General features: G+C 39.2%; 7 protein-coding genes across 11 annotated transcripts in view; 3 read left to right on the top strand and 4 right to left on the bottom strand.

The window, feature by feature from the left end:
• Positions 1-29,665: 29,665 nt before the first annotated feature.
• Positions 29,666-64,046, bottom strand: TRPA1 (transient receptor potential cation channel subfamily A member 1). The gene is made up of 27 exons (XM_042809104.1): positions 63,927-64,046; positions 61,498-61,660; positions 59,766-59,941; positions 58,951-59,058; positions 57,750-57,858; positions 57,239-57,384; positions 55,693-55,829; positions 53,910-53,958; positions 49,629-49,728; positions 48,392-48,492; positions 46,970-47,139; positions 46,726-46,890; positions 44,635-44,749; positions 43,723-43,889; positions 42,551-42,644; positions 41,812-41,871; positions 40,395-40,493; positions 39,450-39,520; positions 38,854-39,001; positions 37,359-37,448; positions 36,968-37,137; positions 35,581-35,710; positions 35,273-35,455; positions 34,549-34,617; positions 33,332-33,442; positions 32,750-32,847; positions 29,666-30,731 (listed from the first exon to the last, which is right to left on the bottom strand). Exons 1-27 carry the CDS (start codon positions 64,044-64,046, stop codon positions 30,500-30,502), a joined length of 3,381 nt encoding a protein of 1,126 aa, XP_042665038.1. The 3' UTR covers positions 29,666-30,499.
• Positions 64,047-155,857: 91,811 nt separating this feature from the next.
• On the top strand, positions 155,858-350,176 carry KCNB2 (potassium voltage-gated channel subfamily B member 2). 2 transcript variants are annotated; one of them, XM_042840068.1, is made up of 3 exons: positions 155,858-156,153; positions 172,575-173,257; positions 340,421-350,176. In XM_042840068.1, the coding sequence occupies exons 2-3, from the start codon at positions 172,679-172,681 to the stop codon at positions 342,581-342,583; spliced, it is 2,742 nt and encodes a 913-aa protein (XP_042696002.1). In that variant the 5' UTR covers positions 155,858-156,153; positions 172,575-172,678; the 3' UTR covers positions 342,584-350,176. The 2 variants fall into 2 exon arrangements, with proteins under 2 accessions (XP_042696002.1, XP_042696001.1); XM_042840067.1 differs by lacking the exon at positions 155,858-156,153 and adding an exon at positions 156,630-156,908.
• Positions 350,177-359,013: 8,837 nt separating this feature from the next.
• TERF1 (telomeric repeat binding factor 1) lies at positions 359,014-383,060 on the top strand. The gene is made up of 9 exons (XM_042809046.1): positions 359,014-359,215; positions 363,119-363,214; positions 365,054-365,184; positions 366,720-366,806; positions 368,549-368,698; positions 371,251-371,357; positions 372,607-372,647; positions 373,622-373,686; positions 380,162-383,060. Exons 1-9 carry the CDS (start codon positions 359,044-359,046, stop codon positions 380,312-380,314), a joined length of 1,002 nt encoding a protein of 333 aa, XP_042664980.1. The 5' UTR covers positions 359,014-359,043; the 3' UTR covers positions 380,315-383,060.
• SBSPON (somatomedin B and thrombospondin type 1 domain containing) lies at positions 382,217-393,967 on the bottom strand. The gene is given in 7 exon segments (XM_042835184.1): positions 382,217-382,754; positions 383,458-383,634; positions 384,414-384,501; positions 385,065-385,259; positions 393,313-393,595; positions 393,597-393,737; positions 393,740-393,967. Coding segments are annotated over 7 exon segments (1,230 nt in total). The 3' UTR covers positions 382,217-382,636.
• Positions 393,968-464,845: 70,878 nt separating this feature from the next.
• On the bottom strand, positions 464,846-471,418 carry RPL7 (ribosomal protein L7). Its single transcript, XM_042808876.1, has 7 exons — positions 471,313-471,418; positions 470,466-470,568; positions 469,519-469,685; positions 468,706-468,843; positions 468,294-468,403; positions 467,055-467,265; positions 464,846-464,908 (listed from the first exon to the last, which is right to left on the bottom strand). The coding sequence occupies exons 1-6, from the start codon at positions 471,324-471,326 to the stop codon at positions 467,057-467,059; spliced, it is 741 nt and encodes a 246-aa protein (XP_042664810.1). The 5' UTR covers positions 471,327-471,418; the 3' UTR covers positions 464,846-464,908; positions 467,055-467,056.
• A 989-nt stretch (positions 471,419-472,407) lies between these two features.
• Positions 472,408-497,055, top strand: RDH10 (retinol dehydrogenase 10). Of its 2 annotated transcripts, none has more exons than XM_042839501.1 (6): positions 472,408-472,726; positions 473,054-473,289; positions 491,697-491,795; positions 493,231-493,376; positions 493,713-493,844; positions 495,663-497,055. In XM_042839501.1, the coding sequence occupies exons 1-6, from the start codon at positions 472,447-472,449 to the stop codon at positions 495,784-495,786; spliced, it is 1,017 nt and encodes a 338-aa protein (XP_042695435.1). In that variant the 5' UTR covers positions 472,408-472,446; the 3' UTR covers positions 495,787-497,055. The 2 variants fall into 2 exon arrangements, with proteins under 2 accessions (XP_042695435.1, XP_042695426.1); XM_042839492.1 differs by having other exon boundaries at positions 472,410-472,726; positions 473,051-473,289.
• A 39,430-nt stretch (positions 497,056-536,485) lies between these two features.
• STAU2 (staufen double-stranded RNA binding protein 2) overlaps positions 536,486-576,716 on the bottom strand; it is a 166,289-nt gene continuing 126,058 nt past the window's right edge. For all 3 annotated transcript variants that reach the window (XM_042839471.1, XM_042839465.1, XM_042839479.1), the window contains 2 exons: positions 538,442-538,530; positions 536,486-537,598 (listed from right to left, as the gene is read on the bottom strand). In XM_042839471.1, coding sequence (XP_042695405.1) covers positions 537,505-537,598; positions 538,442-538,530 — 183 coding nt within the window. In that variant the 3' untranslated portion in view covers positions 536,486-537,504. The remainder of the gene's footprint in view (positions 537,599-538,441; positions 538,531-576,716) is intronic.

Raw genomic sequence — 576,716 nt, 5'->3', positions numbered from 1 at the left:
AAAAGCCTGACAGTTAATTTGTATGATTTTTTCTTTCTTATGAAGGAGTTAGATGTTTCTGTGTTTCAGAAACAAATTCTAGGATCCTTTTGAGTTGGAGTGAGTGTAAGAGCTTGGGAAGCTATAGCTGCATCAGCATAAGATTTTAAGCTAGTGTGGGAAATAGATCTGAACAATCAAATCAAAATTCCTCCACAGTACAGGAAGTTTTAGCAGTGTACCTGTTTCTTATCAGAAATTAAGTGGCATTATAATTATGATTTCTGTAATATTTCATAGTGGTTGAAATACTGAAATAATGGAAACATCAGATAAAACCAAAGCACAGCAGAGATTTTTTTAATCATTTGTAAGTTCTTTGATCTTTTAGATTAGTAGTGTAAAATAAATGAGCACTGTTCCTTCGCTTTGTTTATGTGTCTAGATTTATCTTGCAGTGAACTAAGGTAAATGCTCCTCTATTTTTAGCAGAGCAATGATTTTTCCTTTAAAAAGATTCCACCTACCCTCACCAATTACTAGCAGATCTTGAAATGAGGTTCTGCTAATTAATCAAACACTACTTATAAGCTCAGACAAGCCAGACCCAACTAACTTTGAAAGTATATGAAAGCACAGAAGTAAAAACAAGAATTTCCTAGCCAAAGAAAACATCTTTATATTTCTAATAGGCAAGGGACTCCATGCAGTTCAGCACTTCTGCAGTTTTAGATGGAGCAAATGAGGCCATGTGAAAAAGGAGCATTTTTAAAAGTATCCAGGCCCTTACTGAGGTCAGCGGTAAAAATCCCTTTCATTTCAAAGAAGCAGAAGATCTATCAGAGCATGGCCAATCTGAAAGTCCAGTTTTATTTGCTTCATTGACATCACCAGTGTTTTTCATTCCAGCAAAAGATTCCCTGCAGGTTGTCTAGAGTATCAGCAACCCACATTGCGCAGGGAAGAAGGACTCAGTTTTCCACTCATCACGTATTATTTCTTGTAACAGAAGAAGACAATCTTTGCAGATACAAATTCCCCACTCTTTCAGATAAGCATGAAGAAAAGCACCAGAGAACCTCTTCTTAAACTTAGGGAAATGGCTGTGATGGCCAGTCCTGGGAGTGCAGCTCAGCCTTCTTTCGGTCAAGTGAACGTTAGACTGTAAGGAAACATGTTTAAAGACAGTGTAATATACTGATTAAAAATAACATCCTGGATTTTGTTTTTTAAATAGCATTCTGAGTTATTTCAGCCATTTTTTTACTTTAAGAAAACTGGAAAATATAGCCAAACTTCTAAGATGTGCCTGAAATAATAACCAAAAATAATAATTAAGGAAAAGAAATTGAGATAAAGTACAAACATGAGAAAAAACTCCTTTACCTTGAGATCTGTGCAGAGAGGTGTGGAGTCTCCTCCTCTGGAGATAATCATGACCCATTTGGAAGCTATCCTGTGTGCCCTACTGTGTGAACCTGCTTTAGTAGAGGGGTTGGATTTGATGATCTCCAGAGATCCCTTTCAACCCCTTTGATTTTGTGATTCCGTGAAGGTAGAACTCAAAGTAAGAAAGAACATTGTACAGTAAAACATACAGTAAAGTTCAACTTTACTTCCTTCGTACTCTGGCAAGAGACTAGACCAAGGACATATATACAGCTGTCCTGATGAAGCAACACAGTTCTAATTTACCTTCAGATTCATTCACAGGAGACACAGCGATTTATCTCATTTGGTCCTTTAAGGAGATGTTTAATAGCCACTTAGGGGGTCCCCTTGCCTTTAATAAGGCAGATTAACCTTTTACGAAAAGCATATTTCTTTCTGCTTAAAGCTTCCATGACCTCTGGCTGGTTGATGTGAAGCAGGTTGGCATTATGGAAGAGGAACAGCAGAAATCTCTCATACCATGCCTTCACTTTGATCTGAGGCTCAATCCGAATGTCACACACAGCTGAGCAATGTGATGATTCAGAAAATTGGCTAACTGAGTGCAAAAGAGAAAAATGTTATAAGACAGTGTCCTACTAACAGCAGGGGCTGGCATCTGGTAGAGTTGTGATGAATCTGCATTTGGTCAACTGTCTTTTCACGAAGAATAAATAAGAAGACAACTTTTAGTGCTCACAGCTTTGGGTTAGGTTTTGTCTGGAACTTAGCAGATGTGAGGATGTGAGAGTAAAAGCTCCACATAAAGGCCAAAAATGTGGAAGAGTCAGGCTTTTCAGTGCTGCCTGGCGCACTGTGTCTTTATCAAGGGGCTCACACATTCCTTACTCTGAGTTATCTGTGGCCAAAACGGAATTTCCAGCATTAAAGCCATTCAAGTCATTCCATTACAAAAACAACAAATTCTGAAGACAGGTATTGATTTTAAAATAACATTTTTCGTGCTTAAAAAAGAAGGAGCATCTTCCTTTCAACATTAAAAAAAAAAAGATTCATTTTCAGGCTGAAAAAGCTCATTAAATATTTCATTTGCATTTTGGTGTGGGTTTTTTTTTTTTCCTTTTCTCGATGTTTTGAAGATGGAGACATTGAAGACTGCAGACATATTGAACAGACTGTTCCACAGGTCCATGCTCCCCATATTTTTTTCTGCCCTCACTAAAAATAACATCTAAAAATAACAAACTTGACTTTGTAATGGATGCATATCATTATTTAAAATAGATTTCTGAACATTTTGTATTTTTTTTTCTGTTTAAACTCTCCAATTTTAGAGAAGTTTGTTGGTTGTGTTTTCAAGTATTTCCTTTTAAAAATCATTTACTGTTACGCAAACAGGCATGTGGTCTCTTCAACCTTAATTTAGAATATCCATCTCCAGAGAACCCAAGACCCTAACTTTAAAGATAAACTAAGGCTGTTAGTTTCCCCAAGGAATTTGCTCTGCAGACACAGCAGCAGCAGCCGCTCACCAAAATGACAGTAGTGTCACAAGTTCAGTGATATACAGACTTTGTCTGGTTCTAAAATGACAGAGACTTAAAAATTACTTGAATAACTCTGACTTGGAATACTTAAGCCTGGTTCTTTGGTTTTAGTTTTCCTACTTCAAAAGTCCTTCTAAGATGCTGTACTAGTGGTGCTGTTAATAGATCACTGCCAACCAACCACCCCCCCCCCCCCCAGCAATTAAAAATCTCTTGCCACAACTTCTAGCTCTGCTTTCTTTTTCACTTCTGATGTGGATTAAAGTCTGCAGTCACAACTCTGATAGTTTGAAGACATTTGATCCTACAGTATTTATCCATTATTGGCTTTGTTTACCCAAGGGAAAATTAAGTGCTATGCCTCAGAGCAGTGAGATTTGTAATACTCTGATGCTTTCAGTGATCTCTGACAGATGTGAGTTGTTGGGAAAAAAATGAAAACCTACTTCTCTGCCTTAAGAAGTCAGCTTTGCACATTGCCCTTGCAGGTGCATATGTAATTTGCCAGGGAAACTGTACAAAGGTGAAAATGGTTGTAATGAAATGACAATTCAGCGTCACTTAGTTAACAAAAATCTTTTCTGTTATGGAAAATCATCTTTCACTCTCCTCACTGTCTTCCTGCTTGGGTGACCCAATGAGACACAGTTAGGGAGCTGCAGTTTGCTTGCTCTGCAGAGCACACTTCTCTGAAGACAGTCTCCGAAAATTTCTTGGCTCTTAAATTTAGAAGCTGTAGGGCACATTTACCCTGCAGGAGGACACTGGTACTGAGAGCCAGCTTCTCTGCAGCTGTGTGTATTCTTGCTTAAAGAATTGCTAGGAGATCAGAATGCCCAGTTTTAGTAAGTTAGTTTTAAGTAAGTTATAGTAAGTTAGTAAGTTACTTGTCTTAGAAGTATACACAATAATTTTGAAACCTATTTAATTTTTATGCTATAAAAACCTATATAATTTTTTATACTTAGTTGTACACAAAAATGTATCTAAAATATAGCGGGGTAACTAAGTAGTATTTTCTTCTTGCAATACTTTGCCTGAAGTAGGGAAGCGTTTCATACCATTACTGTTTAATCTGAATAGAAAACTGAAGAGATACTCAATGGAAACGTGAATCCTCTCACTACCGTAACTAACAAACAGCTCTGCTAGCAGTAGGTGAAAAACCTCATTTTGACAAGTTTGGGTGGATCACGGACTCCCAATGAATTTCTAATCTCCTTAACACTCTTCAGGTTGAGAGTCAGTCCAAGAGGCTGAATCCAAGTCACCACAGGGGATCTTGGCAGTGTCTGTGCAAGCTCTTTCAGATTGATTCAAAACATTAGTCCCCAAAAAGCCATTCCCATATACTTGGTGAGGTGGCAACATGATATATTAATGGCCTGAATCATTACAGCAGAAAAGCAGAATAAGCATAAAGAACATATTAAAATGTAAAGCCTTGACCTACTCACATTTAAGAGAGAGCTGCTCTTTGGTATTAAGTTATGTGACCAAAACGCTACTAAAAAGATTGAGGTGATTTACACAGCACTGAGAAAAAGATCCCCAGAAATGTTATTATGGAATATCTGCTTTCAGAAAACAGGGAATACTATTGGGCCAAACCTCTCCCTCTTACACCAAATAGGACAAGTGTTACATGTATGGCTCCAGAAATTTTTGAATAGGACTGCAGCAAAATATTTCTGTTAACAGAGGAAGAGATCTTTTTAATTTTTCTTCTAATAGTTTAAAGTTATGTACCTATTTATAGGAAAGCTTGTGAATAAATCTACAGATTAAGAAATTCCACGAGAAATCAAGATCAGAGCCTAACAACTCGCTTTCACTGAAATTCCATCAGGAAGGAGAAACCCATTTTTAAGAATGATATATGTAATACCTAGGCAAAGGCAGGAAAAAAAAAAAGGGAAAATGTAACCTGAGTATTACAGTCCAGATCTGTATCTGAAATAAATCAGTGTATCTTCTGTTGAATCAGTAGAACTATAATAGGTGAAAGTCACCGATTTGATGTCTAAAAAAATGACGGTAGTAAAAAGACCAGGATGGCAAAAGCCCAATTGCTTGTATACACATCTAAAATGTTCAGCATTCACACATAAGCAGGAATCAACAGCTACCTTTAAGAGAATTCAGCTTTGTTCCTTAATAAACAAACAGAGTCAGGCTTAGTGAGCCAAGCAAACAACTGAGGGCATTTCTTCTGTACAAAGTATTGTAGCAGCTTTCACATATGGCAAATAAAATTATGCATCTCACCAGTAGGGTTGATTATAAATGTTATCCATGAACAATGACTTGTATTTCAATAGATAGCAGCTGCATTTCTGTAAGGAATGCTACAGGATGTCAAAAGCAAAAAAAAAAAAGGCCAGTCAGGTAAAGGGGAAAATGTAAGTTCCCAGTCCTGAGAAAAGAAAGAACTGGCCTTCAATTGTCCACTTAGCTCTTTGCACCCGGTCCTATTCAAATATGCAAGAATGATTGATTTAAGATAGTATGCAAAACTTCTCTCACTCTGTAAGAGTACAGTTACGACAGAAACATGTGTGCCTTGTTTTAAACAATCTCCATGAAAGAAGGGCACAGAATGCTCATTTGGACTAAAATTATTTCACAGATTATGGAATTTACTGTGTCTTATTATAAAAGTGGCTACCATCACAGATGTGAACTGTACAAACGGACAGAACTGATTGATTACCCCATAGATAAACTAATTTCACACATAATCAAGAAAAATTTACATCTGAAATATGGGAATAAGTACAGAATAAATCCAGTTTCAAGCATAATAATGAAGTTGTTCTAGATGTGTGAAGTGCAATTAAAAGTTTATCTCAAGTTGATAAGAAAATGATTGTTCTGAATACATTATTTTCTTTTTTTTTTTCTTCCACCATCAGACATACCAGACTATTTTAGGGATGCACTATCACTTCTCTAGTAAATATCAACCCCAGCAAATGAAGTTCAAGACAGTATGTGAACTGACACAATGAGAGGAGTCTGCTCTTTTTTCTCTTTACAATAACATCAGGTCAATAATATGGTTGTCTGTAGCATACATGCCACCAGTAGGAGCTAGTATGACTTGCGTAACTTGCACTACTAGTACAGTACCTTGTTTGGAGCATGACGTAAAAATCATCATATGTTAGAAAAAGGAACTGTTTCCCTAAAATTCAGAATTAAAAAAACTCCAACTTTGCCAAAGTCAAGGGGAGTTTAGCCACCAGCCGTTAACTTCTGGGAATTAAGATTTTCCAGAAGAGCTTCCATATAGGGCATTACTAACAGGAATTTACATGGCAGCAGTGTTGAAATGTGCCAGCAGAAATCCAAACCTCTCTGTGCTCTACCTTACAGACCCATAGCAAGAGATCATCCTAGCTGCATGGAAAGGCAGATGGAGGGTAAAGTGGTAACAGGAGCAAGGCAGCAGAATTGTCTAGTTCTTCTGTTCATGTGCAGGTGACTTGGGAAAAGTGTTCCTGAAGGATAAATGTTCAGACAAGTGTTAAGAAGAGACTTGTACGGAAGAAGGAGTCCAAGGACTGCTCAGGTTTCACGCCTAGGACAAGCCCAAGAACAAATACTGACAGTGAAAGCACAACTGATGCTCAATCATGCAACATAGGCTTCTTCTGCACATTTTTCCCCTGCACTAGATATCTTTGGCTCAATGTATTTTGGAAGATCTCCTGGAAGTTGTAAAGTTTATGTGGTTTATCTGGCGCTAAATCCAGAGCAAAATGAGAGAAATCTCAATGTCCTGGAGCTGAGAAAATAAAAACCTTCCTTTTCAGGACAATGGAAGGAGGAATACCTTAATTACTAGCCTATGTTTAGTGCTGGAAGCATGGATCTGACCTGTTTCCCATTAGGAGCCAAGTGGTCTCAAAAGAAAGCGATGGCGGAAATGCATGTGGCAGGGGGGTTGGAGATTCATGATCCTTGAGGTCCCTTCCAACCCTGGCCATTCTGTGATTCTGTGATTTTGTGATTCTGTGATTGTGTGAAATGTTCAGATGGGAAATGGTGCTCCATTTTTGCTGTACTGCTTGCATGCTGTTTGCTGGACTGTTATGAATTCTAAACTATATTTTCTATTTGTCTTATGGGCAAAAATCCCTTGCCTAAAGCCATTCCCATGTGTGGTCTGAGGTAGGTTATCACAAAGTCAATCAGTCACACCTTCACGCACTGCCTCTGTAAGTCTGTGGGGTATGAAAAAAGCTATTTTAATACAAAACAACCTTATCTTCCTGTTCCTCTAATAAACACAAACTGCATCTCATATTTTCATCATAAGTACTCCCCTTTCCCTGGTTATAGAAACACACTGCGCGTGTTGGAAATGTTTTGTGAAACAGACCTGTATATCCTTTCACATTTCAACATACCCGATTTTCTTTTTTTTCAGCTAACCTGTCTACACACCACCTTGCTCAATAACTAAAACCATTGTCAGATATATGGAAAATAATGCCCGCGATGTTCGGCTCTTAAGTAGAAAGACTTTTTTAGGTTGAGGGACTGCAAGACCTTTTCGAGGGAAATACTAAGCATATAATGCTATTACAACATCTCAGAAAATCTTTTTCAAGGAAGCCTTAGTTCCATGCTGCATATATTCTCGAGGGTCTCTTACAAATGACTAAGGAGGTGCTGCCTTCACTGTGTTTGTAGAGCACTTTCAACTACAATCTCTGTCCCAAACACAAGGTGAAAAGTCCTGTGATGTGTGCTGCTACCCACAGCTAATTTGAAACATTTAGCAAGGCCTGCAGTTCATTGTTTTAAAATCATACATCTTTAAACGGCACAGCTGTTCACCTCTGATTGCCAGCTAGATAACAGCTATAAAATACAAACCATAAGACAAATATTTCTGCAGATTTGGTAAGTTATAGCCATCCAACAATATTCCCTCTGCTGCTCAATATGCAAACACCCTTTCTACTGTTAGGTTTTATGACTGCGGAGGATGGAAGTTGTAAAGAATGTGATACCATTGTGCTGTATCATAAACTGCTATTTCACCAGATTCCCCAATTTCTTGGGGGAAATCTAGCGCAAAAAAGCAATTTACGTGGAAAAAAAATAATTTATTAGGAATACCTTTCTTCTTGGATACAGTTGAGTGCATTACCATAAATATGTTTTGCAAATACGGTGCTCTGAGTACAGACCACCCCTATTACTGCCAGTGAGTCGAAATATGGGGTTTGGCTGCATAATACTGCTTCTCCAGTTCTAACAGTTCTGCATTAATATGGTGTGAAAAACCTATATATAGAATGCTTTTGTTAAAATCAGATTATACTAATTCTATATGAAGTGCTTTAATGAAAAATGTTTAATGGCTGAAATACTATAAGACTGCAGTTAGAGTGCAGGTGCAAAAATGATATTCTACACTCCCTGGAGAGCAAACTTGTACATACTGTGAAATATCAATTAAAGTTTATAGTTGCCTGTACCAGTTAAATGTCTTTTTCATGGGAAATTTTCATCTTCTCTTATGAAACAATCACTTGGGTTAAAATGTGTACTGAATTATGTGGGCATTTTGAGTTATTAAGGAATAGATTTGTTTTACAAGCAAGCTGTGAGCATTCTTTGCAGTTTTTATGAGGTCATCTACATGACTTTTAAATGGCATTCTTGGCCAACCTCGATTCTCAGATCAGTTCATTAATTCACACAGCTGTCTTTAAAAAACTACAAGAATAATATATGCTGGAGTCTGGAAGAAAGAGGTGGATTTTGAAGCTGTATTTCAATCATGGGCCCTGTTGACATCATAAACTACGAGAGGACAGCCTAAGCTGTTTCGTGAACAGCAGCAAGCTTGTGGTTGAAATACAGTCCAGTTAACTGATTTCTTTCAGAATATATGGAGAAAAGATGCAAAATTTCTCCTTTAAGCAAGTAAGTACACCTTCCATAAAGTGTTATCTGGAAAACGTACTCAATATTCAGTGTTAGCAGAGACCATCCCAATAAAATCTTGTATTCTGTGGCATATGCCATGGTGGTCAGCCTGCTTACACACTTCAGGATCTGAATAGAGAAGATCTGGATTTAATTTCTCACTCTGCCACACTTCCTGGGTGATGCTGGACAGGTGTCTGATGTCCGTGAACTTCTGTTCCACATCTTCATATTACTGAATATTACGCTTCTTGTTTTTCCTTCTTTTCTATTCTTCTTTTCTATTTCTCCTTGTTATACAAAAATGCCAGGGTCAGTCTCTCAGCAAATATTTGTATTTGTATTTGTATCTGTATTTGTATTTGTATTTGTATTCAATGCCACCAGCTGAAACCTCAAAACCCTGCTGCAAAGAAAATCAAATCCTACGTATATTGGTACAAAAAACATATATTAAGGGGATATTTAAGTGAATGCAATCTTTTTTCTTTGTCCCTTTTCTTCTTATCTTTTTATCTTTTTATTTTTACTTTTTACTTTTCTTTCTCATCTTTATTTTCTCTTCCTTTTCCTTTCTCTTTGGAAAGTTTTAGAGAAGTATTTTAGAAAAAAAATTACAAGTTTTTGCTATAGAAGATCTTCCTATAGCCACAACCTAATATTTAAAACACAAATGTCTATCACGTTTGTGTAAAATATTTGGAGTCTTGAAAAGGATTTCCTTACATTTACATCTAAATATATTGTTGTTCAGATAAGCTTTTAATGATACTCCAGATATGCAGACAGGCCTGGTAGGCTATGCCTTGGAATCTCTCAGATTTGAGTATGGAACTGTGTAAAGAAATGCAAGTCATCTCACCCACAGTCACACAATATCGGAATCAGGAGCAGACAAGAGCAGCAGCTTAGTGAGACTAAAACTAACACTGTCCATCTCCCATCCTCAGAGCAAGAAACCTGGAAGAAAAAAAAAAGGAAGAGAGAGGTAGGAAAGTCCAGGTAGGACAAAGAGGAGAATGTGATAGCTGGAATTCTATTACCATAACCTGCAAAGAAGTTGCTATGCACATTAAAATGCACAGAAAGCTCATAAATGACATTGTAACAGAGGACATCACCGAAGATTAGATATAGCTTAAATCAAGAAGGAATAAAATAGGATACATGCTCTGGAAAACAGAGAAACTGCTCTACCCTTGTTTTTTGCCAGATCTCATAGCATCCCATGGAGGAGAAAAACACTGTGCTCTCACTAGCTATACTACTACAGAATCTCAAGAGAAATATGAGGCGATAATTTGAATACTAGCTACCTACTGATATTTAGATTTCTGAAAGGGTGCCTTCTTTCCTGAAGATTCATGCTAGGGCCTATCACTTATTTTTTGGCCTCTTTTACATTTCATGCTTCTCATTATTGGCTAATTCTGTTTTCTGTTGGTGTTCCCTGTAAGACAAAACATCTCAGTATCTCAATATCATTAGTAACAGACAATGTATGCAATCTACTGGCAGTTAGAGTAGTTGTTACAGTGGAGCAACTTGTTTCAAGCACTACATCCCAAACATCTCATTTACAGTATTTACAGTATCCCCTTTGTTTACCAGGGGATATGGCCATGCTTTCTCATACTCCCGTTTGCCAGTCAGGAGGCAAGATGTGAATCTTCAGCCTGCATCACCTCACATACACAAGAAAGTGCTAACAGCTTTCAAGTACTGATTTACACTCTATGTATCTGCTTTCATATACTAAAATCTATAGTGGTATCTTTTAGCTTCAGGTTTGCAAGCTCTTGACAAGTGTGTATGTCCAGGTTGCACTTAAAATATCTTTGGAAGTGTCTGGAAAGAGCTGTAGGTTCAAGCTAGCTCTGGAAACCTCATTATGGTCCTTGACTCACGTGAGACAGCAGGCAAGACCATCATCACGTAGAACGTGAAGAGAGCTGCGTGGGACATGGGCAATAACATTTCATTCACTGCACAACCTGTGCCTGGTGAGGAAAAATGGTTTCCCCTTCAAGATCAAAATCCACACTTTTCAAACCAGAATCCCTGCCATTGAACGTAACGCAAAAGAACACCTAAACCATGGGTAGAGGCCCTCCTTATTCCTTGGCAGTGTTGGCATTCAGTGGAAAAGTAATCACACAGGTCATAAAATACGCTGTGCTGTAGCAGGTCATTTGTAACTGTGAAGCAGGGAAGACTGTGGCAGCACACGTGTATCTCCAGGCACTCTCGGAAAAGACTAAACGTTGCTTCTTGTGATTCTCTGCATTTCCTGCTGGGAAATTGGCTGATATGTGGAAAGACACTAAAGATTCACTCTTCAGCTTTCTACCTTTGTAGCTACTTCACGCTTCTAAGGCCCAGAGCAGCACTGGCTATGGTGAGTGGTGTGGTTACTTTCTTTCTGCAGTCTTTGCTATGCTTGGCTGGCACAGGCCATTAAAAGGAAAGAATAACATGGCTGCCCAGCATTGCTCAGCTTGTCCGTGCCTTAACTGTTCATGTAATGGTACCTTCGTTATATAACTGCCACACAATTCTGGATTTTCTGCCTGATTGTTGGCTTCTTGGAAAGAAAACGTATTTCCAAAACCATTTTCTTCCATTTATCATGATATCCATGAATGTTTTGAGTGTTTTCACCTAGCAGTTTGCTTTCCTTCTAATTTTCCCAAAGGAACTTACTGCAAGTCCTCAGCACCTTTGAGCCTGCCACATCTAGCAGTTGAGAGGATGGCACCATTTCCAGTAGTTTTTTTCAGCACTATTTGCTTCCAGGAACATTTGAAAGTGTTCAAGTCACCTGCTCCAGTTCTCTGCCAGTTCCCTTCCAAACTCAGACTGCTTCAGTTGTTCCATTTTTCCCACTTATGTACTTTATTTCTAACACCGTGTAAAAAAGACATGACACAGGCCTTTTGGCAAGGATCCTTGGGGCTTTTCCTCCTTAGGTCATTTCCAGGACATAGTCACGTGAGACCAGCAATGACTTTAAAAGATTCACTCATCCTGCAGGCATGAATAGGCTTCAATAAGCACCGTGCTGCACCGATCCTTTGGGCCCCTCTCCTACTCAACAGGACACTGGAGGAAGCAGGCAGTCCTTAGCCATCATAACAGCCATCTTAACAGCTTCTACGTGACTTCATCTTCTCCTACTGGCTAGAAGCAAACAGGAAAAGCAAACGGCGACACTTTTTTTTTTTTTTTTTTTGCAGCAGTTGTTCTAGTCTGCAGCTGTGTTTAATTAATTACTTGGGGAACTGAGATGGATAGAAGAGCTTTGAAAGCTGTTGAGAACAGAGCTGTCTGCAAGCTAATTATACTGTTACAATAATCCCGTGGGATTCTTGGACTTTTCATCCTCTGACTGAAAAATACATAGCAAATCATCCAAGGATCCCCTATATTTTTGAACAAACAGCAGAGAAGAGTGCTAAAAAAAACCAGGATCCAGTCAGGAAAGCTGATATTTCTTTCAGCTTCTTAGCAGACAAATCATGAAAGATAAAGTCTCAAGAAAATATACAGAGAATCTTCAAAGGTTTTTTTTTCCTTCACCCAAATGTTTATTTAGGTTTGATTTTTGTGCTTTAGGTAGCTGACATGATTCATTTTAACAAAAATACTTAGTACTGATCAAAACCACTTGGGAAAGTTCTTTATAATGAACAGAGTTGCCAAGGAAGGAAAAACAACCAGAATGTCACTTAATACTTTTGCTCATTTGGGGATGAAGAATGTATATGTTAATACAGAAACATTACTGCCTCAGAGCCAAATGAAAGATTTTTTGAGGAGCTCACAGAGTGTACCTTTTTGTCAGACCAAACTTTTATTGTAGGACATGCCAGGTTACACCTGAGAAACTACACTGAGAGGCAGAAGGGAAATGCTGTCTGAGTACCTGATGAAATGGGAGGACTGGTAACAACGCATAGTTCTTTCATAAAAAGCAGTGAGACAGGTCTCTTGCTTTGTGTGCAGAACTACACACTGCAAGCTGCTCATGCAGTCAAAACAATGCATGAATCACACTGAGAAAAGTAAAGATTAAAAATGAAAAATATCTTCCAGTCTATGCCCCCAAAGTGTTTTTTTTTTCTTTTTTCTTTTTAAATCTATTTATCTCTGCATAAGCCTCAAAGACCTTTCAGCACTTAACTCATTCTTCAGTGCAGAGGATTTGCCATCCTCCAAGATACACACATCTGCAAATCTATCAGAAATTAAAAAGCACATACACAAGGTGAGTAAAACTGTGTTAGCCAGTGCCTAACGATAACCATCAGAGCCACTGGTGGTAAAGGTCTACTGAATTTCTATTCAAACAGAGAAGTGAGATAAGAGATGGCTACTTAATATCAAGCTATATCTCTGTTAAAGCACCATCACTTTCAATCTTAATATATAAAAAATGTGCCAGCTCAGCATGTTCTCTGGAGCATAACTGGTCTAAATATTAATGGATGCATTAAATAAGACGTTGAGACTCAAACTATATTTGTTAAAACTAACACCTGATCTGTTTTGTCTTCAAGTCACCTTTTTAAACACAAAAGTTATTCCATATTAGCAACAAGAATGCAGTGACACAATGATAGTTTCAATGAACATATCTGAAGCTCCTTTATTTTTAGCTTTAATATGGTTAGCCCCACTAATGTAGATGCAATAGCCATTTCACCAGCCATTCACTAGCGACAAGTATTTTCAGAGATGACTGAGGCAGCCACAATAGCAGCAGTTGCTGACACTGTGGGTGGACAGTGGAAATGAATTGTGGAATAAATCAGTTGTATGGGCAACAGGGGGGAGCAGGGGAGTAGTTAGTGTAATGTACTGGCTGCCATCACAGAGACAACCTATTTGGCTGATGTATGGAGAGACTTTTCTGCAATATTTCAGGTATCTAGAAAAGACAACATTTTTTTAAGCTAAAGTTATGCCTGACACATTCATTTAGGTCATGTCATTAATAATTGGGCCAAGAGGAAATATCCCAACACAGAGAGTCAACAGAAAGGTTCTTAAAGCAGCTGCTGCAATGCAATGACTTCAAAGTCCAGTTGGCAATTTTCTCATGTCTTGATAAAACCTTTGTGGGGGAGTGTGAACTTGGCAGTATTTCTCTTCCCTCTCCACCCCTCAGTTTTCTTGCAAAGGAGAAAGAGTGCTTTGAGTTTGGGATATATTGTGAAAGATACTATCAGCAGCTGAAGACTGGAGATGTCGCCCCCTGCCCTCGAATTTGCTCCAGGTATGATTCCATGATGTCCTCTGAAGGTGACTTTTTTCTGAAGTGCATAAATGGAGGTATTCCCTTTGCCTGGACAGATATGGGCTTTCAGAGCTGCTTCCATCTCTTAATCCCTTTTGGGTGTTATGAAATGGGTTGGAAAAGGAGGTAAAATGCTGAATCTGAGTGATTCTTTCAGAGTTCGCAGTAGCCTCTATCTGTGCAATTCCCGGACAGGATAGCACAGCAAACACAGAGACATGTACAAAATAGCATGGTTTAGTGGGCACTGCAGTGATGGGTTGATGGTTGGACTAGATGGCCTTTGTGATCTTTTCCAACCTTAATGATTCTAAGATTCAATGAAAATGAAAACTTTTCTTCTGTCTTCTGGCTAGGAATATTTGCTATTTTCACTCAGGGTACTGATTAGTCTTATTGAGCATTTGAATGATCAGTTTCCCACTTAAAGTCTTAAATTTCACTGGATCAACTGTCAGTCTGCTTATTTCTACTGTTTTCTGTAGATTACTGAGTATAAGAAAGACAAAGTCACCATATCAGGTGCTGAGTACAATCACAGAAGTAACATGAGCAAAGACAGAGCACCCAACCTCATCTAAGGTTTAATAATGTGGAATTTCCTTTGGAGATTTCCACTGCTAGTTACAGCTGTATTAGCTAAGCACTATTTCTGAGAATTTTTTTTACAGGACATGTCAAGATACACACTGAAAAGTGGATTCCCCAGTGCTGCTGGGAATAAATATAAAAAGTGGTATCTGGTAGACTATCTCACATGGGATTTTCACACTGAGTGCATTTCAGAGCGCTCACACTAAAGGTGAGGAAAAAATAAGGCACAGTGAAAATCATACAAAAGGGAGATTGGAAAAGACAACACTAGCTATTTCTGTAGCTAAAGATGTATAGTACTTTATGATCTCCAAAAGATGTGGAATATTGTATTTTCTGTTGATTCTCTAAGATAAATCCCCTTTCAATGAAATAACCCAGTGTTAGAGACATTTCTGCCACGTACTCTGCCATGGTGCTTCCATGGCTCTGGCACACAGTACAGACGAACAAGAAATGGGTGAACCAGAAGGTAATACTGGTATCTCTCCCATTTGGTCTTGAGATATCTCCTTCAAAGATGAAGCTACAAAGCAATCACCAAAACGGATGATACAACATGTATGAAAGTGGAAACTGCATTTCCCCTAACAGCTCTACCAGTGCTAATCATGCATGACATTTATTAATGAACTGTATATAATATAGTAAAACTCTTTTGGTTTGATATGTAACCAGGGGATTTCAGGTTTTCTGTCTTACCAGCATATTTCATGGATCACTTCCCTTTCCACTACTGATTGCACAGCATTCCTGGTGCAGCAATGAGTGCTTACAGGGTAAGCTGATATTGGGGCAACATTTGTGGAATAATATAGCTTTCTTTTAGCAGAAATATCAGATGGAAAAAAGGATAAGATTCAGCAGTGTGTGGCCAGCAAGCCCACTGCAGGTCAGGGCTGCCATTTGACAGTTCCTACCCTGTACTATCCACTACGTGGAGAATCTGCTGCATTGTGATGCCCACAGTCAGATAATTTGCCAGTCATTTTGATATGTGTGGTGTTATTTAAATTACTCTGTGTTTGTTACTGAAATCTACTGGGAAAAAAAAAATTGCAACAACAGTATAATGTTTATATTAATCTCAGGTAATTGAAATGTTTTTTAAAGGCAGTCACCTTATACTTCATATCTTATGTACTGGAATGATTTAATGTCAAAAAAGTGCAATTTATTCTAATCAAATTTTCTTTAGAAATGAAACTTAGGTTCTAATGGGACTTCATAGATTACACACATTTCAGAACTTGAATCATGGATTTTTTTAAGTTGGAACCGAGCAATGACAAATCCTACAGTGTTATTAGCTCAATTTCTCTATTTTTTGCCAAAATCAAACTACTTTTTGAAATGCTTTCCCAAGAGCTTCGTCTAATGTATTTTTAAGTGACTCATATGATACAACTTCTGGCATGCCCCTTCAGTGAATATTCCCAAATCTAATCAACTGATTAATATATTTTCTCTTCTATTTGAATTGCATTTGCTTCCAATAAATATTTTCTCTTAACTTTCATTTCAACATTTATATGTAATATCGTATAGAAATGAAAAATATTACTATTAATAAATATGATGTATTGGTATACACATAGCGTTTTAAAAAGCCATTTGACTTTTCTTAATTTCATAGAATCACCAAGGTTGGAGAAGATCTACAAGATCATCCAATCCAATTTACATTCTAGTCCCTTTGTTGGTGATGCAGGTATCATTGCAGTAGCTGTGTCCTCCATTCAGAAGAATCTGATCCAATTTTCAATCACATCCTGGTGGACAATGGCACCTGTGTGGTATGACCACTGACAAGAAGGTTAGCATCCTGTCAAAGCTGGATCAATTCAGGGTGAAATGAGTAATGAGTGAGAGGCCCTCACCACACTGCAGTGTATCTGATCGGCTGTGCAAGATCTCTTTATCTTCTAAGTCCTTCTAGTTTCCCCTACCCTGCAAGGTCAGGCACTCGGAGGAGCAATTTATAAACTCACAGCTCATATTCTGGTTGCAGTTCCATAACTGACGCAAAATTAAATCAGTCTTGAGTGCAGTAGGATACAAAAATTACCTTCCCAGCCTACTGAGCCCTTCAAGACTTCCAATAAATCTCTTGAAGGCAGCATTCCTGTGCTAGTTGCCTATCTTTCTTTCCTTACAAAAAGACCTTGAAATGGAAACAGAAGGGTTTTCTTTGAAGTCATATTTCATAGCACAAAAAGACATGCACAGAAGCAGCTGACTTAAGAGTTTTCCCCTCTTGTTCAAAGTATTTTATGAAAAGCTTAAAATGGGACTTATTACTTAAATCCCCAGAATTCCTAATTGCTACAGACACACTACATATGGATTCAGGATCTGATGTCAACAGAAGTTCTTCTTTGAAAAAAATAAAGACAAAGCTCTGTAAAAATATACTGGCTAGCAAAAACATTGTTGGGCTTCATCTAATTGCATTCCTTCTCTGAAAATTTTAGCACTCTTCCCTGTAAGATATTAAGCTTAGAATTGGCACTTCATGTAGAAGAAACATATCCCTACCTAATTATGAAATTGAGCAACACATAGTTGTCCCTAATTGATTCTCTGGACTTCAATAGAGATGTAATTAAGTTAAAATCTTCTCTGTCAGAGTAACTCATTTACAGCTTGGGAAGAAACAAGGCTCTGGCTTGGGTCAGCCCAGAGCCCATTTTGTTGGTGTGTGGCCTGACACAGGCTCATTGTACTGCTTGTGTGCTGCATTCATCTGGGAAAGACTCAGCTTAAAAGCTTGTTTCTTTCTCAAGGCCTTGAGGAGCTGGCCTCTCATCTACTCATCAACTCTAACCCTCAAGATGAGGGACCCAAGGGATGTATCCATACTGACAATTTCATGGATGTGATTCCTGTAAGGTGAGGAAAAGACCCCAGCACAGAGCAGGTGGCTGCAGAGCACAGATGATTCTGTACTCCTTTGTCAGAGGTCAACCTACCATTTCACAAAGGTTTACTTGGGTTCTTTTTGTGTCTATTCAGGCTGAAGCAGCATGAATACTGTGCAAAGGACATGGACTTTCACCCTGGCACCTCCCAAACCTTGATCCCAATGCTGATCTAAACTTTGGCCTAGCGCCCACCTCTATTTTATGTGCAGAGCCTCCTTAATCTGTTTGTCTTTGTAGAAGCGAGCTCCGAAGGGAACTCCCACGTGAAGGACCTGTGAAGACTTCATTTTGTTTTAGGCTGCCTAGAGTGTTATTGGAAAATTCTGTAAGGCAGCTCATGTGAGTGAAAATGATTTGCTTAGGATGAATGTAACCACCAGTGCATTACTTCACATAATCTAAACAGAGTTTCAGGCACACTTCATCTATCACTTCTTGAAAGAGAGCGGCTGAGTTAACGGTCTCTGACAAATATTATGTTTCTCAGGCAGCCCTGGTGCTGTTTTCTGCATTTCCTGGCCCACTTTGATTAGATATATAAACAGCACGAGTGAAACACGGGTTGAGTTTTGTTGTTAGAAATGTAAGATAAGGACTCCACAACGATTCATCAACACCCCAGCACTCTCTGTGTGAGACACGGCACACTCAGGAGATCTGAGATTCCTTCTTGGTGCTGTAAGATGAGTCAGCTGGCTAATAACCATGATTTATAGCTGTGTTTTAATAGCTCCCTGGGCTCTCTAAGGGTAGGGTGTCACACTTCGGGGTGGCTGCCTCCAGAGTGGGAGGAAGGGGAAAGAGTAACCTTGCTCCAATCAGAGATGTGGTGCCCGTTGTTGTGCAGATGTGAGAAAGCATCAAGTGAAGTGGGAAGGAGGGCATCCAAAGGAAAGAGAGGAACATATGAAAAGCAGAACAACCAATGAGCTCCTAATGATGGGTTTGAATCACAGAATTACAGTATGGCCTGGGTTGGAAGTGACCTTAAATATAATCTTATTTCAGCTCCCTGCTGCAGGCAAGGTTGCTGCCCACCAGACCAGGTTGCCCAGAGCACCATCCAAACTGGCCTTGAATGCCTCCAGGCACGGCACATCCAGAGCTTCTCTGGGCAGCTTTGTTTGTTTGTTTTTTGTTGGTTTTTTTTATTATTTTATTTTTGCCTGATTTTTGCTAACACCAACTTTTGCCTCTATGTCAAAAATCAGTGGCAGAGCAGAGCTTGGACAAGGTGAAGAATAAGTAATGGTGCATCTCCTGTATATTGTCATTGCTACAAATGTGTGTGACCACTGATCCATTGTGTGACCATCACCACTATTTATGTAGTGAATGATCGGTTAAATTTGTCTTAAAAACACCCAAAGTCTTAAATGTATTTACTAATCAGCTACAATTACCTCTGGGCAAGTGTACAAAAAAGCAATCGCAAGAAAATTGGAACATTTTTTTTTCCAAACATGAAAATCTCCCACATCCCTCAAATTACAATTCCCCGAAAGTCAGTCCTCGCTTTCCCAGAAAGCTGCATTATAGAGCATCTTACAAGTCAGCAAACAACATACAAAACATACATATCCACTGTATTCCTAATCCAGAGGGCTTGGAAGTTAACTGAGAGCTGGCAGGAGGAATAAAAAGTTTACTCTCTAATTTCCCTGATACCGTTATGCTAAAACATTTGCTAGAGGCAAAAAGGCTTTAGACAGATCTCCAGAAAGTTGGGCTTGTGCCATGTCTTCAGATCTTCTTGCATTTGTTTGAACAGGAGAATACAAACTGTGTTTCTCCACCTTCCCCAGGCTGCCCAGAGAGGCTGCTAGTGATGGGCAGTAATATCAGGGTTTTCAAATATTTGTGTCCTAGATGAGGCAGCACCCAGAAAAGTTCTCCAGTTAAAGCTGATTTACTCATTATGACACTCTGCAGGTTTAAAAACAAGATTTCACAGGCCAAATAAAGACAGCAAATTAAAAATCTCAAACCACAAACAAACAAAAATCCAGAAATCTGATGGCTAATTTTAAAGAAAATAAAACAATGCTGTAATGAAGTCTGATCCCTACTTCCAGTCATTGTGGTATATTTTCAATACTTTTCTTTTTATGTATACGGTAAACTCAATTGTCAAAAGTAAGATCAGTAAAATTAGCAACACCTTCTGACTGAAAAAATATCAAAAATAAGATGCTTTCAAAATTTATCTTTTTTTGAAACGTTTATTTTCTTGTGTGTGATCAATATTTTTATGAGGCAGTGTTTTCAGGTGAAAAAACGTTTTGTAGAAAACATTTTTAAACAATACAACAAGTATGTGCTAATCTTTTCTTGCTTGTATCAAGTTTTTAAAAGCAGTCACCACATGAAGATGCCATAAAGTGTTCATGAAGCCCCTTAGTCCCTTAGTTTCCTGGGTGGGAAAAAAAAAACAAAGGAGAAGGAGAGAGAAGAAGGAGAGGAGAAAAGAAAAAGGGAAAAAAGAAAGGAAAAGGAAAGAAGAGGAAGAGAAAAGGGAGGGGAGAAGAGGGGAGGGGAGCAGCAGCCAGCACAGAGGAGGCCAATTAAAAGTGTCAGAATAGTAGAGGAAGAAATCAAAGCTGTCAGTACTAACATCTGAATTAATTTACGAGTTGTGAAGAGCAGCTACTGTTTTCCATCCTTTCTTCTTGATCAGGAGTGACTTTCCTTTAGTCTATACATCATGTTGACTATGCCTGAATCATCTTCAAGGTGTTGCATCTGACAAGCCATGCTTGGAAGCTAAGCTCAAGCTCTCTGAAGTAAAATGAATCTTTGCTCTTAACAAGCTGTGAGCCTTGCACCCATGGTGGCTATGTTGCTGTGGTTTCTATGCAGTCATTAATCAGACTAACAGCAAAATATGAGGTGGGGATGAACACCGGTGGCTCTGAGGGCAGTCACACCACCCTTCCATCCCAGGACTGTGAGCTGTGCTGCTAATGTTGCAAAGTGCTAGCAGGAGACCTTACAGACAGGGCATCTGTGGGGCTCTGCAACTCCAGCCTGCCAGGAAACCTCATCTGGCTTCAATTTGTGAAAGACCACACACACTCTAGTGCTGTGCCACCTGTTACACATTTCTTGCCAGTCACTGCACTGCTGGTTCTAGTGTAGAAGGTGATCTTGAAAACCCTCCTATTTTGGTAACACCAACACAGTAAGACATATGCTTCTCCTTATAAGCATACTGAGGTTGTGTTGCTGGAAGAACACATGCCACTCAACCAGCAAATGTCAATGTTGACAAAAGCCCAGTTTCTGCAACAAGCTGGAAGTTTCCCAGCAGAGTGGTGCAAGCACATGGACAAACACTGTTCTGGGAGGTTGTTTTTATCCTGGAATAAGAGCCCCCTGTTGCAGCACCTTCTGCTTTGTGCTCCTGGCTGCTGCACCCCTCCAGCAGGGTCAGTGAAGTCCTGGGGCCATCTCTAGAGGAGCAGAGGTTCTGGCAATGGCCAATGTAGCAAAAAACAAAAACAAAAAAAAACAACCAAATAACCAAACAAACAAAAAACCCAAACAACTTCTCCATAAAAAGAAAACAACCCAAATTGTATTTTGAATAGTGAAGAGATCCCTCTTTCTGTTCATGCACAGTCAGGTATGACAGTTCAGTCCTCCTTCATCTAACAAGGTGTTGAGCTCTGTCAAATGGAGCAAAATGTTGCTGGTGATTCTTCAATGGATATTCTCAGACACCCTACATGTTCTAAAAAGTGGCATAATTTTGGACTGTGTGAATTTTTCAGCTATTCCCCAAATTTTTTCGGGCTAGGAATATGCATGACAGCAGCCAGGGACTAGGATTGCCACCTGCAGTCAGTAGGCACTTCAAGCATTTTCTAAACTCATAGACAATGTGAAGGGTGAATGTAACAGACAATTACAGAAGATTAACTGTAAAAACAGCCCTAATAACCCAGAAGTGAACTATTTGAAATAAATTTTCCCAAGGCTATCTCATTCCATTCAAATAAAACATCAGAACAGCAATATGTGCCCCTTGGTGGAGATACAATTGAACCTCTGGGCAAGGACAGGGGAGAGGACTCAGAGTAGGTTACCTGGTCTGGTTCAGGGCACAGGAAACCCATCACAGGGACATAATGTGCAGCTGTACAAGAACTACCATCTGCAGGCAAGATTCTCAAAGGAATAATCACCTGAATTATGAAAATCAATAGTGGATTACCATAGGGGCCAGAATAACAAGGAACATTCATTCCGCATTTTGAAATGGCTGTTGTCCAATGCAGTACAATTCAAATACGTACACTAGGACAGACCAGGAGCTGTGATGGCACAAAATTATCAAGGTTTCTGAATCTAAAAATGACCAACCGCATTTACATTTTCTTTACATTTTCTCACTGAAGAATTTTGCCTTTTATGACCCTAACTATTTAGATACATCATAAAATAAACCAAATATCTAAGTTCAAGTGATGTTTATTTTTATTTTTCTTTCAACCTCTTATTCCTCCCTAGCTGGACACTTTAACTTTCTAAAGCCGAAGAGGAAAGAAATCCTCAAGCCCAGGAATGCATTATTACTTGACTTCTTAACTCAAGAGCAAGCCCTTTGCCAATCATTTGGTCTTTATTTTAAGGCTATATTGTGAAGTAGGATCATAGGCAGAAAATTAAAAAGCGGGCTCTTAAATCAAAAAACATGCATGCTGGAGATAGAATTCAATTGTTTATCTCTGGAATCATTAATGCATGTTTTATGAGTTCCTCGGGAAAAAATTGTGCATTGTTGTGTTTATTCAAGATAAGTGGACGATGCTTTTATGGCTCTGCTGCAAAACAAACAAAGCTCCTTGGTGACTCACAGTTCTTGCTTGTGGACTGTTGTGCTCCATCCTAAATTCTCTAGTACCCCTTGCCTTCACTTTCACCAGCCAAACCGAAGGAGTTTTGTGGCACTGAAAACTTTGCTGTCCAAGCCCAGATGTGATGTGTGCCCTCTAAGCTAGCTGCCACAGTGCTAGGGTAGGTCAATTAACCTTTATATTTGCACTGGAAACTTTGCTATTCAGCACCTCCTTTTCCTTGACTTAATGTTCACTAACACCATGTTGATCTTGATGCATCTGTAGGCCACACAGTTGAGAAAATAGTAAATTTAACAGTGCGTGTTCACTCACCTATGCTATCTGTAGAAACCCATTTTACATACCCACAAGGAAGCCCCTGTGCCAGCCTATGCCTTACTGTTCCCTGTGGTGTTGGTACCATGACTGCTCTCAGGTGAAGAAGACATCCCAAATCCACCTCACAGCTGCTGTGGAGGCAGATAAGATCTGTAGGAAAGAAACATTTGGGTTTGGAATAAGGTACAAATGGACACCAGGAGCTTAGGAGATTCTTCCCAACTTCAGGCCACAGCTATCAGTCACCTTCACTTTCTGAGATCCTCTTACAGCATTTAGAAACACAAATTCCCTCTTTACCTTCCTGTAACTGCTCTCTGTGGGAAACACTTTCTTCCATTCTCCAACCACTTATTACAGCCCAGCCTTCAGCCCTCCCACCTCAAGACCTATCCTACCTGGAGGGCAGGAGGTTGGGTTGCAGCCTCTCTCCGATTGTGGTCATTTCTTTCTTTTTCATCTGTCACAACTGTAGCATGTATTTTTACACCCCCAGTATTTCTTTCCTTTTTATTTTAAAAGAAAATAGGAAAGTATTTCTAGTTTAAAGAATAACAGAGAATATTTCAAAACAAAATATCATTTATTTCTTTCATAAGAAGGAATGAAAAGTGGCTGAAATCTTTTGGCTAGTTTAATATATTAATTAAGAAACATGAAATAATGGAGATTTTTTTAGGTGGACTTACAATATCTAGCTAGGGAACAGTCTGCCATGAAATGAAATCAGCCCATCTCTATTAATTAGCAGAGCTTCTTGGGTTGAAGCTAAAGGCTGAGGTAATGCACAACTCCCTATTTTTTCCTTTGTGAAAATTCTTCACAAAGTAGTGCATGTTTTATAGGAATATCAACAGGCTTTCTCAAGGAAGAGAAAGTCAATGCCCTAACTTAGATCAGATTTCCAAGAAATATGGATTTGAAATGTCAGACTCCTCTCAAAACCAAACAAGGTACACCTGCCCAGAGCATTTCCGATGAACGTTTGATGAAGAGGGCTGACATTCACACTCTCACCCATATATGATAGATAAATTAAGGATATATTATATGTAATGCATGTAATTAAAAAATTGACATTATTTCATTATGTGTGCAAGGTGTTACTACCATCAGAAGCTCAGATATGCTTACAGTAACAAATCCTTTTGCTTAGCTTGAAGAAGTCTCCTCTGTTTCCTCCAGCAGTGAGCTAGTTTGCTTTTTGACTGAATGAAACAGAGGCATCTCATGGAGAGCTTGATTCTTGCACAGTGCCAGAGCAAGGATCCAACCCTTAGGCAACTCTATCAGGCCAAGATGTCTCTTCTGCTGAATATAACAGTATTGTCCTGAGGACATATCTTCTTCCAGGTACTCATTTTGTTAAAGAGCATTTCATTTGACATGGACTGTTGGTCATGGGCTTACTTTACATATTCCATACTTACTCCAATTGTCTGTTTTAACTTTTCTCTAATTGTCAGTAATTAGCCTTTCCTTGCTTTGGAAAAACCAAGGTCTTGTGCTGAAGGAGAGACAAAACTACCTTCTGAACAGACAACAGGCAGAACTACTAGACCAGTCCTTAACTTGACTGTAAACAAAGTGAAGTGAGGCCAACCTGTAAAAAAAGAGCCTAACGAGCCCTTGAAGACTGGTCAGAGCACTCAAACCATGGTACATTTCTCTTTCGACACTAAAAGTTACATTCCCTATCAACAATTAGTAATGATATTTACAAGTTCATGTACTAGAGAGTAATGGCTGCAGTTTGTTAGTACTTGCTTTTTGGTAGAGGCTGATCACGATGGTAACCAAACATCTCTGAGCTGATTGAACATGTAGAAGGCAATGATTTTATTCTTATCTTTTAGGATGAAGGAACAGTATCTACATATCTATCTTCTTCTCTAAGTAGTTTCCATCCCATATGTGTCATAATAAATGTGAGAAATGAGCTTGTGCTGATGGATAACAATAATGCGTTCGACTAGAACAAATATTTCTTCTTTGTTCCTCTTCATAATGCTCCCAGCAATACCTGTCTTAAGCCTGCAAACTCTTAATTTATCTCTTATTTGTTTGTTTTGCAGAGGGAATCTTCTATTCAGATTCTATGTGTAACAGCCTGGTGCAGTGATTCTGTAGTGGAATAGACGAGAGGGAACTCAGACATTCTGCAGAACCAAAGCTGCTTCTCATCCATTCCTGTTACTGCAGTGGAGTCATCATACTAAAGAGCTGAAATACTGTGTTTCTGTCATCACCACAGGCACATGAGAGCAAGATCCTATTGGAGTAAACTGAGGTTCTGGACTGTAAGATCTCTCGGCTTCCCATCTTTTACCCAAAATATAATACATATTAAACTGTTGCCTGCAGATACCTTGCTTTCAGGATAAGGCTAGCAGTGCCTTCACTGAGAACTCTATCCAACATGGAAACATTAATCTAGCTCTGCCTATTTTTTCTGATTTTGGAATTTGATTGTTTTGATGACTTCTTGGAATCTTGGGGATGCTTAAAAGCTCTACCCAATCTTGTTTACCACCTTTGCTCTCACAGCTTAGCACTGAGATGGGCACTGAGGATGGTTGGAGGCAGCATTCCGGCCATGAGTGCAGTGGGGAAAGAGGCTCAATATATGGCACTGGGGTCAGAGCAAGGAATGTTTCTGAGGGAGCACTGCCCTAGTGTCAAAAACTAGGCTGATCAGTGCTAATGGAAATTAATTTCTTTGCATTCTTAGATGCCCAATACCTTTTTTTTCACAAACTGTTTCAGTCTAGGAGAGAGCAGCTACCCTTCGCACTGAGAATCCCTTCACCTCATTGAGGCGAATCCACCAGTTCTTCATGCACATGCAGGGATGCTGCCTTCTGTCTGAAAAGAGCTGGATCAAACACTTCATAATACAGGCTTTTTTCTCCATGACACAGCAACAGCTACAGTGGTAATTTTTACCATGATTACTTACAGCCATTTAATACAACTGTAATTATCATAGGTATGGGGATAACATGCCAAGAAACATTAAAATCTGAATTGGCAGGAAATCACAGAATCACAGAATCACAGAATCACAGAATCACCCGGGTTGGAAGGGACCTCAAGGATCATGTAGTTCCAACCCCCCTGCCTAGCAGGGCCACCAAACACACACATTCAGATCAGGTTGCCCAGGACCCCGTCCAACCTGGCCTTAAACACATCCAAGGACGGGGCATCCACAACCTCCCTGGGCAGCCCGTTCCAGGGCCTAACCACTCTCCTTGTATAGAACTTCCCCCTAACATCCAACCTAAATCTTCCCTCCTTCAATTTCGATCCATTTCCCCTAGTCCTGCTGTTGTCAGCCCTTTTGAAGAGTTTGCTCCCCTCGTGGGTGTAGGTTCCCTTCAGGTATTGATAGGCTGCAATGAGGTCACCACGCAGCCTTCTCTTCTCCAGGCTGAACAAGCCCAACTCCCTCAGCCTGTCCTCATAGGGGAGGTGCTCCAGCCCCCTGATAGTGCAGCTGATTTTGATGTTCCTTGAGCACTGCTATTGTGCTCAGTCTGGGCATGCAGCCTCTTGGAGCACTCAGTTCTTAGATTACCAAGGTCCATGCTGCTCCCACTTTCTCTCCTTTATTTCTGGCCCTCTTGTCAGTTCCCCGGTTTCGTTTTCATACTGCAGTCACTTTTACGGGTAAATAAATATTAACAATATTATTATTAATTTCTGAAATGAATGGCTTTAAGTTTTGTTCTGCTTTCTAAAGCAGAATTCTCTGTTTTCATACAAAATGCATTACTTCTCATTCACTTCTATTGTTTCCCTCTTTCATCTTGATTATTAAACCAAGCATTACCCTCACAATATAACTCCCCTTCTGAGCTACTTGTTTAAGTGTCCACAGCATTTTCTCTCTTGATTATCGTGGCTTTGCCTTGGCTGCATTTCCAAGCTCTTTCCTTTCTAAACCAGAAAGATGTCAGCATCTTTATGGCCCTGCACAGACTGACCCCAAATGATGGTGGTCTGTCTTTGTCCCAGTAGCAGTAGATCACACGAAGGACATGAGTATGCTCTCTGAACATTTTGAAGGAGGTTGTTTTCTACCTTCTGGGTTTTCCTGTCCTAAAACAGTCTCTCTCTAATCCATTTTAAATCCTCTTGTCAGAGAATTCTCAGGTTCCCTTGTAAGGAAGGATTTCATTGCTCCAACAGATTTTATTCACATATGGTGTCGGGTGGGCCTGATGCTTTCATTATAAAACCAGGGCCCTGGACTTCTGGTTTCTGCCACTGATATTGCATGGGACTGCCAATTCGTTTCAGACTGCAAAATCATACATTAATGGCAAGGATTTCTTGTCCCAGTTGGTGACCTTTGGCACAAACCTATCCTCCCAGGAAGAACTCCTTAAAATATGCCCCAGACTGGTTTTGGTGGAAGCAGATGGTGCCATTGTCTGACCCGTGTTGTCATTCCCTTTGAGGAGAATACACTGCCAGTGCTGCTGAGCAGTGGGAAATGAACTGCACTATTTACCCTCACTATCAGAAACACTTGATATACAGCCATGAGAGAGAGAAATGGTACCTACGTATGCCTCCAGAGCCCTCTGTAATGGGCATGAACAGCAGGCAGCTTTTCTGTGTGGATTAACAATTCCAACACTGATTGCACATTGCCTGGTTTAACTTCCTCTTCAATTAGCCACAGTGAAATCATGGAAACCCTTCTGGTGTTTGGATATTTTAAGAAAGACTGCTAGGATTCTGAAGTGGTGAAAATGAAAAATAATTTGAAAGAAATCAGTGAAGTAAAAGATGAGTTACATACATTCAAGTACATGCCGCAGATCTGTTAGCATCAAGCATTATTCATATTCGTTAAATGGAAGCAGGTGATAAAGATCAGAGACACATCAACACCAGTCACAGTCTTCAGACACATTCACTTCTGCATATAAAATCTACTGGCCAAAATTGTTGTATTTTTTTTTTTTTTTTTTAATAAAAAAAAATTGTTTACACATTTGTTAACATACTGGTGATTAAACTGTTTTCTATCCTCTGTTGTATCTGCTGTGAACTGCTCCTTCATGAAACATGAAGCCAGGCCATAAATCTGCATCTGTAGCAAATACCTTTTTTAAATTCTGATGCTAATTTTGAGCTAATTATGTTTCTCTGCAGGACAAAGAGAGCCCTGCTCTCCAGGAACCCAAGGATGGCTGAATTAACAGGTGCAGTATGGATCCCAACCACTGTGAGATTTTGTACTGCCCTGGGTTTGCTTAGTCCTCTATTACCACAGTGGAAAAGATTATTCCTCTGCCACACTATTCTGATGGCCATGTCAGTCTGAGAGTGCATACTAAAACCAAGAGAAACACCTAAAATAATACATCAATAGATCCCAATACCTATTCAACAGGAGGCAAGCCTGCTATGGCTAAGTCACAGTAAATGAACTAAAATCACTCAGAGATACAGAACCTTAACTTCCAACATCAAATTGTCCTCTATGCAGACAAACTATGCAGTATTTTCAGGGTCAGCTTTGGACATGCACATGGGAAAGATGGATACGGTTATCCATATTTTCCACTGTAAGAGCTGCTAAATGAATGAAAGTAGCAAAGCCTGTTAAATTAAAAACAAAACCATTTCTCAAATTGTAAGCTGAAAGATAGAACAGATTAAAACCCTGCCCTGAGAGTCTGCTGTGTATAAACACATCAGAGTTCTGCTTAGAGGCTTGAAAGGCTCAAACCTCAAAACTATGAATGATGACTATTTTGCTTCTTTTGTAACCACACTGTTGACTCTTTTAACTTAAAACTAAGTACTTAGGCTCAATTTACTTATTCAAAAATCTTATCACTCACTGCCATCTAGTGTTAGCTTAATATTTTTCTAGTTGAGCTTTATCCTGAGGACCTGGACATTTCATACAGTCTTAGAACGGCCTGGATTGAAGAGGACCACAATGATCATCGAGTTTCAACCCCCTGCTATGTGCAGGGTCGCCAACCACCAGACCAAGCTGCCCAGAGCCACATCCAGCCTGGCCTTGAATGCCTCCAGGGATGGGGCATCCACAACGTCCTTGGGCAACCTGTCCCAGTGTGCCACCACCCTGTGCGAAAAACTTCATCCTAATATCTAAACCTCCCCTGTCTCAGTTTAAAGCCATTTCCTTCACCTATCACTATCCACCCTTGTAAACAGCCATTCCCCCTCCTGTTTCCATGCTCCCTTCAAGTACTGGAAGGTCACAGTGAGGTCTCCCCGGAGCCTTCTTTTCTCCAAGCTAAACAAGCCCAGTTCCCTCAACCTTTCTTCATTGGAGAGGTGCTCTCCAGCTCTCCGGTTATCTTTGTGGCCCTCCTCTAGACTTGTTCCAGCAGCTCTGCAACTGTCAGAGGAAGCTGCAGATGCGCTATAGCTCACCTTAGTAACAGCAGAATAACAGGCAAAAACAGTCATAATCTCTCTCTATCACTGTTTTACCATGTAAGAATACAAAGTCTTAAAGATGGCATAAGGCAGTTGGATGAGAAATAATTTTTCCTACTGAAAAGAGTATCATCCATAGAAATTTTAAGGCTCAAGTTTTACTAATCAGCAGCACGTCTTCCTGGCGTTCTTAAGGAACTTTTGTACGCTGTGAACCGATTTCTGGTAGCTGCCTTGCTTTAAAATAAACTGGAATCATAACTGTTCCTTAAATGGAGAATATATATTAAAACTGTTGAAGAAGTTGTCTGAATTCAAAAGCAAATCACAGAACACTGTTACCATATACAGACATAACCAGTTTATTACCATTGTTTTTGAAACAAATATATTCAGATACTTGAACAGAGTTTAATTCATGTTTATTTCCACATTTGGTCTGTTACTGTATATTACATAATGCACTGAACATCCAGCAAACAAACAACAAAACCAGAGTGCAGATTAAAGAAACAAAGTCAGTTCTTATGATATAAGGACAGTAAGTGGCAAATTACTAGTATACAGCATGTCATTCTACCACTGCTGTATGCATGCAAGTTCAAATGATCCCTCTGAGAATTGCATGTAGGTATCCAGAAAATGAAATTATTCTTATCCTACACTGCATCTTCATAATCTTATCTATTTTTTTATCTTTCAGGTCTGATCCTGCAGTTCTTATTCAGCAAAGTTTCCGAAGGATCAGTCAAGTTAGTCCTTTACCCCTGCTGTAGCCTACATAAAGCCCATTGGATCTCTTAAAACATCTGATGAATTGCAGTTTGAACTTGTGAAAGTTCTAAAAAAATAATGGTAACAATTAAAAAAACCCACATTTCTAAGCAGATGACTAAGAGCATCAGGGCCAAATCCAGGAACTGACCTAGACAGAAGCCTCAAGAACTGTAAGGACAGCAAGGTTGGCATCTGGTGAGTTAGGCACTTTCCTGATTGGTCAGCCTCTTTTAGGATCACAGTTTTAGATGTAGGCATCTTAAATCTCCTTAAATACTGCTTTGAGCACCTACATTCTTTTTTGGATCTGGCCTTGTTTTCTTACTTGAATAAATACTGTATCACACTGATATTATGCACAGGCATAGAGAATTGACCCTAAAGAAAAACAAAATGTTAATATAACACGGTATCACAAGAAGTCTACAAGAAGGTGCTGTTCTTTTCTGTGCTTGGGTTAGGCACATTTGATTTAACAGCTTTTAACACTGTATCCCATTTACTATTCCTATGTTCTAACTGCCTTTTCCTAAACTTGTGCTGAAATAAATCATTGCTGTCTTCATCCTCAGCCTCTGACACTATCTCCATTTTTTGTATAATCAGTTTAATGAGGTCGTGTTGCTTTTCCAACAGCGTCGATATATCTTTGAGCCTAAGAGGAAGAAAAAAGAAAAAGAAACAATTTGAAAATAGAATAAGCTTTGTCATTTGGTTTCAAAGGACAGATATCGACTGTGCTCAACTTCTCCTAACAAGGAATTTTGTTTGTAGTACATTTAATTTTTTAAACTGTGCTAATTCTCCAGGTTCTAAGAAATAAGATTAAAGAACAATTTCCTGGTTCTTGAGAAAAAATACCTCATTACATATTTAACATAAGAGCAACCTACTCTCAAATAAGGTAAAGTTTTAAACATTTCCCTTCATAGTTTTGACTTAAGTTGTCTGGCAAGGAATAAGGACCAGATTTGCAACAACAATTTAGCATTCACAGTCATCTGGTGAACTTCACAACTACTCTAACAGCATACAGGACTAACTTACTGATTTCTTTAGAATCACAGAATGGCTTAACTTGGAAGGGACTTAAAGACCATCGAGCTCCAACCCCCAGCTGTGAGCAGGGCTGCCACCCACTAGATCAGTCTGTCCAGGGTCCCGTCCAACCTGGCCTTGAATTTCTCCAGTGCTACCCAAAGAACTGCTACCCAAAGTACAATTGATACAAAGAGCATCAGTTAGCAGGCATTTAAGAAAAAAAGGAAGAAACAGTAAATGTGTCCAGAAACCGGTCTTCATGAAATTACAAAGCAGGTTTTTTTGAAAATCTGCTCTTCAGAACGTCTAGACTTGCAAAACTGCAGCACAAAAACAGATACATGGTGATTGAAAAGGGTCTCTATGAAAAGCAGTTTGGGACTTCCTTAAATACAGTTCTCTCTATGTGGTTATCAAGCAAGTACCATAAGCGTTAAAACAGTGCAGCAATTAACTAGCATTAATTGAAACAAAACGAACAGAAGTACAAACTGAGTCAGTGCTGATTGTCTCTAGCTTCAGCATGAACTGAGTGCTGTTTTGAATGCTGACAATAAAAACATACTGGTAACACAGTAAAACAGTTTTCAGAGAAGAAAATTCAACTTTCTGTAATGAAATAGCCACAAGTTATTTCATTCAAAAATGTCTAATTTTAGAAAATGTTGGGTTTTTTTTTTCCTGTGGAGGAGTGATAGAAAGGGGCAGAATCATAGAATCATAGAATCATAGAATCACCAAGGTTGGAAAAGACCTTCAAGATCATCTAGTCCAACCATTCACCTATTCCCAATAGCTCCTACTAAACCATGTCCCTCAACACAACATCCAGTCTTTCCTTGAACACCCCCAGGCTCGGTGACTCCACCACCTCCCTGGGCAGTCCATTCCAGTGCCTGACCACCCTTTCTGAAAAGTAATACTTCCTCATGTCCAGCCTGAATCTCCCCTGCCGTAGCTTAAAGCCATTCCCTCTGGTCCTATCACTAATGACACGAGAGAAGAGGCCGACCCCCAGCAGGGCAGAGAATAGATTTTCCTAGCTGCATGTTCACAGAAGGCTTTTCTGAAAGTGCTCCTAGAGGTATATTGGCACATATACATTGGTATGTACACTACAGAGGATTTCTTCCTAGCCTCTAGAAAACAGATGATTTGTCTGGAGGAGAATCAGGACAGCAATCCATTTTTTGGGGAAACAATCTGAAGCAGATTTACCATCTGACCATTTCACAGTCAGTTACTGATTGTGTGTATCTGCAAACCAATTGGAATTACAGTAATTGTGAGTTTAAAATAACTCTGGAAAACTTCCATACACAAACCTCTAATTTGGAAATGAGTGTGCCTTTTCCTTATTAATATAGCTCACTCCAACAGGAAAACAAGCCCATCCTCTTTCTGCCATAGGAGAAGAATATTTCTTCAGCACTTTCTAAAGTATTTACTAAAGTAAATACATTACAGAATATAAATTAAGTTACCATACCGGTGAACTTTATTTAAGGACAACTGATACATTAAATTTTACTTTGTGGATTAAGCGTTGAGTTTTAGAATGCTATTTTAAAACGGCAATACCTTTGTGATACAGGGCTCTACTGACTGCTGCAGTAATAAGACAACGTATACCTGTATTTTTGCTTCAGAACTTCCAATTCTAATGTTGTATCAGTGCTCTGTGCATCTGTGGTAGAGTCCTCACACCCAAAGCAATACTGGAATACACTCTAAATAAAACATGGTATCAAAATGAAATAAAGTACTGTAATCTGAAAACAGATAAATAACCCTACATGGGTAAACAGTACCAGCCCCAATATGTTCTTAGTGCTAAAAGTAGTTTCAGGTATAAAGTTAGTTTTAGAATACTAAACATTCCCATTGCCAAATATGCTTAATCAGAAAATTCAGTCTACCAACAGCAGATGGAATTAAAAGTAGACAAATAGATATAAAGAAAACAGAAGTGAGTACTTACATTTTCAGTCTGAATAACTTCTGTAACTTCTCTTGACCAATAACATCACCTATCACTGAGAATTCAAAGCACTAATTATAGCTGAATAAATTAGGCTGCACTCAAACTGATCTGCCACTTAAACATAAGATAGTCATGCTATCATTGATATCAATTAACGAACCAATTAATGATCTAAGTTAATCATACCACATTTTAGTACAAAATCTAGAGTCAACTATTCACAACCTTACCATAAATCCACAGTATCGTGGTCTGTTAGGATAGACTGTGATTGATTCCTGGTCCACTCGACTTAGGAACCAAAATGGCAGCTTCTTCTCTAAGTTTGTGTGAAGATTAACCTAAACATTATTTTGCATTTAGAATAAGATATATTCTCTTAAGATAGGGACACATTATATCATGAAAATAACCATTATGTTAGTATATTCAAATCACCAAGCATCACGTCTCAGAGGATATGTACACAGCACTCCATGGTATAATATCTGATCCACGTAGTCCAGACACTAGATACCATGTAGTCAAAGCAGTATATAGTTTTTCGTAGAGTTGATTATTCCACATCGCTATGCACTCTTAAAACTGAAATAGTTTTGGATCTGAGTAAACTCTTGTGTAACTGAGTTTACTGTGACTGGAACATTTCATTACTCTGTGGGTTGCGGTATAGATTACAGAAAGGTTCAAAGCCTGAATACTTCATAGCCAAAGATTTTGAGACTAAACAATAATGAAGGTGATCTTTCCCTTTAACTGTCCTATTCCCTTTTCCTAGGTTATGACAGAGCAAGTCCAGATTAAGAAGCCAGAGGAATCACTGTAAGGAAAATACTCCTGCGAGCAGTGCATGTGCGTTGTATGAGTGTCTTCTCAGGAGATGCTAACTTTCCATTTATTCTCACATTGCTACAGAAATACTAAGCATGTATGTCTATTAAAAATGCTACAGAAATACTGAACATAGACATTTATTAAAAAAAAAAAAAGGATATCCAGTATAAGCCTACTGCAGACTGTTACAGAAAAAAAACACACAAAAGGTTACATGCTCAATAAAGATCTGAAGTTGCAAGATAGCACTTTTCCCTCTTCTTCCCTCTTGGCAACAAAATACCTCAACAAGTAGAAAGCATTAATTGTCAAAAGAACTGCCCTTATACTTCTACTTCACTTCTGTTAAGTCTTTATATATATTAAAGTATCTAAATGCATTTATAAATATTACTAAGTTCCTTAGTTATACCTGGCATTGCAAATTATCTTCTCAGTACACAAATGCAGACAACTGAAAATAAGGGTTAGGATAGAATGCCCATATTCAACTTTGCTTTACAGAGATGCTAAGTTGTTAGTTAATGATAAGGGTGATAAATCAGCTAATTATTTGGATGGTTTTCTAGCAGTGATAATTCCTACAGTTGTGTTTTCATGTGTTTCTACTTACCTGCATTGCAATCCTTTTGAGGGCAGCATATTTTTGCACTTCAGCTATGTCCCCAACAGCCAAACCAATCTAAAAATACAGCACAGGATCAAAGATACAAGAAACACTTTTATTGTGGGTGGTTTTTTTTTTTCTTTTTTTTTTGTAATAATCTGATCTGTGCTTTCAATTGTAATTGTTACATTTAAACACAATTTAAAGTTCAACTTGTTGCACTTGAATCTGGAAACATAACTCCTTTGTGCATACTATATCCCTAATCCCTAGCTCTTTCATTTCTTCCAATGTCAGTGTAAAGTCAGAGTGTAGCAGAGACCAGAGGGACTATGCCTCAGCAAAGAAGAAAAACAGTTTCTTCTGATATTTATGCACTCTTCATATATGCAGAAGCTTTTTTTTTTTTTTTTTTTTTTTACTCCTTACAGAGAGAGAAGGCCATGCTCCTGCCTATTCTAGAGCCAAACACAAGAAATAGAGAAGACCTTCTTGCAGCTCAGCAAATTTCATCAGTTACTTAGTTGTACATATCTGAAAATATACAGGATAACCCTGCAACAATTAAGGGAAAGGCAACTTGATGTCACTAAAAATATTTATTTATTACACCATGAATGAATGTTACACATGATTACTGAAGTAATTCTATATGTCAAAACTGTGTACAAGTGTACACACACACACACACACATAACCACTTCTGTATATCAAGAGGCAGTTTACTTACTAGCAAGTTCATGAGAAGGATTGGAATAAGCAAAGTAAATATAATCAGAACTGTGTAACTCAGGAACGGATATGGCAATTCATTGCTCAGTAATGGATCAAGGAATGCATCGTGATAATTTATGTCTCCCAGCATCATTGCAAATGTTTTCATAACAGAAAGCAGTGGCGTGCTGTATGTTTGCTGAAAAAGAATAGAGAAATTAATAAAAACCCACAAAACGATGAAATTTGTAAGTAATTTTGGAAATTCTTTATTCAAAGGCAACATCCAAAATGATAAAGAAATCATAATGGTACTCAACTAACCTGAGAACCCAAAAGGACAAAGAAACTCAGTCCAAAGGCCAATATCAGGAAAAAGAAAACGACCGCGATCCGAATCAAAGTCCTCAGAATTTCCCAGAACATCACAACATAAATGCCGTAATTTTCAAATCTAGGCAATAAGTGAACCAAAAATATAAGAAAAAATAAATACTGAAGTTAGAGCGCTATTAAAAGTCATTGTGTTTTCAACAGCCTGTCCTCTGACAAGCTCACCCCATTCCTGGCCTACACAGCATCCAAATCTCAGAACACATGTTGTCACAAAGCAGACTAATCTAGTTTTTCCCCCAAACCTGAACTCAGGAATTTATGTTTTGTGCCAGACTCGGGGACCAGATGACTGTGTTACACTAAAACAGTAGCACAAGGTTTCCCCCCCTGAAATATAAGCTGAAAGTAAAGCAAACCTAATCTTAATATAAATAAATTTGTTTTTATTTGCTACAGTTCTACTGAAATCAATAATCAATAGCCAACGGTGCTTTAAGAACAGATGGCCTGACTCAGAAAAATTAAGCATACAGTAACTGTACAGTCTACAAACAAATGAATAATACACAGGGAAGGATAACATTTAATCTACCATAAGAAAAAAGGCTGAACACTCAAGGAATTTGATTTTTACTGCTTATGTTCAGTATCGTTTTGCGCATAGAACACAGCAAAGGACAGAGGACAAGCCCATTCGTTAGTTATCTAAGCTCAGACACGTGTACAACGTTTGTCAACAAATGCAATGTCATAGGGAGATAATATCTTTGACATTGCTTTTACTGGCAAACCTTATCCTTAAATGTTTCAACTACAGTGAAATGCTATAAAAATTAATCAACAAATAGAGTCAATGTCAACTCACAACACGATTTCATCTGTTGTGATACTTTTATAGAGCATTATGATATAGACAACTGAGGTGTGCTACTTACTCTATTAACTGCTAAGAGAAATTATCTTCACTTAAGTTATGTAACTATAATCTGTTCTCCTTCTGCCACCTGTGATTTACATCCTTTTGTAGCAGTATTTATTTGGGGAAGGGGAAGTTAATTACCTTTTGTTTGATTTTTTTTTCTTAAGTGAAATTCTAGACATTCTTTGAAAGAAATACACAATTACTTAACATCAAAATACTTCTTGTTATTTCTTTTCTATTCATCATAACACACTGTGATTCTTTACATAAAAAACACCAAAAATTACAGTTTATCAGGTAAAAAGAAATACTCCTCATTAGATCCTAATCTAGACACTTGCATAGCTTAAATAAATATATAATAGGACTAACACAATCAATTATGTTCTCAGGTATGTAAACTATCTGGAAATATTGAAATTATTTATCACAAAGCAATTAAATAATTGTTACCGCTGAAGATAAAGCAAGAAGTTCATCCAAGACAAGTATACAGCAATTGCTCCACATTCCCACTGCAAATGAGCTGGTGTGTTAATAAATAAAGAAGACACGAAAATTATGCTTGTACTATAAATTGTCCAGTCCAATAGATTGGAGTAATCCAACAAATATTTCAATTTCTAGGATTTAAGAGAGACAGACACATATTTACAAGTCATTCATCATTAAGAGACTGAATTAAATAACATCTATTTAAGTATTCTTCTCATTTTTAATCTTATTTGCAGGAATAAATCATATTTCCCTTGTAATTAGAAAAAAGTCAGATGTATTTTAATATCATATAAAGTGCCATGCACACTGTAATTGATTTTATAAATTTATTTCTGTATATATTTACCTGCTGAATGAGCTGAAATATTTCTTTGCAAATTCCCAGTAAACTCATAATTAAAACTAAACACATACACACTCTTGTGAAGTATGAGTCCTGAAATGTAAAACAGAGCACAAGGAAAATCAGAAACTATTAAATGAACGATGTTATTTTAGCTCTGCCTACCTTATATTACACATTATGCTAAGATAGCACTAAGTTTATTTGAAGCAAGCTAACAGACTAAAATTCTGTCTTACTAATGCTTTTGTTAAATTCATGTCAATTACATTGTGGTTAAGTAATTCAAACCGAATACGAAAGTTTGAGTATTCCCATGCTAAACAGTTGCTGTTAACCAGTTAAACAGTTGTGAATGGAATTGCCGTATGCAGGCAACATTTTCAGTATGTTTTGCCTCTACATGAACATAAATTCTGCAGTCCATAACTTAACGATCACACTGCAGCATAAGGAATGACAACTGAAGTCTTTAGAATGTGCACAAATTGGAGCCCTGACACCCTTACGTGGCTGTTCCCTTTGAGGTCTTTATTTACAATCAGTATAGGCAAAGAACTTTATAGCGAGATGCTTTATATTGGCACAGAAAACAACGGTGAATTTTGACTTGAATAAATAAATTGTAAAGCCAACTCCCTCACGCGAGTTTTCTGCAATATATACCTGGCACATTACGGCGTATATCTTTAACCTGAATTAAGAGCCATAGAATGGTCTAGGTTGAAAGGCGCCTTAAAGATCATCTAGTTCCAACCTTTCCCGACTTGCTGTAGGCAGAGCTGCTACAAACTAGACCAGGCTGTCCAGAGCCCTATCCAACTTTGCCTTAAACACCTCCAAGGATGGGGCTTCCACAGCTTCTCTGGGCAGACTGTTTCAGTGCCTCATCGTCCTCTGAGTAAAGATTTCCTCCTAATTCCTAATCTAAATCTCCCCTTTTAACATTTAAAACCACTTCCCCTTGTCCTACTGTTATTATTGTCTTGTAAAAAGTAGTTTCCCTCCTGTTTATAAGCTCCCTTTTAGTACTAGAAGGACATAAGGAGGCCTCCCCCAATGTAATACAAAATACTGGCAAATTAAGCTGTATTTGAATAGGCAAAAAGACTTAACAGTTGACAACTATTTCTATGCCAAAATTTTAAAAAAGCAACATCAGTTTATTTTGTCTGAAAAATAAAAATATATGAAAAGTTGAAAAATTCACCGTTAGCTCTCTATTGTTAGACATATGTTATTCCTTTTTCTTCAGTGTTAAAGAAACACTCAATTCATGGAAGAAACTGAAATAGTCTTTTACCAGTTAAGTTTTTAGAAAATACACTGAAAACAAGAAATCATAATTAAAATTTATCATCAGACATCACTGCTGAATATATAAAAATAAACACTTCAATTCTATTTAGAGTTGATAAATAATTAACAGTTCAAAATAATCGTAACTTCCTTCCACAACCATTCTAAATGTATTGTGAAGAATAAGAAAACTCAGTACCTCATATTCTAATGGTCTAGCTTCATAGATTTCTGTCCCATTCAAAGATCTTCCTGGCTGTATGTGGGTGACCAGAAGAGTCAATGGTATCAAACCAAGAGAATAAATGCCTAAATTCATTAGATGCGCTCGAAAACCATAAGCCATCCTTGAAAGTAAAAGTACTCCATGTTACAACATTTGATAAATTTAGAAGAGCATGCATTTAAATTTAATAGGCAAAATTTTTTCATGGTAAGTATTATTCCAAACATTTTTTTGTGACCAGTGTTCACTAAGCTTTGTGTGAACTGTGGCAGACATTCTAAAGCATCATTTTTTTAGCTTTATACTATTAAATATTTTTTTAGAAAATATGTGGAAGGAAAGACAGTGGCTGCTTCTTCCATACATACCAAAGAATCATTACTAAATTCTAAGTTACATTTTATATAAACATTAGCATATTCTGTGTACATTTATGAGTGTTGTATACAGAAGACATTGCTGTCATTAATGCCACAGTAATATGCATGTTCTACTAAACAACTCTAAGATACAATAATCTTCATCCTGATGTGTAATATTGCTTTTTGTATACATTAAAATACACATACCACTTCATTAGCAAATATTCTTTGCACACGGGATGACTAAGTAGCTCCATGCGATTGTGCCGTACCATGGCCTACAAAACAAAAAAGTACCAAGGATCAAATCTGTCTCTTCTAGCTGAGTAACATGCTTACTAAACAAGCTAGCCAACCTTCTTAACTTGATCACTAGTGTAATGGAAATTACAGTGTCTGTGTAAGATACTGCAAAGGTCTTTTGTACATTCAAAGCTATGATTCTGTCTTCTCCGCCTACTGAGTCCTCCACTTTCTCTTCTGCAGCTCTCATGCTAGAGAGGCAGACAAATCTGGAAGACTGATTAATTACCTAAGTTTTTAGGAGTAAACATTTTGCTAGCTACAGATGTGAAATGACCATGATTTTCTAGCTACATTTAACTAGAAAGTAATTTCTTTACTATTAAAAAGTACACCAAATCTAATTGCCAACAGTAAGCCCAAAAAACCAAACAAATCAGCAAGATCTCTCTGTAATGATGCTGGGAAGGAAAAAAAAAAAGAAAAAAAAAAAAAAAAAAAGAAAAAAAAAGAAGAGAAAATAAACTGGCAATGTTTTAGAACAGCAAAGTTTGTTTTAGGAACAGAAATTTTTCACAATCTACACATGGAAATAGTCAACTCTGTCAGCTTTTCCAATGCCTTTTCTTCCAGCTCATGGTCATTACAAGGACCGGAACATGGTTTTCTTTGACATACTACCTGCCTGCTTCAACACGTTGTCTTGAAACATTCATAGTTACTGAAATAAAGTAGTCCTGAAAGAACTGCTATGCATTACAAAGGACCATAGGAACTTTAACCCATGCTTCATAAACGCACACAGGTAGAGTCTTTGGAGAAGAGATGTTATGATAAAATGTAACAAACCCTTGATTTTATCACAACAAGGCAGCATGGAATTACATCAGAGTAAAATAAAATACTTACATTTAAAATGGCAAGCGGTTCATAGAAAATATCTTCACTTTCCTTTAATTTCTTGTTAAGTGTCAGGGGACACTGAAGATATCTGAAGTTGTATTCAATCTGAACAATAAAGATTAGATAATATGCTGAATTTTAAAAAGCTTATCCCGAGAGAAAAAAAGTAGTGTATCATATCATAGTGTTTGTAAAACTGATGTTTACTAATTGTTGGTCAGTCTGCCTGTGAACATGACATTGAAACAGAATGTGGTTGTAACATAATTGTTTAAATATGTTATATTGCAATAGAAAAAAATACACTTATCTTCTTAAAATACTAAAAATATCATTAATGTAACTAGAATTTGCTTTAAATGTTGACTTCAAAGAAAAGTTTGTACTCAGAAGTTATATGGCATTGATAATACAATATAAATAAAACGTGTACTAACAGAAAATTTGCAAGTTTTCTGCTAATGATGTACACACAATCCAGTGTAGGAATTCATTAGGTGATTTCTGTTACGGCTTTAAAGATAATGCAACTGTAACACATTCATGCTTCCTCAGAATCTTCTATTTATGATTTTGGAGAAGAATTTACAAAAAAAACCCACACTGAACTATTTATAACAATTGTACTTCTTAGGACAAGCATGTATGTTATATGCACTATTATCTATCACTATTACTTTGGCATAACCACAGCCCACCTGCGACACTCTGATTGCAACAAACAACGCAACAAGATTAAAGTTGACAGATTGCTCAGGTTTGTTGTTATACTTGCTGAAATGTGTAAGCAGGAAGATTACAAAAACTAGACTTCAAAGCCATTTGCAGCCCAAAGTTCAGTCACTTGTCTTTTCTGGTAACATTTGATATTTATCTACAGACATGCCACGTCAGTAACGTGTCACACCATGTTTACAAACATTAAAATATACGTACTGCTTTCTTCCCAAGCTTTCAAGTGTATACACTTTCAAGTATTTCTTTCAGTGTCAAATAGTAAAGAGAATTAAATTACTGGCTTTGCAGAGAATAACACAGACAAATGTTTGAAGACTGCTAGAAGCTGATGAAGTGACTTTAAGGTCTTCCAAGAACTGAGATGTTTGGTGTTGTGGGTTTTTTTTTTTTTTTTTTGTGAATATATTTTAAATGCTCAGTTACTGGAGAGTAACTATTGAATTCCTCATGACTTAAGTTAAAGCAATTTCAATTTATACCAGGATGCTTGTGCAGCTACAGAAAATACTGAACAGGTATTAAATTTAAATCTAGTACTAGTAGTTAAAAGTCAGGTTGATGGTTCTCTAACTTAATGCTTATCCAGATAACGTTCTGTTGCTAATACATTGCCAGGGACATTGTGACATATTTGACTTCAAGATCATAAAATCTACTGACTTTATACATTTCTTCATCTACTTACATAGAAATCTCGACTTGTCTTTTCCTCTGAAGACTCAATTATGCAGTTGTCCAAAACAAGCTTTGAAGATGAACAGAAATGTGAACAAAAGTGAGACAGATAACATTCATCAATAAGAACACAAAGTTTGTGCATGAAGAAAAAGGCATTCAAACACAGCAGTACTTTAACAGAAGAGATGATTCAGACAGGTTTTATGGTTTATATTACACATACACAAAATTCCAGAATTTACATATAGGAGTTAAATAACGAAATTATTCAGTTGACAAGGCTGTATGTTAGTTTAAAGGTATAAAATGAAAAACATTCTTGAATGTATACATAACAAGCAATTTTAATTTAAAAAAATAAAAACTTTTCTCTAGCTTGATTTAAGAATTAACTCAGAAGGTGAAATTACCTCAAATACCTTTGAAACCAATTCTCCTCTAACTTCCATCATTTTCATAATCCTTTTAAATATATATGCTATACATAATACACAGCTAGGCTACTTTCATCACTTCATTTTGCTCAGGAAGCCAAGATCTTTATCTATTTATAAAGAAATTCAAGAGACCAGAAAGGCCTGAAACTATCACTGCAGCACAGCTAAATTAACTTACAATTTTTTTTAATTATTATAATAATCCATGTTATTTAGGAGAGCATTAGAAAAACAATGGTGATTGATACAATGTAACTAAATTTGAGTTTTTTCATGCAGCTCTGTCTTTTAAGTGAGCAGTAAACTTACTTTAAATGAATCAGGAAGATACTCAATCATTTCCAGTAAAGGACATTTATTGGCACTAGAATAGTGAGAGAATGTCAGAACAGCTTCTTCCCATCTGCAAAAATAAGTTGAAATTTTTGAAGAGGGATTAGTCGCTTCTTTTTAAAATTAGAATCATCATAGAATGGCCTGGGTTGAAATGGACCACAATGATCATCTAGTTTCAACCCCCCTGCTATGTGCAGGGTCGCCAACCACCAGACCAGGCTGCCCAGAGCCACATCCAGCCTGGCCTTGAATGCCTCCAGGGATGGGGCATCCACAACCTCCTTGGGCAACAGTAAAATAAAACTCAAATAATCCCAAATAAGTTTAGATATTATCTTGCAAATCACAGTACGTAATAAGTTTACACACCACCAAGTAGAAAATCAGCTATAACTGAGTAACACTGTAGATACTTCTTTGAGAATGATTCATATTTAATTCTGTTATCAATTAAACAAACATGTCAACTATGCTAAGACCTTCTCAAGAATAGGTGTCCTTCTTTGTACTCCATAGGGAACTTCAAAATAAAGCTGGAATCTTGGATTGCAAGATGAGATGAATACTGGTAAGTACTACAAAATACTGGCAGTGTTCCCTCAGCACTTACCAAAAGATGTCCTCATCAGTCAACAGTGAAATGTTTTGGTCTTGAAATAGAGCTTGATTATATTGTAATATAAAATATTCTAAACTGTAGTTGAACTGCCACATTTTTAAATATTTGTAACACATTTGAAGCAACAACTTTGAACTAATTCTCTTGAATGGTATTAAGCTTATTAAGCTTTTGATTAAAAAGTCTGCAGGTATAGAACATTACATGAAAGGGCTAAATTATACACGTATGAAGAGGGAAAACAAGGGAAGGATTACTTAATTCATATGGGGCCTACGTATGCTTTTTTATTTGGTTGTTTTCCTTCCCCAGAATCTGAATACTCAATCTAATATGTAAAGAACACCCCAAGTAACTTAATATAACAAGATTTAGTGACTCTCACTAGAGTATAAGGCAATACCTGAAATTTCAAAATAGGAACTCATTAAACAGCAGGTCTCCAATACTTAATCTCACTTAAGACAAAATCAAAAACAATAAAAAAGGAAAAATAAATTGAAAAAGCATTTTCTCTGTGTCTTACCTTTTATGCAAAATGACAGCTGACACTACATCTTTCCTTCTGTTGTGTATTGCTTCGTGGAAAAAAGAAGCTACTGCTTTGTTCAACAGAATTTTTGCACCATAGTCAAGAAGTAACCTTACTGCTTTTGCATGCCCTTCTTTTGCAGCTAGGTGCAAAGCTGTGTTCTATGAAGAAAAGTGGGACAGCAATGCAACAGGAAGGCACATTTTTTAAAAATGTACATATTTCTGTCCTTTCCCACGCTGAAAAGCCACATAATATTCTCTGTTACAAGTCCTGAATACCTTTAATGACAAAACTAAACAACAGAACATAGTCATAGAGATTCTGACACAGACAAGTTCTTTATTCTAGGTTTATAGTCACAACAGCAGTACACTAAAAAAGGAAATCCAGCTGCGTGTAGGAAAGGCCAATACAGTGATACCTTTAATTTTTGTAGCTAACAAACAGTGAGGAACAAATAAATAAACATGATGGCATCTGTTCAATATTAGTGTGCAGTATAGGTAAATTTCAAGCAGTATGTTAATGAGTTTGATTTGATGTTTGATTTCTTTTAATCTGTATAAGTTCTTTAAATTGAATTACCAATGCTTTTACTATATAATGAAAGTACTGCTGCACTATAAAGGGAGCAAGAGGGACAAATCCAACTTATTTGGTATTTTATCTATTCTGTTAGTCTATTTATACCTTTCTTTTCATTGTTTCTCACAAATAAGAACTAGATAATAGCTCCATTAATAATAAGCTACTCTAAATGATAAACAGTGATGAAATACATACGGACTTTAAATAGAATATGTGTAATAGTGTATGTAATAAAATCTACCAATTGTATACCTCCAACATATGCTTGAGAAGTAACAGGAAATGACAAACAAATTAAATTATGTGAACACATACCCCTTCCTCATCCACTCTGTCAGTACACTTCACATTAGTATCCAATATTATCTGCATTGTGCGAGTGTATCCTCCGAAGGCAGCATGATGCAGGGCTGTCCAGCCTTTATAGTCACTTACATATAGAAGATATAAAAATAGTCATTATAAATGCAAAAGTCCTTCATTCTTTTCAAATAAATTTAATTGCCTTGTCTTTTGACTCACAGCAACTGTTCATTTTTGTCTGCCTTCTGTGACTATGAATGCATCAACATGCTGTAAAATGTTCAAGTCAGTAAAAGCATGCAGGTCTGACTCTTTTTATATACATGCATGCATTGTGCCCTTTATTTTATTTTTTATTTTTCTTAGAAAATGATTCAACCACAGCAACAGACATGACATATATCATGGCCATACTATGCAACCTTGCTTTTAAAGACAGTGAATATACAAAACATTGCAAGCACACAAATCTATTCCAATTAGTATTAACTCAGCTTAGTATAAAATAATACATTTAGCCTTTTACCACTCAGAACTTACCAGCCCATCTCAACAAAATATGTCAGTTTTAATTCTAAATTAAGCCTATATATATATATACACATACAAAGTTGTATACACAAACACTTGCAATCACAGAATGGCCAGGGTTGGAAGGGACCTCAAGGATCATGAAGCTCCAACCTCCCTGCCACAGGCAGAGCCACCAACCTCCGCATTTAATACCAGACCAGGCTGCTCAAAGCCCCATCCAGTCTGGCCTTGCACACGTTCAAGGACGGGGCATCCACAACCTCTCTGGACAGCCTGTTCCAGCACCTCACCACTCTTCTCTCTGTAAAGAACTTCCCCCTGACATCCAACCTAAATCTTCCCTCCCTCAACTTCAAACCATTTTCCCTTGTCCTGCAGTTATCAACCCTTTCAAAGAGTTGATTCCCGTCCTGTTTGTAGGCTCCCTTTATGTACTGGAAGACTGCCTGAGATCAACCCGCAGCTTTTTTTTTTCCAGGCTGAACAAGCCCAGCTCCCTCAGCCTGTTTTCACAGGGGAGGTGCTCCAGTCCCCTGATCATCTTCGTGGCTCTCCTCTGGACTTCCTCCAACAGCTCCGCCTCTTTCTTGTACTGGAGGCACAATCATCATCTCTACTAGCTTTTCTATTCTAGCTAGGTGGACTAGTTCAGCTAAGGACACTGGAAATCATAAAGTCATATAATCATAGAATGGCTTGGGTTGAAAAGGACCATAATGATCATCTAGTTTCAATCCCCCCTGCTATGTGCAGGGTCAATAAGCACTAGAACAGGCTGCCCAGAGCCACATCCAGCCTGGCCTTGAATGCCTTCAGGTATGCAGCAGTTCAGTTAGTGGAATCTCCACAGTCATAAATACTGACAGTATGACAGGCCTGCTTGCCATAGGATCTTTTCAGAACATATACAGCCCCAGTTCCAAGGTGCAGCTGCAGTGCAAATTATCATGGATTTGGAAGAAGAGGACCTGACAGTGACAACTCTAGAATGTATCCTGGTAACAGGACTTCAAACTTCTGGTATCTTTTGATCCTGGCTTTACAGATTTCGGCATGGAAACTGGAAATCCTATCAGGATGGAGAGCTGCCAATGACCTGAGGATCTCTGACCTGAAATCGTACCTCGAGTGCAAGGTAAATTGCCTGTGAACCACCAGTTCTGAAAATTCTTACACAAACCCTTAAGCGAACATGAAGGAAACAACAGTGAAGCTGACACGATTATTTCCAAAACAATTTTTTTTCCATTAAAAATTCCAACATTCTCCCCTCAGCTGGATTTAGAGAAACCTGTTTTGTCAGCATTCAAACCTCTGGCTAACAGCTGGCTGTGATTCTAAGTGTAAGACAGGGGGAGGTACAAGCACCTTAGTTTTACAACTGTTGTATTTAAGTGTATTTTTACATATGTGTATTTATATCTGTAAATATTATTTATCATATGCATAAAGTATTTATTTATATATATGTATTTTCATTTGTATTGTATTAGTTTCCTAGCCAATGGACAAAAATATATAAGGTAATAGTTCTTTTTTACCTTAACGAATGGAAGCCTGAACACATACCAGAGAAAAAGGGCCCCTCTTTTCAGAAGAAACTGAACAACCTTCTCATGACCATTCTGGGCTGCCAAATGAAGGGGAGTCATTCCCTTCTTATCACCTTCATTTAAAAGCCTTGTGTCTTTCATATCCCTTATAAGTCGTTGGCATGTATTGATGCGGCCATAGCTTTGAAAGACAAAAATAGAAGTTAATGCCAAAGAAATACTGATGGTAAATGGCGCTGATTCCATTGCCTAATACTAACCTGGCAGCAAAGTGTAATGGTGACTTCTTGTCTCTGCTCTTCGAATAAATGGAAACATTGAGGCTGAGCAAATTATTTACAGAGAGGGCCACACCTTGTCTGCATGCATAATGCAGCGGAGTGCATCCTTCGTTATCTTCATCCACCACGAGATTTTTAATATGCTCCATCTGTCACCCCCAGAAAAAAAAAAAAACACAAAAGCACAGACTCATATCACTGATGTTCCACAGCTTCTAACAGTTTCTAACAGTAGCATTAATATTTTTAAAGCAGTATCTAAAATCAAGAAACAAATATAGAAAAGATAAATGTAGTAACAATTAACATTTAATATCTGTTGATTAGTGGGCAATCATCTTTAAGCAGAATCAGTCTTCAGAGAACACAGCAACTTGTCAACCTGTGCCTTACTGGGCCCAGAACAAACATCATACAGGAGATTTTTATTTGCTGCCATTCGATCAGAATGACCATTGCTGTCAGCAGGCAGCTTGTACTGAAGCAAAGGTAGTCTATACACAGTCTGTATTCAGCAGCAAAACTTCTGGCTGTCTGGAATCATCAGTTCACTGTTCCACAGTATAATTTTTCATTCCGATTTCTCTCTTATTTCCCTGTTTTATTCCATACCCTAACACTATCCTGCACATATTCCCTCTTAACGCAACTAAGAATCTCCTCTCAGTCTGCTCTGCTCTTTGATTTATTATTATGATCCAAAATTCAATTCAACAATTCAATGTAGACAAACCAGAGTTATCACTATTTTAAGGCTGATTCTCTACATCTGCCGGAAAGGGAAGTTGTATTTACTTCCACTACCAGAGTTGTTTACAAAGTCCCGCAGAAGTCTTAAGATCTGCTAGTCATGATTCACATACAAAAGATTGTAGCTCTGAAGGTTAACAAATGTAACTCTTTCAAGCAAGCTTAGGTTCTAGCAATACAAGTTCACTTCAACATAGCCAAATTTATAATTGAAATTCTCTTTAGAATTAAATCCAAGACTTCACTACAGTCCAGCGGTCCACAGAAAACTCCTGAAGAATGTTCTGTAAGCAGTTTAAGTCCTAGAACTTGACTGAATACGAGTATGCCCCCTAGTTTCACTGCATGCAAACTGGGAAAGCAGAAATGAAAAGTTCTGTATTTCATTGCCTACCTCTTGAGCTATTCAATCCCCCAACAGCAAAATAATTTATGGGATTATGTTATTCCTCTGCCTGGCAATAAGAAAACTGTATTATTGGCTTTGAAATATTTTCCATGAGAGATACGTACCTGCTCATACTATTTTCTGTGACACTTGGCAACTTAACAAACACCAGAAGCTAACATTTGAAAACAAAAAAGCAGCTGTTTTCTTCTTTACATTTCTTAGTGAAGTTACTGAAAGACATAAATCAATGCTTACTGTACCTGCAGAAATTTCTCATTCAGATGTTGTAATCCTCCAGGCTGTAATACCGTCAAGTGCAAGAAATTCCGACCAAGATGATCTTTTAACGATACATTTGCTCCTAGATAAATATGGAAATAAATACCAGCAACTTCAAAACTGCTGGCTCCTGGCACTAACTGATGATGCTTAAGACAAAGGAACAAATGTTGAAAATAAATCTATAAAATAACGAACATTATTTCAAGTTAACATCTTAAGATATCACTTCACTTGCAAAAAATAAAAATAAAAATCTCAGCACAACCCAACTACTCATGTTTACATGCCATTGTACATAAGCATGTTGTATTTCTGCAGCAGTAAGATTTATGTAGGGCACTTAAATTCAGATATACTGAGAATCTGCAGATCAAGAGGCATTTTAATGATGATTACTTCTAGCGTTCAGCTTACAGTCAACTCCCACTGTAATTAAACAGTCTCAACGATGATTTACTATTTCCAAAGTCACAATAACTTCATCTGGCAAAACTATTTGAGTAAGCCACAAAAACATTATATAACGCAAGTGTCAGGAAATGGGATTTTTTGCCAGTTTTGAAAACATAAAACAAAACAAAAAAAAACCTTATTAAAGACTTTAACCTTGTTATAATTTTAAAACCTTTATTACAAAATTTATTAACAAAATCAATTACGTTACTGCTTACAAGAGGAAATACACTAACAGTAAATAGCCTGCACAAAAGGCATAGCAACTGATAAAATTTAAATCTGATTGTGATTATTTAAAATTACAGTAATAATTGAAATATGGGCTTTAACACTTAAAGACTGATTTCTGGTATGAAACGTGATCCCACGTAAGTCATGCATTTGTTCCACAGTTCTGCTTTGTGAACTGCTAAGTAATGAAAGGATACGGTTAGGTTGAGGTTGGACTTCATGATCTTGAAGGTCTTTTCCAACCTGAGCAATTCTATGATTCTATGATGGACTGCAAGTGCTACTTTTACCTTGAGAGACATGAAAAATAGCCTGAATGCTTTTCTACAACCTGCTTGCTCTATGTGAAAAAGGGTGAAATCACTTCCCTAATTCCTCCTTTATCTCCAGCCAGTTGTTAAATGCAGTTACTCCTGGACTGTATGCTGAAGTACTGAATTAAAATTGAGAGAAACTCTGGATGTAGATTTTTGACACATACAAACCCTGCTCAAAAGATGTATATCAGAAGTGCACATTCTCTTGTACCTTTTGAGAGCAGTAAATTCACAATTTTCCATGATGCACAAGAAGTGGCCAACAGAAGTGGAGATCGACCTTCTGTGTCAACACTATCAATATTTGCTCCCTGTAAAAAAGAATTTCAAGATTATCGTGAATATTGAATAAATACAATTAAAAAATGGTGCAGCCCTGTACATCATCACAGTATTAGTCACTCCTAGTAACTCCAGATTAGTAAATTCAAAAAACATGTCATATCTTTATATGAAAACAGTGTTTTCAAAGTAACAGCCACAGCCTAGTACTCTGTCTGCCTACATATATTTAGATGCCAAAATAAGAGCAGCCTGCTTCTAGGTATACTGCACTTACAACTCATGATGTTTTATAAGAATATTTGTTCATGCATTTGAATACTCAAAAACATATGACTTGAACTTGAAAACACTGGGGTTAACACTGGGGTTAAAGCTCTGGGAAAATACAAAAATTACAGCCTTTTGGAATGACATCTTACTATGTATTGAGCAATTACCAGAACACAACCCTTCTGAACCACTGTACATGAATTCTCTTTAATAAACAATGCATCTTGACAGGTAGACTTTGATCCGTATAGCTTGGTATATCTTTATTTTTTATTATTTACCATAAATTATATAAACCCAGTTAATTTTGAACCCTAATCATCTGTATCAGCAGCAGACACATTTCTGTTCCCTGAAATTAAGATTTTTGATTTCACAGAAAGACGGAATTGCAGGGGTTGGAAAGGATCTCAAGAGATCCTTGAGTTCAACCCCCTGCTAAAGCAGGTACCCTACAATAGGTCTCACAGATAGGTGTACAGATGAGTCGTGAATATTTCCACAGAATAAGACTCCACAACCTCTCACAACCTCACAATTTGTTCCAGTGCTCTGTCAACCTTACTGTGAAGAAGTTCTGCCCGCTAGTGTAGAACTTCCTGTTTTCAACTTTCAGGCCATTACTCCTTGTCCTACTGCTATGCACCACTGAGAAGAGCCTGAACTCATCCATTTGTTTTCCACCTCCCTTCAGATATTTATAAACATTTATCAGATTTGCTCTCAGTCTTCTTTTACACAGTTACTCAGCTTTTCCTCATAAGGGAGATGCTTCAGACCCTTCATCATCTTTGTGACTCTCTGCTGCACTCCTTCTAGCAGATCCCTGTTTTTCTTGAACTGGGGAGCCCCGAACTGGACACAGTAAAATCTGATCTTTTTCCTATGGAAAGACTGGAATGAGATAATGCAGCAAAGCCCAGTTTTTGTGGTTTTCTTCTACTGTTACATGAAGCTCATAATGGCAGGAAATTGCGGTCGCTATGGTCACAGTATCACTATGGTCACATGAATAAAATATTATGAGCATAAAAGAATCTATCTTAAAAATCCTGTCAACAAGGGAGCGTGATGATGCAAATAAATGAAATAATGAGATATATATTTTATGATGTGGTAGATACTAGATATTGAGTTGCAAGTCAAATTGAATGAGGTGAACTGAGTACACCAAAAAAAATTTCTATTTCAGATGCTACCCATTGAAAAAAAAATCAATTGGAGTTTTAATATTAACTGAAATAATCTTTGGGTCCATTCCTAATTTGAAAGAGAATTAATAATAATCATGATCAATATTTACTTTCTAGGATAATAAAACCTGTAATATAGTAGTAAGAAGCATGTAATAAATGCACAATGCTTAACCAACCAACAGTGAACAGGAAGCTTTCAGTGTATGCTGATGAATTGTTTGAGGGTAACACACGGTTACCCTCAAACCCTTTTTGCAAGTCACCTTACTACAAGGTCAGACAAACTGAAAAACATTCTTATTTATCAAAGGAACAAACAGAGATCTGTTTATGCAAGTGACTCATTGATTTCAGTGAATACAGTGGCACCAAATTCCAGCTAATAACATAACCTTATTATCACAGTCCCTGCACCTAACACCTTCCCTCAGCAGAATTCATACTATGTAACACAGTAGGGAGTAACTCCCATGTTGACACATACGTTTACAATGTTTACAATACAGCTGAATCAACAATTTGTAAATTTAGTTTCTGAATTCCTTTTAATTTTGCATGTATAAATTAACACTTACTAGTTAAACATAAATGAAAGTACCATATAAGTATTAGAAAAGAATTCTAAGTACCAGCATTTATTATCAATTTAAGATTTAGGGGTTTTATTGGAGTAAAGTAAGACAAAAGAAAAGGAAGAAGAGAACTTAAAGTACAACATTTTTTAACAGTACTTAATTACTTTGACTAAGGGTGTTTTCAGTAGTTTACAAAGAAAAACCCCTTAAAGGAAGTAATCTCAGGAAGCACCTCAGCACTCGGTCGTCCAGCACCCAGCAGCCCAGATGCAGGGAAAACATTCAATGATATAAATGATGAGAACTTTCCAATTGTCGTGTTTTGGTTCTTTTTTTGTAATTGTGTAAATAGCTTCCTACTATAACCATGGCATATGCATGCACAAACCAGACACTAGTTGTTAAGTGTGAAAATGACCATTTTGACGGTACTAATGAAGCCACCATGATTAAAATGCTTACACTGCAAATCAATCTATACACTTTTTTTTTTTTCTGAAAGCCATAAAGTTTTGTAATATTCAGCTGTTAGGGATACTAACATAGGCTTCTGCCTTTTCCTTTCTTTAAGGCTTCAGTTAGCCTTCAGTTATCTCAAACTACCTCAGTGAAACAAAGCTATTTACTTATTGCCATGCTTTGCTGAAGCCCAATGCAAAATAGTGAAAGTCTGCACAAGAAATACAGTTGGATTCCCTGATTTTTGTACAGCACACTGACCTACAACTTACAAAATAGAATTGGTGTAATTTAAAAGAAAAGATGTATGAAAAGAGCATACAATGCATGCCTGGACAATTTTCTTCTTCTTAGGTTTTTTATCCAGAGGAGCTACACATAACACTGTATATGTTTACAATGATTTTTATTTTAAAATATAAGAAGTACCAGAAATAACATGAAGTCAATCAATACACTGTGTTCTGTGCCAAAGCCAAAAGCCATTCTGAACTGCATTTTGCTATCCTTTCTGAGCAGTAAAAATCACTATCTTTTCTTTTTTTCCCCTCATACATATACAGCATAAGAGGTACCTAGTTATCTTGCCAGGAGCCCAGGAAGCACAAGTTGCATGTGCTGCACCACATTAACACTGACTGACATATTTTGATCCATTCTCATACAGGGCAAATGAAAACAGCCTTAAAACCTCAAAACCCTCATCACAGACTACAGGAAAAGAGGCCAAAATAGTCAAAGTGACACTCAAAGCATTTAACTTTGTTCTCAAGAAAAAAATATGTGTTCTTATATGGGAAAGACATTCCCTTTTTATACTTAGTCACACAAACCAACACACACAAGAAATACAGGCACAAGCTGTCAAGTAATAACTTCTGTAGACAGGTTGTTTTGTCAGCCAAGCTTAAGCAGTCAAATCTCACCATTTCACATCTGGAATAAAAATAAGCACCACATTTATTTTTGACTAAGCCAAATCCCTGCAAGAGAATCCTGGAAAGTGCAAAACTCTACATAGAATTGTTTTTAATGTAATTCTCAAGAAATTAAGAAAAAAAAAAAAAGTATTAGCTGACTTAAAATGGAAAAGTCTGCTGACTTCTGAAAGTTTCCTCAACAAACACAGCAATGCCTATAGTGGTTACATGAGCCTTAGTTTAATTGGTGTTAATGGACACTTGGAACACGGCCAGAAGCATCCCAATTCTTTTCTTTTTCTCCCCCATAGTTACTTAGCGCAGAAATATAACCAGACTACACAGAGTAAGACATATTTCTGGATCATCCATAAACTTCATTATATGGTTTTGTGATCCCAGAACAATTATATGTATGTACATTAGACAAAGGATTTCTTGAGAAAGCAGATTAAATTCACTACAAATCCAGATTTATTTCATATTTAAAACCACAAAAGTGAGGGTGCCTGAACCAGTCTGTCATATCTGCTAAGAAATGTTTACGAAAATTTTCTGAGTGAGTAAAATGGAAATAAAAATGCAACCTTTCATCCTCTGTAACTTTCAGATGCTATTATGGAGCCTTAACATTGCTGTACTGTAGCTGTCACTTACGTATTATGAAATATAGATACAAATAAATAATGTATGCCTGAGAAAACATCCTTTATGAATTTCTCTATGCAGACCTATAGTAATACATTCCAATAATCCGTATAAACAAATCACTTAATTAAATATTTACCATTGAAATCAAGTAGTCTGCCAGTTCATAATGATCAAACAAGGCCGTCCTGTGAAGAAAAAAATGCAAAGTTACAGTAATATTAGACAACAAATTTTCAAACCAAAGGGTAGAATTTTTCTCTGTTTGGTAGCATTTTATATATATAAATATATATATTTTATATATATATATATATATATATATACATACATATATATATATATATATATATAAATATATATATATATTAAAGAGACAGAGAAATACCTGTGCTGCACAATTCATTTTAATAAGTTCTCTATTTTTATCAGTTTCATTTTTAAACTAAGTTCAGTTCAATCAATACACTGATTTTTAATCCAACCAGACATTTTGTATGTCAGATTTTTGTCTGTACCACACACATTCACTAAAGAATTCCATAAACTTCAGACTTGAATCATTTCATCCAGAACTTGAGCATTGTATCCATTTCATTGATAGTTTAAGAATATGAGAACAAGAGTTAAAGTAGTAAAGACTCAGCTAAAACTCCATTCTGATTGTAGCAGACAAGCCTACTTGAGAACTAAGAAAAATTGTAATATACCACCTGACGTAAATGGTGGTGACATTTATTAATTTACCAAAAAAAAAAAAAAGTTTAAGCTAATTGTATGCATGAAAACAATCTCAGGCTTTATTCTTCAACAAGATACTAAATTATGTGTTGTCTTTTTTTAAAAGAAAGATTAAAGGAAGAAATGCAGCACAGTTAACTCACACATTCTAAAGTCAGATCTCTATTAAGTATTTCTACTTAATGAGCAAGAGAGGATAGTTCCAACGCTGTAGTATAACTCAAGGATAACAGTTCCTTTAGTATTAAGGGAAGTAGTAACACAGAACATACTATAGTTACAATTGATTATTAAAAGACATATTTGAAAAGCTTTTTCAATATTCCAAATAAGTAGATATGCTTCCATTATCTATTTTGTAATTCTATGATTCTACTGCTTCCAAATTTCTCGTCCTTTATGTCAATGAACTCCTTGTAGAAAAACACTGTAAAGTTATGATGATTTACTTAAACAGAATGCAACTACATCAATTTGTAAATGGAGAAAAATAGTATCTTCCATATAGCTGGTAGCCAGCACATCTAAAGAAGTTTCTTGCTGAAGGAAACTGAGGATATTTCTCCATGATTTCACGCTCTGACTTCAAATGAACTGAGGAAGACTAGATGTCTAGAGGTTTATTCTATACAGGAACACCACCTCCAACTTTGCAGTCATAGAGAAGTTTATCTACTTGTACCTGAACAGGTATAAAATATTTTTTTCTTTCTCCCAAAAAATGTAAGTTTAGTTTTTGTTTTTTGTTTTTTGTTTTTTTTTCTTTTTCTTTTTAAACAGTTTATATTCTTTTTCTCTTACTTCCTGGAGAACACAAGCCTCACTAAATGAGGACATTTGTTACACAACTTTGGAAGCAGTTAACAAATCCATACATTTATCACTTTCTTATTCTTTACTGGAGTGAATTTTCAGTACAAACTGTTAGTGGCCATTCTTGGGCATGATTCCATGGTAACCAGATTTTTTGTTTTAATTTTGCTATCAGAACCAGAATCTTCAACATTCTGATCAAATTGCAGACAGTTTCATAGTGTACAATAATCATCTCCTATCCCATGGAGAAGTTCCAATATACGTGGAAGGGTGTACCCAAGTATACTATATAAATTGTCATTGGATGCTGTAGAAGACTAACCAAAAATACTGTGCCTCTGAAGTCTAGTAGAGCAGCCTCCTACCTGTGAAGCAATGTTTCCTTATTCCCATCTACAGCATCAATAATGGATTCATCACCAGCATAGGATGACATCATTAACTTTACAATTTCAGTTGCTCCTTGAGTGGCAGCAAAATGAAGTGCAGTGCATTTTTCATTCTGTAAATAGGAAAATAAAGTAACATCCCAAGTCAGCTCAGTCTACAACCAACTAAATATGCTAGCAATCTAGCCCAGGATTCATGCATAGGAATTTAGGAGATACATGATAAAACTTCAGACTTTAAAATAGCAAAACTCTAAAGATACTTAAGAAAAAAAGAAAAAAAAAAAAAAAAAAAAGAAAGAAGAGGTTGTTTAAAGGATTACTACAAAGGTTGTTACTATCCTACACCAAGCTTCTGGGATACGTGATCCTGAACCTCAACAATGTTTTGTACCTGATTAATCAAGAAAGCACAGCATCCTCAAATGGAAGAGATGAAGCAAAGGAAAACCACAGAAAAACAACAGGCAGACCAGTACAAATGAATAAGCAAACAAAACCGACTCTGTAATGTGTAATAAAGAAAATGCATTGTTCTTTATGGTCTTGACTTCCTTATCTTCTTTGGAAGAGTTTCACAAATGCAATTTTCTGCAGGGTTCATTAAAAATGACTGGGGCTAGTAAGCTATTAAACTATTATAATCTGAACAGCCATAAGAATTATTAAACGTTAAGTAAATGGTTGGAACGAGATTCGCCAAAACAGGATTTCTTTTAGTTAAATAGGACAAACTAGCTTTGATACATGCCTGAAGATCTTGCCTTTGCTCTTTTGAGAACTGGAAATTTCAGCCACTACATTGGAATGGGCTTTTTCACAACTCCATAAACATTCTTAAAATGGTTCTCACCTATTGCAAAACGGTCAGCATGAACCGTAACACTCAAAAGTTGTGTGTTCAAAGAAACAAATACATAAATGTTATACTGTGGTACCTCTGCTCTCATGAAGCTTGGAGCAGGTCTTTACACCAACAGCATCACAGTACAACAGCAGTACTACAGATTTGTCTAAGTATGCAAGTACAAAATTATAAAGGCCAGGGCAAGGCTGAGAGTAAACAAAAAATGATGAGAATGGGTCAAACCAGAGACTCAGTATCTGGAAAGGGATGACAGAAGGTACAGAATTTGTGAAGACGGCTGTACCACTGTGACATTTCTCAAGAGTGCTCTCCCAGATTCCATCTATTTATGACTCAAGGACTTCCTGAGTCAGACAGAATGTAGGATGAGAGAATGCATTCAGTAGTTATGAGCAGATCTTTTCTTCTGCGGACTTGTTCAAGTGCATTTTGAATTCACGTAAAGTTTCCCCATTATCCTATGTAACTTATGTAAAGAAACTAGCCATTTTATCTGCCTTGAACTAGAGACCTTTTCTCATTTGCTGCTTCCTAGGCATTACATTGGAAAATACAACAGGCTACGATTATCTTATTCTTTAAATCATACTATTCTGAGTTTCAGAGACATCTAACTTCTATCAAAAATATATCCCACTCTATTGCAAAGTTTACCTGTTTTAGATCAATTTGGGCTCCAAATTCAATGCACATTTTTATCATTTCCAAGTCTCCACTTTGAACTGCCAAATGAAGTGGACTGCACTTCCCATTATTGGTAAAATTAATGTGAGTTTTAGCAGAGTGACCCAATTCTTCACCTGAGAGATGAAAATAAATTTCAATTTTCACAGCAAGGATGGAATAACAGAAGCAATGATTTTTTATTATTTATTTATTTATTTACTTAATGACAAGCAACTTAACAATTAAGTGTGAGACATTCTCCCACTCAGAACACGTACCCCTTCAAACCTTTCATTAAACAACAGATGGTCACACGTTTAGGAACACAGCCACAGTTCTACAAAAGTTACTAGCATGTACTGCCCATGGGAATAACAGCATTAAGTTGCTTTAAGTTCAATCACATTTTCAGTTCTTGTTCACAGTTCTTTGAAATGTAAAGCAGAAAATTAGTCTAAATAATGAATCATACTGGCCACTTTCGAACAAAAGTATTTACCTTTTTTTAAAAGGATTTCCATACATGTTTTTGCTCCTGAAAATGCAGCAGCATGGATAGGCATGCACCCCGTTTTGTTTGGTTTACATATTTTTCCTCCATTTTCAATCTGAAAATTAATACCTAGATACAGTTCAATGACATAAAGAAAATTCTCAATAACAAACACATTGCTGCAGATGCAGCATTTGCAGTAGCTGTCTCCTTTTTTGCACCACATTCACATTATGAAGTTAATATATAGGCATACGTTATATCTTACCTCCATGCATGTATTATATTGGAAAATACAACAGGCTACGATTATCTTATTCTTTAAATCATACTATTCTGAGTTTCAGAGACATCTAACTTCTATCAAAAATATATCCCACGGTATTGCAAAGTTTACCTGTTTTAGATCAATTTGGGCTCCAAATTCAATACAAATTGTATGCATGGATGTGCTTCTTTTTGTTTAGTTTTCTTTTTTATTATCTTCGAGATATCTTTTTCCTGTTTTACACTCAGATACGCTTATGTATGGTCTAAAAAGACTAAAGTTCATTTGTAGCCTCACCAATAACGACTTGAATCATAAACAATCTTTTTTTCCCCCCCCCCACAAAACAGGTAATACTTTTTCCACATATGTCCCACACGTTTATACGTTTCACATATAAACCAGTAAAGGAAGTTAAGCAGGCCTAACATTTTTTTCTAGTTTTCTAAACTGCAAAATATGACATCTCATATTTTCCAAAGCATATACAGCTCAGGGATTGCAGAACATACTTAAGAATTACTCCCATCGTCTTTCAAAGAGCTCTCAAGTATTTCATGAACAGTTTTAGTCATGCTCCAAAAGCACATAAGTGAAAACTGTAAAAAATAATGACACGGGGATAGATAAAACACTTGGCATCTCAGAAAAAGAAAGAAAGAAAGAAAGAAAGAAAGAAAGAAAGAAAGAAAGAAAGAAAGAAAGAAAGAAAGAAACGTTCTTTTTAAATTCTGAATTCCAATTTTTTTACCAGCTGATAGTGCCTTTACTGAATGACATGAGGCTATCCCATTAAAGAAGCACACATATGCATGCAAAATAACCTGAGTGTTGAGTCCATGATCACCCTTCCCTCCATCATACAAAGAACAACGGATTAGAGCAACACTGTATCAAGACAAACTGAATCACATCTAAAGCTGTGATAATTATACGTACCAGGAGTATTAGTGCTTCGGGATTGTCCTTATGACATGCTACCATTATAGGTGTGTTTCCTGCTTCACCTTCCAAATTAACATCTGTACTGCTATGCTGGACCAAAATCTAGACATTTAAGAAAACATGAAATCAACTATTAGCAAAACCCAACAACAAAGGCCTATTTCATTACTTGAGTTGTTTACTTGTGACTTGTTCTTTTTGCATGGAAACAGCTAAAAATGCAAAAGCAGAGGAAATCAAAAGTGAGAATGGATGTGAAAATATGCAGGTGAAAAATGCTGTTGAAAACAAAACTGTTTATGGTAGACAGCTGACTAGCCAAGATAAATGTTGCAAATAACTCCAGAGTGCCTTAAAAGTTTTATGTGTGCTTTACAGCTGTATTCATCTAGTAAATTCAGTAACTTCACAAATTCTAAGCTCTTATCCAAATACCACATAGGGAATGAAACCATTCTCACTATAGATTGTAAAATGACCAAAAAAGTTTGAAAGAACCTTTTTCGAAAAAGTTCTTGTGCTCAGAAAAATTTAAGACTTCTCTGTGAAACTACTACAGTAACACAAATATCAGTATTATGATTTTTTTTTTATTTTTTTTTTAATTCACTGTAATTTTTTTTTATTCACTGTCCTGAGAACACCCAAACCTTTTTACAAGCACTGTATGTTACATATGTTTGCCTAACAAAGCATATGAGGAGCTATGTCCAGGATACAGCATATATAAACAAGGTCTTAGTGTTCTACACACAGGTGCTGCTGAGCTGCTTATCAAGTCTGCATATTTATGTGGACTTTAAACTTACCTTGACAATTTCATTATGCAGGGACTGTATAGCCATATGCAAAGGTGCCATTATATTGGAGTTGAGAATGTTTGGGTTGGCTCCTCTACTGAGAAGTAAACTAACACTTTCAACCTGGTTTTTCCTTGTAGCCCAGTGCAGTGGGGTATTTCCAGAAGCATCCATCACATTTAATACTAGATCAAAGGAGAGCAAACAAAACAAAAGATAGCAAAATCATCAAATGCTACAATCATGCTGTGGAAATAAAGTATTCTCAGCAAAGGTTTAGATCAGTGCTAGCAGACTTCTTTAAAGAAAAGAGAAATATAACATTTCACATACTGTGATAGGTTAAATTAAACACTGTGCTGAAAATAGTGTATCGGTGAGAGAAAATGGTCTATTAAAAATATTACTGTACTCCAATAGCACAGAGAAAGCTTAATAACATTAGGAAACAACAATGCATTTTTTTTTTTTAGATCTTCTGTAATCATAATAGCTGAAGGATGGGAAGAAGGAAACACCTATCTATTTCTTGCCCAGTATTATATGCCATCTTTTTTACACCCAGAGTTCTTGGTTTACTTCTTCCCTTGCCTCTTTCCTGTTTTCTTTGATGTTGCAGCCACTGCTTCAGAGGCTGCACAGAACAAGTGAGTACAAATAATTAAAATATGAGATAATAAAAAACTGCCTGCAAATTTAGGAGATGATTCAAGTATCTACTGAGATGTAAAACAGTTCATGTCAATTACAAAACTGGTCTTTATATATAGATAGATTTCATTTGGAAACAAACTACAAAAAAATACTCCATGGCAAAAAATTATATACTGAAAAGAAGAACATTTTTTCAGACCAAATAATCTAAAATTATATTGGTCATCATTTAGAGAAAAACAAAAAACTTTTCTGTACCATTTTGTTTGCTCAGTAGCCCTCAGCCTAGCACTGGAAGTTCTAGGCAGTTTCATAATGCTGACTAATGACTGTTGAACAACTTCATTTCACAGAAAGTGGTTTTTTTTCCACTGTTGAAGGCCCTGTGATCTTCCACTTCTCACTTCTTTCCCACATTTCTTCAGATGACCTAGCTCATTAAATGGCTTTCTTTCCCCACTGTTAAGTAAACAAGAATGAAATTATAACAATGAAACAAACTAGCACCTCCTTCAGGGTACCTCTGCACTTAGCCTTACTTCTGCATCTGCACTTCCTCAGGGCCAGTAACATCCATGTGTCTGCAGTTTAACCAATGTAACTGCACTCTAAGATGACTGTTTTATTAAAAGATATAAGAATTCCACTAAAACAGGCCTAAATGACTTCCATTCAATCAGAAAATATTCAACTATGTGTTAAATTGACTTGGAAGTATTAACAACTTCAACAACGAGAAACAAAATTACTTTGAAGTTTCCAGTGTTTTAGATGTAAAAAGACAAATAATTCACATAAAGAAGATACTCAGGCTTACTGTAGGTGCATTACAGTTTTTTCCATATCCGAAGACTGTAAATCTGAGTCCCAAACAAAGTAAGATGCATCAAATCACCGCAATAGAGATCAAATACTAACAAGACAATAAGGGTGACCCAAATCATACCCAATATACCGTGAAATATGATAGCTTGAGCTCTTTCTGAATGTAGAAACATAACACATACCAAGTCAGCTTTAGCTGGATAGCAAACACTTTGAATTTTTAAATTGTGCTGAATAAAATAATTTGTAAGATGTGCATTACCTTCAGAGGAAGAATCTTCTATAATCAACTGCATTAATTCTATTTGGCCTCCTTCAGCAGCATGATGCAGTGGGGTTGCATTTAATTCATCCACTTTGGTGAGACCGGAACGGTTCTTCTTAATGAAGCTTCGAAGCCTACAGGCACTTCCATCTGAAATCACCTATTTTGAACACAAATTTTCTCTGTTATTTTCATAAAGAAATACACAAATCCTGATCAGATCAAGTAATCTGAAAAATTCAGATTGACTTAACTGATAGCAAATCACACCCAGATGAGAAACAGAACAAAAAACGAAAATGTAAGTAATTTAGAATACCTTCTTTCATCTTCTGCAGTGAAAATGATCCTTCTACCACAGGAAAACTAACAACAACAAAAAAAAGTCATCTCTTTCTCCTACACCTTTCTGCAGCTGTGGCCAAATAAGTGAATTTAAGAGAAAGTTAAAAATAATAATCTTCTCTTCAGGACATTTCTGCGAAGACTGACTTTATGTGCTGGGCTTCCAAGCTTAGCCCTTGGGTTTGTATGCTTTTTTGTATGTCAGAGCAATCAACAAAATCTTCAGTTTACAGCACAACCCTAAAAGCATCCATTGGGATGCTCTTCAGACTGAAACAATCCAGTGTCTTCACACTGGATTACAACAAAAACCCCCTGACAGATCAGCTGTCTAGCAGCATTACCCAACTCTTGTGCTACTTTGCACCCAAAGCCCGCTATGCAAAACGTACTGATTCTCACTCAAGAAAGTTAAGATTGTTTCAAAAACTATACTTGTATATAAGGAAAAGTGATAGTAAAATATTACAAGATATTAAAAAGACTACAAAGGAATTTCAAGAAATGGGAGAATAAAGAAAAAAATGTATACCAAAATAATGCAACCTTCCTCAAAAAGAGTGAGCAAGCAAACCAGGAAAATAAAGAATGACTGTTGCCTCCTGAACTGAAAAAAAACCAAACAAAAAACAAAACAAAACAAAAAAACCCACAGAAACAAAGTAAAACTTTTTCTACAGGATCCCTCACAACAACTGAACAATTTTTTGCTGCCTTTGATTGGATACACCTTATAGGACTGCTCATTCAAACACTTAAGCACATGTTTAACTTCCTTCAACTTAATAGTCCCATTGACCTCATTAAGGTTAGTCATGCAAATGATGCTACAAATGCATTTAAAGATATAGGAGATTGGGGCCAAATGCAGGGGTAGCGTTTGCTTCAAAAGTGCAATTAGAAAAAGCTAATAGAAAGCAGGTGATACCAATATGAAAGAATTGTTTAGAATGACTCAACAGTCATAAAAATCAGAGGTCAATTGCATACACAAATATCTACACATTATACACTCTAAAAATCTATTTAAGAAAACTTTTTTATAGAGTCATATATACAGGCAACCAGGAAACAATCTTGTAATCCTCCTTATTTTATAATGCAATTTTAGTTGTAATGAATTTTAAATCTTTCCCCTAATTTAGATCACATCTCATGGCTTTTTAAGTTGGGACTTCTTATGCATGTAGGACAAAATAGGGCTGAAATACTGCACATCAAGAATTTCTAATACCAAAAATAAGACTGCAGAGCTTCGTGAACAAAATAAGAAAGGAAGAAGAAAGGTAGATTTGCCATGTAGTTAAAAAAAAACAACCAAACAAAAAAGCAGAGCAAGGCTTTTACCCAACAGCAGCTCTTTCTGCTCCTTGTGACAAGCTCCAGAGGGACAGACGACCCTCAGAGCAGCACCATCCCACCTCATGCAGTGGTCCAGCTGCCCCAGACAACAGCCAGCACACAAAATACAGTTGGAAACGATCTCTTGAGGTCACGAAACCCTTCTATGCTCTTTGGCATACATGTTCAGGGAACTTCGGAGATTTTTATGAATGGGTTATCATTTGTATCATAACCAACCTCTTCACTGGCTTAATTATTCCTACTATTAAAAGATGCTCAGCCTAGCTCTCCCCCACAGCACATGAGTACATCACTTCTGGTTCTGTTCTCTATGGAAGAGGGCACTGATTGCATCCTGCCCAGAAGCAATTTCATGCTTGAAGGCTGTGATGTTTCCCTTTCCCTTTATACGAGTTCATCTCAACTTTCTTTTTGGGACACTTTTACAAGACAGACAATGTACTTATTGCCACATCAACCTCCAGTCAACACAGCACAGCTCTTCAGATGAGCAAGGGGAGAGCGCAGCCCTCAACAGGACCACGAAAAGGAACGCTTGGAGGAATGTTTGTTAGGAACGTAACCATCAGCAGCCCGCTACAGCTGCCCCAGAGCCCCACCTGACCACCTCACAGCCCTCCAGCACCGCCAGCCCATCTCGCCCGAGTCCCGCACACACAGCCCAGCCCTGGGTGCCAGCTTTTCTCCCTCCCCAAGGGACCGCCGTCCCCACGCACCTTGAAGACATCCTGCGAGGCGACGGAAGCGGCATCGGCCTCGCAGACGACGCCCTGGTAGGCGCTGGACGAGGCCGCCTTCTCCCGTGACTGGCACAGCCGCCACAGAGAGCGCTTCATGGCTCCGAGCAGCGCCAGCCCCGCCCGCTCCGGATACCTGCGAGGCGAGAGACAGACTGAGGGACGGCTCGGAGGCAGCGGTAAAGGAGGCGGGGAAAGCAGACGGGAGCTCCGGCCGCTGCCCCGGGAGGAGTGCCGCTCCCACAGCGGGGCGGGCAGCTGCCGGCGGGGCGAAGGAGAAGGCGGCTGCGGGCACTTGTGCGCGGAGGTAGTGCCTCCGCTAGGGCTGGTGCGGGACGGGGCCGTGGGGTCGCGGCTTTTTGTTTCATCTGCCTCAACTTCTGTCGGCGAGGCAGCCCTAGGGGTCTGCCTTGGGGTATAAGCGTGGCTGTCGATGCAAGACCTGCAGCGATGTGCAGAAAGAAGGGGCGCCATAAAGTTCAGCAGCCGAGTGGGAGCCTTCTTGGGCACATGGTGCGATCTTACGAGGAGAAAATCTCCTCACCGTGGGCTGGGTAAGGAGGGCCGTCGGTCAGCAGCCCTCGGTCCCACCAGGCTGAGCTGTCCCGAGCTGCCGCATCTTTCTGCCTTGACGTCTCAACCTCTGCTTGGTCCTCCTGCGAGGCGTTTGTTTTTAGCAGTAAATCTAGACCAGCTTGTGCAAAGAGTAAAAAGAAGCATTGCAAAATATTTCAAAGGGTTAATTACTAAAGAAACGTTAACGGAGTCATCCTGAGCATTTAATGGAATCACTGTAGCTCAGAGGAACTGATGGTTTACTCACTGTGATAAGGACAGCTAAGCCAAAGGTCAGCCTTGCAGTCCCAGCTCAAAGCAGTGGCTGGGCAGATGCTTGGAAAACAATAGGAAGCATGTGGGATTGCTTTTTGGCAATGTTCTGTGTTTACAGTATACAGCAGCTAACAAGCTTCCTGAACCAGGTGTTGTATCCAGCTCAGCCATCACTTTGCAGTTCTCCATTACTTCACTCAATCCTTTTGGCAGCCCTTTTTATTTTGTTTGCTCCACAATGCCCTGTGGCATTAAGTGCCATAATTTCATTATGTAGTTGTGAAAAAAAGAAGCTTTCTTTTATCACTAATTTCACTTAGTATTTCTTAACATTCTTTTTTTGAGAAATAGAATTGTTTGCCATTTTTAGCCCTGATAGTGTTCATAATTTCAAAACTTTTTTCCATCTCTGCTTGCTGATGAGGCATCTTAGGGAATCATAGAATCATTAACATTTGAAAAAACCACTGAGATCATGAAGACCAACCCATCACCACCATACCATGCCTGCTAACTCTTGTCACTCCATGCCACATCTGTTCTTTTCTTAAACACTTCCAGGGACAGTGACTCCACCATCTCCTGAGCAGCTCATTCCTATGGGAAGCCTTCCTTTTTGTATCACTAACACCCTCATTCTGCTACTCTGCATCATTCCTATCTTCCTTTTGAAATAGGATGACAAGACCTACGTACAGAAGTCACAGTAGATTCACACAATACTTTTTGTTAGTTGTTCATTTTTTTTTCTTCATTCTTCTGAATGTTCACAATGATATTTGGTTTTTGGAATGCCGCTGAGCTAAGACTCCAGGGAATTTTTGCCACTCCACCACAAACCCTTTTCTGAGTGATGGTAGTATAAACAACATTAATTGTAGTGTAAGGGCACTTAGTGTTATGTTTCCCCTGTGTGCCCACTTAGCATTTATCAGTGTTAAATTTTATCTGCTATTGCATTACTGTGTCACCAAATCTTGTGGGAATCCCAACAATTATCTTCATCTTTTGGTCATTCTGAAAAATTCTACAATACCTTCCAGATCACCAGAGTATCTTTACACTCTTTATAGGGTCCTAAGGAACCTTGCTACTTAGTAAACACTGTCCATGTATTGCTATTCCATGTTTTATAATAGGATTCAGGAGATCCTTCTTACTTGTCCTGTGACAATTTGACTTTGCTAAGAGATTATAAGGGGGTGTCCTGAAGAATTTTCTCAAATGCACCTACCACTGATGTCATATGTACCTTTCCACTTGCTAGTGCCTTCAAATAATTCCAAAGCTGCATTTAATGCCGGGCTTCTCTCTATGAATGCTGAGTTCACTGCTTTGATCCTACAGCCTCTAACTCCAGAGTAATGTGCAGCAAGTTGCTTTGAATCACACAGCATTAACTAAATAGCCTTAGGATCATAAGGTTATACAGTACGAAAACTAACTCAGGTGTTTTAAAAGCTTGTGGTGTAGAGCCTCAATCATATTAATTTTCAGACAACAGGCAACATTAAAAATGAAAAAAAAAATAGATTTATTCACCCCACATTTTTGTACTGCATGCATTCAACACTAGCATGTTTAACGTACATCTTTATTGTTACGTCACCATTAACTCTGATCAAAATAGGATAATGTGTGCTATAGTAAGCAGGCAAAACTCAAGAAAGCTGTCCATTATTGCCTTCATATGTCTTGGAACTAAGTCACTAGAGAAGCCCTTTGTACATCTATCCCCTTTCCTGATACTTCCATTAACAGCAGCTTCAGTTGGAGAGATTGCTCACCTTTTCATGGTGAAGCTCCCTTTAATTCCCTGTCTAGACTTGTTTTCTCTTGCCCACAGACGTCTTGAAGTCTTGAAAATATTCAACTCAACAAGTAAGATTCTAAACACCATATAAAGAAAACAAATTCTATTTTCTGCAAGAATCATTGGAAATAAAAGGAGAGATCACTGAAAATATGGTAAGCATTAAGTTCTTATCTATCATCAATTTTTTCTTAATGAACTCCTATACTGCAGTCAGAATAACACTGTGAAAAAACAGAGGTCATGATCCTCAAACAACCGATCTTTTACTTATTTTCTGAGAATGCTGTCCTCTTCTTCAAGAATTATTGTTAGCTTTCAGTCTTCTAGTAAATGCTCAGAAGATCATTCAGACTGTGAAAACTAATAGAAACACTTTTCCCAGGAGGAGTCAAATGGAATTGTAAGTAGGCTGACCACAGCTTTTATTTCTACATGATGATTTGACATAAGGAACTAATTCACCTAAGTAGTCAGAGAATAACCTTTCTTAAGTCTGTTTTTTTCCCAAGAGTAGATTAAAATGCATTTATACCATTTTATTTCAAACATGATCTTGCTAATGGCTGAATAGCAGATCCATTAGCATAAGCAAAATTCACTGAAGGTGACTACAGAATAACATTTCATTAAAAATATGATTGTTTAATAATTAAATTGTATATACAGGAAATATCCGCCATTCCAGTTCGGTAGCTTTAGTGATAGTGCACTGCAATTTTGTTAAATCTGTAGGCATAGGAGCTGCAAATTTAAGCAAAGAACAGTAATGAAAAGGATGTACTGTTCGCTTTTTACTTTGGAAGTGCTTTATTTGGTAACAGTGTTATTCAAATTATCATAGAATCACAAGGTTGGAAACGACCTTAAAGACCCAGATGGCTTTTGACTGTCAGACTGCTGATGTCTGACTCCCAAGCCCACTGGATAACTTACCTTCTTTTTCTGCCTCCAGGAGTTTTTGCAATCTTACCTGCCTTATTCACCTGCCTATGGCTAAACCCAGCAATCATCTTTGAAGCAGAAACCTCAATCTTGGTCATCCCATACCAGTCAAATTGAGGAAAAGACAAACTATCAGCCTTCAGAAACTTTCTGGTCCATAATGTCCAGTCAGATTTAAGTGCGGTTTTTTGGACTAATTGATTCCCATTCTGGACATTGCAAAGGTATGCCTCTAGTTGTACAAGCTCTAAATAATGGGATAAAATCAGTCATGAAATACAGGTTCCTCAAGATATTCATACATGAAATGCTTAGGCAAGGATTTGTCTCAGGCAAGACACACTTAGATTTATAAAAGCCTAAATTCTACCTGCAGTCTAACTTATGAGCTTTCTTTCTGATAGTTGGTACATTCAGAAAGAATTATTTGTTCGTGCTATTTGGTCTTTCCTTATCAGCTGTGTATTTTACATTGCCATTGCGAACCTAGTAGTTCCTCATCCTAACTGAAGATTTGTCTTACACAGCTTATATGTTGCTGGGCTGTAAAAGATCAGCACATTCATGTAAGAGTATTTATCATTTATCATCAGATTATCTGCCTACTTAGGAGCCTTTTTCTCTTCTGGATATCCTATGCAGGAAAATTTGTCTTCTATAAGAACATCTTAATCACATAACTCCTACTTTTCCATGTCAGAGAAGCTGGAAGGTACTTTTTGATTTTTTTTCTTCCAGAGATATAGCCTTTTCTCATTGGCAGGAGGGATGTTATTGATAAATATATCTAAGATGACTGTCTCAAGGAAAACCTGTCAGAATGTGTCCCAGGAATTCATAACATGCTTTAGGAATTAAATAGTTGAATTTACCATATTCAGTATCAGAAAAGCAAAATAAATAGGAATAATTCCATATTACAACTGTATTAAATGCTGTATTTATTGTTGTGTCGAATATATAATAACAGTACATGTTGTTTCCAGCAGTCTTGAATGTTGACATTCCAAAGTTATTGTTTTGACTGTATTTCTAGCCTTACCCCCATGTCTCTTGCAAATTCTTGTTTATATTTATTTCATACATTTATATTTTGCTTAATCTTCCTTCTTTTCTTTACCTGACATTATTTTCTTTATGTATGTATGTTCTGTAGTTAAAGATTATCTTCCCCCTAGTTTCTGCTAACTATATTTTATTTTTCATACTAAGAGGATTCACTTCTCTAACCTCCTTATGTACAAAGGTTCTAAAAAAAGCTTGTGCCTTACTGTACCAGCATTTCTAAGCTCTAAAAGAAGCTCTAAAACCTTTTCAGTGGTTAACCTGAACATTCTGTGTAAGTATTAATGAATAAAAAATAGAATCTATATTGACAAAGAAGCCAACACTGAAGGTTTTCAATATATGCTCTTTATGGATATCACAGACTGGTATAACACCAGTTTTTTCAAGTAGCATGCAGGTCTGATTATCTGTGTTAGATTACATTTTGATTTCACTTCTTTCAAATATGAGTAAATTATTTTCCAAAATATCTACATGAATTTTGTTTCTTCTCAAAGAAATGCTGAAATGCCCATGCAATTACACCGGAATTCTGAAGCAGATCTTTTGGTGTACTAAACTATGGTTTTTATTAAAATTCACTAAGATTTGTACCATGCAGTCCTCCAATTATATGAATTTATGCCAAATTTACATTTAAATATGAATTCCAAATATTCCATCCTGTATTTCTAACACATCTCCCTAATCAAAATAAGAATAAGCCCAACAAAATTCTGAAGGACAGAATTTGAGCTACAGGAAAACTATAATCTGCTTACCATTCAAGAAGTTTGCAGGTGATTTCTCTCGGAAGCAGCACATATATAAAGAAAAAAAAGATATGACTGTTTGATTCCTTATCTGATGCTTATATCAGCAAATTCTTGTGACGTGTGAAGCCACCAGGTATGTCATCCAGTGGTTTGTTCCGTGCAGACAGACTGTTATTTAAAAGATATGGAATGCATTGCTCAGCATGGGAGGAGCGTCGGTATTCATCAAGTGATACTTGAAGCATTCTTTTTTTAATATTCTGATCAAAGCCCAACCGTTTTTGTTCCTGGCTGCAAATGTACCTTCTGTACCAGAAGTTTTTTCTAATGCAATATCTTTGAGTAGTTTCAGTTTTGTTAGGTAGTCACTGGAGGGTACTTGTTTACCTATTTGCAGTGTACTAATTGCTTATAATGGAAAATCTAAATATCACTGAAGAGGAATACTGTCTACTTATGAAGATTCACTTTACTAATAAATGTTTCAAAAATCAGAGTTGGCACATAAAAAGTAGCAGACTGTGATCAATGCCTAATGCAGTATGGAGCAACATAAGAGTTACATGTGCTTTATTTTTGAAATGTACGTAATGCTTTCCTTCCTGCACTTTTATTTTGAAAGTACCAAAATTTCTTTATTCGTTTGTACTGATTTTCAAGTGACTCCTTGGCCCCATCTACATCGTACTGAAAGTAGAGCTATACAGTTCTCTGATGCTAGAACAGAGCACTGAATGCCACCGTGGCCAGAGTTTTGATTTAGAACAATGTTTATTTGTGCTGGCTTTCTTGGAAAAGTAGTTTATATATTGTGAGCAGATTTAAGGCCTGTGCAATTTCTTCTTTGTGCTTCAGAATCTATGAATCTTACTGATTTTCAAACAAGGGATTTGATTTGTGGTTCAGAGAGGCACAGTTTCAAACTTTTCTATCACATCAAAATTTTGATCACCCTGAATCTTGACAACATCAAAATATTTAGAATGAGGATTTTATATTTAATTGATTCTCTTAAATTGCCCCTTGGCAAGGATGGAACCACTAATTCAGCATCTCGTTCTTCCTCAGCCTGCCGAAATGTACCAAGCCTTGCAACTCAGCATGCCAACTCCTTGTTCATGCCCAGGAAAGCTTAGTGATTCAAGAAGACAGATGAAAAACAACATTCTAACATACCAACAACCAAGCAACTTCAGAATCTCTCTTTAAAGACTTGCCTGTCATCATTACATAATTCTATTTATGTTTAGGGATATTTAAGTTCCTATCTCCTAAATAGCCACTGTTTAAAAAAAAAAAAAAAAAAAAAAAAGCCAGACACTTTGTTATATGATGAAGGAAAATCTCCAGGATGCAACAGTGCTAGGCAGAGTTGTCCCAGGGTCCTGAAGGAACCATCTGATGTAATCACCAAGCCACTGTTCGTCATAAAGTCATGCATGTCTGTTGAACTCAGCAACTGAAAAAAGGTAAATATCACTCCCATTTTTAAGAATGGTAGAAAGGAAGATCCAGTGAACTTACAGGATGTCAAACTTCATGTCTGTGCCTGGGAAGATCAAACAGCAGATCATTCTGGAAGCTATGTGAAGGCACATGCTAGACAAAGAGGTCATCTGGGACAGCAGCATGGCATCATCAAGGGCCGATCATGCCTGACCAGTCTGGGGCCTTCTGTGATGAAGTGATGGAATTGGTGGACAAACCAAGTATCAGACTGGGAGAACCCCTTGAAAGCAGCTCAGCAGGAAAAGGAATTGGGATTCTGGTGGACAAAAAGCTGAACATGAGCCAGCTGAACATGAGCTGAGAAGCTAGTAAAATACTATTAAAGTGTTTTCTTTCCTGACAGCATGTTGTACTTTAATGAAAATCTTTATAAAATGAATTTGATAAACACACTCACAAGTTATGCATACTGTTAAAATGCATCTGGTATTCAGTGCTGTAAAATGTGAAAAATTTTGACAGGTCCACAATTAGAAAATAATTGGGAAAAAAAAAAAAAAAAAAAAAAAAAGTCCAAATACATTCACTTGAAGTTACCCAATGTTCTTCAACGTTTTCTGTGCCTAATGACTCAATTTCTGTTCTCTGGAACAGAAGTAAGTGCAGTATATTTTAAAGAAAAAGGCAAGAATAATATTGCTCAAATCATGTAGAATATATTCTAAGGATTCAACTACTATTGAGTTCAAGTGTTTTTCAGCTTTGCCCACTGTGTTAGATTTTGCAATGGCCATAGTGATTCAGTGCTTAAGTAGAACAGCGCATACAATGGACACTCATATAGTAATCAATTACGTTGCATAGGAAGTCACAAGATAGCAGCATGCTTACTTACAGTGATGACCAAGACCACATCTGTTAATATGACTCATTCTGTTTATTGAGAGTCATAAACCATTAAAAAAATATATTTTTTTTTCTAAAAGCGTTGTTAAATTACACAAAGGTACTCAGTAGGTGTATTTGAAAAATGTAACTGTATTTCCATGAAATATGAAAATAAAAATGAGAGCTGCTGTAAAATAGGAATATGTTAGAAAGATTTGTAAGATGTTTGTGTCTAAGAAAGTCCTGAATGCACAAGCTAGAAGTCTAAAAATGTTGCAGGCCTTAGGATTGGCTCATAGAAACTGAGGCATAAGGTCACAGAAAAATGGGGTATAAGACTTATGAATCAGAGCTACGTTCTATGCCTTGCTTTCATCATAACACAGCTAAAAAGACTGTCTTCCTCTGCCATCTGCATATACCCTAGCCGTAACCTATTTAAATCTGTATTTTAAATATTTACACTGGATCCCTTTTTTGTGTTTATAACAGTAGTAGAAACTTTATAATGTGGATTTAGTTAGAACTGTAAATACTAGCTTGGATATTAATAGCGTTCCTGCAAACACAGTAAATTGTGTTTTTATTTACTTCCCATATCTGTCTAAATTAAAAAATATATATAAATTGTTGGAAACAACACAATAAGCAGAACACAGCCAATGAAGCATTCCGTAGATACAGTTTGTTCCTGCACTTCTTTAATCCTATTCAGCTACACAGTCATCAGTCTGGCTGCTTGTGCCACTTATACTGGACTGATCTGAACCAATTATCAACTTTGAAGTAATAAAGCTGGCGAACCTGAGCTCAGTGGAATGCTTTAATAGTGAAAGCAGCACAGTTGCTGTAGATGGTGCTTCTGGGTTTGACAAACTGAGAAGAAAAACCAAATAGAACGGGTAAATAGAAAGAAGCAGGAGGAGTATGCAAGAAAGTAACAACAATAAATGCAGCCTAATTTCAAGAGTAAAACCTTGGTTGCTGTAAAATAATCACTTTGAAAACACAACAGAGCATGAAGGTCTCCTTATAGGATTCCAGATGAATTTATTAAACTCTGAGTACTCTTTCTCAAATGAGCTCAGCCTTTCCACTTTTCGTCTGTTTAAATCCCACATGTTTCTACAATATATGTATTTTATGGTTTTTACTTGGTCAAAATGAGAACAAAGACAGATCTCATAGAATCAGTGACTGGAATTCTTCCAGAATGCTGAGAATTATATTCACTATAATTAACAATAAATGCAAAATGCAGAATTAAAAAAGCAAATGTGTGCTTATCAGAGATTAAAATGGCTTAAGATTTAACATCTCAACCAAGGTTGTTATATTAAAACATTTGCAAATTGCAATTAGTACATGCTGTTCCTTATAAAAAGATGGACTTAATATGTATAGTGTCTTATACAACTGCATATATAAGACAGAGCTCAGACACAAACAGAATGATCACATAATCATCATCATGATAGGGGTATTAGACTCCATGATCTCTAGAGGTCAGTCCCTACAATTCTGTGACTCTGTGATAATAAAATAGAAAGAGCTATTCTTAAAGTTCTCTGGAAAAACATAAGAAAATCTCAAAAAGGGAAGTGTTACAATACAAAAAATGTACAATCCGGATGGAATTATTTTTAGTTTTGTAAGAGGAAAGAAGCAGAAAACTGTAGCTTAAACATGCTATGATTTTAGAGCTCAACAGCTAATCAACAATTTTTATTTTCAAACTAGAAACCGTAGTACATTTTTCTACAGTGTATTACATTTCCATGGCTTTCTTAGTTTCATACAGTGATATCAATGAAATTGAAAGTCATGTGCAAATTTACAGTTTTTCCATGGGCTCACAATGCTAGTCTGTCCTGCACATGACATTGAAACTTGATCTCTTCTAAATATCAGAACTTTAAGCAAGGGACTAAGCAGAGCAAAGCTGATCTGGTTTGAACACATGCCTGTTTTTAATGGGATTGGAGTTTAATAGTCTAGGCCATGAACACCAGCCTTTCAGAGCCTCCAGACTCTAGAGGCTTTTAAAATTGTCAGTTTTCACTCGCTAATATGACAGCGACATCGCAGTGACATAACACAAAATCTCCGAGAATTCAGGACCACAAATATTTAACCCCACAGGAGTTTTAAGCATCCCATACCCATGATGATAAGCCCAGCCTGCTAATATTTCTGTGTAGGCCTTTGGCGTGCACGTGATGACATTTAGTTCCACAGTGATTTTGGTAGGTAGCTCTCAAGATCAGCACTGTTGTCTCCCTTATCTATATAAGTCCATCAAATAGATGGAGATCTGGTTTTGCTAGAAAAAGTTCTTTTTTGGTTTCTTTCTTCTTTCCAGAAGGTTCTGTAAATACTTCCTTTCCCACTCTTTTAACTATGCTATGTTAGCCTGAAACCCAACTGCTCTTGCCTACATGAGAAACTGTTTGAGATCCATTAAAATCCGTGGCATCTCCTGAGAGACTTGCTCAGTTGCTGAATGTTCTCATTTTCCACCTCAAGAACATAGCAGTCTGTGCTTGTCATAACCTCAGAGCTGTGTTTTTGTCAGTTAATGCAATACAAATCATAGTTAAGTGTAGAAGTAGCATCACTTCAGCCACTCCAAAATGACACACACTTTGCCATGGACTCCACTGCTGAGGCTGCTGACATCATTGCTGATGCCTGCTTCTGCCACTGCAGGCAGTGATGCCCAGCAGAATGGTAAGGAAACCTTGGTGTAACTGAGTCTGAGGGCAGAAAGGACGCTTGTAGGCATTACATGTTTGTCTGCATGAAGAATACAATGTTACCATCTGGTAACATTCTGCATTAAGGTCATTCTGCCCTTGAGAGTGGAGAACAGAATTACCCAGAAACCCAGGATCAAGGTACAATACAGATATGATAAGGTGCAAATCGGGTGATGGAATCAATTCTCTGAAATACTATCATAGTGCTTACATATGGTATTGTCATAAGTACCTACCTCTTTTTATCCTTCCCCAGAGACCCTTTGTGCCTTTTTACATATGAATTATTTTTTTCTATCACAAATGTAAAGAATAATTTAGTCGTGACAGGTTGAAACATAACATAAATATATTCTTAGTCTTTCCTTAACAAAGGAATAAAATGATTCCTACCCGAAATATGAAAGATGCTTAAACTAGATAGATAGAAAGATAATAATGAAAATCAGGGTGTTTGTGTTAAAAATTGCGCAGGAAAATGGTTTTACCTGACAATTGAAAGTTGCTTTTGTCTTGATGTTGGTACTTTAAAGTCATTCGAATGAATTGGTAATGAAAGATCCCAAAAATTTCTGGAGACAAGCAGTTGGCCTTATGGGGACAGCAAAAAAAAAAAAACAAGACAGCCTATTGATTCTTTACAAAAACAATTAAACATTTTGCTTCCAGATAACTGTATATTAACTGAGGAGGGAGTGAACAAGCAGAAAGTTAAGGCACACTTCTCACAGTGACTTCTAAGGCAAATGTAGCTTTTTAGAAAGCATTGTGGAGAGGATCTCCATCTTTGCATGACTTTTTTTTTTTTTTTGTCCTGTTGAAGTCCCTCCTCATCAATTTTTCTTTCACTATCTCTTTCCTGCTTTCAAGTGGAAGTTAGTTTCTTCCCTGTTCCAGATAGGCCCAGAAATACTTAGCCACAAAGCAATGAACCACTTGAATTGTTACTGAGCTCCTGTCCCATCCCCCTTTGCCATTTTGCTTCTCATGGATTTCTTCAAAGTTTCAGATCTAAATGCAATTTGGACTAAATAGGACTGCTTGTGGCATCCATGTGGCTGCAAGTGTGAAAATGAAAGTCCTCAGAAGAGGAGGAACAGAGAAGATAACAATATACTTAAATTACACACAGATCACCGTCCTTCAGTTCAAATATTGCCCAAGTTGTCACGTTATTGAGATTGTAACAGATTTAAATGCACCAAATGATGAAGCATGAGATCAAGCCATTTTTCAACTCCAGCCTTTTCCTTTCTTCTCTTAGTATGTAATAGCATCACACCCGGCACTGATATAAACAGCATAAACAGTTTGGGTTTGTGGTGAACTCTAGAAATAACACAGCATGCTTCAATTTCTTCACAGATGTACTATGTATTCTGAGTATACACAGAAAGGAAGTGATCAAATAAGAAATTTCCAAAAGTAATTAATTTTTTGTCTGTTATTCTTTAACCTGGACTGCATCAAAAGGGGGAGGGCCAGTAGGGAGAGGAAGGGGATTGTCCACCTCTACTCTGCTCTTGTGAGCCCCCTAAGGCATCCAGGCCTGGGGCCCACATCACAAGGGCCAGGAAGATGAATCAGAGGGCTGGAGCACCTTTCCTATGAAATGAGGCTGAGGGCATTGGGCTTGCTCAGCCTGGAGAAGGCTCCAGGGAGACATCATTACAGCCTTCCAGTACTTAAAGAGACTTCTAAACAGGAAGGAGACTGACTTTTTATGAAATCTGATAGTGATGGGGGTAATTATTTTTAACTAAAAGAGTTGAGATTTATATTAGATACTAGATGGAATTTTTTCACTGAGAGGTGTGGTGAGGCACTGGCACAGACTGCCCAGAGAAGTTGTGGATGCCTCATCCCTGCAGGCATTAAGACCAGGTTGGATGGGGCCCTGATCTAGTGGGTGGCAACCCTGCCTGTGGCAGGCAGTTGGAAATAGCTGACCTTTAAGATCCTTTGTAAACCAAACCATTCTATGATTCTATGACTGATTCTATCATTCCTTGATTCTCTGATTCCATGATAAGCAGTGCTTGGCCAGACTGGACTAAGTGGCTGATGTGAAGGATATACCAAGGGAAAAAAAACTTGTACTTCTCTACACGTATGAGCACGCTGCTTGAGCATCTCAAGGCCTTGGATGTTCTGAACAGCAGATACTCCTCCACCTGTTTTCTTCTTTTCTTCCACGTAGAGCCTATATGCAAGTTTTCCTTCATTTGATGTATACACTTTTTCTGAATGGACCGATTTTTCCTACTTAGGTGTTATAACTTGATACTCAAAATTAATGTAATCAGTAATTTCCTCTTAAAGTTTCCTTCACAGTATAGGTAAATGAAGTTATCCTGTGTTAAGGGATGTAGATAAGAACTAAAGGGCACTCTCACTGTTACACATCTAGATTTTTCCTCATCCAGGTTTGTGGCAGATAGTTTGTTTCTTGCCCACACAGAGGGTTTCAATCTCCTGACTCAAAAAGGACAAAAATTTCTTCATCACTGAAGCCCAAATCTATGAAGACACCTAGCATGTAGTTCTGCACTGTCTTCATAGTGATTTATCTGGAGTTAGGAATGGACTTAGATTCCTAATACATGGTAGAGCTGGGTTTTTGTCTCATATATTATTCAGTCAGCATAATAAAGAATAAACCACAGAAATTGAGCTATTAACTTTTTAATGACTTTTATGTCATTAAAAATGTATTTTTTGGAAAAAAAATAACACCAGTCTTTGAGCATTCAGCATTAGTATGTTCAAAATATATTCCTACAGCCTTTGCTTCCAGGTTTTCCATTCTACATTTCCAAGTAGCTGATAATTTTGTTTTCTTTTAAAATGTTTTCCCACTAGTTATTCTGAGCAATTTTAGCATTTAAAATGCTGATTCTGAGGTATTTGGACATTTTACTTTCTGCAGTAACTTGAAAGTAGCTCTGTCCATTAAATCCTGTTTAATTGAACATTTGACTACAACATAGGACACCATGGATTGTCGTCATTTATGCAAGTACTGTCATTTAGAAGAAAATGTCCTGCTCCAACACCATCAATACTGGCATTACTGAGACAGAGCTCATGAAGACTTTGAAAGGAAAAATACTATGCATTGTTTGTAATTATGATGAACATGTATTTGTATACGCTGCTGAAATATTTGGTTAATGGTCATGAAAAACTGACTATTAACACTACTGAATATTGTTCAGCTGAAGTCACTTTGAAATCACGAAACTCCCCACTATCTCCAATGATTCACTCATCCACCATCACACAACTATAACGTCTCGTGATTTGAATAGAAAATGCATGCATTTATCACAGTATCATATGAAAAATATCATATACGTTCTGTATGGGCTGCTTTTTTCCTCCATATTCTCTCATGTTCTGAAAACATTTTTCTTCCCTCATTTTGACTTTCTAATGTGAAACAAACAAACAAACAAACAAATAATAAATCTATTAAAGAATCCTTTGATGTTGAAAATTAAGACTCAATTCCAAGGAAGTACTAAACTAAACACAGAGCTAAAATAGTGAAAAAATATATGTCTTGGGCTAAAAATATGTCAGTGCTCAATGTATGGTACCAGCAATATAAAAATCTATTTATAATGCAGTGAATATGAAATAGCATGCCACTGGTACAAGCTCTTGCCAGTTCTTTTAGAATTTCTTGGAGAGTTGGTCTGGTTATGGTACGTATGGTTCATTCCTTTGGCCAGAACCTCTAGAGATGCTGACATGCCATCCCTTGCATTTCAAGATATGATGTACCTGGCTAACAGATGAGATTCCTGGTTTTGAAACTCATTACTGTGTCTACAGGCCAGATAGTTCCCTATAATTTGCTCTCTGCAACACTATTAGTAGCACAGAAATCTTGTCAAGGAGACAACCAAACACGTTGCGACTTCCGTGTGACAAACTCTAAACCATTGAACCCCAACCTACATCTCTCCAGTGGGAGAGGCATTATGTTATTGGAGTTACAGGTACTTATGCAGCCTGCATACAACGTACGGTTACTGGCTTTCTAACAACTTCCTGCCGAAGATAAGATCCAGTCTGGCACAAATGCTTCTTCTGTGGTCATAATTATTTGTGTATTCAAAAATCTTCCAGAAAATGAAATTTTGTAATTAAAAGATCTATTTTCTGAACTTCTTAAAAAAAAAAAAAAAAAAATAAAAAAAAAAAAAAAAAAAAAAAAAAATAAAAAAAAAAAAAAACTTCCAAAACAACTGTCATAAAATTAAAACTGGGTTTTAATTACCTATTCACAAAAATAGTTGTTACCACTTTTCTCAATCTGAAATTGGAAAAAGAAACCCGCTACTGAAATACTTATTACTGAACAGGACAATCATGTCTCACATGACTAAAATCATCGTTATGTTGCAGAATTCGGCAAAAATCTCTGTTGCCAAACCAAAGAGACTTGGAGCACCCAGATGAAAAGAGTTAATGATTACTCTATTATAAACATGAGTGAAAGCAGGACAAAGACTCAACCCAGAAATTATGGCAGTGGAAGTTGGCTATCTCTTGTTTTGATGGGAAATTATGTTAACGATTGACTGATTTCTAATTCAAAGTGATCTGCACACATGGAGTAATACTGTATTGAAGTAGAAAGTGCTATTTTTTCTACCTTTAGGCTTTACAAATTGCTTATCAGAGGTGAAACTTCCATGATGCCATGGAAGGAAGAAAACTGTTTCACATCAGTATCAGCTCTCAGTCCAGTGCTCAGACAACCAAGCTATTTTTTATTGATTTCATTTACTTTTTCTTTAACGTAACTGTGAAAAACAAACAAGAGAAACGTCTGTTGTTTGAGAGTTCACCTTTCAAAGAGAGAAAAATGCATCACTGTTCTATACATTTGTTTGCCAATTTTCTTTCCCTTTTTTGTACTTTTAAAATTCTGATTCATTTACAGCAAAATTCTAATATTCATGTTAGTGATTAAGGCTATGTACGATAGGTTATGGAGAAAGGCACTAAATGTTCCTGTGCTCCTTTTACTGTAAGTTGTTTTGACGCAGTACATCTGCAGGAGACCAACCATTTCATACACATTTCAGTGAAACAGAGGCAGAGAATACGTGAGTAGCAGTATTCTGCTAGTAGCAGTATAGTGAAAAGATACCACACTTTAGTCTGTCTTTCTATTTAGTTATTAAATCTCTTTCCTTGTTTTCATTTCTGTAGGCTTTCCTTCACTACTGTAAATGTAATGGACACATTCCAGCTGAAATTTATAGACTTTCCAGAGCAACACTTCAGTCCACTTAGTGATGAACACATGACATAATCTTCAGCAGTTATTTCAGAAAGAAGCAGAGAATAAAAAAGAAGTAAAATGGGAATGAAATTCAGAAAAGACCTGGGGACAGGGCAGTGAATTGTAAAGATCATGAAGGCCAAAGAACTTCATGATATGAAAAGCCTTGTGTTTACTTGTCCTTGTAGGAAGACGAGATCAGATGTATTATACAAAGTATAACTAAATATATGCATGAGGATCTCTTTGCCTTTTTTGCTAATCTACATATTCATTCTAGCACAGAAAAATTCGTATCTATGTTAAGTTCACAGAAGTGCAAGTGTAGAAAGTTTTTGTTAACAAGGAACTTCCATACCAATTTTAAATATATTATTCTTCGCAAGTTTTAGACGCAACTTAACACAAATATATGGGAAGACATAAAGGAAGTACATCTCCTGTGGTTCCTTTATTGCACTATCTGAAGAAAAGAGCTGATACATTCACCATAAATCTTAGTTCACAGTTTTCATACATCCCTTTCTCTGCTCATCCCTACTGTAGAAACAAAGACCAAACAGTATGGAAAAACAGAATGGCAAGAAAGATACCGTAAACTATTACAGTAGAGAAAATTTATGAGGTCACAGAAGCTATACATATAAAATCTGTTTCATTGATTTATATGATTTGTGGAGGCGGAAGTCAGTAAGTTAAATCACTCCCTCTGAATTTGCATGAAAGAGGATCAGTCTCTTTTTCCAGGTAACTAGATACAAGATGAGCAGTAATGGCAGTAAGTTGCACTGAGGGAAGTTTAGATTGGATATTAGGAAGAATTTTTCCTCAGAAAGCATGGTGAGGCATTGGAAAAGACTGCACAGGGAGTGGAATCATCGTCCCCACAGGTGTTCAAAAAATGTGGAGATGTGGCACTGAGGAGCCTGGTTTGCTGGGCATGGTGGTGATGAGCTGACAGTTGAACTGTGTGGTCTTAGTGGCTTTTTCCAACTTTATTAATTTTATAATTGTGTGAATGGGATGTAGTGCCCCAAGTGAGAAAATCCACCAAAGGACAGATATGCCTGTGTGGATCTGGATGAGTGCTTCAGTTGCTGATCCTCACTGTAAAAATAAGCCCTAAGATACAAGTACTGCTTTCTTCCTTCCCCCTGGATAATATTTCTCAAAAATGCGTATCAAACCTCAGGACTTATATGCATATTCATATCTGCACTTAATTCCACAGACTCTGCAAATCTGCAGTGCTTGCAATGACCAACAAAAAGATTTTATAAAATGTGGTGAGAAAGAATATACTTACGGAATGACCAATTCAGTCTATAGTTGTGTTTAGATAAAAACAGTTATTATCTCAAACTTAAAGCACTTCAGTATTTTCAATGTTTTAGCTTTGCCAGTTTCAAAATGCTTAAGCAGGCTGATCTTCTGTAATTTGATGTCAATGAATTACCAACAGCGAATTGTGATTATTATGCTTACAGTACACCAAATCCACAAAGTAAGGGAATACCAAAACTAAAGACAAAATGAGGTTACCAAGTGAATATACATTATCTGATAGGAAGACTTTCTTAAAACATTAGAGGGGAATTTAATTTGAATTAAACATAGCATGTTTATTACATTTTCTATTTCAAAACATATATTTTATTATAGAATCACTCAGGTTGGAAAAGACTTTAAAGATCATTGAGTCCAACCACAACCTAACCATACTACCCTAACTCGAACAACCCTCCACTGAATCATGTCCCTGTGCACCGCATACAAATGGATGTTAAACACATCCAGGGATGGTGACTCAACTATCTCCCTGGGGAGCCTATTCCAGTGCTTAACCACCCATTCTGTAAAGACATTTTTCCTGATATCCAAGCTAAACTTACTCTGGTGCAACTTGAGGCCATTTCCCCGCATCCTGTCACCTGTCACCAGTGAGAGGAGACCAACCCTGCTCTCGCTGTAAGCACATTTCAGGTTTTGGAAGAGAGCAGTAAGGTCTCCCCTCAGCCTCCTTTTCCCCACACTGAACAGCCCCAGTTCCTTCAGTCTCTCCTCACAGGCCATATTCTCCAAGCCCTTCACAAGCCTTTCTGCCCTTCTTTGGACCTGCTCCAGCATCTCAGTGTCCTTTCTGTACTGAGGTGCCCCAAACTGAACACAGTACTCGAGTGAGGCCTCACCAGAGCTGAGTACAGGGGCAGGATGACATCCCTAGTCCTGCTCACCACACCATTCCTGATGAAAGCCAGGATGCCGTGGCCTTCTTGGCCACCTGGGCACACTGCTGGCTCATATTCAGCCGACTGTCCATCAGTACACCAAGGTCCCTTTCCATCAGGCAGCTTTCCAGCCTGGGGCTGTTTTGACCAAAATGCAGGACCCAACACTTGGCCCTGTTGAAACTCATACAGTTTACCTTGGCCCATCAATTCAGCCTACCCAGATCCCTCTATAGCACCCTTCTTACCTCGGGCAGATCAGCATTCCCTCCCAACTTGGTGTCCTCTGCAAATTCACTGAGGGTGCACTCAATCCCCTCATCAAGATCATTAATAAAGATGTTAAATAGAAGCTGCCCCAGTACCGCTTCATCAACACTAATTTAAATTTAAATGCATCATCAACACCAACTTCTTGTGAAACCTTTCTATTCAGAAAGTGTTCAGGATTTAAACAGTAGCACAACACAGGTAGAAGTAGCCCATTCTCATATACTCATTCATGATCTCAGTGAGTTCTATGTTTGTCCTGCTCTACTTTTAAATGGGAAAAATGTAAACACAGCTTTATAAGGACTCTGTTTTCAATATCTGATAAAGATTTGACAACTGAACTATCATGCCTTTTTTATAACAGGCCCTGGTTTAAAATCACCAGAAGGACTTAAGATGAGTTCTCTTAGTACGTACCCTAAAATTTCCTTGTACTGTGGAAATATACCCCCAATCTCAGCTTGTTCTTGTGTCTGGGACAGAGCCGCCTGCCTTGAAACTCGCTTCAGCCATGCACTCATGTCTGCAAATGTGGCCAGGCACACTCTTTTCATAATTACTTGTATCTTTCTTTGTCATAAAATGGGATGTGACATTAACATTTGGTAGAAAACCCAAGGCAGCAAGCGCTGAGAATCCCCCAGCTCACCTCCTAGACTGGGTAACTTCAGCTGACAGGCAGACAGGTGGTTAAACAGAGTATTCTGAGGAGGACTGTGTGAGAGACAAGGCTGAGCACTTCCAAGCACTACAACAGGACAGCTGTTTGGGTTATATGAATAAACAAACATCCAGCTGCCTGCAGAAGTATGGACTGTGCCTGTCTTTACAGACTGCCAGGCAGGCATTTTGACAAAAATGTCAAATGCCTGTAAAACCTTAGGTTTATTGATTCATTTTGCCAACAGACAATGTTTTGTGGATTCTGTAGTACGTTTCTTTCTAAAAATTTTTCCTTGCCCACTCAAAAAGGCATTATTTCCTAAAGTAGTTTACAATTGTCATGACAGTCAGGAAAATGCTTCTAATTGTGGCTGAAACCGTTAACCCATGCTATTAAACAAAACCTCAGCTCTCTGAGGCAATGCTGAGATTAGTTGCTTTTAGTGTGCAAGTTTGAAATGTCTCCTTAAAGCTTTTAATGCCAGTAAACTCCTTATAAAGCAGAATACTTGCTGTATTACAGAACTTTGCTTCAATTTTGAAGTGCTTTAAAATGAAATATATTGAAAATGTTCAGCCTGGTACTCAACAGAAAGAAGCAACATTATTGACCATTTAGAAATGTAATTCTTACCACAAGCAACAACAACATCCTTATGGAAAAAGTATGATTTTTAGAGGACAGTTATGAGCAGAAAGGGGTTTTCTTTCTCTACAATATAAAGTGCAAGTAATGTCTGAACTTTTAACTACAGAAGAGAAAAATTACAGACTTCTAGGTATTATCCCTGCTTTGCAAATGATAAAAAACACTATACTGATTCTGCAAATTGAAATCACGATGAGGGCTGACTTTCAGAATCACAGACATTTATATTCTGTCTAATTGTGTTCTATCAGGTCTAAATGACAGTTGACAATACTATCCTTTAAAAGTTTCTCTAGTAATTAAAGACATGATAGGCAGGTCCTGTGTTTAATTTACTATTCCTGTTCATTACTGCATAGTGTTTTATGGCAGTCATCATTATAACAAAAAAGTAACATAAAAAGGTTAAATATGTTTGATTACAATAGATATCTTGAGAGAAATTTTTGCCTTTTAGTATACTGGGATTTTCATATTGTTGATCTCCACTTGATGTTTGTCTGAGGCATGTTGAGCAAAGCACCTGCCTATTGATCCCTTTAAATATCCTATCAGTATACTCATTCCATGGGCCAATGTCATATTCTTTAGGTCTCTCCTTTGCATCTCATCCTGCATCTAATTCTATCTCCCGCATTTCTCTGAAATAACTTTTTATGATATTTGCTTACATCTTCTTTTAATGTTTTGTTATTTTTCCTAATATAACTTTCTTCATCATTTTTAATGAGGAGAAAATGTAAAATGCTAATAAAAGCTTTAGAAGAATTAACAGCAGTTATTTAAATCCCTTTTCTGCCTATTTCTTTGATTTTTCTATACTCACTGTCTAGATAGTAACAGGATATCACTTAAAATATTCATAGAAAACTTACATAGAGAGTAAACTTTCAAATAACTCAGAGTCAGTTTCATTAACCATCTGTTGAAAAGCCAAAGAAGCTTAGAAGTGCAGCTTCCTCCATTTGCTTTCAAAATGGCTTCAGAATAGTCTAAGATACCTCCAATACACTCACTATTTTGCATTCCTTTAAACAGGCAGCCAACTCACTTCCTTTCATGATTACTCTGTAAACACATCTGTCCAGAAGAAAGAGCAGATGACCAGGATACAGTTCACATGCTTCCAAGAAAACAAATGTTCAGGGAAATGTGACTTACATTCACTATTTATCAAGCCTGGACTCAGATGGAATTCTGTTTGTCAGTGAAAAGTATACTATCTTTTCACTGAAGGGCTTTAAGAATTTCAAATGCTGTCAGATAGCATATTTCCCTCATCATTTTCTGATACAGAAATGAGAATATTTTTTTCAAAGTTATTGTAACCTGTTAGGATATATCTTAGATAATTGTATGATACAGAACAGTTAATCACCTGTATGAATCAGCACAACTCTACCAGTTTAAACAGAAATTCATCATTATATACAAGGGAATTTGTGTATTTTTATTCCATTCCTCGTCTTCAGAACAGATATCTGGATGTGTAAATTTTCCTTCTGCAAAAAACTGCAAGTTCAATTTGAGGAACATCATTATCCAAGAGTAGGATTTAGAGTCAGATACTATTTTCACTGGGGCTCCTCAAAATACATTCAGCTCAAACGTAGCTCACTTCTGACATTCGAAATTATAAGCAAAACAAACTCCTAACATGTTTTAATGAGGGCAAAAAAGAAAAACAAAAAAACCTTTGTAAAAACGTTTGAGGTTTGCCTCTTAATCCAGACTGTGAGGAGTGAGAATATCAAGCTAATGTTGACTTTGCTGATGCTCAGGAAATTCAGAGTAATACCTGCTTTCCTTAACTGTGAAATGGTTTTCTCCTTTTTCTCTTCTTTCCTTTTCTGTTATGCTGAAAAATGGTGATGAGGAAGGGAAATAAGATTTTGATACAGTACAGGAAAATGCTCAGAGGCTTTGTCTGTGAGAGTCATTGCTATGAGCAATGTTTTCTAGGACATAAACTCATATTGTCACCTACTGACATACTCTACATAAGAGCCACAATAAATTAGACTTCCCAAATACTAACTTAATAGATTTTAATTACTTTCAAAACTCCTTTTGTTCAAAGCAGTGCTTTAAGTTCCAAACTATTTTTAGCCTGTTGTCAGTGGTATGAAACAGGTAGATTTAGTCATGCTATGTGGGCCCAAAATGACAAAGACAAATCCATACAGATCCATGAAATAAAACCAGATCTTTTTTTGTTGTTGTTGGAATACTGTAAGTAAACTAAAAAGAACAGAAGTACAACTCCTTTGGCTTCTCAGAAAGCCTCTAATTATGTCTACTAAAATGTGCATTCGCTGTATTCAAATGAATATTCGTACTCAGTGCACTGAACTGTCAAATTAGTTCTTCACCTAGAAGACTCACTTTAATTACGTAAAAATATGCATTGAGCTTTTTCTTTCATAAGGCCTGGAAAGTGGGTTGAGACAGAAAGAAAAATATTTAGAAAGGACGTTTTTTACACTTCCTTGGAGTGTTGTGTGTAAATCATTATATATTAATTATATATCACATTAACGAATTGGAGTCTTCGTAACAATGTCTCCTCATCACAGAACCAAATTTTCCCTACCCATTTCCCATCTCCCATAGGAGCCATCCTATTCAGCAATCACTACTCTGGTTTGCTCCTGCTGCTTCTCTCCTGGCAACACCAGGACTCCAGAGGGAAGCTCCTGAAGCCACGGTAGGACTGAGATCCTTAGGCAGACTCTCCTAAGTAGAATCCCTCATTGACAAGCAATGTTACCCCAGGACTTTGGCAGAACTCTCACTTCCTTTAGATTGCACTAAGATTTGTTTATCATGGAAACGATACATCTTCCCAGAGTGATTTTGTTTATGTCTGTGGAACGGTAGTTTTACAATTTCTTTGTGATTGCACAAAATTGCAAGAAATTCAAAGATGTTCTCTGAGTGTTTTCCTTGTGATCACAGTTTGCTTCTTGGAATTACGAGTTGCTCAAAACTGTCAGCCACAGTTTACATAAAATATTCTATTCCAGTAAGCAGTGGATAATCACCAAGAAACAATCCTCTGACTCTCTTTAAACAAAAACACTCTAACTTTAATTTGGGGCATAGAGGCTTTAGAGAAAAGCCAGAAAGGGCAAAAGATATGCAGTGCTGCTTTGGCAGTTTGACTCCATCACCAGAGATGTATCATTTTTTGGTGGTTTTTGTATTAATGCACTCCTCCAACCTTGCTAACAAAAATAAATAAATAAATAAATAGATAAATAAATAAAAGGAAAAAGAAAATACTGAAAACAGCTCATAAGTTCAGCAGTGTACTTGTACTGTCCTTCTCCTTAGTAGTGGAACTACGTACTTAGCTATGACAGTTACCTTTCCTTCTGTCAAGGCAACAGGAGTTTTCTCAGGTCTGTGTACAAATTTTTCCTCGCTTAATCCCACTAGTAAGTTCATCTAATTCAGTATCAGGCCTCTCTTATCCTCCCATCCTACTCAGAGAAGGAAAGGAAGAAGCCAGAGTGAGTGTATATAAAGATTGCTGATGCTTCCTGCAGAAAAGACCTCCTTAATATTGTTTTAAAATTGCTAATTTACACTATGTATTTAAAGTGGAATGGAGTTAAGAAGCTCTCCCTCCTGGAATTTCTGGTTCTCTTAAGCTCTGAGGGTACCTCAGAATCACAGAAGGGCCTGGGTTGGAAGGAACCGCAAGGATCATGAATCTCCAACCCCCCCGCCACAGGCAGGGCCATCAACCTCCCCATTTCATACCAAACCAGGCTGCCCATCCAACCTGGCCTTGAACACCTCCAGGGACGGGGCATCCACAACCTCTCTGGGCAGCCTGTTCCAGCACCTCACCACTCATAGTAAAGAACTTGCCAAGGGTGGGAGAAAGGGTATGAGTGGGGCAGCCTGTGGGGCATCCCATGGAGCAGGACAGCAAATGCAAGATTCAGAGTCACCATTGCTAGTGCAGTGGTCAAGAAAACTGTCACCAAACAGCACATTTCCATGAGGCATTTCCCTGACAACCAATATTTTTTTCCATAAATCTCATTTCACTGGAAAAATTTAGCATATCTCCAGACTGACAGTATTTTCTTACAGTAAATCTGGGGAGTTTGGATGTTCAGATTCTTATCTACCATGTCAGGGGTAAAAGAATGAGGGAAAATAAAGCTTTCTGTATGTTAAGCAGATCTTCACTTACACATTTGAAAAATGTTCATTGTTATCATCAAGGTGCCTCAGGGCACATTCATATTCCTAAGACACGAAAGCATTTAAGGTTAGTGCTGCTGCTCTGAATTGCAGTGATGAGTAACCACAAGATTTGGGATCAGATCCAACAAGTAAGCAGTTCTATCTTCAAATCACAGATGCAAGATGATAGCTCAGACCACCTGTATTTCTGAATATCATCTAAAAGCACAGCTCAAAAATCTCTACTTAGTCCCTTAGAACAAGTTGTTAAATTGTAGGGTTCACTGTGAAATGCTATGATTTTATTTATTTATTTTATTTTGTGTTACAAAGCTCACTACTTAGTGATCCACATCAAAAGACACCAGGGCTTACAGTCATCAATTAGTCCTTAGGCTTTTTCTTGAAGTATATTCAGGTTTAACAATCCTAAGCTCTGCCAATGGAGAAAGAGGAGAAATTCAGCCCATATCAGATTTGAATGATGAGTTGAGGATAAATGTTCTGATAACACTCTGAAAGACTTTCACTCTGAAAGACATAAACTGAAATGACAGACACCTCAAACTGGTGGTGATACGGCAGTTCTGTATCAGCAATTGTTTTTAAAAGGTGTGCATTTTAGCTAAAACATGGATAGAACAAAGTTGGACCCAATGATCCCTGCAGATACCTTCTAGCCTGGAATATTCGATGATTCTGTGATAATTCATTTGCATGGACCTCTGCTGGAGGTCTTTCTCTGGTGGCACTGAGCCACAGTGAAGTGCCAGCAGTGCTGGAGGGCACTGAAGGTGTGCTGTGTGCAGCACACTCCTGCCAGCTGGGCAGGTTATCCATGTAGTGAAGGCAGCCAGCCCTAGAGGTGCCTGGCAGAGCACCAGGGTCTGTCCAGCCTCTGCCCCTTCTTCATCGTAGTCTGGATGTCTGAGTGCCAGAGGCAGCAACAGCCAGGCAGGAAAAAAACAGCACAACATAACAATGACAAATTTGGTTCCTGAAGCACGAAACAATTTATCATCCAAAGTGGTAATACTTACTGTGTCTATCAAAAGCAATCCTCCATGGATATATGAGCACAAACCCTCTGTTTACAGTTTTTAACAGGAAGAAAGATGGTGATTGTTCTTTTTCCTACTCCTACCAAACGCTGCCTTCACTGCTTTCAGTGTCGTGTTGTGGCTACTCCCACACATGCAGCTACTATACATGCTGCAGCCCAGAACCACATTTTTTTTTTCCAGCATCCCTTTTTAACTTTGCCTGATGTAACCTTATACTTGAGAAGGGCTTTGGGAAATTCACATCGTTTTGTGAAACCAAGCCAGTGTTTTGCATACTGGTTTCTAAAATTCATTTCCAGAGGTTATCCTTTATTTCTGACTTTTGTCAATAATATATCTATGAACACAACTAAGTGCAGTTTCCAATGTTTACTTTTTGAGCTTTGCAAACTTTGGTGGTGTTTGACCAACTGGCTCTTGGACAAGAAAGTTGATATCCTTTGCAGTGATCGTGTTATCTGAGCTCAAACAAGCTTACATAGACATTATCCACATCATCTTTGTCCTAAATGATATGCCATGTTTACCACCTCTTTTGTGTTATCAACTTTTAGAAAGAGAAACTGGTTTATATTTAGCACTTTTTAGCTACCGTTTATCTCCTGTTCTAAATATGCAGAAGGGTTAGGTACGTCAGACTGCTTAATTTAGAAACATCTGTAAGAAGATTTTTGTTGAAAGAGTGTGTAATAACAAATAAATTATCCTCCTACATATGAGAATCCATCAATGTAATCATTTTCTTAGGTTTTGTCCTGCAGTGATCATGGACTTTTGAAAATTAAATTGCTCTCAGAATCACAGGATCACAGATTGGTTGGGAGGGATTGATGAATGTCCAGTTTGCTCAAGTATTTCCTTCCCCTCTGCTATCGGGGCTACATCCTCTATCCTCTGCTATCAGGGCTACATCTCTCTTGGTCCAGCCTTTTGTTATGATCTCTAGGGCCTGGGATTCCTGAAGACCAGTATTGTGGGTAAAGAGAGGCAGAGAATGTATCCAGAATCTTCTGTTTGTCATGCTTCTGTGTAACCATGTCTCTTGTTTCATTCAACAGGAGAACCACATTTTCCCTCATCACTCACGTACTTACAGGAGCCCTTCTTGTCTTTGATAACTCTGTCCAGATTCACTTCCATTTGTGCTTTAGCTTTCCTAACTTCACCCCTGGATGCTCAGACAGTATCACTGTGTTCCTCCCAAGTTACCCATCCTTGTCTTTACCTTCTCTGCATTTTCTTTTTGCATTTGAGTTTTACCAGGAGCTCTTTTTTCATCCATGTAGGCCACATGGCATTTTTCTCTGACTCCCTTTTTGTTGGGATGCACTGCTTCTGAACTTGGAGGAGCTGCTCCTTGAACATCAACAAGCTTCCTTGGGCCCTTCCTCCTTCCAGGGTCTTTTTCCTCTGGACTCTACCAAGCAGGAGTCCAAAGACTGTTTTACTTTTCTTGCTTTCTCCTCCCTTCTATTTCTCTCTACATAGCGTACAGTATATGACATGTACACTGTATAGTCAAGTACAAATATGGGAAGTGAAATTTTGTTAACAGCTTCAAGTTTCAGAAAGACCTCAGAAAACTACGTTTTTGTGAACTGCTGACAGTCTCAGGAAACCATGGTAGTCTAGAGAATTTGTGGAAGGATTTGCTCTGAAGCTGTGCAGTTTGTCTGTTCTATATTACTGGGACGTTTCCACAGTCCTAATTGGAGAGATGCATACTTTCTAGATTATTAAGACTAAGTATAATTGAGTTTCCTGGCTTTATATATCTTTTTACTTTGCCACATACATTGACTCAAAGGTTAAGGAATTTAAGGCAGTAAGGTTTACTTTTCCCTAGTGGACAACAAACAAGGTAGATTTCTCTCCTCCAAGTCCATATTCCAGTTAATTTAAAAAGACTGTGAATTTTCATTTAATTTAACAAATTTGCTCATACATGCATGCATAAGAGGATCATTCATATTTTAAAATTAAATTGAGCCACCGCCTCTCATGGAATACGGGATACAGAAATAGTAAAGGGAAACAAGTTTTGCACAATGCATAGAAAGATTTGAAAGTCTAGATTTTATAAATCATTGTCATAGGCTTGTTATGAGATTTGAGCCTGTGATAATACTTAAGAACTAATAACTCTTCAACACATACGCATCTTCAAATTTGCCTATCGTCAGAAGTAGGAAATGGGGGTATAAAAAGGGAGGGTGGAGGAATTGGCACCTAAAAATTAGACTCTAAGCACACAAAAAAAGACACGACTCCAAAGAAAGTTTGCATTTAAAGGGAAACCATGCAACTTCATGTTGTTTGTTATGAATGTCCCTCAAAAATAAACAAACTCTGTTAGAGAAGCATCTTCTAACAAATTGTTGGAAAGAAAAAAAGAAAAGAAAAAAAGGATTTTTTCAGGATACACAAGCACTTTTTCAGTTATTTAAAGTTTATCTCCCTCCTGACGCACACAGCTCCTCAGACACTCCACCTAAATCAGTTGGTCTATAAGCCACATTGCAACCGTAGAGTATCAGAGCTTTGGTACTTTATTTCTGAAATTAACTGTTTATTCATCACTGCAATTTGGCATAGTTTTTATTCAAGCAGAATTCTGCTCCGTCACTTTCTCAAATGTTTTGCCCAGCGGCGGAATGAAAATTAGGTTCATGTATTTAATCGTCCAGATGATGGCAGTATTTTCACAATTTAGTTGCACACTGGAAGACTATTCAAAACAAGTGTGTTTCCTATTTAATTGCATATTGTAGAAAGCTCCGGGGCTTTATTTTTATCTTTTACTAATATCCCATTATTCCTATATTATCCACTTCTTTCCTTGTTCTATGTTACTTAATTCTTAGTAATACACTGAAGTGCTTACTGCAGGGTCTTGCAGCCAGTATCACATCGCTGATGTCACCTTGCAAAACAAATATTTAAGAGCAAATACTGCCTGGAGCACAGATGCATGGAAAAAGGGAAGGTCACAGCAGAGCCATCCTGCTAGCCTCCAGCCTGCTCTCAACAACTCAGCAGCCATGAAGGAGGGAGGACGTCTGTGGCATGGGGAGTCCTGCTCTCCTGCGTGGAAGGCAATGGACAATGGCCCAGACCAGAGCACCAAGGTATCTGGAATACCTTCTTTTCCCTGTTCTGGCTGCCTCCCTGCTGGATCAACCCAGGGCCCCTCCCTGGTGATGATGTAGCTCTGAGAGGAGTCGGTGAGGTCTGGTCCTGCATTTGTCAGTCACTCGAGGAGACAGAACAGCTCTCAGAGAAGAGACAGCAGCACAACTTCCTTTCACCACTGTTGCTAGATAAGGGCCCTGCTCCGAGCTTCCTGATTCACTCTGGCATCTGAGGATGGAGGTTGGCTCTCCCTTTCTCCACCCTTGTCAAATTGGAAATATCTGTTAGCCACATGCTGTGAAGGGAAATGAATACCCGTTTCTTTTAACCACTTTTGCAGGTATTGGAGAAGAGAGGAGAGGAGGAAATTAAAGGCTGAAAAACTCATTAGTATCCAGGCTACATGCTCACTTGATATCAGGGTACATTCATTTAAAGCTAATGGAGCCACAAAACATGTGTGGCCTATCAGGAACTGTGATAATACTAGATATGTTCCTGTGTTTGAGATCAGCTCCCTTTACATGAGCTGGGAACACCTGGGTATTTTTATACATGAGAGAACAGGTCATATACATGACATTTAGGGAACCTGCTTTGGCAGGGGTTTGGACTCAATGATCTCTGGAGGTCCCTTCCAACCCCTATGGTTCTGTGATTCTGTGATTCTGTGATTTGGAACTAAATCTAGATGTGGGATTACTGTTTACTGTCGTGGTACTCCATTACTTAATTATAAATGTTAACTGGAAAAATAGACGAATGAGCTGTATGAAAGAATATATGTGCTAGTATAATACTGTTCTACTATTGCATGACGGCAACTCATCTTTCCCTATAGGAGAGCAGCTTTCTGTACGGTATACTGATCACATATTGCAGAGTTCCCGTACTGAAGAAAGCATTATTAGCTTTGCCAGAAACAGACTATTTGACTAACAAGAGTAGCGTGACATTTTCCCATTCCTAGGGGGAATGGCTTTAAACTAAAAGAGGGGAAAATTTTGTTAGATGTTAGGAAGAAATTCTCTACTCAGAGGGTGTTTAGACACTGGCACAGATGCCCAGAGAAGCTGTGATGCCCCATCCCTGGAGGCTTTCAAGGCTAGGTTGGATAGGATCCTGAGCAGGCTGAGCTGGTGGGTGGCAGCCCTGCCCATGGCAGAGAGATTGGAGCTCAGTGATGTTCAAGGTAGCTTCCATCCCAAGCCATTCTATTACTGTATGATTCTATCAGAGCTGAACCTGCCTTTGCCCCAATACTGTGACTGCAGTACAATACTCTCAGTCCCTGTCTTATCACAAATTTCATACACGTTTCTAAATCTGCCATCCATGGGTCCCAGATACATGCAAAAAAACACTGGTACTAAAATCCCTGCAAATAAAAACAGTGGCTTACAATGAGTTTGGATTAATTTAAACAAACATTTAATTACGGTAAACATTACTAAAGTTCTAACTTTATTACTGCTATTTAAACAGGAACACTAATTCTTAATTACTTAAACAAACAAACAAATAAATGCCTTAACACTTAACACTGATTGAGGTTGGTTTTTGTTTGTTTGTTTGCTTGTTTGTTTTTAATCAGTAAAAAGATTTTGCTCTTCATTTTTCTGTCTCATTATTGTGGTACGACTGCATCTTGTGCTCCCTCCTGTTTCTATGCAAACAGTCAGCACTGTTCCTTTCCTTTCAATGGGCTGGTGGTGAGGATTGCTGGCATCAGGCACAGTAGCAAAAGTTGAAACAGGAACTCTGTCAGGGCTTGGGAAGGCTTTTACAGATGCCCTAAACATGAGCATCTCTTATCCCTTCAGTGAGCTTTGTTCTTTTAGGACAGACTTTCAATCAAAAAGAAATATCCCTTTGTTTAGCTATAAAACCACTCCAGTTAGAGATTAATAGCCAAAATAAGTTTTTTCAGGTGATGATACAATATTTATAGCTGATCTATCATGTAAGCAATGACAAGTTACAAAGTAATGACACAGTCAGTCACTGAGTCACAGCTCGGGCACTTCTGGAGGAATCCCAGTCATGTCACAACAGAGAGCTGAAATGCAGGTTCTGTTTCTCAAAAAGAGAAAACTAATAAGAAAGAAAAATAGTGGCAAGGATGGAAGAAAAAAAAAAAAAAAAAAAGAAAAGAGGACACAAACAGAAGCCCTGGTTACCATCATTTCCCAGTGCCAGCCCAACACTTCCTCTTTTCCTTTGTTGTTTTACAAGACCTCCACCATCACCAGCATCTCTCGAGTAGGAAGTGGAATAGAGGGGAGCCAGTGGACAACATGGGTGCTGCTGGTGGTCGTAGTTATGGCGGCGGTGGTGGTGATGATAGTGATGGTGGAGATCATAGAATCATAGAATGGCCTGGGTTGAAAAGGACCACAATGATCATCCAGTTTCAACCCCTCTGCTATGTGCAGGGTCACCAACCACCAGACCAGGCTGCCCAGAGCCACATCCAGCCTGGCCTTGAATGCCTCCAGGGATGGGCATCCCTCCTTGGGCAACCTGTTCCAGTGCGTCATCACCCTTTATGTGAAAAACTTCCTCCTCATATCTAACGTAAACCTCGCCTGTCTTAGATAATAGAGGCGGTGGTGGTGGAGGTGATGGGAGCCCCAACCCTGGAGAGCACTGATGGGCCAGGGCTGGGAAGACTCCTCCTTTGGCTGTGAGGCTGCTGTAGACTGCATTTGGGCATGTGGAAAAGGTGAAAATCCTAGCACTGTCAAAACTGGCTTGGAGTTTTTCCCCTAATAAGGCAGATACTAAAAATGTAAGAAATTATTTTGTTTACCATCATCCACTTTTTGCAAGGACATAAAACCAATAACTTTAAAATAACCTTTCTGTGTTCACAGCCACCTCATTAGATAGTATGTTTTAGAAAGATACTCAGAGGTACACACGACGTACACAGCTATCTGTGTGACTAAGGTACAAACAGCCTCTGCTGGCAAGGGCATTGTTCAACTAGAAATTCTCTGTTTCATGATTTAGAAAAGACTTTGCCATCTACACGGGAAACAGTGACCCAACAGGGCATTAATATCCGTGGATCTGTATTTGACCTCTACCAAGAGTTAATAAGGATAACAATTTGATGTTTCTAGCTCAGAAAAAGAGGAGACACTCCAAGAAGAGAAAGGCAAGCTAAGCAGCTGAAATGTACGACATAGACTTAGTTTTAATGAGTGTTTACATCTGACCTTACACAATAAAGTACATGGAATTTTAATCACTTGCACACCCCAAGAACCACTTGTAGGTTTCTCCATATGTGGTATTCTCAATGCTCATCACTATGTTGCTGAGTAACGTTAAGTTTCTCTGCCAGAATCAACAGCAGAATTCTTTGTCATCTGCTGCCAGCTAAATGCTTAGCAACTGATTGAATAGCTTGTCATCCATAAATAATGATGTGATGTATATAAGAATTTGTTAGCTATCAGTCAGTGTTTTTTTCATTTACACATAGTGGCCGTGTTCTCTATCTCCTGGGTGATCTTCAGTTAATACTTCTGCTTCTTCTTTGATCTTTTTTCCATAAAAAAAGGATTACTTCAAATAAACTTATGATACTTCTAAAAGATGTATGACCATAAAAACAAGTGTTGCAACATCATTTTCTTGCCTTAATCTTGAATTCATAGTTCTCAGTTCTTTCTGATCATAATGTCATGGTAGTTACACGTACTTATCCAGAAGAACTGAAACTTATGAAACTTGCTAGTTTTCAAATATCCACTGAAACAGATGTGCTTTTTACAAATAGCTTTAATAGAAATCATCAGCAGAGAAATGAAAACAGAAATACAGTGTTCTTTCTAGTTTTGAAATCTATTGGAGAGTGCTGTGGAGAAGTACGTGATAGTATCACTGATCCATTTTTTGAGATTCTGACTCTTATCTCCAACCATGCTGCTCATTAAGCTGAACTACAATGACATTTTAGCATAAATATCCACTAGAAAAAAACCTAAGAACTGTGTACAAGACATACATAATGACTGTAAGTCTGTTGTGGTTTAATTCAGCCCAGTAGTTCACTTGCTCCCCCTGTTCCTAGTGTAATGGGGGAGAGAATAAAAAAAAAAAAAGAAAGTAGAACTCATGGTTTGAGAGAAAACTTCTTACTAAGATAGGGAAAAGGAAAATATTTATGAATATATATATATGAAAGTGTATGTAATAAGTGATGTATAAGCAATTGCTCATCACCCCCAGTTGATGCCCAGCTAGTCCCCCAAGCAGTGGAGGAGAGTGAGATGCATTCCCACATTCTTCAAAGCTCCTTCCACTCGATTCATAAAATATAGAATATCCCTTTGGCCAGTTTAAGTCAGCTGTTCTAATTCTGTTCCCGTCCAGCTCCTCTGGCCCTTTGCTGCAAATGACCTTGGCTCTGTACCACACTGCTTAGCAGCAACTATAAACATTGGTCTGTTATCAACATTGCTTTTCTCCTAGAACTATAGCATTGTACCAGACACTCTGAAGAAACAGTTCTATTTCCTGATTCATGTTGCAAAGGGAAAATCTGGAAGTCTGTCTGAATCCAGGAACTGTAGCTTCACAGAACAAGCAATACTGAAAGTTCATACCTCTGGAATGCTGTTTATGTGCAGGTGTGCAAACTTGAGTGCTGCTTTTGGAAGTTGTGCCTGAAACATGCTCATGAGACTTCATGGATCTCTTTGGTTGTAGGTTGCTTAAGGGAACAGCAAAGGGACAGATAATTTGTGTCACAAAACTTATAATGCTGTTTCTGTTATCTATTGTGACAAAAGTTGTGTTTCCTTAAATGCAGAGATATCTTCTTCAACTGCAAGGATATACTGGCACGACTGCCTATCTGATGGTTTCTCTGGATGTCTGACTTCAGCAATTCTGTATTCATTCAGTATTCCCTCATTCATTATACAATTGTCCAGCTGAGCCAACAAGACAACCCCAATAATTACTCACTATGAAATCAAAAGTAGCCAAATACTCATCTAAAGCAGACATAAGAAGACAAATTAGGCTGCTTTGACAATAGTAAATCATTGCATTTTTACTGACAGTTGCTAACCAAATTGTCCTCTGTCTTTCTTTCTTTTCTGATAGAAATTAGTTCCTTTAAAAACATCAGGAAAAAGGAAGAATAGAACAAAATCATATCTGTAATTGAAGCTAATTTCTAAATCAAATAAGATTGCAAAAGAGTCTGTGGAACACCTGATTCATCAGCTGAGCTGTATTTAAAAGAGGAAAGCCAGAGAGGGGATCATCAGATTATCTCTCAAGAAAGTCTGCATCTGTCTGGAAGAATATTTGCATTATAATAAAGCCTGCTTGAAAAGAGAAGGGAAGGGAAGGGAAGGGAAGGGAAGGGAAGGGAAGGGAAGGGCCAACTGCCCCCACTCCCTCTCCAAAAATTTATCTATACATATTCATTTTTTTGATGGACAGCATCCATTGCAATCTGCCAGTTTACTGTATATATTAGATTGATCCACAGATTTTCCACGTTATATATGTTATGTAAAATAAAACCCCTATATCCCCCCAAGAACTAGAAACTGCTTATTTCAAAAGCTCATTGAGAAGAATGTTCCATCCCTTTCAGTGAGATTTTTGCCAGCCTTGAGACCTCAGGGATGAGCCAGTTATTACTAAGACACTTTTCACAAGTCTCAATCCTTCTGCACTCAAGCTTCTTTCTAGTGACTGCTTCTGAAATTAAACTTTTAATCTCTTATTCCCTTATGTCCAATCTGTTCAGCCTCTATCAAACATCACATGTTGTGACCTCCAAAGGGCCTATGCTGTTTCTCAGAATTCAAATACGAAGTGCTGCCTGGGCCACAGATGTGCACCTGCCACTCCACAAATCTGCCACCTGTTTGTCAGTATGGGTTAAGAACCTAGATCCTTACACACGTAAGCCTGGTTTAGTGAGGATGAAAAATTCTTGGTAGCACTCACAAATGAGCATTTTCTCACTGAAATAGCCTGTTTATTACTCAGCAAGCTGCTTAATTTATGTTTCATTTATCTCACCTTTCAGTTCCTCCACTTTGTTGGACAGTTTCATTGCTTTATAAATTCAGATGAAAAATAAATGAAAATTATTATTTATAATGTCAGATTCAACACAGGACTGTGCCTGCTGGTCTTATGAAATACAAACATAATGGAAATTTATCTAGATAAATGTCTATTCCCCTTTGAATCCAGGTGAATTAATTCCTGTGGTTTTGTCTTGCAGCTGGCTTATCTTTCCATGAGAATGGGCTTCAGGTCTTTTAGGGTCTTCTGCTTTCTATACTTCCATATTCTGTGACAGAGAACCACTTGGGTTTGATTATGCAATTGGTTCATTTGCTGGTTTTGATTTTAAATATGCTACATTTTGCATGGAAAATCCCCCTATCTTTGTTAGTAGCAGAAAATTAAGCAGAAGTAGCTGGTCAGCCCTCTCCATTGCTTTGTCTTTTCAAGTGCCATTTCAATATATATCAATCCCTTGTTTGACCTCTAAATATGTACTTAAGCTCTACATTTCCTACTGCATTCATTACTCGCCAAGAACTTATTTTGTGTTTTATTTCACATTTTATTATACAAGTTAAGAAGGAATGTTGAAACTGTGTAGGACACTATATATAAAGTCAGAATATGTGTAAAGGACTAGGCTAGAAAGATGCTTTCCCTCTTTTAATGTCATGTGAGAAAATAGCTATTTTTTTAATGTATGAATACAAGCCTCTTACCTGTACAGCTCTGCCATTACTTGTTTGATCTATAAGCTCACTATATGTTAGATTAAGAAGGTATTTCATCTTAAGACCAAGCTGTATGTCAAAGATGGGCATAGCTCTGGCATAAAATGGGTTCTGTGGAAACATGGCATGAATGGGAATAGCCAAGGAGCTCTAAATTGCTTTAATTTAGTCTTGATTCTTCTCCAGAGCATATGTAACTTTATGCACTGCATGTGTGTACATATATTCATGAATACATATTTACAGATGGCTGGTAGATATGTTAAAAGGTCCTGATGAATTTGAACTATACTGTAAAAATGTACAAAATATTTCTAATCCCTAGGAAGTGACAATCTTAATGCTTTAAGCATTACAGGCTACATATTAAGCTACACATTCAGATTATTTAATTATTTGAACCTCTCTTCCAGTATCTGAAAGGTGCTTACAGAGAGAGTGGAGTTGGCCTCTTCTCACTGCTGACAGGTGACAGGACAAGAGGAAATGGCCTCAAGTTGCACCAGGGTAAGGTTAGGTTGGACATCAGAAAAAACATCTTTACAGGCAGGGTTGTTAAGCACTGGAATAGGCTCCTCAGGGAGGTGGTGGAGTTACCATCCCTGGATGTGTTTAACATCCACTTGGCTGTGGTGCTTAGGGGGCATGATTCAGTGGAGGGTTGTTCGAGTTAGGGCAGTATGGTTAGGTTGAGGTTGGACTTCATGATCTTGAGGACCTTTTCCAACCTGAGCAATTCTATGATTTTCTGATTCTATGTGCATTACTTGCTGGAATAAAATTTCTGTAAAAAAATGATTTTTTCTCTTCCGAGCTTTGGGATTTTAAACATGCACCTTGCTTTACTGATGTATTGCTGAGAAAATGATGGGCTTTACTGAAGTGGAATAAATAATAATGTGGTGCATTTTGCTGTTTCTATTGAATACTGATTGTACAGTGATACTGATTGTATCAGCATTTGTACAGTTTCAGCACATGACAGTATCAAGTCCCTCATCCACACAGTCCAACAAGAACTGCTCAAGGTAATGCTCATGCAAACAGCAGACAGCAAAGCATAACTCTGAGTTTACAAAGTTTACAATTTTTTTTTTTTTTTTTTGCTAAAATTTGCTTAGATACAAAATTAAACGAGTTTCCTATCTGTCTGCTTCATTTTCATTACTTCATTTCATTTGCCAGCAAACAGAGCAGGATGACTTTGGGAGATGTCTGCAGAGGGAAAAAAAAAAGAAAAAGAAAAAAAAAGAAGAAAAAAAAAACCAAACAACCATGACATTTTAGGCAATTATTAGTATCTATTATCTATTCTCAGGAAATCACTAGGCCTTGTAAATTGGCTTGCTCACATTAGAAAACTGATTCTAAGAATCCAATCTATTCAATCTGCCAGACATCAGCAACTACAATCATAAACTTGCCTTTTTTTTCAAACTAATGATACACTTCAGATGTTAAATACTCAGAAATGGCATTTTTCAAGCACTCTACAGATCACTGTATTTAATTGCCAAAGGATACACTTTTTGTATGGAATCCTTTAGTGCTCAATCTATGAACACAAAAAATGGTTAAGTAGTAAACATAATATTACTGTATGAATTAGTTGTTCAACTTTCAGTCAGCAAAAGCATTCAGCTTCTTGAAATCATCATCTGCTCTTTTATTATATAACTTGAAAAAACACTCCATTAAAAGTAGAAGCACATCATTTAACTTCTGTTGTCTTTGTGTCATCCTTAGTCAGGCTACATATATATAAATAGGAACTTTTCAGTTAGGTCTGTGTGGAGCTTACATAAAGTCTAAAGCTGGATTATACTAAGAACTTCGCTTTTATTTCCTTCAAGTCTCATCTCCTGTAACTTTCAGTGTTCCCAGTTCCATCTGTAGCAAAACCCTGGCAGATTCCAGTTGCGCTCTATTTGGGCTAAGCGAGGAGATAATCAAATTGATGCCTAACGACCGAACAGTGTTACTGTACTTCAGTAGAGATTTCTCTGATTAGCTGGAAAACAGTTGACACATTTCATGAGTATAGAGCCCTTTCTGTTCCTTTTTAAAAGGGCTCTAAATCTGAAAGTATGAATTTTCATCTATGTAGTGAGCGAAGATCTTCTGTACTTAAATTACATAAAGGAATGCAAAGAAGAGGATATGGCGCTCTGAGAAACATGACTTGTCAACATAATGAAAAAGACAGAAGGCTGAAAATGAGGGCAAGATTAATCCTGGGGAACAGGTATCACTGGGAAAGCAGATACTCCTTAAAAACATAAACAGCATCGAAGTTGTTTTAACAGAATTCAAATGCTGAACAAAGCACTGTGATATTTGAGAAAAATCGTTCCTTTCATTACAGTGATGGATAGCAATATTTACATGTAGCATCCACTTGCTAATAAATTGTGCTTGGCCAAAAAAGTGAAAGCTAGAATAAATAAGTGGCATTTTCTCCAACAGCATCTGCTTCACAGCAGTAACTTACAATTGCCATGGCTGGAGTGCAAAAATTTCACTTCACTCAAAACATTCAACATCAATCCAAACAAAAGCTACTACATGAGTTTCATTTGCATTTTAAATCCATCTTTCTTAATTTTGGTTTTTACACGAACTTCAGTTGTTTTGCTGTATCAAACTGTGATGTAGAGAAATGCTTCCACAGACCACTTGGTGGCAACAAAGCAATTCAGATACCAAAGGAGTTTGGAAGAATGTTTCGTGTTAAAATCTACCTGTTCAAATAATCAAATAATCTGCACTTCAAAACAAGGAAATACTTTAAAAAATCTGGATCAAAGGATTTGTCTTGTGGTCATGTCATTAGATTTCTTAGTCTATTGTTTCTACTGGGAAACAAAGACACGTGAAAAAGAATATCAGAAAAGCTGCTTCAAAGCTACTACAAGGCTCTGTTCTTGATCGAGCAGTGGGACTTTTATCTAACTGGGAGAATCATAGAATCACAAGGTTGGAAAGGACCTACAAGACCATCTAGTCCAACCATCCTCCCATTACCATTGCCACACAAGCACTAAACCACATCTCACAGCTCCTCATCCAGATGCCTCTTGAACACTGCCAGGGACGGCGACTCCACCACCTCCCTGGGCAGCCATTCCAGTGCCTGACCACTCTCTGACAGAAAAATTTCTTCCTTATGTCTAACATAAACCTCCTCTGGTGCAACTTGCAGCTGTTTCCTTGGGTCCTGTTTGATGCCTGGGAGAAGAGGCCAAGCCCTTCCTCATCACAACCTCCCTTCAGGAAGTCATAGAGTGCAATGAGGTCTCCCCTGAGCCTCCTCTTCTCCAAACTAAACAATCCCAGCTCCCTCATCTGCTCCTCATGAGACTCGTGCTCCAGACCCCTCACCAGTTTTGTTCCCCTTCTCTGGACACAAAGCGCAATCACTTCCTGCCACGACAGCAGGAAGATGGAGATGGTTTAGCAGCTGGCAGGTCACTGCAAGGAGAAATACAGATTAATGCATCCACCTTGGTTCCACTTTGCACATCACTCTCTGGGCACAGCTGCTGTTTCCCGAATTAGGTGGGACTGACTGCCACGGGAAGATGCTGTGGCACAGGTGTGTCTGATGGCAGCACTTAGTGTGGAGAAATGAATAGGAAGCAACCAAGGAGAGAGAGTCTATCCATCTAATTTATGACCTCTCTGGGCTTGAGAAACCAAAACGAAAAGTGCAGTGTCCCTGAAGCAAAACTTCCATTTGTCTCTTGTTTCAAATCTATACCCAAACTGCATTAGAGCAACCTCCAAATTGGTGTACTGACACATACATCAGGAGGGAAGAAAATGCATCTCTTCTTGAGCCTTATATAGATACAATCCATATCAAATGTAAATTTGGCTATGTTTACAGATGAATTTATTACGTGACTAGTGACAACCAAGGTCAGACAAAAATAGTATGACTCAAGTGGAAGGTAGATGACAAGCCCAAATCGAAATATTCTTTTTCTCGCAAAAATAACCAAAACACATTTCTTCTTCTAAACTGCTTTTCTGTTATACTGTTTTGCAAGGCTGCATGCTTTACACACTCAGCTAACCCCCCGGTAACTACATCTGCTATGCAGATATACTTTTATAACCTTCTCCGTAATGCAGCTGCACTTGACACATTTCAAGTGTGTTCAAAAACAATGGTATTTTTTAGCCCATTGTTTATTCTGCTATGGGCTTTTTTAATAAATTGTACTTCAGGGATACAAAAGGACTCAAGAACGTCCTAAAGCTAATATGCTAGAAATCTCACTGGGGTGGAACATTCACTCAGTTGACCGTGTGGTTTTTGGTGCATACTAAAAATTCTGAAGAGGCCCAGAAATTGTAGTTCTGTATCCCTCGGCCTTCTTTCGGTGTAGCTGCTGTCCTTTCTTCACACTGTGTAAACCAACCTTGAAGACAGAGTCTCTGCATTTTTTGTATTCCTATGAAAGCCTCTATAGCCAACTCTCCCTATTTTTCAAATTAGCTTTAGCATTTCTGTAAATAATATAAAGACATTGATTTAATCATCAACAAGCAAAACAGCATAAAAATAGTAGAGATTCTGCAGTGATTATTGCAGAATTCATTAAAAATGATCTAGGTTAAAACGGCATTGTTCTGGAAATACAAGAGCAGTAAACTTTTCAGGTATAAGCATATAAGACAAGGATAATCTCTTTCCAGTAACTAAGACATAGAAGCTGTCATTCACTTTAATTCATTTAAAATAGAGAAACCCACTGGGATCAGCTGACCTCAGAGCTGGAGGGCCAGCATTGGTGCAGCTCCTGGGTTGGCTCTGGTGCTCCTGGAGGCAGCTGGGACCAGGCCAGCTCCCCAGTTCAAAGTCCTGTCTTCGTGAGCAGCAGCCTGCCTGTCAATCTACGTCTGAATATCAACAGGCAGAGAGAGTCAACATTTTGAATGACAGAGCTTTTATAGTTGATATTTATCCTCTGACTTTGGTATACACTGAACAGGAACATGAGCATTTACAAAGGCTCCAGTCTGCAAACTTAGATAAGTGCACATTAAAAGAAAGAGCGCTGTAGAGTGAAACATGATACAGAAAACAGTTCTTCCTTGGGGAGCAGCTGGGAAAAGAGGAACCACATGTGCCTGCTGGTGGTTGAACCAAATAATGCCTTCCTGCTGCCCAAATGTAGTTCTGACGAGGGCAGCAAAATGAGCAGAAAAGGATAGAATAGAGCATACTTGCCATCACAAACAGCATTTTTTCCTCACGAAATTGAAAGAAGAAATAATTAAGGGATGAAACCCTATTATTCTCCCTTCTCTAAGCCGCAAAGTAATTTCCTTCCACATTTTTTCTACACGAATTTGCCATTTCTAGATGCACAACATCTGAGATTCAAAAATAATTTAATAAACATACTGCTTTTGCTTCTGCAGTGGGGCTAAGAGCTGAAGTTTCCTCTATCCTGATAAGTTCTCAAACAGCCAAAATGCTGACACCATCAATGCTACTGATGCCCAGTAGAGCCTTGCACTCTTCTTTCAGTCATCAGAATATTCTACCCTACCTAAGCTTAGCACTTGGCACATTTCTCAGACTTGAATGAGCCTTGCAGGAATTTCCAGGAATGCTCTTTGGAGTACAAAGTTTGAACTTTTTTACTTTGAGTGGTCCTTCAAATTTGTGTGTTAGTGTGTGAGGAGCTTTGTTTCTCCACTCAGCAGCAAATCTCCCGCAAATTTCTAAGTCTGTTCTTCTTGCCTTGAGTTTGCTGGAAGTTAATGGGTTAGGCATAGTCAGTTACCAGAGCTGGGCTGACACCTGGTAATTCTCAAAACTAAATTAAGTTGATCACATGTTTGAACGTGGAGTGTTGTCCTACTTGAAGATGTTACTTTTCTGATGTGAGGTTTATCCCTGTGCAATGTGAGAACAAGTAGATGTCAGTAGACAGAAGATGTGGAGATTCCCAACGGTTGGTTCATGTGGTAGGTAGATAGAAAGGTAAGGAAAATGTGCAAGGTGACAAAGAAGGAAATATTTATGCTAAATAAATTGAGCCAGTTGAGGTATACTTGAATCTATTTCTTTTTCTTTCCCTGTGATGTCATTCTAACTCACCTATTTTCCAATTTCTCTAACCACAGAAGAGCCTGCACATTACAGATATCTCTGTTTCAAGTAATTTATTAGTCTAGGGGACTTATTAGGACTTCTTAGAGTGTCTTTTTTTTTTTTTTTTTTTTTTTTTTTTTAATTTCCATAACCAACTCATTTAATTTGTCTCACATTTCATCACCAAAAAAAAAAAAAAAAAAAAAAGAGAGAGAGAGAAATTAAAAAAAGAAGTCTTACGTGTTGCTAGTCTCCACATTAGCAAGGCACTTCAAACCATTTTGATGAAGTAGACAGACCATTCTAGGTATATAAAATAGCTGCAGTGAGTATGCATGGCACACTGGGTTTTGGATGTCTTTATTTTGGCTGTTACTATCTTTCAACTAAAAGCCACCCACTAAACTTTCTCAGAGTTGCTGTTGGTGGCAAATATAGCATTCAGACAGTGAAAAAAAATCTTATATTTGTTGCTGCTGTCCCTTCATTTCATTTAGATGTATGTCTATTAAATGGTACCAGCATGAAATACTAGGTATGTAATTGCACTCTATGCTCAAATAATTCCTTAGGTAAAGATATTCATAGCAGATCAATAGTTTCCATTTTCTTCCCAAGGTAATGACCTCCCTAAATGTTTCTGTCCTTAGGTTTTTTTTGGTGTTGCAGAAATAAGAATGTATTTCACTCTTTCTGCAGCTCTGCTCTATATTCAAACTGAGTAAATTAAAATTTTAAACCCCTAGTTCCCAATCTCCCTCTCTCAGAAATTCATCTAATTCTCACATGCTCATAAAACAGCAGATGTTAGAACTGCAGCTAACATGAGGGTGGCAGGGTTGTACGTTTAGGAGCAACCAGAGTCTGCTTTGGTTCCAGAATGTTTATACAGACTAATTACATAGAAAAGTGCATCAGATAGGATATTAATCTAGTTTCAGATGTCAGCATCCCCAGACCATAGGTAAAATATGATCACTTTAGGAAATATCTCAAAAGAAAAAAAAAAAAAATCAGCAAAAAGATAATGTAATTTACTCTCATGAGACACATTTATATTTGTATTAAGGGCTGTTGCTAGGATCACTGACAGGCCAAAGTTCGCATGGCCCTGGGCTTTTCCTGCACTGTTTCACAATTGAGTCAGTTGGTTACATTGCATTGCATAAAAAGTCAAAACAGAGGCAGAGAGAAAAAGTTGAGCCTGATCAGTGCATTGCAAAACACACTTTGTCACTTTGTCACTCTGGTTAGCAGCAGAGGTGAAGAGGGAAAAACAAAGGGCTGTTTGTTGCCAATTTTCAAAGGAAAGAAATCCTGTCAGAGAACAGAGACTTGTTTCTGCTGTGCTCTGGAGAAAGCAAATGAGATTTATTGTTTGGAGTGGATTTACAAGTGCAGAAATCATCTTTAAAAGTGAATTGGAAACAGGGGGTGGTACCAAAATGCTGCAATAGAAACTGTAACAGGGGCTAAAATGAGTGTAACCGTCTATTCACCACTCTGGGAGTCTTTATGAGGGCTGTTTATAGTTAGGATATCTCCATGCATTTTTTTAAGGTATGGTATTAAAATTTTGTCACGTAATTATTTTCCAATTTAAAAAAAATTCAAATGGATTTTTAATATCAAGCAATTTCAAGCAGAAATCTAAGGTGAAAGTCACATAACAGAACAGTGAGAATGGTTGCCTGGCTAGAACTCACCTGCCACATCAGGCAAGCAATGCCCTGTAATGTATGGCAGACTCACAGAAAGTCTGTCTGTACTCCAGTATAACTTTCCCAGTGTAAATCCTTCACTGTGAGGGATTGTTCTTAAGCTGATAATCTGATGGCGTGGCTCTTTGCCACACCATTTCATGCTCCTTTTCTCAGCACTTTCAACTTGTGGGTGAGTCAAAATAATCCTCGTTTTTATAAGGTTTATAGGGAATTATATGTTTGTTCTCCTAGCTCGTTTGTTCTACTCTCACCAAGCATTACTCAAAAGCTGCAGATTCAGCAGTCGGTGACATTCGCCAGTTTCACACATTTTTACTGAGGGTCAGGAAATGCCACTGAGTAATATGTGGCTGTTTGCAAATACATGGTCCAAGTGCAGGGCAGGACCTGTCAGTAGATGCAGAATCCAGGAGCTCTGTACAGAGCTGTGAGAGGAGCAAGTTGGTGGCATCTGAGGGGACAAGTAAGAGGCAAGAAGCCAATGAGCTAGAGAATCTTCATCAGGATGTAGTTTGGCTTGAAAGCATGGCTAGCTAACTGTTCAGGAACTCAAAATATTTTAAAAATATATATTTGTAATATATTTAATCATTTTTTCTAATTAAGAAAAAAAAATCAAATGTGTTTTCAATATCAAGCAATTTCAAGCAGAGATCAAAGGAGAAAGTGACATAACAGGGAGAGTTACAAATACAGCAAACGGATTCTCACAACCTCTGGAAAGAGAAACTCTGCCTATTTTTTGATCTCTAGAAGGCTTTTTGTTTCTGTCAAAACTAAGATGGCAAACATTGAACCTATTTCTTGAGAAAAAGCCTGCAACAGAAACAGAACCTTCTTTGATGTTTGTAATAGAGCAGTATAACTGTCCTGGCTTGGTCCAGAGTGATCTGTTTACATCTGCTGACTAGTGGTTCAGTTTTGCTTCCTAACCTCATGCTGTTGCACCTCCCAAAGGCATCTTAGACATTTGACCTCAGGCTTTTGTTTCAGTGACTACATACTTATAGCATTTCCAGTGCTAAGTAATGTCAGAGTCCTGCCAGGAATCTATCTTGGAACATTTTTTTCTGTGGTTATACACTTTCATCCGGAAGTATTATGCATTCAGTGGTATCTGGTATCATCCAGGGATACCTGATGGGGATTTCAGACCTCATGAGCTCTTATTTGTATGCTTGCATATGCCAGAAACTATTCCCTAATGGCCTTTCTGGTGTCTCTGGATTGTCTTCCTTACTGGGGTAAAACTTGCAGTGAGTTTGGGGTTTTGATGCTTCTTTGGGTCAATCAGGTGGTTTATGCACTACAGGTGCTGTCTTCCATGTAGTTGGTTGGATGTTTCCTTTCACAGGGAGAAGGATTTTTGCAAAGAGAAGTAAATTCTGACAGTTTGTTGACAGTCCAGATACACTGTTCAGTTGAAAATCAACTCACAGAAATTGCAGGCATCTCTCTCTGTCCCACACACATACTTCTTTGCCCATAATTTTCTCATCTGCTTACTCCACTGGGTGCCCTATACTGGTACATGGCAATGGAAATGTCTGAGATCACAGTGGAAGGAAATTCAGTCCTTAGCAGATTAGTTCAATTCCTTATCATTGCTCCAGAAAACCAGATGAAGCTGAAGGAAAAATGCAGGGAGGAGCAGGCTAAGAGTGAGTAGCGTCCAGGTGAACCCAAGCAAAGCTCCACAAGCTGTGTGTTATGCTCCCCTTAGCTCAAGGGCAACCACAGGCCCTGCAAGTGTTCCCAGAGGTGATCAGGAAGGTGTCAGGTCCTTCCTAGGGCTGAGCTGTGCACTTCTGACCTCTCCTTAGCAATCCTCATCAACTGCCAGTGCTGTGTATGTTCTTCATGGGGTTGTTTCAAGTTTAATGCAGGTCTTTCAGATGTCCCTCAGATCTTGCAGAAGAAGATAAGTTTTCTATTTTGAAAGAGTTCCATCTCTTCTGCCCTATTACTGCAGCTGGCAAACGTTATTCACTATGACCAGTTAATTGACAGTTTAAAACTTTTCTCTGTTCACAAATTGCCCCTGATTATATGGTTATACCAACATATTCATTACAACGCTTAGACCAGTCATATTCATGATTCTCTTTGATCCCTGGATTGTTCATAAATTGATCACAGTGAGTATTCAAGTACTTAATCAAAGCTGAATTTAATCAAAGTACTTCTGCTTTGCGGTTAATCATTGAAAAAGTGACTCAATATTGCCCTATCGCTGAAGGTATGACTGAAAGTATTTCATCCTCCAAAGTGACTTCCCTTTTCTGGCTGGATCTCATGCATCCAAACTGAAAGATCACATTTTTGACATCGGCAGATGTCTGATTTCAGATTTAATATCTGAAGCTGTAGATACTGTTACAAAAACCTGTTGTTAAAAAACAGCTTAGTTCAGCTTCAACAAAAGATGAATGACAGAATAATTCCTTGATGATAGTAGTAGGGAGTAAAAGCCTGAAATTTGCTTTCTTAAAATGCCTATATGCACCACATTTTCAACTGTTGGAGCATGTATAAGGAATAAATAATAAGAGGGCAGATATGGGCTAATCAGATTCTTGTTCAGTGGCAGTCTATCACCCTATTTGTTCATTATTTGATCAGTTCTGCTTAACTTGGTCTGGGTGGCTTTTTGTATATTGAAATTTCTGCCAGGCTGATGACTGAACAAATGGGAGCTAAAAGGAGGTCAGTAACTGATGTCAAGACATGTAAAGAAGCACCAGCAGGCTTGAAGACCAGCCAAATCTTGCATGTTGATCAATAAATCAATTTCTCCATCCTCCTTCACACAGTGCCAGCCCAAAACACGCACTGCCTGACTACCTCCCATCCTGTTTACGCTGCTGGGACATGGAGACCTGGCAGAGTCCCATGTATCAGGACACAAAATGAGAGGTGCTGCAGAAGAGTCTGTGTTCATCTACTGCACAGATGTATAACTACCTTTCCTCTGTTATCAGTGTATAAGCTAATATCACAGATGAACCATCCTAACTGCTTTGGGCTAGAATAGGCACTGATGGGACTTAAAGAAAGTAGGTGAGCACAGTCTGTCAGACTTGGGGAGCACTGTGAAGTGTAATATTGCTCTAAGTCATGCTCTTACAACACATACTTATATCTAAACGGGAGATATTGAATGGTGAACTATTTTATGATTAAGTAATTGCTTGGATGCTCACAGTCAGAGTGTTCTGATCAGTGGCTCTAGGTCTAGGTGAAGGTTATCTCTGAGTGGTGTCCCCTAGGAATCCATGTGGGAAACAATGTTCTTTAACATCTTTCTTAATGACATAGAAATAGAATCATTTGAGTTGGAAATGACCCTTAAAGGCCATCTAGTTCAACTCCCCTACAATGAACAGGAACACCTAGAGCTCAGGTTGCTCAGAGCCCCGTCTGGTCTGACTTTGAATATCTCCAGGGACAGGACATCCACCACCCCTCTGGGCAACTTTTTCCAGTGCCTCACCAACCTTATTGTAAAAAGCTACTTCCTTATATACAATATAAATCCTTTATTTGAGTTTGAAACAATTTCCCTTTGTCCTGTCACAACAAACCCTGTTAAAGAGTTAATGCCCAGTTAATAGACAGTGGCATTAAATACCTGAAGGGAAGTTGTGAAATGTTGTGTGTTGGCCTCTTCTCCTGTGTAACTGGCAATAAGACTACAGGGAATGACCTCAAGTTGCACTGGGGAGATTCAGGTTGGATGATAGGGAAAAAAATTTCTGAAAGAGTGTTTAGGCACTGGAGTAGGCTGCCTGGAGAGGTGGTGGGGCTGCTGTCCCATGGGATCATTCAAGAAACATTTATATGTTGTACTGAGGGACATGGTTTAGTGGGACATACTGGTGATAGGTGAATGGTTGGACTGGATGATCTTGGAGGTCTTTTACAACTTCGGTAATTCTATGATTAATTGAAACCTCAGTAAGTTTGCAGATGACACCAGGCTGAGTGGTGCAGTTGATACAATGGAAGGAAAGGTTGCCATTTAAAGCAACCCGGACAAGCTTGTGAAGGAGGCCCACAGGATCCTAATGAGGTTCAATAAGACCAAGTGCAAGGTCCTGCAGTTGGGTTATGGCAAGCCTGGGAGAAGAACTTATTGAAAGCAGCCCTGTGATGAAGGACTTTGGGGTTCTGGTGGAAAAAAATTGGTCACGAGCCAGCAGTGTGCACTTGCAGCCCTATGACCAACTGGGTCTGCATCAAAATAGGAGTGGTCAGCAGGGCAAGGAAGGTGATTGTCTTTTTCTACTCTGCACTTGTGAGGCTCTGTCTGCAGAACTGTCTCCAGGTCTGTGGCACCCAGAACAGGAAAAAAGTGGAGCTTTTGGAGCAGGTACAAAGGAGGGCTTTAGAGATGGTTCGAGGGCTGAAGCACCTCTCCTACAAAGTGAAGCTGAGGGAGCTGGGCTTGTTCTGCCTGGAGAAGAAAAATGACTGGGGAGATCTCCTTGTGGCCTTCCAGTACTTAAAGGGAGCTTTTAAGCAGGAGGGAAACCGATGTTTTATACAGTCTGATAATGACAGGACAAGGGGAACTGCTTTAAAGTAAAAGTGAAGAGATTTGGGTTAGATTTTCGGAAGAAATTTTTCGTCCAGATGGGTGGTGTGGTGCTGGAACAGGTTGCCCAGAGAAGCTGTGGATGTCCTGTCCCTGGAGATGCTCAAGGCCAGGTTGGATGAAGCCCTGGGCAGTCTGAGCTGGTGGTTGGGACTGGATGATCTCAATGGTTCCTTCCAACCCAAGCCATTCTATGATTCTATGATGTTTATATGATTTGCAGCAGACTTGCTAGATGGGTTTGTACTGGCCAGCATTTAGGTACTTGACCCAAATACCACAGAGATATTTGCAAAGCAGCTAGCTAAAGTACACATGTGCTTAAACTTAAAGAAATAAAGCTGTCATACATTTGATCAAATATTTTTAGAATTTGCACTTCTGAAGTGCTAGAGCATGGATTCATGATTAAGGTGACTCTTTCACATTTACTTCATTTCCTAAAATGACCCCAAACTAAAATAGAAATAATTCATGGAACCTGCAAGTTAACACTGGAAGGCAATACCCTGGAATATCAAAATCCTAACAAAACCAGGGCTTTTTCATGCAGATTACTTCGCAAAGAATTGCTGTCTTCAGAAGACTAAAACATCTCAGCATACCTTTTGTCCCTGAGATGTAGAATAAGAATTCAAGTAATGAGAGAGAAGTAACATAAAAAGAAAAGCCTTTTATTTATTAATTGAACCAAGAGCTTTTTTTTCCCCCAAACTTCCCTGATCTTAAGCAGTTATGAGTCATGTGCAGATGGTTCATTTGTGACACGTTTACAGCTGCATCCATCTCTCACATCAAGGTGTCTCCACTTGTATTTCCTATCTAGACACCACCAGCAGCCAGAACTGTGTGGGAGGGTATCCCACACAGATGCCTGAGACAGAAATAGAGAGAAAAACAGACTAGACCAATTTATGACAATACAGTTCTAGAGCCTGAACAATTACTGCCACATCCCTCCTGCCATGACTTTGAATCACTGATGAATTTCGGAGGCACAGGTTTTACAATGCTTTGTGCACACCAGCTGTAAATGTCTTTAACTAGCACTGTTTCTGCTGCTCATCTCCTTGGACAGAAATTTGTATGTGCACTCAGATCCAGGAGCACAGAGCCCTGTTGCAGTTCGGGCAGTGTTGCTTTGATCAATGGATCCAAGTGGAAGTCAAGAAGGTAATAATATTAAAAACATTTAAGTTTGGCTAGAAGTACAGTGCCTTCTCAAGTGGCATTTGTGGGCACCTAAAGTGTTTTTTGCCATAACAGTTTCCTGGTTTGCACAAGTGCAGACTGTCAGATTCATGAGAACTGTGAGTGGGAGCTACTTAGACAGAAGGTGCAGAACAGGAATGCAGTAAAAAGGCTTTCCCAGAAGAATGTGGAGTCTTTGTATTATTTAAATCTCTCCCCAATAATGGCCACTGGTACATGTCAGACATAGCAAGACAAAAAGCTATTGCTAATTTTAAATTTGTTACATAACTAAATATTTTCTTTAACAGCTTCCTCCTGGTAGATTAAGCAATTTTATTGTTTTCAAGAAAAAAATGCAAAATAGTATTTGTCATTTCACCTGCCACCCTTCTAGAGCTGGTTGCACCTCCAGGGTTCACAAAGAGGGCTCTGGTCACACTGAAGGAATACCTACGGAAGCTCACAGGAGGCTCAGAATAAGGAACCAGTGACTCAGGAGAAAGGGGAGAAAAATCAGAACTACGAAGTGATCATTCCATTTAATTTTAAGAGCTACATTTAGTCCTACAAATTTCTTGCTTTGTTCATCTGTTCCCTTTCACTTTTCCTAAATATAGATTGGAGACAAGTTATCCATCACTTGCATTGATTTACTTCTCCTGAAGGGGCTCCTTTAGAGTATCACCTTCCTCCCTAAGCAGCTTTCCCCAAGATAATAAGTAGGAGCTGCTGGGTGATTTATCTTCCTCTTTCTTCTCTTGATGTTCCCTTTGCAGTAGCACTTCCTTTTCCCATCTCTTCTATCTCACCTCACATTGTATGAGGTCTTGCTGCTAAGGGAGGGGCAGTTTCCTAAGGCAAGCATAGGAATCTCTAGCAGTTCATTGGGAACAGATTACTCATTGGTAGAGACAAGTGCAGTTCTCAAATGCAGAAAGCACTTAAGAGCTTGAAGAAAGAACTTCAAAAACATAATTCAAAGTATGAAACTAGATACACATCTATTATTTCAGTCAGTTAGAATATGGGAATTAAACAGTAACAACAGAAAAGAAAAGATGTCTTTAAATACTTCCAAACTGATTCCCTTTCTCCTATTTTTGTCCCGTTGAACTATATTTATCTGCAATACAGGAGGTTCATTTTTTCCTTTGGTTATTTAAGAAGGACAAACAGACTTCCACCTTGATAATGTATCAACTAAAGCAGAGCAATACATCATCTTCCATGGAAGGGCAAATAAAATACTTGAAAATTTAACAAACCAATACCAATGATCAAAATTCTGCCTTTAGGGAGTAGGACAGAAAGACCTTTCTCAGTACAAAGAAACATATACTTCATTTCACACTTTATTTGTATTTCACACTTTATTTCTTTTCACTGGCCTTATTGACTACAGTTCAAGACATTCAAGAGCATCTACATGTAAAGGGTAAATGGGAGGAGATCTAAACAGTGTGGGTAAATGCAGCCTTGTGGACTAGACTCTTCTATTGCAAGAATGCATCTAAACTGTCTAGCCATCATGCAACATCACGTATGTACTAAATACTATGATTACATCCATTTAAATTTAGCACATTTTGAAATAGATATGTAGTTAGCTAGACCATCAACCCAGTTGTCATCTTGAATAGGATGTTATGAATCATTTTCCCATTTGGCTTTAAGAAATACAATCCCTGTTACACAGACACCATGTGACAAATATATTTCAGAGAATAGTTTGAGAAATAGAGAAGGATGGACCAACTTTCTTTCTCTTTCAGTAAGAAAAGAATATTAATTGTCCTTTTGTTATCTCTTTATTTTTAGTTTAAGAATCCCAAGTAAATCTCCCAATTTGTTTTCAAAACCCGTAAAAAGATTTTGGTTTGGAAGCTGAAATGCGCCTCCAAGCACTGAGGAAGTACAGAGTGAGCCTTTGTAATATAAATGATCTCTTAAGAATCTGAGTTCTGTGCCAGAGCTCAAAATAGTTATTACCCAAAGCAGGAACATTTTCTTCCCCAAACAGGAGCACTGAAAAGGACTCACATCCAACCTATGCATGCTATTATACACCAGTTGAATTGATAAACTGAAAAGACTATTTCTATAATCTTCAATTTTTAATTCTACTATGTTGATACCTTAAAGACTTAAGAAGACAAACATAGCAACTGAAGATGGAAAGAGAACTCAGCACAATGCTCCTTTGTGTGCTTTGTCTACAGTATATCAAAAAGACTGCTTCTTATTGAAAAGAAATCGCTCCAATTATCGTGTGATGTAGATTTCCATGAAAACACAAGAGGTAAGAACAAACTGATGAGAATAACATGAGTTGAAATTTCTCTCCTTAATGTGCAATCATATTAACAATTGAAATTTTCTAGAGATGAAAAATAAAATGCTGAAACACTGGAAGCCTGAGTTAGTGTTCTCAACTAATGGATTGTAATTCATTTTAAACATTGCCACTACTTCAAGATCTCTGCTGTTTGTTATTTAAGTCTGTGAGATTTGCTACTGAGCAGTACAAAGTACTGTATTAGTTATACGGAGGAATGAGACTCTGGCAGTTATTAGCCATATTCTCTTTGCAGATATTTGGGCACTTTTTCCACTTCCACCTAAGTTTTATGAGTTCCCTATATTGATCTTTCAGACTGCAAAGTCATTTTAATGGAGATTTAAGTACTAAACTCATGAAAATCTATGGCTTCAAAGACTTCAGTGTTCTGCTCAAGGAGAATACTTGCTTATAGGTATACTATCAAGATTGCTTCACGAGACAAAATACCAATTTTGTATGCATGTAAAATTTTCTGCCATTTAAACTGCATTAAAAGGCTAAGATACGTTGGGTGGGAACAGTTGGAAAACAGAGACCTTTAAAATAGCACTACTACAAAACACTACGCTACCCTATACCATAACATTTTTCATTAGCAAAATAGAACCGAAATGAAAGGGTAAAATTAGCTCCTCTAACAGAAAGAAATTGCAACACCAAATGACAACAGCAACAAAAAACAACAGGACAATACTTATTTTCCTAGCAAACTTAGTGAAAAGAAATGAGTATATATAATATCAGAGCAGTGATGGCTCTCTAGTTACAATGAAACTGTTCCAATGGCCAACTCCTATTACCCTCTCCAGGGTCAGTAGCAGAGGGCCAGGTAGTATCACATGGTGATCCTGCGAACCACCTGTCACTGGAGAATAGCTTGACCCCATAGTGACCCAGGTTTTCTAAAACAGAAGTATTAAAGAGAGAAATAGTAGATTTCTGTAGTTGCTCATCAGTCAGTCAAAAGGAAACAAAAACCTTTGGCAGATAGCATTTTCAGCTATTTCAATACCGAGTCTGATAAAAAAAATAAATAAATGACTGTAGGTGATTCTAGTTGCATAAGTGAAAATTGTACCTCACCAGGAATGCTATTCTCCCTATCCAGGGTCTCTAGCCAAGTTTCACGACCGCAGAGAGCATGTGACACTTTAATGTGTGCTATCTCTGTACAGGAGATAGCCTAGGGACAGAGGATGCCCTGATGATGGATGCTGATGATGGATTTAGCAAGAGTTATAGACTGACCATCTTTGCAGAAGATTAAGGCCTCTTGCCTATTATAGAAAATGTGTGTGGAAAGGGGGCTGTGGTGGCAGACCTCCCCTGTCTCAATAGCATTATCATAGAGCTGACAACAGCTGCAGCCCCAGGTAGCAGCCCTGGCTCTATACGGATCCTACAATCGTCAAAATCCAGTTAGACCAACAATATTATCTTGTTCAGAATCATCTGGGCTAAGAGAATTTCATTTTTATTCTTATTTATTATTTCGAGTTTGGTAACAGTAAAAGCACCTGAAAACAGATTTATACTAGGAAACATCATGTGGGGCTAGCACAGAGGTCAGAGCTGGGATTCAAATCTGGCATTTGACAACTTGTCTGTTGGCAAAATGTCACTTTGGTCAGAAATGTGACCACCATGCTTTGGGCAAATGTAAGAAGACATTCAAGCCTTCATAGAAACACTCATCAATAGCTTCAAGACTAATCTACTGCTCACAGTGAGCAGTCTTGCATGGAGACAGTACTGACTGCCCATGTGTATTGAGGTGGATAAATCTGAAGGAACATTAGTAAGATCAAACAGGTAGGTATTTTTCTGCTTCAGTCCAACTCGATCCATCATCCCTTCGTTCTGTTCTGAGAGCAGATGTAAAATTACGAGGGACTGCAGTTTCCAGCCACCAGCCTTGAACAGCCCTTTTCCAGACTTACCTGACATTTATCATAAACGACTGACCATAAAACATGTTTATAAATCTCTGCTTTTCCCAGATTAGTTTTTGTGTTATTCTCTTGTGTCTCTTCTCAGTGCTAAGTTCCAAAGCAGTTGGCGATGGAAAGAGTCAAACTAGGCAGCTCTCAAGGAAACCAGACAGTTATATTTATTCATCAGGTGCAGGGTAAGGGTCTGGCTTCTGTCAGCCCCTGTTTTAGTCCTATGAAGTTCAGAAGCTACAGTAGAGGATAACAAATCTCCACTCCTCATATTTTCTCCTGAGATCAATTTCTTTAGATCTCTATCCCTCTTCTTCACACTATATGGCTTGTTCTTCTCACTGATAAAGATCACAATTCATATATGTGTGTTTTTGTGCATGTACAGAAGAGGAGCAGCAAGAGGAGGCAGGGGTTAGCCAGAGACTTCGAGTCTCTCTCTTCAAAATTCTTCTTTGCTCACTAATAGCAGCCAGGAGACTCTCTGCTGTCCCTCATATATAATTAAAGAGATGTGCTAATGACATTTTAAAGTAACAGCAATTGACATTTTTCCCACTTTTGAGTCTGACAGACAAGTCTGGACTTCATTAACCTTTTGCAATTTAATAGTGGTTATGTGATTTAGGAGAGCTGACAAAAAGGCAGGAACCTCCTTCTTTCTGTGTGAATTCTGCAAGCCAACACCATATCCGGATAGCTTTGTGTGGTCAGGTATAGCAAAGAGATATTCTCATTAAGCTTCATTAAAAGATCTAGGAAAAGTGAGTTAGGTCATTTATAACTGAGTACAAAAATATTTCTGTAAGGTGACCTTTGGCAAACATTAAGTATGCAGAGTCAAAGTTTTAAGAAAAATGGAATTCCTCTAAGACCGAATAATCACAACACGACAATCTAGTTTGATTAGAACAGATTTCTTTTGGAAAAATGACCTCTAAGTACATTATTTAGATGAGATTTGGTCCTTCTCGGGAAGTGATCTGGCAACATGCTGAGTAGTTCCTAGGGCAGGTCAGGCTGTGTGCCTGTGGAGTCACAGATACGTCATTCAATAGAAGAGCTGAGCAGGTCAGGCTGTACTGTGATATACTCACAGCATCACACAGTTGGACATTGCAGATTTTGTTGGCTCTCAAAGGAAGGCTGGCAGGCCCTGCAAGTTTCGGTCACATTTAGTGACCATAATTATTTTTTACCTTCAGTTTTACTTTCAGTTGTCCTTCTGGCTAGGATTTCTCTTATGCTGAGATGAATGGCAGAGCTGCCTTTGGGATTCAGAGGAGATTTTTGAGTGTGTGTCCCCTGTTCATGGTCCACCGACAGTGGATCAATGCACTGGGCTGCTTTTCTGCTGGAGGAAACTCCTGATGTCTTAAGAATTCTCTTTTGGCTCCCAAGGCTTGGATAAAGATGAGATTTAGCAATTTCTATTTCACTGAAAATCTGAAAAATTCTCGGTTTGCACAAAGATATGTAAAAAGAGTAAGTACCTGTAGCTTTTCTTTTTTATTGTGAGGGCTGATGATGTAATCATCTTCAGAGCAACAAGCACTAATTTAAATGGGTTTAATTCTGCTATCCTGTTGTTTAGTGTTCTCTGTTTAGGTTGCTCTGTTCAGAGCTCTGAACTGTCAATCAAACAGACAGGAAAATATTGATACAAAGCATCTCTCTATTGCTTTCTTGTCAACTTTTCAGGTTTGGGGCATTTTCCACAACTCTTAATTTTAGTTACCTCACTGACCTTACTGAAGTTATTAAATTGTTCAGGCTGTGAAACACAGTGCATTCATTTTTAATATCACAAAAGAGAAATGATTGATGAGTGTCCCCTAACTCCAAATCAAGCCTTGTGAATAAAACACAGTCTCTCTTGCAAGGTATTTATTATACACATTCAGGCCAAACAGACCAATTTAAAACTGGCAGTGGAAGACCTCTACCTGCAGTTTCCATTTGTGTAATATTAGTGCTTTTCTTTCCATCAACTGTGAAAACAGGTTTGAAAGCAGATACTGTAATACAATCAGGCCAGGACTTTGCAACCAGAACCCAGCAGGGAAAAAAATATATTGTAAAATGGGTTTTGTTAAATAAAGCTGCATTAGTTGTTAGGGTTTGCATTGTCAAAAGGCTGTAAAGGAGTTACTTTCAACAGGAGTGGGGCACCTGCCTCTGAAATTCCCCACCTAAATGAGAAACACAATCAGCTCTGTGCAAGAGGAAGCTCTGTACAGGTTGGATTACAGTGTTATTTTCAGTGCAATAATATTTCTCATTTCCTTCTGAATTCATCAGTGTTGTGTGGAGTAGATCTGGTGGCCTTGCTTGATATACGATACGTTATAATTTACATATGTTCCCTAGCTATATGGCTACCAGTAGAACAGTAGGTGCCCATTTTGCTCTGTGCAATTCTTTTCTTCTCACCTGATTCTGTTCACATACACCATTCAACAAGGGCTAATAAACCTAGTTTGATTTACTCGACAATTTAAGCTGAACTCTTTCCTACCCTGAAGAGATGCCCATCTGAGAGAGAAGTTTACTACCCAGCACTTGAAGGGTTTATTTAAAACTGATGTAGAAATGATGTCCCATGCCCAGATCAATTACTGGCTGTGCCTCAGATGTGTCTCCTACCAGAGATTCCAGTCTTTTTTGGGAATAAGAGATAAAGTTCTACTTCTTAGACACTTCCTGACCATGTGCAAATTATTTCTACTACCACATCAATCACATTTTATAATGAGAAACCCAAAGTGCCTTTTGTTTGAAACAGGTTGCACGTAAAAATCTGGTTTCTCTTCCTTATTAGTGAGTCATTGATGGATGGCTGCTGTCTCCAGTGTACCTATAGCTACAGCTCCTAATAGGAAGTATCTTCACACTTCTCTCTCTCCATTTCTTCAGCTCCTCACTTTATAGCTATTGATTACTTCCAGATGACTCTTTTCTTCTCTGCTTCTTGCTGTCATAGCTGCAGCTTTCCCTTCTTCACTACAGTTACTGTTTAAGCTAGTTGTACTCATGCCATTCCTACACTACTTCTGTTCCATTCAGACAGTTCTTTAATTCTTTCTTGCCATTTTTTAATTGATTATCTTTTACATACAGATATACAAGAGAAGGCATTTAGCTCACAGGACAAAGAACCCAGAGAAAACTCCAGGAAGGCAAAACAGTCCCTCTCTAAAGAAAAAGAATGAAGTCCCACAGCCTGTGATAAACTATGGACATTTGCATTAAGAAGAGGCTTTTTCCTTTGATTTGGAAACAAATCCATGACTTCTTTTATCCCTGGTGCAGATGCCTGTTCCATTTCCACCATGGCTGAGCTATGTAATGGGGAGACACTTCCAGCAGAACGGCTAGTGTTGGGTGCATAATATGAAGCACCTCTTCTTTCCCATTATGGTGTTATCAATCTCAGAATTAAGCATTAATTACTCCCAAAAACTGGGTGCATTTCTTTCCTGAATATAAGACCTGCAGCCCGACTAACAAAGAGTTGCTGTATTTTATGCTGTAACTAGAAAATTATGCTTCATCCTTTAAAGAATACAAATGTTTAATGTGTTTGCCATGCTAAGCACGAAGAGGTCAAAATGTTTTGCGTATGTTTCTATTCTAAGGGAAAACAGAAATTTCAAGTCTCAACACAAAGAAAATGTGTTTCTTCTTTCAGAAAACATCCTTGGACGTGGTAATCATTTTCAGGTCTCATCTTCAGTAAAGACAGGGGAAGCAACAGAACAGTTTTATATCCACACTTACTTATTCCAGAGTATTTCAGGCAATTCAAGCTAATCTTCTGCTCTATCCATATGAAATACCGAAAGTATATTATTTTCAATAAATTTCATCCAACTGAAATTTCTTTTCTCAGCTAGAGTTACCACAAATTACTTTAAATGTTGGAGTGGCCATGATCATCTAAGTGGTTTATTGATGACTTTCATGCAGCATGAACCACTTCAGCGACTTGTTCCCAAGTGTTATGTTTCACTGTTTGCAAAAACAATATTTTAGACGTGTAAGGCAATGGGGTAGGTGGCTGCTCATGCCTGTCTGGCTTCTTTCTTGGGGACGAATCTCCACTGGTTTTGAATCCAGGAAGCTTTAATGCGGTACAGACTTATTCGCTTTTGTCGCTACAGAATTCGAACAGCTTTCACACTTACAACACCATATTCACAAGATTTTGTAATATGTTTCACCAGACTAAGTCTTTTCTTCTTCCACAAACTCCAAAATCTCGGATAAAATTCCAGGCAAGGTATCATAAGAGCTAAAAGCAGCCTTCTTTTTATGAAGAAATTGGTCCAAATCAGAATTCTTCCTCTGGAATTCCATAATTCTCACTTCTTTTTCTTGTCCATGACCATTTAAATCTGCGTAAACTGAATGTGAAATACTGAAAACAGGTTTTGATTTTGAGTTCTTTTGTTTTCTTTTTCTTTCCTTTTTTTTTTTTTTTTTCAAATAAATATTAGCAAAAATTCACTTTTCCATCTCATATTTGCTAGGAAACTTTTCCCCCACAGATGAAGACCATAACAATCCATGTTCTTGCCACCTTCAGTCAAACATCTATCACGTTTTACCCAAATTTGCTCATGATGGCTGTCCCTGAAGCTGTTCTCCAGCTTCAGGGAGAACAACACTGGAGAAGAAGTTGCACTAATGGGACCCCAGTGTGACTTTCCACAGTGTCATAATTTGTATGAATGAGGTTTGGTGCATAGAACAGGTGAGGCACAGAGGACAGATCGTCCTATGGGCATTGTAGTTGTTTCTCAGAAAGAGGGAAGGGTGGTCACAGGAACAGAACATATGTGAGGAATGACTAAATAAACAAAGTCTTTTTGGTTAGGAGGAGGGAATGACAAAGCTCTGTAAAATGGGAAAAGAAGAATCAGCTGTTCACTGTCTACTCCAGCATCAGAGCTAGTGGACAACAGGAAGTGCTAGGAACAGGCAGGTCCCAGCAAAGGGAGAGGTCATTCTTTACACAAGGGAACAAAGGTAAGCTGTAGATCACCTGGTTCCTGGGAACTGAAAATGTTTAGATTTTACATAGGTTTATAGGGTACTTCATAGCAGAGGATTCCAGTGAGGTCTGTAAAGATACAAAACCCACATTTTCTCTTAGGAAGACTTCAAGTTGCTGAAAGCCAGATTCTGGGAGAATACATATACTGTCCTCATTTCCTCAGGCATTCACTTTAGTCCACTGTCTGATGCTGATTTTCACAGTTCACAGAAACATTTAATGTACCGTGATTTTATTTTTCTCCTTCTAATGCCTTTATGAGAGTGTGTATCCACAACCATTTTGTAGAGGGACAAAGATGTCCCTAATTTACAAATCTCAGTTACAAAAACTAGAAGAGGTTGTAAAAGTGTGTTCCCAAATCTAACAGTGCCTTGCTTTCTTAATCCAGTTGAGAAAGTATCCAACCCCACCTGGATTCATAACAGATTCCCACACATGTAATCCCTTTGATATTATTATGGCAGGCTCTGTATTTAGGTGCCTTAGTTGTCTTTGTGCCTTTGCTATAAAGAAAGAGGGGAAGATATTATAACTTGAACTGCTCTGTTGCATCTCACAAAAATACTAACCAAACGTATGCAACACAGCTCTTGAAAATACCATCCTGACCTATTTAAGATTTGCTTTTACTGCCTTTTACACTTTTGCTCTTTCAAGAGGGAGAAGTCAGACCATACCAAGACAAAGTCACCTGCAAGGAAAAAGCTGGTTCCAAAATTCTACCTATTCTACTGGCAGTTTGGAAATGGTTAAAAACAGAATATTGTGTGTAGCAATAACAACCAAATTATCAGTTTGTAAAGTTATGAATATGCTAATTATATTTTCAGTTTAGACAATCCATGTTATATCCACTCTCATATTTTTTCAAAGAAAATGATAGTTTGATATTTTCAGTCTATGTTTCGGGAGATTGCAATAGAGATTTTTTGACAGTCACATATAAAGATTTAAGGCTACAAAGGATATAAACATTTCATAGGCTTTTATATTTCTGAATTTTAATCATTCTCTCATGCTTTTGAATTGTCGTCTGGATAGCAATAGAGATAACAGGAGGCAGAGGGGAGCTGTTTGAGTATCCACCAATTAAAAATGCACTGTTGCAGATATAGACTTTACCTGGAATAGAGTCATTCTTATTTCCCTTCTTCACAAAAGCATTGTGACATTTCTTGTTTGTACAGTTTGTAAAGGAACACCAAACGAGTGTGTGTTTTATTAGTATACTTATTCATTTTGTAACGCATGGCAGGAGTTTATCTTGGCACATCCTTGTAAAAATGGTAGGTTCTGTCATTAACAGTCTGATCCCGCACAAATAATCTACTGTATGGATCGCTCCATAGGAAGAAAATGCTGTAGGAATTGATTTAGTTGAATAAAACAGTAAAGGCTAATTTTCTCTGAATGTTTTAGAATTCATTTCAAACCTTGCAACTGATCATAATGTCATTCCAGCATAGAGACAACTGCCAATGAAGGCATCATATTATGGTGTTCTTATTTATAAATAGAACTGAATCCTTGTTGATTTTGCCCTTTAGACTCTGTTTCCTACTCTCCCCCTCCCTCTTGCTTTCAGCCAAGTGCCTAGGATCACTATAAATCAGATTATGAAAAAGCTGCCTTCTGAGAATTGTAAAGCTGTTTTAAAGTTGAAATGACACAGGAACAAGTAAAATTATTGCTATTTCTGGTATTATTATAGGGAAATTTCACTACTGTCTCTTCTGTAATGAGAAGAAACACACTTAGTGGGAATACCTTATCAAAATTCATCTCTACATAAAAACCAAATATTACTATATTTAAGGTTACATTTATCCTTAAGCTAAACCAGTAAGCTAAGTGGAATTATAGTAGGGATAAATATGGCCCATTAGGTCAAACTCTCTTTTGGTTTACACCAATGGAAATTGGAACAATCTGAGTGACTGCAAAAAATAGTAAATTATTAAAGCTAAGCAAGAAAGGCAGTGTTCCCTTCTATAGAAATAGGATGTTCTGTATACCATGATAACGTACTGACAGCACAATCTCATGGTAGTAAAACATTCAAGCCTTATTAAGAAGAATCTTCAATACTTAGTAGAACCGCATATTTTCCACACAAGGAGAAAGGTTTTCACACTTCACGGAGGTGGAATTCACATTAAGAAAACCTCTGAAAATGCTAGAAGAAAATCATCAAAATATTTATTTTTTCCAGAGATATCAATCTTATTGCTATTGTTTGTTTACTTGTTTCCTTGGTTTTCACCCAAATATTTCAAATCAGATGCAATCCTTGCTTGACATCAAAAAGAGCTAAGATGTTATCAATTTTGGCATGACGCAAACATCTTTAAAAGTATTAGAAAGAATTATCTGATAAAACCTACTCATTTTCTTACCACTTTTCTCCCTGATAAGATTATTACATAAGTTATAAGATATTCAGTTATCAGTTACAATATAAGGGAAGCAATGTGCAGTGCATTCTCTCTTCATATTATACAGCAATTAAGGGAAGCTGTATCTCAGAGGTTATTGAATATGCTGTTTGTTGTTGCAGACTAGTGCTCTCTCCTTCATCTCCCACTCCGTTTTTGCTCCACTGTCACCAAGAACACAAATTCCTCTTTATGACTCCTAGGACTGATAGCTGTGCTTGTCACTGCCAGATGCTCTGTCCACTCATAAGACCCAGTGTTTTTACACACTTGTGTAGGTAGCAGCCATTTCCTTCTTCAGGTCTCATGGAGTTGTTCCAGGAGCCCTTATCTGATTCTGTTTTTTATCTTTCCCTAGTCTCAGTTACAAATTCAAAATCAACAGCAATCTCTGTGATAACACTGAAGGTATGTATGTGTTTGTTTATTTATTTATTCCTACAACAAGCATTGAGATTTAACAAGTATTCTCTCTTCAAATAACTGTCAGTCAGTCTGAAATGAAAAAAGAAGGTGTAATCTAAAAATCCCTGAAAGTCAATGCCCAGTGACAGTTTAACTTTTCCTTTAACTTGTGCAGAATGCAGGCCAGCGTCCCTAGGACTTAAAAATGTAGAAAATGCAGTTTCTAGGCTTAGTCCTTTCTTAAGCTTGTTTATTCCTGTCCCACTTTTCTAGAATGATGAGCAGTCTTCTGTGCAGACCCCATATAATTCAGAGAAGTTTGCTGTCTCTTACAGCAGTTTGCCCCTTTGTTGGAGGACTACTGAAAAGCTAGAATAAGCTGCAAAGAACACTGGCATGTTCAGGCAGAGTAAACTTTTGATGAATTGTGTGTTTTGCTAGCATTCAATTAAAATGTCATGTGCTTTTGTGCGTTTCCTCTTCCATTACTTGTGATGTTCACCACAAAGTTAGATGAAGCTTCCCTTTGTCTAATCAGCTCATTCATCTTCGTCAGCTATTTTTGGTATTCAAGAATCTGAAATTGCTCAAGATGTTATTATTAATATGACACATTAGCATTCTATAGTATTTTCTTGCAAAAATCTGAAAGAAACTTTGTAAACATTAATGAGTTTCTGAGCCTACTAACATCCCAACGATCTGTGTGATTCTAGTCGACTTTAGTACACGGATTTAAGAGGTTAAAGTCTTGTCCTAAAGTCAAATATTCACTTTCAGTGCCAGCAGTCAACACCAGGCTACTGATTTATGGCCATCTGGACTGTTTTAAGAATTTTCCAATGTAATGTTACAATTCATTGTTGTGCATCCAGTTGTGATCAATTATGGGAGAATCTCCACATGTTCAGAAGCTTGAGGCTCCATTTAAAAGATCCATAAGAGGTCTTTTTAGATCTACGTAACAATTTATACCACATCAGGACATGACTCTAGTTCCTTGCCCAAACTGTTGCGAAGGTTTCAAATTTCAGACTGAATTGGACTCAGTTATCCAGTCCTCTAGGATGAAAGTTAGCAAAAAGCCAGTAAAACAAACAGAAATATGCTTTTTCAGAGTGGTAGCAGCAATGGGCCTTTGGCAATTAAACCATATAGAGTTAATTAAGCAACAGAAATGAACAGAAGATTCTAACTATCATGCTGTACCTAGGGAGTCGATTCTCAAAAGAAAAAAGGACTGTTCTGTGTACTCTGTATGTGGTGTAACCTTCATTTAGAGGGTCACCTGAAAGCATCCTGAAATGTGATTAAGAATGTGAGGAAGAACTTTTTCTTAAAAAAAAATTCTTATGAGTTTTTAGATAACATGGGGACATCAAAGTTGCTTAGAAATGCCCTCAAGGCCACATCAAAGCCAAAGTGAGGACTGACTTTTCTTGAGAGAGTAATCCATAAACGAATATAGATATATTTTCATACTGATGCAGATCTGCTGGTGTCAAGCCGTTCAAAAGTGGTACTCTCACACTGTACTGTATGTCTGGACAGGCAGTCCCTTACACTCTGGGTGTAAGAGAATGACCTGAACACGCAAAGCATTGCAAGGGCACTGCAGCCCTTTATTGGGTTTTCCAGATGACCAACAAGGCACTGCATTACACAACTCAGATTTGCCACTGGAAGCAGGGTTTGGTTTTGTAAGGAGGATGAATCTCTGTGTAGGTCAAGCATTTTGTTTCACGTCTGAGAAAAATATGATGTGAATCAGGTTGCCTTCACTGAAAGGAATCCAACCAGCAGTTCCTTGGTAAACGGAAACAGGGTAGAGCCGTGAATGAATAATCCTCATAAAAACATAAAAATGTGTCCAAAGAAATGTTTTCAGTTTCATAGTATTCTGTAATTGGAGATCTGAATACCAGCAGCTCAAATTCTAGATTTTTGCACCTTCCCAAAAACTGGTGACATTCTATTTTCTGTCCTACTCTTCCTCTCCATCCTGCAACTTAGACTGCCCACACAACTATGTGAACAGTTAAAAAATTTCTTGCCTTAACATTCATTTGCAAACAAAAACACATGCACACACATGTATATTTATTCAGAAAGGTTTGACAGTATACCACATGTTGAGTCATACAAATATGCTCAGCTCTGCCTTATGTGTTAGATACACAGCAGAGAAATTCAGCCATTTGTGGAGGTGGTCTTGATTGCATGTATAAAACTATTTTTCTTATTTATAGAGCAGCAACAAATATCAAACAGTAAAATATGTACCTTCAGTCAGAGAATGGAGGGTATCAAAATCCTGTCCAGATTTCTAGAATCAAAGTCTTTGAAGTCTCCTCTGGAAAATGTATGGAATTTCACTGATCCAACTTAGAAAGCTAAAAGCCCTGTGCTCACTTTGCCAGCACTTGATCCTATAGTTTTAGGGAGTTCAAACCTGCTAACGCTCTACCTTACATTCCAGCATTATACTTTCATATAAAGTTACCTTTCATAGAGCTGTATATGGTTTTTATTTCGAAACAGCTTGAAAACAAAGTATTTTGTCCTTCTGAAATTATCTCACAGAGCTACTCTGAACTATTAAAATGACCTTGTAAAATGGATTATTTGTTCATTCAGCTCCTTGTCTTATTTGTTCACATTTAATTTCAGTATTAATAGTGCAGTGCACTGCACAATTTCATTTTAATGCAGATTTTTTTCATAAGTCATCTTTAATACTTAGTTTTAGCTGTAGGACAGCTCCCATTTTCCTTTATGGCATATGTAAAGATCTGTTTCTGTTCAATATTGTCTAGACACCTTTATAATACAATGTTTAAATAGATATTCATGTAAAATATTCAGTTTCTGGACATGCAAAAAGGCTGGTTCATTTTCTACAAGTGAAAATGTAACCAAAATGGCAACCAAGGGGATCAGACCGTGATTCAAATCCCAATCTGAAATCATAACCCAGAGAAGTAGAATATCAGTGTCTGCTGCTATGTTTGAAAATACCGTTTTTTTCTGTAGCATGTCAGGAATCTGGTCAGATGGAATCAAGTGGAATCTGTTTAAAGGAAGTAAAACTACATTCTATTATGAGATTCTCACCAAAAACAACCCTAAAACCCCAAAACCAGACTGACTTGTATGGATTCTCCCACATCTGACCATGAAGATAAAGACAATGAAATGCATTCTGAATATCAGCCTTCCCTAAATTCCTTCAGTGCCCTGGGACCCCCTAAGAGCTGCATGAAGATCTCTCTGCCCTCTGGCTGCACCAACAACCATGGACATGCCCCGTTGCTCTGGCACCTCTTTAGCCATCCTCAGTGCTGAGGATGCTGGTGCTGGTGCTGCTCAGCATGTAACTCATGTTTGCAGGCTTTGTGCTTTGAGTAGTAAAAAACAAATTGTTGAAAACAATGTTTGTGGTGGTACTTTAGAGGAAATTCAGATCTGACTTAGCACTACATTATGAATGCTAACAGAATAAAAAAAAAAGTGGCTTTAGAGCAAAACTGGAATAGGCTTAGGATCAAATGATTAGTTCCAGTGTTTCAGGGCTGCTAATGCAAAAGCATTGCTCAGTGAGTGACTTTGAGATTGCTCCTATCATTTGGTAGCACCAAATTTATAGCATTTATTGCATCTATCATGGATCATATTGAATTGCATAATGATGAATTCAAACATATGACAACTGCTCTTGGATAAGAATTTAGTCTGAATTCTAATGATACCAAACTTCCAAGTCATATTTTTCCAGACTGGCTATCATAGGGAAATAGCTTTTGAATGCTTTACACTGAACAGCAACAATAATAACCAAACTGTTGCCAGAAATGGTGAGTTAAGTGTGACTCTCGAGTTTAACCTGCCTTCAACAATTCTTCATAATTCATATGTTTACAAAGATATACAAATACAAAGTTGAATTTACATTAAAAATAAAATGTTTTTTTTTTTTTTTAATATATCTCGAGAATGTCAAATGAACCACATATAGCTCAGGCAAATACATGACACTGTCATAAAAATAATCACCAATGGTGAGAATTGTGGAGGAATTTCAGTGGCTAGAAATGTTTCTAGCAATTCTGACATTTCCAGTATAACTTATCTGAGAATAAAAGAAAAATAATGAACGACTGTCTCAGGAATAGTATTTGCTGAAAATTATTTCTGCCAGTTCATAAGGAAATAAACTGATTAGCTCATTAGGAAATCAGATATTCATACTGAAACAATAATGAACATATAACAGTTCTGCCTCATAAATGGTAGAGCTAAAACTTCATCAAATTGGATGAATACTTCTCTCAGCATCAATCTATCAGTTCAGTTAGGAAAAAAAAAAAAAACAAACCAACAACATGGTACTGTTTTAAAATAAGGCATTTAAAAATCTCCTTAACAACGAATTAGTAAAAAGTGTTTATCTCTTTAAACCCTCATTATACTATACCTAATTGTTTAGCAGATCTAATTATATGAATTTTAATCTCTGCAATCCCAGCAGTATTTCTAGCAAGGTAAAAATTAAAGGTAATTGCCTCAGTAGGTGATGGTGGATCTGTTCTGTAAAAATTATAATGGCCAGAGGAGGTATTTAATGTGTCATGAATGACAAACAGGACACAACTAACTCTCCCATATTTTCCTCTGATCATTGTTTCCAAATGTGACTGCCCAGAGATATAAATACACTTGAGCCAGCAAAATTAGACTAGATATTAGGAAGAAATTCTTTACTATGAAGATGGTGAGACACTGGTACAGGGTGTCCAGTGAGGTTGTGGATGCCCCCCCTGGAAGAACTCAAGGTCAGGCTGGATGAGGCTGTGAGCAACCTGGTCTAGTGGGAGGTGTCCCTGCCTATAGCAGCGTGCTGGAACTAGATGGTCTTAGAGGACCCTTCCAGACCAAAACATTCCATGATTCTATGAAAATGATCAGCTTACACCTAAAACAATGATCTATCAGTATATGTTGAAATGTTTAAAACATCGTTTAAAAGACATTGTAAGATCCTTTGTTTCCTTTAAAAAGAAATCATATTGCTAAACTTTCATTTCCATAATTATACCCTGAAACCTGTACACGTGGGTATTATATCCACGCATCATTTGTGATCCTTATACAAGAAGATACAAAGTTGTAGACATGGACATACGTAGAAAAGTGGATAGTCAGAGTACCATAGGATCATAGAATGGTCTGGGTTGAAAAGGACCACAATGACCATTGAGTTTCAATCCCCCTGCTATGTGCAGGGTTGCCAACCACCAGACCAGGCTGCCCAGAGCCACATCCAGCCTGGCCTTGAATGCCTCCAGGGATGGGGCATCCACAGCCTCCTTGGGCAACCTGTTCCAGTGCATCATCACCCTTTGTGTGAAAAACTTCCTCCTAAAAGTGTCAGTATGAGCATGCACAGTATGCTAGTATGTATGCTAGTATGTAGCATACACAGTATGCTAGTAGTATGAGCATTCACAGCAGTCTTTTCAGAATGCTAAGCTCTGCTGCCCTAATGCAGCCCAAGAAACACTGAGTTTCCCCAATAGGCTGGCTTCACCGGACACCCTTGGCTTCATGACCCAGTGGGATCTTAGCCACAAACTGAAGGTGAGTTAGGAGCAGTAGAATTAAATTTGTGTATAAATAAAAATGAGCATAATTACTTTAGATAGTCCCAGGTTAAGGTTCAAAACTCTGAATTGCTAACAACAGAGCAGGAGAATAGTCATGCTGTGCTGTGCTATTCCTTGGCCATTGAAATGGGTCACCCTGTTCAGTGTCAGAAAGAGAGTAACGACACACTGATACCATTCATCTGTTTTAAGTTATGCAACTCATGTCTTGCCTCATTACCAAAGCATTTCTGTCTAAATTAACGGTGTAGGTGAGGAGTAAATCAGATTTAATTTGGAAAAATATGTGTAGCAATTAGTTTTGGCCTTGTGAGTATCCTATTTGCATGTTTTTACCTTGCTTGTTTTAATATTTGGGATCGGGGACACTGAGTCTCTCTTCCCCATGAAAATCAGCACTCCAAGTCATCTTAGTATCCAAGCCATTAAGAGGAGTAAATATATAATTAAGGTTTAGGAATAAGCAGGTACAGGGGCAAATCTGCACATGGACATTTCACAGCTGGAATTTATTTCTAGACGATCAGATCATGTGATAAATACTACTGAAACTATAAGACCTGATGGTTTTTTCCAGCTAAAAAACTATTTTTCCTAGTGTTTGCTTTTATAATTGGCTATTTTTGCTGTTTGTGTAACTATTGGCTTCAGTACTGCTTCAGTTGTTATTTAGAAATGAAGGCTTTAGAAGGGATAAAGTAAACTGATGTATGTGCGTAAGCCCCGTGTACCAGAGGGCATGAAAAGAAGTACTCAACTAATAAATTCCTATAAACCTGACTGTGTGTGTTATCATTCTATTGTCCTGCATCTTAGGAAGCCGTACCTTTAAAATCACTTTGCCTGAAAAGCTACAATTGCAGAGCCAACTCAAAGAAACTCTTCTGTTTATTTTTCAGTGCTCTTAGCAGCCTCTCAGAAACCAGGGGACAGAAGTACTGATCCAGGACAATCATTTCTCCTATATATTTCGTTTATCCAAAAGACAATAGGAAGAAGAATGTTTCTCTTTCGGCAGAAAAACATTTATGATATTTTCTAATGTACACCAAGATCACAGCTAAAATGGCAAGAGTTGGGGGACTCATCAGTGAACCAAATCAGAAACTGCTTGATAAGTTGGTAAATACTTTCTTTGCTAATACCTTCTGCTGTCTTCTCAATTGCTCCAAGCTCGATACCATCAACATCCAGCAAGCCACTCATTAAAACTCAGTACTGGCAACGATTTCTGATGACCTCAGCCGAAATACAGCTCAGAGAGAAACCAGAAAGCCTCTAGCTCTCTCTTCAGCCCAAAATAAAGCGTCTCTGTTAGTTTTTGATTCAAAAGACTATTAGTAAAAGCATCTCTTTTGTTCAGTTCCTTGATATTTTTTGACTCTTATTTTTCTTCCTTGTATATATATATATGCACATGCACAAGTCCTTACACATGCATGTAGGCATGTACCCAACTCTGCTAATGCTTGAAATTTGTCAGATTCTTTTCCCTTTATAGTTAGACATTAAAAATTATATCGTGCAAACTTCTCACAGAAGATACTCAACCTTTCAGAAGACAAGACTGTACAGACATGATAATAATGGGAAACCCAGACTTATTTAACTGGTAGGTATTTTTCAAAATCACAGTTTTTATCTTCTTTTCTGCTGCTTATGTTTGCTTTCTCATTTTTTAAGCATTTTTTTTTAGTCCCTTGTGCTGCCTTTACTTTAGATCATTAAAATTAACACAGTTGTCTTAACTCTTGTATGGTTATTTTAGCTTTCCTGATGGCAGCTCCACAATGCCTGGTTGCAATGATTGCAGACAAGTGCTATTTCTTCAAAGCTACATTATTCTCTAGGAATATGTTTTTTTTTCCGATATGTAATACATACATATACTGAAAATACACGTAGATACACGTGTTTATGTTTATGCTAAAAAACATTTAAATATAGGTATATAGGAATGTGCGTGCATCTGTGTGTGACTGCATGTTTCCATGCACAAAATCTCAATGCTGAGCCTGTTTTGAATGGAGACTGTCCACTGGTCAAGGGACTGAGTTATTTTCCAAGGATTAACAAGCTTAATAGAGTACTTTGACTGTAAGCAGTAGATCCATTTCAAGCTTCAGAGTATTCTTCTGCGTCTCTAACATGAGTCGTAGTGAGAGACAAACTGAGATGAGAAAGTGAGGTAATTCACGTGCCATTTTGCAGCATCATAAGATATTTTCCTTTTTTGGCTTGTTTTTAGGGAGAGGCAGGCATTCCCTGTCAATCTCATGCAAATAACTCCAATGCATACATACATGAGCAATAACCTTGCTATTTTTGTCACTTGAGTAATGCTATCAATGTAACTGAGAACAGAAGTGGAGATGACATGTTGCTAGAAACAAATCCCTACGGCCAAAGGCTCCAATGGGAGATCTGTGTTTGGTGTTCTCATTAAGAAAAATATTAAGCTCTACTCCATTCATTTCATCTGCAATGACAGAAACACCTCCCTATGCTAAGATAAAGCAAATCTATGTAAAGATTAAATAAATCACAGTGGAGTAGGAATACAGTTTCTTTAAATAACATTGGGAACATGTTTAGAAACTGCTGTGCTCCATGAACATAAATTTTCCCTGTACAGTGACCAGGCCAAGATCTCTGCCTAAAGATTCCAGACAAAAATGGGTCTGCAAATATTCTCTGTTATTACTGCAAACATTTGTAAGACTGCCATCACAATATTAGCTGAACACATGCAGTATAAAAGTGATGCTTATCTTCCAAGTGTTGGAGTAAATGCAACACCTATCCTTTCATTCTAGTTGCTTTTTATATACTTTTCCCACGACAGACTCCCACTGTTGGTAGATCCATGAGTCAGATCTATTTCCAAAATCCAAGAACAGTGTTTCACTTTTAACTTCCTGGTAATGCCACTCACAAAGCAGAAGCTGGTATGATTTGGTGCACAAACATTGATTGTGCATCAATACATTTACGTATTATCAGCATATACCAGGAAAGACATTTAGCCGATCATTTTGGTACCTGAGGTGCCATTCATCCCTAACTACCACAAAAACCTGTTTACAGGATGGTGGAACAGCCAACTCGTGCTTGGAATAGGATCCTCAGATGGCAGTGGCAGGGTGGTCTGGACAGAAGTCCTCCTAGCGATGCAGTAGGCTGGAAGGAAGGCCTAGAGAAAGCTGAGTTTTATCCAGTGATCAGAGAGACAAAGAACTGCAGGGGTTGGAAGGGACCTCTAGAAATCATCGAGTTCAAACCCTCCAAAAAGCCTTACTTTAACCTTGCCTGAAAGATCCATCTGCTAAATCATTATCTATTCGTTTCTATATGAAAGCAAGAAATCTATCTAAAAACACAGTGTGGAAAAACTACCTGGCATCACTGAGAATGGTATTTCTCCCAGAGCTGGACAAGTTCTGACGTAATCAACAATGCTGTTGCATAAGGACAAATAAAAACAGCAGTAACATTACACACTGATATTTAGTGCATTAGAAACATAAATGGGTGTCAGTCAGTACTTGGAAACAATCTTTCTTTCCATATTAATACTCCTTTATATGATGAAAATCCTACAAGAATCATGAGCAAAAGAAAGAAAACAAATGACCAAGCAAAAATCTCCACGCAAATTTAAAAAATAATGGGGTACTTGTAATTTATAAGTGGAGCATTTAGCATGCCCTATTGTTTTCTACAGGTTCAGTTCCAGAATGGTTGTAATCACCTGATCTTAGCAATGAGCAATGAGTTATTTACAACTTCACTCACGTACGTAAGCACAGAAGGCAAGCATTCTTTACAAAAACCAAGATGATTAGGCCACTTTATATCTGATTAAAATTCTAATAACAAGATGTTCACCGATTATTCAATCAAACATCCCAAATCTACAATTTTGCAAGCTTGCACAGCTTCTGTCCCACCAATCTGTGGGGGCTGTAGTGCTGACATACCTAGTAACTTGAAGTACCAGGGCACAGAGCTACACGTTATGATCATCTGTAGTGAAATATATGAACAGACCAGGGAAGGTGAAACTCATGATCACGAGTGCTAAATAGAGGTCACAAGCCCTTACTTCGCTCTTAAGGCACATGCTTAACCTCATGTCAGAGAGCATTTTAGGCTTTTGCCTTTCTTGTTTTTCCTGCATTCTGATGGATGCAGCACAATATTCAATGGCTCCTGCAAATTGCAGCTCTGCAGTCTCTTTCTCCCTACACAATCTATATGTAAATTAGCAGTTCAGCAGTATGAAAATCATTGCCAGGCTCGGACCATAACTGGATCATATGGCAGATCTGGATGGCATAACCCTGTGTTTCTTTGTTGAGTGCCTGCTGTTTGCCGAGGAAGGATGTAAGCACATAGTGAAGCAATTTCCAGAAATTTGTGTATGATTAGATTTTGGATACTGAATAATTTATTCCTTGCTTTTGCATGTAAACATTCTTAAAAGCTTTTTGATTAGTTATTTGGGATATATTTAATAAATGGTCTAGACTGACATATCTGGAAAATAACTGAATAACAGATAGATACGGATCTTAACAAAGTAGGCTGCTCCAACTGTGTTTTGAACAAGCACAAACTGTCCTCCCGTGGTCTTCAGAGACAACCAAAAAGCACCCATTGTGAAGAAGCATCTCCTTGGGGAATGGGGTACTGTTCCTTCTTCCAGGCTTTGGCCTTTTTCTAATTATCTCTAATTGTGCCAGTGATCCAACTGAGAGCCTTCTCTGCTAACAGCTGGACTCCACTCCTACATCTGAAGCCTGAAGTTTCGTAGATGAAATAATAATATTGCTAAGCTGGCGATATTTACAGTGCATTCCCCAGTAAGCAAGATAATTTCAAAGCTACCATAGAACTTGGAAAGAACAGGACTCTGCAGCTCACAAGAAAGCTCCGACTATTCGACTTGGTGCAGACTTAAAAAAGAAGTCCAGAACTGCATGTCAGCTTTGTAAAGGTATGGCAGACCGTCTGGCACTCGTCATCTTTCCCTCACCTAGGCCTTTGACACTTCTACTCCCAGCATTAGTCTATAGTGCAGCAACATAAGGCAGCAGCCAAGAATAGCTTCAGAAAAACAGCCATTTTTGGAAGCTATTTTAAGATTGCTTTGCAAACCCAAATACTTCAAAGGCAGCATAAACTGTGGTTGTCCTGTGTATCACTGGGAATTAAAAAGCATATACCGATGTTTCCCGAAATAGAAATATTTTTATGATGCTCCAATATTTTAGTTTCTATCCTCATCACTTTGATTTCTACTTATTTCATAGGTTATTCTGATACTCTTTTAAAAATGTTTTCAAGCAAAAAAACCTTATAAAAGTGTTTGTTTTTCTTTTTTGGTGGGAGAAAAATAAACTTTTGATACTATGATCACTGACCTTAAGATTTTATTTTAACTTTAGATCTTGATCCCAGTGAAATTCTGTGTGGCAGAGCTCTCAGGTTGCCCTTCCAAACCTAATGAAATTCCTTGTGTCTTTGGCATGCTGCATTTCCAGCAAGTCAGTTTGTCTATTATTTTTAAGGAAAGGCTAGGGCAAGGAAATTAATCTTTGAACCCACAGAAAGAAAAGAAATCCTGATTTCTTCAAGAAATAGTTCTCTGTTTTGGCCAATGAACCAAAGAAGAAGAATGAGCACCGCCAATCACTCAGAATCTTGTACTGTAACCAGCTTTTGCTGCAATGCTACAGTTAGATTTTTCAAGCTTGTTTCATTGGAGAAATATTGTATATTATATTTCCTATTGTGGAAATTTTCTTCCTTCATAACTAGACAAAAGTGACAATTCTAGCAATTTCTGATATCAGAGAAAATGAACAATCTCTACGTTTATCAGAGCATATGAAATGAAAATTCAGTTTTCCTCTCCCTTTAATTAATACTAGGTCATGCTGATCTTTTCTTTCAGTGTGGTAAAATCCATGGTGACCATCACTGTGTCTGCTAGAAGCTAATCTGGCATACATTCACTTGCTATTGTCACTTCCCTCTCCAACATACCATCCATTTGGTTACCAGGTAACACGCATTGCTAGGCATTTGCATTAAGCATTGATGCTTGTCATGTTTTTTAAACTTGGTTTTTAAAAATAACCAAGGTTAAAATAGGATTGTGTTATGGCTAGGAATCTTAGATTCATTCTGATGACTTGTCAGGATATCAGTCGTATAAAATCCATCTGTTGACAAAAATATTGCTGTTTAGTAAGCATCAGGCCAAATCGCTGTGGATACAACTGACTTCAGTGTTGTTAGCAAGAAACAATTTGATGGAGTGCCATATCACAACATAAGGCATTATTTTCCTCTTTACTTTAAAAGAAAAATGAGCCAAACCCAAGTCCAAGATTCAGTAAGTGAACATCTGAAGTTATTGGAATTGAGCTCATGTATTTTAGAGATGTTCTATGTCCACTAACTCAAAATATCATTTACCTACCAGAACGGAAGTAGCACACTATAAATTCTCTCAAAAAACCATGATCCATAATGATACAAATGTTGGAGTCAATCAGAAATTTTCATTTTTTCAATTTTAGGGGAAATATTCTTTACATAACATTATATTTCACAATTGCATGTGGGTTTTTTTTTTTTGGGGGGGGGGTGGGCAACAATAGAAAAATTCAGAATAGAACTAAACAATGAAAACTATATTTGTGGGGTTACATATAGGTATATGTTTTGTTTTATAGTATGGCAATACAGTTCTTATGATGCACTATGAAATCTAATTCACTTTAATTCATCCAAATGGAAGGTTGGAGAGATTTTTTGGGAAGTGAAGTCCATCTAGAGAGTCTCATCATTATGAATGAGACTGTATGCATGAACCGCAACTTACAACTGGCTCTGTAGTAAAATCTTCCAAATTGAGCAATCTGTGTTGATATCAAATCAAAATTTTGACAATGCCTAAAAAAAAAAAAAAAAAAAAAAAAAGTTGTGAAGTATATTTGTTTTTATATTTATTCATAATGCAGAAAATCTACCATGTCTTGTAAAGTATGTATACTAAAATATTATTAATTTTGAAGGGAGACAACAGCAGGTTGTCTTACCTCCAGAAGGCCACAGATGAGCCCATTTCCAGTAATGCAATAAAATCATAGAGTCATAGAGTCATAAAAAGGCCTGGGTTGAAAAGGACCACAACGATCATCGAGTTTCAACCCCCTGCTATGTGCAGGGTTGCCAACCACCAGACCAGGCTGCCCAGAGCCACATCCAGCCTGGCCTTGAATGCCTCCAGGGATGGGGCATCCACAACCTCCTTGGGCAACCTGTTCCAGTGCATCATCACCCTCTGTGTGAAAAACTTCCTCCTAATATCTAACCTAAACCTCCCCTGTGTCAGTTTAAAGCCATTCCCCCTTGTCCTATCACTATCCACCCTTGTAAACAGCCGTTTCCCCTCTTGTTCAGATGCTCCCTTTAAATATTGGAAGGCCACAATGAAGTCTCCCCGGAGCCTTCTCTTCTCCAAGCTAAACAAGCCCAGTTCCCTCAACCTTTCCTCATAGGAGAGGTGCTCCAGCCCTCTGATCATCTTACTGGTCTTTCTCTGGACCCGTTCCAAGAGCTCTACATCCTTCCTGTACTGGGGGCCCCAGATCTGGACACAGTACTCCAGATGGGGCCTCACAAGAGTTTAGCAGAGAGGGACAATCACCTCTCTGCCCCAGAATGTGGCTAAGTTCTACTCACTAATCAAGAATCTGGGAATAATTATTATTACACTAATTAATAGTCAGCGAAGAAGTGCACCACCTGAAATCCCAAAGATTTTTTAGCCTTAACTTTTGAGTTAGCCTTAAATGAAGCGCACTCAGAAGTATAATCCTTTATAAAATAATTCTGTGTCTAACAAACATGTAATGGACTACACCTTTAGTTTATTATTCAATCATGTTTGTTCGCAATATCTTTTAATTACTTTCAGGGATTTTATTGTATATCGTAAAGACTTAGCAATCTTCTGAACATGTTAATCACTAACTCTTCTATCTGTTTCATCCAGTGCCAACTGGAGGAGTTTCTGTATAACCAATACATGAGTTTTTTTCTTCCAGTGCACTATTTGCATCTCCCAGACAGTAATTTAAAGTGTCAGTTTACTTGCTCAGTGTTAATGGATATATTTGCAAAAACTTCAGCACAAACCAGATAAGACCCAGAGAAATATAAACTACATTGAGTGGTTGATGATGTTTATCCAATGCCACGATATTTGGTGGCGATGAAATTATGCTCGGTGAGTTCATTTTCATATTTGGTGTCTGTCTGTGCCTTCAGAACACTTCTGTACATGAAAGCAAGCATGCGTTAAAATAAGAAAACTATTTCCGGAAGTGACAATCATGAAAAGAAGAAGCAGGTGGAAATAAATTATTATTTAAACTCATGGCCTGCTTGAGCAACAACCGGATGGAGCCATTTGTTACCAACCACAACAGGAGTGTGTGAGGTGATGGTGGGGACAGTGAAGAAAACACAGTTAAAATGCAGTAAGGCATTCATCTTGAGACAAATTCTTCCATAGGTTTCAATGCCCTTTCATTGCATTTATAGATCCTGCAGTGTCCTGTACTGAGAAATGACTCTGAATGGGTGGTATAATAACATTTTCATTCTGTGGTTTCACTGATGGCCTCTCTTCAGCTGCATGTGAAAAAAAAAAAGAGTAGTTATTCCAGTTCACAGATTGCTCAAGGGAACGTCAGAATTTTCAGGGTCTTAATTACTGTGCTGCTTCCCTATAGATTTCTCTCGTTATTGCTTCATTTAGATTGCAGTATTTCCCATGGTACTTCTTGTACTTCACTATTATCAAGCACCACAGATGATGTATCAAAGGCAGGTGCTAGGAAACTGCATTTGTCTCCAGACAAATATTTCTGTGTAAACATTTGCATTTCCAGTTTGTAAGGGGAAACTGAGTATTTTGAAGAGTTCCAACATCTATTTTCCTTTGCAAGCTCTCTTCAGACTATACTAATAAATAGCTACACTTACTAGTTATGGGTTATTCCAATGAGTCGATGATAAAGCATGACAAGATTGCAAACAAAAATCTGACATGACTTGATCAGTGTCCTAGATATAGAGTATCCCTAGAAGTCACCATTTTGTTAAACTGTTATTTATTATACTGTCAGACAATTCAGGGGACCCTCTGTGCTTCGCACTTCTGTGAAAGCATTAGGGACAAGGGACAGTTCTGTTTCCAACCATCTTTAGCTATACATAAACAAGGAAATAATATGTGCAGTTTATTTCTCCCTACATTTAAGGCTTATTTAATCCCTCACACATGTCAATTAATAGAAGATTTAGATTATCCATAAAATATTGGCAAGCAAAAAAAAAAAAAAAAAACAAACAACGTTCCTACTTAGAATAACTTTGAATGCACTGACTATAAGTAGGTAATTTAGTGTCTTTCCTGTACACAAACTTATTATTTCCTTTGTTTTGTAATATGTTTTTTTCCCCCAAGGGATTAAAAATTACATAAAGAAGAAGTAGAGTTGCATTTAATGATAGTGCTGTTCCCTGAGGAAAGTAAACATTCGAAGGCTACAAGTAAAGCTTCAGAACAATGTTTATTTATGAAATGAATGAGCAGTTTTCAAAAGATACATACATACAGGTCATTTTGGGCATACCAACTTTGCATACAATACCTTCAAAAACAGATTTTAGAAGTATTATGAATTGAATTTGGCATTTGGATGCTACATGCGAGTTCTAAAATCTCTCAGCCAGAAATAGGTATTAGAAACACACTTAATAATACATAAACAACAGTATGATGACCATAAGAGCCATGACTCAATCAAGAAGATTTACTACACGAAAAAATTTTATGCAACAGAATGCTTAAACAAGGCCTGCAGGATGAAAGCTCTGATCACTGCCTGAATTTTAATGTGTATTTGTCTAAATGTAGATTCAGAAAAACTCTCACAGTTTTAAAGGTGCTAAATACTAATTTATTTATTTGTTTTTCTTGGTGTAATGGTTGAATTATGAAATAGTCTAATAGTGCTTGTGTTTACAGTCATCAGCGGTTAGGTCTCTGAAGCTTTCATTGACAATAAAAGAGGCCACAGATTAGAATTTTTTTAGATATTTTAAAGTAAATACCAAGCCAACTTCAAACTCAGTGCATTTTCTTTGGTAATAGAGACAAATCACCAAGAATATTGTCCCTTTGCACATATGTGTTCTCAGAAGGCTTTAATCACTGAGTGATATCACAAGCAATTAATGTCACTATGGCATGAGTTAAAGAGAATGTTTACCATGAGCTCAGTTACCAGTAAATTTCCAGTAAATTTCACAGTTTCAACAGTGATTCCTAGTACAGTGTCAAAAGACTATTTCTGATATTTTGACCTCAGAGCTTCAATTGATATTGTTGCATGTTTCATTAAACAGTAAGTCATTCACTTGATGTACTGAATTTTATTACGGGGACAACAGTCCAATATTCTTTCTCTTAGAATCTGAAATCTTGGTTTCCTATGCATTACCTCCTTTCTTTGGAAAAAGAACTAATATTCACTGCAACTAGGAAATGGTATAGCTTCTGAAATCTCTGAAGTGTATCCTCTTGTTGTCAAACAAGAAGGGGAAATGTCCACGGCAAAAGTATCTCCTTTTCTGCAGACTCCCTCCTACATGATTTTCAGTGTTGTTTTTTTCTATTTGATCCACAGAACCTGATTTCCAGGCATGCATGAATAATCACCCTACGTTGTGAAGTGATGGAGTAAAGACATCTTGCATTTTGATCTCCTTGTGTCTTATACAGACACAGCATCTTAAGTGCTATAAATTGAACCTGAATGGGACTTCTCACAAAAATGCTTGCTGCAGAGGGCCTGCTTTGCAGAGGAGCTGGACTCGATGATCTCTGGAGATCCCTTCCAGCCCCTACAATTCTGTGATTCTGTGAAATGAGCCACGAGCACTGACAAACCTCACATCAGCCTTTTGCAAATTCAGCTGACTGTTTGCAATCTGACTTCTGGGTTTTAAATTGGGAGAGTAAGAGTCAAAAAAATGTGCTTAACTATTCTCAAGGAGTCACACAATCAAAATGGTTAGCTAAAAAACAAACAAACAAACAAAAAGAACCAACCTACATAGAAAAGTCAGCTTTAGACCTGCAACAATAACCAAGACATTAGAACAATTCACTGAAGTAACAAGAACAGCATCAAGAAGGGCAACAGATTCAGCAGTACATTCCCCCACACAGTCACTGGTTATAGAGAACACAGGTTCAGGAGGGGAAAGCTCTGTTTAATGAAATTATTTCCTTTTATGACAAGTTTACCCATCTAATTGAGCAAGGGAAAACAGTAGATGCGACTTTTTGGATTTCAGCAAAGCTTTCAGTACTGTTTGTCACAACATCCTTCTGGAGAAAACATCCAGCTTACATCTAAACAAGTACAGAATATGATGGATGAACAATTGTCTAACAGAACAGGCTCAAAGGATAATAGTAAATATAATAGTAACGTAAATGGGGTTATATCAGGCTGCCAGCTAGTCACTGGTGGGGTTCTTCAAGCTTCCAATCTGGGGCGAGTTCTCTTCAATGCTTTAATAAATTATATAGATGCAGGACTTGAATGTTTACCAAGTAGATTTGCTAACAATTCCAAATAAAGAGAAGTTATTGACTCCCTTGGAGGTAGAGAGGCTTTGCATAGAGATCTTGACAACTTGGAGGCTGGGCAGTCACTAACTGCTCAAAGTTTAACAAGAGCAAGTGCTCGATTCTTCATGCGGAATGGGGTAGTCCTGCATATGCATACAAGATGGGGATGAGAAGCTGGAAAGCAGCCCTGTGAAAAGGGATCTGGGAAGTTCTGGTTAATGGCAAGTTGAAGATGAACCAGGAGTGTGTCCTGACAGTCCTGACAGTCCAGAAGGCCAACCACACTCCAATATGCGTCAAGTTCAGCATTGCCATCAGGTTAGGGGAGGGACTGCCCTGCTCTGCTTGCACTGTGTGGCCTTACCTCTAGCACCAAGTGCAAATTTGTGTGCTAAAATGTAAGAGAGAAACCAAAAGAAGGCTACAAAGGTGGTGAAGTGTCTGATGGGCAAGATGTGTGAGGAGCAGCTGAGGTCCCTCAGTTTGCTCGGCTCAGAGAACAGGAGACTGATAGGAAGCCTCATGTTGGCCTGCAGCTCTTCATGAGGGGAGCACAGGGGCAGCTGTGCATGGAATGGGGTCCCCAGGGAAGTGGACATGGCCACAAGCTGCCAGAGTTCAGGGATCATTTGGACAGTGCTCTCAGATGTAGGGTTTGTTTTTGGGTGGTGCTGTGTGAAGCCAGGAGATGGACTTGATGATCTTTGTGAGTCCCTTCAAACTCAGGATATTCTATGATTCTATACAAAATTAGCCAATAAAAACAATAAAGAGATATCCTGCCAGCACAATGCATTTGCATTTGCATTTAAATGCCCGATTCCTTTTAATACATGTGAGTGGGTTGTGGAGTTTCTTCTTCCATAGATCATGGGATAAAAGAGAATCAGTTTAGAATTCCTCGATTTGGTGATGGCACCTGGAAGATAATTTGAGTGACTTTTTTTTTTCTTTTTTTTTTTTTCTGTTTCAAAGACAAAATAATTTGCTGCTAAACTTGAAGAGATGGATGGGAAGGATGATAATGGAAATGATTCATTACTAGCCTTGAACTTTTACATTATTTGACTAATGAAGTTGACATTTTTATCAGTACCTGCCATTTGACAGATTGCACCTATAGTTGCATGGAAATTACACATGTAAGGGCATAATACTGATAATGGAATTAATCAAATTATTCTACTCGCAGGCTAGAAGGATTCACTTTCCAAATTAAGCACTATATAATTAAGCCTTTTTTTTTTTCCTTGTCATGATATTCTCCATCCATTCTTCAGGTACTTGAGTGCGATACCGGGGACAAAGACTCTGATCCTAAGGAGATCCAAAAAATCAAAGTGGTGCTAATATATCTCTTTCTTGAATAAAGAAACAAAACTAAACAAGAATTTTAAAGCAACATTAATGTTTTAGGATATATTTATGAATCATTTAAAATGATTTCAGACCTGATTCACTTTCTTCTCAACATTTCATATATCATAAACCGTTTTATATATCATAAATTCATATTAATATCTATCAACCATTTCATACATCACAAAAACTTCAGGTGTTCATGGGGGGCACTTTCTTCTAATCTACTGTTTACAAAACAGTTTAATGTTTGTCAAGATATCCTGCTAATCGTGGTGATCTCAATCCTCAGTTATGTCCAAGGAGTATGCTATATGATTCTAGAGAAGGCATACGTGAGCATGCCAGCATGACTTTAGCAGCTGAAACCTCCATGCTTCCAGTCTCTGCTAATTTAGAGTTGCTAAGAGATGCATGCATTTACATAGCTCATCAAGAACTTCAAGGCACCTGTGACTCATCATGCTATGCACATGTTCTCTGTCCTTCGATGGTGTCTCTAATGCCTATCACAGTGTCCTAAGAGCTTTCCCCTGGTGGAAGCTGTCCCTGTGCTGTGCCTACCTCTATCATTCACTGAACAGCATGCCATGATGCAAACCAGGCTAAGTATGGTCAGCAGCTCACGCCCCAACTGACAAATTTTTGCACTGATTTTATGTCACTGAGTCAATAAACTGGAATAGTTAATTAGACTGATATTGTAATAAAGAAGCACAAAAGAGTCATAATATATGTAATCTAGGAGTAGAGCCAGATTATGCAGAATTGCTTGTCCAAATACAAAGCATTTGTATTGTCCACGCAAAGCATAACAAGTTTGTGTAGGTTAAAGTTTGGCCAGCTCAAGGAGCCTAAAAAATTAAGCATACCTAAAACATATTTACTAAGGGAGATTTTTCTGTAAGAGGGCTGACGCATGTGTGTAATCATTAAGCCTTAAAGAACTTGAGAAAATACATACGCCCATAATAACAGGATACATTTAACGAACATCTGCCAATACAGCATATTCAAAAAGCAATCTTGATTTAATACACAGTTAATGGGGTACTCTCAAAAGCTTAGAAAATCATTAATCATAATTGTGAACTTTTAAGTATATTTAATCAAGGTATTGTTTTGTTCCAGTTTACATGCTTTTCTTGCCCATAAAATTCTCATTTATAGGCGTATTTGTTTCTAAACATAAAACTGCTTGGTGGAGAAACCATGCAGGAAAAATGTCATGTTTTCTTCATGTTTAAAACATTTAATTTGCAAAACCTGTGTTAAAAGGAAGCAAGGCAAATAATGCTTCTTATTTAGGAGTTCAGCCACAGACTGATTAATGGCTTGATAGCCCCAGTATGACAAGCAGTGGTGACAGCCTCGTTTACAGTGTCTGTAGTGGATAAGCAGTACCAAATTACACCGAGGACACTCTACTGAAAATCAATTTATTAAATCAAAAGACAAATACACAATCATTTAAACTATGGTTTTACCTTTAAGTCTCATACTGATCCTAAAGCAGTGACACACTCTGGAGCGAGCCTAGAATATAAATGTGCAGTACATAAATTCATACTACATATTGGGCTACAGCTTGATACATCCTCACTAGATAAAGAGGAGGGGAAGAGGGGGCAGTGGCTGCTCCCGACTCTTCATGTTCTGAAAGCTGCCCTGCCAGTGCATCTCAGCACTGTGGCTACAGTAATCCTAGCACTTTTGCTGCTCTATGTAGATATATTCCGAGTGGAAATCAGACAATCTGTGAAGTAAGAGAAGGAAAATCTGTGCAGCCCCATCACAGGTGAGTGCAGGTGCTGTGAGGCGTTGTAGGTAGTGAAGGTTTCCTCTTTAAAACAGCCCAGTCCCGTGAGGCTTGTAGTTCTCAATGCCAGCACCCTGCACATGAGCCAAATTAGATATGTAATAGTTCTTCTGCAGACAAGTGGATGCATTTCTGCTTTGTGTCACACAGAAAATCATGAGTGCTGTTAAATATATTTCTACTTAGAGATTATGTACAAAACAGTAATTGTTCAAACATTAAAACCAATGAAGGCCAATTTCCTAAAGATCTGTGTCTGATACTACAGATTCTAAATTGTAATGTTCACAAAAAATCTTTTCAGTGACTGGGATGTTTATAAGGGCTTCTCTGGGTTGAATTCTCTGGTGCCTAACAGCTCAGAGTGCAGTTTTTTCCATAGTTACAGAATTCTTTTCCACTACCTGATGAAAACCACAAGATTATAAAATTGGAACCAGCTGCTGCCTTAGGGCTTTTCACTCACTAAAGGATTAAAAGAAGCCAAATATTATAATGCATATCTGCATTACTCTGAGTGAACCTGCTTAAAATATTCAGATGATGGTGAGAACCATTAGACATATTCAATAATAACTAACAGAAGTAAAGTATTTTCTGGGAAGCATTCTCCTTATAAAGAGGTTCAAATGTTGCTCCTAATAATGCTAAACAACCAGGATCCTAGAGGTACAAATTTATTCAAGCATCCAAACAGAAGCCCAGTACTATAGACTTTGACTTCAACTAATCCACCTCTGCTTTCAACAAGTATGGACTTTAAAACTACTTCTAGTTTACAGAATTAAAAACAGATCTTTTTGCTCTGCTTCTGAGTCTGCCTCAGGGAGTCAGTCTCTCATGTGTGAAAATAAAGAGATTAAAGCACTTTCCTGCCAGAGAATTGATGAAAATTGTCAATTCATCTTCAGTTAACAGAACAAATAGTTACGCCTTTCAGTGATGGCAGGAATTCCTCTGAATAATGGTCAGTTTCTCTAAATAAGTGGTTTTTCGAGAGGTATAAATAATAATTTTAGAGTTCACAAGGAGGGCTCTCCCTGGCTCTTCTCACTGCAGTGCACAAGTTCATGACCTAATGGTTTCTTGCTTAGTGGGTCACAAACATTCATCACTCTGAAGGCAACGTGTATCTAGTTTGTAGTATCCATAACAAAACTCATTTATTGTCAGAATTATTGTGTTTGCCTATAAAATCAAAGACTCAAGTCAAAGAATCCGTTCTTGTAGTCGAGCCACACTTTACGTAACACATTTTATATTAACATCTGCCTTTATGAGTAGTGTATTTGGTGTGACAGCCAGGAAAAGGAAAGCAAAGAAAAAGAGCTATATCCCCCCATAGCTTATTTTTCCCCTCTGTATCACAGCTTGTGAGCATCTCAAGCTAACACTGACTTGCCATGCATCTCCTTCTCTGCACTTAAGGAAATAGCAAATATAAACAATGAACAATTAAAGCAACTGTGCACCAGATTAAAAAAAAAACATAAACTGAGACATTTGTCTAAGCCATTTGCAAGTAAATTCATACAATAAACAAAATGAAAATAATCACCCAAATCTGCTTTTCATGTCACTAGCAACGTTCAAGGTCTGATTTCCTGCTACTCATGAGCAATTACTTCAATCCACACAAAATGAATGCAGTATTTTTCAAATATGAATTTGTAGCATGTTCCACCTTTTTCAAAGTCACTTTGCAGTGATACAAAAGAGTACTCAGCAGTGAGCAAGAGGGTCCTCATAATACTTCTGCCCACTCAGCTCCGCATATAACAGCTCAGCCTGTCTTCCTGAGGAAAAATCTATGCCTTTACCTTTCAGGTCCATTTTCCTCCCCACAAGCTCCTTCCATCACTTCTAAATCCATTAGCTCATTTCAAACAACTTATCAAGTTTCTTGAAAAACACTGACAGGGGAGGAGAGGGACCCACATTAACATCTATGCTGAGGCTGCAATACACCTTTAATGTTATTTGATTAATTTAGTGGAAACACTGGCCTTCCACTGCATACAGTTCAGAATCACTCTTTGTGCATTAATAACAGCAAAAGAATGGAAGGCAATGAATGGAAGATACTGAAGGTAGTTGTGCAAGACAAGGTGAATTTCAGGAGAGTGAGGTGATAGCGCTTTTGGGAGTACCTTTCAAGTACAAATGAAGGTGAAAAGAGATAGAGGACACTAAAGAATAAAGCAAGAACCATCCTGAAAACAACTGCTTAACCTGAGAGTTAAGTTCCATGAAGGCTTCCAGTCCTAATCAGAACCTACATTTAAGTCACTATATAAGCTCATAGTCCTTGAGACACTTTCACTGTGGTACCTATGCAGTGTTATTGCATTTTTCCACTGATTTACAAATGACCAACATTGGCATTTGAAGAAGAGGAGATGGGTGTCTGTTTATATGTTTTGTTGTTGTTCCATTTCTTTGTTTTGTTGTCCTGTTTGTTAGTTAGTTTATTTTCTTTTCAGAACAGAAAGAAATGTGTTCCAGACAATTTAGGAAAATGTGAATATGTAAATTTGCACCTCCAAGGGAGGGTTTGTTAAACATAATGTCATCTATTCACTCCATGGGAATTTAATAAACAGTTACAATAATTACAAAAATATATAATGAAATATTTCAGAAGAGATTATAGCATGTAATCTGTTAACTGAGCAGTGGAAACCTGGGCACTCAACATGTAATTTCAACAAATTAGACTTCACTGACTTACATAACATTCTACGCTATTAGTCAAAGCACAAAGAGCCACTATCTTCAAGGTGTAGAATCTAAAGCAGATCAGCTACACATATTTTTACCATAAGAATCTCTAAAACTCTTACAAAATTATTTCAGAAAATATGTCACTTACTGTTTGTTATTTCTGAAGCTGGCTGTTAACATAGGGCTTCTTGATATGTTCTAGCAAAGCCAGTATGTTAGTAACAAAAAGTTAATTTCAAATTATATTTGTTTGGTGAATTTTATGATCCCAAAGCCCAGCTTCAAATCAGCTCTATTTCCCGGCTGGCGGTTTTGGAACCAAGAACCATGTTACTCTTAAAGGGCTACTTCATTCAAAGATCAATTAATCAGATATCAAGTGATCTGCACATTTCTCTAGAGTCCCTCATGCCAAGGCTGATCCCCATATCCTGGTCTATGTTCAGAAATTCCCAGTGAAACCCTGGAAACCTGGGAACCATCCACATAAACAGGGTTGTTCTCCAGTTTAGCAGCTGTGAGATAGAAGCCTGAAAGTATTCTCTCTCTCCCAGCTTTCAGGAGCACACAGCAATGATAAAATGAGGATTGTCCCTCAGGGCTCAGTGTTGGAACCTGTGTTCTTGGATATTTTCATCAACGATATCACTGGTGGGATCAAGTGCACCCTCGGCAAGTATGTGGATCACACCAAGCTATACGGTACAGTCAACACATTTGAGAGATGGGATGCCATCCAGAGAGACTTCAGGCACTGTGACCAGGAATATCTCATGAGGTTCAACAAATCCAGGTGCCAGGTTTTGCACCTGGGTTGTGGCAACCCTCACTATCAAAACAAGATGGGGGATGAAAGGATAGAGCAGAATACTGCTGAATAGGGCCTGGGGATACTGATGGGTGGTAACCTGGACATGAGCCAGCAACGTGCCCTCAGACCTCAGAAAGCCAACCATATCCTGGGCTCCATCAAAAGAAACATGGTCAGCAGGTCAAGGGAGGTGATCCTACCCATCTACTCTGCGCTGGTGAGGCATTTGAGTGTGGAGTTCTCAGTACAAGGGAGACATCAAGAGAGACCTGTTGAAGCATGTCCAGGGGAGGGCCACAAAAATGATCCAAGGGACTGAACACATCCCCTACAAGGACAGGCCGAGGTCTGGGGCTGCTCAGCCTGGAGAACAGAAGGCTCCAGGGAGACCTAATAGTGGCCTTTCAGTATCAAAAGGGGGACCTGAGGAAAGAAAAGGACAGACTCTTTAGAAGGGTCTGTTGTAATAGAACAATGGGAAATGGCTTCAAACTAGAAGAATCATAAAATCATGGAATGGTTTAGGTTGGAAGGGACCTTCACAATCATCTAGTTACAACCCCTCTGCTATAGGCAGGGACACCACTCTCTAAACCTGGTTGCTTAGAGCCCCATCCAGCCGAGTCTCGAACACCTCCAGGGTGGGGGCATCCACTACCTTGCAGGACAACCTGTTCCAGTGTCTCATCACGCTCACATTAAGGAATTTCTTCCTAATACCTAGTCTAATTTTGCTGGCTTAAGTGTCCTTCTTGAGTTGGAAGCTCCAAAACTGGATGCAGTACACCCAGTGAGGTCTCATGAGAGCAGGGTAGAGGGGCAGAATCATCCTCAACCCACTGGTCACGCTTCTCTTGATGTAACCCAGGGCATGGTTGGTCTTCTGGGCTGAAAGCACACATTCCCCAGCTCACAAGGGAAGATTTAGATTGAATGCAAGAAGAGTTTTTTTACAATAAGGGTGGTGAAGCACTGGAAAAGATGAACCAGAGAGGTGGTAAATACCTCACCCCTACAGACATTCAAGGTCAGGCTGGACAGGGCTCTGAGCAACCTGATTGAGCTGTAGGAGTTTCTGTTCATTGCAAGGGAGTTGGTCTGGATGACCTTTAAATGCCCCTTCCAACTCAGATGATTACATGATTAAGTGATTCTTGATAACGCTGGAAGGCTTAAAACCTGACCTGGGCTCACCATGTCTGTGTCCAGGCAAGGCTCACCCTTCAACACCATTTCTGGTATTCCCCTACAGTTTCTAAGGGGAGATGGCAGTTTTGTTAGCGGAGCAGCTGCCACTCAGATTGGAAAAAGAAAGAGTTGTCATAAGCAGCAAATTCTGATTTTCAGACAACTTAAAAAAAAAAAAATGGTTATTTCCCAAAAACAGTTTACAAATTGAAACCATTGCCTTGTAGCAACTTCATTATTGTCTGTTTGCAATGAGGTTCCACTTGGGCTAAGTGCCCCATCTACACATCACTCAGTACTCCGTTACAGGCATCACAAATGATAAAAAGGCTGTGGGGAGCTGTTGGGGTGAAGGCCGTAGAAAAAAAGTAATTAAGCTACTTTATTACTCTATCAGATTAGTATGAGATCCCACTGGAAAACAATATCTGCACAAACTCTGAAAAATAGCCAAAAGAAGTGGAGCTTCTATCTTGTTAGCTGTGTACGGCAGGCCTGGTGCAGAACAATGTTCAAGGGAACGTCTTAGTCACAATTGAAGAAACATGGACTTAATTTTGGGTCTGGATTTGCCAGAGATATCAAGACATTTCATTAAAAAAGACATTATCCTCAGGTTTTCAGCATCTGAGACCGAAGATGTAATCCACAGGGAACAATCTGAAAACAAAAACAACAATGTGAACAGGAGTATCAAGTCCTAACACTTCATTTGCGAGTAGAATAGTTGTTAAACAAATTATTCACCTTTAATGTATCACATTTCCCAGCAGCATAAGTTTAACCATAGATTCAGCCTAATCTCAGGGAAGCTCACTCACCTTGCTGCTGTTTCTTCAGCTTTTATTACAATGTCATAGCAGAACTGCACTGTTTGTATGTAACCAGTGCTCAGATACCCATAGAATTGCTCAGGTCAACTTCTCTTTTAGGAAAATGAATCTCCCTATAGTTCTCCCAAAGAACCTGTAAGAGTGAAAGATATGGAGGGAGCTCCCCTCTCAGATTCCAGCCCCCGTCTCTCAGCTCTATCTCTATCCTCTTCTGTTAGGCTGCAGGGGAGGAGCGTGGGGATTGCCCTTATAATTAGAAGCTTCATACCTCTCACAACTAATCACAGTCTGATCCTCCTCTCTACAATTGGCTTCTTCTCACTGCAAAATCCTTGGCTCCTGGGTGTTTTATTCTCCCTTGCTAATAAAGAAACGTATTTAGCAAGTAATTTTGCAAGGGTGCTGAACATCCTTCCCTCCAGCTCTTGTCCTTGGCTTTTGTTTCCTTCGGCTTCAACTTGCGCAGGAAAATCTATTATGCCTAAGCTATTATGATAGATCACTTTTAATTAATCCATTATTAAGTCCTGTTTGACACAGAACAGAAAGCAAAAAGTCCCAAAAATTCTCACTCCCAGTTCCTTTCACTGGGAAAAAGAGCTGCCTGTCAAATAAACCCCGAGCAGATACCTCAAGGAGGAGCTTGAGAAGGAGGTGGGCCACGTGGGGAGGCAGAGTCCCCCATTCCTATACTTCTGCCTCTGCTGGGATGGAAGAACTGGGCTTCCCCTATAAGATATAACTGGGAAACACCAGATCATCAGATTGGCAGGATTATGTTTTACTTGGCTGCTCTTTTGTCATAAAGTTGGACCAAGCCACTGCAATTTCCAGAAAGCATTGGGGCAGTCTGAACATGGGACATACCCTACCTGGTACTCGTGATCAAAGTTGATTTTTTTCCCAGGCTGTGGCATGGCATGAGGCCAGAATAAGAGATCTCAGTTTAAAAGTCCATGAATAATACTGGAAAAAGTTTTAATTGTCAGAAAGGATTAGCATTCAGTTCGCCTTAAAAATAAAAAACTAACAACTACGAAATTACATTACAAAATATGTTTGGTTTTGTTTGTTTGTTTGTTTGTTTGTTTGTTTAAATCAAAACATGAGTTAGAGGAATCCATTGCAGAAGGTTAAAAGAGCACTTCTGAGTTTGTGGAAATCATCTCCATCTTACATTACACAAAGAAGAGTACTACATTTAAATGCTGCAGGCTGGAGCTCCAGCAGCCATTCAGCAGTCTTTCCGTGTGTTTAACAAAAAATACCAGTCAGTAAATCCTATCTACTTGACTGCATAGGAGAAGATGTCCAAATTTGAAATAAATCAGTTTGTACAACTCTAATTCAGCTATAATCATATTGATATGCCTCTGTTTAGTTCAAATTTGTTTTCTGTTTCTGTTGTGTCTAAAATTGATTTTAGCCCTGACAGCAATTTCTATTTTCTTGTCAAGCTTTGTCCAGAATAAAAAAATTAAATTTCCACTCAGAGAAGAAAGGAACAATGAATCAATTTTTACAAACAGCCAAAAAGAAAAACAACCCTCAAAAGCAATCCAAGTTGTGGCTAATTTGACAATGGCATCTTGCCCATGATCTGTCCTTCCTGGCTATGCTCTTGCTCAGATCCACTGCTGTCTTTGTGATACTCAGCCCTGTAAGTTTCCATTTAGTGTACTGGGGAAGAAAATTTGCCACTATTGCCCCTGTGTCCAGCAGCATGCCATCCCTAGATGTATCTACAAATAGACTTTGAACATTAATGAAATTGCTTTCTCACTGCATCCTATGAAAGAGGTGAAGCCTCTCCAGGATTTCCTTTAGAACCTGAGATGTCAGAGAAAGTGCGTTGGAGTCTGATTCGTGGCAAGAGCAATAGGAAACATATTCTGGTTTTCAGAAATCAGATAAAAGGAAACCAAAACCTGAAAAAGAAAAGGAGGAAAAAGCAACAATCATTCAGAAGCAAGAAAAGATACATCCCATGATTCAGGAAGTCCCTAATCCAGACCAGACGTGGTATGATCTGTGGTGGGCTATGTTATTGCCAGATGCTGTTTTCAATGTGATTTATTTTAAAAGAATATTAGACTTGGCCATGAATCTTCCTTTGTTTGAATTGTTTTATCTGGAGGTTCTGGGTGACAGAAAGTGCACTGGAATGGGCTTTGCTCTTCTATGACAACAGACCCTTTTTCTTTCCACCATTTGTTGGACTCATCGCTATGAAATCAGGAGATAGTTCTACACCACTTGGCATAACATTCTGGCATTGAAAGAACTATGGTGACTGCACTCAAGAAAATGATCATCATTTAGATGGACAGGCCAGTTTTGGTGCTGATGACAACAGCCCTCCAACTGATGGTGTTTTTTAGGAGTAATTCTTGCTCCTACAAGCTGAGGAGTGGCCATAAGCCCAGACCACTAGAGGACCATTCCCTTATCCACTGAGGAGGAAGCCCTTGGTAATTTTCCACAGTAAAGATCCAGCTTTTGTTTCTGAAAGCTTCTGGGCACAGAGGAGGTCTTTTGCAACCATTCAGAAATTTCTGCTGTTAGGGGAAGGGAAAATCCCAATTGCTCCTGAAAGGCAGGTGAGCTGGGAGTTTAAGTACCTGAATGCAGGCAGTGCCCTCACTCCTCACCATGGGGCACCATCCCACAGCCACTGGGCTGAGGAGAATCTGTCAACAATCCAAGACAAAGAACACAATGAACCAGATCCATAGTCAAGTCATGCTTCTGCTCCAGCTGGGAGCAGAATTGACAAAGCAAGCAATGAACCCAAAATCCATCCAGGGCAGAATTGGCATAAGAACTAGAGATAGAGGAGCTGGCATCCTGAGGCAAAGTTGAAATGGTGTCCTGGGCCATGGAGCCCAGGGGTGACTGGGCAGGGCCAGAAATCCTATTAGTGCGTGCTGGGTTCTGAAAAATGCCAACTGACTCTTCTTCCTTCAAACCAAACCAAACCAAACATGAAGGTCACATGATTTCACTGCTGTGGTCAGGATGAACAGCAGTAGAAAAGATAACTCTCTTGTTAGATTGTGATTTGGAACGATCTTTCTTCATAAGACAAGAGGTAATGGTCTTAAGTTGCACCAGGGGAGGTTCAAGTTGGATATTAGGAAAAATTTCTTCTCAGGAAGGATGGTAATGCATTGGAACAGGCTGCTCAGGAAGGTGGTAGAGTCACTTATCCTGAGGTGCTCAAGAAAAGGGTAGATGTAGCACTAAGTAACATGGTCTAGAGCTGTCACAGGCATGGGTTGATGGCTGGACTAGATGATCTTACTGGTCTTTACAATTCTCTAATTGATTCTGTTGCAATTCAGGAGTTAGATACATCTTTCCAAGGGTCTGCTCATCTTCCTCCTCTCGCACCTTCCTCTTCCTCTAAGGAGGCATTACTGGAGGTAATGTTTGGGAAGCTTGGCCTCACTGAGGCCTTGTGAGCTCATCTATTAAAGTAAAGAGAGAAGGAAGAGGTCCAGCATGTTTATGAGTTTATGAGAGCAACCTTTGATGAAAGATGCTTTGAAGAGCATAGCTATAATGAGGGGAAAAATCCTGCAACAGAAAGTTCAGTAGGGAAGAGATTTTTGTTTCATTCCAGCTGTGTCTTTCTTCCATTATCTGACCAGCTGAAACCCAACTCCTCTGAAGTGAATCTCTCCCACACAGTCTGGAAATCACTGGTCATCAATGCATGGCCATACATTTTGATCTTTCTTTTCCGGTAAACAGAGGAAGTTCAAAGTCTTCTCTTCAACTCCCCCACACTGCTGTAAGACCAGAAGCTCCAATGCTATAAAAGAGTGAGGCAAGAACAGTTAGCTTTTGTTTATGAGAGAAATAGAATAATGTAGATATAGTGAAATAAGTGTGTTTCTTGGCATAATACACTTTGTATGTAAAATTTCTTTCCCAGAATAAAAGTATTTTTACTGTGGACTCACCAGCTCTATACAAAATTTTTGTTCAGGAATAATCCCTCCATTCTGAATGCAGATAAACTGCTTATTGGGGAACAGTGTCTGCATAGTATGTGCACCAGCACAGCTGGGGAACTATGGGAACTCTCCTATCCTCTCCTCTTCAGACATTTTTCTCCATAAGCAAATCCTTTTAGAGTCTGTGGATGTGTGTTTGAGAAAGAAATAAGAGAATATTTTAAAATCAAAATTACCCAAACCTCAAATATTATAATTTCGTGAAAGTATAATCTACTTCTGTAAGATATGCAGCCCTCCAAACTACTCACTGCACTGTGAAGACCAGTAGAGGAGCAGTGGAGCTCCTGAGAACCTGATATTTCATGAGCATTCGAATGCGTGAACTCTTGATTTCCCACTGCTCTGTATCGTGCTTTAGTTACTGTGGTGCCAAAGAAGACAAAGATCCAGTTGAACCTTTCTCATCGATGTGACATATACAGGTAGATCTTCAGCTGTGTAACACCATGTGAACTCCTGATGCCTATCAGGGTGACCCTTACAGATTCACATCTAACTCGCTGATGTCCCAATTTCAGACAAAGTGGAGGTTTCAATACAAATCAGTATTTGCATAGAATAACAATCTTGAAGCTACCACCACTTAGGATGACCAGGAATGGCCCATCTCAAGCTGTGGTACCCATTCAGAAAACTTTGGAAGTTAGGCTGGCAAAAGCTGATTGGCCTTTAATAAAACCCACATATCTCTTCCAGCCTAGTCTGGAAAGCAAATAAAGTGGGGGGAAATTAACAAAGTAAATGAACATCTGAAGTTTAACCTAATTTTTAGTTGGTTTTAATTGAAGAGACAGTGGCAATACTGCCCAATCTCTTTCTTGGATGGCTTTCAAAATAATTAGGAGGTCTTTAAATTAAAAAAAAAAAAAAAAAAAAAAAAAAAGCAGCTGAGAATTGCTGTGCTGGAAAGCCTTCATCCCAGCAGAGAAATGTGCAACACTGGAGGCAGAAACTCAGAGCCATAGGGAGAACTGAAGCTTGAGCAACACAATGCAGAGGGCAAAGTGACAGAGGAACCATTATGAAACCCAGGTAAAAGGAGAGACCTTGAAAAAGAGAGCAGCTTTGTAATCCCCCCTACCCAAAATACAGAGGAGCAGCACTGAACGAGAGAGACAGACTTCTTCATATAATCAGGCATGATAAAGGACTTCCCATTAAAAAGCAATAAAGAACAATTAAGCCCTATGGGAAGGCGGAAGAAGCAGTAGGAACAGCAGAAGCCTCGATGGCAGGCAGCTGCCCCATGGAGACGTGGCGATAAAAGCAAGAGCCCATCCTGCAGGGGATCCTGCCCACCTGGACACCGCAACCTCTGCCGGGGTACATCACCCTACAGCAAGCCACAGCGCGGACAAGCGGGGGCTGTCAGCCACACGCAATGTGCTGGGTGTTGGTTCTCCGTGGGACTGGGGAGAGGTGGCAGCAGCTTGTGTGTGTGTATCTCGCGAAGGCTCTGTGTTTCTGCTGGGGGGGGAGGGGAGCAGCGTGCATCCCTAGTTGGGCAGGAGATTGGGCTTCGCGTGCGCATCCCCGGCCGGCGGTTAGTGCGGGGCTCTGCGTGTGCACGTGGATGTGCGTTGCACACACACCACCTGCCCGGGAGCTGCCGCGAGCCGTGCGCGCTCTGCTCCCCTTACCCGTGCCGTACGGAGGGGGTGTGCGAGTCGCCGGGCGGGGGGGAAGGGAGGGTCGGAAGGGTCCGGGATCTCCCCGCGTGCTCCGGCCGGGAGCGGCCGTGCCCCCCCGCCTCACCGCCGCCGCGCACAGCCGCAGACACGGGCGGCCGCCGGCAGCTCGCATGCAGCCGGGGATTACAGCGGGGCGAGGGCAGCGCGGGCTCGGCTTTTCTCGCCCCCCCGCCCTGCTTCCCTCCCGCTCCCCCCGCTCCGCCCGCCGGCCCCAGCAGCTCGCCGCGCCGCTCGCTCGGCAGCTTCGCGTCTCCGGGGGGTAGGAGGGAGATGCCTTCGCCGTGGTTTTTCCAACCCCAGCCCTCTCCGTGCCGGGGGGGGCGGTGATGTGGAGCCGAGAATGTAGAGCAAAGCCCTCCCCGGGAAGGAGCGACCAAAACAAACGTCTCGCCGTGGCTTTGGCGGCCGCGCAGTGCCCGGGGAAGCCCGAGCAGCCCCTGCCAGCACTGGGGAATCCCTCCTCCAGCCCCCGGCGGTGCCCCGGGCGCCCGCGGAGCAAGGTAAGCGGCAGGGCATCCCTCCTCCCGCCGAGGGCTGCGTTTTGCTTGTATTCTTTTGCATTTTTTTTATTTTTTCGTTGTTTTTTTTTTTTTTTTTTTTTTTTTAAGAACCCGAGTCATCCACGCCTCCCGAACAGCTGCGAGTTGCGAGGGAGGCGAGAGCTGCCCCCGCGGGATGCGTTCCCCCGGGCCGGGGGAAGTGCGGGGAGCCCCGGGGAGCCCCGGGCTGCGGAGCGGGGGGAGCTCGGCGGGGCCGCTCCGGAGCGCGGGTTCTCCCCGGCCGCTCGGGTCAGAGAGAGGATAACGTAGTCCTCACTCTGGAGCGCTTTGGAAAGCCTGCCTTGTGTTTTTGTTCCTTCGGCGCTGTTAAAGCAGTGGGAAATGGCATATCGTAGTATTCTGCCTCCTGCCGTGGGTGAGCTTTAAAGATAAAAGGCTCGTCGTTTGTTTCCAATGCTCTGGTGGAGCCGGGGAACCTGATGATAGAAACCCTCGGTGTTGTCAATGGATGGCTGTCATCTGAATTAACCCGAGTGCCGGGTGATTGAAAATCCCCTCTCCCAAAGCTGGAAATACGGGAGCACTGTGCTTGTCTAAAATATACCGGCATACATCCTCTCCATAGATACATCGCATGCTGTCATGGCTTTAAACACCCCAGCATCTTTATAACTGGGCATGTTCGCCACATGGCTCCTAAAAACCATTCAGTCTACCAGCATTTCAGTGGCTGTGTGAAGGTGGACTGTTGTATATCCCCAATGTATGGGCCACATTCATAGTTGGACTTCATTCAATTACATAATGATTAAGATATAAATAAGCAGTGTATGTGCAGTTTCTTGGACATTTTCATTCATCGCAGCTAAGGCCATCTATATAGGATTGCTGCCAAAATTGTCACTTTTTAAATGTTTGGATGAAAAAGGAAGTGTCAGTAGCATCAGGTGGAGGCAACAGTCCTAAGCAAACACACAGGCAGGCAAACCTTGCTGCTTAAAGGACACCTAAGAGAAAGATCTTAGTGACCCCATCCTGTAGCCCTGAATAGGCTGCTTTGGGAGAGAAAGACAAGCAGCAATGCTGGACAGGTTGGGGAGAGAGAAAAGCCTTATCTGCTAATATTTGGTTTTAAAAACAATAAGCTTGCTCAGCTGGCATGTTGTATCCAAGTTCGTGCAGAGCCTCAGGGCTGGGCTAGGTGTGAGGAGCTCAGAGTCTGACCTAGCTCAGTGCAGCCTTGTGCCAGGAAGTTGGTAGCGCTGCTTGGAGGTCTGCTTGTCTGCCATCACCCGAGGTGTGCTGTTAGAGCTCTGGAAGTCGTTGCCAGGGAGAGGAGATGCAGCACACGCAGAAAGTTTGTTGTGGGTCCTTAGTGCCGCTTCCTTTCATTCAAACAATTCCTGATGCACAGACCCCTAGCTCAGCCTTACTGCAACTTGCAGCTGCCTTTTTTAATATGGTGCTTCCACATGGAGCCCTCACCACAGCATGCACAGTGCTGTAACCTCCTTTCTCATCTGGACGTTGTCACGAAGCTCAGCAGGGTGGCCTCATTCAGACACACACAGGCAGGAAAAGTGAAAATAACTCCAGCTCAAGATGAAGGAGAAGCAATGTTTGGAGCAGCATGCTTCTTTCTTAGCATCTCCATTGGCTTCAGCATTTTGAAAGGCACTGTTGCCATAAGGATGCCACATCAGATATACTTATTTATTCATGCTCAGCCTTTTTTCCAAAGTGCAAGTTAATTGGCAAATTCTGGCTTGCCATTCAAGGCAAGGCGAGGAGTGGAGATTTGCAACAGCTTTCCTTTCAACGTTTGGGATTTTGCCATCAGCTTGCTACTGGGACTTTTAGAAGGAGATCTTGATCTTATGTGACTTCCTTGGGCTTCGTGTCCGTACATGTGCAGGTAAACTGTTCTTCAAGGCTCCGCTATATTTAAAGCTACCTGCTGGAGGACACTGCAGCCAGCTCTGGGCTCCGCATGTTGTCCTTACGTAAGCAGTGCTGGGGAGGGGCTGCCTGCTCCCCAGGCTGAGGGGCTGGGGGAGAGGGGGGTGTCAGCAGGCACAAGGTCTCTATGAAGCAGCAGCTGTGGGGCTGCAGTGCTGGAGGACCTGTCTGCAGACCCTTCCGGAGGGCTCTGCTGCCCGAGCACGGACCTGCTGCTCCCACAGGCAGCGTCGAGAGGGAAAGTCCAGAGCCAGAAAGAAAGCACTGAAAGTTGCGAGCTATTCCAGCTCAGCTTTGTCTGGGCAGACATACAGACGTTCTAAGAATTATTATTTTTTGAAATATATTTTGAGGGATTCTTGCATAGTACCTTCTAGGAATTTGATGTCTTGTATTTTGTAGTAAACCTTGGGGACATATGGTTTTAACTCACAGTTTAGCAAGTAGAAATGAATGTCTACTTCCTAACCATAATTTCAACTGTTAATCAAAATAAACTTTACGATTTTTAATTGCAGAGATCTCTTAAAGATGTACAGTAGTGTTTTGTTACACTGTGCAAACAAATTGATTGACACATCATAGCCTAACTTTATTCCTGTTGTAAGTGTAGTGTTCAGTAAATCCCAGAGTTACTCTTGCTATATGGAGAGGATTTGGAAGGAATTTCATTATTCTGACTTTTTCTTAAATGGTATATGGCTTTGGATATTACACTGTATGCTGTAATAAATAGACTGCTGTGGTGCTTGAATTCAATTCAAGTAGAATGTATCTATATTCAATCCTGTGATTAAATACTGTAAGTGAGCAGAGAAGCTGAATTCTGGTCTTTTATTGATCGGAACTTGAAAGTTTTTTTTTATCTCGGGCAGTTCTAGATGTAATGATAGTCCCAGATAGCTTTGTAAGTCACTAAATGCCATGAAAGATTTAGCTATAGTATGCATCAGTCAAGATACTTAAAATCTATTCTGCTTAAAGCTGTCTGTATTCTCTGTTAAAGAGGGAAGTACAGCAAAGGCTATTCTGCTTTTTGTGCATCCTCAAGCTCCTTACAGCGCACAAAGGAACTTCAGTCTTACATTGACATCTTCCTAGAGTTAGAGTTCACTTATTTACTGAGCAATACGTCATCACTTTCTTCCAAGGCTTGAGCGCTGGAGTGAACTAAGTAGTTGCATTGCTGCTTTTTTTCACCAGCACTAAAAATATGAAGACATTAGCTGTGTAATCAGTAAATAATGAATATTATTTGGAATGCGTTTGTTCATGGATTATGGTGACCGCAAGAAACTGTAATGGAAAAGTCTTAGGCCATTAAAATCTGTGGGGTTTTTAATTTTCTTGTTTTTAATGCAGGAAATCTATATTTAACCATAATGGCAGATCAGCTCTGACTTAGGTGTCTGGCTTCTATATTTTGTAGTTCCCCCTCTGGATGACTGTAAAGAGGAGTAGTAACATCACTGCTGGCAGCAGCAAGAATTAGAACCAACAGTCTATCTGATAATAAATAATATATGTCACATTGGCATAATGCAGCTCCGAGTATTAAGAATAGGCTGTGATAAGCAGCACTTGCCATCTTTACAAGGCGCAGTGGCTATCTACCATTTTGCCTCACGTAATACCATGATAGTAGGATCACAGTATATTGTGAAATTGTGCAAGGGCAAATGCAGTTGGAGTCTAAATGAAGGTGCCAAACAGATCTGTTATCACATGTGATGCAGGAGGATCCTCAGTGCTGGTCTCCCCGAGAAATCACGCTCTTACAAGATATTCTTTGTGCTGCCATTATATGTGGTTATTACCTATTAGGAAATAAGCATCAGCTCTTCAGGTAAAACTGTGTAACAAGGGAGTGAATGCAAAGCTGTACTGATAATTAACTGAACAAAGCTGAAACATAATCTTCTTTGATGACACTGGAGATGAGCTTCTCTCCCTGATTGCCTAACAAGTTAAGAAAGGGAAATCAATTATGGCAGTACAGTCCAAATACATTTACCTCAGAACATTAATAAGACATCTCAAGGCAGTTCATAAAACAGTTTTTTCCCAGCATCTGATCAATTGTTAACTTCTAGCTATATTTTAAATACATAAGCAAGCTTAACAACTCAAATTGAGTCCACAGCGCTGCTTTTCACAGACGTTTCAGTGGTGTCTTGCCTTCTTAAAGTGTGAGGTTTTGGTTCATCTGTGGAAGTTTATGAGCTTGTCTCAGCTGGCTGTACTCAGATGACTGACGAATCCTACCTTAAATTACTGCCATACGTTCAGTGTGAATTTGAATGTATCAGAGAGATCGTGGGACAGTTTGAGCAGAAAGTATTGGCAGGCTGCAGCAGCTGGAAAAATCCCGCTAGTGCATTTAAGCAGATGCAAAACAGTGAACTGGACTAATTAGCCTTGAAATAACAAAGCTACGAATGACACTATTGTACGTGCTCTTCCAGTGGTTGCTGCGATTAACAGCACGCGAAGTTGATCTTCCTTGACAGTAGTGCCATCTAGAAAGTCTCGCTTTCTAGAATGTTTCCATTTCGTGCTTTTTCTGCTCTCATTCTTGCTGACATACAGCAAACTTCTTCAGTGGGTAGGCCTTGTGATTGGATTTTGTACTTAGGACAAGCCTGCCTACCTATAGCTAGTCACTTCAATGCCCATTTAAGCAATTTGTTAAAGCAGTTGCAGTAGTGCTCAGAATCTTCTGCTCCCCTTGGAGTAAAGAAGGGATGAGATTGTTTGGCTGCTGATCTCCTTGCTGAACCAAAGATTTCTGGCTTTTGTTCAGTAGTTTTGTGGTTAGGCTACTTACATAGAAGTGGGAAAATGAGCTCTTATACCTTTCTCAGGTTAACATGTATTCGCCTCTCATAATGTGAGATTCCCTCCAGGCAAAGGGTTGCTTATACTATGCAGCTATGGATCCCTTTCTAATGCACCTCACTGGGAGGGTGTTTTCTGTCCACACTGCCATCCTGGGTCTTACTGGTAGCAACAGTAGCCTATGACATATGAACCAGACAATTAGGTAAATGGGTTGTTACCACCAACCACCTCCTCTAGGAGCATCAGACCTTGCTCAGTTTTTTTTTTGTTTTTTCTTTTTGAAGGGCTGTTCTTTATGTGTCTCCTATAAAAGGAGGCTTCCATTTGTCAAATATTATTCGGGGGAGTTGTCACCATTTTGATCCTGACTGTATACTGGGCCTGGATGGGAATTTAGAGTGCTTCCTTCTGACTGTGTCGATTCTGCTCTAGAGATTCCCGTATCTTTGAATGTCAGTCATTAGAAACCATGAATTAATGGCACTGATCAAGCAAATTTTTAAGGGGATGCTGTGAAAAAAAAATACATTTTGTCTTGAGAGAGGTAAATAAATACACTTATAGCAGCATTTAAATACAAATTTTTATTTGGTCTTAATTTCAGAATTACAGCAACTACCACTGTTGCATGGTACTGTGCATGATAGCAAGTGCTCGTTTGTTCTGTTCTTATTTCAGTTTAGGATGTAAAATATCAATACTCTTAGTGTCTTTTGCCCTTAATTTTGATGTTCTGCTTTCCAAAACTTACACTGTTCCACTCATGGTAAGACTAAAAAACACTATGAAATTGAAGTGACTTCTCTACAGATTTAAAGTCAAATTCCTAGAAACAGCACTCCCATAACCAGACCCCAAACCACCTATACTTTTTTTCAGTATGTAGAACCAAACCACCTTAGATAAAGGTCGGCTGTCGAAGTTCTGCTTTCTGGATGACCACCAGGCAGAACAAGGTGAGAAGTTGTCGCAGGCCTCATGTGACAACTTTCAGGACTAGATTGAATTTGTTTTGAGGCACTCTATAGGTTGAGCTGTGAAAATGTTGAAGGACTCTCCCAAATCAAGTCTGTGCTGACATTTGTCTTAATTTTTGATGATAAGAGCTTTTTTTTTTTTTTTTTTTTTTTTTTGTGTTGACTTGCTGATGTTATGACCTTGGGGACATGTTGGGACATTTTCACTTGCGTACAAATGAACTTGTCAAAATTGAGTCATCCAGAAATGCAAGCCTTGATTAATTGCTTCCAGATTCATTGCTTCTGTGAAGCACCTGAGATAGGAACATAGGCTGTAGTAGGGTCATTGGATTGAGACAAGCATCTCTTGAATAAATATGCCCTCCTCTCAGTGAAAACTTCAGGCATATCTCTTCCTATCTGTTGTTTAGGTAGATCATGGCCTACCATTTTTCAAGAAGGGATAAAATCTGATGCTTCTCAGTTTGTCTTGTTGCTTCAGACATTGTGTATATAGTATAATATTGTATACTGCATAATATTTTCCTACGTAGAAACCCAGAATAATAGTTCAGTACCTGACTGTGCAAACTTTTATTGGGGAGAACAAAAAGGCATCTGTGAAGTTTTCAGTGCTTTCAGTTAGCTGACAGCACTGTTATTGATAGGGAGCAATGGAAGATGGAATTTAACAGGAAGATACAAGATTCCAGGCTTTGAGTAGCCCTAAAATAGTTATTTTGGGACATCTGGTTACAACAGTGCCTCTTTGATAGAGCAACAGGAATGTTAAAAACCTCATCCATCATTTTTGTGCACGGCAGTGCAATTTGAAAAAAAATAAGCTAGTAAATAAATAAGTTGTGATTCAAAACTTTAACTTATTAATGTATTTAACTCATTACTGTATCTTGTATATATCATATCAGTACGTCCTCAAAGAATTGTATGGAAGCACTGATCAAAACTGTAGATCCAAAGGGCTAGCCAGGATATAAATACATAGTCTGACTTAGCCCTGAAGTGAGGATCTTACATAATCGCATTTCTGTAATATCTGGTTGTTTGAAATTAAAGAAAATGATCTGCCATTCGGCCTTGTACTGCTGTGTGACAGCTCATCCACTCTGAAATTTCCAGGGAAGGCTAAATATGCAGTGAAAGACAGCATCTTTGGCAAAAGCAATAACTTAGCTCTTAGCAACCAATTGTAAACATAAATAGTAAAGTGCGGCCATCACAGACAATTACACCCTCATCAAAAGATGCTCTAACATGTACTGCAATGGAAATGCAACTGTTTTTGTAAACTGAGCAGGAACACACCATAATTTTTTGATAAGAATCAGATAGCCACGCTTGTCAAAAGCGAAAATGGCAGAGTATTATTAATAAGGAAAAACAGAGGACTGGAGTTAGTCAGGAATAAAGACTGATGATGATCTTAATTCAGCACCGGGACAGACTGTGAAGCTATTACAGTATATCAGATGCTCTGAAACACAAGGAGGTCACTGAAATTCCTTTGCACTGCCTTCATGAGCATTTTTCATGCAGTGGGAGCAGAAACCAAAAGTCAAAAGAATCCATGAAAAGATGAGTTCTTCTAGTTAGTTAGCTGGATGGATGTATATGCGTGTGGTCCTGTGCTGGAAGAAAAAGTGTAGAATAAGGGTTCATGTGGTATATTTTAATTGTGATAACATCCATTCATCACTGATATGGTGTCTGAAAGCTCAGTACTTTCTCAACAGATTAAGGACACACTCAGATGGCCTGTTTTGTTCAGCATCACTTTCTGTCTGTGTTGGCTTTACAGGCAACTGAAGCTGAGCAATAGGTTGTCAAGTCATTCACTGTTCTTCTGAGACCTTAGTCCAGTAAGAAGGGGTGTTCCAAACCCTGCTCTCAGCTTCTGTGAGGTTCTGCTCAAAAAGAGCACTCGAGGCCCTAAGAATCTTGAGGTAAAATTGCACTGATTGCTGTCAAGTTTTCTGCATTTGGTTTAAAGTTGTCCACATCATCCTTAGTGGAGGCTAGAGCTCCTACAATGCTTTACTGGAGGACAGCTACAGTAAGTAATTAATGATATTAGTGTGTATTAAAATATCAGATAAATCAAAACTACCAAACTTCTGTGACTGCAAAATTTTACAAGTATATTATCAGTTATGCCCTCCCTCCTTTTCCTGTCTTCTGTCTCCTCACCTATTTCTGTCTGACTTTTCTTATACAAGGTCCTTAAGGAATATATAAAGCCTCTGAGCACAGTGCTCTTCATTAAGTTCAGCTCATCCATCTAAAAGACACTTCTGTGCTCAAGACAGTGAGAACAGGGAGCTACCAGACAGACTGATTTCAGTGATTTGAAAAGTTCATCTATAAAAGGCCCCATCTTTTTTGAACATTTCCTGCAGATCTCTGGGACTCATACAGCCAGTATGAAATTCTTCAGATGCCAAAAATAATTCATCCATGAGGTCTGTTATAAAATAGAAATAGTCATCCTTTTAGACCAGTTAGCCATACTAACACCCCAGAGTTTGTTAGCAGGGTTTAGTTTCCGAAAATCTTGCCTTCCATAACCCATAATCCAGTATAGATATAAGAAAAGCCCACAAAGCTAAAGCTGCAATTTCAAATTAGTTCAGGGAAGAACCCAGCTCTTTTAGCCTCTACCATGGCTCTGGTCATGGTCATGGTCTGGCACAAGCCACTGCTTGCAGAGAAACTCGATCACTGGGGGTGATGAGCTGAGGTTCCATCATTGCCCCTTCTGGCCACATGGCTTAAGTGGATTCATAGAATCATAGAATCACTCAGGTTGGAAAAGACCTTAAAGATCATTGAGTCCAACCACAACCTAACCATACTACCCCGAATCTAACAGCCCTCCACTAAATCATGTCCCTGAGCACTACATCCAAATGGTTTTTAAACACATCCAGGGATGGTGACTCAACCACCTCCCTGCGGAACCTATTCCAGTGCTTAACAACCCTTCCTGTAAAGAACCCTTCCTGATATCCAAGCTAAACTTACCCTGGTGCAACTTGAGGCCATTTCCCCTCATCTTGTCACCTGTCACCAGTGAGAAGAGGCCAACCCTGCTCTCGCTGTAAGCACATTTCAGATATTGGAAGAGAGCAGTAAGGTCTCCCCTCAGCCTCCTTTTCCCCACACTGAACAGCCCCAGTTCCTTCAGTCTCTCCTCACAGGCCATATTCTCCAAGTCCTTCACAAGCCTTGTTGCCCTTTTTTGGACCTGCTCCAGCACCTCAGTGTCCTTTTTGTACTGAGGTGCCCCAAACTGAACACAGTACTCGAGGTGAGGCCTCACCAATGTTGGGTACAGGGGCAGGATGACTTCCCTAGTCCTGCTCACCACACCATTCCTGATGAAAGCCAGGATGCTGTTGGCTGTCTTGGCTACCTGGGCACACTGCTGGCTCATATTCAGCCGACTGTCCATCAGTACACCAAGGTCCCCTTCCATCAGGCAGCTTTCCAGCCACTTCTCCCCAAGCCTGTAGGGCTGCCTGGGGTTCATGTGACCAAAACGCAGGACTCAAAGCTTGACCCGACTGAAACTCATAAAGTTTACCTTGGCCCATCGATCCAGCCACTCATCTGAAGGACTTGAACCCTAGTGCAGACACAGCTGTGGACTGTCAAAGCTCAACTTCCTTGCTGCACGTGCAAGCATATGCTCCTGCATATGGATGTGAATCTGAGAAATGCTTAGGATTACTGTCTGACATGATTCCTTGCACTTCTCTGCCTGCAGCTTATCAATTCTTAATTCTGTGTGATGTGACTCCTGTCAGGGTGGGAAATGGAAGTAATGATTACCTCATTTGATTTTTTTTTTCTTCAGAGCTTTAGCTATGATCTCAGCAATTTTTTAAAGACTGAATTTGAGGGAAAACACTATTAATTAAGATACCTCAGCTCACCATTAGGAAATTGCAACTCTTCATTTTTTGGAAACAAAGAACAGAAAATTGACAAATGTGATGAGGGAAGTCAGTGGTTAAGGAACAGTACTCCAGCCTTAAACAAAGCTACTGCCCATTACCTGACATCTCAGTTACACTGAACTTTTTAGAAGCATTAGCAAATTATTATTTTCCTCGTGCTGGAGCCAGGCTCTGTTTCCAGAGAAAACACACTCCTCTGCCTGGACGTGACTCTCTTTGGAGCAAGGTCATGGACATGTGGGTACAGCTTGGCCAGTGGGTGGAAAAGTCCCAGCGCTTGGGCCAGCTGGCATGGTGACCTGGGTCTGTGTGGTTAAACTCATGTAGACTCCAAAGCAGATGGCTGCATGCAGACTGCTGACTGAGAGCAGACCTTGAAGCATGCTGACTCTCCAGCCATCCTTGCAGATTATTTGGGAAAGTCCTAATTGCGCTGTGGCAGGCGGTGCCCTGGCCGTGCAATGGCACAGGCAACTGAGTTCCTCCGCCTGAGGGTTTCATCTGCTCCTGTGGATGTGCCCATCAAATGTGATAAAAATGCTAACGACTCTGAAAAGAAGCAACTGTTTCAATTTGAGCAGCCAAAATTATTGGGTACTTCAGGCATTACTGACCTTCATTTCTCCCTTATAAAGCAAGGGTAATAATAGGCTGATATTGATGTTGAGATGGTAAACTCTTGGATGCCTTGGAAGCTCTCAGGTAGGACAGTGAGAGCTCCCTGAGGGAAATACATCACTGTGCACACAGTGCTGGGTTCACAATAGGACGTGCTAAACAACATTAGAGGACAAACAGTGAATGAGAAAAATAGAGAGAAACAGTAAATAATTACCCATTCATGTAACGCTGAAAGGATTGGTGTGGGGGGAAATCACACCATTAAAGTCTGCATGCATATGGTGTGGGGGAAGAAATGTAACCTTCATTCTGGCTTTCCCTAGGTTCTGAGTAGTAGTCTTCACAGTTTTAACTTCTATTCACTGCAAAGATTTGGTTTTGATTTGGAAGAGTTTTACTCAATATTATTGGTATTTACCTGCAAAGTCATTTAATTAGTGCAAGGAAGGAAACTTAGTTTTACGGAGGGTTGCTCTTAGTGTGCATTTGTGGTTATGATTCATGTCCTTCTCTACTGAGTGCTGTGCAGCAGAATGGCTTTGCCTGCCGAGGGCTGGAAGCGTTTCTCACTTTGCCATGGTGGGAAAGGTGCACGGTGGATTTGCATGCAGCCAGAGGCATTAAACCAAAAAATATTTTAAAACCTTCCCAGGATAAAAATTGCAGTAACAGTAACTAAAAGCCAGAATAGTTATTTAATGAAGGGTTAAGGCAACTTTGATTGCATAGTTTTGTTAAAATTAAAGATCTGGTGATTTCTTGTGAAATTCATAATGTGGATTATAAAGTTAAATATGTTTTGCGGTTAAAGTAGAGGCTCTCAATTATACTTTTACTAAAGGTGCAGTTAGAGACAGGCTCTGTAGTTCAGGTTTGTTGGAAAAGCTGCACAGGAAGAAATTTAAAAAGTATATATTAGCAGAACGCAAAAGGAGGTGCGAAGAAATGTACTTAGGAAATAGACTAGATTTTTTTAAAGTCACATAGTCTATGGGTTGTATATGATGAAATGAGCTCTATAAAAAAGCAAAAATAGCCTTCATTTTTGAAGACTGCATTTGAGGAGAAGCTTTTTTATTTTTGATCTTTCAAAAGTTCTGTATGTCCTGACTGCGAGCATGTACCTTGGTATGTATCTATATACATAGCACCTTGGATCCAGTTTTCTGAACACAGACTAGATGGTGTTTCACTTCTGACTTCCATATGACCACAGTTAGCCAGGATTTTTAAAGCTTTTTTAGAAAAGCCAGACTTCTTCAAGTAGGAAGAGGCAACCGATAATTATACTGTCAGATGAGAAAATGCTTTATCAGCTCTAGACCGGCATTGATGACACTATACTTTTGCACTGTTAAACAAATTTGTGTGGTAACCACACTGCGTAAAAGCTAAAGCAATGTGTACTCTGCCTGTCTTCAGTTTTGTAATCAGAAAAGCAAAGGAGTGCTCAGTTAACCTAAGATTAATCACATCAACCGCTTGACTTCTGCTGTTTTACTCTGTATTGCTAATACTCGAGAACAGATATTAATAAGAAAAGAGAAGATATCTCTGAGATTCAAGAATGAATAAATAAGTGAAGCCTTGTAGAAATTGCCTGAAGACTTGACTGATTTCATGGAGAATGACAGAAGCTCTTTACGAATTTCTTTAATTCTTGTGTTTTGTTATGTAAGATGTCCTTAAAGGGAGAAACAGAATTGTGCCTTAAAGTCTGAAAACATTTTTTCATAAAAGGTTGTGAGTACTTCTTCTATGTAGAAATATCCTCTTACAGCTGCTTCGTGTTTATGTGATGGTCTCTGTCAGAAGGTGGATGAATGCATCACGGACCACCAGAAGATGCTTAAGTGACAAGACATGATAAAGATCTGAGTCCCCTCATCTATTAGGGCACATGAAGACAGTTGCTATGTTTTGACTCTGAATGAATTTCATTTATGGGGCTCATTGATGCTGCCCCATAGCTTTCAGTGCAGTGGCAGCAAGTCCCCGGGTGCATGGTTCTTGGAGTGTAGGAAGACACCTGAGCTGCAGCTCCAAAGTCCCCCCACCCCCTACACATCTTCTCTTTGCAACTAAGGCAACGAGGAGGAGGGTAAAATCAGAGAAAAAAACAGCCTAAGGGGAAGAAAGCTAAAAACACAGCAGAAAGGGATGCATATTATGTAATCCTACTGATGCCAAGGCTTTGGTTTTGATACAACATTTATCTTTGCAAGTGAACTTATCACAGTATTTTTTTTTATGAATGAAGGTAAATGTTACAGGCTTAAACCCTCGTGTAAATAGACAGAGAGGTGCACTTGGTAATCAAGAGAGATTTACATTGCAGTGCTGGAGGTAGACTGGCAGAAGGAAGAATCTTTTGGCCCTTATGTGTTTTAAGTAAGTTCAGCTTGACAGTGGAACTGCAAGCAGGGTAGTGGATAAGGATTGTTAGGCTGATGTGCTGCAAGATTCCATTAGTTGTTGCTAATTTCATATATATTTTTTTTAAAGAACAAAACCACAGCAAACCTATTTAGTTCACTGGTACAATCTGCTATCATTCTGCTTGTACAGCATCTAAGACTTTTGCTGTGCTTTAAATATGGGTGGCTACTTTGATTTAGTACTTTTTAGCTACTTTGAGTATAGAAATGGGGAGGGGGGGGGATGTTGTTATTCTTCTGACTTCATAAATTGAGCTGTAAATACATGCATTTTCTTGCTGCATTTCTGTGTTTTTGGCTGTTCCCAGTACAGAGGTTAACAACACAGAGCATTATGTTGTCCCGCTTCAATTTATAGGAGGGAGATGAGGTTCTTTTAATATCTGTATACCCAACGTGAGATTAAGAAAAAACGGTTCATATGTTAGTCCAACCAGTTTATTACAAAACCTAATCAGGGAGACGGGGAAGGGAAGGAGGGCGATAGAAAAGATAGGAAAGATGCAAGAATTGCATAAATCGGGGATAGTCACCAGCAGGATCCAGCAGCGGTCCCGTTGCACAGCGTTTTGAAGGTCCGAGGCAGACAAAGCGGGGGGGCGGGGAGCAGCAGCGCGGCCGGCCTTGGGCAGCAAGCAGGTAGACGAGGCAGTCGCGGAGCCAATCCTTGAGGAAGCAGCAGGCAGCAGGCACAGGAGAGTCTGTCAGCATGCAGGTGTCACTTCGTGAGGAGTCTGATAGTCAGGAATCCTATGTTCTTCTTCATGACGAATCTGTTGCCAGAAACCTCTCCTCGTGGTTTTCGGTTCCTCTTTTTATCCTCCTTCTTCTGCCTACGTGACAAGATGGGCCTTGAGCAAGAGTCATTGAGTACCCCCTGAGATGGCAGTCGTCCTGAGGTAAGTGCACACAAAGGAGCACTTCACAGCTATTTAGCTGCAGCTCATCTCGCTCTAGTTGCTCTTGGCCTTGTCCATCTGCATCCCCCAGACAAAGGATTTCACAACCCTTGCTCGGGACTTGTCTGGACTTCAACAAGTCCATCTGTGTCCCCAGCAAGCTTTGAGACACAGTCAGAATAATCTACATATGTACTTTACAGAAAACATATCTATATATGTAAATATTACTCCACTGGGAAACTTTCTAGGGAACTTTCCTTTTCCCTGATGTTTTCGGACTTGGAAGTCAGTTAATACCATTTCTCTGCTAATATCACACAGGGCTGAGCCTTACTATTAGTTTTTCTGTTTGTAGAGGATACCTTTTAAAGTTACTTATAACAAGGCCTAGCAATCTTAGTTTTATACTTGAAACTTTGTCAACCCTGTCATAAGTATGTAAATATCACATTGAAATAATTCTGTGATTTTTCCCGAGTACTTTTGGAAGAGGATTATTTTGGATCCTTATTGCTCTAATGAGGATCTGATCTTTGTGACCTTCTAATTTCCTTTCAGATTTTCACCTTCCTTTCATGGTGAGTTTGTACTCATTGGTTCTTGTACCATCACACTCCTTTAATAGAAACAGTCCTTTTCCCTTTCTGGTGTTTACTCCTGATGTATTTACAGATAACAATCCCTCTTATAACAACCTTCATACTTATTCTGCAAAGAGGATGAAATTCTTGTTGTCATCAAATACTTTTTTAAAGCTGCAATGATTGCACTTCAAAAGGAGAAGCAGACTGGTGAGCTGCTGAGTTGCAGAGAACGAGAGGACATCAATTCATGGAATTTCCTAAGGAGTTACCTTCCTGCTTTGTAAGAGAAGCCGATCAAAGCATTCTTAATATTCTTCCCTTTGGGCCATGATACCATTGCTAGGTTATTATTTAAGCACCGTGTCAGATAATCAACCTTAGTAGGAGTGGTGGGTGTGGGTGGGTTTCCTTCCTGTTTCATAATGGCTTTCCAGATTTGGTGATGAACAGCTGCACTTCTGAGTTCTTTGCAGCACTGTGTACAGTAAGTGCGGATTAACTTGAACATGACTAAAACTGAGATTACTGATGGCTGTCATGCAATCATGTCACTTTAGCAGCTTAACAGGTGAACGAGTGGGATAGAAAAGAGCCTTTCTGAGCCTTTCTAGTGGTTGGTGACCCTGCCAATGGCAGGGGGGTTGAAACGAGATGATCTTTGAGGTCCTTTTTAGTCCAGGCCATTCTACAGTTCTGTGATTCTATGATTCTATGATTCTGTGATGAGCTATGAAACAGCATGCACAAAGTCCTTGTCTGTGCAACCCATATTACTGTTCAATTAGGTTCCAAAGAGTTAGGATTCTTTAGACCAAATAGGTCGGGAAATCAGCAGTGTGTGGAGATATAACTTTTGACTTGCCAGGATGGAAATTATTTGGTGTGTAATTTTTGACCATGAAAAAATATGGTAAGTAAAGTTTTGGAGGTTGGAAAGGGAAGCAGTTTCATTCAGTTTCAGACTGCATCTCCCAAATTTGATTTTCAGTAAAAAAGAAGGGAGGCCCCACATCTTTTTTTTTTTTTCCTTACGGATATTCCTAAAGTCTTTCTAGTAGCCTACCTCACAAATTAATTGTTAAGTAATCACATTTAGCTGACATTGCTGTATCAGAAACTGATAGAACAAATTCTCTGTACAAACTCCTGGTTTTAACAAAAGCAAATTTCTGTTATTTTTTTTCTTTTCCTAAACATGGTGGTCTTACCCATGCCAGTTGTTCCAGTGGTTCTGTATACTACCACAAAGGAGTCTCACTGTAAAAAAGGCACATTGCCATCATTGTATTTTCATCTGCACATGAAAGTGTGGAAGGAGAAATAGTGAGCATTTGGGGGAATATTTTCTGCCCTGCAGTATTCTAATTTTTTGTCTTTTTCAGCTGCAGGAATGGATCAGTCCATCTGAAGAGGACTCTATCCAAACATTTGCAGTCTCCAAGCGCATTCTCCTAAAGACTGGCATTACACCTGCACCCTTTTCACAATGGCTGAGAAGGCTCCACCAGGGATCAACAAAAAGTCTTCAAGGTCGACCCTTTCCCTTCCTCCAGAACCAGTGGAGATCATTAGGAGCAAAGCTTGCTCACGGAGAGTTAAAATAAATGTAGGTGGGATAAACCATGAAGTGCTGTGGAGGACTTTGGACAGACTTCCAAGGACACGATTAGGAAAGCTCAGAGACTGCAATACTCATGAATCTCTGCTGGAAGTATGTGATGACTATAATCTAAATGAAAATGAGTATTTTTTTGATCGACACCCAGGGGCTTTCACTTCCATTTTGAATTTCTACAGGACAGGGAAACTACATATGATGGAAGAAATGTGTGCTCTTTCTTTTGGCCAGGAGCTTGATTACTGGGGGATTGATGAGATATATTTAGAGTCTTGCTGCCAGGCAAGATACCATCAAAAGAAAGAACAGATGAATGAGGAGCTGAGGAGAGAGGCAGAGACAATGCGAGAGAGAGAAGGGGAAGAGTTTGACAATACCTGCTGCCCAGAGAAGAGGAAGAAGCTCTGGGACTTGCTGGAGAAGCCCAACTCATCTGTGGCAGCAAAGGTAAGATAAACAGTATGTTTAATGCACAGAAGGAGAAAATTACGTCATCGCTCATGTGTCTGGCGTGTGTTTCACTAAAATATTTAGAGAAAAGAAGGATCTAAACATCTATGTACCATGAAGTAAATACACCCAAGTCTTTTCTAAAACCCACTGAAATCAGCAGAAGGATTCCTGTTGACTTCAGTTGATTTCAGGCAAATGCTGCATTTGTTGTATGTAAACAGAAACATCTGTGCAATTGTTAATGGACTTCACGTTAACTCTAAGATAAAAATGTGTCCAGAGGACACCAATTACTTCTTAGAAATGCACTTGGTTATGAGAAACATGTTCTATTAAGCCCACATTTATCCATGACAGTGTTGATATCTGTTTCATTACAGGCATTGCAATGTAATTGTAGATGTGATATCCATGACTCAAAAGGTGTGCTAGATGTTAAGATAATCAAAGAGCAGCATCAACAGCTGCTGTCTGTCATGGTTTTGTATTGGGCGAGGATTGCAGTGTTTTCTCTTATACTGTGTTTTATCAGTCAAGAGTTAATTTATTGAAGTATTAAAGCATAGGTATATAAGCACATGTATATGTATGTATACATATGTATGTATGTATATTTGTACATACAAATATATATATATTTTATATATATATACATACATAATATGCACGTTAGATAAATATATTCAGTCAGATGAGGAAACGTTCTCTTGAAGCCCTGTTCCAGTACTGCTGTCTTTAAACAGGCAAACCACTGAAAGTGACAAACAGTGGAAAAGTTTCCCTTTGCAGGACTGTGTACACACACAGTGAGATTTTGGTGCTGCTATTTAGAAGAGAGGTTGCCTTGCTTCTTCATGGACTTCATTGTTCGCTTTGTGACGTGGGGTACTGTTAAATGTGAGGAAAACTGTGGAAGCTTGTCTCCAGTTTGAACCACTCCAGACTAAAAACGTTCAGGATATAGGTGTTTGTGTTATGCTTAACTATGGCTTTGTTTTCTTATGTCATTAATTTTTTATTGGATGCAACTCCATTGGACTAAGGTAAGCATTAAAGTATGTTGGTGGAACGGACAAAAAACAGAGTCCTGGCAAGGATATTTTCTTGCAATAGCAGTTTCTTAGCATTGAGATGCAATACACAACATTTTTATTTCAGTTTTTCATCGTGGACTGCGTAACTGCTAAGCAAGAACTGATTTTTTTCAAAATTTCATTTATTCAGACAGAATATAAGGTTCATAACCAGATTAAAAGCTAATAGGAGAAGAAAAAAAAAAAGTGTGTATTCAGTATATTTTACAGTGTGATAAGAATACATTTTCTGCTGTGTAGATCCATATTCCAGGCCATATGTTCCTCTCCAGGAAGAGGAGCAGAGGGGAAGCAGATGGGCATAAGGTGTGCCAGGAAGGGTTCAGGGAGGCCGTGTTGCGCTCTGTGATCCCCTGGTACAAGTTAGCCTCCATCAGCACCCCCAGGGTTCCCTGACACAGCTGCTGCACAGCCTGCAGGAGTCAGGGACCAGCTTCTCAGGCCCACACTGTTTAGAAGACTCCTAAGGTGACCTGTAGCAGACCTCCCTCCTTCCCAGATGGCTGTAAGCATAAAATAAGAAGCAGCAGCATGGTGGTCATGAATCTGGCTTCTCACTGGTGAGCAAGGGGGGCTGAGCTCCTGATGGGGTCACAAAGCTGGAGGAAATTGTGCCTGAAGGGGGACATTCGCCCACCATGGAACAGCCACAGCTGCATCCTCACCATAAGTGCAGGCAGGCTTTGGGGGAGAGGAAATGGAGTGTGTATTTGTAGAACCTATTCTCATTTATTTATTTTGTTTTAAGATACAGAAGAAAGCTCAGGACTTCAGACATTAGTTTAATTAGTGCTTCCCTAAGACTGTTTTGAGTTAGGAGTCAGCACAGCAAGATGGAATTGATGAATAGAGCAAAACTAAAATAGTGATTGTTAGGTTCTTTGTCTGTGATTAACATTTAGCCACTCTTCTGGTTGGTAGATAAATGCAGAAATACAGGACAGTCAAACTTACATGAGCTACTGACCCAGCTCTTCATGGATCACCATTCCTCATCATGATTTTGCTGTTAGTCCAACTGAGCTTTTAAGAAAATTCCCCTTTGGTTGCTTAGGCCAGATTTGTCTTCTGGTTTTGAAACCAGAAATGAAAGTGGCTGTTTCTTTCTTTTCCCAAGATGATTAAATATGTATTGTTTACCTTTTTATTTCCCTTTTCCCTCATCTGCTTTGATTGAATGTTAATGTTCTACGCTTCCTTGCTACAGAGATTTTCACGTTGCACTTGTGTACATGTTGGAATGGATAACTGGCTTGCATTATTACAATTGCCTTCTGTCTAAGTTAATGCCATCTTATGTGATTCCTGTGACTCTAGCAGCTGGAAGTCACCCTGTTACATGCACTCCATTTCTCTTTCTGGCAATTCTCGGTCTATAAACACATGCATGAGCCAAAATGATAGTTACACCCGTGACATCTGAAGGAAGGCTGTAGAAGCTTGGCTGAATGATATGGTTACACAGCATAAAAGGAGAGCAAAAGCTGTCACAGCATATTCAGTCTTGTGGAACACAAACAAACAATCAGAGCTGCATGTAAACAAGATATGCTGGAGTCAGTCGGATGTGCTCTTTCTGGAGCCATTGCAGGCTGTGTGAGGCTCTGGCCACAGTTCTTATCTCAAGTGTCTGGATAATGTCATTTTCAGATTTCTCATGTATTATTTCATTATGTGGTAAATTGCTGGTTTGTCCCAAAACAGGAGGCTGAACTATTTTCCTTCCTCTGTAGGAGCAAAAACAACCAGCCCCCATCCTGTGAATCCTGTATTGGGCCATGACCTCTACATCCCAGGGACAAGGGCTTCTCTCCCCTAGTATCCCAATAGAGCATCTAGGAGGTCTGCTGGGCATAGAGAAGCATGTCTGGTTCAGGACTGAGATGGTTCCTAGGAAGGGAGAGATGCTGGCATTTTTAAACTGGAATGTTGGGAAGAAAGTAGGAAATATTACCATGGAGCCTAGAATTCAATGATAACTGTCTAACTTCTGATGAAACAGATGAAAATGGGGCAATGTACATAGCTGTATGAGAGGTGCCTGGCTTGTCATTCAGGTACTGTGTAGTGCCTAAGCAGTTGACAACAGCAGATTACTTTTTAATCTCTTTCATGTAAAAGATTAGGAATGTGAGGTGAACACTCATGTGTGGTTTGGATATGTGGGTGTGCCTTGTTACCTCTGGGATTCTGCTAAGATCCCTTCTGGGTCTGATCCAAAGCTTACTGAATTAAGGAGGAGTCCCAGTTTGGAGTGGGTATCATAAATTGTGCTTCTGTAAAGGTCAGTGAAGGCTTGCCATTGACTTCACTTACAGCAAGATGAAACACAGCAAGATTGGAGCATAGAAACAGATGTTATTTTACAGAATTTATGACAACAAATGGGAAATAATGGCTATGTGTGGCAAGTAATGAAAGCTGTAGATAGTAAGAAAGTAAGAAAGGAGCATTATAGATAAAATTCTGTTGTTCAACACAGGTACACTTTACTGTGTGAGTTTTTTATTTTAGTAGGTGTGAGCATGCACTTCATCTCCATCAAGAGTTTCCTCTAGGTATGGCAATTCTCACATAATCCTCTCTCCAGCAAAGCCTTCCATGATTTCAGTAGAACTTTTGAGCAGGAAAGGCAAGATTTGTCTCTATTTTCCTGCATTCTCATTCATAAGCTTTTCAAGCAGGATTAAGAAAGAGTTTTGTGAGAGTCTGGCATTTGCCTGCAGAGTAGCGCCTGAGATTTTTGACCACTGTGCAACAAGTATTTTGTGAAAACTGAAGAAGGTTATCTTACCTATTTGTAGTGCAGCAAAAAGAAAACAAAAGCATATTCTGAGACATTAAGGCAAAGAAATCTGAAGTGGAATAGGCTCTCTCCCTCCCAAGGTCCATGGTACATCCATTTTTCTTCACCAGTGTCTTAAGCACCGTGGAGATTTTCTTTGGGAAGTTAGAAAAAAAAAAGAACGACCCATAACTTTGTCTTTTAGTTACAGCTACTAGGCATAAAAGAGCTTCCTTAGAGAAGAAGCAGCTCTGAACAATCCGTCTGTAGTCTGAAAGTACTCAAGAGACACCAGAATGAGTATTGATTTAAGTTGGGTGTGAGCTGACCTCAGTTGAATTGCATAGGTGGGTACAGTTCAGCACCTGGCTGAACTGGGATATTAAGGATCAATCTAGCTGAGGTCAAGTCTTTTCAATGATGTATGTATCATAGTAGTCTGTTCAGCTTACTTAAGATCCAGAGGGCTTTACTTCGGAGCAACTGTGAATGATCAGAGGGCTGGAGCACCTCTTCTATGAGGAAAGTTTGAGGGAACTGGGATTGTTTAGCTTAGAGAAGAGGAGGCTCCAGGGAGACCGGATTGTGGCCTTCCAGTACTTGAAGGGAGCATTGAACAGGAAGGGGAACGGCTGTTCATGAGGTTGTATAGCAGTAGGACAAGGGGAATGGTTTTAAACTGAGACAGGGGAGGTTTAGTTTAGATATTAGGAGGTTGCATTTCCCCCTGAGGGTGGTGACACACAGGAACAGGTTGCCCAAGGAGGATGTGGATGCCCCATCTGTGGAGGCATTCAAGGCCAGGCTGGATGTGGCTCTGGGCAGCCTGGTGTGGTGGTTGGCAACCTTGCACACGGCAGGGGGATTGAAACTAGATGATCATTGTGGTCCTTTTCAACCCAAGGCCATTCTATGATTCTATGATGATTCTACACGTACTGCTTCACAGTGTTAGCACATGAACTCCTATTTCCATTCTTCTTTGTAGAATTCAAGAGCTTGATTCTTTTCTCACGTTTGTTTTATATCAAATCCTAAAATAAGTAAATATTAAATAAATCCTAAATAAATATGGAATGTATAAAGTGCAGATGAGATACTATGAATATAGTTAGCGAGGTCAGAAATATGTAGAATATCTAGGAAAAGTACGGAGCTTATTTCCGCCTAGAGATATTTGACACTGTCTCAATCATCTTTCACTATCAGATGTATATGCAGGAGTATTTTAAATTACTTGCAGTGGGATTATCGATAAGTAACAGTATCATTTTCCTTTTTCCTATGTTTCAGTATTTTCTATCACAGTTTGGCCCTTTGAATATAACTGCAGAGTAATTGCTTGGGATTGACTCTACAGATCTTTCATGTGCAAGTAATTCTTTCTTAAAACTCAGTATGAATATTAACTGATCAAATACAAAAGGTTGTATAAATAAGTTAAGTCATTAAAAAAATTACTAGTCAGTCACACTCTTAGCCCTGATTTTCACCTAACCCCTGTTGATGTACATACAAGAAGGGAAAAATATTGGCAGTTGTACCTCTGCGGCATGGGGTTTACCTTCTTTAAAGTTATGTGAAAAATGGTGGGATTTAAAGTTTATTCTGTTTCTCCCTCTGTATGGCTCATTTGTGCTTACTTTACGATGTTTTATTTACTTATTTATTTACTCTATATTGCTGGCTGTAGCAAGTATTCCTCCTTTGTGAAAAGCACAATAATTTATCAGCTAACTAGTGAATTGCATTGTGGACTGCAGAAGGTGTAATTATCCTAAGCCTGACTGGAAATAGTGAGGAGTTTGTGTGCTGCATTTAGTAACTAACACTCTATGAATAAATAAACAAACAAATAAATAAATTTTATTTATAATGTAAATTACATTTATAAAATATACGTATATATATATTTGTTTGGATTTAATTGAAAATAAGAAGAAGCATTAAGTAGAGAGGATTCAGGCCACTGACATTTATTTGGCTGCCTCATGCCTTATGTCTCAGCTTGTCACACTGACTTGTTGAGGGAGGGCACTCCCAATATATGTCTGGGACCTGATTCTTATTTTCCATGACTGTTTTATCTGTATTTTGCACCAGCTCTTATTCCTATTCAGACATTTTAGAGCAGCTTAAGAATGATCTTGGGATAACAGAGAATTAGCAGAGTCATTATGTGACTTCAGAACAGAGCCAAGTGCCATAGAAAACATTTCTGCATTCCATTGCAGCTCCTTACAAATTAACTCCTAGTCCATCTTGCTGAGTTCACTCAGGGGCAGACCCAAATGAAGGGCACACTACTGGTCTTTTTAGGTTGATGAACAAATCAAAAATGCTCAGAGGACCTCAGGAAAACTTTAAACCGGTTGGATGAATTGCAAAGTGTTACCACACATGAGAAGAGTCTGTTCATGGGTGAATGTCTGCACTGAGTATATAAGATAGTGTTCAAAAGAAAGGAATATATTTTCTTATGTTTGCATTCTTTGTTTTGTGAACAAAACACTTTTTCTGCATATGTCCTTTTTTTTTGCTTTAGATGAAAATGTTTCTTTTCATCTAGATTTTGCTGTGTTTCTCTTCTTTGACAGCTCATATTTTATGTGCTTTCCAGTGTATTTGAAGACCAAGGTTGATGATGGCAGAGAATTAAGACTGTCACTTTTAGAGCGTGAGGAGTAGCTTTTGTACTACTATAATTCCCACAAGTATTTATATTGTATGCCTCATAGCATGATAGCATTTGCTGAAGAGGAGTGGTACTTTCTAGCTGACATGTAGGTTGAACTTCTATTTGACTTCTGGTTTCAATTTATTTTATGGGGACCCTGTTTTACAAGCCTTTATCTGAATGCGCTAACAGGAATGCTACAGTTTGCTTTGTCACACCCAATACTTTAAAAACAAATGGCTGCTGAAACTTAGCTGTGGAAAAAAAATAGGATGGTCGCTGGTCTCCATCTCACCATAATTTCTGGACAGGATACTTATTACCTCTCTTTGCTTTTAAGGGGAAGTATTTTTTTGTGTCAAACAATGAAGTCATTCAATGTGATGTGAGACAAAGAGATTGTATTTGATCCTAGTCATTCATATTTAATAATTAAAGTGTTTTAATGTCTTGAAATATAAGTGAATATATTGTTTTTTCAATACTTGTCATATCAAGCAACACAATAGACTGGCAGTAGTTAATTGATTTTGTTTTAAGAGCTTGTGTATGCTTACTGCTGAATTGGTCATTAAAAGATTATTTACCTTCTTTACTTCCTCTGTGAAGTATCATGTAACTCATGATTCAGCATTTTTGGTCAGCCTAAGTGTTATGGGAACAGAACTACCATCTGATTCATCCTGCTGCAGACGTTTAATTCCTCAGTTACATGAGGGTTTCCCCTGGCTGCCTGATCTGTGTGTTATGCTGAGAGGTCTTGCTGCAAAGTAGAACTTATTAAAAACTGCTGTTAGGTTAAAATGAGTGAAATGTCCTTTGAACTGACTTGTTTATTATTGACATGTAATTCTCAGTAAATCAGATACTTAAATTATGGAAGCAGTGCCGGGAGCAAAGATGTAGTGAGGTCATATTCAGATGGTCTACCACTGGTTTCATGCTCCAAAGAGTATCCCCATTCATTGCATGAACAGAGGAAAAACATCTTTCCTCCTTGAATACTGGATGCTGGTTTCATTGATGCATGAGAAGAAAAATTAATGAGGGTCCATGATGAGCCATATTAAAGTGGGGAGGATCTAGTCAGAGATCGTCTAGGCAAATTTAACATATACCAGTCCATGGGCCTTGATGGGATGCACCCGTGAGTGCTGAGGGAGCTGGCAGAAGTGACTGCCAAACCTATCTCTGTTGTCTTTGAAAGGTCATGGAGAAAGGGAGAGGTGTCTGAAGGCTAGAGGAAAGCCATTGTCACTCCAGTCTTTACGAAGGAGAGGAAGGAGTAGCTGGGAAACTACAAGCCTATCAGCCTCACCTTCATCCCTGGAAAGGTGGTGGAAAAGTTTATTCTTGAAGCAAGTGGAAGAAGGTTATCAGGAGTAGTCAGCATGGATTCACCAAGGTAAAATCTAGCTTGACCGATCTTGTAGCCTTCTATGATTTCATAGCTGGCTGGGTAGCTGAAGGGAGAGCAGTGGATGTTTTCTACCTTGATTTCAGCAAGGCTTTTGTTTCCTGTAACATCCTCATAAGTAAGCTTAGAAAGTGCAGGATAGATGAGTGGTCAGTGAGGTGGATTGAGAAGTGATGGGCTGTCAGAGCTCAGAGTCCCACACTTGGGGAGGTGCATGCATCAGTACAGGGGCTGATCTACTTGAAAGAAGCTCTGCAGAGAAGGACCTGCATGTTCTGGTGGACAACAGGTTGGACATGAGCCAGCAGTCTGCCCTTGTATGTAGCCAAGAAGGCCAGTTGTGTCAGAATGTGTTACAAAGAGCTTGGCCAGCAGGTTGAAGGAGGCGATCCTTCCCCTCTATTCTGCCCTGGTGAGGCCACATCTGGGGTGCTATGTCCAGTCTGGGCCCCTCAGTTCAAGAAAGATGGGGAACTGACTTCTAGAAGAAGTCTGGGGGAGGGGGGGGGGGGGGGGGGCACAAAGATTATTAGGGGCCTAGAGCATCTCCTTTATGTGGAAAGACTGAGAGATTTAAAGGGCAAATGTCAAGTGGATGTGACCAGACACTTCAGTGGTGGCCAATGACAGAACAAGGTGCAATGGGCAAAAGCTGGAACATAGGAAGTTCCGTACGAACATGAGGAAGAACTTTATTACTTTGAGGGCAACAGAACACTGGAACACACTAAAACTGATTTTTAACTCCTTCTTATATTCTGCTTTTGCTGTTTGTTACCCTAAATTGAGTCTAATTCAAAATTAATATTTTTAATGTTTGTAGTGCAGTGTTTCTGGTTAGGGTGGTCATATTTTGGGCATTATGCTGTGCCCCTGGCAAGCTGTCTTTTCAGCTGTGACATGTCATTTAAGCAGTGTCGTGCCCGAGTGAACAGACCAGACTGCTGTGCCTTTCACTTCACTGAGAGGCAGCTCGTATGTCCTAAAAATGTTGTATTTCCGTTCTGTGTTTTCATAAGCCTCTGGCATTGCATTGTCTTCTCACATTTAAGATATTTGGAAACAGATAGATGTCAGGGAGACATATACTCATAAATTAAATGACACTAAGGTGATGTTATTTGAAGGATTATCTGGACCAAATCCTTTGGAAGCAAAGAGCTCCACTTGCTGACTAGATGAACAAGCTCTTTCTTTTGTAAAGTTGAGAGTATAACAAATCTATAAGCTATCCTGCAAACCGGCCATTCTGTGTGTCTTACTGTTCCAAGATGCAGAAGAGCAAAAAACAGTTCCTAGGTGAGGAAACCAAAGAGATTCCTGGGTGTTACATGTTTCTGGAAAACAAAAATAACAACAACAACAAAATGACAGTGTTTATCATGACATATGGCAGACTCATAAATCTTCTACTTGATGAAGATACACGAGTATTTCATGCATAGCACTGAACCCCAAGTCCTTTGAGGGAGCACTGAAAACAAGCATGTGTCACTGGCACAGCTGTTTCAAAGTGACTTTGAGATCCAAACAGTATCCCTATAGAGTCTTTTTATGAGGACACCACAGTCTGCTCTTTAAATGCATGGGTAATTCTCTCTTTGAGAAGGCATGCAATGTGGCCATTTTTTCAGGTGAAATAAGAATGTGTATTCCATTTAAGTTTATTTGATTTGCACTATTAGGAACCCAGAAAAAAAAAAAAAAAACAAAAACACAACAACCCTACATCCTGTTAACTGTACAATATCTTGTCCATGCGTTCTTGTGTTCCACATGCCAAGACAGGTCTTCTTCTGTTTTAGAGCACCAGTAGAAGAGAAAACTGTAAATGAAAAGCACATTTAGTTACTGAAATGGTAAATACAAACAGAGTAGCTCTTATTTCCAAAATCTGTGTTAGGGGTTGCTGGAACTCTTGGTCATGCATTTCCTAAGTGTAATTACGTACAGTTAGGGTGACAAATCTAATTTTGTAACACACAATATTGCACAATGATTAAATGTGTGAGATGATGGAGGCACGCAGGACAGTGGTTTTCTACTTACAAGCTGTCTGAATTGTATTTGCTAATTTTCAAGTCCTCTTGCAGTTACTTGCTGCAAAATTCATGCAGAATTGATTTTAAAACACAGAGAAAGGCAGGAGCCAGAACATGGGATGTAAACGTGAAGCCTGAGGAAATGTTTGTCTGGATGACTAGATGAGCTCTTTGACGCCAGGAGAGTCTTGCCTGATATATGAGGCTCAGATTCATTCCTCACTGAGAACAGTTTATGCCTGGTGGTTGCAGGAAATGGTATTGTATTCCACTAAGCTCTTGCCTAAAAACTGGCAATTCACTGGGCTAATAAAAAAAACCTTCTAGGATTAGCTCAGTTTTTCTGTTCTAGTCTCTCAAGGCAAGTTAAATAAAAATCCAACAGGACTGAAATTCTTCACACACACACAATTTTGAAGGAAGATCCTTTTTGTCCAAGGAGCTCTGCTGCAATGTGTTGGAGCACATGTGTTACTCAGGGGTCAGTGTTTTCAGTCATTGAGTCCCTCATGCAACCACCAAAGATAGAGACTGCTTTAGATAGCTCAGGTATGGCACATACCAGAACTGTCCCAAAGGTGCCCATGTTGCAGTGGCAGCTTTAGGCATCTCTGGTCACCTGCAGTAGACCCATTGGAAGGGATGACTACTGGCTTATTTGATGACAGTCAGCCCAGCATGCTTTGATTTATGGTATTGCTAAAGGTATTTTTAGTGAATTCCTAGATAGTCCCACTTTTCAAACTTCTTCCATCAATCACGTTTCTGTCACAGACAGCAGTGGCATCAGGTTTTGTTTCCAACTCACCTTCACATCGTTTATTTCCTGAGCCCTGTAATCTCTTTCTGAATTGCTTGTGTTTAGCTTTTGGGAAGATTTATTTTATTTTATTTTATTTTTTGAGAACAGTGGATACTGCTAAATTATTTAAGGTAGATCATTTGCAGACTGCAAGAGATCATCTCAGAAATGTTACAGGTTTGTTCTGAGGAAGAACTGTGAACTCATTTCCATTTCTATTCTCAAAACTGTTCTATTGCATTTAGTATCTTTATTATATATATTTTGGGTATAAATTCTTCTGTGAATTTAAAAGCCCTTCGAAGAAAAAACTATTTGAGAAAAATCTTAGTCTACATCTGTATGCAAATACATTTTGTCAGATTATAGCATAGGAAAACTTGGCCAGTGCCCCTAAATTCTGCCCAAACACTGGTGTTGACTTCAAAGACACATAGGCACAAAAAGGCAAAACTTTTGATGTAAAAAGAGTATACAAGTGTATGGCCAGTCCTCTGTGACTGGCCTAGAGCTTCTTTTATAATTCAAGGAGAGCAATGAATGACTTAGACATTCCTTAGTACTGAGGCTGTTTGGTAGTTGGGGTTGTAGCTGCTCTGGTAGTTCGGAGGCCTTTGGGCTGTTGTGGTATGGTGCAACTGTAAGAATGGCAAGCACTTGCAATATTGTGGCTAGAATTATATCTACCTGCTTCAGGATCATATCGTATGAATCCAAATTCTGTGCTGTTTTACAGTCCATTACATGATTACAGCTGTTTGAAGCTCAGTTTGCTTTGTTTGGCTGTGCTGACCTGAGGTCAGGAGAGTGGCACCGTGGTGGTTCCATGGTGTCTGGTTCCTCCAGACATAAGCTGTGAGGCTGAAGGTCCTGCAGATGAACTCAATGAGTACTTTGTGTGTTGAGAACAAGAATGCTTCTGCAGATGGGATAAGAAATCTGGATTGATGTTCTTTTATTTTAAGAAATGAAGCCTGAAGGCTTGAAGAAGAAAAAAAGAATGATATGTGGTTTCATGCTAGAGTGATGTTCATTATGAAGGACAGAATCTGAGAAAAAATACCAGTTATTTTTGACAAGAAATAGAATGAGAAATCCCTGCATTTCTACTGTGTATTCTTTCAAAGGTCAATAAATGATATGGGAAACGGAGCTGAACAGAGCTTACTAATCATTTTAGAAGGCATACAAGCTAAATCCTGTGAGCTGCATGCTAAGTAATAGGTTTACTTTGTGTGTGGAAAATGTTTTTCTCAGATGACTTTAAAAAAGTGGATTTGTCAAAATAGTAAAACAAAGGAAAAGAATTTAAATTGACTTATAAGGCCACAGTAGTGGTCAGATAGGAAATTGCAGCAAGGTCAGTGTAAACACTTACACTTGGTCAGCTCGTAGCTGCAGCAGTTAGGGGATAGTTTGGATGCAGTTTTGGTAAAAAGGGACCATTGACCTCTGAGCTGGATGTAAGGACATCTCAATAACTGCTTAGAATTGAAATATTTTCACCAAAAATTCCACTTCACCTACTGTGGTAGTGAATGTGTGTCCTGCTCCCATTTTAGCCTTTTACACGGAGTTGTTTTCATAAATCTCAGCCAGACATTAAAATGAAGCTGTGAAATTCTGACAAAACAGTAAATGGCAGGGAGATTGGAGGGGGGATATATCCTGCATGGAAAACAACATGTTTAGCTAAATAAAAACATCCAGAAGCAAGTTTTGAACAACCCAAAGTCTGCTCCAGTGTGATCTTGGTCAAGTCACCTACACTTGTTATGGTTCAATTTGGCCATTTCTAAGTGGGAAAATTCAACCAAAGGCATATAGATAGGACTAATTCCTTAATTTCTTGACACTTTTTTTTAATGGTAAGTGTTATATTTTAAAACTGTTTCTGCTAGCCAGCTCTTAGCCCTCAGGTTGATCTTTGCACATGCTTCAGTGAACCTGATGTGCTCAGGATTTTAGGTGGTGATGTTCTCTGCCCAGCATTGAAATGTACATGGATTTCATTGTAAGCTACATCGGAACGTTAACCCAACACGGTGAAATGGTGAATAATTCCTCTTAGTTTTCAGAACCTTTTTTAGTCTATTCAGATATAATCAACGCAGCTTTTTGCAACCAGGTATGCACACTTTTGCATGAGATAAGTATGTTTAAAAGTTGAACCAGAATGGATAATTGGAGGTGAGAGGCCCTGGACTGAAGGGTGTTCTGTGTGATGAGTGTGCTATAGAGAGGATGGAGGAGGGTTGGATGCACTCGTTAGGGAGTCTTCTCAGTGTTTGTTAACACCAGCAGGGACTGAATAGCGTGACAACTATAACCACAATATTATGTCACTGATGTTGGTAATGTCTGTGCGGAGGATATTTCTCTTTTATTTCTGAAAGCAAATGAATTTCCTTTGAAGAGAGCTGATGTGTGTGACTCACAGGTTTTCTTTCCTCTTGGGCTGATTTCTGTCACTATGTGAAAATAAAATTTTTAGTTTATGGGGTATGAAATTGAAAATGTAAGCCAAATGTTAGAAGCATCCATTATTGCACTGAATCCCTGCTAATGTGTCTGATATTTACTTTCCAGCGATACCCCATTCACATTAATCTAAGTTCATCATTTATAGTTCCAGCATCATCTTTTTCCTTCCTGATTTCATTTAGAGACCAAAACCTAGCTTTAGCTAGGGCTGGCTTCCAGAAAAAAGGCTATGTGTGAAAGAGGAGTGGCCAGCAGAGCACAACTGCCCACTGAGTGGAAGTATCCTCTCTCCTTGCTTCCCTTTCTCCCTCCCTCCAGGCTGCCCCAGGCACTGTGTGGGCACAGTTGCCTTCTGCTTGTTCAATTAGGCTGAAAGTTGGCACACTGCAGGAGAGCCTACCTCCATCACTGCATGCAGCAGGCAGAGCTGGAATTCTCTTTCATGCCTTTTTCCCTTTTTAACTGGGAAGATGGGGGAAAACAACAGCAACAACAAAAAAAAACCTAAGAAAGCTCTGATTTTTTTTCCCAAATTCCAGTTATGTAGAAAGGGATGCTGTCCATCATGAGCTGGAATTACTTTAACTGTTCTTTTAAAACTTTTCTAAGGTGGAGCTTCCTCTGCAGAGGGATGTCCCATCAGTCTGCTAAGTTGCTCGTAGCAGGAAAGTCAATCCCCACTGGCTCTGGTGTACATTGCTGTAACAGGATCCAGTGCTTAAGAAAAAAAGAAAATAAATTTTTCAGTGAATGAAGAAGCCTGATATATTTATCCAATGATGTAAAATATTTTATCATTCACTGTTTGGTGAGTTGTCACAGATAAGATAGATTTCCTGGGCTTAAGGTTGCTATTTTGAAACACAGTTGTTAAAGGAGATTTACAGTACTCAGAAAAAATGGAGTGAGATAATAGATCAAAAAGAAGAAGTAAAACACAGAGATGGCTTGTATCTAAGAGCAAAGGCAGCTTTCTTCTCTTTCTACACAAAGTCATGGTAGCCATTATGTCACTGAATATTGTTTCATTTGCACAACAGCCTATAATATCCAGATGAGTTCTCTGACCACAAAAAACCCTCCAGGCCAACATCCTGAGAAATACAGAGAGCCCCAGTTCAGCCTCAGTGCATCAGAAAGATACTGTCTAGGGGCTGAGCATGAAGTCTTCATGGGGAGGTAGCCAAGCTGCAGCTATGTTGGGGGTGAGCTGCCCTGGGGCTGAAGCATGGAATCTGAATTGGCCACACTAAGGATAAACCTGTATCTGCAGCAAGATATATGTGGTTGGAATAACACACATCATTTGGATATCTGTGCCTGTGTCCATTTTGGTAACTCGGTTTCTGAGCTATAGGGCTTACATATAGGGATTTCATATGGTGAGTATGCAAAAAAAAATGCAATAGTCATTCTAAGTCATTGGATATTTTCCCCAAGGCTAGAAGAAGTTGACAGAAAAGATCAAATACAAGGTAGGGAGTAAGATAAAAGTAATGATCAACTAAATATGTGTAAGTCCTAATGGTTACTAATATATACGTACATTGTGTCTAAAAGTAATTACTCAATTCTTAAAAATCCCTAGCTAGATATCTTACATAGTTTTTTAGTTCTGTTGTCAGGCCTTTTAATCAAGAAAGTGGCCATATGATTTCTTAGAAAGGTTCTCCAGTTTGCCATCTCTTAATTTGTAGCACAAACATTCCAGCATGCTGACATCTATCTAATGAGAGGTCTGACAGCTAACCTGCTTGTGAGTAAGCTTCTGCAAAAGCAAAGCAGTGTTTTCTCCACATACATAGCACAGGATTTTAAACTAAACAGGAGACAACTGTTTCCTCATGTTTGCTGACAGCTCATGTGTTTGTGTTAGGCATATGCATATCACAGTTACAGTGCTAGTCTTATATAATTTAGCTGTAAGATAGGCAGTTTGTCCTCCTGTATTGTTGCTAATTAAATAGTGATTTCATTTGAAAATGTTGGCAGAGATTTTCAGTCTTACAAGACTCCTGGACTCAGATGCATTGGTTCTATTCATTTTAATGGGAAACAAAATATTTTAACTGTTATGTTGTGAGTCTGTCTGCGTAATGGTGTACATGCTGGTTTATCCTAGAGTCTTTTCACATGTTTAGTTCACAGCTATTTTTTAAAAAGAAAATTTATGGATTGCAGTATGCTTATAGTATTTAACTGCTGCTCATCAGAGTAACCATTTGCTTTTGATCAGATTTCTACAGTGTAGCTTGAAAAGTGGATTAATATTTAATTTGAAGTCAATGAAAAAGACTTGGTAGGTAGGAAAAGGAAAGGAATGCTAAGAGCACAGATGAGAAGGTCTTCAGATACATTCAGATTTTCCTTCAGATATTTACCCATTGCCATTGATTTGTAATTTTCTTCCAGTCTCTTAACTTCAAAATTCCTTATTTTCAGTTAGCAGAATGAAGTATCTCTGAGAGGCTGCAACCTGCATACTCCTCCAGTGTGCTTTGGACAACCTGACCCTGTCCTCGTGCAGCTCCATGCCATTCTCTCGGGTTCTGTCACTATCAACAGAAAGCAGAGCTCAGCCCTGTCCCTCACTCCCCTCTGAGCTCCTCCCTCCTTTGCAGAAGGACCTCAGCTTTTAGGAGTGTCTGACATTGTCTGACCTCCATTGTGGCCATTTGAGCTGCTTCCATGCAGATGGATTTTAGTGGCACCCAGTCTGGCATGTGTGGTTGTGTGTGGGAATCTTGGCACTTCTTTTCTAAGGGGAGTCAGAGCTCACCATATCTCTCAGAGTGTCACAAATTTGTATTTTAAGTGTGAGATTAGACAGCAGTGTAAGAATTTCCAACATTACTGTCTCTCAGTTGCTTTCTAGCCACTGTACCCATAATGTAATAGCACTGGACCCATAAAGCAGCTGTAGTATTCAGGTATGATTGCCCAATACTACCTTTTTGCAAGTTATAAAAACAAATGTGTGTAACAAAGCTGAGGCGGTGGCGCTCTCACTCTGAGGACAGAGGGGAAGTAGTGAGATTGTATCAGACATTTTGCTTCCCCTGCTCACCAGATGTTTCCAGAAATACTTCCTCTCACCTGAGGTTCCAAGTGGCCAATTAAGGTATTATTGTCACTACCACCCTTCAGAAATGTGCAAAGCTGCCAGCTTTTCCTTTCTCAGGCAAAAAGATCATTATAATAAAACATAAGCCCTACAGAATTAACATAAGCCAACTAGTTTTGAGAATGAAAATATGTCCTGCTGTTAAGAGAAGAAGCTTCCAAGGTATAGAAGATCCAAAATGCATTTGCTGAGTTGCTGAGAATGTTTTTACTATTCAACAGACAGCTGTGAATTGAGAAGATGCTGAAGCAATTTAACATTTTCTATAGAGGCTGATGCACCTTCAGTGCACACAGAAAGCAAGTTGTGTACTGTCAGGTCAAGATGGGTTATAAAATAACAAAAGTAAACCTGCTAAGATCTGAGCTTATGAGGTTGATCTTTTTATTGTGACTATTATTTTTCAAAATTTGAGATGTTGAAATGGAATGCTAAGTAAGAACTCCTAAGCTGATTTCATCTGTTCTGTCCCAGGACTGGCAGCTGAATTGCTGCAGTTCTGGTGCTGTCCTCGTATTTATTCACCTCAGTGAGTGATAGGACTTATTAATTTGGATGTTGGGCTGCATTAAGGCACCTGTAATGTTCCTGTGTGTTGTGAACCAACCAGTACACCTAGTGGTTCTTGGGTGATTTCAGCAGCAGGCTCCACTGGATCAGGTCTGTGTTTTTGTTTGTGTCAACCATTTGGTCAACATCTTTTGAAAGGGAATAACAAATGTGTGCTGTGTTTGAGCAAGGTAAGAGTTCAAGCTATTGCTTATTTAGGTAAGACAACAATACTGACATTTACAATGGCAAATAACTCATCAGGCCTATCTGCAACTGCTGTCTGAACGGGTGACTTGCTTCCTTTTGACTGATCACAATCTTCATTAGAAGAGGACTGCAGTAGTGAGCAGAGAATCTCTGTGCACACCGTTCTCAGTGAGCTTGTAGGATGTGTGCACGGTGGGCAAGAGGGAGGAAAGTGGATGGGTGCAGCACATGGAGCTGAGCAGCATGCAGTGGCAGAAAGTCTATCAGAGCTGCTCTGGACTTCTGGGTGCTCAGCAAAGCCTGACATTTTCTTAGGTAATATATACGTATCTTCTGTGAACGGAATTAACTTTTTCTCTTCACTTGTATGAGTTTTCTCTTCACTTGTATGTTTCTCTTCACTTGTATGAGTTTTCTCTTCACTTGTATGCTAAATCTTGAATAACATCTAGATGTTTTCTGAAACTTATTAAAAAAAAAAAAAAAAAGGAGAAATGCTCTGTGGCTGAGAAGTAGAGCTGAGCATGTCCACAGAGAGAAGTGATGCAGTCGGTAATCTGGGATAGAATCTTCACTTAACATTGCACTTATGTATTTATTTATATTGCAAACAGCTGAACTGAAGATAATTAAAGAATGTAACAAAAAACAACACTGGCAAAGTTGTTATTAAGTCAGATATGTGCAAACAGACACACCAATGTATGTGAAAGTGCCGTGCAAATTATATAACTCTAAACCTATAAGGCACACAAAGTGAAATGTGTGATTTTCTGTAAGAATTTTCAGCAGATTAGTTTTGGAGATTTGATGGAAGGAAACTCATCAACCTGTAATATCAGACTATTAAGTATATGCGAATGGCACATTGAGTCCCACCACAGGAAGAAACGTTCCATACGTTAGGAGTGAAGAGCTCACTATATCAGGATGAACACAGAATCACAGATGCAGAAAAAATGAAAACCTATAGCTGAATGACACACTGCTTATGAAATCTAAAGGAAATCAAAGAGATTGGAAAGATTAGAAAAAAAACAACACCATACAATACATCTGACACAAAGAACAGATGTTTAAAACTCCTAAATGAACCCTTCAAAACATATGCGCAGAAAAACTATTAGTAGTGAGTGCATTGTTTGGAAATTCATCACTGTTTTAATATTGGAAATAAAAAGTAACGAGTATATAAATAATTTCATCATGAAGATTCAACATAGCTGAGGAAATGTGTTGGAGTCGACTTTAAAGGAGCATATATAGTGGGAAAAAGAAAATAAAGACATGATGCAATTACATAAGCAACTGCAGGAACAAATAGTGCTACAGCGTGGAATGGTAGAACATTGGAGGTTTTTGTTTCAAATAAATGAGCCATCAGAGAGTGGAACTCATGTCAAAGCAAGGAAAACAGAGAATATGAAAACAAGGATAGATCCCTTGAATGCTGCTGCATACAGGGAGAATGGTTTCACCTCCAGCTCTGGAATTCCTCAGTCCCAAGTATTGTGTTTAGGAGAACACACAGAGAAAAATCTCACAGAGCTGCAGTTGGCAGGGACCTCTGGGTCCTTCTGGCCCTGCCCCAGGTCCAGCAGGGTCACCCAGGGCAGGGTGCTGAGACTAGGTGGCTTCTGGAGATCTCTAAGGAGAAGACTCCAAAACCTCTCCAGGCAACCTGTGCAGTGCTCGGTCTCTCGCACAACACGGAAGTGCTTCTGGTGTTCAGAAGAACCTCTTGTGTTCCAGTTTGTGCCCATTGCCTCTTGTCCTGTGACTGAGTGCTGCTGAACAGGACCTGGCTCCATCCTTCCCCTAAGCTCTTCCCTTTTACTCTCCCTGTAAAGAGCTGTGTGAGCCTTCACTCCGGCACAGCATGATGCTTGTATGGGAATGCTCATCAACCCCTTTCATGCCCTGCTGCCTTGGTCTGCTAGGACTTTTCTGACTGAGAGGGCATTACTGAGCATGTTTGAGATATTTCAAGGTCAGATGGTCTCTGAGCTGAGTTTTGTGTTTGTTTACTTGTTTCGGGTTAACAGTGCTATTTTGGCTTCTCAACTTTGTTTATTGAATCCCTGTCCTTGTACTGTTCTTACCCAAACAGTTGATCAAACAAAGTGCAACTGTAGGGACTTTTTGTCAATCCTGGGTCTGAAGGTCTGAAGGAGAAGCAGTTACTCCGTGCAGCTTCCAGATGAAGTTAATTAGCAGAAATGTGGTTATAAAAAGACACCCAAGGGAAATGTCAAGAGAAATGTGCCGCCTCCCCAAATCACAGTAGCTGGGCTTATTTGGAAGCTGGTGATAAAGCACAGCTGGGGCCCTTTCCTAACAATGTGGAAGACAATGCTGCTTTTCTCCCTGACAGCTGGTTAGCATCTTTGCTACATCATTGGATCTACATAAGAAACCATTGCTTTTTCTTGCCTAAGCCAGGTTTTGATCTTTTGAGTCTGTTGTGTTTCCTTTTTTTGTGCCTTGAAAGCATTTAGCTACTAGGCTTTCCCAGGGTCATAAAATATTTGCACTGGGAAATACAGGAGAATGTTTTTCTTTTGAATGCTACTGTGAATAACTGACAAATAGCAAAGAAATGAGCCCTCATTAATCATAACAGTCCTTGTGGAAAGCAAATGTTGAGCAGGCAAATGTTAGGGTACGTCTTATATTGGATCTGCTTTCAGGAAAGGCTGATGTGAAAATCTTCCCCCTCATATCGTGCTCCTTGTGTCCTACGGATGCTGATTTCATTAGGGGTTAGCTAAAAACCAACACTCATTTGGAAGGCAATTACCCCTCTGCTTGCATCCCTGCAGTTCCTCAGACAGATGTGCGACAATAAAAGCTGACAGCCATAGAGAATGAGTTCACAACTAGAGAAAATATTAGTCCAGTGGTTTCCTTCCTCACTCTTTGTACCATGATGCAAAGCCCACACATTCAATACCCTTTCATCAATGGAATTTATATTTTTTGTATTGGGTTTAGAATAAATTCTGTGAGTAGAAATATGGCAATTCTTGAAATACTGTGAGTGAAGCTTGTGTTTTCTGTATCTTGACTTTTGCATTGAAAATCTTCATTCTTCACAAAAATTTCATAAAAAAAAAAAATAAATCTATTCTAACATTACAGAGCTACTGAAATATGGCTGTTGTAGGACTTCGTTATATACGCAATTAGTGAAGCACTGTGTGATTGGGAAATCTGCTGAAGAAAAATAATATCTTAATTGTCCTTCAGAATCAAACATCTTCAGAGCACATTTTAGTTGCTGTGTAGAGATTTTTATAGGGGTTATTAGGGAATATTTATTACCCAGTAGACCTAAGTATTACAGTGTGATGAAATGCAACAGAAATTGAGGTATCAGACAAAAAAGAATAGGCTTTTTTCTATATCTTAAGGCATTTAAGAAAGCCACTTGACATAATGTGCAGTGGTTTGGTTTCTCAAACAATAGGAAATAAGGCGTGAGGGAAAATGACACAGTGTCTGGCTCTTTAGGCTAACAACTCTAGCAAATATAAGGGGACTCAAAAGAACATTTCAAGCGTTAGCATGTCATGTGATAGGAAGTAATCCCATTCACCAGTGTTTTACAATGGCACAATGCCTAGAGGCACTGTACAAAGCCAAAAGGCCTTATATATAATTTTGGTTGACAAAAGAGCTGTCAGAGGCAGGAAAGGTTTCCTATGAGGAGCCCAGAAGCGAATGGTGGGGGGTTAAGCCTAGAAGTCTGAGCACCGTGACAGCAGGGCCATTAGACAATATTTGTGGAAATTCTTTGCAGAGAGTGGTGAGGTGCTGTAACAGGCTGCTGAGAGAGGCTGTGGGTGCTCCATTCCTGAAGGTGTTCAAAAGCAGGCTGGATGAGTCCCTGGGCAACTTGATTTCTAGTGCCAGATCTTGAGGTTGGTGGCCCTGTCTGTGGCAGCGGGGTTGGAACTCTAGGATCTAGTGACCTGTCTGGTAGATGAGGGAAAGGCTGTTGATGTAGTCTACCTAGACTTCAGCAAAGCCTTTGACGCTGTCTCCTACAGCATTCTTCTGCAGAAGCTGGCAGCCCTTGACTTGGGCAGGTACACTCTTGGCTGGATAAAGAACCTGGTGATTCTGTGATTCTCTGTGATTCTGTGATCCTCGGGGTCCCTTCCAACCCAAGCCAATCTGTGGTTCTTTAATTCTGTGTACTTCCATTTTTGTGTATGTCATGACTTCTCTCTTTTTTTAGATTTGAAGGGCCTTATCCTACAGTCAGTAGCTGGGAAAATATTCTGGAAAATTGTCTCATAGTAAGACCCTTTATACTTCTTTCATTATGGTATCTCAAATGTTTGGTTTTTGAAGGAGCTGGAATGCTGTCTTTTTATACATATGTGTATAAAAGTTTGTGCTTCTGTATATAAATATGTATATACTCAGCTATAATCCTTGTCAGCAGTTTCCAGCCCTTATCTTACAGTAAGAAAAAGAAAACGTAAGCTGTTCCTTAAGAGATGTTTTTTACATAAACCCCAGCATGTCCTGTTTTGTAATGTTCCTCCTCAAGTGCTCTGTAGCTGGAGGTTACTCTGGACTGAACTATTGTTACTGCAGCTTCATCTGAAACAGCAGACTGTGCAAGGAGAGTTTCTTTCAAAGTTTGTTCTTAGTAAAAGTGGAGTGGAGGAAGTAAGGGTGAACCATTTAAACTGGCCCCAAGATTTTTTACATTAATTGAATTTTACTCAGGTATCTAAATCTTGTTCTCGCCTTTAATATTGAGATTCTCCATTTCTTGTTGAAAATGTGGTCTTAGCTGGATTACTTTGGAACATCAATGAAGAAAAATCTGCAGCAGCTGGAACTCAGCCCTCCTGTCAGCCAGAGTCCTGTTGTTGAGGGCTGAACTGGCTTCCCAGCCCTGCAAAGGGAACTCTATAGAAGGGCTGAGGGTTCACCTTGTCTTCAGCACTCAAAACAAGCTGCCTTCGTCAGGAGTCTGGTTGTTTTCAGAGCCATCCCATAGCCAGAGAAATAGGAGCTCAGTGGGGCTGAGCACAGCCTTGGGCATCAAGCCCTCATCTGCCAACTGTGAAAGGAGCTGAATGCTCAGGCAGGTGCCTTGGTTCAGAGGCATGGACCTAGTGTGGCATGCATAAGGATTTAAGCTGTTTTCTGTGCTGCAACATCAAACACAGCCCCCAAAAGCTTAACAGAAGCAGAGCTGGCTTTAACAGAGGTAAGAGAAAGGGAGGACAATTAAGGTTTTGGTTCCTACTCAACATCAACTGTGCTTGGGGGACCACTCAGTTTTCTTGTCCAGTGAGGCAGCAGCATCAGCAGTTTGCATAGGTTCTCCCATCCTCCTCTGCTTGGATGGAAGCTGCAGCTTTTCCAAAATACCAAGAGAAAAAAGTTGGATTTGGCACAGATCTTCGAGACTCCTTTGGAAAGGCCATCTTCAATTTGTATCAAAATAAATGAGTTAAATTTGTCTCAGTGGATATCCATCATCTAATAGGCTACAATGCCTTGCTTAAGTGCACAGCAGTAAGCAAAGTACATTCCAAAGAAACTTGGCCAAATACTGGAAGCCAGCAAAAATAACACGCTGTGGAATTTTTGGATTTGTGTTGTTCTGTTTTGAACTTAAGAACAGGTTTGCAACTGGTCACACAGAGGCATGCTCCTTTCCGAGAGCAGCTGCAGTGTATTACACCAGCAACACAGTAAGTTTGTGACAGGCACACAGCGTATCACTTCTTAGACACTGTCGTAGTTGGTTTCTGAAACTGTAAGAATTAACATAAAAATTTATTATGACACTACAGAATTTATTATGTCTGCAGAAGAAAAAGGGAAAATCTTGTTCTTTCCATCAAGTTTTTTTTTCTCATGTATTTTAGTATGTGCTTTTTGTACATTGAAATTTAGCATTGAAATTTCACTTATGTTAGAATCAGTTCAGTTCGTAGTTCCATACAGAAACACTAGATTTTGTAATTCATCTGCCTCTAAGGTAAGAGTGTTTCAAATTTCAAACAACTAAGTCAAAGCATGCTGAGTTGTTCTAGGAGAATACTGCTGGTTAATGGTCTCCCACACAATCACAGGTACAGAAATGCAAAGTACATCAAAAGGTTTTATCATACTTTTGGAGAAAATTAAAATGGATTCAAAGACACTGCGATAAAGGGATAATACAAAAGGTATGTATAAGGAAAAAAAACATCCCCAGTGCATCCTCAGAAATATGAGTGTCCTGAATCCCTGTAAAATTTTTGGCATTTTACTCTGGTCATTTTTGGAGCTCTTGGAGTGGGTGAGAGGAGGGCCACTAAGATGATCAGAGGGCTGGAGCACCCGTGTCCTACCTAGAAGTATCTAGGAGTGTACAGCAGGGTCCTCTGTGCCCTCAGGTGGTTTTGATTCAGTGACAGAGAATCTGAAATTGAACTGCTCTATTTAATTGATTTTTTCTGGTCAGTTTTGTTTTGTCTGAGTATCTTGCTAGCTGTTACCACAGCACTGGGAAAGGAGCAGAAGCTTATAGCATTGGCTGTCTGGGAGTCTGCTCACAGGAATAATAAGGTAGCTCAGAGCCTGTTGAAATGCTGGTGGGATAATCAGCAAATCACTTTGACTGCTTCAAGCTCGTGCCAAGTGTTTCATATTTACATCATATTCGTCTGTGGAGAATTGATCTGGTACTCCAGAAGGGTGGAAACTGCTTCAGAATCTGTTACACTGGGTCCCAAACTGCCAATACTGTGGATTTCACTCTTCCAGGAATGAAAGCATATGTGCTCATTTTTAATTCAGACCTTCTAAATATGTCTTCTGCTGTAAGAATAATTTGCTAGTCTGCATAAACTTTTCAACTACTGTTTCTATTAAGCAACACAGGAACAGACAGTGTTCTGTATTTTTCTCGAGTGAATTACATTGCTGTAACGTTATTAGCCATGGGATAGTTCAGTTCAGATGTATTCTCAGCACTTAGAATGTGCTGTGTATTGAACTAGGAGTATAAGGAAGTGTGAGAAACAATTCTATTCCAACTAGAAAGCCCTGGTCTGCTTCTGATGCTGAGACCTAACCTGAGAAAAAACTATTGTTTAAAGGGAAACAGCAAAACAATAGGCAAAGATCAAAGGACATCTCACAAAAGGAAAGAATGGAAATTGGTTTAACATCAGAAGCAGCTCAGAAATTACGTATTTTTATATTTGTGAATAAAACTCAGAAATCATTTCATTTTACCAGTTGTCTTATTCACAGCTGTTCTGACTAGATAAAGGGCTGGGCATGGAACTCAAGCCTTTGGCTCTAATATTACAACAAGCCCGTGTTCAAAGATGTGTCTGAATCAGAAAGCACTCTTCATTGTGGACTAAATTTCCCATTATGGCTGAAAACTATTGAGCTAGATTTTGACTTGTACTGAAATGGATCAAATTCAGTCCAAGTTGTTAATTTGGAGGAAATTAGAAATTCTTGCCAAGGTTTTGTGTAGTAAAAACTAATTAGCCCTGGAGGGCTTTGCCTTGTTAATTTTACTGAAAAGCCATTGTCATGAGCACACACATGCTCAGCCATGCACAAACATGCACACACGAGGTTGTAGATGTGCACGGAGGTGATGCACAATTGCTGTCATATCTATTTAATCAATAATTTCCTGGAGAAACAGGAACATCTGTACCTGCTTCACAGTGTCTTCATATTGACTGAAAGGTAAGGGAGGAATAACACAGACTGAGGGAAAGTAGGGCTTTCCTCATCCAAAATTGGCCTCATAATGGAGCCTTGCTGTATTCTGGCTTTTAGATTGTTTCTGCTTATACGCTCTCTGGGATAACAGCTGTTTTTCCTTTTGTGAGATGTGATTCAACCTCTTAGGAATTTCTGGAAACTTTCTTACATGCATTATATACACTTGTATGAGTTTAGCACAGAAGTCAGAGCAAATCAAAAGAGCAAGTAGCTTTCAGAAGGCTCATTAGTTACTCTTACGAGCATTTGAGGGATATCATCGTTATGGATTTGTCACAATCCAAACCTGAGTGACTATGATAGATCTTGAACATAGGATATCAGATTTCCAGACAGATAGGCAGACATTTCAGGTAAGTGAGCAGGTACTTTGATTTTGCAGGTTGATGGGAAGTAGGCATCTGAAAGAAATGAAGATATTTTCCATTACATTTTAATATTGCCTCACATCCCTTTTTATACCATGAGCTCATAATGAGAGCTCAGTTCCAAAAGGACACAGGGCAGCTGGGGGCAGTGAGGTGGGATCCAATCACGATGACACCGACTGCTTTGGATTAGATGCTTCCATCCTGCCTCTCTGAGTTCACTGTGATACAAAGCAGAGACAGAATGCACTTTGCTGCAACAAGCAAAGCTGCCATGAAAATATAGATCTGAGTGTTAGAAATTAGAATTTTCACTGCTGAAGAGCCACACAAACCATTTACTGAGAACTGCAGTTATTTACTGAGAGCTGCTGTTGCCTCCCCCCATTAAATTTGCTACTGGTAGGCTGCAAAGGCTCTGTGCTCTGAGCTTGCTTTGAAGAAAACTGAAGGAACACAGCAAAGCATTCAAAAGTTCAGGCAAATCAGAAAATCTATCAGTCGAGATCTATCAAAACACCTCTCAGCGTTTTGTTACCCATTACCTAGCTGACTGCTGGAAAGCATATCTGTCAGGGGCTGGAGCAGCTCTCACTCAGAGCAGTGTGTGTAGAGAGAATCAGAGTGCTGGGGCTTACCAGCACAGCGTGTGCCTTAGCCCATCAATGACGTCTGAGAACCACATCCACGCGTCTGTTTCAGCTAATAGTATTATAAGACTCCAGAGAAGTTAAACAGCAGGTTGACAGATACATTAAATACCTGTATGGTATGGTTGGTTACTTGTGTCTCCTCTAGAATTTGGCTTTTCAGCACCTATGTTTTGAGTTCATTAAAAAATGAGTCAAATGCCAAGACTGAAGTTTCTGAGACTTGCATTTATTCAAAATAGTCCTCATCCTTTCTCTATGTATGCAGAGATTATAGGTTTAAACTCCCACAGCATTCCCAGGATAATGACATAAAGCATAAATGTGGACTATCTAATTTTAGTCACGTGGTGGTAAATTTTGCTGCATAAATGCAGCATATCATCTCTCTTTGAGGAGAAAACAAAACATTTGAATACATTACTCACATTAACCTCTTTGTTAACGCAGAACATCAACTGCTGCTTAGAAAAGTCTTCTTTAGCTCAGCTTCTTTTCACAAGAGTTGATTGGTGGTTATAGACCATACATCCTGAGCAAAGATACATCCAAGCAAAAGGGATGAAAAAAAAAATTTATTGTATTTTTCCACCTCTGCTGTTCAGTACTGTCCACATCTTCTGAAATACTTGAGCAATCATAGAGCATACACTTTACTCCCACCTTTATGTATATGTTTATTACTATTCCTTTTTCTTCACCTGAGATGGGATAACAAGAGAGGGGAGGTATGCTACAGCTTGCAGCATATCTGCTGTAATCACCTTTCCGAGGAAGAAAGAAGTGGCTGTCTGAAGCAAGACAAACACCACTGGATTAACAACAGCAAATTTGGTACCTCATATAATCATGAAAAACCATAATTATGCCTATCTCAGGAATGTGTGTACCTGTATCACACATCTTGTTTTCTGTAATTTTGCAGATGTTTGGCCTTGAACTGTATTAGTAAAAGTGCTATTCTGCCATCTGCATTCATATCTGATTGCACTGACATCAGTGAACTGGTCATGGAATAGAATGAGAACAAAGTAAAATTTGGCCCTTTATATAAATAAGAATAAAAAGATGTTTAAAATAGCTTGTGTAGTTATCTTTGAAAGTGGATCCTTTCTTAGACTCATTGAAGGATTACAGTGTATTTTAGAGAGATTTTGGGGTACAGTGAATATCTGTTCAGATAAGGTGATTTCCTTGCTGAATTAAGCTGAGCAGAGGACTCAGAAGACATGCACACTATAAGTGGCTGTAATCTGCTTTGATAGGTTTAGAAAGTCAACAGCCAAAAATAATACAAGAGGTCATTAAATGGCAGTGTGCAAGGTTTGGTGTCACCAAGATGTCTGATGCCATGTGCTGAATGTCCTGAAGTATTCACTGTACCTAGGTCATGAAACCCAAGAGAGGGTACTGACAACCAAGTAAAGCTTGTAAGATCTGTGTGGAGAGGCTTAGGCACGCTATGAGATTATGTTTGTCAGTTGAAAGAGCAATGTCAAAGCCCTCACATGCATAATTAAATTTTTTGAAGCAGTACAGTGATTTCACAGACTCTCAAAGAGTAAGACTGAATCCTAAAGAGTATATTTAAGATTGTTCCAGAATACCTTGAAAATTGGATACTTGAAATCGAGCTGGCAACTTCCTTAGTGTTCCTGCAGATCCTTATCCTGTTGGTGCTTTCAAATGCAGAACGTGAACACGAACAGTATATCACAAAGAGCATCAGATTTTGATAGTGACGATTATGTTTTCTCCCATGAATCAGTGTCTCAAGAGAAACAGAGGATGATTTGGTTCTCAATTTGTCAGTTTTTTAAGACTTCTAGGTAGATGTCTTTTGTGCATTTTGAAGCTTGCTCTGTGTAGGAAAGGCATAGCCTTCCTTCGCACTGAAGAGGGAGAGTTTAGAAAGAGACATCCCATGAACCAGCATCTCCCTGTGGCACAGGGCGAATGACCGTCCAACTGAGGGGCCTCAGAAAGTTGCCCACTCATGACAAGTTTCATGTTTTATATTACATAATTGTAAAACAGAACATGCGTATGTATAAAACAGGACATGTTAAGATCACAAGAAATTGTAGTTCTTCATACAATGAAAATGCATAGCTTTTTCCTGTAGTGCAGAAGAGTGTATACAGAAAGAGAAAAGAGTGTTATGAAGTGAAGGCCCAAGGCTAAAACCATTTCTGCCGTTTATTCTCTGTCTGTGTCAAGGTCAATGATACGTAAAGGTGGATATAAAATGATCTATGAGCTGCAGTGGGTTTTTTTTTTTTTTATTTCCATGTATTTTGACAGTTACTCATTGAATGGAAATTGAAATATTTTCCTATTCTGTAAAGCATGTTTTCTTTAAAACTTACTCAGAGTTGGGTGATAGAAGCCATGTGAGTAGATGAAACACTCCATGTTACAAGAGGTAGACAAATGTGTTTCTTTCTGTTCTTTCTGTTGGCTTTTTTCTTTCTTCTTTTTTTTTTTTTTTTTTTTTTTTGTGCTGTTGTTTTGGATGTTTGCTTTGTTAGTGGTAGTGGTTTTTTTTGCTTGTGATTAGATTCATGGCCATATCTTGTTTATTGTAATGTTTTCTTGATTTTTTAATGTTTGTATTGAATATGTCTATATACAAACAGGCGTAGCAGAAGGAAAAGTTTATTTAAGAAAAAAATGCAAAAGCAGACAAATGTACTGTAAGCTAATCATCAACTTGGACATAGCAGAATCATTACAGTTCACAGGAGAAAGGCATTAAGGTTGGCTAGACTAATACAGCTTTGAAGTAAATTTTAATCAACTGGGTGGATCTTAAATTGCGTATTTCCTGCTCAAGCTCCATTTACACACAACAGTCTGTGGTTTTCTCCTTTTTGCCCTCATTATGGATTATAGATGTGGTCATGACAGCCTTGATAGAATTTAATGGAAATTTCTGAAAAATAATTTCAAGGTTTTGGAATTTTTTGTATATTACAATAAATTACTCTTGCCTCTGTGCTCTTGTCTTCCTTTTACAACCTTCAAGGAGTTATAAACTCATAGAGATCTTGCTACAAAAACTATGACACTAACGTAAATCTCAGGTGCATTCATTTTTAGGACAGTGATAGACCTGCAGCTCTGGTGTGGCTGGGGGCTGGCACTGGAGTGGCTGACCTCAGGAGTCTCTTCATCATGCTGTAGGCTGGTGAGCCATTTGACATTAGCACATTCTCAGTGACCTCCGAGGATGTAGGACACTCTTGAGGTCCGTGGCAGGCTTTGTGATTTCAGAAATGTTCTTCAGGCTTTTCAGAGTTGCAGGGGGAGATGTCTTAGAGAACAGGATGACCTTTGCCCAAGGCAAAGCTATTCTTCCAGTCTCTTCCAGAGGTGTGTTTTTTGCTTGGCTCTGGATTGGAGTTTGCTTTGTTTTGCAGACGTGAGGATATACTTAAAGGAGAAAGCATGATGAATTAAGGGTCTCCGCATAATCTCTTTACTTTTCTCACATAATGGTACATTTTGATAGGACGGAGGTACTGCTTTTCTCTTAGCAGATATAAACTGCTCCAGAAAAATATTTGCCTTCCTTCAGGCATCTCTGAGAAATACACTGCAAATGAAAAACAGCTCCCTTCTGTGTTCCTAACTATATGATACAAATCCACCATCAGGAAATGGAGGTGTGAGTACCTAAATTTTATTCTCAACACTCATATATTTCAGGTATAAATTCTGCCTTGCAGAGATGTCTGTCTTCTCTAAATTAAGCAGTTTTTCAGGCTTCTAGAGCACTCCTTCACAAGTATCACAGATTTTATGCATGTTAGTTTTTGTTTACTCGCTGTAAATGACAGATTAGCATTTAAATGCTTTTGTCGCAGTTATATCTGTTTTGGATGTCAAACCAAACAAGCCATTATGTCTCCCTCAAAATAACACTCGCTGTTGTTTGCAATGATTTCCTGCCATTTTCCCCATTCTGCAGGAGCGGCTGAGCAGGGAACATTTCACAGTACATATTGAAATTTAAAGTTCTTCTGCAATCTATCATTCATGGCAAATTAAGTCTAGCACACACTCTGAAAGCAGTTGCATTCACAGAGGAACCATGGAGGCATACTCCACATAGCAGGGATTTGTCACTGTAATCTTCCCTCATTCTCTTCTCATTTGCCGTCTTACCATCTCCTCATGCTTTCCTCTCTCTCCAGGTTATACTGACCTTCATCAGCCCACTCTCATCTTTCTTCTGGCACTGCAACTCCTCCCTGCCCCTATCCAAGAGTTCCCATACCATTTTGTTTTTTTTCTCCCAAGCCTTTACTCAATTGGGATTATTTCCATAATTTCCTTGTCATTTATGTCTTGTATCCTGTCTCTGTCTAGTTTCCTTTCCTCCTGTCTGCGCAGTATCTCTATCACATCAGTAAGCAGTCAGAGGTTATCCAATGTTTCTGTCTCTGGATTTCTAAACTTGCCCCTGGCATGGGGGGAATATTAGGTTGGATGTTTAACGGTGACAGGAGTCCTTAGAAGGATCCGTCTGTGACCTATTCCCATCATGGAGGTACATGAGCAGTCTGACCTTGCAGGCTGCCTTTATATGCTGGGCACAGTCTCACAGATTTTGGGTAGTACATTGTAGCCAGCACAAGTAATTCTTGGCACTTTTTACTTCTATATAAAAGAAGCTGCTGCCTCATATGCAGCATTCCTCTGGCAACATCATACAATTCTAAAACAACTACATGATGCTTTAAACCACTTGACAGCGCTTTAGATCTAACCTCCAGCAGGAATTTGAAAAACACTTGCTTAACAAGAGTGTGTGATGGAGATGTATATTTAAAATCGGGATCGACAGCACTGCAATGAATTCTGCAGCAGCTTCTCACAGGGTCCTGTGTGAGAGCTGTGTGTGGTTCTGGTCCTTGTGGATGTGTCAGCCCTCCAGCCTCCTCTGGGTTTGCATTTGAAGAAACCATCAAAACATAGAAGGGATGTCAAAGCTGAAAGTCTCCCAACCTCCACTTGATTTGGCAACAAACAAAGGAGTGCTGTGCAATTCTCATATTGTTTAATAGTCTTCAGAAGGAGCTTTCAAGGTCAGAAAGTCAGAAAAAGGCTTTAAGAATGGTCTTCTATTATTATTATCGGATACAAATGTAAGATTCTGATTAGGTGGAACAGAGATTCAAACACCATCCCAGATCTATTTTTAAGTGCAGCTCTCATTCATTAGCCTAATTTGCTACTCAGTGCAAATCCTCATCATCTGTGCAGAGCTTCAGGTTTACTTCATGTCTTCTCCAAACCTCCCTAGTCTGATGCTATATACACACTCCTACAGCGTGGCTGCACATGGCAGGTGAACTCTCTGTCACATTTTACCACTGCATCCTCCCTGCAGAGGCTTTGCTCGTGCAGTGGGTTCAGCCTCAGTTCTCTGCCCACCCTCCTCTGGTCCCAGTGCTGTTGGTCCCATAGGAAAGAATGGGTTGCAGCACCCCTGAGCACGCATGCAGCTGACATGAGCATGCAGGGAGAAGGGAGATGCTGCATGAAAAAATAATGACAACACCAACCCAATTGTGGCACAACACATTAGATGCTCTGACTTGACAGCTTAAAAGTGCTTCTCATGATTGTGCCTTTCCTCTGAAAGAGTGTCCTGCACACGTGTCCTTCTGTCGTGGGATTTCCCCATTCTGGCTTTCCCTTGTCTCACAGACCAGAAAGTGCTTTCCTGTTGAAGCCTGTGATGTTTTTCAGTGAAAAGTTTCTAAGCCTGCTGCTGGAGACAGAGAGTCAGCAAATCCATTTATCCGTGACTCCAGCCCCACCACTTAGCACCAGCCTACCCAGGAGCTGTGAACATGCAAAACTATCCCAAAAACTATCCCAAAAAGGATCCCTGCTTTGCCAAGCATAGCAGGAAGACACTGAGGCCTGGCACTGCTAAGCATGTCTGTGGAGCCAACAAAATTTGATGCGTTTATAGCTTTGAGTTTCTGGTCATAAGCATGAAAGTTGCTTACTTAAATTCAAGCCTGCAAACTGAAACACCAGTGTTGGCCTCTGACAGCTGCCATTGGTATCACAACAGGATATTATCCATTACTATTTCAAAGAATATATATTCACAGCACCTTTCTTGACTCTTGCACTCATTGTTTGCCCATAGCACATTGTTCATTCTCTTGTAAGTCAGTTTCCAGGTTTGTGTTTGCTGCAAAATGGCCCATTTCATTCCCAGGTGCTTGGTATCCGTGACTCCTTCCAGGCTTGCACTCTCACAATTTAGTAGCAGGCTGTTCACAGTAAATGCAAGGAAGAAGTATCCGCTGTGGTTTTATTCCCATGTGCTAAGTAGTTCATAACAATAGGAGTGCTCTAAGTGCCTGAGTGAACATGAGATAAAAGATGCTGGAAAGATGCAGAATATCATCACACTGGTTTGAGGGACAGCAGTGTATCCCCCAGTATCCCATAGGCCCTTGCTCACACCAGTAGACATACTGAATTCACTATTTGTATGAGTCGATGCTTGCCAGCATCAGCACTGAGCAATTTGAGTCAGTGCTTTCTGATATTTCTCAGTGACCTCTGGGATCTGGGATGGAGGTAAGTGTGGAGATGTCTCTTGATGATTTTTTTTTTTTTTGCCTACTAATTGCCTGCCTGCCCTCTCGCAGGTTCCTAGGCTTGCCACGTTCCCAAATGTGCTCAATGGGTTTCTGTTGGTGAAAGTTTGTGCTGTTTTGTTTGGCTGCATCCATCACAGAGTACCCAGCTGTCTCAGTGGTTTGGAAAAGGGCTTTTGCTCTGTTTCAAAATAGTTAGACCTAATTTAGTAAGTCCCCTGTTGTGATTAAGTAAAAAACAGGCTCTGAACATGATAGTTTTGAGCCATGACCCATGCTCAGGTTCAGGAAGAAATCTAAGTTTATTGCTGGCTTTGTAGGAACAGTGATGGGTTCCTGCTCTTAAGCAGACACATCACTGTCTATTTTGTATGTAAATAAATGATATGAAGCTGACAGGCTTGATATGACAGGTCATAATCTCGAGTAATTAGATTTGAAAATTCTGAAAATTAGAGGCTTCTGGGAAGGAAGAATACTTGCTGTGGAAAAGTCATACTTGAAATATGGAAAATACACAGCGTAAGTGCTTGCGTGCAGCCAGCTCTCACCCAATCTCATAATCCTTGCATTTGTGTGATGCTTAAAGCACTGCAGAGTCTTCAGAGGTTCAGTTAGTTCTCTCAGGAATATATGCTTTATTAGAGATTAGAAAAATCTTGGCAAAATATTCAGTGCTTTTTTCTTCTGACAAGAAATTGGGACGAAAAAACTTGTATCTATGCAAATGTATATATATAGATACACATATATATCTATATGTAAATCCATATAATACAGATCTAAAATATTTATAAATTCAAATGGTATATGTGTCAATATTAAGTATACATTTAATAATTTAAGTATATATTTGAATTATATGTATATTAAGTATAATTAAATATAATATATAACAATATTAAATATAATATGTAATGATATAATTAAACAAATATAATATCAAATAAAATATATTTAATAATTTAAATATATATTTATGCCTTTACTCAGGAAACCGCACATCCAACATGCTCATCATTCCTGCTCTATGGCTGTTGAAGACTTAGCTCAGAACAGACCAGCACTCTCCATGCCATCCTATCTATAGGTGCCTTTGCCCTCACAGCCCGCACAAACCTTACAGGGTTTTTCTCCTACTAGCCTGCTTCCAGGCTTGGGGAAAAGGGGCATCAGCCAAAGATTGATTGATTGATTGATTTTGCTGCAGGTAGAGTATGTTTTTGAGAGAGCAGAGTGGAGGATTTGCGTCTAGTTGAACTGACTAGGGAGCTGAGACCTATTATTACCAGAATTCTGGTTATCAGTACTGCTTCTTCTGGGAGTTTTGCTTAGTAGGCAGTTTACATCGTGAGATGATTTACATGATGTTACAAACCTAATGATGTAAATAAATACCCATTGGTTATCAGTGCAGATAAACCCAAATGACAGCACTGGCTGTGGGTGCCTTGTCTTCCACCTGCCTGTTGGGTGATGCCCACCTCATTATGACAGAGACCCAAACCCCTGCACTGTTGGTCTCTATCTTGGAGCAAGGACACTGTATTTCAGCACTGTAGAACCCAGCTGAAGGTACTTCAATGCACACTGGGGCCCTACAGCCCCAGAGGGTGGTAGAAGAGACCTTCCAAATGGGGATGGAGCTCCATACGCACCACTAATAAAGTGACTTACAAATTAAGTTTGTAAGTTTTAAATATGATTCGCATGAAAAGGCCTTTCAGAATTTACAACTACGCTAGTAAACAATGCAGTAAAAGTGAAAGATGTGTTTTAGGATAGTAATCGCATAATGCCCGTATAAAAATAGCAATTTTCAGCATTTCTAAGTGCCACATACTTCTCCAGTCATAAAATGTCCCTTCTGTAACTATCAACTAAATTCTCTTGCTAAACTAAAGCTTTATCGAGTCATCAGAAATCTGCTCCATCTCCCTTAGTCTTTCTCCAACCTGCTTTAAATATGTGCTCATTTCCTCTTTATATGCAACAGACAACTGCAATCTAATTTGGAAGGGTATTTTCTATTCGAGAAAAATAATCAAATATACGTTTTAAAAGGTCTGCAACATAAGCAGATATTTTTAAACCTCATTAAACCAAACATTCAAATGCTTCTGTAATTCATTTCCCAACTTCTGCTCGAAGTATCTGCTCAAAGTAACCCGTTTAAATGCTGTAGCACTGATCTTTCAGATTTGTGGGAACCATTGAGCAGCCAAGCAAAAGCAGACAATATTAAGGAGTGGACTGTACCATGCTATTGTTTCAAGATTTATTTGCAATAAAAGTCTGAATTGTAACATGCAGCTGATTGTCATTTTGTCATTGTGTTAGGTGCATGATATCACAATCCGGAGGCACTGGGACATTAGGACATCAAATTTAAATTTATTTGGGCTTAATTAGGTATATTTTACGCAGGCATGGAAGCAATTAGTGTTGCAAAAGAAGCGAACTAACAGAAGCCAGTATTTTAACCAGCCAGCAAGTGGGCAGGGGCATGGAGGATGGCTGCAGCCCTCCCAGTTCAGAAAACCAAAGAGCATTTCTTCTTTCCCTACCGTCCATGATGGGGAAACGGGAGACTGTCTTGACCTAATTATTCAAGTGATAGGAGAGGGAGGGATAACAGGGAGAAAAAAAAAAAATCATTGGTAAAACTTTTGTATTGCAATAATTTGGTCTTGCCATAGTTCTTTATGATAAGCATTTGTTAATGAATCTTCACAGTGGTGTAAGTGCTATGTTATTGTCAAAGCTTGCTGAACTATTTGAAGGAAAAAGGGAAAATGCAAAATGTCAGAGCCCTTACAGGATATGTATTTTTTAAACGTTCTAAAGTAAAAAAAATGCTTCAAATGGTCATTTGTATTCTAAATGTAGCTCTCAAGTTCAATAGTGAAGTTCAGTAAATTCTGTAAAAAGTAAAAATTAATGAAGTGCCACTGAAAATTCTGTAAAAGCTTCAAAAAAGTTTCAGAATTGCGAAGTATGGCAGAAGACAATGAAAAAAGAGAAGCAGAATTACCTACTGCCTGGAGTTTTAAAGGAAGAAACATCAGTCTCCAAAGCTGCTTAGTATTTGAGGGAAATTAACAAAATCCTTTCAAAAGTCAGACATCTGTATCTCTGTGACGTCACTGGCATTTTTCTGAATGCTGAACTCCCATTTATTGTATAAAAATAATCAGTGGCTGGTTTGGGGTGGCCCTTTACTGTCAAGTTCAGCTTGTCTGTATTTTTAAGTGAAAAGAAAACTCAGCAATTATGTCCTTTTTAATTTCATTTCTAATTAGTTTCTTCTGTACACCCAGGAGATGAGAGTTGTCAAAACTGAAAGAAAAAAAAAAACACAAAACAACCAAGTAATACAGAAGTGTATAAAGGGGAAGAAAGTGTAACTACCTACTTTACACATCTCATGTTTTTATTGCAAAAGGCAATATCTTACGATGTCAGAAGCTGAAGGAAGTCTCTCTGCTCCCACCATGCCCACAAAGGCAACATGTGCATCCCATCTATAATGTGAATATTGATATTGATTTGATTCTGCATTTGATACTAGATTTATCTAAGGATCTTCTCATTCAGTGCAAGCCTATCCCTAGGAAAGGAATTACATGTGTACAGACACCATGAGAATGGTGGGAAGTGAGTCCCTAATTTCATTTATCCCTACATAGAATAATAGAAAAATAGAATCACAAGATTGGAAAGGACCTACAAGATCATGTATCCAACCATCCTCCCATTACCATTGCCACACAAGCACTAAACCACATCTTGCATCTCCTCATCCAGGCGCCTCTTGAACACTGCCAGGGACGGCGACTCCACCACCTCCCTGGGCAGCCATTCCAGTGCCTGACCACTCTCTGACAGAAAAGGTTCTTCCTTATTCTAACCTAAACCTCCTCTGGTACAACTTGTTGCCATTTCCTTGGGTTCTGTTTGTTGCCTGGGAGAAGAAGCCAAGCCCTTCCTCATCACAACCTCCCTTCAGGAAGTCATAGAGTGCAATGAGGTCTCCCCTGAAATGAGGTCTCCCCTGAGTCTCCTCTTCTCTCGCCTGAACAATCCCAGCTCCCTCATCTCCTCCTCATAAGACTTGTTCCAGACCCCTCACCAGTTTTTTTTGCCCTCCTCTGGACACGTTCCAAGGCCTCAATGTCTTTCTTGTCACATGTATGGGCCAGACATGGCACGACCACCATGCATTTCCCAGTGTCTTGGGGCAATGGAATATAGCTGACATCAGGCAGATGGACAGGCAATCCCTTCCCAAATAGCCCCAGATAGTGGGTTTCCCAGCACAAGCTAAAGAGAAACATTTTCCTCAACTCTGGTGGAAGCTAAATCAAATCGATGGCCTCCTATAATCCTGAGTGATCCTATGATTCTATAATCTTAAGGTAACATTATATTTTAGTCTCTAATAACTAGGAATCTGTAGTGAGGTTCTATTCTTAGTGACAACTGTATTTCCCCAAATACACATGAATGGCACTCCTCCAAATATATATATAGAGCTTAATTATCTTCTAAAAAAAGAACACTTTCTGGGGTTTTCTTGCAATCATTGTGACAGGCAAAAACATTTTGAGTCATTTTGCCTTTTCTTAGTGTAAACAGCAGCATCAGGTGTTGCATAAGTAAGGCACAGTCCCCAGGCTGGGGGCACAGCAGATGGCTAAATAAAGGTCTGATTTCCACTCAGTTTGCTTTAAAATACAAAACTGTAGACCTAAGTTTTCAGCTAAGCCTAGAGAGAACAGCAAGGCTAGTTACTATGGTTGTGTTGCAGTCATAATTGCTGCAAATGCAAATGACCAGTTAGATGCATAGCTGGCCATTGGATAGTCCAGCTACTATTACTGTGTATGAAATTGCAGCCATTATATAAGATAACATACTCCCTTCTCATAGCTGATCTTTTCACCCTGCACATGCTTTCAGCTAATGCAAGAAATATATTGCATAAAAATATTTCTTACAGGGGTTTTGATTTGAAATGTTTAACTTCATCTCTAAATGGTGCACCGTGCCAAATAGCATCATTTGCTGAAGTAATGCTTTGAAAATATCCATTACATTGCATAATGCCAAGCTGAAGTGGTGGATATTCTCTCTTGCCTAATTTGTGGTTGCGTAAGCTGTGATTTGCTCTGTGCACTTCATGGAAATTTAACTGAAAGTGTGCATTTGGGGAAGTGTAGGAGCTCCTGCATATGGTACACTCAAGGAGTAAACCAAAGGATCTGTGGACTCTTGAGAGGAGTTCGAGGAAATCCAGAAGTCGTGCTGTATACAGAGGTGCCACATCTTCACAGTTCATTGCAGATCTTGTGATATTTGATGTGAAAATCTCGGAAACAAGTGAGTTTATTATCTTTGCTGTAATTTTTAAGTGCTTTTCTAGCTAATTTTTGATTGAATTATTTTGTCTTCCCAATCTTTGTCAAAATGTGCTAAAATAAGGAATAGGATAGGCAAGAGGCAGTGGGTGCAAGCTGGAACACAGAAGATTACACATAAATATGAGAAAAAGCTTCTTTACTGTGAGGGTGACAGAGCCCTGGAACAGGCTGCCCAGAGAGGTTGTGGACTCACTTCTCTGGAGACATTCAAAACCCACCTGCATGTGTGTGACCTAATCTAGCTTTTCCTGCTCCGACAGGTGAATTGGACTAGATGATCCTTCGAGGTCCCATCCAATCCCTGACATTCTGTGATTCTGTGATAAGAGGAGGGGTGACCTGAGGGACCTCAATTGAACTTTCTTGTGGGAATAATGCAAAGTGCACACAGAAACAATGTGCTTTAAGATACCTACTGATTTTGAGTCGTTCTTCCCTGGTTAGTAATTTTAGAAGCTGGAGAATTTTGTCTGAGGCTGGCTTCCTCTGCAATACTTGCCCCATCTTTTGCTTTCTCCAGATGGAAGCTGCCTTTGGTGAGCTGAGCTAATTGCTGACTTTCTTGCTTTCTGTTTGGGGGTTGATGACAGTACAAGTTTGGATTGAAGGTCTTTGCTCACTCATTCATTGTAAACCCTTCAGCCTAGATTCCAGAAACAGTTTGTTTACTCACATTTAGTTGCACGCAGCAGGACTGCCAAAAGCTCAAGGAACTTTGGAGAAGAGCAGGAGTCTCTCCCTGCTCTTGGCTCTTGCTGAGTTGCAAACTGCTCTGGACTTAAGAGTTACCACCTCTTACTGAGGGTCTCCTTGGTGCTTAGCAGCCCTCTAAGAGCTCTCACAGCCTTCCGAGTTTCAGACACTTGGAACAGAAATATTTACAAGCACCATCCTTGGACACCTATTTTCTTATTTCCTTTTCATTCCATGGATCTTACGAGGAACTTAGAAACAGGAGAAAGAGATTTGCATTTACGTCCAGGCTGCTTTACCTGTTATCCATATGATAAGGCTGCTTCATAGGGTCTGGGAATGTAGTATGGTCATGGTAAGGAATTCATAATGCTGACTTAGTGACAGAAAGTGATGAGAATTAGCGATGAGAATTAGGCCCATTTTGTTCAGATTGTGACTTTGTTGAACTCAGCTTTTTATGAGCATTATTTCTTCCTTCGATGGCTTCCAAGCTTGGAAAATCCAGTTCTCATATAAACCACTTAAAGCCTATTATTGTTTTGAAAAGGACTTGCAGACTTTCATGAATAAATTTGTGGAACATTAGTTCAAAGTGATTTGCATGACAGAAAAAAAACACGACACTTCTACTGAGTAAATTTTTTACAGAAAAGCCAGAGTGGAAAGGGGTGGTTGGTACCATTAAATTAAATAGCAGTCACCTGCACTTCCTTCCCTGTTTTTCTCCAATAATAAGCTCCACTTTATTGACACTTTTATAAATTAAAATGTAAATATTCCCTGATGGCGCTATTAAGGATATATCAGATGAAAGACACAGCAAGCCTAAAACTGCTCACATTATGGAAAACAAAAGCATGAATGTGGTGTAAGTGCTCACATTTTGCATTTGAAACTATCAGTGTTATGGTCAAGGATGTAGCTGAAGAGTTACTTCCTTGCAGATATACAATATGAATGTATATGTTTCAGTTGGAGGTGAGGCACTGGCACAGGTTGCCCAGAGAAGCTGCAGGTATCGCATCCCTGGGGCTCAAGGACAGGTTGGATGAGGCTCTAGATACCTGGTCTAGTAATGGGTGGCAACCTTGCCCATGGCAGGGGATTGGAACTAGTTAATGTACAGTAAAGATCAGAAAAAAAGAGTATTTTTGATCTGGCTTACTGTTGGAGGAAGCAATCAAAGGTAGATTAACTTACAGAGCTTAGATCAGCATTGAACTAAAATGTGTTAAATGTAAACCCAGACTAACAAGTTCAGGAACTACAAGGAGTGGAGATCTAGTAAGTCAGTGCTAATACTCTCACAAAGCAAGGTCGTCAGGGCCTAGAGACCATTGAATTTAACAAAATCCATTTAAATCACTGTCTCCGTGAGGCTTTGGATCCAGCTCACAGAGCAAAAAAGGCATTTAAGTCTGAGGCTGACGAAGCATTTTGAACATTCAAGATTTAAAAAGAGGAGAAGAGATGGAATTCTCATCTGCTTTTACTGTTGTTTTTTTCCCTTTTAATAAAAAATCTATATCCATTTGATTCTTCCTGCATTTATTTTACAGGTATCCCCTTGCAGTTCCCCACCCACAGCCAGCCAGCCAGAGCCCCCAGGACCAGGCTTTCCCACACACAACCCACGTCTCAAATAACTCTTTCTTTTCTCATTTTCATTATAGACTGAGAGAGAGAGAAAAAAAAAAAAGATATTCTGAGGCTTGATCCAGTTATTATCATGTTTATTTTTCTCTCTCCTTGATGCTGTGAATAGTCTTACAGGCAGAGACAAGCTGGAGTGGTTGCCAATAGTGTGAGAAACTCCTCCAGAAATAATGAGGCACCAGAAATGTGAAAGGGCTGTAATGAAATTTCCCAAGCACCAGCCAGATGGGTGCTCTGATTTACCTGACCTAGGAGTTAGTGATTAATACACTGTCTTACACGTTCTCTGAAGCAAGAGGGAACACTGACCCACCTTTCATATTTTGATCCCTGTACAGTAGTGAGAATCCATGGGTCATTTCGGTTTGGCTCCATGCTGTTGCTAGGTGATGTTTACCCCTCTTAATTTTGTCAGATGGGCAGTTGTTGAGGATGTACAGATAGCCATACATGACAGAAATAGAGCTGCGTGTGGGAACCTGTTGCAGTACATGTCTGCTGGTACCGCTTTTGTAGCTCTAGCCAACAGTGCGACTGCCAGTCATTTTGTTTCAAATCCTGCTGTGTTCAAAGCCAAGTGAAGTTTTCCAGTTTTCCTTACAAAGAAAAAGCACTATAGCTAGAGGTGGACTACGTTGTATTCTTTGATGTGTGTCCACACTTGAGTATGAAGACAGTTAAAATGTGTGCCAGTTCCAGCAACTTAGAAAGGTATGTGAATTATATGCTAGTGTTTTAGGAGTTTGCACTTAAAACCATTCATCTGACTGTCAAATATATTCACTTTGCCATTAGTTTTGTTTGTTTCTGAGTGCTGTACTTCTGTTGTACTCCTTGGGAGCAGCCTCCCTTGATCACTTTTTGAGATGTGCAGCAATTAGTAGTTGGAGCACAGCAAAAGCAAGACCTGTTCTGGGAGAAAAACTAAAAAGAAAACCTTGGTGTCATTTATAATTTTTCTTTCAGACATTTCTCATGTAATCTGTCTTGTTGGTTCTCAAAGAGTGAATTCTGTTTTGTGTAAAATTCTCTGAATGTGGCCTGGCATAGTCTTACATCAAATACCATTTTCTGTTATTACTCAAAGCAGTGTTCACAAAGTAGAAAATCTCACTTTAAAGTAAATGGCATTTTTCAAGCATGATAAGGCCTTTATTTCCACTTTGAGTCCAGCTATTTAAATCACTTTTGTTTGACTGGTGATAAATATGTCTGGATGATTCTGTAGAAAGGCAGGGGTGTTCCAAAATGGTGCTATTGAGAAGCACAGAAATTGGCCGTGCTGCACAGGAGTCCCAGCATAAACCATCTTAACACTCCACCCTTTCAGGTTTTTTTCTATGACACCCATACATTTTGCACAGATGGAGGGACATGACAGAGCATGGAATTAAGAAAGCAAAAGCTTTTTTGTTAAATTTTTAATCCACTTCTCCCACATTTCCATAGTTCCTTGATTTACAGTTCAATTCAACATGAATGAACTATCCAATCTGCTAACAAGCATCTGTTCAAAGCATGTGTTGGCTTCCAGCCACGTGTTGGACCCTCTGATATTTCTTTTATTATTCCTTAAACAGACAGGCCTGCAGCAAGCAGTGTTTACCATAAGAGCATCACATCTTTTGGGCATTACTGTAGAAGCGGGCTTTGCTCTTGTTTCTTTAGGTTACTAACAGCACCATCTTTACTTAAAACAATTGTCGTTTCTCACTAAGCAGGGAATGCTACTGGGAGAATGCCTTTGCTCATTTTGTGAAATGTCTGGAATAGTAAAGGTCAAAATAATGGATAAAAAAGATAATAAAGTTAAACTATGCTCAGCCATTTATAACATGTGGATAATTAGGAGCAATACGGCTTCTCGGGTTGCTAGAGTTAGGGTAGTATGGTTAGGCTCAGGTTGGACTTGATGATCTTGAAGGTCTTTTCCAACCTGAGCAATTCTATGATTCTGTGATTTTCACAGTCTTCACACTTCACACCTTCTCTTTACCTATATCTGCCTTTCTCTACATAAGACATCTCCAACTACTTCTCATGTTGGATATTAGGAAGGACTTCTTCTCAGAAAGAGTGGTAAAGCATTGAAACAGGCTGCTTGGGAAGGTGGTGAAGTCATCATCCCTGGAGGTGTTCAAGAAACGTGTGGATGTGGCCAGTGGGGATGGGTTCGCTGTTGGACTGGATGGTCTTAAAGGTCTTTGTCAACCTTAATGATTCTCTCAGCTATAAAACAATTTAACTGGTATCACTTCTGACAGAAAGCAGTGCTGACTACATATAAAAATTCCATCAGATGAAGAAGAGAAGCAAGGAGGATTCCAAAGAAAAGGAAGAAATGCAGGGCTTTTAACAGAAAGAAAAAAAAAAGGAAAAAAAGAAAAAGCTGGCAGAACAGTTTTGTCACCTCTGCTTAAGGACTTGCAAAAGTCTCTTAGGGCTTTCACTTCCTCCTGCTTCTCTCCTGTGCCTCAGCTGTGAAGGAGCTGGGACAGGATGAGCACACTGCTTTGCTACTCTCTTATATCTATCATTGGCTGCATTGTTATTTTGCAGGGAAGTTCTTTTATAGTTGATTTCTGGACATTGAATTCTAACTCATGTAATTTGTTTATTAATGCATTTTTCTGCATTGATACTTGATTTCTGGAGTCAGCCAAGTGGTCCATTAAATGCATTCATTCTTCTAAACAAACCAGAAGCATTTGCTTGTTTAGTTTTTCTCTTCTAGTTTATATTTGTCAATGGTAGGGACATGGAGCACATAATTGAACTATTGAGATAACTACTTTTGTTTTGGGGGATGCTCTTTATTTTCTGAAATACAAAATACCACTTAGTGCTCAGTCTCTCTGTCTCATACACCTTTTATTTCCCTTACAACTCTTTGCAACTTGGTTCTGGGCCCAGTTTCAGCTGTGCAGATTCAGTGTAATGGCTTTTTATATTACTGCTTTGCTTTTACACGGATATATGTGAGATTATAAACTAGTAAGGAAATAGTTCTGTTTTGCAGAGTTTAAACCTAAAGGCAAGATTGTCTTCCTTGTAGAAGTGCCTATAAAGGTATTTTGAGAACATTTCAAAGCATACGCTGTTCTGATCTGTGAGTGTAAAGGGTTCAGTGCTGCTTGAAATGTAAGGGCTTCAATTGCACAGGATTATGGATGTACTGAAAACGTCATTTAAAACTTCACTTCTCTGCTTTGCAGGATGTTTTCTGGACACTCGCTGTTGCTTAATTTTCGGTAACACTTCAGCTAGCTGAAGGCTGCAAAGCCTTTCCCTTCCTTCAGTGACACAAACCCTGATCTTTCACAGTATTTTGAGGCTTTTTCTCAGGAAAGTAAAGCTAAGCTATGATGTGGCACAGGAATTTAACCAGCACAAGATGGATATGACTGCCGGAGAATAAGGACTTGGAGCTTCCAGCCTGGAGGAACAGTACCAACATGTGTGTAATCCATGCAGGTTGCTCCTTTATTGGTAATTCTCTGGATTTCCACAGGACAGCTGGTATCTCCTCCTGCAATTCATTGTAGTGAATGTGACGACACCGCTAAGAGGTATTAGATAAATTATCAGCAAGTAAAGTAGCTTGGTTGCATTTAATCTGCACAGAAATTAGAAACCTATTTTGAGAACAGTTTCCGTGCTCCGATGTGGAATATTAGCCAGACAAACTGAGCAGAGTGCCACTTTATCATCCAGGTGGGTGTAATCTCCTAGTTTTGCATCTATCGTAGCCAAGGACTGCCCGTCCCCTGCCCCCACCGTGTGACTGTCATATGTTGAGGCTGAGGAGCAGCAGAAGGATTTTGTGCTCGTGATCTGTCTTGTGGCAGTGGTAATGCTGTCTCAAGGGTCAGCAATGGTTTTCGGTTAGGAAATAGCAGCTAGTGCCAAAGCTTTGATACTTTTCCATCTAGCGAACCATTGTGGAACTGCCTCAACTCCAGGTGTCCAGCATTAAATTATTTTGAGCATTCTTTTGACGCATGTGCCCTCCGAGTCTGTGCTCTTAGCTTTTCTTTTTTCTTTCTGCGGCCAACAACCAATTATGTAATTATTCCATGTAATTTGTCACTTCCTAGTTCTCCCTTCTTTCAGTCCCCGTCTTCTCTGCTCTCTTTCTCTGCTTCATTTTCTGGCTCACCTTCATAACCTCATCTATTATGCGCTTCTCCTTTCCACACGATGTGGATCCTGCTGGGAATTCACCTTTCCTTCAAGTCAGGAAAATCAGATTACACAGTCTCCCACATATTATGTGAGTTTTCATCTCTTCCTCTTCCCTTTGGGGTTGCCACGGCTAATGTTGTTCCTTGTCAGGAAGTTTTATCTGGCTCTTACTCTAAATGTTTCCTTTCTTAGCTACATGCTATGATTTCTAGTGTCACTCCAAGAAAATTCATCTCCAGAGTCATGTATTTATAAAGTACTACAGGGTTCCCCACTCAGCCTGCTTTTAGCCAGCTCCACGTTTCCTCTCTGTTCTCTCCCCGTGAGTCAGCGCTTTCCACCTCCTCTTTCCATATGTCTCTCTGTGACATCAAACATTTCTGGCAGCCAGCAGAGCTCAGTGCTGCCTTCCTGGGACAGCCCCGTGTTGAGGACATGTAAAGGAAACACCATGGGGACAGCAGGTCATCTCCTTTGCACCCCTCTTTGCCCCCAACACAATTTTGCATTGCAGAATTATGTCTGAGCTACCACCAATGGCGTCTGCAGGCCCTGTAGCCCCCCTACTTTTTCCCTAGCTGAATTGTAGGGCTCCTCATTTTGTTCATATTTCTAATCATTTGACAACCCCTTTGTATTTTACTTTATTATCAGCACTTGAATATTCCTCATTGTTTTGCACTACATACAAATTTCTTTACTATAACTATTTCCTTCCTCTAGTGTGGGTACATAGCAATAACCATGCCTTGCAATGGTTCCTGTCATCCTCTCATGGCTTGAAATGTCATCATTCATCATTACCTTGTGTTTATGCTAGATTTCAGTCTTCCAATCCTTCCAGGATAATTTGCATCAGTTAGGAAAGTAAGACTTCTTTTGAGAGACCCTAACATACATCACTAAAACTGAAGCAGCTTCTGCCTTACTTCCTTCCTTCATTCCTTTTATTAATCTCCCTGACAAAATACTGAAGTCTGTACAAGGTTTTTCATCATAATCACATACTGCGTCTTTCTGAAGGTACTGTTATCCTCTGAACAAAGATTTTATTTTCCTTTCCTACAGTCAGTTGATGTATACCTAAGTAGCATAAGAAGTCATTTCCCAGGAAACACTTGCTTCACCAGTGTAATCTGGTGTAATCACAGATGACAGCCAGTATGCCTTAAAGGAGTCTGCTGCAGCAGAGTCCAAATTCTGTGTCAGCCTTACATACGGGTGCTTTTAGTAGTTAAGATGGGAAGGAGTGTCCTATCTTGGCACCCCCGCTGATCTGCACTGCCTTTACCATTAGATTTCTTACGAGCTCTTACTTGCACGTCCCCATTAAAGGGAATGAATGCTGTGAAGATGCTTGTGAATTGTCTCGGGGTCAGCCTTCACTTCTGATGAGCATCCACTGATCGCTGATCTTCAGTAAGGAAAAACTGCAAATGCTCTTTCTGTGTTAGCACAGTAAAGCAGAAAAATCCAGGAAGGGCAGGTTTTAATTCTGTTTTCCTGAAGGAGATTTTTGCATTCATGTTATCTTGCTTGTGCTTCTTAACCAGTCTGGGAGAGGAAATTATTTAATTTTCAAAAACACAAGGCAGAATCATTGAATCGAAGAAGTACAGGGCTTGGAAGGGACCACTAAACACCATTGAGCCCCCCTGCTAAAGCAGGTACTCTACAATAGGTCGCACAGATAGGCGTCCAGGCAGGTCTTGAATATTTCCATAAGAGACTCCACAACCTCTCTGGGCAACCTGTTCCAGTGTTCCACCACCCTTACCATAAAGAAGTTCTTCTGCATGTTAGAAGAAATTTCTGTATTCAAGTTTAAGGCCATTACTCCTTGTCCCTGTCACTACACACCACCTCATCCATTTGCCTCCCACCTCCCTTTAGATATTTATAAACGTTTATCAGATCTCCTCTCAGTCTTCTTTTCCCCAGGCTAAACAGACCTAGATTACTCAGCCTTTCCTCATAAGGGAGGTGCTCCATGTCCTTAATAATCTTTCTGGCCCTCTGCTGGACTCCTTATAGGAAATCTCTTTTGAACTGGGGAGCCCAGAACTGGACACAGTACTCCAGATGTGGCCTCACCCAGGCAGAGTAGAGGGGCAGGATTTCCTCCTTCAACCTGCTGGCCACGCTCTTTTTAATGCACCCCAGCATCCCATTGGCCTTCTTGGCCACAAGGGCACACTGCTGGCTCGTGGCCAACCTGTTGCCCACCAGGACATCCAGGTCCTTCTCTGCAGAGCTCCTCTCCAGCAGCTCATCCCCCAACCTGTACCAATGCATGCAGTTATTTTTCCTCATGTGAAAGACCCTACACTTGCTCTTGCTAAACCTCATCAGGTTCCTTCCTGCCCAACTCCAGCTCTTGTTGAATGATAGCACAGCCTTCAGGTGTGTCAGCCAACCCTCCCAGCTTTGTTTGAATGAAACAGAAATCTTAGAAGTATGGTTTTCTGTTTCCTTTTGGTTGCTGGAGCAAGGACAAGAATAAGGCAATTCAGATTCAGTAGTCACCTCTAAAGAATAATCTTTATAAAATGATGAAATGTCCTTTGGAAGTATCACTGATTATAGAGAACATTGGTGTATTATCAACATCGTTTTTCTCCTAAAGCCGAAAGATATAATCATACCAGACACTAGGAAGGAAAGATCAACTCTGCCTCAGCTGAATACAGGACAGCAAGATGCCTACTCTTCAGAGGATTAAAGATAGAAGAAATAAGTTAGCACCATTTTTCTGGTCACAGTGTGGTTAGAAGTATTCTGAGATGGCAATATCCAGAAACTACACTGCAAAATAGTTTTTAAATGAAGGTTCTGAATGTTTTTCTTTAGACTTGGTGAATATAATGTTCTAGCATTAGGTAGGAGACAGATGACAGAAGCATTTGTATATCTTAAAAATGATTGCCAGAGATTCAAATTTCGGCCTATTCAGCCCAGTGCCTCATCCTTTCCTCATTTCTTACTGCTCTTTTCAGTTGATCCACCCTCAGATCTACCTTCAGCAGTCAAGAAGTACCTGGCATTAAGTAGATATTAATTAATACTAAACTACAGTGAGAAGCTGTAGGATTACATTTCATAGTTACGTGAAAATTAACCTGAACATGATCAATGGCACTACGGTAAATACCAGAGACACAATAGTGACTGTCTGTCAATATTGGATACATTTGCTATTTATGTACAGAAAAGTGGGGATGCAATTAATTTAAGAGACTGTTAATAGAATATTTGTATCTAATTAATTCTTCAGGGTGCACTCTGTGAAAATTGATTTCATTGTGTCATGGATTGCCATGTTGGCCAGGTGCTTGACACTGTGGGTAGTGCTGTTTTTTGAACTTATCAGTCTGTCATCAGATCTGGTGGCTGAACAGAAACTTGCAGGAGCAGTAATTACCTTTGCAGATAATTTTACTTGAAAAGAGGCATTTTACAGCCATAGGCACTGTAAAGCAGAGCACCCGGAATCATTAAGTATGGCTCCAGGTGATTGCTGCCTCCATTGTGAGGACAGCATTTGTCTGGGAGGACAGAAAGAAGTAATTTATTGTGTTATAGTTGTTGTTATATCTCCTCTCATTTTTGCATGCAGTGCTTGAAATATGCTGCTGAACCTCACTGTCAATGAAAACAGACCAGAGGATGTCAAGGAGGCTACTTTGTTAGCTTCACAGTAGCTTACCATAGTATGAAATTCTTGATAGATGCATGATGAGAAAACTCATGGCAAATGTCATAAACACTCCCTTGCACAAGAGGTAGTTTCCTTCTGCTCCAACTGGGTGTTCTATGGGATATCCTGCTGCCCTCCTGAAGGACTGTAATCCTTCAACACTCTTCAGTTCAGGGAACACTTAATCCATGGCCAGTTGTGCCCTTGTGTTCTTCTAGTTATCTCTGTGAAGGCTGACCTGGGTCCCAGTTGCCAGATTGTCCCAGAGAAGAATAATGAACAGGAGCCTGATTGCCTTTTTGGGAAGGCTTTCTGATTGTGCTAATGATTTCCTCAAAAATGATTTCCTTAACCCTTTTGCAGGGGTGAATCATGTTAACCTCATTACAGAATTAAATACACTGAGGAAACACATTCATTTCCCCTTTCTCTGAAGGAAAAATTTGTCAGTACATTCGACTGTGAGAATGTTCATTAAGGAATTACACTGCGTGTGCAGGCCTTGGTTTAATTACATCCAATAGAACTCCAACTCAGATACTGAAACAGATGAATACTTCACAGGAAGAAGATGAAGCAGTGCAAGGTACTGAATCATCTGGAGTGCAAGAGATCACATTTCTGAGCATGAAAGGAGAATTGTTGTCTGGAACTGGAACTGGAACTGGCAGCAGTTGCCTTTATCAGAATTTTAATACCTCCTTCCCAGGACATTTTCCTCAAAGAATTATGGACATCTTAGCAGTTCTATAGGTCATTTTTTGACTCTTTCCCTTAAATGTGCCCACAAAAGTAGTGAAAAATCAGAGAAATTAAGCACCGCATTTGGGGTTAATTTGGTTCTTTTAGGTGGTTCTGCCATGGGAAGGAAACAATTTCAAATTGATCAAAGAATTGGAGAACCATTTTGAAATCTCTTTGTTTTCCCCTCTCTTTCACTTGCCTATCCTTGTACGTTGTTAAATAAAAACCTCTGATTTCAGTCTGAGCGTGGATTAGGAATGAGCCAAAGGAGACAGGTGTGCAGGCTTTTCCCTCACTGTCAGACAAAAGCCAGTGGCCACCTTGCTCAGTAGGTGCGTGCCTGCGTCAGCAAGAGCATCACATGGCGGGGCTGTTTCACAAATGACTTAGGCACAGAAATAGCAGGCAGGTCACTGAAGGACTCACCGGCGACAGATCACTTAATCAGACTTTACGAGTCGTCTGTCGGAGCAATCCCTTCCTCCCATGCAGCCTCACAGCTTCGGCAGGCAGTGCCCCCATGCTCCAGGCTGCTGATCCGCAGATTGAGCAGTGCAGCCGGTGCGGGACAGAGATTACTGGGCAGGAGGGAGCCTGTCTAGATTATGAGGCATGGGGACCGTGCTGCTGTGATGTGTGTCTTTCCATCATTCCCATCTCCTCTGCAATCCAGGGATACTTCAAGATAATCCTCAGAAACATCTATGCTGACAGAAACGTGTTTCTTTTTTACTTCACTGCAGAAACTCATTACAGTAGGAAAATAGACTGGATGCTTGAATGGTCATTAGCATTAAACAATAGTTTGACTGTGACCTTCTGTATTGGACCCACCAGTGCAATAGGGAGTCCTGTTCCCATAAAATACAGCCAAGAGTTAGACAGACTGATTCTGTTTCTGAAGGGAACCTACACCCACGAGGGGAGTAAACTCTTCAAAAGGGCTGACAACAGCAGGACTAGGGGAAATGGATCGAAGTTGAAGGAGGGAAGATTTAGGTTGGATGTTAGGGGGAAGTTCTATACAAGGAGAGTGGTTAGGCCCTGGAACGGGCTGCCCAGGGAGGTTGTGGATGCCCCGTCCTTGGATGTGTTTAAGGCCAGGTTGGACAGGGTCCTGGGCAACCTGATCTGAATGTGTGTGTTTGGTGGCCCTGCTAGGCAGGGGGGTTGGAACTACATGATCCTTGAGGTCCCTTCCAACCCGGGTGATTCTGTGATTCTGTGATTCTGTGTTTACTGAGATTCTGCACTCAGAAATGTGATGTGGCTGTGTAAAGTTGTACTGACTATTCGTGTGATGTTTATTCACTTAGCTGGATGCAGGGATTTTTGCAGTGGTATGCTGGAAAGGATCCATGTGCATCTAAAGATGCTCTGCATATGATAACACCAAGAAAATTGGCAATCTCGATTGGGCCAATAAAATGCAGTCAGTACAGGAGCAGGAACAATTGGATTCACGTGGATTCACGTGTTTTTGCAGCGAATTATTATTTCATGCAATAATGTTCTGTTATCTGCATTACTTTCCACATGCATTATTTATAGTTTTGCACAGTGAATGCATTTATTCCTGGATCATCTCCCACTTCTGTGATATCTGCTACTCTAGCTAACACTGGGAGTCCAGTCTCCAGAGCTATTAACCTTAGTCTTTACAGTTGTCCGCTAAAGAGACAGCCTTTGTCTCTGAGGCTCAATATGTGCATATCCAGGGCTATGGAAAACTCAGATCTGCAGTGTGTCAGAGCACCACAGGGCTATGTGCTCCCAGTGATGAATGGGCCACATCCAGAACTGCAGTCAGACAGACCTTCTCATCTACTCTCTTTAAAAAGTTCAGCCTTGGTTTTCCGCTTGGTAAATCAGAAATAATTCCACTGCTAGAAGAGACAATCAGAGAAATCAAGTGTAATTTCAAGTTCTGAACCAGAATGACAGTCAGAAGGAAAAGATTTTTTTCTGAACAAAGTTAAAAACAGGCAAATGTAACATGGCAGCAATGTAACATGACATTTTGGTAATCTCAAAGCAGCATAATAATGATTTATCATTATCAAAATATATTCAATGATATGTTTCTATAATTCAGTGTTATAATTTATGCATTGTTTATTGATACATCATTTGATTATTTTTAGTGGAATTAGAAAATCCTCATAAAAGATGTGGAATTTTTTGGAATTTTGGGTGAAATTGAGTTTTACAACATGCATATTTTTTTGAAATCCATTTTTGGATAAAATATAGGAATGATGCACAAAACCCATTGTTACAGTTGCAAATGACATATACCTGCAAATTCATCACAGAAGATGCATTTTATGATAAGAAGTGTGCGTATTTGGATGCATCCTTTATTCCCTACCCATCAGTAAATTATGTTGCAATTTACTTTGCAAATGATGATGACTAGGCACGTAAAATACTAGAAAATGCACTTTCACAATTCATTGAGGAAAGAAAAAATAAAACCCAGCAACCACCTTCCATTTTCATCAATAGTATTAGCAATCTATTTAGTTTTCAGTGGAAATGTTTGTAAAAGAATGCTCATGGAATTAAAAAGAAAAAAAATCCTGTTTGAATATATTTATCTTGACATAAAGGCGATTTGCTGAAGCTTTGATGTTGCAAAGATATGTGTAATCAGTCAATTCAGAAGGAGAAGCAGTGTCTCATGACAGAGGCCAAGTGCAGCTTAGCCCCAGCTGTGTTTCTGTGATGTTCAGGTGTGTTCATCCTTCCACATCGTTTCTACACTAGCAGAAAACACCCAGCAGATGAGGGACTTAGGTCTCCAAAAGAATCCTTCCACATGTGTAAACTGACCATATTATGCCTACAAATAACTTTCTGGCATCGAAGCTTTTTTGTGCATAGGAGCAGTCAAACAGACTGAATAGCAAACTTCAGCTAAGAAATATTTGGACCACATAGTTTGCAAGCTATCCCTCACCCAGCTTCATAATATTAATCTGAGCAGTACGCTGGGGAATCTCAAGAGTCTTCAGCTCAGCAGCTAATCTTAAATGCCAACTATTTCCAAAATACCAAAGGGAGGAATATCACAGTAGGAATAGTACACTAAATTTTCATTAATGAGGGCATCCGTCAGCTGCTTGTTGTCCCTCATTAAGCTGTCCTGATTTGAAGCAGCTACAAAAGAAGAAGTGTGAAGGATGCCAAGTCATATAAATATTATGTTAGCTAGAATGAAGGGCACCATTCCCTGAGATCCTGCTTTATGAGGCAGGGCGTTGGATCAGTACCCCAGAAGCAGCACTCACTATTTTTTTCCATCTTTCTCCCCATTCTAAAGGCAGCCTGGCTCAGGAACACGTTCAAGAACTTAGTTTTATATAGGGGCATGTATGGCACCTGGGCACAATAACTGTGGAAGGAGCTACATAGAAGATGAGAGGAGGAAGGCCCAAGCTAGGTCTGATCTCCTTTCAAGCCTAACCATCACCTCGGGTGTGAGATAGCAATGATCCCTCAGCTCCTAGAAACAATTATCTGTGAAATGCCATTGAACAGTAAAACACAATGCTTCTTGTCTGCCAGGGTAGCTTTGCTTACTTCTCATCACTTGGCTTTTTTGGCAAATGGCTTTGCTGAAGAATATTCACTGAACTTGAGGTCTTAAGCCAATCTGGGACAGCATCATCAGATGATGAATTCCAAATTTGTCTCTTGGCTTTACTCATTGTGATTCCAAATCTACAATATGTCCATCCTGCCAAAAACCAGCAACCTATTGTATCGTCTCTTCATCCATGTGAAAAAACTCATGTGTGGAACAGCTAAACTTTCCAGTGGACTGCCTCAGATCAGCCTCATGAAAGAGTTCTTTGGAAACAAATAGTTTATCAATTGCTTCAGATAACGAGAGCAACTGAAAAATAGCAATCTGTTCAGCAGTGAAATAAATAAGCTATTTTTCTGAAGCACATTTTTGTGTACATAGCACTCTAGAGCTGTCTGTAAACAGGAGGCTGCAAATTTTGATCATTACAGTTCATTTCAATTTCTTCTTTTAATTATTGTTCGAGGATTTCTTCATTAAGGGACATGGGCTTAGAATTTCACGCTTAGTTAACCACCACTTAACCCTCCTGACACTGTCTGCTTGTATCCCATTAAGTGAAATTTTTGCTAATACTGTTTTGGTTAAGCAGTTGTCATTACCATTCACTATCATTAAGCTAAACAGGTTCTCAGAGACATATCCTAATAACGCACCATCCTGATTACGCACATCCTGATTAAGAGAAGCATGCGCTATTACACTTATTTGTCTGCCCTGGGAGGAAAGGACTTTACATTTCAGAGCGTATCTGAACTTATTTAATGCTGTATTCAAGGCATTCATGGATCTGGTGAAAATTTGCTGTGTGCAGCCCTTCTTTTCTGCATTATATGATGTTGGATTTATCTTTCCCTAATAAAAAAACACGGGTAGTTTGCCTCATTTCAAGCTTGAAACTCATCTGTGCTACTGGAATTGTCCTCTGGATGGAAATCATGTCCTTAAGGATGCTTTAAAATGTAACCCATATCCTTAACCAATTAATTATGATTTAAATATTGTTGCTTCGTTGTAATTGGTTGCACTGCTTAATTCCCTCGTTTTTAATGGACAAATCAATAGGAATTACCCTTCTCAATGGATACTGTATAGTGCCCCTATTAGATATTTCCAGTTCAGAATATGTCCATATTTATCTCTAATAGCATTTGTGATGTGTAACAGAGTAATAACTTCTTGATTACACCTTCTAAATAAAACTATGCAATGAAAAGTGGTGGAGTTATCTTGCTAAAATGTGTATCTGCTCTTTTCCTAACATGAAATGATAAAATGGATCCTTCTGTAGTCTAGGGATTACACTCAATTGATCTGATCATAGATTTTATTTGACAAGAAGTCAGTTATGAGTGCTCCATCCTGAATTCTGCACAGTGCACACAAGTGGATATATGGAACAGGCATCCCCATAACAAGTGCAAGGGTCTCTAGAAATGGGAAGAGTCAATGCCATTTGCTTCACTACCTGCAGGCAGGTAGATTTCTCTGAATTATTCCTCTAAATGGCAGGTTATTCTGAAGCTCTGTCTTTTCATCCTTCTGTGGCATAAACCTCTGACTTGGCTCATGTATCTTTCCTGGCCCCATAAAGCAACTGAATGAATCAGCTGCGCTTCAAGTCATTTTTACAGTGGTTTATCACTGTGTGCATGGCTTGGCTGTGAATTGCTTATTTCAAGCAAGTCATGAAATACGAAATGGCAGTGCTGAATGCCAGGCTTACTTTGCATCTTTGCCTCAGAGCTATATGTGTTTGAGTGAGCAATATACAGCACATTTCCCAAACTAAAACCTCCTTTGGTCCATATATGTGTGATCACCTGAGACAAACAATGGCTGAAACCCCTTCAGAATGGGAGCGGTGAAAGCCACCCTCAAATCCTGACTCAAATATTTGTGCTCTGTCCATTGCCCTGGAATTACTGGCACTTGAGCCACCACCAGCAATTAGAAGTAGTTAGCAGTCTGTTGGTCAGTGTGAGTACATGAAGCCAGTACCTGACACGGATTTTCAGTTCTGCTGTATTGCAGGAACAGAGCTGTTGGCTGCAAAGAAGCTGAACGTGGAGCTGGGTGCCTGATGGTGTGTGATGTGCTGGCTTACTGCTGCCGAAAAAGACAATCCCACTTCTCTCACTCTCTCCCCCTATTGTTCTTATTCCTGCTCACAGCCACACTGTCCCACTCCACATAATTCCATTAAAGCCACACTGTTTCTTTATAGTCCTCATCAGAACTTTCAGAGAGCCTGGAAGAAACTGCTCATTTTATTTTGCCCTGTTGTTCTGGTTTCCTCTCCAAATAATGAGTGAAATCAGCTTACAGCAAGGCCAAGTAAGCACTAGAACTTCTATAAGAGGAACAGCAGATGCTTGCAATCAGAAGGAGATGTGGATAAGGAATGTACTAGGATTCCTCTTTTGTGACAACAAGTTGTTAAATCAGTTTATCTGATGTGTCTCTGGTGAAGAAAAAAAAAAGTGTATAAAAAAAATGCAGAAGTTGACAGTGTCTGTCTCGTTCCCATGGGAAGAACTACCCAATTCAGAAATGGAGCTGAAACATATTTATCTATCCCCTGCTGCAAGGATACATTGGGTATAATGATTTGCAAGAATAATCTGCAGCTTGAGGAGAGAGTGAGTGGGAGCAATATTTCATCTTATGTCCCAGGTGAGCTGTTTACTACTGCTTTGCAGAAACTTTTGACAATACAGTATAGCTTACAGAAACAGCTGGGTCATATTTGGTCACTCTCTAGTAAAATGGCATGTTCCTGTACATCAGCTTGCTTGTGATGGCTCATTTTTCCAGACCTTAATTGGAAGCGTCATTTAATTGATGGGTTTTGCCTTGTCAACAAACACTAATTGAAAAAGATCTGGTTCTGTGCAGTAGTCAGCTGGGTATGTGCTAATTAAACTGCCATCATGATATGGTTTACTGACTGCTTCATATGAGACTGACTACTGCACTTCCTAATTCACACACAGTTCAGTGAGAAATACTTAGCTCTGCAACTTACTGTCAATGAGAATTCAGCTTTATCTGTAGGAACCCCGACATATCCAGCACGTAAAAAGTAAAAATGGAAAAATGGATATTTCAGGCAGGGTGGGGACTCTGTGGATGCTTTCAGTTACACAACAGCTGGAGAGGGATCCCCATGAGTTTCCTTTTGAGGGCTGGGTGAAGGGGGGACACAAGATGCGAGGTGAAGGTGCTTGTACACTGAGTTAAGAAGACTAGGTTTCCCATTGTCCCAGTGTTGTGCACCAGGGAACGAGTCAGAGGAGTCAGAGGAGCTAGTGATGCTGGATGAGGAACCCTTGTGCAACAAGATGATGTGCTTGGGGTGGTGGGGAAGAGGAGGCTCAGGAGAGACCTTATCCTGAAAGGATGGTCGTAGTGAGGTGGGGGTCAGCCTCTTTTCCTGGGTAACTACTGATAGAACAAGAAGTAATGGCTGTAAGTTGAGCCAGCGGAGGTTCATGTTGGATTTTAGGGAAAATTTATTCTAAAGAGTGGTGAGGCACTGGAACAGGCTGCCCAGGGAAAGATGTAGATGTGTAGTTAAGAGCATGGTTCAGTGGATGATATTGGTGGTAGGTGGACAGCTGGACTAGATGATCTTAGTAGTCTTTTCCAACATTAATGATTCTATGACTGTGAAATGCCTGCTGCCCCAGAGCTGGTATCTCAGTGGGCCTGTCAGCTCTGCTTGCTGTAGATGCCTCCATGTGGGAGAGTATTGGTGCTCTGCTGCAATGGCCAGGACTCTGTATGTTGCAAGGTTGCTAGAGCTGCAACCAGTTAAATGTTTCACACTCGTGCATTATGACCAATGTATTAGAAATCCTCCTGAGGGTGTTACAGCCTATAAGTCCTCACTCCAGTCATTTCAACCCACTCTCAGGCTGCTACAGCATCCCAAATTTTCATGTGCTCTGCATCCTAATACTGAGTGGCAAACTGATACATTTCCATTCCTGAACTTATTAAAAACAGCAGTTGTCACGGTTTACTTGCAAAACTTTAGTGTTAACTCAGAGTCGTGGAAAAGTGCCCAAATAGCCTACGCTCTGCATTCTGTACAGTCTCAGAGTAGTTATCAGTAATTGCATCTCCACCCCCTCCCTATTACATATACTCCATGTACCATCCAATTCTTCACATTTATTATTCAGGGCACTTTTTGTTGGAGATTATTGCAGCTAACTTACCAAGAAAAAGGACGGTGGATGGTTTTAAAATACTGTGTTCTCTCTTGGTTGTGGTGTCTTTCTGCAAGCATACTTTGTGCGTCCTGGTGTTGATTGCTACTTCCCCATTCCATCAACACTTCCAAAAGGAAGGCTGTTGTCATGAGGTGATATTTATAGACTGATCCTATTCCCAGGTATGTCTTTGATGGATAATTTTCAACTTCGTGTGTACCTAAGCTCTTGTTACATGGCAGGAAAACACTGCAATAAAATGCAGTTCAGTTTATATAACAAATCAAATTACTTTTTCTCGCAGATAGGCACTATATGGGAAACTATATGTGACCTCTGATGCTGTCTGTACAAACAGGAACATCTGCTTCTATCAGCTTAGAATATTTATGGCATGAGACTAACAGAAGCACTTGGGGTGCAGGATCTCGTGGTTCAGAGTGGTCTGAAATCCAAAGTAAAAATGACAGACTGATGTTTACCTCTGAGCCAAGATATTCTCTCTTTTCTTTAAAATATTTCTTTTCATTCTCCTAGAACTCACGTCTGAAATAGACTAGGGCTAGGGCTTTTTTAAACTCTTTTTCAGCTTCTGATTGAGAGAATGGTAACTGTAATAAAGAACATGTCTGTTTAAGAACAATTTAGTGAAATAAGGGGAATGGATTTTCTTTTTGGGAAATTTTCCAAAATTTGCATTTCACTCCTAGAGATGTCGCAACACTAATGCTGTGAATGTAAAGTGGAATTATGGATTGAGATATTTGCCATCTGAGGCTAATGTTTTCCTTAATCCCCCACTGTTAAAGATTACTTAACATTAAAATCCGTAGCACCTCTGTGTCTGCTGAAGTAAAAGACAGCTGCACAAGCAGTGGTATAAAAACTGCAACTGCCTCATGATTTAGCAGCTGTATTAAAATTGCAACTGTACAGCGATCTGGTAGAAGACCCACATGTCCCTGTCACTTAGGAATTTGACTGGATACTCTCATCTCCAGTTTGAAATGTCTGCCATAGAGTCAGCTGGAGATCTGCACCACCACAGAATGGATCTGTTAATCTAATCCAATAAACTAAATTGTTGAAATGACCCTGCAGAAAGTGACTTTGAGTATCATCTGCTCCTTCTAGCCTGTTCACGGTCTAGTCACATACATAGACTGGGCAGAGAGTATCTGGAGTCACGGGCATTAAGGTTTTGTTAGCATTTTGACCTTAGGGATTGAACCTACCAAAGTCAGGTTGTTATTTTGTTAAATACCATTGGATCTCATAAGAACAGACTCTTGCTTACCTCAGAGAGCTGGCAGAACGTAAGTAACTCTGCCCTTACATTAATGAGGAATTTAGTGGGGAGTTTGATGGGTAGTTTCTGTAACATCAGTGGTATTTAAAGTACCATAATTCATTCCCCTTGATAAAAATCTCACACTGTGGCACAAAATAGATAAAGCAGAAAACATGTAGGAGAAAAAAAAAAAATAAAAACTTCTGATCTCTTCCCATAGCTGAGAAACTGGAACACAACAATGGCAGCACCTCTAACATTGACTCATGAATTCCAAAGCCTCTTGAATCCCCCAAGGAGATGGCTTTAGTAACTAATAGATGTGGCTATCCATTTTTAGGAGTCTGGGTACTCAGCTTAGGCCAATAAGCAGACTCCAAAACTTTGTTTCATCTTAAAACATCTGAAAAATCTCTTTACAGTGAGAGTGGAATAGGAGCACTGAAGCAGGCTGCAGTGAGCCCTGGAACAGGCTGCCCAGATTGGTTGTGGAGTCCCGTACTCTGGAAACATTCAAGAGACTGGATGTCTACCCTGTGACCTGCTGTAGGGAACCTGGTTTAGCAGGGGGTTGTGCTAGATGATCTCTAGAGGTCCTTTCCAATCCTTATAATTTTCTGTGTCTGTGATTCTGTGAATCCAAAGTGTTCTCATTTTAAACAGGGTAATTTGGAGCACATCTGTAGGAAATCCTAGCATCAGTCACATTTCTTTCTGGAGTTTTGGTGTCAAAGGCAGGGATGTCTCTCTGCAGACTAACTGAAGCTCAGGCTTCTCCCCTGAGAAGAGGGCTCTCTGTCTCTCTGCAAAGACTTGTGTCTCGTGTTCTCTTTCAGAAGTGCAAAGAGCACTACATCCACGTCAGCTCTCCAGGTGGGTTGCTCTGTGGTGCAGAATACTTGGGTCCAAGTGCTTTTCACATGAAAGAGGTCTTGAACTCAGGTCCCCCCATTCCCGGGCAAGTTCCCTACCTGCGATCCATCAATACAGAAGAGAGTACAACCTATGCTACTGGCTGCTTTTCAGCACAAGCCAGCCATTTGAGGACTGAGAAGAGAGAAGTACCATCAGTGCTGGGTGATTTATTGCCTGCAGGGGAGCTGAGGGGTATGAGATATCTGTGTGTCTCTCCATGTCTGCACCACTTCAGCTACTGCTCACAATGAGGGAGTACTGTGTGCAAGAAGGGAAGGTGACTGACAATTATCTTCACCTGCAACATCCATGAAGTGAAACTTCCTGCAGTGCAGTTTTGGAATTTGATAACTGAAACCTCTGTAAATCCTGTTTTGGTTGGACTTGATGATCTTGCAGGTTTTTTCCAACCTTAGCAATTCTATGATTCTATGGCTAGTGCCCTTGCATTCTTCTTTAAACTGGTCCTGAGTTGCAATAGCTATGACGGATGTATGGGATATAAGTTAATACTAAGATGAATCCCTCCTCTTGCTAACGCTGGTATGAACATCTGCAAAAAAATGGGCCGATGATCCACCTTTTAAATTTTCCTTTATTTAAAAATTTTCCTTTATTTTAATTTTCCATTTAAGACTGGAAAAAACTAAAATACTAATTTTATTCTGCAGTGTAATTCTGTGGGGAGATTAAGTGACTGGTAAGATGCAAACAATAAGTCTCTGGATTCTCTTTCCTTTCATTGCATTTGCTATTAGCTTTATAACCATGTCTTTACTGTGATGACATTTTATATTAAAGGAAGCTTTTGGATTATAAATTAGATTTAGCTAGTAAAAGCCATGCCATGTCTTTTATTGCATTTTTCATTTGTTGTTATTATTTTATGAGAATTCAGACTGACTACAAGCTCCCAGCAACTGTGGATCTCTCCCTCACACTCACATGTTCAGTATTGTTAGGAAAGCAAGTCAGGGGATAAATGAATGATCATCTGTGGAAGGTATAGGAAAGTTCATTGGGTCTCACATCTTATAATTAAATTAAAAGCCTTGGAGAAAACATCAGCCTGGGGCTGTCTTTTATAGTGATTCCAGAACAAAATTGCCATCACAGGAAGCAGGATTACCCTGCTTTTTGCAAATTAGCTCATACCGTTTCTGTTAAAAGTAATCACTGAACTGAATAAATACAAAATAGTCGCAGCTGCCTTTGTGGTGGTTGTTTACCTCTCAACCAGACACAGCTCTGAATTAAAGTTTCTGTTGGAAGCAGTCATCTAGTTTGAGAGCACCCGAAATCTACTTTCGTTGCTAGTTCCTCCTGCAGCCCATCTGTTTCAGGTGGGCAGGTAACACTGGATTCTGTTCTTCCTCATTGTAATTCTCTTGGTGCAGAAAAATGACCATAAGAAAGAATGCAAAAGTGAGAATCACTTCTGTAACTCCTCCAAGTATTAGGGCCCATCAGGCTGAGCTTTTATCCTGGGAGACATCATCCCATTGACAAACTGCCTGCTGAGTAAAGGGGCAGAGCTTTGCACACCGTCACACAGTATGTGATCACATTGAGCTCCTGGATAAACTCCAGAAAGGTTTTAATTGCAAGGAAACCTTGCAAAATAGAGCAGAGAAAAATGTGAGAGCAACAACTGAGAAATACAGGACAAAACAATACCTTTAATGCGCAGTTGTCCAGCAAAGTTCAAAGTGTTCAAGGCCATGATGGATGGGGCCCTGACCAGCTTGATCTGGTGAGTGGCAACCCAGCCCACAGCAAGGGGATTGCGAAGGGATGATCTTTGAGGGCCCTTCCAACCCAAGCCTTTCTATGATTCTATGATTCTATGAAAGTTACACATAAATATGTGTCATGTCTGGATTACTAACATATATTTATTAGTTCAAGTACTGACACATAGGAAAAATAGCATGAGCTTGTTATTTATCTCTTTAACATACAGGGAACCAGGATAAGTTCTCCATTGTGATTCTTCAGAATAACTGTGTTGCCTCTGGGCAATAAAGCAGCTTGAGGAAGATCTGCCCCTGGCAGAACTGTTCTTCTGAGTCCTCCTCTACGCAATGCAGCTACACACTGAGAACAGGGAGATGATGCCAGGGCAGTATGCATGGGGCTGCATGCATTAGCTGTGGTTGTACCCACAAGGCAGTTGCAAGTGTGAAAGAAGGCAACCAAGACTTCTCTAATTTCGAGATGAATGAGCAAATACTGCACAGTGATCTGTACAGCAGAAGCCTCCAAAGCTGATGTGAACACAGGCATCTATATAAAAGGTACTTTAAAAGAGAACCTTTGTTTTTCTTCCATTTCCTGTTGACGCTATACAGACCAGCATTTACTTTTAATAAATGACTCCAAGTATCTTTCTCCTTTTAATTTGATTTTCATGCTAAAATGGCTTCAGGCTACATTATTTCTTTTTATGAGTTATTTGTGATCAACAGCACACAAGCAGAAGAAAAGACACCGCTGCATGCTTTGTCAGGGTTTGCTGGATCAGGGCTGTATTGCCAGTATATTAAAGCAGTGTCCAGTATTTCAGCTTATTGGCAGAAGTAACTATTTCTTACACAGTATAACTGAGAGTTTTTTGTGCCTAAAAATCTAGCAAATTGTATCAAAAAAGCCAGCACCAAATCTCACTGTTACTTTGCTGAGATCTAGATTAGCCACTTCTAGATGTCGTTATTTCTGTATGTATTAGAAGTGAATAGTTGAGGCTCGAAGTGCAGGTTATCAGTGGGAAAGATAAAAAACATGAGTTTACAGCGGAGATCTTAGCGTAATTTTTTGTCTTTTTCAAGCAATTATAAATGGCAGATGTCATCTTGGCACGAAATATTAGGCTTCCCAGTTTCCAAAGACAACCTTCTTGTTAGCATTGCAATAAGTCAAGCTGAGTTTTTGAACAATACTTAAAGTAATCCTTTGGAGAGTAAGCATGTAGCATAGATGTCAATATGTATTTTTCAAAGCACTGATTTTGCTGGCAACCCAGAAGAGTTCCAGTGCTCAAAGGATTAAATAACTTTTCAATTAGCTTTTGTTTTCCTTGTGATAACCATTTCATAAATTATTGATTTGTTTTCAGTTCCTCAGAATTGAAAATTTTCAAGGCCACATCAGTTTCTCTTAGACTGTCCGACAGCCCACCACTGCCCATAAAGGAATAGTCACAGTATTGTCTATGTTCCCATAAGAAGAAAGCTTTTACAAGGCTATTTTTAGGACCTGATGCAGAAAACCTTAATAAAGCAGTACATATGTATATTTGTATGTAGGTGCTATTTACATACATACACAGTATGAAGATGACAGAAGCTGTCATTTTAGCCTGCTCAGTTGTTATATTCTGCTTTCACTGGGATCATAACTTTCTGCAGTCCAAAACAGGAGGTCAAACAAAAAGCCATTATGTAGGCTTCAGAAATTCTACATACATTACTCTGGCATGAACAGAATTTAGCTTTTGTTCTTTCTATTTTCCCAGTTTAGGTAGAATTATTATCTTTTAATACTAAGGCAATGTTAGAAGAAGAGTAATAAAAGCTTGCTTCCTGAAAACTGGTTTCTTATGCAAAGGGCTTGCCCATGATGAAATTTGTCTATTTCAGTCTCTAAGCATAGGCATTCACATAGCATCAGTCTAATGTCGTTGACACTTTTTTCTTCAGCATAAATATTTAAAGCAGTTCCTTTAATATTAACCCTCAGATTCTACAAACTAAAATAAATTTTCATTCATTTTCATAGAGCTCTGCTTGTTGCAATATGTAAAAAATTGGTCATATGTATCTGTGCATTGCCATTAAAATTCCAGTCTCACTGATGCAGCAGTAGGTCATTACATTACCTCTAAAGGCACCAACAGCAGAAGAAAATGTGAGCAAATTGCCATATTAATTAGACTTAAGTAAGGAAAATGAATGTACAGCTCCCTCTAATTTTGATGAACTTACCTTTGTTTGTTCTGTTGCACAGCAAATATTATTCACAGTCTGTTGTTATGAGCTCTTAAAAATCCTCTTCCACGTTGTTATTCCCAAAACCAGCAGTTTGTTGTTATCATTTTTCCCCCTAGGGAATATATTTGTGAAGGCTTGCATACCAAGAAGCAGTCCAGCTGACTATGTTGTGAATAATTGTTTTAAAACTTGAAGGATCAGATTTTGAGATCCAAACCTGTAAGCGCTGGAGCACAAATATGATGAAATCATGAAAGGAAACCCATTAAATACTTTCATCTTTTGAAAATGATTGGAAGCACACATTTTTCCCTTATAAAACAATCCTTACAGTTCTTTGAATTGCTTTGTAATTTAAATCAACAATACTTTATGAAGGCTTTCAGAGGAGCCTGCGATATCTTCCTTAATCTAAAGAGGATTTTGCTTTATAGTTGTGATTAGATTTATTCTCTAATTCTTTAATTCTTTAAGGTTCCCGTCCAGCTCAAATGATTCTATGATTCCAATGCACGATTCTCTGATTTAACAAGAATAAAGGAGATGTTCAAATAATATTAGTGATGAAGGGGTTCAGAAAACACTTGTTCAGAGGTAGAAACTGGTGTAACAAATGATGAAGAACTCATCTGATTCCCTGGCTCCCAGATCAATTGAATCCAAATAAAAGATGTCCAAGGGCTTCAGGTACCTCTCAGTGTACATATTTTAATGTCAGTGCATTCACTTGGTATGGTTTCTCTTTTTAATAAAATTGTGAGCGTTCTGTAGCCAACTGAATTATTTCTTCCTGAAACAGATAAATAAGATGACTTGCACTTAGATAAAAGCTTTAAAGGATAACTTCATCCTTGAATATTTTGTTTCACCAAGAAATTTAATCTAAATATATCATTCACTTGAAATCTTCTCTTTAATGCAGAAATGTTGCGTCCAAACTGTAAAGTAGATGGTGATATACTCAAGAATATGCTTGAACAAGAAGAGTTTAAGAAGACATGTCCTTAGGGTAGCCTGTGGGATGGATTGTAGAGCTCTCCAAACTAAATGTATGGCAATAAAGGCTCTTATATAGCAATTCAAACTACCCAACTCATATTTCAAAATCATGGACATAGATATGTTTGTCAAGACACTAGCTCTGTTGCTGAAACAACTGGTCACAAACTGGTTGGAATCTCAACCACCTTGTCTCCACAAGACAACCTGTTTTCAGCTGGATGACATGATCTGGGGGGATCCTTTCCAACCTTAGTGGCTATGTGATTCCATGGAAAGAAATAAAAAACCTGCTCAACACATGTAAACCATCTTTAGATATATTTCTAAAGCTAACGTGAAAGTCTCCTTTCTAATCCAAGAAGCCACTCTACATACTGGCAGTGTTTTCTGAACTCATAAGAGCATATTAATTATAAGTAAAAGGTGAAGGGTCTTAAACAAAGAATAATGTAAAAATTAGCCAAGAAGACCTAGATTTGTCTTGTTCTCACAGAATTATTCAATCCTTTCTGCTTTAGGGTATTAGTTCTTTGGAGACAAAATTATGTATTTGAATTTTTCTTGTTTTGTAGGAAAACTAGCCCATACTTCCATACTTGCTACAAGTGTTAGTTGACTTTGATATCGGGCAGTAAGATGTCTGGACATATCATTGTAGACTGATTATTGTTTACCTTTGTGCTGTTCTTGCTGGCATTGACTGTATAAACTAAACAGTGTGGAATATTGAATGTTACAAAATTCCACTTGAATTTAACTGATTCTTTACCTGCATAAGCATTTGTTTGGCAAAAAGTATAAAGAAAACAACAGATCTCAATATCTCACACCTTTTGTAAGCTTGCAGAAATAAACAACTTTCCCCAGCCTTCCCTTCACCCTGAGGTCTGGTCTTCAGGTATTTTGAATTATGAGACTTTTAAAATTGCAACTGTTTTTTTTCATGCATCTCAATTTCCATATCAGCTCCTTTATTATCTCTGGTCTTACATCTAAAGTAGCACTAATCAGCATTAGCAATGTCCTCCACTCTTTTCATTCCTATTCTGATTGCTGTTTTTTCATCATCTTCAGCTTCTTGTCATTTATTCTGAAATACCTTTTAACAGTTTTTTAATTGATAATATTAACGTATATTTCTCATAATCACAGTGAGCTCAAAGGCATTATATTCCAGCTTGTATCCCTGTCTCAGATATAAACACATGATAGTTTAATGAGGCAGTCAATAAATGAGGCAGGTGAGAGTCTATTTCATGCAGCTCAGTTTTCTGATACCTGTGCTTTGCAAGGGTATCTTCATCTGCCATGCAAACTTGTGTGGGTCTGCTGATGTGGGAAAGAGCTAACTGTTTGGAGGGGTGCCCTGCAGCCAGCCTGGCTGGTTCAGTCTGGCCAGATGGGGCTCAAGCAGGGAAATCAAGAATATAATTGTGCCCTCATGTGCTCCAGTTTAGGACTAAAATTACCTTCTTTATTGCAGCCTTCCTTTGGGTAACAGTCTCCCATTTTTAATGCCAAAGTAACCCACTGTAACGACGTACTTAAACACCAGCTTTTAAGTAAAATGAATGATGAAAAATCTACACTGAAGAACAAATAAGCATAATGTGTTCATAAGCCATAACAAATGATTTAAGGTCGGGATGGTATTAACAGTGTTTGCAGAAATGTGCTTCCTGTAACCCAAGTGTAGCAGATGCATTAGTGGCAAAACAGTTCCCTTATTATTTTGTAGACTTTTCACAAAGATGAATCTGAACTGTTGATTTCATCTATCCTGTAAAAATGTCACTCTAACACCTACAGTTTTCACTCATCCAAGGTGCTGTATCAGAGATGATGGACAGAGTGAAAAGGAAACCAAGGACATCTGAAAGAAAGCCCTCCCCTGTAAATATGTATTGACTAGTATGGAAGTGAAATAAGCCACATTTCATCCCAGTAAGAACTGCTGGTTGGCAGACCAAGCCAACCTTCTCCCACGTTGTTTCTTGTAATTACTAAAGAGGACTGGGGCAGAAGCAACAATAATGACAGCAAAAGGCTTGCTGTTATCCGTGGCAGAAGATCAGATGAGACAAGGAGACCTGTCCCAGCCACATGAGGAGGACAATCAGGACAGATCCTGTATGGGGGCTGCAGAGAGCTTCTGCTGGTGAGAGGCAATGCCAGGGACTACTGGCCACATTCCTGTTACCAGTGAGCAGCTCCGTATCTGCAGGAGCCCACTGTAGTGCTAAAGATGTATGGCATCCTCTGACATGCACAGGGAAAAGGCAATCGAGGGATGATTTAATTCCCTGTATCCCACTTGGCAGCTTTAACTTGGAGCTTCATAAACCAAAAAATGGTTTATCATTCCCAAAACCCAATATAGGAATCCTGCAGCTTTTTAGTCTTGTAAGAAATGTCATTAAAGACCATTATTTTTGAGTGGTTCAATTTGTTTTGTTTTTCATATCAATATGAAAGCTGTCGTAAGAAGCTTATATCTGAAACCTATACAGTGCATTGTTGGTGGTAAAAAGCTTTCAGTGACTTGCAATGTTTATGTCCATAAACATTATGTCCATTTTTGACTGAATGTTTTGGTGGTACATTTGAAAAAAAATAAGAACTTTAAAAAAATTCTAGGGAGATGTAGCCTTGCATCAGACCAGATGATGGTAAGTGGTAAAACTGAGTGTGCTTGAAAGCATAGAAGTCCTTCATTGCTCCAACACTATTACTGCTATTTTTAAAAAGAAAAGAAAAATTAAAAAGAAATTACTTTTCTCCCAAGTTGCTCAGAAAAAGATAGCCCAGCAACAAAATTTGAACTCAGACACGATGTTATGAGAGTTGTTTTTTTTTTTTTTTTCTCTAATGAATAGTTACAATAAGAGATTATGAAAATACAAAAACATCTTTGCTGCCATGATCCATGTTTGTCGGCAGGACAGCAGTGATTTCTGAGAGCATTTCAGCTTTGGAACAGATTTTCTGCTTCCACATAGACATGTAAATTCTAGCTTTGCAATGAGCCCGACTGGCTTCAAGGTGAACTACCATCTCATTCATGTCTTGAATGCCGTTTTTACTGTATGTTAAGAGCTGCGAATGTATGTTTATTAATGTGGTCGGTACATTCAGTGAGCTGATGAGAGAAAGGCGACCCTAATATGCCTGAATAGGTAGAAGACAGCATGAATTACTGTGGGATAATTTTATTCAGTGTAAAAGGCACTGATCCTTTATTTTCCTGGAGGACGATGAATGAAGTTTGTACAGCTTTCAAGAAGCTCAATGAAGCTACTTAGCAGGTGTTTATCTTTGCGTCATACTGTGATAAAGCAGAAGAGACGTGAAGAGAGTGCTTAGTACATCCCCTGGGCACAGAATCAAATACCCCTGCTTTGCTTCTGACGAACTTGTGATCTTTCTTGCTCCCGTGGTAGCACTTTCACAGCACTCCTGGGAAATCTGTTCCGATTTTTCTGCGTGGCCCTTGCTGAAATTGAAGGCGGTTACATGTTGTCATCTCCACCGTAGTGGTGATCAAAGCGGTCTTTCTTCATTTGTCTGATGTAAATTGTATCATATGGCCCCTCAGCCTTATCTCAGTCCAAGCAATTACTCCATATTTCTTCTGAGGTCATGGTTTTTAGACACCCAGTCATCAGATTTGCTCCCTCCTGGGTTTTCTCCAATTGTTTGTGATGGCATCCAGAGCTCGGTGCTGTAAGAGCACTGACTGACTTGAGGAAATCATGGCCTCTGCAGAGCTGAATGTAATGGAAAGATTTTGGAGACACAGCATGAAGATGCCCCTTTGAAAGCGAACTTAATGTGTTAGGTGTCATTGGCTCTACATGCACTAACATTTGAATCATACATACAAAAGAATCAGCAGCAAATGGGGAAGGGCCACAAAACTGTGAGCAGGTTATGTTCGTGTATTAGAGAAGGCAGACTGAGGAAATGTCTGTCAGGAGCAGATTAGTCATACTCTAAGTGTTAAGAAATTGCTTTGGTTGTTTTTTTTTCAGTAGAGATTATGATGTCAACCAGAAAAAGAAAGACTTGCAAAGTCAAAAGGGCCCCCAAAAAACCAAAAAACAAAAAACATGTTGATGTGTGAGATAGTGAAAACCTAAATGAGGGATTTGCATGGATGGATAAAGAAGTATTAGTGAATGCAGATCTAAAGAAAGCAAAGAACAGTAAAGAAAAATTAAGGGACAGACGAAAGAGTTGAAAGAAACTCTGTTAGTTCTGGCAAATGGGAAATCAGCAGGATTGTTGGGAGAGTGAGAGCAGTTGCAGACTGAAAGTGAAAGCCAGTTCACTTAGAAGAAGCCCTCAGAAAGTCAGCATGATATCTCCCCACGTCTTTGTATGGTTAACCAGTTTTCTCGAACAATTTCTCCAGGCCCTCTGGAGCAGTCAATCCAATGGCTCACACCCAGCCCAAACTTTCTACCTGTTGAGGCTTGTTTACAAACAACTTTACACAGTATTTACAGTGCTTCTGAATTACATTTAACTGATGTTTCTTCCATACCGCTGCATGTTAGTAGCAGTGTTGCCAAGTTCTGTAACAGACTTGCTAGCTGGCGTACAGTCGAGCTGCCACCCACACTGGAAAGCCTCCAAACATTTCAGTAAACATGGGAAAGTGTTGGCAGTCCTCTTTTAAAAGAAGCCTTAAAATGATCTCCTGCTTCTCTAAGGAGGCAGTGTACCCAATATGTGTATAAGCGTACATTACGTATGAAGGAAGTCCAAGCAGGGAAGCCATCTCTTACTGAGAGTTGCTTAGAACTGGACTTGGAATTGCATTTCTGATTTTAAAAAAAGGATCTTTCCATTCTTCAGTGAAACTTCTGGGATCTCTGAGCAGAAAGGCTTCATACTAGGACTGTGAAGATAAGTAGGGAACAAGTCAGGGCTAGACTGGATTCAAGCCAATTCTTGAACTGTACTCTGGGTTTATAAGGGCCTCCTTCCCACTTCCTGATTACTTACTAATTTTTTGCCATTGCTGACATCTGTCAAATGACACTGTGTCATTTGACAGATGTCAGCTTCTGGAACTAACAAAAGCTCCAAGGTATGCAAACAGGAATTTATCTGAGCCAAAGGAGCCAGGGCAAGTCATTGCACACAGACCTCAAGACACAGAACTTTCTAGAGATGGAAGTTGTAGGAAGTTTGAAGCCCTGCTAGACACTGTTAGGGGTCAAAGGGAGAAGCAGAAATCCACAGCACCAAAGAATCAGTAATTGGAGCCTTGTGGTAAATTAGCACATTTTAAATGTGACGAATGAAACTGCTTAATCTGTTTCAAATTTACAGACCTTCAACCTCAGAAGGCCAAAACTGCCTCATAGACATCTTAGGAGGCAAAGTCTAGAAACTCCAGCAGAGACAGGGAGTGCTGGATGCTTTCATATACTTTCTGATGGATGTTGCAGTCCAGGTCCCAGTCTAACATCCACCTTACTCATGTCCATTATTTTCATGTTAATGGAATTTGTCCTATGACTGAAAAGATCAGAATCTGTCTCTGAATACCTTTCTCCTGCACCTCTAATCCGCATCATCAATCATTTTAAAATAAATTACATCCAAACAAATGAAAGAGGCTTCCTGAGTGGAAGATTTTTTTTCTTTTTACTGGGCTAAGGACAAGTCCGAACCAACAGGAAATGATTAAATTATGTTAAATCACTACAGAACCCTGCCATAATAATTGTGGCATTAAGCTCTGGGAGATTTAGAATATATATTCTCTGAAAACAGAAGAATCTCTTCATTTTAAAGAAGAGTCCACAGTTACAACATTCAGTTCATTTTAGGAGAAGGAAATTGTGTTCAAAATGCAGTCATCCTGAAATTGTTAGCATAATACATTATTACTTGTAACATATTCCAATGTTTTTGTGGGAGAAGATGGCAAATCTCTCATAGTAGGCTAGTAACTCATAAACAGAAAGAATGTTGCAAAACACAAGCAATCAGTTTATTCCTCTGATGTGTAGCTGGCTTCTCATAGGATAACCTGGTCTGTTATGCATGTAGTTTCATAGTTTATTTACATTAATATACTAATAACAGCTGGTTATTTAAGCAACAAACTCACCCAAAACCGCAAACCCACCCTGTGCTTATTTAGCAAGCTCCCCATCTGGATTTCTCTTGATCTGTGAAAGTTTAGTTTATTTCAGGGTTCTCAGCTAAGTGTGGGAGGTTAGCTGAAATCCTCTGTAAAAGCCCTTTAATTTTACTTGAAGTGCATGAGGAACACTCCTGTGCCTGACAGCATCAGCAACAGAGGAGGCAGCAAAAGGCAGGAGGAGGAAGCTGCCCTGCTGAATTTATCATCTGGGCAAATGAGTACTGTTCAACTGAGTTGGAAGAGTCATGGCTATTTCAGCTGCCTAGGGATCATGCGGTTTACCAAAACATTAAAAAATTAATTATCTATGTCTGTTTCAAATCAGTTGAGTGCAGAGATTCAAATCCATGCGTCTCTTGTGACAATACAGTGCAGCATAGGAAGGGTGAGCCATGAAAGCTGGTTGAAAGGAAACCTTTCCTTACACATCCCTCAGCTTTTTGGTGACAAGTTGTCATGACAGTGCCAGAGCAACAGAGTGCAGGAGGGTTTCTTTTGAGTCAGATCATTGAGTATCACTTGGAGATCTAATTCTGGTAATGGTCCAGCGAAAACTGCAACAGAAAGCAGACTACCCCAATATATGTTTTTGTTGCCCCCCACTTTGCCATTTTTTTCTGTTACATTAGAACATTCTGTTATATTTAGAACAGTGTCAAACTTGACCTGCTATTTCCTCCATTGAAAGAGCTGTCTGAGGAGAATTGTTGCTTGTCATTGTGAAATAAAGTCCATCTGCACCTTTGGGACATCTGATTTTATAAGCTGCTACAGGAGAGCAGTTAAGTAGTGGTCATTTGGTTTCTGTTGCCACCAGATTTTGCAGTCGCTTTTTAAAGTCTTGACAGTTTGCTGAAATTTAACCATACAAAACACGGTTAAGTGATTCAGCACTGTTTTTCAGTTGCAAGTCAACATCTTAGGGCTGGTCAGCATCTGGGATTTTTCTAAATCATATCCTCTGAAGTTGACAGTTATTACTTATGGATTACATCACTAGTGCTATGATCATTCTGTTGGACCCATGTCTTTAATTTTGATTTTTGTGGACAGCATGAAATTACTGCAGTATAGGCCATTGAATGAATCTCGTGCTTTTTACATGAAGAATCTCCAAAGCTTGTGTACAGTTTTAGAGAGTACATAACTTTAAAGATATTTCTTTACCTTTGCTTTTCTTTCCTATATTGATTTTTTCTACCATTCTGATGGGTTATATCCATTTTATTTCAATGGCATTAACTTAATAGAAAGATGTAGTGGCATCATGATGTCTGAAATCCCTCCGAGACACCCCTAAGCTCCCCAGTGTGTTCCGTTATCTTTGTTTTTGTTGATAAAGCTTTTTGTGTGGGGGGAAAAAATCTGCTCTGCATATTATCTGTATTTATCAGCAAGCAGTGGTCCAGCACCAGCATATCCCAACTCAGATAATTTGTAATTCAGACCAGAATTCCTAGAACTCAGACTTCTTTGATCATGTTAAATCCTTTTTGTTCATTTCTAAATGTTTTCACTGTGCGTGTGCCTGGGAAGTTGCCTGATACACAGTCTTACAATGTGGAGTTGTGTGCGACTGGCACGTCTTCACCAGGGCTAGCTTTCACCTAACAGCAGTCTTAGCAGTGTGCAGTGTGCTTTTGGGATGAGAAACTGTGGTCTTCAAAGGTCATCATAGAATCATCGTATCACAGGGTTGAAAAGGACCTCAAAGATCATCAAGTTTCAACCGCTCGCTATGTGCAGGGTCGCCAACCACCAGACCAGGTTGACCAGAGCCACATCCAGCCTGGCCTTGAATGCCTTCAGGGATGGGGCATCCACAGCCTCCTTGGGCAACCCGTTCCAGTGGAACATTGGAACAGTGGTCATTTTGTTTGCAAACGATGACCAAACCAGCGTGCATTTTGGGGAGGGAACTTCTTATAGAAAGTGAACTCTTTCTCAATGCTTATCTCACACTGGGTTCTCTCCAGGTGAGCCATTGGGTTCTGAGTAAGGTCTGAGGCGGAAGCCTTTAAATGGCAGTCCTGTTGACTGTCCCATATGTGCCATTTTGCTGTTATCATTAATTGTTATCCTTAAGGGAAGCATCCTTGGTCAAATCTGAGCTTCCCAGACAAAGTGTGCAGGACAGCTTTTTGCAAAACAAGATCTCATTTAACTCTTTTGCCTAGAAACCCTTGGCATTTGTCTTGGCATGCATTTGTGCAACTGCATCTGAACTTCTGATTGTTATCTCCTAACAATCCTTAAGTTTAAGCTTAAGTCCTAAGCTGCATCTCACGTTTGGGTTTGTATGCAAAATTCAGCAACACCTCAGTGAACAAGGTACAGCATGTTCTGCCTATGCTGCCCCTGAATGGTGACACTGCCAGCTGGAGTAGTCATAGAGTTGGCAGGGCTTGACCTGATACAACAGTAGGTATGCCTCCAAATCTCATGTTTAAATATGGTGGGTGCTCAGAAATAACTCTGGTATTGTCACTAGATGATAACCTGGTAGTTGTTTTGCAGAGCAGCTGGCAGTGTAGTACAGGGAAAGAGTGCACACTCCTTAGGCACACTATGGGATATGAAAAAAGACTTTTTTTGGCTGTGAAACCTCCTCTTAGCAATGTCGGAAGTAAAAGCCCAGATTATTTTTAATGTACCTTTTTCTAGAGCTTGGGGAAAAAAGCCATCTTGCTGGAAAACATCACATTAATCCTCTTCTCAGCTTCTGGCTTGTGCTGTGGCCAGTAGCCTTTATCAGTATTTACTTATAGCCAGACAGAAGGTGTCTATCCTCTACTTTATTTGTAGCTGAATAACAAGGCCTTTCTCTCAGATGCCTACATTATTGATTATTGATTAGTCTCTGACTGCTGTGAATCTACCCTCAGCATGAAAAGCCCTGCTTTCAAATCTATTTAAAAAGTATACTCTGGAAACAAGAACAGGGAACAAAACTCTGTTTATTTCATGCTTTTCTGCATGTTCACAAGAGTGTTCGTACGCCACAGATATACTCACACAAGCCTATGCCTATGACTTTCTTGCATCAGATCAGTTCCTGTGCTGCATCGCTGGGAAAAAAGTGGCTTATCAACATGAAATGGTGCCTCTTCTACTCTTCACTGGGATACTGGCACATACCATCCCATTGTTGCTGGTTCTCTTCCCATTCAGAAAACAAACTCCAGTCTTAGAGTCAAATTGTGGAGCTCTGACACAGGCAAAATTTCATGTTGTTGCTATTATTTATTAATAATAATAAATTAATAATGAATCATTATTTATGTATTGGCTGATTTCTTTTTAGAACGTGGCAATGAATCTGCAAGTTTCTTATACGCAAAATAAGAAAAGTTGTGGTCTCTGCTGAGTTTTACAGGGTGAATTATCTCTTTCATAAGGAATTTAGGGAAGGAGATGAGACAGGAAACTGTCAGAAGATTGCCCAGCTGAGGAAAACTTGAATAACTTCCTTTAATTATATCTTTGTGGAGAAAGCCCCCAAAGCATGCTACTTAGGTGTGAAAAAATAATCCAATTAAAACTTTCCTTTTCATATGTGGTAGATGTTTTTTAAAAAATGAGAAAAACTCATATTCTACACAATTCTAATTTGAGAAAAATAATGGTTTGCCTTATAGCTCTGTCAAAAGTTCATGCAAGGTGAGAGGCCAATTATTCTAATTAAAAAATACCAGTTTACCAGTTTCAGGGTCACTTTGATTGTCATGTCTCTAAGATTTCTGTTTTTGCATTGGGATGTTAGTTTTAATAAAAAAATAATAGTGAATCACTTGTTTAGTTTCCTCTCTTCTGTAGAATAGTTTTTGTATGTTCTTCACTTAGGGAAACACTATATTCGCTGATCTCCTATTCCTCCTATTTTTCCTGTTTACTACCATCTGCTTTCTATTGAGCTCCAATAAGACTGCAACCCTCGTTCTGAAATAAACTGGTAGGTAAAAATTAGAATTTCAGTCTGATTCTTGGTAAATACCCCAGTAAAGGGGGCCTTGCAGAACTTCATCTGATTGACTGCTTTTCATGGTGTTCCTGAAACAGATACCTATGAGTCTTTGGAAAGAAGGCAGTTTACTTTTAGTTGCTGTATTTCCCTATTCAGTGTTTTTTTTCCATCATCAGGCTCGTATTTTATATTAGCTCATTTTTTAATCAGCTCTTCTTTTCTGAACATCCAGAATGGCTTATCGTACTGTCTTTAAGAAAGCATTAGTTTTCAGAAAATAGCTCTCTCAATATGAGGCATTTGAGCAATCAGTTGTATGATGTGAGGACACAATGCCATTTGAACTTTACCTAGTTCTGACCTGAGCTAGGTAACATCAGGACCTCACTGACCTGAAAAGTAACTGGCCCAAAGAGGACCAAGACTGTATGAGAGTTTTTGCCTCACTGATATTGTTTGTTTTCTGTTCTCTGGACATCTTAGGATTTCTGGTTGCTTCTTTCTAGACAGTGGTAACCACACACCAGACATCTTCTTTCTACCATGGCATTAATTAGCATTAATTAATTAATTAATTAATTGGTATTGTTCTTCAGCCAAGAAGCCGAAGGGCAAGGCTGAAGAGTCCCACTGGCAAAATTCTAGGTGTCACTGCTTATTTGTCTCGTATGAGGAGAGGAATCTCAAAGCTTTGCACTGCCACCCCCATGTGCCACCCCTTTGAGAGAGAAGTAATTATGCTGAGAAATTAGATCAAAATAAAATTCCCTTGTGTACAATTTAATCCCGAGTTTTTGCCAGGAATGTGACAAGGAAATGGTAAGCATCAGGTGATATATATTTTTAATTCTGTTTAGGATTTCTTCTAATTTGTGAAGAAAATGGCTATTTACTGATTGTTCTTGCTTTCTGATCCACAGGGGATTCTTCCATTTTTCATTCTTACCGTTCTTTCATGCTCAATAGCAGCATTAGCTAGTGAAAGTGCAGATTTCAAGACTGCTACATCATTATGTAACCCACTATAGCTCATGGTGAACTCCAGTTCTCAAGAGCATCAATGCATGTGTACCAGCTCAGTCTCTCTTAACATGTGACCTTAGCATGGGATTATTAGAATCACAGAATCACCAAGGTTGGAAAAGACCTCTAAGATCATCCAGTCCAACCATCCATCTGCCACCAATATTTCCCCACTAAACCGTGTCCCTCAGTACAACATCTAAATGTTTCTTGAACACCTCCAGGATCGTTGACTCTACCACCTCCCAACGCAGCCCATTCCAGCACTTGACCACTTGTTTGAAGAAGAAATTTTTCCTAATATTCAACTTGAACATCCCCTGGCACAGCTTAAGGCCATTCCCTTCCCAATCTATTCCTATTGCTAGTTACATGGGACAAGAGGCCAACCCCCACCTCGCCACAACCTCCCTTCAGGTAGTTGCAGAGAGCTATAACGTCTCACCTGAACCTCATCTTCTCCAGAATAAACAATCCAAGTCTCATTGCCCTTCTCTGGACACGCTCCTGGGCCTCAATGTCTTTCTTGTACTGAGGGGCCCAAAACTGAACACAGTACTCAAGGTGAATCATCATCAGTGCCGAGTACAGAGGGAGGATCATCTCCCTGCTCCTGCTGGTTATACTATTCTGATACAAGCCAGGATGCCACTGCCTTCTTGGCTACCTAGGCTAACTGCTACATATTTACCTAAACATCAACCAAAAAGCCAAGTCCATTTCCTCAAAACAGTCTTCCAGCCAACTGCCACATGCCCATAGCATTGCCTGGTGTTGTTGTAGCCAGCTCATCAAAAAAGATATTAAACATGACACGCACAACCCCTGGGCATCACCACTTGTGACCAGTCTCCAGCTGGATTAAACTCCATTCAACACTACTCTCTGGGCCTGCCCACCCCGCCATGTTTTTTACCAGCAAAGAATGTGTTTGTCCAAGTCGTGGGCTGCCTGCTTCTCCAGGAGAATAGCATCAAAGGCTTTGCTGAAGTCTAGGTAGACTCTATCAACTACCTTTTCCTCATTCACCAGATGAATCACTCAATCATAGAAGGAGATCTGGTTGGTCAGGCAGGACCTGCCTTTCATGAACCCGTGCTGGCTGGACGTTAACCCCTTAACCGTTAGGTTAAGTACAGACTTAAATTCCTCTGAAACTAGACACAATCACATGTTGAAATGCTTTGCTAAAGCAGAGCAGCCTGCACCGGGTCCTGTTTACAGGCTGTTGGAACAGACTGTGCCTGGCTATTGAGCATCACAGAGGAGGATATGCACAGACATAAATCCATCTGCAAAATTTGGAGGATGATTAAACATTGTCTCCCCATAATGAGCCAGCTTTGTACTTAATGATGATAGTGGTGAAAACAAACCTAACAGACCATTTCATCTGTTAATTTTTTACAGCTCATTGGAATTGATTTTAAGACCCTGTCATGTCTAACAAAAATGATGTCCAAAAATGCAAATTTAAAGCTAAAAAGTATGCGAGAATGACTGAAGCAGAGAAGATGCTGGTGAAAAAAGTTTTGAGAGGATATGGCTTCTACAGTGGGATTCAAGGAGGAAAGTTAGCATATGGCACCTGAAATTTATTTTATATAATGGATTGCTCAAAGGCACATATGTTTACTCTTTGCGAGAGAAAGCTGGCTGGTGTCTCTTCTGAACTTCAAGGTTTTTATTGTTATTCTCAATTATGCTTTTTCTCTGATGCCCTAATGAAAGTGAAAAAGTAAATCATACCTCAGAATTTTAACAAAGTCATAAAATGCCTCACTGTGTCCTTGAATTTATTTTTTTCTAATTGTTAGATGATCCCCAAAATAATTATACTGTAGATTTATTTTTATAGCCTGAAGCTCTGTTCTAGGTCAATTTCACCTTAGAATTTGATGCAGATGCTTTAGGAAAACTTTTAAGAGGGACTGTTACCATCAAATTATAAAAGATTTCATTTGCTACAGTGGACCATTTTATTCTCTGATGCAGCTCTGGGAGGTTAGTGTAGCTACAGAACAGATAAACTTGATAAAGGACATCTGAATAATAGCATGCTGGAATTTTGGTATTTATATTACTCCTTCGAATATTGGAGAAAAATGTTAAAAATAATATTAGCAATATTTATGAGATAGTTTCATTTCTCTAGGTGGCACTATCCATGGGTTCTCAAAGTAATCTCGAGCAAGGGACATTTTCTGAATCTCCATTGTTTTCAAATATCACATATGTTAAATGCAATACTTTTTTAATGATTTCATTAATGTCCTAATTTATTATTCAATTTCTAAGTCTCTTAACAGTTCCCTGACTTATTTTGATAGCTTTTTTTTAATACCAGTAACTATCTTTATGTTTTGCAATATGGGACCCTTTGATCTGTCTTCAGATAGTAAAATGCTTTCTCTGCTCAATTCAGAGGAAACAGCTGCTTTCTTTTCCTAGGCCTGGGGCTTGGATAATATTTAGTAACTTGTTAAATTATATTATCTAAATATTTAATCAATTATATAGCTTAGATCTATGCACCATTTATACAGCAGACTATCACAAGCATTGGGCAGAGGGAACTAAGCAACTTAAGAATGAATAGCATTTTCCTTGAGTTTTCCAGTCCTCCAAAGTAGCCCATGTGCTTTTACATGTAATAGAGTTGTGTCTGCAGGATATCCAGAACACAACACAGCAAAAGAAATTTCATGGTTTCATGTGTCAGAAAAGCTTCATCTCCCCCCAGAGAAATGGTGGCTGGGTACTCATGTGGCAGTCAGTCACCTTCCAGACCTTCCAAGAACACACAAGACATTTTAGGACAATTTCTATGAAATCTTTTAGACTCATTTTAGTAGTACATGAATCAGACAAGTCTGTGCATTTATTCCGTTGCTTCAGAAAAGTCTCAGCTGGCAAATCTACCTCTGAAAGAGTGTGAGCAAACTGCCACCCCCTAATTTTTATCCACCTCTGTGCAATGATTAAGCAGATCAGTGTGCGTTGCTCTCGCTCAGAAGGGAGCAAGGTGACATTTCCTCTGGGTACGTACTTGTGCAGAAGGAAGCTGCCTTTGTTTGTCTCATAATCCTTTGGGACACACCAGGACAGTTTCAGGACAGAAACTGCTGAGACTAGCTCTGGTTGATGTAGCCTTGTCACGTTACATAATACTTAACAACAACAAAACACACATATACAGGGGGAAAAAAAAAAAAAAAAAAGCCTCTGCAACTGAGGAATTGAAACAGTCCCTTCTGAATGATTTAAAATTGTGCATTTACTATTGCGTTTTATAAGAAATGAGCAACTGTAAGAGAATCCTGGAGCTTGAATGGAAAAACATTGACATCCAAAAGAGAGGTCCAAGGATGGTGAAGGATCTGGAGGAGAATAGGTATGAGGAGCACCTGAGGTCCCTGGGTTTGCTCAGCGCAGAGCAGAGGAGCTGAGGGGAGGACTGATGGCAGCTGCAGCTCCTCACAGGCAGCGCTGAGCTCTGCTCTGTGTGACAGCGACAGGGCCCGAGGGAACAGCATGGAGCTGTGTGAGGGGAAGGGCAGTGGGGGTTGGGGAAAGGGTCTGTGGGCATGGAACAGGCTGCCCTGGGCGGTGGGAATGGCCCCGAGCTGCCGGAGTTCAAGGGGCGTTTGGACAGTGCTCTCAAACGCAGGGTTTGGTTTTGGGTGGTGCTGTGTGGAGCCAGGAGATGGACCCAGCAATCCTGATGTGCCCCTTCCAGCTTGGGTTATTCTATGATTAAGCCCAGGATAATACCACATAACTCTTTCATGCCAATGAAAGTACCAAGTACCATGTAGTGCTGAAATACAAATTCTTCATCATATTTATGCCTATAATTTTAAATGACCTCTGAAAATTTTGCTTAGGTTTACAGTCACCTAGGCTGCAGCTGTTTCATGTTTAATCACTGGCAGGAATAATAGTAGCTTTCAGAAAGTGGAAAAATATTTACTAAACTGCTTAATTCCACCAATTTCTGTGTAAAAACACAGAAATAATCCATCTTTCCTTCCACCTACCTAAGCAAGTATGCTTTACTGATTGCTGAATATTTTTGTCCGATAATAAGCAATGTTGTTATTCTGGCTGATGCAGTACTTCCTCCTATATGCCTTACTTTAGTTTGGGTTGCAATTAATATTTCTTTTTTTCTTTTTTTCTTTTTTTCTTTTTTGTGGATAACCTTGGAAAGAGTTTATGTTTTACCTGGTGTTAAAAGGGTACTAATCTGTGGCACAGAGTCTAAAAAGAAACCGTATACTTTTAGCATGCAGGATCCAGGTCTCTAATGAGTAATAATTTGCAAGCGTATATAAATGTGAATCCAAGAGATGGGAAAGAAAAATGAAAAATCAACAGCTATGTTATGTGCTGGATTGCTGTGTATAATTGTTTAATTGTATAATTCACAAAAAGAGCAGTCACTAAAGCACACAATAAATAATATGAGTAAGAGTAATCATAAAATTCTATAATTCTTGTGTTCACATTTGACTTGGAATTTTTCAGCAGTGCAGGCTCAGAGTGCCATGTTCTTTAGTTCTGGCTAATTTCTACTCTTGAAAGCTCCTTTTAATTTCAAAGTGGAAAGCTAAATGATGCAGAGTTCAAGTCTTTACAAAAGATATGTGGTATATATGCTTCTGCAAAGATCTGAGTAGCCTAGGCTGGAATTGCTCAGGTACTATAGTATGTTAAGACCTAGACCAAAGTTAGCCCTTGTTTCTGGGTTTTCTGCCAGTTAGTTTTGTCCCTTGATTTCTATGCCAGTGTTTGAGAAAATGCTGATAGTCTTCATTTTCAGCTGATATCAGTGATGCCCTTGTCTAGATATGGCTATTTTGACATATTTCTGATCAGAAATAAATGTAACTTCTAATCTACTAGACCAGTCTGTGTGCACTGTGAGACAGCCTTCATTTTGTTCTTACGCAGAAGTAGCTGTTCCTCAGCCAGCTGATCGCAAGCATTTCATTCATTTTTTTGGTCACATCCTTGCTCATTAAATTATAGGTTGACAGGGACAGAAACAGGAGGTAATGGCAGTCAATATTAACATGTAACATGTGGAAGAGGCGCAGTAAAGCATGAAATCTATACACAGAGGGAGTTTGAGATCTGGACTCCCAGAGAGTTTGAGATCTGCACTCCCAAGAAAGTTGGATAGGCCTTTAAGTACACCATTCACACTATGTATACACACACTATCTTTTTCTCATCAGCGCAGTGTTTTTCATTTAGTGGTACATAACAAAGCAATGGTAATATTCATTATGATTAATAGCTATGTAGAGGTGCATGCTGACTAGGAAGTTAAAAGGAAAACCATGGATTTTTTATGTTTATTCATCAGTAAAATAGATTGTGAAAGTCCCCCTGTATTCAGTAGCCCAACTCTTATTTCTGCCTTAATACTCGTAATTTCATCTTGGACCTGGACTGAGGAGACCTGCATTACAGTCCTAATTCTTTCAGTGCCTACCTGAAGTGACTTTCAGCACATTGTTTCATTTTCTAGTCTCACCTATTCTCTGCGGAACAGAGTTGATGCTGCCATGCTTTGTTAAATAGTTGCAAATCTACCATGAAATGTGTACTCTAAATTACAGAATTGCATTTCTATTGTACAGAGCTGTTTCTCACACGCAGAAGACACAGAGATGTTACTCTTGTCTTTCCTAGGACTGAAGCTGGGGTCTTTGCTTGTTTTTAAAACTAAGCATCTTATTAGGGTTTCCCATCAGTGCATACTCACATTCATAAAGTATTTTCATTCACATCCTCATCCTTAATGTTATATATAAATAAAATGGCATCCCTTAGATGCTGTTTCAATGCAACTGTGTTTTCTGTTCCCTCCTTTCAAGTCTCAGGCTTTGTTCTGCATGAAATACCTTGGAATACATGTTAAAGTCCCAGGTATCTGTTTGGTCTCTTCCACACACTCTGAAGAGATGAGAGGAAGGTCAGCAGCAATTGGGAGTGGGCATTTCCTCAGCGTAGTCTCATCAGAGATCCCTTCTTAAGGTTTGCAGTGCAGGCTCCAAGATGCCAGAATGATGGCATGAGAAAAGCCACAAAGGCTGATGAAGTGGCAATCTAAGCAAAGACTTTTTGAGGTGAATCAGACCGGAAATTGATTCCAGTGGTATATAGAAATTTGGGTTCCTCTTTGCTGAAGAATATGCAGTGTGGGATTCTAAAGTTTTTTCTTCATTTAATTTTAATTAAAATGCACCTCAGTGCAGATGCTGAAAGAAAAGTTGAGCTGTCACAGTGAAAGGAGTCAAGGGGACCCTGAGCAGCTAACTCCCTGCTGATCATGCGCCCAAGATGAACGGAACTTGCCCTACTGTCAGCCTTTTTAAAAGCATGGGCACCCAACCATGTGAAGGCAGAGAAGAGCAGGCATAAGTTACCACACTTGTGCATTTCAAATAAGTAGAGAGTATCAAGAATGCGTGACTGTACCAGGACCATCAGAGCCCGTCTGATGTTTTAAATACGCAAATAGGGCATTAAGGTCAAATCTTCTGCATGGAAATAATCCAAGGGCCTGGGTATCATATTCTTTTAGTCTCTGCAATCTGAAAGAAATAAAAAAGCAACCAAAAAGGATTACAAATAAATCTCACTGGCCTCTTTACTCTAAAGCCCGTTTGTCTGGTCATGTATTAGTATTCAGAATTCCAGTAACAATTCCTGGCAAACTATTTCACTTGACTAGATCAGTGAATAAAGTTGATTAATTGCCAGAACTGCTAAGTTTAGCACAAGCCACGTCTTACTTCTTTTTTTTTTTTTTTGAGTATATTCCATGGCTAAAAGCGGATTTCATAAATCCTACACTGAGATTAATCATGTGTTGTGTTCAAAGACAAAACAGAGCCCCAAAATTACAGATTGGGGAAAAAAAATGTGTCCTGTATTTATATATTTATTAAACTTTATGGTACTATGCATTAGAAAAAGTTCACTACTAAATAAGACCTGCTTTCATTGAAATAAGTCTTGCTTTTTTCTCACTATTTGAAAAGTTTACGTAAGGTGTTTATATATGTGCCTGAATCTAGACTAAGTTCCATCTAATAATGTGTGTTGACTGAACTTTCAGGAATCTGAACAGAAAAGTATACCAAGCCTAAGGATGAAATCCCTCACAAAATCTCAAATAGTCTTGGACAAATAGTATACATATGATATTTACACATGGAACAGTTTTGGCTCATGATATTTTGGGGGATAGATTTTTTTTCTGCCAAAGCATTTTTCATCTTATTTTCTTTTCTCTTTTCTCAGGGAGTTATCTCTGGCTTCAGGCAGCTATTCCTCTTACAGGGAAACACTAATGGCCCTGAGAAAGGGATTTTATGTATTTATTTTTTTTGTTGTTGATATTATTGTCCCTTCAGTCTTCCTTGTTTCATATTCTAACTGTTGTCTCTGTGTGGTCCTACCCTCAATCCTCTAATCCCTCCAAATCATTATTAGATATGTTTTCATGCTAAAATAACAAGAGTTAATGCAATTTTCTAACCCAATGTCATGACCATTCGTCACTGCTCTGTTATAGTTATAAAACAAAATGGAAATGGTCAGTGAAAGATTTGGCACAAGTACTGACTTTCTGAAACAGTTACATCTTTCGTTTTTATTTGTGAACACATTGTATACTGTTATATACAAACACCTGAATATGTTCAATTGCATACATACTCCACATATACCGTCTTATCTCTTTATGTAGCAACTGATGGACAAGAGTTCAAATCCTCTTCTTCCTTCCATGCATCCTTAGGTCAGTGTCCTGGTGGTGTCTTAGGCAAGGGCTGTCTTGATTATGGAGTAAGCAGGGGTAAACAATGAAAGGGAGTGGGGGTTACAGCAGGGAGCTCAGGCTGTCAGTAATATTAGAACTTAACTCCAGCAGGGAAGTTATATGAATAACTCACCAATTTGAACATTGTAATTGCTCACAACTGTTGGTATAGTAGCTGCAGTAAGCTTCTCAGTTTACTGTTCTCAGATAGAAGGAAAATCATATTTCTGTCCTAAATATATGCAAAATCTAAAACGTTCATAAATATATGGTAAGATAAAATGATTAAAAGCAGTGAGATAAAAGGGATTTGACATGGTTATTCTTGGTCATTGATGGAGAAAACTATACATGGTATGTTAACTGAATTCATTGTACTGCTTCTTTATAGTCTTAGAAACATGAAAGAGAGCAAAGCAATGCCAAAATAAAATATTTCTCAAACTAGAAACAAGAATTGTTTGGATTTAAGAGCTATTAGCCATAACAATTCTGGTAGAAAATGATGATACATCTCAAAACTAGATGTATTCTAGTCTCTTTCTGAGCAGGAATAAAATCAGCAAGAGCAACTCATTTTGTCATCAAGTAGTTCTTCATAGCACATACCTTCCTAAAAAATGATGTTGCTTTTCCTTGCATCCTTTCTCTAGGTATAATCATCCTTCAAGTGCGTGTTGGACTTGTTTATTTTCCTGTTTCCTCCTATTGTTTAAGCTCTATATCAGAGACCTATCTTGTCATAATGATAAGATTTCCAACTTTCAGCTGAAGATCACTGCAAGTTTCATTTTCTTTTATGTAAGTAATTAAATTAAATAGAGAGGCTAGAAGGAGAGATAAAACCCAATCTCAAAGTACATTAATAATTCTGTAGGAGATATACAAAGCTCATACTGAAGTCTGCAAGAGATTTGTCTCAAAGAAGGCTTTGAGACTCACTATTTATTTAATATGTGGTAGCTTAGCTTAGGAGTGGAGATGAATAACAGAAAGCACAACCCTTGTTTCAGAGGCCTGAAGGTGTCTTGAAGGCGGGACAGCTGCCCCCCGGTGCCCCTGTGTCTCTGGGATCTGCGGGTTGTGAATTCCTGTCTCTTGCACTCTGTGTGGAGCAGTCCTGTGGCAAGGTGTGCTCTTTGTGCCTGGAGATGTAAGGTTGTGCGTGGAAGGCATGGACTGGGTGTTACATGCAGCCCACAGTGCAGTGTCTGTTCACGGACAGCGGTTGTGATGACAGGAAAATGGAAATGCTCTGCACAGAACACATTCAGTATTTCTGTGAACTTGACCCTGGCCTTTTGTTCTGAGTTTCCTTTGCTGGATTCAGAACAACAGAATAAAAGAGAAAGAGCAAGTACTACGCACCAGAAACCAACGGACATGTAAGTTCAGTGTGAAATATGCTGATAGAAATCTGGAGGTGTTGTATGTCATCATGACACACTGCTATAAAAAGGCTCAGTGGTGCAGAGGGGTGGTCAGATCATTAACATTTGAGGATTTATTAAGGAGGATCCTTAATCTTGTGACACTCTGCGTCATAGATGTTGGTAAAGGAAATGTTTGCTCCAGAATTAAAGCAATTTTTGCATTTATAGGATGTTGTATAGTCTTTTAACATAGTTGTATACTGTTGTGTGCCCTTACATAGTTGTATGCTCACTGACATGTCATATGGATAGGCCGCTCTGGAAGTAATGCCTCCTTTTTATTTCCATGGAAACTACAATGGAAACACAGAGCACGGGAATGCTATTTGATAGAGCAAATTCTCAGCTGCAAAACTTTAATTTTTTCAGTCTAGGAACCATTAGCTATGCATTGTCACCAGCAGTGAACAAGATCCTGCATGCTACATTCATTAAAATCTACACCAGAGGTGACCCACTGTTGTGTTGCCACTGCTGAAACACATCACCCACACCACCTCATTATGTTAGCATCCACTGTTTGGTCTCCATAATCACTCAGCAAGCACCAGTGGATGCCAGTGGATGCCATTATTCAACATGGAGGAGTTCAGCGACACACCTTTGCTTTAATGTCAGACACCATTTTGTCAGACTGCACCTCTGCTGCCATCTGTCAGCAAAAAAAAAAAAAATGTAATGAAATATTGGTGGGAAGGTTCAACTTCTACTGCCATACCACCAAGATCCACCTCTGATGTTTTGAGCCAAAATTATAAGCTAGGAGGCATTACTTTCTGAACGACTCTCATATGATCAAGTGAGTTGCACAAGATGTGACCAGATATTTGTATGGAGCTGTACCAGAGAGCTATTTCAAGGAACAGTACTAGTCAGTGCAGTTCAGGAAGGTGAACAAGAGCTGCAATGGTAGGAGTAACTGGCAGTCAGCAATAAGAAAAAAGCTTTTGCTTACAGGGCTGAATCCCTTCCTGCTGCCTGTTGCAGGAGGTCATTGGGAGCAGTGGTTTTTTCTTTCCCCATTTCATGTTGCTTCAACATGAGGAGGGTATTTCTGCCATTTTGACACTGCAACAGGAAGACAGAGAGATCTGTAAGCTCATCTCACCTCCTGAGTGAGCTGACGTTGTCCCCTAGACAAGAGGCCAAGAATTACCATGGAAACTCTTGCAGCAAACTCTTGTGTCAAAGCAAATATCTCCATGTTAGTTAACAGAGATTTATTAAGATGCTGATTGAAAGAGCAGCGCACTTTGTTCCCTTTCTGAGGTCACTTAGCTAATCTGCCCACTAAATCTATGTGCTGCACATGTTGCTGTCTGCTGACCTTGGAAGTTTTTAAAAAAGAGGGATCAGAGAGGAATTTAGAAACGGCACAACATACTCTTAGTGGTGGCCCCTGCCTTCACAATAGCTATGAAGAGCAGGAGACCCCAGTGATGAAAACAGATTCACATCAGAGAGTAGTTTCTGAGACAGGAGCTGCTGCTTGTGTCATGCCAGCTATAGGGGTCTGTCTGTTTGGGCTGTAACAGTGATGTGCTCACCAGAAAGAACTTCAGGACTTCTGGACAAAGTCTGTATCTGTACATTCATCAAGATCATGGCCAAAAGAGTTCATTGTCTTCGTTCATTATCTTTTTCTTCTTTTTTCTTTTCTTTTTTTTTTTAAACAGCGCTCAGTTCTTCTCTCCATTGTGATTGATGTGTTGATTCTTACCCAATGGACATTGCTTCCTATTTTGGTGCAATCAGCAGTTTTAATTAGCACACTACTAAGTCTTGTGCTGCATTTATTAATGATAGTTTTACAAGATGCCTTGTTTTTAATCCGGGGATCATCTTTCTCTCTCCTCTTGTTATTTTTTTCCAGACATTTTGCTTATAAACAATTTGGCAGTGGTAGAGTAACATATGTTTTTGCATGAATAATTTAGTAGTTGTACTAAATCACTACCGTTCCATAGATGTCAGTTTGAATATGCTGAATATAGTGGATACTGATTAGTATGGAGAAACTCAGGTAGAAAACACTGTGAGAATGAGTTTAGCTCAGGAAATATTTCATATGCAAAATGTGCTCTGTTTTCATATTCACAAGCATGAATAAATATATTGCTTATTTTTGAATGATTCCATGTAAATTATTGCACAACAGCAGAGCAGAAGAGGATTTGAATTTCCAAGTAGTACAGATAGGAAATTTGGCAAAACATGGTTTCATACAGCTCAAAATACACATGGATTTGCCAAGTAGTTTGAAATGCAAACATGTTTAGGCTGTCGAAGAGCAAACACATCTCAACAGAAGGACAGATAATATCCCTTTTGCTCTTTAAGACACCATGATTAAAGTAGTTGAACAAGATGTGGGAAAGCTGCATTTAGATTCTTCTGTTGCCTGCGCTGATTTGGAGTATAATTCTGTCACCTCATTGGAGTGCCTTAACCATCAGAGTAAAAAAGCCCAATGTGTTTCCATCGATATTTACAGCTCTGAAGCTGATTTTTATAAATACTAAAACATCAGCTGTCAAGTGAGAGAACACTTGCATGGTGGCTAGCTGCTTTTCCAGCAGATACAGATTCAAAGCCCTTCAGCAAAGCAGGGCCCTCAACCTGGAGCTCAGTCCCAGGAGCATCACAGCTCTTCTGGAGAAGGAACACAGAGGCAGCCTGTTCTTCACTCCCTTTTATTTCTCCTACGCATGCCACAAAACAAAATGTTTTGTTGCAGATTAAAGAGATGTTCTGATGTTCTGATGCAAAAGTAATCTGATAAGCAAATCTTTTTGTTTTACCTTGGCAGAACAAAGCAGAGAAAACAAAAAGATATCGCTCAGATCATTCTAACTGGAAGAAAGAAAAACATACTTTTTTTGGCACTCGCATCATTGGTTTTAATGGGACAGCTGAGCCTGAGACTGTGTTGTTGCTGCTTGGTATGGAGCAACAATCATCCCTTCTCCTTCTACCCAGTGAATAAGCAAAAAAAACAAACGTGTAGAAATTAAGCTGCCACCACCGTGCTGGTGTTGCCTCCAACATGGGATGCAGAGAAAAGCCAGGCAGTGGCTGAAAAATGTAAAGGGCAGAGCAAGCGCTGAGGAGAACAGCTCGTGCAAGGTTGTATATAAGTTAAGCTGCTGCGTGGGATGATGTGCCTGAGGTCCTCAGAGCTGCAGCACTGCATGGTGTGACACAAGTGCCTGTTTTGACTTCACGTGTTTTCCTCAGTGCTAGTGTGCCAGAAAGATGGACAGCCTGGGCTTCGGCTGCTCACCCAACTGTCACTGTCTGGCATTTATTAAGAAGCCACGTTGACGAGAGGTGTACTTGCATGATCAATCTCTGCAGCTCCAGTGGAAATATTTATCCTGCACATACGCTTTCCCGAGGGTGTGAGCAGATCAGCCTTGCCCCTAGAGACTACATAAAGAAAAATATGCTAATCAAGCATATACAGAAGGCCACATGTTATATAGATGCTGAAGAGATTGTATTTATTATGAGGGTATGTTTTGATCGCCTTGTTACAAAATGCCAACAGTCTAGCATTGTTTGGCCTAGAAAAAAAAATATTTTTCTTTGCTGCCTGTCTGGAATTAACAGAATGTCCACTTCTATTTAACAATACTGTTTCATTGCAAAGAACTTAAGGGATACTGTGCCTTGCACAAAAACCAAAATAAACAAACAAAGAAAAACTTCACTACTGCACAGACTCATCAAAAGGGAATTGCTGGAGTGATGGAAGAGGGCATTTCCATCCCATTTGATGCTTTTAATTGCTGTTCTTGTGAATGGCCTGAATCTTTCATACCTGAGTTGCAGCGCAGAGCAGTTATTTTTAGCAGCTATAGCCCAAAGCTACTATTGCTGATTTACAGTGGCATATCCACAATTACACATTCCGTTCTGTGGTTTCAGGCTCAGTAGGTAAATGAAATGCATTACCTGATACAGCATCTTTAGTAGCAATTAACAAATATTAGGCAAATATTAACAGAAAGGAGCCAGAAGGAAGATAAATGCAGCCAAATAAATCCCCTCCTTTTGTTCAAGGACTCTGTAGATATCTAAAACCACAAAAGAAGAGATTATTTTTAAAGACAATGTAGCGGAAAGCACTTTGAGATTTATCTTTCTACTAAATATATACCTAAAAAATGCCATCATGATTTATTTATTTTTAAAGAAAAAGGATTTTGCTGTTTGCAAATGGAGGTTAACTTTTGTATAGAAAAACAAATTGCTTCTGCTTACATTGGATGTTTTTGTGGTTTTCAGTATAAAGCAAAGGGTGAAAAAATACAGAATTAGCTTCTCTGTTACAGAGTGCATTTTCATTAGGGTGAACAATGGAGGCTCTTGGTGGATTGTGATGAACAGCTTTATATTGAAGGACAAGTTGCATTTATCCCAAGGCAATTCAGGGATTTAAAATGGGCAGCAGGGCCTTTGTCTTTGGTAGGAGCCTTCCTGTGAATAACTCTGTGATTCATAGCCAAATTATAGCAGCTTCCTGCTATCACAGCCATTCTGATAGCAAGGTTCAAGGTAGGTTATCTTCAAATGTTAAGTGACACCAGTGGGTTTGTATCCATTTTTTCCATTTATTAGAACTGGATTAAATAAATAAGAAAAAGACATATTTTTGATCCACATAAGGATTCTTTACCAGAAGTAAAGTTCAAAGCACAGAGATGCTGTTTAGAATACTGTTCCTTCAAATTAAGAATGATAGGTGATCTAGAAGAGCTCTTGAATCAGGGATACAGATCTTACAGATGTGCAAATGCAGATAAGCAGTTAAAAGCATATCAAGTGTTATGGTTGATACAGGTATTTTGAGATCCTTCAGTGCAAATTACTGTACCCTCTGTACATGATGACACACATGATGATGGTGCTAAGAGCTGATGAGCCAAAGCCCAGCCTCCATAGCTGGGCTTAGAAATTGCTTTGAGATGAATAAAATAAGAAATTGTAGAATGATATTCACAGTGCTTCTAAATGTTTATCTCATAGTAGCATGGAAAGCCACATCAGGATTGAGATTATTTTCACAAACGTAGAAAAAAATGGTCTGCACCTGAGATTGTATGGCTTCTTTTTAATTAACCCACTGTTTTTCAGGTTAATTTGTGTAGTTTCTGAGGGCAGCTTAACACTTGACTAATAATTGGTTCAGTCAGTTATTTTTACAAATTGTTCTTTAATTAAAAGCATGCTCTGTTTGCCTTGGAATATACAGAGGGCACGTATGATGCTGCAGCCTGTTTGCTCAGTAGATTGGCAGAAGCTTTAATCTTCCAGTTTGCTTAGAAGAAAATGGGATTACTACTATTATATGCCATTATATATATATATTCTAAGACCAGCTGAGTTTAAAGTCCAGAGTATTAAGCCTATTTTAATTCGGCTAAGGCTTCAATACAGTAAGTTGAAATTTCTCAAATCTCCTTCCTTTCCACTACGAGATATACTGAAAAGAAGAAAAGACTCCAGATTCTTTATTCTTTGCCTGGACTTGGACACCACTGGGTGTTTTGAGATGAGAATAGCATTTAATTCTGATTCCAATCAGATGAACACTGTGGGAAGTCATGTGCTTCTTTCTAAACTTCTTGGCAGTAACCAAGGGCATTCCTATAGTGCAAGGACAAGATGAGAAAACACAAAACCCCACTAGAGAGCTGCTAAATTGCTTCAAATGGAGAATTTATTTCAGGCACCGCTTCAGCCTGGCACTTGAGCACATAGTTTTGCAACAGCTTCGGACAGAAGTGTAATATGATGCTGTGGTCCAGTCTTCTGCAGAGTATTCACATGGTCCTTTACACCTGGCATTTGTCCTGCACTGGCATGGATTATTCTTCTGAGCTGCTTCAGTGGATGAACATGGAGGGACAAAAAGACCGCAGAGGTCTACAAACCTTTGAAGGAAAGTGCAACTGCCATGGATGCCAGTATCAGTACAATAGCTGCACTAGAGGATATGCCAGATGGAAAACACTGAGTTCCTGTAGGAAAAAAAAAAAAAAAAAAGGAGGCAGGAGGGGTGAAAAGGTGTGGTGTCTTCTAGGGGACCAATATTAATTCCCCTTGTGAGTAAAAATGATTCAAAAATCGTTTATTTGAACTACCCAAACTGGGTAAAGTTTAGAGCTATTACATCTTTCTACCCAATACTGAGTAAGTGGAAATGAGTATATCTACTTCTGCAACCACTTGTTTCCTAAGAGCACCTGAGGTTGTAGGTTGTGTGAAAGTATCTGCTGGAGACTTCTCTGCCAGCACCAAGAAACAGATGCAGATGTAGAAAAGACAACAAGTTGCGTAACTTAACTTCTGGCTTTTATTGCTTGTTCTTAGTGACTATCTTAGCAACATTAGACTATAGCCTTCTCATATTAAGCAACAATATATGTTTTTTTCCAGTGTTGTCTTTAGGAAGAAAATAATGAAATCTTCCAGCACAAATAGATGAAGAAGACACAGGGTGAGAAAAGAAAGGCATGCGGTTTTTTACAAAAAGATGTGATGAATAGGAAAGACTAGTAAGCAAGAGAAACTAAGTGAGTGATTAGCAGGAAAGCAGGCAGGTAGTTATGGTGTTTTAGGGGCTCAGAGTAATGTGGGAATGTCTGGCTGCCAGGTTGTACTGGACAAGAAAGAAGGAGCTGGGTTTTGCACTTAGAGCCCCATGCATAGAAGTGTGGGACTGTTTGCAATGGCAGGCAAAAGGAACCTAGCGTAGATAAGATTCCTAGCTTGATTTGATACCCGCACTGTTGCACACTGTTCATCAGTAGGAAGTGATACAGTCCCAATCCTTGTGGTCCTCTTGAGAGCTCTTCCTCTGTGCATTGTCTATGCAGGATAACTAATCAATACAAACTGTTCTGAAAGCGGTGAGTGCTATGTGCTCTATGGGTATTTGAACCCACTTTGTTACACCAAGACACTCTAGTCTTACTACAGTTGATCCATAAATCTGCATCAGCCATCTGTCTGCCATTTCTGACTGCCTGGACTGCCTAGCATCCAGAAAATTAAAGATCCCTGCACAAAGAGCTCAGGCAGTCAGTATTGTCCCTTCCCTTCATAGTGGAAGGATCGGTATCCATGTCCATGTAACTATGCACCATGAATATTCCACACCCCACAGCATCAAGGCATTGCCATTAAACTGAAGTGGTTTTGATGCTGAAATGACACGAAATTTTTTTTTGTTTTTCAGTGTAGATAAGGTAATTGCAAATGGTCCCTTGTTACCCTTAAACGAATTCCTCCATCAGAGATGACAGCATTCACAGGCAAGTTGGGAATTGCTGGGCCTAGATCTGGAGCCAACATGCATCTGCAGCAGTCAATGTCATTTGAGGGTGTTTAGGATTAAGACCTCTTTCATTGCTCAGGCTCATTCTATGCCATTTGTGGAAGTGCAGCTCAATCTGTATATCATCTGTATGCAATAAACTGTATGTTTGGACTAAATTATTAGGGCATCTCACTGAAAAGTGAAATCTGTATCAGATTTCATACAGAAATAGAGCTTTAATAGTGCGTGGTAAACTAGACCGAGCTGCAGGAAGGTGGACATGATTTCATCTTCACAGCTACACAGGGTCCTATTCAAACCCCAGAAGTTAGAAGTTACTAGACATTAAATTTGGTGAAATTTGGAACCTCTATCACAAATTCTATGCTCTGGGGGAAGTCTTGTTGGAATCAGAGGAACCATGCATGGATTCATACTCTACCTAGGAGGAACAAAGGCATCAGAATCTGACCTCCTGCTTCAGTCATTGTGTTGTAGAGGAAAACTATCTCATGTCTTAAAATATCCTATCAAAAGGTACGCATAATGAAATACATGAAAACTGAAATAGGGTTGAAATAAGCAATTTTGTCAACAACATTTAGAATGCAACATTTTGCATTCTTGGTACAATTCCCACAGCACTCTGGAAATGCCTTGTTTGAGTGAAATGATTATTTTTTAGAGTTAACGGAATCTTTGATTTAAGGCACCATTTGAATTAAACATCAGGATTTATTCTTTTTTTAATCTGGACATGTAGAAAAAAACCCAAAACCCTGCATTTTTTCTTTCTAGGAACAATCTGGTACTTCTATCTTCAAAGCTGTTATTTACATACCAACAGCTTTGTTCAGTTCCTCTGTTCTTTGGCCAAGTGTGAGATTACAGTGAAAAACCAGGGAAGGGGGTGGCAACTCAATCGAGTCAGATCAAGAGGCAGCAATGGAGTAAACAGGGCTATTAGGAGGAATAAGAAACGACAGTAAAAAGAGAACAATTACATAATTTTGTGTTTTGTTTAATTTAATTTCACATTTCTCTGTTAGATGTAAAATCTTCCCACAAGTTGGAAAATTATTTTTTCCTGGTCCGTTTCCATTTAGCAAGTACACCATTTGGTTTATGTTTCCCTCTCATATGTTGAATGATAATGAAATAAATAGATCCATCACTGCTTTCTGTGTAGGAAAAACTTCTGTACATTATTCTCATAAAAAGTCTTTGTTGCCCCATAGTGGCATCAGGGTTCGTAAATCTTGCCTAAAAAAAAAGTAATGAAATAAAAATTGAGTATGCCATGTTTTACTATCAGCTGTTCAGGTACCAGACTAGCATTTGCTCTGTGTTGGTATCATTTAAAGGTGTTGAATCAGGCTCAGAAATGAATTAAGATGGAAGAAAACTGGGAAGAAAACAGAAAAATTGAAAGTGTAGTTTTAAAAAAGTAGTCAGAGTCACGCCCATTGTTTTAAATATTACAGATGGAATACGATTGCACTACTTCCATTGGGAAACAAAAAGTAATTTTCTATACATTAGGGCTAAACATTCTAAGGCAGGTAATGGATTTAGAAGCGAACCTCCCTTGGTAATGAAACCTACTTAAGGAGTAATAACATTATGACAGAAAACCCTGCCTGATGAAAGAAAAAGGTGAAAGTAGATGTCAAATCAAAATGGAAGACTGAAAAAAAAAGTGAATAGTGATGAACTGTAAGGTTATTCTTTTATCATACATTGGTCTTGCCTTTTGACTTTCCTTGAGTGAAGGAAATGTACTCACACATTACTTAGGGCTGCTGGCCACTACTTTCATAGAACGAATCACAGAATGGTCTGGGTTGAAAAGGGCCACAATGATCATGTAGTTTCAAGCCCCATGCTATGTACAGGGTCACCAGCCACTAGACCAGGCTGCCTGGAGCCACATCCAGCCTGGCCTTGAATGCCTGCAGGGATTTGGTGCAATTGTCCAGATGTAGTTTGCCTATTGCAGGGGTAAGTTAAGTAGTAATGATGCTACCTAATACTTGCTCCAGGTCAGATACTGGGCATGCAAAAGGACTGAGGGAAATTTGTTGCCTTTGGGAAAAATAATGTATTTTGAATTTCTGTGCATATGTGAGCTATTCTTTACTTTTTGAGGAAAGCTTGCCTCAAAGACACAAAAGACACAAAAGTTGCCATTATGTTCTTGTGCTCTTCCCCCCCCCCCCTTATGCTTTCTCATTCTTTACCCAGTCATGGTACTAGCTAGTCTAGTACTAGCTATCACTCAGGTGATTCACTGATTCTTCTGTGCCTCTCAAAGTTCTTTGCACAAGTGAGTAAGAACCTTTTCCCAAGATAGGCAGTATTTAAGTCTGTTCTCTAAAGGAGGGCAGAGTCCAAAAGAGAACTCAACCCATGAGTACAAGAACTGTTTCAGCTATCACTGAAGTGCAGATGTCTCTGAGACTGGATGCAGCTTTGAAGTAGGCACCACCACTCTACAGTGTGTCAGGATGAAGAGGGAATATATTGATGCTCTGAAAAGAGAACTTCACAGGAGCTAAATGCAATTACTCAGATGGATGTCAGCCAGTGCACCTGGACATGCTCACTGTTAGCAAAACCTAAATCCTAAAGAGTAATTCAGAATAAATATTCTGTGGCAGTATATAAATTCTCAGAACTGTTTGCATATTTCGTATTTTCATCTTCACTTTCAGGATGATACTTGCTCTTATCTCTCTCACCTAGTGATCAAATAGAAGTTTCTCTATAACTTTGTCAGAAGTCTGCAGTAAGTGAAACTGAGACACAACGATAGTAAACATTTTTATCCTTTTACTTCTGACATTTCAACACTGGAAAATGTAATGGATCAGTTGATATTTGTTGACAAAAAATATCTGTTTGTTAATGTTGACATTTTTCCAGCTGAGAATACAGTCTACTAATCTGAAGCATATCACATTGCTGATAAAATTCTGTCTCCTTCTTCTTGGATCTTGGACAGAGATGCCATTCCTGCTCAGGTTAGGAGGTAGGGCTGGCTACTCACATTGGGTTGAGGGAGCTGGGCTTGTTCAGCCTGGAGAAAAGAAGGCTGAGGGTGACCTCACTTCAGCCTTTCAGTATCTAAAGGGAGCCTACAAACAGAAGAATCAACTCTTTGAAAGAGTTGATAAAGTGCAAGACAAGGGGAAATGGTTTTAAGTTGAGGGAGGGAAGATTTAGGTTGGATGTCAGGGGAAAATTTTGGATGGGGCCCTGGGCAGCCTGGTCTGGTATTGAATGCAGAGTTTGGTGGCCCTGCATGTGGCAGGGGGGTTGGAGATTCATGATCCTTGAAGTCCCTTCCAACCCTGGCCATTCTGTGATTCTGTGATTTCTGTGAAGCTCTAATGCCACATAAATCTTCAGCATGTGTGCTGATGTCCACTCATTTGAGGACTGATTTTCAGAGCCAGTTATCATCATCAGCTGCCAATAACTTTAGTGAGACAGTTAAGCCTCTAAAATCCAGGAGTTCAAATTCAAGCAGAAGAAATAGCTTGCTCCAGATACAGCCTCGAATATGACTATGATTCAACCTGATACATAGCAAAGGAATATTGAGATGCAGATGAATTTGTGAAATTCTATTGCTGTATTTATGAAACTTAAGCCAGTGGCTTATTAAAAGAAGTAGAAGATCTCATCTGATACAATGATTTGTGAGCTAAAGCACAGAAAGTCAACTAATGTAAAAATCTTACAACCCTGAAAGTCAATTGAAGGCCTTTTTGAGGAAGAAGTGGCTATATTAGCAAGGGCAGCATTATCTCTAATGCACACATTTCCTCCATAATTGAAGTCATTAAAGGACAGATATTTGGACATGTACTGGAGCATCAGATTGGATTTTTAGCCTTTTAAAGTTTTGCCTTTATATATTTTCTTAGGATCAATCTGAAACAATTGACTTAGGGTGAAATACCTTGCTGTGGCTTTTCCCCTACACGGCATCTATAAGTAGAGTTCCAAACTATTTTATTTTCATTGTGTTTGCAATTGCTGTCCTGGGACTGGATATCTAAATGGGAAGAAAATTGCAACAGTTGAGAGGGAAATCTGTCATGTTTAGAGAAGGTTCTGAAAACTTTGTCAAAAAGAGCTCCAACTTCTGCTTGTGTTTGATGAAATTTGTTTGCTATATTTCATCAGCAGGCACTGCGGAATGTACTTTGTAAACAAATCATGCTATAAATTCCGGATACTGAGATGTATAAAAGCAGTTGCATGTCTTCTCACTTTTAAAAGTAGATATCTCAATTATGTGGATTTAGATAATAATATTAGATAACACCAGTCTTTGTATGTGATAGTTGAATTTAATTTTCTGGCATATTATGAAGAAGTGAGCCTGCTGACTAGCCCAGAAAACTAAGGAAGATCAATGAACCTGAATCAAACTAATTCATTAAATTGGATGAGTTAATGTGTTTCTTGTGGGCCTTGAAAGTAAATCAATTCCTATATAGCATGGCATGTTTTCAGTTCAGTGTTGTTTTGCACACAGGTGGACTCCCATAACACTGAACTAAATTCATGTTGTGATGGCCCAAATACATTCTCAGTCATGGCAGCCTCAGTCTGCCAAATTGTATTCACAATTTCTAGAGTTACTTCACTTTTAAATCTGAGTCTCTAAAATACAGTGACCTTTGGTCATTAGTTCTTTTTTATCCATCTTTGACCCACTTCTGACCTCGTAGCAGTTATTCATTGTGTCTTACACTGCTTATATTTGGATTAATTTGATTTATAGGAAAGAAAAATGGAAAATATAAGAAAAGACATTTTGTGGAGATGGCCCAACTAACACTGAGGTCAGTCTCTTTAATTTTACTGAGTTTGGTCAGTATATTTCCAATTTATTTATGTATTTATTTTTAGTGAAATGAATGCATTTACTCTTCTGTTAATTCATAGAGCTTTCTATTTGAAAATAATAAAACCTGATCTCCGTATATTTAGCCTAACCAGTAATATAGGACACAACCTTATGTTTTTGTATAGGTATTAATGAGGATTTAACATTTCAGGCTGATGATGTAACATTATGGATGCTGCACTGCTTTCTATCTTAACCGCAGCGTCTCTGAGTGCTATTGATTCTTTTTTTTTTAAAGAAGCTCTCAGCCTGCTCGGTTTCAAGGGCAAAACTAAGCTCAAGTATGAGGCTGTTCAAAGTCCAAATGAGAATGTGTTTTCAAGAAGTTACTGTGAAAAGTAATATCTAATGATTAAATTAAGCATTTTTCTTGTTTTCAGCCAATCATTTCTTCATTGTTGACTCTGAGATGCTCAGCATGATCTAGGCAATCTGATACATTTTCATATTTTTATTATTTCAGTCTATTTGAATCAGATGCTACAAAGTATCAGATAAATATGAGGTATTCATATTTATTATTCACACTCATGCTGAAAATAAGAAAAATCTGTTGTTTGCGTTGGTCTCCTTAATGTTTTGTGCATACCAGCTATTGCAACAGCATAGTTACAAACTTTGTGTTCTCCTGTGTGTTCAGCTGCCTTAAGCATCTCTCAGTCATATCAGCTGGGTATGTGGTTTATGTCTGATGCGGATGTTTTCTTAAGTTTGTTCTGAGTGAGCTTAGTACCAGCCCAAACAGCTGTGAGATCCTCTTTCTGTAACGGACTGAACAAAATGAAAGGTCTCACATAATGCTGATTACAGGAAAACCTAGGCTGCAGATCTGTATTTTAAACCCTTGGTTCATTTCTGACAATATTCTGTGAGATAAGTACGGGATTCAGCCCACTTCAGCAAGTTAAAAGCAAAGTCTAAATCATTTGTTTATGGTCTTTTGGTAGTCAGACGCAAGAGATGGGAGACCCCAGAAGAACTGTCTCAACCCCAACAGGTATCTCAAAGGGATGTCCTTCTCCTCTGACTACAAGCATGGCCTTGAGGACTAGCCAGTACTATCTGCCTCACTTCAGACAGCTGAAATGTGGTGGGATTAATCCCTCTCTTTATGATTAAGATGTCTCTTACATGACTTGATAAAAGATGGATAAATAAGATCTGATAAAGAGAACTACCTGCTGGCAGCTGGTACAATAATTTGTGAGTCCCAAACCTATACACAGAGAACAAGACTGTGTTCCCTGCCATTGCATTTGGAAAGCTTTCTATTTCTAATGGATTTACTTCCTAAAGAAAATCACTGTACACTGGAAAGACTGTTTTGAATTTCTTATCTATGAAAATTAAGTTACATGGAATTTGCTATATAGAGTTTATGCCTTTTAGTAAGCTCATCTCAATAAAATATATGGCAACCAAAGACAGCTCATGTAAGATACAGAGTAATTAGTCATTTATGTAACCCATCACTGTTCAAACTAAATCAGCTTCTATATAAATGTCTAGACAGCACGTTAGTGCTATGTCCAGCCAATCCAAAAGTATGTAACTGAGAAAGATAAATGATCTTTGCCTTCTAAACTTCATGATAGCACTTGTCATACTGTTCATTGTCATTTGTATTTCACATACAGATAAACTGTTCAGATCCCAAATGTTTCAACTTGTTGCCGGAATATATGTATGAGGTTATATTCATAGAATCATTGAGGTTGAAAAAGGCCTCTAAGATCATCCAGTCCAACTGTCTGCTTACCGCCAATATTGCCACTAAACCATGACCCTAAGTACCACATCTATACCTTTCTTGAACACTTCCAGGAACAGTGACTCATCACCTCCATGGGCAGCCTCTTTCAGTGTCCGACCACTTTTTCAGAGAATAAATTTTTCCTAATATCCAACCTGGAACTCCCCTGGTTCAACTTAAGGCCATTTCTTCTTGTCCTATCACTAGTTACCAGGGAGAAGAGTCTGACCCCCACCTTGCCACGACCTCTTTTCAGATCGCTATAAGGTTTCAGAGCTGTAAGTTTTCCTCTGAGCCTCCTCTTCTCTAATTTAAACGATCTCAGTTCCCTCAGTCACTCCTCATAAGACTTGTGCTCCAGGCTCCTCATCAGGTTTGTTGCCCTTCTCTGGTCATGCTCCATGGCCTTAATGTCTTATAGTGAAGTACCCAAAACTGAAAACAGTACTTAAGGTGAAGTTTCATCAGGACCCAGTACAGAGGGAGGATCATCTCCCTACTCCTGCTGGCTATACTATTTCAGATAAAAGTCAGGATGCCACTGCCTGCCCTTCTTGTCTACCTGGGCACACTACTGGCTCATTTTTAGCTGGGCATTGACCTACATCCTCAGATTCTTTACCTCCACACTGTCTTCCAGTGTAGTGCAGAGTAGTCCAGTGACCACTCTGCCCCAAGCTTGTAGTGTTTCCTGGGGTTTTTGTAACCAAAGTGCAGGATCTAGCACTTGGTCTTGTTGAACTTTATCTTATTGGCCTCAGTTCATCAATCCAGCCTATCCGGACTTTATATCATAAATCACATTGAAATCAGTATTTGCACTGACTTTAGAGAGATTTCTGCTATTCTTCAGCATGTGTAAAATAAAACTTTATTTACAGTATCAGTATTTCAGATATATTTCAAATTAGCTCATGGTATATTTCATAGAAGACTGCTCTACGGGTGAGGCAATTGATTCAATATAGCATTTCATTATGTAAGTGGACAATCAGATAACTTGTGCCAGAAGTCTTAGGTCAACACCAAATTCTTGCTTTAAGCAGCCATCTCTTGAGGGGCTGGCATGCACACTGTGAATTAACTTTTGAATTTTGCTACAGAGAAAGCAAGGTAGCTGAAGAAGGCCTAACTGAAGGGGATGTGCATGTGAGTGTCAGAATCCAGACTGCCTGTCTGTGTTGCACAGCAAGGACAGCTTCATTTGGGGCCCAGGATTGGGCACTTGCAGGCTCTTTTCTCCTGCCTCTCAACATCGCTTATTTACATGAAAAGATTGGCAGTACATAGTTAGCATTGACCAGGATCCTACCCTGATTCATCTGTATTGCTGTGGATATTGTAGCATTAAACAAATGAAAAATTTCCAGTTAGAGTTGTTCAGAGTCCATATACTAGACAGATCAACATAATAGATAAAAATGTCAGATCTTTTCATTCTGACAGAATTCTTGATTCTTTTCGTCTTCATCTGAAGGAAAGATTTATTCCAGCCAAAATAAATGCTCTTTCTTGTGCTTGTCATAGAAGTCTGTGGGAAAACAAGCTGAGGTCACTAGAGTCTAAAGACAAAAGTACTGATTCTACTGAAGAGCTCACTAATTATGGCTCTTGCAAAGGATGTAGGAGACTGCAGTTCTGTCCTCTGCCCTGCCTCTTGCCCAATGTATTTCACTTCTCATTGTCTATCTAATAAGCAGCAGTTACCCTAATTTATTCTCCTCAAGAATCCTTTGGGAAACCGTTTAAATGTGTAGCATTTTTTTTTTTCAGCAGAGAAACAAACAGAACATAACCCAAGAAAGCATCTGGCAAATGGTAAATATTAAAAAAATATGATCATAACGCAGAGAAGAGATAGCTGCACATCTGTAATTTTCCTCTGCAAATTCCACACAGGCCCATGCATTGCAGAATAGTAATCTACCCTCCTGTGTCCTGCTGTGAATAATTAAAATTCATATCGAATGGTTTCTAAAATGCTTCTAAAACTCAGAGGGAATAATGGCAGCTTCATGTCAGTATCTACATATAATACATCTGTCTGTCTTTTGGGGATACAGAGGTCATAAATATTCTGTGAGGATGTCATCACTGCACTGGTGGTCTGAAGTATGAATCTGGATCCAAACTCTATTCTTCAGTCCCATCTCTGTTCTTTCTCCACAGAGATCTGGAGAAAAAAAGATGGTTATTCATTGTGTTACCACTTGTACATCCTATTCCTATTCTGGAAGCTTTTCTAAATTTGTTTCACAGGCAGAATTTCCTCTTAAGTTATTTGTTTGCCTATGCAGAGACCAAAAACACATGAGAGGTTGAAACTGTTGTTGTAAATGTGTCAGTTATTTTCTTACTGAAACAATGTGCTTTTGCTCACTCATTCAGAAAAATACAGAGAGATCTGAAAATTTGGGGAAAAGTTACAAGTCTAAGCTCTCTTAGATATTAGTGGCTACGTAAGAATAACAAGTACTGCCAAGGACCATTGGTTTTTTAGATTTGATGAACCTTCAAGGGACAGTTACGTGTTTAGGGTGAAAGGAAAATGGATTAATTAGAACATCGGCCTTCATTTGTCAGCACTAGAACAGAACATCAGTTATATGTTGCATTTGAGAAACATCTCCTGATGAAACAGTTTCATCAGCGCTCTTAGGAGTGACTTAAACAGAGATCTTTGCAGCAACAAAGCAGCGCTTACCAGCACAGCTTGCTAGCTGTGAGAGTTGTTGCACTGATTTCACAATAGAATGCTCTTGTTCCTCTTTTTTTCTTCAGCAGAAAAAGGGCAATACTCTAGTTTCTTGGCTGTTGACTATACAAAGCTGTGTATTGATTTACTTCCAGAGCTGTATTGATCTTATAGGGTAATAGAGCCTCATGTAACTTATAGGTCTAATAAGCTACCAGTGTATTTAGGAAAACACAGTGTTTTCAGAAAGATATAAGAGAAAAGCAGCTAGGCTAAAGTACCAAGACTGGAATTGATTCTTAAGGTTATCATTTAAAACTAGGGAAGGATGGGACTCAAGCAGTGGTTCTACTAATGCTTTGTGAAATTCAGGAAGCAAGGTTAGCATGAGTCTTCAGCTACTGTAAGTTATTTAAAGAAGAAACAAATTATTTTGTTATACTGAGTTTATGTTAGAAAGGTAAAATGTATTTTGCTTTTGAAATAATGAATTTCTTAGAAGTAAGTGATAAAATGCACAGGGGTGGATATATCAATTGAGATAATCTGAATTAATGAATCCAGTGAATTCACCTGGATGAGGCTTGCTTCTGCATATATTGGAGATCATATTGGGGAGCTAAAGATACATATTGAAATGGATATATGAACTATATATCTCTTGTTTTTTTCCTGATGAACAAACCACTTAATTCTCCACCTCTATGCACTATGAACTAAATAAGACAATTAGGTCTTAATTAATTACGTTTATTAAAAGGCATAAAATACTTTGTTCAAATAACTCGTTTTATATTTTTGATGAAAAATAGTTCAGTAGTTTTTGTCAAATTAGTTTAGCTAATAGAATGATCTCTGCAAGGGGATCCTCTTGGAATGTGAAAGCTGAGATGTGCAGTGCGTGGCACAGGGGAGGTTACAGCAGATTGTATACTTTTGTATTCAAGACAACTCTGGACCAAAGAAATGGGATTCTTTCCTTAGTTCCTGCTGCTTCCATTGCCTTTCTGGGTAAGTCACATCAGCCAGACCTTGTGCAGTCACTTAATATATTTCTTGATATATTAATGCCATTTGGTGCCTACCCTGAGAGCAGTATGGTTCTAATTTGGCGAGTCATGGGCAATGCCAGCCACAGGTGAACTTGCAAGCTGCTCTCAGACTATGTTAACCACTGAACAAATGTTGCCTGTGCTGAAAAGTGCATCCTAGGACATCTCCAAATGAAAGCTTAAAACTCTTAATTTTAATCTCTCTTTGACTTGGTTCCATATCTGTTAGCTAGTGCTGATACTTATTCCCTCAACTTACAGGGCAATAGTATAAATTTAATTTGCAAAATACCTAGAGTTTTTTTGTATAGCGCAGAACAGCTCAGGAGAACATCTATCATGTTCAGGAGAGAGCTTCTCTATTGAAGTGTACACAATATGTTGAATAAGGAGAAGACAGAACATAAAGTGCTGTATAATGCATGCATTGAATGAGGTAGTAGGCATATGGAAAAAATCATATGTGCTCTACTTACGAAAAACTACTGTAATACTTGAGGGAAAAGGGTAAATTAAGGACAAATTTTGAGTAGAAGCCATTAATTCCATTAATTCTAATATTGCTTAAGCTATATGTGCATGATATCTTCAAACATTTGAAATTATTTCAGTGAAATAGGGTGTGTGAATTGCAGATATACCCAGCTTCTATATTTCATTTTCTCTAACCTAGTTCATATTCCTTGCTGCCATTCCAGCTCTCCCACTTTAAGGTAGTTGTATTGTAGCTTGGGTGTAGGTGACCAGTAATTAACTATGGACAATATTTCTGCTCATTCGCTGGACCGTGATCTCCCTGCCTGCACCCAATTAACCAACTCCCATGAATCCAGAGAGCACAGTAAAGCTGTATTATAATTCTTGAGTCATTAAAAAATCCCATGAAATTTTTATAAGACTAAGTTAATCCTTTTGTCCTGGAAAAATTCCAGTTTGGGTTAATTACTTGAACTGTGTAAAAAAATGGACAAATATATTCATTGTACCTTTTGCTTAAAATGTCAAGGAACACATTGGAGAGCATATACAGAAGTACATTTTTGAGTGATTCATCTAGGTCTCTAAGCTAGGTATATAATAGTAAGAGTTTTAAAAAAATATTGTACAGTTTGTCAAAAGAAAAGTTATCTGGTATTAATTAGTTGGCTTCTCTGCACTCTGGGGTTTTATCTGAAAGATATATTTCTTTCCTTGCTCTGTAATAGCTCTGCAGTGTTGGTCATATTGTTCAAACTGGTTATGCTTATCTACATTAAATCTGGAAATATTTCCGTCCCAGAGAAAGCGACACTTACATGGGAGTCTTACCAAGAATAATTTAACAGTTTTGCCTTCATCCTCCTTTATTCTATAAGCAATCTTAAAAATAATGCACATTAATTCTTTGCTATTTGTGCAACTCCTTGCATCTCAATAGATCAACTAGCTTTAAAGAATTCCTGGCTTTAAGCAATGCATCAATTCGAAATTGAGCCACTGACCTTTTAAGATCCCATAGAAGGCCCTCCTTCATTTTCTAAGCATGAGCTGTGTGTGAGCTTGGACAAGCCATTCATTTCTATACAGAGCATGAGACAAGTTTCAGGTTGAGGACTGCAAAGAAGAAATAATTTGCAGTATGCAATCAAGAGTTTTATTGATTTTACAAAAGCCAGAAAATCCACTTTACTCTTAGTGCTTTCTATTGGCATTTTATTAGTTAACCACTTGGAGATATACAGACATTTATAGAATTCTTTTCTAATGTAACATTGGCCAATGCTATGTAATTAGTGCACTGTGTTGTGCCTTTTTTATGTTCCTACAGACACAGAAGTGGACATGTTTTACAAATGAGGAAAAAATAAATAAAATATTGATCCAGACAATTACTTCCTTTGTTTACAACTTGAGCTCTTCATCTCATTTGCTTACAGTGATGGTAGGCATAAATTACTAGAATTGACCAGTCTAAAATGAGTTTTGTGGAAGTCACTGCTCTGTGTAATTGTGGTGTTCCATCTAATTATGTATTTCCTAGCAGTGCTTGACTGAGACTTAGAGTAACAGTATGGTTTTTCATCGAATGTCTATATAAGTGCATAATAACAAGCACAGACATTTTTTCTTTTATATATATATTTATCTATCTATATATGTAACAATGTTTGTCTTTATCCCAAACAATATTGAAATTTCAAAAAAATGCATTATCCTTACCTGCCGTTTAGTTTTACCTCTATATCCTGCACCCTGCATTGTTACTTTTTTCTAAAGGATTCTATTATCCGAGAATTAGGAATCCTGCTATCATTTTCACTGCTACTGCAAGATCAATTTCAGTTTTATAAGGATTATTATATGGAAATTGTAACAGACAATATGTTACACAAAATGTTTTTCATTGCTTTTCTTGTTGTTGGAACCGAGGAAGAAAATGAAGGCTGATCTCTCTGAGAAGAATCTGTATTCTATCAGGTACTCTTTCTTCAAACAAGGATTAAATTTTACTTCTTTTTTATTTAGAAAACAAGAGCAACACTATGTAATTTTGACTGAATGTGTGTAAAAAAACAGACACAAATTTAAGTAGAAAATCCCTACTGTCATAAATGTACATCAATAGGCTACAGTGTTCACAAGAGTTCTCCAAAATTCTTATGAAATTCTTCCTGATCAGTACAACAGAAGTTGTATGGACCAGAAACAGGATTAAGGCATAAAATTTGTGTATGGATTCTGCAGAAAGGGAGGATGGACCACATCTTCTGTACAAATGTAAAGCAGCAATTTCACAAGAGAATTTATATACATATATAGTGGGTGTACCACCAATTGCCATCCAGTTTGTAAAGAAATGTATCATCTTTACTAGCAGGACTTTTTTGTTAAGATTTTCCTTTATGTCCACATTTAAATGCTGTTGGATTCAATGCAACCCAGCGCACTTTCCAGTTTCATTTGCTGTTGTTTTTGGTCATTACATACTACAGCCTGTTCAGTGGGGAACTCTTTCTGACCACCTGGTATAGATTGTTCAGCCTTAAGAATTCAGCTGAATTCAGGTACTGATCAGAAACAGCAAAATGGCCTAGGCAGTAGTGAGGTTTACAGAGTAAAAATCTGTGGCTAAGATGTGATTCTCTTGTCTCCATTTCTGCCTCTATCCTCTTATCTCCATAACAGAAATCCAGCCAACTCGTATACTCAGTGTTCTACAGCATAGTGCCCTGGTGAGAGCTGCCCTAGCACAGATATTCAGGAATTATTATTATATTACTCTGGGAATGTAGCCACTGAGTCAGTGACATTAGTGGTTTAAGAAAAGATGTAGAAAAAAAACAGGTTTCCAGTTACTGAAAGGAAATCTTCCTCTTCAAGCCAAAAATGAGACTCTGGAAACCTTAATTCAAAGTGCTTCAAACTTAAATTGCATTTTCCTGACAAATTGCCAAGAAACATTTGACCTCTGTGAAAGCCTCTTCCAAGAGCTAAGTGAAAAATGCATTCTTGTAAATATCATTGAAATTGTTCTCAGGTTCTTCTGATGCTCTCAGCCATTAGTCCCTTCGAGAAAATGGTTTTTAGATTCGTTTTCTCTCCTACAGACATGACAGGTTTTCAGCCTCTGAAGATGTTATGAGCTGTCTTTATAAATCTTTTTAAAATAACTTGGCAGGAGTTATAACATAAAATTTCATGTAGCTGGAGAAAAATATGCCAGACCACCCTATATTAAGAGAATATGGGTCTAAGTATGAAATATCAAGGTTAAGTTGCACCTGAGATTGTTCTTCCATGTGTAGTATTTACCAGGGTCAAATGTCTAAGAATATTTTGCACACTGCCTGTCAAATTCTTCTTATACTGTGATCCTCAGGTGCAAAGGAGAAGTAAGAAGTACTGACATGGAAGGGCATGAGGGTGTCCCGCTATGGGGAGCAAATGGTAGCTGTGAAAAGTCATTTGAATTTTGGGACTACTCAAGATATGCAGAAAGCTGGGTTTAAATTTAGAAGTTACAAAAATGTGTGAAAGACAGTATTATTTTTGTTTTCTGTCCATATCTTTGGAGTTTTGAATCCCGACGTACTTTTGTCTATCTGCTAGGGTGAGCATTTCTGGGAAGCTGTACGTCTTAATATTCCTCTGAAAAGAGGTAAATCAAGTAGGATTTTAGGAAGATAGGTATTCCTTACAAACCAGGATTCAAAGAAACTCCATATTGGGATATAATTAAATATAATTGAGAGAAAATAGAAAACAGAAAGTGATGTATATCTCCTTAGCCTGATTTTATTAATATAATTCTGAGAAATGAGATGAGATCTGTATATTCACTTTATCAGAACTGAGACTTTGATGTGTGTATGTCTATTTACATGTACACACATACACTGATACCCATGAACTTATTTCTATACAAATTACCACAGCACAGAATATCTTAACCAGAAGTCTTCTACTTTCCCAGCTTAGCTATCTTCACCAAATGATGGCCTTACAAATGTTCACTTTGTAATTCATATATTCTGTTTTGCATGCATCTACCTAATGGTTGTAGGATGGCATCCTGTTGAAGGGACCCCGTGTGGAGCAGGGGCAGAGGGTGATGGCAGAGATAAAGTGTCATGAGCTGACTACAGTCTTCATACCCCATTCCTCTGTGCAGCCTGGGGGGTGAGGTAGAAAAGAGTGAATGGGGAGAAGGTGCTTTTAGTTTTCTACTAGTTCTCACTGCTCTAGTGCATTAGTAATAAGTAATAAATTACATTAATCTACCTTATTATGAATCTGTTTTGCCTATGATGGTGAGTGTTGAGTGATCTCCCTGTGCTTATCTCAACACTGCATCAAGATTTTCATTGTATTTTTGCTGTAATTTCTCCTACAGTTCTTCTGAAAAGGGAGAGTGAGAGAGCAGTATGGTGGTGTTTAGCTCTGTATTGGTGTTAGATCATCATAAAGTTCCAATTACTTCACAAATCATCTAGGAATTTGAGCTGGAGATTCTCACGTGCCAGGGAAATACCCTGCTTGTTGTTGGAGAACTTGAGTTACTGAGTATTATAGTGTCAGCCTGGGTTGCATAGCTACATCTTCCTTGGTGTTAGAAAGACAATTGAATCTTGCTGTGAAAGCAGTACAGAATTTCCCTACTTTCTTTAGCTTCAAAGTGAATGGTGCCAAATTATTACAGTTTTCAAATATTCTTTTCAAATTCTCAGAGAAAACACAGTGAAAAATGATTGTCTGCATCAACTCAAATGAAAATTTGCAGTTGTGTTTATTTTTATTCAGCTGTGCGCTTTTGACTCACACGGTCCTAGTTTCCAAGGATACTTAATGCCAAGAGCTCCTAAATATGAGATACAATTTTAGCCCAGAAGAGGTTGAGTAAGTCCCTTCTTTTCATTTTTTCATGCCCTTCTGTTGCTTTTTTTTTTTTTTTTTCTTAGGCAGTAAAACATTCCAGCACTGATCTTAACTCTGGTATGGTAGGTCCCTGCCTTACAAAATGATTTGTGACTTTTGCTCTCCCCTTTAGATAGCTTACCTTAGGAACAAGATATGCCACATGCCACCTTCACAACAGCTTATCCAGCCTACCAGCAGACAGGCTGACAACTGGAACTGTCTAGCTCTGCCAAAAGGAGAGTTAATCCTCTGGAGAAGTTTAGAGGAGACATACAGTGATGTAACTCTTTTCTTGCAGATCTTTGCTTGCATTATGAATTATCCATCTTAAATACATGGGAGGTTTTAGGCAGATTCAGTGGAGCTGAGATATGGATCGTGGCGCAGTGAGGAACTCCTTTGCCCTTATTCTGTTACTTTAGATGAATGCTTACGTTTGTAGCAGGGTTTATGTCAGTTTGAAGCAAATCCCCGTAACATCTCTCTTAGTATGTTCTTGTTTAATTAGCAGTACAATTCTGGATTTTAAATTTCTTTTAAAGGAAGCTAAAGTGGGAGATTACTACCAGGTGCTCATTAATGCATGTCAGTTCTGGGTCTGAAACAACGACCGGCCTTTTAACAGCTTTGAGCTAGAACAAGGTGGGGAATCCCAGTCTCAGGAGCAAAATCTGCTTCAAAGTGAATTCCTCTAACTACTTGTGAAAAGAATGTTGAAGTCTCAGCACTGAATCTTTTAATCTGTCAGTCCATTCCTATCATGCCAAATTATTTGCTAATGAGATATGAACACTGTGCTCATTTGGACTTGAGGTATTGACCAGCTATAGAATTTGCATTTTAAGCAAACTGCAGGTCACTCAGTTTTAACCCCAAAAAAGTTTAGATCAAAGCAGATGATCTCTCTGATGATCAGAAACCCCAGAGAACTGCAAACCTGTCCTTAGGAAAATGTTTCATAACTTGGTTGCACTGTTCAGTAATGCCTATTACAAAGATTCAAATAATTTCCTAATTATTCTTGTGTGTGTGCTGCTTTCCCACAGCTGAACAATGTATTTTCAATGTCCTTTTTTCATCTGATATGAATTATCTCTTCCTCCACTGAAAAATAACCACATACTATGTCATTTCCTGCACTACTTGCTACTCAGTACTTCAGTTCTCCTCTTATCTTATCTTGTGCTGGATTTTTCTGATACACAGCCATCATCACTAACTATTGTGACCCCATCTTTTATTTCTGTGTCAGTTGATGTCCATATTAATTTTTCAAACAACCAGTGTTGCTGCCATGGTCATCCACTGCTGTATTAGAATTAATACCAGCATAATGTTCAGTCTTTTCCAGTCTTCATTTACCTTTAAAATTGCAACAGTTAGGCTTGTATCTCAAATCTTTCTACAAGGTCGACTGGGTGAAAGTTTTTCAGGGTTGCATCTTGGAAATTATTTATTTCCTGTACATACTGTCTGCTGTGCTTCCCTAATGTTCTGTAAAGCACTTCGCTGTGCTGTTAGAATACCTCATTCTGCTGCTTTGTGAAAAGAGAAGAAAGTATGTTTATGCTTCTTTTCAAATCATTATACACCATCTATGCCCATTTGGGTCTATTCCAGTCCTAAATTTCCTCTGTTCCTCTTTTTATTTTTCATCACTTATCAATACATTTTTTCTACACATTACAGTAACATCCTCCATCAAGTTCTTGTTATTTGTGAGGTTTTTGTGTTTTGTTTTCCATTCTGCCCTGTTCTGTTCCAAATGTTATATGCAATTTGACACTCAATTTGTGCTTTCAGAAATTGTCCTTTTCTAGCCCTTCAGGTTTCATTTAAGTCTCATCCGAGTTCTCAACTTCTAGAATGACAAAGTTCTTATTACATTTCAGTGCATCAGCAAATAATTTTACTGAAAGCATAAGAAGTCATATTTTACACTTCGTATTTGATATCCTACTAAACACTATGCTGTCTATACTTGATGGAAGGTAATTGCTGAAGAATCAGAAGGGAGGAATGTTAAATTTCTTTTGCTTTCCTACTGAATTCCTGTGTTTGTCAAACAACTGATGATGTTTCACATAAATCTCTTTTTTCTTTTTGTAATTCTTTTTGTAGTTATTTTGGCTGTTGAAGAAGAGGCGTTTGAATAAAACACTTCTTTTTTTTTAACGATGTCCATTTTCAGATGATCCTTCCCTGTTTTCAGAAAGGTAGGGAATAAAAGGAATATCTGTTGAAATCAACAAGTCAAGAAATTTTCCTCCTAAAATAAATCACTGCCCTGAAGTGAATATTCTCAGTACCACTTAAAACTGGTACTACTTGCATAGCCACAAGTAATGCTTGGCCTTGCCCCTGTGCAACTGGTTCAGCAAAAAGTGTACAAGGCATGCAGTGGTATCTCCAAAAAGCATGAATGACCGCGGAATTGGGAAGGACTGGCTGATGGAGACCTGGCTGAATAGTGTCCTTTCCTGCATCAGAAGACTGTTTCTCTGCTCCAGAGCCTATCCCTAGCTGCCTTCAGCATGTAAGAAGTGGTCAATGAAAGCTACCTTTGCACCAGCCTTTACACCTTTGCAGTGAGTCCAAGGTACTGAATGAGAACAGATGCACAAGCTCATTAATATGTTATCTGAAGCAGATGTCACGCTTGTCATGCAGTGCAACATATTGCCTTACTGTCTAGCAAATGCAATAGAAAATACGGAGTGAGCATCAGTGTTTTAAGGAGCTACATATCATTCTTCATTTTCAATATCTCTGGCATGCATATCGGTAGTCAAAGTTATGAATTTAGCTAGCATTTTTTAAGCTGACAAAACAGAAACAACCATATTCGCTTGAATAATAAGAACATAATCACTGAAATTCGTAACTGTTTAAATAGACAAACTCAAATCAAAAGTAGGAAAAGACCAAATACCTGTTATTGTTGATAACAGATATCTTCTTATTAATCATCTAATTAAAATACAGAAACTGTCTTCCTAAATTTAAGCTAACGGACTCCTAATGCAATTAATGCAAAGAGATACCAAAGATCTTAATTAATCGAGAGCTAGATCCTTCATATAATATCTGAGAAACTTTAAATGTAGTTTCAAAATAGCCTCAACTATCCCAGTTCAAGGTCTCTTCATGACAGAATGTATTATTCCCAGTTAAAGCAGTTAGTTCAATTTATGCAAGAGATTGACGTAGCTATGTATTTAGATTATTAAAAACGTCAAGCTGACAAAACTAAAAAGAAAGTACTTAAGCTTTGGAAATAGAAAACTCAATGGCAGTGAGTCTAACGGGGTAAGCGTAGTAAATGCATGTATTTTTTAATGTTCACCTGCCACTCACTTAGTTTTGCATTTTGTCAGCCTACCATAAAGAAAGTTATTGAAATGATAAATAAGATGAAATGGAGCAGGAAATGCAGACTTTAACACAATTTCTTCTAATTGAAGTAGGTTTTCCCTGAGGGAGGACCGTGCCATTTAATCAGATTTTTTCCTGACATTACATTTTACAAAACTGGAGTTCTATGGAGATTCATGTCATGAATAACAAATGTGCTGTTTTGTACTTATATTTCCATGAAATGTGAAAAATCTTACACTAAAGCTTATATGATTCAGCCATTTTCAACTACATCAATATGCTACCTAATGACCATTTCAAGCATACTGTTTCGTGCAGGATTTCTATAATGAACTTTAGAGGAAACCTGCGAGAAAGAATTATTTGTGAGACCAGCAATGAGGGTTTAAACAAGCCTAGAGCTTTTGTTAGATATTAAGAGGAACACCAGTGCATTTTTTGAATTCTGGCTGTAGCATGGCCTCTTGTAGGAACCTGTAGGAGTATGACGAGGGCACTGACTGTACTGTGAAGTGAGAAGGGCCAAAGCAGTGGTGGCAGTGGCATGGGCTAGCCTGCAGGCCTGCTGCCCATCTCCAGCCAGCCCTGCCTGTTTGCAGGATCTGCCGCCGCTTCTGCTTTGCCCTTTGCTTACTTCCAGTTTCCTCCTCATGTTCCTAAAATCCTGCAGTAATTGCCCGTTGTGAAAACCCTCACCATCTAGTGCAGTATGGGCCAGGCTATGTCATGTTGTACTCAAGCTAAAGGGTCAGCAGCCCAATATTTTGGATCATTCTGGCAGAATCAGAGGTTGAAAAAGAGTGAGGCAGTGCCATCAACTTCAAGCAGGATGGGATACAGGCATGCATGCATGCACAAATAGAACAGGGATAACCACTACTTTATAAAATACAAACTTTCTGTCAAGAAAGGATGTCTTCAAAACTTTGCTATAAGATGTTGCCACTGAACACTTTTCCAATGTTGCTCACTTTTCACACTGGATTTTTTTCTAGAAATGGAAGGGAATTACATGAAGATTGCTCTTTTTCCCTCAATAGAAAGTGCACCACTTCTGGCAGAAATAAACAGCAGCGCATGGGCTTGAGTGAGCATTGTTCTGCCATCCCTAACCCTCAGTGTCTAGAGATGAGACCTGAAGGTTGAACTTCAGTGCTACTTAAAGTCAGGTCAATAGGTTACGGCCATTCCTAACCTCATGTCATATTCTTCATTGATAGCAGAACCAGAGAAGCAGCACCTGAGTGGGATGCAATCTGCAGATCTGGGGGACATGCTCTGCTGGGTCCTTTTTGAGGGTATTGCTGAGCAGCTGCAACCCCTGCTGCCTCTCGTGGCTCAGCCTGCCTCCCAGTATGCTCCTCACAGTACACGTGTTTCTATAGACTGGATGTACTCCAAAATCTGGGGATTAAGTTTACACACAGGTTATCCAGAGGACAGCAGCTTACATGAATCTTGATTCATTTGATTTCCACATGTCTCAGAAGTAAAGTCTTGCTTTGGAGATTCACTTTGGGAAGAAGTGAGGGAAATCCATAGCTGCAAATATAATCTCATACAAGATACATCACTGGTGGGGGATGAGAGACTTATTTTACACAGTACAAAAGTCATCTAATATGCTTCGTGTCAAAAATCTGTCTCTTGTCAATATCTTTTTCTGTTTTCTTGCAACACACCAACACCTGACAGTGATACTTCTGAGAGCTGTAAGGAGCACACCAGCTGCTTTCCTGACCATCTCTGGTGGCAGCAGCAGTGACAGAAGCCACTGCAAGGGGCCTTTAGGAGCTGGCCCCACTCCCACACTGGGAGCATCTGGCATGGGGAAGACATCCAGCAAGCATCACGTTTAGTTCTTCACGTATAACACTAACAGTGGACACTGAGAGCCCCATGAAACCCAGGACTGTTCACTAAATAGATATGGTGGTATATTTCATTTTTCCATAAATTTCTCTTGCTTTTATCCTCCTCTGCCTGCTACTGGGAACTTCATCTGTAGATCTCACAGGCAAAGTTTCATCCTAATTATACTAATGGTAAGGAGCAGGCATTTGAAGGTGAGCCATGTTTTTAAACCATGTGGATTATGTTGCTGTACACAAAGATACAGTAACTGAATCTACTGAAAGGAATTCATTATAGATGAATCTGAAAATAAAAGGCAGTGATGGAAAGTAAATATGATTTGGGAGTGCCTGAGTTGGCTGCACTTGGCTGTCACCTATATTGTTTTTCTTTGCTTTTGAGGCAAGAGGCAGGCCGCTGGGGATGGATCTGAAAAGTGTGTTAAGTTTTATTTGTCTGGTTTGTAAGAGACATCAGTGTAGATAAAATAGACATACAGTGTAAATAATTTACATTGTTTATATAAATTATTGCCAGATATCACTTTGAAGAAAGATTATCTTAGCAGAAGTCAGAGAATTATTCCTACCGCAAAATAATGATCGCTGAGTTTCAGAATGAAGACAATCGAAGGCAATAGTTGTGAATGACTGCTTTTCTTATAGGACAATCCTGTGCTGTCTCCTGTACAGACGTCAGGGCCTCCAGGCATGATGCAGCCCAGTTTTGCCAAGGCAGGCAGTGGCTGCACTGATGGAGTGCCCTGAATGTTGCACAGAGAACTGCACTCTTTCTTTATTACTGTATCATTTAAAAAAAAAAACTTATCCACAAAGTAGCAGTTTTAAATACCTCCAGAGTTATCAGACTGTCTGCAACACTATCAGTTATGTTTTCACAGTAATTAGTTAAGAGATCTGTTTCTTATAAGGGTGCATTTATACAAGATGTAAGAGCCCATTTCTGCTGAAATTCCACAGATGAACTGTTTTTGCAGTAACACAAAATAGAGTTAATTCCATGCTAGGACAGGATATAGCCCAGAGCAAGCATTTGAACTAATGTTCCTGAATATATCCTGACCCAGTGATATTGTTGTTCTCCTGGCATAAATGTAATTCTTTGTATTCAGTTTTTAAAATTCTGTGGTACAAGGACTTGACCCTTTGTTTCTAGTGTCCCACAGGAATGCTCAGACAGCTCTGTTATGAAGTGTGTTTCTTGCAGTAGCATCTGCTGGAGCTACTCCATGTTTAAATAATTAAGTAGTTACTAGGGCACAGCATGAGATAGTGAGTCTGTAATCTAGTAGTCAAGAATCCCAACAGAGCTGCTAAAATGGAAATGTCTGGCAGAAACTGGGAGCTGATGGAGGTCCAGTCAGGACGATCTTCCACTGCAGAGGAGAATTCTAACCTCTTACGTTATCTTGAGATTTGAATTTTCTCTAAAGAGATCTTATTTTTAATCCCGATGGGATGGAGAAAATGTAAAATCAGAAACTCCTGAAGGACAAAAAATGATCTTCCACCATGCATTTGGAGTAATTATAACAAAATTATAAGGGAAGAGAAAATTCATGTCAGTGCTGCACATTTTCTGTTCAAAAGAGATAATTGCTTGCCATTCCAGTATTTCACAGAGCCCACTGTTAATTATCAACAGTGATTGCACATCACACACTCCTTTGATCTGACTTTGTTGATGGAGTGATGCTAATGGCATGATCAGGCCAAAAGTTTGTGAACTGCTACCAGTTTTCTGCTTCAGGCTGGCAATTTAGGGGACATAATGCAGACAACTTAAGCTAGAAGTAAGTTGCAGTCCCTGAACAGTGACTTAGTTGTGGTAGCTTCTGTAATCTGCTTTAGGTGGACACTTTGGTACTCAGCTCTCATTCAGATCCCCCTCCCAGAAGATGGACAGCAGGAAGAGGAGCAGGGATTGTCAACTCATTGACAGAGTTTTCCTTAATAGACCCAGTTCAACAACTAAATCAAAATATCATTCCTTTTCTTAATGTAGTGCTGTCTGCTAATAATTTCTCCATTAACTAGGAGTACAGAGTGATAGGCTATGTGCTGTGCTGCATGTTAATAAGACTTCTATCTTTACAAGCAGGTTTACAGTACTGCTTCAAAGTGTGGCAGTAGTTTCCTCACAGTAGCTACCATTATATGAGGTGTCCTCTCTGAAAAGTTATGAGAGACTCTCCTGAACACACTCTTATTGGTGACTGAGAGGATCTAGGCCTTGAAGTAATCTTGATGTACAACCTTAAAATCAGCAGATATGCAAAATGAAGATAATAACACTTCAGCTTGTCTGCAGAGCAGAAATTATCACTAACCCCTGTGAAGAAGACAGCTTCTTCAAAACCACTCTGTTCTGGTCAGAATTCATTCTGCCACGTACACGCAGCATAGTCATCCAAGGCTGAATAACTCATGCAGTGACTATGGGGCATAGCAGCTGAGAGAAGTGATTGGAAGGAATCAGCAGCAAAACACGAATTCAGAGGCAATGCGCAGCCTGAAAGTACAGTGTCAAACAAGTCCAAGGTTTAGTTCTGGGAGCTTCAGTGGAAAAAGGGAAAAAAAAAAAAAAAAAAATTTTTTAGAAAGCTGAATAAAACTACATCTGCAGTATTTCTAGTGCTGTTGGGAAAAATGTAGTTTGAAAACTCTCCACGTTAGTGTCCTTCAGATGACCTGCAGCATATCAGAATGTTCCTGTTGTGATTGCTCTGCAGCCAGAAGCATCAGCAAGTGCGAGGATGGTGGCCAGAGCCCAACCTCCCTGCTCCACAGAGGACATGTCAAGTGAGTTGCTCACATTGCTCTGGGCAGCAGCACTCACCAGCTGGGTGGTCAGTGCCGTGAGGGCACACTTTGCAGCTTTTCAGAGCTAAAGCTGAAGTTGCAAGTACATTGCTATCAGCACCCTTGGAGGGATGCTTCATCTAGGCAGAAAGCCTTCATGCAGACAAGCTGGTGTTACTACAGGTCCCTCTTACCCACAGCTCCCTGGTTAGCCAGACTTTAAAACTGTCTGTTACAATTGTCTGAAGCAGGAATAGTGGAAGTTTTATGTCTGGTTCAATCATGTAAGCTAGATAGCCTTTGACAACTTCGGGAAAGATTAAATTTAGATACAGCGAGTTAAAGTAGAAAAACACAACAAAACCAAACTGCTTCTAGAGAGCCTCTGAAAATTTCTTATGGAGAAGGGTTATTCATTTGTTCTCAGTTATTTTAGATATTTGCTGATCTTTTTTTAAAAAATTGCATGCCATGCTATTTAAACAGCAACCTTTAAGCCGTTTAAAGGAGGAGAGTGCAAAGCACTGGATTAATCTGCTTACAGCCCATATGGCCAGATGTTCCAAGGACTGTAGAGGAGCACAGGTCACAGTTAACCCATGCTCAAATGGCTTTCTCAGCAAGAGGTCTTTATTCCACTTGATGAATCACACTGGATGACATTTTTGTTTTTGAAATTGATTTCAATATCTATTCTGTCAGAAAGTAATATCAAGATGTGGTATGCTATTCATGAGCACATCCTTGGATGACCCACCAAGATAGCTGGGGAGTTGTCCCTTGAATTATTACATTACTAAAAGTCATGGGGGAATCTTGGCAAGAATGCATATTATACTCAGATGTTGAGCAGGAAAATAGATTTCTGCTCCTGTATGGAAGAGCAGGGTACACAATACTGAATTTCAATCTTATGAAAAGAGACAGAAGGTTATGAGTGAGGAAGAATGTTATTACAAATTAAAATGGGAGGCTTCACAAGCTGATAAATAGAGCAAAATAAATAATATTTTAAGCATTGGCTTATTTAAAAATGCTGCCAAGCATTCACCCCAGCCAATTCTTGCTAATTCTTTTTTCTTCCTAACAGGATTGGCCCTCTGTGTCTGGTTATACAAAATCACCTTTTTAAAAAGTGACATCCATGCTGTTTGTATAATCTCATTTGTGCTATTCTCCACAGCCTCAGTCAAAATATTGATGACAGACTCTTCTGTAGTATAGAACAAATGGTCTTGCTCTTTCTGTGGTCTTGTTCTTTATGGTTGGGATAGAAGCAGGCTATAAAAATTAGTATGCCATTAACTTAAGGGTGGCATAATGCTAATACTTTTGGTATAGCCTTTTAAAAGGAATAGCAAATCAATACAAAGTTATTATTTCTCAACCTACTGGACTTTATAGCATCCCATATAAAATAGATCAACATTTCAGTCTGCTGTTACGGGAATATCGCAATTTCCAAGTCAGCCAGGGGCACGGAGATGACATCCATGCTGCAGCTGTGGCTCTCTGCACAAGTTAGGTGATATGGACATTTTGGGTGCAAAATTGCTTTTATGGCTCAGACAGTCTGCAGTGGAATAGAAACAACTCAATTGTTGTGGGGTAAAACCACTGTGTTTATTGCTTATCAGTGCAAAGTCCACAATAAATGGCACTACCATGTTGTTACAAAGTCAGTGGGATTTATGAGAACTGATAATAATTACTGTGGTGGCCAAATGAATCCCAAGAGAGGATGAGTAACCAATCAGCTGTGACCAAGGAAAGCTAGCAAACATTTATTTAAATCAACACATTCAAGATCAATAAAGAGTTAATTCTCACTTTCTTTTATGTAGTCAGTGTAGGCACCATAGTGCTCATTTTAATCAACCTGAGAAGCATCCATTCAAAAAGTTATATTCCTGGATATCTTTTTAGTTCTTGAATGAGCATTTTCAAATTTCTGACAAAGTGGCAACGAGCACTGGTGAAGTGCTGTCTAAGGATAAACTCATTCAGCAGGGAAACAGAGAGAACTCACAGCATAGGCAGCCTGTGATCACTGGTTAACAAGGTTATGTGAAAATAGATAAACAAGCTTTGAAAATCAGGATCAGAAAAGCCAAGACACTGGGAACAGTTTTAACCATTGAATACAAGACAGAGATTGTGATAATGAATCAAGACAAAAAAAACAAAACAAAACAGTAGTAATAAATTGTAAGCTTTCAGGTAATTTTCTGAAGGAAATGGGATTATGATTAAGTGATCTGCTTTACTTCAACATATTAGGAATGGTAAAGTAGTCATGCCATGCAGTATTTTCTGAGAAAAGAGTACAAATCATGATGCAGTTCTTATGCACTTTGTCTACCACAGAAATTTCAGATAGAATATTTTTCCATGCAAAAATATAAATTTCACGAAATCAAAAGAACCCAAATTAACTGTTTTTAACCTTTTTTTTTTTAACCATTTAAAATGAAAATGTTGTGTTTTTTTTTTTTTTAATTTTACTCAATGAATTGCTGAGAAGTAGAAATGAAAACAAATTGGTTTAATTCTCTCAAATCTTTCAAGTGATACTGCTATACTTAGCACAACTGCAGAGTCACTATGCAATAGACAAGGGCATAATTAGAACATTGACCCTATCATTGCTGAAATTACTGGATTTTTACAGTGAAATTAATTTGTCTGCAGATAACTTCTAGAAACAAATTTATATAAAAACAGAGCATTCAGGATGTGCATAGCATTTTCAAGATGGAAGACATGAGTGCACTTGAAGACACAACAAAATGTTCCTGATATCCAAAGGAAGCAGATTTGGACACCGTCTCTTCATTGTCAGGGTGTTGTAAGACACGTCTAACTGACCGAACCATTACTAGTTAATGGTGCTGGCATAGTGGCTCTCATGTGAGGAGACTCAAAATTTGACTTCTATTATTTTTCTCTCAATCTTAACAAAATGTGAATGTTTGTATGTATGTTCTTTTCCCACTAGTGGAAAAAAATTAATGTGTTCATGTCTATGATAGCAATTCAAAGGCCAAGCAAAATGAAAGATTTTATATAGTTACATTTACAAATTCAACCTAGAATTACATTGTAGCTTATTATACTCAAGAGCAGAGCAAAATATTTAAAGAAGTCTAGGCCCCTTTCTGATACTTTATTTCATTACAAAATATCCTTTTTCTTTGGCTGTTGATATAAATCTTTTTCATGCAAAGTAATTGCAATTGAATCTCTTCGAATTTCTCCTGTAATGGTGCTCCAGTAAGTGCAGAGAGTGCAGAATGGTAAACTGTACTGGACTTAATATGCACTTTTCATGATGTAAACACCATTTACTGGAACATTTCTAAGATTGCACAAAGTGAACTTGATCATTAAAAACTTTCTGTCTACAAAATTTTTGTACTTGGTGGAACAATATTTATTATTTGTATTATGTTGCTAAGTGAGACAAACATGATATCATTCTTTGTAACAGCTGACCGAATCGAAAAATTGATCCCTGTTCCAAGAAAGGTAATCTTCCTGCCTCTGTTCTTTTACTCTCTCCATGATCCTTCAATCATAAGCTGCAGTATGAGATAAGAAATTAATGAAAGATTGAAAAAAATCTTTTGGAAATAGTAAGAACATAGGAAAACTGGACCAGGTTTTGGAAAAAAAAAAAAAAAACCATAAACAGATGAATGAGCAAATTCCATTTGATATTAGTGTTTCATTAAAAGATTGTTCTTATCATTGTCACTACGACATAATGTATTGCTAAATGAACTGTAGAAATTACTATCATACGACCACTGGACAGGATAAACAAATATCAAGAAACAGTGGCCATCTTAGTCACATACTTTTCAATTATAGAAGCTCCTAAATGCTGAAAAGAAAGTCATATAAAGCCACGAGGAAAAAAAAAAAAAGAAAAAAGGATTTTTGCACTCAATAGCTTTTTTCACACTATCCTTTTTTCACACTATTCTGGTTGATCTAGTAAAAGATGTCCTATCTCCCCACAAAAGCTGTGCCATGCATCTGTAGACTGTCACAGCAACAGTAGCTCCACTGCTTCGTCACGTAATGCATTAATGATTTCAGAACTGTAACACCTCAGGATAAACTGTCATAAGACAAAAAGTGATTTAACACTGTGGAATAGCAGGTAGAGGGAGGTCCTTTTTATTGCTAGGAATTCTAATAGCAGTAATATTCAAGTCACAAATCACTTACTGGATGGAAGACCCCCTGGGCTTAACGGATGGTAGGACTGCTGCTCCCTGAATTTGCTCTACTCAGCAGGAAGCACTGGTTCATTCCAAAGCTCATTACATTGAACTTCCATTTTGTCTGCCTTAAAAAAAAAAAGACAATGTTGTGAGAACCAAAGGGGAGGCAGGGCTGAGGGATTTGGCTTTTGATCTTTGGAGGAAGCAGATGTTAAGTTTCTGATGGAAGCCTAATACCCCCTTCCAGCAGCTGTGAATGCTGGGACACATTCCCAATGCACTGCAAATCTGCTGAAAGACACTGTCTTCCCAAGCTTGCCTTTTGCGTTCATAGAATCAGAATCATAGAATGGCTCAGGCTCAAGGATCATCATGTTCTACCTCCTCTGCCACAGGCAGGACTGCTAATCTCCATATCTAATAACAGACCAGGCTGCCCAGTTCCTCATCCAACCTGGTCTTGAACACTTCCAGGGATGGGGCATCCACAACCTCTCTGGGCAGCCTGTTCCAGCACCTCACCACTCTCTTGATAAAGAACTTTCCCCTGACATCAACCTAAATCTTCCCTCCTTCAATTTAAAACTATTTCCCCTTGTCCTGTTGTTATCTACCCTTTCAAGGAAACTCTGTAGGTGTAAGGTGTCATCTTTGCAGTCGTTTTCGTATTGATTCAGACAAACTTCTTGTGTATTTCAGTGAACAAAGGGCTCGTGCATTGATACCAGAGTGCTTTCTCTAAGAAAAAAATCTTAGAAAATGAAGACTATGCATTTTCCAAGCTGTGTATTAACAAATGTATGAACTGTATTCCCAATCTGCTTGTCATATTTTAGAAGGAGCAAAATCCTCTCTGCTGAAGATGCTTCCCCAAAATGGTTTCAGAGAACAATATTAAAAGAATGCCTCTCTCCAGGATAAAACAGATCTTTCCTGTTTTAATTAGATAGTCCGTGATGGTGAAGCTTTCATAGCAACTTTGCAGATTGAACTTTTTTTTTGCTCCTGCAGGTCTTCATGATGCAAACTGAAAGAAACCTGTAATTTTCTGACTCTTTATTGGACCTAAGATGGTCAGGACCATTTCTGAATCACCCATGTGACTTGAAATAGAAAAGATTGGTTATTGCTTCTTACCAGCACTGGCTAACGGCATTTGCAGAGCAGTCAGATGGCTGTGGCATGAAAGCATATTGAAAAATCAGTTACAGAAGCAAATGCATTATAATAATTGTTACTTGTTTCTTTGCTCAAAACAAGTTATTACAATTAATAGAGATGGCATAGATCCATAGATATTTTGCAGCAAGTTGCTTACAGTTCTCACTTCTGCATAGGCTGGTATAATCAGACTTCAGTACCAGTTTAAAATGCACATGATTATCACCTCTACCTCATTTTCCTATTATTGCTACTATCTGAGGTAAATTAAATAATGATTTTTAAAAATTTAAAAAATAAAGTAGCATTAGAAAAGTTGAGTGTGATATCCAAAAATGCTTTAGGTCTCTGAGTAGAAGTGTGTATTATTAATACAGAATTCTTATTTTACACAGTTGGGCTTCTTTTGATCCATTTAGGTCCTAGAGCAGCTCAGAGGACTGCGACAGGGATTCTCTTAAGCCAGAGCTGCAGTTGGAATCTGATTTCAAGCTGAATATTTGTACTTTTAGATTCATTCCTGAATTAGGTAGTCAGCTGTTTCTTTATTCCAAACCTCCTACCTCCTGCATCTTGCCTTATTTCTCCAGAACACATTCTCTCAGGAGTTTGTTTCCCTCGTGTTCTGTGCCTACATACAAAGCCTCTCTGTTTCTGAAGGTGTGCTTGCCCTCATCTGTGAACAGATGGATTTTCATACAAAGCTGGAAATCAGCAAGATTTATAGACTCTTCACTACATCTTGACTTTATGCCACAGCTATATCTGTCAAAACCCATCACAGAAGTACTTCAGAGACTGCTTTCTATTCTATTTATCAAGTACTTCAGCCCATCGCTGACAAAAGAAGAGAATGAAAGAGTTTGTTATTCAGTCATAAAGAATAGATATTCCTAGTGTAGCTCAGATAAAATGCCACTGGTTGTGTTATTAGAGCAGACAATTTAGACCAAATTGAGTTCTTGTATTTGTGTTGAGGTTATGATTGATGTAGCACACTCATATCTTGCAAACTTAACATCCCTCAGAATACATATATACTCAGAAGGAAGCATTATATTTTATTAGGAGCATAGCGATTATGATAAAAAAGGTTTTGTATGCTAATACAGTTCCACCTAAAATGTTTGTTGTAACATCTAGTAGATGTGTAAGAAAGAAAAGAAAAAGAAAAGCATTTCATGACACTTGTACTTTCTGTCTCTAAAAAGACCTTTTCAAAAGAAAGGGAAATTAATAATTTACTTCTAGTTAGGAGAAATAGAAATTTCTAGAAATTGGCTCATAATTCAAAATTCAGTTGTAGTTTAGGATTTTTGGTAGTTCATAATTCTTTTGGTCAGATTATTATCAAAAATACAGCTTTTGTTTCTGACCACAGTACAATAACATTACAACTTTTCAATTTGTCCATCCCTTTCCAGAAGTAAAAATGCTTCTGAACTTCATTGTCAAGTTTATCTTACTCTCAGGGAACTAAAGGAACAGGTATACCTGTGCAGTGTACACAGTTAACCAGGGAAGTTAAAATATGAATTATTTTATGCAGAAAACTATATCAGATAGATAAGAAATAAAGTAGATATGCTTTTATATTATTTGATGTACTGGGCGAGTTAAAATTAAGATTAAGGTAAAAGTAAATATGGAAAGTAGGTAAATACAGAAAAAGTAATAGTAGAAAAGATAGCATTGTTCTTGATACGGATTTTTTTTTTCAGGCTGTGCCAGCAAATTGGTTGTATGAGATAAAAATATTCCATGTAAATTCACGTGTAGTATATATATAACATAAAGAAAATATTAATCTACCTATGCCACAGAACAATGTACAGATCCTGTAGGCAGGGTTGCACTGCTGTAAGTATGGCAATCCCCCACAGATTTGAGATCTTGGGAGATTTGGAGAGCAGCTGGGATACTGGGTTGCAGTCTTGTGTACACATACAGTAATAAACGTATTCTTTGGATTTGTTCCCCATCCTTCCTCAGTAAATAAGGAACTGTTTCTTAGATTTTATCCATATGTTCATCAGAGCAACATGTGTTCCTCTATCTTCTGTCCTAATGCTTTATGTAGGAAGTACTAAGATACGCTAGTTGACCAGGATATGGGAGCTGTCATTTGGTAACTCAACTAGCTCTACACTTCCCTGAACAAACTGCCCTGGGGTACAATATAGAAGCCTGCCAGTAGGAGTCCCAGACTTTATTTGTTATGCAGAGACTGTCCAGGCAAAGCTGCTAGTGTCTGCTGTTATTGCTACCATAAACACTCTGTGGAGATGGGTCAGATTATTGAGAAAAATATACATAAAAGGATGGAGAAATTCTCCCCCACTTGGAATAAAGAGGCCATGCAGTTCAAAAGCTGGTGGCCAGAGCTTTGTTTTCAGCAGAATCCTGCACACTGAAGATCTCCTTGTTACACTTTTCCTATTAAAAGATGTTTATTGCTTGTTATTCAGGAAAGCCAATGACTAAGAAATTTAAAGTAGTAGTGCTTTAGCAATTGCATTTGTTTTGTATTCTCATTAATATTGTATTACATAGGGGAACATGTAACTTCTGCCTTTCCCTTGTAACATATAACTACTCTTTCTGGTAGGGCACCATGAAGCACATTGCATAACTTTGTTATATTCATATCAAATGTGGACTCTGAGTCTAAGCAGCAAGACTGTAAGCCATGGAAAGATTTTACACTAGAGAATTTACATACATTATATCCATGATTCATACTGCTCCCAGGAGAAAGTCCCATTCAGTACACCAGTCAGGAAAGGACACTGTCAGAGCCTCAGGAAATTGCTATATTTAGATCTCTAAATTATAGTATGCTGCTATTAGCATTAACTTCGTTATCATTAGCGTTATGATTAATAGTGGAAGTTAGAACTGCTGAAGAATTTAACTTACTCATCAAGAAGTGTTTTCCCAGTTTCAGCAACTGGATATGTGAGAGAGCTTGCCTACAGAACATTCTGTGTCGTGACATGGCATTTATAGTATAATTATAATACTAGAGCCTCCACCAAAGTGAGGTAAGTTATTCCCCTTTCTCCTTACCTGAGGCATTTCATAGGCTGTACTTTAAGATGTGGAAAAGCAATTTTATTGAGCTTTGTGCTGCACACTCTTTTCCTGTCTGCAAAATCTTTGAGCATCTATGATGACACTATGACGTGCTCATTGCACCACAGGACTCCGTTCTTTCACAGCCCCTTAGGCATTATTATAAAACAAAATGTCTCATCAGTCGTGTTTTATACCAAGATCTATATGCCTACCTCATATTTTGTACTTCAGCTCATGGATTTCTGTTTCTGGTACTGCTTTCAAAATCAAAGAGAAAATTTTTCAGGGTCATGGACAAGATGTGAGGAAATGAGCTTTATCCTCATGGGACATGATTCTGTGCCAAAAATTAGTGATTTGACCTATTGTTATCTTGCCATTTGAAGGAAGGGGAAAAAAAAATTAAAAAAAAAATTAAAAAAGCTATTTGAAAATCTGCAGGGTCTGGCAGATATTTGTCCACATCATTATTTAATAGCCAGGAGCATAACAAAAATGTCTTTTCATTTAAGCAACATTTATCAGCTGGTGCTTGGTGACTGCCTTGGGCTCCAGAAATTCTGAGTAGCTCATGTTTAATCAAGAGCATTATGCATTATGAAAACAGCTTGTATTTTTAAAGTTAACTTTATCCTGCTCTAAGGAGAGGGCATTGTCCTGCAAAAGTGTGGCCTGATGTATTTCCTTTGTGCATCCCACTGACAAAAGCACTTCTAGAAATTACCGAGGGAGAAGTTTAAAGCCTTTATCCCCTAAACGCAGTCCTGTGTAAGAAGAAGAGTGTCTCCTGTTCTTAATTCAGAAACACCACCTCTGCAGCAGCAGGATCATTTGTATTTAAAAAGCCACTTAGGCCAGTTTGTAACAGAGAAATATTTCTTGTCCAGTCCATCCAAATTGCAGTCCTTTTAGCACTGGCTATCTTCAAGAAAAACTAGCCCTGCTGTTTGGCTTAATCTGAGGTATGTGAAAAGCAATGGAGATCTTGAGAAGCAGAAATAACTCTCAACACATCGATCTGCATGTTATTATTATAAAAGTTCCTCCTCTTTAGTCTTCAAGGCTGAGCAGGTCCCATGGCAAGGCAGAGTAGGGCTGTGGGGAGCTGGAGGCCAGCCCTTTCTTGGCCTTGCTGGGCCAGGGACTGATGAGCCCAAAGGCTGACATGGGCTCCTGAGCCCTGGTCAGGGTAGAGAGTCCTGTGGGTGGGAAGGGACAGGGATGGCTAGGGATACCAATGGGCAGATTTATTCAACCTCTGTGATAAAGAAGAAGGTATTAAATCGGCACAATCTGAAGTAAACAGAAAAGTTTCACTGTGAAACTTCCAATGTGAGGAGCAAAAAGCAATGCATGTTTTTAACAGTCGCAGATAGTAAGAATTTTTATGCATATTTTTAACAGTCACAGATATTAAGAATTTTTATCAAACTGCATTTCCTGCAGCCATTGATATTGAGCAGCTATACACATAGTATTTGTGCAAGAAAAGTATTCGTGCACTGCTTTCCTTCCTAGATTTGGCTAAAGCTCAGCTATGTACTGTTGCTTTCGTAGCCAGCAGTTAGGATTTTTCTTTAAATAAAGTGTCTGTCAGGAGACCATCAGTGAAATTATACGAAGCAGGAAAAGACATGTTGGGGAACACATTAAGAGTGATGATGTGAGCCTCAGCTGCCTTGGACACGGCGATGGCATTTGTACCTGAGGACAAGTGACATACAATAATGTTTTAACAGCCAGAGTTTCAGAGATGAATTGCACTCTCCGACAGGGTATAAATGACCAGAGATCCAGGGCAGTTGTAGTTTCAGGTCACATTTGCTTTGGTTAATATGGAACAAGACACTTCTGCTGTAACCTAGTCTTAAAGCAAAGAGCTGGATATTAAGAGCTGTCATTTTCTATACAAGTACACATTAATGCATGGGCTTGTTCAAAAGAAGTGAGCAGTAACCATTTTCAGAGAATTTCCAGTGGAAAGTTTCTCATAGAGCAGCTGTTGAAATCCATTTCATGGGCACGGACTGGGCTTGTCAAAATATTTTGACAGGAATGAATCTCAATGTTTTGGTTCAGTTTTAGCTTATTTTATTTTAATTCAAATCACACCTGTCTCTTTTGTTTCACCATACCTGTCTCTTAAGCACTTCATAGTATTAGTCAAATAAGTGCTTTGCGAAGGAAATCATGAACATCATCATTTTACAAATGAGGTACTCACAACAAGGTAACAAGACTTGCTGAGGGTTTAAAGTTTTGAAACAAGACCAACTAATGTTTCATTTCAAAAGTCAGATCATTTACTTTTATTCAGATTCTAGACAGCATGAAGTGACAGTGTATCAGAAGAAACCCTAAGGATGCAGTTCAGCCCTTTCATAATATCTGTCTTCAAGAGAAGGCCAGAAAAGCTTAATCCAGCCATTTCTAATATCCTTATGGTAGCTAACTCTCACTGTGTCAGTGAGATGTTTCCAGTGATAAATGAACCACAGTAAAAAAAGTCGTGAACCTGGGTCTCTTTCTCTCTAACAAATGGCAGAGCTGCCAAGCTTCCAGCCTGAGTTTATTTTATCAACATTTCCAATTTCTCTTTCAGTCAAAATAAGACTGTGGGACCATCTGAGCAGATAATTGTGTAACTGTGAAAGTTCAGAGCATGCGGAACAAAACAAAATATGTTTTCCCTCATTTATGCAGACTAAACATATTGTCAAGGTTCTGAAGCAGACAGTCCAAATTTTTCACAAAACACTGCAGTTTCCCAAGCAGCCTGATAGTGGAAGAATTGCACCAAAATACTGTCCTCTCTGTAAGTGCTCATCAGAGAGAAGACTGCTGAATACTTCCGATGTGTAATTAAGTGCAGACATCTGAAAAAAAATATTTTGCATATTCTAGTATTGCTAGCTGAAGCAACTTGAAATCACTGGTGAGCTTCCCATAATTATAATAATTTAAAAATAATTATGTATCTGAGGAATCCGTTCTGGATCCTGTTGCTTCCATTCTTTTCACAGAGGACTCCATTCAGTTGCCTACATAGAGACATCTATTATTATTTGAGATGCCCTGGGCTGTATACAAGGCATTTGCATGAGACTCACAGAAGTGACAGTGCAACAGCAGCTGTTGCTCTTCTGTAGGGGGCCCAGTTGGGATCCTGTAGGGTGTTCAGAATGATACTAGGGAACTCTGTAGAGGTCACTGAATCATAGTCTGACTGTCACATTTCCAAGTTGTTCTTCATAATTGTGAAGGTTAAAAGCCTGTGAAAGCTGAGCTGCAGCTTTGCATCAGATATTTTGAGATGTTTGATAATCCCTGCTGCTCAAAGTAGCAGTTTCAAGAATATTATGACCAAAAGCTGACTTCTCTGAAAAGCTTTCTCCATAGTATACATTTGCTTTTAAATCCTTGTTTTTAAATGAGAGAGAACAATTTAATAGATATGTTTCTGAATTGGGGCTTAAAATTGGTGGGTTTGAAATCCAGACCTGCTAAGAAATTTTTCTGAATCTGCATTTTAAGTGTTCACTTCTTGTATGTTTTGACTTCTGATTGCCCAGAACAAAATCCCCTATTCTAAATTCCAGATCTGCTTAGGTCTCTTAACTTCAGGAGCAAGATGAAAGTGTTTTGTGCCTGTGAAAATCAGTGGAGGACTGAAAACATGTTTTACCTTTTCAGGTTCTAAAATACCATGTCTTCAAAATGTCAGTCTGTCAGATTACTCTTGGTTTTTGCAGTTTGCATTGAATTACATTTCAACCTTTAGAAAAAAAAACACAAATCCATGGTGGGTTTACCAACTCATTCACCTCCATGCTCCATTATGCCTCTGGCATTCTGATAAAATACGTATTTCAAGGGAGGAGATATTCTTGGTAGTTTTCCATTATCTTTTGATAATAATTCACATGGGGAAAAAAAATGAGTTCTTACTTTGTAACTTTTGCTAATCCAACCCAGAACATCCAGGAGAGGGCAGAAAGGGGTTCAAGATCTTTGTTTTCCATTTTGTTTATTCTGATATTGTAATCATACTCAAGCTTAAACCAAAACTGAAATGAACACTTAGTGATTTGGTGTTCTTTTCCTTGCTGGTCTTCAATATTCTCAATGCTAAGCTCTGCTACACAATGAAATACAGATCATGTTTACTAACTAAGAGGCCAGTAAAGAGCAAGCTTTTTGGTTGAGTCTGTTACAGAGCTCCTACAGTGCACCTCTTTCACGGCACGTGTATCACACTAGATACTTCCTACAAATTGCAGTCACTCAGTCAGCCTCTGGCTCATAAGATTAGAAAAAAATGAAAAAAAAAAATGGGAATTTTAAATCAAGTTACATTATAGTGGCATAATTAGTTGCAGAGAAGAGGAAGCCTTGTTAATTCTATTATTCCTTCTCAAGTAGCTAATATAAGTCAGCATAGTCTTATCCTCAGTATAGCAGATAATCATTATTCTTAATGTAGTGAAATTGGCCTCATTTTAAACACTCATGGGCTTTGACTTCGATGAAAAGATAATAGTGACAAAAGTAATATTCCTTAAAGGATGTTTAGGAAATTCTGTTAATATGGGGGCAATCTTTTCAAGGCTAAAATATGCCACATATTCAGCTTACAGCCTTCAGTCACAAAACTAACGAACTTACATTAGCACTTCTCTAAGCAATATTCTCTTTCATCTCTGGAGGACTTAGAAAGTTGATATAGATTTTTTACTAAGCCAAGCAACTTAGAAACCAAAATACCAATACATTCACTGGGACTTTATGAATATGTAACTATATGTTTTGATTTAGTTGCTGTAGGTTTTTCAGTTTCACGTTTAAAAGAATTACAGCAAAGTGAAAAGTGAAAGAAGTCATTCTGAATTAAGAAGACATTTTGTTCAGCATGAAAAGAAGAATCTTACTGTGTATTTGCTATTATTTTAAAAAGTAACTTCTAAATTAAATCAGTTTCTTTTAAAATGTCAGAAAATAAAGTTTTCACTAAATGAAAATTTAAATTTTTGCAAAACAGGTACAACTTACCTGAATATTTCAGGAGTCACAATGCTGCATTTTTTGGCAAATAAGAAAACAAGCACAGGCATTTAGGCACAGAAGGGTGTATACAGCTGCCCCGTGATGTTTACAAAATGTGTGAATGTTAATTTCCACATAACAATTGCACCTCAGATGGATACCTTTGAAAATTTACTTAGTAAGTCTTCTTTCATTTTCTGCTTCTTTATACATCTATACTAAGGTCACTTAAAGTCCATCCCAGCCATATGATAAAGAAGCTTTAAAAAAAAAAAATGTTTTCACAATGCATTAGAGATAATCTGAGTGTGAATCCTAGAGGCTCTGAAGAGATCAAACAAAATAGGTCTTTTTGTTTTTATTTTAACTAATACATTATTCTCTTGTGGAGTAGTTACAGAGATACAAAAAGAGATGTTATTTTGAAATTTTATGAATTGTGTTAACCAGAACAAAATATACTTGAGGTCTGCTTTGAGAACTTGAGGCAAATGCTTCATCTTTCCCTTGGCCTTCATGTGATGCTGTACACTGGGGTTTTTTTTAATGTTGGTGCTTGATTAGTGCAGTACCCTTAATCTCACAGCGTTTTATAAGAGAAAGAGCAGATTTAAAGCTTAAGGGTTTCAGTAGTTCCAAACGTAAATAATGCTAAGCATACGTAGGTCTCTCCAAAAGTAATGTCTTCTATTTATTTCTGTGGAAACTACAACAGATGCAAAGAGTACTGTAGCACTATTTGATAGAGCAAATTCTCAGGTAAAAAATACTATTTTTCAGCACCATCACCACCATTAGCTATGCATTTTTGCCAGCAATGTAGAAGAGCCTCCATGTGACACATAAAAATTTCCACCAGTGGAGGTGGTCCACTGTAGCTGTTGCTATTGCTGGAGTGCACCACTCACACCTCACTGTACTCACATTCACTGTTTAAACATTCAGCAAGTGTCGAGGAATGTCAGTGGGTGCTGTTTTTTCCTCATGGAGGAGTTCAGTGACACACCACTGCTCCATCCGTACTTCCATGCCAGACGCCATTTTGTCAGGCTGCCCCTCTGCTGCCATCTGTCACACGGCAACGACATGTAATGGAGTATTGGTGGGAAGGTGCATCATCAACTGCTGTACCACCAACAACCGTTGTGGGCCAACATAATAAAACAGGAAGCATTACTGTCGGAGAAGCCCTTGTGAAACAAAACATTATGCACATCTCCATCTGTCTGTCCTTTCTATGCAAGTTCCTTTTCCAAAAAGAAACTTACAGATTTATTGTAACAAACATTGTGAATTATGCCTAATTATATACCTATTAATGCCACACCATGATAATTCCCTTTAAATAACAAGTGTCAAAAATGCTTGGAATTAATAACTTTTTTTTTCTTCTAGAAATAGTGTTGATAGCTAAAAAACATCAGACAAAATTGTCTTACTCCTAGTGTTCCCTCGCCAGAAGAATTTAATGTCAGCACTAATACTAATTGCCTTTCACCCCTGTGCTCTCTAAATGAATCATAATCTCTTGCAACAGAACAGATTGCCTGGATATGTTTGGGTCCTCAGCAGCTGGTGGTGACTGGGAAGGCCTGGGGAGTTGCCTGGGGAGGCTCCATTGGTGAGTGAGGAGGCTGGGAGTGAGAAGGGGCAGAACCCACACAGCCCCCGGAACAGAAACCTGGCCAGGCTGCATGGCTGGGGGCAACCCATGCTGCAGTTTCTCCCTGGTGTTCCTGGGGCTTCTTGACCCTTCTGATCCTCTGCGAAAAAGCCAAAGACCAGAACATGTGCCACTCTGAATTGTTAAGATTGGTTATTTGAGGAAATAGCCACTCAGTTTAGTCGATATTGATCAAAACAAAGAACTATTGTGGTCTAAAATACGTATGTGCTAAAATTGCAGGTGGGCAATGTGGGACATTTTGCTATCATAAAGAATGATTTTCCAAAAGCCCCACACTCCATTCTTTTGCCTCCAAGAAATTGTTTCCATACATCTCCTGCATCTCATGAGATAAAAAAAATATATACTTAAAAGTTAGGCTACTGAGGTTTTTCCTTCAGTTGTCCTGCTGCTTTTTGGAAAGGTTGACGGAAGAGGTTGGTAAATCTGAATAAGGTTAATCAGAATGGACTGAAATGTGCCACGTTGTCTGACACAACTAGATTCTCATGTTGTGCAACCTGAAAGTACAATGTAAGCTTACTGAAGTCTGGGTAAAAAAAAATGTTTTTTTTCATCTTAAATTTTGAAGTCATCAAATAAGAGATTGTTCTGTTAAGGTCATCCTAGAAAACCTTTACGTATCATATTTTTATGATACGGTGAGAACGAGCACTTGGAACATAGGTATTTCAGGATCACTGTTATTTGGTCTAAACATCCAGAGAATCACAAGTTCCACCACAGAAGTTGCTTCATAAATCAGTAGAATTTGCTCTTTTCTCATCCATATTTCAGTAACTATTGCTCCACCATGATAAATTCTTGTTGTGGAATATCCATCACTGTAGATTGCATCTGTCCAGTCTTTAGAGGTGCAGTGTAATGCCATAGATCTTTCCAGATAGTGAGATACTTCTCCTAAAAAAACATTGAGTACCTTTCTACACAGTCATTTGTAAGTGAATTAGTGATGTGCAATAAATTTTAAGTACATTTGCTGCATTTCTATATTGATTATAATAGAATCAGTTTTGAAGCCTACATGGTCTGAAGCCAGAAATCACCTCACATGCCCTCATAGCACAAGATTATGATCTGCCAAAAGCTCAGCTACATAGACGAGCAGGTCTCATCCCCAGGGTGTGCTGTTGCATGGCCATGCAGATGCAAGGGTATGGGCAGGAATTTGAGTGGTTCAGTCAGAATTCAGCCAGCAGCTATGAGGGGGAATAGTTGCTGTCTCCTTAAATCTCAAGGCTTTTCTCCTTGTAAGTACCATGGAAAAGGCGTTGTATGACCAGTGTGAGTTATTTTATCTTTGCCCATAATGTTAGACTAGCAATCTGCCTTGCTCTCAAAACAAAACACATTCAAGAATAAGGTGGAATTGCTCACTGTTTAGAGACATCTGGCATTTTCTTATGGAAGGTGGACTAAGCATTAGGAAAGGAGTAAGCCCTGTTTAATAAGAGAAATGTCAAAAAGCCTATGTACTTGTAATTGATACTGAAAAGTAGAAGACAAACCTAGGTGATTTCTTTAACTTAATACTGTTCAAGGGCACTTCTCTTTATTCCTCCCGTTCCAGAAGTTAAAGGCTTCTTGCATCAATTATAAGAAAAGCTAATGAATGGAGAAAGCATGAAGTCAGAGCAGGACAGGGAAGCTATTTAAAAGTGCTCGTCTTAATCCCTTCCTTCACTCTTTCTCTTCTCTCCCCTCCCTCCTGCTCCTCAGGCTCTAATAACTCTGGATATTATTTTCTTCCACAAATTTTGCGTTTTAATCTTCTCTCTATTGGCTCTCTATATGTTTTCAGACTGAATTCATTGTTATATTGAAATACCTTACTATCTTGCATTAAACACTGTATCTAAAAGCTGACAAGTAGTGTTTGTTCCCCTTGTTCCCCTATCCTTTCTCCAGAGATAGAAATGAGCCACATGTGAGTTTTTTGAAAACTCACATACACTAAATAAGAGACATTGTTAATAGCCATGTAAGAAAGCAAAGTGAAAGAAATGTACTTTTTATGTAGGCTTGAAGGTGTCTGGTATTCTTTTATCCAAATGTATCAGTGTCCCAAAACTCCATTCTTCATGGAGACAAGCTTTAGCCACATCATTCCTTTCCTCCAAGAAAGAAGAGTCATCAGCTGAATACATTGTTGTATTTTTGTCAATCTTGTGAATACTCCATTTCAGCCAGGAGATGCTTTACCGATGAAGACCCTTCACTTGGGTCTACGCTGTACAGAGAACAGTGTAAAGCACAGTGGCCAGGCTTGACAAGTGTGCAGTGACCCAGATGCATCCTTCAGTGCTAAAGCTTGTTATGGACGTATCAGGAGGTTTCATAGTCAGAGCCTACGAGGAACAAAGGCCTGGAAGCTGAATTTGGACAGTAAACCATATGCATGGCACTTCGTTCTGTTCTGCACAAATACTTGTACTGATGCAACAAGCTGGAAAAACTGAGCCTGAAACACACTGAAGTATGTTTTTGCTGACAGACTCACTGTTTTAAGTACAGCAGATTTAAAATGCACTCTTAAATGTCACCAGTGAATGTTATAGAGGTCTGCATCGGCCATTCCCTTAACATATGCATTGTTTTTGCCTTAAGTCTTTGGTTTCCACGTTGTATTTAGCATTTCTTTTTTCTTGCCGTATTCCTGTGCTGCATCATTAGCAGACTGAATCTCAAGTATTCATTAGTTCCCAGAACGCTGCCGACTAGCCATGGCCATACTTATGTCCTCATCTAATGGATTGGAAAACAATTACTTTGTTCTGTTTTTCTTTATTTTTACTGCTTTTCAGTTAAGTAAAGGGGATCAGATCATAAAAGAGAAAACTAAATGAAAGTCTCATCTATCTCAGTTCAAGTTTTATGTCAACCTAATTGCCATACTAAAAACATAATGCAGCATTTCAGTGTTATGAAAAGGCTATAGTCTCTCAACAAACTGCTGCTTCTTTTCTTTATCATGGGTAGTTATTTCAAATTACCCATATGGATCCATCATTAATTGGAGGAAAAAAAGGAGCACTGAGCTCATTTCCCCAATATTTTCATTTTTTTTATTATGTGTCTCTCAAATTCTTTTATTTTTAATGTAAGCATTTTTTGTGCATGAGACTCCAACTTTGTTCATACTTTACAAATTTCATGTACTCTCACTTTCATGTTAATTTCATGTACTCTCACTTTCATGTTCTTTAATCGTATGTGAAGAGTTTGGATTAGTTCTATTAATCCTCTTTGTAATGTTAAGTACTCAAATTAGGTATTTTCATATATATTCACTTCCAGTAAATGTAAGCCATCCTCTTCAATCTGTTAATTGAAACCTAAATATTTGAAGCCATTTACTATTCTAACCATACTATAACTTACGCAGTTAAAACGAATTATGGCACTGTATGGATAATGAATACAGTACAGTGTTACTTTACATGGCTCTACTTTTCCATAGGAATGTGATCTTTAACAAGCTAAAAACAACTTGCTCGCTTCCTTCCCCTTATCTTCAGGATGAATTCAGGTGTATTTTTTTCAAGAAATTTGGTAAGCTTATCTTAAAATAAGCTAGCCTTTTAGGATACAGGAAGATTCAATCTGTGGCTGTCAGGCTTTAATTCAAAGTTGGAGGGTTTCTTCCAAACACACAGCTGAGAAACAAAAGAAACAGAAATTAGAACATGGAAAGGTTCCCAAGAACTGAATGTGACAATTCATTTTGACTCTGATAGGGGTGTGTTGACCTTTAGATATGCAGGGGTGAACTACATTTCTCTTCCTGGCAGCAGGATATAGGAGGAACTAGAGGTACTGCAAGCCACAAGGACTTTGCTACTTCTCTCCATTTTCACCTGTGTTGCTGCTGCTCTCTAGCACCTGGGCTAGAGCACATGAGCTGAAAGAGAGGGGGTATCTTTATAAACAAAATCAATTATATCTTGTCTTACTATTGAACAGTAAAGCAAATAGGGATGAAAAATATTCAGTTTCTCTAGACTTTGTTCTGCTACAGTCTTCTCTATGACCTTTGACAAGTCTCTTGCTGCAGCATCCTGCCTTTTTGGAAGCATTTGAAAAGAAGTAGTCCTACAATCATGCCCAGTCTTGTGCAGCGTGGTCATAAGTAGAGGGCTTCAAACACAAGCTCTAAGCTGTTTATTATACCACTTGACTTTGGGAAGCCTTTGAGCTCAGTAAGCACTTCCTTTACTACTAGGCAGTATCCTACAGAAAGCAATGTACTTGAGATTATTTTTATTTTACTAATTTTTATTACCACATTAAAGTTATGTGAAGAACTTCTATTCAGTCCCGTACCTGTTGCAGTCTCACCACATTTGACGCAATCTTTTTAAAGCCCTTTAATAAGTCATACTGAAGCATTTATTAAGGTGATTTAAAGGTAATGAGTAACTAACTTTAGATAGAAAATCTGAGGCAGTGTGTTCTGAAAAATTTGAAAGGGATTGAAAAGATCATTGTAAAGGATAACTAAATAAGGAGAGCACAAGAACCTTGAAAAATCTGAACTTTCATGGAGGGGAAGTGAATTTTTCCAGTATTGGGAAGGTGAATAATTCTGAAGCAAATGTTCTGTTTTGTTTTGTTTTGTTCCCAATGGGAAATGTTTTCTTATGTTCTTCCCTGTGGGTAAAACACTGTCATATTTATTTCAGCTTAGTTATTGCTATTGGAATTACGTTATTTGTAATGCAGAAAGTGTTCTTGGTACAATAATTAGCTTTCAGGGAAAATAGCTTACACCTTTTCAGAGCATATGTAATTAGAACGAAGGAAATAGATTCCACACTACTGCTGCTGTTTCATTACCGAGTAATCATTTTTATCTCAGCACACTAGTCTTAGGAAAATGGCTGTCTGTGGTCAGATATGCTAACATCCTCACATTTACATTAGAGTTTTTTAATAGCATGCTTTTTGAGATGGGAAAATAAATGCAACTGAGTTTTGGGTGCCTTGGCTTACTGAGAGATTGGCTGAGTTTAGAAAATCAGAGCATTTTGTCAGTTTGTAGATAGGATATCACTAAAACAGATTTCAACAAGGAGCACACATTTGGTGCTTTATATGTCTTTTTGTCAAAGGAGATGCTTCTTGTTAGACAGAATAAAAGCTGACTGGCATCTTAGCTGTGGGATGCAAAAGCACTGTTCTCAGTCTTGGAAGTGCATCCCAGCTCCGTCCTGACTAATTATCAGAATGAGTCTATGATGCCATGTATCACAAATCTCCTGTTTTGATTTCCACCAGAAGAAAATTCTGGTTGTTCTCTCAGTCAGGGCTGGCAGAGAGGCAGAACTGCAGGGCACATTGCAGCACTTTTATCCTGAAGTTCAGACCTTACTTTGCTGTTCTTAAGCTCTGGTCTGTCTTGTTTGTTTAGAGAGAGCTTAGTGCTGCAGTTCACATAGGGTCATTCTGCCCACGTGCAGTCTCTCCAAGGAGACTTTCAAGTAGGAAAACAACAGGAGAGTTTAGGTACCTCCAGATAATTCTTTAAGCACTGTACCTTTAAAACCTTTTTGGGCTTCAGTACAAATATCTATCTAAATCCAGTTGCAGGTACTTTCTTTTGGCTGTGGCCATGTGCTCCAACTCACCTTTAATATCCACTTTCATACTCAGCACAACTGATTAAAACTCTTGAATTTCACTCCAGAAAAATCCTTACGTCCCATTGATTCCAAGGACTCTCCTGTACCTCCCTTACAGTATACACGCTTGAATTATTATTGCATTGATACACCATTAGTAGTGAAGCCCAATAGCAAAGATTAGGTTAGACAGAAAAGACAAATAACACTTCAGGAGATAGCTATGAGGCTTATGGTCTTCATGAGGTGAGCATAACTCAAAGAGGCTGAGAGGAACATTTGCACTTTGTTTGGATCCTTTTTTCATACACTGAGGTCTTTTTACTTAAAGGGTCCTTTCCTCTTTGCTTGTAATGCTGAATGTCTGCTGTGCACTAATATTATATAAAATAGAATTCAGTGTTTCTGATCCATAGAACCCTTAATCTTGTGCAAAATAGATAGCTCCACAGGATAGAAAACTTTTTTTGTGTACTAAAAAGCATAGTGTGAACATGCGAGCGTGCAGTCACAGAATCACAGAATCATCTGGGTTGGAAGGGACCTCAAGGATCATGTAGTTCCAACCCCCCTGCCTAGCAGGGCCACCAAACACACACATTCAGATCAGGTTGCCCAGGACCCCGTCCAACCTGGCCTTAAACACATCCAAGGACGGGGCATCCACAACCTCCCTGGGCAGCCCGTTCCAGGGCCTAACCACTCTCCTTGTAAAGAAAGGAGATGAATGAATATGCAATGAATAGGAAGCTCATTTCTACTAGAAGATAGATAATTGTGGAGAGATTTGATTTGTGCTATTTTTCTGAATAATGTAAAGGATTCAGATACCTTGTTCACACAATTGCTGATTCACTTGTAAAAAGTCAGGGGCTAATCTCAGCTGCTTGTCCTATAGCAACTGTAGGGTCAGCTTTCACCAGAACTAATGTGTGTTACTGGTTCCATCATCCAGTTGCTAGATTCTCATTTCTCTGTTGTTGTCACCTTGAGGAATACCTGCCTGCCAAGGAGCAAAGGGGCAATTGATAACTGGGACCAACAGTAAGATATTTTTTAATATCTTAAAAGTAAGTTACAAGTGCTGCTTTCAAAGAAATTGGAACAATAGATATTTTCTCATCTGCAATGAAAATGGCAAGCTTGTGGCATTTTCTAGCAGATGAGAAAAAGTCTGAAAATCACTGGGGTTAGAAGCAATGTTTCACATATTTTTTAAAGCTAAGATGATAGCATAATTTAGCTAAAGAAGCAAATCTGATTGCACAAAGTAGCTGAGAATCCTTTATACCCACAAAGCAAATGAAAGCAGTGCTTTCTCGGAACAGCACATTTATCACCACCTTCACTAAATAATATTCAACAGTCTAAATCTTGTGTGCAAAACCAGCCCAGAGCCTTGAGTTTCACTTAAGAAATGAAGAGGAAACCCATTAATGAACCAATTCACGTGATCTTGCAGTATTCTTTTATTTTTTGCAGGCAGTTAGGTCAGTTGTTGCATGGTAGCACCTGCCAATAGAAGACTGTGGAGGTGGATAATAAGGCTGTTAAGGACCTTACTAAAGAAGCAGATTAAAATTCTAAATTTCTTTGTAGGCTCCAGATAGGCCAGCAGTAGAAAGCTTCTAAATGAAATTTCTGGACACTGAGGACTCTGATTCTTTCCACAAGCAAGGGTAATTGAAGCAAAAGCAAGAAAGTGTTACTATTATAATAAGAGCAGCAGATAGCCTATTGTACTGAAAAAGACATAAGAACTTCTAGTTTGAACCATGAACAAGCTGTGCTTGTGAACCCCTGACCTTCACCAGCAGCAACAGCCCTCACACAACCATGGAAGCACTATCCAGGAGGAAGATGTGTGGGAGGATGAAGGCTCCACAGCCTATATCCAAGAGGATAAAGTCTGTAAACAGGCTTGGAATCTCAGTACTTTCAGAGTTAGCCACAAAACTATACACTCTGACAAGTGAAATCTCCCCATCATTTACTTCCCAAATATGCCTCCAGAGTAAGTGGTTCATTTAAAAAAGATATCGAGGCTCTGGAACATATTCAAAGAAGGGCAGTGAAGCTGGTGAGGAGTCTGGAACACAAGCCCTGTGAGGAGCAGCTGAGGGAGCTGAGATTGTTTATTCTGGAGAAGAGGGGGCTCAGGTGTGACCTTATTGTTGTCTACAACTGCCTGAAGGGAAGTTGTGGTGAGCTGGGGGTTGGCCTCTTCTCTTACATAACTAGTGATAGGACTAGAGGGAACGGTCTCAAGTCACGCCTGGGGAAATTCAGTTTGGATTTCAGGAAATAATTCTCCAAAAGAGTGGCCAGGTGCTGGAATGGGCTGCTCATGGACATGGTGGAGTCACCATATACGGAGGTGTTCAAGAAGCATTTAGATGTTGTAATGAGATACATGGTTTAGTGGGGAAATATTGGTGATAGGTGAACAGTTGGACGGGATGATATTAGAGATCTTTTCTAACCTTAGTGATTTGATGATTCTATGATTCTATTTCTGCCACATACTTTAAAGATCTATTATGAGCTTTTTAATGTTAATGATTGGGAAGTACTTAAGCACTATCAGGATGGAAGACAAAGATGGAACAGAAAGGACTTTCTTTGCTGCAGTTTCCATCTCTGGAGTAGTAGAATTTATCTTCTGACATATGTCTACCATACCAGGAAATGAGAGGAATGCTTTTTCTGGACTCAAAACTCAGTCCCAGGCTCTGATCCTTGTTAATGGCTGAACATTACCCACCAATTGTGTGAGTTATACCTTGAGATAAGAAATAACAGAAATCAGATCTGGGGAGAAAGAGGGGATATTTTATTCTAGGGATGATGTACATTTATAAATGATAACTTAAAATTTATACGCTTTCTGGGGAAATTGATGTTGGCTGATCCTCTTTTGAGAAAAGCAGTGATTCATCAGAAGTTCAGAGGTTATCACTTAGTACAGAACTTGGCCCATTATCAGTTGGAAAATCAACATAATGTGCTGATTTATCGCTAGCGCCTTAGAATTAAGCGTGGCCAGGCATGTATTTTAGCAACGTATCTTGATTCTTGAAAAATATTTTAAATGAAACCTCAATTACTTGAATTGAATAACTGAATTCAGAACAAGGATTTTAAAAATGCAGTTTATTGGCAAAGATCGCGTGATGTTTTCTTAACCATTTTCTTAGCCATTCCATCAGAATGGAATAAGGATAGACTTAGGATAGCAGGAATAAGGATGCCTGCCAATCCAAGAAGCATGAAAAATGAGATGCCATTTTGCACACAAATCAATAAGCTAAGTAGGAAATCTCAGTTCTCCCAAACTGCCTGTGAATCTAGCTGCTAATTGACTGAATTAATCTCTGATCCTATTTCCACAAAATTATATGCTTAGATTAGGGAGAGACTGGCAGAATATTGCTTTAATGAACCTCTCTCAGCCACGTACAGTTAACTGACCATTAATTTTCAGAAGGAAAGGAACAGGCTCTGCACTTACAGAGAGAGGAAAAAAACTGGCAACAAAGGAGGCTTTTAAAGAATTGCTAAAAATGTGATTAAATGCACTGATGAACATCATAACTTTTACCCATCTGTGCATGCACTAACATTCCTTCCCTGAAATCTACCTTTGTTCATGAATTCTTCACAGATTTGCTTTCTGAAGGTATTGATGTTACCTGACTTTTTTTCTGAATACTTTGTATTCTAAATACGAGATCTGTCAATGAAAAATACTCTGAGCAATACTTCAGTTGAGAAAATGTAGCAATAGGTATGAAATAGAGAACTGTTAATGTGAAAGAAAGGTGAGTATAAGGATGAGAATAGTTTACATTTGCTTGAAAATATGTATATGCTAAAAATGAACTGGGATTTCCTCTTCTTTCTATATACGTAGATGAATGCGGTCATCTTACAGTATTTGTCTATGGAGTTACAGAGGACACAGAGAGGAAACTACTATAGGAAGGCAAAGGACAGTTAAGGGTAATTGTAATAGGATTTCTATATATAGTAAGGATGTGAAGCCACTTTTAGCACTTACTCATTCTTTCCTAAAACAGGATGACAAACTGTCTGGTGTTTCTTCAAGAGCATTTTAGAAGAGAACCATTTTTTAGCATTATTAGATTATAACTTAATACAATGCCATGCATTTCGTACCAGGCTATTAAAACAAACTTGGAACATAGATATGAGGATGAATTAAAGAAGTACAAGAAATGGAGCCTAAAGGAATAGAGGCAGAGCTAGAACTAGATCTAAAGAAGTCAAATAAGATTTCTGTATGAATTTATTTTTTATCACATTTGGAACTTGAGTGACTTATGTATTTACCTTCACCTGATTAACATATATAATTCTAAAAAGATTTTACAGGTTATGGCCTAATCATTAACTGCTAGATGTAATGAATATCTAGGGCTAGGTTATGATATCGGAAAACTTACCATGGAAGGTTTCTGCACCAGCAAAGGGACTAGGTAATTTTCATTTATCATTTGTATAGTTCAGGAATACACATAGAGTTCTATACAATGAAGGAAAAGGTCAACTGCTGGTCTGAAGAGGCTAAAACTGTAATGAAGTATAGCACCTGAAAGCCATCATGCACAGGATAATAGTGCTTGGGACAAGATTTTCAGTGATGTCAGTGAGCAGAATATATAGCTTAGTGGCTCCTTTTTTTTCTACACAAACACATACGAAATTGAATCAACTAATGTGCTTGTAAGTAATAGTCAGCATTGTCAATAGTCAGACAGAGGGAACTGTCAAAGAGAGTACTCAAAAGCTACTAGAGGTGAACGTTTGCCATTATATCCTATTATACAGGATAGAACATAGAACATAGAACATAGAATCACCAAGGTTGGAAAAGACCTAAAAGATCACCCAGTCCAACCATTCACCTATTCCCAATAGCTCCTACTAAACCATGTCCCTCAACACAGCATCCAGCCTTTCCTTGAACACCCCTAGGGTCGGTGACTCCACCACCTCCCTGGGCAGTCCGTTCCAGTCCCTGACCACCCTTTCTGAAAAGTAATACTTCCTCATGTCCAGCCTGAATCTCCCCTGCCGTAGCTTGAAGCCATTCCCCCTGGTCCTATCACTGATGACACGAGAGAAGAGGCCGACCCCCAGCTCACTACAGCCTCCCTTCAGGAAGTTATAGAGAGCAATGAGGTCTCCCCTGAGCCTCCTCTTCTCCAGGCTGAACATTCCCAGCTCCTTCAGCCTCTCCTCATATGGCCTGTGTTCCAGACCCCTCACCAGCTTTGTTGCCCTCCTTTGAACACGTTCCAGGGCCTCAATGTCTTTCTTGCAGTGAGGGGCCCAAAACTGGACACAGTACTCGAGGTGCGGCCTCACCAGAGCTGAGTACAGGGGAACAATCACCTCTCTGCTCCTGCTTGCAACACTGTTTCTGATGCAATCCAGGATGCCATTGGCCTTCTTGGCCACCTGGGCACACTGTCGGCTCATATTCAGCCGAGCATCAATCAATACCCCCAGGTCCATTTCCTCTACGCAGTCCTCCAGCCACACCGCCCCAAGCCTGTAGCGTCGCCTGGAGTTGTTGTGGCCGAAGTGCAGGACCCGGCATTTGGCCTTGTTGAAACTCATCCCATTGGCTTCAGCCCAGCTCTCCAGCCTGTCCAGATCCCTCTGCAGGGCCTCGCTACCCCCAGGCAGATCCACACTTCCAGCCAATTTGGTGTCATCTGCAAACTTACTGAGGGTGCACTCGATGCCCTCAGGATGATGTTTTCAGAATACTGAAACTCCTTTATTGAATTATTATCTGCTAAATCATGAGTAAATCATGAGTTATTCCAGAATTTGCTGAATGCAGTTCACAGTAAACATGGAGTCCTCTCTCTGTTTTACATTTCTATCCCTTTGGTACCTAACAGGCTGATCCAGATCCTGCTGAAATGAAATTCCCAGTTGGAAAGACTGTGGCCAAAAGTCAGTGGGAATTTTGTCAGAGGGCCACATTTCATCCACTGACTCCTAGTGGAATTGGCCATAACCTCATTCTGTAAGTTAAAAAAGTAGCTTACAATTTATCAATTAATTTCTTGCTGCAGCTGTGCTTAGTGCACGCCTGAAGGAAACAAAAGTCTGACCTCAACATCTATATGTGCTATTGAGCGACAAAGCTACTCCATAAAAAAGCACCTTTTATTGGCTGTGCATGTTTATCCTTTCCATAGCACAACTTCAGTAATGTTAGTTTTGCATTATTCATTTGTGCTTTTGAATCTCAGTCTATGTGACATAGGACAATACATTTGATTTGCCTGGGCTGTCAAGGCAGAATATGCTTAGTGACAGGTAAGTCACATAAAATGCTTCTTCTGGGGTCTGTAGCAAGAAGCTGAACAGCTAACTGGCATTGCGCTGGTTTGAGCTGTGCGTGCACAGTGCTGGTACACAGAGATTCAGTCGTCGGGCAAGGGCTTAAGGATAAATTCTCAATCAGGACTGCTCATTTTGGCTTTTAATCACAACTGGAAACAGAATTAAAGCAACAACAACAAAAAAGTTTTAAAAAACAATTAACTTTCATTTGTTAATTCTCTGACGTAAATAAAATGTCAGGTATTTGTGGTCTCCAGCTTTTGCTCTGTAGCCTTACTAAGTCAACATCCGAATTCAAATTTTTAATGTCAGAAAGAAAGCTTTTCTAAACAAGTGTCCTTGGCCAAATGTTAATGGCATGGTTCAGGAAGCAGTCCAAATAGCCACCAACCCTATGAGGAAGCTTTCTGATTCATTAGCGTTTGCTGTTCAGATCAGGGAAAGGGGAAAAATCTCATAGGTTTCATGCAAACTTCTCCACATACGGCTTAGACTCAGCTTTCTTGAGGATAATCCCTTGAAAAAAAAAATCCTTTTTTTTTTTTTTTTTTTTGCCACTCCCTTCCTATGAGGGAACTCTGCAGTATGTTGTCTAATGAGAGAGTTGCTTTTCATACCTGAAACGTGTGATAGAGCACAAAAGTATGAGATATCTCCTGTTCACGAAAGGTGCAACTAGAGGAAGAAGGGACAGGGTGTTTTCTCTGGAGTATGGGAAACAAAGTCAGAAGAGGCAGGAGGAATGACAGCTGTGACAGCCTATTTTCAGAAGTTCTAATTGGTATGATGGAATTGCTATATCACACTCTCTAATAAAGTCTGGAAATAAATGTGAGCATAATGACACAAATTTCAAAGTGAAAAAAGCATTACACTTTCTAAATATGTTTTTCACCTCAGAACTGTATCACTTAGAATTCGCTTTTCAATCATCCACATCAACATACGTGTTCAGCGACAAATTGTCCCAGTACTGTGACTGCAACTGCAAGTGTAACTTCCTTGCCCAAGTGAATTTATTGCTTTGGGAAGGAATCAGACTGATGGATCTCAAAGTGCTCTATTTATCCATGGAACAAGTGACAAGCTTCTCTTCTTTGTAGCCGTCTTCACATTCTCAAAAAGAGCAGTCCCAAAATTCCACCTAGAGCAATGATAAATACTTAAGGTACAAGGTCAGAAATGTACTGAAATTTGTCCAGTGGCAATATCCTATTCAAGCAACTTTATATCTTTCATATCAGATGATTAATGGCCTTAGGGCTTTAGGTATATGCTGTAGAATGACAGTTCTACGACGTAAATTTGTTCTAATGTTCAGAAAATTAAGCATATGCTGAAGCCAATGGCAGGAAAGCTCATGTATAAGTCCATGGGGAAATATACTCCACCAATGATAGTTCAGATAGGACATTTAATTATTTATCTACCCAAAAGTTGCAAAAAGGAGCGAATACAGGGGTAAGCAAGGAGCTTTCAGCCCCGCTTCAAACACGGGATACTTCAGTTAAACCCTAAGTTTCTCTAGCAAGTCATGTTTGTCTGTACCTCAAAGAAAAATTGCCTAGCGTTTTCTCTTCAGATCTGCATCTGTTCCCAGCTCATGCCCCTCTCTGCCCTTCAGAAGACGCGGTCAATCCCCACGGTGTAGCTGTTATCTGCTGGCATTAACCATTGCTGCTGGACAGCAGGGCTGAAAAGGAAGAGCTTTCTGTGGCTGTGCACAAGTCTAGAGCCCAATTCCTTCCTGTCATGCCTGCACCTCACTGCATAGGCATTCTGAGCAGTTCCCCAAGACCTTTCCCACATGTCTGCATACTACAAATGTTTGCATTCAGTTGATTTCCTCATAGCTGGTGACTTTCTAAGTGTCCTTATGACTATAGCTTCAAAATCTTTTGAAGCTTGGCTATTACTGATTTTCTTCTGCCATATCGATAAAACTTACGAGAAATCAGCATTTCAGAGTTTATTTTATTATCTGTGTTGTCACTTAACAAAAGAAAAATTATGGTCTTCATGTACAATTTATGGTAATTTTGCTGTGGCTTTGTTGTTTCTGTGCTAAAGTCAATTTCTGCCTTATCCAGCAAGTCGTAAGGTGTGACTTTCAGTATTTCATAGTAACATGCTGTCCTTGTACATGGAACATAAAGCTGCTCTTCAGAGTAGAATATTTTCAGCACTGAAATAAAAACAAAAATTATCGTAACTGCTTTCCAAGTGTTATATCATTTACTTCTGACCTACTCGTGTCCTTTTATCCATTTACTGGGGGAACTTTGAAAAGCAGTAGAAAATATTGTAGCACAGAAATTTCTGCTTTTAACCCTGCTAGTTGAGAACTTATGCCGCTGAAGACAGTAGCATAGGATTAGGTTTACCGAAGAATTAATCCTCCAAAGTTGCTGTGAATGTGGGTTGCTGGCAGTGCATCTTCAGTGTTATGCTTCATAGTTCTACATGCAAATCACTGCTGGTAGGAAAAAAATACGGCTTTTCTGACTAATGGCTTCAAAAATTGAGCCTAGAACTTAAGCATTAAGAAAAAATATTTCTAGCCCAGTGACTTCTAGTGATAGACTGTGCAATCTGCATTAACGCACTGAAGCTGCAACCCAAGCCAGCACCAAGGGCAGGTACCTGCCACATGTTCTTCAGCTCTACTGTGGTAACTGTGAGAATGCCTCTAGTTCGAATCTGATCTGGTACTGCCATGGAAAAGAGAAAAAATGTTAAAATGGGCAACTTCAACCATTCCGCCGTCTGCTGGAGGAGCAACATAACAGAGCACAAGCAATCCAGGAAATTTCTGAGCAGCCTTTGGCTGCAGTGATTTGGTGATAGCAGAGTTCAGGATCCTGAGAAGAGAGATCAGTGTAAATAGCACAACCACAACTCAGTATGTCATGATAGACACTTTGTATGTATACATAAATATATGAAATATATGAATAAACAGCCTGTATTCTTGTCACGTATCAACAAGGAAGGATGAGATGAGAGACAGCATTGAAGATAAAAGGTGTCAAGTAGAGCTAGTTGATTATTCAAGTTAAAACCAGGAAATTCCACTTAAATATAAGAAAGCCTTTTCTTTCTTTTTTTCTTTTTTTCTTTTTTTCTCTTTCACTGTGAAAATGGTCAAACAGTGGAACAAATTTCCCAGAGAGGCTATGAAATCTCTGATCCTGGAAACAGGCAGAATCTCGCTGGACACAGCTTGGAGCAACATGCTTTAGTTGACCAGGTCATGTTGCCTGTTCTGAGTGAAGGTTGAACTAATGATGATAATCCAGAGGTCCTTTCCAGCCTTAATGGTTCTGTAAAATCCTGATTCTAACAGAGCTCAATGAGCTTATTTTTTGCAAGGAGGTGACAATGGAAGTGACTGAACACATCTAGCATGAGGATACTCCACTGAATAATATGAAATCCCTTTGTAACTATAAGGATTAATTATATATTTCCCATATAGATCCTCTACAAGCTAAGAAAAGGTTAATATACTGTATTATTTGATCTTAACTTTTTTTTAATAGATGATATGCAGATTATAAGGGCATCTCATGGACATCAGAATTCAGATTCATTACACCCAAATTTCACACCCCTAATTCTGATGGATCCATTTAAAAGTGTTGTCACAGTTGTGTCCTCCTAAATTTAGTGTAGAGGAAAGACAGATACTCTTTTACAGTGTCTGTGGTGGTACCTCCACATGTGAGCATGTTCAAATGCCTGGAATGTGACGAACAATAAAGAACTAGTAAAGTACCTCCAGACTTCATTCAATATTCTTATTCAATATCCTTATTTTGACAACATTATCTAGACAACTGTACATGGCAATCAGTTGTGAGACTTTTATTTTGCTTTTTCTGTGGGAATGTGATAAAGTCTAGTAATAATCTTCTTCTTCCCTCTTTCTGTCTATCCTGTTAATGCTTGGCCTTGGTAAAAGGGTGTAAAGCAGAGTATGATATTACATTAAAAACATTTCCATATAATTGAATTTGCAGCAAATGGACTGCGTTGGAAGAACTCCACTCCATCTTCCTCACAAAGAGAACTGTAGAAAGGAGATCAAGTTGGTGAACCAAATCAGAAAATATTGTGAATTGACTTTTTTAAATAAAAAACACAACAGAACCCCAGAAGGAAGTGATCTGGTTATTTTATCATTTTGAATGAACACAGAATCACAGTGTATTTATTACGTATCTGTCCAAAATCTAACATGGAAGATAAGCATGTTCATTGTTGTTCTCAGCTGTTCTTTCTTGCCGTTTTCCCATAGGTGGGGTTTTTGCAGATGTCAGTGGGGGCTGAGAACACTGATGTAACTGCCAGTACAGGTCTGAGCAGTGCTAGCAGATGTACTTTTGCAAAGCAGTATGCAGTAAAAAAGAAACTTAACAGAATACAGTGCGTGAAAAACAAAGAAAAAACCACTGTTTTCCAGTAGAGAATTTGCAGCCCAGTTAAAATGTCTGCTGTGTGATCTTAATTACTTTAAAAAGCACTAGCAATCCAAATTAAGCTCCAAGAATATGTTTGACTCAGGCTTCCAGAGCTGACATAAATTCATTAAATCTTCTAAATCAATCCGCTTTGTCATTTTTGGCACATCTGCAATTTTTTGTATAATAAAACATTGCATGAAGGGCTTAGTAAATTGAATTTAGCACCATGCCAGCAGTGTAGCCCAAAACACCAAATGATCCTACATGAAACCTTCTTCTTTTAGATTTGAAAATCTTTAATGGGACTCTGTCTTTGTAGAAGTGTGTGTGCATACATATATGTGTTTATATTTAAAATACATGTATTTATGGGTTTGTGTGCTGCATTGGAAATGTGGGTGAAGATAAGCTTTGTTCTTCTCTTCAAACACACACACAAAAGGAAATGGTGGAAAAAAAATGAACTCAAACCCAGTTTGGGCTTTTGGAGATAAGCTGGAATCATACTGGAAGGATACTTACAAGGAGAGCAAAAAGAATTCATCTCACTGCATGGAAGAAAAATTAGAGAAATGTATTTTCACCATCTGCTGCTCTCATGAAATCTAGGGATTTGTAAACAACAGTTTTGTGTAAGAGTAAATCTGAGATTTGGTGACTGTGCTGCAGATTCTGTAATCTTGAGACAATGTTCTGATGTTTTAGATGTAGATTTTGTACATTTTAGATTAAGTGTCTAAAAGACAACTAGAAGTAGTCTGAGCGGATATCTTTGTCCTCCTTATCTGTACAGTACATGAATATACGAACAGCTGTGCACATCTGGAATGTAATCTTGGTAAAAGAGGGAAATGATGAATCAGCCTCTTGCTTGTGATTCAAACTCCCCCTACCATGGCAAAATACTAACACTTGGAGTTGTAAGCAGATGTCTTCAAATTAAGCCCACAATGAGGGAAAGTATTTGACTGTTAGTAGGGACCACCATAAAATCTGGTATGAGATGTGGTTCACTGTATGTGAAGTTCCTGCTTCTATACTAGTTGATCATCTGCATGTACCCTGGAAAGATGCTGCCCATTGTCCTGAACTGCATTATTCTATGTGTTACAAAATACAAATGCTTTCAGAAGTCCCCCTTTTTTTTTTTTTTGCCTGTACCGTATCTATGGTAATGCTGGGAGCAACTGCAGCGGTTCCCAGTTGTATCTTAACTGAGAAGGAAGCTCTTGTATTCCCAGGAACTATTTATGCATCATAGCATTGGCAGCAGTTAAGCATTCTACCGTTTAAGAACCCTTGGACCAAGCAAAGTCATGTAACATACTTTTAACCGTAAACAATACATAATATTTTTATTGTTGTTTTATTCATGACCAGGCAGCGTGTGTTTGCATCCAAGAACCATTTTAAAACTAGGAAAATCATTCCTAAAAATGTGTTAAGAAAAAGCAGTATGAATAATTCATAAATCCAAATTTCTGATCTTACTGGAACTTCCGTTGGTCTGGAACTGGTTTTATTCTTATTATGAGTCTTGATTTTTAAAACCAGCAAACCCTGCTCAATAGGTGCTCAAGAGCCCTTCCTTCTCCAAGTGAGTTCACTTCACAGCTGTGCAGATTTGGAAAAAAGAAGATTCTTTGTGGAAGGCCCTGCGCCTTGACCTTGCAGAGTCATAGGTAGCCCAGATCACTTGGGATTTGGTGAATGTTCCACAGAGAAACTAGCAGGGGAAATCTGCTTAAGTGGCCATGAATATTTAATAAACTCAGTTCAAATGGCATCTATCAATCCAACAAGCTTCATGAGCATCTGTTGTCCTCTCAGTTTGGCATTCAGTTAACTTTATGTATCTGAGATATGGACCAGATACCAAAGCCCTTGCTTCACTGTTCAACACTATAAATAACCATGCATGCAAGCAATTGCTTAAGCTTTCAGCAATAGCATACATGCCCCTATGTATTTACATGTATATATACACCCTATATATATGTATATATACACATATATATTTGACTTCTTGTCTATCACCATTATATCAGCGGTGCTCATGTTTCAACTTAATGTTCTGCAGATCAGCTGTAGAAGTCATTAATAAGGCATTTGTTTTGAAAGGATTTAGAAGTTCCTTTCCTGATCACATTAAGGTCAATTTAAGGTCTCTGCTTTTGTAGATGCTGTAGTTAAGATAGATACCCCCCACACAAATGTAAGTTATGAAGATTGTCGTTTCATACAGATTTCTGAAGGGGAGGCTTCTGAATTGCTAAACAAGAATTTTAACCATCTAACAAAATATAGTGAATGAAAAGATGGTGCAGTGAAAATAACTACTAATGTCAGTTTTCCATCTGGGCAGGCTAGTGGAGAGCAGAGGAAAAAGATGATTTGCAGTTTGTTAATAGGCTTTTCTTCAAGTGGGATTCTTACAGCTTCTTTCTACCAGGGAAGATGCATAAAATAAATACATTCATGCTTTTGTGTTTTTTGCAGAATTTCTGCAAACAGGTGCCTTTCAGGATATGAGGAATGAACAGCCAGCAGAGACCATATGTATATAATCATACGCAAGTCTAATAAAAATAAATTAATCAATTGTATATTTTTAACCAAGTGAAGAACACTTAATGCTGCATGCTGCTCAGAATCCACTAGGCTGTGGCCAGCACACCCTGAGTGTGTGCATGGTAGGACATTAGCAATTGCACCCCATCCCTTAGCCTTGTGTAAGAATGAGAGGGGACAGGGTTTTAGAAGTTGTTTTTGTGCTGTGATTTAAATGGGAACTGACTTCTGAAAGATCAAAATCTGAATGCCAGTCATAATTAACTGATTGTTATAAGACCAGTGCAGAGTTGGCAGCTATCACGCTTGGGAGTTTATGTAGAATTTTGATACAAGAGGGTAATTATAGCCAGGAAAAATGAGGCAGTAGATATTCCATGGCCCTCCACCAGGAGCTCTTTGCATTTGATTCTCTTGAAAATTAAACAGCTGGGATCCAGTAAGGCTTAGTCTTGCCATCTAGTTTTCAATTTCAGGACCTAGCTGAAAGTTCTGAAAATTCATGGGTTATCAAAAATTAAGGCAAAAATTATGCCGAACAGCAAATACATTTCATAAGTTTATTCCCACAAAACTTCTGACCCACTGAATAATAAAATGACTACATTTTCTATAAGGTATCTATCTGTATATTTGCTGCTTTTTTTCTAGCTTGTGCTATCTAAATAGTATTTCAAGGAAAAAAATAAATCACTATTTAAGCTAGATATCTCCCTTACAGAAATTTGTTCAGTCACTGATTTTAAAATGCTATTGCTGCCCATCATAATTCTACCAAGACACTCTAAAAAGTTCTTTTAGAAAACACATAGAACCAGGTGTCCAAAATTCATTCACAGCAAGCATGCTACAGTTTAATCTCTCATCACCAATGGACCAAAGCTTATGTTTTTTAAATGATAATATGCTAATTCCAACGTCTGGTACCAAGAGGTTAATATGATGTCACTGCATTAGTAATTATCACTAAGACTGGCTTACACATTAATGGAAAATTGATGAAACTGTTTAGAAAATGTAACGTCCTCTGAAAAAAACATACAGTTCATTCTTAAACTAAATCTGATAAGCGAATAATTTAAGTCATTTGTCAAAATCAAAAGCAAATGGAAACTTCAAAATAAATATGGCTTTTCTTTTCAGCCTCAGAGTTAGAAACTAAATGAATTTTATTGAAAGAACAGTTCTTTGTACTAGGGAGGGGATTCTGGCTTTTTCTGTTTGATAAGGCATTTCAGAGCAGTCATGCTTTCCTTTGATATGAAGAAAAATACTTAATCTTTTCAACCCAACTTCCAGATCTGGTGTGCTTTTTAGTGACCCTACTGATGTTGCTTATGTTTAACACTTTAAGGTGATTTTATTCGCATGTTTTCATGTCCATGTTGATGCTCGTCATGTTGGAAGGCTGACTGTAAGTGAAAAGATGAGAAGATGAAAGTGCATCTGTTACATTCTCTGCTGGCACCATATTACTGTTTGGATCTCTGATTTCCACTGAGAGAGTTTTGGAAGCTGCATTCCTCTTTTACGATTTCTCATGCCTTTAGGGGAATTTCTTACCCAAACCGTGCTGCTCTGAAACAAGCCTCCTGCTGATAAAAATCCATAGAAATTGCTTTTTATCTTGTCGAGTTACATATAGGATGCTTCCCCCAACAGATGCATTAAATATGCACAGTAACATCACGCAGTTGCTATATGAATGCTTTCTCTCATAAATCAGATTCAGTGTCAGATTCTAGCTACAACATGTACATTCGAAAACATGTTTGTGATAGTGATGGAAGTGTCTGTTCTGGGTGAGCCTGAGCATCAAGACAACCATGACTCACATGAGTCTCCGTTTTAGAGGTGCAAGGAGGGCTCTGTGCAGGGGCAGATGTCACAGGCATGTGTCCTTGTTCCTGCTTTTAGATTTCAGTGTTTTGTTCATACTGCTCTTCTGGAGTATATTATCAAGAAAATTGGTTTCATTTCAGAGGGCGATGATCACCTGCATGCAGAAAAAGCCTGGAAGTGAACTGAGACTTAAAAATGAGACAAGGCTTGTCACTGGAGCATATATGCATCCACTGACTGATGTTAGGGGTGGTGGAGGATGGTGTATTTCCCCAAGTCACTGTGAGTTAATATTCCTATATGTCAAACTAGATTGTTCCTATATGTCAAACTAGATTGTTCTGAAATATTACCATTATAAGAGAAATTGAGGTATTATAGGGTCTGTTAGAGGTAAGATAAACAAGAGCTCGAAGATGAGGAATGTTTTCTTAGATGCTGACAAATGCAATTCACAACTGAAGATTTTAAAGATTTAAATTTTGAAGAACACCTCAATTATTCCTATGCTGCATCTTGTATGACAGCAAAGGCAGTATTGCTACTTATTTGCTTTCAGACTAACATCAACTTTTCTATCAGAATGTCAAACATTGTGCTGAAAACAACAAATCACCTTCTTCTCATTTCTAATCCTTCAGAGGATCACGGAACAATTATAGGAGCATGTACTTCCATGACTGCTAAGATAAATCATTTTGCAGAAAACAAACCACAGCCATGGTGCTGTCGCCATTTTACTATTAATAGCCGTGAAATATATCAGTGTCTCTTTGCTTATAGAGTAAAAAAGGTATTTTCCTACTAGCAATACGTTTCTCATTACATTATTTACAAAAATATAGTTGCCTATCAAGGGTAAAGAATAAAGCAGAAGCCATTGCAATCTGCAAGATCAAAAATAATCCTTTTGGAAGAACATAGCTGTATGTTTCATCTCAGATGTATCATTATAAAAGAATACACAAAATATTGCATATATGTATTCTTTGTACACAGTGGATGGATCCAGCTTATCCGAGGTATAATTTACTGGGGCCTAAATTATACTGTCCTTTTCAAGTACTGCATGATTCTCTATAAATGACTAAAGTCACATGGTTTTGTCATAGATATTCCACAATAAAAAACATACAAAAATATTAAATTATTAGTTCTAATGGACTAGTAACCTATTTTTGTATTTATGACTTTCTCATGCAATGCTATCCGGCATCATAAAGATAGTGTAAATTACAGAATACCAATGCCTTTACAGTAAATTCTTTTTTTCCTGGTGGTTGTTTTGGTTTGCTTTCTTTGTTTGTTTATTGATCTTTTTTCCTAATCTGGCTTTCAAGAAGTGGAAATAGGCCTCTGTATAATTTCTGCTCAGACACAAGCAGTTGTAATTACTCCAGGACCTCCATTCCAAGTCTTTACAATTGTCAGCTGCTGGCAGCTAAAAAAAAAATATATTATGAAATTGTCACATAGGAAAGTTACATCCTCAGGCAGAGCTGGAGTATTAAATATTTGTGCTATACTCAAGGGTTCTTTGAAGATGACTTTTATTGTCCACACCTTTGCTGCTCATAGCCAGGTTGTATCTGTATTATGTAAAAAAAGTATTTTCAGATTTATTTCTTATCCTAAGCTTGATGAAGCAGTAAAAACTCTGCTATACAACTAGAGTTTCCTCTGGGGTTTCCGTGGCTTGACAGCCAGTTGAATAGTCAGGAAGATTCAGCAGACACTTGGGTCTTTCTATTGCAGCTATTCAACACTGATTTCCACTTCTGCAATCAGCTCCCTATTGTCCATACAGTTGTGGAACACCTGTGTCTAATCATAAGTCATATCAGGGTAAGGTGTTATATTTCCTTCTATTACTTCATATTCTGCTTGGCTTCCAGAAATGGCCACACTGTGAGGAGGTGGAACCAGGGTACAGGACTCATGGAATTTAGACACCAGCCTTCTACGGTTCTCATCACAGTGCATTCAGAGCATGAATGTGGACTAAAACCAGCTCACCTATGGCTCCACTTAACAGTCAAAGAAGTAGCCACAGTGTGTGAGAATGTGAACATGCAGAACTCAGTAACACTTTGTGCTTCCTTGGTGCTGTGCTCTCTCCAACTGGGGAAGGTCTGTTTCCAACAGAAATCTTGATCCCAATAGCCAGAATTTTTTTTTTTTTTTAAAGTTATAATAATAATAAAAAAACCTTTCTGCTTTGGGCACAGCTATCACCTAAAGTAGGCAACATTTTGCTCCTCCAGGGTAGTATGCCTATGCAATATAATTAGTATAAACTGCAGTCAAATTCTAACAGTTTCTCAGGGAATTTCAGCCAAGGGAGCAAGATGGAACAACCTGAAGATAAAATGCTGTGATGCAGTTCAGAGCTCAGCACACACTCCGATGAGAGATGTTGTCTCTCTGCTGAACTAATGCAAGTTCTCCAGTGTTAAGACAATAGCAAAGTAGAACTAAGAAGCTGGGTCTTAATATTAAACTGATGGATATTGCCACAGAAGGTTAAAGCAAAAAAAAAAACAATAAAAACCTATTGCATTCTCAGACAGCTGCTGAAATTCAAAAAATGATTCTTTATGAACTTATATAAATTATTTTATATATACTTTTCTGATATAATCAAATATAATTTTTAAATGGCTGTTGTCTTCAAACAGGTTTCATAATAAGTATACAAGCATATCTTAAATATTTCTCAAATGATGAGAAAAATCCAAATACTTGAATAGAATCGCATCACTGATTTGCAGTTGGGTGTGAATGTTTCAGATCATTTACAGTATTACTCTTCATGGCTATAGATACTGAAATAATATTATCTTAGTCATTTATGAAGCAGAGAAGATAATTCATCTCTCCCATCTTGGAATTTTCCTGAGGCATTGAGTAAAAATTGAATGCTCCATACTGTTCTCTAAGTCGGTTCAGAGAGCCTTCCCATGCGATAAAGACTGCTGTAATAAAGTTATTAAATTTTTAGATGAATGTCCACATAATCCCATCAGTTCCTCTTTTGTCCTTTTTAAATCCTACAGTGCATTTCCATAAGGATGATTTTCAAAGTTGCTTAGCAGCCAGAGCTCTTACTAAAGCTTCCAGGGGCTTTGGTTGGACAGAAAATCAGCAGGCTATGCCAAGAGCATAAAATAAGTATTTTTATATTCATATATACTCATTCTATGGGAAACAAATGGTTCACTAAATGTATGTTTTGAGTACAGGAATATTATTTCCTTGTCAACAGCTGCATGATAAAACAGAGACATCTACTGGTTAAAATACAGAACAGGATGAAGATTTTAAGCCTTCGGAGGAACACTAGAATAAGGCTTGACAGACTTCCTACCTTTACTTCCTCACTCTACTACCGAGGCTTAAAATTTGGTTTTCTTCAAATATTCAGTCTTCTTTTCCTTTGGGATCATCAAATTCCAAATAAAGCTTACCAACGTACTCAAACCTGTGCACTCCATCTAGTTCAAGGCAATAGCAAAATTTCCTTTGATTTCATGAGAATAAAACCAGAGCCCATGGTACAAGTAGAACATGAATGTTTGAAGCCTAACATATTTATAAAACCTTTTTTCTCTGGAGAACGCTGAACACTTTAGACTTATTTCTGGTCAGACCCCAGCAGAAAATGGACATTCGTTGAACACCCTATTCAGCACCTGCCCAAATTGTTCCTGCTAAAGCTAAGCATAAATTTTTACCTTAATGGAAGGCTTGTGTAACTTAAAGGCATATTCCCATCTCATATGTGTTTAGTCTGAGTTCACTACAGATAAGCAGTCTATAGCATGATTATCTAATTAAGCCTCTATATATCATAGAAAATAATCAAAAAAGCACAATTATTACTTGATACTAACTTCCTGTGGCTTCGTTTAAATACAGGTTATACAGGGAAAGATACTGAACAGTTTAGGAAGTAATTCAGCCTTTTATGTGCTATTCATAGTCACTTGGAGTGCCAGGTTCTACCATCTCTGTGTGTCATCCAGTTTGGTGTAATGGCTGTCTTGGCATGGTTCTGTAAGTCTTTTCTGAGACTGGAACACTTAGTGCATTGCTTAACATCCAACACCACCAAAGAACTGTTCTTAATATAATGCCTACCTTTGCAAATTTTGTCCGTGTAGCCACAATAGGAGATAAAACTCCTGACAGCATAGCTTTCAAAGTCACTGGAGGAAATAAGCTTTCTTAACCGTATCAATGACAAACTTGAAAATGAGGGTAAGAAAATCTACTCCAAATACGTAGCTCTGTTCTCAGATTCATCCCATCAATTTTCTGATGATAGCTCTACCAGCAGTGTGTTCCCATGGGTAAAAGATCCAAAATAGCACAGCATCTCAAGCTTCATTCTGAGTAAAGTTTGGCTACCCTCTACAGTTTGTAGTTTACAAAGTTTACAAAGACTCTGACTCCTGCTCCTAATTATTTGGAATTCCAGTAGATGCTGAATTTGTAAGATTAGAAATTAATAAACACTAAATTCAGTATCAGTAACAGCAATAAGATCTGACTAAACCCCATTTAGATTATTTCAATCTGGGTGTGCAAGATGAACATTTACTACACTATCAGATGACCTCTGAGTGTGTGCCTGGCTTAGGCTTTTCTTAATGTATTCTGTTTCCACCAAACTGCCTAACAGTCCAGAGTGCCATCTTACCTATCAGTGGTAAAACCTGTACTTCCTGAGGTACAAACAAGCCATCAAGCAATCATCAAGCAATGAGAATAAGGCCAAAGTGTTATAAAAGATCCATCATCAAGGCTCACTAAATGATTTATGGTAGGCAGATTCTTACCCAACTATTTTAATAATCTCTTCAACTGCTCTAGATTATGGTAAGGAAAATGAGAATTTGAATTCAATGAAGTTATTCAGCAGACTTGCTTTCTATTATATTATTCCAAAAGTATTCACTCAAGTTCTCCATTTGATTTTAGATTATACTGATACTTAAGCTTACTTAAGATACTTAAATATTTTTTCTAACTAACACAAATTCTATCGTTTGACATCTTCACTGGTTTGATTGTTCTTGAAGGTTTGTTTAGAACTCATCAGTTATATTCCACCTCAGTCTGCAGTGTAGTCATAGTCTCTGAATGCTACCTTTTACTTTATATTTACAGTATACTTTGGCTTTACTAACTACTGGATTTCTTCTCCAGTTTCTCAAGTGGTCAGTTTTGTGTCCCAATAACATATATTTATGGAGTTGTAAGGGTTGGTTAAATTTTTGTGTTACATCTACATCTGACCGAATCACCGAATAACAGAATCATAGAATGGCTTGGGTTGGAAGGGACCTCAAGGATCATGAATCTCCAACCCCCTGCCACATGCAGGGCCACCAACCTCCCCATTTAATACCAGACCAGGCTGCCAAGGGCCCCATCCAATCTGGCCTTGAACATCTCTAGGGACAGGACATCTATAGTCTTGCTGGGCAGCCTGTTCCAGCACCTCACCACTCTCTCTGTAAAGAACGTCCCCCTCGACCAGTTTTTGTTATTGAATGGATTAAGATTGGAATTTTATTTAAGCTGCTGCATGTTTTGCCAAACCCTAGAACTAAACTTTCTTAATATTGTATTTATCCTCCTCTGTTTCATTTAAGAAAACACTCTAGAATTTAAAACTTAATATAGACAAGACAAATACTTCAAAATGTCAGTAGGATATTGAACAGCTAAGCAGCTCCTTCTTTCAAATGAAAATTAGGTGTGGAATATCAAGTGATAATTTGGTGACTGCACTCTTAGTATGCTTTCATAAGATGGTTGCGTACTTAGAATAAGAAAACATGCTGTAAAACAAATTAAAGCATATTAAATATCTCTTTAAATAAAGCACGCTGAAAATGTATCAATTATCTCTTTTCTATCTGTATGTACCAATATATTAATGGTTGTGTATTATGTAATTATTTATACTAACACAAGTATAAAATAAAAATATTATATATTGTGATTCCTAAGTTAAATCAGTGTTCTTTTTAGATATATTTATAGTGAATTTTATTCATTTAATGAGCTAAAAATCCCATGGTGAATTGAGTCCTTTACGTTGTAAATGGAAAACATATAGACGACAATTTCTCCCAATAAAATTAATTCTTTTCAGGACATGCAAAAAAATGAAAGGCTGGTAAACAGGTGTGTCTACTGTTTTCCAGTAGATCTCTTACCTATTTAGTTAGTTAGTTCCTTCTTTATTTGTTTGTTTGTTTGTATTACTTCAGGCCATAGTCCCAAAGTCTTTGAGGCATGAAATGCATCTAACTAACAAAGTAATGTGTGCTACAATATGATAGCATCCTAAAATTTGGTATATGAAGAGTACATATATTTCTGTTGAAGCTACAGTTATTATTTTTAATGCAGTAAACGTGAGCTTATCTAATAATGAGAAGTATATTGTGTAGATTGTCCGTAGAAGTCTAAAATGGTTATAGGGAAATGGGAGAAAGAAAGGGTAATAGCTTTACAGATAGATAAAAAATGAAAAAATGTTAAGCTATGTAGGCCTTCAACTACACATGAGGAAGAAACAGACTGGATTCTTTTCCCTAACAATTTCACTAATTCTGCAAGTGTGGGAAATATTGGCATGTGCTTCATGCAAAATATGGATTGATGTAGGCATTTTACATAGAGCTGCAATTCTGACATATATATAGAAGTCATGAAGCCAAGTTAGAAAAACTATTTTAGAAGCGTGAGTAAAGATTATGTCTGACTTCTGTGCCTGTCATAATTTCAAATAAGGCTGAGTAGTAAATCTCTCTGATAGATAACAGAAGTCCTCAGGTGGGAGGTCATCTTTTCTCACTGAATTATATTGCTAGAAGGCAGTTCAAGTCAATTATACAAAGACAGTAGAATGAGAATAGTGTAACAATAATCTCAACCTGGTTGTCAGCAAATTAGACTGAAGTGTATGCTCCAGGTTAATAATTTGAGGTCTCAACTGTAAACAATTTCTATTAAAACTAAATGGTAAATACAAACAGTGAGAACCAAGAGGACGAAATTCCACTTTTTACAGTATCTCTTTTTGAAAAGTTACACTCAGCTTTCTATTTTAAGTTGATGGTTAGCATCAAAATGAATAGTACAAAATAAATCTGTATGCTGGATCTGAAGATTCCTCCCATTATAGGGATTGAAAAACCTATAATAACAGTTCTTAAGGCTAAATTATTAATTGTGGGTTCTGTTGTTGTTGTTTTGTTGCCAAGGTGTTATTAATAATTAAATAAGCAATTAAAAATTAAAGCATTTTACCAGCATTATCTTTATTTTCTCCTATATAATATTTATGAATATTATATTTTCCATACCTTCCCGTATTTAAGGTCATAGGATAAAACTCTTCAGCACTGCATGTCGGTGCACGGCAGTTTGCAGCCCGCAGTGCCCGCTGCCTGTGCTCAGCACCACGGCTGGGGACAGCTCCTCTTCCAACCTCGCTGCGCTCCCTTGGGTTGGCTGCGGAGCGCGCGCTTCTTGGGCCCTTTGTTTTCGTGGGTTCTTTCTTGGCTTTGTTGTTGATGATGATGATGATGACGACGCTGTTCGTTTGTTTGCTTGCTTGCTTGCTTGTCTTAAATGACACTCTTGATAAAGGAGGCAATGCTTCGTGCATGCAAGGAGTTCAAAACAGATTTCACAGATTAGTCTGCCAGGAAGAGGTTGTAGAACTGTAAGCCCTTCATCATGATGGAAATTCTGAAGTTTAGTACACTCGTGGAAGTATTTATCATCTGCTCAGAAAATTAGACAGCTAGTACAAAACATAACCTCAGCATAAGAAGCATACCAACTGTGATCATCAAAAGGTTAAGAACGCTTGTGAATAAAGATAGGTAGGGGTTTTATTAAAGACATTTCATCTATTGTTTGATGCACCTGGATGCCTTTCCTTACACAGAGGCAAATTGTTTCATCTAAAAATAATATTTGGGGTGGAAAAATGGAACCACCAAAAAGCTCTGCAGACAGAATTATTCTATAAATAATGCCTTTTATATGACTATTGAAGTTATTTTGTGTTTGTGCTTTTTATCTGTGCTGTGGAATTAAATCTTTCCTGTTCTTACACAGAAGATATATCATGATATAACTGATTTCATCTGTGCATCTGAGATGGCCTTTTGCTGTTCAACAAAAAATATTAGAACTGGCTTGATATGGCTTTTAATCTATGTTAGCAAAACTGACGATTGGTGTGAGCAATAAACAGTATTCAGGTTTCTCTCCATTCGTGCTGAACTGAATATGTATTATTCTTCCCAATGTAGACAGCCTTCATCTGTGATTACCAATTGTCTCTCGTCTTCGCCAGTCTAACAGGTTCTCCACTTATCATCCTAATCCCATGCTCACAGTTATTTATAGCAGGTTTCATCAGGCCTGTGCTGGCTACTGAAGACACAGCTAACAATGAAGACTCATAAACCATTGCCTAGCAGTGGTGTCTAGTACAATCTCTCTGGTCTCCAAGATCTTTGTCACCAATTTTAGTTACATGTTTAGTAAATATATCCTGCAAACTAAGCATGGATTTCTATTATATAGCTAACATAGCACTAGTTTTCTGGTTAACTTCATTGGTCCCCATACTCAGATTCATAAAGGCTCAATCTTTATGATGCTCCCAGAGCTCTTATTTTGCCATATTATCTATCCACTAGAAGACTGCGTTATACAAAACCACTTCCTTACTCAGCCATAATCAAATGCTCAAACCCATATTTTACTAAATCTTGACGCTGAAAGTAGTGGTGGTGCAAACTCCAAAGTAACCCTTAAGGGAATAGTAAGTCATTAATAAGATGCAGTTTGCCCACCGCATAGTGCAGGAGAGATGTATTCTAAGACTGTTACCTTAATAACACAAACACAAAAAGTAGCAATGTAGCTGTAGCAGAATGAAGGAGAAATGTATTTTATTACTGTTAATTTAAAGCAGAAGTACAGGATCGTTCTTGGGTGGAACTACCACTGAACTTCTGAGGATATGATAGGAAACTTATACGGAGCTAGTCATGAAATCTTCAATGAAAATCTCCCATACACCTACCCTAAGTTTTAAAGGTGACATTCATCCCAATGCAAAGAGACAAAAAGCAAAGGCTGTACATCACTTAGTCCCCAGATAAGTACAACACCAAGAGCTTAGCCTTCACACATAGTAGCTGATGTCAGGCTTAATGAATATCCTTAAAAGATCAATGCAGAACATTTTGATGGATTCATTAAAAATATTAATAATAATGATCCAGAGAAAAGTGGAAATGAAAGGTCAGAATTCTAAATAATATCATCAAGGAAAGAGATGAAGAGCAGTAGAGGGAAGCTGGTCAGTGATTACACGTGCTGTCAGAGCCATTATCAGATATGTTCTTCAAAGGGCAATTGTGATAGAGCTGTAAGTTGAATTAAATCTGTGGTGTTCTGTTAAATTATTCCCCTGTTCTCCATCTTATTTTTCAAAAATTAAACACTATTCTGTGTGGACTCTTAGATCTATTCTAGGCATCTGCAATCAGAAGTTATGCTGGAAAGGTAAAAAGAGATGAAAGGTGTACTCTGAAACAGTAGAGATGCACGAACAGTGCTGTCTTATGACATTCTTTTTTTTTTGCAGTCTGGCCAGGAACAGCAGTGGCAGCTGCTGAAGGCAGTGCCATGTTGCTGAACTGAAAGGTGTTGTTATTGGCTGGTAAAATGTCCTTGTATTTACTCAGTTTGTACAAACATAAAAAGTGCTGGTACTTAGCACTGCTGAAATAAAGAACAAAGCCCTTTCCCCCTTAATATCTACAGACTCATGTTCAACCTTGAAATTCCTTGTAGTATAATGTTTATAGTTAGAAGGTGGCTCCATGTGTAGTGTTGTCTTTGCTGCTTCCATCAAAATCTTGTTTGGATAGTGCCAGTTACCGAGGACCAGACACACACAGATTTAGGTAGAGCTCCTATGGTAGAGCTACCTCTACCTGTGGTAGAGGTAGAGATTAGGTAGAGCTCCTATGGAGCGAAACTTTTCATTGCATTGCAAACTCAATACCATCATCTTGAGATGTGAAAAAAATGGAGTGAGAGAGAAGGAAAAAGGGAAAGAGCGTGTGTGAGAGAGTAAGAGCTTCATTTTTCAGAATTATACCATTCTTTCATTTTGTGGTGAGCGGAGTCAAGCTGGATGCAAGCAGGGATCTCTGTTACAAGCCAAGGACACTTACACAAGACGCAAGTGTGGTTGGTATCTCTGAACAGCCTAGACCAACTTCAGCTATCTGCACAAACGTAGATCTAGATACTCCTTTCACAAGCAGACGCATCTGAGAATGTGTAGGTAATTGCAGCTAAGTGCTCAGAAAACTTGGTGAGTTCTCCACAAATGGCTATCTACTTATAAAAGTCTTTAAGGAGCAGAACAATGACTATTTTGCCTGTTTTGCTTTTTCTAAAGCCCAAGATAAAGATACTGCCAGAACACTTCATATGAAGACAGTGCCATAAATTTAAGTGCAGAAGAGGGAGAATATGTAGAAGCCTGATAAATTTCAGTGCCTGTAGAGACTGAGATTTGAAAAGTAGTGAAACTATTGCTGTCTGTTATTGAATAGCCTAGATCTTATCCTAGATCCTAAACTGGAATAAAATTAAGGAAACAATGCTGCTAATACCTAATTACAGTTTGAAACCTATGCTAATTATATATACTGCCTTGGCTGTTAGATATGACTCAAGTGATTATTTTTTCCTGAGCAGCTGTGCTTTAGTGTGAACCTAATGTATACTTTTTCTCTGCTTTATATAACAATTACATTGTTATACTGGTTATGTCAGAAGCCTTTTCAAAATGTCAGTAGTTGCAGAACTGCAAGGAGCAATTTGAAGCCTATTCTATTATACCTGTATTTTCTGCCTCAGCTTGTATGCTCATTCTGTACAGAAATCCTTACAGTGCTTGCAATAATGAGCAATGAGATGAAAAAGTGTATTGGTTGGATGCACAAGAAAAAATGCCTTTCGTGGGTTTGATGACAACTTAATACTGGAAAACCACAACGTTTTCAGGAGACTGTTACCCTGCCACCCAAAAATCTGAAATGACATATCTGCAGCAGATTGCATCATTAGTTCAAGGAATGTTTTACTATTCATTTAATCAGCAGGAGATTCAAATGCCTCATACTCAGCACATAAGAAAGGGCTGTCAACACATCCATTATTTTGGAAACATTTTTATGTTTATAAAATATAATTCATAAGGAAATACTTTTAAGGAGTTGAATTTGTAATGTGTTTTTTGTGGGTGGTTTTTTTGTTTTCTGTTTTTTAGAACTGCAGCTAAATGACATAAGCTGCCAGAATGTCTCATTAAAACAGAATAAGGTTTATTTCCTGAAGTACAGATAAAAAAATAATGTCCAGAATTGTATCACTAAGATTTGATTATGGACTGTTTGAAGTGGACAGCATTTTCCAAGCATTTCAGTCCAGAATACATTTCCAGAATCATGTCCAGAATCAGAACACAGGAAGTTTTGCTAGTAAAGGCTCAATTAGAGAGTGGGTGTTTTTACTCTTTGGATAAGCATAGCTAGCTAGCAGATTGATACAGTTTTTGGTAATTTCAGTGCTTCTATAAGCTACTCCTGTACTATGGGGATTTACCAGTGTAACACTATTTGCAAGTGCTCTTTATGTAGACTCACAAAAGGGAATCACTTTTCTTCCCATTCTTCTCATAGTTGCTATTGTTCTTTCTATTGATCTTCTGCTACTCTTTGTCTAAGGAATTGTAAAATTTAATCAATTGCAATAATTATGACATACTGTGTGTGAATGATGCACGACTTCAATTACACAGCAGAGTCCCAGACAAATAAAAGTTTGAGATTATTACAGTAGAAGAAGCCAAAATACTTTCTTTTGCTGTATTTTTTTCTCCCCAGTGACACATTCATAATTATAGGCGATATCTAGGGAAGTGATTGTCCTCCTGTACTTGGCTTTTGTGAGGCCCCTTCCAGCGTACTGCCTCCAGGCCTGGAGGCCCCAGCTCAAAAAAGGTGTGGAGCTATTGGAGCAGGTCCAGAGGAGTATCATGAGGATCATCAGAGGACTGGAGCATCTCTCCTTCAAAGACAGACTGAGGGAGCAGGGCTTGTACAGACTGCAGAAGAGAAGGCACCAGTACCTAAAAGGGATCATGGGGAGGGACTCTTTATCAGGGAGTACAGTGACAGGACAAAGAGCAACAGCTGTAGAACACAAAAGAGAGGAGATTTGGATAAGATATTAGGTGGAATTTTTCACTCAGAGGTGCTGAGGCACCAGAGAAGTGGTGGATGCCTTATTCTTGGAGATGTTCAAGGCCAGGTTGGATGAGGCTCTAGGCACTCTGATCCAATGGAAGCTGTCCCTATCCACAGCAGGAGTGTTGGAACTAATGATCTTTAAGGTCCTCTTTAACCCAAACCATTCTGTGATTCTATGACATGTATAAAACATTAAAAAATCTCAGACTTGCTAATTTGTGCATTTTATTAAATTCAGATTTGCATGTTACAAGCATATGATGTGTGGCCTCAGCAAACAGTTTATTATTGTCAGAAAAAAAAAAACATGGATGATAACTCTGGACATGAAAATTATATATTCAACATCTATAAAGTGACCTGTCTTATATGGAATTTTAACACTGTCACACAGTGGGAGAAGGAATGCTATATAGTGAATCACCATTTTCCTAGGATCTTTTATACGCTGGTGAATACCCAGGCATAAAATAAATTTCTTATAACAGACTTTGAAACACTAGTGTTTCCTAATTAAAATCAGTATGATGACAGACAGACATATTCTCGTGATTTTATTTTCTAAGAACTGTGCACGTCAAGTAATTGTGTCCCTGGATTATGCAGTTTTTTTATATTATTATTATTTACATGCTGACGCAGGCCAAAATGAGGAGACTGTTGGTTTCAGTGGCAAAAATTGAAAGCTCAACAATTCTGTGCCATGTTTATTATGTGTTCAGTTGCTCTTTGAGTTTTGAAAGCATTATTATATTACTTCGTGGGCTAGAGAACTCAAGCACGCATAGAATCAAAGAATCATAGAATCACAGAATCACCAAGGTTGGAAAAGACCTAAAAGATCACCCAGTCCAACCGTTCACCTATTCCCAATAGCTCCCACTGAACCATGTCCCTCAACACAACATCCAGCCTTTCCTTGAACACCCCCAGGCTCGGTGACTCCACCACCTCCCTGGGCAGTCCATTCCAGTGCCTGACCACCCTTTCTGAAAAGTAATACTTCCTCATGTCCAGCCTGAATCTCCCCTGCCGTAGCTTGAAGCCATTCCCCCTGGTCCTATCACTAATGACACGAGAGAAGAGGCCGACCCCCAGCTCATACAACCTCCCTTCAGGAAGTTATAGAGAGCAATGAGGTCTCCCCTGAGCCTCCTCTTCTAGAACCTAGTATACTCTAGTTAAGCTTCAAACCTTTTTGCAGTGAAATCTGATACAGTCAGATTTCACAGACTGGAAAGCAGTTATTGCTCTGCAATAGTGTTTTCTTTTGTCTGCTGTGCCCTAGCTACAGGCCATAACCCATGTCATTATTCAGCCCTGCCTAGGTATTTGAGTGTTATTGCCTTCATTCTGTTTTATCATCCCAGCAAACACTTTTCCAGTGTTGGTCTTTTTTCTGTTGTGGGCAGCAGTTATAAAGGGGTGTATACCCCCTGCACAGCACAGATTGACCAGAGTACTTCTGGATGGGCTGTATGAAGAATGAAGACAGTCAGCCCACAACTCACTTGGTAGGAAGAGTAAGCAAGTATTACTCTGCTAAGAAATAAAACTCAAAAAAAAAAAAAAAAAAAGGCAGAAGCAGCACTAGTAGGGAAGAATACCCATCTGTTTGGAATATTTCTACATATGAAAGGTGCTACCTGTTCTGTTTAAGCTGGAAAAAGGCCAAAGACAGAATGTAAGTAGAAGATGGTGCCAAATACAGGCCCTCATATTGTGAGCAGTTCTGCTTGTGATTAGAGAGCTGACTTTATGCTTTCTGACCCACAGCTGAAATAGGCTTAGTGCTGTTTTTTCAGAGGAATGGTGAAGTGGTATTTTCATCTCTAGAGCTGTTATCACTGCTGTGACCAATCTCTTCTTATATACAATACATTTGTATACTACCCAGTTGTATTTCACTCTTCTTGGATATCACAGCAATTTTATAGTGTGTGCTTGCAAGCACATCAAATATCATGAATGGATTTCACAGTACCATTTCTGACAAACGAGAGCAAATGCTTTTAAGAATGAGATTAAACTAAGCTTTAAAACAGAAAATAATTTTTAAAATAGTTTGTTTCCACGTTTTGAATGAAAACACAGACATAGTTAGGACTTTTAATCAAAGCAATAATGTATTTTTTCCAAGTTGCCAACATTACCTGGAGTATGAAAAACTAAACTTTGTAGTAAAAATTTTATGTTCTCTGATAGATCGATTTCTTTTCTCATGACGTCAGTTTTGTAAGTGAGAATGACCAGCAACTTTGGGCAACATGAAAGGGGATCATGCATGAGAGGTGTGATTCTTATCAAAATCAATGCCAATAATTTTATGGAACCTATCTCTTGAGAAAGAACCCAAAGCATTGTTTATAGAATTATTTTTATTTACCTACTTTCACTTTTTAGTGATTACAAGAAGCAAGGCATAATTTCATAATACTGCATATTTTGTAATGTTCTAACTCTCTCTACCTATTTCTACGTTCAATTCTTTTAGCACCTAAAATGTATGCAGACATTGCAACTGGGCAGACCTGTTCCCCAGGGCATTGCCTCTTGTTTTCTTAATTTCAGCTTCTGCCCCATAAATTTATGCATGACTTGGAAGGTCTCTGCACATATTAAATGGACAGTTTACACACTGTATTACCCAATCATTTCTCTGCATTGCCCTAAGTTCTGTATAGTTACATTTAATTCAGAAAACCAATAGATTTATATTCTGCACATTAACAGGAATCTTATATTCTTTACTCAATAATTTGCAGTAATATATCTTACCTTCTTACTTAATTTAAAAAATAATAGGACCACTTGGCTTGCCTTTCTGAAAGGCTTACTACAAACAGTAAAACAATCAGGTTTTGACCATGTTTAGGTGATTCCAATGTTTTCTCTTTGTGCAAAAAGCAAAATGTTAAAATAAAGAATGCAGGAGTCAAAACAGCTTCCTTCAATCTGAGTTTATTTGACACATACATATTTTAAATATTTTAGGCAGACCCTGACAAATGCACTTGCATCAGTCTAACCAAAACATTTATTTTATTTTACAGATTTTGGCCATTGTGTCCATTCTCTTCATCGTACTGTCCACTATTGCTTTGTCTCTTAACACGTTGCCAGAGCTTCAGGAAATAGATGAATTTGGGCAGCCAAATGACAACCCTCAGCTAGCGCACGTTGAAGCTGTGTGTATTGCTTGGTTTACCATGGAGTACCTTCTGCGCTTTCTGTCCTCACCAAACAAGTGGAAGTTCTTCAAGGGGCCGTTAAATGTCATTGACTTACTGGCTATCTTGCCATACTATGTCACCATTTTCCTCACGGAGTCCAATAAGAGTGTACTGCAGTTCCAAAATGTCCGACGCGTGGTTCAGATATTTCGTATTATGAGGATCCTAAGGATTCTTAAACTTGCCAGACATTCAACAGGCCTTCAGTCTTTGGGCTTTACTCTCAGACGGAGTTACAATGAATTAGGCTTGTTGATACTATTTTTAGCCATGGGGATAATGATATTTTCGAGTCTTGTATTCTTTGCTGAAAAAGATGAAGATGCCACCAAATTTACCAGTATCCCTGCATCATTCTGGTGGGCAACGATCACTATGACTACTGTAGGATATGGTGACATTTATCCTAAGACTCTGTTAGGTAAAATCGTAGGAGGACTTTGCTGTATTGCTGGAGTGCTGGTTATAGCCCTGCCTATACCAATTATTGTGAACAATTTCTCAGAGTTTTACAAGGAGCAGAAAAGACAGGAGAAGGCAATTAAGAGGAGAGAAGCGCTTGAGCGAGCTAAAAGAAATGGCAGCATTGTTTCCATGAACCTGAAAGATGCCTTTGCGCGCAGCATGGAAATGATAGATGTAGCAGTAGATTCAGGTAAGCCTGGTGAAGCAGCCAACTCAAAGGAGACACCCGATGACAACCATCTGTCACCGAGCCGGTGGAAATGGGCCAGAAGGACGATGTCTGAAACAAGTTCAAACAAGTCTTACGAAAACAAATACCAAGAAGTTAGCCAACAAGACTCCCATGAGCAATTAAACAATGCTGCAGCATCCTCCAGCCCACAGCACCTCAGTGCTCAGAAGCTGGAGATGCTATATAATGAAATTACTAAAACTCAGTCTCAGCCTAATCTTAATGCTGGTTACCAAGACCAGTCCGCAAAGCCACCTACATATGAAGAAGAAATAGAAATGGAAGAAGTCACAGGGCAGAGAGACCAGTTGCTGGCTGGACCAACAGACGTCATCACGGACATAAGAAGCACATCTAGTATCGACAGCTTTGCCAGCTGTGCCACCGACTTCACAGAAACAGAGAGGTCTCCACTTTCTCTCTTTCCTGGCTCTCACTTGCAGATGAGGTTCCCAAGTGATTCTGCCAACCCAGAAGACAACCAAAGAGTAAGGAGTTCTCAGTTTATGCCATTCACAAAAGACAGAATGTTTTCTCCAACTGATATCACCTTTGACTATACTCCAATCGACAGAGCTGTTATCAGTGATGGCAGTGGGACCCAGACTATTTTGCATGGTCATTTACATTTCGACACTGCCATGGAAAGCCCCAAAAGTTCTCTGAAAGGTAGCAATCCATTAAAATCCAGATCCCTTAAAGTTAATTTTAAAGACAATAGAGGAGGTGCTCCTCAAACTCCACCCAGCACTGCAAGGCCGCTGCCCGTGATGGCAGGAGCAGACTTTCCCCAGGCCACCCCTCAGCACATCAGCACCATTCTCTTGGAGGAAAATTCACCCCAAGGTGAACGACCTATACTAGGTGCAGATGCAGCAGGACTTTGTCAGGGACCTTCCAAAAAATCATCCCCTCTGTTTCCCAAACAAAAGATTTTCACTTTCCCTTCAAAAGAGAGGAGGAGCTTCACTGAGATAGACACTGGAGAAGAAGAAGAGTTTATGGAGTTACATGGTATAAAACATGAGAAACAACAGGATATTAAAACAAATTGCTGTGGGGACAAACACAGCGATGGCAACCATTTAACAGAGGAGCCACAGGTCAGCTCTTCACCCAAAAGCATGAGTCACAACTGTACTCAAGACATTTACCATGCTGCGGGTGAGGGGAAGAAAGACAGTAACCAAGAAGGCCACAAAATGGAAAACCATTTATTTGCCCCAGAAATTCATACAAGTCCAGGAGAAACTGGTTACTGTCCCACACGTGAAACTAGCATGTGACTAGTTACAAAAGCAATAAAAATACTTTTTCTTAAACCACAGTTAGTAATGCCTATGAACTAAAACATGGAAAGCCTCAAAAAAAAAAAAAAAAAAAAAAAAGTGCATAAAATGTTATTTTTGCATGGCATGAAGAGTTCTTTAGTTTAAATACTGTTTCATTAAAAAAAAAAAAAGACTGCTTTTTGTAAGAAACTAAAAAAAAAAAAAAAAAAACAGGAAAAAAAATGACTCGAGAACAGTGAATAAAATAAAGAGTGCTCTGCTAAGAGCCAGTGTTCTGCAACATCTGACATTTTCGATCCTTTCGCTTATGATTGTAGACAGGTTTTGAACTCTTTTAACTTTTTGGTTCTCTTGGTTACAAAGAATTTTAGAATTTGCACATGAAAGGATGAAATGTCAGTGCATGCATTGATAACGATGTGAAACAAGGTGCTTTGGTCTTGCAAAATGCATATATTTGTAAATAGTTGGGGTTGGGGGAAAAGCTACTGGTAAAAAGGATTTGTGGGAAAAGAATTTCCTGGGACACAGGTACTTCCTTCACAGCGTGCTGCCTGGAGGTTTTGTACAGACTTATGTTGCAAAATTGCAACTTCTACTTAAAGCATCTCACCTATCTTGCTTTCTGTTAAAAAGCTCATGAATATATCTGTTAATTAAGGGACTACATTATCTTAGTTTGTCTGTGCTGTAAATCGTAGTTTTTTGGGTTTGTTTTTTTTAATTTGCGTAACTTTTGTTATTGCATTTGTCAGTTTAATTAATGATCCTTGAGGAAAAACAAAGATTTAATGACCAGAACTTGAGGCATTTGATATTTTTATAGAATACTGCCAACATTTCATAACTAAGAAAAAAAAATGTTCCATTTTAAATTTAAACAGCAACAACATAGAATTCTTTCTGTGGCAATAAATAGTGCCAAATGGCTACCTTCATCTCAATCTCTTAATATATTTTATATTACAAGAAATATTACTCCCATTCTTTTTTCCGCTGATTTAAAATATTCGCTTCTATGATCTTTGAGAACTCTTGATAATTCTTCCCCTCTATCTCCAAATCCCCTTCTTTACATACCACACCCATACTTTGCTGATGGCAGTGCTATTGAAGCAGTTTTCGTGTGAAGACATAAGGCACAAATTTGGACTGACAGATGGTATTACCTGACGCACCAACTTTGCCTCAACCCATTCTCCAGTGGCTGTTCCAAAAGCTCAGTATATGCTTTTCTCTATGCATAATGAAGGGAAATGGCAATGCTTCCACTGACATGAACCAAACAGCTTTGCTTTCTCTGGTATTCTCCAGCTTTATTAAAGAAAAGTGCTGAACCAAAGCCTTCATTACAAACAGTCTGAAAAAAAAGCTACTAGTTTTTTATCCAGCACCAATAGCTTCCTATGCTATAGTCATAATAATAATAATAAAAACCCATAGATTGTTTCATTTCCTAAACCATAAAAAGTTCATTCAATTCATTAATCCTAATCATAAGCAAAAATGCAGCTACACTAATGTGCCCTATGAAATGCTCTTTTTTTTTAGGAAATCAGAATGCATGTCTTTTTGCTTGCTGTCCTCTGATTTCTTCTGAAATTGGATGCTCCCAACAGCTTTGTCAGTGCAGTAAGTCCAGCCTCACAGCTAATATATAGGCAGAAGGCCTGGCAGAGGAGTCCAATGAGCATCAAGTCCCTGCTGTTCTATGGGCTTATTGCCTGAGTCTGAGCCTCTCGCTTCCCTATGCACAAAAGGAAGATAACTGCTTCTCTCAGGTCAGGATTATTACAATGAACCTTGTAAAGGCTGTGAGACAACAAGGATGAGAGCCTTAAAAGCACTTTAGACCAACCAAAAGCTGGTTGATCACATCAAGCTTCTACTTCCCAGTGAGGAGCTCAGCTAAATTATACTAACGTGCAATTTTCTGTTATGTAAATTGGTGTAAATCAGCACCTAATATATTTGATGTAAAAGAGCAAGCGTTTTATTGCAACATTGTCCTCTGCTTGACTTGGCTAGGCTGATGTCACAGCCTGCTCCATAGAAAAGAGGTAAGTTTGAAAAGCACTGGTGGCTGGACCAAATCATGAGTATACCACAAATTCTTTGCTTAAGTAATCAAGTTTTGTAAGATTAGATCTCCATACAAACGATAAGTTTTCTCCTCACTCATTTGAAACACTGGGAATATAATGTTATTTCTTCAGAACAATGTCTGGTCATTAATTCTCAAAATAAAAATGATATGTATTTTTTTTAATTAGTTGCAGTTCATTGCAACTTGTTGCTGCATTCAATTTTAACTATTTATATGGCATCCTGCTTAATCATGTTGTGTCTCACTGTCCCAAAACTTAGCTCTTAAGTATTTTAAAGTCGTTAATCTTCTATATTTATTTTTATGTTTTCTCGCTAGATATTTTCAGTGACAAAAACTAAATGCCAGTCAATTTTTATATGCCTAAAGTGTTGGTCTGTATTTTCTATGTGCAGTTTTAATGAAATCACATGGGCCTGTTCGATCTGCCTTTACATCCTAGTGGATAAGGAAGACCAAATTGAGTCCAAATGGGACCTGATCCCACGCTCTGGATCTACAGAAAAATCCCATTCGAGATGACAGTGTATTTCTGGCAAGGCTGAGGTCTGTGTCCTGTGTCTAATGTGTGCTTTTTCTCCCTGCTGACCCTTATACTTTTGGAAAGCCCTCTTGGATCAGTGTCATTTCTGGAAAGGGAGGATTCCAGCCATAGGCAACTTATTTCAGGAGCAAAGATTTAATTCTTTACGCTCTCCTGAACTAAACCAGTACTTCATGCAAACTTGAGTCTACCCTATGGAAAGTTTAACTGTGGTAAAATCAAAACCTCAGTCCTTGTGCAGATGAATTCCCCTGAAACCAATGAGCGTCTGCCAGGAAAAGGGACTGACTGTAAACAAGGACAGTAAGACTCTCTCTTGAGTACGATCAACAGGAGCTTTAACTACATAAGCCAGTTGAGAAGACCAAGCCCTTATTGACTGCCATATTTAAAACATTTTCAGAGAAGCACAGTTATTTTGAAATTATACAAGCAAAAGAAATGCAATTCTCTTTATTAACAGATGTTGTATTTTTTTGAAAGCTTTAAAGCAAAAGGATCAAGCTTTAGAAGTGCTTTTGTTGTAATTTCATTGATTCGTTACATACTTTTGACTATGCTGAATATTATTTCCAGAGTCAGGGGGTAGGACATTTGGTATTTCCAGTCTTGGCTGCATACATGGGATACAGTCCTGCATACCTAGCTCATGAATAACTCCTGATCAAAATATTTACTTGACTAGTTGCAGGACTGGATCTGGATGTGCTGCACTACAGCATGTGCAAGAAGTGCAGTCCAGGACCTCTTCAATTCATCAAGAATATCAATTGCTATGTAGCAAATTATGCAAACTACCTGAGTATATTTTTCTGCTTTTCTAAAATTTCAAAGCCATTTCAGACCTATTATCCATTTGCCACACTAAGGGGAGGGTATTTTCAGTCCCGGAGTCAGCCTCCAACAGTTGTGGAATTTTCAAACAACTTAAGGAGTCCTGAGACAAAGTTACTCCCCTGTGCGTCTGAGAGGAGTCTGACTCTTCATATCGTTGGAAAATGAAGATTGTTCAGGGAGACAGCTTTGCAATCAGTCTATTTTTTACATTTTATACTAACTGCAGAATCCTGAATCAAAGTTGTAATTAATTTTCAATGATGAAACCAAATGAACACGTTTAAATGATGCTCACAGAGTAATCAGAACAGTTTTTGAGTAAATAGTAACATGAATTCAAATGGAGGGTGGGGGGAATCATGTATCGCACAAATTGCAAAGTGAGTTCATACAGGAAAGCTGTTTACAGGGGAAGCATATAAAGAATGTAACATGGTGTAGAAAGTTATTGCACTAGGGAATTTATACAAAATACGTTTTTTAAACAAAAACACAAAAGGCCTTTTAATGCTTCAATGTCTAGAATATAGGAGCTTCTGTGCTAATGCAGAAATCTAATGCACTGTGTCCTCGCCTCAGAATTGGTCTCAAAATCCAAACATTAGTGATGTCAAAGAGGTGATATCTGATCTAACACTAGAGCAACTTAAAGAGCTGTTTCTTTGTAGCACAAGGTTATGCAGCCAAAAGCATGTACAGAAAATAGCATTTTTGCCTTTAACGTGTACAAATCACAGTGACAATTGGCTTCTTGATATTTCCATAACACCTGGCCATATTTCTGTGTTCCTTGCTCACTTCTCTAAGCGATAAACAACTTGTTCATTTTAAAACTAGGTTTCTTCCTCTGCGTATATCCTGAGCTTAGATCTGTTTCAAACAAGATTTACCTTCAAATTACCTAATTAACTCCTTCACTCTCATCCCTAAAGCACAGTTCAGTACAAATGCTACTTGTCTTTTTCAACTCCTACTGCAAACACAGTCAGTCTGGTAAAAATGTCCTGGGCCTACCTAACCATTTTTTTTCATTCGTATGATTTTGGGGTCAATTCATGCCTCCCCCCACCCCCAACCCAAAAAAAAACTTTTAAAAGTAAAAAAGAAGCAAGGAATATATATATATATATTTCAAATTAGCACAGATCAAGCAGGAAAAGCATTTACAGCAAAGAGGGAAGAAAGAAAACCGTAAGTAAACAAGGCATGCTTTAATACACTATATAGAGATATAATTAAACATACATTGATCATACTCATTGAAACAAAAGTGCCAGTAAAAGTTAATTTCAGACCTACCCCATCTTAAATTTTAACATGCAACAAACAGGTTTCTACTGAAATTTTCACTGATGTTGTTACCCAGTTGCTTAACAGAAACATCTGATCTGTAATTGCTTTTCAAAAGACTGAAAAAGAAGATACTCTGCGTACTTATCGTTGTTGATGTTTGGATCTGTTCCCCCTGCCCTCCAAGACAAACCTGCTGCTCTGCTTGGGAGCCATCAGAAAACAAACACGATAGATGTGTCTTGTTCTTCAGGGAAGTATTTTTGTGCTCTGATGCAAATGGCCAGATAGATAGTAACTCTGGAGTCCATTTATTGCATTTGAACTGAAGGACAGGCAGAACGGTATCCTTTCATTTCTGTTACTGTTGCAGCCAAACCCTCTCACATCTTTACAAGTTTTCCAGCTTTAAAATGCTCTGTCTTCTTTGGTGTGCCCCTCATCCTGCCAGATGTTTCAACGCATTTGTTCAGTGCTTTTGAAGAGCTTGCTTTGCTAAAAGCAGTTTTTAATTCTCTGTTACATTGATAGCCATCAGTATTTTTGCCTTTTATCCAATTCATTCTTATTAATAATGATATTCAGTTTAAACTCTGGCTGAAATGCTTTCACATTGAAATTCACATTCACTGCTTTCACAGTGAAACAGATCAGGTGTTCTGGGAACCAAATCCCTTGCAGCTCTATGAGCAGATTTTTGCTGGCAGTTTCCTCACTAAAGAAAGGTCAGATGACTGGCAAGCATAGACAGAACTGTATGCATCATGCAATGGTTTCTTGCTCAGTAATCATATTCCATGTTACTTGGCAGATGGAGTAAAACAGACATCCTTGTATTTCTTACACTTAAGTAATTTTTTTTAATGTTTATTTTTTTAAAAATGTTAAATATTTAAGTATTACCTTTTAGCTGCAACGGAGATCTCTTCCAAAACAGCAGCAGTACCTCATAGGCCCATATTATTATTGATTGCTATTTAGTTTTCTTTTATGACACCTAGCACAAACCCAGGTGGATCTCACTGTAGAACAACAAAGTAGCACAAGAATATTATTGACCTATTTAATTAATAGCTAAAAAAAAACATTTAATTTGAAAGATAAGATTATCTTAATTATACCTGTGAACCAAACTGGGTGTTGATGTCACTATGCTAGACATCGACTGTAGACCTGTGATTAATGTAAAGCCTGAATCTAAGAGCAGTCTGGGTAATTAATTCCATTTTATCACTTTAGTTAATAAATTTTTACCTCAAATATACATATGGTATGAATAAAAACAAATGTCTGTGCAAACAGCTAAGCAGTGATGGAAGATCAGAAGCCTTAGTATTCTTTCCCATCTATCATGCCTTGGTGTCTTTCCATTTAGATGTCAGTTGGAATTGATTTGAGCTGCAAGTCTAGAGAGATTCAATGGTGTGCTTAGTTGCTCTGATCTCTAGGCCATATCTTGTAAAAGGTATTTGAAGAAACAGTCTATTTCTTATTCTATTGCTTTTATGATTGCAAGGTTAAGGGCATATGTTCTATATTGATATTTTGGCTCTATGTTTTGCTCAGATAGCATCTCTCAGTGGAGGTTCAAAATACAAAACATATATGCCTACTCTTGAAGTCCTTAAGCAGAAAGCCAATGGGAATTCTGCCTGTGTAAAACTGAAGGAAGGAGCAATATATTATAGCTTTAGGCAAAAGGAAGTTTCTAACACATACTGCAAAATGAAAAAAGAAATCCATCTGCTAGGATGCAGACTTTTGGATTTATACCTCTGAATTTTCAAAGTTATGCAGTTTTACCTATGTAACTCTCAAAAGTCAAAGGAGCCATGCTGATAAGCTGAAACATGGAGAGACTGGTGTACAAAGAACCCGAGAGTTGAACACACAGCCTATTGCTTTAAGATCACTGTAAATATCAATTAAATATGTACTAATTCACGTTTATAAGTTATTACGGTGTTAGTTTCATAGATCCAGTAGCATGACTATTATTAGTTCTGTTGAGTTGATGAACTTTACTTTGTATTCCTCTGTGAATGCTCTGAATGCTGCAAACAAAAAACAAAACAAAACAAAAAAACAAACAAACAAAAAAAAGCACAACAGTATTTTTCGAGTTCTCTTGGCGCAATAGCAGTGTCTTCACTACTGTTCAATTTTACAGAACTAGCAACATTTCATCATAAACTGCTCTGTTGACGACGTACCTTTCTTTTAATGAACTGTCACTAGGAGATAAAAGCATATGTGATAAGTCTTGTCTAATCTCATTCATCTGCCTTTACAAAATGCCCCAGACATTTTGTGGGAGAATATGCTGCTTTTGCTTCACGCATTGTTTGTATTTGGGGGTGGGGCAGGAAAATAATAGGGCATTTTGCAATGGTAATTGCATCAAACACTTTTTTTTTTTTCATTATTATTGTATTTGTTAGAAACATTTGGATTTAATTTCTTTTCATAGATAACTGTTTGTCAATAGCTTTATTTTTTCAGCTCACCATCTGATCCCAGTAGAATAATAACTTCTCATATTTAGTGGTATTTGTATCAATGTCTCCATATCAGCTGCATTTTAACTTCATAACAAAGGAAATGTGGTTATTATTTTTGTCATACTAGATTTTGCTGATCAACTAAGTATTTCTGCACCAATCTACATATTAATATGCATGTTGTAGTCTGTACAATTGTTCAACATCAAAATATGTTTAATTTATGTCAAATGTCTGTAAAATAAATGCATTGTTCTCCATTTCAGTCTGATAGAATAAGCAGGATAGTAAATAAATGTGTAAATGAATCATCTGTGTCTCATTTCAGTTTTCTGCATGAAACCACTTTACATTGAGCATTGCGTATATACCGAAACAATAATTCATGGTGTCTTTAGATTTCGTTACTTGACTTTCCTATACAAGGATCTCTGGCAGACAGTGTATATAGAAAATAATTTGGCTATGCAAATAAAGTCAGAATCCACCATTTATTAAAAAAAAAAAACAAAACAAAACAAAAAAAACCTAGAGTGCTTCTAAGCCTTTTCTCTCTCTTCAACATTACTGCTAATTACTGATTGCACTGACAAAGATACAAGATCTCAGATTGTTTTATGAGGGTGAGTAAACATTCCTGCAGAAGCATGGAAGCAGCTGGTCCCAGATATTCAAGTCTCAGCACCTCTGCCTAATATTCAGAGGTGGTAGACAAATCAGGATCTTGTACATCTTACCAGAAACAAACATCCGAGCTTGGACCCCAGTAATTTTTGCCTAAGTAGACCTTTTTTCTTTTCTTTCTTTCTTTCTTTCTTTTTTTTTTTTTTTTTTTTTTTTTTTTTTTTTTTATACAGCTCAAAAACTGTGAGAGAATGTATAAATTGTATTTGGAATAAGGCTTTTATTCCTTCAAGATGAGCCAACTAATCTTTTTTCTACAGGCAAAGTTTTGCTGCACGTGGAACTTTAACAGAGTATTGGTAGGGTTCACAAAATAAGGAATGTGATTTTTCATCTTTAAAATAGCTCATTTTTAATTTCTACATCTGAGCAGTATTATAAGGAAATAAAGACACAGGACTTTGGTGAGCATGATGACTGTAGTTAGTATGAGAGAGCTTAGAGGTACATTTCAGCTTCATACTGATTTTGTTTCATGTACCTCATAACACAATTCACTGCACTGAAGAATTTTAACTCAGCTTATAATCTAGGGGTTCTTTCTCTCAAAGTGTAGGTACTACACATAAATCTGAATTTGTTCCATCTTACTTAAACACATTCCTAGTTTCCTCTCTCCTTTAAAAACAAACATCACATCCTTCTGATTGCTTCTTCCAGTCTCTTCTTCGTAATATTGACCTGAATAACTGCATTCAAAAGAGAGGATTTTGAGTTTCATCTATCACTCCATAAACAAGCTGTCTGCCACCCACAAATCTATCCGTACCTTGAAGTATTTCAAAAAACACAGGTCAAGGTGCACATTCCAGCTCCAAAATGATTCCCCTCCACAGAACATCTTCAGTCTTCTGTAAGTCCTCTGATCCTGCAAATTTTGACTGCATGGCAAGGAAACTAAGCCACAAAGGAAAAAACAGAGCAAAAACATTTTCAAATAATCACTGACTCTGGACAATCAAGGGTCCTTTTTCTGTGTCCTCCTCTCTTTCTCTTCTTGTTTACAGAGCTCATTTCAAAAGATGAAAATGAATTAACAAATAAAAAAACCCTGGCACCCTAGTATCTCATCTCAACTCTACAGCAGACTAAGAAAGAAATGGACTTAATGCTATCAAGAAAAGGCAAGTACAGAAAATGCACCACTTTATTGGAGCAATCTGATCTGTGGCTGAACTCAAACACAGATGGAATGCAAGCAAACTATTTTATGCTACACTGCAAACGTGAATTGTCGTAAGGTTGTTTATATGGGTGGATAACGAGAGGACAAGGGGGAATGGTTTTAAACTGAGACAGAGGAGGTTTAGGTTAGATATTAGGAGGAAGTTTTTCACATAGATAGTAGTGTCACACTGGAACAGGTTGCCCAAGGAGGTTGTGGATGCCCCATCCCTGGAGGCATTCAAGGCCAGGCTGGATGTGGCTCTGGGCAGCCTGGTCTGGTGGTTGGTGACCCTGCACATAGCAGGGGGGTTGAAACTCGATGATCATTGTGGTCCCCTTCAATCCAGGCCATTCTATGAATTATGTCCTAAGGGAAGAAGTATTAGCAGACCTGGAATAGAGCAGGTGGTAAAGACAAAGTACTGAGATGCCAGAAGGTGAGGGTAAAAGTACCCCTCTGCAATGTATACAGTAGTGCTGTTTATCTTGCTCCACAGCTTCTGCTCTGAACAGTTTTTCTTGTATTCCCATGCAGCAGGGAGATCTCAAGCTTTTCTAATATAAACATTAGGGAAGAAAACAACCTAAACTATCAAGACATCACCACATTAAACCTTAATTTACTGTAAAGGCTTAAACTATGTTTCTGCTGTCTCTATCAATGCAAAATTTCATTGAATGTAAAAAAAAACTGTAATGTCCGTTCATATGTTTTTAGTCTCTAAGAACCACATCCACTCCTGGATCTTTATAAAAAGACTGAAATGGAAAAAAAAAAAAAAAAAGAAAGAAAGAAAGAAAAAAAAAAGACTGCATTGTAGTATGTAGTATGCAGTGGGTTGGGTGCTTTTTAAAGCTTTCACAGCACCTCATTGATCACAAGCCTCGATTGCCTGCATAAGCAAATGGGGAGGAAAAGTGGCCACAGAAAACTTAATTACCTGTCTGTGGTGACATCCAGTCAGTTTCCAGGCCAGACAAAAAAGAAAATAGTTTTCTGAAAAACGCCTGCATTCTTGACTGTTTAAACTATGGTTTTCTTCAAATAAAATGCTCACTTCCTTGGTTATATTCAAGAGTGGTTGTTAACAGATCTGACTCATTTTCAGATGACAGCTAATAAATCCCCAAGTAAAATAACTCAAACTACTGTTCAAACAGCTTTTTTCAGTTCTTAAAGGTTCTCATCCACGCACTGAAATACAAGCAGGCATCTATAGGCAACACAGATTCCACAATTGTAATCACATTCATAAGCAACCAGTACATTTCCAAATCAGTTTCACATAAATAAGCAGCCACTTTTCAGTATGTCAGCACTGTTTTCTCCTCAGTTGCACAGTGTAATGATACCAAGGTTACAGAACATAAAGTTACTTTCTTTTCATCAGCTCATGGTGAAAACACAGACTCTCCTCAATGAATGCCCCTCTTTTCCAGCTGAACTGGGGGTTAGCTGGGCTTGGAAAGGGCTGAGCCTATCCCATGTCCTCATTTGCACAGAGTACATAACGGGACGTGTGACTTTGGTTCCTACAGCCAGAAATCTGCAGCGCAGGGCCACATCCAGAGGGAAGCAAAGCCTGGCTTTCAGCACAGAACTGCCACATGGGCAGCTTCCAATGCTTGCTTTTAAAACCAGAACTGAATTCTACTCTGTTCTCCCAAAGCCACCATCTTTAGATACTGGACATTGTACAGGAAGCACCGGTTAATCTGAAATCCAACTCAAACAAGTCGATGCTATGAAAACAAGAGCTGCCTTAGCCACACTAACATTCTTCATATTTTAGTAACTGTGTGTTAATAAAACCCTCCTTCCGAGCATGACAGTGCTGAACACTCTGAGCCGACGAAGCCTGAGGACCCCGCGTTAATGGAAGGTTTGATCAGAGAGCCTAAATGATTCAATCTTGACTCATGTACAAAATCATTCACATAATTTGTTCCTTTGGGCTTTTTTGAAAAAGAAGGCACAAACAAGAAGGCTACATTCCCCTACAAAAAACAGATAACTGCATTATTTACTCATGGTGACTCATTCATCAGAAGACTTTATGACTTTGTCTTAATGAGGATTTTAGCTGGTATTAATTGCTGCAGGTGAACCAAGATGTAGTTACACAGATTTTTTCTTCCTAATGAAGACAAGACCACAAGGAGCAGGGTCAGAGAGACAAAAATATTTGCTAATCACCAACATGCCTTCAAATGCATTCATCCATATCCTAGAAAACCTAAAAAGCATTTAATCATATTGAACTACTACAACTACAAAGTATATCATATTTTACTGCAGAAAATAAAGACAAGGCAATCATGAACACTGAAAAAAGGAATAAATTTTAAAATTATAATAAACATGATTTAGTATTTCTCAGATTTCATCCTCAGATTTTCTACAGATATTAGCATGCTTGTCACACCATAAATCTGCACAGTGACAATACATTGCTAATCTCCATGAATTTATCATTTAAATATTTCTTCTGGAAAAAAAAATCAAGTTGAGTATTTCTACTATTCACTGTTATTTAAGCTATTAATAAAACTGTTATTTTTAATTCACAAATCTACCTGTTTTTATCATTTGCTATCTTACATAATGCTTTTCAAATGCAAATTTTCAAACACAACTTGTAGTTGTTCATAATCTCTTCCACATCACTTTGTTTCTACTTGATGGGAAGATGTGAACTATTGACTGTGAAGTATCAGTACAGTATCTATGTCCATATTATGAAAGTTAAAAAGCCTCTTAAGAGATCACTACAACTTAGAGATCATTACAAGTTAGTGCATTCATTAAGAAAAAGAGCTCAAAGTGAACTTGACTCTGATTAGATGCCAGATAATCCACAATGAACATCACGAATGCCTTAAATTCAGGGAATGTTTCACAGTTTGCATGTTCTTAGGCATATATGAATCTAAGCACCATAAAGACATCGACTCATTAGCTCAGCCCATCAAGAAGCTACTTGCATTTACCATGTTTTCAACTGTAATGTTTTCATGTTGTCACTTTAATGATTTACTAGGACACAGTGAAAAGCAAGTGTAACGACCATTCTTAGAAAGGAACACCGTCTCCAGTTGTCCAGTCCCTCAGCAGCATGATAGAAATATCTTTGTGACTTAACTTCCAGTAGGAAGTCTGGTGACCACCTGAGCAGGTACCTCCACATGCTCACACAAGGACACACACCCCACACACTGCACATACACAGCCTGGCACTGTCTTAACACAGCGGTGTGCAAATCAAAACTGTGTAACACCTCTCACGTGGTACAATGTAGCTGCAACCTAAAGGGACAGAAAAAATTCTTCCTGACTTCTCATCAGGACCACATAAGAGAGCCCTGTTTGATCACTTCCAACATGTTCCATAAGTATATTTACCTTAGCAAAGACTGAGAAAAAGGAGGCATCAACACTTCGGACTGCAGCTACCCTAGTTTTCTGCAAGAAATGTTTCACTTTAGTATTTCCCCACAGTTAAAACTGAAAAGGAACTTTGGATAATCAGCTGTCTGCTTAGAGTTTTTAATCGTAACTCCTGCAGAAATAAATCACAGGGATTGTCAGAAATGTATTCAGAATTCTGAGTGAATAAAAATGTAATTTTGCAATTAGAAGAAGAGTATTGTTACAAATTATTTTGACATTCATTGTGATAAATCTGATCAGGGCAAACTATTTACTTACTGTGTACATGCTCAGAAGCACTGCCTGTCAAAATAGCTACAAAGATCAGATAAGATCTACTAACCTCTTGTTATTTACATTTTAAACAAGCATAAACTATTCTCCTTTGGTTTGAAAGCTGAGGTTGGTGACAGCACTACATTCAGTCTCACTCATACAATTGAATCTCAGATCGTGTGTTCAACAAATCAGCAAAACAAGAGAATATTATTTCCAAGACCTTTTTTAACAGCATGTAGAGTTTCAAAGCTATTTGTCCCTAGCACCCAGACTCTAAAGGAGTAAACATATAAATTATGGCTTCTAAATTAAGTAAAGTTTCCAAAAGGTCTCCAGAGAAATGGTGTTACCTAAGCAAAAACTGCATCCCAGGGATAACTCCACAGAAAGCAGAGCAAAGTCTCAGTCATTGAGCACACCACAGAGATTGGCACCTGACTGGTAATTCAGGGATTCATTCTGAATATCTTTCCTGAATAATCTTCATTTAGATAAAATGTAATCTGTAAAGACCACTTAAATTCATCCAAGCATTGACACACCATGAATTTGCTTAATTGCTTTAAATGCCTTACCCTGATGGTAAAGTCAAAATGTAACAAGAATTTCCATTGGTAACGTGATGGACTGGCTCTCACCACTATCTAGCATGCCAGGTCATCTTTTCTTCTTTCTTTTCCTTTTTCTTTTTTTTCCCCTCCTGCTAATGGGATCATTCATGCATTGTAGTAAAGGTTGGTTTGATACTGGACAATGCAAATGCTCCAGTGGGCTGGTCATTGAATCACTGGTGACTATGTAGTCAGCTATCTTGCTTCAACTCTTATTTGACTGTATAGTGTAGCTTTTCAGCCAGAGCAAAATCAATAGCTACAAATTTCTTTTCTGCACATGAGTTCACCTCAGCAAAAGGGACAAGACTCCATTAAACACATTTTATTGAATACCTCCATACATTTATATTTAAATTGTGCCATATTAGCTAAGAATAATGCAAGTTCTGTTCTTGTACATACGTATTAGCTTAACAAGCTGTTAAGATGTCTAATATTTGCAGCACACAGTGTGAGCTTTAGAAATCAAATGAGTTATGATGTTAATAATACATGAGAAATCCAGCCTTTCACTTACTTCTCACTCCCCTTTCACTCTATCCACAGAATGCACCTATTTGCAAATGAAGCAGAAGAAATCTATAAAACAGAGTCAATTAAAGCAAGTCAGGAAAGGCAAAATGTTGAATACCTGTCTGACAACGAGGTGCCAGGAAATTCCACCCATTTTCTCTCATACTTTCTCTATTTCGTTACCAGCTGGCTCTCCCTTTAGCCCTGAACAGAGTCCCATAAGGAATCTGAGCCTCAGAACAGAACATCCAGCCACAGAGGGGCCACTTTCTCAGCAAAGCCCAAATCATCTACACTCACTGCAGGGACCAAATACAACTGCAGAGCTGTAACTATTTTCTACTGCAGACCAACCTAACCCATGATTACTTTTCTCCTCTCATAAATTTACTGCCTGCATCTAATTACTTCCGTTCGATTCCCTACACAATACCTATAAATCTGTGAAATTTCTGTAGGATATTATCCCTTCATAATCTTGGCATAATCATTTAGTAGAATCCTACACTGAATGGAAACTTACTGTCAGTAATTTCTAGAAAGAGGCGATTTTCCGTGGTCTGTTATTTTTGACAGCATTACATCAGAAGTCTGCTCTGATTCTTTATTTCTATATATATATGGTGGATAATTTCAATAACATTCTTTTAACTGAAATTCAAGGCTTTGTTACTTTGATTTTTTCATCACTCCATATTGAACAATTATTAGCACTGAAATAAGTTAATGAGGTATATTACAGTAGAGAAGTATCTTTGCTGATTAAATGACTATCAAGAGTAACAAAACGCATCTCTCTCACCTTTGTTCCAAAATAACAGTATTTAAAACTATATAAGTGTTATCATAACTAAATGGATGTTTCATGGCTGTGAGGATTTTAATATACTTTATTCTGAAGTATAGTGACTCAGTCTAATGGCTCAGAGCTGCAAGTAGGATAAAACAAGAACCTGTGATGGAATGTTCAGGAGAAGTGATAACAAATGAAGCAAGAAGCTTTGTCACGCAACAAAATGTAGTACAACATTCCTGAAAATGCTCCACACCTTTAGAATGTGCATTTTGGACAGAAAGGAAAGGTTAAGAGGTAAATTAGACTAAGTCTACAAAGAATTCACAGAATGGCTCAGGCTGGAAGGGACCTCAAGGATCACGAAGTTCCAACTCCCCCGCATCAGTCAGGGCCACCAACCTCCACATTCAATACCAGACCAGGCTGCCCAGGGTCCCATCCAGTCTGGCCTTGAACACCCCCAGGGATGGGGCATCCACAACCTCTCTGGGCAGCCCGTTCCAGCATCTCACCACTCTCATAGTAAAGAACTTCCCCCTGACATCCAACCTAAATCTTCCCTCTCTCAACTTAAAGCCATTTCCCTTTGTCCTGTTATTATCCACCCTTTCAAAGAGTTGACACCCCTATTATAAATGACTTCTGTAAGTGAAAGAAGCCTTGGAATTTTCAGTGTGTATCTTATTATTTTCACCTCACTAGCTTTTCTGGTAAGTATGTTTGATTAGGACTCTTGATTCTGGCTTATTCTGGATATCTAAGATCAATTTACAGAGAGATTTATAAAAGGAAGGCCCTCAGAACACAAAGGACACATGGACACTCACATCTAGGACTGGCTCTTCGCAACCCCTCTCCGTCTTGTTCCCAGCACGCTCCACCCACCCATTGCTGCTTTCCGGCTGATGTCTGTCAGTGATCACACCTCGCTCTCTCCTGCTGCAGGTACCACAGCACACTGAACTGAGAGCCCCTCCACCCAGGAAAGGCAGAAGCAGTTTTAGTAAGACAGGATGGACTGCACTGATGAGGCATAAACAAGAGTACCAACCAGCTGAACATTTTCATATAACCCTTTTATTTTTTTCACACTTGTGTTTTTTCATAGCTGTCCCTTCTTCATATCGTCAAAATTCCTATTTTCTGTTTGCCTTGTAATCATAGAATATCAGAAGTCAGAAGTGTTCTAAGGATCGTCGAGTCCAAATCCTGCCCCACTCAGGACCACCCAAAAAGCAGACCGTACGTCTGAGAGCACCATGCGGACACTTGAATTCCAGCAGCTTGGTGCTTGGGAAGCCTGTTCCACCACACTCTGGTGAAGAATCTTTTCCTCATATCCAACCTGAAGCTCCCCTCCCGCGGGCTCTCCTAAGAAGTCCCACAGCCAGCTCTGTGCAGACCCCAGACATTCTTCCCCCGCGCCCTGGCAGCAACTGCTCCGGTTGCGAAAGGCGCCCCCCCTCACACGGACCACGGCGCAGGAGAGCCGCCACCAACGGCCCCCGGAGGGCAGCGTGACGTCACCGCCAAACTACCCTCCCGCCTCCAGGATGGTTCACACAGCTCCTCTCGCCGGCGGAAGTGACGACACGAGAGCCGCGCTGATTGGCCGAGGCGCCGGAAAGGGGCGGAGATAGGGCGGCAGTACCGTTGGTAGGGGTGGGGGGAGTAGTGGCGCCCAGATTGAAAATGTCGGAGGCGGGGAGGGAGCAGGAAGGTGGTTTGGTTCCGTTCGTGCCTTCTGCGTTGGCGGAGGCTGTGGCTGCGGACTGGGTGCTGGAATTCAGCTGCTGCTGCCTGTGCCGGCATTTCGTGGAGGAGTGCGGGTCCGAGTTCAGGCGGTGGAGGGACGTGGCACAGGGTGAGGAACCGGGCCTGGGTTATGCTGTAATAATCTCCATCAGAAGACAGTCGTGGTTGTGGAGAATTTTTCAGTTGTAGCTACACGAGATCGAAGAGAGACGCCAACTAGCCCTTTAGTGTGATGGGGGGGGTGTCTTCTAGATGCTCGTGTGAATGCAAGGGAAAGTCATCCTGCCCCTGCACTCAGCATAGGTGAGGCCTCACCTCGAGTACGGTGTTCAGTTTTGGGCACCCCAGTACAGAAAGGACGTTGAGGTGCTGAAGCAGGCCCAAAGAAGGGCAGCAAGGCTTGTGAAGGGCTTGGAGAATATGGCCTATGAGGAGAAACTGAAGGAACTGGGGCTGTTCAGTGTGGGGAAAAGGAGGCTGAGGGGAGACCTTACTGCTCTCTTCCAATATCTGAAAGGTGACTACAGAGAGAGCAGGGTTGGTCTCTTCTCACTGGTGACAGGACAAGGGGAAATGGCCTCAAGTTGTGCCAGGGTAAGTTTAGGTTGGATATCGGGAAATGCTTCTTTACAGAAAGGGTTGTTTAGCACTGGAATAGGCTCCCCTGGGAGGTGGTTGAGTAAATAGTCAAGTAAATATGTTTTTATCTCAGATAAACAAAGGGAAATGGCCTCAAATTGCACCAGGGGAGGTTTAAGTTGGATATCAAGAAATCTTTTTTACAGAAAACTAAGCACTGGAATGAGCTCCCCAGGGAGGTGGTTGAGTCACCATCCCTGGATGTGTTCAAAAACCATTTGGATGTGGTGTTCAGGGACATGATTTAGTGGAGGGTTATTAGAGTTATCATAAAATCACAAGGTTGAAAATGACCTATAAGATCATCTAGTCCAACTGTCTCCTCAACACCATGGCTACTGCAAGCACTGAGCCATATCACACAGCATGGTGTCCAGACGCCTATTGAACACTGCAGTTAGGGTAATATGGTTAGGTTGCAGCTGGACTTGATGATCTTTAAGGTCTTTTCCAACCTGAGCAATTTTGTGATTCTATGTGAATTTGAATGTTGCTATTATCTTCATTGTAGAGAGCTTGAATATGTAATATGAATGCTTAGACGCCATCTTCAGTCACAGAAGCTGAGACCACAGATACTGACGGTTCAGGGTTGCTTACAAAGTTGAAGTAGGTTTAGTGGAACAACAAATTTGTTGTTTGCTTATTTAAAAAAAAAAATAAAAAAAATAAAAAAATGCAGTTTACAGTAACTTACATATCTGTAGTCCTTGAGCTTATTTTCTGATAGAATGCTAGGAACATCTCAAGGAATTACAGCCCAGCAAATAGACATGGAATAAAGCCTGATGGATATGAGTGGAAAAGCATGGACGTAAAATGAGGAATATTTTAAGAGTGACAGTAGTTATTGTGTAGATACCAGACTTGATGAGTTTCCAGTGATTTTTTTATTTTTATTTTATTTATTTATGTATTTTTTAATCTGTTGGCAATCATTTTCCTGAAGATACAGTGTTAGAGCTTATGGAGATTTTTTTGTGGTTCATTTTTTTTGACCAAAGTAAGTGTGGTAGTGTAACTTAATTAAAACTTTGTAAAGCACTGAATACCACAGCAATACCACAGCATGCAGTATAAATACTGTGGGGACTATTAAGGGGAATTGCTAAAGTTAAGAAATTTAAAGATAACTAAAAATAGCAGATAAAGGGTGTGCTAGATTAAATTATTTATTGTGGTTGACCTTGGGACTGTGGCTAATTATTATGAAGCCTCCTCAAGAGAGGAGGGAAGTAAAGATGCTTGCCAACACAGATACAAGTTAGAATATCTCTCCCAAGAAGAATGGGAATACTTTAGAAGACTGTATTGGTAGAAACAATTCATTTATTTGTGCAGAGGGCGAAGTTAGGTAGAACTAGGAACTAATAGCAAACTTGGAATGTGAGAGTTCATCTACAGAAAGAGCAGCATGCTGTGAGATTACTAAGTCAAGAGTATATTAATCTATGAAAAAAGCTAACTGCACCTGTAAGATTGCATTAGAAAAGGCTTTTCTTGTGGGAATGCAAAACATCTGCATAGATCAAAATAAGATTTTACGGAAGTGGTGATTGGCTTTTAGTCAACTGAAAAAGAAGCAAGTGCAAAAGTTTAGTACAAATAAAACAAAAAGAGGAGATATTTTATTAGGAGATAATGTTTATTCATAGCTCAGTATGCTGCCAGGTGGAAATTGGTGGGATACCTTGCTATTTAGCCTGGAGTTCACAGGCAGCTTGGCAGGGGTATGTGCCTTTCCTACCTTATCCTGCTTCGGCAGGTCTGTTAGCAGAACTGTCTTGTTCAAGTGTCTGCATGGCAAGGAGCAGGACTTCCAGAATCTCTCATGGAAACCAAGAAATATATTTAAGTGGCTGTACAGAGGGAAACAACTTCTGCTTGAGGATACTTTGAACAAATGAATTAATAGTAAACTGTTCTAGAATGCTTCTCTAAGCCTATTCATCTGCATTACCTGTGAATGACTGGTGCTGTGGATCTGTTATCTGTGCTGCATAAGCAAGGTTTCTTTTCCTTTAGCTGTGAAGGAATTTAGAGCTGTGTAATGAAGACTTTGTGAAACAAACTAAAGCAGAGAATTTTTTATGTAAAATCTCATCCTTGAACTAAAGTGCCAGAGTAGGTGCAACCTAGAGGTATGTGGAGGAACAGAGAAAGCTTAAGTGATCTCAAGCTACTTGCCATGTGCATCATTTAGCTGCAGCTTTCTTTCTACTCAAGAAATTTCCAAACTCTGGCTCCATCTTCAGGATACAAGGGTAGCACCCACCTCCAATAGCGAGCTCATTATCCAGGCTCATTCTGACACTGAACTCCCTTGTTTGCTAGGGGAGATGCCTAAATTTGAGGCTATAACTAGTGGCTCTCTCTCACTATTCTAAGCAATATGCTTTATCTTATTTTGTAACTTATCTAAAGCTCTTGTATAACTGTTTTCAGAAACAGAACTGCAGATGTGTTCTTTGAAACCCAAATGACAATCTAATATCAAGAATTATATTGGGTATTCATTCAGGCTTTTTAATTAGTTTGTAAATGCATGCTTTTCCATTGTTCCCTAGGAGATGATCATACAGTAATAAGCAAGTAGGCTGAGCACTTCCAAGTAAAAACCATGGTGTTGTGTCAGTGAAAACCCTGTGTGGATGGGTTCCCATGCTGCACAATCCTGGTTCTTGCTAGGCTGACACTGGGAAATGTACACAAGCATGACCTGGACTAGGGTGCTTAGTCTTCAGCCATCTTGGACAAGTTGACCTGTTCTTCCAGGCTGGATTGGCTCTGGGCAGCCTGGTCTGGTGGTTGGTGACCCTGCACATAGCAGGGGGGGTTGAAACCAGATGATCTTTGAGGTCCTTTTCAACCCAGGCCATTCAGCAATTCTATGATATGATTCTCCTAACCTTGTAAACCCACAGTATAAATCCTTATATTTCTGACTAGGCTGCTCTTGTAGCTTTTACTGCTTTTGATCTGTCAGTTGTCGCAGCAACACTGTATGTTAGCAGTTGATGTACTCATGTGCTTCTGTTGCAGGGAAATCTTTTCTTGAAGCAGTTACCTGTCTCCATAGTACGCTACTGAGTAAAATAGTGTCTTATTTAAGATGATGTGGTGGTGTTCTGAGTTAATGAACATGAGCCTGTGATCGTTTTGCAACTCTGAGTTATTGTTACAAACTGCTTCAGAGGAGTAAATTTGAATTTAAATATGATTTAAGTTCTTATATTACAGAAGAATAAGTCATAATCCCCTGACTTTAATTTGTTAGGGATCTGAGGAAGGGTTTTTAGTCTGATATTATTGTGTAGTACAATTATAGCCACACTGTGGCAGTGCTGGTGCAAGACTGACTTTTCTTTTCCAGCTGTTTCTAATGGCTTCTCCAAAATAACAACACATCAGAAAAAAATGGTGTACCTCTGTCAGCTTTTGATAAGAATTGCAGATGGAAAAAGACTTGGTAAGTACTGTAGTTTATTGGTTCTGTTCTTTTCTCTCCCCATTAGCTGTGAAGTAGGTGTGTGGTGTGTGTGTATATATGTAGAGAGAGGTGTATTAGGCTTTTGCACAGCTTCTGCTATATGCATAAAATGACTGAATTCTCCGCTGTTGGGTTGTTTGTTTCACATATATTTGCGCTATATGCTGGACAGGTATTATTACTCTGTGCTAACTGTGTGGTGTTGGAACAGTTACACGTTGTTCAAGTTGTAGGTTATATTTTCTCAATAGTATCAATGACAGAAATATAGTGGGGGGAAAAAATGCCTAACCCTTAGTGAGCAATATCTGCAAGTGCAGCAAAGTGCTCTCCACACTTCACACATTTAAATCTAGAGATTAAGGCAGACTGTGCATGTGTGAACTTAGATGAGAAGAGTGATTTTCTTTTTACAGAGGGCTGCAAGACTTCCAGCCGGCAGCAAATCTTTGGCATTGTTGTTCACTGTCTTCTGTTTGGCTGAGGTCACAACTGGTTTGGCCAAGCTGATTCTTTGTCCGCGTTCAAGTTTTTGGGGTACTTAAGTTCTCTGCTGCCAGCTTTTTTAGGAACTTTAAAAGCAGCCTTGCAGCCATGAGCAAGGAAGAACAAAGATGTATTTTAGCTTAGCAGTACCACAAAGGCTTGTTTTCCTACAATTAAAACTTGTATTATCAGGTAATAACATTTTTCTTTATTCAGTTCAACTTCAAATTTAGCATATGATGAGTTATTTTACATGTAATGATAGAAATTTCTCTGATAATACTTTAACATTGTTGTTGTATGTGTCATTACAGAATATGACTTCATTGTGTTTTTATCTATCACAGTGTAGGGGACCTGTGTGGAGAGGAAGACTACATGAGCTTTGTAGTTGTTATACCAGATGTAGTCGCATGATGTATCTGGATAGCTGATGTATTTTATGGTAGCTTTCCTAATTCTTTCTTTGATTAAAATAAGGCCCAGTACAGACTGGGAAAGGGTAGTTTGTTTCAGATGCCAACTCTTGAAGAGTTAAATGCTTTGGTATTACCTTAAAATAAACTCAGTGTGAAGTGTCGTGTTAACTGAAGCAATAATTAGGAAAACACTGAAGTGTGACTTCTTTCTTTTGTGTGTATGTATATATGCACATCATGCTACTTAAATTTTAACAATTCATGTTGTAGCTGTTTTCAAATACTTCTGCTTTTTCAGTCTTGCTTATGTAGCTGTTACCAAGTGCTTTTGCTTTTTTAGTCATGCTTAAATTACTTGCCTTCTATCTGAAAAATACTTACTATAAGGAATAAGAAGACACAGAGAGAAATTATCTCATGGTGCCTTTTAAAGTGAAAGTATACATGAGGCTGTAGTTGAGTGAATGCTTTAAGCTAAGCTGGCATTGCCACAGACAAAAGCTGACTTGTGCACTTGCTAGCATCTGTTACATTGGTGCACTCACTCATGCCCAGTGATCAGACTGGGAAACTGTAGAGTGCAGAGGGAGTGGTTATCCTGCTAGGCTGGATTTCTGTCAGAACCGGTCACTTTGATGCTGTGTGCTGGGCGTTTGCACAAACCTTATTATTGGCACAGTGGCATGAGAGGATGCTTCTACTCTTCTAGTGACAGCCTTCTGTTACGCTGTCTGAATTTCCCTTGGTTTGACCTGTTGAAGAAAGGAAAGAGAATTCCTTCTGATCTTGAAAAGCACCTGGAGAGAGAAACTAAAAATTACTTGAGGAAAAAATGAATTTTTTCTTTGTATATATGACTTCATTGTGAATAAATACTGAATATACTTAATTTTCTATTTCTTTTCCCTCTAAGAATGCCAATTTGAAAACGATACAAGAATTTCACCTTTGGAGTCTGCTCTGTCATTTTGGACTTTACTTGAAAGAGAAGAAAGTAAACTAAATACACTTCATGAAGAAATTCGTCGCTTGATTCAAATTCAGGTCTGTGTGACTTACTCAGAACTCTTCAGCAACTATTCATGCTATTAAAACAGAGCTTGAGCTATGAACAGGCTGAAGTTAATTTTAAGTTTCTTCTCTTTTTAACTTTAGAGCTGTACAAGGGATCTTTTTTTGGTTCTGGTTTGTTCCACTTTGAAATACTGAAAAGCCCATCAATTTGAAAAAATCAGATATCAGCTGAGTACTTCAAAACATTGCATCTTTATCTTTACAATGTACTTTGAGTAGCTTTAATTTTGCATGAGGTTTCTTGTCTAAAAAAAAAAAAAAATTCTCTATATTAGAGAGCTTTGGATTTCAGAGAGAAATATGTAGAAACTGACCTGTTCCTAGTAGGTATTTCTTTTTTGTTGGTTTTTTTTTTTTTTTTTTTTTTTTTTGAGAAGTGTATATTAAGAGGTTTTACAGTTGGAAAGATTATAGTGGTGGAATGGAAAAAGCAACAAAGAGCGAGCGAGAGAGCTCACCCATATCCAAAGATCTAGGCTCACGGGGTGGGGGGGAACTTCACAAAGGAGGGATCTCCAGGAAAATCTCCTTCTCTAGTGGCAGTCAGCCCTTAAATGGGGTCTAGAGTGGAGCTGGGATCCACCACTTCCAGTGACACAGGTGAATTGCCTTCACCAGTGCTCCTGCGGCTGACCCAGTCCTTTCCTCAGGTGATCAATCAGTGGCTCAGGCCATGGCTCAACAGTTCCCATACAGATTGAAATCTTTTGTAAACAAATTCTTAACCTGCTCTGAATTATTTTTTTTTTTTTTTAGAATTCAGACTTTCTTTGTACTTTGTATTTTGTACTGTACTGTTCCAAAACACTTGAACAGCTGTTTTTGCTGCTCTTCCCTAGCATGCAGTAAAGATGAGTGTATGCATGCTGTTGAGCTGGAGTTAGAGAAGATAGGAGAGTTCACAGTCAGATTTCTCAATAAGTGATTTTATTTTTTATTTTTTATTTTTTTTTTTTATTTGGAAGTGCCTACAAAATATCTGTGCTTAAACAAGGAATAATCCCAGTTGTTTGGGGATTTGGTGTTTGGTTTTTTTTTTTTTTCTTGAATAATCATCTAAAATATACATGTGTTGTAATATTACAAGTGGGCATCACTGAATTACTGAATTGAATGTGTCTTTTTAAGTTACACTTAATAAAAATGTCAAATGATCACATTACTGAGAAATGCATTTGTTGCACTTCAATTGCACTTGTTTTTAAGGGAAAGTTGTCAGCTGTTGCACTGTGAAAGTCCTTCAGAGGGAAGATCTTACTACTTCTTAGTAGGTAAAGGAAACTTCGCATCAATTAAGATCCTTTTAATTCTCTGGTTTTAAGCCTTTATTCATGACACATAATATTTCCAGAACTAGCTCTAATTAGGTAATTATTAGTCATCTTGAGATGCTTCAAAATCCAGGGCTGTATATTTACAAAGCTGCAGGAGTGTGACTCTTGTTTTCTACAGAATTTCAGATCAAATGTTTCAGCATACCTTGAAGATATAACTTTTGATTGTAGGTTGTAGCAGTCTATATGGAAAAAGGATATTATAAGGAGGCTGCTGAAGTTCTTGATAGGCTATTCACAGACACAGAATCACATAAGGTAAGAACTTGCTTCATTTACGCTTGTTTTTGTTTGCTTGCGTTAGAGGAAAAGAGAGAAGAACAGTTTCCCAAAGGTAGCAAATACTACCTGCATAGCTTCATCCTTTGTGCAGTCACTTCCACAGATGTGGCAGCTGTCAGTACAAAAGAATATTTGTACATAGGGGAACAATAGGAATAACAGGTGACTTATGGGAGTGAAGCAACTCCTCCTAGATGCAGATATTCTCTACTGTGGGTAGCAACACTCCAAAGGACATCTTTCCCACTCTGATTCTGGGAAAGTGATACTGCAGGTTTTTTCTAAGCTAAAGACCATATAGGTATGCTGGTAGAGAAATTAAGAGTCACTGCTCTAATTGGGCTGCTGACCTTTTCTGAGCCACTGCAGTGTGCTTTATCTGTCTTCTCCATTGATTAATTAGCATTGTAGAGGTTGAAACATCAGAAGGAAAGGTCATTAGCATCCGTAACATAGAGGGAATGTTTTTAGGCCTCTATCTGGAACTGCTAACATCTGTGTATGATTACCTCTTGGTTTGATGTTCACTGCTTCATGAAGATGTGAATCTTATGTGCATATCAGTTCAAAATAATAGGTAATGCACACACCTGAATTTGCTGAAAACAGTAAGTGTACTAGAAGTGATGATTTCAGTAATCAATAAAAATCATAAAACCTATAGACTACTGCAGTAATAGGGATGGCTTCTAGGAGGTTGAAAAACATGGAGGGGGGGAAGAAAAGAAAAAATAGATTGCGTATAGGCTTAAGGGATTTAACTTTTATTTTGAGTGTAGTGCTTATGCAGGTCCTTCTTTACTTGTATTTCATTAGTTAGCTGAAAAAACTTTTGACAACCTCCTGTTTTCCACCCCTTATCCCCCACCTTGTAATAGCTATGTGTCATAAACTGCTGAAACAGGAGGATCTCTGGCATTTTATGGAGACAGAAAGTGATGCTTTTTAGTATGCTATACTGAGGAAAACAGTGTAGAGAGGAAAAAGTGGAAGAAGACCAACACTGCAGACAAAAAGAAGAAAGAGTGATAGCAGTTCTAGATCTTCCTCTGGTATATCAGCATAAATGCTCCTTATAAATAGTAGTATGTGTATAATTTACTCTTCAGAAACCTTTCTTTCAGAAGACAGCTGTTTTGGAAATGTAGGTTGTAGTAATAGTATTCGAGTTCATAAACAAGTGCAGCCTGAATAAATGCGTTACTTATTGTCTGTTTTGGTCTCTGTAGGATTCAGGGTGGTTTGTGGATGAGTGTGAGGTGATTAATTACAGGTGTTTTTGTCTTGAATGCTACTATGCTAAATAGCCCTCTTCCTGATTACTGTAGACTCCTTTCTGTAGCAGTTTATGTAAGGAGCAAATAAGAAAAGAAACCCAATAATGAGAGCTCTTCTGGGCAAACATTCTGCTCCATTGACTGTACTGCTTTCAGTCTTATTTGAAAAGGAAATGAAAATGTGCATCTCTGGGAAGTTGTACTTACTGCTCATTGAACATATAATCAGAGTAATCTCCAGGTGTTCAGTCTAGTCCACTGTAGAATCCTTTCAAACTGTATCATGAATTTGTCTAGGTATATTCAGAGAACTACATAATCATCTGGTTTAGCTTTGTCTATCTCCTATTTATCATAGATGCTAAGATAACTGCAAGACACATTTTTAGTTTGTCATATATAGCTGTGCTGTGTGTTTTTTTTTTTTTTTTTTTTTTTTAGCCTTTAAGGATGAAGCTGGCAGCCATAGTCAAAAGCAAGGATCCATATGTTCCCCTTCTCCAGAGCTTCAGTTACAATCTTTTGTTAAGTAAAGTCAAGTCTTACGTTGAACTTTTCCTGAAAGAAAATGGAACTAACTTCTTACTACAGGTAAATGAAAGCTATTTTGGAAACTCTTTTTTCAAAAGAGGTACATGATGATAAGATGAAATAGATGCATACTTTCAAGGAAGCTGTTTAGACTGTATTCAATTACCTTAGATGAAAGAGAAGCCTTATCTTTTTATGAAACATCTTATTAATTAAAAAAAATTAAGGTTGAATGTTTAAGAGAATGTAGGAATAAAACTCTTCTAAAATACTTCAAATTTGTCATCCATACTTGTCTTGATTAGCAAAGTAATTTGGAGGGTAAAAAGGCTGGGGCTGCCACTAGGACCTGTTCTAATCCTGGACAGATAATACAATTGTTTTGCCTTATTTAGGTCCTAATTATAGTAAAACAGAAAGATCAAGACCTCTTAATTTGTGTAAAAGTTTGGAATGTCAGTGGATTTAGGGATGAAAGACTATTGCTGCTTTTTCCTGTAACATTTTCTTTATTCACAAACGATCTTGCTCAAAAATGATTTAAAGTTGGCGAGAACAGCATTCCTCCAGCAGTTCATCTTCAGGAGGATTGTAAAGAATTTCTCATATGTTTACTTGCTGTAGAAGAGTATTGAGTTGCTCAATTACAAAAGCACAAACATCTAAAGGTAATAAGAGGTAAACTTTAAAGTAAACAAGCTAGAAGTTCCTTTAGGGTTTTCATTTTATTATCAGAAATGGACTAGGCAATCTCTCAAATGTATTCAGAGTAATACAAGCAATACTTTCAAAGTCTTGCTGTGCTTTCAGTTCTCAAGTTTATTTTTTCAAAGCTGTATCTTTGAGCCTAAGAGACAGACTTGGAGATGCTAGGGAAGGGCTCCAGAACTCCACAGTAACATACCTAGACCTTCCTTCTGTGTACACATCCTTCCTAGTGTCTGTGCCATTGTGGTCGTCTTCTCAAGTCTTTTTACTTTTCCCTGAATTACCTGGGATATGAAGGAGGCTAGAGGAGTGAAGATTACACTTGGCTGAGCAACATAAGTAACTGTTTTCCAGCACTGTACAACAGAAAAATACCCTAACGTTAACTATTTGTGTCTGTCTGCCTTTTGGTGCTTCATGAGGAAATTCAAAAAGGTCTGTTACCAGACTGTCTTGTGGGCTGCTATTTCCAGCTTACTGTCAAGCTTGGAATCTGCAAATTTGCAGCTACTACTGTTAATTTTTTTTTTTTTAACCTGTAAGTTTCTTGAAATTAAACTGTCCTAAGAAGAGTGTGCAGATACTGCAATGCTGAAAAAAGACCAGCCAGCTAAGGTCACTCAGGAAATAGTTTTACATTTTACTGTGTAATAACTTCTAGTATTCTTTCAAAATAATTAGTCTTAGGGACAAATCTGAAAGCTACTGTTACTTTTAAAAGTATGTTTATTTAACTTCATGTGGTCTTCTCTGCTAATTTATTTGTTTAGAAACTCATCCTCACTTCTTGACTGTGGTTGAGGATTGTGAAATATACAGAAGACAGACCTTTTGAAAATTAACAAAAAAACGTTCTTGGGAATATCGAGAGGTTCTACAGGTTACTGTGAAGGAAAAGTTAAGATTTCCAGAGAATTGAAAGTTGGTCTGACAAGAAATTACAGGAGGCAAAAGCATACTTTGAAGGAGTGAATAATTGAAAGCAACAGGCTAAGGAGAAGGTTTACATCAGGCTTGCAGTGAATTTGTTGACTGACTTGTTTTGACTAATAACATTTAAGCATTGTGAAGCAGATGCTTTCGATTGGATAGATGGTGTTAGATAGAATGCAGTTTGCTGTGCTTAGTACTGATGGTGCACAACTAGGATTTTTAGGTCATTTGACTGCAAGTATGCCTCTAAGATAGTAGAGAAGAAAGTCAGCACCAAAGTGACCTGAACGACATCATGTGCACTAAGCTTGTTGGTTTTGTTTAGGTGTTATTTATTATAGCAAGTAGATGAGAGGAACCTGGTGATGAGAGGAGTAAGCAAAAATCTTACAATTCCTTGAAGTCTGTAGCGTTCCTTTCTTCACTTGGGAAATGAGGAGAAATCATCTTAGTTTGTGGCTAAAAGGCTTTAGGCAGTATGTTAAATGTCTTTTTGTGAATGTGGGAAAATTATTTTGCAAGCTAAAAGTCTGAGATGTATCTTTTGAAAGTTTGTAGGTATTTTTGATCTTGACACACTCTGAAGTGAGTAGAATTATATGAACTTGTGAGGGCTGTCAGTTTCTGGTTTGTGCTCTAAAAAGGTCAATTTTAGAGAATCTTGCTAAGATTGAGGCTGCAAATACAATGTTTCACACTATCTGTATGTTCTGTTACTGTGCAAACATTCGTTGTGTTTCTCTGTGTATGTCCAGATGTTACTTGTACCTATTACTAAACCTTGATTTACTGGCTGGTGAATGTTTTATGGATCTCATCTTGCCTCATTACAATTGTTTTTAAACTAATTATTGGTAATGCCTCTTGAAGGATCTGCAAAATATGCACTGTTAGAACTAATGCAGGCTACACTGCCATTATTTAAGTTCTGGCTGATTATAATTGTGAAACATGAATTCCGTTTCTCACAGGCAGCTACAAAGCAAGTGGAATCTAAAGGAGGGGAACTAAGCGTGTTGCAAAACAAAACCTTGAATGTTAAAGAAGAGAGAGAAAATCATTTGGAAGCAAAACAAAGGTTTGTATTTAGCAATATATTACTGAGGGATATGCTTGGATAGTAATTTGAAATTTGTTGAACTACAAGTAGGTAGAAGGAAGGACATTTAAATTCCGAATTGCTTTCCAACAGAAAATGAACTACAAATGCATTCTCTATTTTTAAGTATTGGCTTTTCTGTGGTTGTTACTCTTGGCATTTACATCAAATAGTTTGGTATTAAGTACTTATTCAAAATACACATTTCTCAATTTAAACAGCTGTCAGTCTTGTGTAACAACAAAAACATTGAAATACTTCAAATATTTTCTTTTCGAAGGAGCTCAATCAAGACTAGCTCTTAATTTCAGGCTATAGGTTGTGTGGAAAAGAAGGCAGGGAAAAAGAATTTCTCTTTTTCAACTAAATGTAGGATTCACATGTTTAACAATTCTAGCATTAAGGTAAAAATGTAGCTTTGTTGATAAAGCATGACTAGCAATATGAAGTTCCAAAACAATTAGATTCTTTTCTAAGAAATACTGTGGGACCTCAAAGCCTGGTTTTCTTTTTCTTTTTCCCCCTTTCCCTCTGACTTGAATTTAGACAAGGTAATATTCTAGGTTTATCACCATTTGTTCTTCCATGGAGAATAAACTGTGGGCTTTAGTCATGGTAGAGTTTCTTTCTGCAGATTTATACCTAGAATTCTTAGCATCATTTTGTTGAGAAAATGACTGGCGCAGATGGAGTGTACAGCCAGACACATAAGGTATTTTTGGAAGGAGAGGTCCTGACACAATTAAATGTGAAAGAGATATGGGAATATTTGTCAAAAACTGACAGTAACAATTCTTATTTTGTAGAAAGAGTAAGATATTAAAAAAAAAAAAAATAGTAGATACTTAAAATTTAAGAAGTTACTTCATGGAGTAAGCTCCATGTTTTTCAAGGACTTCAGTATTAGCTAGTGGTAGTTCTGGGTACAAAGGGGTTTATGCAATTAGTGTTGGTCTACTGCTGTTTTTGTAGAGGAGTCTTTGGTTTTTATTTCATTTAAATCTTGTTGATTCACTTGAATGACAAGTTGCTGTTTAGGAAATTATTTAAGACTTACAGAAGAGCTGTGGAGTACTACAGACTGGCTAACTGGAGACATAACATCCCTAATAGGGTTTAAAAAAAAAAAAAAAAAGACTGTTAGGAATTGGCTTTAGACTTAGATATTTGATGGTTTTTCTTGTATTTTTTTTCTTGCATTTTTATTGTTGTTCTGTGTTCTTTGCAGGCCTTCTTCAAAAGAGAGATGCAGAACAAGCAATGTTCAGAGTGAGTGTTAGCTATTTTTTTTTTTTATTTTTTATTTTTTTTTTTTACACTTTGAAAACAAAGTCACATCAGACACTTTTCCAGACCATTTGTTGGCTCAGTGGCTGCTGTCCGATGTGACTGGTTTCACGTAAGAATGATTATGGTGAAAACTCTTAATTACTGTATGCAGTTTCTACACAAATTCATGCTTGGTGGTTGCCTCATTTAGAAAACTGAAATGATTTAAAGTTCCCTGGTAACTCATTTTGCAAAATCATTCACGTCCTTTTTTTTTTCTGGTATGCTTTGTTTCTTGTTAGCTTGTTCTACTAGGATTCTGGTATTCTGTAGGGAACATAGCTGCCAGACTAGTTAAAAGACTTATCTCTTTGGCTTCTGACCTAGATAAGTCAGAAGACCTAGATAAGTGAAGGAAGGAGCTAAAGAGGCTGGCTGACTGACTGGAGGAGCAAATGATAGTGTAAAATGCAGTTAGGATGCTTCTGAATAGTCCTGGTTCCAATTTTAAAAAAACTTTAAATCATGAATTATGTAACATAAATTCTGAAAATCATTAGCACCTTGTTACCAAAGATGGAATGGGTACATAAAGTGGTGATCAGAAATATAGAAACTAATTACAATTCTCTCTACCTGAACTGAGAGAGTTACGGTAAAAATATTTTTACAGGTGTGAAATAAGTTCCTTTGCTATGTACAGTATTTACCTAATTGCTTAAAATTACTCTTGTGAGGTCTGTTGCATACGAAGTACAGTCACTTTCCTTGACAAACTATATAGTCCTTGGACTGAGATGTGATTTGTGTGCATGAGTGTATTTAAAAATATGTTCATACAGTAACACTGAAATTTTCTCACTCTTCCTAAGCGTACTGAAACAGTACACTGTGTCTCAGAATTGTTAAAATGGAGAACTACTACTTCACTGTTGACTGCTTATTGGTCTGGATATATATTCATTGTTTTCTAGGGTTGAAGGTCTTGAAAAATGTAGAAGAACGTGGAAATGATTTGCCTTGTGGCCGAAGAAGACAGGTTTGTAATGCTTTCTAATCTAAATGGTGTTGGAATTAATTTGTAGTGCAGTAGAATCTTTTTCCAGCTGTAATAGACTGAACTTTGTCAATGCCTGCAATTAAGCTTCTTCATGTTATTCAAGCTGCACTGTAGTCTAAGTTTACATTCCTATCTTTAAAAAAAAAAAAAAAGCATTTCTGTTGCAGTCTCTATTATTATTATTATTGCTCATGAGACTTAAATTTGTTGATATGTCACTAAAGCTAAGCCTGACTCTTCTTAAACATGTTTTTTTGTAAAGTAGTAAATGTACAAGTTTCATAAACAATGATGAGAGTATTTGAGTTAAAGAATTCATTATGTCACTTGCTCATAATGCTTTGAACATCAAAGGATGTCTTCCAATATGGAAGCTTAATGGAGATTTTGTAATTTTGTAATTCATAGAATCACAGAATCATGGAAACGCTCAGGTTAGAAAAGCCTTCAAAGATCATCAAGTCCAACCACAGCCTAACCATACTACTCTAACTCTAACAACCCTCCACTAAATCATGTCCCTGAGCACCACATCCAAACATTTTCTAAGCACATCCAGGGATGGTGATTCAACCATCTCCCTGGGGAGCCCATTCCAGTGCTTAACTTTCTGTAAAGACACTTTTTTCTGATACCCAACCTAAACCTCCCCTGGTGCAACTTGAGGCCGTTTCCCTTTGTTCATCTGAGGTAAAAACATACTTACTTGAGAAACTATTTTAATTATTGTAAATGAAGTGAGAGGCTTTTCATAATTTACGTTTCAAATAGTCCTTGAAATTCCCTTCATGGATAAGCCTACTTCTTTGCATTACTTGAAAACAGTTGTTAAATCTAGTAATGCTGTAATTCCACAGATGGAAAAGTACAGGTAGAAGTGAATTTGAAGTTGATTTTTCTTTTAGGAATGAACTACAAACTGATCTTGTGTATAGCCATTTTTTCTTAGGGTAAAGTGATAAAGCATTTGAGTTTAAATTAATACTAAATTGATTCCTCTGAAAACTATCTCTTTAGAAATAATATGGAGTCTTTCTACTGACAATTTGCAGTGTTATCATATGTCCAATTTTAGTGCAAGTTATTTCATTCTTCTGTTCATTTTGACATGTCATTTTTCATACAGGAATGGGGAATATGCTTATACTTCTTTTTTTCAGACTCCTTTGTGAGGAGAGTTGTGCTTATTTCTTGCTTTCTTAAGGATTTTTAGTGGCTTAATCTTCAATTGTATGCTTTTCTCAAGATGGTTGAGGTCCTAATGGGAACTGTTGAAGAATGATACTGCCATATGTTCTTGGAGGTTGCTGGAGGCCCCTGCTACATGAAAACACAATTTTTCATTTTCTCAGCTAATGCCCTAAAAAAAAAAAAAAAAAAAACCTATTTTCACATAATTTGCCTGTTGTACTCAAAAGCATGATTTTTTTTTCCTACATAATACTTAAATATTGTCAGCTAGTTGCTGACAAGCATGCATTCATCAATCTTGTTACCAATATCAAGTTTGAAACTAATTGGACAACAGACACAGAATTAATGGCAGCACTATAGTCAGCTACAGACCTAGGGCTTGTGGACAAATCTCACTAGGAAAAAAACCACACTATTCTTTACTATTATAAATGCAGCATTATTAGAAGCATGAATTTATAGAAACTTACAGAAAAGGACAACTTGTTCTAGATTTTATTTTTTCAAAATTGTTTCTCTCAACAACTTTAAAAAATATGTATAGGCATTTGCTTTCTGCCTGATACTTATGTCTGTTAACATCAGCAAGGGCTCTTAGATTGTATAGAAAGTAATGATAATGGCTTTATTAATGATAACTGCACTTCTGCTTAATTGTTTGCATTATATAAGGTTGTCCACATGCTTGAAAGAATGCTATGGATTGTGAGTGTCAGAGCTGTTGACTTCTAAAACTTCCTTTTCCATCCAGTTCCTCTTTCAATGTTGGCACTGTTTGCTCTTGTTTTGTAAATAGCATTTCATTGCAGTGATTCAGTGCCTGTTTTCAGCCTTTCATTGCTGTTTTCAGTTAGCTGCAAACAACAGTTTGCTGTTTGTTTTTTTTTTTTTCCTAAAATAAACTCCTATGGTCTGCAAGTGTCAAAGAATTTAGGGAGCCCTTTGTTCTCAACTTATCTTGTATATGCATGGCCAGTCCTTTATGTTGCCTAAAATGAGTACAAAAAAAAAAATTTTGTCTGAAGAATCTGGGTTTTCATAATTTAGTCTAAATTACATAGAGAAAAATCAACATATCTAAACTTCAGTGGAAAAATTCCAGAACAAAGTAGAGTCCCAGGATGCACGAAGGGAAACAAATTACTAGCATAAAACTGACTGAAGAAATGTCAAGATCTGGTACTGAGTACATGTGCATGATCTATCCAGCTAGAAGTGATCTGCAACTTAGAGGAGAATCCTGTACATATTCTAGTACTCTTCCCCTGAATTAATATAGGTTGTTTTGAACTATTCCACATCCATTCTTGTTTTTATTTTCTGTTAATGTCTTTTTTTTTTTTTCCAGTTTTTCCTAGCACTGAAGACCCTTTTGGTATTTTTAGATAATGCTGTAAGCATAATAGTAAAGAATCACTTTTCCCATCCTACAAGGAGTATGTAAGCATAGTCCTGTGAAAAGTTGCAGTTTCTCCAGGTCCTGCTTACTACAGAACTGTTTAAGGATATTTGGAGCATCTGCCTCCTACAGCAGTTCCCGCCTGAGGTTGCTGGAGCCCAGCCTGGTGCACCCAGGGATGTGGGGTTTCTGCACAAGCTGAAGCATGTAGGTGCTGTGTTCCTATGCAGTTCAAGCAGTAGTAAAGCTGAGTCTTCTGTCGCAGATGCAGGCACTGATGTGGCCAGTCACACAGATCACCTCAGGCACAGCCATCAGCAATGCTCACATAGGGAAGACCCACATAAAAGCCCCTTCTTCAGCTGGCAGAGGAGTTTACTTGTGAAAGTGCACACACTGGTGACTTCCCCCAGCTACTTGTATGGCCCTTCTGTCAGCCTTGTACACCTGCCTGAGTCCTGTTATGTGCTTCATGGATCCTTTGCTTTTCTTGCTGGAACAGACTGATGCACCAAACACAGCACTTGTGCACTTGTCCTACTGGTGTTTCATGCTTGAGTTGCATCTCTTCATGAAAAAGGCAAACCATGCTCTGTGCTATGTGCTTTTCTGGCTGTCCTTTAAAAAGCTTCACTTAATCTCTCAGGAAGGTAAAAATGATGAAACTCATGGCTTGAGATGAAGACAGTTTAATAAGTAAAGCAAAGCTGCACGCAAGCAAAGCAAAATCGGGAATTCATTAACTACTTGTTAGCAGATGTCTGGTTATTTCCAGGAAAGCAGATGTCATCAGGTCTAGCTGTTTTTTAGGAAGAGAATGCTACTATCTCCTTTTCTTTCTTTTGCTCAGTTTTTATTGCTGAGCATGGCATCATAAGGTATGGTCATTTGGGGTCACCTGTCCTGGCTGTGTTCCTTCCCATTTTCTTGTGCATTCTCATGCTTTGTTCACTAGAGGGCAGCATGAGAAGCAGGAAAGACCAACATTGGTGTGTTATTAATCCTGTTTTTGTCACGAATCGTAAGCATAGCACCATATCATCTACTACAAATAAAGCCAACTCTGTCCCACAAAATCAACAGTGTTGCACAACCTACTCTTCACCAAACCTAGTAGATAAGCAGAATATGGTGAACAGGAACAGCAATTCAAATTCTTCAGGAAAGGGGGCTCTAGAAAATACATACTTGTAAAAGCAACCAACTCTTTGCTAATTAAATTGTGCTGACTGTGGGACTGTTAGTTGCAAATGCTTGGTGACTAATGAGACCTGCAGAAGCCTGAGACATTAACTATTTTTCTTCTATGTATCATTAGCACTGCAATCACTGAGTCACACTCATGCTTTTGATCACTAGTCTGTGTGAACTTCACAGTGCTCTTCTGGGGTGAACTATTGACTGTTTTTGCTTTTTCAGTGCAACTCCAAAATAAGACACTGGTGAAATGCAGAAATAAGAGACCTTCATGGTTGGTTTTTTAGGACTTATGGTCATGATATGTACAAACACATGCAGATTGGATCATCGTGTATTTTGTAGAAGTCCATTAACTAGAATTAGACTTTTAGTGTGGAAGGCAATGGTACTCACAGAAATGCCAGTGTGAGGTCAGTGAAAACTGACCTTTTGTATTCTTTTGTAACATCTGCAGTTCGTGAGACCATCAGGAGCAGCAGGATTCCTCCAGTGAAAGAAAGACAAATTAAGAGATTGATTAAATGGAACATCTACAGAATTCTCTATACATCTCAACTCAATCTCATTAATGTTTTTGAGTTAGTGCTCTTTTTTGTAAGTTTGTTTTTTGTTTTTTCAAAATTTATTCCCCAAAATCTGGAAAGCATATTGGGAAATGCCATTTCAAACAGAAATTCTTACTTTTTAGATGTATTTTTCCTAACCAGTTCTCCCACAGGGGGATTCTGTTATCTTTGTAGAAATGCTTTACAGTTTGATTTGCCTCAGGGGACGTACACTGGTATGATTGTGTCCTTGTTTTGGCTGAGATAAGAGTTAAATTTATTCACAGTAGCAGAATGATGCTATGTTTTGGATTCAGAAGAATAGTACTGATAACATACTGATGCTTTGATTGTTGCTAAGCGGTGCTTACTCTAAGTAAGGACTTCTTGGATTCTCACACCTCCCTGCCAGAATGGAGCTGGGAGGAGATAGAACCAGGACAGGTGACCTGAACTGGCCCCAAGGATATTCCTTGTATGACATCATGCTGAATAATAGAACTGGGGAATTGGCTGAGGGGACAGCCACTGCTTGATCTGTCTGGGCATTGGTCCTTGAATACCAAGTAATTGCCTGTGCATCACTTGTTTTTGTGTGTATATGTATAAAACTATTATTTTTTTCCCTTCCATTTCTGCCTTATTATAAACTGCTTTTGTCGTAATCCAGAAATTCGACTGTTTTCCAGTTCTCCAAGCTACTTTAGGGGCAAGGGGGTAAATGGCTTTATGGTACTTAGCTGCCTGCCAGGTTAAACCACAACAAAAGCAGGTGGAGACATGTGGAGGATCATATTGTGGCAGAATATATTTTTTTCTAAATAATTTCTTTAAAGTTGTGAATTGATATTTTGGAGTGGAAACAATGACTATATATAATTAGAGTAAAAATGCACAGGTTAAAAATAGCACATTGTGTATGATCTATGATCTTTTTATTACATGCATGCTTTTTTCTAATAAGGCTACAATTAAAATAATATTATATTTTTTAAAAATCAAGGTCTAAACTTTAGTTTTCTTTTATGTCCACTCCTAAAATTGTATTGAGATGTTTGTATTGAGAACTGAGGAATAACTGCTACACTGGAGAACTTCAGCAGAAGGAATTGCTCACAAATATGTAACTGCAAGTAATTTTCTCTCCTTTTATGAGACAAATGGCCTCCCTTACAGATTAAGAAGCTTGTAGATCATGACAGTGAGATATAAGCAGCAGGCTCAATAAATGATCAAAAATCACAGAATTGCAGGGGTTGGAAAGGACCTCTAGTGACCATCAAGTCCAATCTGAATCATGGCTGAAGCATGTACCGTACAATAGGTCACACAGGTAGGCATCCAGCTGGGCCTTGAATATCTCCACAGAAGGAAACTCCACCACCTTTTTGGGCAGTAACCAGTGCTCTGTCACCCTTACCATGAAGAAGTTCTTCTGCATGTTAGTATGGAACATCCTGTGTTCAAGCTTTACGCCTTTGCTCCTTGTCCTATTGCTGTGCACCACTGAGAAGAGTGTGGCCTCCTCCATTTGCTTCTCTTCAAAAGGGAGGGTTAAGTATTTAGCTGTTAGCTGAGAATAGGACTGATCTCTATCAGCCTATGTGTGATTTTGCTTCTATCAGCATTTTAACTGTTGGGATTTTTTTCCTTCACCACACTAAAATTTCATTGTTGTTGATAAGCAGCACCTTGATTCTCAGTTTTGAGGCTAAGGTATCACAAAATACTTTCTCTTGTGACATGTGCTAGGATCAAGCTAAAGTTTCTTGCAGCTTAGTTAGCTGTAAAATAAAATTCTGCAAGGCACTTCTGGAACAAAGCCAAACTTTACCCACTGTCCTTTTTCCTTTTGTAACTTATGAAATTTGAAGCACTTTTTTTTTTTTTTTAAGTGATGCCTGCTACTGCCTTGTAATGCTTCTGCTGTAACCTTTTGTGTTGTACTTAGTGTCAAGTTATCATGCTTAAAGGAAGTCAAAATGAGCTGTACCTGTATTGCGTAATGACCAGACAACTATGGAAATACCTGCTTTAATGTTTACTGTAAGTTTAGTTCTTACACCAGTATCTTTCTCTGTTCATATATCCTCTATTTTCTCTATTCTTCCCCTAGCCATGGACTTATGAAGAAGATAAGAAACTGAAATCAGGAGTAAGGGAGTTTGGAGTGGGCAATTGGACTAAAATTCTGATCCATGGTGACTTCAACAACCGAACTAGTGTCATGTTGAAAGATCGGTGGAGAACACTGTGCAAGATCAAATAAGGATACTTTGGACGTAGCATTTGATTATTCTTGTGCCTTCTCTACATAAGGAGCTAGTCTAGCTGTTCAGAATGATGAATTTATAGTCTCAAGAGTATCCAAAAACATTGTCCGAAAACATGAAAAAGGTGTAATAAAGTCTGGCCTTCTGTCTGCATGCAAGAGGTAGGTTAATTTATGCAATGTGGAAATGCTTAGGGTGATTACATAGGTAGGAGTCTTAAGTGGCAACATACTGACTTTATAGATGCTCTTAATAAAAGTGCTCTGTGTTTTTGAAGGGTTTTATCAGTGCAAGGTTTTATATGCAGTCAGACAAAACTCTATTATTTTGTTTTCTCCTATAGTCTATACTAATCTGATTTACTTCACTTTGAACTTTTGGTCTGGCTTGTCATCTCTTTCAGTAAGTTATACGAAAAATACGTATCATCATTGCTAATTTAACAAATTACATTTTTAACTTCAGAAAAAAAGGAATGTCCACATACATTTATATTTACAAGTAGTAAAAGTGCTACATGTGTACTGGAGACAAAAATGGGAACTTCTTTTATTTTTGAATCAAGCTTAAGTTCTAGGAAATAACTTTGACATAATTTATGTTGGCATAATAACAGTTCTTATAACAGTTCTTAACATCTCTTGATTGTCTTATGCCACCTACCTTGTCTTGAGAAGTCGCATTATTCTAGACCAGCAGGAAAGGGAAAGCTCCTTTTCTGAGCAGCCCAGACAGCACTCAGCAGCGTTAGCACAGGCCATGAAACATGTTTCATCTGTGCTCTGTTGTCTCTGCACTGTTAGCAAGCAGAGACACCCTCTTCTGGTTAGCTACCCACAGTTGATCACTGTAAACATTCTGCTCGTGAGAGGCTCTGAGATGTTTCAGATTGTATGGAAGACAATCCCAGAGCCTCAAAAAACACACATGCTTTCCACTATTGTACCGGTGTGAATCTAGATACCAGGTATTGTAGCATTCTTACAGGGCTTCTTGCATTAAGATTAAATAGTGATGTACCATTACAAAGGTATGTCCTATTCTGAATGCATACAGGACCTAAAACAGATCACCTTCCTAATTCCTGCCAACTGCTGCAATGTTTCTTCTTACAGCTGTGGCAAGCAGTTGCTGTAAGGTTCCACAGAGATATGCCATGTCTTAACAGTAAACTTTCTCAGCCTTAATGCATCATTTTTTTTTTTTCTGTAAATGTGGTGAATCTCAGAAGCTTGATAAAATACAGTTTACGTATTTTAGCAAAGAATACTAGAGTAGATGTAAATATGCAATTCAAAACAAAACTCAAATCACAGCACGTGTGTGTTAAGTGAGAAAGCCTGCAGTATGTAGTTACTTCAATGCCATGACAATAATTCAACACGAATAATAAGAAACAAAACAAGGATTAGAGCTCTGTACATAGCAGCCTTGCCTGTGTTCTAATCTTGCACATTTCTATATTAATCATTGCACATCTAGCAGGTTTAACTAGTAGTAAGTGATTTTTCTGACTGTCAGCTAAAACTCTAGTTATGATTGTTCATTCCTGTATGTAAGGTTGTTGTTGTTGTAGCTTGCTAATTGCTGTAATGCAATCCTACTCAAGGCAGTTTACAATAAATTACTGTTCATTAAGAAAATGAGTCTCCTCAAGACTTAGTTTATTTATGGAAGTCTTGTTTAGGTTTGTCTGCCATAAAATCCACACTGTATGCTAGTGATGTGAAGTTCTTAGCAAGGCTACTTCATTAACAACACTGACAAGTCTCACATTTTTATGAGGGTGGCTAAGCAGGGAAGCTGCAATGTAGAGAAAGAAATACTTACGCATTCATACTGTAAACCACTGTCCAGATGATACTGGGAAGGAACAAAGGATCTAAACTGAAATCTGGTTTGAGCTCTCAAACTTTCATTTTTATTCACCCATTACAACTTAATGATGACAGTAACTATTTCCAGACTTGAGAATGTTTGGCTGGCTCACTACTGAATAGGATCAATGCCTGTACACAGGAGTATAGCCTGTAAAGATCAAAAACCTTAGGAAAAGAAGCTACTACAGTTAGAAACGTTTCCTCTTTAATCACAAAAGAGAAATGCGAAATTTGCTTACAGCACTCTAATACAATTGTCAGTCTTAGTGTTTACTATTAAGACAAAAAGAGTACCCAAAAATGCTTGTTCCAGAGGCTTAACCGCTTTAGAGTTCGTTCAGTCTCCACAAAATACAGACAGAGATGTAGGTTTCTTGGCACTTGTGCTAATTTTCTCAATTCTTTTTTCCTGATGCTGTTTAAAGGTCTTTTTAACTCTTACGTAAAAATAAAACTGTGCACAAGGGGACACGAGCACTGCTCCAGTTGCCGAATCTTCTTCCAGGTTCCTTGGCACCGAGAGTTGCCAACTGCTTCCCAGTGTAAGATTTTACTTCTGAAACGTGACAGTAAATGAGGAATAAAAAATTGGTGCATTTACAAGCAACCAAAAAAAGTATACTTGTGTATCATTAACAGAAGACTAGAATTAAGATTTTAATTAGTTCATCTTGGTATTAAAATGCTTTCGCTGTCATGATACCTGCGAATATTCCAGAGCAGGCACTGTATTTCTTAGTATACAGGATGATTGGTTGAGTAAATGGTTATGTATGTATTGCATAGCATCTTAATAAATGTACAGTTATATAGACATATGTACAAAAGATATACACTAAATAAAAAAATCTATTGCAAATTGTAGACGTCTTATTTCAATATCAGCATTCTAGAAACTATATATAGTTTAAAGCTGAAATCTGATTTGGATTATGGTGGGAAGTACATTTTTCTAAGATCTCATACTTTTAAGAAGATCTGCACTACAGAAGTTGTGTTGTCCCTTTACAGCAGTAAATAAAGCACTGAGACTTAATTCATGTATTGAAATTATTCACTGATTTCATCTGTGTTTGAAATGCATTAGTTCAGAGCCATCTCTATGTGAACTGGAAGGGTGTCCCTGAGCTCTGCGTGTGATACAAGCTGTTTCTTTTTTTAAGGCGTAATCAACACAGCTTTTAAAGAGGCCTTGAAAGGTCTAAAATTCTGTACTAGGTTCCAATACAGAGGAGACAGCAAAGGAAGGTTTTCTTTACCCATCTGCATTATGGCCATCTCCGGAACAGCGGTGTGTGTCAGTGTTCATAGCTGGAGGCTGGCAAGCTACACAAACAGTATGTCCTTCTCGGAGGTACTGCATCCATCGAGCATACGGCCGAGTCTCCGAAGCACAGTAATGGGAAAGTGATTCTGTTTTAAATTCTACACAGTATCTGCTCAGAAGGGAGAGAGTTAAATTAGCTACAATAGATAAAGCATGAAAATTGAAATGTACTTACATATATTTCATTCAGGTGGAATTTATGAAGTGCAAGTTTGATGGCTGACAGCTAAAAAGTTTGTTTCTGACCCTCACCTAATTAATGGATTCTTAAAAACATTAAGCAAATTGTTTCTCACATTCCATTCCCCTGTCCAGTACTTATGTATTATCTCACTTTCTGGTTGTGTTCCATATTCTTAAATTACGTTGGAGAACATATCTCAATAACCTGTATTTTTTTTTTCATGACTGCTAGAAGAATAAATGGAAAAGAGGCTTCAAGAGTGCATATAAGCTTTATTGTTCTGGGCAAAGCATTATGAGCATTATGGAACCAGTGATAACACTCTGCTAGTATCCAAAAGAGGTCTTCACTGCTTTTCATTTTTTGTTAAAAACAAGGACTTAAGACAGATTGCATTTAGCCCATTTTGTTGGCTCAGAGATCTAGTTTCTTGGGCTTAAAGTTGTGGATATATTCAGTTTTGGTTTAGCCTTATTTGTGGATTTGCTTTGAGAAGCATCTATCCTCAAATTTGCTGTGACCACAATACCTAATTCAGGACAACTAGCAAGTAACAAAAAACATCTACAAAATGCAAATGACCTGCAGGAGACAAAAACAAGCTGTAGTCTGTTGAATTATGGCAAATTCAATTAAGTTTTTCTCTGTAGACAGATATTGGCTATGAAACAAGATGACCCACATGCATATGATAAATAGATTACCCAGTTTCTTTGTCAGAGGGCCAGGGGGATGATGCTGCTCTCAGTTTTCTTTCTTTACCATATTCAGAGGTAGTTATGAAAGCGGGAACTGGGGAAGAAAACAGGCAGCAAGACACAGTTGAGTCATGTTTCAATTAGTGTAACAGTGGATACATGAATCAGGAACTTGTGGATGGTGATGCTGACAAACTTACTGAAAAAGTGATAAAGGATTGGCAACATTGGACCTCACAGCTAAGTTCTCTCTGTATAATGTACCTACAAATGCCTGCCATCTAGTCCACAAGGACACAGGATGGGCTGGAATATTACAATGATCTTTGTTTCCTGTTTCATAATGAACTTATGTTCTAACTTTGCAGAGAGATAACTTGAGAGTTAATGTGGGGCTTAAATCAAGAAACTGAAGAAATGTGTGCAGCTCAGTTGTCTATTTAATAGAAATTAATCAAAAGCAAGCAGCAACTTGACAGCAGAAAATAAGGATGGAGGTGTTCAGGTTGGATGGGGTCCTGGGCAAACATCCAGTGGGTGGTAACCCTGCCCACAGCAGTGGGCTTGGAACCAGATGATGTTTTAGATCCCTTCCAACCTAAGCCACTCTGTGATTAAGTTGCATTTTCAATCAAATAATCCAGATAAAGAGAATACCATGTTCATGTCCACAGTCCTGCCCCTGGTAAGTCAGGTATTCCAAGCAGCCAGCCTTCTCCTCCAGAGCAGGACAAGGTTCCCCAGCATTTGTAGGTTCCTGTTGCACATAGCGCCTACGTATTCGCAGACTGGGTTTACATTGTTCAGCACAGCCACTCCAATGACTCCACTCTCCCACGATGCATGGATGAGCTGAAAAGCAGTAGTAAACACATAGCTAATAGTTAAGACTTCTGTTTGATCCTAATTGCTATCCAAATCTAAAGTAATAAGACAAAGCCATGTTTGGTTTTTTTTTAACATGCAATTTTGATTTTGTTTATTCTCAAAATATTGCAGTGATGTGGGTATCACATTTGTGTGTTTGTGTATATACGGATGCAGACAAACATAATAAAATATTTAGAAATGTAATCTCGGGTCCTTTTCTTCTGATTTCCAGTTAGAGAACAGTCCACTGAATATGTGAATTTTAGTCCTCGTGGATCACAGACTTTCTACAAATTTGACCCAAATGGGTTCCAAAACGCTATGAGGAAACTGCCATTATTTTGCAAGGGAACTCTGAATCATAAGAAACTACAATTCCCTCATGGTTTTGTATTCTGTGGTATTTTTCCGATGCCTGTTGAAACCGTTAGCTCACTTAGGGATTTTGACACCTTTTTTATTAGAAACCATGCAGGTCTATATATCACCGAATCATAGAGGCTGGAACGGACCTCTGCAGATCACTTTGTCTAAGTCCCTGCTAAAGCAGGTCCCGTGGAGTAGGTTGCATAGGAAAGTGTGAGCAAACAACCTGCTGTTATATGAGCACTTGGTATAAGAAGCAAGCCTGATATAGAGATTGCCACCAATTTGTATCAATCCAAACCAGAACAGGCAAACACGTGTATCTCTAACTTTCAGAAAGTGTAGACAGTTGATGGAAGACGGATTATTGCAGATAGTAAAAATAGACCATTTTTACCTTTCCAAATATATCAGCTTTAGAAAGGGAAATCACTGAATAATGGACAGTGATGGAAGCCCAGGCTAATTCCCAAATACACTCAGTGACGGACTGTGAGGTCACCAATGAAGGGGTTGTGACATCAGCACGATGTGACCTCGCTGTATAAATTCAGGTACTGTCAGACTTGTGTCCAGACTCCAGCTGAGCGCATCTGTGACACTTGGACTGCTGAATGAGGCCTTGGTTGGGTTGTGCTCTTGGGCTGCTGGCAGTTCTTGGTGCCCATTCCACAGCATCACCAGTGTTACCCCAGCCCTGCCTGGTTCAAGCAGCCAGGTGCCCACAGGGTGCTCTTGCAGCAGCAGAGGTAAGCGCTGGGAGGACACAGCCCTGAGGTGGCCAGCGGGGAGTAAGGGCCATGGGAATTTGCTGCAGAGGGACAGGGGCATCGCTGCTGCCTGCCCCAGAGACAGAGTGACCATGGACTGCTCCCCTCTTCTTCAGTTTGTGATGCCTGCCGCCCACTGCAGCACAAGTGAGGGGGCAGCTTCCTGGCTTCAACTCTCCCCAGCCCACCACACGGCCTGGGGCCACGGAGGTGCCATCGGACTGGACCTGCCCCTTCTATGCGCACAGTCCCACAGATGCAGCCTACATGACCCCTATCTGAAGAAGCTTTGCTACGGCTCTGCGCTCTGGTGGGCAAAGAAGCTGAGATGTGTCATATGCAGGCACTAGTTAGGGGCCATCCAATATTCGGTGAGGTCAGACAATGATTACGTTGAATGTCCTGTCCTGCAGCCTGCAACACACTCTATGTCATTGATAAAGATGTTTAAGTGCACCAGTCCTAACATAGAGCCCGGGGGTACACCACACATCAGCTTCCATCTGGACATAGAGCCATTTACCACAGCCCTCTGGCTGCAACCATCTAACCAATTATTCATCCACTGAACAGCCCTCTCTTCAAATCCATCTCTCTCCAATATAGTGACAAGGATGTGGTGTCAGACCATGTCAAAGACCTTGCAGAAATCCAAGCAGATAACATCAGTTGCCCTTCCATTGTCCATGATGCCATCACTTCATCACAGAATGCCACCAGTCTGGTCACGCATGCAGCAACAGGATCAGGGGAAATGGCTTTATAGTGGAAGAAAGTAGATTCAGACTAGATATCAGGAAGAAATCTTTACTGTGAGGGTGGTGAGACACTGGTACAGGGTGTCCAGTGAGGCTGTGGATGCCCTCTTCCTAGAGGCATTCAAGGTCAGGCTGGATGGGGCTTTGAGCAACCTGGTCTAGTGGGAGGCGTCCCTGCCTACAGCAGGGGCTGGAACTAGATGGTTTTAAAGGACCATTGCAGCCCAAACCATTCTATGATTCTGTGATCTCCTCAGACACAGAGGTGACATTGAAAGGTCTGTAGTCCCCGGGTCTTCTTTTCCTCCTTTCTTAAAAATGGGGGAGATGTTTCCTCTTTTCCAGTCACTGGGGACTTTACCTGACACCCAAGACTTTTCAAATATGACAGGGAATATGCCAAGGTGTTCAGAGACTCCGCACTAGCACCCTACTGACACCACGAAAAATGCAACACTGTGAATTACTGTCCAAGCTTTTGTGAATATCTATAGTGCATTAACAGCCCATCTATCTATAGCTCTCAAGCTGCTCCTCAACCTCACGATGGGCCTACTTATTCAGTTTCCATTTCTAAGGTGTAGATAAGGTGTAGATTTCTGCATTTGAGTGAAAACCATCAGGACATGACATGATGGTGAAAACAAACAGCAGACAAATCTGTTGTCATTAAAAGAAGATACAAAGCACAGTGACTGATATTTTGTATCGTATCTTAAGAACTTTCTTTTTCTCGGCTAAATCATAAATGTGTTTGTGAAAGCTGATAATCCACCCTACTGGCCCTCACTTCCCTTAAAGGAACACAATGATGTCATCAAATAATGTAAAGACTGAGCCGTTATTTCATGTTTGTTGCTTTTCACAGCCTTTTCAGCAGAGACAGAAATGACAGACTAAGCATCTGCTGGTTTTGGTACTGTCTCAAAACTGAGAAACACTCAAGATCTACCATATTTGTTACCCTCTAGTCATTTCCTTATTTTATACTCTGTGGTGTGTCTACCAACAGTGGTGTAATCCTTGTAGCTCTCATTTACGTTAAGCATGATAAACCATCTACACTTCTCCCTTCTCTTGAATTTTCCATTTATATTCTGGCAAAACAGTACCCCTGTCTTAACCTAGCTAGTGTAAACACAGACAATGTGTCAGCTATCTTCCATGTAGACGCAGATATCTTCACTAGAATAAAATGTTTTGCAGTCTGATTGCCAGAAAAGAGGTGATGGGCGCGTTGTTCCTGAGAATGAAGCTCTGAAACAAGCAAATCTTCATTTGTCCATTAACCTCCCAGAACAAAACACAACAATCACGTCACATCTTCATGAGACTGAATTTCCCTTAACTTCACCTCCACGAACCCCAAGTTTTAAAAACTCTGTGGCTCAACAACTTCATTTTTAGTAGTCAAAGAGAATACTGTAGCTCTTCAAAATGGCTCTGAGCACTGATCCCCCAGGGATTGGATTGAATATAACACTAAAGGTGCTTACTGACAGAACAAGTACAGCTCCTCCAAGGAGAAACTCTATGTCCACACAGCCATGGCAGGCAGAGCAGTAAAAGTAAGAGAAATGGCTCAAGCATTGGTGTCCATCAAGAAGATCCTCTGAGGACAAGCAGTAGTTTCTCTACACGAAGAGCACTTACCCTGTGTCCTCCCAGGACATTTAACCTGAGCATCAGCCTACTGCCAGCAGCTTTTCCTGGGAGCTATGTGGAAAGGTGACCCAGGCTGAGCAGACGTATTCCTCTGGGCCATTTCCCTTCTTGTAAGCGCATCTGTCTGGTACCTGCACACCATGGTCCTGAGTGAGCCAGGAAAGGCTGTGTCTCCTGCTTACCTCAGCCGTGAAGTACTGTGTACTGATTCATGCTGCTTCCCTCAGCATCATTAGCTGCTTTTTTTGTCCTCTGATAAGCTTATTTTTTTTTCAATTTAATTATAATTAACGTCATGTAATTGAAATACTATCAGAAATAGTTTTATAAAAACTTGAACATGTCTGTCTTAATATTACAGTTTCTTATTGATTTGGAAATTCCCCAGTTCTTCAGTGTTTTCACTGCACTTTGCAAATAGACTTAAAATTATCTTTTGTGCAGTATGAATCACACTTTACTTTGCTTTCTCAGTTTTTGCCTCTTAAAGGCAGGTCTTCAGCATGGTACCTTGGGAATAGCACAAAATATATTTTATAATCAGTGGTTGGGATATCTTACACTGGTTCTGAATTGTTTGGAATCTTGCCTCTCATTAACTACACCTAAATGAAGCTTCTGCCTTTTCCACTAACATGCAATGGGAATATACCACATGTTTTGGATCACATTTTTTCCTAAATTTCCTGATTACAACTTAAATCCCCACAGGAAGCTTTACAGCTTAACCATTAGTTATGTTCTTTTATCAGTGTTGCAGGAAACCGATGGGACCAACACAGTCATTCAGAAAAACACTGCATGCCCTCTGGGATGCTGCCAGTATGAGACACTGGGAAGAAGCAATTAAGCGCAATAACCTCTGGTGTTTGTGACTGGTTTTGTATGACAGAAATCTCTGGGTTTCCTCTCTCACTAATTCTCTAATTTCTCAGAGCACTACAGATATCACAAAGCAGGTAAAACCCCTGACAGAGGCTACCTGGCAGACATCCACACCACACTATTAGAATTCCCCCGCACTCCTCTCTCATTTTGCACCAGACCAACCTGCCCACTTCATGGGTGACTCGACAGCCGCGGGCAGGCAAGTGGCCAGGGATGCTGCACCTCACCTTTAATGGGCTTGATACTGCTAACTGAAAGAGAACCAAAGAGCATCCCTGGGGACTCAACCACTGGTTGTCCACCCAGATTAATCATTGGCATCCCCTGGCATTTGCTGCTACTTACTGATAAACACTTTCCCCAACATCCGGGGTATGATTAGTAGAACAACGAAGGAAGCTGGGATGGGAAAAACTGCATCAGACATTGATTCAGCAGGCACTGCGCTCCAGCACCTCTAGAGCCCTCAGGTTGTACCCCAAAGCACATCACAGACACAACGTGTCTTTTTATTTAACTGTACAAGCACTGATGTTGATGCCTCCCACAGCTTAACACCACCAAGAGTGCAGGATATAACCATCATCTAGCGTGGCTCCCTTATCTGCTGACTCTGTTCCAAGCTAGCTATTAATGACCTGCAGAAGTAAGAATTTCCATGTAATTTTAATCCACATTAGCACCCTCACATGCAGATAACATCATGGCTGCATCACATTTTCCACACAGAAAATTCCCTCCCAAAGGGATTTAGCAGCTGCATAACAAATAAAGGGATGACTTTATGTCTTCCTGGAATTAAACCAAGCTGACAGTGAAATACTGGTCATCTGTAGCAATATATGGCAATTTTATGATCATAAAGATTTAGAACAAGAAGTCTGAATTGCCTCAGTCATGTGAAATAATAAGAAAACTGGGTTGCTAGAATGGAATTCAGCCAGAGGGATAATAATCATGTCACTTGCAGTCAATACCCAGAGATCATTAAGGGATAGTATATCAATTTTGTGCCTCATTGGAAAGATGTCAAGTTCTCCAGCACAACAGAGAAATTGGTCCCAGAGCTGACATATAAGGAACGGTGTCATCTCTTGAAATAAAATAAAATAAAATAAAATAAGTAAAATAAAATCAAATAAATTATCAGAGACCCAGATCTACGTCTTCATGGTCTCTGTTTATGCTTTCACTGGTCCAGTTTAGTCAACCCAACACTGACAGATGATCACTCACTGAAAGAATGAGGACTAATTTGGAAGAGAAGGATACAAGGTAAAGTAACGTGAAGGATGGGATGTGCTCAGGTACCTACCAAAATGTGCATGCTAATGAAGTATTTGGGGCTTCAAAGATACACCCAAAAAATTGCTTTGCTGTCCTATGAAACATAACTTGAGTGCTCAGGACTTTTTAGTATCTGTATATATTAAGAACTGCAAATCATACATTTTTTTTCTGAGTTGCACTCTATTTAATTTCCTCTCATCTCTGGAACAAAAGGGATTACAGTATCTTCACTGAGTCACTGCAAAACACGCGTCATAGCATATACGGGTCTGTGGATTTTCTTAGAATAATCATTTCCATACAAGTGACATGGTCATTCTTTTTTCAAGCTTTCTCATTGGACAGTATTTACAAAAAGTCTTTGTTCATTGCTAGAACTGTAAGGAAATTTTTTTTAAAAGTGTAAGGAAATTTACTTAAAAACTGTTGGACATAGGTTTGGCAGCCCCAGACTCCTGCTGAGCCATTCTATTTACGAAGTACCAGGCATAGAATGACTTTTAGGCATGAGAAAATTCAACCGTAGTGTTGGCAGAACTCCCTGCCTTCCATTGGTTTCTAATGTTTTGGAGTATTGCTTTTGCACAATTCCTTGATCAAATATATTTAATGATGCACGTATTTTACACTTTCCCCAAATACGTTGTCCTGTAAAGTATTTGCAAACTGATGAAATGTCATTTCTGTTGAAGTCACAAGTAGAGAACAGGATGACAAAAAAACTGTAGCACAAGAACAGCTGGCCACCATTCTCCACGTTTCTGTTTGAACTTGTTTTATCTCTGCATTCAGAACAGCATTTCAGAGTGAACTAAGCCACAGGCACCCTTGGTTTCCATCAACTGAACTAAGAAAGGCATCATGGTGAATCTTCAAAATCCAACAGGAACAAAAACTACTTTAAACATGTAGACCATCCTCGTTTACACTGAAGAGTCCCACTTCATTAGAATTTTTGTTCACACCAGACATATTGCTGCTTGCAATAAAAAGTATCTCTCCATTTACCTTCGAAATAACTGTTTCCATTGATCCATTTTGCAGTTTAGGGATGCATAAGCTATAGGACTGCCTGGCTGGGCTGCCAAAATGCTATCCTCCCACACCACACTCACAAATGTCCTGCTGCCCATGGCTGCTCTAATACTGGTGCTTGTGGAGCCAGGCAGCAAGGGATTTACACCAGTCAGAAAAAGACACAGCAACAAACAGCATCAGCTTCCGAAGCTGGCCCACCAGCGGCCTCCACTCTGGTGCATGCAGACAGACAGGCAGAGACAGACAGACAGACTCTGCGAGGCCCTCTGAAGTCTCACTAAGACTTTGCCTTCCCGCCCAGATCCAAAGTACCCAAAGTCCCCATGGGGCATGGATCACAGTGCGAGGCCACCACCACTGGGCTCAAGACAAAAAACACCACATCGCTAATAACAAGGTACCTGATCAGAGTTGCGGAAGGAAAACTGTCCGACCAGAACCTTTCACACACATCTCCTTCAGAGCTCTGGTGTCAGCTCTTCTGCTCAGACAGCTGTGCCCGCTCCCCATGCCAGGCAGCCACAGGCCGGCTCAGGTCCCGCAGCGCAGCCGCCATGGCGCCGAGCCCACTGATACGCCCCAACTGGCAGCACCGCGCTGCCCAGGCGATGGCCTGACGGATGCAGGCTGGCACACCTCCAGCCAGCTCGGAAGGGCCGCCGTGCTGCATGAGGCCTCGCTCTGTGCCAGAACACGAGGGCAGTGTCCTGCTTGGCGACGGAGCAGAAGCAGACCATCTCCGCTCGTGGGCAGCACTGCCCAGGCAGCCCAGCCTCCCCTCGCCAGCTCCTGCCCCCATAAACTGGGCCTCTCTCTGGGGTTCCCCAAGATGTTTGCTGTTTGTTTGGCTGCACGTGAGGAATCAGCTCAGCAACCCAGCAGTCCTGTGCCCCCACTCTAATGGCTGTGCAATGGGGATGAGCGTGAGCAAGAAGTGCTGCGTTTCGGAGGGAAAAACAACGTCTGACAGTAGAGCTCAGGCAGAGCTGGCCCACAAACCTGACCAGTACGCAGCGTGGGCAGCCCTGCAACACGTCTTCAGTGGCTCCTCATCGAGCACCTGCCTGCTCCTGGCCATGCCCTCGCCCCTGGGCTGCTGACAGCAGGAACCGACGTGTCCCTTACAGCCCGAAGAGGCTGCCTCACACCCAGGAGAGCTCCCAGCCAGCGGAGCCTCAGCGGCAACGAGCAGCCCACTCACGGCCACTCTCGGGGTGATCCCACCCGGGGCACGGGACGGGGCCGGCCAGCGGCACTTACCCGGGCACGCTTGGCTGTGGTCGTGGCAGCAGTCCCGGGTACGCCGGCATCCTCCGTCGCAGTAGCAGCTCCCATAGCCCCCGTCCTCCCGCCAGCCGCTGCTGACACACGCGGCGTCCCGGCCCTGGCAGCACCGCTCCGAGCAGCTCCCGTCGGCCCCGGCCCATAGCCGCCACAGCAGCCCCAGGCACAGCGCTCCGCTCAGCGCCGCGCCGCCCATAGCCCCGACGGCCTCCACCGAGACCCGGCGGCACGGGGCGGGCTGGGCAGGCGGGCGGGCGGGCGGCGGGGCGGGGGGGTGGCGGCCGGGGAGGCTCTGCCCGGCCCTTCCCTGCCCGGCTCTCCCTGCCCCGGCAGCCGCGGGCTCTGTGCAAAGTGGAGGCGTGTGAGAGGTGTGGGGCTGGAGCGCGTGTTGCTGGAGGTGAACCTCCAGCGCGATAGTGACCTGCACAGCGATGTGCCGCACTGAGTCGTCCTGAATAGCCATGACCCTGCATGCAGTAATCATCGTCACAGAATCATAGAATGGCTTGAAAGGGACCTTAAAGTCCACCGCCCGGTTCCAACCCCCTGCCGTGGGCTGGTTGCCATCCACCGGCTCAGGTTGCCCGGGACCACATTCACCTGGCCCTAAACGCCTCCAGGGATAGGGCATTTACACCTCCTCAAGGCAGTCTGTGCTAGGGCCTCATCAATCCCTGAGTGAAGAGTTTCTTCTAAAACCACTCTCTTTCACTGTAAAGCCATTATTCCTTAGGCTATCACTACACTTGCTGATAAAAGAGTCCTTCCCCATCTTTCCTGTGGACTCCTTTGAAGTACTGAAAGGCCCCAAGGAGGTCTCCCTAGAGCTTTCTCTCCAGGCTGAACAAGCCCAGCACCCACAGACTATATTCATAGGAGAGGTGCTGAAGCCCTCTGATCATCCTCAAGACCCTCCTACAAACCCACTCCAACAGCTCCACATCTTTCTCATGCCAAGGGCCACAGGTCTGGAGACAGTACTTTAGATGGGGCCTCACAGGGGCAGAGTAAAGGGAAATAATCACCTCCCTTACCCGGCTGGCTACCCCTTTTTTGATGCAGCTCAGGATACTGCTGGCCTTCCAGGCTGCAAGTACACTCTGCTGGCTCACGTCAAGCTTTTCATCTATCAGGATCCCCAAGTCCTTCTCTATCTCTAGGCTCCTCTCTATCCCCTCCTCACCCAGACTGGATACATGTTTGAGATCACTCAGACCTGGGTGCAGCACCTTACACTTCACCTTGCTGAACTGCATGTTGTTCCCTGTGGGTGGTATCCCTTCCCTCCAGCATGTCAGTATCACAGAACTATGGAATAGCTGAAGTTGGAAGGGATCTCTAGAGGTCAGATGATCAAGCCCATTGCTCAAACATTGTCACTTAGAGCAGATTGCCCAGAAAATTATGTCATGTTCGCCAAGCGATGTTCCTCAAATCCTCATGTGGGTGATGACACCCACACTGCGCACAGCAGTGACCCTCATAACAATGTCCCTCATAGCTGTGTTCTATACACTGCACACACAGTGATGACCTTTGCAGTGGAGTCCCCAGCTGGACTGATAAATGCTGCAATGTCCCACACAGCTGTAGCCCACTTTGTCCCACTCACATAGAATCATAGAATCACAAGGTTGAAAATGACCTACAAGATCATCTAGTCCAACCTTTTCCTCATCACCATTGCCACCACTAGCACATGTCCCACCATGTCCCATACAGCAGTGACACGGACCACAGGGACCTACAGTAGCAACCCACAGTGCTCTCCGCAGCAGTGTGCTGCACAACGTCTTTCACAGCAATGTCCCACATTGTACTTACTCCCACAGCTACATCCCTCACAGCAGTGCCTACACCCTGATGACTCACAGCAGCATCCCACATAGTGATGTCCCACACAGTGACATCCCACACAGCTATGTCCCACACAGCAGTATTCTGCACAGTAGTGACTCATGCAGTCGTGACCTGCACAGCTGCCCCTGAGCATCCTGTCCACTTCCACACAGCCAGGATGACCTGAGGGCACCGGACATGCTTTATTGGTACAGGCACTTCTCATTTCAGGGCACATCCCACACAGCCAGGAGCATTTGATTCTGATATGTTTTCCTTTTTCAGACACCAGAACAAAGCAAGCTGTATTTGCAGGTGCACAAGGAAAGGGAGATAGATCCCAAATAACTTCCTGAAACATGAAGATTTGGGTTCTGGTTTTCAGTTATCTCCAGCACTGAGAGGTCTCTAGGATTAATGGGACCTGATCTTTTTAGCCAAAAATCAAATCCCAAAAGCAAGTGGTGATGTGAGTGTGAAATTATGTTAGCTTTGCACACTTCCATTTGCAGGTATTTAGCTACTAAGGCTAGAGACATCTGGTCTCCCAAAGCTGCGCAGAGGCAGGAGGTAACAGTCTGTTATATTACCTGCTACATGTGGGTACTTGGACCCCCCGAGACAGCTCAGGCCAGCCAGAGTTTAATTTCTTCTAGCAGTCACAACACCAATGTTAAAGTGTTATTTAAAGCCCAGAGGGCTGGGTCTGTGCTGCTCTCCAGTGTGCCACTAATGAAGTCACTGGACTTCTGCCAGCCTAAAAGTTGACCCTACGAACAGAGTTAAGTTGGGGGAGTTCCTGTGGTGGGTGAGAGGAGAACAAGATGTGCAGCCTGCCGTCCTTAAAGGCGGTGTATGAGCAGGAAGGCCTCACTGTGTTTTCTTTTCTGTTATGGGATTCCTGTGGTTCACCTAAAAGGCAAATATTAGCAAATTGATGTAGAAACTGCGTCTATAAGCAGATTAATTGTGTGCAGAAGACTTACACTAAAGAGATAATTCAGTAAAATTTGGATGAGTTGGGAACAGAGTAAAGAGCAACTTTATCTTAGAGGATATGTTTATAGAAGAAAAAAAAATCCACCAAAATTCTGCTTGTACAGTGGTCTATTGCAATAAGAAAGGAATGAAAGTGTTAAAATTTCTACTAGGTGCAGTAAAGCATTGCACCTAGAAAGAGGAATCTTAATTATGGCAGAGAAAAATACTCACTTTACTGTAGCAAATACCTTGCTTTTTCCCTGTCCCAGTTCCCTGCTATTAGGGGCAGTGCTGGGCAGCTTCTGAGTGAAAACAACAATGTGTTCTGGGGCACTGAAGCAGTACTGAAACCCCTACTTGTAATTCCAGCAAAACAGGCAGAGATTTCTTTCTCTTGACATAAGGGGGTCCACAGAAAGGAGGTGTTCCTCATACCCTGCCACTGGTTGTCTTTTTGCCATGGAGACATCTTTAATTATAAGGAAAAGCAGTTTTGGAAAGGCAGACATAAACAGGATGTGTAGGCAAGCCTAGGGAATGAGCAGAGCCTTTGCTCTGTCCTCATCATAAGCCATGGAGGAGCGCTGTTCTGCACATGCTCTTGGTGCCAAAATAATTTGCCTTGCTCCCAGAGGTGAGGAGGAATCTCAGAATTGTGCTGTAGCTCTCTCAAAACAAGACATTGCTGCTAGCTATGCTGCTACCCTCTCAAGCTCAAGTTGCCAGCCATTTTTGTATTTTTTTTTATAATTTCTGCCCTATTTTAGTCTTTGCTCTTCAAAAGGGAAGTTCCAAAACTACGACATAACTGCAGAACTGTGTGGTAAGAGGGCAGAAAAAAACAAGACTGTGAAACAGCTTTTCAAGTAGTTTCTCTAATATGTAAATGGTTCCAATGAACCTCATTCCATTGTTTTCGTACTTCCAAGCAAATTGTTCCCATTGCCTTAAATGGAGTTCTCCTTAGTTTTTAATACCACAAGGACAAAACTGAGCCAAATGAGTCCCAACAGTAAATTAGGAAGAGAACTAGTCTCAATTATTTACCATACTTACCAACTCTCCTCTTTACCATGGTACTTGTACTCTGAAAGAAGAAATGTGAAGCAGAGCCACACTCTGTTTATTCCCATTGAGCACCTCTACCTGTAACATCAGAGAGAAGACTGACAACACCTGCAACTGGGAAAGGCTTGAGTCTGGGAACAAAATTATGTTTGATAATAAAATAACTTTCTTTTATTTTTCAGGTTTAGCTTACCGCCACTGTGCCTTTGAAGGCCCGATATAGGGACTATTCAGTGTAACTTCAAAGTCCTTTTCAGATATATTATCTGTCAGCCCATAGCATTCCTCATGCCCACACCTCCTCATGAGCAAACTCTCTGGAAAGTCCTGACTTGCACAAATGGAGCTCATTTTTGTTTGCTGCTAAGAGGTTAATCTGAAGGCAACTAAATGTGAAGACTTCAAAGATCTTGCAGGGCATTTCTTTTTCTTTTAGACTTGTGTTTGCACACAGTTCTTTCTTTATTTTATAGAAATGCCCTTCTGAAAGCAACCTGCTTCAATTTTAAATCGGGACTACACAATGAATGATGTGACCACAAAGGCTGTGGGCTGTCTCTGTTCTGCAGAGATATGGTGCTTGGGAACACCAGTCAGCCACATACTGGCTTTAGAGGCCTTTGTTCCCATTGTTCTGGAAAAGCAGACTTTCTCCTGATAAGAATTAATCCCCACTCAGGTGAATAGCCAAAGCATGGTATTGCTGACATTGCTTAAAGCAACAGCACCATTTCATAGGTAAGAAAAATGAGGAGCAATTTGTCTTTGCTAACAACTAGTCACTGTAGGAACACTGCAGATGACATAAAAGAAAGCTTTTATGGTTTCATAGTCCATACTGTTAGATATTCAGTGACTAGCTTGAGCTGTTGTACACTGAACTGCTGTAAGAGTGCAGGCTAAGTACCTGGGGAAAAGTCATCTGCTGTAGAAACAGCCTTTACCTTGCATCCGCTTTGCCCTGGAAGCCCTGACAGATGAAGTCCTGCCACGGGAGCCATATTTACATGCTACATCTCAATTACAACCATTGATTTTGGCTGGGGCTGGTAATGATGCATGAAATTGCTTGAGTTCTGGACGTTAGTGGGAACAGAGCAGAGCTATCCGTCACGATAATTTTAGCTGGTTTCTAAAGGCCTTCACCCTCCTTGAAAGTTACTGAAGAAACTTCGAAGTATTGGGATCAACACAGAAGTACTGCTGAGCAGAAAAATGTCAGGCAAATCTGTACGCTCAGCCTGAGCAGGGTTGAAAATTATTCCTGCTGCAGCTTCTTTGGGAGTTTACCTTTCTCAGGTTCAGGTGAGCTGAAGTGTGTGAGCCAGCACAACGATGGGAAGGCAGCCCAGGTCAGCAAGGTGATGGGAAGCAGGACTGCTGCAGGGCTGCGTCCACCAGCAGCAATTTGCAGTTATACTGGCTTGACCCTCTTGTGGGACTTATCCCTTAGTCTACCAGGCCAACTGTATCTTTTGTCTGAATAAAGAGAATGTGGATTAAGAAGTAATAGTTGCTCAACTGTAAGTATACTTCTGCACATTAGTTCTTATTTTTTAATCCTAAATGCAGTTATAATATAGAAATGCCACCATGAGGCCATTCCAGTTCTGGTTTTTTGTTTGTCTCTTTTTTTGTTGTTTTGTTTTGTTTTGTTTTGTTTTGTTTGTTTTATTGATGTTGAGAACAGTATTATTCCCCAGGGATTGCTTTTAGGAGACCACAGTAAGTACCTGGATTTGTTTGACAGAATATTTGTAGCAGAAGCAGTGATGCATAAAGTGATGACTTTGCTAACTCCAGGTCCTAGAGAGTAAGCTTGTCCTGATTCTTCAGGCCAAATAGAGTTTTCAAAAACTTTGCTCAGGTGTGAAGGCATCTACTCATCATGCATGATGAGCAAAGTCACTTGATTCCTATTTGTTATCTCCAGAGTTTTTCAGGTGGTTTTCTTTTTCAAGTGCAGTTCAGTCAGAGTAAGATAAGGTGAGTATTTAACACACTCTTCAAAACAGAACTACTTATAAAAATTAGCATCCCAAGATATTATTTCAGATACTCTCCTATTTCTTCTGCTATTGAGTTGTTTTGTAGCTACAGGCGTCACCTTTTCTGTAGCTGTGACAAAATCAATTACTTCTCATCTTGATGGAAATACCGTTGTTACTGTTTTAAGACAGGAGCCGAGAGATACAGCCACTATCCTGCAAAGCACTTGAACACAGGCATAACCTGATTACACCCCACTGGTAGGACTGTTTGCTCCTTCCAAGTTATGTGATTTACTGAACCAGGGCCTCCTGCTTTGCCTGAGGGCTCCCAGTGACACAATTTCCCACATCCCAGCCTCTACTCCCCTGACATGCGCGCTGCTCTGTCACTCATGGCAAATGGGAGCCCTGATGTTGGCCCTTTTGCCTGTTTTTTGCATCAGGTTAGAAATCTGAAGAGATGCATAGCTTATCCTCAAATTAATCATTTAAAATCATGCAAAATTCCTCAATAAGTCCAGATCACCTTTGCATTGATTGCTGGTTTAAACTCTAACCATTGTTAGCATAGTCCCAAACTGAATCTGTTTATTCCTTTCTCCATTTTCACTTCTGGTAGCAAAGATCTAGCGTCTTGGAACTAGGGAACCATTTTGACATTGGTGCATTTCTCAGGGAGAAATGCTGCTACCCCTCCTGCAGTTGATGAGCATGCTGTGTTCACAGTGATAAACACCCTTTCCTGCCAACGAGGAAAGCAGGAATAGCAGTGAGTGCATGAAATTAGGGCACTGAATAGTTGAAAAAGAGAGTAATTTTTTCTGATCATAATCCCACTTCTAGAAACCTCTGCCAATCTTTCCACTGGTCTAATGAAAAGGTGGATTTTGCTGACTTGAATAATTTGTAAGTAAATGATGATTCTGTTGTCCAGGAGCTGGCAGGGGAAGCTGTTTATATAATTCTGGGCTTGCTAATAACCCTCTTCATAGCTAGAAATGGTGCCAGGGAAGCTGCTGGCTATGTAAAAATGCTTTCACATTTCCTTGTCTTTACTGTTTTCTGTCACAGCTTGTTTATCTTTTTTAATTAGTACTTGAGCTATTTTTAGTGTCTGTAGACAAAAATGTATTGTTCAGGCTAAAATGAGGCCAGGTACCATGAAAATGTATTCAGGAAAAACATTTGGAGCCAGGATTATTCTTTGGCTGTGCACAGCGAATGTTTGCATGCTTAGCCCAATTAGTTACAGCTTTGTCACTTCACCTATGTCAGGGGAATTTTGTCAGTGTAGAAGGGCCAATTTTGGCTCTCAGGCTGAAGGGAAGTATTCTGAACTACACACACCTAGCCTGTGCAGAATCTAGAGTATTCTGAATGATTTCATCTATCCAAATATCACACATATCTTGCTGCTGACGAATAATGAACAAAGGTTTTGAGTCAGATGATGGAATCACTAAAGTTGGATTTTTGATGAGACAACTCTCTGTAACTCACCTAACTAACCCTCTAGAAATCTCTGATTTGTAGGCAGATCATATTCTGCCTGAGTTCTACCCATGTGTTTAGACAAATGTGTTTTTACCTTGCAAGGAACAGCTCAGGGAGATTTTGTGAGCCTTAATGCAGGCTGAAAGAAATTGAAAAGGCTTTTTCTGTTACAAAGTCTGGGCTGAAAGGTGGGATGTCAGGCTTCCACATCAATTTCCTGTAAGTCTTCTAATCAAGCTCAAAGGCTTCATCTTTTTCATCAAGACTGATGGTTGCCCAAAACCCAGTCCCAAAATATGCTGCTGCTCTAGTCAGTCTTTAAACTCTTCTAACGTGATGAAGGCTCTGCTACAAGACGAAAGCTTACATGTGTGGATGTTGTAGCAGTAATGGAGCTCATGAGAGGAATCCACCAGAAATGAAGGGCTCTCCCAAAGAACCAGCTGCCTTTTATACTCCAGCCACTGCCTCCTCATTCTTTGATCCTGCTTAAATAAAAAACATATATATTTACCAAACATATATGAATAAAAATATACATGCTTCTCTTCCAATATACATGCTTCTCCTGCTACAAAAAAAAAAAAAAAAAAAAAAAAACAACCAACCAACCAAAAACAAACAAACAAAAAAACCCACCATATTATTCCTGCTGTTAAACACAGCCATGGAAGTTTATCCAACATTGTGGTGACAAGTACAGCAGAAGCAACTGTTCAGAAAAGTAAGACATGTCAAGCTTAGGATCAGTTCTAGCTGATGTTTCCTGATGCTCTTTTCAGTAAAAGAACCCAAGTGTATCAGACAGAGGAATTAAAAAAGATTATTTCCAGTCATTTGCTGTCTGTACAATGCAGGCATTTAACATTTCACAACATAATTCCTATGCAGAAATAGATGATTTATGGTAGCTGTACTTTAAAGTTGCTGACGTTTTCAACCGCATTCAATGTATGGATTCCTAAAGTATTCCCATAAATGCATAGATCTTCATAGAAATCTTACCACATCTAGCAAAGAAAAGTTTACTTTTCTTAATCATCTTAGAAATAGTGCATACAATAGCCACAGAAGTCACAAGGTGATAGCTACTTAAGCAGAGAAACCCTTTCATGCAGAAATGAAGCACCAGTTTAGAGGTGGGAAACAATGGAGAATCACCAGATTCCATGGTAATCCAAACAGCCACGTTTTTAGACACGTAGCTTGAGCCAGCCACCCCTGAATCCTTCCTGTAACATAACTACCAAACCTGTTGCAGTGCTTCAGCTGGGATTAAGCTGGTGAGCAAAGAGAAGAGGAGCTGTGCAGATCAGCCCTGGTGTTTGGCTTTGTTGGAGGTTCAGACTTTAACCCCACTGCCCTGTCTGGCCTTTCATATACTACAGGATCCAAGTATAGTTTTCCACCTTCAAGTGCCAGAGGCAGGACTTGTAGATCCACAAGGGATGTGTGGGTGCTTCTGTAGGCAAGGGAAGCTCAGAAGTATTGGGTTAGTCCAGTCCTTGCCATTTTTTTCTTGTGTTCTTGATAGCAATATCCTTTGACTAAGCTACCAGAGAACCACAAGCATTCAGGCTGTCTGAGGGCCCTGTGCACCACTTATCCTTGCTTTGTGGCTCATGGGTAGAGGTAGTCAGCTGAACTCAGGGAACAATTAAGCAGAGACCCTGAGTGATCAGCTGCCTGGCAGGCTACCTCTTTCCTCTGCTCTGAATTCTCTCATTATGGAGTTAAGTGGCCCCTTCAAAGACAAGAGGAGAGCACATGAGGGACCTGAGACGAAATTTGTGTTTTCTTTGCACTCACTCACCGTCAGTGCGATTACATGCTTCCTTTTCAGAGTTACCAGTGAAAGGTACTTCCTCGCTGGAAGGATTAACTGGAAGTGCAGGCAGGAGTGGTGATCACAGAATCCAAAAGGTTCCCCTGCTGCAAATGTAAATATTTTTGAGTTGTTTTGCAGTTCAATGTACACAACCTGGGTATTGTTTAAAAATAAATAATGTGATCTTCAAATAAGAGGTCAGTGTCCAGCCTCAGCTGACCTCAGTCCATGACTTCCATGGAAATAGGCTATTTTAGTATATGTCACTCAGTGTTTTGACTAGTTCACATACTAAGAAATTTTCTGGATGCATTATGCTTCATCAAATGTCCCTAAGTAAATTTGGGATTCTTCCTGGTGTTCTTCCCGATGTGCAAGAAGTGTATCTCAAGTCTCTTTTTAGAACAAATTTTCAAATATTATTAGAGTTGGAAATGCCTTCCTCCAGCTTCTGCGCGTACTTGTGTCGCATTGGTCCCATCAAAACCAAACTTCAATTTTTAAACAAAGCCTTGGCTCAGCCTGCCTATAAATGTAAGCTATCCATTGATCTTAATCAAATAATCATACGCTTCAAATTTAAGTGTGTGCTTATGTTTTCTGATGAGTTAAGACTGACTTGCTGCTCTTTCCATTTTTGTCTGAACCTACTGATAAAAGGTGAGATTGAAATAAGGTAAGGACCTCACAAGTGCTGAATTTCTGTTGAAACCACACAGTTCAGAAATAACAAACTTCAGACCAATTAAGTCTAACTTGTTGATAGGTAAAATATTGGAAAAAAAAATAAACGAAGACAGGCTACACTTTAAAAATGTGATAGAATCAAAGCAAAGGTTTGAAAAAACTAAACCTTTTTATGGCCCTTAAGAATTACTTTGCAGTTTGTTGTCACTGCATGGCTGGAAGAAGAAAGAGACAGTGTCCACGCAGGCAATAACATGGCAAGAATGCACACACATCCTTCTGGGGAGGATAGATGGCAAAGGCAGATCAGCCCTGTACTAGACAGGTGGCAGCTCAGCTTTCCTGCTGCTATGGAGCAGAATAGAGATCTCATCAGCCAGTGCCAACACGAATGCAAGGTTTTCCCACCCAGGAAATCCACTTATTCACAGGTTTGAATTTATCTCAATATCTCTGTGTTTAAATGTATGTATTATGCATACAGCTGCATAAAATTACAGAGAAAATTGATTTTAGGGCTATATTGTTTCTTGATTTGCTTATTTCTTAAATACCTTCTTTTGCTATCTAGCTTGAAGATTTCAGCTGTATTTCTGTCTCTCTGGATTCTCATACTGGTGTAGTAGCAAAAGCAAAGGTCTGCAGGGCAACGGGTACCTGCAGTTACATACCTCTATATTTGAAACATGTTTTTCAATTCCTCATGCAATTATCTGCACATGAACTTCATTTTATTTACAGCAGCACTGCATTCCTACAAGTCTGATGTTGAAACTCTTTACGTAGGCTTTTTGTACAGCTCGAGAGATAAGATATCCACTGAGAGCAAAACTGTATCTGTCACATGCAGAGGTTTGTATTTCAGAGGGAGAGAAAGGACTTTTCTCATGGGATCACATTCTGTGCTGGTCTGCAATTCATGATATTCACAGAACCATCCTACTGCGGCACTCAATGTATATCCATGCAGATTGGGCTGGTTTTTGTTTTGTTGTTGTATTTTTTTTTTTTTTAAGTTAGCAATCTAGCTATCTATTTGCATGAAGAATTAACTTTTGAAACTTAAAATACACTTCAAACTCATTATATAATTCAAAGATCCTCTGGTGTGACTTTCAAAGGTCCTGAACACCTACACCATCCAGGCCACCCATTCATAAGAATGTTTTCTGGCAGACCAAGATCAGTCTTGGAGAGATATTTCTGTTCACCCAAAGAAGTCAAAACTACTGCAATTGTTCCTATGTAGACAAAAGTATACTCACCCATTTTGAAAGAATGCCTTCAGATTTTTAACATTAGGAAAAGCTTTGACAGCACTGAGTGTTTAATCTGCAAAATGATTATAGTTACCTTCACACTATGAGCACTTTATTAATGCTAATGGGAACTGCACCTCCAAGACTTGCCTTAAAATGCTGGCTGTAAATTGCATCCCAGTTGGATAATTAAAGACCTGGTAGAAGTACAGCAAGTTCCAGCAAACATTTTCTCCCAAGGTAAGCGATGATAGAATTTGGAAAAAAGTAATCAGTAGTTTGCCTGATGAGCTGTGCACTGGTTTTACAAACAAGCACATGCACAAAATATTTTTCCAACTTAGTTGGTGTATTTCGTTCAGTTTCTTAGCCTACTTGTCTTTTCTTCATTTCTTTAATTTGCTTGACCTGAAGTTCAGTGCTGATCTATATTTGCAGTCATTATAATAAGATTGCCTATTCCCTTTTCTATTTCCCTCACAGTCAAAACTATGTGGAAAAAAAAAATCAAATCATTGGCAGAATTTTTTTTCTCATGGATAGAATCATAAAATCACCAAAGTTGGAAAAGACCTCGATGATCATCTAGCCCAACCAACCACCCATCACCAATATTTCCCCGCTAAACCATGTCCCTGAACACAATACCTAAATGTTCCTTGAACACCGCCAGCGTTGGTGACTGCACCACCTCTCTGGGCAGTCCATTCTAGTGGCTGACCAACCTCAACCTCCCCTGGTACAACTTGAGGCCATTCCCTCTAGTCCCATCACTAGTTTCTTCTGCTTAGTCTTAACAGAAATCCATGTTTCATCATTGGAGTACAACTGTTGGAAGAGTTTATCTTCTGCCACGATTAACTGAATCTTCTGAAATTATGTGGAGTGATTAAAAGATAAAAACAACAAAACTGATCCATCGCATTTTCCTATGAAAAGACTAGTGATGAGAGTGAATGTAGGGATGAAATAAAAATAATCACCTGATATTCCACAAGAACTAAATAGCACTGTCAGAAAGAAATAGTCTCTGGACTTACAACATCCCACAAGTTATCCATTTTGAGTTGATGATGTTTGCCCAAAGAGCAAAGTAAGTGTTTTGTTTTGTTTTGTTTTGTTTTGTTTTGTTTTTTTACTATTTCACAGAGGTTTTGAAATTTCTAGGCAATATTAAAGACCTTGACACATGTCAGCTGGTATGAGATGTTCACACAACAGCTCAGTTACCCAGGAATCTATGAATCTCCACCACTGGCAGCAGCATACTTCAGACTATGCTTCCACCCCTTCCTTGTCTCGATCTCAGAGGAAAAATGTTTCCTTGCAGTGTTATTTGCCTTCTCAAAATCCTTGCACATCAGCTCCTGTTCCTTCTGGAAGTATCTTGGTAAGAAGGTGAACTTTTCCCTTTAAGAAGTTTTTATTTGTCTACAGAACACGATTTCTCAATCACCTGTACAACTCCTCTGAATCCAAAGGACTCTCTCGTAACTAGATCCAGCAAACTGACAAAAATGGAGTCCTACTTCTTTATATATCACCAAATCTAAAAGTAGCAAGATGAGTACTGCCCAGCACAGCTCATTAAAAGCAACGGGATTAAAACTGCTCCTAGAACAAGTAGCAAATGGATTCATGATGCACACACACAACATAGAACAAGGCAGTTCCAGTTTCTAGTTGTGCCCTAAGAACAACAGGTGGTGTGCTTGTTGGAATTATTGGTGGTAAAACCCAACCAGCCAGCAAGCAAACAGCCAAAGCCTTGTGACCCTACTCATACAACACAGTCTCAGAAATGAACGTTTGTAATGATTAGTGCTGATTTGTTGTGGGAATACAAGAAAAATTGTTCAGAGCAGCAGCTGTGGAGCAAGATAAACAGCATGAGAACCAATGACACTTCTAGAAGAAGGAATGGCACACAGCTCTGATTGGATAAGTGCCCGCATGCACAGTTAAGGAGTGTCTGTAGAATACTCTGTTGACATGTAAAGATGGATGGGAAAGTTGTAAGGGTGGATGGGAAAGCTAAAAAAAGAAAAATTGTGAAGGTATATGTGATGAGAGAACTTGCTTCAGATGCTGCATTTTGGAGAGCTTGAAGTCTAACCGTAAGCAAACACTGTCACCCCAGAGCAGTCTGGCAGGACACTGCAGGATTGCTAATTCCCAGTAGGCTCTAATGGCTGCTGTTATCACCTCTTTTCCAGAGCTTAATCTCTGGAAGAGAACAGGCACATTCGTCCCAGTGAGAGTGATCAAGCACTGGAAGTGGTTGCCCAGAGGGGCTGTGGTATCACCATCATTTTTGGAGATACTCATAATTAGACTGGATAAGACCTGTAATTTCAAACTTGGCCGTGCATCCCCAGTGATAGGAACTGTGCCATATTCCTTTCATAGCTTGTCAAACATTTAGTGACCTTGACAGTATTCTCTGTTTCAGAGCCACCAGAACTCAAAGCATCAGCTTTTATATGTTGCTTGGCCTTGCACAATATGCACCAATTATGTACAGATTGTAAATTGAGAAGTTTGCACTGCACACTGTTCATATTGTTTCTTTGGACTGTGCGCTCTTAAGAGAACTGTTTCTCTATTAGAGAAACAGACAAAACAGTAGGACAAGGGCCTGCTACACAGTGAGAAAAGATGGAAACTACAGATGCCTAGTGCATATGGAAACATCATAAACATGAGCTCAGAAAAGGATTTGTCTTAAAATGTATTTTAAGTACTCAATTATTTATGAAGGATATAGTCAGCATCAATGAGGAAAAGATAGCTGTTTCCTGAAAACTGTGTGTCTAAGTGTACTGAATGACTGTATTCAGTTGCTCATATTAAACAGCTGTTGGTGTATCTGAGTTTAAATGTCATTTAAGTGCAGTAAACACAGGTAACTTTGATGCCATGCCCCTCCTTTACAGCAGCACCACTGCAATATTCATTAGATATTTCCCCATACTCAAAGACAAATGCAGCACAAATAGATGAATTTTCTGTTCCACAGAAGAATTTAATGCTAATCATAGAAAAAATCCTTCCTTTATTTTCAAAGCACTGATTTTTGCTTACTACCAAGGAGAGTAGTAGAGAATCTGCTTTGTGATATATAAACTTTTAAATCAACTGCTTAAAATTTTCATTAAATGTGTGCAACTCTCTACTACCATAAGTTAGAAAATGCTGTGTTGGCAGCTACCTCAGATTGCTTATTTGGTTCCTAATGGAAATCTTGTCTGTAACATTAAAATTCATTTGATTTTAGGTATGTGAAAATAAGATAACACTAAGAACAAATAAGCACCTTAATAAATGAAAATTCAAAGTTTTGCCCTCTAGAATCATGAAAAAAACTAATGCTGAACTAGATGCTGTCATGACTTCCAAAGTATTCTTTACAGTGATCACATTCATTTTTATTACATTAGTCGAAAGCAGACCTAAGGAAAAGAAATGAATTCAGCCCTTATGTTTTCTGCTTAGCACCTGGTGGACTGATTTACACTTGCAGGAAGAAAATGTGAAACACTGCCAAATGAGACCTGTCAGTTCAGCTGCTCTGATCCTTGAGACCAGTTCCTGCAGGCTGGGAGGGTTGCCTAAAAAGCAAGGCAGTGGAAAAGCAGAACCATTCAAACCACCCACAACTTTCTGGCCTGGACAAATTTGTAATGTCATTTGTAATTTTCTGGATTAGCTTAACCTTTTTTAAGGTTTCTGCTGAAAGGGTAGTCCTACCTTTCCACCATTGCTCCATGTATACTTCTGCTACCGTGTCTAATATTTGGGACAAATAGAGGTACAGGTCAGCTTACTGAGTCAGATAAATGTTGATCTGTATTATTTATTTGTTTATTTATTTAATGACCTGATTTGATTGTCAGGTAGCTGTGCAAGGAGATCCAGCAGCTCTGAGTCTGCTTGATTGCTAGTGCTAATGAGAGAGACTTGGTGGGCACACATAACTGAAGTACATACGACAGCACAGGCATTGCTGAGGGTCATGGGATCTTGTGTTAGCCTAAGATACTAACTGCAGAAAGTATTTTGTGATGCCAAATCTGACTTGGTGCTAGCATCACCATCTTGTTTAAAGGATACAGAATACATAGTACTATATACTCTTGAAATGAGTGCCTTAAGCTACAACATTTTAACTTATTTCATCCAACTTTGCCCAATAAACTCACTTTCTTGAATAAATTTCAAAGTTTTAATTTAATGCTCTAAAATCAGCTTATCTTAATCATAAATAGAAGCACAATGTTCAGTGTGAATGTTCAGATACTCCACAACAAAGCAAATAAGCAGAAATTCATCTTGATAAGGAAACAGGAAGAAAAATATTTGTCTGCATCAGCATGCTTCTCAAGAGGTATAAGCTTATCAAGTCCAAGGATATTCAAAATTAAATCTGGTACTAGAATACTCTCTGTTCCTTTGAGCAAACCCTTAAGTGAGCATGCTGTTTTAATGCTGGAGTCAATGAGAACTGATCTTGCAATTTGACTTCATTGAAACTGTGAGTAGATTTTTTATAAGAGATTTGTCTTTTATTTCAGGAAAGAAAGCTGACTGGGCAAGAATGTTTCCTGCTGGTTTGTCAGTTTTTGCACTTTCTGGCATTTTTCGTTCCAGCTTCAATAGAAATGAAGAAAAAGCCTGACTGAGGTGTTGTGAGCTCTCAGAATTTCATCACAAGTCTCACTATGTCTAATGTTTTTTTTCTTAAAGCCTTAAGATTCTGCCTGAAAGCTAAAACTGTCCTATTTCATAAGAATGTCCTATTGCATAAAAAGAAAAGCTTCTGTCCTTTTAACTTGTGGACAAAGTATGAAAAGAATGAGACGAGTACACTCTCAGAGCCAAAAAGTCCCAAATCACTTACAAATGAAGTGTTGTTTTCTTCTTCATGACTTCTACACTATTTCAAGGATATGAGTATTATATTCCTGTTTTCTTTACGCTTGTGGCTGGCAGAACTGCAAGTACAGCAAGAAAAAAAACATGAGCATCTTTTATCTATTTTCAGTATGACCTATCAAACTGATAAAAATAAGTTGGGATTTACGAAGCTGCCTCTAAGATTTGGGCAGCTATTAAATATGGAAGGAAATGGTGCAGATAAATGAAATTGCTTTTGTGTCAAGGGAAACAAGATATTTAAGTAATACTCAAGTTGGTGATATTTTTAGTTTATTTCAACTTAATATTTTTTAACCCTAGATCATTGAGGTTGGCAGCCTGTGAAAAAGGCAAAGGACTGTTGGGAAACTACCAGCTTTTCACAACTTTATCTTTTGTCAAAGATGCTTCATCTCACAGTAAAATTTCCACGTACACTGAATGATCTGGGGATAACAGATATAACAATGAAGATAAATAAATAAGTTAATAAACAATCCTGCCTTACCTATGTAAAAAACAGCAATTGGTTGGTTAATAATGAAGAAAAAATAGAGGTTTTGTCATCCTATGACATTAGAAGAGACATTGTACAGTTCATATTGTCTTCAGCATTCAGGTTTTAAAAATTGGATCATGCACAAGACAGGTATGAGCACAAGCAAGAAGAGAAAAGTTGGTATTTCAAATATTCTTCATGGTTATTTCCCCCCTCCATGTGGCCTGTTTATAGATAGACACACAGCCTGGCAAAGAATAAAATTTTATTTCCTGTCTTTAGGCATTCCACCTAAGTCACATAGCAAGAAAATCCAAAGAGCAATTTGCTTATCCAGTTCCATTAATGGAATGATTTACATGGCTCTCGTGAGACACATATTTTCTCTGCCATTTAATTTCAAGTAAACAAGCACCAAGAAAGATAATTGACACACTTACGTAACTAAGCTAAAGCACATTAATCAAAGGCAAATACTTATTTTTATGTTTATGCAAAGTAAAAATGCTACAGAAGTGGGATATGTTCATGGTTTATACAGCCAGCCCTCACCAGTCTGGCAGCAAGCCTCCTCCTCCAGCTAGTTTGACCCAGCTAGTCTGTCAGGGGGAATGATCACTTTTCTTTCCTTTTGCCTTTTCCTCTGGCCACAGATGCTGCAGCAACAGGGAGATGCAAGAGGGTGGCTGGAAATTTTCTGTTAGGGAAAGAGTTCTTGGGAAGATGGAAGATGAGGTAGGAAACTTCATTCATGTACTTTCTTGAAACTTTTCCCATTTGCAGCATCTGAAACTTCTTGTCTGTACCCTCACCTAAAGCTTTGTTAGGTCTACCAGCCCAAGAAACATCACAGACCCATATAACTATCCCAGCTCCTTGGTCTGAGCTCACCAAGCCTCTTCTGTTTCTGTTGCCACACTGGACCATGCTTAATCCAGGACAAATGTTAGATCTGCAGAGCGAAGAGCACTGTCCTGCTGAGCCATGATCAGAGGAACCCTCTCCCTGCTGACCTGGGAACATTTTGAGCCTTATGTGTAAACACAGCAATTCCAAACATGCTTCCTTTTCTTTTGTTTTTTATACTTCTTGTAGTTTTTATAAAGGGAATGAATTGAACTGGATTCCTTCCTACAGAAGAATCAAACCTTCATATTCATGTGCTCTGGAGGCTGCAAAACAGGAGTGTACATGGGAGAAAGTTTTGCTTGCTCTCCTAGGATGATGTTGTCGCCTGCTTCCACAGGCTGAGATGAATGGGATTTGTCCCTTGTCCTGCTTGGTGTGCAGTACCATCCTGTCCAACACAGCCTGTACGTTATTTTTATTGAAGATCAAAATGGGATTAATGTAAATAAGCCGTATCTCCTTTAGCCTTTTTGGAACACGTTCTCATGAAAGGAGTAGAGGTTTTCATAATATTTACTAGGAATATTTATTTAAACTTTGGAGGCCTTCAGCACATACAGTTTTATTGTTAACATTTCCCAGACATTATCTGCAGATCACCTACACTAATTTTATCAGTTCACACCATATGTGGTATGATATTGGGGTTTTTACAGGCTGTTGCCCATTTTTATGTATTTTCCTCACTGGTAAAATAAAGCAATTTCAGTTGTATGGTTGCCTCCATTGTAAGGTTTGGGGTTTTTTTATTAATTGTTTTGTCCATACAAGGAAATGTTGAAGGCTTTAACTGTGAGACCAAAAATAGAGGGAAGGGAAAAGGGTTGCCAAAGTTGTGACCCACTTTTTCCTTCATTTATATTACAATCCTCTTAAATACATGAGAAGAGCTATGAAGCTTTTTTGACTAAGCTCTATAAACCAGATTCAAAAAGCTGTGGAGTTAACTCTAGATTTCCATTACTACAAAAGAATTCAGAACTGAGAGTTCATGTTGTATTTAATATATAAATATTGAAGAAATATCATATTGTTCATATGAAGAAAAATATCCAACATGATCCCTGATCATAAAGAAAGAAATGGTATTCAAAGAAGCTGCAAATAACATGTCAGACCACCTTTTGCAGTATGTTTTCCTATGCCAATAATGTTGTCTTTTCTCTGCAGGTCAGCAATTAACAACTTTCCTTCAACTTTATTCCAGAATATATATATATATATGTGTGTGTGTGTGTGTGTGTGTCCTGGACCAATCTTATGTACATGAATGCTCTTAGCCCAGAGGTAAATACCATCCAGAAGCAGTGAATGGTTCCTGCAAGGATTAGAATGGGCAAAACATTCCCACTGTATATGATTCTAGCAGCACAATAGACCTTTAGAAAGATGTGTTCAGTCCAGACGTGTGGACATTGCAATGGCCCACTTTCTTCTCACCAGGTTCCATTAGCTCTATTGCTTCCTGCGACATAAAGGTCAGATATGTTGTTTCTCCTCAAAATATATCCTTTTCTGTATTTCTCTGCCACTAGCAGAAAGCTTGCCCTAACATCTGGAAAAATTAATTTGCCAAGTTGAAAAATATCATAAGAAACTTCTTAGTTAAATGATTGAAAGCGTCAAGGGATCACTGAGTTTTTCAGCTGCTGTTCTGTGCTAACTTTTTTGGGTCGATCTTTGGCCACGCTGAAGCTGACATAATTACAAGACTATGGCCAAATAATTTTTTTTTCATAAATTATGTTTTGCATTGTGTTTAGTTTTAACTCTTTTTCTTTCTTTTTTTTTTTTTTTTCTTTTCTTTTTGATTTGGCAAAAGTCTCCCAAAGTCTCCCAGTCATTTCAGATGGAGGTATTAACTGCTGCAATGTATTTGCCCAGAGTTATACAGTTAGTACAAATAACTGAAGAGAATGTTTTTGACAACTCCAAGGCATATATTGGTAAGGTAGTTAAAAAATGTAGCACAAGAATTTAGGAGAAACATTCATGCAGTTTGCTGAACAAGTAAGTGTGCTACTCGGATTAGCAAGGAAGCAAAATTTGCATACCCTCCATTTCTCATTTATTTTTTAAACTCATTCAACAAAGGTTAACAAAGATTTTACATCTGTTGCAAAACAAAGAACAGAGAAAGAGATGTGCTTGACACAGAGAGAAATCTTGAACACATTATTTTCTATAGGCTTTACAAAAAATTGGAAAGTGTCTAGAATCATAGAATTACCGGGGTTGGAAGAGACCTCCAAGATCATCTGGACCAACCATCCACCCATCACCAATAGTTCTCACTAAACCATGTCCCTCAACACAGTGTCCAAATGTTCCTTGAACACAGGGTTGGTGACTCCAGCCTCTCCCTGGGCAGCCCATTCCAGTGCCTGACCACTCTTTCAGAGAAGTAGTATTTCCTAATGTCCAGCCTAAATCTGTCCTGGCACAACTTGAGGCCATTCCCTCTAGTTCCCTTCTCTTTCTAGAGGCCATTCCCACCAGTTACACGAAAGAAGAGGCCAACCTCCAGCTCACTACGACCTCCCTTCAGGTAGTTACAGAAAGACCAAAGTGATTCCTTTGTGTAGGAAAAGCAGTTTTAACAGAGCTGTGTTTCTGCTCTGTGATGCAGCCTTATCAATCCAACCTGCTTCTCTTGTTCAGTTGAACATAAAGCAGATAGAGAAAGAACTGATTATATTGTAGCAAGGAATGGAGTCTGAGTACAAGAAGGAATGTAGCATGCAAATCCATGGGAAATTATATTCATTTGTTCAGATAGTCATGAAATAAATATTTTTTATTTAGATGAGTAATTGCACAGATTTGTTTAAAGACCTCTTTCTCATTTTTTGGTTGAATTGTGTTGAGAGATTCATTCAGTGCTAATAAAAATACTGCAATCCAACATACAGAGCCAAAATGTTTTCCTGAAAAAGATCACACAGTTGTTTTCGGGTGGAGAATGGGTCAGCAAATACAAAGGGTTAGCTGTTATCCAGTATCAAGATGCTTGAATTATCCTGAAATACAAAGCTTAATGTTTAGAAAGAGTAGATAACTAGCAGCATTGATAGAATTGCTGAGAGATGGCTGAGACAAAGTAGTTTGAATTGAGAAGGAAGAGAAAAATCTGTAAGATTACAGAATACAGAATACAGAAGGTATTGAAAGGTGTTTGGGTATTTTGTTACTAATGCTCAAATAAAAATTTTTGTATGCACTGAAACAAATATGTATTTGGATGGATGGAGAGGAAACTTGTAATTTGACAAAGTCATATGAACTGAAAGATCTGTGTTTTGCATGCTTTTCAAACAAGTGTCACCCTTAAAAAGAATTGGGTGGAGAGCCAGAGATACCAGGAAAGATGGAATTAGCCACTAAGATCTCAGAGACTGTGTGTTTATGTCTTTTACGGCTATAATTCGACTTCTTTTCTCAGCCTTACAGAACTGCAATAGAGAATGTCTGCACAATCATTTGAGGGCAGTCACGAGCTTACACTGCCTACTGACTGGGAACCATGTTGCTGTGCTAAACACATTCCTAAGCTAGTACTAAAATACCCTCTGTTAGCTGGGGTTCAGTACCACAATATCGTAGCATGAGATTTATGCCCTATGAGAGTCCAGGGAAAGAGAACTCATGTTTAGTTGCAAAAAACTCCATAGGCAACAGTAGCTACAGGTAGATATTAGCACATTTATAGAAACAAACCATCTGTTTTACCACGCTTTCCCCAGACCATGCTGGGTTTTTTGGGGGCAGCAGGGAAGAATATGCCAAATTTTGCATGTCATGTTTTGATGAAATTCTGGTTGCTGCTTAGCAAATATAAAATCAGTTTTAACTGTTACATTTCCATTGGCAAAAGGCCTGAAAGAACTGGAACAAAAGGAGTTTGACCAAGAGAGATGTATGCACAAAGCTGGATTAGCTCCTTATGAACAGCGTACAACAGAATTGCCAGGTTGGAGTCTGAAGCAATGGCTAAGCACCAGGTGAGAAGGCATAGCCCAGAAAGCTCAGCTGAAAGTAATGCACTTGAGGGATCAGAGGGGGTGGAGCCTGGACCCACCCCTCCTCACCCTACTTTAAGAGTTAGCAGCCAAGGGAGTAGTATCTTTCTAGACAGGGATTGTACTCCTCTTAAGCTATCATCTGTTGTTGGAAGGGGGTAAGCTGATTTTCATTCTTTGTTGCTTATTGTTTCTCTGTGCTTTTGTCCAATTAGAATGTACTGTCATTGTCTTCTTTCACTATATGCAGTTGCTAGCAGTTCTCAATGCTAGTAATCTTATCTTAAGTAAGTAATGTTGTTGCAAGGGCAACAGACTCTTATGTTCTTATTGGCTAAAACTGCTTGCAGGAGCAAACATGCTCCATGAGTCTCTGCTTCAGACAGTTCTAGCTCTCTCAGTGTCTAACACAGATACTGGGGAGTGGAGCTAGATAGCTTACCCAAGCACTTCACAGAATCACAGAATGGCCAGGGTTGGAAGGGACCTCAAGGATCATGAATCTCCAACCCCCCTGCCATATGCAGGGCCACAAACCTCCACGTTAAATGCTAAACCAGGCTGCCCAGGGCCACATCCAACCTGGCCTTGAACACCTCCAAGGACGGGGCATCCACAACCTTTCTGGGCAGCCTGAGCGCTCTTGAATGCTCCACTTGAACTCTCCTTAGATGTTCTTGTGAGGAGCAACCACATATGTCCTTTAATTATGCATCTCTATCTATCTGTTAATTAGTGATGTAAGGGAACTGTTGTGTCATGGCCTGACCTCGTGATTGAGCACCTAGTGAAGAGGTGGCTGGCCCAGGAAGTACAGGTGAAAGCAATTCATCTGTTCTTCTCCTGTGTCCAGAATGAGCTCATTTAAGCCCTAACTTCTGAAAGAAGCACATTTTGTGGATGAAGACCACTTCCTGAGAAGGAGAGGTCTGTAGCCAGCGTTCCTATCACGAGTTGGGTGAGTGGACTTCTATATGATCGTTGATATTCCTAACAACACTTTGCCTGTTATATCTAAGAACTTACTGAAGCAGTTACACTGCTTCAAGGACCTACAAGTGGCATTGCTCTTTTATGGTCTTATCAATGGCACCACTTTTTCTTAATCCTGTTAACAACGTCACCCTTGTGTGAGTTTAGCTCTCTCCTGAAGCTCTATTTATCTTGTGCTGAGGGTTGGACAGACTGGACCTTCACAAGACCATTGTGCTTCAGCCAGATTCTACATACTTTAACTCTTTAATACCATGTGTTAAACATCCCCCATGCCATCTGGAAGCACAGCATGTTTTTATTAATCATACTAAAAAGCTGAACTATTTATAGAGAGCAGCAGTTGTGTAGTCAAGAAATAATGACTGAGGGGTCAGGGAAGTTCTTTTGATAGCATACTACTTCTTCAATGTGAACCTGTCAGGAGTTTTTCCAGGTAAACACTGGTGCTTACAGCTTCAATAAATTGTTACGCCATCTGAAGTGTTTGGATGTGTATGGAGAAAGGGAATAGTTTATTTAAAAGCTGAAAACATAAGAACCCAATTCTGATGTCTTTATGTCAGTTCTGCTATATTCACCAACAGGAGCTGGCAGGCCCAAGCCAGTACCAGAGGCATCTGCAATTTTGAACACTTCTCTGCAAACTGTCGAAGTCAATTATTTCTTTGTTCTCATCAGGTTTTTTTCTTTAGGTACAGCCTTTGTGGTTTTGTTGGATGCTGACAGTATTTCCCCAGACCTTCTGAGGATTTGTGCATCTGGGTGGAGCTTCAGAAGACTTTTAATGAAGTTACATAATGTTTTTCTAAGATATCTTACATCATTCAGTCAAAGAATTCTTCAATAACTTAAACTGAAAAGCTCAGTGAAGGAAGACTGCCTTCTTCAAAATATTCCTGGTGAACAGGCTGTATCCTCAAGAAATATGTATCAACATGGTGCTGCAGCACTCTGCGAGGCCATGTTCTAGCTGGGAAACTTGTCTTGCAGTCTTCAAGTGCAGTTCGTGTGCATAAATTTGGTAGATAAAAACTTCTCAGAGTGTATTTTTACTGCTTGTTAACCAATTCAGAAGAAGTGGTAAACACAAAAGTTCCTCTATTATCAGACCATCAGAGACCTTGAACATTAGGAGGCATGAACTTCAGCCTGGGGGGTTGCTTACCTTATTTTAATGTAGGTTGCTTTGCCCTTTTCTTTCAGGGGACCGTTTGCATTCTGATGGTAGAAAATAAAGGATGGTGTTGATGTCAGAGTCGTTAGTAATTTGTCACTCATTATTTTATGTAGTGAACCTGATATACATCCAGTATGCCCAGCTGTCCTGATGCTCCAAGTGATGCTTCTGACAGCTGGGATTTTTGTGTCCCCCAGCAGGTGGGTATACTTGCATGTCACACTTCAGAGCCACCTGGCAAAAAACCCTCTTCTGCTCTTGTGCACGTTCAGGGACAGCATAAGGTACTAACTCCTCAAGCAGTTTGGGAACTTGTTTTGTTTAATCCAATTCTAAACTCCATTGTGGCTATACTGCTGCAGTGGCTTCATTTGTCATGAAACTAGTCTTTATCTGAGACTGACTCTGGAAATTTGACTTCTGGAAAAGTGAGAAAACAGATAGTTATGATAAAGCACTTGTTACTTCAGGGAAGATGTGTGGTTCACAAGATTATGTCTTCACAGGATCACAAAACTGCGGAATAGCTGAGGTGGGAAAGAATCTCCGGGTCCATCTGGTCCAAACTCTACTCGGAGTACTACTGGGCACTCGGAGCAGAGCACCCAGGCCTGTTTCCAGGCAGCTCTAAAGATCTCCAAGGAAGAAATGTCACAGCCTGTCTGGGAAGCCTGTGCCAGTTTTGTCATCTTTCCCATTATTTGTTTGAATCGTTTTTAATAGAATGCTACCTACTTGTATTTAACATAATTCAGTTAGGCCAAAAATGACATCACTTATTATTAGACATGAGTTCACAAATAAGAGTATGAAATGACTGCTGATCCAGTTTTCATAATCAGGTTCAAAAACAGTCATATATTTTTGATGCAAAGTGCTTACTTTTCCCTGCTGCAGTGAAATGTAGTTCTTAAATGTATTGAGAGAACTGAAGTATTTATCACTAAAGATTTCATTATTTCTTCCTGACATCAAATCAAGTTCTTTCCTCTTCAACAGCACCATGAAATAATTAACTCTTTCCTGAAGAAAAGGGAAAAAAAATCAAAGAGTTTTACATCTAGGCTAGCTGGAGGTTTTTACAAAGGGCTGTGCCTACTCAAAGATCTAAGTGGAAAGAAACTTTCTGAAGGCTAAGGCTTGAGAGACTACTTTGAGGGGGAAAAAAGTATTCCACAGATTTATTCTCTTTTTTTCATTGGATTTTGCATAAAAATCTGTCTTATTTTCTTATTCTGTTAATTATACTGCTGATTATACTATAAATATATCTATTATTTTCTATAGAAAAGATGGCATTTGAATTGACTCCTTTAAATGTCACTAGTTAGATAAATTTTCAGGTACTGCTGAGACTTCTCAGCTTACGAGCGTAGTTTTTAAGACTGCTTCTGCAGTTAATGGTCACAGAAAATGAATTTCCTTTTGTGAGGCTGTGAATCAACAGTAAAATGCAACTGCTCTTGGAAAAGTCCAGGCTGTGCTGTGATGGTTTCTGATTCTCCTGTGAGTCTTTCAAAGGAGATGGGCAAATTTGTGTTTGAATAAACTATCTAAGGAAAGATGGAAAAGAAATTATTTTTATCCAGTGTTTACAGGATGAGCCTCTAAGAAGAAGTGCATTGATAGATGGTTACTTGCTCTCTAACTTTTTAGGAATAAAGAATCCTAATTAGTTGTAATTCAACATTTCTTTTCTACAGCAGCTATTAAAGAAGATTGTTCCCAAAAGAAAAGTTTAAAAAATACATATAGCCTTGTCTTCTATTTTACTACACCCCACTAAAAATTGAAAAGTTCAAGAAAGTAGTAGAAAATGTGCATTGTGGGAGATATTCAGATAATCCTCCTGCAATCAGGAAGAGTTTGAGATGCTGTATGGAGCTGACCTGTGCAAGAGTCTGGCTTAAGCAGTCTGAATTCCTGCAAGTCCTGTCTTTGTCCACCAGTAAAAGAAAAGGTGCAGTGTAACTTGGTGCCTCCTGTTTAGTAGACACATGCTACCTAGGCTGCTCTCTTGTGCCAGAGTGAAGGTTGTTCATCTGAGCTGGATGTTGGCCCATAAAAACCTATGTTATAATAACAGATGCTTTCCATAGCTAGTCTAATCCTCACCACAGTTCAGCTGTGTTACTGTCCCATTCCGGATATATTTATCTTAGTGGAATGGCAGGATATCTTGTGATATCCTGTGCACACAAACATAATGTTATTAGAGCAAATGCAATGGCAGCAGCATTAGTAATAACTATACTGTAATCCATTGTAAGAGAGCATCCACAACAGACCCAGTATTATGCATATTGCATGAAATGACCATAACCTGTAGAGGAGTTCCTCTTCTTTATGTGCATATATGAGGAGTTATGCAGCAGGATCTTAACAAATTCCAAAAATTTTGAGAACTGAAATCATTATTTGACATGATGAAATGTAATGTCAGGTAGTAAGTAGATTCCTGTTACTACCCTCTCCTGCAGTAACATTCATGACGTACTTCTGCACCCCGTAAGCAAGGAAAACATTATTAAGCATAAGAGGTGCAATGAGCCACAGTCGTCAATTGTCATAAAGTGAGAAATCCAAATGTGAAACAAACAAGGCAAATAATCCAAAGTGTGAGACTTGTTCTGAAGAGAATGAATGATGCTTTTAGCAATGTTATTGTTCTGAGGCATGTACCATTAGAATACCTCCTTCTGTGACAAGATGGCACACGCTGTACCATACTGGATCAGTTATGATTCTAAATAACAACTGAAAGCCAAATGTCAAGTGCCTGGATGATGCATTTGATTCACACCTAATGATCTGAACTTCACACCATTGAATCTGGGCCAAGCACACATTAGAAACGCTGTCAGGTTTCTTCCAGGCCTAACGCAAGCAGCAACTACACCAGAACTGAAGAACCAGCAAGATTTTCACCACGTGGGGGCAGAAACTTCACCCATCAGTTAATCCTGGATTTACTTGAACTCTGAAATATAAGCGAGTATGACTGGATACTGCATGTCTTTCCCTGCCTTTCACATTTTAACATACACAGAGGTCCATTACAATCTGAAAAAAAAAAGGTCCAGTTGTTCTTTCTGCCTGCTTTATTGTATCTGAATTTAGCATCTCAGCACATGAAAGCAATGCTAAACAGCCACTAGTCTGCCTGCATTGCTTTAAAAGCCTACAAAATCATATCTGTTTATTTTCAGCAACTTTCATTTCTATCTCCACTGGGATTCAGTTGAAGCTTTGCTCAGCAGTGGCTCAAGCAGAAAGGATCTCTGCTGTGAAATTTCTCTCTGACGGTGATTTATTTCTTTGCACCCTCTGGTGGATTTTTGGACTAAGTGCAACAGTTTCCAAGATTGCTTCACTCTATGTTGTAGTGTGGTGGTGGAGGTGTAACTTGCAAATGTTTCTGGGATGATGCAGAAGGTAGCACCCGTCATCAGATCATTTACTAATCTAGAGTGACACAAATCCTTCTGGTGTGACAGAAATCCTGCTTTTTACTTCAGGTTGTTACTCCATCATCCTGATCACAGGCCTTTTCGCAAATGCACAGGGAAAGTACAAAATGAAATCTGACAAAACTGTATTTATAAGAGGAAAAAGAATTCAGTCAAGGCTTAACAAGTGCTTTAATCAGGATATTCTACAAAGCCTGCCAGAGGTATGTGCCAGCTAAAAGCAACTTTCGACCCCTATTTTTGGCTTCATTGACTCTTGGCACTCAAACAACTTGCTGGCTCAGCACTCCAATGAAGCCGACCAATTGAATCAGATTGTATTTAAGTGTTCTTGGAGGAGGACAGCCATCATCATTAGATGATTAAAAAATCTTAGACTCAGAAGTAGTGTAACAAATGCATGTCGAACTAATTGACTGTAGAGCACAGGTCAAGGAATAGCTTAGGCAATCGAGGAGGAAAAAAGCATGGAAAGACATACACGTCCCCATGGGAATGCATGACATTACAGAACAAGTCATGTCTTCACTCTCTGCTTATGAATCCTGGAGCTGGTGACTGCGGTGAAATGGTTTAATGTCTCAGCTGCTGAAAACAGCAAATCAGAGAGGATCTGATTAGACAAGTTCTGCAAGCTCTGCCAGATGCTGAATGTTGCTCAGTAAAAACCTGGACTAACTCCACCAAAGTCAGTGGAGTAATTAGGAGAAAATAGGGTTCCTTTAGCCCAGAGTCATGTCCTTCCTGCACTTCATGTTATATTGAAACAGCAAGATACCACGCTTGATGCTTTGAAAAACTTTCTTTGTGCAACTGTAAAGCATTTCTGCACACCCAGATGGTCTCTGGAGATGTGGAAATGAATTCACAGTACCAATGGGACTCATCCTTGGTGAATATCCCTTCGTAAAGGGCAGAGCTCTCAGGATGGTGGCTGATGTTTTTGCGATACCAGAGATGCCTCAGGAGATGGCACCAGTGGAACTCAGGCTGTTAGTGAAGTTGTCACCATGCTGTGGCTGTGACAGAGATAAACAACTCCTCGGGAGAGCCCAAAGCTGCAGGAAAGTTCAGAACAGGCTGAAAGTCCTTCATTTCTCTTCAGCCCAGAACATTTTCATCACTTCAGGCATAGATTTCAGGACATTTTCTGAAACAGAAATACTCTGCCCTCTGCCCTCCTCTCCACACCCACATCCACATTCATACAGGGAGCAAAGGCTTGCTCTCCTCCCCTCCCAGATCCACAGCATTTTTTATGAGAGGCAAAACAGTATTTGAACTTTGCAGCGTGGCAGGAAAATCTCTATCTCCTGTCTTTTGTTGGGTCATATCATTCCGATATTAGGCGCCAAGTCTTTTTCCCACCTAGACATCTGTGAGAAGGACCTCACACAATCAGGTTGCCATCTCCCATGAAGGCTTTTCCAGTAAGACGCTCCCTTTTTGCATCTACGTGGGACACAATGGAGGCTTTTCAGAAAGCATTTCCCATTTCCCTGCTTCTTACGTGGAAAGTTGTAGTTTCTCTGCCTTGCCAGTCCCTGAGCACTGCTCAGTGGAAAATGCTGTAAAGATAGGGCCTCCTGGAAGGAATATTCAGACTGCAGAAAAAGCTGATAGATGTTCTGGAAAGTGGGTTTATTTTTAAATGAAGATCTCTGTGGTGTTTCTATCTGATCCATGAGATATCTCTCTGTTTATTACTGAAGTTCTAACCCAAGAAAAACTCCTCCTGAACTCATTTTCACGAAAAATGCAGATTTCTGCTATTTCTGAAATGGTAATAAGTGTTTTTCTACTTTTGTGGTTGGTGTTTATTTGGTTTGTTGGGTTTTTTGTTTGTTTGGTGATTTTTTTTTTAAACATATATTTTTAAGTTGATCCAACATACAGATGCAGAGCATTATATGCTACGAATCCATCTTGAAAACACCTTTGCTCACATTTAGATTTGTGAGCGGTCAACTTTAAAAATAGATTCATTTATCAAGCTTGCATCTACATCTGAACTCAGGGTAAGGGTTTGGCTCTGGTAAGAGCACAGTTTCTGCTGTAACAGTCTTGCCTATGATGGGAAGAACTTTCTTTGATCTGTTGTAAACTGATCAAGGCTTAATAGTCATCTAGGAAGGTCTTGGTTCATAATTCATTTTTACAGCTCTCTGATTTCCTTTCATTTGTTTTGGGTTTGTCTTGGGTATGAGGCCCCTGAAACAGTTTTAAACTTTTCCACAAAATTCCGAATGTAAAATCCTCTGTGAAGCAATCCAGTTTCTGTGTTATCATGATTAATCAGATTGTGATTCTCTAGCAAGGCCATCCCAAGGCCACAGCAATTAAGAAGCCTGCATCCTTTCATGGTTCCTGTTTTGTATTTGTTTTTATATACTCCCAGTAACTACCAAGTCATTTCAGTTTAATCACTGCAGCTCTTTAGTACTCTTCCCTCCACCTCCAAAAAAGAATTCTTCATGAACTTTTTGTCCCCATGCGCTAATCTGTTTCTGTGACCTGAATAGCATTTATCCCCTGGTCATAAATGAAATCTGTATTTCATCACATTCATCACTCTGTTCGTGCTACGGCCAAATAACTGCACTCCTACAGCTTCAAATGATGGCACAGAAGAGAATTGTTAGATATGCACATTCCAGCTATCCCACATCTGCCAGGTCTGTTGTGGGCAAAAATGAGGAAACTGGAGCCAAAAAACAACCCTGCTTTGTGTGTATGTTTTATTTTAAACCATTCTGAAGCCAAGAATGTGAAGATCAACCAAATGCTGACATGCTAGTAATATTTTGTTTTACACAGATCTATAAATATACTTATCACTGTTTAAACTACAACCGAATATACTGTAGTCATAAGAAACACACATGTTCTAGAAGACAGATAGAAATAATTATATGAAACAAAGACTGGAAACACTTTCTTTTTCTGGGTGGAGTTAGATTTCCTATAAAACTTGATTGGGGAAAATCTTCCATTCCTTGTGCAGGTGTGTTTAATGGGAGTTTTCTCTAGGATTGGGCTCAAACACAAATACATTATCTGTGCCTTTAGTTTTCAACTTTTCTGCAGACTTCTTTTATTCTGGAGCTGCTTCTAAGCTGTCTATAGCCATGAATAGCAAATCTATTTTCAGTAAAACCAAAGTCGTTATATAGGTGCATCTCTATTGGAAGTTGTTATATAGGTGCATCTCTACTGGGGGGAAAAAAAAATAAAAAAAATAAAAAGGCTCCATAAATTCTCCCACATGTTTAAAAAAAATGTTCAAAAGGAAGATGCAGTTACCTCAAGCAGGAATCAGACATGATTGATCTAGTCTGCTCTGCTGTCTCTGACAAAGTCCAGCACCAGCCACAAGGTAGAATACTGGCATGGAAGAATATAGCAGGATGGGGAAGAAAAAGGATAAAAAAGTAGTGAGTGTTCTACTGTATGGACAGAATGTATGTCTTGACTTTATGAACTTTCCATATGCTGAAGATGAAGGAGAAAGAATAGGCAGACTTGACTGACTATCTGTGGTGAAGGTGAAGAGAAAAAGAGAAAAACAGCAGTAATAAAGAGTTGTAAGCAAGGAGAAGAAATACCTCTGGTTTTCTGTCTTGGAAGGGATAGGGCAGGCAGAAATGGTGTCCAGTTCATCTACTGTGAAGTGTGGGAACCCCACAGTGGATTCATTGGACTTAGTCCAAACCAGGGAAAGAAAATGCATTCAGGGAAGCCAATGGAATAGGTCACAGGTAGGCTGACAAATAAGCACATCCTTGAAGATGAGAGGTCCTTGAAGACAATTGGAATAAGTAGGAATATAAGTAATATATAAGTAATATAAGTAAGAATAATAAGTGAGATGGGAAAAGTGGAATAGAGTAAGATGGGAAGATAGTAAGATGGGAAAAGTGGAATAAGTAAAGGTGGAAGCTCAGTTACTGAAAATGGTCACATTTAAATCTGTTATGGACCATGGACTTCAAAAGGTAGCATGTAATATAGCAGGAAGGATCTCTAGGAAGGGTATTATGAAAGGGAAAAGAAATATCAATTAGACTGAAGAGCAAATTATCCCAGAGGAGAGAAAATTAGAAGTGTCTTTACTGAGGAAAATCACATTCACCGAATTATTTATTTATTTATTTATTTATTAGGAAATGTGAATAAAGAGATCCACAAATAATGTATTAAAACTGGGAAATTAGGAACCTACCAACAACCAAATTGTGATATAGACTGAGTGAAAATGAAATTTAAAAAATAGTAATGGCTGGGCAAGGAAAAAACAACTTAGGACTGAATAAAGGGTAGATTTTTGTAATCTAAGGATTAAAATAACTGAATCTTTAGGCATTAAGTAAATCTTGGGGCATGATCAGTAGAATTTAAGAATTTAAATCTGTTGTGATATAGGTACAGTTCATAACCGTTGACAGTACAGCTGACAGAAAATAACTGACTGATTGACTGATTGATTGAAATGGAAAGGTTGTTAAATGATGCTTTGTCAGAGAATTGCCAGTATAGCAGCAATTATCATTTGAGATTTGTCCAATTTGGGGGGATTATGTGCCTCTGTATCAGTGACTGAAGAGTATTTCTGTTTTAGAAAAAGAAAATGTCCTGAAATCAATGCCTGAAGTAATGAAAATGTTCTGGGCTGAAGAGCTCTGAACTGAGAACTATGCCTCTGGCAGTAGGGTACATCCTTGTATGAGGACACTTTCCTTAGGTCTTCTGCTGCAGCTTTGATAGCTCCTGGATCTGAAACCAGACGAGTGTACACATGCATCAGGAGATGAATTTGGAGCTTTCTTTACTCACACAGCACAAGTGGCTGGTTAACTACGGCTGGTTAACTACACACCAGCCTGCTTGCAAGCTCAGCAAGAAGCAGCCAGTTGTTGGTGTCAGGGAGCCAAAAATTCCTTCTCTACTTGCTCTGAGGAAACAACAGTGAAGCAGGGGAAGCATCCAGCTACCCATATCTGACTTGCATGCTGGCAGTTGGACCACACTGGTTTTGCATATGGTCGGTAAAATGAGAAAACCTTAAAGTGGGTATTGATGAAGTGTGATTTCACCCTTATAATGCAGCTGAATCCACTGCATCAGCCCAGGCAAGTGCCAAAAACATGAGGGAGCTGCGGCAGTATCGCATAATCTGTGCTGTGAATAAACTGAGAGTAAAATAGACCTCACAGCATGCATGTAGTGACTATGCCCATCAGTGTGAGAAAGGCTCAGAATACAAGCTAGACAGAGAGATAATTCCTACAGGAAACTGATCAAATGAGATATCTAGAGAAATCACAGACCTGGGCAAAAGCCATCATCAGCCCCACTTCCTGGCAGTAGCAGGGGGATACTGACTCCATCACTTCATAGATAGACACTGGTAAGCTAACAACCAACCTGCACACTGTCTGCACATTTGAACTGCTCAGTCCATGGAAATGTGTCTTCTTTGTATCATTCTATTTACTCCCTTGGCCCCAGCAAAAAAGTTGGCTAGGAGGGAATGAGAGGCTTTTTTATTTCATTTTTTTTTGCCTTGCTATCTTTTTCCTCAAGAAAGAATCAGAATAATCCCTCTTTTTTCTAGTTGTTTTCTGCCAGCATGTTGAAAGATAGGCATGTTATCAGACTGATAAGTTTTCTGAAGATTTCTCTAGGAGGTTTATCTGAACCAAATGTAAATAGTAAGCAAGGAAACTCTCGTCTTTTCTAATTCAGTGTGGTTACAGAAATCATTAAGGCAAGTATGGCTTGGACTGAGATCTGTAACATTTTTTTTAGCGTTCATCAGAGTTCAGTAAGTAACTTGAGAAATGTTCTTTGTATGCTAATAAACAAAAACAAAAATTAAGACCAAGTCTTTCTCTATGTCATTCCAAAGTGACACAATTTAACTCCCTTTGAGGCTTGCCCTCTTGGAAAATATATTAGAGTTTAAAAATTGCCATACTGGCAATTGACAGACTGGCATGCTGAAACTGATGGGGATATTACTGATTCTTTATGCTCCCTGGAGCGTGACTGCTACACTTATTTGGTTCTCAGTTAAATGCTCATGTGGATAATTCCACTGCAGTCTTCCAAGAAGTTCAAATACATTGGGATTTATGCTCTTTCTGATTTCTGAACGTTGCTCTATAGACATTGTTTGTACTACACCTGATGTTTATTAAGTGCTTGCTGGTCATGAGCATCTTACCCTTCTCATGCAACAGCACCTACCTACTGTTTGTCAAAATCTATGTAGATCTAAACAAACTAAGCCTGGGAATGTATCATCATGACAGATAACTACCGAGGAGTTAAAAAAAAGTGTTGGCTCAGACTTTATTTGTAATTAATAATTAAGATATGTAACACTGCAAACCCTTCACTCCCACTGTCAGACTGCTACTCATCAAAGCATTTTCAGCACAGTCAGTGAAAGGTGTGTAACTGCTGACAAACATGAAAACGAGTCTGCAGGTCTTCAATACTGTACTCTGCGGAGTCTTATGTCAAATCTTGCTGTCCTTTTTCTCAGGACAAACTAAATCCATTACATGGCTGCTACTCTGAAAACAGCTCTTTTTTATTTATCTTTTTTTAGAAAGAATATGCAACTTTTTTTCCTCAGGTGTTGAGGGTAGCTCAGGCATGTCTACTGCATATGTGGCTAACAATTGGGTAGCACATGTCAATAACTCAGGCCAGTGTGGAACTGGCGAGAGAAACTGCTTTCTGTGGAAATAACTCTATTGCAATTCCCTTTGATGTCTGAAACCACCCGTGCATAAAAATTGTGCCAGAAATCTGACCTAATGTGTTACAACGTTCATATCCTGACACTGAATAATGTTGGCTACATCCTTAGTAAGCATAAGTGGTTGAATTTCTTCCACGGTCAGCTTGTTTTATTTCATATATCTGGCTCTTTAGTTGATAACTCATATTAACTACTGGAAACTAAAATAAAGGGAACGTGTGACTAACTCCTTCTCTTGCAAGCAGCAATGACAGAGACACTGTGACTGCCCTCCCTCTTAGTAGACTTAAAATCATAGAGTGGCTTAGGTTGGCAGGGACCTTAAAGACCATCCATTCCAACCTCACTGCCGTGGGCAGGGCTGCCACCGTCTAGATCAGGCTGCCCAGAGTCCCATGCAACCTGGCCTTGAACATTTGCTGGGATGGGGTACACAGCTTCTCTGGGCAACGAGCTTTGAGGAGCAGAGGAGAAGGTGGTCTGTTCCATTCCTCTGTCTGCACTCCTTTCTTACAGATTTCTTACTAACTACTACACCATGTGCTTTGACTTTGGTAGTACCTTTTATGCTCCGTAAGTGTGAATGGCTTCCACGCCTAACAGACTCCCCACAAGCATGCCAGCTCACAATGCTATTCTGGGAACCCAGAACACTGTAATAAAACTCTGGCATTGGCTCTGATTCAGTTGATCCTTGAACATTTGCACAAGTTTTTGGAAAAACCTGAGAACACATAAGAACAGAAGCATCATAGTAGCTACATGACCACATGTTCATCACCCATCAGCCTGAAAGATTCTTGTGGTGTCTAGAACTTTGTGTTTAATTTTCTCATGCAGGTAACAGACCATGTCTGTATCACCAATGTCCTGTTTCCCCCCACTGGTATCAGTAGTAAGGGGGCACTGAACTCTTAATTTTAGCTGCCATATGTTAATAGGTTAACACGAACAAGTTGTGGATTCAGACATCAATGTGTTATTTGCATTTAAATGTACAGTGGACTACCACAGGACACAGAAAAATAATTACGTGCTTAGTGTGAACCTAGGTGGCACAGAAAACTACCATGTCCACCAGCAATTTCAAACTTTTCAAGCATCTAGAAACGTGCTATATTCTGCAAGTACTGAACATTCGTCTTAGCAAAAAGCTGCCTAACACATTTCTAAAAGTTGAAATAAAGCATACCACCTCCTCCCCTAAGTTGTTGAGAGAGATAGCAAGATGTCAGTGTGTTATATTTCAGATGAATGAAGGTTTAACTCTGCTTTTTTACAGTTTGAGTAACAAAGACATCTTTCTTTCCTAATGGAGAAGTTGCTCTTTGCCTCCTACATGCTATTGCTGCTGTTTCTTATAAATACATGACTATTGAGCTGTATTTTAAAATATATTAAACATCTAAGGCTCATAGTGATTTCAGTGGGAGCTCTGAGTTCTCAGCATGTAAGGTCCCCTACTTCATTCTCTGATTGTACAGGCTGGTGTTTTCTTTCTATGAAGTTTCTATACCCCTTAATGTCTCACTCTGAAGAGATTTTTTTCCTTCACCTGAATGCTGATAACATACAGTTTTTGAGGACATTCTTTATTTCAGCAGTAAGCTACTACTTATTACTTCACCTGAAAGGTAGATGATAAGTATTATTATCTCTAGTTTTAATAAAAGAAAATCTGTGGCCTGTGGGAAAATGGGAAAAGGTTCCTCCTTCTTCTCATAAACCTTACTGTGTAAGCTCCTGCTTCCTACTGATGATAATATAGGGTTCCTCATAAAACTGGAACCAGTTCTTTCTAACTAAACATAGTTGTTAGATGAAGAGCAGCAGGGTGAAGATTGCAGTGATGTTAGTGGGAAGACTGCTGTACCAGCTAGAAAACCTAGCAATTAGTGAAAATTAATTTTAACAGTTACAGCGTTTAGACTGAATCTAAAAATCTTGCAGGTTTGAGGCACATCACAAGCTATAAACTGACATTAAAATCTTTTAAACCTGTTATTTCATTGCCTTTAAATAAATTTACCAAGTGATTTTTAGAATATCTTTGGAAATACATTCTTGTCTTGCAGTTCTTGAGCAACATTCTCAAAAAGCCTGACTAATAGAACCCAGGGAGTCCATCCACAGTTTTAAAGTGTAGAATGTAATGATATTGCATTTAGAGCACTATTTGTACAGTGAGACTGTAATTGCTAGGTAGAATGGCATCAAAGCCACTGGAAGAACTTATTTGCTGAAGAAACTCTTAGAACACTAAGGATGTGTTCTAACACCCAATGACAATGGAAAAGTCTCTTTCAGACTTTCATACAACACCTATTTCTGTCATGAGTACAACATTTATCTTATAAACTCCTATTCTGAATAACTGTCCTGCTTGAATGCATAGGCCTCCCAGGGATAGCCTTGGATGGTTGAATCTGAATATCTGGCCAGTATCTCTAACAATTTTGCTTCTCTGTTTCATGAGAGAGAATCCAGCTTTATTAGATTTTTTTCCTATTTAATATGCTGGGTATGTGCATGGTTTGATGTGCAGCATAATATTTGTTTGGTTTTATTTCCCCTCTGTGACATATAAAATCTAATAAGCAAGCCTTTTCCTTTCGTTGCTATGGCAGAAAGATTCTTGAAACACTTAGTGATAGAAAATAATTTAAGAAAACATGGAGTGGCATCTCACTTCTATTTTTGGCAAGTTTGTTCACAGATGTGTTTACAAAGCCAGAACTCTGAAATGCTCTAAGCTAAGAGTTCCACAGTGAAACGAAGCCAACCTCATAAAGTTCAGTTACTCCAGAGTCTAAATTCTTATGCTAAATGTATTACTGTTCAAAAGCAACTTGTAAGGATCATTTACTGGGAAGGCATGCCTTCCTAATAATTTCCAAAGAAAGCATTACCTTTTTGCCACAATGAGGCAACACATAGGGCACATGCTTTACAGGCCATGATTTCAATCCTTCAGCAGTTCACTACTCCAGAACCCCTTTGACATACTTTCCCAGAAATTTGCTTGCCCACCTCCATCTAAAGTCTGGACATTTTGCAAAGTGTCACCATTAAGGAAGTTTCTAGCAACATTTGTACTGCTGAGTGGTTCTAGGTTTCAGGGGGTGCACCACAGCCTGTGATATCAAACTAGTAAAGTAGAAAATCACAAGGTAATGATTCTGTAAGAGTCTTGTTAGGAATGCTACCATGTCGGTGGATTTCTTGGCTATGCAGTGCTTTAACTCAGGTGATTAATTTTAGTTTGCAGTGGTGTCTGATAACCAAATGTTGGAGGATGGAAAAGATAAAATCTTATTATTGATTTAATGCCTTTATCTTCTCTCCTATATATTGTTCCCATTTGCTTTCCATTTTCATTTTTCTTGGCCTCATTTCCCATCTTGCCCAGTAAACCTCCACACTTTTCTGCAGTATCTGTTCTACCCGCTTTTATCAGCCCAAGCAGTCAGTGCTCTGCACCCATCACCTCGCGCTGCTCCCAGAACACCCCCTTCTTCCACTTGAGGCACCTGGGGACTGGAAACATCAGGAGAGAGCGCTTGTGCCAGGGAATGCGTGCAGGGAGTGCTGAGGAAAGCTGTAGAAAAAGCGAGTCCTTTTGCTGAGGTGAGGTCTTTTGCATTCCCAGTGCTTTCTGATACTCTGGCTTCATGCATGACTCTTCCTGAGCTCTCCATTTAAGGAAAAAGAATAAATAAGTTGGAGCACTTCAAAACAGTTGCGATTTTCCAAGTGATAATAAAAGTACTGATGATCAGGCAACAATCCTAATTACCCCTAAAAGAAAATGCATGAATGCTGCATCTCAGACAAGGATTAGTGTATGTTCACTTCTCCCTACCGTGCAGAGCAAAGATTTTTGCTGGCATGGAGGAAATGAAAGTTTGGGGTAGGCTGAATGTTTTGAAGTCAATAGCATTTTTGCTTCAAAAGCAGTGGCAGTTCACAGAGGAGTTAGGAGCGGTTCTGGTCTTTGAATGAAGGTGTGAGTCATCCCTGGAGATATTCCAGGTCAAGCTAGATGGGGCTCTGAGCAACCTGATGGAGGTGTAGGTGTCCCCATTCATTGCAAGGGAGTTGGACTAGATGACGTTTAAGGGTCCCTTCCCACCCAAATGGTTCTATGGTCCTCTGTGTCTTTTCCTACATAATTCTGTCATAAATGCTATTAAAACTTGTCTGATCTGTGCAGAACACTGGACTGCAAATATTACACTCATCTGTTTTTCTCCCGAACTACAGGAACTGCTCCCATAATATTGATCTGAAAACATGCATTTGGGAAACTGAACAATAAGTTCTTATAAGAATGGGTTTTCTAGCACACGAGCAAGGACCAAAACATTAATGGCACAAAACTGATCAGAAAAGAGCAATAAAGCATTGTGAGACCTTATCACAGTCACATTATTTACTTACACATGGAGAAAAATTGCTCATGCCTTTGAGCTGCAAGTGTTACATTTAGGCTCCCCTGCAGGCTCAGTGGCTATCATGATTCAGATAATTTGAATTTACATTTTAATATTGTAAGCAGCACCAACGTAGCCAAGTAATTTCCACTTCTTATCACAATCATAGAATCACAGAATCACCAAGGTTGAAAAAGACCTACAAGATCATCCAGTCCAACCATCCACCCGTCACCAATAGTTCTCCCTAAACACAACGTCCAAACGTTCCTTGAACACCTCCAGGGTCAGTGACTCCAGCCCTCCCTGGGCAGCCCATTCCAGTGCCTGACCACTCTTTCAGAGAAGTAGTATTTCCTAATGTCCAGACTGAATCTCCCCTTGCGCAATTAAGGCCGTTCCCTCTAATTCTATCACTAGTTACATGAGAGAAGAGGCCGACCGCCAGCTCACTACAACCACCCTCCAGGTAGTTATAGAGAGCAATAAGGTCTCTCCCGAACCTTCTGTTCTCCAAACTTCTGTAATGACCTTTTACGTACTGCCAAAGCAGTAGCTAAGCATTTGAAAAGCTCATTTTTGGTGAATCTGCTATCAACAGGCTTGACAGCTACTCAGGCAAAAGCAAAATCACACTATTTCCCAACAAGCATCCGCTTCAAGTCAATCAAGTGTGTCTGCCTGGGTTCGCAAGAAAGCACATCAGAATGATAAGGGGTTTTCTTCTGGCTCACATTCAAAGAAATAAAATGACCCTACAATACTTCTAAAAGTAAATTTAAATGAATGATTTTTTTCATGGAGTTGCCATAGGTAACCAAACACAGTAATATATTGTACTTGTTTGTAGTTGTGTTTTTTTCCCTTACAGTCCTGGCTGCTAGTGAAGTCATGTAAGAGGTTTCGAAAGTACAAGATCTTACAGTAGATGACTTTTGAAGCTAGGCCCCAAGAAGCAGACAAGCAGAACTTGATATCTCTTCTAAAGGGCCCTAGAAATAGCTGATGCCAGGAAAAATTAATATCCTCTTTTAATGTAAAAATAGTTTTTATGGGTCAGAGGTACAACATTGATATCATGCAAATATTTTCATGAGAAAATAATGAATTTACAGTATTTTGCTGAAATGTTATCTGAGGAAATGATGTAATTACATGTTACAGTGAGAATCTGTTTTCTATTATTTTTTTCCAACTTTACTCCATGTCCCAATTGCAAACAATGCCACTGCAACAGCATGCACAGCAGAACAGAAAAGCAAGTTAAAAACTAGGATAACTGCATGCATACAAAGGACGTGTTTCACCAGCCTGTGAATTAGGAGATAGTCACTGGAATTTCAGATTTCACTCTGGAGAGGGCATTTTGTGACAGTGGGCTCTTCATTGCTTCTAAGTACAGTAGGATAAAAGTCTCTTTGCTATTTGAAACTGGAGAAAACAATGAAAAAGGAAAAGATTACTGGGCCTGTTAAAAATGTATAAGCTGTCCTCTGATAAGATTTCTAGAGAAACAGAATATATTACTCCAAAGGTGCCTCTAAAATACCCAACATCCAGTCACTCAAATACCAGCACCACAGACCAAGTTTGATCCCAGTATCTCATAGCAGTTCTTGATCTTGGAGCTACCTTAAAGCAGAGTGCAAAGGTCACATCAGGATCTAGCCCTACATTTATGGACAGCAACAGAAACTCTACCCCAGTGTGAGAATTCCTTGGGATCACCAGACTAAGGTTACCATAGGTAGAAGACCAAGTTCTTGTCTTCTGTCTGGTAAGTTGTGGGGGAACGCCACTCAAGGCTATCTCTGATTGTTCAGGTTTGTGAAGTGCTTGTGATGAGAAGATGGTAAAGGGGAATAAGGCTCTCTTTCCTCATCTTGCTCCATCCTGGAACCTGTCAGCTTTCCTGCTGGCTGTATTGTTGCGTACCTCTTGTTGAGAGGTTTGAGCACTTTGTTCTTCCTTTGCAGAAGAAAAGAGGAAGAAGTGGTTGGCATAGAAGGCCTCATCAAAATACAGCTATACTTAGAAATATGAAGTGATTTATTGTGAGTGATAAATTGGAGTAAGTGGAAACTCAGTCTGTTAGAGGAGTGTGAAACATGACAGTGGTGTACAGAGTGCTGTACAACAACCTGGAAGGCCAAGTCAAGCATGGCTATCGTATGTGCAGTTGGAAACCCAGAAAGTTTGAAAGAGAGGACAGTATATAATTACTGGGAGCACGGTCTTAAGGAAAGCAAACCTGAAAATCTGTTGGCACAGTACAGAAGCTGGTGATGAATTCACTTTTAAAATTGACTAACATTTAAATTTTTAAAAAAAATCATTAAAGCTTATGTTTTATTTTAATATTTAAAGATGGTTTTCTGGATCTTTTTGCTTATTTCCTTCTGCATTTCAGAATCATGTGCAAAAAATTCCCTAAGACCTTCATTTTTGTCATTAAATATATGTTTTATTATTGTTATGTAGTATAAACAGCAAGACACCAGTGAGGTGAGATGGTCTGTTGTACTAAAGCTGGACACAGAGCTGCTACTTTTTTATAGGTCATATCAGTGAAAGAGGCAGTTCTGTGTTTCAGATCAGGAGAAAACTGGATCACCATTGTTACTGGCTTCTATTAAGATTTAGCATTATGACAGCATCCCACCATGCAGTGTGAAAAGGAGAAATGTGCAAACTTGATGATGTCCCAGGTTTTCAGTTTGGGGAAAGATAGGAGCATGTTTTTTGCTTCTTGCTCTTTCCAAGTCTTCTCCTCTTCCTGCAATCTGCTTTTCAAAACATGGTGATATAATTCTAGAAATTAGAGAAGCGTTTATGGCAGACAGGTTGTAATTTTTTGCATTGTGTCCTTTTGGGCTGAGGTTGTGGTGTTATGTTACAGTTAAACAATATATAATAAAATAAATAAATAAACAAAACAGTGAGCTGCTGCCAAACAGAGCAGAATCACTACAATTTACCCTCCATCTGCAGTTTGTGCTCCAGCCCTAGCTGCCAACTCCCTGTGTTTCAACTTGCATCCCACCTTGTGTCTGTGTGACTTCAGGATTAGTCTGTTTAGGTGGCCCATGCCACAGGAAACTAAATCTGCTTCTTCCCCAGAGGGAGTTCTCCCCGATTAGTTAATCCATGGTTGCACATTCACTAGATCAAAAACACAGCAGTGGCTTTCAGTTGTTTGGATATTGGGCTTTGTTGGTGGTGGTAGTAATGGGTTGGGTTTTTTTTGTTTGTTTGTTTGCTTTTGTTCTATTTATTTAGTTAGTTGTTTTATTATAAACACTGCAATAAAGTTAAATTTTTTAGAATGTAGAATCTCGATTTCTTTCACTTCTGTCTATGTGCACATCCTCGTTTCCAGGAACAGACTAATGTAAATGTTGCAAGTTGCGTTTGGTCTGTTAATTTCTTTCAAAAATTAAACAAGAAGAGAATGCAGTGCTTGTTAAAACTTAAAGGACAACACTGCATGTTTTCCTGTCATCACTCGTGTCTTCTCTAACTTTGTTAGACTGTGATGAAATATATGTCCAATTAAAAGATTTGAGAACTCTCACTAATACTTGTATACCTCAGAAAAGAGCATTCTTAACTGAGTTGCTTTGTGGATCCTTGGTGTTGCAATCAGTTCAGGCAGACATGGAATTCCAAAAGACAGAAGGCCACCCTCAGTGATCAGACTTGTCTCTGGCCGCTAGAAATCCGTGTTACCACCTATGTGGGTCAGAAGCAAAAATTTCTGCTGGATAGGCAGCATGATTAAAGAAGCAAGATTTGTTCCTCTCAAAAGCAGCATGGACGGTTTGGAGATCTGGCTGATCTGGATGGTACCTGCTGGTTAGGAGGCACATGGTGTTGACAATCACACCTGACATCTTCAAAAATCTACCTCACAAATACAAGATGTCATGACAGCCTTGGTAATGGAGACCAGATCTCTTCATAGCTGACAGAAACATTTGTTTGCATTCCACCGGGTGATTCTGTTTCCCATCACAAAGAGCTTAAAGAATTTCTTGACATTATGAGTTTTTTAATAGCTTTTCTTTTTATTAACTTAAACAATTTTCCATTAACATGCCAGTCTTCTAACTATTTGTTTAATGTCTGAGGGTGATGTAGAATCACCTTAATGGCTGCTTTATCACCATTTTCTATGCTGGTCTAGCCTATCCCCTATATATATCTGAAGTAATCCTATCTGTCAGCATCCTCTGTTCTTGTTGGAATAGTGTGCTGGCATTACAATAAAAACAATGTAAAGCACAGTCAGCCTCATACAGGGTCTTACTCATAAAGAATACAAAACTGATATCCAAAGGATTTCAGGATGTGTTACAGGGTATTTTTTTGAAGAACAAAGAGTTTTATAAATAATTTCAGCAGGTTTTAAAAGATTTCTATCCTCTGCTGAAATCACAGAGATCTTTCTTTGAAAACTCACACCTATTTTTTAATCCCTTTGCTGTTGTTCCAGTGTTTTTAATGACAGTCTGCACTGACAGGTAGAACATAAAGTTTTTATGGAAAGGGTTGTTGTGGTTCTGAATCAATGTGGGTCATTTACATTCACAGAAATCATTTACTCAATCATGCTTCATTTGAATTTAAGGAACATAAATGATTTACCAGAAAGTACAGAGGTGTACATAAAAGCAGTAAGTAGAAGAAAAACTTGATTGATATGTTCAAATTTATTTTTTTCCATTTAAAATATGTTAAATCCCCCTCTTGCTAGAACAGTCAATAGATGTTGTCATAAAATACAAAATTGTCATCCATTCTTGTTGATAGTCGTTTGTTATTGTGATCCACAAATCTTTTGACTTGTTGAAAAAATTTAGCCACTGAAAAAAGATCAGCCTGAAGGATAACAGGGCAAACAAATGTGAGGGGCTGAAGAACTTGTCAGTGTGCCTGTCAGTAACCGATGTGCTTACCGTTGTGTGTTGTGAAACAGTTTCTGCCTCTTCACTGCGTTCATTGGTACTGCCATGTGTCGTGTTATAGTAGATACACACATACATACTTTTATTTCTAGAGGTTAGAAAGAGCAAGTAAATTTCCTGGATTTCCTGGGGAAGAACACTGAATTATGAATTTCTTCACTATTTCCCACGCCTTTTCCTTCCCTTTGCATTTTACTGACATACAGTGTTTTGGAGATAAAAATCAACACACTTGTGCATTGTAATCTGAGAAGAAGTGAGTTTTGAGTAGCCCTGATCTAAGATATCTACACATGTGGATTCTGCTTTTCCAAGTGTATTCCTTGGCATGAAGGAACCTTTCAATGTGAATTCTGCATTTCCTTTGCAAGATCATGCTCTCTCTGCCCATAATGCAGTGTGGGTTGGCTGCTCACCTGCCTCAAGCAGCAGTGTCAGTGTTTCCTGCTGAAGGCTGACACACACTGCTGCCTCACTGCTCCCTTCTTTGCTCGTGGGTCACTCTCTGAGCAATCACAAGTCACAAGAAGTTAGCAGAAAGCTAACACTTTATATTAACTTCGCTCATGTTTTAATGGAAATAAGATAGAAAGCATTTACACAGCATCTCTAGGTGAAGAAGCAATGCATTTGATGTGATATTAGTGGCCAGGAGGTACAGATGTCTCCTGCATGTTCAATAGATGAATTCAGACAAATGTTATGTTTAGAAGTTGCTCACAACCAAGTATTTCAGCATTGTAAGACCAGCACATGAAAGGCCTCTTTCTCAAAATAACATGCCTCTTATTTTAAATTTATACAAGGACTTTAATAGGAGTTAGTTCATTGAAACTCTTAAATATATCCAATGTCATTACTATCATCTAATGTTAATGCCCCATATGCGTCTCTCTAAATATTCATTTTAAGCAGAATATACTTCAGTTTTCTCTTGAGGCATAGTGAGCAGAGTGATGCAGTACCTTGTCTTACTTTAAGTCTCTAGAGCTGCCAAGCTATCTCATCTTTTTTCTTTCTTCAGACAAAAAAATCCCACCAAGGTCTGGTGCTCTGATTTCCAACATGGTACTCTATATATATACTAAGAACATAGAGATATAATGTAGATATATACACACGTCAGTTTTTTACAGATCAAATGCAGCATGAATGATACTGCTTTGCTATCTGTCGTAACTCCCTGTAGGTGCTTAATCCTACAGTCTCAGTTATTATGTCCAGAGGATAGCAAGCTAAATGTATAGCTATATTATCATTTTACTCCTGAGTGATGTTTATAGAAGAATAGCAGTTACGCTGGATACATAATTCTGAAAATATGTTTCTGTGGAGCCAGTGAAAAGATGATAAAATTTACCTTTCCCTTCCAAAACAGAACAAATCCCATAGTACATTCTAATCTCTAATTTCCAGTATAAGTTAATAGTGTCATACAGTTCAGTCTGTCTTCATGTCACTAAACAGCACTGCTACAAGAGAAGACATGGATAGACTGTGGGATTGCACTGCTTGTTGTTAATTTAGTTCTGCTACTCCAACAGGATTTTTTCACTTTGTTCTTACAGGCATTTTACATAAATAAGTGTTTTTCTGGAATAACATATCCTTTGTAGGATGTCATTGTTCAGCCATCTTGACAAAAGAGTACAAGACAGGCCTGGCCTTGGAGTAAGAGATGGAGCACACTCAATTGTATTCTTTCTTCAAAACCTTACGAAACAAAGATCTTAATAAGCTCCTAAAACTCTGTGAATGTATCAGCACTTTTGTGTTGTGCTGAATGAATGGCTTGTGGAAAAACAAGTTTCTACCTCAACAAGGAGAGAACAACTCAATCTGTGGACGTGTAGCTCATGTAGCATGTAGGACAGTTCTCTACTCTGGTGCATTTCAGTGTTTTAAAGTGTTTTCTTCTAGATTGTTCCCCTGACTCAAATCACAGCACTTTATGCTGGCAGATCAGTATGGAGACAAGACACAAGCAGTAGGGTTGAAGGCTGGAGACCAGAAGCTCTTTTAATCATCTCTGCTGCTTTGCTTATGTTCAGTGTACATGCATTACTATACATTCAGTTATTTACACAAGCATTGCTTGGTTCATTAAAAAGTCAGGTTCAATATGAAGTAATACATACTTCTTGCAGTAAAACTTTTCCATCATCATAGAATCATCACAGAACGGCCTGGGTTGAAAAGGTCCTCAAAGATCATGCAGTTTCAACTTCTCTGCTACGTGGAAGTTTATCAACCAGCAGACCAGGCTGCCCAGATCCACATCCAGCCTGGCCTTGAATGCCTCCAGGGATGGGGCATCCATAACCTCCTTGGGCAACCTGTTCCAGTGCTTCCACCCTCTGTGTGAAAGTCTTCCTCCTAATATCTAACCTAAACCTCCCCTGTCTCATTTTAAAACCATTGCCCCTTGTCCTATCACTATCAGCCCATGTAAACAGGCATTCCCTTTCCTGTTTATATGCTCCCTTCAAGTACTGGAAGGCCATAATGAGGTGTCCCCAGAGACCTTCTCTTCTCCAAGCTAAACAAGCCCAGTTATCATCTACCCAAAACTGAGCCTGGGTTTGACACTGAGTGCATTACCTACCAAACAACCATTTCCTTTCTTTTTTTTTTTTTTTTTCTGTTTTCTGGAATGACATATTCATGTGACTGGCTTGAATATTATAATAAAGAAGAGTTTGGGTTTTTCTGATAATTGACAGCAATATTCCAGATCAGATATATTTGTGTGATCCAAAGTATTCAATGCAGTGATGAAATAACTTCTCAAGTACCATCTATGCCAGCTTCAGTATCCGAGAAGATTCAGTTTCTTTCTTTTCATGTTCACAACTGACAAGAAGACATTGCTGTGCTGATAACATTTGCCCAAGAAAATCCAAGTAGCTGGCCTCAGCCCCTCTCTCCCTTTGTATTATTAGTACTAGGAGCATTCTTGATTTTAGATAATCTAAGTCAAACAATTTTTCAGCTGTTTATCCAAATTTCTTTTGAGGCAGTTCAGTATTACCCAATCCTGTGGGCACATTTCCTTGCTGCCCCTTCACACGTAAAATGTTGCTGATGAATGTGCTGACCTTTCTGAGAGTCTTCACAAACCTCTCCTCTTTATTTGCTTGTTTTAAGCATAAAGCAATCTATGTTGACTTCCTCTTCACTGTTCCTTCTGAAACAATAGGACAGTTCATGCTTCAAAGCTGTTCTTTGTGATAAACACAAGCAGGGAGGCATAACTAAGCACGAGCCCGTATAAGTCATCCATTCTGTCTTTGCTGTAGAGGTAGCAATGGTGAGAAACAGAATGACCACGCATGTTTTCTTCATAACTGTAATGAGGATTAAAATCTAATCCTCTTGTGTTACTTTCTGAAAGACATCATGGATTGAAACAACTACACTATGCTGTACTCATGCAAGGGAAGCTAGATTGTATTTACTGATATAATACAGATACATTATAGTGATTTCACAAAGTTTAATTGTACATAAGGCAGCAACTTAACAAGATTAGAGACGTCTGGATGCACTTGATTATTAACTGTACAGAGAGCAGAGTACATACACTCATGTAGGTGACCCTCTTGTTGAGATGCAAGGTTCAAAGTGGACCCTCTTGGTTCCAAGACCTGAACCACTAAGGTAAGGAGCCTAGGTGTGACTGAATCCACAGCTAGTCCCAGAACTGGTCAATAGTTTATGTCTAAGGGATTGTACGTGCACAGTCAATCTAAGATATAATCTTTGCAAAGCTAACAAAGTCTAAAACTGTTAGTCACTTACTGAGGATTTGTGTTGGCAAGATATCATGCCGTCGAGGTGTAAGGGATCTCTGTACAGGTGTAACCTCGAGAGGCTTGCTGACAGCTCCAGGGGCTCTTGGGCTGCTTACTATTAATGGATAAGATGACTGACTCATAGTCATAAGGTTGCTTTTTAGACTCATGCCCAACTGGTCCTCAGTTGTTGAACAAGGTGTCTGCTATCAGTTCTTTCATCTCTCCAGTCTGAGACAGATTTATGGTTGTTAATCTGTTCTAGCCAGAGTGTAATGAGTACTGTTGCTCATTGTCTTCCTGTGCAGGGCCTTCTGTGCAAAGCCAGACCAAAGGCAGAAGCTGAGAGAAAGAAAAAAGGGAAGGAGCACATTATCACACTACTTCTTTCTGCAGAGAAGTGGATCTGTGATGGGAGTAAAGCATCCTGGTACTTTGGCACAGAGGGGACTGAAAGTATGCACAAAGGAGGAGCAGAGATGCAAAACTGGAGGTAAATAATTTGTAGTAAGGCATATAATTTTATGTTATATTGTATATGAATAGAATATTAGATATCAGAACATTGCAGGAAACTGGGAATGAGCTGCGAGAGAGAAAAAAAATAGATTTTTGTAAGTTTGATTCTCTAGATTGGCTCACTGATCAGAGGAGTGCCAGAAAATCTCCCTTCTGCTACACTCTGTGTCTGCATTATAATATCTGGAAAAATTTGGAAAGAGTGAGATGAGAAAAGAATCTGTAAAAAATACAGTAGAAGTGTTGTGAGGAAAGAATAGCTCCTACAAAAATGACAGTGGCTCTGTGCTTCTGTTATTGCTGTGGGGATGCATTGTTTATTGTTTCTGTTTTTGTTTGATTTTTTTTGCCAGTAGAAGACATACCATAGAAAATTCAGTCATCTTTGGTTTGGCTTTAATACTCTGTTTAGCAACACAGAAATCTCTGGGGTTTGCTGAGCTATAATTTCCCTGTCTGGAATTTGACAAGGAAATTGGATGCAATTTTACATGGGTAAGAAGCCATACTGAACAACAGGCAATATCCTTCATCTAAGTACCCCATCAGAAAAATAAAGGAAATCAAGTCTATTCTAGCAGATGAAGTGGATACAACTGTTTCAGATTAACAGTATGGACACCTATTAAAGAAGCACTTGGGAAGATTTTCTAAACCATGATGATTTAATTGGCACCAGACTTAACACTGGCTTAGAGATTCAGCAAATAACTGAGAGACATAGAGGGCTGTACAGCAATGAAATCCATAACTAGAAAGGAAGGAGATTCCTCACATGAACTTCTTAAGTAGCCATGAGCTCTATAGCAAACAATGGAGCTACACAGAACAACTTCAGGCATCGCTGTTTGTACTTCATATTTAAGTGCAATGCTAACAGGTAACGTTAATCTTAAGGCTTCAAGGCTTCATGTTTTAACACAACCATTGATCCAAGAAAAATAACATCTCTAGACTGTAGTCATTTTCAAAAGAACCCTGCCACAAACTTGATGAAAAAGCTGTGTGTAATATCTGTGTTTTTAAAAGTCTATCTTACTTAAATCAGATCCTAATTTAAAACAAAATTACGTAATAACTGCAATGTTAATTTGTAATAAAGTTTCTAAGAGATAATTAAATGTATTCATTTCAATGATGTTATCTTTAATAAACTGTGAAAATACATTTTTATGTGGCTTAAGAGTCAATACTGTGAAATACATTTTAAATGAAATATTATATATAAAAGAGAATGCTCAAATGCATTAATATAAATTTCCTTTTAAAAAGAGGCTTTTTTGTGTGTTTTTCCTCTTGTCTCTTCCTAAGATTAGCTGTAAGAATATTCTAAATAACAGTCTGTTTAAAAAATGATGAAGAAAAAGATTGCGCTTTTTTGTAGCTGCAGTGGGAAGAGACTGAGTGCAAGACATAATAATTGTAATGCAGGATGTTTAGCCCTCAGAATGTCATCTAGTCAGTAGTCATCTAGTCACTGGTCATCTTGTCTAGAAATATCACTTAATATTCCACATTTTGCATGAGATGGGCAAAACTTGAGAAAGTGTATGGATGGTCCTATTAAAATACAAAAGTTATCATTTATGCACTGTGATGCTTCAATAAGTACACAAATACACCACGTATTGTGTGCCAGGACTGAAGGAGTACATTTATTTCTGAGAATAAAGGAGAAAATAAATATAGTAAGAGACTGAAAGATCAGCTAACTGGCAAAATCAAGTTCTTAAAAATGTCACTTTGTGAACATAGTTGTTTTTTTGCTGTTGAAATCCCAAAATTACTTCCTATGCTTTATCATACTCAGCAATTTTATCCTTAATGCTTTACTGATGTATTTCATACATATCACAATTGTGTGATAGGTATTTTATATCTATATAGATATATACATATAGCTGCACCATATTCAATCCAGTCTGCTGATGAATTTGCTGGTAAAGTTGCTCTATAATAGCTTCGTATTTATGTAGATAGTTTTTTTCATGACTTTTATTTCTGACTGTTCGAAGCATCAGGGAAGTCCTCTCCCCTCTCTTCGCCACAGCACATTTTCTTCTTTAAACTTCCACTGGGTGGCATTGCTTCTCCCGTTAGCAACTCGTGGTTCTCTCCCAACTCTGATTCTCCAGCAAACTTGGGACTTACATCTGCTCTGCCTCTTGGACAACTGTTGTTATTGCACTGGTGGCAGAGATGGTAAGAGGATGTTCTCCCTGGAGTATGCATCTTCTGTCTATTTATGGAAGTCTACAAACAGTCTCTGACTTAAGTTTTTCCAGGCTATTCTCAGAATTGCTGAGTACCTTCCTTCTGTTTTCTCCTTTTCTATCCCAGGCGTCTGAGGAAACCAGCATATTTGACACAAATTGTGTCGTATTTTACAAAGCCTTTTATTGAGAAGGCAGTATTAATGAAAACAGCAGCAAAGAAATAATGGAGGAAAAAACATCCAAGAACTGTACTGTACGAGGACCAGGCAACAGATATTTGAGTCTCTTTCTACTAGCTTCAGAATGCTGGCACCTAAAGCTGATACTGAACACAATAATAGAAGCCTGCATCCATGTTGGAAGAACTCTCAAAGGAGTACAGACTTTAATCGCCTCCTCCCTTCGCTCCTTGCCCCCCTGCCCCCCCAAAAAAGAAAGAATTTGCACAAAAAATGACTTGAACTGAGGGGGTGAGAAGTATCTCCAGTCTGTAGAATTTGAAACTGAAGCCTGTAAATGTACTTGCTTTTGTGAATATTCCTATGCTCACTGTTAAACAATGATACTGATTATACTGATGATACTGATTATATCCCTATCCTACTGATTATATCCCTGTTAGCTTCAGTCAGCATGTGCTGTCATGGGACACGTAGAATCCTAGACCTCTTCTACAGCCACCAATTGCCTAATGTTCAAGTGTCAAATGTTCTTCTATATTTGCCAGTGAAAACTAGTGAAATAATTCTGGTGCACAGCTAGGAAGATTATATTTCCTGCTTTGTTTCCAGGTCTGTGGATGTACAACTTGCCAAATTATTTTACATACAAGAAGGCAATTCTTGGCATGTAGGGTGACAACTATCATCTTATTCCTAATTATTAATTATTAATTTCTCTATACTTTTTGGTTCTTAGTGGTTAGTTCCTCTCATAATATAATTCTATTGTCTTACCCAGATCTAATATAAGAACAACTGACTAGTTCTCAAAAATAAAAGAGAAGTAAATATTCAGGCAATGGAAAAAAAACACCAAAAACTACATAATTACATACAGCATCATTCAGCTTGAAAATCAGAAGGAGCTCAATTTTAATCTGAATATACGCCTTAACAAATGTACTCATCCAGTTGTGGCAATTTATGGTTCAAGGTGGTATTTTGGACAGGATGGGTAGAACAGCAATGAACCTCTGTTAAATATTCTATCTCTGCACATACCTGCTTTGAAAATGAAGTACTCCTTAAATGCTGCGTGCTGCTGCTAGACAACCTTTTTATTACCAAATAGTTGATCTTTATCTGAAAACTTCTTAAGAAATACTGTATGTAGTGAATTACTGCTTTATTGATGGCCTGCAATTAAGCAGGTGTGCCATGATTTGCAGAAAAATATCATGATCTGCAAAAAAAAATTTGACAAAACATGACAGTTGCCTTGAGAGCAATTCAGATCTTATAAGTGCTGACAAATGTTTCACCCTACATTTAGCTGGTTTAGGAAGATAACACATCTTTTTTAATGCATGGTGCCAAACTGTGAGGAAATAAGTATGCTGAGTTTCTTTATGTGGATGGCAGCCTTTGGAAAAATACGAAAGCTCCATTCTGATTTCTGCAGCATTCAGTAGGAGCTGCAGGTGCTTAGAAGTTTTAAAATTCCAACAAGTCTATATATATCAGTGGATGGTAAATGTTTGCTAAGCATTTTTAAGTGAATGAAATACTTAGAAATGTGGTGGTGCTTCAGAGGATAGTAAACACTTATTACATCTTAGAACCCAGAAATCGAGGTGACACTTAAAGAACATGAAAAGCATAGTAGATTAGTCCAATCTTTATTGATGTATAATGTTATAGTGGTGCAAGATTAGAAAATGGAATCATTCCATTAGTTCTAGATGTACGTATTAGTACAAAATGAAATGCTTATTTTGTGCAGTGTGCATCCAAAGAACATCCCAAGGTTGGTATGTCTACAGGGTGAATTTTTCAAGTGACTGGATAATGTGTTGAGCAAAAAGGCCTGCAGGTAGTTAATCTGATGTTAGGGAGATAAATCTTTGCTTCTCCCTTAAGTTCTAGAATTCACCTACTATCAAGAAAAGTATGGTGAATAAATCCTTAGGTCTTGCAAAACACAGAAAACAGATTTTGCTTGCTGAATAGTTATTCTTCTTTAAAGCTAGGAAGTATAAATGTACATAGATCATTCTGAAAGTAATGCCTCCTATTTGTTTCCATGGAAACTACAACAACTACAAAGACCACAATAGCGCTATCGGACAGAACAAATTCTCAGCTACAAAACTCTATTTTTCAATAATCACCATCACTGCTTATGTATTTTTGTGACCAGAAATGATATGATCCAGGAAATTGTCCTCTTCAGCCTCATGTTCAGTGGGTCATGACAAACTGACATATGGTGTTCTGTTCTTGTATGAGAACTTGTGGGATCCACCTGGCTCAAACTTTGGAATATTCCAGCACTGGCACCATTGTTTTCAACACATTGAAGCTGATATTCAGCTCATTCCACAGTTTCCTGGTTGTAATCTGCCTCATGTGGATGAGCTGATCAAGATGCTCTTCATTTTGTGGTGCCACAGCTGCGCATGATGGTCTGGAACATGGCTTATCTTTCAGACCACTTTCACCACTGCTGAAACACATCACCACCACCTCACTGTGCTCACATCCACTGTTTGCTCTCCATAGATGTTCAGCAAGGGTCTATGACTGTCAATGGGTGTGATTTTTTCCAAAGAGAGGGATTCAGTTCCACACAATTGCTCTGAAAGCACTTCTGTGTCAGACATCATTTTGTCAGACTACCCCCTGCTGCTATCTGTCACACAGCAACAAAATGAAATGTACAATTGATGGGAAGGTTCAGCCTCTACTGCCTCTACCTCTGGTGTCATGGGCCAACCTAATAAATTAGGATGCATTACCTTCAGAGCAGGCTTCATATTCCATTTCAGGCCTTCATCTATGGGTCATAAAAGAAAGCAGAGCAGGTAAAAGTTTGTGAATTGCACTGTGATACCTTGTCAACTGTGATATAAATGTATATACACACTATTCTTTTGTATCTCAGTATTACAGTAACACGTATTCACAACTATGACACTATGAACCTTCAATCCTTCTCTGTGAGAGTATTTGATGACTCAGCTATGAAAGTTGCAGGGTTTTTCTTTTTAGTATTTTTTTTTCCCTCTTGCAATGGAGCTAAACAGAATACTTAAGGATGATATTCAAAATTAGCTTTAGGGAAGTTTTGCCAAAAAAAAAAAAAAAAAAAGAATCGAGTATCTAAGCAGGCCTGGGTTTTATAATTTGAAAAACCTGTACTTTCTTGTCTTATTTTTTATCCACTGTCCCATGTATCTCAAGATCTTCATATACTTTTGCCTGGATTTGTTTCAAAGAGTGTGAATATTCCAAGTTGATATGGTCATTTTCTAACATGCTGAATTTTTACTCATATCAGATTTTGATCAGACGTTTTTTCTATTTGCCTGGATTACTATGATTTTTTTTTTCTAACATTTTAGTATTGATGTCTTGCCAATGTGTAGTGTGCATAATAAACTCTATTTTGTTTTTGCAGGGTATTTCCTCTATAGCTGATCCTTCTATCTAGTTAGCTTAAAATGAGAAAAAACACTTCATTCATGACAGCTCATCACAACTTCTGGGCAGGTCTGTGTTTTCTGAAGCTTTACCAAAAAATTTTGCTATCTTGTACAAATGTAGCTGAAGAGCATGTCTGATGTCTGTGTGGACACAAGGGTTTCAACAGAGATGCTGAACTAGTGTGCCAATGGTCTTAAAGTTGAAAGATGTCTTCTCTCTCTTTTGTTTCTTCTTTTCACAAGGAACTACTTCTTGCATTTAACAGAGTTGGATGTTGACATCTCTCTGTCCACTAAACTTTAAAACACCAAATGAAGTATAGATAGTTGTATTAAGTTATGTTCTAGTTCAAGTCAAAAACATTATCTGCTTAATGTTTTCCAGTAATGTTTCTTTGGAATTTGAATGTCTGACTATGACAGAAAACGCTTATGGTTCAGAAAACGCTTATAATCAATCTCTGAACACATGGCCCATGATTTAATTTCATTGCAGCAATAAAAGGATGTTCCTTTTCATATATTTCATGCCAAGAAGTAAAGTTTTTCTTTTCTGTACTTGAACTATTTATCATTTTGCTCTGGCTCTTCTGAATTTCAGATAATTATCTTGTCACTCTAGTTCTCATCAACTGTCTAACTGTGTATATCGAGCAGTCTTCTCAGGAATCTGAAACACAATCACGTCATGCTATGGACACTCAGAACAATCTCTTTCCTGAAAAACTTTCTTACTATTCGACATGGGCTTCTTTGTTAAGTAGAGCGGCAGGAGACATTTATCCCAAATTCTACTACTGATGCCCTGTATGTAAGTCTAAATCTTTGATACAGGGAATGCCACAGTTTGCACTTAAGGGGCAGGGTTTTGTGGGGTTATATTGGTGGCAGGTGGATGGTTGGACTAGGTGATCTTGGAGATCTTTTTCAACCTTGGCAATTCCATGATTCCATTTATCAATAATGTTCTGTCCTGGGATGAACCCTTCAGTGTGACACAGATCATCTTTTTTTTTTTTTCCTATGAGTATTTCCTAGAATATCTGGGACATTAATATCCAGGTACTGTTGTACAACTATCCTTATGCTAGATAAGTTTCAGGATTTGGCTTAGCCAAATAATTGCATAGTTTTCTTTTATGGGCTGAATTTTATTCTTAAAAAAGTCTTTTCACTGCTAATTGTAGGGTATTTTGGCATAATCAGAAGCTGTTGGCTTTTTAATTTGAATAGACTGCTATGCTGTAATCCTTATAAACAAAATAGGGGAAAAAATATATTTACTTTCCTATTTTTCTTGCTAGAATCCAGAAAACTTTTGTGGAAACTGCAGAGAATAATTTTTAACAGCTGGTTCTCAATATGATGATTGAATTGTTGTTTAACAGTTTTGAAATAAGTGGCTTATCTCAATAAACTAAGCAAACTGCTGCCTTATTTGGTAAACAGTCTTGAGCCTGTCAAAGCTAGAAATAGATACAGCCCTTACAATAAATATTTAAGACTCCAACAGAATTTCTAGTGATTTTAGTTTTATAATATGCTTGGAGTTTGAGTGCTGATTCTTTTGTTTAAAGAGCATTCACTATATCTTCACGCATAAAAGCTGTGGTGTGTCTTTTCTGATTGTTTTTTGTTGTTGTTTTGTTGTTGCTTTTTGTTAAACAAGACAATCTAGAAGTGAAAGACAGTATCCCAAAAGAACTTTTCCTTGTCATTATATTAGCTTTTGCATTGACCTATATTAGGCAAATTGCTTAAAACTCTTTGAAAGGGTAGATAACAGCAGGACAAGGCGAAATGTTTTTAACTTGAGGGAGGGAAGATTTAGGTTGGATATCAGGGGCAAGTTCTTTACTATGAGGGTGATGAGGTGCTAGAACAGGCTGCCCAGAGAGGTTCTGGATGCCCCATCACTAGAGATGTTCAAGACTGGATTGGATGGGGCCCTGGGCAGCCTGGTCTAGTAAAAAAGGTTGGTGGCCCCGCTTGTGGCGAGGGGGTTGGAGATTCATGATCCTCAAGATCCCTTCCAACACAGGCCATTCTGTGATTCTGTGATATCATTTTGACATTTGAACTGAACATTACTTGAAATATTTTGGAATCCTATGAGAAAAAAAGTCCTTAAAAATGTGAAGGTTTTCATTATCCTTCATTACCAGTCTTTTACTTTCTTCTATCATAACTATTTTTTGTCAGAATTGTTCCATTTTGTCGTTGTTTGTTTCTTGTTGTTTTTTTTCTCCACACATACAGATGTCTATTTTTTATATACACTAGCTAGACAAAACTTGTATTTGAAAGCTCTTGTTAAAAGAAACATCTTTCAAAGAATAGTAAGAGACTTGTCCTACTATCATAGTCATACTAGCATGGATCCATCCTTAATTAATAAATCTGGGTAGTTTTAACCAGACTGCCATTTGTCTGCAGTACTGTTAATCCATAGAGAGACAACTCAATAAAATATGAGGTGGCTCTGTGTTTGTGTTCATTCTTTCCTCACAAATCCATATAAAGTTGACTTCACTACATCTTGCTTTTGCAGATTACACATGCTGGTCTTTCCTAGATGGTGCAAGTCTTGGGTTTATTAGGATGTAGCTTTTGCAAATACGAACTTCAATGAAACATTAGTAATATTTTAAAGCTGGGGCAATATTCAACACTCAGCCTTCAGTTATTGAGTTTATTTGTGGTACGGATTTCAATCATGCCCAGAAGTGATTTCATCAAGAGACAACTTATTTCTGGCCATTCTAACTACCACAGTATTCAGATGAACTAAAGAGCTGTGTGGATTTCAGCATTGCCATGGTTACAGATTTAGCCTCACTTTTCCTTGAGCTGGTTCTATGTGTAGTTGGAGAAGGATACTGCAGAGGCAGATTTTATCAGATTTTATCATACAATACTCCTTAACATCTTTATCAGTGACATAGATGATGGAATCAAATGCACCCTCATCAAGTTTTCTGATGGCACCAAGCTGAGCAGTGCAGTTGATACTGCAGAAGGAAGGGATGCCATCCAGAGGGACCTCAATAAACTCAAGCGGTGGGCCCTTGTGAACCTAATGAGGTTCAACGCCAAGTGCAAGGTTTTGCACTCAGAGTGAGGTAATCCCAGATATATATACAAACTGGGAGAAAAAGTCCTTAAAAGTAGTCCTGCTGAGAAGGAGTTTGGGGTCCTGGTTGAAGAAAAAGTTAGTATAAGCCTCCAGTTTGTACTTGCAGTCCAGAAGGCCAATGGTATCTTGGGTTTCATCAGAAGAGGGTGAGGGAAGTGATTGTCCCCCTCTACTCTGCCCTCGTGAGGAGCCAGCTGGAGTATTGCATTCAAGCCTGAGGCCTCCAGCACAGGAAAGATGTGGAGCTTCTGGAGAGAGTCCATAGGAAGGCCATGATAAGCCAGAGGCTGGAGCACTTCTCCTATGAAGACAGGCTGAAAGAACTGAGCCTGTTCTGCCTGAATAAGAGGAGGTTGCTGGGAGAACTCACTGTGGCCTTTCAGTATTTAAAACATGAGGGAAATCAACTTTTTACGTGGGTAAATAGCGATATGACAAGAGGGAGTGGTTTTAAACTAAAGAAAGGGAGATTTATGTTAGAGCTAAATCTCTAATTTAGAGGAGGAAGTTTTTTACTGAGAGAGTGGTGAAGTGCTGGAACAAGTTGCCCAAAGGGGTTATGGATGCCCTATCCCTTGAGGTGTTTAAGGCCAGGTTGGATGGGGCCATGGGCAATCTGATCTAGTATTTGATCTAGTGCCTGGCAACCCTGCCTGTGGCATAGTGGTTGCAACTGATGATCCTTTAGGTCCCTTCCAATCCAAGCCATTCTATGATTCTTTGAGGGCAATTTGATTGCAGTGGGTTGTAATGAGTCAGTCTCAGCAACAATCTGCTGGAGTTATTCATATTCCTCTTGTCTGTGCTATTCTCCTCTGGCCTTTAAGTTCCCATAAGGCTTATTTATTTACTCTCTATATCGTGTGAATTTTTCAGCAAGCCCTAGTTTGGGATTCTTCATAGAATAACAAATCTTCTGTGGTGCTGGGTAGGACAAGGAACAGCCTGCAGTGTTGCTGTTCAACACCTACTTCCAAGTTCCAACATTAAGCAAGAATTAGCATGAAAATGTTCACTTCAGGTTGAGCCATCTCAATGGATAGCCACTCAGAGGCTTCTGCATCATGCTGTCCATAACTTCTCTCTTAGACACCATGTTTTCACAGCTATTTCTGCATAGTTGGAGACAATGCAACACATACTACCCTATATACTCAGAGGCTTTTGTATATGTCAGTACAAAATGTGCAAATTTGCAATTTCAGGAGTGTGTTTAACCATGCTGTAAACACTTACCATTTCCTATGTGAAGTAATGCAGTTGTTAAAAAGAAAACACTGAACAAGCAAAAGGAGTTAACCTGATTCCACTGAGGGAGAATCTGCTTGTGAGAAATCTCTACAACAGACTGAAATCTAGCTGCTGTTGGTTTATTTGCTGGAAGAAAACCAGACCATCATTTGCCCACTTCCCAGAAGTGTGTCTGTGTGTGTTCTCTTTTCTCTCTCGCTAATACTAGAGTTGCAATCTTGCAATAAGGCCCAACCGTTAAAATGACTATCTCAAGGAAACTGTTGTTACAGAAAATACTGACATCAGCCCAACTTCTCTGTTGTTGTACTTGTACTTCTCTTGGTACCACAAGAGTAAGGACTGGGTTGCTTCTTTCTTGGAACAAGAAATGCAGTAAGAATTGCTAAGCCTAGCTTTAATTCTTTGCTGGGTTATTTTGTTTACTTAAAACCTTCTTTGTCCCAACCTCTAATTACATGTATTCTGTGTAAATATGGATCAGAGAAAAAAATCTTTACAAACACTGAGTTCTCCAGGAATATGAGGATGATAGAAAGTGCCTCATCCCACTTGTATTTGTGAGTTCCAAAAATAAAGCATGCCTCTATTTACAAAAGAGATATTTGCAATTGGCATTATTCCTTCATCCCGTAGGAGAGGAAGCAACCACCAGCCCTGCAACACTGTGAACTCAGTTACTAAAGGAAACATGAATTTGTGAATCTTTGTAATACTCGTTGCAGTAGTTGAGTACCCTGCATCAGCTGGTAAGTGTTGTCAGTTATGTCTTTGGACTGTTATGAATCCATTAAGAAAAAAAAAGAAAAAAAAGGTAGAAAAATAACAACCAAAAGTAAACTGGGCTTGTATTCCCTTTATAATTTGTTCTGCTTCCTACTGGTAGAAAAGGTCAGCTTTAAAGGATCATTCCTATAAGTCTTTAGAACAGCCACTTTCTGCTCTAGTTGTGCTGCTCTTAGCTAGTTGTCACTGCCCACCATCTGGAACCTTTAAAGCTTCGTGCAAAACCATGCAAGAGAATGTTCCCTAGACTGAAACCACCTTCATTGTTGGATGAATGGAGCTGGTCCACTTTGCCTGAGATGATAAAAGATTATTTACTTCCTTGTACCAGCAGGTTTAGGGAGATGGTGACAAATATTAGTGTAACAATATTTTCATCTATCACAGCTTCACAGAGCAGTTATCCCTCTGGTTAGTTTGATACAGTCTTTCCCCTTCATCCATGAAGACTGTGTTCCTAAAAAGTGCTGTGATTAACAAGTCGACAGATATCAAAGCATTTTTTTTCCCCATGAAAATGACTATTACAGATGGGAGATGCGAACACAGACTTAGGTACAATTTATATACATGGGGACAGTGTGGATGCTGTGAGAGGTGAAGAGGCAGAAGCAGGACTGTGAGCTGGAGGAGGTGTTGGATTTTGGACAGCTGAGATGTTTCAGAGTGATCCACCACATTGTTTAATACCCTGTTTTGCTAACTGTCATCATTATCCTGTTTTTCATCCTTCATCGTTGATAGGTAAATAAAATTCACTCAAGTTGGAGGAAGATAATGACAGTGATGAAGGATGCATTCAGATGTGGAGTCTTCAGTACAGAAGAGATATGAACCTGTTGAAGTGTGTCCAGAGGAGGGCCAACAAAACGATCCAAGGGAGGAAACACCTGCCCTACAAGGACAGGCTGAGAGTGCTGGAGCTGTTTTGTCGGGAGAATAGAAGGAGACCTCTGGGTCTGGGGACCTAAGAGCAATGGGGAGACCTAAGAGCAATGTTTCAGTATCTAAAGGATGGCTATGAGAAAGAAGGTGACTCTTTAACAGCGTCAGTTGTGACAGGACAAGGGGAAAGGACTTCAAACTAAAAAATGAGTGATTAGACTGGATGTAAGAAAAATGTTTTTTACAGTAAGGGTAGTGAAGCACTGGAACAGGCTACCCAGAGAGATGGATTCCCCAACCCTGGAGGCTCTCCAGGTCAGGCTGAACAGGGCTCTGAGCAACCTGATGTTGCTGCAAGTGTCCATGTTCATTGCAGGAGTGTTGGACTAGATGACCTTTAAAGATCTCTTCCAATTCAAACAATTCCATGATTCTATGAAAAACCAATCATTCAGAAACAGGCAGCAAGAAGGCAGAAAAGGTTTGGGTCAGGCTTTGGCCTTGTGACATGACAAAGTTTGATAGACATGTACGGTCCAAAAGAGCTCAGCCACAAACACCAGCCCCCTGGAAAGCAGGCACCTCCTCCAGCTGATAAACTGATAAACCAGATGATCTTACTGCCTCCTTCTGAACAGTTATGCTTTCATCACTGTTGTCTTTCTCAGATGAATTAAGGTCAATAAATTATGAAGGATGGAAATGTTTAATGGTGGTTAGCAGGGAAAGCTGTTAAACGATTAGTGATGCTTTTGATGAGCAGCTTCTGTCTAGTTTAATGGCTCCATAACATAACCGTACCAAAGTTTATATCACGGAAGTAAGATTCTTAGTTCACTGACCATTAGCACAAGCTATTAAGTTGTCACATCATTATACAGTCCTAAGCTTTTTACTCAGCAGCACTCTTGCCTCATTTGGTGTAGCAGATAAAGGACATTCACTCAATGAACAACAATTCAATACTGCTTTCCCTTGCTTACTCAGTGTGTGGCCTTCAGACTGATTTATTGCATATTGTTTTCAAGACAGAGCTATGAAGACTGTTAGGAATTTTCCTCACTAGGGTGCACACGCATGTCTCACAAAGCAAATTATTTTACTGCTTTTATAGACAAGGGGCTACACCACACAAAGATTACATTTGAAATTATTTGCTAGTTTTGTTTGCCTAATCTGAGGCATTTTGGATCTGGTTTGCTCAAAGTATTTGTAATGAATAGGCCTTCATATGATAAAATACAGATTTCACTGCTTATACTGCAAGTTCTGAAAGCTTTTGCAAGTGATAGCCTGAGATCTCCAGCCAGGCATGTAGAAAATAAGTAAGTATATACTTACAGTCATTTAAATGCAATGTAATTCAATTCTTTACAGTGAAGTAGAATGAACTAAGATCTTTTTCTCCCAGCATCCCCATATCTTAACTTACCATCATTGCTAGATGCAACAGGTATGAACAAACTTGGGGGCTTACAATAGAATTAATGGGAAAAAGGGGAAGGATGACATAGAACATTGACCAAAAAAGCATCAAAAAAGGAAGCAATGTGTGATATTGCTTGCTGGGTTACTTTCTGAGAGAGACAGAAGTCCCTGTATGTTGCACTGAGCTGCTGTCTCCAGAGGGTTGCTGCTTGCCTGAGGCCTGTACTGGGACACTGTTGGAGACCTTGCTGAGTAATCTTGATTTGAACTACTGTGCTTTGCCTCCAATCCTTACCTGTATGGACACGAATGATGTTATTCTCCTAGTGCAGTCCTTGAGCAGATTACTGCAGTCCTCTTGGGGGCATGAGTGAAGGGTATGGAGCTCCAGGTAGTGTTTTCCTCAGCCTTCTTATCAAAGGAATCATAGACTCATAAAACTACCAAGGCTGAAAAAGACCTCCAAGATCATCCAGTTTAACCACCTACCTACCACCAATACTTCCTCACTAAAACATGTCCCTTAGTAAAACAGCTACATGTTTCTTGAACACCTCCAGGGACAGTGGCTCCAACACCTCCCTGGGCAGCCCATTCCAGTGCCTGACCATTCTTTTGGAGAAACTTTTTCCTAGAGTCCAATCTGAATCTCTCCAGGTGCAACTTGAGGCCATAAAACTCTGTGAATACTCTGGGATGTGTGGAAATACTGCTCATTATCTGTGTAACCAGTGTTATTAGAAGGGTTTTGGCCCTTATGACTGTAGGGTTCTGAAGAATGAGAACTGCCAAGGAAAGATAGGGTCCACTTCAAAATGTGGAGAAAGAGCATATTTGCCAACAGACTTGCTAACCTTGTGATGTGGGCTTTAAACAAGGTTTAAGAATCATTTCTTCACAAATGATGTGGGGATCCCTGGAGTCATGAGCCCTCCAATGTACCCTTGCAGTGGTGAAGGCTTGCTGTATACTGACCTGTGATAGCAAGAGCATGTCCAGTAGACTGAAGAAGTTGATTATTCCCCTCTATTTGGTACTGGTGAGACTACATCTGGAGAATTGGGCCCAGTTTAGGGCCTCTCAAAAGATATGCCAAGAAACTGCAGAAAGTCTAGAAGAGGGTCACTGAGATATTTAGGAAGATGGCACATTTTTTTATGAGAGACTGGAGGAACTGAGTTTGTTTTGTTTGCAGGAGAGAAGGCTAAAGAAGAAAGCAGAGAGGACTCTAACTGTCTCTAGTTAGAACTAATTAGATGTTGGAGAGAAAGATGGAGCCAAATTCAGACTTCACGGAGGCACACAGTAAAAGCACAAGAAGCAAATGCCATAAGCTGCAAGAAGTAAAATTAGTTACATGAGAGTAGTTGGGTAATATGGAGAGAGGCTGTAACATCTCCATCCCTGGAGAAATCTAGCAACAAGGCTCTGAGCAGCCTGAGCTAACTTAAAAGTTACTGTGTTTTTAGCAGGTGATTGACTTCAAGAGCTCTCATTCAGCCTATTCTTTTCATCTCTATTATCTACTGAGATTACCGTTTACTTAAAAATTATCTTCTTGTCATTACAGAGCACACTCTTCTGCTACATAAATCACATTTCAGTGTTGCTCTGAGGCTAGAGATAACATCCTACTATTTGACATTGCACTATGAGTGTTTATCTGGCTCAAGTCTTTGCCAGGGATCACAGAGGAATACTGTAGTAGAACTAGAGCTGCCATATCACCTAGTGCAGTTATTCACATTGAACAGCAGATAATGGCAAAGATACTGTCTGCATACATTTACATCTGTCTCATTCTCTCTGTGCAGGTCACTACAGTGGTAATAAATCACTGAAACAATGTGGTTCCTAATTGCTTTCACTTATTGTGTTGAATGGACATCTTTCATCAAAAATAGCCTGAGCAAAGATATTCCTGCCCTGCAAATGAGTCTGTGGAGAGAAGTACATGCTTGCAGTTTTTCCTTCAGTCACAAAGTAAGGATCATCTGCTAATTTGGGCAAAAAGTTTCTGGATCAATATGAATGTGGGTACTATTGTCTGAAAGGATTTATCTCATGCAATAAAGACAGAAATAAATTGATGAGTTATGCGATTTTTGACTGAGCAAGTAAGGGTTACTTGCAGTCTTTGCCAAAGCCATTCCTTACTATTGTTGCAACATTAGAGGAGCAGTTACCAGGAATTAGTGCCAGTTTGGTTCCGTGCAAGGCAATGCTCACAGTTCTCAACATGTGTCACTGGATTCTACAGAATCTGTGAGCACAATCACTGCTGGTAACTAACTTTTTTGCCAAGGTAGGAAGAAATTGCAAGGCAGTGAGCATTCACCAGAGATTGTGCAGTCCAAGCAGTAATTAGGTTCAGTGCAGAAAGATATCCAAGATATAACTTTTTCTTAGTCTTATGCAGTATGGCACAAGTTCACTGTTTTGATCCAGAATTGGCTGGAGGGTCCCTGTTCTCCTGTACAGCTACCTTCAGATTCAATGGAAAAGGAGAACAGAGAAGGTTCTCTGTCAGAAAGTATCTTGATAGCCCAAAAAGTTGTTTTAATTTGGTCAGTTTAACTTAGATGCCTCTCTACTCTTCCAAATACAGCAGTTAGCATTGTGACTCTGTAAAGCCATGTGTTCTATAAGGTTTTATGAGGAAAACATGGAAACAAAATACAATTTTGAACAGTCTTTTATTATGGCGTGGCCTACTTAACAAAAATAATTAAGAATAACATATAAAATTAATCAAAAGTTATTTTACAAGTGTTACATTTGTAATTCTCAAGGATGAAAGGGTTTAAAGCATCTGTCTGTCCTAAAATATCAGTAAGCACTTGTGGCAATAGCAATGTTGGGATTCCTAATCCTGCACGTATAACATGGCTTGTGCTTTTTAAAAACAGTGCACATGTAAATGATTGTCAAACTAGACATCACACCATAAATACAGGAACAAAAGGGAACGTTTATGACAGGCAGTTGTAGAAGCTGACTGTTCTGAAAATCATTAACGTGCAAATACATATTCAAAGAAAAACCATGAGAGTATTGTATTGATTTTGTGTACGTGATGGGTGCACAGGTGAAGATTTACTCAGAATGAGGGATTCTAGCTTTCCATTAACAATTATTATGTAGTAAAATGTTGTGATTTACAGTTGCGCAGACTATGTGCACCACAACTCTCCTGTGCTTAAAGGCTTAAAAACCAGCTAGAAACAAATAATTTTCAGATGCATATAAAGAGCCGTTATGGAATGAGATGGTTTTTCATAGCTATAGGCCTTCAGTAAAAGGTCTTAAGGTCATTTCTTTACAAAACTCACACATTATTAGATCTGTTTTGGCTCCATCTAGAGATTCATTTACAAATTGACAGCAGTGCAGTCATCCACTGTATCCATGCGGGCTTTGTAAGAGACCAAGGGGTACATGAAATTCAGTATCTAGACCTATTTTTAATGCTGTGATTGCTGTCAGATAAAAACACACACATGGCCTTTGGGCCCCAGAAAACATGCATACTTAAAAGGAACTCTTTATATTTAAGTGAACTTTAAGAAAGAGTAAAACTTTCTGAAGTTTATAGGCTGCCATGGGCTTTGAAACATAGGTACTCAACAGTGGCCAAAAGTGTAGATCACCAGAACTGCATTTCACTCATGAAGGCTCCAGATGGTAGCTGTTTGACTGTGGCTATTTAATCTTCCCATCCAAAGCCTACTTGGGATGAAATTCTACTGTTAATTTCATGTAACTAGTAGTACTGCTGGATCTTGATATAGGCACGATGGTTTGAAATTTAACAGTTTCAACATACTGCAGCAATTGCCTTTTTGTAGCCTTCAGCTATTCGTACTTCTGTACAGGAGTGTTACCAGGAAGAACATTTACACAGTAGGTTATTGCAGAGGAGTGAATTTGCCAAAGCGGTCAGTATCATGAGCTTTGGCATCTTCATAGGATCCTGATGGTCATAAAGACCCAAGAGATCCTTATATGGTCCAGCAGTGCTGTAACTTGTAGCAGTTCTGTACTTCAAGAGAAGACATTGCAGATGTTTAAGCAATAGGAAGCCCTGTGCGTCAAAGCCGAACTCTGACCTGAAGAATAATCTACAGAGGCAGATTATTAGTTTACAGGATCCTCAGTACAACATGCTTCCAAGAAAGTATGAGTATAATTTTAGAGAAAAATCTGTGTGTTTAACTCTGGTCTTGGTTTGCTACTCCAAAAGAAAACCAACCTTATTACTGATCTAGATTACTTGTATGATGGAGAATCAATGGACATGTTAAAAAAACAAACAAACAAACAAACAAACAAACAAACAAAAACATGTTAAAGGGAGGGATGGAAATGACTGCATTCCTTTTGCTTTTTTTTTTTTTTTTTTTTTTTCCCCTCTGCTCCAGTTTTTACACAACAAAAAGCTGTAAAAAAATAAACCAATGAAAATAAAAAAATATCGAGTAGTGACCTGAGGCCTTCCTCAGTTGAATACAGGTAAGGAGAGCAGACGTAGAATGGAGTACTCCAAGGATGTTGCCCCTCTGCTGTTCCAGCCCAATCCTCACTGCAGGTGAAAATTTCCCTGACTCGGATCTGTCTCTGGATCCAGTTCTTATTTGAAAATAGGTACCTGCATTGGTACTTAACTGGGTACATGTACCTACAAGCTTAATTCTAGAGTACGAGAGCCAAAAGTGTCACCTAAAATTCTCCTACCGTGCTTGTTCCAAATAACAAACATTTTGGCAGGGCAAAGAATCTCAGTCTAAGTTTGCTTAACATTCACAATACAAATCTATAGACCAAAATATACTCAAGCCATTAAGTTAACTTATACCATATGTAATGCTGAGGTCAAAAGAAAGCATTGTTATTATCCAGAAATACTCACTTCTCTAAGAAGTATACGTCATTTTTGCCGTAGGCAGACAGATGTGAAATTGAACCCATCTCAATCACAAAATATTTTGTATATAGAGAAAACTTCTTCACAGGTAAGTACACTCCTCCAATCTAAGAAGAAGAAGAGCAGTTGCCACCTGTCCAGGTACTTTTGAAAACCTAACCTAGTTTCATGTTTGAGAAAAATAAACCTGGGACAGGATTCTGAACAGTCCCCACTCCACCTGCAAAGGCAGTTGAGCTGGGCAGCTGTGGGAAGATAGGAAGCAATCACATCTTTATAATGCTAGGTTTTGAGTCTAACTCCCCTCATTTGTGACCGACCAGGCGTCAGAGTCCTCCCTGGCCATAGTACATCAGCTGGCACAAATCCCTTCATTGGCCACAGCTACCTGTTCCCCAGCAGCACACAGAAGCTTAATTCCATAATTCCAGGCTGTAGATTCCACTCCTGCTCTTTTAGGATGAGTCCTGGCTCAGCTACTAGCTTGCCATGTAAACCTTGGCAAATTGTGCTTCCTACTTAGGCTTTTCTCTTAGCAGAAAGAAGACAGTAGTACTGAATCAAATAATTACTTCAAAGTCTGCTAAAAAAAGTGCTGTCATACAAAGGCTGTAACAGTGGAAGCTGTAGAATAGTAGTTCATTTCAGACAGACAGTGATTGGAATCCAAAAGAGGAGAAAAGAACAGCTTGACAGCAGGAGGCCAGATGTCAGGCAGACAGGCTAGCAGAAAGTTAACTCAGTCCTTCCAGGTATTGGAAACGAGCTAGCTTGAAGTACTATAGAAAATACATGCCTCTAAAGTCATTCACTTCTTCCTAGACAATTTTTAATTATATACGGCAAGGAAATCAAAATAAATTAAAAAATTAAATGAGGTTTTCTTTTTGTTTTAGACTTTTTGTCTATCAAGTTTCACGCCCTCAAAACAAATACTTGAGAGCAACAGTTTCAGAAGTATTAATGAGAAATAAAACAGCAAAGATCATGCAGAAGCCCCCCAAAACACCAGACTCCAATCTAACAAAATGATCACTAAACTAAACCACAATAATAATAAAAGCAATGCCACCTACCAGCTAACATTGTGCTCAAGTCAGAGCTAAGACCTCCTCACCTTCAACACTTTTGGTTATAAATAAACGCAACACGTACATCCTAGATTCTCTAGTCTTCTAGAGTATAGAGTCTAGGGCTCTGTACTACCAAATAATTGATTTATTTCTTCTTAACACCTTAATAGCATTTCCTATACCTAACTCAAAACAACTGTACCATTGCCCATTATTTTTGCTGATTTCAATTCTTCTGGCTTCTCTCACAAAAGAGGGTTATATCAATAGACTGTCTGTATAAAAGAAAAGCTTACCACCATTTTCCTTCCTTCTTTCACCAAAAGATATTTCAGTATTAGAAGATATTAGCAAAATACAACGAAATTATAAAATACCATTAAAAAAAAAAAAGCCAGTATTACAATTTATGATTTAACGCTTAGACATGTCCTACAGTTAGTCATATTAAACAATGCCTGTCAAAAGACAGTAGAAGAATAAGAGTCCACCTGTTTTTCAAACTAAAATTAGAGATGTTTGGAGCGTGGCTTGACTCTCATTTTTTTATGTCTTTGCTCACAGTGTATTTGTTTCTATCTTGGAGGCCTTATAATGATGTGTGATATACAGTATTAGTATCAAAAATTTAAACATCACTGTCCTGGAGTTATTAGATCCTGTTGTGGTATTCTAGACATCAGATGTTCAGAATGATTGACCTGAAAACTTCCTTTGAATTTTACTGGGATGTTAAGAAAGAGCAGTTTTCAGTAACAGCTGCCCTCATGCACAAGCGTGAGAATCCCAGCGTAGCTCCTAACAAAGTGCAGAAACTCCAAACTCCTTGGAGCTCTGAAAATTTGCTTATTTGCAGTATGACAAAAAAATCATAAGTACTTCCCGTGTTCGTGGATAAGACTAGCAATATCTGGTATCACCACATAGGGACAAATTAAAAAATTAAGGAATCTTTGTGTGGAAAAATGTTTCTGAGCATCTCTGTTCTTAGCACCCACAATTCATAAACTTAGTACTTGATTTTTCACTCCTTGGTCATGAGAAACACTGCTTAAGAGCCTGCTTGCATCAGAACTCGTCTTTAAGCACCATGAAGATACTTTGGGATCCCAGATACCACAGTCTGGTGTGGTACAAAAGCTGTTAGAAAATAAACAAGAATGCCAAGAAGAGTGGGAACTCCATAAGAGATAACAATCAATTTAAACATCACTAAAGAAAAAAGAAATTCCTACTGCAATGTACTGAACGAAACTAGTTTGGCAGAATGTATTTTCTAGGATCTGGGAGACTGAAATTTTGTTCCCTTCTAAGTTTGACTCTTTTCAGATCTCTGTCCGCTCTGTAGTTTTCAAACTTAAGCTAAAAATCCAGATCTTCTCTCTGCCATAGACTTGCATGTAACTTCAATAAGGAGCAGCACAGAGATTTTCTCTTACAATTCTATGGACGTTACTCTGAAAATTGGGAGACGGAAGGAATGTTTTGAACAAAACACACGTGGTCTAGCTTCTGAGGTGTGAGACAGTTATTGCACAACGCAGACTCCATCCTCCTTCCTTATTGGAGACTCAGAACTGATTGTGAGCCCTGACAGTTCTTTAAAAATAATAAATACAATTGGTCCCAGTCTTCCAGTGAGAGCTGCAAGACCTGCATGCCCAACAGGCAGAATCAACAAAACTCATTGAAGATGGGCAAAAGCCTACCATCCTTTTCCTGAGCACTATGTATACTGCTAAGACACAGCTGGGTGACTTCCCACCGCGTGTGCTGCCTAATTCCAAATCCCTTCTAAGCACATACTATCTGCTGCAGCACTTCTCAACTCCGCTGTAAGTTGCAGTTACCTGGAAGCAAGGGCCTAACTTCTGTTCTTTGAGTACCTGAAGAGCTTGCATTAGAAATTTCTACCAAGTAAGAGAGGCTCTTACTCAGAGGCTCTGTCTTTAAGGGGAGAAAAAAAGAAACAAACCTCGATTTGGAAATAACGACCACTAACAAAGGACCTGGCATATTACAGGTTAAGTGTTCCAGTGGCTAATTATCTGCTATTAAAAATGTTTAATTTGAAGCCAAATTTTATCTGGCCTCAAATTCAAGACATTTCATCGTATTGTAACTGCTAGATCAAAGAATTATTTTATCAAACTATTTTTCTCCATGAAGGAAATTAGAGGTAGATACTCATTTTGTAACCATGTCTGTATTTAAACTAAATAAATTAAGCTCTCAGTACTATAAAGCATGTTCTCGATTCTTGGCATGAGAACTGGATACTGCATTTGGCACTAGCATAAGCACTACTGGAACAAAAGTAGTATTACCTCCCCCATACCATTTGATATTCTCTTTTTAAAGCATCCAAAAGTTGCATTTGGCCAAGTGGGAGCACACGTTCAGATGACTATCCATCATGTCTCCTAACTTTCTCTCAAAATGCTGATGCCTGGGATGGGCTCCCATTCAGTTTCCAGATGTATGACTTTACACTTGGTGATAGTGAAGTGGGCTGTAAGAGCTGGACACCAGCGAAGGAATACCAATTAACTGTAAAGCCTATAAACCTTAGCATGCCTGAAAACTTTATAAGCAAGTTATTGGTGCTTCAGAAGTCTCCTGTTGCTATTCCAATGGCTATTAGGTAAAGCCTCTGGCTTCAGTTCTGACAAAAAAAAAAAAAAAAAAAAAAAAAAAAGATGATGATGGCCATTCCAAGAGGATAAGAGTTCACAGAAATTTTATTCCAGAACGTGTCAGAGTCTGGCAGTTGTAAACAGTGAGAAAGTAACATGTTTACAAGAACCCAAACTTTATCATAAAGGATTTACATTTTTATTGCTTAGGGACCAAGTGATTTTCTTCAGCATCTACGTTTAACTCTTATTACTTTGTAAATGCTCCAAGATGTATTATTCATGCACTGTGTAAACGGATCATGCCTCATTTCCAGTACAAATTCTGACCTTAACTATCCAACCACAAACTGTTTCTGTAATTGCATACTATGAAACATGCCTGGCGAGCAATATTAAAATCCTTAAATTTGTGCTAGCAGAAGGGATGACCAACCCCTGAATCTTATTATCAGTGCAGCTTTAAGTTAACAGAATCAAGTCTGTGGCATGACAAGATGAGAACTGAGGTTTCTCATGATTCTGATAGCGTATGTATAATTTCCAGGGGAAGACAGTTTTCCCTTCGTCCAACATCTTCATGACAATGCCTTCTCACTGCAAATCAAGACTGCGTATCACATTAAGATTTTTAAAAAACAAATTACTTCAACGTTTTTCAATTCATTCACCCAGAAATCCACTTATTTACCCATAATATTTATTTACTTGAACTGAAAATCCAAGGAACTGATACATTCCGATTCAGTAGTGATCAGCTTTAACTGGACAGAGATGGTGTTACTTTCACTTTCGTCACAATAAACTGTGTCAATGCATTTTGGACCTTTAAAGTCACAGCAGGGGAACCATCAGATACCTTCAGGTTTCATAATTCAGTTGACTGAACCTGTAAACACTGTTACCAATTGACACTCAGCCCTTTCAGCAATTTCTTCCTAGTAATTATTGAAAGCACTGATGTCTTTCCAGTGAAGCCACTGCTTTCACTTCCTGAGCCATTTACAAAGATGTAACAAAATTAGTTTTTGACAAGCTTTAACAAACTGGCACTCCTGTTACAAGCTTTTGGAAAAAAAAGTCAGCACCAGTAGTTTTTAAATCAACACCCTTCGTTAGTGCAATACAGTGCCACAGCTCACCTTGAGAAAAACATTCAGATAGAATAGATGCAATCTGTTTATCTTTTGGACTAAATGTCTCACCAGGCTAAGATCCTTCAGTTATCATAGAATGGCTTGGGTTGGAAAAGATCTTCAAGACCATGTAGTTCCAACCCCCTGCTATTGGCAGGCACACTTCCCTCTAAACCAGGCTGCTCAAAGCCCCATCCAGCCTGGCCTTCAACGTCTCCATGGAGTGGGCATCCATAATGTCAGCTTGAATACAAGTTCCACTCAAGAGTTCTGTAATTTTAACAGTCTCTCTATTAGACTGCTAGTCCAACACATCAGCAACAACTGTTCTAATCCAAACAAATCTTGTGGCCTCCAATTCTACGATATCCAAAATAAAACACTGCAAAAATATTAGGTAAAGCAGAGTAATTACTCACAATGTCTAAAATACTTTTTGCATATTGCATTTTATTTTTGCTTTGGTAAAAAAAAAAAATAATCATCCAAAGTTGTTAAGAGCTAGAAGTAAATACTATGACATTAAAAACACCATATTTATGTTTTAAGAACAAAAGATCTAACCTTGGCTATTCTTTACATGAAGAAATTCTTGCATACTTCTTGTCACTTAAATAATTAATCCCTTGCCTGTCTGAAGCTGTAAACAGTATTACCTGCATACTGGGGATTCAAAGAGTAACTCATATTTTTAAAGAGGTTGCTCCAAATTGTCTTACCAACTAATGCTGCTATGAAAAAGGGTTACAAAAAGAACAAGTGAGGTGACACTGTTTTGTGCAAGAAGATTTTATTAACAGACCAGACTTTGAAAAATTGCTGCTGGGCATCTGAATCTGAAACAGAAAGAAAGAAGCATCGTTAGACACAGACAGATCTGAAACTACTTTGGCCACCCGAAGAGTTCATATACTGTTACAATTAATAATGAAGACTAAAAGCACTACTTTTTCTTTACCAGACTTAAAATTTTGCCAACTTCTAAACTGACATCTCTACACTAAAACATCAACTTCCATTGACAGAGCTAACTGAATTAAACACTTCTACCTTGAAGTATTGCTATCTGTTTTCGTATTTTTCTGAAAGCTTAGCAGAAGACAATTCTGGACACAAAGACTTCCTGAGGCGCTGAACGTATTTAATATCTTCTCCAACAACCCTGTTTTCAGTAAGTTTCAGGGATTGCTTACACAGAATAATTAAAACAAAAAGCAAACTTGTCTCAAGTTTCTTTTAAAATCTGGTTAAGAGCTAAGAGCATCCAGTAGCTTAAACTGAAGGACAGAGTAAAGCCCCAGTATCTGCCAGTATTGTTTGGATGCTTGACAGAGAAGATGGAGGGCAAAGAACCCATGCTGACAGAAAAGCTACAAAGTTTGAATCAAATACAGTATTTTTCATCTTATGCTCAAAAACCACCCAGAAACACAATAGTAGTTGTGTTCAACCTTTCTTTTGAAGACTCACAGACTAACTTTAGAGAAGCACCTGCGAGAACATAACATTTCTAGAGAATGCTACTAAGAGCAACATAACAACACCCAAGGCACCAAACATTACAGCAGCTCACTTTCTCAAAATCAGTTCTTTACACAGGCAAGCTAAAAAGCTTTATGGGAACATTGTCCCTGTTTTCCTGAAGTGCCAGGCTTCCATGCGCTGTGTAATCAGTACTTTAAAGGTCCACCGCTTCATACAAGACAAACAAAAGAATATGCAAGAAGTTTGGAAGAGGCAGAACAGAGGAAGAACAGCCTACACATAAGCTTCAATACAACAGCTCAGCCAGACAACTGGAAGGTTATCTCACAAGGCTCTCTGGCTTCTTGCACAGAGAGTAGATATGAAAGAGGTCAATCCACTTAAAGAAAAAACAAAACAAAACACCACAGCAAAGCCTGATTAAAAAGAAGCAGAGATCACCTTCCCTTCAAAAACGTGTTTCTAAGAACAATTTATTTATTTAATAAATATGTTAATAATCTTATTAACAACAAATAGCTTCTACTCTGATTTTTAGCTCTAAAATCTCATTACTACCTGCTATTTACGTTAACCAAGCCCTTAGAAGTTACTAGTTCTTAAGCAAACCACAAGCTTCTTGCCTTTTAGGAGTTTGGGAAAAACTGCATTTTTGCCTGTTAGTTTTTCCAACCATTCTGATATTACAAATCTTAAATTCCAGAACATTTGGTGTAACAAAAAGGCATTTATCCTTGAGGAAAAATTGATAATGGCAACACTGAAGTTGGCTTAGTGTGTGAGAAAGATGGAAAGATGGGAAATGCAAGACTTCTGAAAAAAAACTTTGCCTCTGAATGATTTTTCATCAAAACAGAAATAGCAGAATGACAACAGTAAATGATAGGACAGACAGTTTGAAGCAGATACTAATTTCAGGCTTCAGCAGCCACTTCCAAACTGCTTTAAGTGGTGTGTCAATAAAACTACCCATTTCTAAAGGACAGCATATTTTAAGTGGCAAATCGGTCTTTCTAAATTAAATATGAAATAATATGTTAATATGAATTGAATCATTTCAAACAAAACCTTAAGCTGAGAATTCAGATCATTAAAATGCTGTAAATTGAGAATTCAGTTTCTTCCAATCTTAAATAAACTTCCTTCTTTTTTGGAGAAATCAGACAGTATGAAGAAATACTGCATTACAATCACAACAGTAATTGTATTAAGCATTTATTAAAGAGAACTGAAGACTGCAGCCAAAAATCTGAAGGCCTCCCATCGTAATATTTAAACAATGCTTTCAAACATGCTACTGGTGAAGGGAAAACAAATTACTGTAATGCTTCCACTTCATAAATGTATCATCTATAATCAACATTTAGCTTCACAAGGACTACTCCACTTGGCTATTCCAGGTACCTACCGCTCAAGCACCAACAAACTGTCAACCAGAAACAACTCCAGCTTACATAGCAGAATAGTGAATAATGTTAACATTTGGTAGTATCTTACCATTAGTTCATTCTCCTTATCAGTCTGTTTATCTGATCTTCTCTGTTACCAGCATCCCCACCCTCCACAAAGTGGATTGTTTTCTTCTTCATTCCACCCCGAGGAGAGGATAACTTGAAGGGCCAAAGGAAGTTGTTCACAACTTTGAAGTTCTTGCCAACAGTGTAAATTTCATGGATCACATCTTCCATGCAGATGATGCCAAGCTTTCCTAAAATTTAGAGAAGTTGTTTCTAGAAAGTCTACAGAGCCACCACCAATGACAAGCTAAAAATTATATATTTCTAATTGCCTTATCTATATAGCTTAACAAAGTTCACTAAGCAAAAAGCATCCACTCGGTCAATACAGCCCATGACTGACTGTCCAACAAAAATGCATCAGCTGCAGCTAACTCAATATTATTTCATTGATAATTTTTTTGTATTTGTGTCCAGCAATGAGGAACAAAATAAGTGCTCAGTGGACCTTCAGAAAATAGACTTTTAAATACACATGAATACAAGTTCCGTGTAGCTCAGGGAAACTCACTGAACAATTCGTGTTGTTGAATGATGCAATAGCATGTTTTCTTCATGCCATTCGAAATTCTTCAGTGATGTGTAACAGTGAACTTCATCAAATACAACGCTATAAAGGCAGGTGGTAATAACATAATACCTGCACCTTCAGAATTTGAAAGCATGAAACATGACACTTCTGACTGGAAGGGAGATTTAGACAAGAGAGACTTTACAATTTCTTGGCATGACTGGGAAAAAAAGAGCCTTAGAGTTTGATGTGACAACTGACCACCATGCTGTGCTTTGACAAAGTACACTGATGGCTTTAATAGCTACTTCTTCTCACAGAAACATTAAAAGTTCACCTGTTTACCAGAGCATGGATATCTAAGATATAAGCAAATTCCAGTACTGAATTTGAAACTTCAAGGAAACGTATGATGAACTTCCTTCCTGTTCCAGCACTTTTTCCTTACAGAAACATCTACCAGTCCATTAAAGGTCAAGGAGATTACAGTCAAAATTTACAGGTCTAAAATCCTAAACTTTGGTTCTCAACACTTTTACTTTCAATACTTAATAGTGAAAATCACTGCATGCTTTGTATTAAAAAAGAGCCTGTTAACTAATCAATTCTATTCCCAAGAGACAAGTAAGTACAATTGTCCAGCTTAGCACTAGTTGTCCAAGTGCAACTAGTTTGGCTATTGTTTTGTAGAGGGAAATTTTTGTTTACCAAGGCGCTTCCGAATCAGGGAGTTATCGGTCAGAGCAATGCGCTTCTTGTTGATCTTGCCATAGCCACGCTTGTAGATCAAATCATGCACAGACTTCAGATTGGGATAACTGAAATAACAGTCAGGTAGAAGTTATTAAACTATACAAGCTAGATTCCAAATGGAATTTCAATAGCAAACAACTCAAGGTAATTACAGCACATCCCAAAAGTAAACATAAAAGTAACGTAGCTCACAACAGTGCTGGCAACAGAATGTAATCATACGTAGCAAGCACTGCCTTTACCACGATTTTTTCTTTCCCTCCTTCGATTTCAAAACTGAGCACAGGAAAATATGCAAGACTAGCATAACAAAATCCAAGACAATCAACATTCGTATCACTTTGATACAGTTGAGCATGTTACTCACCCCCATGCAATATAGGGCTCAACAATCCGCAGCATGTTGATAGAAGCTTTGTTGAGCTTCACAAAGGTGCCATTAAAAATCTGGCGCAGGCGAAGAAGCTGTAACACCTTGCGGACCTTGGGGCTGACACCATTGATACTAGAGGAACACAGCAAAAAGCCTCAGTTATCTACATCTGAAAACATATAGGTATCATCACAGCAATAACAGGCATTAAAGAAACAAAAACTCAAACAGAAAAATAAACAGTAATGTCTTCCTATCTTAAAACGCATCACCATTTGACCCCTTTCACTAAGTAAAGCTAGTATGTTATCATAGTTATGAATTCTAGGATTAAAGCAGATGTAACTCCATGAAAATAATTCAAACAAAATTACACTTCTTCACTACATATCATTGTGCTCTCCTGCATATAGTTCATTCTCTTGTTAGTTTTCTCTTTACACTTTTACCAAAAGACTAGTAACACTCAGTAGGGAACAGTGGTATAAAATTTTATCAAGGTAAACTTAAACAGACTAACAGTTTGCACATATTTGTAGTCTTGTTTTGCTTTATTTGTTGTTTTAATAAATCAAGGATTCCCAATGGCAGTACACACAAAGCAAAAGGACTTTTCATTCAACTGAATAAAGTCACTAATGTATCATCAACGTGACTGCCAGTGCCTTTCCAAGCATCCTGTTGAAAGCTTGGATTTATTTACATGTTTAAGCCCACAAAACAAGGGAGGTGACCAAAAAAAAAAAAAAAAAAAAAAAGAGAGAATTCCAGTGCTTCTGAATAGAAACAACGTATTCTTATTCTTACCCTCTTATCCTGATGACAAATGCAAGCTTGGGTTCAGCTGGAACATAGTAATTACCAGCTTTTCGGGCCATCCTGGCCATACGGATCTCCTGTCTGTACATGTGTCTGTACTCCTTATGGTAAGCTTTGGCCCTTTCATAGATGATTTTCCTTTGCGCTTTACGAAACTGGAATAAACCAAACATCACTTCAGGCTATATAATGCATTTTAACATACGAAAGTCAAACTTCAAATAATGCAGCATATTCCTGGACTCCCCACAGATACGAGGCACATCTGTCTCTAATGCAGACTTCAGGATGACCATCAGTCAACAAAAATGTGGTGAACTCTGCCACCCTGCAGTAGTGCCTTATTTTGAACATTACCACATATCGTGCTTATCCCTCACAAACAACGCAAAATCTTTCCCTGCTGAGTATTAACTTTTACAGATGCTTTGTCCCAGCTCTGCCTAAATCTAATTCTTTACATACAATTCTAACCCCTTCTAGTGAATGTTTCAGATCTTAATATTTGAAAACACTGTGGCCTTTCAATACTTGAAGGGAGCACATAAACAGGAGGGAGAACAGCTGCTTACAAGAGTGGACAGTGATAGGATAAGGGGGAATGGCTTTAAACTGAGACAAGGGAGGTTTAGGTTACATATTAGGAGGAAGTTTTTCACACAGAGGGTGGTGATACACTGGAGCAGGTTGCCCAAGGAGGTTGTGGATGCCCCATTCAAGGCCAGGCTGAATGTGGCTCTGGGCAGCCTGGTCTGGTGGTTGGCGACCTGCAGGGGGTTGAAACTGGATGATCATTGTGGCCCTTTTCAACCCCAGCCATTCTATGATATAAACACTACAAAGTTCCCGACTGCTTTCTGTCAGCAGTGACAGCAGCTTGCTGAACTGCCTACAAAATAGATAGCAATCCAAGCAAGGAGTCATGCAATACTCACCTTTTTTTGTGCCAACAGCCTCTTCAAACGTTTGGCTTTTGCAGCTGCATAAGCCTGTCGCCTCTTCAAGAGGCTTTCCGGGACAGATGGCACCTTCTTTGCCCTAAGTGACAAGAAAAACACTCTTAAAACCCACGTTTACTAAAACCAGCACATCATAAACACCAAAAGCAACGAAAGACAACATATACACAGGCTTCGTTGTCTCCAGCCAGTTCACTGGAGGCACACAACTTGTTCTTACTGCCACTTATAGCATTGACACAGCCTGACAAGATTAAGACAAGGAAGTCTGACATACTATTCTTCAGTCTCTCCACACCTATCAAAAATAGTCAGCAATTCAACTTCATGAAGCATTTAGGAAGTAGCTTTAGGAAGAGAAAAGCCCGATAATTTACTTAAATTTTACTTTCACAATGTTCAAGTTTACTTGCATTTGAAACTCCTTGATGCTTAAACACGTGCAAGACTAACGTTTATACGTTACTAACAGCTCGGGCCTGCGCCTGCGAGTCCTCCCAATCCAGCACAGCCCTGGCTGCATTCAGCCCCGCAATTCCCCAGCCCCGCAATTCCCCGGCCCCGCACAGCCGTGCCCGATGCCGGTTCTACCTCCTCCCCCAACCTCACGGCAGCCCACAGAAAGGAAGGGAAAGTAGGCGGCAGCCGCATCCCCACCGCGCTCAGCCCCAACTCCCGGCGCTCCCAGGCCGCCCTCCAGGTCACTAACAGAGACCCTGCAGCCAGGGGACGGCAAACAGCATCCCGACCGCGGAGGCTACCGACAGGAGCCGCCACAGCCGCGGATGGCAGCGGATTGTCGTGGGGCACGGCGGCCACTTACTCCTTGTCCGCCATGATCGGCCCGGAAGAGAGAGAGCAGGAGCATGCGCAGGGACAACTCAAGCCGCCTGCCTGCGCGGGCAGGGCCCTGAACTGCGGAAGGACCCCACGTTTGGGTGTCCAAGGCAGTGCCGGACCGCGGTGTGGAGCCCGGGATGGCCCGTGAACGCCTGCGTCGCTTGAGCCTGCGGTGCGTCGTGCGAGCTTTCCGTGCTTCAGCCTTAGATGCTGCGCTCGGCACTGAGGCACCGCGGGTCGCCGCACAGCACAGCACAGCTCAGCCCCGCAGCGCGCCGGTGTGCGGGAAGTTTCCTCCTGCTGCTCTCTGCGAACATCTATCTACCCGTGTTCTTAGTCCACCCTATATCCCACCGAGGTCATTAAAACTGTAGCGGGGAACGCAAATTACTTCTACCAGAGCACAGATGTGCGATAAAACACCTATAAAGTCAGGGGTAAGCGCAGAACCCGCTTTCCCCTCCGGCGGCTGCCGAGCGCCCTCCGCCCTCCTCCGGCGGACCAGCAGCGCGGCGTTCTGGCCTGTACCTGAAGGTGGCGCTGCAGCGCGCGAGGCGGTGCACGTTGGGACATGTAGTCGGAGGGCGGGCTCGGCCCGGAGTCCGGCCGAGCCGCCCGGGTGAGAGAAGCCGCTGCCGGCAGGCCGGGCCTGGAGCGGTCGCAGGACCCTCCCCCGGCGGCGGGGAGGGAGAGCGGGGCGAGGAGGGGCCGCGGCGGGGGTGGGGGTCCCGGGAATGCGGGGCGGGCCCGGGGGAGGGCCGGGGAGCCCGGGAGGTGGGGCCGCGCCGCCCGGCCCGCCCTATATAGGGCGCCGAACGAGCAAGATGCTCACTGCCAACAGCGGGGCCGCGGGTGTGCGGGGACGGGGCGGGTGGCGAGCTCCTTCCCCGTGCTCCTTCGTCGGGCGTGGGGTGCGGGACGGAGCACGGGGCGTCCCGGGTGGCGGCGGGCGGGGCGGGGCAGCCCCGGCGGCGGTAGCTCCTCCGGTCCCGGGCTGCCTCGGCCAGAACAGCGGCCCCAGGTGCGGAGCCGGGCGAAGGGAGGCTCCGCTCCGCGCTGTGCCCGCCGCTGCGGGTGGGGGTGAGGGCCGCCGGGCCGGGGGCGAAGGGCCGCCAGCATGAACATCCTGCTGGAGCTGTTCGTGGTCACCTTCCGAGTGCTGTGGGCGTTCGTGCTGGCCGCTGCCAAGTGGCTGGTGCGGCCCAAGGAGAAGAGCGTGGCGGGGCAGGTGTGCCTGATCACCGGGGCGGGCAGCGGCCTGGGCCGTCTCTTCGCCTTGGAGTTTGCCCGGCGCCGGGCGCTGCTGGTGCTGTGGGACATCAACACGCAGAGCAACGAGGAGACGGCGGGCATGGTGCGGCACATCTACCGCGAGCTCGCCGAGGCCGCCCCCAAAGGTAAGCGGGGCTGCGCGCTGCCCCTCGGAGCCCACCTGCGGCCGTCCCGCCCCGACCTCCGGGGCGGCGCCGGGTGAAGGCCCTCCTGTCAGGGAGCCGGGCTGCACGGCCCGGGCCGCGTCCCGAGTGTCCCTTCGTCCCCGCGGCGGCTCTCGGAGCTGGCAGCGATAGCGAGCGGGCGAGTTCTCGTGTACTGTGGTGACACTAAAGTAAACAGAAGTTTTAGTGGGTTGGAAGTAAGTTTGCTCTTTCGCTCGATTCTTTATTTGCCTGCTGAAATCCAACTGAGAACGTTTTCTCTTTTCTTTCCTCTGTGTTCCTTAGTAGCTGGAGATGGAGAGAAAGATGTGCTGCCCCATTGCAGCTTGCAGGTTTACACATACACCTGTGATGTGGGCAAAAGAGAAAACGTCTACACAACAGCGGAGAGGGTCCGCAAAGAGGTTGGAGAGGTTTCAGTCCTGGTTAACAATGCTGGCGTGGTCTCTGGGCACCACCTTTTGGAGTGTCCTGATGAGCTGATTGAGAGGACCATGATGGTCAACTGTCACGCACATTTCTGGGTAACTATATGTTCATTTGTCCTACCTTTTCTGTCAGTTAATTTGAGGGGAATTAACTGCTGTTGCTTAACTCCTGTCTCCTCGGATTTTGCACTTGGTCCCTTTCATTTGCAAGCTCTCCCCTTTGTAGGCTTCTCTTTTAATTTAACTCTCTGTTTAACAGGTAATGGTGGGTATTGAAGTTATTAATAAATAGCTTTGAATTGGCTCTATGCTCTTAGAATTTTGAGTTCACAATCTCATTTAGTCTTATTTAGCCATGGATATGAAATCTCTTGCAACTGTCACTTCTAAATTTACCTTAAAGGTCCTTGCTATTAAGGAATGACTTTGCTCCCTCCTTCCGTAGTCTTAGAACACGACGTCAGCAGCTTTAAGATGCTGTTTTGGTGGTGGTTACAATAGCACAGTTGCACACTTCTGGAGAAAAAGGCTTATTAGAAGCCTCGCTGGAGATCTTGTTTGAATTGCCTTGGAGGCAAATTGTTGCTTTTGGTGGCTGGGAGAAAAGGCCAAGAAATCAAGCCAAGAGCGCTTTTTGGGAATCCTGTGTATTTGTCTTCATACTTTCTCCTGGGGCTACCAGTAGAAGTAAGAAAAATCTTCAAAGTTGATCTGAGGTGATACTATTTCTGTAACTAGCAGATTGTTATCAAGAAGTTATTTGATGACGCTACTTGATCTTGCTCTTCTTGTCTGCCTAAATCTTGTTTCCTTGCAAGTTTTATTTTTAATCTCACTGTAGTGAGCTATGAAAGTTATGTTGAAGGAGGGCATGATGCACACTCGGGTTAGCATTAGCTGTCAGACTGAGCCCATTGTTAGTATTGAACTGTTCTTTGGTCCTTCAAATAGTGTTATGAAATACACTTGCATAACAATCAAACGATTAAGCAATCTGAAATACGCTTCAACTTGAGCTTTCCTTGGCTATTCTTACCTTTGGATGATAAAATTTTGTAAAATCCTCCTCTTTAAAACTTAGAAGGGCCTCACAAACCTGGGGCTTCAACATGGAAGTTAAATGCTGTTTCATAACCCTAAAGGAGCCCCTTCAAATCCTCACTGTGAAATACCTAATGGCAGAGCAGTCTTTTTCCAATGTATTGTAAAGCTTGCAGAAAGTGTGCTTATACTTCAATGCACACAAGGTTGTTTAGAAACTATTAAAGTATATTTTAGGCAATTTGAAAGTTTTGAAAAAGTGCATAAGACTCAGCAACAATTAAGAGCTCTGTGTATTCCCTTCATAGAAGTGAAACTGATGCTGAAGCAAATAGAGATGTACGCTGGATTTAATGACTGTTATTGATGTGGTTTAAAAGCAGAATTGACAAAGTTTCCAAGAACTCTAAATTATGACATCACCATGAATTAAAATATGGGAGGATCCTAAATGCTCCAGCTGTTCTTCCTTCAGGCCTAAGTCATACACTTATTTATAACATTGTTTCAGAGACCTTTTTAAAGCATCCTGTGTGTGTTCTTTTACAGTAATTAAATATTAAGCTCAGTCTAGTATTGCTGTGACTGTTATTTTTGTAAGTTTCATTCATCTCTAAATGTTGGTATCAAATGACTTAACTGTACCTTCTTAGATAACTTTTTCTCCTTAAGATCTGAACTGTGGAAATTGAGATCTTGGCATAATCTTCTAAGGAGTAGTCAACACCCTTTCTATTTACTTGAGGATCTGTTCATATGTACGCTTCCTGCAGATCTTGTGTCCTGCTTTGCTTTTCCTTTTATTTATTTTTTGCTCTTGGCAAAACTTTTTCCTAGTCTTCCCCTTCCTGATCTCAGAAAAGACTGGCTTGGCCAACAGTGGGTGGACTTGTATTAGAAAATAATAATACTTAATTCATAAGATATCATCTGAATCAGCTGATTTGAAGCCAATTTTTTTTTCTTAATGCAAGTCAATGCTGACTTAAATAAAACAATCTGTCTAGATGTGTGAAGTCTTATGCAGCTAGACTTTTCCATGTCAGCTAAACTGGTGGTCCAAAAGCAAAGCAAATACTCTGGAGTATTATGTAGACTTCTAACTATTCTTGAAGGATGTTTCATCCAAAAAGCTGTGAAAGAATTTTGTATTGACATGAATCTTCCCTGTAATATTGCTCAGTAGTTCGGCGTTTGTGCTTTTGGGGTCGTCTTGTTTTTTTTTTTTTTTTCTTTTGTTTTTGTTTTTTAATTTCTTTTTCCTCTCCCTCCTGTGTAACAGTACATTTTCCAGCATATGTTGATCACTAACAAGCCTCAGTGTGCTTGTACATAAAAATGTCAAATGGAACTATGGTACTGTCCTCTTGAAGCCTCTGAAATGGGGTTGATTGCATGCTCTCTGTGCAGGTGAACTGAACTTGTTTTTTGTTAGCAGTTATGATTTGAAGGCTGCTGAACTTCTGCAGTAGGCAGTAAAACTAAAGCCTGTCACTGGTTTGCTGTTGTGACTCTAACTGAGCTGTGTACCATATCACAAACTGGCAGTAAGGAGAGCTTTAGCAGCATACCACAGCCTAAACAGATGCTTTCCATTTTGCTGACATCCGTGATTTGTGTAAGCCTTCCTATATGTGTTCTATATAAACATGTCACCAATGCATCATGTAGCAATTTCCACAGCATAAAATCCATTGCAGTATTAAAAACCTGTTATTTCATGCTGTGATAACTTGAATGCTTCTGATATTGAAAACACAGGGACAAAATCCATTCTCAGTTTGAAACAAGCCAGCTCTAGTATACTATAATTTGCAGATGCATAAAACTGTAGCAGTAATGTAACAGTATCTTTCTTGCCAGTCTGTTGCAAGAATAACTAACTTGGCTGCACTTGTCAAATACTGGAACAGGACTCCTGCAGACTGGGAGTTCTTTTCCTTTATGTCAGGATCCAGATTTGAAAAAAAAAATATTTAGTGCAAGATTAAGCAGTTGTTCTATTTATTTTAAGCAAAAAGAGTTTTTATAACATTTCACAATAAAGCCTAAGTAAAGTATCAGCACACTGTATTTTAGATCACAGAAAAGTGTTCAATAAAACTACTGTACAAACTATTTCAGATGGATTGAGATTTCTTGTATCTATTATTCTGCCTGAACATGTAGTTATAAAGCCACTGCTGAATAGACAGGTATTAGTATTGCACCTCAGCGTAGTTCCTGGTGACTTCTCCCAGATTCAGTTGTTGAACAGAGCAAGATGATGATCAGGTACCACAAAGTTCTGTGTTAAGAAGGTCCTTCTGTACAGCAGGTCTTTAGCATCCAGCTCTGAGAGAACAGTGATGCTACTTCTGCTTTTTATTGTCACCTCAATCCTCTGAAACTTTCAAGTTGAAGCTCTCCTCCTAGTGAGTTCTCTTCAACTTACCAAAAGGGGGAAGCAAAAGCATTTAGCTCCGGCTCTGTCATATTTAAAAAGAAGTGGAAGGCTAAAGCCTGGACTTGTACGTTGCTGCCTTGCTGTTCATTTCACTTATAAACTACTTTCTTTCTCCCTTTGCAGGGATGTAACAAATTCTAAATGGCCCAACACTGACTATATGAGGCAAGAGAGACTCCATAAGAGGGAAATACTGCTTGAGTAACTTAGGTATTTTGCACTATATAATCCCTTGAATGTAAGCACCTTTGAAAGAAAAGGCTTGGTGGAATCTAGAGAGGTTACTGAATTAAATACGTATTTATGCAGGTTGTCAGCTTAATCAGACTGGAAAACTTGCTAAAACCTTGGAGAATAAGTGATTTATCTATAAGTACTACCTAATCTCCAACTCTAAGGATTCTGTGATTCTAATCTCATGTAGTTACCCAGTGTTCAGTAGAACTCATACCTGTGGTTAGTATGTGAAAATGTTATGTAAAAATGTTGCACATCAAGTGTGCTCAGTGACTGTTCTACAGAAGAAAAGTTAATTTAATTATACGAAGCTGCTATCTGAAACTGTGCCAGGACAAATCTTTTATAAACTATTGGCACAGTAGTTTAATTTCTGTCTTCATTTCTGAAGTTCTAGTGTTTATGATAAAACATACACACTTATGTGCCAACTAGCTGTATTTAGCATTTTGGAATGAGTGGAGTTAGCTGTCTTAATTTTTAATTTCATGATAACATGTCCAAAGAAGTTTGCTTACAAAGTTTATAAGTTCTTGACTTTTTTCTTTGAAAAATGAGTTGGATCAAATTCAAGCCAAACCATGTGTATATGATCCAAAAAGTGTCATCAAAACTAACTCTTCCCTTGCAAAGTGATTCCAATTACATGCCACCAGTAAATTACCCTAGACAGCACATGTGTTTCATATAATGCAGTAGCATGCTGGGTAATGAAAATGAACCAAAAGCAGTCAGGCTCTTAGCTACAGACATAGGGTATTGGTCATATTTAAATCTTGCAAGTGCTTTGGTATGTTTCTGTGGTTCATATGTTCTTGGGCTTATTTATCAAGGAAATAGAGGAAATCTTCTATCAGTTGAGGAAAATACTGTCTTCCAGATGTAGTTTTCTAAAATATCCATCTTTCCCTCTAATGCAGCAATACAGTTAACAAAATCTTAAGCAAATAAACAGATGTATGTATGCTTCATGCCTGCTCATGATTCTGAAACTACTGGCTTTGAGCTTTCTTTACTGATGTATTGTATAGTGTACCAGGACCTTGTCAAGTATGGTTGCTATCAACCTGGAGTCTTCTATTCTGTAACAATTGGTTCCTGCATCTTGCATCTGTATGCATCTGTAAGAGCGAGTCTTCTCGTATTTAAGTTGCTGTGATTGTTTTCAAAAAATCAGTCTTACTGACTTTTTTTCCAGTTTTCTGATCCTTTTTGAGCAAATAAACAAAAGAAACACATCTGATTGGTTACCTAGAGTTTCAGCTGTGGAAGGGATCTTGCATCACTTCCGAGAGTATCCATACGTGTGGATTGAAATGAGTGTACTCATTGATCTGAAGAGTTATCGAGCAGTGTGGGTTGGGGAGGTAGATGAGTCTCAGCCATATTTGAAAGAAAAAACAAACAAACAAACACCTTTAGTTTGTCATTTGTAGGAATTGTGTGAATTCAAGCAATAAATTAGTATGTGAGAGAGGAGCTCTACCAAAACAGCTTCTAGAGCTCTTGGCTTCATTGGCAGCACTTCCATCAGGACTGTGAGAAGAGTGTATTGAAGATTCTTTAGATGTGTTACAAAACAAGCTTTCCTGCATGTATGTTCTGTGCTAGGTAATCTTACTTGTGTGATGGAGAATGCTGACCTGTTTTGTTCAAGCAGTAGTTGAATCCATGCATCTCCCTTTTCTTCAATGGTGTAAAGTGTGTTGTTGTTGTTGATTTTGTCCCTGTCAGTTCACAAAGCTGAAATGATGGCTCAGTGGGTCTTAAAGTGCTTCAATTATGCTCAATTTTCTGTGGCTGCTTTCAGGCATACTTTTGAGATGGATTTTCTGCATCATTCGAAAGATGCATGGAACTTGGGCTTTAAAAAAAAAAAAAAAACAAAAAAAAAAAAAAAAAAAATAAAAAAACAAAAAAAAAACAAAAACAAACAAACAAAAAAAAAAAAACAGAAAATAAAGGTTTTTGAATTGCAGCCTGTTAATTGTTTGTTGCCTGTAGGTCAGTGGCTGTGAAAGTGGTGTACCACTTGGCCAAAGCAATAACATTATTTTCACAGAACAGAAATGTGATAGGCCCTTTAAGGGAAAGGAGAATTTCTCTGAAGAGAACATGCCAAGACTTCTCAAACTAATTGAAATACATTTGAAGTATTAGTCAGTTATTAGTGGCTTGTAATTCCAAAGACTTCTAAAATAAAGCTGGAAGTGTAGTGTAGCTTGCAGAGGAAAGGTCCTTGAGGTAATCTCACACTTCAGTCTCCTGTGACTTTTATGAGGGTTAGAGACTTGTCAGCAAACCATATCAGTGCTTTCGGGATTGCTAATCTGCTCTGAAGAAATGGTGCTGGATGAGTGATCAGTGTGGTGATTAAATTTCTCCTTCTTCTGGAATGAGTTAAGTCAGCTGAATAAGCAAAAATTCCTGAACTTTGGTCTGATACTATGAAAAATTTGGGAAGCAGGAAACCTTGAATGGATAGTTTGCCACTGTGATGCTTAACCTAGCTTGAAGTGGAGAGAGTGCCTCTGCTGTTTCAGGGAAATACTCCGTATAAAAATGATGCATGTGCCTTCTTTGTCCCTTGGTGGTTGGAAGAGCAGTGCTTTGATAGAGTATGATGAAGTGTTAAATTACTGGTTGTTCTGTCTAAAGTAACATTTATAATTTTACAAAAAGTGATGATGTTAATGAGATCTTAACACATTATTACCTTTCTGTAATAACTGAGTGACAATAGCATACTTCTAGAAGGCAGATGTGTTTATGTGCTCAAATATGGAGAAATATAATCTTAATTAAGATGTGAATAAGTGTCTTGCTAACCCAGTATTTTCCTCGTTGACAAACCAGCCTCAAGTGAACAATGTGAGCTAGCAATCCTTGTCTGTAGTTCTGAGGGCCATCAAATACTCTGTCTAGACAGGTTGAAGGAAGATGAATGTTGTGTTTTCTAGCACTCTCCCTGCCATTTTTTAGCATCATGTTCTTATAGTCTTCTGTACTTTTATATCTATATGAGCTGGAAAGTATTATCCTTTCCCAGTGCATCTCATAATTTGATTTGATCTGGATTTTTTTGTGTGTGTGTTTTTTGCTTGTTTGTTTGCCTGAAGTTTTTGTTAAGCATTTGTAATATAAGGACTTTCTCAAGTCCTCTGTATGTAAAAGCCAAAGCATCATTTACTTGATAAACCTTGCTCCCTAGCTTTTAAGGTTTCTGGCTATTCACAATGATAATAAAACTGAGTAATTGATACGTGTGTGTCTTTTGTGAAGAGTGGTAGAAGTATTTCTGCACAGGCAAGCTAGTACTGAGTCACATGTTATGCTGTATGCTTGTATTCATGGTCTTAGGCTGCATAAAAAGGTGTATTGAAAAATATAGCTATGATCTAAATAAGGAGACATAAACTGCTGGCATTTCAGTTTCTTATAGTTTGTTTTGAAAGGAGATACGTAACAAGCAGGAAAGAGATTTACATCAATGCTTAAACCTCTGAATGAACGCTTTGTTCTTGTAAATAATTGTATTAGAATAATGATTTATACGCCAGCCAAATTAACACTTGACACAAGTGAGGTATCACAATCAGGAGGGGAGGGCATTATAGGCCACGGAATGCAGAAACAGCTGCAGAGCAGAGGTGACTCTCTTGGTGTGAGCCTTTTGAAATTCAAGTTTGTTTGGCTGTTGAATTCTGCACCTAAATGTGCCCTGGTCAATTCTGCCATCTGTTTGAACTTGTGTGACAGCTTCTCAAGCACTCCACTTACAGCATTGGCTTGTATTAAGTGCTTGAGCATATGCTTAAAAGTAACTTGGCCATAATTTCTGTTGACTTAGGAAAAAAATTTAGAGACAGCTTAGTGGCAGCAAGCATGGGGCATCCCTTGAATCCATGTTTTACCTTACGCTAGTTTTGGTGTTCATCTGATCCTTGGATGAACCAATTCAGCTCACAGTACTCTGCAGAGGGAAGCTTCATTTTCTTGTTCAAATTGATTAGTTTTGCTTCTTAGAGACTACACTTGCTTCATCAACATTTTAGACTGGCACTCGCCAAATAGCATTTGTGTGAAAGAAACTGGAAGTAGGATAAAACCATGTGGTAGCAGACAGGACCTTCACAGCTGTCTAATGAAACCTCGTTCCTGACAAGATTTTCTAGAATAGGATGTATGGGCTTAAATCGTTTAAATAGGCATATGTGGTTCCAAGCTATTTAAATCCATCAGTCATAATAGTCTGAATTTAGTAACTTCATTTCTAGAGAGAGCAGTATTTTAATTATGCGCTATTAAAAACCCTTAGATAAAGGGTTAACGACTTTTGCTTATTGCTTTGCACTGATACTGTGATTGCTCTTGTGCATCATAGAAGGCAATTGCACTGTTTTGGTCAATATACTAGCTGTAGTTTTGGTCTTTTTTGTTGTCTCTTATCAAGAGAATATTTACCTGCTAAAACTTTTTTTTTTAGACATCTTTTTTAGGAAGGACAGGGAGAAGTATTTCCACTTTGAATTTTAAAAATGTCTTATCTCCATGTGCTTAAAAAATATTGTTCCTCATTCAGTGATTTACTTTGTAGTAAATGGGAGCCTTCTTTTAGGATTTTAGCTTGTTCCTGAACAAGCTTTAAAGCTGAATTTTTATTCAATTGCAATGGTTTCTGCCTTTTTTTAGTTTCCAGTAAATTAGACTACTGAGTGAAGAGAGAAGCTCTCCTCCTAATCCTGTTTTTTTTTTTTTTTTTTTGTTTGTTTGTTTTTTGAAATATTCAGTTATGGTGCAATTACTTTCATTTTTTTTAAAGTAATTGATTTGAAACAATGGCCTAGTTACAGAGTGGGGAAGGGTGAATGTAGTGACTCAGTTTTCATACTCATGCAGATATTGCACTGCAACAACACTGCTGTGGAGCTACTGCCTTAAGGTATGTAAAGAAATCAGAGGCTTTTTTTTTTTTTTTTGCCACATCTTCAAAAGTCAGTTACGTAAATTGTAAAACATGAGTGATGACTTCATATTTTCCCTAAGTACTGTTCTCTAGTAATATTTGGAAATATGCAGACTAAAATATTAAGCGTTACTAAGTATTCCAGAGCATGACTAAGCTTATGGCAAGCTGGAGAAGAATGTGTATTTGGAAGTTGAATTGCGTTCCTGTTCACTGAACAGAATATTCTGAACTCTTATCTAATAGCTTTTCTAAAATGAATTTGTTGTGTGGATTTTTCACTGACTCACAGTGGCATGTTTTCATTTTTTTTTGTCAAGATTATCAAATAGCTGGCAATAAATAACTGCTCTCCAAATGGTTGGACATTTGCTACAAACTTGTGCTAATGAAGGTGAGGAACTGATGTGTTTGTTACACTAATGTCAACATTGCTCTGAAATACCACGAATCCTTTGACTGGGCCATTTGTCAGTATATAAACAAAGCAGAACTTCTAGTCATTTGACTTCAACAGGGCTTAAACCTAGCTTTTGTGGAAAGAAGTAGCCAACTGTTATCTTCTGATATTGCTTGACCAGCAAACTCTGAAGTAACTTTAAATTTGGCATTTGGATAAATGCAAGTTAGATCTTTACTGACAGATATGCATGTGGAAGAAGATAATGTTGATAGTGCTGTCTACTGAAATTGCAACTTAAGTCCTTTAGCTTCTTACAGTGGTGGTGGAACTCTGTTAGTTTTGAATATATGAAAAGCTCCGACGCTAATACGATTGTTTAAAGAAAGCACATCCTTCTGCTTGAAACTGCATGTTAGTTTTCAGAGACTACTGCCAACTGTGTAGCACTTGCCTTAAACTGAACATGGCTTGATAGTGGTTATAGTCTGAAAGCGTACTGAAATATTGTTTGTAGACAATAAACATCATTCCGCTTAATGAGATATCTTTGGGCAGGTAGAAAGAGTTCATCTTTTCAGCATAATGACTTCATCTGAAAGCTTGAGTTCTCAGCTTGGTTATGTCTTAAACTTGTGCTGACCAGAGAAGTCTACGTGTATGTGTTTGTTCCCAAGTTTCAATAGACATTTATCATGTTTGTTTTGCAATGTGAGGCAGAACTAAATGTATAGCAAGTCTCCAACAGCCCTCTTACCATGCTATCTAACCTATTACTAAAACTTTTCAGCTTTTAAAATTTTAATTTGGCATTTGGAATGCACAATCACTGGCAACCTATGTTCTGCACTTCTGCCCTGCTTAAGGAGATAAACTCTTCCCCTTGTTCATTGCTAGCTGTTGAGAATCCAGTATGATTGTACTGTCTGAGCCTTAAAAGCCATTGAAATTCAGTGCAGGCAGAATTGTCTGTGAGTGCTCTGAATGAATACCTTTAAGAAACTGGCAAAGGAGTATAGTCAGTGAAAGGTTTCTGATAGAAGGGAAGCATCATTTTGTTTTTGAAGATAACACACTATGTATGTGTCCTGGGTTCAGCTGAAAATATGTTAGTTCCAGAGCACACTCATCTAGGTGTCCTGTGCTGCCTTACCTTACTGGACTCACTTTTTCCAGTTGAAGGGCCTTTAGAAAGGAGAAAGAGTGGAAGTGGAAAAGATGCCATTTTAGAGTGGAGAATGTGCTCCATTATTCATAGCCACATGAAATCAAAGATTTGCAAGAAGTGAAGAGCCCTAACTGTACAATAGGTGATTTAAGTAGCAGTATATACTGATGCACATATATAAAGCAGTTATGCAAGCCATATCTGTAAGTACAGATAAAGTAAATAAGTTTATATGCATGTATGGTAGAATATATACAAGCATGTCCATGAGAAGCAGACAGATGCTTCCACAGAAATGACTGGTGTAGCATATGCTCTTTAGGAAGACCAGACACTTAAGTAGAAGTCTGACATCTGTGGGTGGAAATAATTTTAAAAGCTTTAAAAATCTACAACCTATTTCTTCTCAGTAGGGAAAAATACAAAAGATCTTGGAGCAAAAAGATCGAGACTGCATACCAGTAACGTGAAAGCCCTAACTTCCACTTGCTGGTATAGATTAACAGGGGTAGTTCAGCTTGAATGCCCAGAAAGCATACAAAGCAGAGGCTTCTTTTTTTTTTCTTTTTATTATTATTATTATTATTATTATTATTATTATTAAGTGAAATATGCTTAAGGAAAAACTGGGGCCACCTTTGGCTGTGGTACATGTACCTGAAGTACATGCTCTTAAAGGTGTCTAAAGTGCTGCTGTGGTGATGAACACAAAGGAAAGGTTTGTGTAAGGCAACTGGGACTTTGGTTAGCTCTAGATTGCCTTAAGGCTTAAGTAACAGTGGAATTTCCATCTTGACTCTCAAGAAGAAAGCTTCTGAAACAGGAATTCTGTTATTTAGGTAGCATGCTTGAGTACTTACTTACACATCAGAGTAAGGGGAGAACAAAGCAGTTTTCTGTTCCAGTCCTAGTTATGCAATTTGGGATAATATCACAGGAAATGAAGCCCTTAAACGAAAGGGGAGGGAGAGACAATGTAGTGACATGATAAGTTAACAAAAGTTTCTGTTGCAAGGTCCTTTCCTAAGCACTTCTCATATTCTACTGTCTGTATACACAACCCTTTTCCAACTAAGCCCTGTTAACAAACTATACAAAAGACAATTTATCCAGGCTATGTTCAGTTGTCCTAGGCTTGGCATAATTAGTTCAGGTAGTAAAGAGTGGAAAACAATGATTAATGACTGAGAGATAACTAGTGGTATTAGTTTCCTGTGGTTTTTTTTTTTTTATTAGCATTACTTATCTTATCTTTACTATCTATGCATTGTAAACAGCTTTCTGGCACTAAGTTTTGATTAAGGAAACTACTTTATTCAGTTTCAGCTTTCTTCTGATACACTCAATATGAGTTTATTCAATGCAAGGGAAACTACCACAAGAGCTGGAAACACTGGAAACAGTGGTAGCTATTGATATTGAAATTTCAAGAAATTTTGTCACGGCACCCTAAGTACTACAAATGCAAAACAGTGTAGAAATGTAATTATGGACTGTAACATACTTTTATTTAGCAAATTGCATGATACATTTTTGTAACTACTAACAAACCCACTTATAAACCTCAATAAAGGAAGTTTTTTACAGATATGATGATGCTTAGCTGATTGTGTCTCTTGAGAAGCAAAGGATTTTGTGGATGGATCAGCCATGAGAGAGGAGAAAACAGGAACATTAATTACTGATACGAATTAATATAAAAAAAACAAACTCCAAACAAGTTATTTAAATAATAGATTATGATTTCACTAAGCAGAGACTTGTGTACTTCAAAGTCCTGTTTCACACAGAGTTAGAGAGAGCAAAAATATGTTTATTTCTCTGTAAATCAAATAGAGTTTAAAATTATCTGGTGTTGTCTTAGTGACTTAGTTCTTCAAAGTACTTATTTTGTTACCTTCACCTCTTAACCTGGTTGGATCTTATCTGTAGTTTCACTCTATCTACAGTTATAGGGCACACAGAATATTGGTGTGCCCGTGTGTGGCTTCACTTCCTTGCTACTTGTCATCCTTACAGACTTCTTGTTCTTTCAGGAGCTTGTGGTTGCAAGGCAACTGTAACATTATTACTGTGCATGTGTGTTAAGCATTAACTGCTGTTGCAGTTCAATATTAAAGGAATCCCCGTGGTCCCAGAGCAGTGGGTTTTTATGTGAAGGACAAATAAAGCTTTAGTGAGAAATTAAAGGTTGTGTTGCCTGCCAGGAGGTAAATAACTAAGGGACTCCTTTTGAAATGAAATATTGAAGTGCTAGCTTCTTATTTTGAATGCAAAGCCTGTTCAGATAGTTTCTTTCCATGTTTTTAATGCCACAGATGTCTGTGGTAGCGTGGCTTGAGCAAGACAGTCTATCTCCTGTAGAAGGATCTAGGTGTGATCACCTGTGAACAATCCAGAGAAATGCGTGGCTTTTTTAATTCATTACTGTATGAAAATTACATAATTCTGACTTGTTTTTCACAATAGTTTATTGAGAATAGAAACTGAAGATCAGAAATAGCACTGATCTCTACAGCTATTTAAATATTTACTTAGACAGTGGCTAATTATCCCAAGGGGGCCCAGTGCTTCTTGAAACCAGCCAGCAGAGACATCTGAGGTCCTTTCAAGTTGAGGCACGGTTTTGGTCCCTTACATTTGCAAGGTCAACAATAGTTGTAGACTTGTGTCTGCCTTCTGTAGTCAGCCTGTTAACAACACAGCCATGTCTGCTGTGCTGTGTGGTTTCTCTAGTATCCAATTCAGGACTTTTGATGTAGTCTTTGCACAGTTAATAATCTCACCTTAAACTAATATTTTGGAGATACTTGTATAGTGGATTTTAAGGGTAGGTATATAATACAGAAAAAGTAATTGAAGTGATGGTGCAAATGTCAAACTATTGTGCTCAGTTCTCTTGGAAACAAAGAAATAAAAGGAAAATGAACAGTTAAATCCAATCTTCTAATGGTATGCTTTGGTGTATGAGAAGGCATTTTTGGATATTGTAGCCTCTAATGTGAATAAATTCTCCTTTGAACGTTACACAGTTCTAGGGTATACTTTCAAGACTCTTCTAAAAATATTTGGCAATGGCTTTTGTTGTAATGCTGTAAATGAAGTTTTACCCCATGTTTATAAAATGTACTTACAGTGGTTATCTTCTGAAATAAGAGCAACTGTATGACTGTAGTTGAAAATAACTTCAGTATATTTAGTGACAAGCTTGCCATGGGTTTTTTCTGCCTTTTAGGTGCCTCACTTTTCCTTTCCATGTGCAGGAGTGCATTACTGCTATTCTATCCAGTATTGAGAAACCTCCATTAAGACTTAGGCTGCCACAGACAGTTTGCAGAACACTTTGATATTCTCTTTTGTCAGACTTCCATACCTTACTTTCCAGTTATTGCAATGAAAAGAAAGCTGGGGCATGTGATAACTTCTGAGTTTTACCCCATGGCAGCCATGTGCTGTCCTACATGGAAGGAGAACATGCAGTGCTGTACTGTGGTCCACAAAGAAAGGGAAGAATGTAAAATCAAATGTCCACGCAAGGCAAAGAGAGGATGAAGGTGCATTTTAAATAGAAACCGGAACTTTTTTTTTTTGTCACTGTCTCCACTGCTTCATGTTAATACTTTCATGTTATTAGCCATGGTAGCAGGCTGTTGTGACTTCTGCTACCTTAGTTCCAGGCTTAAATAGAGTCATCTAGATGGGTCTGTGACTAATGTCACCAACTCTGCCTTGTGGATCTGGCTGAAAAGTTTTTAACATGAAGATTAAACAAAACAAAACAAAAAAAAAGCAGTTACCCAGATGTACCTATTAATACTGTTATGCATCTGGCTGTTCTGGCAGTCAGGAATAGCTGTGGCTTGAGTAAAATCATTATTTGTTACACCAGCATGCTACTCTTGTGGATCAACATCAGCAGTAGGCAAACTTGCCTATTCCTATCAGCCCCTGAAAAGTAACTACACTCTATCCACCTTATTTGAAGGGATCATGTGGAGAATAAGCTATTCCTTTGGCATAAAGGAATTTCTGCCTTTATGTAAAGCAGCTTGTCCATGCTATCAGAATAGTTGTAAAGGCTGGTTGGGTGTTGATGGAAGGCAGAAAGTATGGAAAAAAAAAAAATAAATACAATATTGAAAAATAGAAACTTTAAAGGATCTTGCACATCGCTACCTGCTTTATTTGTTTCTTTAATATAAAAACAAGTCTATAAACACGAGGTAGCATGTGCTTTTCCACTTCGGTGTGCTTTGTTCATTCAGTATTCATTGTTTCAAGCTGCATACATCTAACATTGTTTTCTATGTAGGCTTGCTTTCTACTTTAAGAATAATTACTCCAAAATTTAATTAAAAAAATCACTTTCCCAAACAGGGTATTTCTTCATATTCTCATTTGCTGTATTTAGGCTAATTTGTCTTGACATTGCAGCTGTGCTGTTCTTTGTGTTGCACAATCTTTTGAGTTTTGTTTCATTAAGAATGGAACTAAAGAATTTGGGGAAGGGGAGGGAAGAAGTGCTAGACTGTTAGAAGTTAATTTGCCGTAAACCAAAATGTTGAGAACAGATTACGAAAGCTATGAAGTGACATGTAAATACTTGTTCAGTTTCACACTTACGAGAAATAAGTCATTAAAGCTGTGTGCACATGGAATACATGTTACAGCTACTGGGAATAGTTCTTATATATTCAGAAGCATGGAGGAAGTTGCTTAGAAGGTTTGAAATTGGTCTTTTATGGAGCCTGAACATAAAAATTAAACAGTCTCAAAAACAAATGAACAAAAGAACTAGCTCTGCTCTCTGTTCAGAGTAGCTTCTTACAATCAGTCTGCCCTACCTACCTACCAGTTCAGATTTATCTAATCTGAACTGCAGATTAGAAAACTTGTTTGTTCAGTACTTTGGGTTTTTTTTTTCTGTTTTTCTAGGAGAGGGGGAAATAAAAAAAAAAAAAAAAAAAAAGAGCAATTCTGAGTAAAGAAGATGCTTAACTTTAAATTTCTTGACTTTGAACACCGTGCATCTTTCCTGATTCCTCATAGCATAATTCCTTTCATCTGCTGTACTCTCTGGTTTATCCTCTGTGTTGAAAACTATATGACATTTGTCATTAATAAAAGACCTCACTTCAACTTGAACCACTTAAATGATTTTAGTTATATGTCTTCCTCCACAGCTGTGAGATGTAAAACTGAAATTAAAAGATCAAACCTGAGGCAGATAGTTTGATTAAATCATTTCAGTTAGTTTGGGGGCCTGGTTCTTGACCTCTAATGTCGTGGACAATACCACATTTCTTGTGTCGTATTTTCTAATACTTTTTTTGGCGGAGGATTAGTGTGTCCACGCATCACCTCAGAAAGCCCATGTGGGCTGTGCTACCTGTTCAGACAAATGCCAGATGGGAAGGCCACCCAAGAGGCATCTTGCCCCTGAAACAATCGAACTTTGAACTGCCTTCTCAGCATCACGACAAGCACAGAGAAGATGTCAGGTCTGGTAGGCAGATGTAGCTAAAGCTGAAAGAAACTAGAAACAAGAAACTAGGTTGGTCTGGTTTATGTACCAGACAGAAAAACTGGGGACCAGAGTATGGAGGAAGCTGCTTTGATCAATGAAGTAGACTGTGCCAGAAGCTCAGTAAGAACACTGATTTATTTGGGGATTGCTTATACCACGGAAGAGAATAACTTGACTTTGGGATTGTTTTTCCCAGCAAGAGGAGGTTGGGAGGAGCAGTGGGCAAGCCTTACTCTGAGACTGAAAATGTGTCCCCCAATAGGGTGTGTCTGCCTCTCGCCATGCGTGTTTTTAAGTACTGACTCCCAGCTGCAGCAGATGGCTGGAGGATGGCAGCACCAAGGTGACTTACTATTATCCATTTAGCTGAGGTGTTGATAGCTGACAGCTGTGTTTTGTACATTTTTGACAGCGCAACTATCTTTACCAACTGTAAGAGTAGGTAATAATATGGATTTACAGACACAGCTACAATTCAGTGTATTTCCTCCACAACTCTCAACAACAAAGATGAAAAGAAAGAAGATGACAATATAATAGAGAAGACAAAGAAAAAAAAAAAAAAAAAAGAAAACCACCCCAAAAGGCAAAAGGTGCACTTTCCTGTTGAGTTTCTCCTATGAGATAAACATTGTCTATGCCTTGGATATGGTAGGACAAAAAATCTGTTGCTACTTTTTTTCTGTCTCCCCCCCTCACCTATTGAGGGACAAACTCCAAGGCAAGTGCCTCTTTCTTTCTGTAGTTCCTATGCTTTGCAGGCATGGCTTCAGTCTGCGTTATCACGCTTTCTGGCAGTGTGTGGTGGCAATCAGTCATTCCAGTGTGATGTGGACAGATAACTAAGTGAAAACTGCTGATGGAACTGACTAATGCTGTGGAGGGGAGTAAATTTTTAGCAGGACTGAACTGGGTGCTCTGCTGTCTCTGAGGAGGTTGGTGTGGAAGGCATGGGCCAGTGTACAGTGGTCAGTGCTGTGGGGTGACTGTGGGGAAATAATGTACTGTATAACTTGAGGAAAGTGAAGCTTCTTACCTTTTTGAGACTGTGTTGCCTCGTGATGACCAGGCAACATGGGAAGAGAGGCTGAAACTTCATGTGCCTGGCACAGATTAGTTTAACAAGTGAACTAAATTCTTGTCTGAGGCTCTATGTAAGAGGTTTAGAGATCCCTGCCACGAGGAAAGAAACAAATGCAAGACAGCTTGCTCTCAGACTATATTTTATAATTAGCTTCATTATACAGTTATGACAGAATCTAGGAGTTATATGAATCAACAGTAGAAAAGGCAAAGAGTCAGGAGGTCTGTTAATCTTCTATCATCTGCCAGCTATCCAGTGAAAACACTCTTTTGTGTGGTGTTAGGAGGTCTGGATTAGTCATTTAACACCTGCAGGCAAATACGCTGTACAAGAACATGTGAAAATCATTAGAGCAAAACTATCCTGACATCTGTGATTGGAAAATGCAGACAGCATAAGAATGGAATTAGATGGATTCAGATGTAGCTTGCATGTCCCTTTAACAATGCAGCTGACAGGATTCAGACCAACAATTAAGCAAGCAGCAAATACTTCAGGGGCATTTGCATACTCTGGGTTTGGATCCAAATTACATGGGAAAACTTGGTTTCTGGGATGACAAAGAATTAGTAGTTCTGCTTGAGTTAGAATGGAGTAGAAGCTTTGCCATGAGTAGGTTTATATATTAACCACGCATTTGTGGTTAACATACATTATCTGAAATTCTTTGGCAACTTAAAAGCGTTCTAGTACAGTATGCTGATTACATACAAGCAGAAGTAAATAAGAACTGAGCAAACCATTTTACTACATAATTGAGTTTCAGCATATATGATGTTCTGCTTGATACTGTATAAAAAATGTTAGTGTGAGTTGGCTTCAGAAAGAGATGAGAAAGCTAGATATTGTAGTAGAGGTGGTCTTCTGAGAACTGCCTTCAATTTATCACTTAAAATTTTATTTTTTTAAAGGTGTTTAAGCAAACAAACTTTGAGATAATCAAAGTGGTGGTTAAAAGCACTCGTAAGGTTTCATCTCGACACTGGATTTTGTTTTATCTTTAAAGCCCTTCAGATATGGAATTAATGATGGATGTATACATCTACTTTTAATTAGAGCAATGCTAATGGATACTAATAAAGATGGAAAGCAGTTCAAACTAGCAGATGTTTAGTGTATTTTGTATGTGAAAGGTAATATCAGCAAAACATCTGCCTCTTCGGTATTTCGTTATTGTAAAATGCGCAGGGTAAGTTAAGTGGATAAAACCAACCATATCTAGCTGAGAAAATACATTATCAATAATTAGAACTGGTAATTGGCACTGATCTTAACACCGAAATGCTGTACAGCGTAATTAAACACTTTGCATTCCTTTTTCTGTCTTAAAAAAAAGTGACCTCCATTTTAGGTTCAAATTATCTCTTTCTGATAACTAGTCTCTTGCAGAAAAATAAACATGTCTGAGCTCAATTGATCTTTTAACCTTCGCATTTCTGGAGATACAATCATTGCTGTCTGAATTCACAAACTTGCTATAGATTCTCTGTTGGCATTTTTGAAAAACCAAGGAATTCCAAATCTATGCAATGATCTTCTAACTTCTTTATCATAAACTGAGGTTAAGGTTTTGAACACTTATAACTAATGTAGTAGTTCACCTTTTTTTCTTCTTTGTTTTATTTATTTTGTAGACGACTAAAGCATTCCTTCCCAAGATGCTGGAAATGAATCATGGACACATTGTGACAGTTGCAAGTTCTTTGGGACTGTTCAGTACTGCTGGAGTAGAGGTTTGTTGAATTGTAATAATCTGGCTTTTTTTTTTTTTCGCTTACAATAAGGTTTTTTTTTTTTTGTATTAGCAGCTCAAGAAAATAGTCAAATCTTCAAAGGTATTTGGAGATTACAGTAATATGGATACCAAATCATCTAACATCCCTCTGTGAGTGGGATCCACAGGACTGAAACAGACACCATACCTGTGCACTTGCCACATGGATTCATTCAGAATGCTAATGATTGTTGAGTAGCCTGGTAACTACTGGTAATTCAAAAGGCATCCAGCTACCCATTACTGCCAAGAAATGTAGTGCTAAGGCTGAAGTCAAAGGCAAGGATTTTTGAAAAATCTTATTTTTTATTTCCTTTTTTTTTTCCACAAGGAAATGGCTACCTACTTTCCTTGCAGAATAGGTGGCTCACATGCCTTACTAGGCTCCAAGTTATAAGCAGTAGGTCATCTAGGACCTGGCAGCCATTTGAGAACACCAGTTTCTGTGACTCGTTTGATACATAAAACTAGGTAAGGATTAGAGCATATTAGCTTGCATTTTGAGTCATTAGTACAAATGCAAGTGGAGACAAAAATCATTCAAGTAGAGAAAGAGAATAAGTCTTACAGAATAATGGTCGTACTACCTTGTAAAATGCAGGGTTTTTTTTTTTTGTTTTTTTTTTTTTGTTTTGTTTTTTGTTTTTTTTTGCATATTGTTTAGGCTGAATCCAGAATCTTAAACTGCCCTGTTTTGTTTTGTTTTTTGTTTTTTGTTTTTTTTTTTTAGCAGAAATGAATTAAGCTGGTGTAAGTTAAAGCTTTTTTTCAATGTATTTACTTTCTTGAGAATTCTTGAGAGAATTTCCTTGATGGTGGGTGTGGGTACATCCAACTGAAAACTTGGATGTTAACTGCTGTCTCTGCAATTATTTTTGAATTTTGAGTATTTTATGAGATAAGCAAACTATACAATTTTCTAAAATTAAATATATAATACGACCAAATCTTTGTTATACCTTCTACTGAAACTTACAAGAAGTGAAACATTTCAGATTTCTATACCTATGTCCTGCCATATCACTAGGCTTCTTCAAATCTGACCCCTACGTAGTATTAGATTTCTCAGTCTTCTATTCCAGCATTTGATATTAAGCAAACTGGTAAACAGAGTAACTTGCCATACAAACCTGCCTGCTTCAGAGACTTGATTCCAAGTTAATCTCATACATTCAACTTTTCTGTTTTCATGATTCTGTGATGATTCTGTGATGATTGCTTTAAAATTGAAGTGACAGATGAGTTGATGTGATGCTGTATTCAGTGGGTGTCTTTCATTGTTGCTATCTAATTTTGTGTAGAGTCGCATCAAATATGCTTTGGCTTTAAACATGATTCATATCTGTCCCTTTTAAGGTGCTATTTTTTTTTTCCCTTGTTCATTGCCAACACAGGATTATTGTGCTAGCAAATTTGGAGCTGTAGGTTTTCATGAGTCTTTGAGCCATGAACTAAAAGCTGCTGAGAAGGATGGAATCAAAACAACTTTAGTCTGCCCTTATCTTGTAGATACAGGAATGTTCAGAGGATGCAGGATCAGGTGAGTAAAATTTGTCTTCTTTATGTTTGTAGTTTTATAAAAATAATTGATGGTAATTTAACGTCATTACCATAAAAATATTTAAATAAATATTATGTCTGTTTGCATGTGTTGGTGTGATCAGTAATGCTGACCCCAAAAAGGGACTTTATGAATTTCCTTTGTCTCATGGTACTTAGCACAAATTTTGACCTATAAGTGAATAGTGAATGCAAAAGTTGAAGTATTTGTTCTTTGCTAAGGCATTCCAAAAACAAAAAAAGTGAGTTAATGTACTTTCTGAGGTTGGCAGTCTTTTATGTATCTTAATTAATCAGCCTTAATCAAATATTTCAGAAAAGAAATTGAGCCTTTCCTTCCACCGTTGAAACCAGAATACTGTGTGAAGCAGGCTATGAGAGCTATCCTTACAGATCAGCCGATGATCTGCACGCCTCGCCTCATGTATATGGTCACCTTCATGAAAAGGTAACATCTGAGATGCCGTTTAGTTGGCAACACAAGCAGCAGAGTGCTAGTGAAATATGTGAACATGTCCGCTTTCTAGATTTAAACACTCTCATATACAGGCCGTAGGTGCTGTTCAGTCATAATTCCTGTCTCTTGGCTCGCATAAGTGATTATTGCCTTCTTGGGAAGTTCCATAAAACTGTGATCCTATGCATTGTCATCAAAGCATCCTAGTTTTGAATGTCTATTATCTTCCATTCTCATTAGGTTTATATTCTCTTCAACAGACTTTTCTTCCATTTTGTGAGTTCTTTTTATTTAGGAATGGGGGAATAAGGAAGCTTCCAGCAAAGGAACCTGTGTCATTTGTGTCTAGGATGAGTATGGAGGAGGCCCTGCCCGCAGATTCTGTAGGACTTGCATCAATACAGTAAAAATCTGCATGTTCAGAGCCAAATTGCAGAGTCTGTTTGTGGAAAAAGTTATTTAAAGGAATCATCTTCTTTTATTCTGTCTAACACTTCAGGTTTGGGATGAGAACTCTGTAACTAGCCTTCTATTTCAGTGATGCAATGTAATACAGGAGTTGGCTCACTTCCACTTATGCATCATCACTTGCATGCTAGTTTGTAAAGAACAGTTTCACAGCTGTATGGATTTTTCTTTTTCTTTAACCTTAAGTGTGTAGTAGGAACCTTTAAAATCTTGCAGTCCTGTGAGAGATGGTTGAAACTGAGAGCATTGGGATTTTTGCTGTACTTGCAAAGCATTTGTTCTCTCCTTCAAGTCTCTCCTGGTGGATAGGGTCACCAAAGACGAGGAAGGACCTTGACTGCTCTCATCTTTGCTGGAAGAGAGCATGTATGTGTTTCTTCTGCCAGCAACTTGAGAACACTACAATCTTTGAGCTAGCTTCAACCAGAAGCTCAGAGGGTGCTTCAGTGCTCTCTGCACAAGCAGTGCCTCCTGCAACAACAGTCACATCAAAGGCCCTTGGGGTTTTCTTGCATTCAACACTTTAGCTTCCAACAGGGAGATCAAAGCTTCTGCATAATCCATGCCCCAGGCAGCCGCACTTAGATCAAAGGCCCTCCAGTGGCTACTGCACAAACAGTACTACTGCCAGCAAAGACACCTGTACCAGTGACATCTATTTCAGTGATCCTTACTCCTAACGCCTAGATTCTGTGCATTACTTTCCACTAAATGAGTGTCTGTCACACTGTTTCCAGAGGCTGAAGAGATTCCGTCTTAGTCCTTCGATAGAACTCCTATTATCCTTGAAATAAAAGTGGTATATAGGAAGGAGGGGAGGGTCTGTAGTCAGATATTCATCTCATTTTACCTCTTGGAATTTTATCTGAAGGGGGCAGAGATGAAATTGCTTTCTTTATTTCAGACCTCTTTTTGAGGATGGGTGATTGAGTTTAGAATACGTGTAAAAGTTGTTAGACATCTGGTGATCAAAGAATTGCATAAACTAATTCCAAATTAGATTTTTCTAAATGTCTGATGACTTCTGGCACTACTTTTGGTTGTTAGTAGTTTTTGTGGTGCACTTTGCACAGGTTTGTGAAGAAGCAGCAGAAAATGTGTTCTAAGCTGATAGCTGGTGAGCAAGTAACTTCTTCCTCCACCTTTATGCCTGCTTGTATGGCTGAGTCTCTAGAATTTCAATTTTCTCAGTAAAATGTCCTGGAAAATACTTTTACCAAACTGTCTTAGGAAACCCCTGCGATGGCTATTATGTTTCATTTGAAAACCCAAGTACATAATAAACAGGGCTTTTTTATTTTTGTGCCATCTTTTAACAATTTTATAACTTGTGTTTTGCAGTATTCTGCCCTTTGAAGCAGTTGTATGCATGTACCGGTTTTTGGGAGCAGACAAGTGTATGTACCCCTTCATTGCTCAAAGGAAACAGGCTACAAACAACAATGAAGCAAAAAATGGAATTTAACACTGGTTTGGATGGACTAACGTTTATAGGTGAATATGATAATGTTACCTGAGTGAATTGTGAAGTGCTCTTGCATCTAAGAGATGCAAAAAGTCATCATCTTACTGTGGCATTCTCTTGGGTCCTCAACCTGTGTATTGAACTCTAAAAATCAATGTTTTTTAATATACTGTAAATAAAACTGACTAGAGTACTTGGAAAATGTGATAGGTAAACAAGGTGAATTTACAATGTAGCTGCCACCATTGTCCTTTAGAATCTCACTGTATGTACAGTAAACTAGTCATACTACTTCTTGTAGGGATGCACTGTGTGATATCTCTTCCTCAGCTTACCAAGATTTATAAAAGCAGTCTACAACCAGAAGATGCAATGTCTCAGAAGTTGTTCATTTTTCCCTACAGTGTTTGGTAAGGGGCAGGGAGGGAAATCTTTATATTTAAGCTACTGCTTATGCCCTTTTAGCAAATTCAAGGACAGTTTCTGACTGCATCTCTTTGCTTGTTAATCCAAGCTCTCTAAAGGACACATGGCCAGATTGTGGTGTAATTCTCTTTTGTACCAATAGTGTGTATTCTATTTAAACAAAGATAAAATTTTTTGAAATTTCTGCAGATTCAAAGGCAAGTGAATGTATCAGAAATACATTCAAACTTGTACTGGGCATCTGGCTTTCTAGGAATGCAGTCAGTGATTTAAATTGACTTTTTTTCAAGTCACTTGATTTGAAATATGCTCTGTTCTGTTTCCCTCTATATATGTCCGAGTCCAGTCTGCTGTTACGGACTATGTTTCTTTTCGTAGTACTTATTTCCGACAGAGTTCTCCCACCCCTGAGGAAGCTGTTGTACTAAATTTCTGTAACTGGACTTGTGCCTAAGAGACAAAGCAACTCAGCTGAGATACAAACTGTTTATGTAACTGCTGGTCATATGCCAACTATTAGCAAATGAAAAATAGAGTAACGCCTGATGCAACTTTACATGTGGAGTATGGAAGGGTGTAAAGATTTTTTTGAGTTGTACTCACATTGTAGAACAGCAAATGACATTTTTACAGTATTTTTTGTAAAGCGAACAATTTTGTGCCTTGAATTTGGTAATCTGTATTAGTGAAGCATTGTAAAAGTGAACTTCTACCTCTGTATCTTAATGTATACCATCCACTTGTAAACTACTATTGGACAAATTGTGATTACTTTTTTTAGGATGTCTTGTTACATAGTGACCAATGCCTGTGGTTATTAAAGTGAGCCACCTTTTCCTTAAATCTGTGATTGGAATGCTTCCTTGAAAGACTAGTTCAAGCTACTTGTGCGTGCTCCGTAGCTCTTTATCATCAACACAGTTCACATACTTATTGCTCAGTTCCTGTGTCCGCTTTGTCAACTACAAGGTTTAGTCTAATCTCTTAAGCATTAGTAAGTACTGTGAAATTAGGCTTCAGGAGTTGACAGGTTTTTTTTTTCTCTCTGGTTTCTAACCTGGTCAGTGTAGTAATTGGTCAGTGAGCATCTGAAGAGTTTTGGTTTTCTATAGAGCTTAATTAGATATACGTAAAAATAACCTAGTGTGGGTGTGATTTTTAAGGGATTAAAAAATATTTCAGTGCAGTTGCAGTTACTACTTATTACATGTACGTAGCATACATACATTGTTTTTTATTTTGTATGTTTGGAAAATAGTGTTTTAACTAAATCTTTTAGAAATTAGTTTAAAGTAGATGAAACTGTTTACATTAGCCCTTTTTCCAAATTCTATCCTCTTGAAAATGACTCTTAATTTGACCCTAGGGAAGTAATTAACTTCATGTTCTTACAGCAAACTCACTAAGAGTAAGTACAGCAAATTTCATTCTATTACACAGCATAATTTTAATGCACTTTTTTCCCCCTCTAAGGTGTTTTAATCTATATTGCTGTCTGAGACTGAGAAGCATATTTTATAGTTGATATTGATTCCCAAAACACGTAGTAGTCTGGCAGAAATAGAAAAATAAAAAGCTGAATATGAAGTTCCTGTGAAGCATCATACCATTTTATGAGGATAATAGACCAACTTAAAAAGCAAATTTCAGGGTTTGTAGAGTTCTACTTCAGTAAGTAGATACGTTATCATACTGATTTCTGTGAGCTCAATACTATCCCAGAACATATGGTTCATCTCTCTGTTTGAACTGTTTGGCTCATGGTTGGTGCCCTCTGTGAACTGAGGCTCATGGTTGGTGCCCTCTGTGACCATGTTTCTAAAAGTGTTCAGAGCCTTAACTCCATCTCCTGTTCAATAGTCAATTAGCTGCATGTAGAGAAAGGAGATAACAAATGCCATGTAGATCTTAGAAGAATTGCCTAAGTGCTTGTCAAGAGGTCCTTTGAGATTAATCTTTTATTTTTCTAGTTTGTCAAGTAATATCAAAGTTATTGCAGACAATGTCCCCGGAGACAGCATAACTACTGTTTTAGCAGAACTGATGGCATGCCTTGCAGAATGCTACACTGTGCTTAAATTCAATTCAAGCTTCACATTAAACAAATTCAAAATGTTAGTTTCTCCATTTCAGGAAAAAAAAAAAAACTGATTTGGAAACAGTTTTGGAACTTCTGTTAACTCTGGCTGTACCTTAAAAGGAATAGAACATTAGAAAGGTTGTCATTCATCCAAGAAATTTTTTTGTTGACTTCATGTCTTTCCAGTTGCACAGGTGCTGCGTACAGAGCAGGAAGTGACGACTTGTGACTTGGCTTAGATTGTCCTGAACTGCTGCAAATACCGTGTCACATTCAGAGCTTCTTTTAACACTGAGATCAGAAACTATGACAATTACTGTGTAAATAGATCAGATTAGAAGTTTTAAATTAATACTGTAAATATGCAACTTGATATGGGAACATTTTCCTTCATTCTGTAGGACATTACCTGTTACACCTAGGTGAGCAAATGCAACATGCCTCTGGGTATCTGTCTGTCTTTGTCATGCTGTAACAACCAGCTGGAATAAGCAGATCATTGAACATTTCACAGAAGGTTCCTATCTTAACAATGCTAAGCTTGTAGTCATGTAAATCAGGTATCTGAAGATCATTCTCTAGAATTGCTTTCCTAGTACACAGGACAAATCACACCCTCTACTTGGCACATCTACAGTGGCACTTACGGGTTAACAGTCAGTGGAGAGAAATAGGCACTACCTGAGTTAGGCTCTGGGGATTTTTCATCCTGTTTTAGTCATGTGCCTATATGAGGATTGGGTACTTTCACTATGAAGGAGCTGGATTCTTTCTCACTAAAGATGTTTGGCTAACTAGTTGAGACATTATCATCTGTTTGGTCACAGGAATGGTGCCTTTGGAGTTTACACATGTTCCTTTTAAACTGAAGCTTGAAAGGTATGAGATAACACTTTTTTCTCTCTAAAGAATAAGCTTTCTTGTATTTGGTCGGTGTTAAGTATTTGTGTACAGACAGTTACTGCAGTGTAACTGGTATGTCAGAAATGTATTCTCACAACCAGTTCTATCTCATGGTAGCTTGCTCTTTGGCTTACACTTTGAGAATTTGTCTGTAAACGTCTACACAAATAGTCCTTTAAAGCCAGGCTGTGTTCACTGGTGCCCAGTGCCAGGATAAGGGCAGCGGGCACAAACTTGAGCACAGGAGACTGCCTCTGAAGATCAAGAAAAAATTCTGTGTGGCATGGGTGAGAGAGCACTGGTACAGCCTGCCCAGATGCTGTGGAGTCTCTTCCTTAGAGTTTTTCAGAGCTGCCTGGACATGGGCCTGGGTGCCCTGCTCTGTATGTCCGTGCCTGAGTGGGGGTTGGTCCAGATGGATCCAGACGTTCCTTCCCATCTCAACTATTCTATGATTCTTCCAGACAAAAGGGAAGGAGCCTTCATTCTGGTTAGTAGACGTGCAATGGAAGTGAACTAGCATCTCTTAAAGGCTGGGCCATATAGGAAAGAAATTTACAGTAATTTGAATCCACTCTCAGTGAACCAATTAATGGGAATCAGAGCCGGGATTAATCTCATAAAATTATGAGCTAAATAAGAGCCTGAAAGCCTAGACTTACCTTCTGTAGGGCTGATATATCTGGGGGAGAAAACTCACTGCTGTAAAATCCAAGCTGTTCTCAAAGTGGGTATTCATTCTCTTCCACTCCCCAGCCTTTATAAGAAATATGCGGTCACTGGGATCCTAAACTGGGTATACCCACTAGGTAATCTGAGTGAAAAAAGGCAAATTTAGGCTTTAAATATCTTCAGTTTTGGTGTTAGCAATTTCTTGTACCATGTACATGTTGGGTACTTTATGTTTTAATTTCTTTGCAGATTGGAGCACCAAACTTAGATGCCTACTGTAGTTCAAATAGTTCTTTCCTCACATACAGTTAGGCCTGGTCAGGTGGTGAATCGTTAGAGCACAGTAAACGTATACCTTACCTTACATCATATAAGTGGTGCAGAAGATCTATTGCTGAGATAACCTAATCAGGAACCATATCCTCTCACTTCATAATGAATAAATACTGCAGGAGCAACCTTTGCTCTCCACATTCAAACACTGTCACAAACTGTCATAGCTTATGTACGTGGACAAACCCTGAAAAGCCTTTTCTTTATGAGGAACTTGGGGAATTCAGAGGAATCAAAGATGTGTAGCTAATGCACATAAATTAAAGGATTATACCTGATCACTATGGCTCTGAACATGTGCATCTGCACAAGAGTTTAATGCCTATTAAAGTGTTAACCTCTCAATTTGATTCCTAACTTTTCTCAGCGTCTCTGAGTAAACAGTTCTAAGCATCTATTTAACAAAAACAGATGATCACAATGTTAAGTGGTAATCCATTATGTACTTAGCTGCAGAGTCTGTTTCTGCCCATTAACGCATAAAACCTACGTTTTCTGAGTACAGAAGCTTGGGGCTGTACTCACTGCTTGCAAGTCCATACTGCACAAGAAAGAAAGAAAACTGTCTATCCCACGCAGAAGCTTTTCTCAGTGCCCCCAAAACACAGTTAGGCAGAGCTGGTTGATGAGGGCAGTTGATTTAAGGCTGACATTGTCAGGAAGCTCCTAACCCTGAATGCCAGGTGTTTATTCACACAGCTGCTCCTCTTCCTTGCAAAAAAAAGTAAAGCTGAGAAGTCCAGGGGCAGTCCCTGACAAAGTTAGAAATACACTCACAGAAATCCTCAAAACCTGGTATCCTAATCAGTCTACCACGATTCAACCTGGCCATTAAATGCTGATGTATGTACTGGCAGAAAGTCTGGTTTATCGTCCCATCAAAGAAATGAAGAAATCCGTACTAACTTTATTTAAACATAGTTTAAGTGGACAACCCAAATATTTAAAATAACTTCAGAAACTGCATTACAGCTTGCATACTTACCTAACTCCTAAATACTGGCTATACACAAACAATTCATCTCTTCCACAAAAATTAAAAAAAGCTTTTGAACTAAATGATGAATGCACAGAAGTCATGATCGTGTGTGTGTGTGCATAAGTTAGATCATCAGGATGTTTTTTCCCCTCCCTAAACAGGGCTACTGTAGCTCTTAATGAAGAAGCTGCAATGCGTTTTCAAAAACAGCTCCTTTAAACACAGCCTGACCAAACTGCCCTCAACATGTTAGCCTGTTCTGACCAAAAACATTTCAGCAAGCAATATGTCTGTCCCAGTGTCTATGGCACTTTGATAATTGGAGCCTTTCTTTCCTAATCCAATTACTGATAAAAGCTGCTGTGGCACTGAGACACTGGGATCAGCTCAGAGCCATTAGCAAAGCCAGTTGCTGCGTCCAGGGACAGATTTTTGATAGGAGAGGAAGAGTGGGGTGCTAATATAGCCTTAGGGATTTCTTCTCCATACCCCATGTTAGCAGCTTCATGCACACACAGCACCCGGCCACATGCTGACATCGGGTCCCCATTGGATCGCAGCTGCAGCCAGCCATTGTCCCAAGGACACTGCCAGTTCTTGTCCACACACATCCCAGCTCAGAAATTACTCTGGGATGACAGTGCTTACATGTGTACACTTACATGTCTTGTGTGCATGCACCTTTATATTTTGCAACAAGTGTAAACTGTTCTGGCTTCATTTAAGCAAGAGCAACGCTCTGGAAACCAGGAATATAGACCTTTCCAGCTTTTTTGGACAGGTACTCCTGGCTAGTTCAACCTCTGACATGTAATTTGAGGAATGTCCTGTCAGCAGAAAGATCAGAGTTGAGGGTGGAATTAAGGTCTTCTAAGTATTCCCAAATCAACATAGTGTCATTTCTCTTCCTTTTATGGGTATCTCTATGGAGTTTTCATCACCAGCTCTTACCATGTTGCTTCTACTAATTCAACCTTGCTTCTGGTAGAAACAGTGGGAGCCCTAACATGAATACATCTCCAAGGGACCAGTGTTTCCTCAAAGCCTCAGCTTTCCCAGGGCTTGTCTGTGAACTGCAGTGCTTGATATGCTGAGGGCTGCCAGTTTCTTGTCCAACAAGTGCTCACAGTGGTGGGAAATAAGCACAAGGCAGATGACACTGAGGCTTCCAGTGGAGGGATCATAAACCAGAATGATCCAGCAAAAACACTGATACATGGATTTTCTCATCTCTCACTTGTATCCACAATCCAAACAACCTGATAAGAAATGCCAGCTTTTCTCCGCTTGCAGACAGTCAAAACAAAAATCATTTAAACAATTGTTCTCCTTATTTTTTTTCCAAGCTTACAGAAGCGACCATTTCTCTGATTCTTTAACTAACAGTTTTGACATGTAAAGGTAACATGTAGCTCACATAATACATCATCTTCTAGCATGTGCAAAATAAGGCAGTTCATTAGTCTCACAGCTAAACTGGGAATTCCTGAGGAATACTAGTATGGTTCTGAAAATTCAGATTGCTCAAGTGATTGCTCAGACTGTCTGTTCAGGTGTGGTATTCTTTTACATCCTTACTTTGTGTAGCAAAGCCAAACAAAGAGAGCAATTAGAAGGTGTGTAAGTGTCCTTCCTTGGCAGCAGAACAAGCTAAGCTCTCCATAGTAATGCCAGGTGTATGAGAAGTTTATAAGCTTTGGGAGTAAGTTTAAAAAAAAAGTTGAAATATGTTTTAATATGGAATCTTTATGTATAGGTAGATTACTTACAAGCCACAGCTGTTGGAGGAGTTTTCTAAAGAAAATAACTCATTTCACTTCTACTGAAGAAGAATCATAGTGACTTTCAGCAAGCCACTGTCCATCTCAGGATGGGACTTGGACCAGAGCAGTGAATGGAAGGAAGTTATGCCCAAGTTATCCATTGCTAAAAAAAGAGGCAAGACTTTATCTGGAATGAGCAAGTACAATAGACCTGGAGGTAAGCGTTCCCAGAGTCTCCAAGAAACAGCTTTTAACTTTCCCTGGCTTTTTGGTATTATAAATATCTGCAGTCCCTTGTGAAGATTCTCCTCTGAAGACCTAGAGCATCTAATATGAGCAGTCAGGTCAGCCAAGGCAGCCCCTTTTTACCGAAGGGCAAAGCTGCACTTGGAATTCCACGACCCTTGAGCTTGTGAGACCCAAGTTTCTTGTTTTCTCAAAAACACATATTTTCATTTTTGCCTTCCTCCTGATGTTTGAACGATCAGATGTGGAGATGCTGTCAGTGTTCCTGGGATTCACCTTGGGAAGCCGAGCCTTTGTTACTAAATATTTGGAATTGGACCTAAAATTATTCTCTCACTGGGGACTCATAACACAATCTGCTGCCTTGAAAATTCTTACACAAAACAGCTTGTGGGACTGGGATGGCTGGGAAGCGGAGAAACTAATACGGCACTCTGGGCCAGAGGGAACAAGGCAGAGCAAAAGCTAAAGCCCCACTGGGAAATTCATTAACCACAGCTCCTACAGCTGCTGTAACTTCCTGTTCTGTCACTGTCTGGAGTTTTTCCCCAACTCTCACTCCCTGAAGATAATCCCAGTGTCGTGGTCAGGACTGTGAGGCCTCTCACCTGCCAAGGTGCCGCATCCTCACCCCTGTCCCTGCTGGGCTGCTGGGTCTGGCCCGGGGGACTGGAACTGACTGACGTGGCTGACCGCGTCAGCCTCTGGAGGGGAAAAGGAAGCTATTTACCATCATTCTCGTGCTCTTGCTTCTCTCCCAGCCTACGCTGGGAAGTTTCAAGCACCCAAAAAAGAAGTGGGGGTGATATTTACCACATACAGCGGTGATTTTTCTTGCCCAAGCTTCTGGTGTTGCTGCAGCTGGAGAAGCCATCCTTTTGTCCACAGCCCTTCAGCTGGACAAAAGCATCTTTAGCCACAGACGAGAAAAGCAGGGGGCACGTACCCTGACACCCTTCTCACCTGGCAGAAAGGGGGTGAGAGAACACAGGCATGTGAGCAGGAGCACACAGAGGTGGTCAGGGTACTAAACAAAGCTATCCTGAAGATTGTGAACCAATCCCTCTGCAGCGTATGTATTGTCTTCCTCTGCCCTCAAGAAGAGGACAGCTACTGTCCCACCTCCTTACAAAGCTGGAGTGGAACTGAGGCCTTTGGCAGGGCTGGCTGTGCTGCTGTGTGGGCTGAGTCTGCTTTGGCTCCTTCTGTCCTTGCAAGAGCCAAGAAAAATATTCCTGACACACCCAGTGCACAATAAGCACCAGGCTGGCATTTGGCACTTGCACGGATGAGTCAGATGGCAGGGATGGGGCAGGGGCAGTGCTGTGTGTCCTCGTGGTGAAGAACTCCTGGATCTATTGACTTCTCCCCAGGTGAGACCTTCTCAAGTAGAAAGCATTCAGGGGTGGGAGATCCTCACCTCCCACCTATAAGGAGGGCAAAGCAGTTCACTGGTTGGAGGGACGCAAAGATGAGCATTCTATGTGCCACCAGTCTCCAGTACCCCAGTCTCTGAACAACACGCTTGAGAAATGCCTCAAGTCCAAGTTCTGCCACCATAGACCACAGCCATGGTAGAACTGATCACTTTTCAAGGCTGTTAGGCCAGATTCATCATCCAAAGTCATCCAGGCAGGCTCCCATCAAAATCAGCAGGACTCACTGGGAGAGTGGAAGCCTTCTCTGCTGGAACTGCCACCATCTGTATGCCTCTTTTATTTCAATTTCTTTTTAAATAGCCCCTTGGCCTGGTATCAGTCTTAACCAGATAAGTCGTTGGCTTTCTACCTGATGCCCTGTGGAAGGGCCCCACTGCTGATCTGCTTTGTGTGTTCTGTGTCTGTGCCTGAATCCCTGGCTCACAGGAGCCCAGTGCTGCAGAAGGGCAGCTGAGATACAAAGGGAAAGAAATCATAATGGCTGCAAAAATCTGCCCACAAACAGTGCTTCATCCATCTGCGTCCATCCATTAAATCATGGCCCTCTGCATCTGAATGCATCAATGTATTGTTCAAGTCTATAAATTCCCAGTGAAAATTGTCATTCATATCTCACATGCCACTAAACAAAAATGGTTTACTTGTCCTGTGGTATCACCTTGCTTCTTTGCAAACCCATATTGCATGGCTACCTCTGTCTTCTTCCTTATGTAGTCATGCTGCACTCATGCTGCACTAGATCAAAACACGGGTTTTCATCTTGGATTAGGTCTTGGAGCATGTAATTTACCTCACTTGAACACTTCATTTACCTACTACACCGACTTCAGAGATGTAACTACTGCATCAGCTTCACAGATCAGGTTTGCGGATGTATTTACAAAGAGCAGTGATTGTTAGCAAAAACACACAAGGTAGACTGGCATTTGAATGCAGAATTCAAATACAGAGAAACAAGTTTATAGATGTCTACCATGCATAGAAAGCAAATCCAGCAAGCAGAAATAGCCCCCTCGTTCTCAAATCTGTATTTTGAACTGACTTTTAACCAGGTGTTTCCACTTTAATTTGATCCCAGGCATTCCTAGAGGTGATGTAAGATCCAGATCCACGAGGTAATAACGAAGTCAAGAGTTGAAAAATTATCAAGGCCTAATCTGGCAATTTAGTCCCTTGTAAATCATTGTGGTTAGTTATTGCAGGGCCATTCTTACCAACCAAGTTCTCTTGGGACTTAGCATTAACTTTGCCACCTGTTTGACTGTCAAAGAGATAAATTTCCTTGAAGGGAATCTTCCACTCCTGGCTTTATTTATGACTGGGGGGAAGAGGATGGATCAACTGGGAAACTTCAACTGCAAAGTTCTGCATGTGCTGAATGAGAAACTGATGCAATTCTTTTAATCTGTTTGATATTACACATCAGTTCCCAAAACTAAACATAGAGGATACATGTAGGATCAAGAAATTCCTCTGGCCTGTTTGCCAGACTGAAAGTTCTAATGAAATGGAGTCATTGATGCTTCTTCCTCTTTTATTTATTTATTTTTTTAAAACAGTCAGACTCAAAAGTCAAAAGATCACCTCGGAGCTATATTGTAAGCTCAACTGCAGGCATTTCAGAGCACCTGTGCTCTCAGCGTCCCAATGGCTAATTCACAAAAGTGTATCAGTGAATTTGGAAAGCTCCTCCACTGGGAGAAAAAGTGGAGACAAACTACCAGTTGCTTCTGACAATATTTTCCTGAGTTTCTTCACTTTGAACTGATACAGCTAATAGCATCTGACTTGTAGAGAGTTTTTGGATGCAGACACCGACACAAAACAGAACTTTCAGCCTTGCCTCCCCTTGTTCAGTACCCTGGATCTGCATCCAAACCACACAACTTACTCTGAAACAAATCTGTCCACATGGCAAGCGATGTTTTTACTGCTCACTGTGGTTTTGCATGTATTTGTAATAAGTGGTGCTATATAAAACCCAGCCAATTGATGCTGCCTCTCGCAAAAGGCAAGAAAACAGCTTGTACTGCCTCTCTGCCCCATCAACATTCTGACCAACACAAAGCAAGTGGTGTAAAGAAGTCTTTTAACTAAATTTGCATAAAGTACCTCATTTGCCAGGCTTTTTTCATGTACTTATTTTGTTACTCTGTACTCTTGGAGACTGCCGGCAGTGTTGGAGGCAGCACTGCGCCTCCATCAGCACAAGGGCAGAAAACTCCGTGTTTCTGTTGGCCACTTCACCTGCCCACACAGCAGAACAGCCAGCAAAGTGCTCTTTGCCATCAGGTATTTTTTGAAGATTCGTGAGAAAAGTTTTAAGTGTGGAGGGGACATCCGTTCTGATAAGGAGAAAAGGAGAAATCTTCATCGAGAAAAATAAACAAAGGAACAGTTTGGTGGGAAAGAATTGGCAGAGTGAAATGGGTTACATGGGTTGATAACGATAGGACAAGGGGGAATGGTTTTAAACTAAGACGGGAGATTTAGGTTAGACATTAAGAGGAAGTTTTTCACTCAGAGGGTGGTGACACACTGGAACAGGTTGCCCAAGGAGGTTGTGGATGCTCCATCCCTGGAGGCATTCAAGGCCAGGCTGGATGTGGCTCTGGGCAGCCTGGTCTGGTGGTTGGTGACCCTGCACATAGCAGGGGGGTTGAAACTAGATGATTTTCAACCCAGGCTATTCTATGATTCTATGATTCTATGAGTGCTGGAAGATGCCATGAGTGAAGCTGGGTATGTAAATCCATCCTGAGGAGCTGGAGAGAGTGAGAAAGATGATACAGAGCTAAGGGAGTATTTGGGATATGACTGGGACAAGTTTCTTCACAGGATATGGATCTTGCACACTCTTTATGGTCAGCTGTATAATGGGCAATGCCTGGACTGTTATCCTGTACACCTTGGTGGGACATAAGGGATAGGGAGGCAACCAGAGCCGAAGTCATGAAGTACCTCTTTTGAGGGCACTAGGAATGTCCCCACATGGGTGGAAGCTGTTCTTAGGTGCTCTGGGAACACAGGATCCATCAGGTTGACAGTGAGGATGTATTCAAGATCCTTCCTAACACTTGCTGGTATTTCTGGAAAGCATTGACAAGTTTTCAGGTTCAGGATCCCAACAGTCCATAGCCCAGAAGACCTTGGAGTGTTTAGAAACCATTCATTCAGTTAAATTCATTACATCACTTTTAATTATATTAATGTTACCCTTTTTTTGACCCAAACTTTAGTCAAATATGTGGAGCTGCAGGTGTTGCATGGGAAACCAAAGATGGAGTCAGCTGTCTCTGTGAGGCAATCCTGTTTACTTGCAAAAAATTCAGAAACTATGCTTTCCCTGGAGGTCTCAGGCTGCAGGTGACAGTCATATTGCTCCCTGCTTCACGTCACTGTCAGTCAGTGCTCTGCTCAGGATACTGCCTCTCCTCAGGCTTCGCTCAGAATCACATTTCTGAACAAATATAGCAGTGCAGGGATTGCACAGGCAGCATAGGAAGGGGCATGACATCGCAGTTCCTTACTGGAGATCCTTGAGCATGCATTTTTAAAAATGACTAGTCACTGAGTTTAAAAGGAAAATAGAGAAAAAGGAAACAGAATTCAGCTGCTTTCCAGACAAGATCTGCAATGTTCAGCTGCAGAGTCATGGTCCTGCCTGCACTGCCTTGCTGGCCCAAGAGCCTTGCTCTTCTGGCTCAGCTTCAGCCCAGGAAGGCTCTGGGAAGCTGCATGTGGGAAAGGATCTTCCTTGTGCAGGAGGAAAGAACAGCTTTGCCTACTGCTTCTTCCTTCAGCTGAAATGGAAGAAGCTGTGCAGAGAGGCTGTGGAATCTCCTCCTTGGAGATCTTCAGAGCTACACAGACAAGATTCTAAGCACCCTCCTCTGGATGTCTGTGCCTGAGAAGGTGTTGGACCAGATAGACCCAGAGATCCCTTTCTCACCTCAGCCATTCTTTGATCCTGTGATTCTGTTAAGTGTTTGGGGCTTTTTTTCCTGGAAGAAGTAACCACCCTTTGTCAGGGTCCCAGTTTTCTCTGCAGATGCCTCTTCTACCACTATTGGGTCCTTTAGGACATCGCCCCTTCCTAGATACCGAAGGCTGCAGACAGAGACTAATAAATTGGCTTGCACCTCTGCAGAGCGCTTGGCCTAAGTCCCTATGGCTTTTCTCTGCCTTCATTTTCAGAGTGGGGCTATTTGTACCTTTTACTGACTATAAACAAAGTGTGTGGGAGACCTGCTGCTACAAGGTGTACTTGTCTTTGTGCAAAATACACCACTGCTGTGCGTCAGAGTGTTCAGTGACAAACCACACTTTGATAGGAGAAGGCATTGGCTATTGTGGGCCGGGAGCTTAGGAGGGGATGGAAAAACAGGGTTAGAGGTGTGAGAGGCTGTGATGTGATGAGTGCTCTGGAGGACTGGGCTGCCCAGGGTGACGGAGACTCAGGACAGGGAGGGTGGAGGGAGAGTTAAGGGCAAAGGCCAGGGTGAACTGGGATCAACCCTAAGTGAAAGCCATCTACGTACGGAAGTGTAAGACAAGGGAACAAGGTTGTACAAACAATTTATTTTGGCTTTTCTTAACTGTTGAGTCCTTAAGTTAGTTATAATATTTTCCACTGTGTTCATAAGAACATAAAAAGCATATGCACGCCTAAGATAAATTAAAATTGAAAAAATACCCCAATACTTGCAAAATAGCACTACTCTAACAGAAAACTAATCAATTCTTTCCCAATCTCCCTTTGTAAGAGTTGCCTTTTGAAAAATAAGCAAGAAAGGCTGTAAACGATAAAGCTGAAAAAAGAAGAGCCAGATCAATCAGGGCCACGTAAAAATTTGGGGTTAAGTCTCACTGGTTATTTATAAAATATAGCCCTATAGAGAGAAGAGTTTCTGTGTTCAAAGGTATGAATTAAGGCCATGTGAGACTGAACTCTGAATTTCCTGGCTCATGTCAATGTAAGTCATTATAAAAATGTATGTATAGGGGTGTGGGTACTTATAATTTTTGCCTTTCAGCTATCTGTGACACGCTTCTGTGCTGTTAGTATAGGAAATGTAACAAAGTGTTTGGAAGAACAAAGCTTGGAGAAGTAAGTCTTCGACTGTAATTTGAATATACACTCTTAATTATAAGAGAAGAGCCAAATCAACCATTGATTTTGCTAATTTGTGAGTCCAAGATTATTTACTGGCAACTGGGCGTGTGCACATGTACACACACACTGTTGCTTGCATCCAGCATTACAAGAAATGTCGAAAAATATTCCGGTCTGCTTTGCAGGATTACAGTAAAATGAATGTGACACCCTTTGCTATTATGTTTGCTGCCAGTGATTCAGGCGGGGGTGGCAAAGGAAGGGGAAAGCTTTTGGCAGAACAGCTCAAGGTCCCCCTACACTTGAACTTTGAATAAGCAGTGACTGTATCTTCAGGAGAACTGTGGGTGTTGGAGCAGGACAGTGAGATAGGCTGAGAATAAAAATACCTCAGCAGGGGTTTTCCTTTTACTTTATGGAAAATGATGCAAAACTATTCATGAGTTCCCTGTAATGGCAGTGTAAAGGGACATGTGATATTTTTATTATAATTATTAATGCAGACCACAGATTTGTGCGGTCATCAATCTTAGTCACGGTTATCTCAAAATGACCAAGCAGCTTTTCTGCCTTTGGCCACACTGCTCACCCAGCACCCTGGCAGCCTCTTTTCCTCAGCAGGTTTGAGAGATGAGTTTGCAGGAGAGGATGTTTTAAGAACAAAGAGCATTTCCTTGTGACTAACCCCTTTCTGACTTTTTTTTTTTTGGATGACATGAAGTTTTCTAGTGCCAAAAGCATGGCTGATGCTGCAGCTAGCAGTTGCTCCAGGGACTTGCCCATTCATCTTTGACCTGGAGGAACAATTCAAGAAATGAGTGGTTTGTAGCCTTTCCCATCATCCTCACAAGTGCGGGACTACTGGAAAGTTAAGGTTAAAGGGCTGTATGACCCTATCGTAATTCCATTAGCTCAGCCCTTGCAGCATCTGCAGGATCAGGAGACACCAGCCCAGCTTCTTGCTGTGGGTAGAACCTGGTGCAGCATCACCCTGTACCTACAGCAGGGGTTAGGTACCAGCTGATCCATAAAGGCATTTCTCCCAACCAAGGGGCTGTGAGCAGTTGAACAAAGGCCTATGTTTGCATTGTTCTCACCTCCACCCACATCTAAGGTGCAGAAAATGGTAGAAACCACACTATTGCAGTCCCTCAAGTGTTGAAAATGAGGAACCACCATGTGAAAAAAGCATTCACATCCAAAGGCATCTGATATTGTCACCTCAAAAATCAGAGACGTATGCTCTTGCCTACTGAACACCTACCTACACATACAGAAACACACACCATTTACACAACCAGAGCCTGATGGGCCCTCTGACTTCCTTCCTGCACTTAACTAAAAATAAAAAACTTATTTAACATGTAGATTTTGATAAAGCTGCGGGCGGTTCCTGTATATCTCATGTATTATATTTAAAACCCATGTTAAACCATTGCAATCTTTCCTCTTACTTCAGTGCCGTTGGATCAGACCTGCAAAAAATACCTAAGAGCTTTCAGGCTGATAGTAATTAAATTCTGTCCCTGAAAATATCACTAAATATGATCAAATTCTTCTCATATTTCCTTACTGAGCAGCTCTACTCTTACGAGTTGAGAGTTACGTACTGTGCCTCATGGCAGACTTTTAAATAACATACCAGAACTGTGTTTGCCACTTGCTAGCTCTAGTAAATTTGATATTTACACTGTCATCAGCTAAAGTGCGTTGGGCTCCTGTTGTGTGACTTTGGGGATTTGCTGGGTTTTCTATAAAACACAGTCCAGCTGCAAGAGTGAAGGCAGTTCAGTTTAATAAGTTAATAAATACTTTTAATGACCCTCATTATGTCTCACAGTGATATCTGGTATTAAACTGCAAGTGTTAGTCCAAGCAGAATGTAAAATAGAAAGCCCCCTGCCGAAATTGTGCAGTCTGTTTATGTGTGCATATGTACATAAACACACATACGCATATGCATATAAACCCACTGGAAGTTTCCTACAGAAGAATGTTACAGCATTTATTTTTCATTAATTATTGAGCAATTTCAGCTGTCTTTACAGCTCAGAAAAAGGAAATCATTTTAAGTTGCAAAAGATTTGGGTAGATAGGAATGGTGAGATCGATTTGCCCAAATGTAAATAGCTGCTGGCTGGCTAACAGACATACCATACCCATGGCTGTGCCACAGCACCCAGTTTCCCATGGGCTCTTTGTCCTTTTCACTGAATTGCCTAAAGCTTCCACAGACATGAATTGCAGTAAAGCTGGTCACCAAGTTGATGCAAGAGCTCCTCTGAGAGCGGTTGAGAAAACACATCAGTTACCTTCATTAACACAGCTTGGAGATAACATAGGCAGTGGGAGCACCCTGCACCCCTGTGGAGCTGCTGGCTTTCTGGGCACTCTCCTAACAGGACATCATTGATAGTTCCCAGCGACAACGTCCCCCAGGTGATCCTGCAGAGGGTGTGAGACTTCTTTGATGAGACACACAGAGGCCACACTGAGGAGGTCAGCATATCAGTTTGCTTAGCCAAATGTGTATTTGTAGCGCAGAAAGACAAACAGAAGCCATGACAGAAGCCATGGGGTTGGTGAAAGCAGAAGCTTGCATATGCCTGCACATCCTACAGTGAAGTTGCAGCACATAGCTCAGAGTGGACACTGTTATCACAAGGTATATCTCCACAGCTTAGACCACCTCAGGCTCTGTGGGCTCACACATCGTGTTAGGACATGGAGGTCTGACATTCCTGAGAACATAAGAAGCTCTTAAAGATCTTCTTCCTAGTGAGGTTTATAATTTTGGATGGACAAAATGAAAGGGAGATGCCGTACGGGAAATGAATTTGAAGTAACTAATTCAGAAAGGACCTATTCTGCATTTAAAAATAAATCTAATTAATGTTACGGTATGCAGTTTCTGAATCAAAACATGTCAATCATTAGTTCATCTGGACCAAATGTCAGCATGTGCTCTAGGCACAGACATATCTTTTTCGTGCACAATACAGATAAATTCATGAATTAACTGACTAGAATGAATTTGAGCTCTACAGTAAGCATGGGAGAGGGGCTTGAGTGGTTTCTATTGTGGCCAGAAAAGCAAGATTATCCTAGAATTCCAAATATGTCCAATCTTTATTTTTAGTTAATATGTTAATCCGCTTAGCAAAATCTCCCTCTTGCAATATCCCTCTGCTTTCCTGCATGTGGGATAGAAAATGATCTTGATTATGAAAGAATTCTCTCAACATTTGCTCTTGGTTATTTTATACAGGAACTTTTCTACACCAGTCAGGCACTGTACAACCACTGTGACTTTCCAAGCCAAGCATGTTTCTACCACCTTTGTATGGTAGGCATATCAGCATCGTGTGTGCATCCACATGCTGTCTGTATTCGGAGCTCTTCTCAGAGGTTTCAGAGCTGCTGGTGTCTGTTCTGTGTCCAAGTTCAGTCCACATCCTCAGTCTCTCCTGTTCGTAGGCACCCCAGATAACTTGCTGGCCACAGCTAAGGTCTGTGTTTGGAGGCACATAGAGACAACTCTAGGTAGTTCAGCTGCCATGAAGGTGAGTGCTCACATCATACATACTGTGAAGTTCCCTGATACTGGCAAGCATGACAAGCCACATCTTTTCTTCAAACAGCTACTCTTATCAGGAAGAAATTGAGGGATGATAACAATCTTGCAGCTGGTCAGGGAGATGTGGGACAGACCATAAAGCTCTGGACCACAGTGTTTCTGAGACAAGCAGCATGGTGGGCCTGGTCACCCAGGCCAGAAGGGTTGCCCTCATTGGAGTTCAATAACACTGTTAGTCACCATGAAAATATTGGAAAATATAAACTATGGGTGAACTTCTCACGGGCTATAAACTTAAGCTGACTCCCAGAACATCCCCTCTGAACTAGAGATGGGAACAGTATGCAACCGCAGGCTCTGAAGTCAGTGACCCACATTTGGTGACATGACCTAAGCTCTTGTGCTCCAAATCAGGGGTTATAATTAACTATCTCTGTCCAATGTCTTTGTGTTTTCCCTCATCTCACAAAAGAATTCTGTGTGGCCAAGTGCTGTGACTCATCTTAGGAGATCTGATACTATTTTTCCTAGAAATCCCTGTAGCAGAAAAACGCTGTGAGGAGCACTAGTCTTGAAGGAAAAGAACCTCAGAAGGCCATAGAGAAAGAGAACCTGATTAAGAGATGTATAATCAAAGAAGATTAGGCTGTTATAATCACAAAATAAACAAGAGAGTTAGTCAAAGTAGACTATGATAACAATAGAGAATAAATGGAAGGCTTACCCTTATGCTGGGCTCACCCACAAAACACCAGTAGAGACAATCTCCAGAAGAGATCCTTCCCCACTGGTAGCCAGCTCTTAAATAGGTCTAGGAGCACAGCTGAATTGCCTTCACCTGTGCTCCTCTGGCTGACTCATGGCTCATCTCAGGAGATCAATCAGAGGTTCAGGCCGTGACTCAGCAGTTCCCATACAAGATAATTGCTTAAATCTCATGTATTTTTTTTTCGAAGAACATTCTCATGAGCTCTGTAGTAGCAGTAGGCACAATGGCTTTGTAAATACATAGACATGTAAATATCCATGTCTTTTCTGTAGGTGGACATGGTAAGTACAATGTATTTGTTTTATTTCTAAATAGCACGTCTATGCCATTAGAAGATGATGATGGCATTGATAGGGATGATGGTGAGATGCTCTGACTGCTATTTGGCAGAATTCTGGGTGGCTGGTTACCCACTGAGAAGATTCTGAACAAACATTGGAAACAAAGGGTACCAAGGAGCAATAACTTCCGTGTTAGATTTTTCTTTTCATCTCACCAAGTAACATCTCAAATCTTTGCAGCCTGCGTAGTGGCACTGAAAATTTACAGTCACTACAGAGAGTTGTGCTGGTCTGTGTGTAAACATGTCCTCAGTGTTACTATCCATATGATACTATTTTGATTCATGCCATACCATTGTTGGTGCTCTCCTCAAACACTCCACCTGCTGCAGCACAACTCTGCTCCTGCTACTATTTGGATTTGTTGCTTTTCTTTTTCTTTTTCTTTTTCTTTTAATTTTTCTTTTTCTTTTTCTTTTAATTGTTCTTTTTCTTTTTCTTTTAATTTTTCTTTTTCTTTTCTTAAGAGGGTTTTTCCTTACAGTTGGGCAAGGTATGGGATGCAAGATAGGAATGGGTGTGGAAGGGAACTGAGGTGTGACCTGGTGATGATAGCAGCAGCAGACCAGCCTGTCTTCAGCTTTGCATATTTCTTATGTTTCAGATGATTTGATGGTTTCCCAAACCAGCATAGCACTGCCACTAGTAACAGCAGAAACCATAATGGCCTTCAATTCAGGTTTGGCCCCAGGAACCATATGCTGGCAACAGCTAATATCTCACCATCTCTGTCGAGCAAGGCAGGATCAATACAGAGAAATTCCTTCATGTGCTGCAAGAAGAACAGCTGCATTATCCAGAGTTGAAATATCTCCCAGTGAGTCTGGGGGGGATGCTACATAGAAAAGGCTACACTTAAAAGAGAGGACTATGGTTAAGGAGAGCTAAAAGTTGCTGTACCCCACAATAGCATGGCAAAGCTGCTGTGCCTGTTATAGCCCGAGGAAGAATCAAATGCAAGTTGGTGAATTCATGCAGGCTGGCATGACCTGGCAGGGCTCCTTAGGAGGAAAGTTGGGAAGGAACCTGCTTCTTTGTCCGTGGAAACATTGAGGGCCTTCTACAGAACAAGCAGCAAAGAGCTGTGGCACTGAAGGACATGGTTAGTGGGCATGGTAGTGATGGATTGATGGTTGGATTAGATGGTCTTAGAAGCATTTTGCAACCTTAATTATTCTGTGATTCTATGATTCAATTCCTCTATGATTCTATCAACTGTTTGACAAGTTCATGGCAAAGAATAGTGCCTTTTTTAAGAGAAAATTCAGGCTGTGATGATGACCGTCTAGAAGGGTGACTTTCTAAGCTCTCACAGTCCCTCCAATCTTTAGTGATAGCTGCTTATCTGCTTTGAGAAAAACAAAACTATTCTTTCAGTGGAGTTTCCTTGTGTTTTGAGACCAAGAGGTGCTTTTCTGAATACTTCGCAAGACAGAAAACCTGAGCCTGTCAAGGCAACTGGCCAGGCAGGCTGCAGAAAATCTGGAGGCAAGGAATGAGCATCCATGAAACAGTCAGAACCAGTACACTCTCATTTAACACTTCAATTTCAGGATATCTACGTTTCCAGCAGAAAGAAAAAGCATTTATCTAGAAAGCACTTAACTAGCTCTGGTGGCAGGGATGGTGCCATTCTGCAGTCCTCAGCTGTAGCTTGAGGAAGGCAGGAAAATCTTTCTCTTGTTCTCTGATAGGAGATCTATAAATCATCAGAAAGGGAGGACATGTGGTTCCTCACAGAGTAACTAGATACTGCTTCCAGACTTGCCACACATTTGCCCTGGACAATCTAATCTTTAAAATTATGTGTCTGGTATTTATGGTGACTAAGAACAAAAGAATAAATGACCTTTTCATTACGACTGCTCGCAATCTGTTTCCCAGTTTTTATTCATCTTGATAATCTCAGTCATTCCGTGCTCCTGAATGAAAAAGAGTTGGATGAGTCCTGTCTAAACCACACTCTTGCCTTTCCAAGAGTGGTCTGCACTTGACTGTTGCAACAACAAGAAGGTACAGACTTGGGATACAATAAGGGCTGGAAGCCCATGCTTTCACATGAAACTGTAGAGAGGTATTCCTTTGAAAAAGTATACTGACACTTTGTGGGACACAGAGCAGATTCAGCACAGGCAACTCTGAATGACAAGCCCCAGTGTGGGATAAGCAGTGAAGTTTTCCTGCTCAGTGAAACCCAGATTATTTGCTGGAAGCATCTCCAGAAAGAAGACTGAGCTTTGTGTCAGACAAAAAAATCAAGGTATATGATATAGCTTTATTTGGCCTGCCTCTCCGGTGCTCTTACCCTACCTTAATTCTTCCTTATATGCTTTCTGTCTTCGACTGGTAAACCAAAGTGTTGAGGGAGGAGAAGGCTAACCGAATATTCATTTCCTGAAAGGGTTTCCTGTATGGTGTAAGAATGAGAGCGGGAGAAGCAAGCAGCTCCTCAAACATTAACTGTATCAGGATGCTTGAGATTGTGTGAGGCAAACAGTACTCAGGGGCTTGAAGGAAAACTCTTTTCATTAGTGTGTTTAATCAGTAGGGGATTTTTTTCTTAAAGTTTTGCTTTTCCCCAGCTCTACTAGGAATCTGAAGGTTAAGAAGGGGCCCACCTAGCTAAAAGGAAATGTCCCCTCCATTCAGGTTTATTACTGAAAGTGGACAGATGTCATTTGTTTGTGACTAGAAAAGGGAAGTTATATTACAGAACGTGACATTTCAAACCCCATGGTAAAAACAAAAATGAAAATGGAAAAGCATTCAGCTGCACTCATTTACATTTGTGATTCACAACCTGGGACCCCTTGACATGGCGATGAGAGTGGAATTTTATCACATTTAGGTATACTCTATGTGTTATATGTCCTGAACATTTAATTGGGTGTTCAGAAAAATCCAAAGCCAGCTGGGACTGTGGGTGGTGGAGTGCTAGTGGAGGAAATGCATGATGTGAACTGGTTGAAAGTAATCTCACGTTAACGTTCTTTTTCCTTCCTAGTCCCAAATGGAATGCCCTCTCATACTTGCATGCAGAACTGTGAATTTGTGCCTTGTATAGGATTTGAGATCTGCTAAGAAAAGCAAGATGAAGATCTTTAGCAAAGAATGGATTATTCTGATTCTTGATTCTGAGCAATAATTGGAGTGGGGGAGGGAGAAACACCATAGCCTCTAAGTATCTTACTGCTTTTAATAAAGAAGAGGCACCATGCAACACCTCCAGCAGCATTCATGGGATCTTATTAGAAGTGGGAAACTTCTGCCACTGTTAAAGTACAAGACAACATGTACCACCCTACAGTGTTTATACCAGCAAGGCTTTGCCATGTTCACTGGAAAATATTTAAGCCATTTCTTTTTTACAAGGCATGTGAAAGATACAAATTCACCTATGGACTCACAGGTAACAGCAGAAATTACTTCGGCAACATGAATTCACATTCAGATTCCCTAGACACAACTACCTTGTATGAACCTTCCTGGTAAATGAATGTCCTGAAATAAAAGATGCATTCATTTACAGGTATTATTCACTGTACCTTCTCTATAAGTCTGCCAACACCCAGTGACAATTTCTATGACATGAATAGCCAAAGGGTATGAAAGGAGGCAAGACCAGTGATTCCTGTCCCATAGGCTTCCAAACAAGAGCTGAATCTCACAACTTCCAGCCATATCACCAAGAGCTGGATTGCCTGAAAAAAAAAAAAAAAAAAAACAAAAATCTCACATTCTCTGCAAATTCCTTCTCACATGTGGTCACTTTCTGTGCATATGCATGAGGCCAAGCATTGCTATCAAAATGTTCATAGAAGTATTGTCCGGAAATACCTTTTTTACTAGCCAGGAGTTGTTGCTCTTGAGTAATTATATCTTAAATCTAGGACTTCTTAGATTGGAAAAGGGGCATTCAAGTTACTTTGAATTATATAATAAAATAATAAAACAAGATCTGCTCCAGATATGCTGCCAATTCCAGTGTTGGTAAATTAAATAGTACCAAAGACTGTTTCCAAGAATGTTTTGGCAGCAGGCTGGCCAACCTGGTGAGATGACTTTAAACTGAAGGACTTGGCAGTGGGTTTCAAAATGGCAAAGCTTACACCCTTGTAACCGACTGGGGAATAAGCCAGACCAACCATAACAGTGACAGAAGTTCCTTAACTGCGTCTCATGACATGAGCCAAAGGACAGTGATAACAAAGGTGTGAATAGCTGTGGGGGATCCCCGTGCAACCCTCTAGGGAAACCCGGTTCCCTTTTCTCCTCCAAAATGCTTGTATAACAATGCATTCATCATGAGGAACAAACAGGAAGAACTAGAGTTCTGTATGCAGCCACCACAGGGCCACAGTCTCACTGTGATCATAGAGCCATGGGGGGACAGCTTGTATGACTGGAATGCTGCCATGGGTGGATATGTACTTTTTAGGAAAGGCAGGCCAGGAGAACAAGGCGTTGAAGTTGCTCTTTATGTCACAGAACAATTGGAATGTATTGAGCTCTGCATAAGGATGAATGACGAACAAGTGAAGAGATTATGCCTCCAGTCTTGTTCAACATCTTCATCAGTGACCTGGATGAAGGGACAGAATGCACCCTCAGCAAGTTTGCTGATGACATGAAACTGGGAGGAGTGGATGACTCATCAGAAGGCTGTGCTGCCATGCAATAGAACCTGGATAGACTGGAGAGTTGGGCAGAGAGGAATCTGATGAGGTTCAACAAGGGCAAGTGATGAGTCCTACACCTGGGGAGGAATAATTGCACACATCAGTACAAGTTAGGGGCTGGCCTGCTAGAAAGGAGCTCTGCAGAGAAGGACCTGAATGTCCTAGTGGACAACAGGTTGGCCATGAGCCGGCAGTGTGCCCTTGAGGCCAAGAAGGCTGATGGTATCCTGGGGTGCATTAAAAAGAGCATGGCCAGCAAGTTGAGAGAGATGCTCTTCCCCCTCTACTCTGCCTTCTTCTAGTGAAATTATTTTTCAGAATTCCTTTCCTGCTTTATTAGTCATACCTCTAGCTTCTGTTGGAAGACTATTGGATACGTATCAGAAAACTATTGGAGGCAAACTCCAAGCCTTCTAGGGAAAAAAGCTGTTGGGGGGGGAGGACAAACAGCTCACCCAATAGAGAAAGCAGCCTGTCTGGGATGGGCAGAAGTTGCTCCAATCTTGAGTGTCCCCAGGTGTGCTTCCTTAGGTGCCACTGCAGAGAAGCTACCAAATGTGTGCCAGCTCATGTGGAGGCAGAAGATTTCAGCTGTTCAGGATGTATTGGCTCAATTCTTTGAAGAAGTTTGACTATGCTAGTGACATGTGTGCTACAGGATAGGGCTCCGCCTGCTCTGAGGTAATACTCTATAAAGGGGAGATACTGGAGAAGAAAGGAAAAAGCTCATAAGTTCACATAAGGGATAACTTTCTGGTCATGCTGTCATCAAGAAACATCATCTTATCAGGATTCCAGTGAAACCTTCTTGGGTAATAAGAAGGGCTGATAAGCTGTTGGTAATGGGTAGTGAGTCAGAATTCACAAATTAACTAACTCTTTCCTTAGAGGAAGAAGGACTTATTTTCAAGGAGATCTGAAAAATAGCAATGAAAGGCTGGGTGCTACCTCAGTATCAGAGTGAACAAAGCCACCTAGCAACAAGGAGCGCTCCTTACCATATCCGTGGGTGATTGTCCAGAAACAGCAACGTCACTGAACTCAAAGACCTATACAGACTCATTACCTGTGTACCATTTGCAAAAATTAGAGGTGTACAGACAGTGTGGACGTAAAATAAACTGTTTTTCTCTAGAATAAAAGTAGGATGGGATCCCTTGAAGCCTCTGGAGCAGCACAACACCTGTTAGTTACACTGCGTCCCGTTACTGCGTCTGTGAGATACAACTATTGGCTCTGTCTCATGTGTGTCAGCATTATCCATTCCAGCTGGTTAAAATATTCTGGATTGCTTCATAGATCTGGTACAGATAGGCTGTCTCTGAGTCACTGAACTGACAGGTCACAGTAAAAATATGTTTTTCCTCTGTGCTATCTCTTTCTTCACTAGTAATATCCTAATTGCCTTGGAATTTGACATACACGGGTTATGAGTGATTTTGTACATTTTAATCTGATCAATTGCTCACAGTAATTTATCACTTTCCTGAAGTGAAGAAATGAAGGTATTTCAAAATGGAAGTCCAATACTTAAGATTTCCATTTAAGCTGCACAAAGTATGAGAACTAATCACTTGCTTTAAATGTATAAATACAAATCGTGGACCTGGTCCAAGTCAGAGCTTTAGCAAGTTTGGGTGTTTGCAGAGATCTTGGTTTTTTTCTTTTTCCATGCAGCCTATGGTCAGACTGTCCTAACTGTATGTAATACAAACCCCTGTTACATATATGAGGATAAAATTTTGATTGCCTTGTTTGATTTCATTTACAATATCAGCAGCAAACAAATGGCCATCATAGGACTTAGAGAGCACTATACAGTGCCAATCTGCAGGACTGGCTCTGACTGTGGCGCAGATCTCAACCTCTTCACTTCCCAGGCATGATTTGTGCCTGGATGAAGCCAGTCTTCGATACACTGTGTGGAGAAGTTACCAGTCTTACCTGTCCAGGATAAAACTGAAAGGTAGTGAGAATGAGAATAACCCATTCCATTTGAAAAGATCTCAAATATACATATCACTGACATATTGCTATATTGAGTAGGTCTTTCCAGCATAAATTAGCAGTGGACCAATTTATATGTGCTCACTGGATTTGGGCTTACAGACCAAGGTCAGTGAGAGAATTCCAAGAACATTCCTAGAGGAGCAGTGTTTGCCCTGGAGCTGGACTCTGTCCATACAGAAATACACCAGATGAAGAAGCAGCTGCTACGGAAAGGAGGCAGAAAGCTGGCTGCCATGAACCCTGTACATACTGCTCTGCATCTAATATCCACTAGGAAAGGGAGATTCTGATCCAGCTCATGGATTTACTAAGAAGCTAGGACAGATGATGAGTTTAGGCTGTAAAATAATGGAGGCTGACAAAACATGGGTGAAACATTGGAAAAACATCAGTGATACAAAAGAATGCTGTTAATATAAGGCCAGATGGAGCAGAAAGGGCATCATCAGTGTCATCAAGCTCACGACAAGAAAGGAGATCAACCTGAAGGTATAGAGACCCAAATTAAAAATCAAGTCTACCAGAGGGCAAAACTTAACAGAAACTGAATGACAGAAGAAAGGCATATAGCTATACTGATCCAAGGCAAAGACAATTACTCCAACCACATTAAGATCATGGAATGGAGGGTCTCTTCCTGGAGCAACTGGTAGCAGATCACAGAGAATGATGAAGGAACATGGGATCATCCACACTGTGGTTTTGAAAATGCGACAAAGGAAACATCTGAGTCAGTACAGCTAGTGCCTGACTGTGTAAAAGGGCTGTGGGAGGAGGAGCATCAGATGGCTCAGAAGGACTCCTCAGGACTCCACACTTAGCGAGATGCATTGTGCCTGGCTCCCATCTTGACACCAAGGTGTCAGCCCAGCTTGGAGACCTCTTGAGCCAACATATGGGCATCTTTCTGCTGCTGTTGTGCTGTTGTCCCCTTCAGTCTGGGGAAGCAATGCAGTGACACTGCCCAGCTCTGAAGGCAGCCATCTCAGGCTCAGCATGCTGTTTTGGTGCAGGGTACAAAAATGGCTAACCCATTTTTAGGCCCAGGATGACTGCAGCAACCACAGTGACCTCCCAACATCATTAATTTGCAGTCATCCACCAAAGAAGGAGAAGACCTCTTTAAAGTGGATCTTAATTAGAGCTTGATAACTATTGGTAATGGCAGCTGAATTTATGCCCTAAAAAGTGATTACATGGGACTTAATCTGGTTATTGTTTGAAGACCATGACCAACATGCCAGTTGTAAAGCCAGCCGGGATTTAGAGGTGTCACATTCATATTTAATTTCCTAAACAGCACAAAGCTGTTAGTATCAACACAGTGAAACATCAGCCTTGAACACATATATAACAGAAGAAAGTCGTGGTGTGCATGCAGTAAAGATGTGTTCTAATGAATGTAAATGTGCCTCTCATATCTACTAATCACCACTGTGACACAGAGGTGCTAGTTGCCAGAAGTGGAGGTTAAGGCTTGTCATGTTCTCTCCCTGCAATGTAATACAAGCTGCCTTGCTGGGTGGTGGATTAGTTTTGAAGACTTCCGTTATTGCTAAGTCAAGGTGTAGAGCTCCATAAGTGCTCATTCTCTTTAGCACATCTATTAAGTTACGTATCTGGGATGGTCGTCTTTGCAAATAGGGAATTACTGCTGGTATATGAGCTTATTGTTGTAGCTTGTCATCATCTGCACAGCAGTCAGAACTGTCTGTGTATAAAAAGGTGCAAGACGATTTGCTTAGACGATTTCTAAATAAATATTGAAATGAGACAAAGCCTGGAGAAAACAAGATGTGATGGCAAATTTTTCACAATTACTTGGACAAGCTATAATGGAAAATGTGTTCCTCTTCAGCTCAGAAAACTGAGGGGGAATTCAGAGTTCAGTTTGCTTTCTGCTCTATGGGGATGGTGCTCCCAATTCCCTGAAGTACTTCGGAAATCCCTACCTCTTCTATTCATGGTCTGTAATGTCATGTTCGTACGTGGATTTTCAACAATTTTTTAGGTCTTTCTTGCATGTGGACTAACAGGGGATTTGAGCATGCTGCTGAGCATGTGCTACTCAGGCTGCTTGAATAAAGGCAAGACACTATTAAATTCTGACACTACCAAGCGACACGTTGAATTTTCTTCAGTGGTCTTGAATCTCTGCGATTACATCTTTAACACATCAATAACTTAGCCTCTGGTTAGCAAGGATTGCTGAAGCATGACTAATCAGCAGATGAAAGTGTCTTTGTGGGGATTAGCTTTAATGAAAAGAAAAGGGATAGTTATTTTGGTAGTTTGAAATCTTCCATAAATCAAAGCGAATACTGACAAAGCAGGTTCATATGCTAAGAATGAAGCTATTGTGGATAAAATTAAGGGAACAGCTACTTTTATATAAATCGTAGACCAGGACAGCATTTGTAAGGGAGTTCATGGGAACAAGATCATTTAACTTCTTCAGGTGTAAATAAGTGATATTTAGCTAATGTTACGGCATCTCTAGAGAAAAACAGATGGATGAGAGTCCTTGTTAGGGAGTTTCTTTTTTTCATTTTTTTTTTTCTTGTTTTGCATGCAAAGAATACCCAGCTAGTTTGTCTTGGCCACTTTGTTCTGCACAGGCACAAACAGCCAGCATATAACTTGTTTTTTACCACTGCCAGAGAGAAGGTCATGACCAGAGAAACTTAAGTCTGGATCGCTGATAGTGGCTGTTTCTGGCTGGTGTAAATTAGAAAGTTTCTTGGTCTTCTATAATGTGGTTTAGAGGAGCTCACAGGGGCCAAGAGGACAGCAGCAAACAGAAAGAAATGCAAACTCTACACCTTCTGGGGGGTATTCACGCTCAGCTCCTGAACTTTAGACCTCCTATACACTCCTGTGTGGTTAATGTGATGTATAAATAATCACCCCTTGAGCTCCTCTGGGCAGTGACTCAGAGCACCCATGCTGAAAGCTTAGCCCTCTCTGATGACCGTATGGGAGGCCTGAAGTTAGATTGTACACATCCATGCCATCTTCCCTTTATGTTCTCCATTTGGTTTGTGCTATACCTTCATGATGGCTTTATCATAACTTTTAAATTTAATCCTTGCAGATGTGAGAATGAACGCCAAACTCAGGTTTATAATATAGGGGTGGGTCTCTGCCTCTGGTTTAACTGAATATCCTCACAAACAACTTGAGGCAAATGGAAAAGCCACTCACATCCAAGTTTCCTTTTTTTCAACTACTTTTTCCTCAGGTACTGCTGTCATATGTTCGTTTTGAGAAACCTGTTTAGATGTTTGATCTGCACAGTGCAGGAGCCACTGCTGAATGGTTGATTGGAAATCACAAATGCTTGCTCATCACTCTAAAGATATGTGGCATTAAGAGTAAGGCTGTATATACAAATATTAGTTTATTGTGGTGCTCAGCTACTGTACTGGAGGTCTTTTCACACTCTGTAAGTTTTCAGGCGTGGGTGTTTGTCTTTCTTGTCTGCTTTCATTTTCCTGTGCTCTCACAGCACGAAGTTCCATGGGATACCTCAATAAGTGACGAAGCTCTGCTGAAGAGTTTGTAAATAAGGATCTTACTCTTAGGCCATAAGCTTTTTATAATGCAGTTTTCTCACTTTTTAAAGACTATTTCCAGGTAACTAATGGTAATGATTAAATACCCAAAATGGATCTCTTTCTCCTTCAGTTTTTCCTTCTTTCTATACAAATATGCTTTCTATTCAATGTCAGTGTACATGTCTGTGTCTGTGTTTTAAAACCATAATTTCATTATTACAAGTTTTCTAGGGAAACTGAAGCAAATGCTTGTGTGGTTACATTATTCCGTTATGACAAGAATAGGATTAAAAAAGTCATTATTGGGAAGAATTTATCATACAGCCTGGCATAATTACTCTTCCATTACATAGTTTTGAGGTTCATTATGAAAAAATAACAACCTCAAACCAACAAAAATCTGTAATTCATGATGTTTACACGATTCATAATTTACAGTGCGAAGGGAGAGGAACGTTATGTGAAAAAATGCTATGCACATTTTTGTGTGGCATTCTAGTGATACATGAATCTCGCTTGTCTTTGGTTAACTCAGGGGAAATAATCCCAGTAATGTATGTAAGGCAGTCATGCCCACATGTCTGATGTTTTTTATATCCAGATTTCAGTGGAAAGAGAGATACTTTTGAAACAGATGGCAAACAAGCCCCTTTCCCCCCAACTACTTATAAAATTTAATAACACAGCTAATTATAGGACTGTATATGTTAATCCATTCATATGCTTGCTCCATATATTAATGTCACCAGTTGAAGAGATCTATGGAATTGCTGGGCAATGTCAGTTTAATTACATCCAGACAATATTCCCTGTATACTCTGTAGTATGCTTTTGAGACCAAATCTCTTAGAATTCCTGTTGGCAATTCAGTACAAAACTAACGTAAAATTCTGTAGCTGCAGACTGGCAGAGGTGTTACAGAAAGCTGAAATACATCCAGAGGCCACATCTGCATGGTCTAAGGTGATGCTCCATGTCACAGTTATTCCCAAGACTCAGCAAGCATGTGAGGACGATCACTCTCTGTTAAATTTCCTCTAGGCCTGGCTGTGTGAAAGGGCCATGATTCTTCACCTTCTTCCCTCTGAGCTATTGTATCTCTTTTAGTCTTTCTGTACTCCTCAGTCTACTACAAAAGATCAAGTCACAGCTGCTGAAAATACTAGACGATCTGCATTGATTCACAAATGTCAAGCCCGTATGTACTTCTGAGAGCTGCTGGTTGATGTCAGCAAGGACAAGACGATGACACATGAACCTGTGAAGCATCAGCTCTCCCTTTGGCTGTAAGGAAGAGAGAACATGAGTGTTTCTTGGTCATGTGTTTGGTGTTATTTTGCACGCGTTACAACTAAGGAATGTGTGACGCCATCGACGCGGGAGGTCATAAGCAACTTTGAAAATGCCTGTATGATGGGAGGGGCACGCTAATTAACTGTGAGGACAATGGCTTATTTCGCTGTGACTGACACTCTGGTGTACCTTGTGCCAAGAAAAGCTTCACCTCAAGTGTCAGATGCACTGGGTAAATACACACAGGGTTCTTACATCAAAAGCTGTACGGTAAGGAAAATGAAATCAGAACCACACCACCTCTTGGTTACTTTTGTGTTTGTCACACATAAAAGATTTGTCAGACAGGAAGGTCTGGCTGTTTACATCCCCGGTTCTTTTTATGTCAAATTCAAAGCATATTAGTAATAAAGTATAGAAATTCAGGTTAAAAAGTATCAAATGTGTAAGAGAAAGCAGGAATACTGTCTGAAGTGTGCTAAACACCAAAAAGAGAAGAGAAAATTTAGAGTATCTGAGTCCCATAATCTGTGGATCTGCCTTCATGTATCTGTTTGCTTTAAGTGCTCTTTGTGAGCATTTCAGAATTATTTAAAAACTTTAAAAAATGTATGGAAACAAATTTAGTCACGTATCATGGACTATTTCAGGAGAAAGAGAAGTCCCACAGACCACAGAGGGATTAAGTTGTGGGGATTCAGAAAAGTGAGGGCTGGGGAAGGCTGTCTCCGTGCAAGTGCCATCCTTACCCTCGAAGTCTAGATGTCTCTCGGCTCATTTAACCATTTTGGCATCTGTTCAGTTTCCATAAAATGCTGAAAACTTGAAGTATTCATGCTGTAGAATGTGGATGGAAGATCATCTTCCTGTTTGAATTTCCCTGCTAATTTTTATCATTTTGATACTTTTGTCACTATAATTATTTTCTCACACACTTTAACCCTTGGATCTGTGAGAAAAAGCAAAACTGCAATTAGGTTGTGTGCTCCCACATTACCCCAAAAGACAGAACTTTTCTCCAGCCACTTCATCCATTCCTACAGCCCTTGGCAGGGTGGAGGTTCTCCCACTTGACCAGGAGTGAAAAGATGCTGGAGTCTTCTGCACACACCATTTCTACTGCTGCCTTGTTACTGCAAAGCCACACTTCTGTGCAGAAGTCTTCATGTGACAAGTCTCCCAGGACACTTTTCCATTGACACCAGGCCTCTCTACTACCTCTGCCTTCCTCTGGGACCTTGACCCAGTTCCATAGCTAGTCTGTGCCTGAAGGCAGTTTCCCTCTCCTTTGGTTGTATTCCACAGAATCACAGAATGGTTTGGTTTGGAAGGGATCTTAAAGATCACCTCATTCCAGTGCCCTTTCCATGAGCAGGGACACCACCCAACAGATCAGGCTGCCCAAAGCCTCGTCCAACCTCGCCTTGAATATTTGTGAGGACAGAGTGTTTCTCTGAACGGATGGAGTATCTCTGAAGTTTGAAATCCTGGAACAATTTTCTTCCTGCCACATGGAAATCCTATATTCTTCACAAAGTCTGTAGGCTGCTTTTAAAAATGTAGTGTGCCCTAGCTGTGTGTCTCACTGGGCAGAGGGCCTACTGTCTGTCATCCTTTATGTCTCTTATTACTTGTTTCAGCTGGTTGTTTTCTCAGCATTTATAAGCTCTGCTGTGTTCCACACTTTCAGTTAAAGAGGAAAAATGCTATGTTGTAAGAGTGAAACTGGCAATTGTATGCTTTGGTTTGTAGCATAAACAGTTGCACAAGGATTCATTGGCAACCTTCCCTTCAGTAAGGAGGCTATCAGCTAAATGTCACAGATGTGTCTGGGTCTTGCCAAGAGCTGGAAATGCACTGGGAATCTTCAGAAAATGCCCTCAATTAAAAAAAAAAAAAAGCTCTCAAGGATCTACTGGACACGTGCTTGCTGCAGCAGAGGATGGAGACTCTCAGAGCATATGGTCAGTGTCTCTCTTGCGCATTCCTCCTTACCTCTGGAGTCCACTTCCTCACGCAACAAGCTGTGTCTCTCCCCACGTTTGAAGCAAGTCTTCCTGCTCGAAAAATCACTTCTTCCGTGTGGCCTATAAAGCTGAGCTTTTCCTTCTTGGTAACAGGATCACAAATAACATAAAACATTAAAAATGCCCTAACCCCTTGACACCTTCATATAACCAAAGCAACAGCATGATCTTATTGCTGGAACTCTTGCCTTCCCTGCCCCTCATCATTAATGATCACGTCATGTTTTAACTATAGTCTAATCCTGCAAACACTTCCTACCCAGCAGAGCACTTACCAGCGTGTAAGCAGTCCACTGACATCAGTGGATTATTCCAGGTAGTAAGCCCTAGGAAAGCTAAAGAAGTGTTAGCACCACTGGGTCACCTGATTTGCAAGCTCTTGGGGAATATTATCTATTGTCTATAAAGAATCATGCACACACATAGTGCCATATAAATAATTAATACTAACAGAACTCACATCAAACAAGCCCGTATGGGAATTTATACCACTGCTTTTCCTGGCCACTAGAAGAAATAATACAGAATTATGGAGCTTGGAGTTTGCCTTCTTTGGGAAAGCATTTTCTTTTCCTCTGCACCAGAGGAAATATTGAAGAAATAGGAAAGAAATGCACAGGAAATATATTTTAAGTTAATCCAAAAATCTGACCAATATCTCCCAAAGGTAAATTAAAGCTCTTATCACCCTGTCTAACCTTTAATTGCATAACACAGGAGGTCTGGGTTTTATCAAATTGACTATTGACTGTTTTTGTGTTAAGATTTCTTTGACTTCAAGCAATGTTGCAGAAATTGTTCATTGGTGAAGGCCTGAAGCAGTAAAATACAATTGCTAATTTTATTTCCAAAGCACTTTCACTTTTTGCTCTGAAATTTTGTTCTGCCCTTTTCTTTCTGAAATATTGACAATGAATCTGAATGAATCCAAGCTGACAAACAAAAGTAAAAGATTTAAACAGAGAAAGCAAAAATGCAAGCAAGAGCAGAGCTGAGAGGACATGGAATCTTGAAGCAATTTATGATGTTTTAATACAACTTCTCAATCAAAGAGAAAAGCAACTAAGAAGGAAAAAAAGCTAAGGTATGTTTTAGTACATAATGCCCTTCTGACTTCAGATGTTATAGGTGTTTCGAGTCCAAAAAACCTTGACACTGAGCCTGTTCTCTGAAGATGTTGATTATGTCATGGTCATGCAATGCTTAGACTTACATCACCTGTTGCAGAGAGGGAAGTTCATCAATTGAGTGGAGTCGTCATGAAGAAAGGTAATTTCCCTCTCAGTAACAGGGCTTCTGCTTCCTTATGGGGAGGGTGGCTCATGTATTTCATGTTCAATTGCTTTACTTTCAAAGACTAGACCAGGTTGTAAGAATGCAAAGGGTGAGATTACTGTGAATTTTTGTCAAAGTCTTTGATTCGCAGGCAAAATACGTATTCCACCTTCAAAGAATACTTTAACCAACAACATACAGAAGTCATTGGGCAACTTCACATCTCTGTGAAAACTATCTCACTCAAACAAAATCATTTAATATTCAGTGGTTGAGAGTCAAGGAACTGAACATGAAAAGCTGCCTTGTGATTAGCTTATATTGATACTAATCACTAATCCACAGAAAAAGTTTAGAGCACCAACCTCTTTTGCATCCCACTCTATGAGTGCCCTAGGTAATGCAGTACTTTCCTCATTGCCTTAGTGAATGCTAAATAGGTCTAACCAGATTGAAGAGGACCAGGTGGAGAGGTGGATGACACCCAGCTTCAGTGGAAACTACAAAGAAAGGTGCAGAGGAAGAAGATAAACTCCAGTCTTAGCTACTGATTAGAAAAAAAATAATTAAAAAAATCACCAGGAGCTCCTCTTTCAGCAGAATTTTGTATGCTGACCAAACTGGTATGAGACCCTGAACATACACCTGTTTAAGCCCCGAATGTTTCTGAACATGTGCAGAAATGGAAATTGATGTGGATGAGCTTCTGCCTTGAAGCAGTGACTGCTGGTGGACTTCAAGATCTTTTGTGTTAGATCTGGGGTACATGGGGACTTTTCCATACCTGACATGCCCTCAGGTAACACAACTATATATTTATTTACCTAGAATGTAGGTGAAGCCCAGGTATGTATACAAATACATTGAGATATATATTGATATACAGATAAGTAGATATACAGTATAAAAAGTATATTACACATATACATTATGTTTAAACCCATTCCAAGGAGTCCAGTACTGTCCTCTTTTCCACAATAGTTGCCTTATGTTTATTCTTTTACTGAAATAGAATGTGAGGGACTTCTGTTTGTAGAAGAAAAAGCAAACCACAATTTTTTGGGAAAGATTTGTTGGGGATTTTTTGGTAAGTCAAAATTTAATAGAAAATAGCAAAAGAATAAAAAATAAAAATAAAAATAATGGAAAATACCAAGTCCCTGATTACTCACAAGTTTTTGCTTCATGAAAATGTTTGCACAATCTTTCAATCTTTTTCAGATCTGCGTAGACATCCTCACACTTCAGATGCCTGCAAAATCTGCAGTGAAATTTTGTACATAATGGTGTCAGTGTCTTGCAAGCATCCTTCCTCCTCTACAAGCCACTTGGTTTCCTCTAGAACTTCACCACAGGCTGGTAGATCTGCCAGTATTTCCAAAGCAGTTTCAGAATGACTCCAAAGGTGATACTGAAGACAATTGTGCCCAGCTGGGATCAGATTTTCAGAAGATGTCTGAAAGATGTTTGAAAATCTTGTATTTTTTGGTTTAACTAGGTCAGCGCTATTAACATTCTGGCCCTTGGGTTATTGTGTCTATGAGTTAGAAGAAACATTGAAATAGTAGCAACATCTTTCTCTGTGCTTTGTTGATCACATGCAACAAATATTTCACAATAATAAGAGCATCTTTGCAGTGAGCTGCATAAATCAGCTGTACAGCCTTAGGCCTGGTGACTTTTCTTCTGTATGGAACTGCTTATTTTCTGTGCTTGCTCATTTAATTGTTTACTTCTACCATCTATTGTATGCAAGATATGTAGTCTCTGCTTACCAGATACCTACCTGCAGTTTTTTGAACGCATCTGCAAACAATTCCCAACTTTGTGAGTCATCATTGGGGCTGAACTTGCAATCGATACTCCTAGTGATACAATAGTTCAGAACTTAGTTTAGCCATGTGTAATACCTGGTCTGAGTACAGTTATGGCACTGCACTCTGGCTTGGTATGTCTTACTTGACAAAGAAAATATCTTGCATCTCTTTTACTTTATATTTTGTTTCAATATAAAGGAAAGTTAAGATTGGTTTGCAATAAATTTTCATTTTATGATAATACAAGGCAAGACAGCTCAGTGTAAGTTCTTTTTGTCCTACTGCTATTATATTTGATCTAGCTACATGTCCTAAGGGGACAATATTTGATCAAATTTATGCTTTGCTCAAGTCAATGGACAAACTTCAGTTGATCCTGGAGCTGTCTTTCACTTTGAAAAAAAAAAATCAGGTATATCTTGGGCATAGGTAATGCAATTTTTTGCACCACATACATTTTCATTTCATTTTTGCCAACCATAACAAAATATGTGTGCTCTTCACTTTGAACCACATGGGAAGATCTCATGTCTTTAAGTCTGAATAACTGTAATAATAATAAATCTGTCTTAGGTCCAGTTCAACTATCATGTACTGGGTGGACAGGGTATGGGTGGACAAATGGAAAGGGACCATTTTAAAGCACTATACTGACTTCATTTTTATTGCCCTTGAATGTTTTTAACAAGTGGCTTATAAAAAGAAAATATGCCACACATTTAATCACAAGTGAAAGTAAATAAGTAGACCTATGTGACCTGTTTTAATGTACAAAGAAATCTTAATATATTATAGGGCGAGGTATAACCTGTCTTCTGTGGGTGAATTTTGTTCTCATTTATTGACTGCTGTCAAACAAATCTTCTCTGGCATTCAGGCTTCCATAAATACTGTTCATTGTAGATAGAAGGAAACTTTGGCCCTTAAGGGGGCCAAGTAAGTTTTATTTTCAGATTAGCTACCATTCTGTCTTGTTTCCCCTCTTCCCATAAATCAATTATTGAGGGCTATTTAATTAAGAACAGATTAGAAACATTATCATTGTTGTTCTTTAAATTTCCTTTGTACTGAAGTGCTACAGAGTTAAAACCCCAAGCACGAAAGTGCACAGCCATCCATGACTAACAGCATACAGCAAATAACAAGCTCTATGATCAAAAATGAAAGCTAGTGCTGTTCATGTGGAATAATAGAAATCATACCACCATGACACTTCTTAAGCATCTGAGCTACCAATGCACACACACTTGCTCAGCCCGTAAGACGCCTCAGGAATGCAGCTGCAACACAGTCAGAAACCTGCACAAGAGGTAAATACCCAGAGGGAGGCTGCTTCCCTTATCTTACACGGATGGTTCGTCGGCTGCAGAGAAGGAAGGCAAGAGCTACTCAGGACATCCTTCTTGCAGCTCTGTGGAGGTATCCTTGGGGTGCTACAGCAAACATCGGTGCTGATCGCTGCTGCTCTAGGTGTAGCTCAGTGCTGATAACTTCCTGTGTTTCAGTGAGAAGATGACCAAGGACAGTCACCAGCCTTTCCCATCTGTTGCAGAACAACATCCCCCCAAAGAGTACAGAATTATGCAATGTGGTACTCAGGGCTCTGTCAAGTCCCTGTCTTCACTGTCATTAAAAATAACCTTCCAACCACGGCTGGTTTTTCTTTGGGGTTGCAACGGCCATTCTTAATTGAGCAGAGAAAGAAAATCTTATCTGCTCACAAATGAGAATGGAGAAACCCTGTGTGTTTCAGGGAGAGGATAGATTTTACAAGTGTATCCTCTGCGCTGTGTTTTGAAACAAATAAGAAAAATCACCAATACTCTGCCTGTTAGCTGGAAAACAAATCCAGCTTAATATTTTTGCTCATCTCTCACTGCAGGAAATGGGAAACTTTCTGCTGTTTCATGGGGAATTGGAGCAAGCCGAAGAGAACAAGAAAAACATGCAGCCTCCCGCCAATAAAATGCATGTAGTAAAGGACTGTCAGGGAGATCAAGGGCCTCACATACTCTTTAGGAAGGATTTGATTTCATTGTCATTTCAGGCCACAGAGAAGGGATTCCATAATCCTGCAGTCACCTGAACTAACTACTCCCATTCTGACATTCAAAACCTGCTGTGGCTCAGCCCCATCCTCATGTGTGAGAGCAGAGATATGGAGAGGGAACAAGGACACACTCTGCAAAGACCCTCTAAAAAGGCTGACTGTGAGCACCAAATCTCTTAAATCCTGTAACTTTGGCTTCAATCAGGTGAAATTACACACTGGTAGAATTTTTTTGCTGAATTTGGTAGGGACTACAGCGGTGGGATAACTTCATCCCCACTGTGAATGACAGGTGAACGCTGGGGTGCCTGCAGAAGGGCCACAGAGATCAGTGTTTCTTCTCCAGCTCTGCGCCCTGCTGCTCACTGCATTTGCTGGAAGCAGCACATCTGTCCTTTTGGAAGTCGGTGCCTCATGTGTCAAAGTGAGAACAGAAACTTCCAGAGCGTGTTGATTTGTTGACAGGCCAGCGTGCAACTGGAGATGATAACTCAGATATAAAATTAACCATATGAATTCTCATGCTTCGAGCCCTATCAGATACCCTCATTCTGTTATGGCGCTTTTCCTATGCAAGCTCTTAATTCACTGATCTCCAGAAGGTGTTGAAAAGATTTTCTGAGAGGGTACCTGAGGGTCCTATTTTCTCTCAAGCATAATTCCTCCCGATTAATGATGATTGTAGGTCTAGAACTAATGATAACTTGTGTTCTGAGTCCTTAAAAAAGATTTTAACACAGTGCTCATCACAGAACCCACTGTTTTCTGCTAGATAGGCACTGTTTCCAGCCTTATTCCTAAGCATCAGTGTGCACCTCAGATCCACATCAGTACAGCATTCACTCATCTATAAAGTGCAGTGGGATGCAGGATATGATAGGTGGGATGCAGTCTAAACAGAGAAATAAACTACTCTTGGTGCTTTGCAAATACAAGGTTGGCCAATCTCTACCTCAGAGACAATATAATCTAAAAGTAATAACTAGAAATGATTAACTGCTGTCAGAAAAAGAAAAAACAACTCAGACACTCTAGAACAAATAAGAGCTTTCTAAACATATTGATCCTTTTTCAGCGTTCATCTCCGGCTAACAATTAAACAAAGTAAATATAGACATTGCTTTGTTTCACATGCCCATATTTGAATTTGGGAAGCAAAATCAGAAAATAAAAGGGGCTGCTGGAGTAAAAACAAATTAGTTTTCAAATCACTGGGTCTAAGTTCTTCCCAGCAGCTTTCAGATGCTGCCAGCTCAGACACAAAGAGGAACAGCTGTGAACCAACAAGACTGAGGATCAGAGACGAGTCCACCGGCTGCTGCAACATCTCTGGTACAAGAATTTTCCTCGGGCTCTTGGGAGGCTGCTAGGGATAATGCCAAACTACATTTAAAGTGCATTTCTGTATGTGTGTGTGTTTATACTGCAGGGTTTTCACTGAGAAACTTCTCATGAGTGAGACACAGGTAGACAAATGGAAGTCTCTGTGTTGGGACAGGAGCCTCAGAGTGCATTAGTAGCACTGAAATGACATAATGGAGTTCAGGTGCAGCATCTTGATGAGCTCTGTGCAATGGTCTCGGTGCTCCCATCTGTATCGGCAGGGAGCAGGAACTCTTTCTTCAGATTTATGTCAGGAAAAGCACTGTCTTAGCCTTCAGTGGAGCCTCTTTGGAGAGGCTTTTAACCCGTGGCTTGGGAGGTGCTTTAAAACCACCATCTGTATGTGCTTTACCTCAGGCTGCACAAAACCTTCTGACTTGTGATCATGACAATTATGAGCCGGTCCTGCATTTGGAACAGTCAGAAGTCCCGCTATTAAACGACGTCCCCAAAAATCTATTAAATGTTTCAAGAGTTTTGAGAAAAATAAGAAGCACCACCACTTCCTACCTAGATGGAGTGAGAATCAAGCATGACTTTGACCAGCAATGAGACGGTGAACATTTCACAGAGATGACCTTGCTTTGCCATTGTCTTGAATGGAAGGAGCCGGATGAGCCGCCTTGAGGTCAGGCAGGGTGGCATGCATTTGGCTGCCATTTGCCCATTCAGAGCTCTCCTGCCTGTATGGGTGCAAGCTACCATCCGTGCAATCATGCAATAATTAGAGAATTACTGGATGCATTTTTGTGGTTGTGACTCGGGAATGGCATCATGTTGGCATTGTGCCTGAACACTATGCACTATTGCTGACACCAGTGCTTGAATAAAAAGGTTTGCCATTCCTGCTGCTGAACATGGGAAGCTTTCCTCCTGCTGTGGGTGACAAAGTATCAACTTGTACCTTCATCTTCTGAGCAGACCACTACAAAGCAAAGGGTTTCTCTGTAGTCACTGGACTGGGAACACATGCAGAGGTGCTGCTAGTGCCAAAAGAGACCATACTGCCAGTCTCCATGTCACATCCTCCCAGCAAGCTCAGCCTCCTGCCTTGAGGAGCGACTCATCAAGGAACCTGTTTGTCCTTTCTTTTGCTCTTGTTGCCCATGGGAGGCGATGGTAATGCCATTCGTATTCTGCATACTGGAAGGTACTGCCACAGAACAGACCAAGCCTGTTTTCTGAGCTTTTCTACCTGCTGAGATGAAGAAGGGACAGAATTTCTGCTCTTTCGGGCAGGTTAGATATCACTGAGAAATACAGTGTGCAAGAGCTAACTATTATACTCTGCTACCTCACTAAGTTGAGTTTGCCAGGTGCCAAACACCGCTGGAAACCTCCCAGTTCTGTGGAAACTGACAGAGTCTGCATGCTCCTGACTCTATTGCATATCAGAGAATCAGAACCTTGAGAAATTGCAGACTCTTAGCACAAAGGCTCCTTGGGACTGTGAAACATACCCCTGAGAAATGTGAAACATACCCTTGAGAAATATGAAACAGAAAGAAGAACTTGTCAGTGTTAGAGACTGCTGATTCTGTAAGAGCATGACACACATCACCCCACGAGCTGAATCAATGCCGCTGTACCTTGCTCCATGTCCTTACAGTGCTGCTTTCCTGAGTGAGTCACTAGGATTGTGATCCCTGGTTTACATGCTTCTGAGACCTTGTGCAATGTTGTCAGGACTGTTATGCAGTTGGCTGTTGCTTTATGTGTTTATTGCAAGAGGTTTATAAAAATTAAATAGTTGTTTTGGACAAAATAAATGACATACATGCCAGGTTTGCTGCTGTAACACAGTAGGTTTGTAGAAGGCAGTGGCATGGGGAAGGCAAGATTGAACCAGGCACTGGCATGGTAGCCAGACCTTCATTCATTTGTAATTGCTTTTTGTGCTGTTATTTCAACCCATTCTTTTGGCTGTCTACCTGCAAGTGGTAAAGAAAGAGACGACACTGTCATTGTGCACATGAACTGATGTGGTTTTACTGCATTTGGCCACACACCGAAATGGGATATGCTGGTACAGAGCGCAGCCACAGGTCTCATCTCTGCTGCTGCTCCCTTCACAAAAGAATAATCTCCACATAAACAGTTTTCCTACCTTGGCTTGATAAGGTTGCAATCCTACCTTTTGCTGTTGGTCAGAATGCAGAGATTAAAAACACTCAGTTGATGCAAACGGTGGGCTGATACAACACACAGACGGGGTGTAGATGTGCTTCACACAACAGAGAGCAGAACTGAAGGGGAACATGTCGCCTGGAGGCAAGACGCCTCTTTAATTGATAATGGCAAGGAAAATCAAATACCATATTTGCTTTTTCCTGGAGTATATTGAGACTGATCATAACTAACATCTGTTCATGTTAAGCAAATACTTGTCATGATTTAAACTTCTGTTTGCATACAACTCCGAGTAGTGCATCTTAAAGTCATACATATTCATATAGAATGAAGAATGCATAATGTCTGCATAAAAAGATAAGCTGTATGACTATATATGAAGACAACAACTACAATTCTCACAGCACTGTCATTGGTTAATTTTAAAATATTCAAGCATTATTTAAAAAACAGTAAGCTGAACTTAAAACTACACTACGAAAAATTGTATAACTGAAACAATGCTGACTGGATTTCCTCACTATTAATCAACTTTTTTTTTCTTTTTTTCTTTTTCTAACACTTCTGTTAATTAGTTGTTGTTTTAACCTCCAGTAACATGATCAGATTTCTTCTGCCTCTGGGCAATTGAGTTATGCTCTGATCTCGAGTTCTAAGGGAAATGTTCAATTTTGTTTTTTTCCACAGTTGAATAAACAGTACCATGTATACTATCTCTTGTGTTAGAATAGTGTTGTCTTCACATAAGACTCAAATAATGGTATTAGTCATTCATTTCCTTGTACACATACACCCTATTGCGTGTTGACAGGTTTATAAGGATGCAGTGGCAGCCGTGGGTGCTGGGAAGCTCCTAGACGACAGCCTTTGAATCCTTGCAGTCCTGAGCAATGGTGCCTGAGTTAGTCTGTTTATTGTCTGCTTTCTCTCCCAGATGCTTGACTTGTCTGAAAGATTAATACATTAACAAGAGTGGTAAGGTCCAGGGTTGCACATCTTTAAGACATGTTTATTAGCAGATGGCACATGAAATTCAAAGGTCACTGTGGAAGGTAACGTTTTAAAGTGAAACAACAATATTTATGTTCAAATGCTATGCTGATGAGATCATACGGAAAATTGTTTCTGATTAAATTAATTTATAAATAGCTACGATATATTTACTGAAGACTCCCAATGCCACTTATAGTCTTCTTTCTCTTTTACTATCATTCCCTAACTTATGTGGTAATACAAGACCTTATGTAAACATACTAACAGCAGGAAAAAAAAAAATCTGTACTGGATGGACAATCCAACTTTCCTAAATACTTGAAAATCTACTGTGAAACTTGTATCCATTGTCTGCTCCTTAAAGATAATATTCAGTATAAGAGTTTTTAAGACCTGAAGGAATTTTTAACTTACTTCTAAATTCTCTAGGGTAAAATTCACCCTGCAGACATAGGGATTCACTGCAATAACTATCCTCTTTACAGGCAATATCACGTGCTACAATACACTGGAGAAAAATCATGTTATGCTACTTAAAGATAATCCATACAATAAACAGAAAATCCTTTTCTTTGGGGTTTCCATAGGAAGATTGACTGTCTCATAGTTCATTAGTAAATATTATCAGTAATACTAAACCTGAAATCCTGCTTATCCTCTCAAATTGTCAAAAACTACGCAAATTCAAATGGAAAGTTTTTGCACAGGTCTAAAAGGGCAACTAAGCTCTTAATTAATATTTCTTATCTACAGTGCCACACAGGCATTAAAATGCAAAGGATTTAAATGGTACTTACTTTTCAAGTGATCCATTCTCAACTTTCATAGCCCCTTCCACTGGATCCAGTCCTTGTTCTGAAAACTGTTTCAAGGCACTTAATGCTGCCTAAATAAAAAATGAATTGTTAAAAACCCACTGACACAACTGTGTTAATACCAATTGGAGGAGGATGTATATTTTGGTATTTTGAAGCCATTTAGACTGCAGAGCTTATAAAGAGGGTACAGAACAACACCATGATCAACAACTGAGTTTGTGCACAGGTTTGGAGATATCTTCTTCTTTCTGTGTGTGGAAATGATTTCTGCATGTGCTAACAAAAGCTGCATTATCCACATCAATAACATGACATACTTTTAGGATATTTGCCTCTCTGGCTAGAAAAGACTCTCCACCTTCCCCCTGTGCTTTCTTAGATTTCACACTTCCTGGAACATCCCATGGAGCTTGCAGATCTTGTCCTGCAGATGACTGCAGAAGGTGTGAGCAATAGGTAGAAGGGCAGCAGGGCACTGCCAGCACCCTGAAGCTGGAACCCGAACAAACGCAGACTGATGTCTTACACATTAGTGAACTGTGCTAAACAGGGTAAGCCAACATGAGACAACTACAAAGCATCAGAATAATGATCAAATTTTAGTTCACATTTTTCTGCATAATTGCATTTTTTGTTGACACAGTTCTCTCTCAGCTTCATGAGTCCTGCTTTAGTTCTGAGAGGCACATTGTTCTTCTTTCCCCTAGCTGCTTTGGCAACAGACAAATGATTTTTTGTAATTAATTTAGCAAAGGTTGATTATGAAACTCTCAGGCACCACATGCCTTGCTTAGAAAACACACCCAGAACAATAAAACAAACGAAGTCTCTACTGTCTCAAAGGTGAAAGGCAAAGCAGAACTTTCTATTTAATCACTCCCACCTAAGATGCATTTATCACACGGTAGAAAAAGAGGTGGCTTTCCACAGACACTGTCACCCAAGGTGACATTGCAAATACTGGAACTGACTGCAGGTTCTCTGGCACTGCTGCTGAAGTTGAAGCCAGCAACTGCTGTTGAGAGAGTTGGAAGTTGTTGTCTTTGTCATTGCTGGGATAGAAAGAATCAATGTCTCTATCGTCATTTCCCGTTCCTTCTGGACAGCAAAGGCTCTGTCAGGAACAGAGGCTGCCATTGTAATGAAGTACTAGATTTGCTCTCAAACTAATTCTTTGCCTGGATTCTCTCAACAGCTCCTTCCCTTGAAAGGTATGTTTATACAACTTAAATATTATCAGACAATGTGTATTTTGGCAAGATGAATAACAGTGCAAAAATTGCCAGGCTGCCCTAAACTAAAAGTCCGTGTATCCCAGATTTGTCTATAGTAATGACTAGCTGCCAAAGCTTCAGAAGGCTGTACACAGTACTCCCACCCATAACGTATGGAGAGGAATCTTTCTGTTTGTGAGGTTTCATGGTTTTTGTGCTAGCATACAAATAAAAAGCTAAACATTTCTTAAACATCAGATTATCACTGTTGCTTTTTGTCCACTCTTCTTTTTCCATATGCTCTATGCCCCCTGTATCTGAAATCTGTCCAGCTCTCTACTAGTTCTTTCTTCCCATCCGTTCATATAATGATTCCCTTCATCTTAAATTATCTGCTGCCTACACCTTTTTATTACTTTTCCCTGCTATGGCTGAACCCTAGACCTTCACCTCAGACACAGCTTCACCTGTTGAAGGATCTAACAGTTTTATCATCCTTCAGTATCCTTCCTTTCTCCATTTATTCTAGTTTTCTTGACACTTGGTATATTTGCATTTTCTTATGAGACATTTCGTTCTCTGCCACCTGACAGAGCCTGCCATTTCAGAAGTGTATTCCCAGCTCCTATAGGCTCCGATCACCAGATCAGAAAAGATCACTTTTCCATTCTGGATCTTGATCACACAGTGAAATCGCTAAGTTTGTTCCAGCCAAACCAATTTTTCCCAGAGGCGCAAAGGTTTTTCTTCTCTCCTCTCAACTTTTCTGTTTCTTCCAGGAACCCAACACCTTTCTACATCCTAATTTCTCCCACCTACTCCTCTTTGTGGGATTATTTCCAACACAATGCAAGCATTGCTCAGCAAGTGAGAGAGAGGCTAGAACTGGGCTCCTGTGCTTCCGTACACAGGGCTGTTTCTGTATTGTATTTCAGTTGAACATGGGCTATCAACTACCAGCCACAAACAATTGAAGGGGTGGCACGCAAGAATCTCCTTTCTTCTCATACCTATTTTTTATTGACATCAACAAAGCAACCAGGTCTCATTTGTTCTTATGTATGGTAGCCCAGAGAACTTTACTAGGTAGTACTGTGAGAAGGAAGCTGAGACATCTGCTCCTCCTACAGCTTTATTGCTATCCCATCTGTTTTTTCAAATCTACCTTGTTTACTTTTTTTAATATCCATTCTTAGCTTCCTGGTCTGACGTGTGAACTGTAAACTTGTTGTGAAAGGATGGTTTGTTCAGGTTATTTGTTTGTACAGTGGCTTAGACTGAGAGGCCCTGATCATAGTAACAAGCAGTGCCAAGTAATGCTTCATTCAAAATTAGATCACAACGTAATCATGTGATATGCAGGACAGATTGATCTTGATAAGTGGTCACTAAAACCCTCAAATCATTGAGATTGATTGGACCAACCCAATCTTCCGTTCTAGAATTGCTTTGAATAAGTACATATGTTACTCACTACTGTTCTACTCCCAGAACTGGCTATTGCAAGGCAGATCACACAAATTACAGAGCAACCTTAATAGTTGCTTTCCAGAAAAAAACAAAAACAAAAACAAAACAAAACAAAAAACAAAAACAAAAACAAAAAACTGCTTTGGAATGTCCTGGAGGAATAGGAGCAACTGTCTCAAAGGGAAAGTCTTTTCCTCTTCTATCAAGAAGGGAAGGAGTATTGCAATACACAATAATGAAATCCTTTGCCTGTGAGCATGGATCATTACTATATGGGTGTCAATGATATAAATATAGAACAATTCAAGGAAACATATAAAATGAAGGTAAGATTAAAGATGAGTAAAGACAGACATTCTTAATAAGAACACAACATCCAAATCCTAATTCTTGTAATTCGTTATGACCTCATTTCTCCATTTCATCCTTCTTCAAACCGTGCCCTTTCCAAATCAAAATGTGATATAAAAGGTGAGATCTCAGGTACATCATATTACTAAAACCAAATTATAAAAGAGTCAAGCAGCAGGAAAGCAATCCTGTATTTGGTATTCCTGACCTTCCAGGCAGAAGTGTCAGGTGCTTGTGTGAACTGCTGAAGAGCCAGCCTCCTGCATCAGCCTTCAGCAATGGCCTTCTCACCTTTGCTGCTCTGGAAGTTGACAATCTTTTCAAAATCTCAGGTTTCTCACTATTGAGTCCCTACTCCCTTTCGTCTGCCTTATTTCCTCGTCTTTCCCAAGCCAATCCAGTGCCCCTGGTCTTCCCTCATTAATGCCTCTTTAGAATTTGGACTTCTTTAACAGCAGAGGAAAACACCTCTACTTCACTACAAATCTCCCCCTACCTAGGCCTCTTCTTTTTCCCACTCCTAAGTGCTCTCCCATTCAACATCTCCAGCTGCTCTCCTTCCCCAAGTCCTCCCAAACTCTTACAACTTACAGACCCTCTTTATCTTCCAGTTTCCTAATGTATTCCAGGTTTACATGAAATTTGATTTCTTTTGCATGAAAAAATGTCTTTCTCCCTGTAGGTTACCTGTGGAGGAAGCCTAACTACATATATCCCAACTTCTGCAACAACTTTTGCATTTTGGGAAAGTTCCTTTCATTTAAAAATATCTACTAGTGTGAGGTGACTGAAGAGGAGTGGATGGAAGATAGAGTGAGATACTTTGGACCTTAATAGATATCCCTAATGCTTCTCCTTGCCCTGTAATACTCCTAGGCAGGCAGGAAGATTTTGGATTCAGGAAGGAAGCAGGTAGCTGAAGGCTGTGACCTGAATAATTAGCAGTGACACAGAACCCAAGTAAACTGCAGTGAAGAAGCGCTACAAGCAGACATTAGGCTAATTTAATCTATGATTCAATTCTATTAGTCCCAATGGATTTACACGGCTTGGCTTAAATTTAACTTGTGAATGGCAGATAATTTAGATTAAATGAAAAGGAAAGAAAAGAATGGAACATTTGACAGTGAATCTGGTGAACAATTTCCTCTTTTCAAGGCTCAACACTTCCTTCTATTGATATTTTTCTTACAATAGAGCATCTGCACAGATACAGAGAATTTTTTCTCTCCCCCAGAAGATTTTACAACTGTTTTGTGAGTGAAGCCCCATAGGTTACAGAACAGATGTCCTTACACATTTCTTGTATCACTTGTTTTCTATGTAGCTACAACAGTGCCAAAAATACGATGCCAACAGGATGCACTGCGCTGCTAGCTGTTTGTCTTGGCTGCCATTTCCATTATTGCTGTGTGTGTGTATCAGGACAGGGATGGATGTTTCCAGTCATTTTTTAACTTTCCTCAAGTCAATTGGCAATTAGTAAATAGCATTCAAACTTGCAAATATTCTTCCTGTTTCTCACTCTGGGGATTAAGCATCTTGTAATGACAATCTAGTAACATTAGATCATACTTTTAGCAAGAATTGCAGACAGGCACTACACTAGCCCATGTGCGTTTAAGCCCACATCCTCATGACAAGTTTTTCCCATTTGTTTTAGCTTATATGTACTTTGTGCTTTTCCCCTTAAATCCATGTTGCATTTCAGATTAGTCTATGAAACTGAAAATTTTCATTTTGTTGTTTTTCTGAATGAATGAAGGGTCCACAATAGGCAATAAGGGATAGAAGGAATAGGGGAGGTAGGAGGGATGGAGATGTTGCCCTCTACATCACAGAAGGAATAAAGTGTGAAGAGCTGTCCCTGAAGAATGGCCATGAGCAAGCGGAAAGCCTATGAGTGAGAGTTAGAGACAGTGGCAACAAAGGGAGACTTGTGTTTGGGATCTACTATAGCCCACCTGATCTAGTGGAGCCTGTTGATGAATTCTTCTTCCTCCAGTTACAGAAAGCATCATGTTCACAGGCTTCTGTTCTGCTGGGGGACTTCAACCACCCTGATATCTGCTGGAAAAGTAGCATGGCCAGTTGTAGGCTATCTAGGAGGCTCCAGGAATGCATTGAGGATAACTTCCTGAGACAGGTAATAGACATCTCCACAAGGGAGGATGCAATGCTGGATGTGTTGCTCACTAATACAAGTGTACTGATTAGTGACACCAGGATTGGAGGCTGCCTGGGCTGTAGTGACCATGCAGTGCCGGAGTTGAGAATCTTGAGAGATACTGAACAGGCAAAGTGTAAAATCAGGAAGCTGAATTTCAGGAAAGTCAAATTCCAGCTATTTGGGGAATTAGTCAAGAAAACTGTTTGGGAATCTGTCCTCAAGGACAAAGAGGCAGAGCAGTACTGGCACATCTCTAAGGAAATTTCCTTGGGGCACAAGAGTTTTCCATTCCCAGGTGGAGGAAGTCAGGAAAGGAAGGTAGGAAACTGGCATGGCTGAACAGAGCCTACCGGTCAAACTTGGAGAGCAAGAAGAAAATGCACACAGTGGAAGCAGGGACAGGTAACCTGGGAGGAGTACAGAGATTCTGCTAGGCTATGTAGAGCTAGGTTCAGGAAGACCAAGGCCCAACTGGAACTGGACTTGGCAAGGGGTGCAAAGCAGGATAAGAAAGGCTTTTATGGGTACGTCAATTGGAAAAGGAAAGTCCCCTCTAGTGAGCAATACAGACAGGTAAGTAACAACGGACTGAGGCTGAGTGGCTCTTGGTGGCTCTCCAAACTCAACAACTTCTTGCCTCAGTCTTCACTAGTAACTATTCTATACACAGCCCTCAAGTGGATGGTTCAAAAGGAGGGAACCGAAGGAGAAATGACCCTCCCACTGTAAGTGAAGATCATGTTTGCGACTACCTGAGAAACCTGCATGCCCATAAGTCTATAGGTCCTTATGAGATGCATCTCAGAGTACTGAGGGAATTGGCTGATGTAGTCACCACGCAACTCTTGATATTTGAAAAGTTATGGTGATTAGGTGAAGTCCCTGGTGTCCGGAAAAAAGGTAATATAGCACTCATTTTTAAGAAGGGTAGAAAGAGTGACCCAGTGAACTACCAACCTGTCAGTCCCACTTCTTGGCTGGTGAAGATCATGGAGTAGATACTTCTGGAAGCTATGCTAAGGCACAAGAAAGAGAAGGAGGTGATATGGGATAATCATTATGGCTTCACCAAGGGCAGGTCCTTGATCAACCTTTTTGCTTTTATGATGGTGTAACTGTATCAGTGGACAAGGGAAAAGCCACTGATGTCATCTATCTGGACTTCAGTAAGTCCTTTGACATGGCCCCCCAAAACGTCCTTCTCTCTGAATTTGAAAGATATCAGTTTGATGGTTGAACTACATGATGGATGAGGAACTGGTTACTAGATTATATACAGAGTGGTGGTCAATGGCTCGATGTCCAGATGAAAATTGGTGACAAGTGGTGTCCCTCAGGAGTAGGTACATGAACCAGGGCTTTCTAACATCTTCATTGATAACAGTGTGACTCAGTACACCCTCAGCAAGTGTGTGGATGACACCAAGCTGTGTGATGCATTTGACATGTCCAAGGGACAGGATGCCATCCAGAGAGATCTAGACAGGCTTGAGCAGTGGGCCCAGGTGAACCTCATGAGGCTCGACATATTCAAGTGCAAGGCCTTGCTCCCAGGTTGTGGCAACCCCTGCTATCAGTACAAGCTGTTACTTGTAAAGTTGGTACAGAACATAGCTCTGCCAAGAAGAACTTGGGGGTACTGGTGTATGGCAAGCTGGACATGAGCCAGCAAAGTACCCTTGCAACCAAGAAAGCTAACTGTATCCTGGACTGCATCTAAAGAAGCGTGATAAGTAGGATGAGGGAGGTGATCCTGCCTTTCCACCCTGCACTGGTGAGACCTTACCTGGAGCACTGTGTTCTGGTGTGGAGTCCTCAGTGCTGGAGAGATGTGGGCCTGTTAAGAGTGCATCCAGAGGAGGGTCACAAAAATGATCCAAGGCACGGAACACCTCTCCTACAAGAACAGGTTGGAAGAACTGGGGCTGTTCAGTCTGGAGAAGTGAAGGCTTTGAGGAAACCTGATAGTGGCCTTTTGATACCTAAGGAGGTGCTATAAGAAGGAAGGGGACAGCCTCTTTAGCAGGGTGTGCTGTAACAGGACAAGGGGAAATAGTTTCAAACTAAAGGAGGGGAGATTTAGATTGTATAGAAGGAAGAAGTTTTTTACAATAAGGGTGGTGAGGCACTGGAACAACTTGGCCAGAGAGATGGTGGATAACTGGAGACAGTCGAGGTCAGGGTGGACCAGGCTTTGAGCAGCCTGGTTTAGCTGTCCCTGTTCATTGCAGGGGAGTTGGACTAGATGACCCTTAAGAGTCCCTTCCAACTCAAACGACTCTGTGGTTCTATGATTCTGCGACAAGATTTTACCATCTTAATAGATGGGTCTGAGAACAAAGTTAAATCTGCAAATGACTCGTGATCTTAAACCACATGTACGTACACGAACACATATAAGTGTACGCTTGAGAAAATGCTTGCATGCCCGGTGAAAAGAACAGAAACACCAAACTCTAGTCCTTGATTACCCTTGCAAACCAAAAGCCTAGAAAATAGCAGAGTTGATGCAATGAATCAATCTGCTTGCAAGTGTATTTACAAACACTCAGTGTTCATCTGCTTTCTAAGCTAAAAGAAATGGTGCTCCACAAAGCAGGAAGGTTCTCCTCTGCTCTATGACAGCTGAGGCCTCAGAAGGCAATAGCATTCTGCGCAACAACTCTGCAGAAATCCTGTCTGCATCAGTAATGGCATGCATTTCGTGACTTTTTAATGTGCAGCTTTAAATTTAACATTTAACGGCTATTGAAAAAAAAAAAAAACCCAACATCACAGCTGTTGAGGTGAGTTTGAGGACTTAGTATTCCAAAGTTAGGCAACTATTAAACTCTGTATGTATTTAAAAATATTGTTCTTGCTGACTATTTTTGCTTCCTCTTGATGAAGATATTTCTGACCAAGCCTCCACCTTTAACTTGTCCACATCCAAAACTGCACACACAGATGCATAAAGGGAAGAAATATCTGTATGTGTAGACTTACACACATGTGCATGAGGTAGCTAAGATTTGATTTCTTAACATCTTCATTTAATCTCCCTGGATTCACCAGGTTGGCAACATATAAGCTAAAATGAAATGAGGAGACGGTTACTGAAACAAATCCCTTTTCCCAACAGCTTCTGTTCTAAATGATTTCACTACACTGGAAGTGATAATTTCTGCTAGGAGTTCTCACTGCTTTCCTCACAATGTACTGTTCTCCCCAGTTGATTAGATTTCATGTGAACCAATGTTAACATCTGTTCAAAAATTAAATTCAGAAAGGCTTTTCACACAGCACAATGTAAACCTTAATTAAATGACTTTAAGCCCTTTCCTCGCACCGTTTTTGATATGCATGAAAAACGCAGAGTTATAATCTGATTAGCTCACGTAATTTACATGGAAGCAGCATTTTCCAAACTGATTAATGTCTGCACAAATGAACAGTCACCTGATAGGCACTACAATTAAGGATACTGATTGCGCCTGTCAAGAGAAGAAGGCTGGAGGATAGAAGGAACCCAGTATGTTTGAACTAAGAAGGAAGCTGCACAGACGTAGCTTAGAACAAGTCCCATGCAGTAGTTAATGCTATCCCAAGGCAACTCAGGCATTCACCAGTTAAAATGACATATAATCAACGTAAAGTCTGACCTTGCCAGCTTTCTGGGGGTAATCATAAAGTAAGGATTAACTGTTCTTGAACAAACTTTCCTACAGATTACACAGAGCTTCTATCAACAACAGCAATCATGTCACCTTCATCCACCTAGTTTTATTGAACACACATACTCATGGTTTGAAACCCTTCACGCCTCTCCATACTACAAGAAGTGGATGGAGTGAAAAACACTATTGAACATGACATTTAATTTCTGCAGATCTTCAACAATCTACTTAAGTACAGGGACTAGCTGAGTTAACAGTCAAGAGTCGCTTAGGAGCTGCTATATTCTAGCATGTGAATCACACTAGATAACCCATCACCATAGTTGGGACCATGAAATAATTTCAGAAGTAATGACTGACAAAGCATTACCTTTAAACCTACGAAACAGCAGCATGATTATCTGAAGCAAGACAGTTCTATTGCTTTAATGGTAATTCACGAGTTTCTGGCCACAAGGAGAAAAAAACACATGAAAAGCACTTAATTATTAAAATAATGAAAAGTTATGGTTTCTTTGTTTGTTTGTCTGTTTGTTTTGTTTTTAATGAAGAGTACCTGATCAAACAATATAGAATAAGAAACTTAATATTAGAATCAGGGGCAGAAATGCTGGTCTGTTTGCCAACTTTCAATTCATTTTTACTTTCAGGTGAGAGTAAGATATGAAGGGACAGCTTCAGGTAAGAAACTCAGAGAGGAAGTGTTCTTAAATCTGCACCTTCTCAGACTTCTTTCTCTTCACATATACTCTATTGTGAGGAACAGTAATTTCAAGTGATAACAAAATGCTAACTTTGCATTACAATTGATGCTGGAAATCAGTAAATTAGTAATTCATTCTGAATAGCTCAGAATAGCTTTCAGGTTCGGTGCTAGTATCTACTGAGGTGTGTCTACACCCTCTAATAGTGAAGAAGTGAGGTGTGAAAGTTTAGCCCAAGTATCAACAGTTAAATCCTAATCAAGCTCCCTTTGTCAGGTCATTTCACTGCCTTTTCAGTCTTTATTGGATCTGAACTAAAAGCTTATAAATTCTTTAGAAGCATATTTATCTTTAAATTTCTCATTTTTCCTTAAATTGTTACAAAAGAAAGAATAAAGATGGAAAGAATAATGCATCATCACATCTTACTAATCGGCATAGTGAAAATGATTTAAAATTAAATTTCCAAGCATTTACTCTATATGCAAGAGAATTCCACCAGGCAGCAATTAAAATTCAAAGTAATCTTGCTTATAATTTTGTATCCTCAGCCAGAAACTACTTAAGTACTAACTTTCAGAAGGAGGTACACACCAAAGTAACAGAGGTTCATTCAGTAATTACAGATGAGGGCATTTAGATGCTAGTGATTCGATGGACAGGTAGAGGTATATCATACAATCTAGGCAACACTCAAAAATGGTTGAGAAGCCACAGACAAAAATTATAAGAGATTTTAAGAAGTATGACTTTAAACCTAAAACTGAAAACAGCAGAATGTATGTCCTCAGGCAAAATGCTGCACCAGCAGGGAAGAAAGGCTATGAATCACTGTCTCTTTCACCACTGAAGGCTGGAAAATATCCTTGTCAGCTGCGTTCTCAGAAAAAAATTGGTTTATTTAATTATTTATTTTTAGGCATTTCTACACATCCCTGTGTAGATTTGCAAGTCTTGTGTCATTAACCCTATGTGTACTGCAGGAGAAAGTGATTTAGAATAAGTGGACCAGGCTTCTTGGCTGCGTAAGATTTCATGGTGACTTCTAAAACACAGCACAACAGACCATCCCCTTCATCAGCCTGATGGTCACAGTTCTGTACTGCTTCATATCACTTCCCCACTCCTTAAATGAGGTAAAGACCCTGTCATTCTCCACTGGGAAATGGGCCCTGATGCATATTGTTAATAATGTACATGTTGCCAGAACTTGTTCCAGTGAAACGAATGAGCTCTAAACTGCGTTGCATTTAAACAAGATATAAGCATTTATTCCATTATTTAAGCATTTTTCTTAGGCAAGTGCTGATTTAAACTCACTGAATATTAAGAGATTTTTGTGAACTCTCAAATCCAATTCATATAAAAATTAATATACAACAAAATAATACAGAAATTGATATACAAAAATTAGTATACAACGAAGTTGTAAAGATTATGTGTTACTCTGCTTACTTCAGCATGATTATTCTTCCATGCAAAGTAAACTCTACCTGTGAAACACAGTCATTAATGTTTAAATGCTTTTCATCTCTATTTGCAAGTACGTTCTTCGTAAGACAAAATGGCACCCAAGGACGAGAGCTAGTTTTATTACTCTTGTTTTTCTAGATAAGGAAACTGAAATAAAGGGAGAGTGCACAAGCACAAACATGGCTGGCCAAGATTAGGCACTTTTGTTAGTTTACATGCATTTTATCATAGCCCAAGAGGGATGGGGAGATTCTGAGAAAAAGTATGCAACGATGGAAAATAAAACCACATGACTGTAATTCAAGTACCTCATTCCTTCCAGTACCACACAGCAAGGTAATATTTCCATTAATATTAAATACTTTTCACAACATAGCAGATTAAAAGACTCACTTCAAAGAGAAACAGGTAAGTGAGAGCCTCTAACAAACTTGTTTTTTTCATTGAAATGGGTTTTTGTTGAAATGTTTTAAAGAATATCTTTTTATTCCAATTTTTACAAAAGAATTCTTTATTTTTGATCATTAACATTTGACACATTACTATTTTTAAAGTCTGTACACTTTAATTTAGATAAGGGATTGATTTCCTTAATATCAAATTCCTTGGTTTTAGCTGTTTTAAAATGAAAGAGTGTTTGTTCAAGTCCATTAACGTAGATTATAAGTGTGTGTCAGTCTAAATATGACAAGAAACTTGACTTTGAAGACAAAAGCAATAGATTACACTTAATACAGAGGGCTGTCCACTGGCGCAGTCAAGCAGCGCATTAGAGCTTGAACAATGGAGTGTTTGGGGATCCGGATTCTTGCGTTACAACATCTCCAGCAAAGTCCACACACTAAATTGCGTAGTATCTCTGTTTTTTGTGTAACTCTACTCTTGCAATCTACACATAGCTATTCAGAGAAGGATGCTTCCACCCTGAAAGCAGTAAGGACCAATCCCTCTCTTCATTCTCCAAGTCTCATTTTACAAGTGTGCGTGTACGTCCAACAAAGTACCAAATCTAGATTGACAGCTAGAAGTGTTATATTTAGCACATATGGCATGTAATTAGAAATCTGAGTGTTTCCAAAAGGCAGAAGTTTTTCATTCTGATCTCAGTGTATTTTTATACTGCATTAACCAGTATTTTTCTCCTAATTGAAGTTGATTCAAGTGAGATCAGAGTCAGGCCCAAGAGCTACACACCGAAATTCTCATCTGAAGCAGTTTGTAATGTAATTTTGTCCTTGCTAACTGTTGATGGCTTATCCTCATCCCGTTTTAACCTACAACCATCAGCTCCTTTAATGGAAGTGCCTATAAAGATCTTCTCTAAAATATGCTTTTCCAGCACACTTAATGTCTTTTAATGTCTTTCCAATTAAATCCAGATGTGAAAAGCTTAAGGAACAGTTCTCAGGACTGAAAAAGATGACATAAATCTTGCAGCTGACAGAGATCCCACTGAGCTCAGTTGGGGAAACTCACAGAGGACTTCTTGTGGGCCAGAAAAGCTGCTGGGTATAAAGACAGATGTGTATACTCCTATTAAAAAAATTTAAATAAAAACTGACTCCTACAATGAGGTATCCACAATTATCAGGGACATTACTAACTCAATCCCTCAATGTGCTGAGCACATCCTGTGTGGCACAGATTTCCCTCATCTTTTCAGGAAGTTTATCAGAGTTGAAGGGGGTCACATCTGTTAAGGAAGGAGCACCTCACCTTTTAGGATTGCAGCTCTTAAACCAGTGGAGGGGCTGATTCTGGAAAAGCTGTCTGTCTTCATCTCACACTATATCAACAGGGAGATAACGTGCTCAGCAAAGCAGGACCCTGAATTTCTGTCTCTTTTACCTCCTCCACAACCAGGTTAGCAGATTCAGCTGCGATTTCAGTACAGAGGAGATGCTAAATGTGCTATTAATTATAAATTCTTACTAATCTGATGGGAAACTGGGCATTCCTAGTGACTAACTACCACTGCTGGGCAAGTGCTGTTTGTGCAGCTGTCAATTTGGGGTTTATTTTGCTGTAAGCACTTGCACACTCTCAGGTTTTTGTTTTTGTTTTTTTAATTTTTTATTTTCACAACAGTAGATCATCTTGTTTTGCCCCTCCCCAGCTGTTTGTAAATGTGGGCTCAGCTCAAGCCATGTCTTTTGGATACACAGGAAATATCCTCCTCCCCCCAGACTGTGTTACAGAAAGTTTCTAGAAACCTGTCCAATGCTAACAGCTTTGAAGCTTTTCCACTCTCATGCTACTGACTTGTTTTTGAAAGTGGTAAAACATCCAGACAGATCAATGATTTTTAAAGAGCTGTATGTCCATAAGAAACAAGAAAGAAAAAAAAAGAAAAATGTTCCAGAAGAGCAGAAGGACCCATTTCTAAATGAAGATAAAGTTTGAGCCCATGTTTATCAGTGACAGGAACTTCAGTCGAGATACTTTGGATACTATTAGTTTCATTTTTCTATTCCCATTACAGTATTTTAGCACTGTTGTCATGAGTCAGTGCATGGAACCATGAAACTAGGTAACAATCCACGGACAATCTTACTTACTCGGATATAACAATGAATGATTGAACATGGGATGTAGACAATAGTGCAGACCTAACTGAAAGTGGAAGGCTCCTAGACACCCTGACAGAGCACTTGAAGATAAAATTCCTCCAGATCTCCACTTGCTTATTTTCCACAATGGCCAGCACTTTTAGACCATCACTCCTGCAGGGCTGAAGGCTGGATCTGACTCCCACCAAAATCAGCGTTTCATGACCATCACTCAGGAGACACGAGGAATGCCCTTCCCTTGGAATGAACTGCTGTCTCCATGAGGATCCCAGTCTTGGCTAGCTTAGGGAATGAGCTCAAACCTCCTGTGCTTTGCTGCCAGGGACCACCAGGACAGCTCTGATTTATAGTTTTTTCTTTGCAGTTTTATGATACAAGAATGTTCACTTGTAATTACAATAGCATTTTGTTGGCTCTCTGCCTTCACTTGGGTATGCACAACACCATATCCTTCATTCCAGCCCTTTTATGTCAAGACCCAAAATCTGAGAAGAAAATTACACTAGAAGTATTATGAAGATGCTGCAGATCTTGCTGTCCCTCAAAGAGGTGACTCACGTATTTGTTGGTGGGGATGTGTGGCCAGCTGGATGGGACCTGGACTAGAAGTCAGGAGGAGAGACAGTCAAAATTCTTTTTCAGAAGGACACTGAATGAAGAAACAAAAATTTTAAGAGGACACCTCAGTTTTGAGGAAAGTCTTTCTAAGTCTTGAACAAATGGTGGTCAGAAAATCACAGGGAAGTGCCACACATGACCACTGGGCTGTTGTGTGGGGTGTGGGGTGACACATTCATACTTGTTCGCTCTTCTGTGTGAAAAATTTCAAGAGATTTCTAATTCATTTCAAAGTGAGTGAAAATACTTGAAATCTTGATGTGTTACGTGGGATAAAAAATCTGTTTCATTCAAAAGAGTGACTCTGTCATTAATCTGCTATGTGACATTAGGGAACAAATTTAGCTGAATATTTTTCAGGCGTATACTTAGCTCTCAACTTTGAGATCAAGTAGCACATTTTGATAATCTTTTTGTGTAAATTTGATTTTGCCAGTTTCAGCAGAGGCATGCACTTCTTTAAAGGAAATTCCAGGTATTTTAGATACCATTTAACAGTTAACTGTCAAACATTTTCCAAGTCTTTTGAACAAAGAATACTTCTGTGCAACTTTAATTTATAGTGCCATATATGTCCCATTTAAAGTGGCTGTGATTAAGAAGAAACACTGAGCTTAGATTTTTCTACTAAATGAGAAAAGTTTAAAGCCAATAAACTGCATCTAGGGTTTTAGCTGGGAGATGAAATAAAGGGCACGTTTGTTCCTGGTCACTGAGTTTTTAACCTGGGTCTGTTGCTCCTGCTGTTAAGCTCCTATACATTCCTCACTAGCACACAGCGTCCAGCAATCCCAGCTCTCAGAGTCAGGAATTAGAGGTGAACTGCAAAATAAAACAGCTTTTTAGGGAAGAGTGCCATACACACTAATATAAGAACAAAGCTGCAAAGCTTATTTTTTTAAAAGAGGACTTCTTCCACATGCATTTTACAGTTTTAGATTACAAGTATAAATTCCAATTTACCAATTGGATCTGAGGATTCTGACAGTATCTGGAGGACATGGAGGGCACTGCTGAATCTGCTGAGTAGAATGCCAGCTGTATTTCACCTAGCCCTTCAGTGCAGCGGAGGAGAGGCTGAGCATTATGCTTGGACTCAGCTTTCTAAAGATGCGTGAATATCTTTCAAGTGGCCCAAAGTTTGTATTTACTGTACAGCAAGGACGGAAAATGCCTTGGTTTTCTAGCAACAAAAGAAAACTATGCTATTTTTGTACACCCATTCCCTTTCCATGCTTGAATGCGCTTTGTTTCTTCAAATAAAATACTTCAGCCTATCTTTTTACGGTACAGAAGCAGTATCATAACTAACTTCATTGTTCCTCCTTTTGCCTCACAGTTCTACCTTTCAGGGACATTTGATTATTGCTTAAAGGAGAAATAGAAAATGGAGAAAGCCTAGTCTGCCTTCAACAATTCATCACTTCAATGATCAAGTTAAATGACAGCATTGTAAAAAGCTCTAGTAAAACTTTGATTATTTGCTTGTTTTTGGCTAGCCCAACCCTGCTATTGTACCACGAAATTCAACCATTTCTTTAGCAAAGGCAGGTTGAAAGATTAGTCCTTACTTAAAATCAGTATCTGCTACTTTCCTATCCACATTGTGAAGTGGAAGATGTAATTTTCACAGTATTATTCCAAATTTTCTATTATTTCCTACACCTCTCCTTTTTAATAGATAGGCTAAATCTACCCTCAGATTCAGCATCTATTTACATTTTTATGTTAATTTATCTGTACCTGAATGTGCTCTACAGTCAGTGATTCCTAGTGTTGGCTGCTACTGAAGCAGGTAGGAAGATAAAAGGACTACTAACATTGTGGAACCAGACGCTTCCAGATATCACAGAATCACAGAATCACAGAATGGCCAGTGCTGGAAGAGACCTCAAGGTCATGAATCTCCAAACCCCCCACCTTAGGCAGGGCCACCAACCTCCACATTTAATACTAGACCAGGTTGTCTCCGTGAATGCTGTCCTACATGCTGCTTTGCTAAAAAGAGAACACACAGGCTACTCTGTCATCCAGCAAATGCTTAAACTGAGACATTACCAAGCAGAAAGCAGGTTTTCTCAAGAACTCTGACTTCAGAGTTCAGGAACATCTCCAGCTGGCAGCTCAGCAATGCCGATTAGGCACTCCTTGACTCTGATTAACGGAGCTCTGCAACTATGGACCTGCTTTTCCTCCACTTACAGTTACAGTCAAAGAAACCCACCCAGATACATGTCCAATAACTTTGCTGAACAGCTGGCTTTTAGTCTGGAAGATCTGCTAACGGCTATTTTATCATTTCATTTTAGAAGCTATTATTAAAATCCATTAACCACAGATGTCAAAAAGAGCTTATGCAAAATCTTGCTAGTTACAAAATAACCTGTCAGGGTTAGATTCAATAAAGAATTTAGGTGCTTACAAATTAGGCACTGTAAGAGCGAGGTTTTAAATAGCACATCCTTGGAATAAAATCAAAGGTCTAAAGTTAAGTACTTGGCTTCTTTATTTGGTGTAAGAAAAGAGGCGGGTTTCTCAGAAGAACCTGAGAAAGCCACGAGCTGGATATGGAGCTACCTGTGGCTGAACTGCTACTCTCCAGAGTTCATACTCAAAACCAGGTTCACGCACAGAGGATCCAGGAGATTGGTCAGACAGGACCCACAGACACACGATCCTTCTCTAGGACAGCAATTCCAGCTCTGCTACAGACCTGAGCAGAGCTCACTGTTTTCACTGATAAGGTGACCACTGGAGAAGCAGGAAAAGGTGAGACAGATTTTAGTTTCTTAGCTTTAAGCAAACAAGACACATGTTGCAGCTCCAACATGAGAATCCAGTCTTCAGGCTCTTCAGTGATAGAGAAGATTTGGCTGTTGAACTGGGCCACTATGCAGAAAGAATAACTGGAGATTCACAATTGAAAGATACTGCATGAGAGAGCCTGACAGTGTAAGCTAAAATGATCATGACAATTACTGAGTTGTTCTGAGGAGCACCCTATGTCCCCAAGATAATTTCTGTTCTTCACCCAACACTTGCTTTAACACAAAGCTCAGAAGTGGTAAAAGCAGAATCCATAATCCACTACTTCTGCTTTTCAGTGACTTTTTAACCTGTAGGATACAATCATATTCCTTATACTGTGCTTTCTCTTTGTGAGCCTGAGTATGTTAACTTTCTGTTATCTGTTATACAGTGTCTCTGATTATCTGGGAAGGTAGATAAATAGCTATACTTGCATTAGTGTGTCTCCAGTGGCCTGTCATGAATACCTTCAGGCTGTGTAAGGAACTGAGTCTGAGTAAGTCAGCATTATCGTGTAAAGCATGGAAGTGAAAAGTAACTGCTTCAGCCACAGCTGAGAAGAAAAGTCTTCAGGATGCTATTTTGCCCAATATTTATTCCATATGATTCATTTTAATTAGTATACAGCCGTGTCTTACTAAAAGATTTTATTAAGATAAGTAATAGTATCCTTAATTAGTCAAGCTGTCTTTATGCAAATGAATTCCTATAAGCCTCCTCATGCATTCAAACTCCATGAGAGGATTTCCAGGATCAGCCTACAAGCAGTTTTACTCTTCCACGATGGAGCAAAATTAAATTGTTTAAAATCAACACACTCACAATAGAAGCAAAAATACTAATGTAAAAATAAATGGAAAACTATTAATTTAAATTAAAAGGCAGCAAAACGATATGCCCAACCTTATTTTATGCTAAGAATTTGATATTTGTAACTACCATATAAAGAGTACAGTGGTGGCATGAAGGAAATGCTAGCTTTATAAGGCTACCACCAGAAGAGGAGAAAATGCACTCATAACCATGCACACCGTACGGTGATACTTTTCAAGTATCACAAATAAGACCTCACCGAAACCATGTCTGAGATAAATGTTATGTTATCCAGTTACAATAAAGAGAGGAGGAGATCAGACTTATTATTTCCTTCACAATGAAATCAGTATAAACAATTCATATAATGTTTGGACACCAAACTCCTGAAACAAAGAAGCCTAGAAAATCTCTTACAACCACCCACAGATTTCGCATGCTGGCCTGTGATTATACAACTGGAGAAGATCATTCCAACTGCCATGTAAACCAATGTCAGTCTGCAAAAGATAGTAACACAATGGTTCTAATAAAAAATAAAGCAAATTCCTGGAACAGTCATCAGTACATCAACACTTCTACGTTTACCTAGCCATTTTCCCCATAAATAAGGAATAGTTTGCTTAAATTTAAAGAAGAGAACTTAATTCCCATAGTGAAGGTAATAGCTCTCTTGTGTACCTTTACTAAACTACAACACACGTCCAGCTACATGAAAATGAATCTAGGACCAATAGAGCATTTCAACCTGTTCCTCCATGATACAATCTTGTCCTCATATTTTCTTGCTATATGGGAATATTCAGCCTAATTTTAGAAATATGTATCTGCCAAACAGCATATCTCTATGCGCTATGGACTATACACAAAACAAGATATTTAAATCATAGAATCACAGAACTGTAGGGGTTGGAAGGGACCTCCAGAGATCATCGAGTCCAACCCCCCTGCCAAAGCAGGTTCCCTACACCAGGTCGCACAGGTAGGCATGATGAAACACTTTCAGTTCTCTCAGGAAAATACAGTGTTTCTGGAAACCAGGCCTCCACCTTTGCATTTTAGTTCTTCTCTTCCCTGGCAACCAAAAGTAAATTATCTGAATTAACATGGCCTTATGTCTAAAAGAGATGTGAAAGGATACGGCCAGTTCTCTCTCTGTGGATGTTGTCCTGAAAGTGTAAAACACTGCATACTTCTTAGGTTAGACACAAGGAGCAGGTCACAAAATATGAAGGACTCTAATGCACTGGATTAAGCCAGTTGCTGTGAAAATAAAGTCTACAATCTACTCATTCTGGGCCTGTTTCCACTCCATACCCTTTAAGGTTGGAAATTATTGTACTCAAATCAGAATTTAATGATACGAAACATCCACCCTCCCTTTCCCAAACGCTGGGAAAAGCAGTGGCATTTCTTGGTTTCTAGTTATGCCATAGAGAAATTTTATCATTCATATATGCATTTAGTAAGGAAACTTACTTCATGGAAGTGAACCATCTCTGCAAATTGGTTAATAATTTATATTTATTTAACATTAATCTCATTCTTTTCTTTAGGCTACAATTGACTGAACTGTAACTTTGTATGAACAATGGGTATTAGTCATAGAAAGAAAACAAAAGGAGCAGTAATGAACTGACAAAGCTTGTTAGTCCCCTCCAGAAAGAGTGCAACAATTAACAATACAGTGAGGGAATAGCAATCATTCAAATGCAGTTAAAAAAAAAACCTATATAAATACATACACACACATATATATATGTAAAAAAATGAAGAGTGGTAGCTGATAAAAACTCAAAAATCTTGGGGAAAAAAGTCATTTTTAGACTTAACAGGCTGAGAACATTTTATTTACTAAGAAAACAGGGAAAAAATTGTAGTAAACTGAATACATTGTCATTCTTATAAAAGTTTATTGAGCATTTATATAAAGGCTGTTCCCTCATATAGCCATATGTGCTTCTAATCTTGAATTGCTAACATCTCATTTTTTCTAGGTCTTATTTACACATGCAGTAGCATATTGAGTTAACAGTGCATTTGTTCACGAAGAGCACTTTTCAGGAAGCACAAGACAATCTTTGCTCTTAGTGACCACTAGTTCTCTTGTGTTAAATGTGATGCAGTGATATCATCAAAACCAGGCATATAAGAAGAGCTAATGACAATCAATTTTCCCCAATATTTTGATATTGTTTTTAATGGGAAATTCTAATTTAAATTTGAATACTACTTTGAATTCTAAAGGCAAAACCAAAAAGTGAATAAATGTACTTTTAAGTTGAACGTTCAGTCAGAATATAATCTTCACCTTTCACAACTGCGATAGGGGCAAGAAGGAGTTTTCAATAAACTGTGACAATCATATACTGATATTTTTTGCATAATAGCTACACATTCACAATGTGGACTGCATATTTTACTAAATGTCATGCTTAATTTGCTAATAAATTCTAAAAAGAGCAAACCCCTCCTAATAACAGCTGCAGCAGCCCAGATGCCATAAAAACAGAATGCCTTTGCTATGCAGGGGAGGGGCTGCCCTTTCCTCTGTGCAGGCACGTGGAGATGCCAGGCAGCACCAGCCATTCTCCAGCACATTGTGCACTGTGGGATTTAGACATGGGGCAGGGCAGGAAAGCGTGCAGAACTGATTTAACAAACAAAACATGGAATAACTTTTTTGGTGATGTACAGGTAGCAAAGGAGTCTCATTCACATCTGGTTTGCTAAGTGGAAAACGGCAGCTCCAGCCCCAAGCCTCAGTCTCCCCATTGCAATACAGTGGAATTGCATGGTTTTTCTTGCTTTGGCAACAGGATCAAGCTTTAGCCCTAAAAAAAAATTGATTCCATAAAGAATACATGTGCACATGCTGAATAAAAACTTACCAAGTCTTTACAGTTGATTGTTTCTGAAGAACAGCAAAGTTTGGCAGGCAGAGGAACTGTCCTTTCTGTTTGGCTTGTGGGAAGATAACATTATCATTTTCTCTTAAAACTTTTAGTATACTATTAGACCAGAAAGAACAAGCAACAAAAGCCCTGATTTATCATGAAAAATAGGGAAGCTTCTTCTTTACAAAGGGTTGTGGAAGGCCTTACCAGTAGCTCTAGAAACTTCAGTCCTCAGCTTTTCCAGTGAAGAGGCAGCACGGGGCTCTTAGCCTCTCCCACTCTCACTAAGCCTCATCCATTGTTTTTACCAACTCCTTTTAGCAGTGAAAAATCAGTCACCATGCCCATGCTGTGCCATCCATGCACAAGGCAGTTTGGCTGAGGGAATGGATGCTGTCCCTGGGCACTAAAAGGGTCTAATAAAAGAAAACAGAAGAAGCAGTTCTTTGCCTCTAACATCCCATAATGAGAAAACGGTAAACAGAGGGTGAAGTGAGGCTTGAGATCATACAGAAACTGTTCTGTGATCCTCATCATGCAAATGAGGGACTTAGTCATACTCTTTTCTCCTTGGAGAATGCTACGAGGCAGGAGTAACTTGACAGCTGCTCTCTCACAATAGCTAGATCAGATTCCAATATACTCTTCAATCCTGGGCGTTGTTTTATTACTTTGTACTGAGATGTACAAAACTTCATGCACCTGCATTACACAGCATTAAACCCTACATCTACTAAATCTACCAACACAGAAGCCGATTCAACTGGTGGATTTATTTGATGTGGTTGCTCACTGGGAAATGGATTGAAAGCACAAGCTTCTCTCAAGCCTACCACAGAGGAAACAACTATAATATTTTACTGATGTGGGCAGGACCCAAGCGAGTGACAGAGTTTGGTCAATTTGCTGCAATAAGTCCCTTCTGAAACAAAGAAACAAAGTTCTTTTGTTCAGTTTTAACACGTTTCTTGACTTCTATTACCCACTTGCCTTTTTCCATTCCCAAGGAAGGTTCCATTAATCATCCTTCTAATGGAAACACTTGTGTCTGATCACTTAGCAGTGGACACAGGCATAGTATTGGGCATGCACTGAACAAGAAGCCCAAGGGAAGCCCAGCTGAAAAGTTTGGAAAAGCAAGGATGCCTTTTTAAAATAAACTTTGGAAAGGTCAGCAGGACAGCAAGGGGTCAGCACCAGGCAGCCAGTGGGTGGATGGCACAGGAGAAAGACAACAACACTTGTCATTAATTATATCTGTTGGAATGCTACACATTTCCCAACCCCCCCCAACTGGTAGTACTTCAGACATCCAAGCACAGTCTCTCCCACGTCCTACTCGACCCCAGGCAGGGCACATGCCAAGAAGCTTTCATAGAAGCCAAGAAGTGGCTAATACAAGCAGAGGTTAAACATTTAAATGTGTCCCTCCACTTTGAAACATTTTTTTCTCCAGTTCAAAGTCATCCCTTCATATTTCTCTCCTCTATCAATGAAATACATATTCTCTTAGAGCTAAATACGGGTAGATTATGGTGCCCATCCTTAAGCTAACAAAACTCTTAATTTCTTTGGAGAGGCATAATTATTGGGAATTAGACTGCTCAGAGTAGGAACTCCACTCCTAAAATTGACGAGGCAAGAATATAATACTGTGTACCACTTACCTAGGTCTAGATGTATCTGATGTCCTATATTGTTTTTCAAAGCATATGTAAATATTAGAACACATCACTACCTGTGATTTTGCATGCCTTGCCACTGCAAAACTTCAAAGTATCCCTATATATAAGGTTATTTGCCCCCAAACAAGTAGTATATTTTACTTTAATAAAATCCCCAATAAACTGTCAGTAGGAGAAGAGATGGCACGCTAGCAATTCGTGAATTGATCCATTCCTCATTTACCCTAAACTCACCAAGGATATGGCCAAAGTTCACTGTTTTCTGTGAGTCAAAGAAAATAGGTATCTCTGGAGCATGATACTTAGGTTATCTCCCAAATAAATAGCAGCAAGGAATCAGCTTCTGTAAATGTCTCTCTCTCTATTCTTTCAGTATAGGTAAAACTACGCAACTATCCCAACCTGGAAGCCTAGTAGTTGTCTGAAGGTCATCCAAGACGTTATAGTGATGATGCAACGAAGAAGCTTTGGGTATCAGAACTTCCGCTTAGAAGGTTTAAAACATGGAATGCTGTTATTTGTTCATGCTGTGCATTTGTTCATGTTTCTGCAGCAGGGCCTGAGGAGTCTTAAAACCAAATAGTGGGGTTCCTTTGGGAAGATGGAAGAAAAACAGAATCTAGAGGGAATTGTGCCAGAGAAGAGTCAGGTGTATTCTGTGCACTTGCAGAACCCTGTTTTGTACAAGTGTAACCATATAGAGATAATGACTTGTGCCAGATCTATCTATATATGCTTAAGTCTGCAAATGGGTTACGAAAATTATTTGGGAAGAAAAGAAAAGCCAGTACTTGGGTCAGTGAAAAGTACTGTACAACACTGTGGCTTAAGGAGAAATCCTCCAATGGTGCAAGGTAAGCTCCTACCCAAAATCCAACTATTAAGATTGCAGTGGAAAAAGATGTCAAAAGAAAAAAACAGAAGTTTTCTGGCAGATCTAATGAAAAAAAAAGTGAATGGGTTTTTATTTGAACGATGCTTCAGAAAGGGAATATCCAAACTGAGTGTTACAGTCTGTGTGCTCAAGACCCAAGACAGGGTTTAAATTCACAGCTTTAAAGCCCAAATTAAGTCATCATACATTTTTGAGAGTTTTATTTAACTTTTCCTCTGTAGTTTTCAAGCTTTCATAGAGTCATAAAACATGGGCAAACATAGGTTCAATCTACAAACAGAAAAATACTGTGGAAGGAAACATACATCGTGGTAAAGCACAGTATCCACAGGAAAGTATTAATCATTGTTAACTGAAAAAAAAAACAAAAAAAAAAAACAAAACAAAACAAAAAAACCACCAAAAAACTACGTAGTGCTCAAAAAGTAGTAGCTGTGTGAAAGTGACTTGTTACTTGGATAAGAACCACAGAGTGACCCACAATATTCAGCACTCATGGGTTTCACCATGCATTGTGAAGCACTGAGTGAGAGAGTTAGGGATTGAGTGACACAGGTTGCACATTAGAATTCTAAAAAGCAACTCTTCTTGCTTACTGTTCTGAAAAAAACAGCAAGCAAGCCAAAGAGTGAGGCTGATGGTACAGATATAAACCATTCGCAAAACTGCACTTCTGAGTTATGCTTGCATTAACCAAAGACTGGATATCAGTTTTCTTCTCTTATGTTGAGAGGAAGACTATGTTCTACCTAAGTCATAGCCACTAGCTACTTATACGGAGATGGAGAGATACAGGTCTAAAACACAACACAACAACAAAAAAATTGAATTCACTACTCAATACCCATGGAGAAGTGAAAAAGAGACCTGTCCAAATCATCAGTTTCAAAAAGAAGCACCCTCAGGTAGCAGGATTAACTCCTAAAATTTCACCAGAGATCTCAATCCGAAAACAAGTTGCCACCCCATCCCATAACACGCTTTCTTCCATTTAGCTCTTTCTTCCTCCATGAAATTGCGTGCTGATTTTACTGTTCTGTGCTACCTGGACCAATGAAGATAGTTACAGGTTAGCGACATTTCTGTGCTATAATTACAAACCACACGCAGTCAGTGTTTCGTAAAGCCAGAAAGAAACCTGAGCTGGTCTACTCCGACCTCCTGTGTATGTCACATTGTATTAATGCTGTGCGTATGTGTTGACTACGGAAATCCTACCCTGACCCATAGAACTGCAGAGACATTTACCAGCTTGATTCCACTGGTGAGCATTTTACGGCTCAGAACTCATTGTCATTTGAATTTGAGAACCTACTGAATTTTGCTATTGGTTCTTATTATGTCCTTCTCAGCTAGATCAAAGAGTCCCCTAGGAATCAACAATTCTTCTTTGTAAGTACTTTGACAGAGTCAAGTCAGCTCCCAGCTTTTCCCTTTACAAATTAATCCAAATGAGCTTGCAAATCTCTCTCCAGAAGACATTTCCCCTCCACTTCCTCCAGCAAGTACTTTTTTTGCAACTGTTTTCTGAACTTACCTCAGTGTTTCCATATCCTTTTAAAAATGCTGACATTGGAACTAGATGAATTCTTCCAGTACCAACTTGACCAATGCCGTTTATGTGGATGTACCTTGTAGCATACTTACTGTTATCCAACACATTTGTGGCTGAATACTGTAATGGGAACTCTTATTCAGATGCCCACTCCTGATCACTTACTTACTTTTGGGCTAAAATTCTCCATTCTGTCAGTATGGCTTTGATCTCTTGTTCCTTGGTGAATAATTGTGTGGTTAACTATGTCACTGCAGACCTTCTTTGAATCCAGAGGTTGGCTGCAATTTATTCTATGACTTACCATATTTAAGAGCATACTCTGCTCTTCTTGTGCTATCAGTGAACACTACTGAGAGATGATTTCATGCCTATTTCTAGACCACTGAATTACACAGTGCATGTAAGTGAAAATTAAAACTTAATTTTGAAGTGTTTGCTTTTGTGTTGTAGGGAACGAGCTATTTCTTACCTACTTAGAACAGATTGGATGACCCACAAAAGGCTGTACACATGAAGCAAATAAAAGGCTAAGTCATGTTTTCTGCCCTAGTCTCCAATTTTGTGCAAATGAATGATAGGATTGAAATAAAGATATTTCTGTGAGCAAGGAAAACACTGCAAGTCAAACTATCTGATTTCTGATTGCAGATGGGGTCAGTAAACCATCCTTATGCAGCCTAGTACATGGCACACTGAAAATCTGTGGCCTTGTCACTTCTTTGCAAGACTAGGTTTAAGGAAAACATGCAAGATCTTGCCTGGAATGGTGTGTATTAGTCTACTGCATTCTCAACAGAGCTAGCAAAGGAGAAAGGAAAAAAGAAACATACAGTCTTATAACATTCATTCCTTCTCCCAGAGAGAAGGGGAAAATGAGATGGATGAAAACGAAAAAAGAAACTATTGTGGGTGGATGCAGATAGTTTAATAAATAAACTAAAAAAGAGGAAAATAACGAGTGATGCAAAGGCAATCCCTTATCACCTCCCACTGCAGACCAGCCAGTGTCTGAATGATGATTGCTTTGAAAAAGCTCCCCTCCAGCTTATTAGTTGAGCATAAGATTATAAAGCCTGGAACATTTCCTTGATCAGTTTGGCTCCGCTGTTCTGCCTGAGTCTTCTCCAGCCCTAGCCAGCTCCCTTGAAGGGCAGAGTGAGAAACAAAGACCTTGAAACTGTGCAAGTACTCTGTATCAACAGCTGAAACATCAGTGTGTTACCAACACAGCTCAGGTCGCAAATCTTTATGACACCATACTGGCTGCCAGGAAGAACATTACCTTCATCCTAGCCAGTCTCAGTACTCTACTGGGCATCAGTGCAGCAGTACTGGGTACAGAATTAAGATTATGAAAGCAAAAGATCAAATTACCAAAGCTGCTCTAGCCCAAGTGGTTATTTATCCTATCTGGCTATAGAGTGTATAATGTTGTGAAAAGCTGTAGATCACAAATTCAGCAGCCTTGAGAATGTGCTGTTACAACCAACAGAGCTCTGAATTTCCCCTTCCTTTAAAAAATACCGTGTTTCTTTGAAATTTGTGTTACTTTTTTAAAATTAGGTTTTCATATGATGCTACATTGCCTTGCAGTCTTAAAAACTATGCTTTTCTAACTTCAGTACTTGAAAATCAATTACTTCAAATAACTAATGTTATGAAGAATTAGTAGCACAGATTACATTAAAAAAGACTGTTCAAAAATTTGGATAGGGTGAAATTATTTAGGGCAGCCTACATGTAAAAACAATGTCTATCCTCAAATCTTACCCTTATATTAGCCCACCAGACCATTTTAATGGTAAAAAAATCACATACTAATATATTACTCACTGTATAATAGGAGCCTGCACTGTCTCAATGACAGGATATTAAATACCTTTCACTCTGTTTTCATTTAGTGTAGAAACGAATCTAGGTCTGTTGCATCCAGAAATGGAATTAAGTTATCAGAGAATATGGATTTCAACATTGAGAAACGTTGTGGTTTCTATTAAGTGCATATATATATATATAATAAGATAGAATGTCATCTATTAACTTCAAGTAGAGTATTAGAAATACGAGACAAAAATTAAGATCTGAAAATTCAGTTTTCTGCATCATCCTCACTCCACTGTGATGTTTTTACTGGCCAAAACCACTTGGTTTTGTTCCCACAGCTTAGCTAAAAGTTTATTTGTTGATATATGATCACAAAAAAAGTCATTCTCTGAGTTGGGATAGGAAAACAGCTTAAACATCCAGCCCTTCCTTTGGAAAGGTTCTGTAAAGGCTCCATTGCTTTGGTCAGACATTTGTGTCTGGGCTTATAATCAGGGAAGAGCAAAGCCACGAATCCCCCAGAGTTATTGTTTTACACAAAGTGACCTGTTCTCCCAGTTGTTTTTCCAACTGGGGATTCTGGTGAGAGAGATCAGGATTATACCTGCCTAAACTACAATAGGCTCTTCCCACTGTACTCCTGAAAGCTGAAACACTGTGGATTTTCTGTCTTATAAATATCCAATTTAAGAAAGGAAAAAAGGGATCAGGTAATCCACAAATTTAAGAGACGCTGGGATCCCATTATGAGCAGAAAACTTTGGACCTTTCTTGAGGCTTACATTCCATTGCCTGAAGCATTTCCCTGAATTATTTCTTCCAGAGTTCAATGAGTTGAACAAAGGGCTTTGGAGGGAGAAGATCTAAATAGATTTGAATTAGCTGAGAAGTGAACATCAGACAGGAGAATGGCCATGATCCACACACTTCCATTGCTCTTTGGGATGAGGCCTTGCATGTTGCTCTCACCTGGGTGATACTCCAAGAGTCAATACCTCAGCAGTTCCTGGGTGCTTAAGATGAATGCATCAGGTACCTGCAGTGAGAGCCCTGCTGCAATTCTGCTACCAGCCCATGCATGTGGGTCACATTTGGAGAAACGGAATGGAGGGAAGAGTAGCTGCTAGGCACACACTTCTTATCCTCACACGTAGCAGTTAGGTTGTCAGAGCATGCAACAGTCTCAGGAGCTCTAACACATTTCTCCAGTGTATTTTCCTAAACAGTGAGCTCAGATGATTTTCTGGTAGTTACAACAAATGGACCAAAAGGTTGGACAAAGTAGTCTGGGGGGAGCTTATTAGTCTAACTGTACAGATTGAAAATGATATTGTTCTGCATTTTACTCTTCTCCAGATCTGCCAGAAAGAGGATATACTGCATCCCATGTTTCCACACATCATCAAAATCATCAAATCCTATTACAAATAAGCAGGCATATGGCGCTGTCATATGACAAGTCATGTTCAATTCTCATTAACCAACAATGTCTATCCTCAATTAGAAATTTTTGATTCTTTGTTAAGTTTGAAGGTAGCACCCAAGACAGTTTTTGAAGCGTTCATTTTTCATTTTAATAACAAAATCTCAACTTTATCTCTTTCCTTGAGTAAGGAAGCACTACTTCTTTCTGTTCTCTTGAAAAAAGTTTCTCCTACTACTTCTGATGAAAATTCACTGCTTCTGATGAAGGAGGTACTGGAGATGCCAACTTTTGATGCTGATTCAGAAGCACCCGCCACATGTTGTAAAAGTTGCTGCCTAAAAGGGATTATGTGTTCCTTCAAATAATATACGCTTAAGGAGATATGAATAAACTTCCAAATTCCAAAATGATTAAAAAAATATAAGACTCCCACAGAAAAGGAAAAAAAAAAAAGCGAGAACCAAAAAGAAAGTTGATGAAATGGAACCAATTCACGCCAATTTTTGCCAACACATTTTATATGAAAAAGATGTCAGATGTCCTGGAGTTATTTATAAAGCTAGTCTACAAACAAGAACTGTCAGTACCAGAAAAATGGGTTTCATCTGCTTCTTTGTTAGTTTCAGAACACTTACAAACCTGTTGCAAAGAATAACCAAAAAGACTGTCACATTCAGTAGATTATGTAAAGAGTCAGAAGACTAGTTTGTTCTGGTATAATTTAGAGCAGCACTAGGTCTGATTAACTCATGCTAGATACTGTACAGATCATACATAATATGCAGTCTTCTCTGACCTCCTCCTCTAGGTCCTAGTTCAGAGGGTGAGAAACGTCTGAAAGGAGACCAAACCTTCATTATTTTCTTAGACATACAAAATATATAAGATCTATTACATAAATGTAGTGGACAGTTTTCACCAGGTGTATTTTCACTGCCACAATGCTCAATCATCTCTTTGGTATACACTTAACAGCTTCAGGTCACTATTCAGTATCTTTTAAAGAATGAATTATTATCTCCTTCTTGCTTTGCACAACTTCAACAGGAAAAAAGAGATTCTTAACTTCTCTTGTCCTTGGCATTCACCAGAGGATTTTTTTCAATCAACAGAGAACCGTAGTGGCTGAAAAATCTGAATGTAACAATCCAGGAATTACAGAACTGAACTATTTCATAATACACTGCAGTTCAATTTCAGTATGACCCTAAGCTTTATTGCATTCTTCCCCTCAGAAGCAAATCTGCCTTAGGCATACTATTTTTGACAGTCTACAGTACATCCTCCACAAACCTAAATTTATATGGTAAGCTCTTATTCTTAACTCCAATTTTATCCTTATTTTGGGGGAAAAACTAAAGATAAGGATCAGTTTCTACACTTTCCCTTAGCTGCTTCAGAAAAGGGAATGCAAATAAAGCTTCTTTATTTCTAGTTATTATTCCAATTACTTATCCACAGTTTGGATCATGATTGCTTCTATTTATTCTGGGAGCCTACACACTGCACTATTTCTGCATGACTGCTTGTCAAACAGACACCTCAAACAACGATAAACAGCTTCCTTTCATAATTAGAAATTCAGAATTTTCCAGAGGAACCAAGAGAAACATTTTTTACATAGACAACAATTGAGCTGCAAATTGGAGCTGGAAATTAGTCATAGAAACAACTAGAAGTAAAGCAAAGTCATAAGGACCAGGGTTCAACCGTGTAAACTTTTACTAATAAGGCATATTTGCACATGTGAAATAGTCAAAGTTTTTAACACATGATGTAGTATGCATCTATGCTCTGTAAACATACTTTAAAACTACTTCAGGTGATTCTGTTCTGAGTAAAAGGTTACCCAGAATTAGCATAAAATGAATGGTTTCTAGACTAGGAAGAGCAACAAAGCTGAACATAGGTAACTGTCTTTGTTTTGAAGAGTCATAAGAAAGAATGAACATGTAACACCAGCCTTCTTTTATAAACAAATCAACATCTCGAGTCTTGTTATAAAGCCTTTACACAGAGTATGGGCTAGCAAAACAAAACCTGCACATCATTATATGTTAGGAAATGATGCAGCTAAGCAGAAGTGACAGACAAGTTTCCATCTAAAAATTAGGGCGGCTAATGGGGAGCACTGACACAAACTGTTTTTAGCTTCAGCATAAGAACCTGACGTGACAGTGACATGCCCTACAGGTCTGACTCACAGGCTTCTCTGCGTGACAAGCCTCCTTCATACACTGCAGAGCAAAGTAACAGCAAGGAATTACTTGGGAGAAAGTTTGGTTACCCCTACAAAATTAGGCAGAGAGAAAGGTGCAGATGACTTGACAAGAACAGCACTTGATTTCTGAGGAAGGTAACATAACGCAGTCCACCCTCTAAGAGCCTGACGTGGTGAGGTGCTGAGAGCACTCCAGTTCAAGGGGTTGCAATCAGTGTGGGATGCTGAGCACATTGCAAGTCACGCCCTGACTCATGCAAGCACCCAATATGCTCACAACAGTTCAACCAGCCACCTCAAAGATTTGCACATAACCCACAGCCACACAACAAGAAGGTTGGAGCATATGGCAAGGTTTCCATTTGCTCTGACTGACATCAGAGAACTTTCAAGCAACTGCAAAACACTACACATCCAAATGCTTCAAAGGTGTTTATAAAATTCTACTATCATGCTGTGGGACTGATCCTGCTGTCCTCCTTCCCTTTCAACAAACTCCTGCTTGGAATCCATTTGAGAACACATTGGCCCCACGCTCTTTTCACAATGACAGTTATTAAAAAATAGCAGCAGAGTGAATAGAGAGCTGAAGTTCAAAGACGCTGCTCTATGTGTAGCTCTTTCACACATTAACGAAAGTATATTTATGTAACTGCAATATTTTGCAGGTCCACATTTGTCCTGTCACCTACACTGTCTGCTCCAGTTTAGCATTTCCAGTAATGTGAACGTGTTCCTGAACATGTGATGTGACACCAGCAAAATTCCCCTCCTCCTCAGCCCCTTTCTCCCCTTCGCACTGTGTGAACAATCAACCCTAGCTGTGCTATCTAATCCTAGGAGCTCCTTAGAGAGCTGACTTACTGCCAGCTTTGGTCAGACAACTGTTTTATCTTACCCCATACTCAGGACTCAGAGTCACACTCACTTTGACTGACAACATGAAGCAAACTGCATTACTACTCTAATCTTCAAGATTGTCACGATTCCTAGCACGGCAAGTTGGGGGTATGAGTAAACTCAGACCTTCTGCTCCAAACACAGATGTCCCTTACACTTTAGATAAAGAAAACCTTTGCTAAACATTTATTACAGCAATGGTTATACAGATAAATCTTCTGATGCCAATATCTACGCAGGTCTTTGCTCCTTTTTTCTCCTCTCCCCTACTGCCATTCCAGCCCATGTTGCTCCATTAATTATGCTGATACAACCATCTATTTGCCAGGAAAATAGAAGTTACGTTTCACATTGGCCAACTTTCCAGACTCATTCATCCCACAGACCCAAACTGTTGCACTGACACAAGGGGTGGCAGTGCCAGGCGTACATGCAAGTGTCACCACTAACAGATGGTCTATGCAACCATGCCTGATGGACTACATTAGGAGCATGATTCATTTGGAAACTTAATTCAGTTATATAGGCTGACTCACAACAGGAACCACAGGTTTATTGTGGAATAGTGCAATTATGCATTTCTCTACAGAATACTAAGGCTTATTCGACGACCAAGCCCATCTAACACCATGTCACTGCTCAAATGAGCTGCCCAGCCTTTCTCCTTCCCCTAGAAACATGCTCCTGCCTCCAGCCCTCCACCACTATGGGCACTCAACCAACTCTTAAGGGGAATCATAAATCTCTTCTCATTTTTACAAGGTAGCCCTCCAAAGCGAGCCTTGTAGGTGCCTGTGCAACCATGAGAGTAGAAGCAAGATGGCAGGAAAAGGTTGAGATCATTTCTTTTTGTAGCAGCTACCAATTAAGCTGAGTTGTAGTGTCAAACTAACAGCATAATGGACGATGGAAACACAAAGGAGTGCTACCTATCTGCCAGCCATTCCTTCAGTGAGCAATAAAGGGTCTCAGACAGGTTCATCCTCCTAACTTAAAATGGTAGCATGTGTTAGAGTTGGGCAAAGAAAATGTATTAATTTTTCTGAGGGAATAATCAGTAAGGCTTCATTGGCTGTGAAGATGGCTTTTCACCTGGAGGTTTAGGTAAATACAGAATTATACAGGAAAGCATTCTAAGCATCTAAGCAGTCAAGTTTCAGAGGAAATATCAGACTAAAGTTTGTACCTTAGCTGTCTTTATAACTAGGTGTGGAGACATATTCTATGGAAATTAAACATACAAGATTCGTTTTTAACCCTGGGAGATTTCCATATGATAGCTTTTTATTGATTCTTTGGTAAAAAAAGGTCCCTGAATTTTAACTGCTTCATCAGTGGTTTAACAATACCAACTTCAGCAGTAATACAGCTATAGAGTAAGAGGGGATGACTTCTCATCTCTTTTAGTCTGAATTTCCCACCTCAGCACTAAATGAGAGAAGTTAGGCTGTACAAAAAGAAAGTCTGATAAAATAATATGGTAACAGGGAGCGTGGTCTTCTACAAATATAGACATAGGAAAAAGTGACAAAAAAAAGAGAGTAGACTGAGGTGGAAAAAAAGGATTTTAACCCTCAGGTTACTTTTCTTTCTCTGACCTTTCCCACATCACAACCTCAACTGAGGTGTGCAAAGCTGAGCAAGGAATAGCTTAGGATTTCCAGAAAGAGAGGAAACAGGTGCCTGACTCTAAAAGTGGAAGAAGAAAGACCTTGATCTAATTTTCTACTATTAGGATTAGTTGTCCATTTGAACCAAAGTTTTATATTCTAAATATACAAACAATTTTAAGTACAACACTAAGGTATATTTGGAATTAGGCTACCATTGATATCAAAGAAAACTGTGAGTAAGGTGAGGTACAGAGCAATAGCTTTTTCATGTTACATTTCATTCAAACATAGGTGTTTAAGTAGCATCAATTTAAAAGCAGTTTATTCTTTGACTGTCTGTAACTCTGAGCACTTCTTTAAAGTCAAAAGTCCTGGTGAATGTAGTGCTAATCTTTGTGGAGTGCACAGAATGCAGCAGGAACTCATGGGTCACATACTGCATAGCCAAAAGTACCTCTAGAGACATATGGCAACAAACTTGATGGGGATAGCCTGAGAGGTCATTGAGAGCCTAAACACATGTCAACGTGATAGGAGGAGCAACTTACTTAGATTCTGTAGCCTGCATAAAGGTTTACCAATATACTGACCACCCCTATTAGCAGCCTACTGCACTGCACTGGAGTTGTTTTTCCATCAGTGACATGTTTTGTCCTAAAGTTTGTCAGTTTGTCTTTTTAATGCTTCTAATAAAAGATTTGGGGTTACACTACTGCCATTATAAATTGAATGAAACTGTGACTTCTCTGCTGTGGAATCCAGCTCTTCAAAGTTTAGGCAGTAATTTCAGGTTGTTTTCTTATCCAGCCCTGCTTATTCACCTGTTACTAGCACCACAATGTTTTCATTCAATAGAGAAAAATTTGCTTGATTCCTACCTCTCAACAAACAGAAATTAACTGGCTGACTTGCAACCATGCATGAAGACATCAGCCCCAGCTGCTGTACTTCTACAGCAGGCCTTGAGTTAAGATTAAAGCAGCACACAGTGCCAAGTAAATTGACCTAACCCATTTTCTCTAGAAAGCATACTGAACTCAACTGTAATATACCTTGTCTAACTTTCTTGTGTCAGCACTACAGACAACAGTAGATACTTGCTTCACATCATTTACGGGGGGGAAAAATGGCATGGGAAAGTGTAGCAGCAAGTGAAAGAGGTAAAAGAGAGGCCTGGTAGAGGGAAAGGTTGCAGGGAGGAATCTAGGACAGAAAGTGATGGGCAGTGAATCCTGTACCGAGCTTGCTTTCTTCATGGCTACACAACACAGCAATGCTCATGCTTAAAGGCAAGAGTGCATTCAAAGAGGCTCTTGTTGGCTTTCCTTGCATAATTTTGCCCTGTGCAAGAGCTTGTACAGGCTGCAGATCTGATGTTGCTTACTGTACAAGTGCAGCACAGCAGCAGAAGGCCTCATGTCCCACTGATGTCAAGTCCCACCACTCTGAGGCTGTGCTCCAGGCAGGAAAGCTGCAGAGGTTACTGACCGTGGTGCTGTGGGCTGGTGACTCTGACACTGTCCTACCAGACTGAAGCAGGCAGCTTCCTTCACAGGGGCCTCCCATGGACATCACATCTCAGCAGCTGTCAGTCATCCATGCCCCAGGCCAGACCCGTGCGGGTGACCTACAAGTGAAATGTTTTTCCCTACTAATCCCTAGCAGCCATCTGAGGCTCTCTTTAATAACATAAGATGTCACCCCGTCAAACAAAAATGGTACTAATTTCTGTTTTTGAGGTGAAAATTACATTTTGTTTTCTAACAATTATTCATATCAAAGAACAAAAAAAGCAAACCAGTGACCCGTCCTTTACCTTCAGCTTTCTTTGTGTCCCCTGTTCTTCCAGACGAAAACAGTCATGGGAATGGCAGCTCTGTAGGGTCCAGCAGTCCCAGCGCCTGGCCAAGCTGCTGCCTGAGTGCAGCAGTTCTGCTCTGGTGAGCAAAGAGCAGCAGGGCAGCCACGCACGGAACGGCCAGGGAGGGACTGAGGGAGACCCCATTCACCACACTGGAGATGGGTAATGAAACAGGCAAAATCCGTGGCTAAGTATGGTCTGTAGACAGCATCAGTGGTTGGGACTTCTTAACCAATATTAAAATCACTTGCAAGGCAGGAAAACAAAACAGAACACGGGCCTGTGGAAGTGACTTAATATTTAGATGCTCATAACCCAGCTGGTATGTCGAGCTGTGTGCTTGCTCCCTTTGTCAATAAAATTATAAGGATCTAGATACTTGGGATTACATATGAGAGAAATGTTAATGAGTTCAATATGGCACCTTTGTGTTGCTTATTTTATACGACTACTCAAATATTTTAAATACATTAAGTGTATTAATTCTCTGGGGAGGTACAAATACAGCTATTGTCGCTGATTATTAAGAAAAAAGCTTATATGGCAACTTTCAGTTAGTTTTGGTTTAAAAGTGAACTATGCACATAGAAAAAAATACATCGTTTTCTAACGAAAGACTTTCAAAGAGCCTTATGAAAATTCTCTATATATTGGAGCCAAATATTTCACAAAAAGAACTTGGAAACAAAATACTGGTATTTTTTCTTGGATTGATCTCAAACAGAGGCTTCTGACTACAATAGTATTCAGCACTTTCATGATATGAACAATTGCCTTGGGACTGAGAAATCAATTCTGTAAAGCTCTAAAAGTGCTGAAGATCAGCACTGCACAGGATGCTGCCGGTATTCTTTCTGGGATCAGTTAGTTGCTGAACTGAGAAACCCAAACTGACTCGGTGCTACTGATGTATTTCAAATTTTAAACATGATCTGCAGATTCGAACGCTATCTTACTAAATAATTTTTCTGCAAGCATCTACAAAGAAATGCTTTTAAGCATCTTCTTCATCAGAAGAATTATTTTTAAGTATTCAAAAACTCTTCAGGAAAAGATGTGGATTAACTCTGTAGGCCATGGTAGGTGTGCCATAAGAAGTGTTATACTGAAGATGATTAAATCCATTGTCTGAAAATGTATTAACTAACCTGACAGAGGAAATACCTAAGAAAAAATCAGGTAGAGATATGTGGCTTAGAAAGAATATACTGATAAGATATCTCAGCTTTTTTGATTTCATGGAATAGCTACACCGTAATACTTTTGAAACAACATAGTGCTTACAGATGAAAGCAATGCTCCCAACAAGTAACTAGATCTCAAAAACATTATGGTAAAAGTTTAGCAAAGGATTAGCAAGAATAATTATATCGGTGCTGGATGACTCTCAAATACATGCCCATGGGTTGGTTCTCAGAAAATATTTGCTTGTTTCTGAAAGATCAATTTCTCTGGTGATATTTTTTGATACTAAGACATCTACAGTCACTCGCCAGTTGCAAACCTATTCCCTCTTCCTCCTAACACTTTTTGGTAACTGCATTCTTTACACTTCTAACTACCAGTAGTGAAGAGAGAGTTTCTAAAAGGGAATCTTGTCAGCACATAAATCATTGGCATGCCACTTAAATAGCTTCAGTCTTGGTATGCTAAATTTTCATGCTCTGATAAGATTTTGGCATGATCCTTTAATTACTCTTGCAAAGAACACAAATAATTAAATCATGAAGCACTCAGTTTTCTTGGCACTGTTCCCAATCAAAGGCAATGTGACTATATGCAAAAGATCACTACTGCTATTACAATGTAAATAAGGCAGTAAAATCCTAATATGGAGAGAAAAAGTAAATTATTATAGTGTATAAACTCTGCAAAAATTAAGTGGTCAGCTTAGTCATCTCCTGATAATGGGACTAATAAAAACTGCTTGAAAATACTTACAGGCAGAAGAGCTAAGCAGCTTTCCTTACAGAGCTTTACAAACTCTTCTATAGTACAATTGGCTGTGTGTTTGAGGGGAAAAAAGGGGTCCAAAACTTTATGAATTATTCAAGATATCTAGGAGTATTGTAAGGGGATGTGCCCTAAAACACTCTCCCTAGTTCAGAGCCTCTGCACAGCAGTACAGCCTATAGGAAAGTATATTCAGAGGTCCTGTACTTGGTACCTACTATTGACCATTTGTATAGATAGGTAGCACCTGCTTGCTTTTTTCTCTTAAGTGTCAGCATAGGTACAGAAAAGCAGTCATCACTGCCTTTCTTCTCCATTGCTATGCTGCTGTCTTCAGACAAGTGGATGAAGCAGAACAGAAAAACACTCCACACCATAAACTTTGTTCCTGCTAGTAAGTTCTTGACTTGTGAGTGGAACTTAGCACCAATCTCTGCCCCTGATGCAGCTGTATAAATTCTGACCAGGTCAGAAACATACAGAACTGTTTAGTGTGTCCCAGGAGCCAGCCCTAGGCAATTCCCTCTTTAGCATTCAATTCTATCTGCTGCTATGCCATCTGCTGCCAGGACAGCTACATCCTGTAGAAAGGTACTGAGAATTTAGGTTAGCAACCTAATATAAAATTATAGCCTACTTTGTAGACCTTTGAGTGCTTGATTAGATGTAGTCTAAAACTGCAAAACTGAAGACTAGAAAACAGAGAGACATAGGCCATAAGACTATCAGCATGACCCTAGCATGGTCCTTTATGTGCACATAGATGTGCACATCTATGGTACAATCTTTAAACACATGCTCATTCCATTCTGAGCCATTGCCATTCACAAGATGAATATGTAGGGAATAATAGCACTTTCCCAAACTTCTCCTATAACAAACTCCAAGTTTCATGATAAACGAAGTGGGAGATTGTAAGGATGCTCTGTATACAGGGGAAGCAGCTAAGTAGACTGCTTTACCAGGGTTTATACCACCAGGCTTGCCATCAGCACAGTGACTGACTTTTAGCAAGATGTTGAGCATCTTCATGCCTCGTCTCCCTACCTGTAACACATGCTATCAGCTTTCTGGATAAAGCATTTAAGACATATTGCTGAAAAGTGCTATGCAGTAAACAGGTCTGTCTTTCAAGAGACCACAGTTACACACCTCATACAACCTTCCCTTGTCAGTGGAAAGACTGAAAAAACTCCACACCTTTCAGCTTAAACAAATCAAAACATTCTTGCTCTTTGGATCACACCTGGAACTATTTATTACCAAGATCTGATCCTGTGATGGGATTAGTTCAGCCTCAGTGTTACAGTAACTCCACTGTGGTTTCAGTCTTGTAACAGGGAATAAAAATACATACTTCTGGAGTTATGTTTCATATTAGATGGCGAGCGTATTTGTACGAGCCCTCATTTTCCCATTTAGCTTCAGAGGATCCCATTACAGACTTTTGTATGGTTATTTTCTATTTCTGCTTTGGGTCAAGCTTTCCCCAGGGTACACTTCTAATTCATGGTCTTCTACATTATTATTACCCTTTTGACCTAAATGATTAGCCAAAGTTTGAGGCCCTGAGG

The sequence above is a fragment of the Centrocercus urophasianus genome, unplaced genomic scaffold, assembly GCF_019232065.1.
Source record: "Centrocercus urophasianus isolate 14NV4802_14NV808 unplaced genomic scaffold, USGS_Curo_1.0 seq_11, whole genome shotgun sequence".
Lineage (NCBI taxonomy): Eukaryota > Metazoa > Chordata > Aves > Galliformes > Phasianidae > Centrocercus > Centrocercus urophasianus.
This window is presented reverse-complemented; position numbering and strand designations above follow the sequence as displayed.

Excerpts from the sequence above, each read along its gene's own strand:
- RDH10 (XM_042839492.1), top strand. The coding sequence starts at position 472,447 with ATGAACATCCTGCTGGAGCTGTTCGTGGTCACCTTCCGAGTGCTGTGG. Across the intron at positions 472,727-473,050 it reads CGCCGAGGCCGCCCCCAAAG|TAGCTGGAGATGGAGAGAAA; the intron begins GTAAGCGGGGCT and ends TGTGTTCCTTAG. Across the intron at positions 491,796-493,230 it reads TCAGTACTGCTGGAGTAGAG|GATTATTGTGCTAGCAAATT; the intron begins GTTTGTTGAATT and ends TTGCCAACACAG.
- TERF1 (XM_042809046.1), top strand. The coding sequence starts at position 359,044 with ATGTCGGAGGCGGGGAGGGAGCAGGAAGGTGGTTTGGTTCCGTTCGTG. Across the intron at positions 365,185-366,719 it reads GTCGCTTGATTCAAATTCAG|GTTGTAGCAGTCTATATGGA; the intron begins GTCTGTGTGACT and ends TTTTGATTGTAG. Across the intron at positions 368,699-371,250 it reads GAACTAACTTCTTACTACAG|GCAGCTACAAAGCAAGTGGA; the intron begins GTAAATGAAAGC and ends CGTTTCTCACAG.
- KCNB2 (XM_042840068.1), top strand. The coding sequence starts at position 172,679 with ATGGCTGAGAAGGCTCCACCAGGGATCAACAAAAAGTCTTCAAGGTCG. Across the intron at positions 173,258-340,420 it reads ACTCATCTGTGGCAGCAAAG|ATTTTGGCCATTGTGTCCAT; the intron begins GTAAGATAAACA and ends TTTATTTTACAG.
- TRPA1 (XM_042809104.1), bottom strand. The coding sequence starts at position 64,046 with ATGAAGCGCTCTCTGTGGCGGCTGTGCCAGTCACGGGAGAAGGCGGCC. Across the intron at positions 59,059-59,765 it reads TGCATAATGAAATTGTCAAG|ATTTTGGTCCAGCATAGCAG; the intron begins GTAAGTTTAAAG and ends TTAAATGTCTAG. Across the intron at positions 43,890-44,634 it reads ACAGAGTGGATGAGGAAGGG|AACACAGCTTTGCACCTAGC; the intron begins GTATGTGTTCAC and ends TTTTCTTCATAG.
- RPL7 (XM_042808876.1), bottom strand. Across the intron at positions 469,686-470,465 it reads GGCTGTTGGCACAAAAAAAG|TTTCGTAAAGCGCAAAGGAA; the intron begins GTGAGTATTGCA and ends GGTTTATTCCAG. Across the intron at positions 468,404-468,705 it reads GAGCCCTATATTGCATGGGG|TTATCCCAATCTGAAGTCTG; the intron begins GTGAGTAACATG and ends CTGTTATTTCAG.